This window comes from Oncorhynchus mykiss, chromosome 16 (genome assembly GCF_057628025.1).
Source record: "Oncorhynchus mykiss isolate SJ-2025 chromosome 16, ASM5762802v1, whole genome shotgun sequence".
In the NCBI taxonomy this organism is placed as follows: Eukaryota; Metazoa; Chordata; class Actinopteri; order Salmoniformes; family Salmonidae; genus Oncorhynchus; species Oncorhynchus mykiss.
In genome coordinates this window covers 18,780,001-19,267,070 of record NC_143037.1, presented here as the reverse complement: position 1 = coordinate 19,267,070, position 487,070 = coordinate 18,780,001, and the positions used below count along the sequence as shown (strand labels likewise).

Below are 487,070 nucleotides of genomic sequence, written 5' to 3'. Positions count from 1 at the left end.
AAACAAACACGGGCAGCATAATCCCAGAAGAGTTTGGCCAGTCTATTTCCCATGACTCATTGCTCATTGTTGTGCTGGAATAGCCTTATCTAACTGGAGGTCATTCTGAACTGAGAGAGCTCTCAACTGGTCTCTAATGAATGTTTGTGGGAGCCAGCCTCATAAGGGCCGGGCCTCGCTCCTGACTCTCCTCTTCCAGGCCAACTGATTGGCATCGCCTGACCTCACATGAATGCCCTGATAAGAGCCACCCTCCACATTCAGTCCCCAGCCTGCTAACTTGTTTCCCCCAGCCCCCCCAATTCTTCTTCTTTTGACTCTCTTCTTGGACCCAAAGAGTACTGGAGGGAGTCCGGGAGACCACCCTGACCTGAGACCATACTCAATCACCCTCCCTGACGATTGTGAGATTGTGACCGCAAGGCAATATGTGATCACTCAAGATATCTGCCGTTTTGTAGGATGACTCCTGGTTCAGATCCTGTATCACTGACCCACTTAAACTGCTGAATTCCATTTCTGCTTTCTGGCAGTTTTGTAGCTCTAGGTGAAACCTCTTTTTCCTCCTCAAATAAATAATGACTTTGGAGATAACAGTTCAGTTTACATTCCAATGTGAACTAATAAATTGTTGTCACTTATGCTGAACAAAAATATATACATACAACATACAATCATTTCAAAGATTGAACAGAGTACCGTTCATATAAGGAAATCAGTCCATTTAAATAAATTCATTAGGCCCTAATCTATGGATTTCACATGGCTGGGAATACAGATAGGCATTTGTTGGTCACAGATACCTTAAAAAAAAGGTCAGAAAACCAGTCAGTATCTGGTGTGACCACCATTTGCCTCATGCAGCGCGACACATTTCCTTCTCATAGAGTTGATCGGGCTGTTAATTGTGGCCTGTGGATTGTTGTCTCACTCCTCTTCAATGGCTGTGCAAATTTCTGGATATTGGCGGGAACTGGAATACGCTGTTCGTACAAGTCGATCCAGAGCATCCCACACATGCTCAATGGGTGACCTGTCTGGTGAGTATGCAGGCCATGGAAGAACTGGGACATTTTCAGCTTCCAGGAATTGTGTACAGATCCTTGCAACATGGGGCCTGGCATTATCATGCTGAAACATGAGGTGATGCGGCAGATGAATGACACGACTATGGGCCTCCGGATCGCGTCACGGTATCTCTGTGCATTCAAAGTGCCATCAATAAAATGCAATTGCGTTCATTGTCTGTAGTTTATGCCTGCTCATACCATAACCCCACTGCCACCATGGGGCACTCTGTTCAAAACGTTGACATCAGCAAACCGCTAGCCCACACAACGCCATACACATGATCTGCAGCTGTCAAATCAAATCAAGCAAAAATGATTTGTCACATGCGCCGTATACAACACTGAAATGCTTACTTACAAGCCCTTAATCAACAATGCAGTTTTAAGACAATCCCTAAAAAAGTAAGAGATAAGAATAACAAATGGACAGTTGGACATACTGCCAAATTCTCTAAAACAACGTTGGAAGCAGCTTTTGCTAGAGAAATTCATATTTAATTCTCTGTCAACAGCTCTGGTGGACATTCCTGCAGTCAGCATGCCAATTGCACGCTCTCTCAAAACTTGAGACATCTGTGGCATTGTGTTGTGTGACAAAACTGTACATTTTAGAGTGGCCTTTTATTGTCCCCAGCACAAGGTGCACCTGTGTAATGATCATGCTGTTTAACCAGCTTCTTGATATGACACACTTGTCAGGTGGATGGAGTATCTTGGCAAAGGAGAAATGCTCACTAACAGGGATGTAAAGAAATGTGGACACAAAATTTGAGAGAAATAAGCCTTTTGAGCATATGGCAAATTTCTGGGATCTTTTATTTCAGCTCATGAAACATGGGACCAACACTTTACATGTTGCGTCTATATTTCTGTTCAGAGGTGCTGATATTATGGATCTCTCATATAACTAGGTCCATAAATGGACATGCCATTTGGTTGACAGTGGCACATTTATTTTATTTTATTTATTTAACCTTTATTTAACTAGGCAAGTCAGTTAAGAACAAATAATTATTTACCGTGACGACCTACACTGGCCAAACCCGCACAACGCTGGGCCAATTGTGCGCCGCCCTATGGGACTCCCAATCACGGCCGGTTGTGATACAGCCTGCATATATATAACATGGTTAACATGGTTAAAACATTGTCACATGCATTATTTTCTTTAACATCTGTCTAAAATTTATTTGAGTAAAAATAGACATAGATAGCTTTATTCATAGTGATCTCTCTACTTGTTCTCAAGTTATCTCACAAGGTCCAGTAAATAGCATTAACCCAAAGGTGAGTGCATAACACGCCTGTATATAAAGTGTCAACAACCTGATGCTGCATTATCACGAATGCATCTTGTACAGCAGTGATGTTGAACAGATCCATGCAATCATGTAAACAAAGACTACAACTCTTGACCTCTCTGACTCGCTTCAAGACAGACGTCCGTGTGAGACCTGAGTTGATCTCTTAAAAGGAATTTGAGATAACTAAACGAGAATAGACAAGCTACATGAATACATCACGATGAATGCCGACCCCATTATTTCCAGAGAGAATTTACATCAGTTTGTATCTCAGCTGTGTACATCCCCCCCAGGCCAACACCACGCTGCCACTCAAGGAATTGCTCAGGACATTATACAAACTGGAGACCACATATCCTGATGCTGCATCTGATATGGCTGGGGACTTTAACAAAGGATATATATGAGAAAAATGCTCCCGAACACACCAACACATCTCCTGCCTCACTCGCGGGAAAAATACCCTGGATCATTGTTATTCTCCATTCTGAGACGGATACAAAGCCCCCCCCCCCCTTTGATAAATCAGACCACGCCTCCATCCTGCTTCTACCAGTTTACATGCAGAAATTAAAGCAGGAAGTACCCGTAGTAAGATATTTTCAGTAAGTTCCCAACCGCGTGTAAATAGCAACATCCGCATGAAACTGAGCATGTGGACCAATGCATTTAAATCCGGTGAGATTTCTGGGGATATGGAGGAATACAAAAAGATCAGCTACGACCACCAGAAATCAATAAAAGACACAAAAATACAGTACAGGGTACACAGTGGAATCGCATTTCAACGGGTCCATTTCGAGACACGTGGCAAGGACTACAAACCATAACGGACTACAAAGGGAAAACCAGCTGTGCAGCGAAAACTGATGCCTCTCTCCCAGACGAGCGAAACACTTTCTTTGCTTGCTTCGAGATAATCAACACCGATCCTCCTACGAGGGCCTCCTCTGCTCTAGAGGACTGTGAGCTCTCGATCTCTGTGGCCAACGTGAATACTCGCAAAGCAGCCGGCCCAGACTGTATCCTCAGCCGCATCCTCAGAGCATGTGCACACCAGCTGGCTGGAGTGTCAAAGGACATATTCAACCTCTCCCTGATTCAAGATCTCCAACATTGTCCCTGTACCCATACAAACTAAGGTAACTGGCCTAAATGACTATTGCCCTGTAGTGCTTCAAGAGGCTGGTCAAGGACCACAGCAGCTCCACCTCACCTGACACCCTGGACCCACTCCTCCGCCATGCTGACCTCAACACGGGGGCTCCCCAGAGGTGTGTGCTCAGCCCCCTCCTGTACACTAGATACCTTCACAGGTCAACTCAATATACCCGAGATCCGATCCAGGCCCTATCGGGTTCAGGTCTGAAATGCTAACTTGTCCCTCGGGTCCGGGTCGGGTCCTGTTTGATTGTCATCGGGTCTATGTAACTACAGCTGATAAACCCATATGGACCCGACCATGGCTCTGCATAGCCTATAGAATATTTACTTTTTTTGTCACTCAGGTCCAATCGGGTCTGGTCTAGTCACAGACCAGTTAGGGTACTAAGACTGCTGAACAGCTAACCCTGGCTGTCTCTCTGCACAGACCTGCACCTTAGAGATTAGTACCTCAGAGACTATCTGCACTGTATTTGCACTGACTACCCAGACATCCAACCCTTACACACAAACGTACACAAACATACACAAACCACCCATAAATACACCCAAGCACCCACATGCAGTTATAACTCTCTCATACACACACACACACACACACACACACACACACACACACACACACACACACACACACACACACACACACACACAACGCTGCTGTTCTTGTATATAGTATTAATTCCACTGCGTAACCAAGTCACTACCCACTTTATATTTGTAAATACAGTATAATACAGTCCATTATCACTATGCATGCTACCTTTCTTATTACTTCTATTACTTGATACTTTTTACTTGACTCTTTTTATTGTTATTATTGTTATTGACTAATGTACTGCATTGTTGAGGGAGCTAGCGCATAAGCATTTGGCTGCACCTTTTATACCTGCTGTAAATTGTGATGGTGACAAATACATTTTTATTTGATTTGATTTACATGTGTGCTCCCCAGACCCAAATGAAAGCCAACACCAGTTTCTGTGAACTTCCGGACAAAAGGCCTAAATCTACTGCCACCTACCCTAGATACCCTCTACCCCAGACCACAACTAACACATTTATCTCCCAGTTTTTCTGTTTTCCCTCCATTCCCATATTCCGGAAAAACAAGAACTCGTCTTCCATCACATTATTTCTCTGTTTACCTCTTTGTTGTAATATCTGTCTAATTGAATAGGTTAAATGTATATGTTTTCCACTTTTGTTTCGAATTTGGTTTGTGGTTGTCTCAGTTCCAGTCCCAAATGACTGCACAAAGTCTTCTCTGGGAGACATACAATACTTTCAAAGGGAGTGGAGGGTGGATGGGTGGATGGGATGGTATCAGGACTTCCTGATTGTGAACATGCGATAGCAGGAATTAATATAGTAAGCGTATCTGTCCATTGAGACTGTAGTGCTTTAGTCAACTCTGCTTCCCCGACAGATCTGGAACCAGACGTCACCCTCTTGGAGCCAGATTCACTTTTTTGCCCTGCCCTCAACTTCCAGACTTGTCTCAGTGCTGTTGTGCTGTTTATTACAACTTGGTTATCTGCCAAACTCTTCATTTTTTACTTTTAAAACATTTACCAATGTTTTATATTTTTTCCTCACTCAACTTTTTTCATTCAACTTTTTCAGCCCAGATGCTTTATCTGGACATGGTTCTACAGGACCTCCACTAGCCGAAGCTAAGTAGTAACAGTAACACTATGCCATCTAATTGCAGTCGCTGTATTCATCATATACAGGAGAACTATCGCCTTATGGTGAGGATAGCCGTGTTGGAAGCACAGCTCCAGATGCAATCGTTAGGCAAGAGTAATTTAAGTGTAGGAAAGGATGAAACAGCATCTGTGTCACTAGTAAGTACAGATAGTAGTATAAATCCCCCCGCACAGTCACCGCAGCAGGACAATTTTCTCAAGGCTTCTGGAAAGAAATGCTGTCGGCATACTCACCCGGTGTCGCTCATTCAGCTGAGTTTCTGTCAACCGGTTATCCCGATGAAGCAACTAGTCGGAGTCAGAGGCTGAGCCTTCTCAGGTCTCTCCTCTACACATTACGGGGTCTGAGCCGCCGAAGCTTTCCACCATTAGCTCTGATAAAATTGAAAACCCTAGTCATTGGCGACTCAATTACCCACGCAGTATTAGACTGATAAAGAATCGTCCAGCGATCATACACTGTTTACCAGGGTGCAGGGCTACCGACGTAAAGGCTAATCTGAAGATGTTGATGGCTAAGGCTAAAATTGGCGAGTGTAGAGAGTGTCGGGATATTGTTATCCACGTCGGCACCAACGAAGTTAGGATGAAACAGACAGAGCTCACAAAGCGCAACATAGCTACAGCGTGTAAATCAGCGAGAAAGATGTGTCTGCATCGAGTCTATGGCCCTCTCCCAATTAGGGGGAGTGATGAGCTCTACAGCAGACTCACAACTCAATCCCTGGTTGAAAACTGTTTTCTGCCCCTACCAAAAGATAGAATTTGATGATAATTGGCCCTCTTTTTGGGACTCGCCCACAAACAGGACCAAACCTGGCCTGCTGAGGAGTGACGGACTCCATCCATGCTGGAGGGGTGCTCTCATCTCATCTATGAACATAGACAGGGCTCTAATTCCTCAAACTCCACAATGAGATTGGGTGCAGGCCAGAAAGCAGGCTGTTAGCCAGCCTGACAGCTTAGTGGGGTCTGCAACTAGTACAGTCAGTTTAGTCAGCTCAGCTGTCCCCATTGAGACCATGTCTGTGCCTCGATCTAAGTTGAGCAAAACAAAACATGGCGGTGTTCGCCTTAGCAATCTCACTGGAATAATGACCTCCTCCATTCCTGCCATTATTGAAAGAGATTGTGATATCTCACATCTCAAAATAGGGTTACTTAATGTTAGATCCCTCACTTCCAAGGCAGTCATAGTCAATGAACTAATCACTGATCATAATCTTGATGTGATTGGCCTGACTGAAACATGGATCAAGCCTGATGAATTTACTGTGTTAAATGAGGCCTTTCCTCCTGGTTACACTAGTGACCATATTCTTCACAAATCCCGCAAAGGCGGAGGTGTTGCTAACATTTATTACAGCAAATTTAAATTAAAATACATTTAAAAATGACTGTTTTTGTATTTTGAGCTTTTAGTCATGAAATCTATGCAGCCTAATCAATCACTTTTTTATAGCTACTGTTTACAGGCCTCCTGGGCAGTATAACAGCATTCCTCATTGAGTTCCCTGACTGTGTAGTCATAGCAGATAATATTCAAATTTTTGGTGACTTTAATATTCACATGGAAAAGTCCACAGTCCCACTCCAAAAGGCTTTCGGAGCCACCGTCAACTCAGTGGGTTTTGTCTAACATGTCTCCAGACCTACTCATTGCCACAGTCATACCCTGGATCTAGTTTTGTCCCGTGGATTAAATATATTGTGGATCTAAATGTTTTTCCTCATAATCATATCGGACCACCATTATATTACGTTTGCAATTACAACAAACAATCTGCTCAGACCTCAAACAAGGATTATCAAAAGCTGTGCTATAAATTCTCAAACAACCCAAAGATTCCTAGATGCCCTTCCAGACTCCCTCCACCTACCCATGGACATCGGAGTACAAAAATTGGTTAACCACCTAACTGAGGATCTTCATTTAACCTTGTGTAATACCCTAGATGTAGTCGCACTCCTAAAAACAAAAAACATTTGTCACAAGAAATGTTCTTCCTGGTATACAGAAAATACCCCAAAGACTTGAAGCAAACTTCCAGAATTTTGGAACGGAAATGGCGTGCCACCAAACTGGAAGTCTTCCGACTAGCTTGGAAAGACAGTACTGTGCAATATCGAAGAGCCCTCACTGCTGCTCGATCATCCTATTTTTCCAACCTAATTGAGGAGAATAAGAACATTTATTTTTGATACTGTCGCAAAGCTAACTTAAATGCAGCCTTCAACAAGAGAGGATAGCTTTCACTTCAGCAGTGATAAATTCATGAACTTCTTTGATGAAAAGATTATGATCATTAGAAAGCAAATTATGGACTCCACTTTGAATCTGCATATTTCTCCAAAGCTCAGTTGTCCTGAGTCTGCTCAGAACTACCAGGACCTAGGATCAATGGACAATCAAGTTTATTAATCCTGTATCTCTTGACACGTTCATGAAAATAGTCATGGCCTCTAAACTGTCAAACTGAATACTGGACCCTATTCAAACTAAACTACTGAAAGAGCTACTCCCTGTGCCTGGCCCTCCTATGTTGAACATAATAAATGACTCCCTATCCACCGGATGTGTACCAAACTCACTAAAAGTGGCAGTAATAAAGCCTCTCTTGAAAAAGCCAAACCTTGACCCAGAAAATTTAAAACAACTATTGGCCTATATCGAATTTCCCATTCCTGTCACGCCTGCTCCTACTCTCCCTCTATGGTGCTCAAGGGTGCCAGGCTGCCCTTCATTACGCAAACCTGTCACCAACATTATGCGCAGAAGCACTCATTGGACTCACCTGGACTCTTTACCCTTGGTTGATTGCCCCGTCTATAACTGTCTGCTCCCACGTTTGTTCCCTGAGTCAGCATTAATGTCGTTATGTGTTCATGTCCAGACATTGTCCTGTCCTGTTCCATGTCCGTATTTCATGAAATATTCACTCCCTGTACTTTGTTCTGTCTCCAGCTTCGATCCTTACAATTCCTCTCAAAAAAATGAACAAGCTGTTGCCCAGCAACTCACTGCCTTCCTGAAGACAAATAATGTATACAAAATGCTTCAGTCTGGTTTTAGACCCCATCATACTACTGAGACTGCACCCGTGAAGGTGGTAAATTACTTTTTTATGGCATCAGACTCTGCATCGATCACCACATTCTTTTGGAGAGATTAGACACACTAATTGGTCTACAAGTTCTTTCCTGCTTTAGATCTTATCTGTCGGAAAGATATCAGTTCGTCTCTGTGGATGGTTTGTCCTCTGACAAATCAATTGTAAGTTTTGGCGTTCCTCAAGGTTCTGTTTTAGGACTATATATTCTATATATTCCACCTCTTGGTGATGTCATTCGGAAACACAATGTCAATGTCAACACAATGTCAACTTTCACTGATATGCCGACGACACAGCTGTACATTTCAATGAAACATGGTGAAACCCCAAAATTGCCTACCTGGAAGCCTGTGTTTCAGACATAAGGAAGTGGATGACGGAAAATGCTTAACTTTAAACTCGTTTTAAACTCGAACAAAACAGAAATGCTAGTTCTAGGTCCCAAGAAACAAAGAGATCTGCTGTTGGATCTGACAATTAATTTTGATGGTTGTGCAGTCGTCTCAAATAAAACTGTGAAGGACCTCAGTGTCACTCTGGACCCTGATCTCTCTTTTGACGAACTTATCAAGAATATTTTCAGGACAGTTTTTTTTCCATCTTCGTAACATTGCAAAAATCAGAAACATATTTTCAAAAAATAATGCAGAAAAGGTCATTTGTGCTTTTGTCATTTCTAGATTAGACTACTGCATTGCTCTACTCTACGGCTACCCGGGTAAAGCACAAAATAAACTTCAGTTAGTGCTAAACAGAGCTAGAATCCTGACTAGATCCAAAACATTTGATCATATTACTTTAGTGCTAGCTTCTCTACATTGGCTGCCTGTTAAGGCTAGGGCTGATTTCAAGGTTTTACTGCTAACCTACAAAGCATTACATGGGCTTGCTCCTACCTATCTCTCCGATTTGGTCCTGCCGTACATACCTACATGTACGCTATGGTCACAAGACGCAAGCCTCCTTGTTGTCTCGACTTTTAAGTCTTTGCTGAAGACTCATCTCTTCAGGAGGTCCTATGATTGAATGTAGTCTGGCCCAGGGGTGCGAAGGTGAATGGCAATGCAAATGGTCTGGGTGGCCATTTGATTAACTGTTCAGGAGTCTTATGACTTGGGGGTAGAAGCTGTTTAGAAGCCTCTTGGACCTAGACTTGGTGCTCCGGTACCACATGCCGTGCGGTAGCAGAGAGAACAGTCTATGACTGTGGCTGGGCCTTCCTCTGACACCGCCTGGTATAGAGGTCCTAGATGGCAGGAAGCTTGGCCCCAGTGATGTACTGTGCCGTACACACTACCCACTGTAGTGCCTTGCGGTCCGAAGGCCAAGCAGTTGCCATACCAGGCAGTGATGCAACCAGTGCTCTCGAGGGTGCAGTTGTGGAACCTTTTGAGGATCTGTGGACCCATGCCAAATCTTTTCAGTCTCCTGAGGGGGAATAGGTTTTGTCATGCCCTCTTCATGACTGTCTTGGTGTGCTTGGACCATGTTAGTTTGTTGGTGACGTGGACACCAAGGAACTTGAAGCTCTCAACCTGCTCCACTACAGCCCCGTCGATGAGAATGAAGACGTGCTCGGCTCTCTTTTTCCTGTAGTCCACAATCATCTCCTTTGTCTTGATCACGTTGAGCGAGAGGTTGTTCTCCTGGCACCACATGGCCAGGTCCCTGACCTCCTCCCTGTAGGCTGTCTCGTCGTTGTCGGTGATCAGGCACTGTTTTGTCTTCGGCAAACTTAATGATGGTGTTGGAGTCGTGCCCTGCAGTGCAGTCATGAGTGAACAGGGAGTACAGGAGGGGACTGAGCACGCACCCCTGAGGGGCCCCTGTGTTGAGGATCAGCGTGGCGGATGTGTTGTTACCTACCCTTACCACCTGGGGCCGGCCCTTCAGGAAGTCCAGGATCCAGTTGCAGAGGGAGGTGTTTAGTCCCAGGGTCCTTAGCTTGTTGATGAGCTTTGAGGGCACTATGGTGTTGAACGCTGAGCTGTAAATCAATGAATAGCATTCTCACATAGGTGTTCCTTTTGTCCAGGTGGGAAAGGACAGTGTGGAGTGCAATATAGATTGCATCATCTGTGGATCTGTTAGGGTGGTATGCAAATTGGAGTGGGTCTAGGGTTTCTGGGATAATGTTGTTGATGTGAGCCATGACCAGCCTTTCAAAGCACTTCATGGCTACAGACCTGAGTGCTACGGATTGGTAGTCATTTAGGCAGGTTACCTTAGTGTTCTTGGGCACTAAGGTAACCTGGCTTAGTGGTGCTCTTTCATGCCGTTCCTAGGAGGGTGCGTCACTTGAGTGGGGTGAGTCACAGAGGTGATCTTCATGTCTGGTTTTGCGCCTCCTCAGGCTCATGCAGTGGAGGAGATCTTCGAGTGGGTGGGGTTATATCCTGCCAGGTTGGCCCTGACTGGGGGTATTGTCGGACGGGACCACAGTGTCCCCCGACCCACCCCTGTCTCAGTCTCCAGTATCTATGCTGCAATAGTCTATGTGCCGGGGGGCAGTCTGTTATATCTGGTGTAATTATCCTGTCTTATCCTGTGTGAATTTAAGTATGCTCCCTCTAATTCTTTCTCTCCCCCTCTCTCCCTCCCCTCCCGGAGGACCTGAGACCTAGGACCATGCCTCAGGACTACCTGGCCTGATGATTCCTGGCTGTCCCCAGTACACCTGGTCATGCTGCTGCTTCAGTTTCAACTGTTCTGCCTGAGGCTAGGCAGAAAAGTTCACTGGACATGCTACCTTGTCCCGGACCTGCTGTTTTCAACTCTCTCTCTCTACCGCACCTGCTGTCTCGACCTCTGAATGCTCGGCTATGAAAAGCCAACTGACATTTACTCCTGAGGTACTAACCTGCTGCACCCTCTACAACCACTGTGATTATTCTATGAACGTTTGAAAATCTTGAAGAACAATCTGGCCTTAGATGGTTACGTACTCTTATAATCTCAGCTCAGCACAGCCAGAAGACAACTGGCCACCCCTCAGAGCCTGGTTCCTCATTAGGTTTCTTCATAGGTTCCTGCCTTTCTGGAGAGCTTTTCCTAACCACCGTGCCTCCACATCTACATTGCTTGCTGTTTGGGGTTTTAGACTGGGTTTCTGTATAGCACGTTGTGACATCTGCTGATGTAAAAAGGGCTTTATAAATACATTTGATTGATTGATTGATTAAAGACCAATGTTGGTCAAAGAAAATTGTGGTAAATAAAAAAGTGTACCAGTTTCATTTAAGGAACAGAAAATGTACAACTGTGCCATATAGATTGCAAAATAGTTGGGAAGAGATTTTGATGTACCGATTCCATGGCACATGGTTTATGAGCTGATACACAAAACAATGCCGGATTCAAAACATAGAGTTTTCCAATGCTATTATTATACAAAATGACTATAACCAAAATAAAGTTATATATATGGGGAATACAACCGTCCCAAATCATTTGTTTTGGTACTGTCCATATGTAGCTTGTTTTTGGTGACAGGTTCAGAAATGGCTGACGAATTGCAAAGATTTACCTGCAAATAGCACTGCTGGGTGATTTGAAAAGGCATAGTCAGTCGATCAATAAGACAATAATACTTTTAGAAAAATGTCTTATCTACAATCTGTAGAAACTATGAGAATTGAAAAGGTTCAAAAATATATGGCAAATAGAAACTGGATGGTGTTAAGAGATAGATGGGAGGGGTTGAGTGGAGCTGAAAGTTGGGACTAAAAACAACAAGATAACTAATGTAAAATATACTGGGTCCGTAAAATGTATAAAGGTTCAGAACTTTTGTGATACAGCCCAGTTAAAAATACATGGCAAATAGAATCAAAACTGGATGGTCTTCAGAGATAGTTGGGAGTGGTTGAGGGCAGCTGAAGGATGCAATTAATAACAAAAAAGAGAACTATATTGTAAAATACATTGTGTCCGTAAAATGTACATAAACTCAGCAAAAAAAGAAACGTCCTCTCACTGTCAACTGCGTTTATTTTCAGCAAACTTAACATGTGTAAATATTTGTATGAACATAACAAGATTCAACAACTGAGACAAACTGAACAGGTTCCACAGACATGTGACTAACAGAAATGAAATAATGTGTCCCTGAACCAAGGGGGGTCAAAATCAAAAGTAACAGTCAGTATCTGGTGTGGCCACCAGCTGCATTAAGTACTGCAGTGCATCTCCTCCTCATGGACTGCACCAGATTTGCCAGTTCTTGCTGTGAGACGTTACCCCACTCTTCCACCTAGGCACCTAGGCATCATGCACAGAACGAGCAGTATGGCTGGTGGCATTGTCATGTTGGAGGGTCATGTCAGGATGAGCCTGCAGGAAGGGTACCACATAAGGGAGAAGGATGTCTTCCCTGTAATGCACAGTGTTGAGATTGCCTGCAATGACAACAAGCTCAGTCCAATGATGCTGTGACACACCGCCCCAGAACATGACGGACCCTCCACCTCCAAATCGATCCCACTCCAGAGTACAAGCCTTGGTGTAACGCTAATTACTTCGACGATAGACGCGAATCTGACTATCACCCCTGGTGAAACAAAACCGAGACTCGTCAATGAAGAGCACTTTTTGCCAGTCCTGTCTGGTCCAGCGACGGTGGGTTTGCGCCCATAGGCGACGTTGTTGCCGATGATGTCTGGTGAGGACCTGCCTTACAACAAGCCTACAAGCCCTCAGTCCTGCCTCTCTTAGCCTATTGCGGACAGTCTGAGCACTGATGGAGGGATTGTGCGTTCCTGGTGTAACCAACACACTGACACTGACTCAACTCCAGCCACTTTAATAATGGGAATTGATGGGAAATGATGTAAATATATCACTAGCCACTTTAAACAATGCTACCTTATATAAATGTTACTTACCCTACATTATTCATCTCATATGCATACGTATATACTGTACTCTATATCATCGACGGTATCCTTATGTAATACATGTATCACTAGCCACTTTATACTATGCCACTTTGTTTACATACTCATCTCATTTGTACATACTGTACTCGATACCATCTACTGTATCTTGCCTATGCTGCTCTGTACCATCACTCATTCATATATCCTTATGTACATATTCTTTATCCCCTTACACTGTGTACAAGACAGTAGTTTTGGAATTGTTAGTTAGATTACTTGTTATTACTGCATTGTTGGAACTAGAAGCACAAGCATTTCGCTACACTCGCATTAACATCTGCTAACCATGTGTATGTGACAAATAAAATTTGATTTGATTTGATTTGATTTGAACTCGGGCAGTTGTTTTCCATCCTGTACCTGTCCCGCAGGTGTGATGTTCGGATGTACCGATCCTGTGCAGGTGTTGTTACATGTGGTCTGCCACTGCGAGGACGATCAGCTGTCCGTCCTGTCTCGTTGTAGCGCTGTCTTAGGCGTCTCACAGTACGGACGTTGCAATTTATTGCCCTGGCCACATTTGCAGTCCTCATGCCTCCTTGCAGCATGTCTAAGGCACGTTCACGCAGATGAGCAGGGACCATGGGGATCTTTCTTTTGGTGTTTTTCAGAGTCAGTAAAAATGGCTCTTTAGGGTTCTAAGTTTTCATAACTGTGACCTTAATTGCGTACCGTCTGTAAGATGTTAGTGTCTTAACGACCGTGCCACAGGTGCATGTTCATTAATTGTTTATGTTTACATACACCTTAGCCAAATACATTTAAACACAGTTTTTCACAATTCCTGACCTTTAATCCTAGTAGAAATTCCCTGTCTTAGGTCAGTTAGGATCACCACTTTATTTTAAGAAAGTGAAATGTCAGAATAATAGTAGAGAGAATGATTTATTTCACCTTTTATTTATTTCATCACATTCCCAGTGTGTCAGAAGTTGACCTGCACTCAATTAGTATTTAGTAGCATTGCCTTGAAATAGCTTAACTTTCAATCCCTCCTGCAGCAAAGCACCCCCACAACATGATGCTGCCACCCCTGTGCTTCATGGTTGGGATGGTGTTCTTCGGGCTTGCAAGCCTCCCCCTTTTTCCTCCAAACATAACAATGGTCAAACAGTTCAATTCTTGTTTCATCGATCTTTGTCCCCATGTGCAGTTGAAAACCATAGTCTGGCTTTTTTGTGGTGGTTTTGGAGCAGTGGCTTCTTCCTTGCTGAGCGGCCTTTCAGGTTATGTCAATATAGGACTCGTTTTACTGTGGATATAGATACTTTTGTACCTGTTTCCTCCAGCATCTTCACAAGGACCTTCACTGTTGTTCTGGGATTGATTTGCACTTTTCACACCAAAGTACGTTCATCTCTAGGAGACAGAATGCGTCTCCTTCCTGAGCGGTATGATAGCTGCGTGGTCCCATAGTGATTAGGCTGTACTACTGCTTGTACAGATGAACGTGGTACCTTCAGGCATTTGGAAATTGCTCCCAAGGATGAACCAGACTTGTGAAGGTTTACACATTTTTTTCTGAGGTCTTGGCTGTTTTCTTTAGATTTTCCCATGATGTCAAGAAAAGAGGCACTGAGTTTGAAGGTCGGCCTTGAAAGACATCCACAGGTATACCTCCAATTGACTCAAATGATGTCAATTAGCCTATCAGAAGCTTCTAAAGCCATGACAGAATTTTCTGGAATTTTCCAAGCTGTTTAAAGGCACAGTCAATTTAGTGTATGTAAACTTCTGACCCATTGGAATTGTGATACAGTGAATTATAAGTGAAATAATGTGTCTGTAAACAATTGTTGGAAAAATGACTTGTGTCATGCACAAAGTAGATGTCCTCACCGACTTGCCAAAACTATAGTTTGTTAACCAGAAATTTGTGGAGTGGTTGAAAAATTAGTTTTAATGACTCCAACCTAAATGTACGTAACTTACAACTTCAACTGTATATACATTACCAGTCTGGACACACCTACTCATTCAAGGGTTTTTCTTTATTTTTACATTGTAGAAGAACAGTGAAGACATCAAAACTTTGAAATAACATATATGAAATCATGTATTAACTATAAAAGTGATTCTTCAAAGTAGCCACCATTTGCCTTGATGACAGCTTTGCACCTGCTTTAAAAAAAAAATGTAGCCCTTTTTTCTCCCCAATTTCGTGGTATCCAATTATCTTGTCTCATCGCTACAACTCCCTTACGGGCTCGGGAGAGACGAAGGTTGAAAGTCATGCGTCCTCCGATACACAACCCAACCAAGCCGCACTGCTTCTTAACACAGCGCGCTTCCAACCCGGAAGCCAGCCAGCAATGTGTCGGAGGAAACACTGTGCACCTGGCAACCTTGGCTAGCACGCACTGCGCCCGGCCCGCCACAGGAGTCGCTGGTGCACGATGAGACAAGGACATCCCTACCAACCAATCTCTACCTAACCCGGACAACGCTAGGCCAATTGTGCGTCGCCCCACGGACCTCCTGGTTGCAGCCGGTTACGACAGAGCCTGGGCGCGAACCCAGGGACTCTGATGGCACAGCTGGCGCTGCAGTACAGCGCCCTTAACCACTGCACCACAGTGGAGGAGGCCTGCTTTGCACATGCTTGACATTCTCTCAACCAGCATCACCTGGAATGCTTTTCCAAAAGTCTTGAAGGAGTTTCATCATATGCTGAGCACTTGTTGGCTGCTTTTCCTTAACTCTGCGGTTCAACTCATCCTAAACCATCTCAATTGGGTTTAAGTCGGGTGATTGTGGAGGCCAGGTCATCTGATGCAGCACTCGATCTGTCACATCCTGATCTGTTTCACCTGTCCTTGTTATTGTCTCCACCCCCTCCAGGTGTCGCTTGTTTTCCCCAGTGTATTTATCCCTGTGTTTCCTGTCTCTCTGTGCCAGTTCGTCTTGTATGTTTCCATTTTTTCCCGTTCTCCTGCTTTTACTATTCTCCTTTTTCTAGTCCTCCTGGTTTTGACCCTTTCCTGTTTCTGGACTCTGTACCCACCTGCCTGTGTATTCTGCCTGCCTTGACCTTGAGCTTGCCTACCACTCTGTACCTTCTGGACTCTGAACTGGTTTTGACCTTTTGCCTGTCCACGACCATTCTATTGCCTACTCCTTTTGGATTATTAAATATCTTAAACTCCAACCATCTGCCTCCTGTGTCTGCATCTGGGTCTCGCCTTGTGTCATGATACGATCACTCTCCTTGGTCAAATAGCCTTTACACAGTCTGGAGGTATGTTAGGATGTTCTGTTGAAAAACAAATTAATGCTGTGGTAACCATGCTGGTTAAGTGTGCCTTGACTTCTCAATAAATCACTGCCAGTGTCACCAGAAAAGCACCCCTACACCATCACACCTCCTCTTCCATGTGTCACGATGGGAACCACACATGCAGTGATCATCCTGCTCTGCGTCTCACAAAGACACGGCGGTTGGAACCAAAAATCTCAAATTTGGACTCATCAGACTAAATGACAGATTTTCTCAGGTCTAATGTACATTGTTAGTGTTTCTTGGCCCAGTCGAGTCTCTTCTTATTGTTGGTGTCCTTTAGTTGTGGTTTCTTTGCAGCAATTCGACCATGAAGGGCGGATTCATGCAGTCTCCTCTGAACAGTTGAGGTTGAGATGTGTCTGTTACTTGAACTCTGAAATATTTATTTGGTCTGCAATTTCTGAGGCTGGTTACTCTAATGAACTTATCCTCTGCAGCAGAGGTAACTCTGGGTCTTCCTTTCCTGTGGCGGTCCTCATGACAGGCAAAGGGTGACTACTTTGATTTGTTTAATACTTTTTTGGTTACTGCATGATTCCATATGTGTTATTTCATAGTTTTGATGTCTTCACTATTCTACAATGTAGAAAATAGTCCAAATAAAGAAAAACCCTGTCCAAACATTTGACTGGTACTGTATCTATTTACAAAAATATATATATGTGGATTGGAAATGATGCAGACAATTACGTTGATGGAAGCTACAATCTTTCTGCAATATTAAAGCTGATCTGCCCCATAAAAAAAGTGTATCTGGTAGTGGTTGGGCTGCGTCTAATGCAGAGAAGTGCACTTAGGATAGAGGGAAGGCCTGTTCCATATATACTCCTCCTCACTTCCTTGGCTCCTGCCCTTCCCTTCAGTTACGTCATGCCTGGGTCAATTGTAAATAGATTGGAGACCATGTAAATGGAAGCAAACAGATCAACCAAATGGCCTCGGAAATGAGAGGAAACCTCATAAAGAGAAAAACAAACAAAACAACCTCGTGAAAAAAAACACAGTTATGATAGACTTTAGCTTACTTTATTGCAGTAAATGGCTACCTCAGACAATAACAGTAATGAGCTTGAGAAAAATAATAAAGCCTTTGGCTACATTGTACGTTATACTGTAAGTATGAACACAGTGGTTGATGGTCATTAGTGGAATAGGAAACACAGCATGCTCTCTCAGCACTTCTGCTGAGAGAGTAGCCGTTGCCATGGAGCTCTCAGTTGCTATGTGGCCAGTATGTTGTGTGCAGCAGCTGCATGGGGAGGAAGACACTGCCGTCTATTTAAACTCCATGAAAACTCCATGAAATACAGTATCTCATATTCTGAGATATGTCCAGACACCACCCCTGCACCAGGCCTCAATATGCACACAAACATGTGTGAATCGCCATAGGAATCCATATCATGTAACAAAAATCATTGATTACTTGCATTATAGGCCTAGATGTGTTTGCATGCTATTCAGTCTGTGCAATTAGTTCATGAGATTTGGCATCAGGCACTTAAGCACTTGGCTAGAGTTCGTAATATTAAGTATTAAATAACAACTATTTCTATACTGAGGAGACCCTTTTTTCGGGTACATTTTCTTCAGCAGAAATTTGACAAGAATGGCCCAAACAAAATCTATTTTTAGAAGAGCCAAACAATTACTTGAGAAAAAACATAGTGAAGGGAAAGGTGGTAATGTACAGTTCAATGCATCTGGAGAGCCAGTGGCCGAAAACGAGTCATTGATCAAAGAGAACAAAAGAGGCTGACACGAATTGTGCAGAGCAACTTACGGGCTACAGTTAGTCAACTGACAGTCCAGTTCAGCATTGGTGCCCAAAGTCCCATAATAGAATGCACAACTTTGAATGCACAACAATTGTGTCAAGTCATACCTTGACACAAATGGGGTATGGCAGTCGACAACCTTACGGAGTTCCACTTCTTTCAGCAAAAAGCAAGAAACTGTCGTTGTCCTGGGCTAAGGATCAACAACACTGGACACCAGAGAATTGGAAAAGCATTGCCTGGTGTGATGAATCCCGGTTCCTTCTGTGTCACGCTGAGGGAGGACTAGGATATGGAGAAAACCACATGAGTACATGCATCCATCATGCCGTAAACTTTGAATATCCCACGGAGCACCATTAAATCCATTATAAAAAAAATGGAAAGAATATGGCACCACAACAAACCTGCCAAGAGAGGATCGCCCACTAAAACTCACAGACCAGGCAAGGAGGGCATTAATCAGAGAGGCAACAAAGAGACCAAAGATAACCCTGAAGGAGTATCTGTCCATAGGACCACTTTAAGCTGTACACTCCACAGACCTGGGCTTCACGGAAGTTTGGCCAGAAAAAAAGCCATTGCTTAAAGAAAAAAATAAGCAAACACGTTTGGTGTTTGCCAAAAGCCATGTGGGAGACCCCAAGCATATGGAAGAAGGTATTCTGGTCAGATGAGACTAAAATTGAGCTTTTTAGCCATCAAGGAAAATGCTATGTCTGGCGCAAAACCAACACCTCTCATCACCCCGAGAACACCATCCCCACAGTGAAGCATGGTGGTGGCAGCATCATGCTGTGGGGATGTTTTTCATCGGCAGGGACTGGGATACTGGTCAGAATTGAAGGAATGATGGATGGCGCTAAATACAGGGACATTCTTGAGGGAAACCTGTTTCACTCTTCCAGAGAATTGAGACTGAGACAGAGGTTCACCTCCCAGCAGGACAATGACCCTAAGCATACTGCTAAAGAAACACTCAAGTGGTTTAAGGTGAAACATTTAAATGTCTTCGAATGGGCTAGTCAAAGCCCAGACCTCAATCCAATTTAGAATCTGTGGTATGACTTAAAGATTGCTGTACACCAGCGAAACCCATCCAACTTGATGGAGCTGGAGCAGTTTTGCCTTGAAGAATGGGCAAAAATCCCAGTGGCTAGACGTGACAAGTTTTAAGAGACATACCCCAAGGGACTTGCAGCTGTAATTGCTGCAAAAGGTGGTTTTACAAAGTATTGACTTTGGGGGGGTGAATAGTTATGCAAGCTCAAGTAAAAAATGTTGTCTTATTTCTCGTTTGTTTCACACAAAAAAATATTTAGCATCTTCAAAGTGGTAAGCATGTTGTGTAAATCAAATTATACAAACACCCCAAAAATCTATTTTAATTCCAGGTTGTAAGGCAAAAAAATAGGAAAAATGCCAAAGGGGCTGAATATTTCGCAAGCCACTGTACAAACAGACATCACCGGCAACATCGTTGACTATGGGCACAAATCCACTGTCGCTGGACCAGACAGGACTGGCAAAAAGTGTTCTTCACTGATGAGTCGCGGTTTTGTCTCACCAGGGGTGATTGTCGGATTTGCGTTTATCGTTGAAGGAATGAGCGTTACACAGAGGCCTGTACTGCACTGCAGTACTTAATGCAGCTGGTGGCCACACCAGATACTGACTGTTACTTTTGATGTTTATCAGTCTCTCGGTCCCAGCTTTGATGCACCTGCATTGTCTTCTCCTTCTAGATGGTAGCGGGGTGGACAGGCTGTGGCTCAGGTGGCTGAGGTCCTTGGTGATCTTCTTGGGCTTCCTGTGACACTGGGTGCTGTAGATTTCCTGGAGAGAAGGCAGTGTGCCCCCGATGATGCGATGGGTTGACCGCACCACCCTCTGGAGAGTCCTGCGGTCAACCAGGCGTTGATACAGACCGGCAGGATGCTTTCAATGGTGCATCTGTAGAAGTTCGTGAGAGTCTTAGGGGTCAAGGCGAAATTCTTCAGCCTCATGAAGTTGAAGAGGCGCTGTTGCGTCAGGTCCTGTTTGATTATCATCAGGCCTTGGGTCTATGTAACTACAGCTGATAGACCAAGTGGACCCAAATGAACCCAACCACGGCTCAGCATAAGCTATAGCATATTTACATTAAACATTTTAGTCATTTAGCAGATGCTCTTATCCAGAGCAACTTACAGGAGCAATTAGGGTTAAGTGCCTTGCTCAAGGGTACATCAATAGATTTTTCACCTAATTGGCTAGGGGATTCAAACCAGTGACCTTTCGGTTACTGGCTCAATGTTCTTGACCACTAGACTACCTACTGCTAATAAGGTGAATTTGTTGCATTATGGAAGGCCTAGCCAATATATAAAGACATATTTGATAACCAAAAGAGCAACATTGTGGCTAAACATCATTTGTTTGTCACTTGGGTCCAATCGGGTCTGGTCTAGATCCAGACCCGTTAGTGTACAGGTCGGGTCTATGTTGAGTTGTCCGTTTGGGTCCAGGTATGATTGTTTTCCTGTCCGTTCGAGTTCCAGGTCCAACTTTTTGGACCAGTGAAGATGTCTACTATAAACCCATGACTGTGTTTCCATGAACGACTCCAGCACCATCCTTAAGTTTGACGACGACGACGAGACAGCCTACCGGGAGGAGGTTAAAGCCCTGGCAGAGTGGTGCCAGGAAAACAGCCTCTCCCTCAACGTCAGCAAAACCAAGTTGCTGATTGAGGACTACAGGAAACAGGACGGGAGAACATCCCTATTGTCATCGACGGTGCTGTAGTGGAGAGAGTCAAAAGCTTCAAGTTCCTTGTCGTGCACATAACAGATGACCTGACATGGCACATAACAGATGACCTGACCTGACAAGCAACCTCAGGCGACTGAAGAAATTTGGCATGGGCCCTTGGATCCTCAAGAAGTTCTACAGCTGAATAATCGAGAGCATCTTGACCCGCTGTATTACCGCCTGTTAAGGCAACTGCACCAGCCTCAACTGGAAGGCTCTACAGAGGGTGTTGTGGACAGCCCAATAGATCACTGGGTGCGAGCTTCCTACCCTCCAGGACATCTACTCCAGGCGGTGTCTGAGGAAGGCCCGAAAGATCCTCAAAGAGTTCAGCCACCAGAGCCATGGACTGTTCACTCTGTTACCATCAGGCAAGCGATATTGGAGCATTTTGTCTGAGACCAACAAGCTCTGAGACAGCTACTACCAACAGGCCATCAGGCTACTGAATAGCTAACCCTAGCTGTCTCCCTGCACAGACCTGCACCTTAAAGAATATTGCACCTTATTTGCATTGACTACACACACATCCAACCCTCACATACAAACTTACACACAAACACACACACTTACTTGCTTATGCTAGTCCATTGTATCCGATGATGACTTCCACTTCAGAGTTAATGGTGAATTCTTTGGTTGCTGTAGAGACCAAGAGACCAATCCAAGGTCCACAAACTTTATTGCAGTATGCTGTCTGTGGTGGCGGGGACTGTGTCTTTGTGCTCCTCCTCTGACCTCTGTACACCGCTCTGGCAGAACTGCCAGAAGGTGGAACAGTCGGAAGCTGCGTTCCTCCAGGTCTGTGGGTTTGATGCTGCACTTCTTCAGCAATGTTTTCAGCTGGTCCATGAAGTGCTTCATCTGCCCCCCTGCAGACCGCCGGCCAAGGTGTAGCTGGCCAAACAGGATCTTCCACGTAAAGTGCTCCTGAGACATTCTAATGACATGTCCAAGCTAGTGCAGTTGGTGTTGGGTGACCATGGCCTGCATAGTCTTAGAGTTGGTCTTAGCAAGTATTTATGTATGGGGCACACAGTCATGCTAGGTGATTCTCAGTATGCGCTGCAGGCATATTATGTGGAATCGCTCAAGCTGCTTGTTGTGGCGACTGCAGTGTCAGGCCTGCAGGGTCAGGCCTGTAAGTGACCCAGGCTTCACAGCTGTAAAGAAGTGTGCTGATGCAGACGGCTTGATTATAAGGGCACACGGCCTGACCCAGATGCAAACACGCAAGGCAGATGATTTGAGTCTCTGATATAAATTATAGTCCAAGGGGCAGGCAAGAGAATGGTTGTGGACAGGCAAAAGATCATGAACAAGGTCAGAGTCCAGGAGGTACAGAGTGGCAGGCAGGATTGAGGTCAGGGCAGGCAGTATGGTCAGGCAGATGGGTTCAGAGTCAAGGCAGGCAAGGGTCAAAACCGGGAGGACTAGCAAAAGAGAGATAAGAAAAAGCAGGAGCACGGTAAACCACCCTGGTTGACTTGACAAGACAAACTGGCAACAGACAAACAGGGAACACCAGAATAAATACCCAGGGACTAATGGGGAAAACGTGTGACACCTGGAGGTGGGTGGAGACAATCACAAAGACAAGTAAAACAGATCAGGGCGTGACATTGATTTATGGTGACTGTGGAGGTGGCGATCCCTGTTTTGGAAGACCTTGCATCTGAGTTTCCCAAAGGCAGCTGAGGCTTGCTTGATCCTGTTTTGGATTACAAAGTCAATGCTGCCCAGGTATTTGAATGACGAGACTATTTTCAGTGATTTGTGTCCAATGGTGAAGACAGGCATGGTGGTTGGAGGGATGGATCTCCATTGGCAGACCTCCTCTGTCTTGGTGGTGTTGATAGACAGTCCCATCCTGCTATAGATGTTCATAGCCGTTACAAGGATAGACTGAAGATCTTCCTGAGTGTGGGCCACGAGAGCACAGTCATCAGCATACTTCAGCTTAAGAACCTGCTCTGTGGAAACCTTGGGGCTTGCTTGGAGCCTCCTGATGTTGAATAGGTTTCCAAGTCCACCGCAACCCCACTGCTGGCCTCAAGCTCCTTGTGGAGAAGCTGGGTAAACACATAGGAGGAAGATGTTAAAGAGTACAGGTGCCAGCACACACCCCTGCCTCACACCAACACATATTTCAAAGGGCACTGACTCCTACCCTCCTATGGCCACCTGAGGCATCATCCCATCATGGAACTGGCAAAGGATGTTGACAAATATGTCTGGACAGCCAAATTTAAGAAGAATGCCCCATTGTAGTTCCCTGCTCAGTGTCGAAGGTGCTTCTCCTGGAGTTGCCGTGCCGTGAATATCACAAACACACACACACAAACACACACAGTCTTGTATAATTAACCTTGTGGGGACACACAATTCAGTCCCATTCAAAATCCTATTTTCCTTAACCCGTACTCTAACCCTAACCTTAACTTTAACCCTAACCTGAAAACTTAACCTTAACCCTAAACCTAAACCTAGCTCCTAACCTTTACCCTAAACTTAATTCTAACGCTAATTCTAACCTTAATCCTAAACCCCCTAGCAATAGCATTTAACCTAACAAAATGTCCCCAGTTGTTCGAAATGTTGTTTGTTTACTCCACAAGTATAGTTAAACACGTCCCCATAAACAAACACACACACAAGCACCCACACGCACTCAGAACTCACACACACATACGCACACACACAGTCAACACTGCTGTTCTTTTATATACTATTTATTCCACTGCATAACTGTAAATACAGTGTAATAAGTCCATCATCACTATGCATACTACCCCTCTTATTACTTTTATTACTTGTTATTTTTGACTTGACTTTTTTATTGTTATTATTGTCATTGACTAATGTACTGCATTGTTGAGGGAGCTAGCACATAAGCATTTCACTGCACCTGCTATACCTGCTGTGAACTGTGTGTGACAAATAAACATGTATTTGATTTGATTTAAATGTGTGCTCCCCAGACCCAAATGGAAGCCAACACCACTTTCTCTGAACTTCAGGACAAAGGGCTTACTGCAACTGCCATGACACCTAGAGACCCCCTGCCCCATATCACAAACAACACATTTATCTCCCAGTTTCCCCTCCATTCCCATATTTTGGGGAAAACAATAATTACTCCTCCATCTCATTATTTCTGTATTTTACCTCTTGGTTGTAATACAATACAATACAATATATGTTTTCCCGCTTTCGTTTGGAATTTGCTTTGGGGTTCACTCAGTCCCAAATGACTACATAAAGTCTTCTCTAGGAGACACTTTCAAAGGGAGTAGAGGGTGGACAGGGGGGTGGACATGGGTGGGGGGAGGGTATGGTATCAGGACTTCCTGATTGTGAACATGTGATGGCTGGAATGAATATAGCAAGTGTATCTGTGCAACAAGATCTCACAGTCTCACGCCAGAATTAGAAGTTCATCCACGTTTCTCAAAGGTCAAAGTTGGACGTTGTTCCAAATGTCAAATTTTGAAGTGTTTGGTTACTTCTCTGTATTGATCTAAGGTTAAGTTTAGGCATTAACTCTGAATTCTTAAGGTTAGGCATTAACTCTGAATTCTTAAGGTTAGGCATTAACTCAGAATGGTTAAGGTAAGTATTAAGGTTTGGGATAGACTTAAAAGAAAAATATCAAAAACAACTTTCTATCACTGGATTCAAACATGCTACCTTTGGAACCAGATGCTTATGTGTTACGCCCCTGAAAACCTGTTGTATTCTCAATTCAACGTTTAGTGTAATGAGAAAAGACCGCGATTTTCCCCAGGAATATGGGTGGAGACCAGAGCAATCCATCTCCGGCTCATAGATTAAGAATATTTCGTAGATCACAGATTAACACTTTTAGGCACCACAAAATAAAGTAATCAATATAACGTTCACACATTACTCTCACAATTCGTACCCTTTGACAGATTTGAACTTTAACACAATTATATGAATGTTATCAATCTCGATCAACTAATACTGAATGCATCTTTTTAACCTTAGATGTTTTAAGATCCTCACATACTATGAACTTACTAATACTTTTTAATGTATAACAGGCTATGAATATTTCCTTTAACCTGTCACATATGCCCGTCTGCCATCCCCATCCACAGCACAACTAAAGCCTACTTGAAGCTAACAGCGGTCACTGTTGCCCCTAGTGGCCGGTGTTTACATAATCTCCTGACGTCTTCAGACATGGATGGACGTTGAATAATGACTTGTATCAGGGGTGACCTGCATGATCTGGTAGTGGTTGGGCTGGGTCTAGTGCAGAGAAGTGCACTAAGGAAAGAGGGAAGGCCTGTTCCATATACTCCTCTTCCCTCCCTTGGCTCCTGCACCTTCCTTTCAGTTACGTCATGCCTGGGTCAATTGTAAATAGACTGGAGACCATGTAAATGGAAGCAAACAGATCAACCAAATGGCCTCGGGAAGTGAGAGGACACCTCATTAATTAAGATAAAAAAATAAAAGAAAACATCCACCTAGAAAAAAAGTTTACAATAGACAGTAGCCTACAAAATGGCAACCTCAGACAATAACAGTAATGAGCTTGAGAAAAATAATAAAGCCTTTGGTTACATCGTACGTTATACTGTAAGTATGAATTCAGACCGACTTGAGGCACGAACGCAGTGGTCGATGGTCATTAGTGGAATGGGAAACACAGCATGCTCGCCAGCCAAGTTCTCTCAGCACCTCAGCGAGAGAGCCAGCCGTTGCCATGGAGCTCTCAGTTGCTATGTGGCCAGTATGTTGCTTGCAGCGGCTGCATAGGGAGGAAGACACTGCCGTCTATATAAAACTCCACCCAAGTCTCTCACTGTGCTGAAATGAAATGCAGTTTCTCATATTCTGAGATTTGTCCAGACACCGGCCTTGCACCAGGCCTCAATATGCACGCAAAAGTACATGAATCGCCATAGGAAGTCATATCATGTAACAAAAAACATTTATTATTTGCATTATAACTAAGATTTACGGCTAGGTCTAGCTGTGTTGGCATGCTATTCAGTTTATGTAATTAGTTAATGAGATTTGGCATCAGGCACTTAAGTACTTGACTAGAGTTCCTAATATTAAGTATTAAATAACAACTCTTTCTACACCGAGGAGATGCTTTTTTTCAACAACAATTTTTTCAGCAGAAATCTGACACAATTGGCCCAAACTAATTTTATTTTTAGAACAGCAAAACAATTTCTTTAGAAAAAACTTAGAGGAATTGAAAGGTGGTAACGTACAGTACAGTGCATCTGGAGAGCTTATTACTCTTACAATCCAAAGAAATCAAAGTTTATTGATCGTGTGTACAGATTTGCAGATGGTATCGCAGGTGCAGCGAAATGACGGTGTTCCTAGCTCCAACAGTTCAATAATAATACCTAGCAATACAAAACAATGTGCACATAATCCCAAAATAAAAGAAAATACAATTTAAAAAACATATATATACAGTACCAGTCAAAAGTTTGGACACACCTACTAATTAAAGTTTTACAATTTTCCACATTGTAGAATAATTGTTAAGACATCAAAACTATGAAATATCACATATGGAATCATGTAGTAACCTAAAAAGTGTTAAACAAATCAAAATATTTTTTATATTTGAGATTCTTGAAAGTAGCCACCCTTTGCCTTGGTGACAGCTTTGCACGCTCTTGGCAACGTGAATGAGGAGGTGTGTCCAAACATTTGACCGGTACTGTATATATATATACTGTATATATAAAATGGTGTGTATAGACATTATATGAATAGAAAAGGTGTGTACAGCAGTAGTTATATAGGATGAGCCATGACTAGAATACTGTATACATAGAAGGAAAAAAATCCTGTGACCAGTGTTCAATGACTGTGTACATAAGGCAAAGCAGTCTCTAAGGTTGTGTCTACACTTGACACTTACAAGTCTCAGAACTGCTTGCCAGCTAGCTAATATTTAAAATAAAAAAAGTTGGTTTGGCTACAGTTATGCTAACATGTTTGCAATCCCTTTAGTATTGCATGCTAGCTTGCTGGCTAGCTAAATCAAATCACATTTGGTCGCGTACACATATTTAGCTGATGTTATTGCAAGTGTAGCGAAATGCTTGTGCCAAGTGATAGAGGTTAGCTGGCTAGTTAGCGACAGTGGTTAGCAACTTGCATCAGTTGTTGTGTTATTATCATATTTAGCGTATTCAACCCTTTTTAGAATGCATACTGGCATTTCAATATAGAGCAGGAATTCGGACATACTGTGGACACGGTAGACACATTTAAATGTAGGCGCAGACGCATGACGCATTCAGAATTCCATGATCAGAACTCTATGATCAGAATACTGAAGCTGTATGAACTGTCAAGTCTAGACAGGTGCAGGGTAGAGTACCGGGTGGTAGCCGGCTAGTAGCAGTGACTAAGGTTCAGGGCAGGGTACTGGGCGGAGGCCGGCTAGTGGTGACTGTTTAATGGGTTGAGGTTGAAGAGGCGATATTGCGCCTTCTTCACCACATTGTGTGAAAGGACAATTTAAGGTCATCAGTGATGTGCATGCCGAGGAACTTGAAGCTTTTGACCCACTGCACTGTGGCCCTGTCGATGTGGATGGGGGGGTGCTCTCTCTGCAGTCTCCTTTAGTCCACGATCATCCCCTTTTTGTTTACTTTGAAGGGGAGGATTCTTTTTCCTGGCACCTCTCTGCCACGGCTCTCACCTCCTCCCTGTAGGCTGTCTCCTAATTGTTGGCAATCAGGCCTACCCCTGTTGTATCGTCAGCCAACATGATGACTGAGTTGGAGACGTGCGTGGCAATGCAGTCATGTGTGAACAGGTAGTACAGGGCTCAGCACGCACCCATGTAGGGCCCTAGTATTGATGATCAGCGTGATGGAGGTGTTGTTGCCTACCTTCACCACTTGAGGTCGGCCCGTCAGGAAGTCCAGGACCCAGTTGTACAGGGAAGGGTTCAGGCCCAGTGCCCTGAGTTTAGTGATGAGCTTAGGAGGTATTATGGTGTTGATGAACAGCATTCTTACATAAGTATTTTTCTTGTCCAGGTGGGATAGGGCAGTGTGCAGTTCAATGGCAATTGTGTTGTCCGTGGCATGCATATTCTAGTAGGTCTAAGTTGTCGGGTAAAGTGGAGGTGATATGGTCCTTAACTACTATCTCAAAGCACTTCATGATGACAGAAGTGTGCTACGGGGCGATTGTTCAGTTACCTTCGCTTTCTTGGGTACAGGAACAATGGTGGAAATGTTGAATATCTGAGGACTCGGCTTGGGATGTCATCTGGGTCGGCAGCCTTGCAATGGTTAACACACTTAAATTACTTACAGTTGAAGTCGGAAGTTTACATACACTTTAGCCAAATATATTTAAACTCAGTTTTTCACAATTCCTGACATTTAATCCGAGTTAAAATTCCCTGTCTTAGGTCAGTTAGGATCACCACTTCATTTTAAAGAATGTGAAATGTCAGAATAATAGTACAGAGGATGATTTATTTCAGCTTTTATTTATTTTGCCACATTCCCAGTGGGTCAGAAGTTTACATACACTCCATTAGTATTTGGTAGCATTGCCTTTAAATTGTTTAACTTGGGTCAAACGTTTCGGGGAGCCTTCCACAAGCTTCCCACAATAAGTTGGGTGAATTATGGCCCATTCCTCCTGTCAGAGCTGGTGTAACTGAGTCAGTTTTGTAGGCCTCCTTGCTCACACATGCTTTTTCAGTTCTGCCCACAAATGTTCTATAGGATTGAAGTCAGGGCTTTTTGATGGCCACTCTAATACCTTGACTTTGTTGTCCTGAAGCCATTTTGCCACAACTTTGAGTATGCTTGGGGTCATTGTCCATTTGGAAGACCCATTTGCGACCAAGCTTTAACTTCCTGACTGATGTCTTGAGATGTTGCTTCAATATATCCACATAATCTTTCTTTCTCATGATGCCATCTATTTTGTGAAGTGCACCAGTCCCTCCTGCAGCAAAGCACCCCCACAACGTGATGCTGCCACCCCTGTGCTTCACGGTTGGGGTGGTGTTCTTCGGCTTGCAAGCCTCCCCCTTTTTCCTCCAAACATAACGATGATCATTATGGCCAAACAGTTATATTTTTGTTTCATCAGACCAGAGGACATTTCGCCAAAAAGTACGATCTTTGTCCCCATGTGCAGTTGCAAACCATAGTCTGGCTTTTTAATGGCGGTTTTGGAGCAGTGGCTTCTTCCTTGCTGAGCGGCCTTTCAGGTTATGTCGATATAGGACTCGTTTTACTGTGGATATAGATACATTTGTACCTGTTTCCTCCAGCATCTTCACAATGTCCTTTGCTGTTGTTCTGAGATTGATTTGCACTTTTCGCACCAAAGTACATTCATCTCTAGGAGACAGAACGCGTCTCCTTCCTGAGCGGTATGACGGCTGCGTGGTCCCATGGTGTTTGTACTTGCCTACTATTGTTTGTACAGATGAACGTGGTACATTCAGGCATTTGGAAATTGCTCCCAAGGATGAACCAGACTTGTGGAGGTCTACAATTTTTTTTCTGAAGTCTTGGTTGATTTATTTGATTTTCACATGATGTCAATCAAAGAAGCACTGAGTTTGAAGGTAAGCCTTAAAATACATCCACAGGTACACCTCCAATTGACTCAAATGATGTCAATTATCCTATCAGAAGCTTCTAAAGCCATGACAGAATTCTCTGGAATTTTCCGAGCTGTTTAAAGGCACAGTCAACTTAGTGTATGTAAACTTCTGACCCGCTGGAATTGTGATATAGTGAATTATAATGAAATAATCTGTCTGTAAACAATTGTTGGAAAAATTACTTGTGTCATGCACAAAGTAGATGTCCTCACCGACTTGCCAAAACTATAGTTTGTTAACAAGAAATTTGTGGAGTGGTTGAAAATCAAATTTGAATGACTCCAACCTAAGTATATGTAAACTTACAACTTCAACTGTACATCGGCCACGGAGAACGAGAGCACACAGTCCACGTGAGCGGAGGGGGCCTGCGTCGGCGTTTGTACAGCGTCTATGTTCCCAGTCACATTGCCATGGTTAAATGTGGTTATTCGCTCTTCCAGTTTTGCCCGATTGCTGCCATCTATCGACAGTTTTTGGGTTGGATAAGTTGTAACTGTCACAGTGGGGACAACATCCTCTATCCACTTCCTGATGAACCAAGTCACCGAGTCAGTGTATATGTCAATACTATTCTCAGAGGCGATCCAGAACATTTCCCAGTCCACAAGATCAAAACAATCTTGAAGCATAGATTCAAATTGGTCAGACCAACCAGATTGGTCAGGCCTAGCAATGCCTTGTACCCTATTGCACTGAGCAGCTTGCCTGAACAAGATGCAAGAATCCTCACTCCGTCTGCCCATTGCTGACAGATAGGCATTACATACTGTCCAAACACACTGCTGTTTGGAGTGTGTTCAATTCCTCCCTGACAAATGTTCACATTCACAACAGTGGGAAAGACAAATTATGCAGCCTTATATACCAATTCCTTGGCATGAAGGGGATAGTAGTCCTTAAAAATATCACCAGTGCTGTGCTAATATCACCAGTGCTAAGCTACGCTTCATCTCTTCTCCGGCCTGGGTCTGGCCACAATACTTCGTCCACATCACAAGATACGTTTTCTCTTTCCAAACATCGAGGGTAGTATCTCCTAGCATGGCGTATCCAACCATGGACAGAAGCAACCTCTATGTCCCCACATGCGTCCTCCATTGCCTGAAGAAGCGGCATGCGTGCATAGGGTTGGCGATCATACACTTTCCAGCGCCAGGCTGAGAAGAATTCCTCTATGGGATTTAGAAAATGTGAATATGGGGGTAGGTACAAAACTACAAATTGTGGATGGGTGGCAAACCAGTTTTGGACCAGAACAGCCCGGTGAAAACTAACATTGTCCCATAAAACCACAAATCTAGCAGGCTCCTGATCTGGATCAGGGACAAGCATTGTGTAAATTGCATCCAGAAAAGTGAGCATATGGCCGGTGTTGTACGGACCCAGTGTGGCATTGTGATGGAGGACCCCGTTTTGAGTGATGGCAGCACACATAGTTATATTACCCCCACGCATCCAGCTCCAATACTCTCTGTAACAGACAAAAATATATACAGATGAGTAAATACTTTATGTCTGAAGTACTGGAAGTAGTGTTGCATACATACCTCTACAAAGTCATGTCGCATATTCTTGACTATGTCGGAGTTTCTCTCAAATGGCACCTTGTAAAGTTGTTTCATCGTCACTCGGTGCCGTTGGAGGATGCGTTGTATGGTCGACAGGCTTACAGCATTGATGTTGTTAAATATGGTGTCATTATTCAAGATATGCTCTCTTATCTCTCGAATCCTATTTGCATTGTTGGCCAAAACCATATTTATAATTGCAGTCTCTTGTACATCTGTAAACAAGCGTCCTCGTCCTCCATGATGTCTTTGCCTTTCCACTCTGTACAGAATTCAAACACAGTATGTGTTCAGCATAGGAACTGTAAACAATGTACAAACAAATGTAGTACAGCATGATAACCAACCTTATTCATTCAATGCAGTGCAGTAAATGGATGGCTTAGAGTTACAAATGTTTATGCAATACTATGCAGTCATATGTATTTTACAGTACATTACTGTAATGGTAAAATAGTCATTAGATAGTTGCATACCTGTTCTCATTTCTGAAGGTTCGAATTATGGACGCCACTGTAAATCGACTCAAGTTGGGCTGGACTCTCAGTCCAGCCTCTCTCATGGTCAAACCGTGGTTGATCACATGATCAACAAGTGTTGCCCTAATCTCATTAGAGATGGCTCTCTTTCCTTCTCTTCTTTGCCCTCGTCCTCTTCTTCCTCTTCCTCTCCCTCCTACTCCTCTTGCTCTCTGTCCATTGTTGGCATCCATTGTTCAAAACGGGTAATCTGACCTTTAACCTATTTCTAGGCCTATACTACAGTAAAGCAGTGATTGGTTAGTGATCAGTTAAGCTATTAGTGTGAGGAGTGTGTGTGACCTGGTGAATAAGTGTAGCATTTTGATTGGTTGTGTTTGGAAAAGGAAAGCAAGTCACTTCCTGTTAGATGTTTGTGTTTTAGGTAGAGAATTGTGTGTAGTGTTTTGAAAAAAGTGTTTTATCTATTGACAACTGAGTCAAAGGCTGAGAAATAGCTTATGGTTTTGGAGATTTGGTGTGTAGTTTTGCACTTTGAGTGAGCGGTTTCAAAAATCATGTGACATGAAAAGATTTTGTGAGTAAGCAGTTGGAAAAAACTGTAATCAATGTTGGTCCATGAGAAAAACTGGTGATCATTTGTTGGTCCATGAGAAAAAACTGGTGATCATTTGTTGGTCCATGAGAAAAACTGTTGATCATTTGTTGGTCCATGAGAAAAACTGGTGATCATTTGTTGGTCCATGAGAAAAAACTGGTGATCATTTGTTGGTCCATGAGAAAAACTGGTGATCATTTGTTGGTCCATGAGAAAAACTGGTGATCATTTGTTGGGTTTGTTATGTTTGAATAGCCATCTACATATCACATGTGTTATATGCATTCAATAGTAAGCTATTGTTATATGATACTAGTCCCATTGGCTGCATGATGAAATCACATTTTATAGGTTCTCATGGTTCCTGAGGTTGTCTTCTCCTTCTCTAATCTCTTGTTAAATCTTCAGAATGTGGTGTGTGTGTGTGTGTGTGTGTGTGTGTGTGTGTGTGTGTGTGTGTGTGTGTGTGTGTGTGTGTGTGTGTGTGTGTGTGTGTGTGTGTGTGTGTGTGTGTGTGTGTGTGTGTGTGTGTGTGTGTGTGTGTGTGTGTGTGTGTGCGTGTGTGTGTGTGTGTGTGTGTGTGTGTGTGTGTGTGTCTGCGCATACATGTATGAGGATTCGTATGTCTGTCTGTGGTGGGACTGAAGTGTGGCAAAGGTTTGGGACCCATACAACAGGATATTCCTCAAGTTTTACATGAGCTGAATGACTAGCTATAGGAATGTATGCCCTGAGGTGGAGGGTGGGGTAGTACATAGTCTCCCACTATCCAAGGGCACCTGTTTTGGAGCTTTCGGCGAGAGGGCACATCTACAGTACTGGGCTTTGCAAACAAAACATCTGTTACTCCAACCCATATGGAATCTATATAGCCATAATCCATGAAAGACAAATGTATAATCTGACAGTATTTGAAACTTCCTGGTTTACCAATGTCATGGAATTGGAGCCAAAGGGCAGCATGCCATTAAGTCATTGACAAATTTAATGTAGTACAACTGCTCAATATGCAAGAGGAAGCAGACTTCCGACTGGAATTTATAATTTTCAAAGAATTCACTCAGCACTGATTCATTCAGTCTCCATCCTCTGTCAATTTAACAACATAGAGTAGGCTATTGGCAGCAGGGGGAACTGTAATTCATCATTGGTAATCCTATTTAAAGAACTTCTTCCAATACTAAGGTATTTCTGATGACGTTGCAAATCATGTTGTAGAGTGTTGTAAAGTTGTGGAGTGTTACAGTACATATTTCTGGGAGGGAACAATCCCAAATGTGTGCTGCAGATACTTTGCAACAGCACTGAATTCGAATCAGCAAATCGGGGAGGGTGTCCCAGCAAACATTCCTTTAACCGTCAAAACAACATTGCTGAAAGGCAGTGGGTCAGGTGAATGTATTAGTTCCTTTGGAGGAGTGATAAAGATGAAAATACAGTCTCTAGGGAGGCTGAGTTTGAACTGGCTGATTTCCCAGAAGTGTGATAACATAGTGCGTAGGGTGCAATTTCAGAGATAGAGAAATGCTGGAAATAATTACTGTAGGAAATGTTTAAGAAATGGTAAAATACACATACATTACCCCGAAGAGTAATTCTTCAAGCTAAATTGAGCAATGTGCACGTTAAGGGCTCATCTTAATCTGGATCGCTGAAGTCCATTTGCCCCTGTTTCGACAAAAAGCTGAGGGATGTGGCTGGAGAAATGTATCCACTCTCAAATTCATAAACAGAGCTATGGGTGCAAGGACTGACCCTCCATGACATCAACATGATAGTTTTAACCATGTTTTGAGGCTATATAGTGTTTGTTTACGTTTACTTTGTTTACAAACATCGGAAGTAAAACAAGCTTGTATTTTGGGTTTATGATGGTGTGTGACATTTGAACTAAGTGCACAAAGCATTTATAAGTTATATTCTTCAAGAATCATTGGCTATATACCATTCATTTATAAGTCCCAAAATATATGTAGCAACTACATACTGCCCCTTTAAAGGCAATCTTCCCGCAGAGACAGCATTCATGGTAAACGCTGCATTTTAGAGAGAGAGAGAGAGAGAGAGAGAGAGAGAGAGAGAGAGAGCGAGAGAGAGAGACAGAGAGAGAGAGAGCGAGAGAGAGAGAGAGAGAGAGAGAGAGAGAGAGAGAGAGAGAGAGAGAGAGAGATAGTGGACAGGGTAACAGGCTATCTCACTCTCTCTCCAGCTTGACATCTGCTTGACCTTCAGCCAAAGGCCAGTCACAACACCACTCTGTTTAGGTGTTAGGGAGGCGATCCCCCATTCACAGTGCCCTGAGACACAATAACAGTTCTGAGGTGGCCTGTTCCCATAGACATACATTGGGCAGATAACTACTAGCTAAAAAAAAGAAGATACTCCACTTAAGAAAATAGAACCAGCCAACAAAAAAGTCCACTCAAGACATTAGAAGCTGTAGTAATGGTTTGGTCAAGGTTTCTTAAACGGCACTCATTGGTTGTATTCATCCCTTGGGAGGTGTTACTCCTACTCGTCACTTCACACTTAACGACTTTGCTGTCTCTACACACTGACACTTGCCTGTAATGTTTACCAAAGGAGAGCTCTTTGTAAGAGTAAACCTAAACATTCTCCTTTAGGGACTCAGACCTCTTTGGACAGGGCAAGTTCTGCGTTAACTTTTATGGTGGTTGTCACTAGTTACCACAGCCACAAAGTCATAAACCCCCTTATATATATATACAATTTATTTAAGATGTGATTGTAAACCTAACCCTAACATTCGTAACCACATTGCTAACATTATTCCTAACCCTAACTTTAAATTAAGACCAAAAAGCAAAGATTTGTTTTCATGAATGTTTTACGAGACAGACCATTTTGATTCGTGGAAACCCTTTATGGTAACCCACAGGAAGGACAAGACTGTAGAGGAAATACAGATAGGTCTGTTGTTTATAGTAGCTCACACATGGCCTTTTCCTCTCCAAGCTAATGATATTGTGAAAGGAGGTCTACCATGTGGTTCTCCACAACTCAAGTTGTCACATGGAGATATTACCAATGTTTCGCCAGGTAATTATTTCCGTATCCACCCCCATTTTATCCTATTTCCCGGGTCCATTCTTCTAATCCACCTGGCTATTGGATAGAGTTATAGTGCAGTAAAGGTGATGTATAGTCACTGCGATGAGGCTTAATGTAATCTAGCAGATGGGCCAGTGAATAATGACACAAATAGAGGGGGGGTGGAAGTGAATCCAGCCAGCTAGGACAGTGCTGGAGCACCCCCTGGATTCACAGGATCTCCTTCCTTTAAATCCCCCCTCCTGTCTGTTCACCGTTAGACGTCTGTGAGATGTCTGCTGCTGCTGACCCTGGCCCCCTGCACAGTTAAACATGGTTAAATGGTCAAGCTTCTTGGTCCTCTCATAAACACACAGAGCACTTCCGATCACACTTCCTGTTTCCTGTCTTGCTTTGATAGAGTGTGTCGTAAGGCTCCTCAGTGACCACATGGGGCCCATAGAGGGTGTTTGTGACCCATAAATAAAAACACAGGCATAAAAGGGTGGGTTTTTTATTGAACACATCTTCTCTCATGTTGTCTTTCAATAACTGACTTAGTTGGCTGGGTCATTGCTAGAAGGGATCCAACTTTTGTCAATTTAACATCATATTTTACATTTCGTAGCAGGTTAGGAGAACTTGCGCAGCAGGTTAGGATAATTAATGTAGCAGGTTAGGATAATTAGGTTAAGGTTAGGGAAAGGGTTAGGGATAGGGTTATCTAAAATGCCCCCCAAAAATCTACCTTTGATGCTAATTTGGCAAAAGCTGGATACCTTCTAGCCTTAACTGGTTGGTTGAACCTTTGGTTTGGGTCCATGTTTATTGCAAGATGGGGTGGGCAGATGTTTCAGATTGGATCTGCTGTATTTTCCTAATATTCATAAACTTAAGTGAATCCCCAAAATATTATTCTCTGCATGGTTTGGGTATTGTATTATTTGAAACTGATATTTCAAAGCAAATAAAGAAAAGGGAAGTATTTGAGTTAGTGTGGGTAGATTTGACTGTAGCACAAGATTTCTGATCCTAAATCAAAAATAGGAAGTCACTCATTAAGTTCTGTTGTAACTTGTAAGATACTGCTAAATATCATTATTGATCAGCATGCAAAGTATGTTTCTTGTAAAGTATGATCTGCTTATTATATCAATATTACCGTGTCTCACCTTAAAATATAAGCACTTCTGGAAAATCATGAAAATCGTGTATTATAAATCCCTATTCAGTCCTAAATCCAATATGGCCGCATTGTTTTATGAATGCACTCCTTATTCCAGAAGGTTGAGTAGGATTAGGCTAACAGGATCTGGAATGTGAAGTGTTGCAATCATAGCAACTGGATCCTCTCTACTCCACTCACTGTATGTGTGTGACCACGTGTATGTTCAGCCTCTTTTCCCCACTGTGTGAGTACACTCTCTCTCCTGGGTGTGTGTGAATGCAGAGTGAGGCCTTTGTTTTCCTGTGACAGGGGGAGCCGCGCTCCACAGAACTGCACATTTTCCACTCAATTGAATTGCTCTCTCAGATCATTAAATATCCATTCATTAGTGCTGGGGGGCCTTGGGGACACTGAGCAAGACAAACACATGGAGGCCCGACTGGGTGGCACTGTCTCTCACCGCCTATCTGGCCCGATAACAATACACTGCAGTATGTGGTAGGTAGCGGTTTAGATACTTCAGTTTAGGCAGCGTAGACAGTGGTCTATTTATGGTTCAATTTACGGTTTATTTACAGTTTATACTGTAGACAATGGTCATTCTATTTATGCAAAGACCACATGTAATATTTATGGAATTACAGGCAAATAAATCGAATTTAGTTCCAATTTGTTGTCTGTATTATAGTTTGAAATCCTTTCAGTGACCGAGAACATGTTTCTTTAAAGGTGCTTAAGAGTCATATTGCATATCTATTCAACCGGGCGACACAGTACTTCTTACAGTCAGCAGGAGCATTAGCTTTCTCAAATTTCACAAGCACAATGGAATTATGTTAAGGATGTAAGGCCTACTGTAAATATAGGATGACCCATTAAGAGTTCTCAGTCAACCCACAAGTCATCCCTCATACTGTACTTCCTGTCTGTGTATATATTAAGTATAACATATAAATAAAAAATATATTGCCTAGAGATACACATAAATACTGTATCTATGGTATGTCTATTGGTCCTACTCAGTGTGGACTCCGGGGAGGCTTCCAAAATGTCAATAAGGAGAGGAGGGCTCGGGCTATGGTGTATTTATGCAGCTTTATCACAGCAAAGCTCAGAGGTATTGTTGGCTGACACCGATGAGTGCTGCTTAAAAACCTCACTAGATGTGTTCCCTAATTTGGATGGTCAGATACTGCAGTGTTCCTCAACCTTTTTTTGTGCTAGGGCCCAAGCTATGCTGATTCCTCACGGAGAGGACCACTTAGATTAAAACGTAACTATCTTTTGAAATTGACTCAATTCTGTCAGCTGACCCATCTGAAGGACTGGGGCCGGACGGTCCACAAACCAAACGTTGAGAAACACTGACCTATCGTGGTCTATCGTGGAGTCAGTTTGGCTGAGTTTTGTGTAGGCGGTTGAGGTGGGAAAGGGGAGGAATGGTAATTCCCCCAACCCCTCTGTGCTGAGACATTCCCAGAGAAATGACACCTCTAGTCTCCACACAGTCGGTGTTAACTTGCAAAAACGTACAAAATAACAAGGTGCGTGTCAAAGAAAACGTTTTACAAGACTGTGCTGTAATTTTCCTCCCTTCCACAGAACTCAGTCAAAGAGCTTTTTAAATATGGTTGGGTGACTAACTAAGACTGACAGAAACCTACACAAATACACCTCCAGATTGAACACGTTGTCATGGTTCCTGTCATTATTTCCTGTCTACCTCCGTCATTGAGGCGCAGTCAAGTGTGTGGGCCTCGCTGAACACTGAATTAAACACAGTCCAAATTAAATGTCATGCCTGTGCAGGGCTCTAGTGTAAACAGGCGTCTTGTCATGGGAAAGCGTGTAGCCTAACTCCCATCCAGAGATGTGTTGTGAGGAGATAAACCGGGTGCTGGTGTCATGGAGATAAGCAGAGGGTACTGTTTCATCTAGTCCCCCTCAGTGTCTTAACCCCAGCCAAAACAAACAGAGACTGATCAGCCAGGGTGCGGCTTCCTAGCCCTTCACTGGGAGGGCATCTCGACTGTGCACAGACCCTCAAGGAGAGAACACACCACATAGTAACCGAGGCTACATGCTCACAATTCTCCAATAACCAATAGGAGTGGTGGATGACCGTTAAGGGTGAGAGGTCAAAGCCTATAAAAACCAGTAGGGGTTCAAAGTTCAAACCGTGGAGTGCTGGGTTGGTCTGGGGATTTGTAGTCAGAGGTTGTATCTTTATAACCTCTGAAGATCTTCCTTAACTGCTGTTAGAGAATTTTGGAATGCCATTAAGTTTGGAGAAGCCCAGCGATCGCTCAGAAATCAATGCACCACTCTAGAGACAGCCAGTGCTGAGCCATCTTATTGCCTTACACGGCCCTCCCTTGCAAGCCAAACTCCCACTCAGAAAGAGGCAATTGTGAATAAGAGGAGTTGGAGGGGCTGAGGGAACAAAGAGGACGTAAAGAAGTGGAGACTCCCTTTCTCTCTCTCTCTTTCTTTTGATCACTTCCTCAACAGCTGTTTCCAGCCATTCTAGGATCAGTAGGGCTCCAGTCAGAATAGATTATGCATTCTTGCGGACTGGGCCGGAGTTGCCAGGATGTTGGAGGGTTTGATGCCTCTATATGTGTGCGTGTGTGTGTGTGTTTGTGCAAGCTTAGGTGTGCACACAAGTAAGTGTGTATGTGTTTGAGTCATAAAGAGAGACAGAAAAAGAAAGAAAGAAAGAAAGAAAGAAAGAAAGATAGAAAGAAAGAAAGAAAGAAAGAAAGAAAGAAAGAAAGAAAGAAAGAAAGAAAGAAAGAAAGAAAGAAAGAAAGAAAGAAAGAAAGAAAGAAAGAAAGAAAGAAAGAAAGAAAGAAAGAAAGAAGGGGATTAGATATACAGAAAAGATGGAGAGAGGCTCATTCAGCCAAAGGGGGAACAACAGGGACTATTCTTACTGAAGGGACAAGTTGGACAACCAAAGGGAAAAGATGCAGTCTGGCAGCATGGGCACAGCCTGGGCACAGACAGACAGACAGCCCAGACATTATTGGTCTTTCAAGAAGAAATGCTTCACTGGGAGACAGTGACATTGTCCAGCATGCTGGGTTGGCACTTCTCAAAGCAAATTGGCATACAGTGCATTCCGAAAGTATTCAGACTCCTTGACTTTTTCCACATTTTGTTACTTTACAGCCTTATTCTAAAATGTATTAAATATGTTTTTCCCTCATCAATCTACACACAATACCCCATAATGACAAACGAAAACAGGTTTTATTTTTTTGGTGCAAATTTATTACAAATGAACAACAGAAATACCTTATTTACATAAGTATTCAGACCCTTTGCGATGAGACTCGAAATTGAACTCAGGTGCATCCTGTTTCCATTGATCATCCTTGAGATGTTTCTACAACTTGATTGTAGTCCACCTGTGGTAAATTCAATTGATTGGACATGATTGGAAAGACACACACCTGTCTATAAAAGGTCTCACAGTTGACAGTGCATGTCAGAGCAAAATCCAAACCGTGACGTTGAAGCAATTGTCCGTAGCGCCCCGAGACAGGATTGTGTCGAGGCACAGATCTGGGGAAGGGTACCAAAACATTTCTGCAGCATTAAAGGTCCCCAAGAACACAGCGGCCTCCATCATTCTCGAAGACGTGGATGTCGATTATGACAGCCTCCCGCACCTCTCTGATTCAGAGGTATCTCCCTTTCCCCTTCCATTCCTAAATCGAAGAAGTTTGGAACCACCAAGACTCTTCCTAGAGCTGGCCACCCGGCCAAATTTAGCAATCGGGGGCAAAGGGCCTTGGTCAGGGAGGTGACCAAGAACCTGATGGTCACTCTGACAGAGCTCCAGAGTTACTCTGTGGAGATGGGAGAACCTTCCAGAAGGACAACCATCTCTGCAGCACTCCACCAATCAGGCCTTGATGTGGTCAGATGGAAGCCACGCCTCAGTAAAAGGCACATGACAGCCTGCTTGGAGTTTGCCAGAAGACACGTTAAAGACTCTGACCATGAGAAACAAGATTCTCAGGTCGGATGGACCAAGATTGAACTCTTTGACCTGAATGCTAAGCGTCATGTCTGGAGGAAACCTGGCACCATCCCTATGGTGAAGCATGGTGGTGGCAGCATCATGCTGTGAGGGATGTTTCAGCGGCAGGGATTGGGAGACTAGTCAGGATTGAGGGAAAGATGAACGGAGCAAAGTACAGAGAGATCCTTGATGAAAACCAGCTCCAGAGCTCTCAGGACCTCAGACTGGGGCGAAGGTGTACCTTCCAACAGGACATCAACCCTAAGCACACCAGTGTCTTCTCTTTTTTTAAGCCCATAACCATGTGTGTGAGGTGCATACTTTGGCTTTGTTTCAATGTAGATTTGTTTAAGACTACCAAGAAGCACTCGTGTGACCCTGAATTAGCCCACTGCAGTAAAAGGTTAAGTCAATTACAATTACAGTTACAATGTTGATTAGCATGGAATGCTGTAGGGGTCATAGAGGTCCACTGTTTATAGTTTATACCCCCAGGGTTGTTCGTTAAAATCCCACGTCTTTGTAAAAACACTTTTATAGTGGACACTTGTTTAAGTACCCTCTAATGAGTCATGAATAGACTAGCTAATATTTCCTTTATCATCAACTACACCCACTCAGTTTATCTCTCGTGTAATGATCAGATATATTTGGATTAATCTGCTGAGAGTGCCCATTCATATTCCTTGATTGAAATCCAATAGGTTCTCTCGATCTCCTCTGATGCTAGTCACAACCTCTTTCAAAGCACAGGGCTGTGGGGATGTGATGTCATGGAGAGTTGCATGCACCTGCCTTTAAGACTGTGTGTGTGCGCATGTCTGCGTTTACACACACACACACTCCAAGGGTCATCTTAAATGGGCTGGACTGTGGGGGAACATTGGGAGCGGAAGTGTGTTAAAAGTCTTGAAAACGCTTACAGAAAGAGGACTGTCAGCAGATGGTCAATACGAGTGGGCCTTTGACTATACATGTGGGGGTGGTACCACTGAGATCAGGGGGACTTTTAGACAGTATCCACTGCAGGTTGTACACCACGCTTCCCCAACTGGCAGCCCACGGACCAGGTTTTATTTGCCCCCCCCCTAAGGTTTTTACAGCAAAAAATGTAATACATTTATTTATTTATTCCATTGTAGGACATAAAAGACAGCACAACACCAGGAAATCATCTCCAAGAGATTTGAATTTAAGAAATCCCACACAAGAGAGAAAAGTGACCATATGCAAATATAAGCAAGGTTTTAAATGATTATGTTTCAGTCAAACATCATACTGTATTTGTTTTGGCTTCTTGCGGTCAATTTTCAGTCTATAAATTATTTGTAATTGTGTTCCGGTACCCGACCATCCGCTCAAGAACAAATCGGCCCGCGGCTGAATCTAGTTGGTGTACACTGTGTGTGGGTTCATGCTTGCATATTTTAGTCTACACTGTGTGTGTGTGTGTGTGTGTGTGTGTGTGTGTGTGTGTGTGTGTGTGTGTGTGTGTGTGTGTGTGTGTGTGTGTGTGTGTGTGTGTGTGTGTGTGTGTGTGTGTGTGTGTGTGTGCGCTTGTGTGTGCGCGTGTGTGTGTGCGTGTGTGTGTGCGTGTGTGTGTGCACACGTTCATGCATTCTGTCACAACATCTGGCTCCCATTAGGTATTTTACTCCTTCAGCAGGCTATTATAATTGATCATGTAATAAATCATGGTCTATCAATGAGAGAGGCTGGTCTGAGAGTGCAGCCAAATCTGCAATGCTCAACACTGGCATCTATTGTGAGACATTTCCAGCAAAACAACAGGTAAGATGTGCATTCTGCAAGAGCATCTGACTGAACTGCACATTACAGAAGTAAATTGAGCAAAGCCTCCAAACCCACTTGTGTGTGATTGTTTTTGTATTTCTGCTTAGGACCCAACGATTATCTCCCACAGGCGGGAGAGGTAGGATTTTCACTGCTGTGCAGGAAACTGCAATCGTTGATATGGTCATCAGAAACAATGGCATAAAACTCACAGAGATTTGGGACAGAGTGTTGGCAGACAACATTACATTTGGAAATATTCACAATGTAAACAACTATTTCTAGAGTCCTGAAACAACATCAAGTCAGGATGAAGCAGGTGTACACTGTCCCCTTTGAGAGGAACTCTGAACGAGTCAAGCAACTCAGGAATCATTATGTCTAGGTAAGATGACTAGAAAATACAGAACTGGTTTTGAACTAAACCAAACAGGGCAGAGGCACACAATGGCATATTTTTAGGTATAATGTAAACTACCGTAATAGCCTAACTCTTATGTTGCCTTGTGGATTTATTTTAGAGGGTCATGGAGATTGAAGCCAGGCGAACACCCCACATATTAATCTTTGTGGATGAGTCTGGTTTCAACGAGGAAGGAATGTGATTGGGAAAAGAGCCACAGTGGATGTCCCGGGCCAGAGGGGTGCCAACATCACAATGTGTGCAGCAATATCCTCTGACGGATTGCTGTTACACAAACCGCTAATTGGGCCATACAACACCGAGCGTCTCCTTTCATTCCTGGATGACCTCTATGGAAGGGTTGTGCCAGGTGAGGAAAGGGTTGCAGTGAGGCGAAATCGGCCAACGTTTGTAATTATATGGGACAATGTGGCATTTCACCACTCCCATACAGTCAGAGTGGTTTACAGCCCATCCCAGGATGGTGTCACTTCTCCTCCTTCCTTACTCTCTATTCCTCAACCCCATAGAGGAATCATTTTCCTCATGGTGGTGGAAGGTTTATGACCACCATCCACATGATCAAATGTCCCTCCTAGACGCAATGAATGCTGGATGCCCGGACATATCTTGAAGATTGCCAGGGATGGATCAGGCATGCCAAAAGATTATTTCCTAGGTGTATTGCCCAAGATGATAAAAGATGTGATGTGGATGAGAACCTGTGGCCAAATGCAGAACACAGGATTTACTAGCATTGCTACTGTATCTGTATCGGCAGACGGTGTATAAACAAATGAATGTATTTTCACTCAATGCCAAAGAACGACATAAAACATATTGAAGCATATTGCATCATGTCTGATTTATTCCTGTAACATATACTGCAGTGAATTATAAACACAAGATAGGTGTCAATCTTGTTTTGTAAAGAAATTTGACAAAAGGAAACATTGTGTAATGCTAGCTGTAGTTAGTGTTTTTTAGGTCATTGTTTTATGAGTGACAAAGTGTGATTGTTGGGTGACAACCTTTGCTAGTGTTATGGAAGAATGAGTTGATTTGAGACATGTATGAAGAGTTTTGGTAGTTTTAGTGCATTTTGGAGGTGAAATGAACTGCTGTGCCAAGCTGAAAGTTGGTTAGGAGAACTGTGTGAAGAGTTTTGAAAAAGGGACCTAAGTATTGAGAAATGGGTCCTAGCGATTGTAAAAAACTGTAATACACACGGGAGGCTTGCAAGACTGGGCTCTCAGATTCATACAGATACACACTGTACAGAGGCCTCAGTGTCCTTGAGTTGGAGCCATAGTGGCTTTCATTAATGACCAGAGAGAGACTTTCTGCTGGCTCTCCCACTCACCAGCTTGCCTTGACTCCCTGACTCCCTAACCCAGCCATCCATTCTGTCTAATGAGTACTATACCCAGGCTTTACCTGGGAGGACATTACCCAGGCTTTATCTGGGAGGACATTACCCAGGCTTTATCTGGGAGGACATTACCCAGGATTTATCTGGGAGGACATTACCCAGGATTTATCTGGGAGGACATTACCCAGGCTTTATCTGGGAGGACATTACCCAGGCTTTATCTGGGAGGACATTACCCAGGATTTATCTGGGAGGACATTACCCAGGCTTTGTCTGGGAGGACATTACCCAGGCTTTATCTGGGAGGACATTACCCAGGCTTTATCTGGGAGGACATTACCCAGGCTTTATCTGGGAGGACATTACCCAGGCTTTATCTGGGAGGACATTACCCAGGCTTTATCTGGGAGGACATTACCCAGGCTTTATCTGGGAGGACATTACCCAGGCTTTATCTGGGAGGACATTATCCAGGCTTTATCTGGGAGGACATTATCCAGGCTTTATCTGGGAGGACATTACCCAGGCTTTATCTGGGAGGACATTACCTAGGATTTACCTGGGAGGACATTATCCAGGCTTTAACTAGGCTCTTTCCTCCCCCACCATTGTGGCTTTCATCAATGACCATAGAGAGATGTACTGCTGGGTCTCCCAATCACCAGAGTGCCTTGGCTCCCTGATTCACTAACCCAACCATCCATCCATTCTATCTGATCAGTATTATGTAGCCAGGACACTTCAATATCTAAAGAAGCTTGCATTTTATAGTCTGCAGTGTGTGTGTGTGTGTGTGTGTGTGTGTGTGTGTGTGTGTGTGTGTGTGTGTGTGTGTGTGTGTGTGTGTGCGTGCGTGCGTGTGTGTGCTGTGCATGTAAGTATGCACATTTCCTCTCCTTGTGGGTGTTTGCGTGCACTTGCAGGCATGTCGGCACGTTTCCACATGCCTGGAAAAATAGGCTTGCCTCTATAATAATCTGCAGTTGTTCTAAAGCTAAACATGTACCTTTCCCCCCTGCATCACCATAGGGGAATATTAACTAAATGGCCGACACGTTTGAGGGTTTTTCCTTCAAGCAGAGAACATGAGAACAGAACAGTCTCCCGAGAGGAGAAGCAGACTAAAAACGAAAAAAAGAATGGCTGAAAACTAAATAGGTACTTTGTGTGGAACAAGAGAGTAAGTGAGTGACATTAGAGGGTAGATAGATCCCTCAAAGAGCTGACAGAGCGTTCTGTTCAACTTCACAGGTGACGTACCCAGTCTTGTTTTAGCTAGTGGCTCCACTCCAATTGTCTCAGCACAAAAAGTATTTTCTTAAAGTGTCATTTCTCCAGCAACATCAACCTCCTCCCATTTGGTTTTAATGTGACCATTGTCATACTACAGTCCTAAAGTCTTGTAGTAGGAGTTCCAAAAAACTCAAGTCAGTCTGTCTAATGCTGGTCAGTCGATTCAGTACTATTACACCGACACCCCTTTAGGCCTAGGGGGCTAACATAATGACACAGCTGGCTCTTTGAAGGATTTGAGTGGTTTGGCAGAAAATTGCTCTCCTCAAGGAAAACAGCTCCATTTAGAATGTCTCCTACAAAAGGTGAGCTCAATCCAGTATGTCAATGGACTAAACCCTGGTTAGCCAGTAATTACTGGTTTACAGTGAGATGCTCGAGCCTTTGTCCTATTCTGGAATACATCCAGATGCTCCAGTTTAACACATTACCCTAGGGAAGTACAGAAATACTTCCTTGAAGCGACTTTGTGAGAATATGTTATGCAGCTTGGTCTACTGTACAATGGAAGTTCAGAAAAAAAAAATGTCTGCCTGGGATACTTACTAACAATGAGTCTTTCATTTGCTTCTGTTCTATAACCATTCCAGCAGAAGCCTTCATGACCTCGGATCTAGATAACACAGCATTCCACCAGGAACCATAGTAGGCACGTGAAAGAGTTTATACAGTATACAACGTCTTTGTGTGTGTGTGCTTGTGTGCACGTGCGTGAGAGAGAGAGAGAGAGAGAGAGAGAGAGAGAGAGAGAGAGAGAGAGAGAGAGAGAGAGAGAGAGAGAGAGAGAGAGAGAGAGAGAGCGATAGAGTTGTAAAGTTTTATGATGTGACATGTAGGCCACCTGTTGGATGGTCTGTAGCACTACAGTGATGTGCTCTAATCTCAAAACTGACATACATTTCCTGTAGGTTGTCTCTGATCAGGTCTTGCTGGCTGTATTCCATGGGACAGGGCCCAATCTGTGGCCAAAGACAAACTCAAGTGGCAGAAGATTGTTGTGTCCTTATGTCCCACTCGGGATGAGGAGGACTACGTATGTAGGTAACCTCGAGGCCTACTTCTTGTCATTATGGCCAAATATATATTCACTGCTTTTCCTCCCAGTAACGTATGTGGAGGCATTCTATTGCAAAATTGCAGTGATACACCAGAGAGTCAAGGTTACCCAATGCATTCTTCTTTGGTGACGAGTTTCTTAGAATTAAAGAAGCTATATAAAGTAATGAATTATCCCTCTTACAGTTGTGTTTCCAGCCAGGTCGCAATTGTTATACATTTGTTTGTTTATAACAGTGTACATATACTGTTGAACCTTCCACATACACACCACACGGGGGTAGTATAACCTCATACATTAACAGGCAGGGTTCAATGTGTTGTGTTTAGAATGCAATAGAATACTCCACTTGGAGGAATTCATTACATATGTGACATCGACAGGAGTATGAATGCACAGAGGTGGATAGTGTCACTACAGTCATAAAAATATATACAGTACCAGTAAAAAGCTTGGACACACCTACTCGTTAAATACTTTCTCTTTATTTTTACTATTTTCCACGTTGTAGAATACTAGTTAAGACATCCAAACTATGAAATAACACATATGGAATCATGTACTAACCAAAAAAGTGTTGAACAAATCAAAATATATTTTATATTTGAGAATCTTCAAAGTAGCCACCCTTTTCCTTGATAACAGCTTTGCACACTATTTTTATTCACTCAACCAGCTTCATGAACGGAATGCATTTCAATTAACAGGTGTGCCTTCTTAAAAGCTAATTTGTGGAATTTTGTTCCTTCTTAATGCGTTTGAACAAACCATTGTGTTGTGACAAGAGCACCGCCTCCCAGCTGCCCACTGCACTGAGGCTAGGAAACACTGTCACCACCGATAAATCCGCGATAATTGAGAATTTCTATAAGCATTTTTCTATGTCTAGCCATGCTTTCCACCTGGCTACCCCTACCCCGGTCAACAGCCCTGCACCCCACACAGCAACTTTCCCAATTGTTGCAACCCCTATTACAAGCCCTTTCAACCTCTCTTTCATATCTTCTGAGATCCCCAAAAATTGGAAAGCTGCCGCGGTCATCCCCCTCTTCAAAGGGGGACACACTCTATCCTACCCTGCCTTTCTAAGGTCTTTGAAAGCCAAGTTAACAAACAGATCACCGACCATTTCGAATCCCACCGTACCTTCTCCGCTATGCAATTTGGTTTCCGAGCTGGTGCACCTCAGCCACGCTCTAGGTCCTAAACGATATCATAACCGCCATCAATAAGAGACAATACTGTGAAGCTGTTTTCATCAACCTGGCCAAGGTTTTCGACTCTGTCAATCACCACATTCTTATCGGCAAACTCAACAGCTTTGGCTTCTCAAATGACTGCCTCGCCTGGTTCACCAACTACTTCTCTGATAGAGTTCAGTGTGTCAAATCGGAGGGCCTGTTGTCCGGACCTCTGGCAGTCTCTATGGGGGTGTCACAAGGTTAAATTCTTGGGCCGACTCTCTTCTCTGTATACATCAATGATGTCGCTCTTGCTGCTGGTGATTCTCTGATCCACCTCTACGCAGACGACACCATTCTGTATACTTCTGGCCCTTCTTTGGACACTGTGTTAACTAACCTCCAGGCGAGCTTCAATGCCATACAACTTTCCTTCCGTGGCCTCCAACTGCTCTTAAATGCAAGTAAAACCATGCATGCTCTTTCAACCGATCGCTGCCCACACCTGCCTGCCCGTCCAGCATCACTACTCTGGACAGTTCTGACTTATAATATGTGGACAACTACAAATACCTAGGTGTCTGGTTAGATTGTAAACTCTCCTTCCAGACTCACATTAAGCATCTCCAATCCTAAATTCAATCTAGAATCGGCTTCCTATTTTGCAACAAAGCATCCTTCACTCATGCTGCCAAACATACCTCGTAAAACTGACTATCCTACCGATCCTTGATCCTTGATTCAGAGATGTAATTTACAAAATAGCCTCCAACACTCTACTCAGCAAATTGGATGCAGTCTATCACAATGCCATCCGTTTTGTCACCAAAGTCCCATATACTACCCACCATTGCGACCTGTATGCTTTCGTTGGCTGGCCCTCGCTTCATATTCGTCGCTAAAACCACTGGCTCCAGGTCATCTATAAGTCTTTGCTAGGTAAAGCCCTGCCTTATCTCAGCTCACTGGTCACCATAGCAGCACCCACCCATAGCACGCGCTCCAGCAGGTATATTTCACTGGTCACCTCCAAAGCCAATTCCTCCTTTGGCCGCCTTTCCTTCCAGTTCTCTGCTGCCAATGACTGGAACAAATTGCAAAAATCACTGAAGCTGGAGACTCATATCTCCCTCTCTAACTTTAAGCACCAGCTGTCAGAGCAGCTCACAGATCACTGCACCTGTACATAGCCCATCCAACTGTAAATAGCCCATCTGTAAATAGCCCATCCAACTATCTCATCCCCATACTGTTATTTATTTTTTTGCTCCTATGCACCCCAGTATGTATCCCTACTTGCACATTCATCTTCTGCACATCTATCACTCCAGTGTTTAATTGCAAAATTGTAATTATTTCGCCACTATGGCCTATTGCCTTACCTCCCTTATCTAACCTCATTTGCACACATTGTATATATAATTTATATTGTATTATTGACTGTATGTTTGTTTATTCCATGTGTAACTCTGTGTTGTTGTTTGTGTCGCACTGCTTTGCTTTATCTTGGCCAAGTCGCAGTTGTAAATGAGAACTTGTTCTCAACTGGCCTACCTGGTTAAATAAAGGTGAAATAAAAATGTAAAAAATACAGAAGATAGCCCAATTTGGTAAAAGACCAAGTCCATATTATGGCAAGAACAGCTGAAATAAGGAAAGAGGAACGACAGTCAATCATTACTTTAAGACATGAAGGTCAGTCAATCCGGAAAATGTCAAGAACTTTGAAAGTGTCTTCAAGTGCAGTTGCAAAAACCATCAATGGCTATGATAAAACTGGCTCTCATGAGGACTGCCTCAGGAAAGGAAGACCCAGAGTTACCTCTGCTGCAGAGGATAAGTTCATTAGAGTTAACTGCATGGGGGATGAAGTGTAATGCTGTGGGGGTGCTCTGCTGGTGACAATGTCAGTGATTTATTTAGAACTCAAGGCACACTTAACCAACACGGCTACCACAGCATTCTGCAGCGATACGCCATTCCATCTGGATGGTGCTTAGTACGACTATCATTTGTTTTTTTAACAGGACAATGTCCCAAAACACACCTCCAGGCTGTGTAAAGGCTATTTGACCAAGGAGAGTGATGGAGTGCTGCATCAGATGACCTGGCCTCCACAATCACCCGACCTCAACCCAATTGAGATGGTTTGGGATGAGTTGGACCGCAGAGTGAAGGAAAAGCAGCCAACAAGTGCTCAGCATATGTAGGAACTCCTTCAAGACTGTTGGAAAAGCATTCCTCATGAAGCTGGTTGAGAGAATGCCAAGAATGTGCAAAGCTTTCGTCAAGGCAAAGGGTGGCTACTTTCATGAATCTCAAATATGAAATATATTTTGATTTGTTTAACACTTTTTGGGTTATTTGGTTATTTCATAGTTTTGATGTCTTCACTATTATTTTACAATGTAGAAAATAGTACAAATAAACAAAAACCCTTGAATGAGTAGGTGTGTCCAAACTTTTGACTGGTACCATATATATCAGCACCTTTCGCCACAATCATTCAACCATACACTAGGGAGCAGTGTTGCCCATGCTTTCAACAAGACATTTTTTTTTGTGTTTTTTGTTTTTAAAAAAATAATGGCATAGAATATCATGGAAGGTTTTTTAAAATGACTAGAACCTTAAGATAGTCTAAAGCCTGGATGATGATAATATCACCAAAAAAATAACTACAGAACCTGGATGTAATGTTACTTCATGCATCTACTTCACATTATTTTGGAGACGGAATCAATGAGCACTCCTTTAACAGAATGACAATAACAGTAACAGTTTGTTGTTTTTGGAGATTTACATAGATTTTGGAACACGCACACACACACACACACACACACACACAAACACACACACACACACACACACACACACACAACAAAATAATTTCCCCAAAGACATCAATTGAATGGTTTCCTTATCCGTTTGATCTCTTCTCATTTTGAATGAGAATGGATAGGCTAGGGGCACCGTTTGCCCCCCTTTGAATAAGTAAATACGATGTCTTAATTCTGTATCTTAGCTCTTCTTAAGAACAAGGACAAGTAATGAGACAGACGGTCTGGCTACAGTGGGATACGTAGTAGGCCACAAGAGTGCCAGTACTCTTTGAGCTCCATTTCAAACAAAGCACAGGATCATGCAAAGCCATGCAAATTTTGTTTATAGTTTTTTTGCTATGCTTTGGAGTGATGTTGTCAACAGCTAAATAACTCTAACTTGCCTCAAAAAGCCAGACCTGACTCGCCAAAAGGCATGCGTGTTTAGGCACTTTTGGCCAAGTGTAGGTTTTTCATACTGAGCGCAACTATTTCGCCTTGAGGCCAAGAGGGAGAGAAAAAAAATATTGACTGGAGCCAATGAAAACGCAGTATCCATCCCAGCGCTCTATAATTCATTTTCACCGGGGGGGAGCGCTGCCACAACGGAGTTACTACAGCTAGGAGAGTTTGAGGACTTGCTCTCCAAGGACTTGCGTTTACGACGCGCTACTGACCATATCTCTTCATTGCGATTTATTTTAACACTACTGAACAAACGTTCTGTATTTACGAATTATCGTGGACTTTCTTGTCTACCCATGATGAGTGGACAGATTTATGAAAAGAAGATAGCGAGCATTTTGACCGATCTCCCCGGATCTATGAGTTGCCATCCGAGCTCCAAGGACTCTCCGACTCTTCCCGAGTCCTCAGTTACGGACATGGGTTACTACAGTGGACAAACGGCTCACAGCCATCACGAATATTATCAGAGTCAAACATACGGGCAACAAATGAATGCATACCATCACCAATTCAATCTGAATGGAATGGGTGGTGCTGGAGTTTATCCCACCAAGTCTGAATACCCTTACACAAATGCCTACAGACAATATGGACATTACAACAGAGATCATCTGCAGGCTTCGCCTCAAAGCTCAGGTAAATATTGAAAAATATTTGAATTATTTCTGTGTTATATTTTGCCTCATTTCGGAGTTTAACAACTGAATCGTTTCCGTGTTTGCGTAAATAGAGAGAGGAGGAGAGAGACGGATAGGCTACATACATACTGTGAAAAAAAACATTCAGGTAGTCTCTTGGGTAGTTTTATGTGGTATAGGTCTGCTCTATCTGAGAACCATCTAACATATATTGGTTGACTATTCCAGTTAAACGAAATAGAAGGAAATACCAGAGATAGCGAAAACAATTAAAGGGCGTCCTGCTCTGTCATAGTCATATTTGGGTTTCAGACATATAATTCATTTCAACTGTTAAAATCAGATTTTGTATAGGTGGGATTTATTACAAGTTACTATAGAGTAAAACACAATACTGAAGTTGAAACCAAGGTGCTAATTGATAGCCTTTGATGAAGAATATAGCCAGTTATTAACAGCTAGTCATAAACCATTATGGTTAGTAATTACAGTGATAGCAACTGTATGTGAATCACTTGCCAGATATTTTGGGATATTATATAAAATATTGACCGACTATTGAGGTTATTATAGCAGGTTGAGCATGACCGAGACTTTTTCCATTTTAGCATTGCAACATGGAAATATTGCTATTGCTACTTCAACTAGCATATACCAATGTAATAATGATAATAGTAATAATATATTATTACACGTATAACATGCCATTTCTATTGATTATAACTTATTATTATTATTATTATTACATTGTTTTGGCAGTGTTAAATGTTTTTCATAAACTGATATTGAGAACTGATGATACAATTTTTGCTTCTTTCTTTATAGTGAAAGAAGAACCCGAGCCTGAAGTTCGTATGGTGAATGGAAAACCCAAAAAAATCCGCAAGCCGAGAACAATTTACTCCAGCTACCAACTAGCAGCGTTGCAGAGACGTTTTCAGAAAGCGCAGTACCTCGCCCTCCCGGAGAGAGCCGAACTTGCCGCTCAACTCGGTCTGACACAGACACAGGTAAATATCAAATGATTCATAGGAAGCCTACGCTATTGTTTCAATGTATTGTAAAAAAAAAAAGAAAAAAAAAGCATAGTTTATTAAAATATTGCATTTGAATATTGACAACTACAACAAAGGCTCACACAAAAAAACGTTTTGGTTGTAAATTCTTGAGCCAGGTATCCTTATAACGTAGACCTGGAGGCCTACCTTTATCAAAATTACGATGTTCATCGTTTGAACATGACTTTTAGACTAATAACATTCATCTCCTTCCTAACAGGTCAAGATTTGGTTCCAAAACCGGAGGTCCAAATTCAAGAAGCTTTACAAGAACGGCGAGATTCCCCTTGACCACAGTCCAAATGCCAGCGATTCCATGGCGTGCAACTCCCCGTCATCGCCGACGGTCTGGGACAATAACTCTCTCACCACACCCGCCAGCAGGCCCCAAGTCCCGCAGCCGCCCCTCAGCTCGTCGCCCCCCTACCTGGAGGATTATAACAACCACTGGTACCAACAGGGATCGCATCTACAGCACCCCGGCGCAGTGCATCACCCAGTACCACAGCAAAGCGTTGGGGCTGTTTATTAACAAAGACTAAACATAGAGTTTTAATACGAGGCCCTTCCACATCAACTGAACTTACCAGAGCTCTAAAAAGTATAAACTGGCGCTGGCTTGTTTTGGACGTAGACCTGACAAAAGTGAAAGTAGGTATTTCCCTGAAAAGCGGGGTAAACCATTTTTACTGTAGGCCAGCTTACCTAACACGGGAAGAATAATGGCAAAACTGTTCAGTTGATCCATATTAAATCGTGGATATGGGTTTGCAGAGCATGCGTCAGAAACTCAGGTCATAATTTATATCGAGTTGTACAAAATGTCGAAGGCTGTACATAGGTGTTAATAGAAAGCAGAACCACTAAGATCATATTTGTTTGGAGTGGAAATACCGCACTGTGGTGCTGCGAACTTTTTTATATTAATGTTGTAATTAGTATGTTATTATTGCCTTTCTGTCAAAACGAATAAAGATATCGATTGAATATTGTGTTTTTAACTTATGTTTTTACTCACTTGAATCACTTATAAATAAATACATTATGTTTATTCTGTATTTCGCTGGTCCAGTCGAAAATAATTAACAGACACAAAATAGAAAAACATGGCAGCTTAAAATAGAAAAACATCTGCTTATCTGAGATTTGTTGATATATATCGTAAATGTTTAATTTATATAATTGTTTTCTTCATTGCTGAGTGTTGCCCCAAATATTTTATGGCCAACATCCGGAAAGAGTTAAATCTGTCGGTGTGACAGCTTGCCTGCCTCCCTGAAGCTTGATGCAGTCAGTATAGGTCCAGGTTTGGTTTTTAGTCTGCGTGCAAAGAGGCTGTAGGAGGCGAAAGGCAAGCAGACATGATGGAGTCGCTTGATTTTACTAGTGTTACTTTTGCCAGATAACAGGGAAGAATACAGCCGACTGGGGGGGGGGGGGGGGGGGGGGGGGAGTGCCTCAGGGATACACACACAAACACCGACACTCATAGATCCAAAACAAGAGCATCAGAGGATAGAAAATGCGGCAAATATTTTTTACCCATTATTTGCCGGAGTAATTCAGGAAAGCATTAGTTGTGTTATCTCTAGATTCAGTCAAGAGCTGTTGAACATATTTTGAGGACGACTGTATACTTCATTGTACATTTACGGCGCGTGTGTGTGTGTGTGTGTGTGTGTGTGTGTGTGTGCGTGCGTGTGCGTGCGTGCGTGTTTGCATTGCGTCCGTGTGTGCACAGACCTATAGGAAATTAAACCAATTACATCTTGAATTATTACATTTTGAGAAAAAAAGATGAGGACTTGATTATCTCATAAGCAAAATTCAACATCAATCATCACATTTCTTAAATAAAACTGTCACCAATGTAATATATTGGCAAGATGTCAGAGGTATTTCATAACATAACTTGTGCAATAGATAACATATCGTCTTTTACATAATAAGAATTTGACTTCATATCACAAACTACAATAATTGATGTCTCTATTTCATTTTTTTTTTAATTCGCATGCCCTTAACACTGACCACATAACCTCAAGATTATCAAGTATCTTGCTAAAATCAGACGATATACAAACCGCGCATGGGCGCCATTGCGCACAAAAATTATTTAGGAGTACAGCAAATTCACTCTGTGGAATCTGAAGGACATTATATGTTGACTATTCGGATATTATGGTCAATTTAAATTAATGATGTATTTTATGTAACCTAAACCTAAGCCAGCGCAATAATTTCAGCAGTAAGTATTGACAATGGCAGCATATTGCATATATCAAGGCTTGCTTGAACTGTATTCAAAATAGAGCGATTATTAACAGGTTTTTGAACGTTGCTTTCTTCAATCAGATTCAGAAGACAATTGCTTTACAAAGTACAGTGTTTTTACCTATCTGCCATGCTATGCTTTGCTCACATTAGGACCGATGTTTTTTTTCCATTGGGAAGCTCCGTTTCTCCATTCTCATGGGTAGGCTACAGTAATCGGCTTGAGTGATACATTCCTTGAGCTTAACCCCAACGTTTTCTCGTTTTGAGATGTATAACAATTTTATGTTCATTGTATAGGAACCTACTGAATTTGTATGTGATATTGAATATTCAGACAAAGCAATTTAACTTGGGAGAGACTTGATAATTCTGTAAGCTTAGAATAAATAAAATATATGTATTTAACTGTTGCATGTTGGGTCCCCGATACAGTTGTTTACACAATACAATTGTTTGAAATTTGTAATGAGAATAAATGCCATAATTTAAATACAGAAATTCAATTGATTTCACTATTCAACATAACACACTTGATAAACTATTCACTTTCAAAATCAGTTAAGCCACATATAGCACTTTAGTCATTACCATCCAATTTCACGCCATATAGGATCACTGACTATATTTGCTTGTAATTACAGTAACATGAATTTACTTTAGGTTATTACTGTAAGTCTCATGATCCAAAATGGCTGACATGATACTGTATATATATATATATATATATATATATATATATATATATATATATATATATATATATATGCTATCTTTGACATCTCAAATATACACACATGACCTTCCCTCTGTGCCTCCCTCACCATGTGTGGCCCATGGACACACTATTTGCTTATATGTCGTCAGGGGATCTATTTCTGCTGAAGACAAATGCACCGGGTGGCTTCTGGCTCTGGGCTGGTGTGTGTGGGCCGAAGCTTTCACAAAGGTGTCTATATAATTTCAAAACTTGAGCAAGTATAAGTGCCCTGGCTGCTCGTGAACTGTTGAACTTGAATGTGACACCGCATGGCAACACATCAGAACAGCCATCATTAGAAATTGTGCCAAGGATCCTGAGCTCTTCTCCTCCCCTAGCACAGTAACAGTCAACAGCACAGTGTCACAGAGGTCTCTGGGGTTCCAGGGAATGGGTTGAACTAGGGGTTGACATGTAGTCAGGATGGCAAATGTAGCCATGGAAAGACTGTTTGCAGCTGCCCACACGTATTCAAATCCTGATATCTCCCCCTTGCATTGGAATCACTCACCAGCACAATTTTGCTGAAAATGTAAATGAAATGAGAAAGCCATTCTTGACAGCTGCGGACTCCTGAACCCCAGTTGACCTCAGGGCTTTGGAAGGTGGTGATAACAAAGCCAGTTAGAGCGTGATTATTGGTGGATTTGATAAACCGTGATTGTGGCATTTATTTGGGAGGCTGCCAGCACAGACATAGATGGGAGTTTCATCATATTTTTTACTTTTTGTTGTGTGCAAAGGTTGATGTTTGTCTTTCTCTCTCTCTCTCTCTCTGTGTGTGTGTGTGTGTGTGTGTGTGTGTGTGTGTGTGTGTGTGTGTGTGTGTGTGTGTGTGTGTGTGTGTGTGTGTGTGTGTGTGTGTGTGTGTGTGTGTGTGTGTGTGTGTGTGTGTGTGTGTGTGTGTGTGTGTGTGTGTATTTGTTTGTGTGTGTGTGCGTGTGTGTGTGTGTGTGTGTATTTGTTTGTGTGTGTGTGTGTGTGTGTGTGTGTGTGTGTGTGTGTGTGCGTGCGTGCGTGCGTGCGTGCGTGCGTGCGTGTGCGTGCGTGCGTGTGCGTGTGTTTGTGAAATTATTTTGATTCAACCAGTTTGTGCCCAATGGGATGGATGTGTGTGTCGCGCGCGTGTGTCATAAATCTAATCCCTCCAAAGTGTAGCATTGTGCCCAGGAGTCAACCATTCCCTCAAATGAAACCAAACCTGGTCATTCTCTCCAAACGGGAAGCTGCACACAATTACACTAGATGTCAGATCACTCAAGTTAATAACAATAATCACCATAAAGCAGCTTTGCTATTCAGCTGCCGTCGAAGCAACTGGGATTGACTGTAATAACATCCCCATTTTCCTTCTCATTGCTATCCTGCAATTAAAATCCACCAGGCACACTGTAAACCCCAAGGCATTTTTAACTCAAATACTTGTAGTAAGTTGAACTCAAAGTCAATGAAATGTAATTGTTACTTCAAAAAAAATGGTGGTAAGGACTCAAAACTAAATGAGAAGTCACATCAACTCTATTTTTTGAAATGAATGACAACAAATGTACTTTTTTCCAGCTTGCTCTACTGCGGGTAGATTTGTTTTTAATATCTTGTTTTTAATATCTTGTTTTTAATATCTTGTTTTTAATATCTTGGTTTTTCATGTACATTGAGTGATTGATTGATTAATCTTATGCTACTGAAAGATGCAACACTAACACTAACACATAACAACACTAACACAATCATTTACTTTGATGTTTTGTATCCATTACTGAAATGTTTTTTCCAGTTTAAATGGTTTAGGTAGTTTCTTCACACTGTTCCTAATCCTGGCAACCATTATGAATGCAGGTTGCAGGTGAATAGAAATTCCAAATGTTGGATATCCTAACTGGCTGGATTCTAAAAGGAATTACACATAACTTTGCAAACCAGCAGAATGTGACTTGCAGTTCTGGTTACTGAATTTGTGTATATTTCCCAGGTTTTCCAGAAATCCTGGTTGGAAGATTCCTGGAAATCCTTCAACCAGAATGTTTTTTAAAATCTAGGAATTTGGGGAAAGTTACCAGAAATTTGCTAGGCCTCAAAACACGGCCTTAAGAGATATGTATTGTCATACAGAGTTGAATTATAATGATAAGATTTGCTTAGGAACTCACTTGATGAAGGCCACAGGACTGAAAGTTAATGAATTCAACAACCATGTACTGCATGTCTCTGTCACTAACACAAGCAGTCATGGCTGATAACTCCACAATTCACTCAAAAATGCAAGGCACACTGGGAAATTATATTGGGGGCGTGGCTTGGTGGGGGGGGGGGGGGGGGGGGCGTTACATGTTCAAGCTGATACAAGTCAAATCTGGACCCCCTACAGGGTCACAGTGACTATGGTATGAGTAAAAAAAAAAGTTTATGTAACTGTACTCAGATATAAGTGCAAGGGGTATCATAAAAAGTTTTGAGTAATGACAGCACATTGGCGTTTACAGTGCAACCTCCGATCCTGATAAACCAGCCAGGCCTTTGATCCATTATAACTTATTTTATCCATATCATCACCCATCTCCCACTCTCCCTTCCCCTTCTGTAACCTACAATGTCATTCGCATGAACAGTCTTTTGAGTCTCCCTTGAATCTGCCTGATAATTGCCCTGTTTGAAAGGCCCTACTCTGTCTGTCCAATTTGAGCACCCATTATTCTAATCTTGAGATGTGAAATTGCCTATAATTTTGTCTGGTGCCCCGTCACTTCATTCAGCAACACTTGCCTCCTCTTCTTCTACCCAGGGCACACGGATAAAGGGAAAGTGGGGTGTGTATAAAGAAAGAATGCAGGGCGAGGAAATTTCAATGAAACACAATAGTTCTCTTCCTCTTGTTGCAGGAGGGGGAACATAAGGCTATTTGTTTTTTCCCCCTTTTTCTACTGTATGGCATCGGGAGACCCCTGTGAAAGGTAAGTCTATGTCTATAATAATCGCTGAGGCAGTGGTGGTATGAGTTTGAGGAAATTAACAGCAAGTCAGTGTTTCATCCTGTGTTATTATATTTCTATATTTCCATATTGTTTGTTCAAAACGAACTATAATCAAGCATTGGATTCCAATAGTGCTAAAATTAAAATCTTACAATTAAGGAAAATGAAGTTTAAGACTAAAAACAAAGGTTATTCAAAAGGTATTCATAAAAATCTCTGAAAAAAAATCGTGTTGTATTTAATCAAATGTTGTATTAATAATTGAGCAATATTGTTAATTTACATATAACCTTTAAAGGATGATTCAAGTATGCCGTGTTCTGTGAACTGAACAAGGTCACAGAAGGTCATCGTTGCCTTGGCCCCAAAATGACATCACATTCAAAGAGACTCGACAAGCTATTTTATCTTATACCTATCAATAACAAAAGAACGCTGAAAAACAACCACCATATGATAGCGTTATAATAAAAACAACACAGAATGCCATTATTAATTCAAGTAATCTTACATTTTTACGCTACAATTAAATTAAAATGTTCATGATGGATTTTACTGACGTTTTACTGACGTTATTTTTGACAAGACCCTGAAAACAAGAGGTGATGAGTGAAAAATAAGAAAATACTTATTTGCTTCCAAAACGTATGCATTCGATATCATTAATCAAGCTCACCATGACGCAATCTGCACCATACTGAATTAACATCAGTTCGCTCCTGTTTGAATCAATATAAATAGCTTGTTCCCGATGTTTAAACAGTTTAAACGCCAGAATGTACAAATCAGTACAAAGTACTATTAATCAGCCATTGCTTCGTGATAGAATGATGCACTATTTTATCATTTTATTATGACAAAGACAGTTTTCTTCCTGGATTTAACCAGAGAGAGGCAGAGGGGGGAAACTTCCGTTAGAAATGTGGCAATGCCTGCTCCCGTCTACTCAATACGTCTTCTTTTGTTATACAAAAAGGCAAACAGGGCAAAAAGTGAGGGGGAAAAAGTGAGGAAAACCTAATATCCGTGTACGTCCCTTGCAAAACCGGAAGGGTTCTCTTATAATTTCACGGTGTAAACAAAAATATGCAGAAAAAGATTCCCCCTCCATTGTAATTGAATGAACATGCTTCAATTGTCTATTTTCTCGTAGGCTACGTGAAAATGTCCTCACCTTATTGGAAAAGTTGTATTTACTGGTGTCATGACTATGTCGGCTAATTACTATTCATAATCAATTAAGAAAACATGTACTGTGACATGTTAGCACGGTCCTGCTGGTATAGCCGAACACCTGTCTCGTACCAATGGTGGTAAATGTTCCATGTCCCCACTCTAGGACAAGGCCTATTTCTCGTCGTGGACTTTCGTCCTTTCTTCCACTTATGAAGGGAGCTATTTTGTAGACTTTGAATAGCTGGTAATTATCCCGCACGAATGAAAGCTTTCTTCAACAAGCACTGTCGAAATTACCATTCAACGAGGCACTGACGATTTCACACTCATCCAGATGTTCTGAGAGTAAAGCTTTGACCTCCTTAATTGTACCGAGAGGGGCTCGCATTTTAAATTCCGTGCAAGCAAAACAAGCATAATCTACATTAATAAGAAACACAATTATGAATTTATGACGTTTAAAAACGAATATTTGATATTCGAATTGTTGATAGTCAATGTGCAATTCAGATTAAAGACCAATTCCACGGCTCTTGTCATATTCATAATGTCAATAAAATAAAAATCGAACATAATACATTATACTGAACTTGGCTTCCAATATTGAATATGGCTTCCAATATTGTAGGCGTAACTAATCTGAAAGAAGTCTAGCCCTTATATCGTTATTGACGGGTAGGCCTATGGGCCTAACCACGCGTGTAATCATAATGTATTTCGAATACTCTACTAAATGAAGACATTTTGGGTTCTATAGTGTTAAGAAAGATATGCTACTATGCAAAGAGTAGATTTTCGATAGAATATCAAGACAGAATCATTCCAACTTGACTCGAACAGCTGCTGTTATTTACATGCTTGTCCACGTCACTGCAGGCTGGAGTTAAAAGCCCACTATCTCCTGCAGACGTACCAGCCCTGGTAGCTCGCGGTGATCGTATAGTGGTTAGTACTTTGCTTTGTAACCTCAGTTCAACTCCTGGTCACGGCGTTGCCAAGACAATGTCACGGCAGAAGTAAACTATTTAGTATTAGTATGCTATTTAGTTTGCTATTACTCCACCTTGGCCTGCGGTTTTATAATAACTGTAATATCGTAGTGATTATACTCGTGCATTTGACTAAATTACATATTTTCATAGGTTTGCATTATAAGATTTTCACCATACATCATTTCATTTGAGGTGTATTGCAAACAGGCTATATATGTCACACAAAGCACTTTAAAATGATCAGAAACTATTGACACCTTCAGAAAAATTGACGCGGTGAATCAATACAGTTTTTATCAAACAAATCTGACATTTATTATGCATAATGAGTTCATCATTTCTGAGACTAGCGATCCAAACGTGGACTGGGGCACTCCTGTTAATCACATCAATAAAACGGCCATAACCAGTCGACACACATATTCAGGTGCATGTACCCTGCATCAAATCATACGCATGTTTCCACCTGCCAGCACAATTCTCACCAAATCCGTTCCAATCTAAAGAACAGTGCGTAAAGTGGACACATCCGAAATAACCATAGGCCTACATAACAAATCTTCATCCAAAAACATACACTGCAATAAAAGAAAAAAAAATACAATTTCCATTTACCACACAATTCAAACTTGATAGACGAAACACGTTTGCGTTTGGGTATAGGCAGCCTATAGGCCTTTAGGCCTTTAAAATGTTCTAAATGGCTGTGTGTGTTTTACAGCACCGAGCAATGTGTTAAGATGGTTCGCTCATAACATTTGAGGTCTGCACATAGGATCCTGGTGATGATTTGGGTACCAGTGACCAAAATTGTTCATGTAATTGTTGGGGTGCATAGGGGTCCCTTTGTTTGCCATTGACACCTCCCAAAGTTGGGGCATGCCAGGTGAACAGGGAGAGATAGATGACGTACTGTGGAGATGTTCACCCTCCGGTCCGCTGCCGTGCTTCATTATTTTCTTATATTTCGAGCGCTTGTTTTGAAACCATATTTTCACCTAAAATGAGAAAAAATAAAATATGAGGGCGAAGCCGCACTTTACAGCCTACGCTATCACACTTCACTGCCACCACCACCGCAATCATTAAACAATTCTCTTCACAATAGAAAGTATTTTCATTTGAAGGGCACTTGTTATATTTATATTCACATTTTATCACTTCGAAATTACATTGACATTTGGGCCATAATAACTTGAAAGGAAAATGGCCCGGTTTCAAGATGGCATTCGTTCTTGAAACGTCTTATAATTTGAACACATTTTGCAATTCAGCTAAATGGATGAGCGACACTTCACTAGTTCATTAAATGCCAGCACCCTCATTGTTCAACATTTTATGAGGCCAATGATGGATGAGTCTGACAACAACAATCCCATGCTAAAAATATAGTAAATTGAAAAAGCCACTGAAGAGCTTTAATACAGCACTGTAAAAAGGAGGGACGTCAGTTGCATTTCTATTTATTGTGCTGAGTCAGAACAACATGCGATTTTGATCGATTTTACGACGGTATAAAATATTAATAAAAAGCCACAGAGCCCGAGGTGGTCAAACCATTCGCAAACATGGCAACAGGACACAAATCCAAATCAGACCCAGATAGGATGGTGTGTTTCAGAGATTTTGAATGACAGCTTAATTCAGCCAACCTGGGATTGCCTATCTTTTTTTTTTTTTTTTTTTACATATAAACGCTATTGATTTAGATCTGGAAGAGAAGATTGGCCTATAAAATATATTGAGCAAAACAATGTTTTAAGGCTTGAAGATTGATTCCATAAGAGACAGATGTGCATGGTGAGATGTTGGACGGAAAACATTATGCTCACCACCTGTTTTATGTGCCTTCCATTATGTTTACCGATCCAAGGGAAATGGTTGCCATGACTTCCTTAGATGTCATCATTTCACCTGACATAAATTAATAATGCCAACAAATGTCCGTGTGTGTATGTGCCCACTGCCCTCATTGTCCTACTGTATATGCATTTCTGCGGAAATGTATGTAAGTGTGTTTTAACATTAGTTTAAAGAAAATATTGGTGGTAATTGTAGGAAAACATTGCGAGACACTGTTGTTTAGAAAGGCAACACACAGGCCTATACTTTAGAGTGGCAAAATGTATTTCTGTCGTGCTGTTACTCTATGAGACCAATTTGTAGACGCAATATTGCAATGTGAGTTATGTTTGCTAAAAGCCACAGACAGCTCTCATGGAAGGTTTTAGCCACAATGGTAATATAAGACTAGGAATATGTGTAGATAATAAAGCTGCATTAAGAGATTGACGTAGCAAAGCTCTCCAATTAGCCGTTTAATTTGGTCTTGCAGTGGAGAAAGCCGCAATAATACTCACAGATCCGTGATCCATCTAAACCCCCATCCCCATTCAACCATGGGGAAAGGTTGTTTTGTGTTTTTTTTTCAATCAACCACAAACATGAACTTGTGGAAGTATTAGTGTTACATTTTCAAAAGTTAACCTGTCTGTAAGGTTTAATGTCAACATTTCTGAATCATTTTGTCATAATGATTTTAGACAGCTTTGCATACTATTTAATTCTCTGTCACTTCTGTCAACAAGGATATTAATTGAATATGTGCACAAATGTACGTATAGTCTAGCCTCGCAGCATAGTTAAAGAATGTGAGGGTTTTAGATCTTTGATTTTATTTGAAGCAAATTTGAACAATGGATATTCCAAGATTGAAATTAATAAGGAAAAAGTTAAACAAATACATGTTTTATTTAAAAACAATTTGTAAGGTGTTTGGTACCTATAGCTTGTCGGCACTGCACTTTAATTGTTAAAAAACATTTGGTTTGTTAGGCCTACTTAATAAAATGTAGATTAGGCTGAAGCCATAATTTATAGATCAGCAGGTAAGGGTGCTCTCGAGGGGCTAGATGTTCTTTGCCATTCGGCCACCAGATTTGTCACCAATGCTCCTTATAGGACACATCACTGCACTTTATACTCTTCTGTAAACTTGTCATCTCTGTATACCCGTCGCAAGACTCACTGGTTGATGCTTATTTATAAAACCCTCTTAGGCCTCACTCCCCCCTATCTGAGATATCTACTGCAGTTCTCATCCTCAACATACAACACCCGTTCTGCCAGTCACATTCTGTTAAAGGTCCCCAAAGCACACATATCCCTGGGTCGCTCCTCTTTTCAGTTCGTTGCAGCTAGCGACTGGAACGAGCTGCAACAAACACTCAAACGGGACAGTTTTATCTCAATCTCTTCATTCAAAGACTCAATCATGGACACTCTTACTGACAGTTGTGGCTGCTTTGTGTGATGTATTGTGGTCTCTACCTTCTTGCCCATTGTGCTGTTGTCTGTGCCCAATAATGTTTGTACCATGTTTTGTGCTGCTACCATGTTGTGTTGCTACCATGCTATCTCTTTATGTACTATTGTGTTGTCTCTCTTGACGTGATGTGTGTTTTGTCCTATATTTATGGTTTTTTTTGTTTGTTTTTTATCCCAGCCCCCGTCCCCGCAGGAGGTCTTTTGCCTTTTGGCAGGCTGTTATTGTAAATAAGAATTTGTTCTTAACTGACTTTCCATATTAAATAAAGGTTAAATAAAACACAAATAAAAACACAAGGCCTGAAGGTAAGGATGGCCTGGAAATAAAACACTGCAAAACAAATGTATTCTAATTTGGTAATTAGCCTACTGAAATAAGATACAGTTTTAAAAGCAAATGTCCTACTCTTGATGTTGACTACGGCGTTTAATTTAGCCCACCTGTGTTTGGGTCAGCCCTAATTTTGCCGCCAAATCCGCGCGCTCGGGTAAGGCCAGGTATTGTGTCTGCTGAAACCTCTGGTGAAGCGCCTGTAGCTGCAGACTGGAGTAGATGGTCCGAGGTTTGCGTATTTTCTTTCCTTTACCATTCAGGCGAATTTCCCCGTTCTCAATCACTGTAGACTTCTCATGGTCTGTGGATAGAAAAGAGAATTTCAGTCTAGCTGCACTGAAGAGTAGCCTAGTAGGACCTAGTCTGACGTAGCCTACTCACTTTGATTTACAACTTTCCACTTTACATCAGCGCAGAAGAAACGATTTACAGGAGAGTTGTTATCGCACGCTTGAACTTCCTTTCGACTGCGACAGAAAGCCAACTCGTATAATCATAAAATTAGATATAGGCTATATTTCAAACATATAACGAGGAAGACATATATTTATATCACTGGGACTCGGATGTTTGTTTATAAAGGCTAGTCTAGTCTGAAATGGTCAATTTCAAATGTAGGCCTAGCCAAACCCATTGCCTATAGCCTTACAAACAACTTCATGATAAGGCCTATCTCTGGGTAATATATAAAGGCCCACCTGCACTTCAGGAAGCCTATGTGGTTTCAGAATAGATTGAATGTAATATATTGTTATATTTTGTTCTAAGCCTATTCGCTGCACACAATTTCTATCAACATAGACATTCACGGCCTGGAATTCTGGCTGCATTCCCAAATGTCAGATTGGCTATTTAATGAAAACGCCAGCGTTTAACAATATACAGTCAACACAAATATAAACTTCAAAGGCCACTGACATAGAATAAATTGTTTTAAAGTGTTAAATAAAGACCAACCCCATAGTGCTGGGCATAGATGAAAGGGTTATTTTTTTCGGGAATTGTTTTGTTAATCTGGACTAATAATGTAAGTAAAAACGAACGTCTGTTTCTGAGCTAGGCTACTCATGCATAATCGGGCTAACCCGCAGAAAATTATGGTCAATAAAATTAATGACACCATCTGTGTTCATTATGGAACATTAGTAGTAGGCCTAAAGACAACCCCAAATGCCTGAAATGCATTTAAATTTCGAAAACATTTTGATTACCGTAACATTGACTGTAAATAGCTTTTTTAATGTATTGCCTTTTAACCCAACTTTGATTAGGACAGTCTGCCATTTTTGTAAACTTCAAATATGTACAGACTCACAGCTTTATAATGTACGTAGGACCTACATCTGCAGTAGGCTATAGGCTATAGGCCTACCATAGCCTACAAAGAATTGTCTGAAAATATGCAGCCTACAATTTCATTACATTTTAAAGAACAGTTCCATACAATGCATACTCCTTTTACCGTTAACCGGAAAATTGCACGCGCAGCATTTGCACACTGGCGTTGTAGACAAAACATGTTATAGGCCTATGACGAACAAGCAGATATTGATGTTACACGTACCTGTCTCCTCTAATCTGGAGTGCGCCAAACTGTGATTGTTGTGCTGGTAGGGCATGTAGGCACTTGGGGGATGAGTGTTCACCGCGCTGGGGTAGGCGTAGCCCAGGGAGCGGCCATAGGAGGACGCGCTGGGAGAGAAGGGACTACCGTGTTGAGAATGTCCGGCAGAATGTAAGCCATTAACGGGGTAGATGTGAGAGATTCCTTGTGAATGCTGCTGGTGCGCAGGGTGCTCGTACCCAAACTCTAAAAATGCAGATTTGGAGGGGTCTGAAGCATTCAAACGATCAGGCATGAAACCCATAGACATCATTAGCTAATACAGAAGTCCATAAAACCGTCGGTCTAAAGAGGAATGCATTGAGCAATGTCGGATAACGAAGAAAAGTTTAACTGGATCCAAAATCAAGTCAATAACATTGACTGTATTAAAAAAGGTATTCCAAACGAAGAAAATGTATATCCAGGGCTCTGTGAAACGAAATAAAAACGAAATAAAAGGCAATCCTTCTTCACATCATTTGTAGGTTACACCTCACAATATTCTCCAGACACCTCCTGCATGTAGACCCGGTGTGCCTCAAACCCACTACCTTCCACCAGCGCGCGCTCTGATTGGTCTGGAGCACCTACGATGTCACTCGAGCATGCGGGAAAAACTAATTAAGTTCATTAACATATGTTTTTGAATGCACTCCTTCAGCTACGGATGTAATGTCACTTAAACGATTTGATAAACAATATTTTATGCACTGTGCGTGGCTTGATTTACATAACATAATAAACAACTTATTTTAAACAGAAAGTTCAGAATTGTATTTAATGAATAATTTAAATATAGCCTAATGGCATTTAGAACCATTTTTACCGTAAAAGGTCCGTTCCATGTAAACTCAAAGTGGAAATGCTATTCATTAATCGCATAGTTTTAATGAAAAATGGTTTGCAATAATATATGTTTTTCAAATCAATTAGGTGACCTCCTATGTAAAATTATGTGTAATTAGCCATTCTTTGGTATACGATTGGTTTAGATTAGGCTTCCAAAACTGTTCAATGCATAAACAGCACAAAGTTTTAGAAGTATAATTGAAAATGGACACCTAATGAAGTTGGTGCATGCGGGCCCTGAGACAAGCAGGGATTTTGGGTTTGAGGGGTCACTTGTTGCCAATAGGCGTAAAGCCCGCAAACTGCAACACCAAAAACACCAAAAACAACGAGTAGTATAGGCCTAGGGATATTTATATTTTACTCTCATTCGAGTAGATGCAGATATAGGCTATTTGTTTTTTTTATTTTGACATTACAGGCCTGCAATGGGAATTGGCATTTTCCATGTAGGCTATAGACATTAAATTTAAAAAAACTTTCTGGCAGTCAAATTATAAACCTAAACCATGGGCTATTTTTAAAAAAAGTATAGACAGTTATAACATGTTAATGAAAACATGGCAGGTGCATTGTTGATCTTAATAATATAAAATGGCACATGCGTTATCAACCATATTTCACGGTATGGTTCGTTATCCTGTATTTTACGAAATTATAACCAACAGTTGGCTATAAATAACCCCTAATAATAAACGTTATAACTATAATATTCAGTCATGGAAATGTTATCCTAAGAGGCCAATACCTGTTTTTTTTTAAAAGGATATAATTCCAATAAGAACGACCAATTCAAACTCAATCGAATGAACGATATAAATATCTGATCCTGGTGAATTTACCTGCCCCCTAGGCAAACCATCTTCTTAATCCCATCTCAGCAGTTTGACAGCTCTTTGAATATGTCAGTCCGCTGGAATTCTCACCGTGGCGCCAGTTAAAGTTTGAAAACCAACTTATGTATTAGCAAAGCCTTTCATGCACATCAAGGTGACATTGAAAATCGCCTAGTTACCTACTATCCATAGGCTAGATTTACCTATAGGCTATGTTTTGTCCTCCTATTCATAATGTTGTCAGCATGATAGCATCATGGTGGCGGAAGAATAAAATATCCCAGAACGTCCCTCTGTCATCTCTCACAGCAAAGCTCGCAACTTGACAGCACCGTGATGCATGCACAAATTTCATCATTAGGCCTAGATATTAACCATCATAAAAACCGTTTGGCTCAGTAGGCCTATGTTGCCTACAAGGTAAAGGCCCACTCGCTGCTAACCACTGCTAACCGTTGTTAACGCTGTTAATGAGAGGCAACGCGTGTCATTAAGGATACGTTTTGCACCCTTTTATCAAGTGCCAAGATTATCTTACCCTTTACTGAGCCAACACTGAAATCCATTGGAAAGAAGCTTATAGGTTATTTTGTATAATGTTGACATTATTATGGAATTACTTTCATAAGTTATTAGTATGGAAGAGTAGCCTTTAAGTGCCAGGTGAAGAGAAGGGAAAAAAACGTGCTGTGTGGTACTTCGACTTTTTTGAGGGGTTTTGCACTGTAGTATTTCAAAAACTCAAAATACTTCCAAAATAAAGGGTGTCTCCTTTATTCATTTCTGAAAATAAAGTCAAAATTCAATTTCGAAAGTTACTACATTTCCAGTAGAAAGTCGCAATATTTCCAGAATAAAATCGAAATTCAATTCCGAGAATGAAGTAGAAATAATATTTCGAGAATAAAGTCAAAAACTTTTTAGATTTTTAGTAGCGTACAGCAGGATATTTTTCTCATCCATAATGCCATGCGACAGCTGAAATCAGTACGGAGCACAGTGCATATATGTACGGGATACATGTTAGGATTCGGTCATTCCTTCCCTTCAGACCTCACCCCCTCAAGCATTATCCTGCACTAGTCAAGCGTCACCACTCCTCTTCAAACCTCCTCACCCCTACATTGGTCAGTTAGCACCCCTCCTCTTCAACCCTCCTCACTTCTGCATTGGTCAGTTATCATGCCTGCTCTCATCAAGCGTCAGTTATCCTTCTCACCGCCCACCCTTGCACTAATTTATTCACAATAATGAGCTTCTCCATTGGCCGAAATGCATGCTAAGAGCCGACAACAACAATAACAACAACACGTGGAGGTACAAGACTGGGAAAATGTAGCTGGCAATTATGAATGGTCATCGTCATAATTAGCTATGATTACATTCATTTCAATGACACTGTTGTTAGTTAATATGGATGTCATTGGCACTCAACTCGCCACATGTAAACACAACCACTTCACTTCCTGGATCTGGGCTAACCCCATTACAATGTTGTACTTGACTAAGGGATGGGTGATGGTTGAAAAGGAGTAGTGATACTTGACTAGCGCAGGTCTGATACTTGACTAGGGGAGGGGTGAGGTCTGAAGAGTAGGAATGATTAAGTTCCTAATATGTATTTCGTACTTTAGTGTTGATTTCACTTTGCACAAACGCCAAAACGTCATCCAAGTCTGTGTGGTCCCTCCTGAAAAGACCCAATCTGCAGCATAACATCTTCATACTAATACTTATAATAAATAATATGGTTATTTTGTGTTAAAAGAGCAAAGATGTCCTTCTTACTAGAGCCAGGTCATATAATGCAGCCAGGGATGCAAGCAATCAACCAACGTTTCCTACTTGAATCTTGAAATATAACCGACTTTATTCTCAAAATTTTGACTTTATTTGGGAAATTCTGACTTTCTCTATATAACTTTTCTACTTTATTCTCAATATGTCCAGATTCTTTAAGTAGCCTATTGTCACGCAATCAAAAAATAAAATAATGATCTAAGTAGACATACATGATTTGTTGTCTTTTTTCTTTGCTTGGCCCCAATACTATATTAAGGAATAAAATAATGATGTCTGTCTGTAAACATTTTTGTGTGATCTCAACATTGCTATAACAAACATACACAACATATCTAACATATTACCAAACATGACATAGACTAATAGAGTACCACAGTGTTGTTGTCATAATGCTCATACAATCTAGCAGTCAAACATGGAAATGGTTCCAATCGTTTTGTCACCATTCATTTTTCCTATAGGTAATTTTAGAACCACTTCAAACAAGGTCTGTGTTTTGTGTAGGCTTTCCCGGGCAAGGTGAACTTTATCAATATAGTCAGCTCTATTTACTCTCAACCTCGAAAATGCTAATTAGCATCAAAGTAGACATCATGCAAGACTACAAATCCTTGCAAGCTCCCACATGACACATTTGCTGTCAGCTAGCTAGCTACTAGTTGCCTTGATCCAAAACAAAACATATTTTAAACATTTGAATGTACTGTTCCATATTTAATTTAATTTAACTCATATTTGTTGGCTTATTTATCTATTTGGTTTTGTGTATTGTACAGAATACCTGTATCAGTCAGATATTTACAATGAATAGTCTAGTTTTCTGCAAAGAAGCTAGCTGGCTAACTAGCTACCTACATAGATGATATTAGCAGCATGCCCGTATTTTATCAGATTCTCTTCTCCTTCAGCCAGTGGAGGTCTAATATTTAATCCTATACCATTTCTGCCAACTATAGGAAAGAGGTGAAATCTATTTCAATTCATGGTGTCAGAATGCATTGCTGTATTAAACCTATTTAATCAGCAACTTGTTCTGCTGCAGATTCAAAGCCAGAGATGAACTCATTGAAGAATGTCTCCTTATTCATAAATTAATAAGAATATTTATTTGACAAGAATGAACCTAGTCATCCATCAATCACATCAAACACACGAACTCCAACAATTGCATTGTTTTAAATAAATATTTTAAATCTAATACCCTGATGAAGATGAGCTACCCTGATGAAGACAGCTTGGCTGTCGAAACGTTGGTAATTACATTTTTGCATCTGAGCTCCTAAAGTGTGTGGCTCTCTTTTATTTTCAAATCTAATAGACATTAACATATAAACATCTGACTTGAAGTAAAGATGAAACAATTTCTTCGTCAATGCCACAAACCTGGGATATCAAAGAGCATCATATTAACTATTATTAGCCGACTATCTAAGAGAGCACAGATTCTTCTGCTTTTCCATGACATGAATTAGACCAGCACAAATAACACATGTAAAACAGCATATCGTGATTTTTGGTGTGTGAGTTACAAGTGGACAATCAACTGGATGCGTAAGGTAGGTTTAATACAAAATACTGGGTCAACTCCAGAAGAATGAGAAACAGAAATGCACACTTAGCAGATTTTAAACAAGGAGGCCATGCCTATATGCAGCTATATCAACACCCTTCTTGTCAATTTAGGTCCATGTTGCTGCTGCCAATTATAAGCAGCACATTTACCGCTGCATACAGTCTGAACCCCAGAATAAGCAGGAGGACAGCACTACACAGGTGGAAAAAAAGGTAGCAAAAACAGCACACCACAACACTTAGGAGCGTGTAACTGAGTCTAGATGTTATCAAATCAGGAGAAGAACAACGGAAGGAAACGTAGCATATGGAAAATGGATGAGGGTAGGGTGGCTTTATAGAGATAAGATGTGTAACACATACATTTTGTATCCCATTCCAATTATAAAACTGGGGGGGCAAAATGCAATTTCAGAATGTGTGTGGGGGGGATGTCCGCCCCCCCCGTCTCCAGTGCGCCCCTGGTGTGGAATAAGGGGTAGCTAAAGGGGTGGTTGGCCATAACATAAACATAAAATAGGGTTCTGGTGTGCTTCTGCACCCATTTTAGATCGTTGTCACAAATATCTGGCCCTCCCATGTCCAGTCATACTCAGGGTTTCAGCATGTGTCCCTCGACGTCATTCCGTCTCAGTTGCAGCATTCAAATCGTGGTCATCGTGTGTCTGAGAATCCCAACATCAAAGACGATGAGTGATCAGAGCATTGAGACATACACAATACAATTTAAACAGTGAGGACAGCATTTTGCTGACAGCATGGTGGTTTACACTATACTGTGTGCGAATGAGTCTTACCGCAGCTGTAGGCCTGCACATCAACCAGTAAAACGACCATTGGAGACTTGGGATGCTTGCTCTCAAATGCTGCTTGAATATCTTTGGGGTCTGCATCTATAAAGGTCAATGGAGGACATGATCAACCTGTGGCTTAGATTACATTTAAAGTTGACACAATTAATACGCTAAGCAATACAATGCAACAAACTACTACACATATGAAAGACTGTACCACACAGGCCAGTACAATAGTCTAAAGGCACATACAGTGCCAATCAATACTACTCACTGACCCGACAGACAGGGAAGGTGTGGACCAGTGCTGCCTTGGCTGCAGTCTTCTGGCCTGTTGCTCCCTTCTTCTTAGCAGCCGCCACCTTGAACAAGTTCAATTTCAACTTGAGAGTGGAGCATGCATTGTATGTCAATACAATCTAATACTCCCCTAGATCCAGATCTGAATGTCAGGAGTGTGTTTAAGCTTTTGTTCCAGCCCAGCTCATACCTGATAACAAATCATAGCCTATCATTGTGATTCATTAAGTTGATTATTTAAGTCATGTGTTAGAGCTGGACTGGGACAAAACCCTTCACACACTTCTGATCTTCAGGACTTCTTGCAATGATTGAAACAGACCAAAGCAGGAGAATAGTGTTCCAGGTTGAAACAGCTTACCTAGTTGAGAGGTGATAAGACTCGGCACACCCATTGGTTCTGGAAGAGAGAAGGAGCAAATAAGGTTTGTAATGTGGAATCAATAACATGACAGCAATTCTACCTCAAAAACAAATGTGTGAATACCAACTAATTTAACCCCTAATTCTAGGGGGTCAAGCACTGTTCATGACACAAATTGTTCAGTTTTTCTTTCAGGTTTAAAGCTTATATCTTGCAGTTCAACACATTTTGTCATCGAGTACAAAGGAAATGTTGCTGTTTTAAAGTACATTTTCTTGCAATTCTATACATATTGCCATGTCTAATGTGTATTCATGTGATATTTGAGTGACTAAAAAATGACAACAATATCTATGGGCAAAAATAAAATAAAAAAACGTTAGCTGACATGGGCTAGTTGATCTAGACATTTCTGACAAGTTATAAATAGCTCTTTAAGGTATGCAATGAACTGACGATGCACTACCCAATTCCCGAAATTGCACCTTGTGCATTCTACTATTACAACTTTCAAGAGCGAGTTTAAACCCGGACTGAGTTCCCCAAGGCCCCCCTGCCAACCCCTCGCACCACAGTTTGGGAACGACTGAGCTAGGTAACAGGTATTGTGTACATTTCTAAACTTGCCCAAGACAGTTCACAGAATTGTCAAATCAAACAAAATTAGCCCATTTATTCATGAACAAATTTAGCTAACATTAGAAGGTTAATCCTGAGATCCTTACCTTCGCCTCTATTCTGTAGTTTTGTCCAGATCATCATGGCCCTGGTGATTGACGTGAAGCTTGCGACAGGCGTGTGTACTGTAGTTCTGTATGATAGCCACATGAGTGGCTAATTAGCATATACTTTTTGGGGGGTAAATACAGGCGAATATATTGACAAAAGTCACCTTGTCCGAGAGAGATTTACAATGTTAAAATTTCAACACATGCTTCATCAATGTTTTTTTTAAAATCCCTGTTGATGAGAGGTGTATATATTTTTTAATTACAGCAAAACTAAAAATTTAAATTTGGCCTGTACCTGAACTTAAATATAGTGAACATTTTAACAAAGGGTGTTGGTAAAATATAGTGTGAAGCTGGTGTACGAACCATTCATTTAGGCCATGTCTTACCCAGTGCTATCCCTCCCTAGGCCTACTTGGAGTAGAGTACACCAACACTGGGGTAGGGCTGGAATGACTTTGTTTCCTCCTTTCCTTCTGACACAGCCTTCAGCCAACCAGCCTGAACAAAGTCACAAATTAAATCATAGAAAAATTAAAGTCAGAAAAATTACAGCAAAGCTGAAATTCATGGGGCTTTGTTACCGAGCACTGCTATAGCTCCACACAAGGCCTCCGAATAGGAAACCTTGGTGAATTGACCTGAGAATGACCTGTGGCATCACTAAAATGGAGCAATAACATGGCAAATTATCTACAGTATCTGTTCAATCTGTTAATTAAAATAGTGCAAGAGTTTTCCTGCGACTAAAACAATAGCTAGACAATGATAGACTGTGGGATCAGTACACATTAGGTAGATGAGCATGTGCTACTCCTAGACTATGTGCTACTCCTAGCCTATGTGTTACTCCTAGACTCGGGATTCTCTAAACAGGAGAACAACCAATATGGAACTACTGCACATGAAACTGACAGCTTGACACATGAATGAATCAATAGGCCCAATGAGCAGAAACAGAAAATAAAGGCCTATGGACATGTACCTCGCTGATTATAAGGCACGTAGTTGTTCAATCAATGGCTAAACCCTGATCTGAATGTCTGTCGTAATCGTGCAGGGTGAGGGCCAGGGTGTGGGGCGGACGTGTGAGAGAGAGAAAAGGAAAGGTAGACGCTCTTTAAGGCTTGTAATTATGTCTGCATTAGGGGAGAAGAACAAAGGCGAGCCCTGCAGTCATAGCACTGGAACGTGTCCTCGCTGTGGCTGTCTTAATACACGCAATGGAACATTTTAATAACAATACTCCTGAGCAAGGCCCAGACTCACTGGCGTCTTCCTAGCCCACATGGTGCGCACGGGCATGGGTGTGTGTGTCAGTCCGTTTCGTCCATCACGCTGCACTGATACAGAGTGACAGCAGTGCCCATTTACAAAATCAAGTGCTCGTTCTCATGCAATGCTGTGATCTCCCCCGTGGGCACGTCATGTTTTACAAGCAGGGCTCTGTTAGAGGACTGAGGCCTAGTTGGTGTTAGAGTGACTGACACTCCACTGCCCCTGACAGAACATCATGGACGCATGGAATCCGATCAGAGCAACAAAGAAAATGGAGATTAGCCGCATCACCTGTATCCGTTTTCCACATGATGTTGAAATGCTAATTAATGATGGAAAATAAAAGCTTTTGTGTTTTTGTATATTCTCACATGGTTAAATGGCACCCAAAATACATTTGCAATTATAGAAAATCTATGTAAAATATTTGATTTCATTTTAACAGGTAATAAATATTGTGTTTTTGTAGTTATACTTGAGGCAGGGACATCAGAACGTCTATCACAGAACTGGACTATTTGACATACTGTACAGTACATGTTACAGTGCACATACCACTGTAGACAGGTGGATTTGCTATTTTCCATTCATGTTCTCGCCCAAGGAAAGAAAACAAAACAGAAGAAGAGTTTATGCCGCAGAGGATGAACGCCATAATCTCTCCTTCTGGCACCACTTGACTGAGAACAACACTAATGTCTGTGTGCTTAGCCCATCACTGTCATTCCAGCAGTGCAGCCATGTTGTTTCTGACGGGTCCTTCCCATAGACATTTGTATGTATATGTCCCATTATGGTGTCTCTGAGAGCATGGGCAGCGCCATTAAGACCATCTCCATTTTTTAAGTAGTCCATTTTCTTCTTCTACTACGTCAATGAGTTAATAAACAAAACTGAAAGGGTGCATACTGCTACCTATAGTGTGTTGTCTGAACAGTTATAAAGCCAAGGTTGGCGATTTACTGCCACCTGCAGTTGTGGAATGTTTTCATTGGCTGATCCCTCCTGATTACCTGTTTGGTTGGCAGGTAGCCTAGCATTTAGAGCATTGGGCCAGTAAGCGAAATGTCGCTGGTTTGAATACGTGAGCCGACATGGTGAAAAATGTGTTGATGTGTCCTTGAGCAAGGCACAAAAACAACACATTTCACTACGCCTTTCCAGTGTGTAAAAATACTTTTAAAAAAAAAATATTATGTCATCCTTCCTTAACCCATAGGAAGTCACACCAAGTTAACTACTTCAAAATGGTGAAAGTCTCCAATGGCGCTGCCCATGCAAAAACTGGCTTTTGGGCCTTAGAATCCTCTATCTATCTCTAAGGTCTTTCCTCTGAGGCTGTTTGAGGGCTGTGAACAATGAATCTCTTTGGTGTGCATTGTTCTTTCTCTCTTACAGAGCCATTCAAAGTCCTAAGCCATTTATAAGTAACACTTAACATACTCATATCATGTTACTACAACCTACAGTATGACTCATTGGACACATCAATTGAAAGGACTATTATTTGGCTAATAAGAAAAAGTGGCCCAAGCCTATGGGAAACAATATTTTTATTTATTTGAGAAAATATATGATTTTAAGAAAACATTGGTCAACTAATAAAAAGTATTCCTTTAAAAGTATACATCCCACTGGGTACACACTGGTTGAATCAACGTTGTTTCCACGGAATTTCAATGAAATGTTGAACCAACGTGGAATAGACTTTGAATTGACTTCTGTGCCCAGTGGGATAGTAGCCTATAACTTGTGTAATAACCAGTAGAACTTGTGTATTATGAACGCAAGCACATATTCATATAGTTTTTGTGCACTCAAAACTAAGGTAAAATGTCTGTTCAAATGAAAAGACATGTAAACATAATTTCAGGATTTATTGTAGTTCCAGTAGTGCAATTATTGCCCCCTTAATTTGATACAGCGTTTTTATTTTGTAGGCATAATATACAAATCTACATTTATACAACACGAAACATTAGATAAAATAATAAATGCAGAAAATAATCTCAAAAAGAAACAAAGTCATAACCAGACAGAAACAAATACACAGAACACGCAGAGGCTAATTTTAGCTTTCAGAAATATGCTATATTAAATGTATGTATTTGTATATATATATATATATATATATATATATATATATATAAGGCTAAATCTAAAAAGATTTAGTCTTATTTTATCAGGGAGTCGTACCCAGCTATTATTAATAAAATAAATTAATGAATATTAGAATTAATTAATTAAATGATTCAAACTTTACATTATTGAGATTTATGACCAAAAGGAATAATGTAACCTGTTGAAGTCGAATAAATCAACCTTCCATTGTTCATGAACGACTAACTCATGCGGCCTGGACCAAATATACCTAGCATGGCATGATTATACGCACAGCAACATGACGGATTCGGTTCGGAGCTCGCTACCAACAGCAGGACCCCCGACCAAGCACCTGCATCGAGAGAAAGAGGGGGAAATAGACCTATAATTAGCCTACAAACCTAACTGACTGACGAGTGGCTGAATACCGCTCTACGTGACTGGGAAAAAACATGTGCGTCTGGTTTTTGGCCAAACCTTTGAATTCATCATTGGAGTAATTGTTGCCAGAAAACAGAGGGAGGAGAGCGCTTAAGCAACGCACCTCCCCACTGACGGACTTACATTTGTAATTGATTGGCTGCGTAAAGGCCCGCAGCTTATAGCCTACCCAAATATCCTTCTGGATTCTGTTAAGCACAATGGCATGCAGAGGCCAAACATCTACAATACACAAGCACATATACAAACGCATGCACATAATCTAATAAATCTATAATCTACTGAATAGCCATAATGAAATAACTAATTGCATTATAGAATAGCCACACTACAGATACTCTGGTTTCCGGGAGATAATACCCTAAATTATGTAAAATAAGGCTACAGAGAATTGCAAATTAATTGAAATTTTTCAGAATACGTCATTTGTTTCATGTTATCATAGGGCCTTTATAAACTCCACAAATACAAAAGAAAGGTGAAATCAAGACAAGTTATGAATCAGAAGTAATAAATCAGAGCGTCAGAAGTCTGTCTTGGTAAATCCAAACAGAGAGGAGGAAGAGCTGGAAAGCGAGAGAGAGCGGTGATGGACTGCCATTGAGATACCATTAGCACTGGATTGGGTTGCAGCAGCCATCTCTCTCGATGCCTGCATCACATCTGGGGCTGGGACTACCCTCAGTATTTACAACACTCTGTTGTTTTCTCACACTCCTCGCAAAACTCCAGATCCAACACACATTCCAGACACACCAGCTCAACACTTTTTCCACTGTAAATCTTAAATCCAGCCCCGTGCCAGTGGCGGCTGGTAGGTTTTAATATAAGGAGGAGAGGTGGTGGCCTGGGTGTCTGGCTTGGATCAGTGGGGTGTCTGTCTGAGAAACTGAGAATCAATCCAGGCTCTGTGACTCTGAGGTTGCAAAGTGGTTCAGCTGAGGTCACGCCAGCAGGAAGGGTGGCATGTCTGTTAACTGTTTGTTTACAGACATTGAGGAGGCATCTACGCAGCCTACAAGATACATGTGAAGAATCCCAGTCCTCCAGGACAATGAGAAGGCAAACAAAGAGGACAACAGACCGTTTTTAACTGATCGTTATATATCATTATAGCGGTTTATACCAGTATATCAGTATTTAGCTACTGTTATTAGGTAGCACAAGCAGAGCATACTGTACACTAAAACACTCAGTCTTTCATAACTTTCCCCATTTTTCATTCTCCCTTGTTTGTATCCTCGTTACAGAGCAGTTGAGACAACAGACGGAGATGAACACACTCCAGCTGGAGAACGATGAATGGCCCAGGGGACTTGGACTGAGGGAACACGTGCAGACCCAATCAACAGATAATACCGCGCGGCTTGAGGTTGCCAGGTAAAGACAGTAGGCTCTGTTAAGACCGGTTTACCAGGTCCACGGATTATCCTTCTGAGGTTACCTAGCTAGCTACTGGTAATGTGACCGTCCCCCCTTTGTGGTCCACAGGGCACAGTAGGGGTTCCATAAGCGTTGGTTTAAGCGTCTGTGGTGATGGGGTCTTTGAAGATGGAGGAAGACATCTGTCTGGATGACAAGGACAGGACAAGTCAACCTGTCTCACCTCAAGGACTGCTGGCTATGGCAATGGATGATAGCAGCAGAAAAATTTTTTCCTCAAATACATGAAGTTCTATCAAGCCATCCAGAACTATAGTATGTGAAATTATGCTAAATCAAGTTACGTTGGAAATTCCCACTTCCTGTGTTTAAGACCGATGTATGCAGTGGCCTAGCAAGACAACTCTTTAAGATCTTCTACATGTTTTAATCTTTCTTACTGTAGCTATATGCAGTATTACTTTCTGTGTGTTTAGAGTCAATGTGATATGAAGACTAACTGCCTACCCCAGGGTCAAATCCCTCTCTTTATTAACTGGGTGGTACGAACCCTGAGTGCTGATTGGCTGAAAGCTGTGGTATATCAGACCGTATACCATGGGTATGACAAAAAATGTATGTTTACTGTTCTAATTACATTTGTAACAAGTTTCTAGCAATAAGACACCTCAGGGGTTTGTGGTATATGGCCAATATCCACAAAATGACATAAGGTATATGGACACCTGCTCGTCGAACATTTCATTCCAGAGTCATGGGGCATTAATATGGAGTTGGTCCCCCCTTTGCTGCTATAACAGCCTCCACTCTTCTGGGAAGGCTTTCCACTAGATGTTGGAACATTGCTGCAGGGACTTGCTTGAAATCCAGCCATAAGAACAGTAGTGAGGTCAGGCACTGATGTTGGGCGATTAGGCCTGGCTCACATTCGGCTTTCCAATTCATCCCATAGGTGTTCGATGGAGTTGAGGCCAGTCAAGTTGGCTGCTCGGCCATGGAAACCCATTTCATGAAGCTCCCAAAGAACAGTTCTTGTGCTGACGTTGCTTCCAGAGGCAGTTTGGAACTCGGTAGTGCGTGTTGCAACTGAGGTCAGACGCGCTTCAGCACTCGCCGGTCCCGTTCTGTGAGCTTGTGTAGCCTACCACATCGCGGCTGAGCCGTTGTTGCTCCTAGACATTTCCACTTCACAATAGCAGCACTTACAATTGACCGGGGCAGCTAAAGCAGGACAGAATTTGACAAACTGACTTGTTGGAAAGGTGGCATCCTATGACGGTGCCACATTGAAAGTCACCGAGCTCTTCAGCAAGGCCATTCTACTGCCAATGTTTGTCTATGGAGATTGCATGGCGGTGTGCTCTATTTTATACAACTGTCAGCAACGGGTATGGCTGAAATAGCTGAATCCACTAATTTGAAGAGGTGTCCACATAGTTTTGTATATATGGTGTACCACGGTTTAGGGCTGTATCCAAGAACAGCCCATAGCTGTGGTATATTGGCCATATACCACACCTCCTCGGGCCTTATTGCTTAATTTTAGCTCTTCACTGGGAACAAACCAACAGGATCAAGTTCCGCTGCTGACAAGAAGCCCCAGCTACGTCAAGTGTTAAGTTCCACACAATAGTCCCCACAGCACACGGCCTGTCCTTACTGCCTATTGAATAACACACATCGTTGCCCGGCGAGGAGACAAGGAAACGTGTCAAACTGATATCCAAAGGGTTTCTGCATGGTAGTCATGTCATTGTCACTTATATGGTATGTGTGATAAGCTACAGGAAGGTAAGTTACTGTGAACTCAAGAACCAAATGTCACTTTGGTCAACATAAACGATAAACCACGATACAATCGTGTCTACTGTGTTATATAACCATGGTGAATAAAATTATAATAACAGGTGGAATGATATCTGCTGTCTTGCAACTATCAGAAAAGCACTACAAAAATGTTCTCATCATCTTAATTATCTACTACAGAGCAAATATTGAAATTCTGATAGTTGTTATGGCTCAATATTATATGCGCATATGTGTTTGTGTACTTTATAATATCAAATATTCCCCACATAGATGAAAAGTGAAACCACTTAGACCCATGACCATAAAAGGTCCATAACGGCCATAATGAAATGCCAAGGATCACAGTGTTAAAAGCTGCCCTCCTGACCTCTAACCCTTGCTCCGCAGCAGCCATTTTGTTGAACTGCTTCAGGTGTTTAACCTTGTCATATTAAAGTGCTTGTCACTGGAGGGGGAGAGGCTACCGGGGCCAGGACGATAGAGAGGTTTAAAAGGGCTGTGGTGCTCAGATTGTCTACGTCGATCTGTCTGAGGTCTAGTTGCCAGAAGACATCAAAGGCTCAGTCATTCACTTATACCATCTTTGAACCTCAAAACCACGCCCTCTCGTTTTCCCTTCCTGCATTCTTGACCTACGTCAGTTGTTGTTTTTCTTTCACGATGTTCACTAGGGTAGGCCCGTACTACGTTCTTAATTGACATAGTGTGCTTGAAGCAAAGTGTGTACTTTGTCTTTTGAACAAGCTCTCACAAACCCATTTTCATGGGTTTGTGAGAGCCAGAGCTGTCTAAAACATTCTCTCCCACGAAAAGCATGACTAACAGCTCTGATTATCATTCTATGTACTTGGGATCAACACCATTTGTTGTTAAATAAAAGGTTAAACAAATAAATAAATACAAATCAAATTAAACGTGCTAGTTCAGAGGATTCAGAACGTATCACCTCACCTCACTGTTCCTTCAAAGAGGGAAGTGGGGGGGGGGGGGGGGGGGGGGTGTTCTAGGTCTGAACAAGCCTTTTCTGACAGAGCAGCCCAGCCATCAACTCCCAGTCTAGATTGATGGGTATGAAAGAGTTACCTGAGGGAGAGATCAAAGTAGGCCTCGCTGTTTAACTCTTTCATCTCAGCCCATCTATGTTGAGTCACGACCCTTCGCTGTTGATCTGATTGACCATCGGTTGACGAACAGAGGAGAAAGGCACCTGTGGGTTAAAATGCCATCGAAAGCGTTTGATGTACAGGGGTAGAAACAGCAACCTTAATATGTTGAGAATTCAATGTAGAGACAAGACAGACCGTAGGATAATAGGACAGGACCTCATACACCACAACTTTGACACCAAGATTTTTATTGTAGCACAACAAATAGGGAATTTCAGGTTCTTTGGTATGGGGCTCTCCTGTAGTAGTAGTAAAGGGCTATTCGCATTCCAGCAGTGAGAGTGAGGGAAATTAAGCCATTTCCCCTTCAATCTATCTCCCTCCAGCCAGCCAGCCACGATCAATGGAGGCTCATTCTGCAGCTGCACAACCACATATGTGCCAGGTCCAGGCAGACAGAGCAGAGGAGAAGATTGGCGGTTACCCCCCCCCCCCCCCCCCCCCCCCCCTCCCCCCAGATTGGGGGGAAGGGCACCGCAGCTGTATTTGTTTTCTTAACCATTCGAGCAAAGACGCCTGTGTTTTGTATTAATCAAGATGTATTCGTGACCAGGCCCCTCAATAAACATCTTAATTGGAGCTGAGAAGGGAAAACACCTGGAGATTCAGACCAGGGCTGGATTTACCACCTGTATTGCCCTTTGAGAGAAAGCAGTGGTTCCCCACCACCACCACCTTCCATCGCAATCCATCTGAGCCTCTCCCCGGGCACTCAGACCAGCCACTCCAAACTCAATTAGCCAAATCTCATTTCACAAAAGCACATTGAGTTCACCTTCCACTAGCCTGCTTCTTCGGGTGTGAAAGACCCTGGCTTAGACCTGGAGGCCGTGGGCTTCGGTCGAAGAATGGCGCGGGATTAGGCCTAACAAAGAGCCACAGATATCCCTCGACACCCGTGCAGCTAGGGTTTGGAAGATCACTAATAGGCGAGAGCCTTTGGTCCAATTGGCAGGTGGTGAGAACTTCATCTCCATCAGCTCTCGGGTCTTGTAGGTATCTGTTTTCTCCCCCCTGCTTGGTTACGTGAACTTGGACACAACTGTCATGTGACAGGTATAAAGGCTACGCAACCATCCTCTGCAGCCAAATCCAGGTGATCAATCATTTACATCTGTAATTAGGGGTGGGTGTCAAAACAGAAACTGTACACTCGCACAGGGACTCTGTGTGTGCAGTGGGTCTGACATCAGACTTGGCAAGTGGTGGGTAAACAGGCCTGGTGGCAGAGAAAGAGTGGGAAAGATGAGAAGACGTTGAAATGTGAAGGTCTTTCGGGGACTTTAAATCTTTCTAGGTCTTTCTATCCCCAGGGCTTGAGCAATTCTACAAGATATCACATGATATAAGAGCATATCTCTCATTTCTATTGTAAGTGGTATTTGGTATTTTATTAGGATCCTCATTAGCTGTGGCAAAAGCAGCAGCTACTCTTCCTGGGGTCCACACAAAACATGAACAATGACAGAATACAGAACATTGATAGACAAGAACAGCTCGAGGACAGAACTACATCAGTGAATTGATAAAGAGATCAAAGTCTTTTTACGCCTCTGCATGTACCACAGTGAATACATTTAACACAGAGAAAGAATGCAAATACACTTTCTGATTATTTTGACTTTTGAAAATAATCCCAGTTAGTGGGACAAGTGACAAGCCAAAAAAACAGTCTGGAACGTGTTGTGAGTAAACTGTGCATACAAGGATATCTTAATGAACACCTCTGCTAAGAAGTCCCTTAACCTCACTCACCTACCACTAGTCAAGTGGGTCAACAGGCTCTTTTGCTCCCAACCAGCCCTTTCTTTCCACTTCAGGCCTAAACAAGGGATTATATAAAGAAACAACAAAGCCCTAGTGTCTGATGATAAACTGCTTTGAATACAATCCCAATGATTGGTTGCAAGTTTGGGGTTTTATGACCCATGATAGTGGTCATTTTAGTTTAGTTACACCTTCTCCGAATAGTTGATAAATACATCCAGTGATGTTTTATATTTACATATGTTTCATATACCTTTTTGCATTTAGTCACATTTGTAAGATATATTTGAATAAGGGCATGATCACACATTTTCTGAATTGATAATACCAACAGCAAATACCAACACAGATGATGAACAATTTCACACTAATGCCCAGAACATTCCCCCAAAATCCACCTTTCCCGTGGCAGGAGGTGGGCAGAGGAATGCAGACAAGCCAAGGCGCAACAATCCAACCACCCACTCACCTGAAGGGGACAGGCGTGGTGCTCCAGGCACTGAGGAGGCAGGGCTATGTGCAGGCTACTGTGACTCATTTGGACTATCCAAACCACCACCTCAGCACCCCAGGGGGTAAGTGGGAGTTTAAAGGTCTGTCTAGGACCTGAGATTAGAGTTTCCCATGCAGAGTCTAGTGCCTGCTACTGCGTAGAAGAGAAGGGACAGACAGGGTCCAGTAATGAATGAATGTATTGTCTGCGTAGAAGAGAAGGGACAGACAGGGTCCAGTAATGAATGAATGTATTGTCTGCTGAGAGGGTGAAGAAGCCCCTGGGTGGGGCATCACATCAAAGGAGTTTCCACTTTATTGCCTGCACCTTCAGTTTAGGTACTGTATGCAACTGGACAGAGCAGAGGGCAAGGCAGACACGCTGACCCCTCCGAAGACGTTTCAGCTTCCAGAGATGGACCAGTTCTCCAATAGTGTTTTGCACACTTGTGATGGCAGAGTTGTTAGTAACAACTTTGAGAAAAACGATCCACTCCACCAGAAATATTGTCAGTGGTGATGTAATGAGCGTCATTAGCAATAGCAAAAATTTGCAAAAATGATGCACTGTGTTAAACAGAAATAATGCAAACTACTATATTGCCAACTTCCCCTATACATTCATATAAAATATGACAACTGAGTCATTTACATGGCATGCTACCTCCACCCGTTGGAGCCCCCCACTATGCCGACCCAGAGACCCAGCTACGGTCTGCAGCTCAGGTGTGACTGGGAGTCGAGCCGTCAGACACGGTCTGTCCAGTCCCGTCCACTGTGGTCAGTCTGTACAGTGGGGACTGGACTGTAGAATGCACTGACTGATCACTCCTATTCTCTCAGGTGGATCCACGCTGTCCTCAGGGTCATTCTCCCATGATACCCAACCCTGAGTGGGATCACCCCCTGAGCTTTGATCTTAGAGTGGCCAGGTTTGGAGTATGTTGCATTGACGCAGGTAGACGCAAAGAGCCGTACACCTGGACAGTGGAACTAAAGGGGGGGGGGGGGGGGCAGAGTGTAGCACTTTGGAATGTCAGGAATGTATTAAGCAAAACAATATTATAGTATGAAGCACATGGCAGATTTTCAACAATCGTTCCTAGTGTAGACCTGTCGTGAGTTCAGTGGAGCCTTTGACATGACATCAACATTTTCCAAGCTTCCAGTAACAGTAGTGCATTTCCTGTTCTTTTCCATGCCATGAAAGTTAACCTGCATCAGAAATAACTGGCTAGCGCCAAGGTCGTCCCCCAAACCCCAAAACACAGAGGCACTGAGAAAGCCTCCCAACAGACAACTATATCCCATAGGAGGAGTGACAGAGAAGTTGTGAAGGGAGGAGATGAGGAACAGATGGGAGCCACAGTGTGGTCTGACAGGTCTCTCTGTACTGGATTGCTTTTTCCTGTGGGAACAGAACAGCCTCTGGTTCCCCCTTCCTCCTATCCAGCCCTGTCTTTCTCACCAGCTGGAACTTATGTTCTGCTCAGTCACCGGTTTTTAATGCTATAATCACCCTGCTCCCATGCTCCTCTGCTCCCCTGTCCGCCACGAGGGAGGGCACAATGGGTAACAGCTTGGGCAGACTAATGTTGAATAAGGGCCCAGGCAAACTGGGAGGGTTTCTAAAAATCTAAATGATTCCCACACCTGCCGTTCTCACCAAGTCACTATGAATGGCCGTATGTGACTTCCGCTGGGGAGGAAGGCAGGTAAAGGCTGTGAGTGTGGGACTGGGCCTGTTTTTCATGTGAACAAAATCAAACATGGTAGTTTATTTTAAATCGAGACATAACACGGTTGAGCTGTTGAAGGGACTTCTGTATTCAGATTGAGAAGATTTTCCTCTTTAGTAAATGTTTTGATTTTAAAATATGAAAATACACATTCTTTCTCTCACAAGTTGTATGTGAATGTATAAAGATAAACTACATGACCAAAAGTATGTGGACACCTACTCGTCAAACATCTCATTCCAAAATCATGGGCATTAATATAGAGTTTGGTCCCCTCTTTGCTGCTATAACAGCCTACACTCTTCTGGAAAGGCTTTCCACTAGATGTTGGAACATTGCTGCAGGGACTTGCTTCCGTTCAGCCATAAGAGCAGTAGTGAGGTCGGGCACTGATGTTGAACGATTAGACGTGGCTCGGTTCCAATTCATCCCAAAGGATGTGGCTGAAATAACCGAATCCACTAATGTCAAGGGGTGTCCACATACTTTTGTATATATAGTTTATAAATATGTCCATCAGAACAATTATTACAAAAGGGTAGATACCATGGTAATGCCCTTAATGAAACATCCCACAAAGCCACAACACCAAACCCATAGGAAACCACCAGTAAGTCCTAAGAGAGGGAGAGCAACCAGGCTCCCTCCCCAAGTTGCAATTAGCCTTGATGGCTTACCTAGTGGGAGCAAGTGTTGAAATCACTCACAGAAATTATTGTCAGGGAAGCATAATAATCGGCAGAGGGAACCACAAAACAATTACTAATGACTTAGATCTGCCTGTCAGCTATGACAACAGGGGGTTCAATAAGGCAAGCAGGAGGGGAAAACAAAATCAGCACACAGGGGGACAGCCACAGCTGGAAAAGTGGCTGGCTGTATATTAAACATTGTAAATAAAACGTGGAGGCAGGTGTGCTCTACCTAGCAACATCAATTGTGGCAAATGAAAACCCCTGCCTCTCTATTCAATCTGGAGGCTCTAAATCCCCAATAGCATATTGAAATCAACAGTAATGCTTATGGAAATAGAGACTTGGAGTCCATTTTGACGTCACAGGTTTTCATTTTTACTACATTGAAACTACATTGAAGTCTTGCATGGAAATTCAGTGAACATAACAATCAAAATACATAGTAAAAATCTATTTTACACCGCCATTTATTCACCAATCCCTATCACGTCTCCAACATGTCCATATAAGGCGGGAGCCATTGTCGTGGACGTGACCACGGGGGTCAGTCAATGATGATGTATTTCCTGTGGGTTTGTCCCTTCCAGTCACCCCCGCCTAGTCTGGCTCAGGAGAGATTGCCTGATAATGTGTAGGGCCTGACTACTTCTCATCCTCGCCAGCTGCCTCTTCTGGTCACTTTAACATGCCCCCATTAGTCATCATCGAGTCCCCAGGGCCGGGCTTGAAAAACCCTGCCTGGCAACTGCAAAGTAGTGCCGAATGAAAAGCTCACTACGTGCATGACCTGAAGGGAGAAAAGAGAACATTTTATCTGATTGACTGACTGAGCTTTTGGCAGTTCCCCTCGCTGACTGCTGGGCCGGAAAAGAAAGTCACTCTTGCGAAGTTGAGTGTACGGTGTCAGAAATAGCTTCTTAAATCTGTGGCGTTAACAAATAATGTAGACTGAAGTCAGTGGCTCCCTCAGATGGTATTACAACACTACTGTATGTGCAGTACATCACCCAAGTCATTATTAACATCTGTGGCATTGTGTGTGAGTGTGTGTGTGTGTGTGTGTGTGTGTGGTTTTTGTGTTTATTGTATGTATGAATGACTACACATATAACTATTACTATACTATTAGGGTATTCATTTGCTAACGCACCAGTGCATCAGTTATGCATCAGCATTTTCAAGACAAGGAAAGACAGCAAAAGGCAAGTAATGACCTGAGGATAGCAATCTAGGGCAACTGAGTCGGAGCAGAGGTTTGGCAGACATGATGGACTGGGTTGATAACCCTAGCAGACTGACTGATCTCCCTCATACCCCGAACATGTTACCTCTGCGTCGGCTGTGTTGGGGCCAGCTACAGTGCTTCAAACGACATCCATATTTCAGTGACAGAGGCTCCAGGGGAGGGACAAGCCATTTAGTGGAGAGTGGGGTAAATTAATAATTTGACCAAATATTTAGGAAGAGGTCATCATTTCATGGAGTCTGTGAAGGAAGAAACCACATGGGAAAAATGGTAAGCAAGTTAGGTTGCAAAAACTAATTTTCACCAAGTCCAAATCATTTACTGTGTTCAACGTTCCATGTTGATTGTATCTTAACCAAAGTAGATCATTTTAAGATGTTTTTATACATTATTTGGGGTCTCTAAGTTTCAATATAGTCCTAAACCTAGCATGAGCGTGCATCCTTTCACTGTGTTAGAAGATGCTTAAAATTATTCAAAGACAGAAAAGTAATTGCGATTGTGTTCAATTGTGTTTTGGAAATAAAGATAAACATGGCTTTCAAAAGGTAGAGGTAATATTTCCTTTTGTAGGCAGCTTAACTTACCCTGTCCCGTGGCTCAATTTATCCCACTCTTCCCTACCTGTAATCTGCTAAAAGCCTGGGAGCACAAGAGGACACAGGGAAGATTTGAAGTATGAGGAAGTGGTCTGGAATAATCAGGTAGCTAGCAGGGGAGACCATGTCAGTGACTGAGAAGAAAAGACAGAACAACGATAAATAGGTGAACCATAGGTGTTCATTGACCAGAGGTTGTCAATGCAAATAATCTGGGTGGCCATTTGATTCATTGTTCAGCAGTCTGATGGCTTGGGGGTAGAAGCTGTTAAGGAGCCTTTTGGACCAAGACTTGGCACTCCGGTAGCGCTTGCCGTGTGGTAGCAGAGAGAACAGTCTACGACTTGGGTGGCTGGAGTCATTGACAATTTTTTGGGCCTTCCTCTACTTTTTCACAAAAAGATGGACATGCCATTTGTAGACATTCCAGCAGTACCTGATGCTCCTTAAGGTCTCAAAATAGGCAACAATATATCAATGGTTAAAGAATAAAACACACATCACAGGATGTTAAATCAAAGATACAGTGCCTTGCGAAAGTATTCGGCCCCCTTGAACTTTGCGACCTTTTGCCACATTTCAGGCTTCAAACATAAAGATATAAAACTGTATTTTTTTGTGAAGAATCAACAACAAGTGGGACACAATCATGAAGTGGAACGACATTTATTGGATATTTCAAACTTTTTTAACAAATCAAAAACTGAAAAATTGGGCGTGCAAAATTATTCAGCCCCTTTACTTTCAGTGCAGCAAACTCTCTCCAGACGTTCAGTGAGGATCTCTGAATGATCCAATGTTGACCTAAATGACTAATGATGATAAATACAATCCACCTGTGTGTAATCAAGTCTCCGTATAAATGCACCTGCACTGTGATAGTCTCAGAGGTCCGTTAAAAGCGCAGAGAGCATCATGAAGAACAAGGAACACACCAGGCAGGTCCGAGATACTGTTGTGAAGAAGTTTAAAGCCGGATTTGGATACAAAAAGATTTCCCAAGCTTTAAACATCCCAAGGAGCACTGTGCAAGCGATAATATTGAAATGGAAGGAGTATCAGACCACTGCAAATCTACCAAGACCTGGCCGTCCCTCTAAACTTTCAGCTCATACAAGGAGAATACTGATCAGAGATGCAGCCAAGAGGCCCATGATCACTCTGGATGAACTGCAGAGATCTACAGCTGAGGTGGGAGACTCTGTCCATATGACAACAATCAGTCGTATATTGCACAAATCTGGCCTTTATGGAAGAGTGGCAAGAAGAAAGCCATTTCTTAAAGATATCCATAAAAAGTGTAGTTTAAAGTTTGCCACAAGCCACCTGGGAGACACACCAAACATGTTGAAGCAGGTGATCTGGTCAGATGAAACCAAAATTGAACTTTTTGGCAACAATGCAAAACGTTATGTTTGGCGTAAAAGCAACACAGCTGAACACACCATCCCCACTGTCAAACATGGTGGTGGCAGCATCATGGTTTGGGCCTGCTTTTCTTCAGCAGGGACAGGGAAGATGGTTAAAATTGATGGGAAGATGGATGGAGCCAAATACAGGACCATTCTGGAAGAAAACCTGATGGAGTCTGCAAAATCTACAATGGAATGGTTCAAAAATAAACATATCCAGGTGTTAGAATGGCCAAGTCAAAGTCCAGACCTGAATCCAATCGAGAATCTGTGGAAAGAACTGAAAACTGCTGTTCACAAATGCTCTCCATCCAACCTCACTGAGCTCGAGCTGTTTTGCAAGGAGGAATGGGAAAAAATTTCAGTCTCTCGATGTGCAAAACTGATAGAGACATACCCCAAGCGACTTACAGCTGCAATCGCAGCAAAAGGTGGCGCTACAAAGTATTAACTTAAGGGGGCTGAATAATTTTGCACGCCCAATTTTTCAGTTTTTGATTTGTTAAAAAAGTTTGAAATATCCAATAAATGTCATTCCACTTCATGATTGTGTCCCACTTGTTGTTGATTCTTCACAAAAAAATACAGTTTTATATCTTTATGTTTGAAGCCTGAAATGTGGCAAAAGGTCGCAAAGTTCAAGGGGGCCGAATACTTTCGCAAGGCACTGTATCTAACATTTTATTAAGAAAAACTGTTGTGACGCTGTTGCAAGAAATTGATGATGAGTTGTAATGTGAATGTTTTGCTAATGTGGTCAACCTCACAAACGCAAGGTTGCTAGATCGAATCCCCGAGCTGACAAGGTAAAAATCTGTCGGACAAGGCAGTTAACCCACTGTTACTAGGCGTCATTGTAAAGAAGAATTTGATCTTAACTGACTTGCCTAGTTTAAAAAAAAATAATAATAATAAACAGGGAGATGTAGCCTTTACACAACAGCTGATTGGACCGACAAGTTTTTCTCTAGTGGATGTTTATTCCTTCATTACTACTGATATGTGATTAAGGTAGAAATGTTATATACAGGTAACTGCCAAAATAACGGAAACGCTTAAGTAAATGAGGTATACAAAGTATATTGAAAGCAGGTGCTAACACACAGGTGTGGTTCCTGAGCTAATTAAGCATTTAACATCCCATTATGCGTAGGGTTATGTATAAAAATGCTGGGAAGGACATTATTTTGGATACCATGGCTATGCCCCCATAGGATGACAAGGCTCCCATCCACAGGGCGCTAGTTGTCACTGAATGCTTTGATGAGCATGAAAACAATGTAAACCTTATGCCATGGCCGTCTCAGTCACCAGATCAACCCAAATGAACACTTATGGGAGATTCTGGAGCGGCGCCTGAGACTGTGTTTTCCAACACCATCAAAAAAACACAAAATTATGGAATTTCTCATAGAAGAATGGTGTTTCTATTCCTCCAATAGAGGTCCAGCTTTGGCTAAGAGTTCCCTTCTGCGAAGGGTGGACACTTGGCAAACCTGAACTCCCAATTTCCAATACCTATTGACCTAGAACTTAATCACGCTGCTGACCAAATTAGGCACGATTTTAGTTTTGGCTTAACCGAGATTAGGAGTGACTACAATCCACACTTTCGTTTTGGTAGAAAAGTCACTGCCAAGGAACGCTTATGTTAGCATTTTGTCAGACTATTTTACTCAGCATAGAGTGTGTCTGAAGTTACACATCACACTATTATAACAGTGTGACTGTTTTGGAATACAATGTTCAATATACTTTCTTAAACATCCTCTGTATTGTGTGCTTATTGTCGCCCATGATGAAATTGGGGAGGGGATTGTGGATCTGTCTCCGTCCGTTAGTATGTTAGTACGTTTGTAAGGACAGATGCCGGGGACGAGAAGCGGGTAAAGGGAATGAACAATTAATGAATAATGGACATGAAACAGAACAGGAACAGAATACAGACAGTGTCTGGACAGGGGAAACGACAACAATGTTGATACAAGGAATACACAGGGCAACAGACAGAAATAGGGCAGGCAATCAACAAATTAAAGGCAGTCTGGCGCCCTCGAGCGCCAGAGAGGGAGAGCGGGAGCATACGTGACAACGTTAGTTCGTTTGTACCTTAATCACACGCGATATCTCAGACAGCACAGGCCCGATTGTGACGAAACTTGGGTGAATGACGCATCTTGCCATAGAGATCGGGCATTTACAAAATTATATAACAAGAGTTTGAAAATGTAAAGTTACCCCATGTGACATAAAGTCAGTACATAGGTCCCGCTCCTGACAAGTTTACAAATTTGCCTCAGGGACGCCATGATGAATTTTTACCGATCTGCACGAAATTTGATATGTGGCATCTATGACAAAGGTCTCAACACAATATTTTCCAGACTTGTACCTAAAACAACATAGCCGTTATTGACCAATAAACATTCACAGGGCGTGGTCTGGCACATACAGTGCACATAGTATTCAGACCCCTTGTCTTATTTCACATTTTGTTACAGCCTTATTCTAAAAATGATTGAATTGTTTTTTCCCTCATCAATCTACACACAATAACCCATAATAACAAAGCAAAAACACGAAGAGAAAAAAAAGGGAAAAAAAGACTGAAATATTACATTTACATAAGTATTCAGACCCTTTACTGAGTGCTTGGTTGAAACACCTTTGGCAGTGAGTACAGACTCAAATCTTCCTGGGTAAGAAGATACAGGCTTGGCACACCTGTATTTGGGTAGTTTATCCCCTTCTTCTCTGCAGATCCTCTCAAGATCTGTCAGGTTGGAAGGGGAGCGTCACTGCACAGCTATCTCTCCAGAGATGTTCAATCGGGTTCAAGTCCAGGCTCTGGCTGGGCCACTCAAGGATTTTCAGAGACATGTACCGAAGCCACTTCTGCATTGTCTTGGCTGTGTAATTAGGGTCGTTGTCCTGTTGGAAGGTGAACCTTCGCCCCAGTCCGAGGTCCTGAGCGCTCTGCAGCAGGTTTTCATCAAGGATCTCTCTGTACTTTGCTCCGTTCATCTTTCCCTCAATCCAGACTAATCTCCCAGTCCCTGCCTCTGAAAAACATCTCAAAAGCATGATGCTGCCACCACCATGCTTCACCGTAGGGATGGTGCCAGGTTTCCTCCAGACGTGACGCTTGGCATTCAGGCCAAAGAGTTCAATCTTCGTTTCATCAGACCAGAGAATATTGTTTAGTAGGGTGTTGGAGGCTATTTTGTAAATGGCATCGCCAAAGTCGAGGATCGGTAAGATGGTCAGTTTTACGAGGGTATGTTTGGCAGCATGAGTGAAGGATGCTTTTTTGCGAAATAGGAAGCCGATTCTAGATTTAACTTTGGATTGGAGATATTATATGTGAGTCTGGAAGGAGAGTTTACAGTCTAACCAGACACCTAGGTATTTGTTGTTGTCCACATATTATAAGTCAGAACCGTCCAGAGTAGTGATGCTGGGCGGGCGGGCAGGTGCAGGCAGCGATCGGTTGAAGAGCATGCATTTATTTTTTACTTGTATTTAAGAGCAATTGGAGGCCACGGAAGGAGAGTTGTATGGCATTGAAGCTTGTTTGGAGGGTTGTTAACCCAGTGTCCAAAGAAGGGCCAGAAGTATACAGAATGGTGTCGTCTGCGTAAAGGTGGATCAGAAACTCACCAGCAGCAAGAGCGACATCATTAATGTATACAGAGAAGAGAGTCTGCCCATGAATTGAACCCTGTGGCACCCCCATAGAGACTGCCAGAGGCCTGGACAACAGGCCCTCAGATTTGACACACTGAACTCTCTCGGAGAAGTAGTTGGTGAACCAGGCGAGGCAATCATTTGAGAAACCAAGGCTGTTTAGTCTGCCCATGAGGATGTGGTGATTGACAGTCGAAAGCCTTGGCCAGGTCAATGAATACGGTTGCACAGTATTGTTTCTTATCGATGGCAGTTAAGATATCATTTAGGACCTTGAGGTGCACCCATGACCAGCTCTGAAACCAGATTGCATAGCGGAGAAGGTATGGTAGGATTCAAACTGGTCGGTGATCTGTTTGTTAACTTGGCTTTCGAAGACCTTAGAAAGGCAGGGTAGTATAGATATAGGTCTGTAGCAGTTTGGGTCTAGAGTGTGTCCCCCTTTGAAGAGGGGGATGACCGCAGCTGCTTTCCAATCTTTGGGAATCTCAGACGACACGAAAGAGAGGTTAAACAGGCTTGTAATAGTGGTTGCAACAATTTTCGGCAGACAAGTTTAGAAAGAAAGGGTCCAGATTGTCTAGCCCGGCTGATTTGTGGGGGTTCAGAATATCAGCTGACTGGATTTGGGAGAAGGAGAAATGCAAAGGCAATTTGCTGTGGGGGTGCAGTGCTGTTGACCGGGGTAGGGGTGGCCAGGTGGAAAGCATGGCCAGTCGTAGAAAAATGCTTATTGAAAATCTTAATTATAGTGGATTTATCGGTGGTGGCAGAGTTTCCTAGCCTTAGTGCAGTGGGCAGCTGGGAGGAGGTGTTCTTATTCTCCATGGACTTTACAATGTCCCAGAACTTTTTTGAGTTTGTGTTGCAGGAAGCAAATTTCTGCTTGAAAAAGCTAGCCTTGGTTTTTCTAACTGCCTGTGTATACTGGTTTCTAACTTCCCTGAAAAGTTGCATTTCACGGGGGCTGTTCGAAGCTATTTGCAGAACGCCACAGGATGTTTTTGTGTTGGTTAAGGGCAGTCAGGTCTGGAGAGAACCAAGGGCTATATCTGTTCCTGGTTCTAAATTTCTTGAAAGTGGTATGCTTATTTAAGATGGTGAGGAAGGCATTTAAAAAAAATAACAAGGCATTCTCTAATGATGGGATGACGTTAACATCCTTCCAGGATACCCGGGCCAGGTCGATTAGAAAGGCCTGCTCATTGAAGTGTTTCAGGGAGCATTTGATAGTGATGAGTGGAGGTCGTTTGACCGCTAACCCATTACGGATGCAGGCAATGAGGCAATGATCGCTGAGATCTTGGTTGAAAACAGCAAATGTATTTAGAGGGCAAGTTGGTTAGGATTATATCTATGAGGGTGCCCGTGTTTACAGCTTTGGGGTTGTACCTGGTAGGTTCAATTTGTGATCATTTGTGTGAGATTGAGGGCATCAAGCTTAGATTGTAGGATGGCCGGGGTGTTAAGCATGTCACAGTTTAGGTCACCTAGCAGCACGAGCTCTGAAGATAAATGGGGGGGGGGGGCAATCAGTTCACATATGGTATCCAGAGCACAGTTGGGGGCAGAGGGTGGTCTATAGCAGGCAGCAACAGTGAGAGACTTGTTTTTAGAGAGGTGGATTTTTTAAAGTAGAAGCTCAAATTGTTTGGGTACAGTCCTGGATAGTAGGACAGCACTCTGCAGGCTATCTCTGCACGATTGCAAAACCTTTCTCCTTTGGCCGTTCTATCTTGTTTGAAAATGTTGTAGTTAGGGATGGAGATTTCAGAGTTATTTGTGGTCTTCCTAAACCAGGATTCAGACACGGCTAAGACATCCGGGTTGGCAGAGTGTGCTAAAGCAGTGAATAAAACAAACTTAGGGAAGAGGCTTCTAATGTTAACATGCATGACACCAAGGCTTTTACGGTTACAGAAGTCATCAAAAGAGAGTGCCTGGGGAATAGGAGTGGATTCACCTCTACATCGCCAGTGGAACAGAGGAGGTGTCACGTTCTGACCTTTATTTCCTTTGTTTTGTATTTATTTAGTATGGTCAGGGCGTGAGTTGGGTGGGCAGTCTGTTTGATTTTCTATGATTTTGGGTATTTCTATGTTTCGGCCTAGTATGGTTCTCAATCAGAGGCAGGTGTCATTAGTTGTCTCTGATTGAGAATAGGTAGCCTGGGTTTCACCTGGGTTTCACATAGGTAGCCTGGGTTTCACTGTGTGTTTGTGGGTGGTTGTTCCTGTCTCTGTGTTTGCACCAGATAGGACTGTTTTAGGTTTTCTCACGTTTAGTGTTTTCTTAGTTTATTCATGTATAGTGTCTTCATAAATTAAAACATGAATAACCACCACGCTGCATTTTGGTCCGCCTCTCCTTCAGATGAAGAAAACCGTTACAGGAGGAGTAGGATAAGGGTACGGCTAAAAGCAATGAGAATTGGACGTTTAGGTACTGCTGGAATGTCTACCAATGTCATGTCCATCTTTTTGTGAGCAATTACACTGGTCAATCAAAACATTTATAAAGTATTAATAAAGTATAAATAGCTCACACTTTAGAGGAATCTGCACAAAAATACTTAACTATAATGATTGTAGTAAATGGTTGAAAATTACTTATGTTAAACATCTTATGAATGATCTTATGATCATTGTTAAATACTTTAAAAGTTGTTTACAAATGTGTGAATAACTAGGTTACTAACATTTATCAACGAGGGAGTAATGATTAACAAATGATGAATAAACAATTTAGTAATCCATTATAAATGCTTTAAAGTTTGGAGTTATTATAACGTGCCACCAAGGGACTTGTTTCTAGAAAGTTATGGTCACAACGACTTGGTAAAAACACTGATTCTCCTATTGACATCGTAAGCTAGGACTGAGGTCGACACTTGAATATGATGCATTGCAGCTGTACATATTCGTGCCATAACAACAGCTCAGACTTGTTTTCTCTTTTTATGCAAATGATTGTTCCATCATTGTCTGCGCTGTCATAATACATTTCAAGACTTGAAGGATAAACTTCAAGTCAAACGAATCTTTCAGTGACACACAGAGGCTACTCCGTCTACTCTGCCTATCTTGGAACTGGCTCATTGTCATGCACTGCTCAGCTCGGGGCCCTAAGGGCCTCTAAGGGCCCATATGGCTCAGGTGGCCACCCTCTATTGTCTCCCTCAAAGCTTCAGAGATTTACCAACCCAACTCCTTCTCCTTCCCCTACCACCCCACCACCCTGCCAACCCCCTTGCAGCTACCTAGCTCCAGTGTACCTGACAGTGTACACGCCAGAATGGAATGTGTATAAAGCCCATTTGACAATTACAACAAAACACATCAACAAAAGGAATGGGCCCAGCCCAATTGAGTGGTCTCCACTCAGCAGACAATGCTACTGGCTCACCTCAATGCTTCACCCTGCCCTCCATCTCGGCCCAACCCTTGGCCCCCTGCAGACTCCGGAATGCTCAGGGACACTGAGGGGATAGTGACCTTTCCCCCCCACCAGTGTCCCACCTTAGATTTCTCGGGAAGATTATCAGTTGGAATAGGGGGAGTGTCCCAAGCTGCTATCCGTAGCTCCCTCCCAACCCCGTATGAAAAGATTCCAGTGAGACGTCAAGACAGAAAGACCAGATGCTTGGTTTGAGGGAGGCTCGTCTAGAATTTCATGCCGCATTGCAAAAACTTTGTAGGGCTTTAACTTCTCATTGGTCTAGCTATTATTCAAACGTAAAAAAAAACAGACGACGTGACAGCAGTTTCATATTACTGGGGGATACGTCTCAAAAACTCAACACAGATTGAGGCCTATAAAGCAAGTCTGTACTACACGTCAACTCCAGACCGTCAGCAAACATGTCATATGTGATTGGTGACTTTATAAGTTGTGCTTCGGGACTCCATTCTCTTCCAGTTGATTTCCATAAGTTGTTATTTGAGTGATGCCCAGAACCATTATGCCACTCACCTGTGTCTGTCCCAGTGGCATTGGACCCTAGCTCTACCCAGGGAGTGCCATCAGGTGTGTTGATCATGATTAAGTGCCAGCCAGACACGCTACCAATCCCTAACAACTGTATGGGTGGTAACAGTGGCCCACCAGCTGGTGACATCACCAATTAAGAAGATGATCAACATTTTATTGGCCCACAGAGTGACAGTGAGCTAGGGAGAATCAACTGTTGGTATGACAAAGACCGACACCAATAGAAATAAGGTCTGATCACCCCTACCTACATGTACAAATTAGCTTGACTAACCTGTACCCTTGCACCGGTTTTATTGTGTAACTTTTTTATTTTATTTTTTAATTTAGTTTATTTAGTAAATATTTAGCATTTCACGGTACGTGTGACAAATACAATTTGATTTGATTTGAAATCCTTTCTTGAATACTGTTGCCAAGACATTTCTTCCACTGTATTGATGGAAGATGTGATTATGAATGGTACGTGTTTTGATGGGTTTGTTAATATCCAATAAAAACATTAGTATATTAGAAATATGAACAAATGAATCTTAGGAGAACATAAGACACGATCATGAGACACACCGTCTTTGCAAACGAAAGTCTCTGTGCTACAAACAAGTGCAGCAGTCCACCATAATGTAGGTAATATAATATTTAGCAGACGCTTGTATCAAAAGCAACTTGCAGTCATTCATTAGACAGGTCCCGGGAATCGAACCCATGATCTTGGTGTTACAAGCACCATGCTCTACCAACTGATCCACAAATGCCTCCAGGTGCAGAACACAACATATTCTAAGAATTACACTTACCAGTCTAAAAACCACGTCACAAAGGGAAAAACAAAAAAGAACAACCAAAGTGACAACAAAGAATGCCAGCCGCACAAACACGCAGGAAATGAAACAGTCTGCATGTGCAGCGTTTGGGTGTAACTCCGACAGGCCAGACCGAAACCAAACGAAAAACTTAACATTTCCGCAATTAAGGGTTTTCAATGGCAGAAAGTTTCAAATTCCAAGCCAAAGATAAAAGAGGAATATATGGAAAACACACTCCTGATAACCAGGGTGAACAGCCATTATTCTAAAATGTTACCAGATGCTTCAATAGCACGGTCACTGAGAGAGGTTATCGTATCTTTGCACTTTATTTTCAGCTTATCTACCCCATGCTCCATTGCCTTCAATGGCCAAGTAAATCAATATTAAACCCAACCTATTTTGGATAACTGATTTTGGCCTTATTATCTCATACGTTTAATATTTGAATTCAAATTCCAACTATTTTGGATACTACGTATTTTGCTGGTGGGGTATTCCTAGACTCTCATTTAACCTTGTGTTGCTCTAGTTCAATATTTGAGACGAGTAATCTCTGATCCCAGTTCACTCTATTTCGATTGTAAACAGACTGGCAATGTGGACGAGGCTCTCTATCTGCCTAGAGGAGAAACGACTGTACCTCCCTTTGTTTACATGCCTAACAAATGGATAGTCAACATGACAATCACACTGTATTGCTCGAGACTTTGCATGAGGGCCTTTCTTCCGACCCTTCCCCTTTTTTTGCAAATGCATACAGCAAACTGACAGTGGTGAAAAGGTTTAAACAACTCAAGTAAAGACAGGGTAATGACCATCTATGCTCTTCCTGTGGGAGATGCTGGTCACTCACAGTTGAATGGGGGCCACATGTGACTGACCGATCGGGGGATCTTGTTTGTATCAAGCTGAGTGACAGTTGGGTGGGGGCCCGGGGCAGGGGAATAACAGAGTAATAACAGGGTAATAACTGGCCTAAAGCCCCCCGGTCCTTCACCCCTCCATCACTCAAAACTCCCCAAATCACAGCAAGGCATCCAGAGGCCCCATGTCTCAATCCGTCAGGAAAGAGGACTAATGAATGAACAAGGGATGGGTTTGAATAAAAAGCTGTTTTTCCCAATCAACCAAGCTTGAGAGGGGGATAGGGATAGATTTTTCTCTTCTACCGCCAATGAAGAAAGGGTGCATCATCTTAGACTGAATTTAGAAGATTTGACCAATGTCGATATTAAAATGCTCCAAACAACAGGATTCCTGTAGTTTTAACTGACAGTTACCAGTCAATGCCACAATCCCGTGTAAAAACACTTGAATTATTCATGTGGACAAGAAAGACTTTGCCGGGGTATTTAGTCGCTTGTCCACTGGAGAGCCGTGCTCATGAACCACTACTGTAATAATTAACTAAGTATTTAAACAGGCCAAACAGCATCTCTCCTTACACATGACCTACAGCAGTACATATACAACATGACACTGTGGATAGGGATCTGGATTTCAAGGTGTATGGAGAGGGACATTTTCCTGTGGTGTGGTAGCTACAGTGCCTTGCGAAAGTATTCGGCCCCCTTGAACTTTACGACCTTTTGCCACATTTCAGGCTTCAAACATAAAGATATAAAACTGTATTTTTTTGTGAAGAATCAACAACAAGTGGGACACAATCATGAAGTGGAACGACATTTATTGGATATTTCAAACTTTTTTAACAAATCAAAAACTGAAAAATTGGGCATGCAAAATTATTCAGCCCCCTTAAGTTAATACTTTGTAGCGCCACCTTTTGCTGCGATTACAGCTGTAAGTCGCTTGGGGTATGTCTCTACCAGTTTTGCACATCGAGAGACTGAATTTTTTTCCCATTCCTCCTTGCAAAACAGCTCGAGCTCAGTGAGGTTGGATGGAGAGCATTTGTGAACAGCAGTTTTCAGTTCTTTCCACAGATTCTCGATTGGATTCAGGTCTGGACTTTGACTTGGCCATTCTAACACCTGGATATGTTTATTTTTGAACCATTCCATTGTAGATTTTGCTTTATGTTTTGGATCATTGTCTTGTTGGAAGACAAATCTCCGTCCTAGTCTCAGGTCTTTTGCAGACTCCATCAGGTTTTCTTCCAGAATGGTCCTGTATTTGGCTCCATCCATCTTCCCATCAATTTTAACCATCTTCCCTGTCCCTGCTGAAGAAAAGCAGGCCCAAACCATGATGCTGCCACCACCATGTTTGACAGTGGGCATGGTGTGTTCAGGGTGATGAGCTGTGTTGCTTTTACGCCAAACATAACGTTTTGCATTGTTGCCAAAAAGTTCAATTTTGGTTTCATCTGACCAGAGCACCTTCTTCCACATGTTTGGTGTGTCTCCCAGGTGGCTTGTGGCAAACTTTAAACAACACTTTTTATGGATATCTTTAAGAAATGGCTTTCTTCTTGCCACTCTTCCATAAAGGCCAGATTTGTGCAATATACGACTGATTGTTGTCCTATGGACAGAGTCTCCCACCTCAGCTGTAGATCTCTGCAGTTCATCCAGAGTGATCATGGGCCTCTTGGCTGCATCTCTGATCAGTCTTCTCCTTGTATGAGCTGAAAGTTTAGAGGGACGGCCAGGTCTTGGTAGATTTGCAGTGGTCTGATACTCCTTCCATTTCAATATTATCGCTTGCACAGTGCTCCTTGGGATGTTTAAAGCTTGGGAAATCTTTTTGTATCCAAATCCGGCTTTAAACTTCTTCACAACAGTATCTCGGACCTGCCTGGTGTGTTCCTTGTTCTTCATGATGCTCTCTGCGCTTTTGACGGACCTCTGAGACTATCACAGTGCAGGTGCATTTATACGGAGACTTGATTACACACAGGTGGATTGTATTTATCATCATTAGTCATTTAGGTCAACATTGGATCATTCAGAGATCCTCACTGAACTTCTGGAGAGAGTTTGCTGCACTGAAAGTAAAGGGGCTGAATAATTTTGCACGCCCAATTTTTCAGTTTTTGATTTGTTAAAAAAGTTTGAAATATCCAATAAATGTCGTTCCACTTCATGATTGTGTCCCACTTGTTGTTGATTCTTCACAAAAAAATACAGTTTTATATCTTTATGTTTGAAGCCTGAAATGTGGCAAAAGGTCGCAAAGTTCAAGGGGGCCGAATACTTTCGCAAGGCACTGTATGTTTATATCAGTGGATGCTGGTGGGATGAGATATAGGAGGACGGGCTCATTGTAATGGACGAAATGGTATGGGGCGGCAGGTAGCCTAGTGGTTAGAGTGTTGTGCTAGTAACCGAAAGGTTGCTAGATCGAATCCCCGAGCTGACAAGGTAAAAATCGGTTGTTCTGCCCCTGAACAAGGCAGTGAACCCACTTTCCCTAGGCTGTCATTGTAAATAAGGATTTGTTCTTAACTGACTTGCCCAGTTAAATAAAAAAAGTACCAAATGAGCCAGTCCTCCTATAGCTCCACCACCAGCCTCCTCTGGTAAATATGCATACAATGGTTATAGAATAACTCAGTACATCCTTTGAATCAATATTAAGGAAACATTGTTAATGCATAGTATGTTTTTCCAGTGTCTCTTTAAAATAAGTAAACGAAACTGCCTCATGAGAAACATATTTATGGAATGTTTTGGGAGGTGGCAGGATCCAAGCCACTGTGACCACCCTCATAAAGACATGATTTATTATGAACAAGAGTGTCAAAATCATTTTGGCAGAACTGTAAATCTCCAGTTTTTATGTTGCATATTGGGAAAACAAAAACCCTGACCAAAAGTGATGACAAGATTGAATGCAGCTGCATATTTTATGACCTGCCTCGTTGCATTTCTATTTCTATTCTGGTCATAAAGCAGACACTCTTGTCCTGAGCGACTTACAGTTTGTGCATTCATCTGTTGCCTAAACAGCATCAAATCATCACTTTAATGTGATTGCCTATTGTCTATTTTCTCCAAAGCTAGTTATTCTTGAAGTTGTAGGGACTAGGAAGGAAGCTGTAGATTGGTTGCTGCTCTGCTACAGATGTAGGATCTTAATTTGAGGCAGTTTTCTACAGCAGGAGAAAAATCCTGCAGCAACAGGAAATGTGAATTTCTATGTGGATAATAGTTCATGGACATTTTTGTATGGGCTGATAGATTTTTCAAAGTGATTACAAACTTCTGAAGACTTTTTAAACCTCAAATACACTACAAGTTAAACATTCCTGCATTGCAGGAAAGTGTTCCTGCAACAGGGTGATCCAAATTAAGATCTTTAGGTAGGGAGGGTGGAAACCCAATCCATCAGGTCAGTATTAGCTGCTAGCTAGGCGGGTGGGCTCGAGGTGCCTGACGATTACCAGAAGCCTGCCTGACAGAAGCCGTGGCTTCTCTACTGACACAAACGTGTCACCAACAACACAAGATAGGAGAGAGCACACAGGAGGCATACGAAAAGAACAAGCATTAGACAGATCTGGTTTGAGTAATAGCTTGAAAAATAAATGGAAAAAGATCACATTATCTAAGGGGTTCCACAAATATGAGAAAATTCAAAGAGGAAAAAAATAACTAATATAGATCTACGCAGAAACTAAAGCAAAAATATTGTATCTATGGGGGCAATCCAGCAAGATGTACTTTAACAGCCAGAAAAGGTTGATCAGTTTTATGCAAATGAAGGATGGACACCCAAGCACCATAGATTCTCCAGTGTCCTGATTGGAAATTGGTCCAGTGAGTGGGAGATCTCTAATTGTCCCGATCAAATGTCCATAGCACGGCTAACACTCTAAGACTAAACAGAGCCGTGCATACGTTCAATGCAGACCCCATTCGTTAATCCTCAAGTGGCTTCCTACTCCAATCAAACCTCTGTAAATCAGGCAAACATGGCCGCCACCAACTCACTGCTTTATTTCAAACTCCTCCACCTTCTCTGACCACAAATAGGCCCAATTACTTACTGCTTCCTTAAGCGCTCCAACTAAATTCACTGATACTCCCCAGCAATGGACATTTGTTTGTTTTGTTTGTTTATCTCTTTATCTTGCTGTGCAGCCACATCTACATGTGATCTGCAGAGATTTCAATTCATTTTGAATAAAATGTTTGTTATCAGCGTTTGGACGTTTCGTTTTGGATTTTGGGACGTTTATGAAAATCGTCAGAGCTCACCCTCGTTCTCCCATAGGCCATATATTTTCTTAAATAGATATGTTTCAAATTTCAGACAATGACTGAAAATGAATTTCAATTCACCTGTTTCAAAGTGTTTTCTGTGTTAGAACACATTCCCAAAGGTAATATCTTTTGTCAGCAAACTGATAAAATTGATAGCAGAAGTGCATAATAATATAAACGTCTCTCCCAAGAGCCACCCAAGATAGTTAGTCGAGTCCACATGAAGTAAGTGGAAGACAGTGGAGGTGACAGGGGAGACAGGGGAGACTCTCATTGGTAGCATGTGGTAACAATCCGAGGGAAAGAAGTGAGAGGGGTCTGCCTGGCCAGTGGTAATTAGAAGACAGTCCTCATGTTCATGTTTCTTTTAATAGCTCCACATTGCCCTGTTTGGACTAAAAATAAACAGGCAATTAGGGGGCGGCGAGGAAGCCTGTGATTTTAGGGGTCCGACCTTTGACCTTTGGGTAAGAGCCCCATAGAGGTGTCCGTGTGGACCACCTGCCCCCAACTAGGACCCAGTCGCAGGGGAATGGATCCATGTTGTGTTTACGCTAGGGGTCAAGGCATAGTAAGGAAAGCTATCGCAAGTTTCTATTCATATCTAAAGATTGAAACGTCCCACTGGGCACAGACGTCAGTTCAACGTCTGGTTTTGATTTACATTTGGTTGAGTTGTCAACTAACGTGAAATCAAATAAAAAATTCAGATTAAGAGTAAAATAAAAATCCCTTATGTTGATGACTTTTTTCAAATCCAATCAGTTTTCCACGTTGATTCAACGTCATCACATAGATTTCTTGGGTTGAAATGACTTGGAAACAATATTGATTCAACCATTTTTTGCCCAGTGGGGGTAGTATACTTGGAAATAATTTACCTCAAGGTGCATTGCTGGAACCTTCAGAGTTTGCAGGAGGCCTTTGCAGTTGGCTGGGAAGGAACATACAGTAGGTGCCTTGGTGGTTTGCCATGAAATATCATCCTCCAAATAAGAAATGTGTTTCCTGAACTTTTTGGTGTATCTCCAACAGCATATTGAGTTGTATGAAAAACACAGAAGGAAAATTTGACATTTTTCATGTAGTAAGGTTGCATTAGGAACCTTATAACTCTGAGACATTCAATTCCCCAATCCCCAGCCCCACCCCAAAAAGTGTACTTTTGCTAAATTACCCTCCTTGTCTGGCTGGAATTTGCAGCCAAATTCATCTTGAATCTATTCCACTGAGCTGGCCAGTGGTCCGGCACAGATGTTCAAATAAGCCCAAGAACAACAAGGAGATCCTTTCACACCTGGCAACTCTCAGTACAGAACGTGGCACCAAAAATCGTGCAAGGTTGTCCTAGATTGACCTCTCACCTCTGGGGATGTCAATGTATCCGTCGGCCAATCATGGGACTCAACGCTGCCCTTGGACTTGCCTGGCCCAGACACAAAGACAAATGATTCTATCAGATGAAATGTTATTTAATGGCAGGGACCAAATGTGGGCCTTGCTGGAAAGAAAGCCATATGTGCATTTTTCTGATCACTATGAGATTCATTTGTAGCCAATCTTTGAATGGAGGGTTAAGCTCCGGCAAAGCAGGGCCAACATGAGGAAACGTGTTTGAGGAAGTGTTGAGGAATGAGGAAGTGTTGTTTGTTGGTCCAGGAACCAAATGTTATATTTCATATTGTCAGTGTTGCCTGACCACAATGGAATCAGAGCATGTAACAGAATTGTTCATTTACCACGTGAATTCCCCCGTAACCTAAAAGACAATAAATTATATAATGTCATGTGGCACATGAAGCGGATTATGAGCAATATGTTCTGACCTCAGGCCTCCAGAAGAACTAGCAAGAGCAAAACCACATATCAAAATGCATTGCTATTTTCAACTCAACTTGGAGAGCTTGGCCACGCAGGCCACAGCAAAGGCCGTTGGAGCCCTCATCCAACCCAACACAAAGAGGTTTTCATGTAGCTGAGGCTAGCTGAGGCTTCAAAGGAGCACCAAGGTCAAGTTCTGTATTTATAGTCCTGGATGAACTAAAACTAGATACCTTCTTGCCAGTCTGGTATTGTTAGGACTATGTACCCCCCCCCCCCCCCCCCATACACACACACACACACACTCACACACAACAGGCACACACACACCACCAATCTTACCTATGGTCACCCAGGCATAGCCCAATTACTCTGGGAAGGGGCTGAGGGTTACAGGAGGTTACAGGGGGAACCTGCATCCTGGGCATGGGGTGACATGTTCACTCACTCGCCCCCGTGTGTGGACCCTGTCCATTGACTCTCTGAAGACAAGCAGACCCCCATGCCACTTATTAAACGTTTGTTCTTCCTGGCAGGCCCCAATTGAGGATAATTGTCTCTTTTAGATCCCAGGGCTCTGTGATCTCCCATCCATTGAGCCTGAAGGAGGCAACAAGTCTGTTTGGGGAGCAGGGTTGTATAGTGTTAGATTAATAAAGACACAAATACAGTAAAGATTAAACGCGGTCGACTTTTCGACTTGATTTAGTAATGTCAATATGTTGATCTAATGTCAGAGGTCAAGGTTAAACTAGAGAGTTTAGAGTTGGGAGTTTCATGACTGACGGACAGTCCAACATCAGCGGGTTCAACAGAGTTCAGCTCATTCAGATCGCAGCATACTTCACGTCATTGAAGTTCAAACGATAGTTTGCTATATATGCTCTTGTCACACACACACACACACACACACACACACACACACACACACACACACACACACACACACACACACACACACACACACACACACACACACACACACACACACACACACACACACAGTGGGAATGGCTTGTGTTAAAATGTACATCCAGCCTGGTTGACGTTAGAGAGCTAGAGACGAGAGGGTTCCCTTCCTACATTTCCTCTCCCCATCCTCCTCCACACCTGCAACTGGACAGATAATCGACTCCCAATGAGAGTCAGTTAACCCGCCAGCTGTGGGCTGCACCACCAATCAGAGAATTAGCCAAGGTACTTTAAACCTACTGACATCAGCACACTGTAACACCCTGTAACAAGATGGTCCCAAGAAGTCCCAAACAAACAGATGGATTTATGTCTGAAGTATATACTGTCAACCATGAAACCCTGCATTAGCATGGGCTCCTCTGCCTCACAAATCCACAGTCCACGCATAATGTGTCAAGAGTTGACTCCTGATGCCATCCCATACTTTTTGACTCCACTAACAGATCAGAGCATGCACGCACACGTGCAAACACACACACACACACACACACACACACACACACACACACACACACACACACACACACACACACACACACACACACACACACACACACACACACACACCTCCCCCCAACACCCCCACACTGAATACTGAATTGTCAGTGCCCGTTGGTCGGTAGTGCCTCATGTGGGGACAATGTGTTGCTGTGCTGTGGTGGAAGTCTGTAAAAGGAGGAAGTGGAGGAAGTGGAAGAAGAGAGGGAGGGAGGGCTGCTATAGCCTGGAGGAGGCCGACACAGACCCAGGGGGGGGGGGGGGGGCGAGGAATGTTTATCCTGTCCACCGCTTTTCATCTCTTACTGTTAATCACTTCCCGCGCACTGTACATGAACTGCAGCATTATGCCGTGGGGGGGAGAGGAAGGAGGAGGGGCGGCCATCTTAGAATCTCACTATACTGCCCCCATATGAGGATGGTAAGAGGGGAACTCGGTGGGATCATGATGACGACAGAAGGTGTGGCTGTATCTAAATAGTGCTCTGGTGGTTCTCCATCTGGGCTTGGGCTTGTTGAGAGATTTCATTCAGCTTCATTGTAATTATAGTCCACCTGTATACAATTAATGAATAATTGCATGTGTAGTATGTATATAAATCCAAAGAAGCTTTCTTTGGCTGGCAAGGAGGACAATGACTTACAATAAACCAGCTTGTAGTGACTTATGAGAGCTTAGAGTAATGTGCATCTATCATGCCCTATGGGACTGGTTCCCACCATAGCTGGCTTGTTGTGGCTTTATAATTGAAAAAATTATGTTAAAGTTACAAAAGTCTTGTTGCCTCACAAAGGATTGGAGTTTTCAGCTGACCCCCACCAAGAATACACACTGACACACAGACACACTGCCCCACACAGGATGTCCAAGACCAATGGCACTACCCAAATTGCCACAAGCATATGAGAGCACTTACGCAGGGTAGGAACCGCTCGGGGAGACTACCCCACACCTGGCAGATGAAATGGGGGCTAGAGCCAAGGCCTTTTGGGGTTAAATGAACAGACCGTGTCCCTCACCCCCAGACACAATCCCGGTTTAGTCACTGTTATCGAGGTGCCTGCCAAAGGCCAAGGAAGAACACGGAGCTGACATGACACGCTGACTTACGTTGACTCCATGCCAGGAACAACAAAGGCAGTCCATCACCATTGCCACGCCCCATACCACACAGGCTGGCGTTGGCAGTTGGCAAATGGCAGGCCTGTTGTGTGCCTGTTGGGGGGATGGGCGATGAGAGCTACAGAAAACCACTTTTGTCTCCAAGTGATTAACCTGAATTGTTGTGGATGTGTTTATTTTCATGGGACCGTTTACATGGACCTATTGGGATGGGAACTATTGAGCTGAATGTTCACAGCAATATCTGTCTCAAAACGAACCCGAGACAGACTTAGGAGTGAAACTTGGGAATGCTCTGTAAATCAATATTTGTAGATCGGTTGAAAGGGTTACAACAGGCAAAAGGTGTGTACGTGTGTGTGTGTGTGTGTGTGTGTGTGTGTGTGTGCGTGTGTGTGTGTGTGTGTGCCTCCATGCCTGGGTGTGTTTATGCATAATGTTTGTGTGTGTAACGCATGTGGCATTTGTGTGCGCATAAGTATGTGTGTCACCGCGGCACTGTTGAAAAGGTTAACGCCTCTCCTATCAGTCAGTCAGCAATGCCCTGCAGCCTGTTCCCAGCCTGTCAGACTGACTGGGGCTGGCTGCCTGTGTGTGTGTGTGTATGCGGCCCTTTCTACCCAGACCCTCCTATCTCCACTCCCTAGCTCCCGCCCAGAGTAACTGGTGTGGCTCTATTCAATCATTTAGTATCTGGGAGTTTCTATCGTTTCAACATTTGAAGAACATTGTGATGACATTGATATGAATTTGGAATTCAAACTCAGGCTTCTTGAGTGCAGAGGTGTGTTGTTTCACTCTGCAGACTTTAAAGGATTTGACTTATGATTGAATAGAGACTAGAGAAGATAGATCCAACTGCAATATCTAGAGGCTAACCAACATAGAACATACATGAAACTACAGTATAAACATCACCCGACAACATGATGATATCATATTACACAACACAGTTTATCCAGAACCTCCTCTGACTCATATACTGTGTATGTGTCTCTGTGTGTGTGTGTGTGTGTGTGTGTGTGTGTGTGTGTGTGTGTGTGTGTGTGTGTGTGTGTGTGTGTGTGTCCGCATGCCTGCTCTGATGAGGTTGCGTGACTAGATAGGGAGTGTGAGTACATATTCAAAAGGTTTCTGTCCTGCCTAAGGGAAATAGCAGCAGACTGTGTGCAGGGAGCTAACCCATTTCAACAGCGGAGAATGGTAAAAAGCCATGTAAAACAGCCCAACCTAAAGGTAGATATACAACTTGGTGGATTGCAATGATGGGCAGCCCAGTTCAACACCAGAGTTCACTGGTAAGCTTTTGGGCTGCCGCGGTGTGATGTTTCACACATAAATCCCATTGTGTAAAACTGAGTATGACAGTTCCCATGTGTGGTTCAAAATTGCCTCACCCTCTTGTCACTTACAGCAACTGATTCTCAGTGCAGTTCAATGGTTGTCAGTCAGTCAGTCAGTTAGGCTAAACAGCATGGGAGTGCCTCACACCATCATCGTCACTGTTGGGTATAACCGCCACACTGGACACTGGTGACTCAAATACTGCATGTTGTCTTTAACGACCACAACAGGGTGCCATGGAGAACAGTCCTCAGTAGCCTAGGCTCCGTGCAGAGAAATGGGCCTAAGGAAGGAAGTTAATCACCTGGGAATTGGAGTCCTGGACCAAATTAGAGTCGGCCATCTTGTTTAAAGGAGAAGTGAGAAGTCAGTATAGGCTGTAATAAATGTGTGACGAGAGATGTATCAACAAAACTTAATTCCCTGCATAGACTATATATTTTTCTATCTGATAGAGGTCAATAAGGTGAATTAAGTCTCATTCCACTCAGATTCTTCCTGGATAAGGAATAGATTTAGAGTTTAAAATAGGGAGGCAGAAGGCGTATTATCAAACTGAAGGCTGTGGAGGGAAAGTGGGCGAGAAAGAGAGACCCATCTGGTTCCCAACCCAGTAGTGACAGGTGGAGGAGGGTTGGCAGTGGGTGTGGTGGGGGACAGCATGGGGAGACCAAGGGGAGTGTGCAGCCAGGGGGAACGAGTCTGGCTCCAAGCCCTGTCGGGCCACAGGGACAGTGGGGCTCACCTGTTTCACTCATGTCTGGACAGGTAGCTGCCCACCTACACACACACACACAACCACACACAACCACACACACACACCAGTACTCTTTCAGCTATACAGGGGCCAACGTCTCCTCACACACAGGAACATGATGGCAGACTTAAAGGTTCCCATCTGCCCGGCCTTGACTAGCTGCCAGAGGAGCTGGGAAGTGCTGGAAGAAATACAGGGAATGCATTTAGTACAGAATACAGATGTATTCACAGTTCATGGTCTCTCTCTCTCTCTACACCCACTGTGTGGATTTGTACATACTTTTACATTAATTTCAGGGGGCGAGTGGCGACACTGTACCTTTGCCCGTGTCTGAGTATTTATTGATTTTCCTACAGATGTAGGATCTAGATTTGAGCCAGTTTTCTACAGCAGGAAAATAATCATGCAGTAACAGGAAATATTAATTATTATGTGATTATAATTCATGGACATTTTTATAGGGTTCGACACATTTTTTGTAATGGGAAAATCAAGTCTGAAATTTCTCAGTGGAAATTACAAACTTCTGAAGCTCTTTTAAACCTCAAATACACTACATGTTTTACATTTCCTGCATTGAAGGAATGTTCTCCTGCAACAGGGTGATCAAATGAAGATCTGTATATTAAAAAAGCTTGTCCTTCCACATAGTACATAGTAATGTGATAATGAACATAGTATATGATGAAAACATAAATAACTTCGGTTTTGCATGATGCACATACATTGCTAGAAAGCATCCTCCTGTATCTTACAGTCCTATGGAAATATTCAGCCAAACAAGGAGACTAAATTCAGCGGAGGTGTCAGAGTGTGCTGGGTGAATGGACCGGTCTTTGTGTTCCTCCGTTCACTCTGCATGCCTGCCGGGTGTGTGGACGTAGCAGTCAAGTGGTGGCCCGGTGCCATGACACACACAGGACCTTTGTCTGTGGGAACCGGCCTCAGGTGTAGTTGACCCCTGACCTCTAGAGCCAGCAGGTGGAACAAAGGGCCATTAAGGAAGGAGATGGCATGTCACCACTGCAGGCTGCAGCCGACTGATAGAAGTTTACAGGAAGTGTTCACTGTCCACTTCAGAGGGCTCTGACTTTAAAAAAAAAACTATGAATGGACATTAACCAAGTGACCTGAATTAAAATTGTTTTAGTAGACAAGTTGTGCAAATGAGTATATATGCGTCAAGCATTCATTATCAGCATATTATGACTCATTCACTCTCATACAGTACTTATGAATGGCAATAACAAAAGGTTGCTCTATTCTTCAGTCACAGACACTACTTCTAACCACTAGGACTGCCCATCAGAGACATGATGATGTCGACCATCGACACCAGTGAATCCAGACTGGGTCATTCAATGACCATCTGACCGTTCAAACAGGCTTCCACTCGGTTGGCTTGAGAGTGTCCCCCATCGCCTTCACCACTGACAAAGAGGAGAAGTGGCTTCATTTCCCTGGGATGGTGACAGACAGGTGAATCCCCTGGCCACAGCACAGCTGGTCACTGGTCAGGGGACAATGGCTCTAGTCTCTGTGGGTGCTGGGCACTTAGGGAACAATGGAGTCACTCAGGTATAATAGGGGGCAAGGTGGTACGACCCGGGGGGAGGTATTCTGTATTCTTTGAGCGCATTTACACCTAAGATGCAGGTGGTTATTGGGTTAAGAATACATTTTGAGCCCAGCGGCATCCTCTTTTGGAAAAACGTAATGTCTACCACTACCAGTATGTAGTGCTTTGAGATTGTCTGGAGAGAAAAAAATAAATACTGTTTATGTTTCTTTGTTCAAATATGTGATGTCCCAATTATGTTTGGGCTAGATACATCATCCACATAGGCATATTCCTCTCATTTCCTTGTACTTTGCATTACTCGGATCTATCGATACATCCTATACATAGTGTAGGTCCTTACTGGCTCAACACTCCCACCAAGTGTTAAAACACTGAAAAACATATGGCTGGGAGAGTTGATGCCTGAGGGAATGTGGCTGTGTTGTGTTAGGTTGACAAGATGAACTCACTGGAAGAGAAAAACACTCTGTAGTACACCATGGGATGTTCCATTGTAACCTGGAGGGAGTATGCTTAGGCCCTACTACTCTACCCCGCAAGTTATTAACTAAGTGTTTCCCTCTACATGGTAGAGAATGGGGCTAGCTTATAGCTAGTATTGCTAACCTAGCCCCATAGATAGGGGATAGCCGATCGAGTCAATGACATAGCCCTCCAAACAAAGAGCTCAAAGTACAGTAAATAGATGCAAAGTGATCAAACGATCAAAGGTGATAGAAAGCACTGTAGGAGTTGTGTAATGTGCGGGTGTCAATCAGTAAGCGGGGTCAACGAGTCAATTTGCTTCCATGCGCATTTTGTCTCTATTTCCTTAATTAAGCCGTGTGTGTGTGCGTGTCTCCTAGCGTCCCGCAGCTAGACTATCTACTGGTGAATAAATCGTTGTTCCTGGCAGAGATCAGGGGACTTGACGTGACAGGACTGGGGAGCTACTGATGAATAATAGATGTCCCAGCGGCACCTCAGAGCAATGACTAATTCCAGGACGACACATCCTCTTGTCACGAGAGGCTAAGGCTTAGCCCTAGCATTAGCCGTCTGTGTCCTGGCCCTCCCTACTCTACGTAGTAGCTAAATCGTCAAGAAAAGCGCCGGAGGGGAATGTCCTAGGTGTGTTTGTGTGTGTGTGCATAACAAGTACTTCGTAACTCCCTTGCGTTGTGTTTACCAAAAATGAATGTCCAGCCAGCGTTGCCAGGTGATTGGTGTTTATCCTGCTCAATAGACACAAGGAAGCACATTAGATATGCTAATATATATATATATATATATTACAAGTCTAGGGATTCGACATTCGTCTCTTGCATGTATATATCAGGGAAGAATAGACGTCCACAATCTGCAAGCGTAACCAATGACAATACAGTTTATTGACGTCTAGATTGAACCAACCGATCGAAAACATCAAAATACTTATTCCTGCAGTGGCAAGTGGAAACATAACCAACCCTGTTACATGTGTGACGGAATGCGTGCGTGCAATAGTGGTCTTTCACAAATTTTATTTAACCAGGTGGTTGAACCAGTTACGTTAAGAAAATGTTTGGTAATGACTTGGCAATACAACACACAAAACTCTAGCCTAAAACACCAAACAAGAGAAGAACCCTTAATGAGAACTCAAAGATTCAGAGTAACTCTAAGGACAGGCAAATAGTACAGTATGTTCCCATCCATTCAATTATTGGCAACATGGCAAGTGAGGCCTCTTCCTACTGGTCTATGACGCAGGATATCATTTTTTGTCAGGAATCTTGTTCTGGAGGCAGCTCTGCAGAGCGGTCACTAGCTGGCACAGCCACAAAGTCAAAAAATATGTTTTAAACGATTTTAAGCCAAGCATTAACCCTAACCACACTGATAACCCTAATGCCTAACCCTAAATTAAGACCAAAAAGCAAAATGTTGTTTTCATATTTTTTTTTTTACAATATAGACAATTTTGACTTTGCAGCTGGCTTATCCAGGGGGAAATCGCTCAGTTCTGCCTCCAGGTCAAGACTCATGACATCAATGTCACACCGGCTCAGACCACAGAAACGCCTTTGGAAGTCTGATCATGCATCAGCTATATTTGTGTAAGCGCATATTGTAAACAATCTGCTTGATTCAGTTTCAGTTTTTAGGTTTAATATCAGGTGCACAAGTACAGGGCAATGCCTTTCTTGCAAGCTCTAAACCCAACAATGCAGTAATGAATAACAATGTAATACTAAAACTCTGTCAGTTCCATTACCATGTTTGCAATGTGCAGGGATACTGGAGTTATAGAGGTAGACATATATAGTGCTATGGTGACTAGGCATCAGAATATATGATAAACAGAGTAGCAGCAGCGTATGTGATGATTGAATGTGCGTGTGTGTAGAGTCCGTATAAATGTATGTGCATATTATGTGTGCGTGTGAGCAAATTATGAATTCAGTGTTTGTGTGTGTGTTGGAGTGTTAGTGTGCATAAGTGTGTAGGGGCCTGTGAGTGTGCATAGAGACCGTGCAAAAATAATATAAAATACAAGGGTCAGCACAGACAGTCCATGAAGCCATTTTGTTAGGTATCTAGTTAGCTATTTAGCAGTGGCTTGGGGATATAAGAACATTTGCCTTTGCTTTAAATAGAAAGTTGTCAATCAAAAAAAGCTACATCTTACAAAAAATCACATGACCTGGTTCACGATCTGTGAGAGGGCTTGGTTGGAGTTGGGAATATCTGTTATTAGCTTAGCCGCGGTTGCTAATAACTAGCTAATGCCATATTAAACATCATAATACTCAAAACCATTAGCATTAGCTAACGCACTCTGCTAACCACCCAGTGGAATGTAATGAAGCAGGTCTCCTGTCGTTGATAATTGAGGGCAATTAGAGATTCCGTTGCTATCTGCAGTGAGTCCTGAAAGAGCCTGCTATTATTACACAACACCGCTATGTTAGCAGTAGTAGTCACCCCAGGGTGTAGGAGCTACCACCAGCTTATCTTAATGATCATATCATCTCACCTCAATTAGCTGAATAGCCTTAGACCATGCCTCTATGGGGCGGCTAATGTAAATTATTGACAAGTGAAATACAGGTAATTACAAGGTAATGACTGCTATTATGAGGCCAATGAATATGCAACCTGTAACCCTTACCACACACACACACACACACACACACACACACACACACACAAACAAACACACTTTATTCCTAGTTCTATTTCCCTCTGTGGGCTATCTGATTGGCGCCTTTTGATAGTAAGGAATGTAAGGATCTCTCTGTTGTAACCCCAGTCAGTGCAACAGTAATGACAAATAAACAGCAGACAGTCAGCCACACAGTGGCTGTTAAGGTGTGTTGCTAAAAATGTGGGTGTAGGTAGGAGTCAACTCTCTGGCTCTGTCTTCATCGATCTTGAGCAACCTTTCATGTTCTGTCTCTTGACAGCCGACGACAATCATGGCCATTGTTTGTCACGCAACGCCAAGGTTCAACGTTACGACCCCTGTACTTTCACACAACCAAACCCTCCTTTTGTCTCGGTGTTGTCACGGAGACCGTGATAAATAATACCTTCAAGTACCCAACCTTGAATTTAGGCCACTATATAGCTAGTGAAAAGAAGAAAAAAAAAAGTGTAATGGGAGAGAAAGAGGATTTTGAATGATATAGAAACATTTCAACATGAATAAAACCCAAAAGAAACACAAGTTCAAGTATAGTCTTCTAAGGGAGTGGAAGAAAGCCACTTAATGGGGGTATAAACAACATATGAGGAGAAAAGGAGCCAAAACAATGAGAAATACCATGCACCAAAGCTCTTGTTTTTCAGTACACAGCAGTCGAAGCACAGACACAGTAAAGTGTTTGTTTTTGGGGCCAGTCCTAAGCCCTCAGTCTATCTTATTTCCCTGACGTCTGCTTTGGTTCTCATGGGTAGGATGAGAACACACACAAACATCTCACACAAATACGTGTTCCATCCCTATTCACCGCCATGCCACCACCGTCCCGCAGTGGCCACAACAAAAACAGTCATTCTGACTTACACATCGCTCCCCCAACACCAACTGCACACTATAAGCATCTCCTAATGTGATAGTGTTTCTGGCTGACGCCATACTAAGCCACCCCAGTTCTGCTGAGGAGTATACTTTTGCAAGGCTTGTCGTCTGCGTCTGGCCATGACAATCATGAGAAAATCACTAGGTGCCTGGATGAGAGAGCTCCCGGGTTACAGGTATGCCTGTTGAAACATGCCAAATCCCTCTCTTTCTTTCTCTGCCGCAGTCAGGTTGGATTCTCCTGAACACAGTGAGACACGGAGAAACGCCCTGTCTCCACTGCAGACATCAGACAAACATGCCGACCGATCCGGAGCAAAGCGAGACTTGTTGGGTCACGTGGTTGGTGGCATCACTTGATTGGAACCTAACGAACGAGCATGAATGCGCGCGCAGACACACAAACACACCTCTGCTAGTAGGAGTCACACCACCAGGCAGTGAGGCCCTGTGTTGTGTTGTGCTGCCCCGGCCTCAGCCATGCCTGCTGTGGGAGAAGAGTGGCTGATGGATGGAGAGAGCAGGAGCATTCCACTGGCAGGTGACTGGAGCAGCAGTCATTTGATCTGAAAAAGAGTGCAGAGAGAGCAGGAAGAAAAATCTGCCATGCAGATTTATATCACAGGTGACAGGCCTGGCTTAAAAGGATTAGTAGGAGTGAAATATTGCTTTAGAGTAGATACCTAGGCAATAAATAATAATTCTGGACATGACATTGTGTGTAAAAAAGTAGCGTAAAGGTTGACCACCATCATAGCTTTTCTTAGTTGTAAGTTGTGTATGGTTGCATCATTGGCACTGACATCGGCACAAATTACTGCCACGTATTTCAGCTGTTTTTTCTTTTCAAAACCATATTGTGTCCATTACAATGCACATGACTGTGTCAACCAGTCTGAAACCCTGGAACCTTGTATTTAAAAAATATATATATTTTCTCCCCAATTTTGTGGTATCCAATTGGTAGTTACAGTCTTGTCCCATCTCTGCAACTCCCGTATGGACTCGGGAGAGGCGAAGGTCGAGAACCATGCGTCCTCTGAAACACAACACCGCCAAACCGCAATGCTTCTTGACACACTGCTCACTTAACCCGGAAGCCAGCCGCACCAATATGTTGGGGGAAACACCGTACACCTGGCGACCGTGTCAATGTGCATGCTCCCAGCCCGCCACAGGAGTCGCCAGAGTGAGATGGGACAAGGACATCCTAGGGCGGGCAAACCCTCCCCTAACCCAAACAACGCTGGGTGAAATTGTGCGTCGCCTCATGGGTCTCCCGGTCGCGGCCGGCTCTGACAAAGCCCGTTATCGAACAAATCCTGGTACCTTAGCAGTGGGCAGAGAAGAGTACGCGACAGTATCTGTGCGTTAGAGATGTCGACGATGAGTATGACGTGTCTCTTCTCTAACCCCCAGGAATCTCAGATTCAAACTCCCATTAGACAGCTCTGCAAGCATTATAATTTCAAAATACACTACATGGGGACATGTCTTCAAATTAGTGGATTCGTCTATTTCAGACACACAGGAGTATAAAATCAAGCACACAACCATGCAATCTCCATAGACACTGGCAGTTGAATGGCCTTACTGAAGAGCTCAGTGACTTTCAAAGTGGCACCGTTATAGGATGCCACCTTTCCAACAAGCCCTGTTAGAGCTGCCCCGGGCAACTGTAAGTGCTGTTATTGTGAAGTGGAAACGTCTAGGAACAAGAACGACTCCGCTGCGAGGTGGTAGGCAACACAAGCTCACAGAATGGGACTGCCGAGTGCTGAAGCGCCTAGCTCGTAAATATCATCTGTCCTCGGTTTCAACACTCACTATTGTCTCTGGAAGCAACTTCAGCACAAGAACTGTTCCGCGGGAGCTTCATAAAATGGGTTTCCATGGCCGAGCACAAGCCTAAGATCACCAATCACCAGCTATCCCCAATGCCAAGCGTCAGCTGGAGTAGTGTAAAGCTCACCGCCATTGAACTTTGGAGCATTGGAAACGCTTTCTTTGGAGTGATGAATCACGCTTCACCATCTGGCAGTCCAACGGACAAATCTGGGTTTGGCGGATGCCAGGAGAACACTACCTGCCTGAATGCATAGTGCCAACTGTAAAGTTTGGTGGAGGAAGAATAATGGTCTGGGGCTGTTTTTCATAATTTCGGGCTATGCCTCTTAGTTCCAGTGAAGGGAAATCTTAACGCTACAGCATACAATGACATTCTAGACGATTCTGTGCTTCCAACTTTGTGGCAACAGTTTGGGGAAGGCCCTTTCCTGTTTCAGAATGACAATAACCCCGTTCACAAAGCAAGGTCCATACAAAATTGGTTTGTTGAGATCGGTGTGGAAGAACTTGACTAGCCTGCATAGAGCTCTGACCTCAACCCCATCAAACACCTTTGGGATGAATTGCAACACAGACTGCGAGCCAGGCCTAATGGCGACCTCACTAGTGACGACCTCACTAATGCTCTTGTGGCTGAAGCAAATCCCCGCAGCAATGTCCGAACATTTAGTGGAAAGCCTTCCCAGAAGAGTGAAGGCTGCTATAGCAACAAAGGGCGGACCAACTCCATATTAATGCCCAAGCTTTTGGAATGAGATGTTCAACAAGCAACTATCTTAATTTACTCCCGTACGGCCGGAAGAGGCATTTTTGCGGTTGCTTGTCCTTTTTATTCAGACCCATTTTTGGAGTGCATACCGACTAGTATTTGTTATGCAGCTATGGTGACGGAGTGAGAGGGGATACCTAGGACACATGGGCAAGTACAGTCGTGGGTGAAGTAATGAGGAAAAAGGGGTTGCAATTACAAAAGATGTCCTGTAGCACTGTAGTAGTACCAGTGCCAACACAGGTTTTCACCACAGAAGCTATGCCAGACTCTTCATCCTCAGGGGAAGTATGTAAAGTTCCATCAACAACCTTTCTTTTTTTGTTTTCAATTGTCAGCCATCTGTCAGACAACCAGTTACAACAACAACCTCACGGCACGTTCACACCTCATAAGACACAAGCTATACGTTTCCAAGTCAATACTGGAGAAATGTTTTATGTAATGTAGCAACATCTAGTCTTACATATATTTTTCTATGTCTAAATGCAAGTAAACTTCACTGGTGTCGCAGAATGCCACAGTATGCCTGGTAGTTTAGCAGTGTGCCTTGTGTTTTTGGACATTGTCAGCGAGGTGTTTAATGAATTCTAGGCTTGTGGCACCGGTCTTTCTGGTAAGGGTGGAATTGCATCACACGCTGTCCTCATAAACAAGGCTGTCTAGTATTTCCTGTTGCTCGGCACGACACCATCCTGTAAGTCCTGATATACTATACCATTCTGGCTGCAGGGGAGAAGTTGAGCTGGATCAGGGTGTGTGTGCAAGTGTGCAAGTGTATAGCGGGGTGTAGTTGGGAGAACGAATAGGGTGGTATGTGTGTTAAGGGTGGGGTGGATGTTGGGTTGTGGAGGGAAGGTGGTTCAGCCACCGCCCCTGACTGACTTCCAAGCAGCCCCACATAACCACAAACCCCGGGTTCCCCCCTCAACTCGCCTCTGCGACCAGTGCCAGAGTCAACAGAATATCCAAGAAACAAACATAAACTCCCACTGTTCTGTTCTACGTGGCTCACAGTGGTTGTGTACGAAGGGCTTAGAAACTCCTTGTTTATATCCTAACGTCAATATAGATCCACGAAGACGACCTTGAATGCCAACGCTATGTCTACACAAGGAATATACATCGAAACATACAGAACTCAACCAAATGAGCCAAAAACTAATAGGCCCATGGGCAAGACTCAACTGCAATATTTCTGCCATCATCTCCTCATAAATGTGTAATTCATCATTCCAAAACTAAACATCCCTTTGCATGTTCACACAATCTTTCCCCCCCGGGGTGTCTATGACTGTATAATATGGCGATGCGTATGAATATTTGGTTAGAGGCATGCCTGTCAGGTTGTTAGTTGCTAGAGGGTTGGTCCCCACTCGGTCCCCCCTCTCTTAAAAACCTCCAGCACACCTCTGAGTCTAGGGAGCCACAGTCTGTAATTGTGGCGAAGCCACAGCACACGGCTCGATATAAATACCCACTACTCCCAGCCTGGTCAAAGTGAAGTTTATGCATGGAGAGAAGAAATACCCTCTCCTCCACTTTGGTGCCTATTTCGGGCCGGGTTCTACCAAAATCCTGAAACAGCGTAGCTTTAAATATGGCATAACTATAGCATGTGTCTATATGCAGTGAATTGGTGAAGGTCTTCAGCCATTTGAGTATTGACATTCGGTTAAGAGAAGTAAAAAAAGCTGGAGGTCCTCCAACAAACTAGCAAAACAAACAACTAAAAGCAATTCTACTCTTTTATAATATAATAATATGCCATTTAGCACCTTCGATCCAAAGTTACATGCGCACATACATTTTACGTTTTTTACGTCCAGGGAATCCATCCTGACGTTGCATGCGCCATATCTACCAACGTGCACCGCAATAACATTTACATGATCAATATATTCAAAACAAACTATTTCAATATTATTACTAATTTGAAATGAAATGATGCTTTCAAACAATGGAAACCAAACTGACATGGCCACCTGCTGTAGGCCCCATAGTAGTTTCTCAACATGCCTGATTGCAGTTGCCTTTTAACAGTGATAGCAGGTAATGATTTGATTTCACTTAAAGTGCCCCATCGTGGTGGAAATCTGAAAGGTCCCCCATGTCACACTATCATGCTACTCTGTTCAACTCTTTTATGCTAACATGTATTCCATGTTTTAGTCTCCATAATGACAGTGGAAAATGCCTTATTGTTTTGTCATGGTGATAGAGGTTTGTAAAGATGACCCTGGGCTGCGTACACACTGGAGCCATTTGACGCACAACCTGCTTTGATCTGTGTTATTACCGTGTCCACAGTAACCACGCCTCTAGTTCCCCACAGCCCACACACCTGTCAGTGTCTGCAGCATGTCTCGCCTCGAAAACACACACACACGACATTCACCCTACAGGGCACCTGCTAGGGAAACGCACACTGTGCCATTTGAGCAAATCAGCCACATATCAAGACACCTCATATCAACATATATCACTTTGTCTTGACATTCCTTATCTTCGTTTATAGAACTTACCATGACATACTATTAAAGAAATTAATGTGTGTATCTCCATAGGATTTGGCCCTAGATAGCAAGTACATTAGTCATTAGAGGGTAAACATTCCATGGGAAACTTGTCATGGGAAATATTTTCTTGTTGACACGCGGTGCCTCTTTTTCATTCGGCAAACACTCAGCTATCCTACACACCATCAAACACACTCCCTGAGAGAAATCTTGGCCAACAGACCGCTTGCATATCAACCAGGGACCCAGTATGTTTTGATTACAGTTTTTATCCAACTGCTTACACACAAAATCTTTTCATGTCACACGATTTTTGAAACTTCTCACTCAAAGTGCAAAACTACACACCAAATGTGAAAAACCATAAGCTATTTCTCAGCCTTTGACTCAGTTGTCAATTGCATAAAACACTTTTTTCAAAATACTACACACAATTCTCAACCTAAAACACAAAAATCTAACAGGAAGTGACTTGCTTTCCTTTTCCAAACACAACCAATCAAAATGCTACACTTATTCACCAGGTCACACACACACTCCTCACATGTGCAAACACTATTAGCTTAACTGATCACTAACCAATCACTGCTTTACTGTAGTATAGGCCTATAAATAGGTCAACGGTCACATTACCTGTTTTGAACAATGGATGCCAACAATGGACAGAGAGAAAGAGGAGTAGGAGGGAGAGGAAGAGGACGAGGGCAAAGAAGAGAAGGAAGGAGAGGCATCTCTAATGAGATTAGGGCAAAATTTGTTGATCATGTGATCAACCACGGTTTGACCATGAGAGAGGCTGGACTGAGAGTCCAGCCCAACTTGAGTCGATTTACAGTGGCGTCCATAATTCGAACCTTCAGAAATGAGAACAGGTATGCAACTATCTAATGACTATTTTAGCATTACATTAATGTACTGTAAAATACGTATGACTTCATAGTATTGCATAAACATTTGTAACTCTAAGCCATCCATTTACTGCACTGCATTGAATGAATAAGGTTGGTTATCATGCTGTACTACATTTTTTTGTACATTGTTTACAGTTCCTATGCTGAACACATACTGTGTTTGAATTCTGTACAGAGTGGAAAGGCAAAGACATCATGGAGGACGAGGATGCTTGTTTACAGATGTACAAGAGACTGCAATTATAAATATGGTCTATGTGGGGACATAGAGGTTGCCTCTGTCCAAGGTTGGATACACCATGCTAGGAGATTCTTCCCTTGATGTTTGGCAAGAGAAAACCTATCTTGTGATGTGGACGAAGTATCGTGGCCAGACTCAGGCCGGAGAAGAGATGAAGCGTAGCTTAGCACTGGCGACTGCCCCCCCCACCAATTCCTGTACTGCCCCCTTGGGACGCCACACACACAATTGTGTTCTTTACTGTATTCTAAAGAATATACTTTTGATTTACATATGTTTATGGTTTTGTTGTATGCTACTGTATACAACAGTAATGTTTGGCCTAATAAATATGTTCTGTTTCTACCTTGCATTGGTGTTTACAGTGTACTTGTTACCCCTCTCAGCAGATTACTTTCACTGTAGAACATTGTATTGAAATGTAGATATAAGCCTATGAAAGACCAAAGAGCTTTAGATTTAGAACAACAGTGTTTACATGGTATATCCAAAAATGTACTATTATGAAAGCAGTGTTGGCCATTTGATGCAAATGCTTCATTCTGACATGTGTTTATGGCATTTTGAATGCAGTGTTACATTTTGAAGGAGATGTGAGGCATTTTGCATTTTGTGTGTGCAGTTTTGGGAATTGTGTGTAGAGTTTTGAAAAAAAGGAGACAGTTTTGAAAACTTGTGTAAGCAGTTGGAAAAAACTGTAAGCTGGATAGATACTGTCCTGCATCTAAGCCTTACTGTACATCATTTGCATTACCCAACCACATGCTCATTAACACACACTCTGAGTCTCTCTCACACACACACACGCATTCACACACACATTGAGAGCATCTTGACTGGCTGCATCACTGCTTGGTATGGCAACGGTTTGGCATCTGACTGCAAGGCGCTGTAGCGGTTAGAGCATTTGGCCCAGAACATCACTGGGGTCAAGCTCCCTTCCATCTAGGACCTTTATGCCAGGCGGTGTCAGGAAGGCCCTTAAAAAATTCTAAACTCCAGCCACCCAAGTCATAGACTGTTCTCTCAGTTACCGCACGACAACCGGTACCAACGCACCAAGTCTGGAACCAACAGGACCCTGAACAGCTTCTACCCCCGAGCCATAAGACTGCTAAATAGTTAACCAAATAGCAACCAGGACTATCTGAATTGACCCCATTTTGACTCATCACATACACTGCTGCTACTGCTTATTATCTATCTTGTTGACTTGTCACTTTATCCCTACTTACATGTACATATATACCTCAATTACCTCGTACCCCTGCACATCGACTCAGTACTGGTACCCTGTGTATATAGCCAAGTTATCATTACTCATTGTGTATTTATTCCTTGTCTTATTATCTTTCTATATGCATTGTTGGGAAGGGCCGTAAGTAACCATTTTTCTGTCAATCTACACCTGTTGCTTACGAAGCATGTGACAAACGCACACACGCACCCAGGGAAGCCATTGCTCTCTCGTTTTGCCTATGCAGGGGAGACTCTAGCCTAGTGAGGAGGCAGGAAGCCATGGTAGGAGGGAGGGAGGGGAATTTGAGGAATGCTCCAAACCCTTGGAGTTGGTGTTCTGACTCGTCCCAGACTTTATGCCGTCACCGCCGGGGTCTGTGGCCAGACCTCCCTGTGCCAGACCCACTGGCTCCAACTACCCACCCAGCCAGGCCAGCAGAGCAAAACTACAGCTACCGACTTAGACCCATAATTAACCAGCACAGTACTGCAAAGAGAGCACAGCTCCAATCCCCTCTTCCTCCTCTCACTATTCTGCGGGCAAGGGCCTTCGGGACGGGAAGCGGAAAGAAGGAAAGAGCGTGGCCCACTGTTCATGAGATCGCAATCGCTGATATACAACATCGTTGATATGCCTCCAGGGAACATGATGCATGATTTGTATTAACATTCAACTGTATTGATGATGAATATGTGGGGAGTGGTATAAGTGTACGCATCAGCAGCATCGTATGTCAACACACCACGTCTGCTACTTTCAAGTGTAATGAATTGCCGGGTCGTATTTTAGCACGTGACATTAAGTATAATTATAGCGAGTGGTGCTTTTTGGGTCGAGATCAAAGGCAGTATAAAACAAAACAGTTTTCTGAAGGACTTTATGAACTCACAAGCATGGATGGGAGAGGAAAGTGTGTGTGTGTGTGTGTGTGTGGAATTGTGTCCCCCCCCTACAAGGTTAGCTGTACAAGACTGCATGTGTGCATGTGTATGTACATGTGTGTGTGTCTGTCTGTGAAGAGGTACAGGCGCTTGTCTGTGTGTATCAAAAGTAATGGCAGGTTTACCTTTGATTCTCCACCACTGGCATAATTATGGCACAGCAGCAGACGTCTGATGCTGTAAACACAGCAGGAGTAAGCAGTGATCATCATCATTCTTTTAAGGCCGTGTTTCCCAAACTTTTTATTGTTGCGTACCCCTTCAAACGTTCAACCTCCAGATGCGTACCCCCTCTAGCACCATGGTCAGCGCACTCTCAAATGTTGTTTTTGCCATCATTGTAAGCCTGCCACACACACCATACGATACATTTATTAAACATAAGAATGAGTGTTGTCGTCACTACTTAATACTTATTTTCCACCATAATTTGCAAATAAATCCATTAAAAATCCTACAATGTGATTTTCTGGATTTTTTTCCCTCATTTTGTCTGTCATAGTTGAAGTGTACCTATGATGAAAATTACAGGCCTCTCTCATCATTTTAAGTGGGAGAACTTGCACAATTGGTGGCTGACAAAATATTTTTTTGCCCCACTGTACCAGGAGCTGTGCCAGGCCCGCCACGTCTGTTGACTCATCCAGCTGTAACGCATATAATTCACTGACCTGTGTGCGAAGTAATTGTTTCAAAACATCTCCTGCCATGTCACTGATGCATCGTCTTTTTCCCCAGCATTGTCCCAGCCATATCAGCGGCAGCAGGAAGAATGAAGTCCTCCACAATAAGAAATATAATATATATATTTTTATGTGAATCACATTTTTATCTGGCATACCCCCGACGGCACTGCGCGTATGGGTATGCGTGCCCCAGTTTGGGAATACCTGGTGTAGATGAAGGAGGAGATATATTACATTGTTTTAAAAATAACAATTTTGGTAGTAGGTGCCAGGCGCATCAGTTTGCGTCAAGAAATGCAACGCTGCTGGGTTTTTCACACTCAACAGTTTCCCGTGTGTATCAAGAATGGTCCACCACCCAAAGGACATCCAGCCAACTCGACACAACTGTGGGTAACAAATGGAGTTCACATGGGCCAGCATCCCTGTGGAACACTTGACACCTTGTAGAGTCCATGCCCTGACAAATTGAGGTTTTTCTGAGGGAAATGGGGGGGGGGGCAACCCGATATTATGAAGTTGTCCTTAATGTTTTTTACACTGTGTATAACATTCATTCGACGAAGCAGGTAGCAAGACAGCTTTATTTGATTCATTGCCAGTTTAGTTTAAAATGTTGACATTGCTTTAGTTTTATGTTTATTCAAGGCCCCCTGAAAACAAAATCTCATGAGATTTTAATAGCCTCAGTGCACTAATATTGTTTTGATACCTGTTCTGTTTGATAACGCCCCTGAGATCAACCGGGGCGATAAAGACGAGTAGTTAGTCTTGTCCTGTAAGGGTTACTGCTCTTTCAGACCATAGACCGAGAAGCTCCAGGGACATATCTCTTCAGCCCTTTGAGAGGAGCGGCACGAGCCCCATCCCATTGATTTGAGGTCAACTATCTTGACCAGAGGGCTCATAAATTGAACAGAGCTTCCTCGAGGAATACCTCATCCTTTGAAAATAGAAACAGGAAAATTATACGGTGGAACGGCCCACTTCCGATTTTCTTTTTATTTTCTCGTCTCTGTGCTGTAATTTTCTCCTGGAGCAAGGCAGGGGTTGCCGAAAATAACTTTAACCTAATATTCACAACCCGGAGAGACTCCTTTGGAGTTGCTGGAGGACGTCCCCACTTGGGTGGTTTGCGTGTTTAACGTGTAGGCGGTTGGGAGTTTATTTGGTTGCTTTCGTCTTGGATAGGCATTCAGGGAAGGAGGTATTATTTCAGCTAGAGTACTGTAGATGAGTCAAATTATATTTTATTTGCAGTAGCTAATTTACAGTATATGTAAATTTGTCAGAAAAAAAAATCTCTTAAGTGACTGATTGACCAAATATTTAGGATGAGGTCATCATTTCACAGAGTCTGTGAAGGAAGAAACCAGTTGGAAAAAGTTGTAAGGAAGTTCGATCCAAAAAAATGTATTTTCACAAAGTCAAATGAATTTATTGTGTTAGAGGTTTCATGATGCGTGTATTTAAACCAAAGTAAATAATTTCAAGATTGTTCTATACATCAGTTGGGGTCTCTATAAGCTTCAATATGAGGTCCTAAACCTAGCATGAGCGTGCATCCTTGTAGCTGTGTGTGCTAATAGAGTCAAAATGGTTGCTTTGTAGTAAATTGTGCCGTTTAGCCAGGGGCAAGTTGAGCCAATGGCTCAACATACCCCATACGAATGATGACTACATGCTGTCAGTTTTATGCATAATATGCATATGAACTCAAGATAGTGCATATTTTATTGTTACATAGCAGACATCATCATGTCCCGTGTAAAACAAGCAGGAGTCTGGCCCCCCTTTGAGGTTCTTGAAAAAGCAGCCAAGGAAGTGAGAGAAGGGAAGAAGTTCATTTGAGCAGCAGCAAGGGATGAACAAATAAATAAATCAAGACACTGAAGAGGTAGATTGACAAAAAAGAAAATGAAATGAACAAAAGAGAGGCTACGATAGAGTAGCAGGGGGGAAAAAGGGATTGTGTTGAATTGTGTTTGTGAAATAAAGATATACATGGTTTTAAAAAGGTGGTGGTAATATTTCATTCAGTACAGAAATGTACCCCAAAGCGTCTCAATTTACCCCATACCTAGGTCCATATAAAATCTGTTGCCGAGAACGCGGATAGAATCACGGAATCGGGACATTAAAACGTAATTCAACAAAATAAAAATAAAATGTGTTGAACTTAGTGGGAAATCAACTAAATGTGCTAAACTTATTAGGTAATCCATGAATTTGCCCGAGTTAATCACAAGACACGAACAAAATGCATCAGCTAACTTTCTGGAACTGCACAGGAATACCCCCTCCCTGTCTGTGCATGTGTGCGGTATTTGTGTGTGCGGAGAAAAACATTCTCAATTAAATCTTAAAGACCCAATGCAGCCGTTTTTATCTCAATATCAAATCATCTCTGTGTTACAAATAAGTACCGTACTGTGATTGTTTTCAATTAAAATGGTCGACAAGGAAGAAGCGAAGTGGTGATGATAATGAATGACATGATAATAAGATAATAGGTCATTTTATGGAACGTCCATTTTATTTCAAACATTTACATTATGCACTCAGATTGTGCACACAAGTGCATGCACGCACACACACACACACACACTCCGCCCCCCCCCCCCCCCCCCTCAACCTCAAACCCCCTTCCCACCACACAACACACACTGGTTCTCATATGGAATATCGTGGGTGGCACTGGACCGGTACTGGGCTCTGTAAATAGCTCAGGAGCAACCCCTCCATTTGAGAAAACCCAAATCTCCTTTTCTGAGGTGAGAGCCCAGCCTGGATGTTGCTGTGCAGCAAGCAGTCAGTCGCCACAGTCGACCGCAGCGGCTACGCTGACAGTACTTCACAGGGACCACGGACAGCAATGGCGGGGTGACCAGATGGCCCTCCTCACTTAGGGAGGACACCGACACTGATGCACACACAACTATAAAACACACACCACCCATATAGACCACACCTTAGCTTCCATCAAAGACACCAGAATAATGTGTGTGTGGGGGGGGGGGGGGTGTTTGTGTGTTTGTTTGCATGTGTGTGAGTGTTTGCATTTGATTGCCAGGATGTGTGTGTCTGTGTGTGTTGGGTGGCATTTGGAGGTTTTATGTGAGTGTGTGTTTACAGATGTAAGATCTTAATTTGATCACCCTGTTGTAGGAAAACTTTCCTGCAATGCAGGTAGGACATTTTAGTGTATTTTAGGTTTAAAAAGGCTTCTGAAATTTGTAATTTCCACTTCAACCCTTACAAACATATCCATTAATTCAAATCCACATAATAATTCATATTTCCTGTTTGTGCAGGATTATTTTCCAAACTGGCTCCAATTAAGATCCTGCATCTGTATATGTGTTTGTTGGAGATAAAGTTCCATAGTCGTGGGATGGAAAAAGATGGCAATGCGGAGACTGAATGAAGTTCCACCACATTTCAAGTCACTTTCAAGGCTAGGCATTACTAGTACAGCTAGAGCGTGACAGACCTGACCTCATGATGAATGAAGTTTCTCTTTCCTTATAAATCCACAAATGCAACGACCAGCAGACAAGTGACGATGGAATACAAACACAAGTAAACAAACAACGTAGAAAAAAGGTGTATTTGCAGTAGATACAGTATATGATTCATAAACTGTCTTCACATTAAACTGTCAAATGAAAGAGAAAATGGAAGTGTAACGGTAGCTAGAAAAAGCAGAAACAAAAATGAAACTGCACATCTTTCTCGCTCTGTCAAAGTCCTTTTGTTTGTAGTGGATGGGGGCTGAATGTTGCCATTCAAGTGGCCATTTTTACCCAGGACAATATTTTCGGAGCTTTCAGAGAGTTCCGGCTTCCCTTTCCTGTGGTTTCTGGGGCGACCGAGCAGACGGGAGGAGGGAACAGCCAAACCCAAATGTAGATGCTCAACTTGGCAACGCCACAGCAGAGTATCCTGACCAGACAGAAGAAGAAGAAATACAGCCGTTTATTTAGATTTGGCGGTTTTGCGTGTTTTGCGTTCTAGACTTCCAGACCCCGAGAGGATATTCCGACAGAGGACGAAGACAGATGAACACTCTGACTGACATACTCATAGAGCTTTCCGGACTAATGTCATTTCCATGTGTGTAAACAGTGCGACTCAGGGTTTTATGTGTCGTCCCCCTCTACCGACCCGATGTAGGCCCGACATCAATTACAGTTCATTACATCCCACTGGGCTCAAACTGGTTAAATAAACGTTGTTTCCACGCCATTTCAACCAAACCCGCAAATTTTTTTTTGATGTGATGACGTTGAATCATCGTGGGGAAATGATTGGTTTCGAAAAAAAAATCATCCCCACGTAAAGGCATTTCGTCTTTTTTTCACCAAACTTTGAACCTAAATCCAATGACATGGTGAATTTTCTTTTTGATTTCACGTTGAAGTCATGTTAGTTGACAACAAAACGTCAAAACTAGACGTTGAACTGATGTAGGTGCCCAGCGGGAACGTTGCGTTGAAACTATAATGACAGACAAATAGCAGCTATGGAATTTGGGGACGGCTGTGTCATTGTCACCAGCTCACTATCTATCACCAGTGTAGGCCATTCTTCTCAGAGCTCAAAAGACCTAACCACTGTCAGCCAAGGTATGGAACCAATTTAGCAACGCTCCCCCTGTCTTCTACTGTGTGGATTGGTCCAATTCCTGCGGTGCACATCTTGGCCCGCCTCCAGCTCAGTAACAAGCAGACTCCACCATGGGGTTGGAGGAGGGGGAGAGAGCTTATTACCAAAGAAACGGACAAAACCGCAAACTACCAAACATGAGACTCTCTGACTCACCTAGGCTGAGGAAGAGCTCTACTTGGAAAAGGGTGTTTCTCCATCAGCACATGCACACACAAAAACATACGCACCTCTCTTCAAACTCTCATTCTTTCTTTCCCGCACACACAAACAGCGAGTGCCACCATTGGCTGGACCCCTCTGGTCAGGGTGAGTGCCAAGCCCCAGGCTGAACACTGGAACACTGGCAGCCTTGTGCCTGCTTTTGGAGCCGCTGGATCTCTGAAGCTCGTTTCAAAATACACTGCGGCTTCAAGGAACAGCACTCTCAGCAGTTGGGAGGCCGGCCGCGGAAAATGTAGATGCAACTAGATGGGGGGGGGGGGGGGGGGGTTGTAATTTATGTTCTTATTCACGTTTGTTGCAGTGAGCATTTTCCTGATGCTTTTAACACGCTTTAGGGAAGAGTTGCTAGGGGCTTTGACATAGAAAAGTGAAACAAAAAAACTAACATTATTTCAACATTATTTTTTAGACAATTCAATATTGTTTCATGTTGCAAAACAAGCGCTGGGTTCCTCTGCACGTAGCAAACTATCGGCGCTGCGTGCGTCGGCTGTAAGTGTAACATTAACCGTCTCATTACACCTGGTGAGAAAGTGCCATGAATAGCCAGCCATATTCTGACAGTCTAACATGAAACGCCATATTCTGACAGTATAACAAGAAACGCCATTGTGAATTCCCATGAGAATTCAGTCCGAGAACACTCTGTGATGAGAGCGCTGGTCTTGGAAAGCCCGGGAGTGACACAAAGCGGGTCTGACATCTCACCTGACGACTACTGCATAATAACACCTTGTCGCACTAATGGTTTGTTTCATGACTGCTTTACCCTGTAATCTCTCCCCAATGTGTCTGTGGTAACGGCTATCATATCAAACCAGGCTACGATGGTATCAGTGACGCAACAAACCCCACTGTAGGCATGAGATGGGTGGAGAGTGTGGACAGCCATTTCAGGACAGCCACTTCGGTCAATAACTGGTTTGATGCATTCTTAGAAAGACAGGCTCCTAGGTTCCTCTCGAAGCTACCCTTTGATGGCGGCGTGGGAATCGACCTTGTTGGATGTTTTCCCCGGAGAAGGTTTTAGGCAAACTGACACACACTCGCACTCATTCACATACTAAATGCAATGCATCAACACAGACAGTCGGGGTCCTGTTAAGATCTCTCTTTTAGTCACTCCGCCAACTGACATTCACCTAATAACAATGGGTAGTGATGTTCTGGATGTTACTTTCCAACGACGGTTTGTAGAGTAACCCCCCAGGGCAAAACATGACACAACCCACAGTAAAAACATCCAGGTATGGCTGGAGAAGTAACATGAAACAGCTACTGTTCCATCAGAGGCGGCAATCAAAAGTAGACCAAACCCTCAACAGACTTTCATCTCCCTTTCACCCTTTTATCTCCACGGCCGGGAGATATCAAGGTGTTTCTACTACCTTTATAGTGTGTAAAGTGTTCAAGCCCCCATGATGCTAACAGAGGAGAGGAGCAATTGTCTGGAGGGTCTGTCTGCCTCCTCTGTAATCCCTGCTGTTTTTTTAGGCCCAACACAGAGATGAAGCCTAATACGGTTTTACATACATTTTGACAAGCTTGGGTCCCCCCCCCCCCCAAAAAAAAGTGTCAATAGCGAGCTTTTTTTCTGGCAGACATTTGTTTTTGATCATTCGTTCAACAATGGCCTTAGGTGTCAGGTGGTGTGTCCAGCTCCGTACATGACTACAAACACAAACCTGCCCCACGTTTGGAAAAGTACTGTTGACTTCCTCACTCTTCTTCAGGGGTGTGTAATGCCTGAGGATCTGCATTCAACATGTTCAGTCTGTTCTGCTCATTCACACCTGCCCATTCACACACCATTGAGCTATGAGTGACAGGTCGTCACGCCCAGGAGAAAACAGAGGGGGGGAAAAAACTACTTTTTACAACTATTCGTCTAAAATTTCACACACAGTTAATATGTGGCCCAAATCTGAGCGGGAGAGAGAGGAGAGACAGAGAGTATGGTGGGAGAGAAAAGGGGGGAGACCGGAGAAGGAGTGAGAGAAGGAGGGAAGGAGGATGAGGTGGGGGGGGGGGGGGGGGTTCTTCCTGTCGCCATTCCTCACTGCCCACATAGACAGCCAGGGAATCTGGGCGGACTGCAGGCCACATGACATTACAGTCCCTCTGCTGCAGAGTGATGTGTTCCTCCGCTCTCCCGCCCTCCTCCTGCCCTTCAAAGCTTCCACATGTCATCTCCCACCACAAAAACAGAGGTGGGAAGACTCACTGGCGCTACTGCTGCCTCAGGGTGTCTGGCGCTGAAGCTGCCTGCAAATATAGCAGGGAAAGGAGGGGGAAGGAGGGAGAGAAAGAGAGGGACGATGTGTATTAAAGCGAGGTTTGTAAAGCCAAGGGCATCAACGTGTGTGGATAGAAGCTGTCTGTTATTAAGGTGAGAGGTGAGAGGAGAGAGCTGTCTGTTATTAAGGTGAGAGGTGAGAGGAGAGAGCTGTCTGTTATTAAGGTGAGAGCAGAAAAACGAGAGCTGTCTGTTATTAAGGTGAGAGATGAGAGGAGAGAGCTGTCTGTTATTAAGGTGAGAGGTGAGAGGAGAGAGCTGTCTGTTATTAAGGTGAGAGATGAGAGGAGAGAGCTGTCTGTTATTAAGGTGAGAGCAGAAAAACGAGAGCTGTCTGTTATTAAGGTGAGAGGTGAGAGGAGAGAGCTGTCTGTTATTAAGGTGAGAGCAGAAAAACGAGAGCTGTCTGTTATTAAGGTGAGAGGTGAGAGGAGAGAGCTGTCTGTTATTAAGGTTAAAACAGAGAGGAGAGAGACGAGAGCAGAAAGCAGAGCAGAAAGATGAGAGCTGTCTGTTATTAAGGTGAGAGCAGAGAGGAGAGAGACGAGAGCTGTCTGTTAAGGTGAGAGCAGAAAGACGAGAGCTGTCTGTTATTAAGGTGAGAGCAGAGAGGAGAGAAACGAGAGCTTTCTGTTATTAAGGTGAGAGCAGAGAGGAGAGAAACGAGAGCTGTCTGTTATTAAGGTGAGAGCAGAGAGACGAGAGCTGTCTGTTATTAAGGTGAGAGCAGAGAGACGAGAGCTGTCTGTTATTACGGTGAGAGCAGAGAGACGAGAGCTGTCTGTTATTAAGGTGAGAGCAGAAAGACGAGAGCTGTCTGTTATTAAGGTTAGAGCAGAGAGGAGAGAGACGAGAGCTGTCTGTTATTAAGGTGAGAGCAGAGAGGAGAGAGACGAGAGCTGTCTGTTAAGGTGAGAGCAGAGAGAGACGAGAGCTGTCTGTTATTAAGGTGAGTGCAGAGAGGAGAGAGACGAGAGCTGTCTGTTATTAAGGTGAGTGCAGAGACACGAGAGCTGTCTGTTATTATGGTGAGAGCAGAGAGACGAGAGCTGTCTGTTATTAAGGTGAGAGCAGAAAGACGAGAGCTGTCTGTTATTAAGGTTAGAGCAGAGAGGAGAGAGACGAGAGCTGTCTGTTATTAAGGTGAGTGCAGAGAGGAGAGAGACGAGAGCTGTCTGTTATTAAGGTGAGAGCAGAGAGGAGAGAGACGAGAGCTGTCTGTTATTAAGGTGAGAGCAGAGAGGAGAGAGACGAGAGCTGTCTGTTTTTAAGTGACACTGCCCCAACCACACTGCCCGTCTCCTGTTTCTCTCTCAAACAGACATGCAGCGGCTGACTGTCGTCGGTTAAGTCTCATACACCCACCCACACACTGGTAAAATGAAGAGACACTAGGACACTGTCTGTGTGGCCCTAGACCCCATCACAACCATAAAGACAAAAGGATGATACCCATAAAAGGTTGAGGAAAATAAATAGATAGCACTGATCCTCCAATGTAGAATTCATGTGACTTGAATCTCTATCACATTCTGTATCTGTTCCAGTTAGACAGCAATTTTCCCTAAGATACAGAACTTTCCGGGACTCTAAATGCCTACAGTAGATGGTGAATTGATGACTCTGGGCCAACTGATTGCTGCTTGAAGAGCACTAAACGTGCAGATTGATTTAAGGCATAATCATGCACTTGGCTTTTAAACTCCTTAGGGTTTCTGAATGAATGAACGAATGAATGATTGAGTAATTGGGTCAGAGACGAGCACATTTTGACCAAATGAAGCTGAGCCATCCGCTGCCTGCGAGAGGACAACGCCACGAGATTTGGCAACAAGCACATCTCTGACTGGTCCAATTATGACCTAGCAATGTAAGGACAGACGCTGGAGACGAGAAGCAGGTACAGGGAGTGAACATTTAATATAGCACAGGCAGGAACAGAATACGGACAGCGTGTGGACAGGGGAAACGACATGACAATAACGGCGACACGGGGAACCAACGGAGGAACAGACAGTTATAGACGGGGCAATCAACAACGGGAAGGAGTCCAGGTGAGTCCAGTGAGCGCTGCTGCGCGTAATGATAGTGACAGGTGTACGTAATGATTACAGGCCCTGGGGACCAAGTGGTTCTTACCAAGCAATTAGACGCACTTCTTAAATCAGGCAAAAAGAACACGCACACGGATGACTCAAACAGATGAGAGAAGAGCCGGTGAAATAACTAGCTGACAGCTGCTAATATGAAATTGACTTGACTGAACTATTCTGAATCTAGGTTCAAGTTCATGAGTAGAACCGTTTCATGCACTGAAGCGCTCCACATTGATATTACCTCAAGTTTAAAAATAAATAAACAGGCATTTCCAAGCAACTGTTTTGTTGGCTGCCTCTTAAACTCTCACTCCCGTGACAGCGTTATGTAAGCCTATGGGCATTCAGGGAGACAAACAAGTAGGCCTGAAGCGTCTGGACAACTTCAAAGCCTGTAGGTCATCTATACTTCGCTGGCCTCCGACAGATCGCTCCAAATCAGTCACTGAGGATACTGTTGTGTTAGGGTTTGTTGTGTTTGTGTCGCTCCAATGGAGCTGCACGCACTGCCATACAGCGTAACTGAGGAGATAAGGCGTCCACACGACCAGCTCCTGTCTGAGTGTGTTGCCAGGGGTCACCTTCACCGTCTACTGCTTGGCGATGACAGGCGCTTTCAGTTTGACTGGTTTGGAAGCTGCTAATTGTCTTAGTTGTGCGAAATAGGACCGTAAAAGCATAGCGAAAACACCTGTATCTCCCCAAGAGAATCAAATCAACCAAATGTTATTAAACAACAAGTGTAGACTGACAGTGAAATGCTTATAGACTGTACACGGGGTATCAGAACCGAGTCGATGTGCAGGGGTACAAGGTAATTGACTTAGACATGTACATATGACAACAGGATAGGTAATAAACAGTAGCAGCAGCGTATGAGATGAGTAAAAACAAAACGTTAGCGCAAAAAGAGTCAATGCCGATTGTTTAATAGTTAACCCAACAGTCTATGACTTGGGTGGCTGGAGTTTTTGACCATTTTACAGGCCTTCCTCTGACACTACTTGGTATAGAGGTCCTGGATGGCAGGGAGCTCGGCCCCAGTGATGTACAAGGCCGTACACACTAGCCGAATGCCAATCAGTTGCCATACCAAACGTGATCCAGTCAGTCAAGATGCACTCAATGGTGGAGCTGTAGAACTTTTTGAGGATCTAAGGGACAATTCCAAATCTTTCCAGCCTCCTAAGGGGGAGGAGCCATTGTCGTGCCCTCTTCACAATTGTGTTGGTGTGTGTGGAACACGTTAATTCCTCAGTGATGTGGTCACCTAGGAACTTGATGTTCTATACCCGCTCCACTACAGCCCCGTCGATGTGTAGGGTGGCGTGCGCGGCCGTCCGTTTCCTGTAGACCACAATCAGCTCCTTTGTCTTGCTTACGTTGAGGGAGAGGTTGTTGTCGCTCACTGACCTCCTCCCTATAGGCTCTCTAATCGTCGTCGGTGATTAGGCCTACCACCTTTGTGTCATCAGCGAATCTGATGATGGTGTTGGAGTCCTGTGCGGCCACGGAGTTGTCGGTGAACAGGGAGTACAGGAGGGGACTAAGTACTCACGCCTGAGGGGCACCCATGCTGAGGGTCAGCACGGTGGATGTGTAGTTGCCTACCCTTCCCACCTGGGGGCGGCCCGTCAGGAAGACCAGGATCCAGTTGCAGAGAAAGGTGTTTAGTCTCAGGGTCCTGAGCTCAGTGATGAGCTTTGAGGGCGCTATGGTGTTGAACGCTGAGCTGTAGTCAACAAACAGCATTCTCACATAGAGTAGGTGTTCCTCGTGTCCAGGTGGGAGTGGGAAGTGTGGAGTGCAATAGAGATTGCGTCATCTGGGGATCTGTTGGGGCGGTATGCAAATTGGAATCGGTCCAGGGTGTCTGAGATGTCAACAGAGCAAAGTAAGGCCAACAAAAGTATGTACAGATGTAGGATCTTAATTTGAGCCAATTTGCTACAGCCTAAAAATAATCCTGCAGAAACAGGAAATGTGAATTATTATGTGGATTATAACCAGCGGACATTTTTGTAGGGGTTGATTATCAAATCTGGAATTTCAAACGGAAAATTAAAAACTCCAGAAGTGTTTTTAAACCTCAAATACACTACACAATGTATATTTATCCTGCAACACGGTGATCAACTTAAGATACTACATCTGTAACATGTTGTAATAAACTTGTGAAAATAATACTCTCTCCAGCATACACCAACACAGCCATTCCAGAAGGTTTTACCAACGGTTCTGTAGCCCTTTCTGTAAGGGTCCTTGCTATCTGGAATCCTTGGGACTTCCCTACCCCCATTGAAATGTAAACTGGTAAAGGTAAGGGTTAAGATAAAGGTTAGGGTTAGGTAAGAGTTATGGTTAGGCTAAGGGTTAAGGTTAGGCTTAGGGTTTACAGCAGGTTCGTCACAAGGATCCCGGATAGCACTAAACTTTCTGTAAGAGCAGTACGCCTGCAGTGGTCAAGTGTCTACTGGTACAGGGTAGAATGAAGTCGTACACAATAGACACTGATCTCAGGCCAGTTTGGAACTTTCTTTCCTAATGACTTTGGGGTGGGTAAACTGATCCTAGTTCTGTACCTAGAACCACAGCTTCCCAGAGCAGTTAATGTCTTCTATGCAACATGGGAGCAGGAGCCCTCACAAAGAACCAAATTGGCCCAGCCTGCAGTGTCAGACAGTTGGGCTTCACCCTGACACAGAGAGCCTCAAAGTCCAAATTTATGGCTCTCTAGAGGAACCACACAGAAGTGCCACAGGGCACCAAACGAGAAAAACAACTTGAGGAACAAGAGAGCCGAGTGAGGCATTTAGGCCAACTCCAACAGTGAAAACTAAGATGATAATTTATAGTCAGAAAGCAGACTACCATTGTGAAGGATGAGAGTTTTTCTTGAAAATGTCAGTCTGTGTCGGATTGTTAGACAACAACAAAGCAATGAATATGTAGTGGCAGCATCAGAGGTAATGCAAACCTTTAATTGAGGGCATAGTAAATATTAAATATATATATATATATGTGGCTTGTGTTGTCATAATGCAACAGTCATTAAGTGATTGGAAAAGCAAGAAAACAGTTCAATTCAAGTTAAATCATGATAGTAGCCATAGTGTTTGAACTTGAGAAATGTCTGTTTTGTAAAGCTCTGAAATAAGAGGCCGATTATAAGAAGAGATATAAGAAGAGATGGAAATATGCCGAGAGTATGATGTTTCAGAGATCTCCAAAAAGGGTCACAACCACAAACAAACAAAAGTAATAATTAAAAGCATGCCTCATTCTTATTCATCTCTCCGTCCTATTCAAAGTTAAACCACATACAGAAGAATGTTTTTGTAGACTGCTTGGGAATAATGTTGTGTTCAATTTTTAAGAATACATGACAATGAATGAAAGCCACACAAGCTAAGACCTACTTAAACAACTACTGTCAAGACAAACAGGGCTGTTTTAGAAGTATGAATTCAAATGTCAGGTCGTAGTATTTCATAGGTTTAAATGTTAGACAAGACTGCCCTCTTCTGGAGAACTGAAGAACTACAAATTCATGGAAAGACTGGCCAACGAGCTCAATCTAAAACACACATTCAAAGTGTTGTTGGACGATGAATTGTCCGTCACTTAAATGTACAATTATTAATCAATCGATTTATCAATACTGTATATATTTTTTTTAACTAATGAAAACACTGCTATGTATTTAATGTATTCAATCTTATCTAAACATAGTTTTTCTTTTAAGGCTCCTAGCAGCAAAAGCGCATGAAGTCCTCTTTTTTGTTAGTGTTCCGATTATTCAGTTATTTCTTTATTTTCAGACAATAACTCAACAACCAATTAGTAAAAGGTTGTAACATTTGGCATGATGGTGGAACCCTGAAAGAGTAACTGGCATGCCAAAGGTGGCATTGATTGGCCCCTAGGTGGCGCTACAGTAATCAGTCAAATTCTAAAACCCACAAAACAAATCCCATCTAAACTGAGATGAGGGGGGGGGCAAGCAAGGCATGTGAAAAGCAGGTGAAGAGAAGGTCAGGTTCACGACATCTTTTACTAGATGCAGCAGCACAGAAGTCTACGGAGGAAACGATTGGCTCTGCTCTTCTTCAGCTTGACCACATCTGTTGTCAGCAGGTTAGTTGACACAGGAGTATTCACGCGCACAACAGACTGAAAGCAGAAAAGACAGAATGACATTTTTTACAACCAATTTACTAAGTAATCATTTCTATAAAAGTTTGAGAACTCAAAGTTGTGTTGCTTACCTCAATGGTCTTTGGAGCTGGCGTTCGATTCAATCGGAGTAATCACCTTGCTCTCCTTCTGTCCCTTACTGGACGAGTTCAGATCGAAGTGTCACAGCTGGGGCTCGACTTCAGCCAGACGTTTCTCGACCATCATGTTGGCCACATTTAAACATCTCTCCTCATCCCCTGAGAAGGCTTCAATCCCCAGACCACTGGGGTGATAGTTAACACACTTCAGGTACTCCCAGTAGCTCTTACTGTCAGAGTCAGTACACTTCTCCAGTTCCTCAGTGAACACGCTGTGGGATCCTTCAACGACTGTCTGAACCAGCATGCAGAACTGCTTGGCCAAAATGGAAGGACGTTGACACTTTGCCGTTTGGTGCAGGAGGAGAGAGCCTCTCCAGGAATCGGACGACAATTTGCTTCAGAACAGCCTGTGCCGGGGGCAAAGTGAGAGTGGAGGGCGCAGTGCCGGGCATACATACAGTGTTCATGACCAAGCACACCTCCATGGTATTCATCATTACCAACTTGTCTGTTGTTCGAAGAGTCCTTGGCCTTCTTTATTTCTTCAACCACAAGGTGAACCATGTGCCTCGTTAGCATGGTGGCGCTATAAGTTGTGGCAAACTTTAAGATCTTCTCTGTGCCACCATAGTGAAGGTCGGTATGGATGTTGGTCCCAGCCCAGATGCCAGTTGGCTTTCCGCTTCTTCTTCATAACTGACCCCCCACACAGCAAAAGCTGGTTGATGATGGCATCTGTGAGGGGCCGGTCATGAAGGTTGATGATGCCTTTCTCCAGTGTCCCACCATAGATTAGGATGGTTGTCAGACCAAAGCTGGTCCTCAGGAGCTCTGATGGGATCACCAGCTGGTCAGGGCACTTTGGAGGAACCTCGTTCCAATCGCCCACTGCTTTGGCCTCGGATAACCAACCATGGATAGAGCTGAATGAAATATAATCAGCGGGAGCTTCAAACAGTCTCTGGACTTTAGTGGTCACAGCGTCAATGTCAGTGCTGATCAGAGAGAGACTTTGGATGAAAAGAGTCCTCTTCAGGGCCTCTGGGCTGCCTAGGCGCTGGATCTTATGGTTGAGTGAGTGGACCCATCCTGACACCAGTGGAACGGAAGTAAAAGACCTGAGGTGCAGGAGGGGCCTTCAGACCTGTTAAAGGTTCTCCACCACTGCCTTCACCATGGTGACAGCCAGATCACTCAGGGCCAGTCACAGGGGCCTTTGATCTGGTGGGGCCACAGGCTCTGGAGCAGCCTGGGCAAGATGTTCACCACCACATTAGAGGAACAGCACAGCTTGGAGTGAGGATGGAAGGTTAAGCTCTGGGAAATGCTCGTCAGAATTCTTACGACCTCGTCGCAGACCTCAGGGTTGCTAAAAGATACGAGTCAGAGAGAAGGAAGAGGTCCCTGTACTAGTCATTTCACATACTGTAGCATCAGGGTATAGAGCAAGGAGCTGTAACAAAGAGAGTGAATGTGACTTGCAGGTTGGAGAGATCAATAGTAGAGTCAAGATGGCTACGGTTGGGGGTTGACTAAGGTTTTTGGTCAAATCGCTGGAAGTCTGATGTTCAAGGTCCCTCATTCTGAATTAAGCTTGGTCTGTCACAGAAAACAGGAAGTGCCTTTAGTGCCCATGGCAATGAGGAAAACATTTTGACATAAAATATCAATGAGAATGTCAAAAAGTTGCTTGTGACAAAAGCTCACTAACTATACATTTCCACTTCATTTATACTGTAGCTAAGTCTCTTAATAGGTTAGCTACATCATTCCCTTTCTCTGCGTCCTTTCTAAGCCTTCAAATCAAATAAAGAGCAACTCAACTTTCCAGCTATTTTTGTCCCCACTAATCTCACATAGATGTTTTTATTGAGCCTATGACAGGGAATCACAGTGGTCCTGTTTATTCGTGTCAGTGTGCGCCCTGACGGTTCATGAATCCAGATCGATTTGAAAATGCACAATGTCTGTTAACGAGATTTAATCATCATATACGCCCAATGTTTGTTGATTTGAAGTTATTGCCCAAGCTATCAATTACAACAATTCTGCAACATGTTATCTTAATACTTCTTATGGCTGGGGGCAGTACTGAGTAGCTTGGATGAAGTCCCAGTTGCTAATATATGCATATTGTTAGTATATTTGGATAGAAAACACTCTGAAGTTTCTAAAACTGTTTGAATGATGTCTGCGAGTATAACAGAGCACATATGGCAGGCAAAAACCTGATAAAAAAATCCAACCAGGAATTGGGAAATCTGAGGTTGGTCGTTTTTCCAACTCATTCCCTATTGAATATACAGTGGGATATTGGTCATGTGGCACTTCCTAAGGTTTCCACTAGATGTCAACAGTCTTTAGAAACTTGTTTGAGGCTTCTACTGTAAAGGAGGGGCTCATAAGGGCTCTTTGAGTCAGTGGTCTGGCAGAGTGCCACAAACTCGTGACGCTCGTTCACGTGAGAGGTAGCGTTCCATTGCTTTTCTACAGACAAAGGAATTCTCCGGTTGGAACATCATTGAAGATTTATGTTACAAACATCCTAAAGATTTATTCTATACATCATTTGACATGTTTCTACGGACTGTAATGGAACTTTTTGACATTTCGTCTGCTCCTAGTGAACGCGCTTTGTGAGTTTAGATTTGTTTACAAAACGCGCTAACAAAAGTAGCTATTTGGACATAAATGGACATTATCGAACAAAACAAACATTTAGTGTGGAACTGGGATTCCTGGGAGTGCATTCTGATGAAGATCAAAGCTAAGTGAATATTTATAATGTTATTTCTGACTTCTGTTGACTGCACAATATGGCAGATATGTTTTTGGCTTGTTTGGTCTCTGTGCGCAGTACTCAGATTATTGCATGGTTTGCTTTTTCCGTAAAGCTTTTTTGAAATCTGACACAGCGGTTGCATTAAGGAGAAGTGTATCTAAAGTTCCATGCATAACACTTGTATTTTCATGAACATTTATTATGATCATTCCTGTAAATTGATGTGGCTCTCTGCAAAATCACTGGATGTTTTTGGAACTACTGAACATAACGCGCCAATGTAAACTGAGATTTTTTGATATAAATATGAACTTTATTGAACAAAACATACAGTGCCTTGCGAAAGTATTCGGCCCCCTTGAACTTTGCGACCTTTTGCCACATTTCAGGCTTCAAACATAAAGATATAAAACTGTATTTTTTTTGTGAAGAATCAACAACAAGTGGGACACAATCATGAAGTGGAACGACATTTATTGGATATTTCAAACTTTTTTAACAAATCAAAAACTGAAAAATTGGGCGTGCAAAATTATTCAGCCCCCTTAAGTTAATACTTTGTAGCGCCACCTTTTGCTGCGATTACAGCTGTAAGTCGCTTTGGGTATGTCTCTATCAGTTTTGCACATCGAGAGACTGACATTTTTTCCCATTCCTCCTTGCAAAACAGCTCAAGCTCAGTGAGGTTGGATGGAGAGCATTTGTGAACAGCAGTTTTCAGTTCTTTCCACAGATTCTCGATTGGATTCAGGTCTGGACTTTGACTTGGCCATTCTAACACCTGGATATGTTTATTTTTGAACCATTCCATTGTAGATTTTGCTTTATGTTTTGGATCATTGTCTTGTTGGAAGACAAATCTCCGTCCCAGTCTCAGGTCTTTTGCAGACTCCATCAGGTTTTCTTCAAGAATGGTCTTGTATTTGGCTCCATTCATCTTCCCATCAATTTTAACCATCTTCCCTGTCCCTGCTGAAGAAAAGCAGGCCCAAACCATGATGCTGCCACCACCATGTTTGACAGTGGGGATGGTGTGTTCAGCTGTGTTGCTTTTACGCCAAACATAACGTTTTGCATTGTTGCTAAAAAGTTCAATTTTGGTTTCATCTGACCAGAGCACCTTCTTCCACATGTTTGGTGTCTCCCAGGTGGCTTGTGGCAAACTTTAAACGACACTTTTTATGGATATCTTTAAGAAATGGCTTTCTTCTTGCCACTCTTCCATAAAGGCCAGATTTGTGCAATATACGACTGATTGTTGTCCTATGGACAGAGTCTCCCACCTCAGCTGTAGATCTCTGCAGTTCATCCAGAGTGATCATGGGCCCCTTGGCTGCATCTCTGATCAGTCTTCTCCTTGTATGAGCTGAAAGTTTAGAGGGACGGCCAGGTCTTGGTAGATTTGCAGTGGTCTGATTCTCCTTCCATTTCAATATTATCGCTTGCACAGTGCTCCTTGGGATGTTTAAAGCTTGGGAAATCTTTTTGTATCCAAATCCGGCTTTAAACTTCTTCACAACAGTATCTCGGACCTGCCTGGTGTGTTCCTTGTTCTTCATGATGCTCTCTGCGCTTTTAACGGACCTCTGAGACTATCACAGTGCAGGTGCATTTATACGGAGACTTGATTACACACAGGTGGATTGTATTCATCATCATTAGTCATTTAGGTCAACATTGGATCATTCAGAGATCCTCACTGAACTTCTGGAGAGAGTTTGCTGCACTGAAAGTAAAGGGGCTGAATAATTTTGCACGCCCAATTTTTCAGTTTTTGATTTGTTAAAAAAGTTTGAAATATCCAATAAATGTCGTTCCACTTCATGATTGTGTCCCACTTGTTGTTGATTCTTCACAAAATAATACAGTTTTATATCTTTATGTTTGAAGCCTGAAATGTGGCAAAAGGTCGCAAAGTTCAAGGGGGCCGAATACTTTCGCAAGGCACTGTAAATGTATTGTGTAACATGAAGCCCTAAGAGTGTCATCCGATGAAGATCATCAAAGGTTAGTGATTAACTCTCTCTCTATTTCTGATTTTTGTGACTCCTCTCTTTGGCTGGAAAAATGGCTGTGTTTTTCTGTGACTTGGCTCTGACCGAACAATTGTTTGTGGTGCTTTCGCTGTCAAGCCTATTTGAAATTGCCCACTGTGGTGGGATTAACAAGAAGTGTATCTTTAAAATAGTGTGAAATACTTCTATGTTTGAGGAATTTAAATTATGGGATTTGTTTTGAATTTGGCGCCCTGCACTTTCACTGGCTGTTATCATATTGATCCCATTAGCGGGATCTCAGCACTAAGAAGTTAAAATATTTTCTGGCCTCCTGGGTGGCGCAGTGGTTAAGGGCGCTGTACTGCAGCGCCAGCTGTGCCACCAGAGACTCTGGTGGCACAGCTGCGCCCAGGCTCTGTCGTAACCGGCTACGACCGGGAGGTCCGTGGGGCGACGCACAATTGACCTAGCGTCGTCCGGGTTAGGGAGGGCTTGGCCGGTAGGGATATCCTTGTCTCATTGCGCACCAGCGACTCCTGTGGCGGGCCGGGCAAAGTGCGAGCTAACCAAGGTTGCCAGGTGCACGGCGTTTCCTCCGACACATTGGTGCGGCTGGCTTCCGGGTTGGATGCGCGCTGTTTTAAGAAGCAGTGCGGCTTGGTTGTGTTGTGTATCGGAGGACGCATGACTTTCAACCTTCGTCTCTCCCGAGCCCGTACGGGAGTTGTAGCGACGAGACAAGATAGTAGCTACTAAAAGAATTGGATACCACGAAATTGGGGAGAAAAAAGGGGTAAAATTTACACACACACAAAAAATATATATATATATTCTATATCAGAGAATATAAGCCGGACTTTATACATATTGTTTTTGTGTGATGTTTTTGGTTATAATGCGCATGGAAGATGTGTTTTTATGCTGATCCAAGGTCAGTTTGGCATTCTCACTAACTGTTTGTTTAATTATTTCACTTTGTCCTGCATTGTTGGAACTCTGAGCTTAATTTCACTGTACCATATAATTACATCTGCAACCCTCTACATGTGACTATTAAACCATCATTAAGTTTGCTGACAACACAGCAGTGGTAGACCTGATCACCGACAACGATGAGACGGCCTATAGGGAGGAGGTCAGAGAACTGGCTGTGTGGTGCCAGGACAACAACCTCTCCCTCAATGTGAGCAAAACTAAGGAGCTGATCGTGGACTACAGGAAAAGGCAGGCCAAACAGGCCCCCATTAACATCAACGGGGCTGTAGTGGAGCGGGTTGAGAGTTTCAAGTTCCTTGGTTTCCACATCACCAACGAACTATCATGGTCCAAACATACTAAGACAGTCATGAAGAGGGCACGACAAAACATTTTCCCCCTCAGGAGACTGAAAAGATTTTATCTTCAAAAGTTTCTACAGCTGCACCATCGAGAGCATCCTGACCGGTTGCATCACCGCCTGGTATGGCAACTGCTCGGCATCTGACGGTAAGGCGCTACAGAGGGTAGTGCGAACGGCCCAGTACATCACTGGGGCCAAGCTTCTTGCCATCCAGGACCTATATAATAGGCGGTGTCAGAGGAAAGCCCATAAAACATTCTCCAGTCACCCAAATTAGACTGTTTTCTCTGCTACCGCACGGTAAGCGGTATCGGAGAGCCAAGTCTAGGACCACGAGGCTCCTCAACAGCTACTATCGCCATCGGACTATTTACATTGACCCCCCCCCCCCCCCCCCCCACCCCTCTCTTTTGTTCACGGCTGCTTCTTGCTGTTAATTATCTATGCAGTCACTTCAACCCTACCTACATGAACAAATTACCTCACCTAACCTGTACCCCCGCACATTGACCCGGTACCCCCCGTATATAGCCTCATTACTGTTATTCTTACTGTGTTACTTTTTCATTATTAATTTAGTCTACTCTGTAAATCTTTTCTTAACTCTTCTTGAACTGCACTGTTGGTTAAGGGCTTGTAAGGAAGCATTTCACGGTAAAGTCTACACTTGTTGTATTCGGCGCAAATAAAGTTTGATTTGATTAAACCCTAAACCTAATCATTTACCCCCCACTAAAACGGGAACTTTATCTAAGACCACTTGAATAATGTCAGGCCTACTGAGCAGAAGGCTACATTCCACAAGAGCCAGCTTGACAAGTCTTAACCCTGCGGCATTTTGAAAACGAAACAGGCGAGGGGGTGTCGTCAATTAATCATGATTTGATCTGTTAACAAGCTAGCACAGAAAACAAGTTGTGTAGTCTTGAAATACACAATGCAGTCTATATTGTCAGTTAATTACATTGAACAATATTTGAACAGTGTGATATAGCTAACACTAGTGGAAATCCATTCATGAATATTTCTCAGAGACCAATCAAATCCCCTCTGGTCACCCGAGTAGTCCAACTAAGACATCCCTACTTAGTTCCATGATCAGACTCATTTGTTCCTGTTAAGATGAACCCCAGATTGTGCTTAGATAATCAATGAGGAATAAAGACAAGGAGCCTTAGGGGCCATTAAAGCAGCTCTATCAAACCAATGGAAGGTGAGGATAGGCCGCGTCCTGACTAAACTCACATTTTACGATCTGTGGCAGCCTGCCCATCTGATAACACACAGTACCTGTCAACACCAGATTACAGGCCACAACTCAGACATTTGGTGTCATATATCACAGGTTGGTTGGTAGAGGCCTCTGTTTTGGGTGGAAAGTGACATGTTCTAGGTCTGGGTTGAGCTAGCAGAGCGAAGCAGAGGCAGACAACAAAGAAAGGGAAGTTATCATTTATTTCCTGAAGGCATAGTTTTCGCCACAAGTTGAAGTCAAAGTTCAGACACGTTCTCAGTTCACATTCCAAGTCCACACTTCGTGTCATTTTCTTATTCTTTTAGCTTTACAAACCATGCTATTTAAAATACAATAAACCAGCACAAACCAAACAAAAAGAGGCAGAGGAAGCGACAGTCCAGCAGGCAGGAAACCATTTCTTCATACATTCTATTTTATTATACTCCCTTTTAGCCATCTTCTCTCACTAAACAAAGCCATTACATGTTCTTCTCAAAAGTTCCACCATGCCTACAGACTGCATCATTTCCTGTTGACAGCCACCAAGAAGCACAAACACGGGTGTGTTTAAATACGTGCAGCACAAGTCACATGGCCAGGCAATGAACCAATAAAAAATACTTGTTTAGATTAAACGTTGCAAATGAGTCACACCTGTGACATAAGTACAGGTTTAGTATATGATACCTTGGTCTACCCATATGGGTTGACCAGTGTGCAGGTTGAGCAGTTTGCGCCATTCTGGGACCTTTCCACTGGTTGGTTAAAAATCAATTCTCAAATTAATCATTAAAATGTACAACCCACACATCATCAAAAGAAAGCTATAAGTTTGAATGAAGTCAGGAACGCACAAGTCACATTTTTGCAAAGAGGGCTCAAATTTAATAATAGCCTACTTCCAGAGGACTCTGGAGGCCATTACCGGGTACAAATCAATTTGGCATGTCCCATTACTTCATCCATGTACATGGTGAAGGATGCAACCAATCAAGAACAACAAAAATCTTTGAAAGAGAACCAATTCCAAGTGAGTACAGACTGTTCCTACTGTACTTGTCAGCGCAGGTATACTTCAGATCAAAACAGGCACTGAAGAATCCTCCCAGATTTCAGGCGTGTAAAGATGTCAGAATATTTCTAGCATCGGGCGAGTCTCAGACCACCAAGAAAGTCTTTCGAGGCAAAAGTAACAGTTTTGCAGCTAAGTAGCTGGGTTCAAGAGGTTCCAAGGAAACACATTATACTTGAAATCGGATCATTTCTCTATGGAGCAAAGTCCAATAGCAGTGCATCCCTCCCTTTTCATTGAGAAGTTCGGCAGCTATGGACATGGTGAAGATAGCAGCCTCCCGTTGACTTTCTGTTGGATAGTACTGTACCCAGGACATTCTGAACATGGTTATTGTAGGGACATGATTGGACTTTGAAGTAGCATGACGTGGCCACGTTCATAGAGCAGTGCAGCTCTAAAATGTCACCTTTACCGTTAGATGAGAAGACATTCAAATGACATGGACACGACGCAGCAAATGGGTGAATTACCATGTCGACTTCCCATTGAGTTTCCCGAAATTGCAATTGCAATTCCTTTAAAAAGCGGGAATAGAAGGAATGCAGTGATCTATGTCAAGTCCAAATCAATCCCCAGTGGAAGGCTGGGGTTGTTCGACTGCCACTGGTTCACTCTGTGTAACATGGAAACATAATGGCCCTAGTCGTTACAGGAAGTAGGAAGCCATTTCACATGCAAATGAAGGTCCTCCGATTCCCTTTGATTTGCCACTCAGCGTTAGCCGTCGCGTCTGTGGGAACATGACACGAGGGTTGTTCTCTGGTGTAATTGCCTTTCAGCTCAAATTGCCCTGTTTTCCTTGCTTTGTGGAGCACCTGTGCAGAGTTCCAAGCATTTGATGTGTGTGTTGCCCACATTTCAAGAGGACATCCTTAGAACACCCGATTGACAAGTAATTGCTCCTTGAAAACATTTTGCAGCCGGATTATACTGGAAAAAATGTATTGCTAATAATGAAAAGGTTATATGATTGAAGTAAAACCGCAAGCATTTGAATGACTAAGCAGTTATTAATGTCTATGGACTAAGCAACCAAATATCATATAAAAGGCTTTGCTACACTAATTATCCTCTAGAGATAAATGGATGGCTTTTTTAAAAACAATTATTAGTCGATTTGTGTCTCAAAAATAAATATATTAAAAAAAACATTTCAGCTGTGCCAGCACAACATAGTGGTTTGAGAGCATCGCTCTCAGCTGGACATCGCACTACCCTCAGTGCTGTAAGGAAAAACCATCTGCTCGCTATAGCCATCTCTCTCAAGAAAAGCCTGAAGTAGGTCACTAAAATGTGGCTTATTATTGAAGTGTAGAACCCATACGAGAGTGTCAGATTCTCTGGTGCTCTGTTCATCTCAGCTGAACCCACTTCGGCCGACATGAGACGCGGTCACAGAGCGGTATCCAACCCGATCACTCACCATACTATACCATAGTGCACACCGCTTTCTCAAGACATACGGCTTCAAGTTCAGATGATTGAATGAGCCATTTAGCCATCCACTTGGTTTGTTTTTATGGGCGTTTTTTTTTTTAACCTTATTTACGAGGTCTATATTGGGCTGACCTGTCCTAGGTATGATTCACTGAGCCAATTAATGAACAGGCAAACACTGACTGGGTTACAAGGAGCCATTATTAACAAGACATTGTTCAAAGATGTCAGGCGGCAGTTTTCAAGCGCCCCTCACATCAAAGAGAAAGATCAGAAGGTCAAACACGAGGCTGCTGACTTACGGTTCTGGCAAATACAGAGTCCTGGTTGTAGGTTTGATAAACATGGAAATTACAGAATCAAATAAAAAAAAATGCTAATATTTAACTGTGAATCACATACATACACTCAGATCCCAATCAAACCCAAGGGAACGAGGTGAGCACCAGGATAAACTTTTAAAGCAAACCAAGGATTATAAAAGTACAAGCACAATGGCCCTTTCTGTAAATTGGATATTGGGCATTATGCATATATCATCAGTCCAAGTGCTCAAACTGGACGACAGCTCGTTGCATTCGCCTCACCTATATTTCGTTTCCTTAACGATGGACCTGCATACTACAAGTATTCACAAACATATTTCCTGCATCTCTCAGCATGATGTGAAAAACACATCATATTTGTTAAATGTTGTATAATAATAGTGTGAGCTTGATGATTTGATGGCGTCCAGAGGGGAGGGAACATGAGCTTGTACGGGGTACTGTGTTATAAAATGGACGTTGTATTCAGTGCAGGATCAGACCGACAGGGAATAGACTCAGTCCGCAATCCATCAGAGAAGATAGCAGACCTTTTCTGAGCTCACTCAACAGCCAACTATCATTATTGCTTGAAGATATATACTTCTTAAGTCAAAAAAAAAAAAGAGTCTTATTTGAATATAGCTTTGCCTAGTATCATCACATTCAATGGATATCTTGAAATTCCAGCTGGTAATAGTTACCCTGTTTGCACTGGTGTATACATACCAAGGATTGTCGTTTAGTGTTGACAAGGAACACTGGGTATCAAAAGACTGGCAGGTAAGTGGAACGTTTTAGACTTCTATTATCAAGACGAGTTTATATCATTAGTATATTCCTGATTTGAACCAAGAACAAAAAAATATTTGCGAGTAATAATTGTCGCAATCGAACATTGCTTTTTCACAAATAAATCAAGAAAAAAAATGTTGTGGAAAAAAGACACTTTAATCCTTTCGCCAGGATGAGCCACTGGAAGAGAGATTGTCCAGCCAAGTGGCTAGTCTGATAAAGAGATCCAAAGCCCGTCAGTTCTACGGGCTCATGGGCAAACGCTCAGGTAAGCACTATAACATTCTGCCTGTCCATAACAAGAATGAATGACTTGAAAAGGATCTTGAAGGAGGTAGACTAGAATACAAAATTGTATGATGATTGTATGTTGAGTACGTATTATATCTAATTGACAAGAAAAGCTAATATTTTGAACTCAAATACATTTGAGTGCTTATCAGGTCCCTTTAATTACAGACGATCAGCCGCAGCCTATTAAAGTGGATAGAAAACGTGAGTATAGCACAATGGACTAACACTTTTTTTTTTTAATAGTGGTATACAGTACACTCTGGTCCATATACTATATTGTGGATTATTCAGTATCTAAATCATAACAATAACACATTTTCTGCATTATATGGATTTAAAATATGTTTTACATTTAACATGAGAAAAAAATATGCATCTCCTTTTAAATTTCCCTTTCCTGGTGATGTCTTCAACAGGAAACAAAGGGGACATGTTTGTTGGACTTATGGGAAGAAGAGCACTAAGTGGGGGTAAGAATTATTACACTTCATATAAAATCCTCTATAGCTCAGTTGGTAGAGGAGTATGGCTCTTGCAGCGTGGGTTCAATTCCCAGAACCCCCCCAATACGTAAAAATGTATACACGGATGACTAAAACACTTTGGATAAAAGTGTCTGCTAAATGGCATGATTTATATCATTTGAAATCTCAAGGCATTTTTTTTTTTTTTTTTTTAGACAAACACACAGCAGAGAGAAGTCAAATTTAAAACGGGTGTCAACAATTGCCGTCGCGTGTCATAACCAAATGCAATGTTTTGTGCTGCAGAATCGTTCACGAGGATCATTCCAGATGCTCCCAGCACTGCGGTCGATGTCGCTGAGGGATCAGACACACAACCAGGTCTGTCATATACATTGAGGTTACGGTTAAAACCAGAGCGCACTTTGTAACATTGTAATGTACAGTTTGCAAAATGTAATACAGGTTTTACTGTGCAATTTCAAAAACATACATGTAAAACCTGCATTCGTGTTGACTAAATGCAAACGAAACATTTGAACTTGTATGTTATATTTTTTATTTCTTCATTTGGCAGATTCACAAGAGGAATGGGACCAACTCCAATATTACTAAAGCTAGAAAAAAAAAAGATTTGTTTTCATGACCTATACAATTTTGATATAGACTCAAAAAGAACTACCATACAAAACGAAACTGTATCTCATACTTGTAAGAAACAAAATGCTATATCTATCTAAGGTATCAAAGTTCATGCTGATGATTATTGAATATTCCATCCCCAAAAAAATGTACTTGTCTCTGCAAACAACCGCAACTGTGTTGAATGAAATAAAATAGCCAGGAATGCTGCAGCCGGTCAGTTATATATTTTTTTGTGGACAAAGAAGCAAAAACACTCATGTGATCCACTAGTGTCAGAGCTCAGACGAGATGTACCTACATTCATAGCTCATCTTTAAGTGGATCGTTTAAAACAAGTCATCAACTCAAATTCTGTAACCTTCATTGTTTAACAATATTTCAGCCAAGAATTGATTGAATGGTTACATGGTGGCATATTACTAAAATATAAATACAAGTCGAAATGTAAAAAGGGAAGAGAGTTCCCCCAGACACAAAAGAAAACAAGTAAGGGACAGCTACAGGGTGGGTTTAGGGTTAGAAGATCACTGTGGTATTGATGGGACTCCTATCCCGGCAGGTGTGGTAGAAGATAGATCACTGTGGTATTGATGGGACTCCTATCCCGGCAGGTGTGGTAGAATAAAGATCACTGTGATATTGAAAGGACTCCTATCCCGGCAGGTGTGGTAGAATAAAGATCACTGTGGTATTGATGGGACTCCTATCCCGGCAGGTGTGGTAGAATAAAGATCACTGTGATATTGAAAGGACTCCTATCCCGGCAGGTGTGGTAGAATAAAGATCACTGTGGTATTGATGGGACTCCTATCCCGGCAGGTGTGGTAGAATAAAGATCACTGTGATATTGAAAGGACTCCTATCCCGGCAGGTGTGGTAGAATAAAGATCACCGTGGTATTGATAGGACTCCTATCCCAGCAGGTGTGGTAGAAGAAAGTCAAGTTTATTAAGTGGCTCACTGGTGAGCCTATAGCCTATGTCCCTTTGGGCGGGGTCCATTTAAGCGAGCTGGGGTCGATGGTTTTGTTGTTGCTGCCTCTTTTGGTCTCCTTAGCTTTCCACTCATCGATCAGGTCCTGTGAGGGAGAGTTCAATTCAATTCATTTATTGGCCCTTGAGGAATTTGCCTCGCATTCAAGAGCACCGAGTCAAAGACATAAAATTATCAACATTTACAGATATGAAATACAGTGGGTATCATAAGTATTCACCCCCCTTGGATTTTTTCACATTTTGTTGCGTTACAATGTGGGAATGGAATAGATTGAATTGTGATTTTGTTAGTGACCTACACAAAACAATCCATAATGTCAAAGTGAAAAGAAAAATATATAAAATGTACTAAATAACTCAAATATAGGTCAAGTATTCACCTCTGTTTAAGAAAGCCTAAATTAGTTCAGGAGTAAAACAAGGGGTTAAAATTATTTGGAATGACTACCCCTTCCACTGTCCCCCATTCATCTGTAAGGTCTCTAGGTCACGTATTGAATTTAAAGCATAGATTTAACTACAAAGACCAGTGAGCATTTCGAAAGCCTCAAAGAAGGGCCGTGATTGGTAGATTGGTAACAATAACTATTCAGACATTGAATATCACTTTAAGCATGGTCACGTTAATAATGATGCTGTGGATGATGTATTAAACCACCCATACACATCAAAAGATAATCGTCCTTCTGAATTGAGCTACAGGACAGGAAGGAAACTGCTCAGGGATGTCACCATGAGGCCATTGGTGATTTTAAAACAGCTACAGGGTTCAATGGCTGTGATGGGAGAAAACTGAGGATGGATCAACAACATTGTAGTGACTCCACAATAATGACCTATATGACAGAGAAAAGAAGAACACAAATATACAGAATAAACATGCATCCTGTATGCAACAATACACTAAAGTAATACCTTTAAAAAAAAGCGCGGCAAAGGAATATACTTTTTGGCCTAAATCCAAAGCCTTATGTTTGGGGCCAATCCAACACATCAGTGAGTAACTGCTTCCTTATTTTCAAGCATGGTGGTGGCTGCATCGTGGTATGGGTATTCTTGATATCGGCAAAGACTGGGGAGGTTTTTGGGATAAAAAGAAATGGGATGGAGCTAAGCACAGGCAATATCCTAGAGGAGATCCCGCTTCAGTCTGCTTTACACCAGACACTGGGAGAGGAATTCACCTTTCAGCAGAACAATAACCTAAACCTACAACACCAGGCAAAATAGATACTAGAGTTGCTTACCATGAAGACAGTGAATGTTCCTGAGTGGCCAAGTTAGTTGACACAGCATGAAGAATTAAAAATAATAAATGGGCAAATATTGCACAATCCAAGTGTGCAAAGCTCTTAGAGACTGACCCAAGAAGAGGCACAGCTATAAATCGCTGCCAAAAGGTGTTACTAACGTGTATTGACTCAGGGGGTTCAATACTTAAAAAGGTACAGTATATTAGTGATTTATTCTTCGTTAATCTAAAAAATATATACAGTACCAGTCACCATCTACGAAGGTTATATCTTTATTTTTACTTTTTTCGACATCGTAAACTATGAAATAACATATGGAATCATGTAGTAACCAAAAGTGTTAAACAAATCAAAATATTTGAGGATCTTTCAAAGTAGGCACCCTTTGCCTTGATGACAGCTTTGCACACACTTGGCATTTTTTCAACCAGCTTCATGAATGTTCTTCCAAAAGTCTTGAAGGAGTTCCCACATATGCTGAGCACTTGTTGGCTGCTTTTCCTTCACTCTGCGGACTGACTCATCCCAAACTGGGTTGAGGTCGGGTGATTGTGAAGGCCAGGACATCTGATACAGCGCTTATATCACTCTCCTTCTTGGTCAAATAGCCCTTTCACAGCCTGGAGGTGTGTTTGGGGTCATTGTCTTGTTGAAAAACAAATGATAGTGGGACTAAGCGCAAACCAGATGGGATATCGCTGCAGAATGCTGTGGTAGCCATGCTGGTTAAGTGTGCCTTGAATTCTAAATAAATCACTGACAGTGTCACCGGCAAAGCACCCCCATACCACCTCCTCCATGTTTCACGGTGGGAACCACATATGTGGAGATCATCCATTGACTTACTCCGCATCTCACAAAGACACGATGGTTGGAACCAAAAATCTCAAATTTGGACTCCTCGGACCAAAGGACAGATTTCTACCGGTTTAATGTCCACTGCTTGTGTTTCTTGGTCCAAGCAAGTCTCTTCTTCTTATTGGTGTCCTTTAGTGGTGGTTTCATTGAAGCAATTCGATCATTAAAAGGCCTTTTTCACATAGTCTCCCCTGAACATTTGATGTGGAGATGTGTCTGTTACTTGAACTCTGTGAAGCATTTATTTGGGCTGCAATCAGAGGTGCAGTTGACTCTAATGAATTTATCCTCTGCAGCAGAAGTAACTCTAGGTCTTCCTTTCCTGTGGCGGTCCTCATGAGAGCCAGTTTCATCATGGCACTTGATGGTTTTTGCAACTGCACTTGAAAAACTTTTGAAATTTTCCAGATTGACTGACCTTCATGTCTTGAAGTAATGGACTGTCATTTCTCTTTTCTTATTGGAGCGGTTCTTGCCATAATATGGACTTGGTCTTTTACCAAATAGGGCTATCTTCTGTATACCCCCCTACCTTGTCACAAAACAACTGATTGGCTCAAACGCATTAACCTCTTGAACCTCTGGGGGCAGTATTTCATTTTTGGATGAAAAACGTTCCCGTTTTAAACAAGATATTTTGTCACGAAAAGATGCTCGACTATGCATATAATTGACAGCTTTGGAAAGAAAACACTCTGGCGTTTCCAAAACTGCAAAGATATTGTCTGTGAGTGCCACAGAACTAATGCTACAGGCGAAACCAAGATGAAATTTCATACAGGAAGTGAGCCAGATTTTGAATGCGCTGTGTTCCAATGTCTCCTTATATGGCTGTGAATGCGCAAGGAATGAGCCTACACTTTCTGTTGTTTCCCCAAGGTGTTTGCAGCATTGTGACGTATTTGTAGGCATATCATTGGAAATTTGACCATAAGAGACTACATTTACCAGGTGTCCACTCGGTGTCCTCCGTCGAAACTATTGCGTAATGTCCAGGTGCGTGCATTTTTCCACTTTGAACAGAGGAGAAACCAAACTGCCACGAGTGATTTATCATCGAATAGATATGTGAAAAACACCTTGAGGATTGATTCTAAACAACGTTTGCCATGTTTCTGTCGATATTATGGAGTTAATTTGGAAAAAAGTTTGCCGTTGTAATGACTGAATTTTCAGGGTTTTTTCTTAGCCAAACGTGATGAACAAAACGGAGCGATTTCTCCTACACAAATAATATTTTTGGAAAAACTGAACATTTGCTATCTAACTGAGAGTCTCCTCATTGAAAATATCCAAAGTTCTTCAAAGGTAAATTATTTTTATTGGAATGCTTTTCTTGTTTTTGTGAAAATGTTGCCTGCTGAATGCTAGGCTTAATGCTATGCTAGCTATCAATACTCTTACACAAATGCTTGTGTAGCTATGGTTGAAAAGCATTTTTTGAAAATTTGAGATGACAGTGTTGTTAACAAAAGGCTAAGCTTGTGAGCCAATATATTTCTTTCATTTCATTTGCGATTTTCATGAATAGTTAACGTTGCGTTATGCTAATGAGCTTGAGGCTATAATTACGCTCCCGGATACAGGATTGCTCGTCGCAACAGGTTAAGGAAAGAAATTCCACAAATTAACTTTTAACAAGGCACACCTGTTAATTGAAATGCATTTCAGGCGACTACCTCATGACACAGGTTGAGAGAATGCCAAGAGTGAGCAAAGCTGTCATCAAGGCAAAGGGTTGCTATTTGAATAATCTCAAATATAAAATATATTTTGATTTGGTTAACACTTTTTTGGTTACTACATGATTCAATGTGTGTTATTTCATAGTTTTGATGTCTTCACTATTATTCTACAATGTAGAAAATATAGTAAAATAAAGAAAAACCCTTGAATGCATAGGTGTTCTAAAACTTTTGACCGGTAGTGTATATATGAAAATGTTTTCCACTGACATTAGTATTTTGTGTCGATCGTTGACATTTTTTTATTTTTTTTTACAATTAAATCCATTTTAAAATCACACTTTGCAACACAAAATGTGAAGAAATCCAAAGGGGTGAATATTTATGAAACCCACTGCAGATAACCACATAAAACAGATGGACAGGGCTACATACACACAAGCTACAGTAAACACATGACATATCCATGATTTTGCAGTCTCAAATGTTCACAGAACTCCTCCTTCACAGGTTTTAGGTGCCGCGTCTAGGGTATAAACTAACTGACAAACTGGGCTGAATGGGATATTGTGATGTCACACACTGTTGGGTACGTGATGGGGGACATTACTTAACCCTTTACCTATATGGATAGGCCCCAATTGAAATGCTCAAACAGAAAAAAATATTAGAAGAATATGCATAATCACAGTTGCAATTGAAAGGAAAAACTTCTGAGAATTATCTGAACAAACAGTTCACCTGAGACAGGAACCGAATTCACTGTTGATTTTATGTGCATTTCACCGGCACTGTACTTTTTGCAGCCATTTGTTTCGATAACAGAAAATCGGGCAATACTAAAACGCTGAATACATTCAATACTATATACGAATATTCCTGCAAGATCTGGGGTAGATACAACATAAGATATAACCTTACAAGGATTTGAGTGAGAGGTCTCACTGGTATCTTCAAGTGGCCACTCCAAAGTGTGCAGTGATTTCAATACACGTAAGACTCAGGCAGTAGAGCATTCAACTAGGAGTTTATTATTTTTTTAGCTTTCCTGGCTGTGCCTTTGGAGGAACTGAACAGAGCACACTTGTAGCTAGCGGGTGGTAGTCCCGTTTAGAACGCCTGTCATTTGAAAGCTATACATCGTAAAGCGGACACCCAGAGTTCTGATGTAATGTATAGTATGTTACTGTACAGCCACCGCGTTCTTATCAGTGACCAAATCTCCCATTTTTGATCCCGTACATGGGATCAGAGTATAAAGGGTTAACCGATGTTGATATTGTCATGACACACCTTCATGAAGGGGACACTTACCTGTCTCTTCAAGACGAGGTGCTTTCCCTTCCAGTACTTAAGCATCTGCAGGGACTGCAGGGTGCTGACAATGTCCACTGGGTTCACCGCGGTCTCCTGGCTGATCTCTGAACACACACGAGTACAACGCACAGCTCTTCACGCACTCATTCAAAATACTGAATCATTTAAATGCTAGTCATTCAAATGCTTGGAAGAAAATCATCTCATGTGTTCAAATGAAACTGAGACTAACCTGAAAAAGCTAAATAATTAACGTTAAATCATCAACATTTACAGACTTGACAACCATAAAACAGATTGATAGGGCTGTAAACACACAAGCTACAGCGAATACATGACAAATAGAGTGATAAATCAAAGGTAGCCGTCCCAGGTTTAATGCTTAGTGCATGTTCGTTAAGCAGTTTGATGCTCCACCTACGGACTAATTCATTATGAGAGGAGAATTAGCCGATATGGACAGGCCCAAATTAAAATGTTTCTAAATGAGAAAAAAAATACATATGCTCATGTGGGAGAAATTTAAAGAGGACACTTTGGAGATTGTGTGAGAGTGTATGGCGTGTGTGTGTGACCGGAACAAGCTACATAATTTACCCGGGTAATTTTAAACCCTCACCTTTGACCCTAAACTAATTGTAGATTGTTGAGGAAATATTTTCTCAACAGTCAAGAGCGGCATTAAGCACCAAAACATATTTGCAAAAATCAGTTCTTTGTAAAGTCCTCTGTCACCTTTGATGGAGATCTCTTTGCCCTGGAAGTTGTACATGTAACGCAGCAGCACCTCTTTCCAGTAGCTACGGTAGCTGATGAGGCCCAGGTCCGAGAGGGGCCGCTCTGGGGAGCCCACCTTCTCCTCCACCTTGGACAGCAGGTAGCCTACAGAAAGGGGAGAGCGCCGGCAGGGTGGTCACTAGCAGTTCTAATAAGTAATGAGATGGACTGCACTTGCATAGCAATGAGACCTGGTGGAGAAAAGCAAAAAAAACTGCTAAAGGAACTGTAGTTTCTACTGCAATAACTGCGTAATGACAACACATAAAGAAGTTGCTTTCAGGACATTAAAAGCCATTTTTGACCAGCAAGACTCTGTTGTCATTCCTGGGAGGCTTAACAAAATATATCAGCATCTTGAAATGCCCCCTGGCAGTAGTTGCAGTAGCCAATCTAACAAGGGGAAAACAGAGTTAGTCTATACTTACTGAAGTCAATCAGCATCTTCCCAAAGCCTTGCCTCATGTACTGGGGCATTGTCAGGATGCAGGAGACGTTGTAGTTGAGGAAAGAGTTCTTCTCCTGAAAAAACAGAGGATATGGGTCTGAATCTCATCTTTAAAACTAAAGTAATGACAGAGACGTCCCTAATAATAATTTTTAAAAAGCTCTGTTATAAACCGTATCAAAAAGTTATGGGAGACACTATCAATTTGAACAGAGTATAATGGATGGGTACCTTAGAGAAGTATCCCACAAGATGGCAGCCTGTGTTGTCTGCCTCAGTCATAACGTAGAACAGAAAGGGTTCCACATCGTAGTATAGCGTCTTGTGATCCAGGAAGAGCTTGGCAAGTAGACACAGGTTCTGGCAGTAGATCTGGAAAAGGAAACCACACACCATTTAAATTCCCCAAAGACCTTGCCAGGGATAATGTAGGGGCGAAAGGTAGACTAGCGGTTAGAGCTAATTTCCTCCAGGGGTGCCGTACTACTGTGGCCGACCCTGTAAAACAACACATTTCACTGCACCTATCCAGTGTATGTGACCTATCCATAGATTCATATTCTATGTAGCTTGTTTTATAGGAGTGCAAGGCACCAGTGGGGTTAGGGTCCCTGAAGAAACGTGAGACATGACAAAACGAAAGGTAATAATTCAACCATGATTATTTCTTTGTTCTTTAGATCGGAGAATAAAACGGAGACAGGAAAAAAAGCATTTGTTGTGTACGAGTTCAAGTGTGTAGGCCCCCTCACCTTGTTCTTCTTGCCGTCCACCTCAAAGACAGAGATGGCTCCCTTCCTGTAGACCTCATCGCCGGGCGGATGCTTCCACACACACTTAGCCTAACAAACACACAGGGAGACAACACTATTGATTTGCTCATTCAAACCCCCATTAAAAAAGGCCTCTCTGAAGAGTTTCAGCTGAAATTGAAGTCATTGGGTGAGTTTAGAATTCCCAAACATATGACAAAAGGAGCTTAAACTTTGATTGGCTGTTGCATGCAGTTTCAATCACATTTGAGTTGCTTCGAGTATCAGCAAAGGTTGCTTTAGAGGATGTCACTTGCAACCTGCAACAAACATTGTGTGAAAGTTGATTTGTGTAACCCCAGCTTAAGAGGTGATAGGACTGGCTTTTCTACAGTGCCTTCGGGAAGTATTCATACCCCTCGACTTTTTCCGCATTTTTGTTGTATTACAGCCTGAATTCACAATGGATTAAATTGATTGTTCCCCTTACCCATCCATACACAATACCCCATGACGACAAAATGAAAACATGTTTTTAGAAATATTTGCAAATGTATTGAAAATGAAACACAGAAATCTCATTTACATAAGTATTCAAACCTCTGAGTTAATACTTTGTAAAAGCACCGTTGGTGGCGATTCAATCAAATGTATTTATAAAGCCCAGCTTTGAGTCGTCTTGGGTATGTCTATGAGCTTAGAACAATGTTTATTTTTGTACCATGATAGGACCCTATATCATTAACATTGTACTCCGGCGTTAGTGTTCAGGAGAGTCAACATTTGTCAGGATAAAAAGGAAAATACTTTTTCTCAAAAGGAGTGCGGCTGCGGGAGTTGTACCGTAGACCATTTGGAAGAATCTTTGAACATCTGCAGATTTTCTCAAAGCTCTTAAGCTAGATTGCTGTTCATCGCCTCTCCCAAGTCTTTCCACAGATTTTCAATGGGATTTAAATCTTGGCTTTGACTGGAACACTCAAGGACTTTCACATTCGTGTTCTGAAGCCAATCCAGCAGTGTTTTGGCTGTATTTTTGGGGTCATTATCCTGTTGGAACGTGGACTCTATGCCCCAGCTTAAGGTCGTTTGCACTCTGAAGAAACTCTCTCATCAAGAGTTTGCTGTATTTGGCTCCAGTCATTGTTCCCTCTATCCTTACCAGTCTCCTAGTCCCTGACGCTAAAAAGCATACATAGCATGATTCTTCCCCGTTGGGAGATGAGCTGTGCTTGATTTTCTCCAGACACAGAGCTTTGCATTCAGGCTAAAGAGTTAAATTTGTCTCATCAGACCACAGAATAATTTGCCTTATGCATGCTGTCATGAGACTTTTTCTCAGGAGTGGCTTCCGACTGGCCACTCTCCCATAAAGCCTAGATTGGTGAAGTGCTGTAGAGACCGTTGTCCTCGTGGCAGGTTCTCCCATCTCAGCCAAGGAATTCTGTAGTTCTGTCTAGGTCACTTCCATGACCAAGGTCCTTCTTACCCAGTTCGGTCTGACAGCCAGATCTAGGCAGTTTCATATTTGTTTTAATTTGTCAATGATGGAGACCACTGCTCTCTTCAAAACTTTTAACACTAGAAATGGTTTTATGCCCTTCCCCAGACACAACAATTCTATCTCGGAGATCTACAGACAGTTCTTTGGACTTGACAAGTTTTTGCTCTGACATCTACGATTAACTGTGGGACCTTATATAGACATGTTTGGACATACATTTAGAAAGAAACACACAGCTGAATTGGCAACAGGTGAACTCCAATCAAGTTGTCGTGACAGCTCAAGGATGATCAAAGTAAATTGGATGCACCAGACCTACATTTTGGGTGGCATAGCAAAGGGGTGGGAATGCCTATGTAAATGAGATATTTCTGTAATTCATTTTCAATACATTTCTAAAAACATGTTTTCACTTTGTCATTATGGGGTATAGTGTGTAGACGGGTGAGTGAAAAAATAAATAATATTTCATCTATTTTGAAATTCGGGCTGTAACAAAACGTGGAATAACAAAGTCGAGGGGTACTTTCTGAAGGCACTGTATATCTTACCATGTGTCGTCTCAGAATGGTCTGGCTCTTCATGTACTTGAGGCAGAACTCGCAGACGTAGAGACGTCCCAGGCGGGCGTACTCCTCGGGGTAGGGCGAGTGGTACCACGTGTCCAGCTCGTAGCGGCCGAACAGGATGGTCTTGATCATGTTGCTGCCCTCCGTGATCTGTCCCTGGATCCGCAGCTTCTCCTGTGGCGTTTTCAATAAGCGGAAAACGAGAGAGGAGAAATATGAAATTCTTCTAAACTACCAAGAACATCTTATCTACAATAATCTAAAACACGATTGGTTTATTATGCATGAAGGTGCACTGAGGTTTTTGTCTTACCAGATCTTCAGATGCGCGTGCCTGGGCTTTTCTGAAAAGCTCCAGGTCATATTCACTAGTGATGTTCTCCAGAAGAGGTTCTCTGGTGTTGCCGTGGCTCTGTCGATGCTCCTGTAGACGAGATGGAAAGAAAAAGAGTTGGGTGACGGAGTGCTGATTGTGTCAATAAACGGGCTTTATTGAATATACTCTTTAAAAAGAGGTAGCGTTTCAGACATTTTCAGGAAGATGGGCCGCTGTCCTGACATTAGGGGTAAGCTTGTTCCACCATTGGGGTGCCAAGACAGAGAAGAGCTTTGACTGGGCTGATTGGGAGCTGCTCTCCCGTAGGGGTGGAAGGGCCAAGTGACCAGAGGATCCCCATAGCAAACATGATTCTCCCTCTAGTCATTAGAATGGGGGAGATCTGTCCTATGTCTCACCATGTACTTCTCCTTCTGCTCCTTGGGAAGCCCAGAATTCCTCCCCTTTCTCATCTCCGTCACCTGCTCTTTGTATCTCGTCTGTTTTGATGTGGGCATCTGGTGGACACAACAGGAATTCATTGTGATTTTAGCTATTTTTTATTTTACCCCCTTTTTTGATCTGGTCTCATCACTGCAACTCCCCAATGGGCGAAGGTCGAGTCATGCGTCCTCCGAAACCTGAACAGCCAAACCGCGCTTCTTAATACCTGCCTGCTTATCCCGGAAGCTAGCCGCACCAATGTGTTGGAGGAAACACCGTTCACCTGACGACCGAGGTCAGCCTGCGGGCGCCTGGCCAACCAGAAGGAGTTGCTAGAGCGTGGTGAGCCAATTGAAGCCCCACCTGACATGATAAAATTAATCACCGTAAAAAGTATTCAACATTAATTTAATTAATTTTACCTGATGTCGTGTAGCGTGTCTGTTGCTTTCCTCCTGCACCTTTGATTCTTCTTCGTGTTTCTCGCGAGTGGTTGCTTTCACCTGTCAATAAAAAGGATGGGCATTTGATTCTCTGTAGCTCTCATTGTACGAGACAATGAAGTTAATGTACCTCAATAAGCAATGCCAAATATTTTAATGACATATTTACCTTGCATTCATCAGCAGATAGGTTATGGTAAAGAGGACATCCTGAAACCGCAAAATGGCGTTCATGTTTTCCTGTTAGATGTCCTGCAAGGAACACGAGAGACAGAAAAGCAATGAGTTTACATATAATTAAATTAATTGACCAGAGATATTTCATAATAAGAATCTTAACAATAATCATGACAAGTCTTGTTCAGCATCCACTAAACTAGCAGTGGTGCCACTAACCAAATAGTCACTTGTCTTACCCAGTGAGTTGCATCCCGGTGTGGGACACTTCATGTTAAAATTGTAGGTCTCATGGCAGCGGCGGCGCTTGGGCCGGTGGGAGAGGTCCTTGTCTGAGTCTCTGAGGGCGGGGTCTTTGGCCACACTCTCGTCGTGGGAGGCGTTGGGGCTGGAGATGTCCAGCTCAGACTCAGATGATGGGGCGTTGCCTGTGGGCGTCAACGGCGGAGACTCGTCATGGTCGCCGACTCGCTTCACATCTGGTGTGTCTACATTGGCATGTGGGAGAAACAGCACAACATTCAGCTACACTGACACTGTAGGATAAAATAATGGACTCTTCTAGCAATTGTTAGCCCTCACAAGGTCTCCTATACAGGTGATTGACTCATTGTTCGCTAGCCTAACTACTACAGTTGCAATGTAGGTTTTGATTCATAACTAAAGCATCCATCCCATGGCTTTCTTTACCTTGTGAGCTTTGGCTGAGGCGCAGAGATGCTCTTGTGAGGCGTGTTCTCTTGGGCATGTTCCCATCACTCTCTGAGCTGTTTGTCTGTTCTCGCTCTGCAGAAGAGTCTGAATCTTCAGTCCCATCAGAGCCGCTCCCCAAATGCACACTCTGTGATAGAATGGAAAAAAAGTAAGACTGGTAGGGCTAACACGTTAGCCAGGTAACGTTAACTATTTGCTTGTCATGATGGCTCTAACTAGGTTATAGAATTGTTGCTAACGTTAGCTCCTTCAAATGTATCAATTTCTCATAAATGAGATATACAGCTAGCTAATTACTCTCTACAAATCGATATGTAAACACAGCCTTAATAGCTAGCTAGCTAGTCAGTTAACGTTAGTTAGCCAAATAGGCAACGCAACATTAGCAAAACACCATTGCAGCATTAGCTAGCAATCTACCTTGAAAGCGTAAAAAATAGGCCATTTTAGCTTACTAACTTAGGTTATCTGCAGTAGCTAACTAGATAGTTAGCATTAGGTTATCTAGCTAGTTAAGAAACATTCATACTTTCGAATGCATTATAGAGACCACTGGCTAACATTTTAGCAACATTATGCTAGCAGCATAGCTAATCAAGTTAGCTTTATCCAGCTAGCTAGCTAACGCCGTAACGTTAGCTTCCGACCTACATGTTTCGTACCTGTCGTCTACGGGGCATATTTGCCTTGATGAACGCCGGTTCCTATGCCGCCCGTCTCATAAAACAACGTAGTTCCCAAATTGTATAATAAATGCAGTGGATGGAACTGTTTTAGATTAAGTTTTTACTTAAAAAAAAACGTGTATGTACACACAACATTGGCTATGTCTCGCGCCACATTTTCGGTACAACACACTTCCGTTTGGAACCTCTGTGTAATGTCACATGTGGTACTGTCTCCACTGGGTGGCACTGTATAGGTGGCACGCCAGTCTTATTTTCAACTCATTTAACATCTGATCTACTTATCAAAAGGCACATCTCAATCGGTGGTCCAGATAAATTCAAATCAAATTGTATTGGTCACATACACGTGTTTAGCAGATGTTATTGCGGGTGTAGAGAAATGCTTGTACATCATGAAATAGCACAAGTGTTGGGGTGGGTCTTTCCTCTTTTGTTCTTTTTTGCCCCTCTTTTGTTTTTGTTTTTTGGGGGGAGAATATATATTTTTTGGCCCAGTTGTTCCTCGCTTCGTCTCTTTAAAAAAAAAACACTTTTAAACATTTTATTTTAAATTTCAAATTCCAATACAATAACAAAAAAACATTGGACATCACTACAAATATATTTTCTCTGAAGAAACATAATATTGTTCTTCAAGCAAGGGGGAGGCCTATGACATTACGACTTCCCATCAAACCAAAGCCTTGAATGCCCTACTCCTTGAAGTTTGCAGTTGTGTCTAAAAACACTATTTTACAGAAGAAACAATAATAATAATTACCCTTTAGTGTGTGTACTTTACTGTATTAATACTTGGGATACCGCTTTTCAACAAGAAAAGTCATTTTTTCAATGGTAATAAACGGCCTGATTGAACTATCTTAATTTATCTGCCATCTTTGCTAACACTTTCTGTCACAGGTGGGTTATAGGTCTCGAATATATTTCGAAATCTTTGTTTCTTTCTAATTTGTATGACTCTTGTACAGTTCTACTAGTTTACATACATTGGTGTGAGTTCTAAAGCTATCTGTACTATGGGATAACTATGTGTTGTCTCGTGTCAAAAACCAAAGCAGACATATCAGTGATGATTAAATGTATTATCCCACTGATTGGACATTACTCACCTTTTATTGTGAAGCTCAGTAACTCTATGTAAAAATATAGTCTATATGGTAACAAGCCTATCTGTTACTCAGATCACTGCTCATCAAAGGATAAATAAATACATTAGCTGCTACTGCTTGGCCTCTATTTGATATTGGTCTCTGGACTATTGTTTGTGGTAAATGTCTTTCATCAATATGAGAGATTAGTATCATTGCGAAATAGAAACTGTCTATACACTGATAGTGTAATTCAATCAAAGAGTAAATACCATGACACAATCATTCATACTCAGCAGAAACCTTGGTAAAGCGAGAGAGAAAAATAACTTGTAGTGCTGTGCAACATTTCCTGGAATACTGATTATGAACAGATTTAAAAAAGCTATGATATGTTACAGTAATCACTTGAATTCAATCAATCTATATTATTTCTCAAGCTTTCTTACTTTTCTAATTTTCTATTGCTGAACTGTGCACACACATCCTTTATTTTTAAAAAGAAGAGAAAAAAACACACACATATAAATGCTTTAGAAAAAACTAGGACAACGCACTACATAAAACAAACAAAAATCAGTAGACCTAATAGCATGAACATATCCAAAGCATTGGGCAAACCTCCAAAGAATTCAAATAAATTATCATGTGGAAAAGTTAAAGGCTTGTATTAATTGACAAACATAGCATAGGGCCCTAGGCATATAGGACAGTCAGCAATAGCCTATAAAGAATATAGGGGTAAGGATATGCTAGAGCGGAATGTTGTCCTATATTGCAAAATTAAAATAGCAGAGCATACCTGGTTCTGGAAGACTTCTGCAGCCAGACTATGTATCCAACAAAACGTCACTGAACAGGGATGAGAATAATTTTGCTTTTTACATGAAGCTGACATATTCTGACATACATCTGGTTGCATGCAAGCGCACATATACCTTTTCTGCAAGCCCGTATGTTCTGAAGGAATGTAGAGCCAGACATATCACATTCATGCATTTGTCCCCTCAGCTGAGCTGAACCTGAACCATAGGCACTTTTGAGGAGACGGAATTGTGTTAATGCCCCTTGTATACTTTACCCATACATTGTCAATGGGCCGCACAGCCTATTCTGGGCTATTCTGAGGAAAATAGCAGGTTTCTCGACTCATAACCTGACTTCGAGAAGAGATTGCGTGACGATTTGTTTAGCAACCGTGCGACGCAACATAACAACATTAACGCGATTGGTCGACAGACTGCTGGGTGGAGGCTTATACCTAATTCATTGTCCAATGCGATTCCGATCTCCTACTTTCTCGAACATCTCTGCCTGAAGCTGAGCTAAAGGTTGCAGACACATTCGATTAGACTTTTCTTCCTGTCTCGGATTCAGGAATGTACATGTGAAAGAAACGACTCTGTGAAATGGCATCATGCGATACAATGTTGCAGTCCACGTAGGAGTCAAACAAGAACGACAAAGCAGCGGGGAAAAATCCAGTTAATATCGCTTGTTTTGGACATCGCTAACTGGCTAGTTAACGACGTTGACCCAACAATAATACGGTATGTATCTAGCTAGCTTGTTAGTAACGCAATGTTCCTTGTGTTTTTCTTTATGTTTCTTGTCAACTACACATGCATGTTTGTATTTATGTAACTATATTGTTTATTTAGCCTTTTATTAAGGGCATTTCTTTACGACAGTACCGGGGGTTCTCAATCAGCTGATTTGTAGACGTTAACATTGTCATTGGGAATTAGGGTTTAGGAATTATATATATATATGTTTTTAAAGGTATGTTGTTTTTGTCCACTAGATAGACACAGCCGTTAGATAAGTGTCATACAAATTGGGATAAAGGGATGGGCTCCAGTGATCAAGCCAAAGCTTTTGACAAACACGTTAATGCTCTCGTGAGCACTCACTGTACGTTCACGTTCCCTTCTTCCAGGAAGTTCTATTCCTCACTGCTAGCATTTTTTCCTCTGTGGCAACTTGTCTTACTGTCAACAAAAACCTCAGTAGACCGTGTGATTGATTTCTGAGCTGGTGTCAACACACACCATACATAAGCTAAAACAGTCTTGTGATCTCTAAATTGTGTGACTCGGCATGATGTGGAAATAATCTTATAGTCAGTCTCTCTTCTGTCAATGAATGTCACTACCACTAGAATATTGTACTGACAGCCCTTGATGTGTTTGTTTACTTAAATTATGTCAAATGCCACCTAAATGGATATAAAGGGGGCTTGCAGAACTACAAGGAGCACATGTGCGCCTAAATTGGAAAATGTAGTCTCACACAAATACATTTAGGAGCACAAGGACAAATATTTGAGGTATTAAAGCTAGAATCGTACATTTTTCTAGACGCACTGGTGCTCCTAAATTAAAATTTAAAGTACAGCAAAATATTTATTTGCAAGTAAAATGGTCACACTGTAGAGCCCTGTAACAATGTGTTTTTCCGTGGGGTTGTTTGTTCAGCTTGTTGTCAGCATAACCACCGGAGATATCTTATGTGTATGTTACAGCGTGTCATGTGGGAGTAACTCTCATCCCTGGAGGCAAGATGTTAGCCACACAGACCCCAGATACAGGGCCAGAGGCAAAAGACGTCAAGCAGGTAAGCTAAACCTTTTTTTTTTTTTACTGTTAATGGCTCACCCAATCCCATAAACCACTTCCATGTGACTCTGAAAAGGTGATCAGATCTCTCTCACAGACACTGTTTTAGTGACACATCGACCCTGTCTATGCCTGACCAATCTTAGTATTTTAACAATAAGCCTAAATGAATATTTATTGCTTAGCCTAATGTTTATTGCTTACTGGGATGCCCTGATTTCCAGTTCTTAGTCATTGAAGTCCAGGTTACTATGTCAAACACCTTAGCCTATATGACATGGCATAGTTATTCACGTAAGTGACCTTGTGGACAAGTAGCTGGGGTCGCGTTAGAATTCAAAAATGTGCATTTTCAAAATGCAGACCATCAAAACATCTGTGTTTAAACCAGTTCACCAGTGTTTTATATTGAAAGAAAACAGTGTTTTTTTTGCTTCAATAGAGTGATCAGGGGCAGGTTTTCTTCGCAGAAAATACAATTTTTGGCAAAAACAATGCATGGCCAGATCTTTAGAATGTTTATCATAGAAAAATGCAGCCAGCTACATTTCTTAATGTTTTGCTTGAAGTTAATCTTGCATTTTACTGGAGAAAAGTAGGCTACACGGAGAAAGTACAGGAGAAAAGTAGCTACGCATCAGTCAGAGAGCCCTGTCTGCTGATAGAATGCTCGTTCATTAATTTTCATCCAAGTGAAGTGCAACTGAAGCACAAAATTAGTCTGATGCACAGCAGAAATTACAATAAGAAGCATTTTAGATCTGCGTTTATAAAACGCAACAAAATATTTCTTATGTGTTTTTTAAATATTTTTTTTTGCGTGAAAAAACAGACTTCTGCTTTAATGCAGCCCATTGATGTCGTGGCGTTTTTATGTCACAGTTTGATTGCACTACTTTATAACAGACGGTTTAAACTAAGTGAATAAAATCAATATCTGAAACTTATTTTTAGGTCTGTTTAAGTGGTGTAGGCTATCTTTGCTGTTCTAGTAATAGCCTGCAAAACGCACCATTATATGATGCAAAATGTCTCATACCACCTTTGTTTCTGTATTTTTAAAGTTATACATCTTGAAAACTTGATTGCTGACATGCAAAACAATTTGGGTCTATCAATAATGGGCTAATGAATCAAATACTAAAAGATAGCTCTTGGGTGGAGTTTTCCTTTAACTGAACTCTGTTGATGTTTGATTTAGGCTAGACATTGTGCAATGTAGCCTGTGTGATAAATATCATAGATAATCAATAATATGCTGTCATTTTCAAGTTTTACCGACAACGTCAATGAGGCAAAGGTTTGTTTTATCAATTCAAATTGTAGGCCAGTGTCCACTGTTCCTGTTTTCTGGGGAAAATAAAGATCAAAAGTGTTCCTATTTGTAGTCGGGTTGGTAGAACTTGTATGAGCAGCAGTTAAGCAGGTTTACAGTCTGTTTTAGATGTCAAAGAGCCATTTTGACAAACTTGTGTTTGGCCAAGTGTTATTAGATGCCCAGAACACGCTTTGTCATGAATGCCAAAACCCATTCCAGCCCAACAGTAGCTCATAAATAGTCTGTTTTGTGTGTTATTGCCTAAAATGGATTTTCTCTGGCCCTTTTGCCAGTGTCAGCTGACATCGGGCCACTTGTATGTGTGTCAGGGTATGTTTCATATTCACATGGCTAATGACCCTTCTTAAAGTGATGACACATCTTTTCTGCCATCATTTTGTTTCCAATATCTGGGGAAGTCCATTGCGAAATTGTGTCACTTCAAACAGTTGAAGACATTTGGAAATGTTTCATCTGTTGGGCTATGTGATTTAAACCAATCTTACAATTTCTTTAGTGGATTAAGGAGAAGTTGGCGTGGTCACTCAAGGCGTTGCAGAAGCGCTACGTGACAACCGATGTCGTGGTTACCAGCGAGGATGGTGACGCCAATCTGCTGTGCTGCGCACTGGAGGCCATCTTTATCCACGGCATCAAAAGCAAATATGTTCGCTCCGAGGCTGGGGGACGCGGCAGGAAAGGGGGGTCCCGGGGAGCCCTCCCCCAGCCTGTGTTCTGGAGCCTCCTCAAGACTGTCACTCACGGGTGGGTGGATGCCTGAAGCTGTACAATGAGAATCCCACTTCCCCTATAGATAGCCGTACAGGCGCCTCTAGTGCAGTGTCCACCCTCAATCGTTTTAGTGTGCTAGAGAAGTTGAAGTTCAGATAATGGGATGTTTATATCCTCTATTATGTTGCAATAAGTGTGCATAACAAATCACAGAATGTTATTCATTTACAGTAGTAAAGCAGAATAATGTTTATTTACAGTGGTTAAGCAGAATGCTATTTATTTACACAAGTTAAGCAGAATGACAAAAGAAAATGTTTCAGATCAGATGGTGTAGCTTGTTTCAATATGTGTGGTGTATACTGTACATGAAACAATTCTCTGTAATGATAAATTATGCAATGCCTCCTCCTGGTGCCCTCAGTGACGTGATCACGGAGCTGGAGAAGCTGAGCTTCGTGGGTACGGACACGGGTCGCTGCCGGGCCTGGCTGCGGCTGGCCCTCAACCACGGCCTAATGGAGTGCTACCTGGCCTCCCTGTTCCGCGAGGGCTCCAAACTGCAGGCCCACTACCAGCCCTCCGCCCTGCTTCTGGACCCTGAGGAGCGTGAGGTGCTGCTCAGTTACATCCAGGGCCTGGCCTCCCTCACCTTCAACCTCTCTTACAAATCGGCCGTGCTCAACGAGTGGACCACCACCCCTCTGGCTCTGGCTGGCCTCTGCCCTGCCGCCCAGGCTGAAGCGCTCGACCTCCCCTTTCTCACCAAGCGCAAGGAATCCTATGATACGGTGTCACAGTCGTCCGGCGGGTCGGATACGGTTGAAGTGCAGCGAGGGGGGCCAGGGGTGCTGGGGAAGGGGATTGGGGGGGTCTCAGGGTTTAAGACCCCACTGAATTCGTCCAATTTGAGCCTGGACACCACAGGGTCGTCTCAGCTCTCCTCCAGTCTGAGCTCTGACAGTCTGCTTCAAGGTCACGACCCCAAGAGCCCAGACAAGGAGCCCTGGCCATGTGACCTGGAAATCTCCAACATGGAGAACAATGGCAATGCCAAGAGGCCTCTCAAAGAGTAAGTCATGTGTGAGTGTTGTTAGTGTACCTGTGCTAATAAATGAGGTCCTTGGAAGATCACCAAAGCAGTATAAGACATAGACCCAAATAATTTCTGCGTTTAGCAAATGCTTTTATCCAAAGCAACTTGAGGTCAATGCCTGTAGGCGTACTCACGCAAGAATGAAACCCACCGCAATTATGGTGATGCAAGCAACGTGATTTGACTAACAATGTTTGAAGAAATGTATTAAATACTTAAAGGAACTGTCTAACATGTTGTCCCTTGTTTCATTTGGTGATTTCTGACGACCTCTGACATCTCCTATTTTGTGTAACCATGCAGTGTTCTGGCAGACTTCAGGGAGAGTGCCCATTCCAGTCAGGACTCCATGCGCGAGGATTCATACGTGTCCACCCCAGGCGCAGACCACCTCTCTGAGAACACTGCCTTCAGTGGCTCCGACAGCGAGACCCAGGGACATGTCACACATCTCACTGGCCCCTCTAACCCTGCTTCACTGGGGTCAGACCAGGAGGAGCCGTCCACCAAAACCCACGCCCCCTCCAACGTGTACTCGCACATTGAAGGGCCCTCCAGTCCCAGTGACTGTGTGGAGAGCACATCGACAACTCCTCACCTGCCTGTCACTGAGACGCCACAGGAGAAAAAAACAGAATATTCTGTTAAGAGCGCCTCGGAGCCTTCAGCCTACATGAACCTACACCGCACTACCAGCGTGCTCAGTCGGACGGTGTCTACAGACTCAGTCACAGTAAATTTAATCTCTCTCTTATTCCCTCCCATCCCCCTGTCTGACTCACTCGTCATGTGATTTACCTTAAAGAGCGACTGCCTTTTAAAAGCAACAAATCCCTTTGAAAATAGCCTATGTGGCATCGATATGAGTCAGAAACAGATATTATCGCGTCAAAATTGACGACGAAATGTAAGTATGATAATTTTGGTCATAAAGTCAGGCTATAAACAGAGTTTGTAGCATCCGTGCGTATGACAGGTAAGTTACCGTCTGGTTTTGATGATGTCCATTTGCCTTTAGCATGGGGTGAACAGGCTGCGGTGATTGCTCTCTATCCAAAAGCATAGACAGTGAGACAGACCTGCCCAGCATTCTGGGGACTTTAAGGAAGTGAAATCGGCTTCCACGTCTACCTTGTCTCATAATTTTTCTAATGAGTAACAGAAAAAACGTGCCAATCGGCGTGATCAGTCGCTCTAAGTTATTTGAGTTCTCCTTGACCTTTTCCCTAGATAATGATATCATGATATATTTTCCACTGTAGTCTAGGCTGCATTAGTAGAATTTATATTGTGCAAAGCTTTGCTAAATAGTAACGCATCTGTGGGCTTATATGGTTAAAAGCTGAAACAACAATTATTTCCAGATTTGCTAAATTAGCAACCGATCACCACTAAGACCCATTTACCCTTTCTTAGCATTCCCACTCCTGGATCTCTGAGGATGACATCTATAAGCCACACCTTGAGAAACTGGCTGACCCCGATGAGTCTTTGCTAGGGTCTGGCCCAGCTTGTGTGAACGGATTTACCTCTCCCCCTCTAGAGCCCGAGACCCCCCAGTCCCCCCCCAGCGTGGTCCACCGCAGGCAGATAGGTAAGCTCCCAAAACCAGGGACACCAACTCTTCTAGCACTTCTTGAACACAGAACACCTTGTGATGCAGTCTGTTGTAACCACCATACGAATGGCCTTGGTCATGAGGTGACAGTATGCCAAAGGATTGTTCCTAGTTTTCAGCACATGTTGTTCTGGTCATTGTCACACTTTAGTTCAAGGAAATTAAGATGAACCAAAGACTTGTTTGTTCAATGGCAGGGTTTGTGAGTCATTGGACAGTCCACAACTTCCATAATTTACCCTTTGCTAAGCCTCACACACCCTTGCTTACTGTTGCAACCTCGGCCAAAATATTCCCAGGAAGCTCCATTCCTCATTCAGAAAACCCTACACAATGATCTCAAACTGTGTTTTTAATACATAATAAAATTCAACACAGACAACCCCTTGCTAATCAGGAGACTGTTGAGTATGTTATGGTGGACTGTCATTACAATTGCTTCACAGGAACCTGGTACAAGTTAGTTTGTAGTGTGGCTAGTTAGCCACTGAATGGTTCTGAATGCGCTGTCAAGCAGATAAAGCTACTACTAACCACTCTTGGAGCTAACTACTTCCCTCAAGTCATATCCTGATGTCAACAACAGGTGATGTTGTAGTTCTATTCATAATATAGCTAACTTAACTTGCTAACATAATATAACTTGTTTTCTTGAAATGTACAGTAACTGGCTAGTTAGCCACGTTTGGTGGTCAATGAGACAGAGCTAGCTAACCGGCTGAGCTAGCAAACAATGTAACAAAAGTACAATTTTGGATTAGAAAAATACTCCAACAGGCTCTACATTTCAGGTACCCCTGGTGCACTGTTATTCAGCCATTTAAACAATTTATCTTCCTTTTCATGAAAACTCTGTTTTCAGTGGCTTTAATGCGTTTGACACGTGAGCTTGTCCGATGTGTCCATTGGAGCACTGCGATTGGTTGCTCAAAATTATGGGGCGGGGCTTAGCGAAGGGTCAATTGTGAAACAACAATCTAGGCTCAAACCAGGAAGAACTTTTTAGTTCTACCAGTAATGTTCATGAATTCTCTTACCTTTTTGGTATATGATCGTGCTTCCTTGTTTTTGCTGCCAACTTCACAGAATTATTGGTACTTCCTCCTTATGGTATGTTTGAACCTCAGTGTTGAATATCATTTTTGCCCGGTGGTTTCATGATCAGATAAAAACTGTTATACTGTTTTAGTGTCATTTAAAAAATAATGTTTTTTTGATGGCATGCAAATTTTTATCTGGACAGAAATTAGACCCACGCACTTTAGAGATCTGTTGGGCAGTTTTTCTATAGCGTCCTTGAGTTGACTTAACTCGTTCTTTCGCTCCCTCTTCTCTTTCACTCTTTCTCTCTGTCCTTCAGGCCTCTCCAACCCTTTCCGCGGACTACTGAAGCTGGGACACCTGGAGCGGCGGGGCACGGTAGGCATGTGGCGCGACTACTACTGCGAGCTCTCGCCCTTCGAGTTCCGCCTCTACCTGAATGCAGAGGAGCGCACCTGCTGCGACAATTGCTCCCTGCTGCGTTGCGAGGATGCCTGCGTCACCTCGGCCGAGGGCCGCTTCGACCTTGCCTTCCCCGGGAAAAGGCTCCTTATGCGGGCGGCCAACTGCGATGAGGCCGAGGACTGGGTGGACCGCATCACTGAAGCCGTCAACAAGTGCCGCCCGCTTCACCTCCTCGATGACCAGTGGGAGGTGCTGCAGCTCTCTGACAGCAGTGTAACCCCGGATGAGCCCCCAAAATCTTCCCCTTCATCCCCCTCCTCCGTTCCCGCCAGTCCCGATCGAGGGGGGGCTGTGGTTGAGCAGGAGCAGCAGCTGGAGCTGGACTGGACGCGTCCCACAGACCCAGAGTCAGACGCCATTAAGGAAGCAGTGCTGTACTTCTGCCAGGACTCCGAGGCTCGCAACTGGACTCCTCTCGTCTTCTCCCTCTCCTTAGAGACTCTCAAGGGCTTCCGGATGCAAGACGGGAAGAAGGTGCTGCGCTGCTCCCACCCCATCGAGGGGATCCGGGACGTGGTCCCAGACGTTTCTATGGGCGGACCAGCCTTCTTTAGGGTCGTAACGGCCAGGGATACGCTCAAGCTGAGGGCCAAGAGCTCTGAGGAGGCACGTGCCTGGAGGGGCCTCATCAGGGGAGCCCTGGACTCCTACCTGGAGAGTGGAGAAGACTGGGAGCCTGAGAGCCCCGGGGTGGCCCCTGGGGCGGGAGGGAACACCCACAGACTGGTGCAGCATAGACTGAAGGGGGACGGGGTGCTGCTGGCCCATCTATGCACAGTGCCCACAGAGAAGGGGCTGGACCTTCAGGGCTTCAAGTGTGCAGGTAGCTCTAAATCTCATCAACCTACTAGTTGTTACAGGCAATACCACAGTAACAGTGACACTTTTTCATTCAAACCAAATCCAAGGATTGCAAAAAATTACATTTGATAAAAATGTACATTTACTTGAAGAACAATGCATATGCAAAGTTTTGTGACAGAATGACGGCACAAACTGTCATTCTGTTACCAAACTTGCATCTGCACTGTTTTTCAAGTAAGTGTTTTTTTGTAAAAAAAATCTGTGGAAATTGCTAAAAGTGGTAAGGGTAACTTAATAGAGTTGTATGGTTTGTTTAACTTTGCAATCAGAAGTATTTTTTAAAGTGACAAATCTTAGTCAGTGTCAATCTGATACCGTGGAATTGCCCTTAACCAGGCAACACTTTAGTTTCCATTAAGTTACCCTTACCATGCCATTAATGGGAGAGCCCGTGAATGTACAGTTGAAATCGGAAGTTTTACGTACACTTAGATTGGAGTCATTAAAATTCGTTTTTCAACCACTCCACAAATTTCTTGTTAACAAACTATAGTTTTGGCAAGTCGGTTAGGACATCTACTTTGTGCATGACACAAGTCATTTTTCCAACAATTGTTTACAGCCAGATTATTTCACTTATAATTCACTGTATCACAATTCCAGTGGGTCAGAAGTTTACATACACTAAGTTGACTGTGACTTTAAACCGCTTGGAAAATTCCAGAAAATGATGTCATGGCTTTAGAAGCTTCTGATAGGCTAATTGCCATAATTTGAGTCAATTGGAGGTGTACCCTTGGATGTATTTCAAGGCCGACCCTCAACCTCAGTGCCTCTTTGCTTGACATCATGGGAAAATCAAACAACATCAGCCAAGACCTCAAAAAGAAAATAATGTAGACCTCCACAAGCCTGGTTCATCCTTGGGAACCATTTCCAAACGCCTGAAGGTACCACTTTCATCTGTACAAACAATAGTACGCAAGTATAAACACCATGGGACCACGCAGCCGTCATACCGCTCAGGAAGGAGACACGTTCTGTCTCCCAGAGATGAACGTACTTTGGTTCAAAAAGTGCAAATCAATCCCAGAACAACCGCAAAGGATCTTGTGAAGATGCTGGAGGAAACGAGTACAAAAGTATCTATATCCACAGTAAAACGAGTCCTATATCGACATAACCTGAAAGGCCGCTCAGCAAGGAAGAAGCCACTGCTCCAAAACCGCCATAAAAAAGCCAGACTATGGTTTGCAGCTGCACATGGGGACAAAGATTGTACTTTTTGGAGAAATGTCCTCTGGTCTGATGAAACAAAAATATAACTGTTTGGCCATAATGACCACTGTTATGTTTGGAGGAAGAAGGGGGAGGCTTGCAAGCCGAAGAACACCATCTCAACCGTGAAGAACGGGGATGGCAGCATCATGTTGTGGGGGTGCTTTGCTGCAGGAGGGACTGGTGCACTTCACAAAATAGAGTGCATCATGGGGTAGGAAAATTGTGGTTATATTGAAGCAACATCTCAAGACATCAGTCAGGAAGTTAAAGCTTGGTCGCAAATGGGTCTTTCAAATGGACAATGACCCCAAGCATACTTCCAAAGTTGTGGCAACATGGCTTAAGGACAAAAAATTCAAGGTATTGGAGTGGCCATCACAAAGCCCTGACCTCAATCCTATAGAAAATTTGTGGGCAGAACTGAAAAAGTGTGTGCGAGCAAGGAGGCCTACAAGCCTGACTCAGTTACACCAGCTCTGTCAGGAGGAATGGGCCAAAATTCACCAACTTATTGTGGGAAGCTTGTGGAAGGCTACCCAAAACGTTTGACCCAAGTTAAACAATTTAAAGGCAATGCTACCAAATACTAATTGAGTGTATGTAAACTTCTGACCCACTGGGAATGTGATGAGATAAACAAAAGCTGAAATAAATCATTCTCTCTACTATTATTCTGACATTTCACATTCTTAAAATAAAGTGGTGATCCTAACTGACCTAAAACAGGGATTAAATGTCAGGAATTGTGAAAACCTGAGGTTAAATGTATTTGGCTAAGGTGTATGTAAACTTCCGACATCAACTTTATTAACGCCTTTCTTCTCTGCAGGTTGTCCAAAGGTGATAGGCGTCTCCCGAGGGAAAACCAGACTGTGTGAGTTTTCAGGGCAGTACTACTGTGACGCTTGTCACCAGGGCGACACCATCGTCATACCCTCCCGCATGGTGCACAACTGGGACCTCGCACCTCGGGAGGTGAGTCTCAAGGGTCTATGGACCACCCACACACACAATATTTGTGACAAAGTATATCCATGGTCAATAAAAGTTTTTAAAAAGTCCAACATAATCATACCTTAACTTCCTCCTTGCATAACTTTTTTTATTTTACCTTTGACATGGAACTAAACCAGTACTGTTGTCCTTAATATTATTTGTGTTTGTTGTTAAGATGCTCTTGTATGCATCCTTTGCCCTGGTTGTGTAAATGTAGGTCTCCAGGCATGCCCTTAAGCTGCTGGCTCAGATTGAACATGAGCCCCTGCTCAACCTTGACCTTTTGAACCCTGACCTGTGGGAGCATGCTGAGGCCATGGCCCAGGCACAGAGCCTCAGACAGAGGCTGCGTCTCCTAGGAGACTACCTGCTCACCTGCCGCAGCGGAGCATGCAAGAACATCCAGACCAGGTGTGTGTGTGTGCGATCCCCTTTTGTATGTTTGTCTTTTTTGTTTAAAGCTGCAATATGTAACTTTTTGGGTGACCTGACCAAATGCACATAGATATGTGTGTTATAGAACTGTCATTATTATTGAAAGCAAGTCTAAGAAGTGATAGATCTGTTCTATGTGCGCTAATTCTATGCTTCCCTTAAGTTGCGTTTTTGCATCTTTTGCTTTCGGTTTTGAACACCAGCTGAAAATAAAATAGTTTGGGTTATGTAAAATATATTTCACAGCGGTTTAGATGGTACAATGATTCTTTAAACTATGCTTGCTTGTTTTGTCACAAACTGAAATTAGGCGAACTATTTGCATTTTAGTAACCAGGAAATACTTGAAGTATTGCAGAATGAAAGTTTATCAAAGTGAGCTGGTTAACATATTGATCCTGCTTCCTGAGAACTCGGGTCATCTAGGTCATTCTTCAGGTGATCTGGACTTGGGCCAAACGTCAATAGATGAATGATTTCCACATGCCAGTAAACCTTTATTTTGTAACTATTGTGTTATTTTTCTCTCAAGACTGGGTCCAAGGACATACTTATTAGAATCAAGCCATCTCTACAGTGTCATGGACTTACGACAGGTATCAATACAGTCATTACTTAATTATCCCTGTTAGTCAATTCACTTTTAAATGAAATAATGCACATTATTTACCTGCAAAACTACACCACCAGAAACCAAATAGATGTAGGTAAAAAGTGTGTGTGTGTGTGTGTGTTCAGATAGCGGAGGGAATGTATGTGGCCTACCTGAACACTTTGATCCAGTTTGCCTCCAACCACGTCCACCACTGTGACCTTTGCACCCAGAGGGGCTTCATCTGCCAGATCTGTCACACCAGTGACATCATCTTCCCCTTCCAGTTTGACACCACCACCAGGTAGGGCCCTGGCCATTTATCACTTCAATACACTGAAATGTGATCACTCACTGAACCCCCCCTCCCCCTCCCATACTCTCCCTCTGTCTCCCACACAGGTGTAAAGAGTGTAAGGCCGTGTCTCACGTAACCTGCAAGGCCAAGTCGCCTTCCTGTCCACGATGCCTGCGTCTTCAGAGGTACCTCGAGAGAGATCTGCAGGACTAACCGGCAACCCTGCAGGAATGGTCTTTGTGACCCAGTGGGCTTCCCATAGCTGCAGAGACCTATGAAATGACAATAACAGACATTGACATCCTGCTTCTAGTTTCTTTTTTTCTACATTAATTAACCTCAAGTGCAATTAGGAAGTGCGACTGTATGGACCGACCACAGACCAAACATGATCAACTGAACTGGATAGTGGTCGAGCCAGGAGCTATTTGTCAACTTGCACTAACATGGAGAGGTTTCTGCTATTGACATGATTGACAAGGTGAAGCAAGCTGATATGTTCTTACCTCTGAACTAGCTCTACGTCATGAGTGTCCAAGCCAAGGAATCATCTGAACAATATAATCCAGTAAAGGATGATGCCAAGAATCTCCTTGATGCAATTTCTATGACATTTATACATTGATGTTGTCATTGTTTGGGGGGCTTGTGGTGTTTTGTTACCTAGTTATTTCATGTTTACAGGAAACGGCTCGGTGTAAATTTGTACAGGACTTTCTGGGAAGCTCAAAGGAGCAAGTCACTCATATAAAAATAAATATTAAACTGCTTCCAGTTCCACAAGACGGGATACATGTATACGCCTGAAGGAAAAAAACTGCACTTGAAAACGTTCTCAAACTTAGACTGTGCCTTCGTTTGGATTTTTTACTTTTACACTCAAAAACATAATGTTCCATTGATTGTAGAATTGTGCATCATGCAACATCACTGAAGTTAAGAAACGGACGATTTTAGGTACTGTAGGGTCAAAGCATATACTGTCATTATTGAATGTTAATTGCCAAATGTCAACAGTTGTGAGTCTTGATCTTGATACAAATCCATCTTGATACAAATCCATTAATTCAGAATGGGAATTTCTTAATGAATTTCTTGATGTTTTCACCATCTGATAAGTTCTGACCACATAAAGAAACATTATTCTGCCCAAGTTATAATAGCTAGTCATTAATTAGATACATTGGGTTATGATTTATGCTCCACTTTACCCTGAAACCTTTTGCTGCAAAATATCAGTAGTTCCAGGCTAACATTGAAAAGAAGCTTTATAGTCTTGAGAAATTTGTTCCCTGCCCATTGTGGTATCCTACCAGTATGATAAAGCCATATGAAATAACAGAATATTGATTAGCATAACAACAAATGCTAATGTTGCAGCAAAACCAAAAAGCAGCTTTGTAGAGTGAGTGTTGGTTCGTCAATGTTCTTGCTTCGTACCTGAACTTCTCAATGTTTCAGGATATTCTAAATCATTTTGCATACTTGCACCTTAACACGTTGGTATGACTGTTTATCCTGTAGTTATTTTTATTCAATAGTTTCAGCCAGTTGTCCTCCCAGAGAAATCATGATTCTTTCAAAGGGTATATGGCCTTTTTAATTATTTAATGTATAATTGTGTGGGAATGCTTTTACCATTCAACCATTGTGAGAAGTTGTCATTATTTGAAATGTTAACTGAAGGAAATGGATGGCTTTCCTGATATCTGACGCCGAGATCATGTAAGACGATGTGTAAAGCAGAATTACGTACTGAAAGCAGAGTCCTGGAATTATGTTACACTATGCCACTGGGCTCCAATGGTTACTCACGAGGTGCCAGAAAATCATTACATCTCTTACCCATGTTTTTATGAGGTATATCAAGGTTTTATTTGTAGTTAGACTGACTTGTACACATTCACAGCTAAAAGCTGAATTGCAGTATACAGGCAAAAGAAGAAAGAAGATAAAAGTTGAAGCAAAAGATATGGCATGAAGTCTCTAGTCTTGACAGCTTCCGATGGGGACTGCTCTTGGTGTGAAGGTCTCTATTTGTGTGGTCATCTTATAAATGCTCATTATTATATTATGATGAACATAATAAAGACTATCTAGTTATCATTTGCTTTGTAGTTCCATTGAATCATTCACATTTTCCAAAATAGTTTGTCTGTGTAGAAAGTGTGTACTATTGTACTACCAGTGGTGTAAAGTACTTAAGAAAAAATACTTTAAAGTACTACTTAAGTCATTTTTTTGGGTGTCTGTACTTTCCTTTACTATTTTACTTCACTTACATTGCTAAAGAAAATAATGTACTTTTTACTCCATACATTTTCCCTGACACCCAAAAGTATCAGTTACAGTTGAAGATGGAAGTTTACATACACCTTAGTCAAATACATTTAAACTCAGGTTTTTACAATTCCTGACATTTAGTCCAAGTAAAAATTCCCTGTTTTAGGTCAGTTAGAATCACCACTTTATTTTAAGAATGTGAAATGTCAGAATAACAGTAGAATTATTTATTTCAGCTTTTATTTCTTTCATCACATTCCCAGTGGGTCAGAAGTTTACACTCAATTAGTATTTGGTAGCATTGCCTGTAAATTGTTTAACATGGGTCAAACGTTTCGGGTAGCCTCCCACAAGCTTCCCACAATAAATTGGGTGAATTTTGGCCCATTCCTCCTGACAGAGCTGGTGTAACTGAGTCAGGTTTGTTGGCCTCCTTGCTCGCACGTTTTTTCAGTTCTGCCCACAAATGTTCTACAGGATTGATTTCAGGGCTTTGTGATGGCCACTCCAATACCTTGAATTTTTTGTCCTTAAGCCATTTTACCACAACTTTGGAAGTATGCTTGGGGTCATTGTCCATTTGGAAGACCCATTTTCAACCAAGCTTTTACATCCTGACTGATGTCTTGAGATGTTGCTTCAATATATCCACTTAATTTCCCTCCCTCATTATGCCATCTTATTTTGTAACGTGCACCAGTCCCTCCTGCAGCAACAAAGCACCCCCACAACAAGATGCTGCCACCTCCATGCATCACGGTTGGGATGGTGTTCTTTGGCTTGCAAGCCTCCCCCTTTTTCCTCCAAACATAACGATGATCATTATGGCCAAACAGTTTTATTTTTGTTTCATCAGATCAGAGGACATTTCTCCAAAAAGTACAATCTTTGTCCCCGTGTGCAGTTGCAAACCGTAGTCTGGCTTTTTTATGGCGGTTTTGGAGCAGTGGCTTCTTCCTTGCTGAGCGGCCTTTCAGGTTATAGGACTTGCTTTACTGTGGATATAGACACTTTTGTACCGGTTTCCTTCAGCATCTACACATGCTCCTTTGCACGTTGTACGTTCATCTCTAGGAGACAAAACGTGTCTCCGTCCTGAGCGGTATGATGGCTGCATGGTCTCATGGTGTTTATACTTGCGTACTATTGTTTGTACAGATGAACGTGGTACCTTCAGGCGTTTGGAAATTGCTCCCAAGGATGAACCAGACTTGTGGAGGTCTACAATTTTCTTTCTGAGGTCTTGGCTGATTTCTTTTGATTTTCCCATGATGTCAGCCAAAGAGGCACTGAGTTTGAAGGTAGGCCTTGAAATACATCCACAGGTACACCTCCAATTGACTCAAATGATGTCAATTAGCCTATCAGAAGCTTCTTAAGTGACAACATAATTTTCTGGAATTTTCCAAGCTGTTAAAAGGCACAGTCAACTTAGTGTATGTAAACTTCTGACCCACTGGAATTGTGATACAGTGAATTATAAGTGCAATAATCTGTATGTAAACAATTGTTGGAAAAATTACTTGTATCATGCACAAAGTAGATGTTCTAACCGACTTGCCAAAACTACAGAAAAACTAGTTTAAATGACTCCAACCTAATTGTATGTAAACTTCCAACTGTACATGATGAATGCTTAGCAGGACAGGAAAACGGTCCAAATCATGCACTTATCAAGAGAACACCTGGTCATCCCTACTGCCTCTGATCTGGCAAACTCACTAAACCTCATGCATTGTTTGTAAATTATATTGGGGTGTTAGAGTGTGTACCCCTGGCTATCCGTAAGTTTTAAAAACAAGAAAATGGTGCCGTCTGCTTTGCTTAATATAAGGAATTTGAAATGACTTCTACTTTTGATACGTAAGTATATTTTAGCAATTACATTTACTTTTGATACTTTTAGACTTTTACTCAATTAGTATTTTACTGGGTGACTTTAACTTTCATTTGAGTAACTTTCTATTAAGCTATCTATGCATTTATTCAAGTATGATAATTGGGTACTTTTTCCATCACTGTAATATTTTAGAATGTTCATTGCTTTCATCAGATTGAAGTAGTGCCCAGCAACGTATACTGCATCAAAAAAGCATTCAATGCCTCATCAACATACAGTTCTAAACCGACCGAGTCTTACTCCAGTCCAACAGGTGGCGATAAAGTCGTGCACCCCCAATAACATCAAGGCAAGTGTATGTCATTTCCGGTTTTCTTTTTCGTTACATTTGGTGTATATTTGTGTAATTAATTGATCATGTAAACATGTTGATATTAAATCAATCAACCACTTGTAATACACAATAAGTAGGCCTACTCTAGATGAGGTGTAGATTAGAAATGTAGATTCGAAATGTGATAGCAACTGAAAAAAAATAGTGTAGTGATAGAGTAGTAATAGTGCAGAAGGTAATAACGTGTATTAAACCAAAAACTGGTAAATGCACCACCTAACCTCGTGTCCAGCAGGTTTCGCTTATTTTTTATTTCACCTTTATTTAACCAGGTAGGCCAGCCTGCGATCAGGCCAAGATAAAGCAAAGCAGTGCGACACAAACAACACAGAGTTACACATTTAATAAAATATGTGTTGTTTACATAAAGATATTCAATATACCCAACTGAATACGACTGCGATTTCGTTTCAAAATCTAAGGAAGCCCGGTGGTAAAGCAAGGAGTCAAAAAGCTTTCTGATTCTTATATTGTTCCGGCGCCACGGAAAACTTTAGTATAAGACGAAACAATTACGCAATCTGAAGAGAAAAGAGAGCATTCACGTTAACATTGGGAAGGGTTTCAAGGAGTTCCCTTTTCCGATAGCGGTAATACTAATCTCGCTGCCCAGAAACAAATATCGTGCCCTGTTCAACGTGTACAGTCATAACTAGTAAATCATATATTATTGTTTTAATATATTACAGTAGAAAACAAAATTATTTTACGCGACGTGCATGATGGGTAACTTGAAACGCATGCGCAGTTGAATTTGCACGTGCTTAACGGGAAGGACTCTTGTGCTGATTTCATCGTGCGCTAGAGGCTGTCAGAGGTTCTGAAATCAACCACGTATCATTGAAACCCAGCCTCAGTTCCAAAGAGAAAAATTATAATGTAAAATGAAATAAACAACAACTGGGTCATTTTATCTTAGGTAAAGTAGAAGTGTCCCCACAAGATCTTAGAATGTTTACCATAATAACTTAATAAGAGGAATTTATTTCTCTACCTGTCTGATCATGATTCCGTGCAGCACATATTCACACTGAACAAAAATATAAATGCAACATTCAACAATTTCAAAGATTTTACTGAGTTACAATTCATATAATTCATATATTGGTAAATAGCCCACCCATTTTCACCTACCTCATCCCCATACTGTTTTTATTTATTTATTTTTCTGCTCTTTTGCACACCAATATCTCTACCTGTACATGACCATCTGATCATTTATCACTCCAGTGTTAATCTGCAAAATTGTAATTATTCGCCTACCTCATGCCTTTTGCACACATTGTATATAGACTCCCCCTTTGTTTTCTACTGTGTTATTGACTTGTTAATTGTTTACTCCATGTGTAACTCTGTGTTGTCTGCTCATACTGCTATGCTTTATCTTGGCCAGGTCGCAGTTGCAAATGAGAACTTGTTCTCAACTAGCCTACCTGGTTAAATAAAGGTGAAATAAATAAAAATAAAAATAAATAAACCAATCAGTCACTTGAAATGAATTAATTAGGCATTAATCTATGGATTTCACATGACTGGGAATACACATATGCATCTGTTGGTCACAGATACACTACATGGCCAAAAGTATGTGGACATCTGCTCATCAAAAATCTAATTTCAAAATCATGGGCATTAATATGGAGTTGGTCCCCCCTTTGCTGCTATAACAGTCTCCACTCTTCTGAAGGCTTTTCACTATATGTTGGAACATTTCTGCAGGGATTTGCTTCCATTCAGCGACAAGAGCGTTAGTGATGTCAGGCACTGATGTTGGGCAATTTGGCCTTGCTCGCAGTTGGAGTTCCAATTCATCCCTAAGGTGTCCGATGGGGTTGAGGTCAGGGCTTTGTGCAGGCCAGTCAAGTTCTTCCAAACTGATGTCAACAAACCATTTCTGTATGGACCTCATTTTGTGCACGGGCATTGTCATGATGAAATAGGAAAGGGGCCTTCCCCAAACTGTTGCCACAAAATTGGAAGCACGGAATTGTCTAGAATGTCAAGATTTCCCTTCACTGAAACATGAAAAACAGCTCCAGATCATTATTTCTCAAACTTTACAGTTGGCACTATGCATTGGGGCAGGTAGCGTTCTCCTGGCATCCGCCAAAACTGGATTCGGCCGTCGGACTGCCAGACGATTTTTACATGCTATGCTCTTCAGCACTCGGCGATCCCGTTCTGTGAGCTTGTGTGACCTACCACTTCACGGCTGAGCCGTTCTTGCTCCGAGACGTTTCCACTTCACAATAACAGCACTTACAGTTGACTGTGGCAGGGTTAAGAACTTGAACTTGTCATACACGTAAATCCAGAGCATCCCAAACATGCTCAATGGATGACATGTCTGGTGACTCTGCAGGCCATAGTAGAACTGGGACATTTCTTTTTCTTCCAGTTATTGTGTACAGATCCTTGTGTTATGTGGCCGTGTACTATCATGCTGAAACATGAGGTGATGGCGGAAAATTAATGGCACGACAATGGGCCTCAGGATCTCGTCACGGTATCTCTGTGCATTTCAAATTGCCATTGATAAAATGCATTTGTGTTTGTTGTTCGTAGCTTATGCCTGCCCATACCATAACCCCACCGCCACCATGGGGCACTTTGTGAAGAACCCAGTTGACATCAGCAAATCTCTCACCCACACGACGCCATGCACGTCGTCTCCCTGTTCAGTTGAAACCTGAATTAATCCGAGAAGAGCACACTTCTCCAGCGTTCCAGTGAACATTGAAGGGGGTCAGTCGGTTACACCGCCTAACTGCAGTCAGGTCAAGACCCTGGTGAAGACGACTAGCACGCAGATGAGCTTCTCTGAGAACGTTTCTGCCAGTTCGATTGTGAAAACCCACAGTTTCATCAGCTGTCTGGATGGCTGGTCTTAGACGATCCCGCAGGTGAAGAACCCAGCTAGACCAGTTCAAACGCTTAGCTAATAGTAATACAGATACATATCTTGCTAAAATACATAGCATACATCACACATTTAGGTTTTCAATAGGCCTAGCCGATCTGTTTGTCTAATCCTTTCTCCTTCCATCTGTCTAGGCCAATGGCTACTCACTATGTCTGCTGCAGTAGATATTCGCCCTGCACTGCTTGTGGTTCACCAGTAGAGGTGCCTGGACCAGAAAGACCCAGAGCCCTCACAGATTAGAGGGAAACAAGAACTCCGTCAGTCAACAAGTCAGGACAAAAAGCAACTTCAAGAACTGCTGTCTGATATCTCCCCTTTCCATTCCATCCTGCTGTGGGAAACCAGTTGAAATCTCTCCGGGTTCAACCACTCTGACAGTAAACAACCACATTTGTCATCTCAATGATGTTCCAAGTCTTTTCTCAATTAATTTTATTACTATACTAATCATATTACATGTACAATATACACGTGGAAATAAAGAATGCACTTTAACCACAGGCTAAATCTTAACAAATGGAACATTAACATTAGCAGATCTGCAAAACACTGACAGGTTGCTTGCTTCCAGGTAGGAGATGTACAAAAAGTCATGTAGAAAAACAGTCTAATTTAGACACATTTGTGTATCTCCAACATGTGCAAGTAAAGAAAATGCACTAGATATAAGATGACACCAGAAACAGTCAAGGAAGACATAGCCCTGTGTGTGTACTGTGAGTACAGCCTCTATTTATAGATCACTGATCAGGGAACTAAGATGCCTATTTATAGATCACTGATCAGGGAACTAAGATGCCTATTTATAGATCACTGATCAGGGAAATAAGATGCCTATTTATAGATCACTGATCAGGGAACTAAGATGCCTTTTTGCCACACAGGAAACGACGATCATGTTTTCGTCCTCTTGGGCATTCTCCTCATGGGTTTGTCGTTAGTGTGTTCCACAGTGTGAATTGTCAGATGCTTGGTTAATGTATTTCTGTCGCTAAAACATTCGTCACATACTGTGCACACAAAGATTTCTCCCCTGTGTGGCTCCTCATGTGCAATTACGGATTTCCACTCTGATTGAACACTTTGCCACACTGATAAGGATTCTCCCCTGTCTGAGTCTCTTCATATATCTCTTCATTTTAGTACTCTTGCTGAAATTTTTACCACAAACATGACAAATCTGTGCTCCAATGTGAATTTTAAAGTGATGATCAAACTTTATGTGGACTCAAATCTTTCTCCGCACATACTGCAAAAATGTTATTCAATCCCTTTATGCGTTTGCACATGTTTAAATCAAAGAACCCATTTTGTTTAGACTCCCAACACACCTTACAACTAGGACCAGCATGACCTTGACTGGTCGACTTCAGCTGGGACATAGACTTCCTGCCACACTTGGTCTTATGGGAGCTTTGTCCTCCATTCTCCATCCATTCACATCTTACATCCTGAGCTGCAAAACAGTAGTAGCTGGATGTTGGTTCTGTTTCTTCATAGCTCTCTTCATCCGACACTGTTTCAATCTGTTCATTTGAGTCTCTTAGTAGAGAATCCATCTCTCTGCTTTTCTCAATTGGGGCATGGTAAAATATGTGAAGACTGAGTGGGGTCCTCCTGGTCATAGTCACTTTTCTGACAGAGATGATTGAACAAGTCTTTGCAAGTAAGGGGAGAGGAAAAGTTCTCTGTATGGCCCACCAGAGTACTCACCCCTACGGTCAAGCCTGGTCTTTTAGTGGACAGGAGGACACGAAATGACCAGTAGTCCCGCAATACAGACTCTCAGGGGAACTCGGGTAGCCTTGGGTCTTCTCGGCCACGGAGACGTCGGGAACTTCCCAGGATTCCTTGGAGGTAAGGTGGAATCCTTGGGTGGGCGAGTGGAATCGGACCTCCTCTCCTTCCTACGTTCCCTTAGCCTCCCATCGATCCGGATGGTCAAGGCAATGAGCGAGTCGAAATCCGTCGGGGGTTCCCGGGCTACTAGCTCGTCCTTCACTTCCTCCGATAATCCGTACAGGAATGTGTCGAACAGCGATTCCGGATTTCAGGTACTGCTGTTTCGCTGCCAATGTGCGAAACTCCACTGCAAAGTCTGCCACACTGCGGGAGTCTTCCCGAAGCTGGAGTAACTTCCGGGCAGCCTCTCTCCCGGACAATAGAAAATCTAAAACCTCCTTCACCTCTGCCACAAACTCTTCCAGACTGAAGCATACAGCCGACTCGAGCAGTCCGAGGGGAAGGAGGAGGGCTGCAGCTCAATGATGAGAGAACACTGCGTGAGAAACGGCCGACAGGTTCCGTTCCAGCGAAGCATTCCGGAGAAGGTAAGCGGGGTTCTCTGGAAACTGATTGGCCGCGCTGCTAACAGCCGGGTTACTGAGGGGCTGGGAGGTTACCGCCTTGGTAGGCTGCCTGACAGACAACCCGCGGAATTGCTCCAGCAATGTGTTCAACGCTCAGTCAAGGCGTTCAGCCAAGGACTGTAACCCTTCCAAAAGACCACGAAGCAACTCCTCATGCCTTCCAATGGTGTCTTCATGAGAGGAGACAGCTTTGCAGAGCTGGTCCTATCTGCTGGGTCCGTTTGGCCAGTTTGTACTATCAAGGCTCAGGAGAAGACCCAGATGCAGACAGTTTCAAAGTAACAAAAGTTTATTACAAAAATTGGGGGCAAAGCAAACGGCAGGTCAATGGCAGGCAGAGGTCAGTAATCCAGAGCAGAGTCAGAAAGATATAGAACGGCAGGCAGGCTCAGGGTCAGGGCAGGCAGAGGTCAGTAATCCAGAGCAGAGTCAGAAAGATACAGAACGGCAGGCAGGCTCAGGGTCAGGGCAGGCAGAGGTCAGTAATCCAGAGCAGAGTCAGAAAGATACAGAACGGCAGGCAGGGTCAGGGCAGGCAGAATTGTCAAAACAGGGAAAGCTAGAAAACAGGTATTAGAGAAAGACAGAAGCAAACGGAAAACGCTGGTGGGCTTTTTGTCCTGTTGAACGAACTGGCAACAGATAGTAGATAGCCACTACATAGCCTAGTGGTTAGAGCATTGGACCAGTAACTGAAAGGTTGCAAGATTGAATCCCAGAGCTGACAAGCTAAAAATCTATCGTTCTGCCCCTGAACAAGTGTCACGCCCTGGTCGAAGTATTTTGTGTTTATCTTCATGTATTTGGTCAGGCCAGGGTGTGGCATGGGGTTTTTGTATTGTGGTGTGTTTTGTCTTGGGGTTTTGGTGTGTATGTATTGGGATTGTAGCTAGTGGGGTTATCTAGCAAAGTCTATGGCTGTCTGGTGTGGTTCTCAATCAGAGGCAGGTGTTTATCGTTGTCTCTGATTGGGAACCATATTTAGGCAGCCATATTCTTTGAGTTTGTCGTGGGTGATTGTCCTTAGTGTCCTGATGTCCTTGTTCTGTGTTAGTTTACACAAGTATAGGCTGTTTCGGTTTTTGTTACGTTTATTGTTTTTGTAGTGTTTGTGTTTAGTGTGTTTTTTCATTAAACATGAATCGCAATCGACACGCTGCATTTTGGTCCGACTCTCCTTCTCACCAAGAAAACCGGGACAGAATCACCCACCACAACTGGACCAAGCGGCGTGTCAACAGGCAGCAGCAGCAGGAGAAGGAACAGAGGCAGGAGCAGCAGCAGTGGGAGATGCGTAATAAGGATTTCTGGACATGGGAGGAAATCCTCGACGGGAGAGGACCCTGGGCTAAACCAGGGGAGTGTAGCCGCCCAGAGGTGCAGCAGGAGAAGAGGCAACAGGAGCAGCCCAAGGAGGAGTACAGTATGGACTATACTTCTTGGGAAGAGATAGACAGGTGGGCGGTCGACCCAGGGAGAGTGCCGGAGCCCGCCTGGGATTCGCTGGAGCAGTGCGAGGAGGGTTATCGGAGAATGGAGTTGGCGACGCGAGCACGGCGGCGCGCAAGGAAGCCCGGGAGTCAGCCCCAAACATTTCTTGGGGGGGGGCTAACAGGGAGTATGGCTACGCCAGGTAGGAGACCTGGGCAGACTCCCTGTGCTTACCGGGGGGCTAGAGAGACCGGACAGGCACCGTGTTATGCAGTGGTGCGCACGGTGTCTCCAGTGCGGGTGCATAGCCCGGTGCCGGCTCTACGCATCTGGTCCCCAGTGCGTCTCCTTGGGCCGGCTTACATGGCACCAGCCTTGCGCTCGGTGTCTCCGGTTCGCCTGCATAGCCCAGTGCGGGTTATTCCACCTCGCCGCACTGGCAGGGCGAACGTGAGCGTTCAACCAGGTAAGGTTGGGCAGGCTCGGTGCTCAAGAGCTCCAGTGCGCCTGCACGGTCCGGTCTTTCCAGTACCACCTCCACACCCCAGCCCTCCGGTAGCAGCTCCCCGCACTAGGCTTCCTGTGCGTGTCCTCGGCCCAGTACCACCAGTGCCAGCACCACGCATCAGGCCTACAGTGCGCCTCGCCTGTCCAGCGCTGCCAGAGCTTTCCTCCTCTCCAGCGCTGTCGGAGTCTCCCGCCTGTCTAGCGCTGTTAGAGCCTTCCTCCTCTACAGCGCTGCCGGAGTCTCCCGCCTGTTCAGAACTGCCAGTCTGCAAGGAGCTGCCAGTCTGCAAGGAGCTGCCAGTCTGCAAGGAGCTGCCAGTCTGCAAGGAGCTGCCAGTCTGCATAGAGCTGCCAGTCTGCAAGGAGCCGCCAGAGCTGCCAGTTAGCATGGAGCCGCCAGAGCCGCCAGTCAGCATGGAGCAGCCAGGGCCGCCAGTCAGCATGGAGCAGCCAGGGCCGCCAGTCAGCATGGAGCAGCCAGGGCCGCCAGTCAGCATGGAGCAGCCAGGGCCGCCAGTCAGCATGGAGCAGCCAGGGCCGCCAGTCAGCATGGAGCAGCCAGGGCCGCCAGTCAGCATGGAGCAGCCAGAGCAGCCAGTCAGCATGGAGCAGCCAGAGATGCCAGTCAGCATGGAGCAGCCAGTCAGCATGGAGCAGCCAGAGCTGCCAGTCAGCATGGAGCAGCCAGTCAGCATGGAGCAGCCAGTCAGCATGGAGCAGCCAGAGCTGCCAGTCAGCATGGAGCAGCCAGTCAGCATGGAGCTTCCAGATCTGCCAGTCAACCAGACTCTTCCAGATCTGCCAGTCGACCAGACTCTTCCAGATCTGCCAGTCGACCAGACTCTTCCAGATCTGCCAGTCGACCAGACTCTTCCAGATCTGCCAGTCGACCAGACTCTTCCAGATCTGCCAGTCGGCCAGACTCTTCCAGATCTGCCAGACTCTTCCAGATCTGCCAGTCGGCCAGACTCTTCCAGATCTGCCAGTCGGCCAGACTCTTCCAGATCTGCCAGTCGGCCAGACTCTTCCAGATCTGCCAGTCGGCCAGACTCTTCCAGATCTGCCAGTCTACCAGACTCTTCCAGAACTGCCAGTCGGCCAGGATCTGCCAGATCTGCCAGTCAGCCAGGATATGGTAGATTCATCAACCTGCCTGAGCTTCCTCTCACTCCTGAGCTTCCTCTCACTCCTGAGCTGCCCCTCAGTCCCGAGCTGCCCCTCAGTCCCGAGCTGCCCCTCAGTCCCGAGCTGCCCCTCAGTCCAGTGGGGTTCTGGGTGAGGACTACTAGGCCATGGTCGGCGGCGAGGGTGGACTATCCAAGGACGCGAGAAGGGACTAAGACATTGATTGAGTGGGGTCCACGTCCCGCACCGGAGCCGCCACCATGGACAGACGCCCACCCTCCCTATTGTTTTGAGGTGCGTTCGGGAGTCCGCACCTTGGGGGGGGGGGGGGGGGGGGGGGTTCTGTCACGCCCTGGTCAAAGTATTTTGTGTTTATCTTCATGTATTTGGTCAGGCCAGGGTGTGGCATGGGGTTTTTGTATTGTGGTGTGTTTTGTCTTGGGGTTTTGGTGTGTATGTATTGGGATTGTAGCTAGTGGGGTTATCTAGCAAAGTCTATGGCTGTCTGGAGTGGTTCTCAGAGGCAGGTGTTTATCGTTGTCTCTGATTGGGAACCATATTTAGGCAGCCATATTCTTTGAGTTTGTCATGGGTGATTGTCCTTAGTGTCCTGATGTCCTTGTTCTGTGTTAGTTTACACAAGTATAGGCTGTTTCGGTTTTCGTTACGTTTATTGTTTTTGTAGTGTTTGTGTTTAGTGTGTTTTTTCATTAAACATGAATCGCAATCGACACGCTGCATTTTGGTCTGACTCTCCTTCTCACCAAGAAAACCGTGACAACAAGGCAGTTAACCCAATGTTCCTTGGTCGTCATTGAAAATAAGATTTTGTTCTTAAGACTTGCCTAGTTAAATAAAAGTAAAAAAATTTAAAAAATGAACACAGGTATAAATAGCCTGGGGATAATGAGGGTGACACCTGGAGGGGGGTGGAGACAAGCACAAAGACAGGTGAAACAGATCAGGGTGTGGCAATTGGCACTAAACTGAATTACGAGACAAGCTGTCAAAAGGGCTTATACCAAAGAGGAGAAAATAGCCTACTGTCAAACAGTAATGTATGTATTTCTGTAATTAACTGACAATAGAAGCATGGTAATATGAAGGAAGCAAAGTTCATCACTTGTAATATACTGTGCATTTAGAAAGTATTCAGACCCATTGGCTTTTTATTCTAAAATTGATTACATGAATTTTCTTCCCCATCCATTAACACACAATAACAAATAATGACAAAGCGAAAACAGGTTTTTAGACATTTTTGCACATTTATTACAAATAAAAAACAGAAGTACCTTAAGTATACAGAACCTTTGCTATAAGACTCGGAATTGAGCTCAGGTGCATCCTGTTTCCATTGATCCTCCTTGAATGGAGTCCACCTGTGGTAAATTTAATAGATTGAACATGATTTGGAAAGGCACACACCTGTCTATATAAGGTCACACAGTTGACAGTGCATGTCAGAGCAAAAACTAAGCCATGAGGTCAAAGGAGCTGTCCGTAGAGGGCCGAGATAGGATTGTGTAGAAGCACAGATCTGGGGAAGGGTACCAAAATATTTCTGCAGCATTGACGGTCCCCAAGAACACAGTGGCCTCCGGCGGCAGGTAGCTTAGGGGATAGAGCGTTGGGCCAGTAACCGGAAGGTTGCTGGATTGAATCCCTGACCTGACAAGGTAAAAGTCTATCATTCTGCCCCTGAGCAAGGCAGGACCCACTGTTCCCCGGGCGCCGTGGATGTCGATTAAGGCAGCCCCCCACACCTCTCTGATTCAGAGGGGTTGGGTTAAATGCAGAAGACACATTTCAGTTGAATACATTCAGTTGGACAACTAACTAGGTATCCCCCTTTCACCCATTCTTAAATGGAAGAAGTTTGGAATCACCAAGACTCTTCCTAGAGCAGTCCTCCTGGCCAAACTGAGTAATCAGGGGAGAAGGACCTTGGTCATTGAGGTGACCAAGAACCCGATGGTCACTCTGACAGAGCTCCATTGTTCCTCTGTGGAGATGGGAGAACCTTCCAGAAGGACAACCATCTCTGCAGCACTCCACCAATCAGGCCTTTATGGTAGAATAGCCAGATGGAAGCCACTCCTTAGTAAAAGGCACATGACAGCCCGCTTGGAGTTTGTCAAAAGGCACCTGAACAACTTTCAGACCATGAGAAACAAGATTCCCTGGTCTGATGAAACCAAAATTGAACTCTTCAGCCGGAATGCCAAGCATCACGCCTGGAGGAAACCTGGCACCATCCCTACCGTGAAGCATGGTGGTGGCAGCATGTTTTTCAGGGGCAGGGACAGGGAAACTAGTCAGGATCGAGGGAAAGATGAACGGAGCAAAGTACAGAGAAATCTTTGAAGAAAACCTGCTCCAGAGCGCTCAGGACCTCAGACTGGAGCGAAGGTTCACCTTTCAACAGGACAACGACCCTAAGCACACATCCAAGACAAAGCAGGAGTGGCTTTAGAACAAGTCTCTGAATGTCCTTGAGTTGCCCAGCCAGAGCCCGGACTTGAACCCGAACACCTCTGGAGAGACCTGAAAATAGCTGTGCAGCAACGCTCCCCATCCAACCTGACAGAGCTTGAGGGTCTGAACACTTATGTAAATTTACTATTTAAATGTTGTATTTGTAATACATTTGCAAAAAAAATATATATAATCCGTTTTATAATAAGAACGTGATGTAACAAAATGTGGAAACAGGTCTTAATACTTTCCGAATGCACTGTACAATAACATGTATAATGTTATAAATGCGACTGAAAATAATTATAGTAGTAATAGCAGAAAGCAATACGCTCATCATCAAACTTGTAAATGCACCGCCTAGCCTAGTCCACCATGATTCGCTTGATACCTTGAGATATTCATATCCTAAATTTTTATACCTAACTGAAAACGTCTGAGATTACAATTCACAACCCAAAGGCAGCCCCGCAGTTAAGCAGGGCATCAAAAAATTCATTGATACTCATATTGTTCCTCTCCACGGAAATCTTTAGTAAAAGGCGAAAGATTTATGCGATCTGAAGAGAAACCAGAGTTTACTGACTATTCTTACGTGACATTGGGACGGGATTCAAGGACTTCCCTTTTCCGATAGCGGTAATGCTAATCTCGCGATCCAGAAACAAATCTCGTGCCCTGTTCAACGTGTACAGTCATAACTATATAATGCATTTTATGATCGTAAAAAAATATTCCTGTTTTAATATATTACAGTAGAAAACAAAAACTATTTCACATGAAGTGCATGATGGGTAACTAGAAACGCATGCGCAGTTGAATTTGCACTTGCTTAACGGCAGGTGGCACTCTTGTGTTGATTTCGCCGTGCGTTAGAGGCTGTCAGAGATTCTGAAATCAACCACGTGTCATTGAAACCCAGCTTCAGTTCCAAAGAGAAAAATAATATAAAATTAATATAAAATTAAATAAACTGGGTCATTTTATCTTAGGTAAAGTAGAAGTGTCCCCACCAGATCTTAGAATGTTTACCATAATAACTTGTAATAGTGACAGAGATTATGGAGGAATTTATTTCTCTACCTGTCTGATCATGATTCCCTGCAGCACATATTTACACTGAACAAAAATATAAACGCATCATGCAACAATTTCAAAGATTTTACTGAGTTACAATTCATATAAGGAAATCAGTCAATTGAAATAAAATCCTTAGGTTCTAATTAATGGATTTCACATGATTGGGAATACACATATGCATGCATCTGTTGGTCACAGATACACTACATGGCCAAAAGTATGTGGACACCTGCTCGTCGAACATCTCATTCTAAAATGATGGGTATTAATATGGAGTTGGTCCCCCCTTTGCTGCTTTAACAGTCACCACCCTTCTTTGAAGGATTTCCACTATATGTTGGAACATTGCTGTGGCGACTTGCTTCGATTTAGCCACAAGAGCGTTAGTGAGGTCCGGCACTGTTGGGCAATTAAGCATGGCTCGCAATTGGTGTTCCAATTCATCCCAAAAGGTGTTCAATGGGGTTGAGTTCAGGGCTCTGTGCAGGCAAGTCAAGTTCTTCCACACCGATCTCGACAAACCATTTCTGCATGGACCTCACTTTGTGTACGGGGGCATTGTTATGCTGAAAGAGGAAAGGGGCCTTCCCCAAACTATTGCCACAAAATTGGAAGCACAGAATCGTCTAGAATGTCATTGTATGCTGTAGCATTAACATTTCCCTTCAATGGAACTAATGGGCCTAGCCCTAAATCATGAAAAACAGCCCAAGACCATTATCCCTCCTCCATCAAACTTTACAGTTAACAGGTAGCATTCTCCTGGCATCTGCCAAACCAAGATTCCTCCAGAGAACGCGTTTCCACTTCTCCAGAGTCCAATGGCGGCGAGCTTTACACCACTCTAGCAGACGCTTGGCATTGCGCATGGTGATCTTAGGCCTGTGTGCAGCTGCTTGGCCATGGAAACACATTTCATGAAGCTCCGTCGAACAGTTATTGTGCCCACGTTGCTTCCAGAAGCAGTTTGGAACTCGGTAGTGAGTGTTGCAACCGAGAACAGACGATTTGTAAACGCTACGCGCTTCAGCAGTCGGCGGACCGTTCTGTGAGCTTGTGTGGCCTACCACTTGTGTGGCCTACCATAACAGCAGTTACAGTTGACGGGGGCAGCTCTAGCAGGGCAGAAATTTGACAAACTGACTTGTTGGAACGGTGTCATCCTATGACGGTGCTACGTTGAAAGTCACTGAGCACTTCAGTATGTGCCATTCTACTGACAAAGTTTGTTTATGGAGATTATATGTCTCTGTGCTCAATTTTATACACCAGTCAGCAACAGGTGTGCTGAAATAGCCAAATCAGGCTGTTGATTGTGGAATATTGTCCCACTCCTCTTCAATGGCTGTGCGAAGTTGCTGGATATTGACGGGAACTGGAACATGCTGTCGTACATGTAGATCCAGAGCATCCCAAACATGCTCCGCGGGTGATATAACTGGTGAGTATGCAAGCGACGGAAAAACTGGGCCATTTGACATTGTGTACAAATCCTTGCGACATGTGGCTGTGCATTATCATGCTGAAACAGGTGATGGCGAATTAATGGCACAAAAATGGGCCTCAGGTTCTCGTCACAGTATCTCTGTGCATTCAAATTGCCATCGACAAAATGCAATTGTGCATTTGCCACTGAAGTTGGTTACGCCGCCTAATTGCAGTTAGGTCAAGACCCTGGTGAGGACGACGATCCCGCAGATGACCTTCCCTGAGACGGTTTCTGACAGTTTGTGCAGAAATGATTAGGTTGTGAAAACCCAGTTTCATCAGCAGTCCGGGTGGCTGGTCTCAGACGATCCCGCAGGTGAAGAAGCTAGATGCAGAGGTCCTGGGCTGACGTGGTTACACATGGTCTGCTGTTGTGATGCTGTTTGGATGTACTGCCGTATTCTCTAAAACGATGTAGGAGGCAGCCAATGGTAGAGAAATGAACATGACATTCTCAGGCAAAACAGCTCGTGGACATTCCTGCAGTCAGCATAGAATGCTACATTGAACCCTCTACTAATCTGAGCAAAATACACAATTAATATCCACATGACTAGGCAACAAAATATCTGCAGAAACCATGTCCATAGATCTGTCTTACACATTATCATTGTGTATGCACTGCAGTGAGAGCACCTATGTTTAGCCTAGTTAAAAAAAAACACCATGGTAACATTCTGTATTTTGTAATTAGTGTTCCAGAAGAAGCCTGAGGTGAGACACTTTACCTGTCCCAGTTGAGGAAATTAAGGTAGACCAGAGACAGACCTGCGCTTCTGGGTTTGGCGCAAGGCTGCTAGACTTGTCCTGACAGAGCAGAAAACGTATCTGTGAAAGGGGGCAACAAGACACATTCCACAAGCTCTCAAGTAGTGAGATCACTTTAATTAGTCACAAGGATAGTCAGAAAATGGCAGATGCTACATTGAGCAGTGGTACAACCAGACAAACATTGTACAGTATTTTGTAACAAAGCTGGCAAATACAGGCATCTCTGCTGTAAGGCTGTCTTGTAAGATAACCTCTGCTTTCCTTCTGGTTACTTAAATCACATTGTGCTGAAACTGTAATTCCTGAGTCACTCAAACACTTCCATGAAGGGGTCTCCAGTATTTGACAAATTACGAGAATACTTTTGTTTAGAGATATAAATTGATAATGGAATTTAAGACTCCTTAACACTCAGACAACTCATGTAGCAGCAGTAATACAAAATAACTTTGAAAAAAAGTACAGAATGTATTCTCCATGATTATCATATATCAGGTCATCATGACACAATAGTTTCATGCTCAGTCAAATCGGTTTCTCAATTCTCTTCATGGTCTATAAAAATGCATTTCTTTCCTGAACTGGGGTACAAATGTAAACAGAGGTTGTTTAGGGCCTTGTTTTGTAATAGTCAACTAAATGCTTCCACGCATCAGGTTAAAACATAATGTGTGAGAAAACATAGGAGACAACAGAGTTGAATATTGGAGATGGCAGTTATTTTAGTACCGGTCACAGTAAAACAAATAGAAAAACATTTGTTAGACTTTGGAAAATACAGATTAGTACTAGTAGTACTTCATGAAGACAATAGCATGGTGATGGTCACAAACCTTATTGCAATTTCAAGAGCAACGTCTATGCAAATCAGGATTTAGATGTTATGCTCATGTGCACGCACACACACACACACCTGTTTTCAGTACTTAATATTTCCCTACACACATCAGAAAGATGGGTATTTACCTAGCTATGCAGACTCTGGCTTTGGTTAACCACACTGTAATAGCAAGGTTAGTGACGATGTGTATTCCTTTGGGGATAGAAATGCATACCAGGCTACGCCTCAACCTAGGATGATGCCTCCTGTTTACCCAGTCACACCGTTGCTCTATCCCAGAGAGGGGTATGAGCTTCTCATTCTTTTATTGGCTCTGGGGTATCATTTGGTCATCAGTTCATACATAAATATAGTCTTTGTCCTCTTCATATCAAAATAAGGCATGTTTCACACCACAGAAATATTTTTGTCCCTGGCTAGACAGCAAGATTTCATCAGTTCTCCTGTCTACATTCCTCTCTGCTGACCCCAATGGCAGTGGGTGGTATGGCATTACGCAGTTGAGCGAAGGTGCGGACGAGCTGGCCTCAATCAGATAGCCTTGACGTCCATGAGATGGCTGTGCTGGGCTCCCTGCCTCTGGGCCTTGACGCCCTGCAGTCTGCGGCCGTGGAGGGTGAAGCGGGACCAGGCCATTAGCTGCAGCAGGGCGCAGGAGATGGGCACAAACACCAGCAAGTAGAAACAGCCCTGGCGCAATGGAACAGTGGAGCTCGCTTGGCCCGAGACAGGGGGCGCTGCCACTGAGTCCTGTACGGAGTTTCTCTCAAAGATATCGTAGCCTGGAAAGAAATAGCCAGATTAGAATAAAAACCAGGCATGAACTCGTGGGAATCCACCTAGAGTAAGGTTGGTGAAATTGGTTTGATTCTAGTTCATTCACAGCGGCAGATATCTGCATTTCCATCATCAAGGAGCCTTCATTAAAAACAGACTTTTGCCCCCCGCTGTCCATATAAAGTATACCTGTGTAGACACACAGCAGCCAGGTGCCGATGAGAGGGGCGAAGGTCTGGCCAGGCTTGGTCACCAGGGCCACCATGCCGAAGAGCAGCGCCGACGCCGCCTGCTGGCGCCGGTTCACCACAAAGTCCTCGTCCACCAGGTCCGTGATGACCAGGTTCAACAGCTTGCAGGTGCCCTCCGTAAACACTCGGTTACTGAGGGAGAAGGACATTTCAGAGCCGTTACTGAAGTGTTGTCACTGTTTCAAACTGCTAATATACAAATGAGGTGGATTCTGCATCAGATTTTCCTGAGCAGGAGTTTAAAAATAACAATCATAATAATAATAATAATAATACTGGGTCAAGGCATTTATACGAAGTCCGAAACCAATAGAGCAAAGCCTGTCCCCCACTCTGACTTTATCTCAGTGTACGCTATGAAAACAATGACACTGTGCCAAGAGGACAAGTGGTAGGCTGCGCCCAGCCACTGCCAGCCCCATGTTGATAAAGGGATTGGTCGTCTTGGCTGACAACACTCAGCCAGATCCAATGCAAACAGAGCCACACAAAACAAGTATTGGAAAAACCCACTGGGTCCTTGATATGAAAATAACTTCCATGACTTGAGTACATGACCTTGATATCTAAACTGTGTGTGTGTGTGTGTGTGTGTGTGTGTGTGTGTGTGTCAGTACCTGGCAATGAAGATGCACAGCAGGTAGACCTGGTCGGCCCCGGCCAGCAGCATGGCCACACTGAGGGCTAGCTTGACCAGGAACAGCCAGCGGATGACCGTATACACCCCGTAACGCTGGCACAGGGTCAGGAAATACAGGTTGTTCAGGTGGGGGGCTATGTAGGAGATCCCTGTGAGGTGAGAGCAACTGTTAGCGGACAGTAAAACAGAAAATGTCCCTTTTTCAGGACCGTCTTTCAAAGATAATTCATAAAAATCTAAATAACTTCACAGATCTTCATTGTAAAGTTTTTAAACACTGTTTCCCATGCTTGTTCAATGAACCATAATTAATGAGCATGCACCTGTGGAACGGTCGTTAAGACATTAACAGCTTACAGACGGTAGGCAATTAAGGTCACAGTTATGAGAACTTAGGACACTAAAGAGGCCCTTCTACTGACTCTGAAAAACACCAAAAGAAAGATGCCCAGGGTCCCTGCTCATCTGCGTGAACATGCCTTAGGCATGCTGCAAGGAGGCATGAGGACTGCAGATGTGGCCAGAGCAATAAATTGCAATGTCCATTCTGTGAGACGCCTAAGACAGCGCTACAGGGAGACAGGACGGACAGCTGATCATCCTCGCAGTGGCAGACCACGTGTAACAACACCTGCACAGGATCGGTACATCCGAACATCACACCTGCGGGACAGGTACAAGATGGAAACAACAACTGCCCAAGTTACAACAGGAACGCACAATCCCTATATCAGTGCTCAGACTGTCCGCAATAGGCTGAGAGAGGCTGGACTGAGGACTTGTAGGCCTGTTGTAAGGCAGGTCCTCACCAGGCATCACCGGCAACAACCCACCGTCGCTGGACCAGACAGGACTGGCAAAAAGTGCTCTTCACTGACGAGTCGCGGTTTTGTCTCACCAGGGGTGGTGGTCGGATTCGCGTTTATCGTCTAAGGAATGAGCGTTACACCGAGGCCTGTACTCTGGAGCGGGATCGATTTGGAGGTGGAGGGTCCGTCATGGTCTGGGGCGGTGCGTCACAGCATCATCGGACTGAGCTTGTAGTCATTGCCTGCAATCTCAACGCTGTGCGTTAGAGAAAACATCCTCCTCCCCCATTTGGTATCCTTCCTGCAGGCTCATCCTGACATGACCCTCCAGCATGACAATGCCACCAGCCATACTGCTTGTTCTGTGTGTGATTTTCTGCAAGACAGGAATGTCAATGTTCTGCCATGGCCAGCGAAGAGCCCGAATCTCAATCCCATTGAGCACGCCTGGGACCTGTTGGATCGGAGGGTGAGGGCTAGGGCCATTCCCCCCACCCAAAATGTCCAGGAATATGCAGGTGCCTTGGTGGAAGAGTGGGGTGACATCTCACAGCAAGGACTGGCAAATCTGGTGCAGTCCACGAGGAGATGCACTGCAGTACTTAATGCAGCTGGTGGCCACACCAGATACTGACTGTTAATTTTGATTTTGACCCCCCCCCCTTTGTTCAAGGACACATTATTCCATTTCAGTTAGTCACATGTCTGTGGAACTTGTTCAGTTTATGTATCAGTTGTTGAATCTTATGTTCATATAAATATTTACACGTTAAGTTTGCTGAAAATAAACGCATTTGACAGTGAGGACATTTATTTTTTTGCTAAGTATTAAATATGTAAACAAATAATATTAATTACTGACGATAATAATAAATGTTTCCTCACATTCTAAAAACGAATCCTCCCCAAAAAATAAAATACCAAAACGAAAAGCCTGGTTCCAGATCTGTTTGTGCAGTTTTGCCTATTCCTATGGTCATTGTCAGACCAAATGTACAGTATAATAGACAAGACAGCACAAATAGATCTGGGACCAGGCTATGAAACTAATCCCATTCTATGAATGAGGCCTTTCCCTGGTCATGAAACATAACCAGCAGTAGTACGCTTGTCTCTTACCCAGCAGAATGGAGCCAGTGGAGGCAGAGATGCTGTCAGAGAGGAGGTGCTCCAGGAAAAGAGGGAAGAAGTTGCTGTTGAAGTGGCAGTGAAACACCTGTACCAGGTTCATAGAGGCGAACCACATAAAGTTTCTGTGCTTGGAGAGCTGCCTTAGATACTCTCCTAGAGTGACTGGCGTCTCCTGCTGAGTCAGAGGGTTCTGGACAATGCTCAACCTGAGAGGGGGAGGAGGAGGGGGATTAGTGAAAGGACAATCAGTGTCACACACACTACCCAGGGGATTGAGTCTGTAAACTGAGCAAGTGTTAACGTCATCTCCCTGCCAGATATACTGTATGAGTGTGTGCAGACTGTGCAATGTTATTAACTCGCAATTCAATTCCATTACAGTCTCTTTAAAAATACCATTAGCAAGCAATATCCATGGCCAAGGCTGGCATAGGCACCACGGGATAGAAAGATTAAAGGCTTGATTTGAAGCCATACTGTGAGTTGTTGGAAGCAAACCCATAAACAGGTGTTCTTCAGTTGCCCCTTGCTTGTCAGTGAATAATGTAAACCGAGTGTTTCTCAAGTGCATACATGAATGATCGTGTCACCTACTCTTTGAGTGCCTGCGCCTCGTCCTGCCTCAGACGCGCCTCCTTCTCAAATCGTCTCGTCAACAGGCGCGACACGGCGGCGAAGCCCAGTGCCGAGACGGCCGCCAGCGTCACGCAGAAGAGCCGGAACGAGTGGAAGTCGCCCTTGTCCCAGACGCTGTAGGACAGGAAGACGGAGAGCGAGCCCAGGGCACTGAACAGCGAGCAGTGGAAGTTGAGGCGCGTGCGGTCATTGGCCGACACGGCCAGGTCGGCCAGCAAGGCGTTGTGGTTGAGGTCCACCACGGTGAGGAATCCGTCGTACAGGCACAGGCACACCAGGAACTGGATGCCCGGCCGTGCCCATGACACCCAAAAGGCCAGGAACGAGATGGCGAACAGGGGGCCATTCCGGGAGAGGGCCGCCAACCGCTTTAGTACCACCTCTGGGCTGGAGATCTGGGTGCCAGACCTACGATGGAGGGGAGTGAAAAAAAAAGTTCAGTGCAACGGTAAAGACAAACTTCTCTCACTTTTCACCAACTGTGGCGTTCAACCGTGCTTTCAAGATAGAGAGTGAGAGAAAGTTAAAAATAGGGAGGGAGCGAGAAAGCGGCACCATTGATTTGAGAAAGAGAGGAAAGAGAACGAGGTCTTACTGTGAGGAGCTGAGGAAGGAGCGGTCACTCAGCCAGCCGAAGAGAGGGTCGTTCAAGCTGTTCCATATCAGAAACACTGCCTGTGTGGGCAGAGAGAGAGAGGGGGAGGAGTTAGTAGAACAGACTAGCTTTAAACACCCTAACCCAGAAAAAAGCCAGGGTATCGGTCATTGTCACACTGTCTAAAGCAGAAAGCTTCCAAAATACAGCTATTATAATAACCCATGGAGAGCAGGAAGTGTCACTCACCTCTCCCACCCAGAAGGAGAGCTTGTCGATCTTGTAAACAGAGACAAAGGTCTCCACGTAGTACAGCAGGAAGACGTTGTGCAGGATGGAGACAAACAGGGCCAGGGAGCCGTAGAGGACTGCAGTGGAGACACCAGTGGAGACAGCTAGCGTGCAGCCCCTCCTACCCATTCTCGTCACTCAGTCACTCTGCTGTTCCGTTCTCCGCCGCTACACCACGCTCATCCCACAGACCAGCCGGGGCTAGGGGCAACACCGTGCCCACTCCTGCCAGAGCAAACAAACATGTGAATAACCATTTGGAGGGCTGACTAAATGTGGATGTGCGAAGCAGTGGAGGCTGCTGACACGAGGACGGCTCATAATAATGGCTGGAATGGAGTGGCATCTAACACCTGGAAACCACCTGTTTATTACCATTCCACTCCAGCCATTACCATGAGCCCGTCCTCCCCAATTAAGGTGCCACCGACCTCCTGTGGTGTGAAGTATGAGGTGGGTTACGTTACCGTACAGAGTGGGAGAAGAGCAAGCTTGAGCAAATAGACATGAAGGAACAAGAGTAACACATAGCGTACTTACACACACACACACACCCACACACACAAAACTGACAATAGGCCATGTCTGAACAGGGTAGTCTCCATTACAGAGATCAGGGTAATTTCACACACTGAGGGCCATTCAATGCATTATAAACTGGATCGCAGGGCTGTGTAAGCAGGTGAGGGAGAACCGGCCATTTCCATGGCGACCCCTACTCTATTCATTAGGTGAGAGTGAAGCTATTGTGAGCAGTTACACCATGTCCCAAATGGCCCCCTACTCTCTACACAGTGCACTACTTTTGATAAAAACCCTATGGGCCCTGGTCAAAAGCATTGTGCTGTATAGAGAATAAGGCGCCCTTTAGGACAGCATTAGTTTCTCCTGTCTCCTCTGGCCCAGCTGGATGACAGGGGAGGGTGTAATCCTATCCTCTGATCACTGCGATTATGGGGTCCGTCTCAGGATACTAACGACACCATTCTCATAAAAGCTCTTAGCTGGCCTCTTTCACACAGGGAGACAATTTAAAAAGACACCAAATCTCTCTCACGCTCATATTCTAGCTTTTGGTCCTCCTTCTATGGTTGGTTTTGTAGGTAGGCCCTCTTTTTGCCTGAGGCACACTAAGGTGTAGCCTTGCTTTGTCCTCTGTCAAATGTCAATAAAGAAAAGTTGCCTTAATTCAATATTGATCTGTTGAATCACTTCAGCAAATAATTAGCTCATCTGCTATTTGTTAACTGGGTGGAGCATTGCCTGCAAAGCCTAACAATTATTTTTATCCTCATATCCTCCTCCTGTGGCCTGGTGGTTTACTGCTGTAGTTTTGCCATCTGTAAAGTGAAGCCTAGAGGCAGTTATTCCAGCACGATCCTCCCTTCAGAGCACAAGTCTCACATGTGGCATCCAATGGAAAAAAATACACAGCCTAGGCTCTGGCTACACCTCACAAGCCATGGTCCTGTTCTACCACTATGCCATTTTACAGAAAAAAAAGTGAAATCAGTCAACTCGCAAAAACTCATTCTAAACAATTACATTTGCTTCAGCTCTCACTATAGAAACTGCACACGGGGTTCTGGTTAGACTACATTTCAACAAATAGAAGTACAGCAAGTGCCAGCTGTGTCTGATCCCATCAGATCCATGCGGTGGAGCGGAACGACTTCGGAGCATTGTACTGTATCACATTTCCAAATGTGATTCCCATCCCAGTCGTCTTAATTTATCTAATCTTCTGGAAACAGGTAGGAGAGTAGTATGTGTACAGTATAGTTCAGTGCACCTCTAATTAAAGGTAGAACTAAGTTGTAATGGATATCAGGGCAGCTCTCACCTGACTGTAGAGACTGGAGACGCTTCTTGGCAGAAAGAGTAGGTCGTGATTATCAGCCAGTCAAGGCATTTGGTAGCTAGTTAGTAACGTTACCTATTTAAATTGAGTTAGCGAGATAGCTGTACACATATAGCTAGCTGTACACATATAACTAGTTAGCTACACAATACGATTTCTGCCCCGTACTAGATATTTGTCCAGTCCTTCCACAGGTTAACGTTAAGTTAGCTGGTTACAGCTAGGCTAACCAGTAACCAACGAGTTAAGTAGCTCGCCCTGGCTGTGGTTAGACAGGCGCCTAACCACAAAGACAATGTACTTACCATCGTCATTGAATGAAGCCTCTGAAACGAGTGGGAAACATTGCTAATCAATACAATTTTCAACAGGCGGCTGCTAGCAAGACAGTTTACATTAGTACACGTCACATCAACCATATATCAGCCTCGCCCACTGGGCTGATCACGAATCGGATTTCAGAAGGGTTTCCCCACCATAGAGATAGGTAGAGGACTCATCTTTGTATTTGTGTTATTATAGTGTTTTGACAGCATGGGCAGCGCCTTGGAGGCAATCTCCATTTTGAAGTTGTCCATTTTCTTCTTCACGATTGGCCGATCCCTCCTGATGACCAATTTTGACATAACTCCATGTCAACAGGAGGGTTCAGCCAATGAAGTTGAAATTCCCACCCAGTTGATTACATTAAAATGGTGGAAGCCCTCAATGGCTCTGCCTATTTATTTATTTATTTCACCTTTATTTAACCAGGTAGGTAAGTTGAGAACAAGTTCTCATTTACAATTGCGACCTGGCCAAGATAAAGCAAAGCAGTTCAACACATACAACGACACAGAGTTACACATGGAGTAAAACAAACATGCAGTCAATAATACAGTATAAACAAGTCTATATACGATGTGAGAAAATGAGGTGAGATAAGGCAGGTAAAGGCAAAAAAAGGCCATGGTGGCAAAGTAAATACAATATAGCAAGTAAAACACTGGAATGGTAGCTTTGCAGTGGAAGAATGTGCAAAGTAGAAATAAAAATAATGGGGTGCAAAGGAGCAAAATAAATAAATAAATAAAATAAATACAGTAGGGAAAGAGGTAGTTGTTTGGGCTAAATTATAGGTGGGCCATGTACAGGTGCAGTAATCTGTGAGCTGCTCTGACAGTTGGTGCTTAAAGCTAGTGAGGGAGATAAGTGTTTCCAGTTTTAGAGATTTTTGTAGTTCGTTCCAGTCATTGGCAGCAGAGAACTGGAAGGAGAGGCGGCCAAAGAAATAATTGGTTTTGGGGGTGACCAGAGAGATATACTTGCTGGAGCGCGTGCTACAGGTGGGTGACTGCCTTTCAACATGCATTGCATTATGGGGATAAAAATTGTCCTGCTTGCGCCTACATGTCAACTGCATGAACTTTAGAACAACTATTTGATCAAAGTTCATGAAGTTTCGACAGTAGTCGATTTAAAATGTTTTTACATTTGCATTTACATTTGAGTCACTTAGCAGACACTCTCATCCAGAGCGACTTACAGTTATGTGAATTCATATTAAGATAGCTAAGTGAGACAACAGCATGTCACAATCGTATCAAGTACATTTTCCCTCAACAAATGATTTATCAAAAAGTTGACATCTACATTTATATTAATTAATTTAGCAGACGCTCTTATCACACCGTAGTGCTATCAGACTTATGATACCAATGCAGGGTGAAAGGGGGGCCACAACATTTGAACCGCTATAAATAAAAATGGTATAGAAAAGTATTTTATATTTAAAAAAATGTGATCACAGTATTTTGAAAATGCAAAACAATAAATACATTGGAGTGTAGTTCAGCCCAGTGTAATTCAAATGACAAAATCATTCAAATGCTTATATCAAATACATGCAACAGAAATACTGCCCATCTCTGGCTATGACAAGGGTTGTAGTGCCACCTAGAGTAAAGTTTGCTTGAAATTGTGTTTGTGTGCTTGTTATGGTTTCTTCTTTCTTTCTTTTCTGCAGATTCAAATATCTGCACAATAATGGGACAAGTGTGCTGACAATAAGAATGAAGCAACTTTGTTATAATTCTCATGTATCTGCTAAGGGGGCCAGACATTTTTGCAATATCTTACCAACGTCAAATAAGCAAAGTGTTTCTTTCCTTGTCTCTGTTGTCCTTGATAGGTGATGGGTTGCTGATTGTAGCTGCCAGGCAAGAAGAACTGAATCCATAGATGTCTATCTGAGCAACTACCATCTATGGAATTCAGTTCTCATGGCCAAACGCTCATTTTCAGCATCAGATAGACTTGTTGGTTTCTACAATTACATTGTATTAGTAGACCAGAAAGTAGCACACCAGAAAGGCCAGAAACAAATGTTTTCATAATTAATTGTTGTTTTATTTGGTAGACATCTTAATATGAAATGAAATAGCACTGCTATTGACATTTAAAACCATACATACCTCTACCTAATCTTTGATAGCACATCTAGGTGCTTATTCCCTGTGAGAGCCCATTGAAAGTACAGTGCTAGGGCTGGTTCACAACCCTCCAAAGTCCCCAGCTGAAATGACAGTGAAATGTCCATTAACTGGAAAAAGAGTGGCCACGGTATTTCACAATATATTTGCAGAGAAAACAAACTCACATGAGAATGAATGAGTCAGGGTTATCTCTAGGCCACTCTCGTGTGCGATCAGACAGTTTGTGTGAGTCACATGAGGCCCAGGGTGGGCATTTGAGTGCGTGGACCCTTCATGGAATAAGACATGACAACACATACTTTAGGTAAGCTATAGCCTGTCACAATATGTATGTAGAGGACAAGTGAAAAGTGAATTATTGATCTTTGTCTTGTTGAGTCTGATTTAAGTCACAACTGTTTAATATCTCTCTCTCTCTCTCTCTCTCTCTCAAGAAGTACAAGTATGGGGATAAATCACAATAAATTATCAAAACGATCCACTTTACCAAGGTTTTATTTCACTGAATAAAATTAGATAGAGATCAATCACAAGCAACTGTTAGGGAGACTAGTAAAACAATCTTGAGCAGCATTACCATAATAATACAATAGAGAGAATCGCTAACTTACCCCTTTACATTTCAGTTACACTGGTCCCTGGTCCCTGTTGACATTAGCACTGTTACCATGTTGTACAATAGATCCCTGTTGACATTAGCACTGTTACCATGTTGTACAATAGATCCCTGTTGAAAGAAAAAAGCCTACTTTCATCCAAAGAAAACTATGTTCTGTCTTCAGTTTGACTTCGATTATTGCAAGGCTTTCTGATACATACTAGCATTAGTGTATGACGAACTCTACATACCCTCTGTGACATATCAGTTTCTGTGTCTGTCTTTCTTCAAGTTGAGCCAAGCAATCATTTCCAAGTATGAAGGGAAGGGGTGGGAGGGTGCCTCTGAATCAATACAAATATACAAAGCAGTTCTGAGACTAGAGAAACAGCTGACTGACTGCCCGGCCCTTGGTTCCCATAAAAATACAAAGGGAACTACTTGGAGGAGGAACTAGGAATTCCCCCAGTTGAGATTCAACTGTAACATAGTCCAGAGAGACGAGAACTGAAGATGGACTATGGACTGGAGGAAGAAAAACTTGTGATAAAATTAGATGTTTTCAGATTATGTCACCCTGTAACCTTTGTGGTGTTAAACAAATGTTTTTTAAGGAATGGGGCAGTCCCACTCCTTAAGCATTTTTTGTGTGTTTTATTGGGTAGGATAAAGATAGCGAGGTAGAGATGAAAGGAAGGGGGAGAGCCGTGCTTGCAGCTGTACACAGTACATGTGAATATAGAGGCAGCAGCTTAGACTGCTAGACCACCCCAGGGCCCAGGCCATCATTGGGCTCTTTTTGTTAGAGGTGTAATATTGTATTGGTGTAGGCTATACAATGCTACTGTATGTCTCAGTATGAGGTGAATCCTTGAAAAAGGAGCTATTTGGGCTTTTGTGTCTCTTTATTTGGGTCTTGTGGGACATTCGTTTAATTTGTAAATACCTATCTATTTTAATTGTATAGCCTCCAAAAAACAGTAATTGCCTCTGGAATCTTATGTATCAAGCTTCTCAGAGTAGGAGAGCTGATTTAGGATCAGTTTTTCCATTTGATCAGAATGAATCAAATTCAATGGATGGGGGGAGCTGATCCTAAACTAGCACTCCTAATCTGAGATGCTTGATACATACAGTACCAGTCAAAGGTTTGGACACACCTACTCATTCAAAGGTTTTTCTTTATTTTTACTATTTTCTACATTGTAAAATAGTAGTGAAGACATCAAAACTATGAAATAACATATTTGGAATCATGTAATAACCAAAATAGTGTTAAACAAATCCAAATGTATTTTATATTTGAGATTCTTCAAAGTAGCCACCCTTTGCCTTGATGACAGCTTTGCACACTATTGGCATTCTCTCAACCAGCTTCACCTGGAATGCTATTTCAACAGTCTTGAAGGAGTTCCCACATATGCTGAGCACTTGTTGGCTGCTCTTCCTTCACTCTGCGGTCCAACTCATCCCAAATCATCTCAATTGGGTTGAGGTCGAGTGATTGTGGAGGCCAGGTCATCTGATGCAGCACTCCATCACTCTCCTTCTTGGTCAAATAGCCCTTACACAGTCTGGAGGTGTGTTGGGTCATTGTCCTGTTGAAAAACAAATGATAGTCCCACTAAGCACAAACCAGATGGGATGGCATATCACTGCAGAATGCTGTGGTAGCCATGCTGGTTAAGTGTGCCTTGAATTCTAAATACATCACTGACAGTGTCACCAGCAAAGCACCCCCATGCCATCACACCTCCTCCTCCATGCTTCACAGTGAGAAACACATTTAACCAGTGCTGTACTGCACCACTGTAGCTCTGCGTTGTGTGTGGTTGATTGAGACTATAGACGTGGACTTCGGAGATCAGGTTGTTTTAATGAATCAGAATTCACTCTCTTCATCCAAAAGAAAAGACAAAACATTTGTAGAGCACAAATATGTTATGCAAATCGTTGTCTCTTTAGTGCATCAAAATGATTTGCCAGAATACAAAAATGAGTACAACCTCTCCTTATTATGCATCAACACGTAACATATATTTGACATAGATAAAACCACATACCTGCATCAAAAAGAAAAGACAAAACATTTGTCGAGCACAAATATGTTCTGCGAATCATCGCCTATTTCTACAACAGACGCACAATACAAGGGACTGAATTCATTCGAGGAGCTAGCCATCGTTCACACATACAATAGCTAGCTATTAACAGCATGTTGAATTCAGAATGTTAATATCATCCTAAAAAGTACAATTGCATTTTAACAATATCATCCACTTATGAGTAACCTCTAAATATACAACATTATTCATGAACAAAACACTGTGTTTATGACTTTGTGCTTAGCGGAAACAAGCTTTTCTGAAGATGACAGAAAAGATGTGCCTAACTCTCACAGTGCATCACAATGATTTGAGCACGAGCACACAGGGCAAAACGTAAGCACACACTCCCCTATTCCCAGGATGCAGGCATGCATAATACCAAATCAACATGCCATATTCATGTATGAACCTGGTGAAATTCACAAAGTACTTTAACAAATGTTACACTCACTTGCGGAGATCATCCGTTCACCAACTCTGTGTCTCACGACGACACGGCGGGTGGAACCAAAAATCTCAAATTTGTACTCATCAGACCAAAGGACAGATTTCCACCCGTCTAATGTCCATTGCTCGTGTTTCTTGGCCCAAGTAAGTCTCGTCTTGTTATTGGTATCCTTTAGTAGTGGTTTCTTTGCAGCAATTCAACCACGAAGGCATGATTCACGCTGTCTCCTCTGAACAGTTGATTTTGAGATGTGTCTGTTACTTGAACTCTGTGAAGCATTTATTTGGGCTGCATTAGAGGCTGGTAACTTTAACGAACTTATCCTCTGCTGCAGAGGTAACTCTGGGTATTTTCCTGTGGCGGTCCTCATGAGAGCCAGTTTCATCATAGCGCTTGATTGTTTTTGCGACTGCACTTGAAGAAACGTTCAGAGTTCTTGAAATGTTCTGTATTGACTGACCTTCATGTCTTAAAGTAATGATGGTCTGTCGTTTATTTTTGTTTATTTACACTGTTCTTGCCATAATATGGACTTGGTCTTTTACCAAATAGGGCTATCTTCTGTAAACCACCCCTACCTTGTCACAACACAAGTGATTGGCTCAAACGCATTAAGAAGGAAATAAATTATACAAATGTCCTTTTAACAAGACACCTGTTAATTGAAACGCATGAAGCTGGTTGAGAGAATGCCAAGCATGTGCAAAGCTGTCATCAAGGCAAAGGGAGGTACTTTGAAGAATCTCAAATATAAAATATATTAGGCTTTTTTAAACACTTTATTTGGTTACTACATGAGACCATATGTGTTATTTAATAGTTTTGATGTCTTTACTATTATTCTACAATGTAGAAAATAGTAAAAATAAAGAAAAACCCTTGAATGAGTAGGTGTGTCCAAACTTTTGACTGGTACTGTACGAGCATCACCAGTTCGATTCAGCTACAACCGGAAGTTACTTTTTCTTAGCACTAGCAGGTTAGGAGAACCTGCTCTCCTAACATACTACGAAAACCACTTCCGGTCATAGCTGTATCGAAGTGGCGTGAAAAGAGTGTGTCCCTGAAACATACGGTCCCTCTCACTTCAACTCCAATTGTCCCCCAACAGGTGGCGCTCAGTCGAAATGGGTGCATCTTTATCATCATGAAGAAATTCGTGAAATCACGTAAAAACATATCAGCGCCAGATGCAGTTTCAAGTATAACCTGTGTAAAATCATTTAACCTGTCAGAAATCAATCACACACACACACACACACATTTATATGAGGGATAATAACATTTATTATATCGATTTGAATATATTTTAATCGTAGGCGGCTAGTATAATTATATATGCTGTAGGCTTTCGACATCAGGCATATATACACATTAAGTAACACTATTAACCCATTAAAATAACACGTTAACCTATGTGTGGTGACACATTTGACCAATGAGTTGCATGTTATCATGTCAGGAGTAGCAATGACATAAGCATAGAAATAATTGTTTACAATGGCAAGAAGGGATTACAATTCTGTTTTGAAACCATTTGCGCATGTTTTGAGAGAGAGAGAGAGAGAGAGCGGGCGAGCGAGCGACACCGGTGTACGTCTAGAATACACATGTGCAAAAATATGCTGGTTTTGACAGAGCAGAGGCTGGCATCTGCGCACCACTTCACCACGGAGGGACTCAAATAATTATTCTTCAGAAGATAATTCTCTAGTTTCGTAGAAGATTTTCAAGGTAAGATTAACAACATTGTAACTACAGTAGGCTTACTGTACTGTACGCTACTCTACCGTAGCATACTGCTCTATTTTGTATTTCGTTCCGTTTACCTATTCAGCCTTGAATGTGGTGTAAGAGGTATGGGACAAATTGCAGGCAGGTGAAGGTGAATGAGAATGCGCTCTGCTAGGTGTTCTTTAATAAAATGCTGCAGTGTTCGTCAAACAGGTTACAATGTGGAAATGTGTATTGCATCGGGAATGTACTCGGCTATGTACATTTTTTTAGACAGAGCACATCGAACGGTTTTATCAATATCTGTAAATGTGTAATAACATGGAACAACACTTGCACGCGTGGCAGAATCGTCAGAAGTTATGTTGGAATGTGTACATTGGGGCATCGGAATGCAAATTAAGCATAGCTATGGTTTTGTCTGATCTTGGAAATAATACAAAATATTTAGTCTACAAAATTGCTACGATATTGAGAACCAGCCTGGTCTCGTAGACTAGACGTAACATAACACATGTAAATCCGGGACATTCAAATTAGTACAATTTGTTACGTTTGGTATGGTTACACAAGACAGAAGGTTAAAGCCCAAATCATTTTTTTAATGAGCGTGAATGAGAGTGTACACACTGGAATTATAATGCATGTTAGAGAATGAGAGGAAAAAGACGGACTCCGAGTGTCAACTTCAAATTAGAAAGCATGCAACAACAAACACTGAGCCTTTATATTCATGCATAATGAACTAAATACTGAAAGACACTGTAGTTTTGAGTTCCACAAAGTGGGTGTGGAAGAGGTGAGAAAATGGTTGCTATCTATAAATAAGGACAAACCACCTGGTACCGACAACCTGGATGGTAAACTACTGAGGTTGGTAGCGGAATACATTGACTCCTATATGCCACATCTTAAATGTTAGCCTAGAAGACGGAGTGTGCCCTCCGACATGGAGGGAGACAAAGGTCATTACGGGTCCGTAATTGGGTCCGTTACCCAAGAATAGCAGATCACCCTTTAATGGTTCAAACAGCCGACCAATCAGCCTGTTACAAGTGCTTAGCAAATTTTTGGAAAAGATTGTGTTTGATCAAATACAAAGCTATTTTACAGGAAACAAATTAACAACAGACTGTCAGCATGCTTTTGTTAGACTTCAGTGCAGCTTTTGATGTAATTGATCATAACCTATTGCTGAAAAAAACATAGCTGTTATGGATTTGCATTCTCTGCCTTATTATGGATTGAGAGTTGCATATCTAGTAGAACACAGAGGATTTTCAATAATTGAATGATGTGGCTATTGAGCAAGTTCAGGAGACTGAACTGCTGGGTGTAACCCTACATAGCAAGCTGTCATGGTAAAAACATATAGACTCTGGTTGCTAAAATGGGAAGAGGTCTGTCCATGATAGGACCAGTCGACCAGACAGGTCCTACAGGCCCTAGTTTTGTCACACCTGGACTACTGCCCAGCTGTGTGGTCATATGTGCGGCAAAGAAGGACATAAGTAAATTGCAGTTGGTCCAGAACAAAGAGGCACGTACAGTATCGCACTTAGATGTACACGGAGGGAAAGTGTCAGTAGCATGTATGTCAGTCTCTCCTGGCTCAAAGTTGAGGAGAGATTGACTGCATCACTATTGGTCTTTGTGCGAGGTGTTGATGTGTCGAAGGCACCGAACTGTCTGTTCAAGCAGGTGACACACAGTTCGGACACTCATCGGTACAAAACAAGACATGCAACCAGAGGTCTCTTCCCCAGGTCCAGAACAGAGTCTGGGAAACGTTCTGTATTAAATAGAGCCATGACTACATGGAACTCTCTGCCTCCCCAGGTAACTCAAGCTAGCAATAAAGCAGTTTTTTTTAAACAGATAAAATAACACCTTACTGCACAAAGGGGACTGTGAAGAGACAGGTATTTTATACATCTTGTATTGTAATTTCCACTGTACTATGTATTAGACCAATATATTGTGTATATGTACTGATATGTAGGCTATGTGTGACGGTTTAAATGTATGTTTTTCAGTCCTTGACTAATAATGTACTGTACTATGTATTATGTTATGTTTCATGTGGACCTGTTCTTGCCATAGACGAGTAGCTGATGCTTTTGCAGCTGCTAATGGGGATCCTAATAAATACCAATACCAAGTCTATTTTTCTTGCGTCTACGCAAAGTAATGCGGGTAAAGTGAGCGGATAAATTGCTAGAAAATAGACTGTGCGTTACGTGTGGTGACATGTATAGTTAAAAAGTGTGAAACTCGAGGAACTCCGTTCAAGAGAAAATACTGTTATGTAGAAAGAATGAGACTAGCTAAATTCTTTATAAAATGCTAGGGTGTATTAGCTACAACTTGCCTCACCTTCATGAGCTAACATAACAGGCGGCAGGTATGTTGGCTCCCGTATGATGTATAAGGTGAGTCAAAAGTAACACACAACAAAAAAGGGCTTCATAGCGAACATAACAAATACAACTGTTTATTATGGATTCTCATAACAATTAGGTTGGAATACGCTACGCAATGTACGTGAATTTACGCTCTTTTCTCTCGCACGCATATTATGAAGCTGTTGACGGCGTCTTTTCGGTTTCAGTTTAAGACTAAAGCAAAAGTAGGGTTGTTGGTCAGGGTGAACGTCTAGCAACCCAAGGGTTACGTGTTCGAATCTTATCACGAACAACTTTAGCATTTTTGATAATTAGCTACTTTTGAAGTACTTATTACTTTTTAGCTACTTTGCAACTACTTACCATGTTAGCTAACCCTTCCCTAACCCTAATATTTTAGCTAACCCTTCCCCTAACTCCTAACACATTAACCTAACTTCTAACCTTGACCCAAACCCTAACCTAGCTAACGTTAGCCAGCTAGCTAATGTTAGCGTTAGCCACCTATAAACCTAGCAAACATGAGCCACAAAAAAATGGAATTTGTAATATATCATATGTTTTGAAAATTCATAAAATATTGTACGTTTTGCAAATTCGTAACATATCAGACGAAAGGGATGATGGACATCCACAAATTAATACATATCATACGAAAGCTTTACATGACATCAACATCATGGGCATCCAGTGCCATCCTCTTCATGTTTGTGTATCACCAACCAATTCAAAGTGTTAAAATGATAGTGCGTAGCTACTTGTCCATCGCTCAGAAGGAAATTACATTGCGTCATGGCTATCCACTAGCCTTTTAATGCCCTTATCTGGATTGGCTTTAGTTTTAAAAAATACACTTTTTATGCAGTTTGGTATTTTACAAAGCATTGTTAATATGCCTATAATTACTACGTTGTGGTAATGTTGTTAGAATGTTGTGCCAATGTATTTGTTGTTGGGTGCCATTGGCTGCAATGTGTCAGATAAGGCTAAATAAATTGGCACAACATAGTAATACAGGCATATTAACAATGATGTCATATGTTAAATTGTCATCCAGGTTCAAAGGATGTGCTTGATCCCCAAATAAGATTGACATAGACATCTCAATCATTCTGTATACAGTTCTTTAGACTTATCCAGAATAGAATGGCAGATTATTTGAGACACAATCCCCATTTCATGCTACTTTGCCTTGGTACATTTGATGTTTGCTGTCTCCGAGTGGATATGGTCTCTGCTTAGAACAGGGTGATTTCATTCATCCATCCATCCTCATTCATTTGATTAATCTCTTCAGTTACGGTTATTTATTTCATACTTGCCAAACAAGTATCCGACAGCAGCAAAGGTAGAGCTCTTTTCCCCCTTCTATGTGGGACAGAAAAAGTAAGTCTTAACCCAATCACTTGGTTTCCTGGTTACTAAAATTAAAATAGTTTGCCTAATTCCCGTTTATGTGACAAAACAAGCAGTCATTGTGTAGAGAATCATTGTACCATCTAAACCTCTTTGAAATATATTGACCATAACTAAAAATATTGTATTTTACCGAAAGTACAAAACCGAAAGTAAAAGCAAAAACAAAACTTAACATTGGGAAGTATAGAAATAGTGCACATAGATCCGATTTACCGCTTCTTAGACTTGCTTTCAATGAGAATTTTGGTAAAATGTTCTTCTCATAGCTACAGTACCAGTCAAAAGTTTAGACACACCTACTTATTCAAGGGTTTTTCTTTATTTTTTACTATATTCTACATTTTTGAATAATAGTGAAGACATCAAAACTATGAAATAACACATTGTGATGGTTTGGGATGAGTTGGACCGCAGAGTGAATGAAGAGCAGCCAACAAGTGCTCAGCATATGTGGGAACTCCTTCAAGACTGTTGGAAAAGCATTCCAGGTGAAGCTGGTTGAGAGAATGCCAAGAGTGTGCAAAGCTGTCATCAAGCCAAAGGGTGGCTACTTTGAAGAATTACTACATTATTCCATATGTGTTATTTCATAGTTTTGATGTCTTCATTATTATTCTACAATGTAGAAAAAAGTACAAATAAAGAAAAACACTTGAATGACTAGGTGTGTCCAAACATTTGATTGGTTTTGTATATTAAAGCGAGGAAGAGAAGAGACAATTGGAGCGTATCTGTAGAAATGTCAGACTGGATAATATTTTGCATATCATTATGTCTTGCCTGACAGATGGCCATATCCAGAGAGACTATAACTCCATTTTATATCTTTGCACATTCTGTAGGCCATCAATCAATATAACTGTGCTTTCTGAACAGGGAGGCAACTGAGGTCAGTTTGTCAGAACTGCTTAAAAACGCTCAGGGGAAGTAGCCTCTAGCAGTAGTGCTGAAGAAGTTACCCTCAACCCAGTACTTCTTCTGTCCCAGATAAAACACTTAGAAATAGTTGAATTCTATGTCAACAATACATGTAATATATTTGAGCTCCAATTAGATGTAAAAAAAAAAATGTTGGGCCAGATTTTAAATGTTTTTCAAAGCGTTTCAGGGGTAATCCTGCTCGTGCTGTTTTGTTCGACCCTTTCGTTCATGAGTGTGTTATGATCCAGGCGTGATACTGCTCAGGCAGATGTCTTTACCTTTCCATGTGCAGTTTCCATGTTGTCATCACGGTGACAACAGATAGGCCATCATCGCCTGGCCACCTTCCACAAGCGACACCATCAACACAATAGTGGCAGATGGGTGAGACCCTGGTGTGTTTACACAGTAGGCTGTGTGCGTGTGTAGTAGTGTTTCTCAACTCTGATCCTCAGATACCCCCAAGGTTGTTCGTTTGTGTTCCAGCCTAGCACCAGGACACCTCATTCAACTCCTCAACTAATCACCAAGCCCGTTTGAATAAGTTATACCTTGGAGGTAGCCTACCTACACAAGGACTGGAGTTGAGAAACACACAGACATACAACAGACTCAACCTTCCAGAAAGAGTTGCCTCCCTCTCTCTTTTCTCTCTCCGTGTGGGATCCTATAGAGAGGTTAGGGTGCCCTTGCTGCTACTACAGAGTTCATTAGCCACATCATGTCTTCTACTGTGAAAACATTGTCAGAGAGGCAGCCGGGGAGATCAAGGATATGGGAATTCTCGTGTGTCACCGTGTGGAGGAGAGGAGAACAGGATTCATGGCAGAGGCCTTTGATCAGCGACAGAGCGCGTGAGTGCAGGAGACCAGGCAAAGACTGTGCTGATGGCATCGGGCCTAATCACTAGATTAGTCATCAGATAGGCTAGCCCGCCTAGCCTAGCCCCTTGACGCACACTGCTAATTAGGAAGTGGAGAAGTGGAGCCATGTGCCAGAATATGAGAGAAAACAACAATACTTCTTCATCATTGACTTTTTAAATTGGTGTTTTATGTAACACGTCTTGTACTAATTATTCCTATGCTAATGTGGGGTGACGCAGTGTGATTATGCACAAATTCAACCAGGCCCAGGAAATCAACACGCGCGCGCGCGCACACACACACACTCTCTCTCTCTCTCATCTAAACAATGGCATCTATAGTTGTAAGTTGCGCTATATCCTTATGGATCTCTATGAGGGATAACATCTGTTTTTCTCCTGTGTAGAGTGAGCCTTTCTACAGACTGAGAATGACCTAGAAGCCACCACTGCTGAGCCCAGCAGAGCAGGATATCATTCTTGTGTGTGTAAGCAACAAGGTGTGTGACAGCAAACAGGGCTCCAGCTGCACCCGGGTCAATCTGTCAAACATGGAGGGCCACGTCACACTGCTGCCCCCCCTGCTGCTGCTCCTCTGTAGCCTGTCAGGGGTGTGGGGGTTCCCCTTCGGCCCCGTCCTTGACATGGACGTCACCCCCAGGACCACAGTGTTCTCCCAAGGTAAGATCAGACCAAGGCTCCAGCTCTGCTGTACACTCTTAGAAAAAGGGTTCCAAAAGGGTTCTTTGGCTGTCCCCATAAGAAAAACGTATTTGGCCCCAGTTAGAACCAATTTTGGTTCCAGGAAAAACACTTTGGGGTTCAGTGTTGAACCCTCTGTGGAAAGGGTTCTATATGGAACCTAAAAGGGTTCTACCTGGAACCAAAATGTTTCTACCAGGAACCAAATGGGGTTCTTCAAAGTGTTATCATGGGGACAGCCAAATAACCCTTTAAGGTTCTAGATAGCATTTTTTTCCTAAGAGTGTAGACTAGTTTGAGCCAGAAGGTTGTCCTGTCAACATGACTGCACCTGACCTAGAGAAACCTCTGGGACCTAGCTATAGGCCTATGAGTTTTTTTGGTCAGATCACATGGCCTGAGAAAACTCCTGGCTCTACTTATAGGACATCTACTGTGTACTAGTATCATAGTATCACACGCGGTGTCCTGATTCAATACAACTGACTTTTAGCAAGTGACACAGTTTTGACATTTCCCCTGAAGACTGCCAGCCCCTACTTCCAGGGAGTTATTAATCGTCTCTCTCAAGTCAAGTCCTAGTTCACTTAGTTCACCATGCAGCTCTAATGAAACACTAGAGAATAGAAGAGGACCCCTTTACGGTGGAACCCTGACCAGTGCCTGTGTAGAAAATGAAATAGTATTTTACAAAGGGGTTAGGGTACATCATTTACACGCATCAGCATCTCTTTCCCTCTCATAATCAGCTCAGCCTCTCTTTGTCTATCCACTGCAGCATATCTATCACCCAGAAAGCTACTGTAGCAAAGGGATTTACCCAGCCCTGGCAGGTTCTTCAGATGACTCTACTGTACCTGGCTACTCTCTCCTCTCCACTCCTCTCTACTCCTGTCTCGAGAGGAGGAATATTATTAACAGAGGAGGGGAGTAAAGAGAGCCTGGTGTATCGCCTTCCTGGACAGTGGTGCCGTCACAAAACCAGGCTATTACAGTGGAAAGAGATGGTTAGAGATAAGATAGACAGGACTTTTAGGCGGGGGATAAAGGTGACATAAAACCACCCAAAAGTATTAGTTGAATATTTCTTCCCTCTACCCAATCAGGGAAATGGACTCCAGATTATTTGATGGGTGCCCTATGGAAATCTTTTTTTTGTTGTTCAGAAAGCCTCTATTGCTAAGTCGGTCTAACACAGTCAATCTTATTTTTCTCCTTGTCCTTGTAGAAGGAAACCCGTGACCTACATTCAGACTCCCATGGGCTGTGTGTGTGTGTGTGTGTGCACGTGCGTGTGTGTGTGCATGCATGTATGATCTCTACTCACATCTAAAATCTGCACTTGCATGCACCCCCAGTCACTTTCACTTAGGAGAAACATGCCCCAGTGCAGAATGAAGAGTGGAGAGAGTAGCACCTCGTAGAGAAAAATGGCCGCCGGGCAAGTGACTATAATGTGTATGAAAAGGAGAGCTATTCTATGTGGGTGGTGCTAGTGGTGGTACTGTATGACCACCGTTTTGGTAGTCTGAGATCTCAGCTATATTTACCTCTGGTGGGTGGGGTGAGAGGGCGATCATTAATTTGCTCCGTGTTTTACAGTTGGTCTGTAGGAGTGGGTGTACGTTGACTCACAATAAAACTCACTAAGAACTGGCATATCTGACATTCTGAAATTCAAAAAATGTGAATGCATGCGTGTTTGTGTGTGTGTGTGTGTGTCTCTCTCTATGGTTAGATGAATGCCTGTCTCTGGTCTGAACTCAAGGGAGGAACCTAGGGGATTGTCTCCCACTCACTCTGCTGGTGCCAACCAGACCTGAAGTAATGGAAACATGCATGCAATATTGATGCATGTGTAAGATCTGTCTACTGTTGCTATGAGGAGAGAGTGCAGCGGAGGTCTTGATAGTAGTGGATGTCTGTGTATTATTTAGTCATTGGTTTAGAATATTACATTTTCTTCAGTTGAAAGGGGGAGATTTTATGTAGACTAGCATACCACTCCTGTGGCATGTAGCTATGTTCAGGGCTTGCGATAGTAAGGTTCATAATTGGCAATAGTGATCTGTAATTCACATTTCAAATCAAATTGTATTGGTCACATACACATATTTAGCAGATGTTATTGCGGGTGTCGTGAAATGCTTGTATCTATTTAGTCAAGGCAGTTGTTGTGTCTAGGTGAACAGAAAAAAAGGACTCACTAAAATACTAATGAGTTGACAAGGCTCAATCTGAAAACAAGTGTTTTGTCTCTCTCAGCCCCTAGAGTCTATCTCTCTGCCTTTCGTTCTTCTTGTTGGATGCAGCATCTCACAATTTGTTCTCACCAGTCAGTCTTTGCAGAAAACGGCTTCTTTTAATGTGACACTCGGGTAACAATGGAGAAGAATTGGACATCTTAGCCCTGGTGAGTTATTCAGTGATGCTCTGATCGACCTCTTTCTCTGGTGTTCCCTGAGCTTGGTGGTTGACAGGATCTTAGCAGAGACAGACTCTGCCTAGATACCTGAAATGGCACCAGGATGTATGCACCTAACTGTAGGTGTTTTTGATACCATCATAAGAGAAATATCTCTGCTTTTTTGTTATCGCTGTGCGTGCACTGCTTTCATTGTAATATTGTCTTTCAGAACACTCATGGTAACAAAAATATATTGGGAAAACCACAGTCAGGCTGATGGAGATAAATAGAAAGGGTTACATTGTGACAGGCAACCATGGGAGTTGCATAAGGCCAAAACCACAGTACTGCCAAACATCATAAGAATGATGGTAAATATGACAGACCACTCGTGATAGAGAGAACACACTTGTTTATGTTGACAGTGTGTGGGCTGTTCTATCCAATGATTTAAGGAAATGAAGCCACTAGTGGTGAGGCAGCTATGTCGATCCTTGGTCGAAATAATCTATTTTCCGATATGCTCAGACATTTTAGAGGTTTTTGAAAATAGGGAACAGGAAGTATTGCATTCTTGATCATTTATTTTTGTCAAACTTCATTTTAAAAGTCAGTACTTTATAGTCTTGCTTCTCGAGATGTACATTTGGGTGAAATTTATTCCAATCATGTTCTATAGAGAAATCTATGATAGTTATGACTAGAAGGCTAGAACTCCTACGGTTTGCCTTGTCAGGTATTGGTGGACTAATACCTGACAAGGCAATATAATAACATTGATCAATTTAGCAACAGCTGACAGTTCTCACCAGTGTCAACAGTGGTTAAGTCATGTGTTGTCCCCCCAGCCCATGTACCCATGTGTGTGTGTGTGTGTGTGTGTCATGTGCCTGTCTTAGTTAGTCAGAGAGGATCAGGCGTGCGCAATGAGTCACAAGGGCAATCACACACAGTACAGCTCTATACTCCCTCAATCCACACAGACACACACTAGATTTACTGTGCTTTTGGACCGACCCTAAGGACAGGACAACACACACACACACACACACACACACACACACACACACACACACACACACACACACACACACACACACACACACACACACACACACACACACACACATTCTTTGTTCTTCTATCCATGAAAGCACCTGTAGGGACATAATCTCTTCACATACATGAACAGACATGAACATACATGTACCCTCAGACCTCTTCTGATGCCGAGAGAGCCGTCCTTCCTTTTGCTCTGTGAGACAGGTGAAATGGCATAGGTGCAAAGTGTGTGTGTTCAGTTTACACACAGGGTGCATTCCACGTGCGGCACTAGGGACAGGGGTGAGAGGTCACAGCGACAGCCTCCCTCAGATCGCTGCACGACAATGGTAGATAGAAGAAACCGCCCCGTCGGCTCAGACTCAGCTGGCACTCTCCGTCGCTTGTTGACTCTCCTCATCGATTTGTTAACCGAGCGCAAGGTGCAGTTTGTGCTGTGGGTTTAGAACAGGAACCGTAAGCCAGTATATGTCTCTCTCTTTTTCTCTCTCTCTCCCTGTCTCTCTCTCTTGGTCTCTGTCTATCCTGTACTCACTCACTATTTCTCTCTCTCTCTCTCTCTCTCTCTCAGAAGTGCACAACTCAGGCCCTCAAGTTTCTGAGTATTGTTGTTGACTGCCTGTGTGTAAGTCAGTTTCTAGTTGATGTAAAAAAGTATAAATGAAATCAGCAGATGTCTTATCTTAAGATGAATGCACTTACTGTAAGAACTGAACAAAATAATTCCATCATCATAATCGTTTTATTGCGTTCTTGTAGGATTCAACTTTATTTTCAAGTAGATTAACCCAATAGAAGTTCTTCATTTTAACATGAAGAGGGTAAAGTTGGTAATAATTCTACGAGCAAAATTCAATAATCGTCACATCCCTACTTATGTGTTTGTTTGGCCTTAGAACGTTGCCTTCGGAGCAGCTCATAGGTCAGACTTCTGACAGACATCAAGGACACTTCGCCCCCGACTGCCTTGGGCGGCGGCCATTTTGCGTCATCCTCATCGTCATCATGGTCGGACTATTTTTAAAATGAAGAATCCAAGGCTATTCTTGTGCACACACTTGGATTAGTCAAATGAAAAATGAGATTTGTTTTTAACATTGCCACGGGTTGTCATTGTGTTAGCATAACTGCGCAAAATAAAATAATCTGGGACAAAACATAATGTTCTTGTCGGGTTTTGAGAAAGGGAGAGTGATAGAGAGGGTGAGTGTGTCTGTGTGTGTATGCGCGCGGATTTTCTTGTCTGTGTGTGTTCAGTTTGTGTGTGCCCTGCTGTGTCGTGACTGCCCCCCCCCCCCCCCCCCCCCCCCCTTTCTGCATAACCTCGAGTGTGGCCTGACCTTTGAGTTGGTCAGTGGAGAAGAGATTCTCATGGCTCACTCATGTCTCTGCCTGTCTCTCGGACTGCCTGTCTGACTATCTCTCTGCCTGCCTGCCTGCATGCTAGTCATGGGTGCTACTCATAGTATCACCATTGTATCCCTGAGTGACTGTTTGTGTGGGGAGGAGGTTTTCAAACAGGTTTGCCAGCATAACGAAGTGACTTTACCAGTGACAAGTGACAACATGTAGTATTTGTTGTAGTAACCTGCAATCCCATTTTTTTTGTCATTTAAGCCATTGCCGTCTGCGAGGGTGGTTGAATTATGCGAATTGTGCACCTGTCCCCCGAGATGTATTGAAAGACATTCACAACTTTTTTTTGTCAGAAACTACAGTAATGCATTTGATGACATTTATTAACCCTGTCAGAAGAACCCAATAAATCTGACTGGCACGATTGTGTGTATTATAAGTCTTGGCACAGTGTGGTCTTTCCCTAGTGTGTTTTATTGAAACCATTTTCCAACCATTATAGAAGATCAAAGAGTCAAAGCAAGATTTAAATGAACCACATGGGCTATAAAAAGAAAGAGTCGCACATTCTATAAATCAAATCAAATGTGATTAATCGCATACATATATTTTGCTCATGTTATCACAGTTGTAGCGACATGCTGATGTTTCTAGCTCCAACAGTGCAGTAATACCTAAGAATACACACAGATCAAAACAAAGAAATTAAGAAATATCAGAACGAGCAATGTCAAAGTTCAGGATATAAGTACATAAATACAGTGCCTTTGGAAATGATTCAGACCCAATGACTTTTGTCAGATTTTGCTACGTTACAAACTTATTCTAAAATGGATGAAAAAACATCAGCAATCTACACACAATAACTCCCGAAACAGGTTTTTAGAAATGTTTGCAAATTTATATAACTTTTTTAACAGAAATAACTTATTTACATTAGTATTCAGAACCTTTGCTATGAGTCTCGAAATTGAGCTCAGGTGCATTTTGTTTACATTGATCATCCTTGAGATGTTTCTACAACTTGATTGGAGTCCACCTGTGGTAAATTCAATTGATTGGACATGATTTGGAAAGGCACACACCTGTCTATATAAGGTTCCACAGTTGACAGTGCATGTCAGAGCAAAAAACAAGCCATGAGGTCGAAGGAATTTTCTGTAGAGCTCTGAGACAGGATTGTGTCGAGGCACAGATCTGAGGAAGTGTACCAAAACATTTCTGCAGAGAGAAGGGCCTTTGTCAGGGAGGTCCCCAAGAACCCCATGATCACTCTGACAGAGCTCTAGAGTTCCTCTGTGGAGATGGGAGAACCTTCCAACCAACTCTGCAGCACTCCACCAATCAGGCCTTTATGGTAGAGTGGCCAGACGGAAGCCACTCCTCAGTAAAAGGCACATGACAGCCCACTTGGAGTTTGCCAAAAGGCACCTAAAGGACTCTCAGACATTGAGAAACAAGATTCTCTGGTCTGATGAAATCAAGAATGTACTATTTGGCCTGAATGCCAAGCGTCACTTCTGGGGGAAACCTGGCGCCATCCCTATGGTGAAGCATCGTGGTGTGAGCATCATGCTGTGGGGATGTTTTCCAGCAGCAGAGACTGGGAGACTAGTCAAGATCGAGGGAAAAATGAACGGAGCAAAGTACAGAGAGATCCTTGATGAAAACCTGCTCCAGAGCGCTCAGGACCTCCGCCTTGGGTGGACGTCCACCTTCCAACAGGACAATGACCCTAAGCACACAGCCAAGACAACTCAGAAGTGGCTTTAGGACAAGTCTCTGAATGTCCTTGAGTGGTCCCCAAATTATGCACACAAATACAGGTGTGCCAAGCTTGTAGCATCATACACAAGAAGACTCGAGGCTGTAGTTGTTGCCAACGGTGCTTCAACAAAGTACTGAGTAAAGGGTCTGAATACTTATGTAAATGTGATATTTCCGTTTGTGATTTTTTTAATACATTTACTTAAATTACTAAAAACCTGTTTTTGCTTTGTCATTATGGGGTACTGTGATTGATAAGGGGAAAAAATGATTTAATCAATTTTAGGATAAGGCTGTAATGTAACAAAATGTGGAAAAAGTCAAGGGGTCTGATTACTTTCCGAATGCACTGTATGTATATAATGATGTGTATAGACAGTATGTGAGCCTTGACTAGAATACAATATATACTGTACATACAGTGGGGCAAAAAAGTATTTAGTCAGCCACCAATTGTGCAAGTTCTCCCACTTAAAAAGATGAGAGAGGCCTGTCATTTTCATCATAGGTACACTTCAACTATGACAGACAAAATGAGAAAAAGAATCCAGAAAATCACTTTGTAGGATTTTTAATGAATTTATTTGCAAATTATGGTGGAAAATAAGTATTTGGTCACCTACAACAAGCAAGATCTCTGGCTCTCACAGACCTGTAACTTCTTCTTTAAGAGGCTCCTCTGTCCTCCACTCGTTACCTGTATTAATGGCACCTGTTTGAACTTGTTATCAGTATAAAAGACACCTGTATACAACCTCAAACAGTCACACTCCAAACTCCACTATGGCCAAGACCAAAGAGCTGTCAAAGGACACCAGAAACAAAATTGTAGACCTGCACCAGGCTGGGAAGACTGAATCTGCAATAGGTAAACAGCTTGGTTTGAAGAAATCAACTGTGGGAGCAATTATTAGGAAATGGAAGACATACAAGACCACTGATAATCTCCCTCGATCTGGAGCTCCACGCAAGATCTCACCCCGTGGGGTCAAAATGATCATAAGAACGGTGAGCAAAAATCCCAGAACCACACGGGGGGACCTTGTGAATGACCTGCAGAGAGCTGGGACCAAAGTAACAAAGCCTACCATCAGCAAGGGCATTGAAGATGAAACGTGGCTGGGTCTTTCAGCATGACAATGATCCCTAACACACCACCCGGGCAATGAAGGAGTGGCTTTGTAAGAAGCATTTCAAGGTCCTGGAGTGGCCTAGCCAGTCTCCAGATCTCAACCCCATAGAAAATCTTTGGAGGGAGTTGAAAGTCTGTGTTGCCCAGCAACAGCCCCAAAGCATCACTGCTCTAGAGGAGATCTGCATGGAGGAATGGGCCAAAATACCAGCAACAGTGTGTGAAAACCTTATGAAGACTTACAGAAAACGTTTGACCTCTGTCATTGCCAACAAAGAGTATATAACAAAGTATTGAGAAAACTTTTGTTATTGACCAAACACTTATTTTCCACCATAATTTGCAAATAAATTCATTAAAAATCCTACAATGTGATTTTCTGCATTTTTTTCTAATTTTGTCTGTCATAGTTGAAGTGTACCTATGATGAAAATTACAGGCCTCTCTCATCTTTTTAAGTGGGAGAACTTGCACAATTGGTGGCTGACTAAATACTTTTTTGCCCACTGTACTGTATGAAGTGAGTGAAACAGTATGTAAACATTATTAAAGTGACCAGTGTTCAATGACTATGTACATAGGGCAGCAGTCTCTAAGGTGCTGGGTAGAGTCCCGAGTGGAAGTGGGCTAATAACAGTGATTAAGGTTCAGGGCAGGGTACTGGGTGGAGGCCCGGCTAGTGGTGACTATTTAACAGTCTGATGACCTGGACATAAAAGCTGTTTTTTAGTCTCGGTTCCAGCTTTGATGCACCTGTACTGTCTCCGCCTTTCTAGATGGTAGCGGGGTGAACAGGCCGTGGCTCAGATGACTGAGGTCCTTGATAATCTTCATAGCCTTCCTGTGACACCGGGTGCTGGAGATGTCCTGGAGGGCAGGCATTGTGCCCACGGTGATGAGTTGGGCAGAACTTTAACTTTTACTTTCTGTGCTTTGGTTCCGTCCAGCCCCTTTCCCCACCTTACCATGTGAAGGAAGAATAAATTCCCTGTAAACGATAATAGTCTCTGTCATCCTTACCCGCACCTACAATCACATACCTTTTCTTTACTCCAAGGGGAGTTGAGTTGTAGCAGGGTGTTGCGTTCCCTCCTCCAAGAGGTGTACATAACACCAGACCACCCTCTAGAGAGCCCTGCAGTTGCGGATGGTGCAATTGCCGTCCCAGGTAGTGATACAGCCCGATAGAATGCTCTCAATGGTGCATCTGTAGAAGTTTGTGAGGGTCTTAGAGGCCAAGCTGAATTTCTTCAGCCTCCTGAGGTTGAAGAGGCGCTGTTGCACCTTCATCACCACACTGTCTGTGTGAATTGACAATTTCAGGATGTCAGTGATGTGCACGCCGAGGAACTTGAAGCTTTTAACCCTCTCCACTGCGGCCCGATTGATGTGGATGGGGGTGTGTTCTCTGCTGTCTCCTGAACTCTAAGATCAGCTCCTTCATTTTGTTGACGTTGAGGGAGAGGTTATTTACCTGGTAGCACTCTGCCAGGGCCCTCACCTCCTCCCTGTAGATTGTGTCGTGGTTGTTGGTAATCAGGCCTAACACTGTTATGTCGTCAGCAAACTTGATGACAGGAGGGGGCTGAGCACGCACTCTTGTGTGGCCCCCATGTTGAGGATCAGCATGGCGGAAGTGTTGTTGTCTACCTTCACCACCTGGGGTCGGCCTGTCAGGAAGTCCAGGACCCAGTTGCACAGAGCGGGGTCAAGACCCAGGGCCCCGAGCTTAGTGATGAGCTTGGAGGGCACTATGGTGTTGAAGGCTGAGCTGTAATTAATGAACAGCATTCTGTTCATCAAAGAAGGTGTTTAGGTTGTCCGTGAGCGAGGCGTTGGTGTCCGTGACGTGGCTGGCTTTCCCTTTATAATCTGTGATTCTCTGGAGTACCTGCCACATATGTCTTGCGGCCACTTTGTCCCTGTACTGTCATTTGATTGCCTTGTGGAGGGCATAGATGGTCTGTTTGTACACGTCCATGTTCCCAGTTACCTTGCCATGTTTAAATGCGGTGGTTTGCGATTTCAATTTTGCGCGAATGCTGCCATCCATCAATGTTTTTTGGTTTGGATAAATTCTAATCGTCACAGTGGTAACAACATCCTCTATGCACTTCCTGATGAACTCAGCCACTGAGCCAGTGTATACGTCAATACTATTCTCAGAGGCAACCCGTAACATTTCCCAGTCTGTGTGATCAAAACGATCTTGAAGCATAGATTCTGATTGGTCAGACCAACATTGAATAGTCTTTACATGGGTGCTTCCTGTTTATGTGCCTGCCTGTAGCCGTCCCGGAAGGGGGAGTAGCAATGGTCAAGAGTGCTCGATGAGCGAGGAGCTTTGGTTGCATTTTCCTCAGATTTCCTTTATTAAAGTCCCCAGCTACAATACATGTTGCCTCAGGATATGCGCTTTCCAGTTTGCACATAGTCAAGTTTAGTTCCTGAAAGCTGTATCAGCTTGGGGCAGATATATCTCGGGAGGTAATGCGGTCGGCATTTGATGGTGAGATTTTCCAGATCAGGAGAACTTGAGTTCCTGTCACACCCTGACCTTAGAGAGTATTTTTATTTCTCTATTTGGTTAGGTCTGGGTGTGATTTGGGTGGGCATTCTAGTTTTTCTATTTCTTTGTTGGCCGGGTATGGTTCCCAATCAGAGGCCGCTGTCTATCGTTGTCTCTGATTGGGGATCATACTTAGGCAGACTTTTTCCCACCTTTTAGTTGTGGGATCTTGTTTGTGTGTAGTTGCTTTCTGCACTGCATGTAGCTTTACATTCGTTTTTGTATTTTGTTGTTTTTTCGGTGTCATTTAATAAAAGTAAAATGTACGCTTACCACGCTGCACCTTAGTCCAATCCATCTCTAAACGATCGTGCCAGTTCCTGTATGTTACCACAATCACACCATGAGTAGTTAATCATGAAACATACTTTACACCTCCACCTTTCTTTTTCCCGGAGAATTCTTTCTTCCTGTCTGTGTGAAGGACGGAGAACCCGGCTGGCTGAATGGACGGGGACAGTATATCCAGAGAGAGACATGATTTTCGTAAAACAGAGTATGTTACAGTCCCTGATGTCTCTCTGGAAAGAGATGCTCGCCCTGAGCTCGTCTATTTTATTGTCCAGGGACTGAACGTTAGCGAGTAATATACTTGGAAGCAGTGGATGATATTCACACCTCCTGAGTCTGACTAGGAGCCATGGCCGTGGGAAGATGTTTTGGGTTAGGGGTGCTGTTGTCAATTTCTTTTTCTTTTTTTTTTGATTTATCAGGGGGTGCCGCAGCACCCCTAGCACCCTTACTTCCCGCGGCTATGCTATGAGCCCACTCCTTATACCTCTTTTCCGGCGGTGGCGTCTTGGAGCAGGCCCCGGGATGACTGGAAATGCCTCAGGGAGTTGAAAGAAAGGATCCAATTTAGGGAAATCTAATTTCTGGTTGAAATGCTGATGAGTGATCGCCGATCTAATATCCAGAAGTTATTTTCGGCTCTAGGTAATAATGCGAGAAACGTTCTGAGCAAATAATAAAAGAAATAACATACACAAACAAATCAAATATGCAAAATTGGATAGGAGGTGGAAACAGGGCAACCATGTCTGTCGTCGACATCATATATAAGCTCCCAGTAATATTGGGTAAACCACCAATATTTCAGAATTACAGTGCCTTCTTCAGGGTAATATCATGAATGCTTTTTTAACCACATGGGAGCATCGATCGATGAGTCTTCTTTTAGCTGAACATGCAATTTGATTTATAGCACCTGCTCACAACCATTGCATGTTTCTATGTTGTAAATCTTAATATCGTGGGGTAGTAGAAGTGATGGTTGTGTTTGACATGGGGTATTGGGGGAGGGCATTTTAAGGCCATTCAGCAGGAGATGTGCCCCAGTACTGTCAAATCATATAAGCGTACAAATGCCACAATTAGGGCAGTGTGCGTGTGTCTGTGTGTGTGTGTGTGGGTGCCATTGGGGGAAGGGGTGCACAAGAAGGGTTGATTAGGGTTATCTCTATCACTGCATATTGTACAGAGCCTGAGCTTCATATCCCTTGAACAAATACAGCAGGCAAGCAACACAAGGTTACACATTTCTTTAATTCCTTTGTGTTTTGACCTTAATTCATGGAAACGGATCAAACTAAATATTTTATCAGTAGTCTGGAACCTCTGAAATGGGGGCAAGCTGCTCCGTTTCTACGAAGTGGTGAAAAAGAGGTCATTGTTTTCATCTAGGCTGCTATATTTAAGATGTGATCTTATTTAGTGGTGAGGCAGATAAGACCGTATTTTAATTGTGAGTAGCAGCACTGAACGTTCATTGATGGAGTTGGAAGATAAAAAAAGTGAGGAATATGGGATAGAAAAAGAAAGAGAGATTAAGAACGGGATAGAGGCGGACAGAGATGACCAGAATAAATGTGAGATGGAGCGAGGGAGAGTTGAACAAAAGGAGGGAGGAATAATGGAAAATACACTGAGGAATATGAGTCAGCATGGTGTAAGATGGGTATAATAATTTAGCACACATCCTCCCCTCCTCTTTAACCTCCTCTCCTCCTCCCCTTCTCCTCCTCTTCCTCCTTCCTCGATCCTCCTCCCCCCTCGTTTTCCTTTCCTCCTCCTTCTTCCCCTCTGTTCCTCCTCTCCTCTTCCTCCCCCCTTTATTTTGGTGAATTGATGGGAGTATGTCCCAGGCTGCTTGCAGTAATAAGAACTTATATGCATGACATCCCACATATTGATTTACTGGGGACGGATGCACGCTTGTCACAGTCAATCTGTTGCACTTCCCATTTACTTCTGATAGATAGCTAAGCTACCGGAAAAAAAATGATGAATCGTTAGAAAACACAACCTGATATAATGTCACCGAGACCATTGGAAAGAGGAAGTATGTGCATAGTTGTATATTCCAACTATAGAACTGTAAGCACAACTTTAAGAACAGACAGTTTCATTCTATGAGGCAAGACTTACAGCATACCTAAGACTGGAATTCCACCAGATCCAACATAGTAATATTTGGGGAATGTTTTGTCATTTGCGCTATATTTTCTTATTCTGAAAGTGGAAGCATCAACTTGTGGGTCTAGTACTTGGCAGTAGTAATAATAATTCTAGTTTTTTCCAGTAACAACACCATTCTGTGACTTTATTTGACCATGGGAAAACTGTGCAAATACCACAATGCAGGTTCAGTTAAATCGACCCCAAAGACTCAGTAAGTTTGTGTGTTTGTTTTCAGGCCTGTTAGGTTGCCAGCGTTTCAGCAGCCCGTCTCAAAACTACAGCACACTACTACTGGAGGAGGACAATGGGGTGCTATACGTGGGGGCCAGGGGGGCTCTCTATGCCCTGGACACCACCAACATCTCCACTCCTGGCAACCTCACGGTGAGTGCCGGGATGCTAACTCGCTAATGTTTAGATCGGCAATTAAGTTGTATTGTATTTGTAACTGGTTAGCTGGTACAGCACATCATATCACATGACCGTTATGTTGCAATTTGCGAAACTAACCCTCTTTCACAAATCTTTTTCTCTTTCACAACTTTTAAACAGGACAGGCTAATAATAGCCTTAAGGAGATTCAGTAAATCCTATTGTACGTTCATTTTCTTCAGTGTAGGCATTGGATTAAATGCATGGGGCAAGTTTACTCACGGGCCAACAGAATAGATTAAAACACAATGTAGTTGATGGGAGTAACTGGAGTATTAAAATGGAGTATTCACTGGAATATTAAAGAGCAGCATTCACTGGTATTTAAATGTTGGCATGTTACACTGTCCATCCTCCCACTACCTATTTGGGTGACATGAGAGGTCATTCTTCTCCCCCTTACAGATTGACTGGGAAGCTTCGGCCGAGCAGATGAAGCAGTGTCTCAACAAAGGAAAAGACAATCAGGTACAACCCGTTGCATGCAGCTCACACCGCTCAACACTCTCTATCTATCTATCTATCTATCTATCTATCTATCTATCTATCTATCTATCTATCTATCTATCTATCTATCTATCTATCTATCTATCTATCTATCTGTCTATCTGTCTGTCTGTCTGTCTGTCTGTCTGTCTGTCTGTCTGTCTGTCTGTCTGTATGTCTGTCTGTCTGTCTGTCTGTCTGTCTGTCTGTCTGTCTGTCTGTCTGTCTGTCTGTGTCTGTCTGTATCTCTTTCTCTCTTTCTCTCCTTATTAAATGGTATAACAATGATGTGCTGTTGTTATTATAATGTAATAATGTAGTCCTCATACAGAAGGAGTCAAGTGAATGTGTTAGCCTGTGTCTTCTTGACTAGGTTGATGCTATATAGATGTATAACCATCCTGCGTTGTCTCTCCTACAGACAGAGTGTTACAATCACATCCGCGTCCTACAGAGGTACAATGAGACTCACCTGTACGTCTGTGGCACGCACGCCTTCAGGCCCCTCTGTGCTTACATAGTAAGAGCTGTTCTTCCTGTTGCTGGAAACTTCCCTGTTTACATTCTGGCTTCCAACGTACTGCCCATTAGCATGCTGTGTTATCTGTTTTGTTATAGTGGTGGTGTGATTTATATTCCCGTAGTGTAGTTATTGACCCTCTCTCTTCTTCTTCTCTCTATCAGGATGTGGAGCGCTTCAGTTTCTCCTCTGGCTTCGAGGAGGGCAGGGACAGGTGTCCCTACGACCCAGCCAAGGGCTACACCAGCCTTCTTGTGGGTAAGAACCTTAATCTACTCCTTGGGGTTCACTATTTTGTCCTAACCAAGCAGTAAGAAGAAACCGAGAGACACTCTTCGATTTCCTGTTCTGTGTCCTCTCTCTCTGACCCCTCCATATCTCTCTCTGTGGTCTGTCAGACGGTGAGATGTTCTCAGCGACCCAGTATGAGTTCCGCAGCTCTCCGGACGTTCGTCGGAACTTCCCCTTCCCCACTCTGAGGACAGAGGAGGCCCCGACCAGGTGGCTGCTGGGTAAGGACAGATTATGGCCCATCCCTGGTCACATTTTGTGGCTTGATCCCTACGGTTATACAATTTTGGAATACCAAAACTGTCATTTTGATTCATAATACTACAGCTATACGGCACTAGGCAGACCTGAGGGTATTTTCAAATACACAGCCAAAAAACTACTTCAAATAGACATGGTTGTAAATACATGCAAATATTTTCCAATTTCCAAATACATTATGGCAATATTCAACTACTTGTGAAAATAATTCAAGAAACATTGTCAAAATACACTATATATAAGTATGTGGACACCCCTTCAAATCAGCGGATTTGGCTATTTCAGCCACACCCGTTGCTGACAGGTGTATAAAATAGAGCAAACAGCCATGCAATCTCCATAGACAAACGTATCACTAGAATGGCCTTACTGAAGAGCTCAGTGACTTTCAACATGGCACCATCATAGGATGCCACATTTCCAACAAGTCAGTGTGTCAAATTTCTGCCCTGCTAGAGCTGCCCCGGTCAACTGTAAGTGCTGTTATTGTGAAGTGGAAACATCTAAGAGCAACAACAACAAGCTCACAGAACGGAACCGCCGAGTGTTGAAGCGCGTAAAAATCGTATGTCCTCGGTTGGCAGTCCGACAGACGAATCAGAGTTTGGCAAATACCAGGAGTACGCTACCTGCCGATATGCATAATCCCAACTGTAACGTTTGGTGGTGGAGGAATAATGGTCTGGTGTTGTTTTTCATGGTTCGGGCTAGGCCTCTTAGTTACAGTGAAGGGAAATCTTAATGATACAGGATGATGCATTTCCCCGGTGCACGAAGCAAGGTCCATACAGTAAGGGTTTGTCGAGATCGGTGTGGAAGAACTTGACTGGCCTCAACTCCATCGAACACCTATGGGATGAATTGGAAAGCCGACTGTGAGCCAGGCCTACTCGCCCAACATCACCAATGCTCTTGTGGTTGAATGGAAGAAAATCCCCTTCAGCAATGTTCCAACATCTAGTGGAAAGCCTTCGCAGAAGAGTGGAGGCTGTTATACCAGCAAAAGGGGGACCACCTCCATATTACTGCCCATGATTTTGGAATGAGATGTTCGACAAGCAGGGATTCACATACTTTTGGTCATGTAGTGGAATTGTTTCTAAATGTATTTAAAAGTAATTCAAATACAGTAAATAGTATTTGAAACCAGGTCTGGTGTGAAGTACTGGTCGATAACATAGGTAATTTAATATCCACTCCTTCATAATACAAGATCTTCCTTCACTTTAGCATTCTTGAATTGATATACTGTGGTCATCCTTGCTTTCAGCCTACATTATCTCTATAGGTGGCATGGTAGCAGGTTGTCAATAACATGAATCTCTCCTTATGTGCTTTGTCCGAAGTTGGACAGAATATGCACAGAATAATGGTGTGTTGCTATTGTATGAGCAGAGGCGGACTTTGTGGGCTCAGCGCTGCTGAAGGAGAGTGTCAACAGCTCGCTCGGCGACGACGACAAGATCTACTTCTTCTTCACGGAGAGGAGCCAGGAGCAGATGGCCTACCCCAGCCAGACCAGGGTGGCACGGGTTGCCCGCGTCTGCAAGGTAGGCCTGGAGGGGGACAGGTGTTATGTAATTTGGGGTTGCCCTAATTTGGGGTTGCCCTAATTTAGGGTTGCCCTAGAGGACGAGCTCAATGGCTGGAATGGAATGAATAGATCAAACACAAGGAAACCAGCCATTACTATGAGCCCATCCTCCAATTTCGCCCTCTACCAGCTTCCCTTCTCACTAAAACTCCAGGCCAAACCTGGAGGGTTGGCAACCTTATATTGGATTAATTTACTGTACTTCTTGTTTTCAGTTCTGAGGAGAGGAGTAGCGAGTTTTTCATTCACTTTGTGCTCTCACCCACTGAGTGAACTTCAGGTTGATTATTGTTCTCCTCACATCTTGGCTGCTTTCTGAAGGGCTTCACAGTTGCCAGGCAGGGTAGAAGCCCACCCAACCCCCGCTGCAATGGTAGACTCTCTTTCTCTCCCCACTTTCTCTCTCTCTCCTCTCCCCTCTCGCTCCCTCCCCCCACTCTCTCCCTCCTACCTAATTTTACTGGAGATCAGCGTCTCTCTGTCAGACACTGTGCCCAGAAACCACTCCTGGAGATACAGAAAATGGTTGTTTCACTCCTCCTCCTTTCTCTTTGGCTGTGCCTTGTGTAACTGTAATCTTCATGCTTGCAGTCTCCCTATTTCAAAAATGCAGCTTTCTGGGAATGGGGTTAATGGGGGGGGGGGGGGGGGGACTCGGCACAGTGGCAGTCACCCATGATAATGACAGTTGCAGCGGCGACAGATCCCCAGACACAGAACTCCCATTAGTCGCTAGCCAGAGACAACTGTAGGCGTGCCACTGGTCGGTCTGCTTCTCAGCCAATCCCCAACCTTCTTTTCATCGGCAACCCACATATGTGGTGTGCAATCTATTGCACAGCCATCCAGATGCCAGATGTGGCATCCATGCTTGAGGCGGGCCTACTTGGCTATCAGCCTATATAGCTCTCAGCCATAGCCCCTGCATGGCTTCTACCCCTTGTTTTAGACCAGTGCCAAGCACTAACACACCTGAACCAAGGGCTTGGTTAGTTAATAGGTTGATCAGGTGTGCTACTGTTGGGCTAGAATGAAAATGTGCACCACTTGGCACTGGTCCACTTCCTCCAATTTATTTTTACACAGGCATATCCTCAGGGTGCTGTGCTGGGGTCCTTGTGTCTGTTAACAGAGATTATGAAGTGACAACATGATTAGCCACAGAGCGTGTGCATTACAATTCACCTGACAGGCTGTTGTTAACATCACCACAACCATCATCATCACAACCAAAACATCTTTAGTCTTCTATACCGGCTACTTGTGCCTACTTTTGGATGGCGGCCATCTTGTCTCTCTGCCCAGAGCTGGTTGCCAGCTCTCACCAGGGGTCTAATTCACTAGGGAGAAGATTAACCTTCAGTGCGGGTGTATTTCTCTGCTTAATCTTCTCTTTTTTTTGCATTGAGAACAACGCTATTGTTCTCGATGGATCAGCCCTTTTTATGTATGAGTAATGTGTGCTGTTTTGTGTTTGTTTTGGTTACTTTGTTTACTGTGACTACAGTGTTTTGCGGCGGATACAGTACTGAGGCTGGGTAGAGAGATGATAGAGGTCTATGAAAGACGGAAATGAAGAGCGATGGGTGTATTAAAACCCCGCCACACAAAGAGGCGAGAAGTCTCTGCTCTAAATGAGGTGTGCTAAATCACTCTATTCAGGCTTCTCCTCCTCCCAGCACCTCCTCGGCTGCTGCTGCCCGAAATTCAATTGGAGTAAATGTGTTCAAGTAGGCACACTGTGAGCCTCAACTGAACACTCTCATTCAATGGTGCTCAGTACTGCTTCTAGTGTGTGCAGTGGGGTTGTGAGTAAGTGTGTGTGTATACAGTATGTGGATGAGTTTGTGGTATGTGTGCGTATGATCATGAGTAAACCTGTGTGTGTGTGTTACTGTATGAGTGTGTATCTGTGTGTGTGTGTGTTACTGTATGAGTGTGTATCTGTGTATGCGTGTTACCTTATGAGTGTATATCTGTGTGTGTGACCCCCCCCCCCCCCCCCTCCCTTCCAGGGTGACTGGGGTGGCCAGAGGACCTTGCAGAGGAAGTGGACATCCTTCCTGAAGGCTAGACTGGTGTGCTCCGTTCCTGACTACGAGCTCCACCTGAATGTGCTGCGTAGCGTCTTCGTACTGCAGGGCCCAGACGTACACAGCACCGTCTTCTACGGGATCTTTGGCCTGGAATGGTAAGAGCATGGAGCAATGGTATTTGTTGTCTACCATACCGCTACTGGATAATTGTCAACTGGCTTTATACTGTTGTGTAGTCATGCACTCATCACTTTGTATGCAGAGATTTGTGATCTGTTGACAGTGTAAGTACATAGTAGTTTGTTGTGGTTATCAGATGGGAGATTGTAAGCTGATAGTGAATGATGGGGAGTGAGAGAGGCTGACATTGGGGCTGCAGGCTGAAGTAGGAGCATATCAATGACCCTGTCAGGCGAAGATAGGGTAGCAGGCAGCAGTGTTTTGTGTGTGTGTGTGTGTGTGTGTGTGTGTGTGTGTGTGTGTGTGTGTGTGCGTGTGCGCGTGCGTGCGTGCGTGTGTGCGTGCGTGCGTGTGTGTTCATATGCATAATCATGCTGCATCAAACAGTCACCACGGTTCTGAGAATCAGATGGTGTAAAAACAAACAAATATAGAATTCTCTCTCTCTCTCTCTCTCTCTCTCTCTCTCTCTCTCTCTCCCTCTCTCCATCCCCCATTTATGGCACGCTAAAGTGCACCTTTGTGAGTTACACCCATCACCATGTGTGTGACCTGAGTGAGTAAACGTGAGTAGGCCCTTGGGCAACACTGTATTACTCTGGGCAGACACCAGAAGAAGTCCTGGGTTGGCTGTGCGGGCTAAGGAGGACACACAATAGGCTTTACAGTGACTCACACAGGCTAATCCTACCTGCAAGCTAGGAGCATTTGGCAGTTATTTAACCTGGTTCCTATCTACTAGCACATACACAGGACAAAACTACTCTTTCTCTCCTAGGTACTCCCCAACAGAGCCATGTCATGTGGCTTAGAGTGTGTGTTCCAAATGACACCTTACCTTGACCAGACTATTTGGTACTGTAGGAAATCGGGTATCGTTTTAGATGCGGTCATCCAGCCAGTCTTTCACCCAAGCGTGTAGTCCCAGGTAGTCCCCGTGTAGTCCCAGGTAGTCCCAGGTAGTAAGTCTTATGCCAACACAGTTGAGAGTACATGACTCAACTGCACATTGAATACGAATAAACTACAAGCTTAGTGCTGATATACAGTAAGACAAGAGCTTACCCGTCAATGACGTGGTGCCAACTCCCCATATCCCTGTTGAAGACAAAGGGAAGAAGAGAACAAGGAAAAGATGACTGTTACCCAAAACCAAACCCCCACTTTCCTCCCCACCAGTGGTGGAAAAAAATACTCCGTTGTCAAACTTGAGTGTGACTTTACATCCCTGCTTCCATCCCTGCTTCCCACTCACTACAGCTTTCAGTGAATTATCTACTAAAACCTGACCAAGTCTATTGACATTTTCTCTCTCGGTGAGTGGATCACTGATGTGTTTGAAATTCGTTTTGGGTGGCCGGTGGCAGGTACTTTCCAAGAACAAGCTTCAATGTTTTATAAAACGTTGAATTATTATTCTCTGACTTTTATTCTGTGTCTTGGGGCATTTTTTTTTCTCTCAGGAAAAATGTCAAGGTGTCTGCGGTGTGCCAGTACTCCTTCACAGATATTCAGAGGGCCTTCGAGGGGCCTTACATGGAGGTGCAGGATTCCAAATGGAGGGAATATAGAGGGAAGGTTCCGGTACCAAGACCTGGCTCGGTAAGTCTCTAGGAATACCCCTCAATCACCTCTTCCTCCCTCTCTTCCTCCCTCTCTTCCTCCCTCTCTTCCTCCCTCTCTTCCTCCCCTTTCCCCCGTTTCTTACCACCTTGGATCAGTCTCAATACTCTCTACACAGTGTCCTCCTTTCCTCGTCTTCTTTCCTTCATCTGAAAAGACTGAATAAGTGAAAGCAGTACTTAGACTTGGCTGTCACCTGACTAGTTCTTTAATATGCGGGTGTAGAAGAGGAAGCCACTTAATGCTGGTGAGGTGAGCCCTTGTCTATTTCTGTCTCACTCACTCTCTCCTGATCTGTATTGACTGCTCTCTCTTTCCCTCTCCTGCCTCTCTCTCTCTCTCACTGCCTTCCCTTCCTCCAGTGTATCACAAACATACACCGGTCCCAGGGCATCAACTCGTCCCGTGACCTCCCAGACAACGTGTTGACCTTTGCGAGGCGCCACCCCCTGATGTCTACACAGGTCCACCCCATAGGAGGGCGCCCCCTACTATTCAAGAGAAGTGTCAATTACGTCAAGATGGCCGTGCACCGTGTGGCAGCTCTGGACAGACACGTCTACACCGTGCTCTTCTTGGGAACTGGTGAGTCTGGCTAGATGTGTAATGCAGAATACATATTTTTTTCTTGAATGAATGTTACATGAATGTTATATGAGAGTTATATCAATGTCATATCACATGAATGTTATTTGAACGTTGTATAAACGTTGGATGAACATGATACGTCTGTGTTTTTCCCTGCAGACGAGGGCTGGCTGCACAGGGCTGTGGAGGTCGGAGGTCAAATGCACATCATAGAGGAGCTGCAGCTTTTTGAGAACCCTCAGCCTGTAGACAGCATGGTCATCTCCCAGACACAGGTACTATACGTTGCTCATACATGCTAATAACACGTTTTAAAGCATTGTGCCTGCCATTTATAAGTAAATTGTTACCAAACAGTGTAACATGAGCTCTCGTCCAACAGGGAAGTATCTATGTGGGCTCCAACTCTGCAGTGCTGCAGGTCCCCTTGTCCTCCTGCCAGCGCTACACGTCCTGTTTCGACTGTGTGTTTGCCCGGGACCCCTACTGTGGCTGGGACGGGGCGCTGTGTGTGGAAATATCCTCACGCACAAACAGGTGAGGGCAGGCACACGCACGCACCCGTACGTACACACACACACACACACACTAGTGGGACACCAGTGAGTGAGGCTGGGGACTGTTTTGTGTCTGGAATCATTTACTCTGCATGAGTGAGCGTCAGACATTTGAATCTTCATTACTGCTGCAGACGTATCAGACTGTTCGGTGGTTTTCCTGTGGATTCGCTGATGGGCTTTGAGCACCGCGTTCGTTTGAGAGACTTTCATTCCAATTAAAAGAAACCTGGCAGATCAACTGCTATCATATTCTAAAAGGCTCTGCTTAGAATTTTTGTCGTTGCTTACTTTCTTTTGTTGACTTTAACTGAACACACCGTGAGGTACCTGTATAAAATGGGTGGATTGTTTGATTACTTAAATACACAACCCAACATCCTATTTTATGTGTACTTCAATGAGTAATATGTAATGACTCCTGTTCAATTGTCCTACCGTTTCTGTGTTCCTACTTTGTCTGCGTGTACAGCATGTGTGGGTGCCCACTACCCTGGAAGCATAAATGAGTACTAACATTCTTCTGGCTCCTATTCAGCTCCAATCTAACCCAGGATATACAGAAAGGCAACAGAGGCTGTGACAACAGCACAGGAGCTGGTATGTACTGAGTACACACACACCATACACTCACACACCACGCGTGTGCGAATCGCTCTCAAACACATGCATCATACATTCACACACACACACACACACAAGTTCTATTTTAAGGGATATCACAGCATTAATATATTCCGACATGTGGCTCTTTTGCCCGCAAACCCAAACCATTTAAAGGCCATTAAGGGATTTCATGAGGTGTGCAGCGCTTTTACTACTCCCCTGGGCAACTCCACTCACTTTAATCAGTTCCTCTTACATTAAATTAGAGGTCAGATGATCGAGCTGTCTGCATTGCGGGGTTCTGTCCGCTTTCAGAAGCTTACTACGAATAAAGATGAGAAGTGAAGCTGAAAGGTTAATATGTCCTGCTAGCTCTGCTTTGATAATATGACCTGCCATCTCTTTACATCTGTTTCTGTTTTCATCTCTCTCTCTCTCTCTCTCTCACTCTCTCACTCACTCAGTAGTCCACCGCAGGCGTACAGTGATGGCTGGGGACGACATCCTCCTCCAGTGCGAGCTGCGCTCCAACCTGGCCACGCCCCACTGGACCCTGGATGGTCACGAGCTCCAGGGCTATGACCTCGACTCGGGCCACCGCGTGGGCACCGATGGCCTGCTCCTCATAGGCGCCCGGGCCGACCAGAGTGGAGACTACCACTGCTACGCCGTGGAGAACGACGTGTGGGTGCCAGTGAGGCTGTACACGGTGAAGGTGCACCCTGACCTGCCCTTCCCTGTGGGGCCAACAGTCACAACGAACACTTTATCAACCACCACCACTACCGCCCCACCAAGCACTTTTCTTACCCCCAGCACCCCCACCGAGCAGCCCCTGCCCTCCCCACCTGCTCCCCTCCCCTTTGGACCAGAGTTCCAGACCTACAGGCACATGGAGGCCATGTATATCTCCCTGGTGGCTGTGCTGGGCGGGCTGTGCCTGGTGCTGACCATAGTGTTGCTCTACGTCAGCTTCTGCAAACGAGGGCCCTACCAGGGCCGCAAGTACTCCCAGGTGGGGCTGCCCGAGTCAGGGGCCGCAGCCGAGAGGAAGAAGAGCTCCCATTCTCATCTGGAGCTCAAGACCATGTCCATCCACTGCAACGGCAGGCAGGACAGCAAGCGCGGACGCCGCTCCCTGTCGGCTTCTAACGTGGACGACGTGGGCGACGGCTTCCTTCAGATTGTGCCTGGGGGAGGGTCTCCGGGAAAGTCGCCGCCCCCTCCCGCCCCGCCTCTCCCAATGCCGCCGCCCCTGCCTTCCTCGGCGTACGCATCGTCAGAGTACGCCAACGGGATGTCGGCCACGTTACCCAGTGTCCTTCGCAAGATGAACGGCAACAGTTACGTGCTGCTGAGGCAGACGGCGGACCCCGAGGGGAGCACGTCTCCCCTCTACCACTCGTTCACCGAAGAGCTCAACCGCATCCTAGAGAAGAGGAAGCACACGCAAATGGACCCCCAGCTGCCAGACGAGAGCTCTGTCTAGCCCCCCCCCCCCCCTCACTTTCCCATTGATCTGTTTTATTGGTTTAACCCAACTACCCCAGAGTGCCCCCAAGAGGCAGGGAGGTCGAACTTTTGTATTATACTGCTGCTCTTTACCCAGTGTCAAAGCAACTTGTGGGAGTATCCATCCCTAAAACTCAATGTGCAGCTTCCTGTGACTCGAGACAAGTGGCCCACGTTCCCTCCTGAACACTGGAGTAAAGAAGACTCGCTGACTTTGACCAAACTGGAGCAGTCATTGATGTAGTCATGGTAACCATTTTGGACACACATTCTACTATTACATGGACCCTTTGATTGACTTTCAAGGACCTAAGGTCACATACATGACACATACACAAGTTAGTTACAATCCTACCTCAGATCCTTACCCTATTGGGGAAGTAGGGTCAGTGATGGTCTGGTCAGCAGGCACACTGACAGCGAGTGCTGTGGTGTATCGTCGGACACGGGACGATGAGAGCCCAGGTCATATGACCAACGACCATGGAGTGAGATGGTGATGCACGTAAGACTGTGAGGAACTACCAAATCCGGTATGAACATTATAGACCATCGTCTAAACTATTGAGTTCGGAGAACAATGGGTACGGTAGTTCAGTGCCATACACGTCTAAGATGGCTCTTATTGACCCAGGCCTACAGAACTTCATATGAGAGCAAATATGGTTGGACAAATAATACATTGCAGTCATAACTTAATACCACACACTTATCTTCATTTTCTTTTGTGCTTTATGTAAATAGCAATAGTATCGCTGTGGCAGCCATCAGTAGCAACAATGCCAGTTGAAATGGTTGCGCCGAAACCAAATTGAAATGGAACTTTTTAGCATCTTTGTGTTGTTAGCGTCGGATTGTGTCAAAGGGGGAAAACAGCAGAATGGATAGACGGCAGGTTTTATCTCAACTTGGCGGGGATGAAGACTATCATTAAAGAATGAAGACAATCGTTAAGGACTGATCTCTGGTCAGATTGATCAGAGAAACTGAGTGATGATAATGATGATGATGATGATGGATCTGATTGCCAGAGATGTGTGAGCCCAACAGGAGACCAGAAGGCAAAGGTAAGACTGAGAGAAAGCTGTGCCCGTGCACATGTTGTTGAAATACTTCTCAAATGACTATGAACATGCACATTGTCACTGTCATTTCAACCTTTTTTTGAAAGTCAAAGTCCACCACCACCAAGCATCAGCTTTCATGTTCCTCTCCATGAAAGAGGAAGGCGATTGCGGCAGACATATTGATGTACACAGTTTAGAAGATGTTGTAGCGGGTGCAGTGAAATGCTTGTGTTACTAGCTCCTAACGGTGCAGTACAAATATCAAACAATTAAAAACTAGAAACGAATGTCAGAACGAATCCAGATAACAATCCCAAATAACACTGTATCGGTAATCCAAATGCAATCTATTCGTAGGTACGGAGCTTTCAGAAACTATTCATACCCCTTGACTTATTCCACATTTTTGTGGTACTGCCTGAATTCAAAATGTAAATTTAAATATATTTTTTTCTCACCAATCTACACACAATACCCCATAATGACAAAGTGAAAACATGTTATTACAAATTTTTACAAATGTATTGAAAATTAAATACAGAAATAGTTTATTTCCATAAGAATTCACACCCTGAGTCAATACATGTTATAATCACCATTGGCAGTGATTACAACCAAGTCTTTCTGGGTGATTCTCTAAGAGCTTAGCACACCTGGATTGTACAACATTTGTCCATTATTCTTTTTACAATTCTTCAAGCTCTGTCAAATTGGTTGTTGATCATTGATAGACAGCCATAGATTATGAAGCCGATTTAAGTCAAAACTGTAACTAGGCCACTCAGGAATATTCAATCTCATCTTGGTAAGCAACTCCTGTGTATATTTGGCCTTCTGTTTTAGGTTATTGTCCTGCTGAAATGTGCATTTGTCTGTTGGAAAGCAGACTGAACCAGGTTTTCCTCTAGTTTTCCTTTTGCCTGCGGTTAGCTTTATTCCATTTATTTGAATTTAAAAAAACTCCCTAGTCCTTGCCGATGGCAAGAATACTCATAACATGATGCAGCCACCACCATGCTTGAAAATGTGAAGAGTGGTACTCAGTGATGTGTTGTGTTGGATTTGCCCCAAACATAACGCTTTATATTCAGGACATAAAGTTTATTTCTTTGCCACATTTTTTGCAGTTTTACTTTAGTCCCTTATTGCAAACAGGATTCATGTTTTGGAATATTTTTATTCTGTACAGGCTTCCTTCTTTTCACTCTGTCATTTAGGTTATTATTATGGAGTACCTACAATGTTGTTGATCCATTTTCAGTTTTCTCCTATCAGAAGCATTCAACTCTGAAACTGTTTTAAAGTAACCATTGAAATTCACTGCTCGACTGAGGGACCTTACAGATAATTGTATGTGTGGGGTACATCGATGAGGTAGTCATTAAAAAATCATGTTAAACACTATTATTGCACACCGAATGAGTCCATGGAACTTATGTGACTTGTTAATCACATTTTTACTCCTGAAGTAATTTAGGCTTGCCATAACAAAGGGTTTGAATACTTATTGACACAAGACATTTCAGCTTTTCATTTTTTATTAATTTGTAAAAATGTCTAAAAACATAATTACACTTTGACATTATGGGGTATTGTGTGTAGGCCAGTGACACAACATCTAAATGTAATCCAATTTAAATTCAGGCTGTAGCACATCAAAATGTGGAAAAAGTCAAGGAGTGTAAATACTTTCTGAAGGCTCTGTACACCAAAAAGATCTACTAAGAATGATATATACAGTAGTAGATGTATTAAAATAAGTTACGTAAAAGAATACAGTATATGGAGACACAGTGTGAAAACAGTATAAAAGAAACAGTCCAGTCCAGATTCCATCCCAGTTTGATGTTGCTGCTATGTGTCCTTTGCTGTCCCAAGCTGGTGGCCACATGCCAGATGAGCTATAGGACCTTCGCACAAAAAAAGACCTGCGTCATTGTTACTTAACCTGCAACGCTCTCTCAATGTTTACGTGACATCAGTGTCAACGCAAAAACAACGTATGCCGCTAGCGACGACCTACTCCACTGCTTCATTTCCTTGAGAGTCCACTCTGACCAAAGCAAGTAGTGGTTGTGTCTGAAATGGCATCCTTCTCTATAAAGTGCACTACGTTTAGTGCACTATAGGGAATATATAAGGCTCTGGCCAAAAGTAGTGCGCTACATAGGGAATATGGTGCCGTATGGTGGAATATGCATCCAGCATAGGAACAAGATCCCAAACGGCCAGTCAGTCGGTACTCTCTAAACATGTCAAGGCTTGCCGTGATAAATAAAGGCCTTTCCTCATCACAGTGAAGTGCAATCAGCTCTTGCCCGGCTGCTCCCTGGTGGCTCGCAGCACAGCGCGCCGGTTTGTGTATCTGTTACTGCATTGCTGACGGTAACAGCGGTGCTTGGCATCGCTCATGGGCTGGACTCCATAGAGACACCAAGTGAAGGCTTATTGTCCTTTTTTGTGTGGATTCTATCGAAGGCGGCCGAGCGGCACAGGGAAACCTTTGACCTGTGTGTCCTGGGCATTGATGAAGTGAGCTGATAGAGTAGGAGAGGGAGGGTGTGTGCATATGTGCGTGTCTGAATTTGTGTGTGGGGGGGGGGGCTGTCAGGAACTGCTTTGCACCCCAAGAGGTTTCCTGCTCCTCCTCCTAACCCTCTCTCCCCCTACCTTTATTCCCTCCCTCTCTTTCGTTATATCCTCCCTTTTCCATTCCCTGGCCTCTCCACGTTACAGTATCATCATCCCCTCCTGCCCTCCTTTTCTCTCATCCCCCCCTCTCCCCTAGAGCAGGGTTTCCCACACTTGGTCCTGGGTTCCCACTTTGGGTGCACGTTTTTGGTTTTTGACCAGCATAACCAACTCATCATCAAGCTTTGATTATTTTAATCAGCTGCGTAGCGCTCAGGCAAAAACCAAAACGTGCACCCGGGGGGTGGGGGGGACTGCGTTTGGGACACCCTGCTCTAGAGGACTCTGCTGAGTTCACAAACCTCCATGATAGCACCCCAATCAATTAAGCCTGGCCTATAAACAGTGCCTGTGACCTTGTCTTTGGAAAGGGGTTACTGCAGTGTTCCTAAATCCTGTTCCCTGTGCCTGGAAGGACCCACCGGGTGTGCATTCTTTGTTCTCGCCCAGCACTAATGAAAACACCCTATTCAACTAATCAAGGGCTTGGCAGTGATTTATGTTGAATCGGGTGTTTTAGTGCTGGGCTATAACAAAGACGTGCCATCTCCCATTGGTCATTATAATAGCCGAGCAGAACCTGGTTGTTTAGAATATTTATGCAGTATGATATGTGTGTCATTACACATGCAGTTTTCACAAGGTGTCTCGGTGGAAGTGTAAAAAAACACAATGGCACAGGAGCGTTATATTAATGTTGTTCAAAAGCTTGTCTACAGCAGGGCTCAAGCGAGCCGGATGAATGTGTTTTGCTTATCTTATTATCTTTTCATGTAAAATAAATCATGATGTATCGAAAGTGCAATCACACAAATGAGGGTAGTTGAGCGTGTTCACTCAGCCTATGAATAGAACATTCAAAGTTGAAAGAACAAACTGGACATTTATGACAAACTGGGCATTTAAACTGTAGGGCATGTCATTTCTCATTAGAGGTGATTCACTGATGTTGTCACGTTACGTTTAAAGTTTTAACAGAGAGAAGTTAGTTTAAAACAACAATAAAAAACAGACATGCTGTATATGTAGAGTGTATTGCTGCCATATTAAGTCTTTATGTCTGCTGTTTTATATTGCATCTGTCTTTAGATATGCAAGAAGCCAGATCACATTGATCTCAGAAGAGATGGAGAAGATGGATAGAAGGAGTGTGTGAGGAACCCTGATGATCTGAGCCAATGACTGCTCAAAATACACAGAAGGACAATCAGCACGTGAAATCTCCAATGGCAGGGGACTTGGATATGGTTATTGTAGTGTACTTACTACTTACTGTCAATTGGAAAATAGGCTGGCTACTACAGTCAAATACGCACCTCCAGTATATACTGTATGCCCCCATAAACATTGTGGAACACTTATTTCAACAAACATACTCGCTCACGTCATACTGTACAGACATGACAACATTCAAATGGAGGTTTAGACAAAGGCCCAGTGCAGCCGTTTTTATCTCAATATCAAATCATTTCTAGGTAACAATGAAGTACCTTACTGTGACAAAAATAGCTTCTTAGCAAAGGGCAATTTCTCAAGCAAGAATGTTGCTGTGACTGTCTGGGAGTGGTCTAAGTGGGGAGGGGGAAACTATCAGAAAACTAGCTGATATTGGCAGAGAGGTTTGGAACTCTTTCCTATTGGTCTAGTAACTATGATGTCACCAGGCAGGCCAAAACTCCATCCCACCAAAAAAGGCTGAAAACTCAGGCAGGCTTTTCAAACAGCTCTTACACTAAAAGGGAAGGATCATCAATTTCACATTATTATTCCAACCTCAGTGTGGAAATACAGTATAAATAAAACTGAAAAATCGAATTTTTGACTGCACTGGGCCTTTAACTCCACATCACCTACAGAATACATTTGAGTTAACAATGACTAAATGATTCATTTGCGTTATACCTCTTGCGAGGACTTTTCTTGCTCTGTACATAAGGAGATTTAGTATACCCTTGTAAAGTGTTACATCAATGTGTTACATACATGTTATGTGTTGTTTTCTGGCTCGGTGTAGATATGACTACTACTTCACAATCTACTTAGTATTTTATCAGCCATGTAATTGGCCATGTCATGTGTAATTCTTTGGCCATCATTGAACTTGAGGAGAAAATACAATTCTCATACAAATACCAGTCAAAAGTTTGGACACACCTACTCATTCCAGGGTTTTTCTTTATTTTGACTATTTTCTACATTGTAAAATAGTAGTGAAGACATCAAAAGTATGAAATAACACATATAGAATCATGGTAACCAAAAAAAGTGTTAAACAAATCAAAGTATATTTTATATTTGAGATTCTTCAAAGTAGCCACCATTTGCCTTGATGACAGCTTTGCACACGCTTGGCATTCTCTCAACCAGCTTCATGAGGCAGTCACCTGGAATGCATTTCAATTAACAGGTGTGCCACGTTAAAAGTTAATTTAGGCCTCCCGAGTGGCACAGTGGTCTAAGGCACTGCATCGCAGTGCTAGCTGTGCCACTAGAGATTCTTGGTTCGAGTCCAGGCTCTGTCACAACCGGCCGGTACCGGGAGACCCATGGGGCAGCGCACAATTGACCCAGCGTCATCCGGGTTAGGGGAGAGTTTGGCTGAGAGGGATGTCCTTGTACCATTGTGCACTAGTGACTCCTGTGGCGGGCCGGGCGCAGTGCACGGTCGCAAGGTGTACGGTGTTTCCTCTGACACATGGGTGCGGCTGGCTTCCGAGTTCCATTGTGTGCAATGCGGCTTGGTTGGACTGTGTTTCGGAGGAAGCATGGCTCTTGTAGCAATGAGACAAGACGGTAACTACCAATTGGATACCATGAAATTGGGCAGAAAAGGGGTTAAAAACCACAGAGTGAAGGAAAAGCAGCCAACAAGTGTTCAGCATATGTGGGAACTCCCTCAAGACTGTTGGAAAAGCATTCCAGGTGAAGCTGGTTGAGAAAATGCCAATAGTGTGCAAAGCTGTCATTAAGGAAGGCAATGTTTAACACAATGTTTAACACAATTTTGGTTACTACATGTGTTTTTAGTTTTGTTAGTTTTTAGTTACTTCCATGTGTTATTTCATAGTTTTTTATGTAGAAAATAGTACAAATAAAGAAAAACCCTTGAATGAGTAGGAATGTCCAAACTTTTGAATGGCACTGTATGTTGTAACTGTTTTGTGCAACTACCCGTAAAGGATAAAAACACTATTTTGCATCAGATTGACTGGAAATAATCCTGTGTGTCAATGCCCAAGGGCGAAGTCAGTACAGTACAGCATTATGCAAAACATGTTCCAACAGCGTCCTTTTGTCTCGACAGCATGATACCCAATAGTATTGCTGTTGGGTGATGATGATAATCAAGGCCTTGGTCATGTTCATTAGGACACGCAATGGAAAACGTTTTATACAATGCAAAGACCGGTAGTCCCTCCTTATTTTATTCTGTTTTCATTTGTTTTGGAACCTAATGAACACGACCCTGTTTTCTCCACAGACTGCGCAACATATCATTGTGAGTAATTCACACATATGATTGTGACAGGGTATGGGGGTACAGCACAGGCTGAAAGACTGGTGGGAAAAAAGGCAAGTCTGAGTGGCGGTCTAGGGCCGTAACTAAGCAACAGCAATCTTTATTTAGAGCTTTTACACCCATAGTGTCAGTCAAGCTCTGACAGTTCTCATCGGGGGGAAAATGTGATTTGAGAACTCTCTGACTCTGGTCAGTCTCTGCTGCCTGTAATCGGTGTGTGACAAATAATTAGCTATGTTAATACTAGTGGTAACCCAACTCCGATCAATAGAAAAATCAGCAGTCTGTTCAGTAGATGTTCTTAGAATAACAGACTGTTGTAATTTTTCCCAACTTAAATAACTAGTATGAAGTGGACTCTATTAAGGTCATCATCTCCTGTTTTAAGTCCACCCTACATTCTGACAGGTAACCGTCAAAAAACATACCCGAATGAAGAGGCACAATTTTACATTTTATGAATTGTTTAAACTATAATCTATAACACTGACTTCACAGCCGGAAAACGTAATGCCATCCTCTTTGGTCACCAAACAAATTGAGAACGCATGACCACATGACTGTAATTGCTTTGCAGTCACAGGTGCACTTCCTCTTCCCTTCCACACTCATGACTCACGCACCCTTTGCATTTTACACAATCAACCTTTGGATTATACTATTTCCTTTCCTGTGACCAGTCACACGCAACCTGCCTGGAACTCATCCATCAAGTTCAACCAGAAATCCTATCTGACCACTTCTTTTACAGCACCACCCACAGCTATGTTGTCATCGGCAGACAATCAACACAGAGTTCATACAAGACATGCTTACAGTCAAGTCGTTGGGAACATTCACTGTTCTCTTATTGATGGGTAGCTGATAGAGATGTTCAATAGCCATATGTTTCTGGGTCATTCCACAATGTTTAGATGGTTTTGGAGATTGGCAGACATTTTGTAAGTTGAGATTCTTTCTGAACTGTGGTGTAATGGCAACTTGAAACACTGCTGTTGGTGTAAATGAGTACATCTGCTACATGCCATGGAAAATAAACATCTCTACAATGTGTCTAGGATTGTCTGTCGTAGTCATCTGTAATTATTTTGATGTGTCTTTCAGAGAACTCAGTCGACTGATTCAAACGCTTGAACAGTTTAAATGATCATCCACGTAAATACCTAGCCTCGCAGGGTCTTAAATTAGCCCCTCCCAAATGATCACAAATTAGTCACTTCTGAGTCTAAAACATTGACCACTTTATTCTATTCGTAAAACACAGCTGCAGTGAGCAGTTTGAAATACTGGTTTGGACACACAAACTGTTCTGTATGCACGCCACTGATACCAGTTGACAAGTTGCCTCTGATAACTGTGCAAAATTCATTCAAACGAAAAGGGCAGATATGCTATAACATATCTGGTGATTCAGGTGTTTCAGAAACACAATGGCTTGTCTGCCATGGAGTTGCTCTGGACAGTTCTGTGGAGAGTGGACACCTGTTCTACCACTGATGAGGGTGACGATAACAGACAAAAACATTGCCAGTATGATGAGGTTTCATAGTCTTTAGTTGGCCTGCTGTTTCTGGGGTCCGATTGGTCCAATGGACAGGGGTCGGTTAGTGAAGGGATGCCATTGGCCCTGGATGCTGGGGCTGTCTGTGTGGATGGGCTTGCGGATACGGATGATATCCAGGCCAGACTGGTTGGTCAGTTTGGTTATTAACTCTGCGATCTGTTGAGACGTCTTGCTTGTGATGGCTTCCTCCTTCACATTGCCGTTTACTGCAGGAAAACACAAGACACATTCACAATTCCTCAAGATATGGGATGTTTTGATAAAACGTGATCTGCATCACATGAATATCCAAACTGCAATAATCACAAACAATGTAATGTAAAAATGAATTTTAAAAAATTCTATACGACATTGGTTTTCACTGCACAATGATCCTGGATCACACTCAATGACAGATCATGAACGGTTTGGCTCTAGCGCCACCTACCGTAATGTTTGTGTAATGCATCCATAAAAATGTGACGAGTTCATATTACTGTAGCAGTGAATTCTGATATGGCGGAACAATATTTAATACATCGACGTGAACACATTTCTCCATACAAAATATCACTTAATTCACACTTACAGTATTCTGCAACAATTTTAGGGATCCTGCAGGACTGAGGAGATACGTAGACAACGGTTCCAGGGTTCTTTTGGGCAAAATCCACCACTCCTTCTTCGATGAATTCCCTAAGAAAGGATTTGTTGATAATCATTTACATTTTATTAATTTAGCAGATGCTCTTATCCAGAGCGACGTACAGTTAGTGCATTCATCTTAAGATAAATAGGCGGGATAACCACATATCACAGGCATAGAAAGCACACTAGATAATAAATGGTAACTAATCACAATAGGCTAGATAGCTAGCTAGCTTTATGACACTAACCTGGCTCCCAGAGAGCTCTGTCCATTCTTGGAGAAGATGAGGGAAATGCGCTTCATTTGACAAACATACCGACCCACCCCGTTTTGCAGAACACTTTGTAGGAAGCGACTCGGGGTGCCTCTAGATGTCATTTTGCAATATTGATAAATACTTTGACCTCTATATAAATGTAAAATGTGTATGTTTTTTAACTTCCATGGACTAAGTAGCTAAAGGACGATTTGACGGGCATGAGAAGAACATGCAGTCCGTCAAGTGAAAAGTCCGGGCGGAAAGACAAAACACAGGAATCAATAAATGTTGAATTCATTTATACATGTTATACATTTGAGTTGGATTTTCGATGTAAAAAAAATATCAAATACGAATATAAAATAGATTTATCAATCACAAACTTACAATCAAAGCGTTCTCTTTGTATAATTTGTGTATGCGATTAGAATACTGGTTTGATGGCTTTGTTTCACACGGACGTATTTTTATAACGCAACAAAAGCCCACAAAAGCATGCATGGGAGAAGAATTGTAAGAAAAGGTTGGTGTGCATCATTATAATTTTAGTTTAGTTTGAAAGAATGTATGCGGGGATGCATATCAATATAAAAGGTTAAAGCTACAGCAACCTCGCTTTTGTACACTTCTGTCTTCCTTTTTTTGGCCTCTTAAATCACGTGTCAAACGCATTCCATGCAGAGCCGAGTGTTTGCGGTATGTCGCTCCTCCCTTCGTCAATCAAGTAACGTTACTTGATTGATGAATTAAGGTTACTGATTAGTTAAGAACTCCCCTCACCTGGTTGTCTAGGTCTTGAGTTTGACACCCCTGTAAAAATGTTGCTAGCTTGTTTAGGTCACAAATTACTCACGTCAGTTAGCTAATTACCACAGCCACTAAGTCATAAACCACACCAATTTATACAATGTATCTTCTTAACATGTGATTTTAACTTAACCACACAGCAAACCTTATGACTAACCTTATATTAAGACCAGAAAGCTACTAACAACAACCAGCATCTAGTGCAGAGGTTGGTGACCCTGGTTCTGGAGTGCCACGTGTTATTGATTTAACCGACCTGGAAGTCCAGGTGGGATAAATTTAGGCAGTAATTTAACTGATCAATCGTCTCAGTTGGTCAGAAGTGTGGTGCCCAGTTGGAACAAAATCCTGCAGTACCTGCGGCCCTCCATGAACAGTTGCCTACCCCTGATCTTGTGGTTAATGTACAGCAGGGTTCCCCAATTGGCGGCCCGAAATATATTTGATTTGGCCCCAAGTTTTCTGAACAAAGTAAATAACACAAAAGACAGAAATCCCCAGGAAATCAGTTCAAATACATTTTTATTTAGGAAATCTGTTCTCAAGTATTTCCAGCATAAATAGAGAGACATAGCTATGGAATTGTAAACAAATGTTATCAAGAAATTATTTAATTTTTGTCAAATACTAGCTAACTATATTTGTTTGGGCTTCTTGTGGTCAATTTGCAGTGTACAAATTAATTATATTTTCTGGCCATGGTTTCCATTAGGAAAATGTGGCGCCGGACTGGGTGACCCGGAAAATTTAGATTTATCGGCCATTTGAAATACACTATATATACAAAAGTATATATTAGTGAATTGAGCAACACCCACTGCAGACAGGTGTATAAAATTGAGTACACAGCCATGCGATCTCCATAGACAAACATTGCCAGTAGAATGGCCTTACTGAACAGCTAAGTGACTTTCATCGTGGCACCGTCATAGGATGCCACCTTTCCAACGCGTCAGTTTGTCAAATTTCTGTCCTGCTAGAGCTGCCCGGTCATCTGTAAGTGCTGTTATTGTGAAGTGGAAACGTCTAGGAGCAACAACGTCTTAGCCGTGAAGTGGTAGGCAACACAAGCTCACAGAACGGGACTGCTGATTGCTGAAGTGGACAGCCTAACATGCTTTTCAAACATTTGGAGACAGACGGAAGGGTGTGTTCATAACAGTTCAACTTTGCTAGCAAGCAAATAGATCCAAGTTGGCTAAACTTGAAATATAAAGATTAGCTGGTTAATCACTAGCACGAGGCCTTGAGGTTGTTGAGACCAGTGTTCATTTTCTATAGCCAGATGCCTGCTACAAGAAGTTAGTGCGTTATGCATAGTTCTAGTTAAATTTGTAACAAAAAAGGGCATTTTCATAGATACTTGAAAGCCAAATAAAAAGCAGGTTAAACTATTTTGATGAAATAAATTCATTTTTAGTGGATCTAATGGTTGTGGAAGGCTTGTGTGTGTGTGTGTGATAGTTGTGTTGGATAAATAAGATACATGATGAATTACGAAAATACACACAGACCAATTTAATTCCACTAAATAATGCAAATTAATGCAAATTAACCTATAGACCGATAAGCATGAAGGTAAAATCTATTTAATGTATCAATGAATATGAATGAATAAAAAGCATTATTTTGCCATGGATTTTTTTCTGGTCATTTTGTCGAGCAACAGTTTTATTTACCTGCTTTTCTTTTGGGGGGGGGGGGGGGGGGGGGCAAAGGCCGGCAATTAACGGCGAACGTAAACCCTGGTTCCGGCCCTGACTATACACTCAATAAAAAAATTGTCCCGCGGCTGAATGTAGTTGGGATCCCTAATGTACAGTATGTAGCTAGTAGCTTGCGAGCTAACTGATTAGCGTAGCTATGTTTTTCCTTGCTGGTTGTGTAATCCTTCTTTTGTATGTTTCAGTTCCAATGTCTTGAACAGGTAACAAATGTGGATGAGCTGGTTCCTGAAAGGGACCACCTGTCTCTTGCAGGTGGCAGCCCGCAGCACCCCAAGGATGCCTCCCCAAAGATGCCTCTCTTCCTCCCTTGTCAGAGTCCTAACCAAGCCACACACCCCAAGATTTGCTATTCCTTCAAACTATCCCCAGGGACAACTATGGGGGATGTCATTGCCAATCAGTTGTACCAGGAGCTACAAAAAGGATACCAAGTCTATCCTAGACTTTTCGGTCGACCCTATTACAGTGACCGATATCAAACAATATCTACGCTCTAAAGACATCCCATTCCATGATGGCTACAGCTGCTTGCACGCCCCCAGCATGTTCCTGGACTCGGCTGTGGGTGTCCCTGCGGATACAGGGAGGGAGAGCTTTACAATGTTCATTGACAAAACCACAGGCCAATTTCTGTGCAAGGAGACGCTGGTGGAGGGGAGCTGGGAGGACCTGCAGGACTGCCTGGAGGTGATGCAAAAGGAGGGCCAGGCCTCCCTCAGCCCTCACGTGCTGCTGGGCTACCCGGAGAGCCTGGAGGAGCGGGAGGAGAAGGAACAGGAGCTCAGGGAGGTGCAGAGGATCTGGTCCAGTGCCGTGCCCTTCTCAGACCTCCCTGACGAGGAGGCACAGCTAGTCAAAACCATGTTCCAGATCAGCAAGATCTCCAACGCCACACTCAAAAAGTTTGCGGTGAGGTTATTCAAGCCCACCAAGAGCCTGGTGTTCCCCTGGTTTGGTGGAAGGGACTCCAGCCTGCGGGGCGTCAAGCTGCTATCCGCCCAGAGCATGGAGGGTGGGACGGTGGCTTATACCGAGGCCACGGTGCCCAAGGCTGGCTCCTACCACAACCTGTTTGGACTGCCTCTGGTGGGACGCATGGACTCTGAGGTGGTGCTGACAGGCCAGGAGGTGGACACCCTGGCAGTGAGCCAGGCCACAGGCCTGCCCAGTGTGGCTCTGCCCCGGGGTGTTAACACCCTGCCCCCAGCTCTCCTGCCCTACCTGGAGCAGTTCAAGCGGGTCACCCTGTGGCTGGGAGGGGACATGCGCTCCTGGGAGGCCTCCAAGATCTTCTCCAGGAAGCTGGGTCTTAAGCGCTGCTCCCTAGTGCGCCCGGGGGAGTTCCAGCCCTGTCCTCTGGAGGCCCTGTTCCAGGGCAGGAACCTGGCCCGCATCGTCAAAGCCTCCATCCCCGCCGCCCACAAGTCCATTGTGTCGTTCAGGCAGCTCAGGGAGGACGTCTACGGGGAGCTTGCCAATACGGAACAGGTGGCTGGGGTGAAATGGACCAGGTTTCCAGAGCTCAACAGGATCATGAAGGGTCATCGCAAAGGGGAACTGACAGTCTTCACAGGTATAGCGTATAGTAGGATGACATATTGTCATTTGATCATGTTGTTCTACACAGACGTATATAGCTAGTTATGGTAGAATATGCTTCAAATTGAGGTTGATTTGTAACCTGACACCAGACTGAGAATATTGCTTTACTGTGTAAGTCAAAACAAAAGCAAATGATCAATCTGCTACCAGACTATGTTGATCGTGGCTCTAACTTTAACGTACCTCTCCTCCCTTTTTTTTCTTCTCCCCTCCAGGACCCACGGGCAGCGGCAAGACCACCTTCATCAGTGAGTTTGCCCTGGACCTGTGCATGCAGGGCGTCAACACGCTGTGGGGCAGCTTTGAGATCAACAACGTGCGCCTGGCCAAGATCATGCTGACCCAGTTCGCCATGCAGAGGCTGGAGGAGAACCTGGACCAGTACGACTCGTGGGCCGACAGGTTCGAGGACCTGCCCCTCTATTTCATGACCTTCCATGGGCAGCAGAACATCAAGTGAGTCCTCTGAACGTGTTGAGTGATATGTCAATCTGTAGATGTACTGTACAGCTTGAGTTGTATATAACTTCCTCCTCTCTCCCTCTGCAGAGCTGTGCTGGACACCATGCAACACGCAGTCTACCTTTACGACATCAGTCACGTGATCATTGACAACCTGCAGTTCATGATGGGCCAGGAGAACCTCTCTGTAGACAAGTTTGCCGTCCAGGACCACATTATCGGAGCTTTCAGGAAGTTTGCCACCAACAGCAGCTGTCACGTCACTCTGATCATTCACCCCAGGAAAGAGGAGGACGACAGAGAACTACAGACAGCGTCCATCTTTGGAACAGCCAAGGTGAGTACAGGGTTAAATCTAATACTGAATCATGTCAATATAAATGTAGACAGATAAATATAACGCGGCTTCCTTGTTTGCCTCTTTAAAGCATTGAGTGCTTTCATTACACCTGTCATTCTGTTGGGCGCATCGCTATGTTTGATCGATAGGTGGTGCTTGTGACAACGTTATCAAAAACAGTTCCATGTACTGTATATGTATTAGTTTCACAGGCCCGCATTCTTTTTCAATCAAAGAGATTCACCACAACACACATTGTCACCAATGTATGTTTAACCTATATGTGTTGGTACTAGTAATCTTTGAAACTCCTGTCTACCAGGCCAGCCAGGAGGCAGACAACGTGCTCATCCTGCAGGAGAAGAAGCTGGTGACATGCCCCGGCCGGAGGTCCCTCCAGGTGGCCAAGAACCGCTTCGACGGAGACGTGGGCATTTTCCCTCTGGAGTTCAACAAGGCCTCGCTCACTTTCTCCGCCCCAGTCAAGGGCAAGCACAAGCTGAGAAAGGTCAAAGGTGACAAGGGGGAGGGGTCAGATAATGAGGAGTCTTTAGGAGAAACTCTAAAGAAGGAGGAGACAACGGTTAAAAAGGAGAAACTAGTGAAGTTGGAGAGGCCACCCAAAGCTACCAAAACTCCCAGAGCTGTTAAGAGTCCTGCAGCAGGGAAGGGCACACCAGAGGGCGAGGGGAAGAAACAGCCATAGAGAGAAGACTTCACTCATTGATCTAAGCAAAGAACATTGTCTCAGTGTATAATGATTTGAAATGACAGAAAGGTATCGGGACTTAATTTATGGTACAGTATCATAAAAGGAAGGAAAATGTATTGCTTAATATTGATGATTTGTCACCTGGTTGGAACATGTGCTTACTTGTGTCACAGAAAGATGGAATGAAATATGTTATCTAAAGGAGAAAAGAGCTGTGTAAAATAACATTAGTATGATATGTTGATATGTTGGATGTTGGCAACGAATGACCATTGAAGAGTACAGTATTGGCACTTGAAGTAACTACCCAGTGTTTCCATATTTCTATGAAATGATTATTAATACTTACAATAATGAGGGAAATAGTTTTCCTTACAAAAATTGTAATTAAGTAGGTTGAAAAGCAGCTTTTTTTGTGTTGGAATGGTGTAGGCATATAATGGTCATAAGATATTCATTCAAGTAGACCACTGATTGGCCAGCTCATCCTCCTCTAAACCACTGATTGGCCAGCTCTTCCACCTCAGGGAGATGACATCATATTCTATGAGGAAATAGCAAGCATTTTGAAACTGGATGTTTGAGATATAAGTTCGAGATGGTTTTATTTTGTTTTTTCTTCAATTTATGCATTGGCCACAAATGCAAATATAGGACAAGTCAACAACATTATTTGCATGAGTTAACAGAATATTAACTTTTTAAAAAGTGATATTTTCACTGGGCAGCTCCTTTAAAATAATAGTTGAAAGATAGTTGACTTACCGAAATGAAGTTCTGACAGTATTCCTATTTCTACTACTACTGTACTGTTATGTCTGCTTTTCCCCACTCAAAGGTGGTGAAATTCTGTTAAGCTAAATTCCGTTAATCCAAACCCTTGACTGTCCATGTTATTACATGTATTGCTATATAGTAACAGCATACTGTCATAACAGGAGCTAGGACTTCTGAGGTACAGTATTCCACAAGGATAAGCACCATCACTGTATGTGGATTGTTGCAGAATGTGAACGTTACCCTCTACTGAACACAGATATAGTGCTGCTGCTTGTTTGCCTCATTAAAACGTCAAGCGCTCATGTGCAATTCTGATCCCTAGAGGGTGTCTGTGATTCATCCAAATAGTGTCCGCAGTGAGTTGCCATGCATACTCATGAGTGATTTATTTACAGTAGGCCTATGTAGCTAACCTACAGCTTAGTATGTTTATGTAATACCAGCGTCTAGATGAAAAAAATCAGGTTTGTGCCCCCTACTGAAACATTATCCGACACCCCTGATGTACTGTGTCCCAATGTCATAACAGCATTACATTTTTAAACCGACCTCGACGCAGACCATGCGTTTCTACATTAGATACTCACTAAAGAACACTCAATTATTCCTTAACTTGCATTCCATGTCAGGGATCCTCATGATATTCAGATTGATGTACAGTACAGGGATATCGGGGTTCATAGTATTGTTCCTCTTCTCTCAGGATTGAAATTATAAGACTGTGGAGTCTGTCAGATCCACTAGTGGTCTTCCCTACACAGAGCAGTCCTAGGAAGCTCCTGGCTGACAAGACACACTGTTTAAACACATGGCCTGTAGTCCACCTGAGCTCTCTGGGCAGCTGCTGGAACTAAAATATTGTTCTTAGCACAGTGAATCACCCCCCCCCCCCAAAAAAATGGTATTGTGTTCTTGTAGTCTAGCCACAGAGTCGCATGCTGTACTTGGCTTGAGAAGTAGGGAAAACCAACAGGATATCATCCACTCATTGCTAAACACAAGCAATGGACATGGAAGCAATTTTAGTGTGACACACAGCTTTGCTGAGACAGCAGCAGGGGAGACAGTTTCTGGGCAAATTTGGTGCTAGGTTTTTCATTCCATGATTTCCCCCCTCGGTTCTGAGGTTTTTCTTAATGTGCCGTTTTCATGTGAATGCTTTACTGCTGTCGAAGTAGGCTACAGTAACAGAACATTCCATAATGATTCCAGGCTGTGTGGTTCTGGGTGTCTGGATGACAGTGTGGGTGTGGGACATTGGCGTTAAAAGAGTGGTTGAAAGAGGCCCTTTGTGCTCTCTGGGCGTTCCTGGATGGGGACGGCGGCTCCATCACTTGCCAGCATCGGCTCCAAGGGGTAGGAAACGTACACAAACACAACTGAATGCATATGTCACATACACGTTTCTACGCACACATGGTAAAAAACAGTCATTACCGTAGTCAGCATTTGTGATAATCATGCATCCATGAAACCCTGAATGGTTCACATATGTTTTCGTCTTTGTGTAACAGCTATATATTGCATTTCAACAACCATGTTTATCAATTTCCGCAAGATCACATGGAATAGAAACCTGCTGTTGAATGGACTGAGTACATAGGAAACCATAAGCAGTGAATAAGAGTTCCGTTTTGAAAGAGGAACTATGATCAGGTATTGATATCCCCAGTTCCTCAAAGTCCTGAAACTTTGTTGTTTTGATTTATGATTTGTTAAATCTGATCTGAGCTCTGTGCTCATTCAACTTACTGACATCTGGAGAAGGAGAGGAGGATGGAACCCATCAGAGCAGCAACTTAATTATGGAGGAGGCAAAGCACGAGATCTTTGTAACCACAGGAATTTCACTTATCAAACTCAAGTGTCTTGACTGTTTCAGAATATAAGGGAAATTGGCAATAGCTCATAATCTCCTCACGCAAATCTAAAGGTTTATCTTCAGAGAGCTTATATGTTATGTACATGTACTGTGCACTTCATCTAACACAAGCATAGAGCTATGCAGATATAGCAGGAGTCTCAACAATCTCGTTTACCCCATGAAGCCTCTATACTGCTCTTTTCTAATACAAAGTTGGTGGGGATGGATATGCAGAGTTCTTCGGTCCATTAACTCATTTTGAGATCAATGCAACTATGTGGACAAAGCTGGAGGTACAGTGCCTTACAGCCCAAATTTAAAATGGAGGACATTTTGATTTTGTGTCACTGGCCTACACACAATACCCCATAATGTCAAAGTGGAATTATGTCTTTAGAAATTTTTACAAATTAATAAAAAATGAAAAGCTGAAAAGTATTGAATCAATAAGTATTCAACCCCTTTGTTATGGCAAGCTTTAATAAGTTCAGGATTTGCTTAAAAAGTCACATAAGTTGTATGGACTCACACTCTGTGTAATAATAGTGTTTAACATGATTTTTGAATGACTACCTCATCGCTGTACCTCGCACATACATCTGTAAGGTCCCTTAGTCGAGCAGTGAATTTCAAACACAGATTCAACCACAAAGACCAGGGAGATTTTCCAATGCCTCGTGGGAAAGTGAACTTATTGGTAGATAGGTTTTAAAAAAAATGTCACTTCAAAGATACAGGCGTCCTTCCTAACTCAGTTACCGGAGAGGAAGGAAACCGTTAAGGGATTTCACCATGATGCCAATGGTTACTTTAAAACAGTTACAGAGTTTATGGCTCTGATAGGAGAAAACTGAGGATGGATCAACAACATTGTAGGAACTCCATAATATTAACCTAAATGACAGAGTGAAAAGAAGGAAGCCTGTACAGAATACAAATATTCCAAAACATGCATTCTGTTTGCAATAAGGCACTAAAGTAAAAGTGGAAAAAATGTGGCAAGGAAATTAACTTTGTCCTGAATACAAAGTGTTATGTTTGGGGCAAATACAACACAACACATCACTGAGTACCACTCTTCATATTTTCAAGCATGGTGGTGGCTGCATCATGTTATGGGTATGCTTGTCATCGGCAAGGACTAGGGAGTTTTTTGGGGTGCATAGCAAGAAATGGAATAGAGCTGAGCCAAGGCAAATTCCTATTTCAGTCTGCAATCCAACAGACACTGGGAGACAAATTCATCTTTCAGCAGGACAATAACCTAAAACAAGGCCAAATATACACAGGAGCTGCTTACCAAAATGACATTGAATGTACCTAAGTAGCCTAGTTAAAGTTTTGCCTTGAAAATCTATGGAAAGACTTGAAAATGGCTGTCGAGCAATGATCAACTACCAACTTCACACCCTTTCAAGTATTTAATACAAGAATTCAGGTGTGCAATGCTCTTAGAGACTTACCCAAAAAGACTCACAGCTGTAATCGCTGCCAAAGGTGATTCTAACATGTATTGACTCAGGGGTGTGATTGTTTATGTAAATAAGACATTTCTGTTCTTTCTTTGAGTTCCTTCCTTCATTACATCTAGATCTTTTATTTCTCTCTCTTTCATGATCCTTCCTTCTTCATCATGACATTAATATTTCAATTAAACAACCTGGTTTCTGCTTTACACTTCAGGGAATTTTGTTTTTGTTTCATACTGTGTGCTTCCATCTATATAATATATATAATAAAACGTGTTTTTTGGGGCATAATTACATTAGTCTATTTCTCTGTGTACTTCATGCTTAGTAAGGGCGTTATGTACCCCAAAAATCTGATGGGGCACAAGGTACGTTAGGATGGCTGGGGGATGTTCCGGAGGGGGCTATGCCCCCAATCCGTAAGTTGGAGAATTTTGCACTTTTCAACACCTGAAACAGTTTTTTTCCTGCAATCTAGAGACATAATCATTATGCTTAATTCTATGTAAAAAAACATGTCTATTTTTCTGCATATCTAAGCATACCACTCAAGCTGTCTGTATCCTCCTGACTGGTGGTTATTGTTCTAAAGAAACAGAATATGCTTCTCTGCATCTCTGCTAAAATCTGGGTAAAAGATTGAAAGGAATGTATCTTATTCAGCACACGTATTTCTTGTATTTCTACCAACCTTGCCAGAAGACATGCCTGCTAAGATAGTTAGACAAGCTAGCTACTCTAACTTGATTGATAGCCTGAAATGGCTTCTTGGTACCTAATTACGAAGTTGGGAGATTGGGCTAATTAAAGCCAACTTCATAAAATTGGCTAGTAGTATTACAGAATTATAATTTTTTAAATTATAATCTAATATTTTAAACAGGACAAATATGTGCCCCTTATGGGCATGATGCCTCTGATGCTTAGTGTAGCATGCAGGACAGGTCTATGACTAAACTCCCTCATAGCCACATTGCAGGCTCAGATTAGATGGGGATGAAGAAATGCTCTCCTCCCCTCTACTCTCCTCTCTCCTTTGGTTGTGAAGACATCAGGGGGATAATATCTTTCCGTCTGAATAACTCGTGTGCGCTTGGCATGTTTGATCCACGTGATCCTCCATCCTGAAAGCGCTTTAGAAGAGGATACACAACCGTTCAAAAGTTTGGGGTCACTTAAATATTTCCTTGCTTTTGAAAGAAAAGCACATTTTTGGTCCATTAAAATAACATCAAATTGATCAGAAATACAGTGTGGACGTTGTTAATATTGTAAATGACTGTTGTAGCTGGAAAACGGCGGATTTTTTTATGGAATATCTACATAGGTGTACAGAGGCTCATTATCAGCAACCATCACTCCTGTGTTCCAATGGCACGTTGTGTTAGCTAATCCAAGTTTATCATTTTAAAAAGCTAATTGATCATTCGAAAACCCTTTTGCAGTTATGTTAGCACAGCTGAAAACTGTGGTGCTGATTAAAGAAGCAGTAAAACTGATCTTCTTCAGACTAGTTGAGCATCTGGAGCATCATCCTTTGTGGGTTCAATTACAGCTCAAAATGTCCAGAAACAAAGACCTATCTTATGAAACTCTTCAGTCTATTCTTGTTCTGAGAAATTAAGGCTATTGCATGCAAGAAATTGCCAAGAAACTGAAGATCTATTTTAACGCTGTGTACTACTCCCTTCACAGAACAGTGCAAACTGGCTCTAACCTGAATAGAAAGTGGAATGGGAGGCCCCGGTGCACAACTGAGCAAGAGGACAAGTACATTAGAGTGTCTAGTTTGAGAAACAGACGCCTCACAAGACCTCAACTGGCGGCTTCATTAAATAGTACCCACATAACACCGGTCTCAACGTCAACAGTGAAGAGGCGACTCCGAGATGCTGACCTTCTAGGCAGAGTTGCAAAGAAAAAGCCATATCTCAGACTGGCCAATAAAAAGAAAAGATTAAGATGGACAAAACAACACAGACACTGGCCATCATCCCGGAGTCGCCGCTTCACTGTTGAAGTTGAGAAAGAAATTGCTTTTCTTTTAAAAACAAGGGCATTTCTGAGTGACTCCAAACTTTTGAACGGCAGTGTATGTGTTCTCTATGTATATAATAACCATATGGAGATCCTCCCCTCTGTATTCCCGGTCAGTCCCCAACCACAGGAAGGCTCATGTTTCTGCTCATTATGTCAATTTGACATTCCTGTTTGCTGGCTGTGTGTGTGACTGTGAGATGTACAGATGTAGGATCTTAATTTGAGGCAGTTTGCTACAGCAAGAAAATTATCCTGCAACAACACGAAATGTGAATTATTATGTGGATTATAATTAATTGACTTTTTTTGTAGGGGTTGACACATTTTTCGTAAGGGAAAATCAAGTCTGACATTTCAAAGTGGAAATTACAGACTTCAGAAGCCTTTTCAAAAATGACCAGTTTTACATTTCCTGCATTGCAAGAAAGTTCTCCTGCAACAAGGCATTCAAATGAAGATCCTACATCTGTAGATTAAACTGTTAATTGAATGTTGCAGAAAAATTATACTGATGTCTTATTAATTGTCACAGAGATTGTATTACAGTTCTATTGATATTAGTACTATTTTTTAAAGTTGTGCTAACTTGTATCTATTGAAACTTAAGTTTAGTTGTAACAGTTTTCTTCTGGGGAAAGAGAGGCGGACCAAAATGCAGCGTGGTTAGTTGTGTGCATCTTTAATAAAGATGAAAGTACAACAATCTACAAAAAATTTAAAAAAATAAAAAACAGTCCTATCTGGTGCCACAAAGACAGGAACAATCACCCACAAAACCCAACACAAAACAGGCTCCCAATCAGAGACAATGACTAACACCTGCCTCTGATTGAGAACCATATCAGGCCAAACATAGAAATAGACAAACCAGACACACAACATAGAATGCCCACCCAGCTCACGTCCTGACCAACACTAAAACAAGGAAAACACACACGAACGAAGGTCAGAACGTGACATTAGTCAACTCAGCTTGATCTACTGAGTTGACAAAACTTAAATATTTAAGGCAGCAGGGTAACTGATCTTTTCAAATGTAATTTCAAATTAGTTTTTTGATTCATCAGATTTTTGGGGGATTTTGTCAAGCAACTAGTTACCGACAAAAAAACACAATGATGCCATGATATCTGTGTTAATATGGAGGAATGAAATATAATATCTATTTTGTATACTAGTTGTGCACAGCTAAACTGAAAATGCACACAGTAGTGCACATTGTGATTAAAGCACCAAATTTGGTGTAGATGAAGATACATGTACCCTGAAATGTACCCTGGTATATATATATATATACATATATAAGATATTAAAACATTACTCAAACTTTTAAATACATATTTAGCTTCCAGTCAATGTCTCTATGCCAAGTTGAGAGTCTCATCTTTCAGATGCAATTGGAACAGAGTTGATAGTTCTAACTTAGGAACAATATGGGCTAAAAGTCTGATGGCACCATGTCGCCTCTACAGGGCCGGATTAACAAATCATAGGCAGTAATGTTCTGTAAACAAATCCATGCACCAAGATGCAATTCTATGCATGGTAAATTTACTGTTGAAGAAAAAGCCGATTTATAATAAGCCATAATAACATTTGTGATGTGGTATGGGCTACAGTCAGTTGAGCAAAGGCATTTTTAGGATTTCCACACAAGGGGCCTTTTTTTGTTAGGGTTTGGAAAGAATCTGCCTTTTAAGAACACATTTCATGCAATTCTACCCCATTTACATGACAGAAGACATTAGCGTCTCTGTCCCTCTCTCTCGCCCTCTCCATCTCTTTTGTAACGAACAGCCATATTGTTGTCAGTCCGCTAGGTCTGCCTTCAATGACTCGATCTCGGTCTTCAAAGTTTGAAATAAATGAATAAATAATGAAACCAATTTGTGTAGTACTGAATCATAAGTAAGGCTCAGGTTTTTGCAGATGCAAGAAGGTTACAACTGTTCAGAATGATGATATGATACAAGGTTATGATTAATAAGTTGACTGTTAATTGACGTGATAGGTCACCTTTTAGAGTTTAATTCGGGAGATGGTACCGTGGTGCGCCAGATTCCAATTAGTTATTTGTTACATTATTAATTTAATTGGGTAACAATTAAACATAGTTAGTTGATTAGATAAATAACAGTCATCAGATGGATGTTAAAGTCAAGTCATGACAACGTAGGCGGCAGGGTAGCCTAGTGGTTAGAGTGTTGGACTAGTAACTGGAAGGTTGCAAGTTCAAACCCCCGAGCTGACAAGGTACAAATCTGTCGTTCAGGCAGTTAACCCACTGTTCCTAGGCCGTCATTGAAAATAAGAATTTGTTCGTACGTAACTGACTTGCCTTGTTAAATAAAGGTAAAATAAAATGTGTAACTTAAGAGAAATACCACAAGTGGACACAAAATACCAACTGGGATGGACCCTGAGGAAAATGTGGCTTACCAGTGAACCTCTGAGTATTAATACTGTGTCTCAGAAGTTTCTGTCTATGACTGATGCAACCTGAATAGGAATAAGGCACTTTTTAGGCTACAGTAAACATCTCATTGTCCTGTTGGTTTTTGCCAGACTGCACAGTAGCCTATGAAACATATACATTTAAAACAGTCTTTTGTTGATGCTGTGTAGTTATTTTTTGAATATAGTTCTCGGTTTACAGTAGTGATGGACAGCTGGAGGCATTTTGAAACATGTTTTTAAACAGTTGTTTTTCACAAGTGTAGCAGGTTGTGAACTCTGCAAACAACATTTCCACTCTGAGAATGAATGTTAAATGACTGTAATTAATACATTCATTCAATACATTGGAATACGAAAGAAGCTATCAACCCATGATGGGTTATTAGCAGGACAATAGACTCTTGCCAAGAAGGACATCAAGGAGGAGGGTAGGAAAGGAGGACAGGTGGAGCATTATATTTAAAGACACTGCACAGTAGCCTAATAAACATTTGCATTTTGAAATAGTTTGTCTTTTTATCGAATTCAATAATATATTTATACCACGGTAGATGCTATGTTTTTGGGAATGGCAAAGCCATAAAGCCTCTGCTACATATGTTTCACATATTTTGAATGAATTCCTGAATTCAATTGCTTTAGCCAACATGTTGCGGTTTATTCATTGTTTAATTATTCAAGGTCCCTTTCTCAATAGCCTACCCGGGTGTGGTCAACTTTTTCAGCACCGTTTCGCGCTGCTTTGAGACAAGCGTGGGGATTGTCTTGATAAATCAATAGATTTTTATTTCCACTGAATCTCTCTTTGGGTATTGGTTAGCCTACAATTGGGGTGTGGAATGTTTGGATTATTTTGCTCTTCACTGGCAGTCACTTACTCTTCACTCTTCACTCGCAGTCACCTACAGTAGGCCTACTCCTGACCGGTCACGGTGTACAGCACCATATTCTCCTAACGGAAACCCTGAGGGCTACATAGGCTACTGTAAAAGGCATTTGAGTTTTTATTGGAATAGAAACACCAAAATATGAATCTAATTAATTCAACTACTTTTCTAAAAATCCATCCCATATAGTCTGTTCTAACAAAAAAAGGTTTTAAAGTCTTTAGTACAGTCAAAATTAAAAACAGTGAAATGCACTCCTGAATTCAATCGCTTTCGCAGACATGTTGCAGTTTATTCATTGTTTCGTTATTCAAGGCTCACTTTGTTATTTCATGTTATAACTAAAATGCTTGAATGTATTTAAAAGATATGAATGACTTGTATCCTTTGCCAATAAGTATTTTACGCTAAAACAGCTACAGTAAACAGGACTCTTAGGACTACAGCTCCATGTCATTTCAATAACTTAGCTTGTCAAAGATGCCTTCTAGTGGGCAAACTAGCCCTAATGGCAACAATGGCTGACAGTTAAATAACATGACTGCAAGCTGTGCTGCAGTATGACGCAACTTTTAAAGGAAGATCCACTGTAGGCTACAGTAAGCTACTAAATAACATTTCCAGTGGCACACTGACTCACCTAAAGATGAGTCAGGGTACTACTCATAGGGTACTACTCACGTCATGGCAATAGCCTATCTCAAGATGAGCTACTTTGAAAAACAGTGCTGCAGTTCCCAATAAACTGAGTTGAGGTAAAACAAATTATATTGGGTCGACAGACAGATTAGTCTTTTCTTTTCGGCAGTACGCATTTGCTTTCCAAACTGTATGTTTTTCCGATTGTATTTTGAAATCTGCAAATGGCAAACCTACAGCTGCAACCAACCATAGTAATATAATCCGTAGATTGCAGTTCCCCTTCATGTCAGGACTGGCAGCCATTGCGTCATTGCTAGTGTACCCATGAGTTTATTAACAGTCAAATTGCCAGGGTAAGAGGTTCCAAAACCCTTCTATTGATTATATGACCACAACACAACAAGCTGTGTACTTGGCCCTGCATGCTGCCCAAATTGCTGCTTTCCCGACTGTAGGCAAAGTATATGTTATGAGGTGGGGTGCATTGCCATGGCATGGTTTAGGGCCACTTGTAGAATCAATGCCAGGGTGCATTTAAGCTGTTCTGGCAGCTTGTGGTGGACTAAACATCCCTTTAAGACGCTTTATGTTGGTTTTTCCTTTATTTTGACAGGTACCTTTATTATTCTTTTTAAAACTATTAAACCTCTTTTGCTAAATTATACTCTCCGGTGTATTTTGAAGAAAGTGGTTGGATTTAAAAAAATATATCATACAAATAAAAGTATGTCATATATTTTTTTTGCCTACATGCTTGGGCCCAGCCCCTGATTCACAATTGACCAGACACAGTGGTGTAAAGTACTTAAGTAGTACTTTAAAGCATTTTTACGGAAGTAGTTTTTTGTGGAATCTGTACTTGACTATTTATATTTTTTACAACTTTTACTTTTACTTCAATACATTCCTAAAGAATATTATATACTTTTTACTCCATACATTTTCCCTGAAACCCAAAAGTACTCGTTACATTTTGAATGCTTAGCGGGACAGAAAATGGTCCAATTCGCACTCTTATCAAGAGAATATCCCTGGTCATCCCTACTAATCTGGCAGACTCACGAAACACAAATGCTTTGTTTTTAAATGATGTCTGAGTGTTGTAGTGTGACCCTGGCTATCCATAAATAAATAAAAACAACAAAACTGTGCTGTCTGTTTTGCTTAATATAAGGATTTTTTTTATTTTTCATACTTTTACTTTTGATACTTACGTATATTTTAGCAACTACATTTACTTTTGATACTTAAGTATATTTAAAACCAAATACTTTTAGACTTTTACTCAAGTAGTATTTTACTGGGTGACTTTCACTTTTACTTGAGTCCTTTTCTATTAAGGTATCTTTACTTTTACTCAAGTATGAGAATTGTGTACTTTTTCCATCACTGTCCAGACTGACCAGTATTTATTATGCAGTTTATTTTTTCAAGTATCCGTTAGCCAATCAAGGCAGGGCCCCCCAGTTACCCATGTGGGCCCCCTACCTCCTCTCCTCCCCCATCTGATGATTAGCAGAGCAGCGGCAGGCAGCAGCAGGCTGTCTACTCTCATTGAGAGCGGGCTCCTGAGTCCTCCTCTGGTTGGCGGTTGCAGTAAAAAAAGACTCAATACATACAGTACTACATACTGAACAAAATCATGAACTCAACATGTAAAGTGTTGGTCCCATGTTTCATGAACTGAAGTAAAAGATCCCAGAAATGTTCCATATGCACAAAGATGCTTATTTTTCTCGCATTTTGTGCAGAGATTAGTTTACATCCCTGTACTGAGCATTTATCTTTTGCCAAGATAATCCATCCACCTGAAAGATGTGGCATATGAAGAAGCTGATTAAACAGCATGGTCATTACACAGGTGAACCTTGTACTGGTGACAGTAAAAGACCACTCTTAAATGTGCCGCTTTGTCACACAACACAATGCCATAGATGTTTAAAGTTTTGAGGGCAGCGATTACAGCATTGAGTCTTCTTGGGTATGACGCTACAAGCTTGGCACACCTGTATTTGGGGAGTTTCTCCCATTTTTCTCTGCAGATCCTCTCAAGCTCATGCTGGATGGGGAGCATCGCTGCACAGCTATTTTCAGGTCTTTCCAGAGATGTTCAATCAGGTTTAAGTCCAGGCTCTGGCTGGGCAACTCAAAGACATTCAGAGACTTGTCCCGAAGCCACTCCTGCGTTGTCTTCGCTGTGTGCTTAGGGTCGTTGTCCTGTTGGAAGTTGAACCTTCACCCCAGTCAGAGTTCCTGAGCACTCTGGAGCAGGCTTTCATCAAGGCTCTCTCTGTACTTTGCACCGTTCATCTTTGCCAGGTTTCCTCCAGACGTGACGATAGGCATTCAGGCCAAAGAGTTCATTCTTGGTTTTATCAGACTAGAGAATCTCTGAGAGTCCTTTAGGTGTCGTTTGGCAAACTCCAAGCGGGCTGTCATGTGCCTTTTACTGAGGAGGGGCTTCCGTCTGGCCACTCCACCATAAAGGCCTGATTAATGGAGTGCTACAGAGATGGTTGTCCTTCTGGAAGGTTCTCCCATCTCCTCAGAGGAACTCTAGAGCTCTGTCAGAGTGACCATCAGGTTCTTGGTCACCTCCATGACAAAGGCCCTTCTCCCTCGATTGCGCAGTTTGGCCGGGCCTCCAGCTCTAGGAAGAGTCTTGATGGTTCCAAACATTTTCAATTTAAGAATGATGGAGGCCACTGTGATCTTAGGGACCTTCAACGCTGCAGAACTGTTTTGGTACCCTTCCGTGCCTCTACACAATCCTGTCTCGGAGCTCTACGGACAATTCCTTCGACCTCATGGCTTGGTTTCTGCTCTGACATGCACTGTCCACTGTGGGACCTTATATAGACAGTTGTGTGCCTTTCCAAAGCATGTCCAAACAGGTGGACTCCAATCAAGTTGTAGAAACATCTCAAGGATGATCAATGGAACAGGATGCACCTGAGCTCAATTTCGAGTCTCATAGCAAAGGGTCTGAATACTTATGTAAATAAGGTATTTCAGTTTTTCATTTCAAATAAATTGGCAAAAATGTCTAATAACCTGTTTTTGCTTTGGTATTATTGGGTATTGTGTGTAGATTGCTGAGGGGGAATTCTTTTTTAGAAAAAGGCTGTAACGTAACAAATTATAGAAAAATTCAAGTGGTCTGAATACTTTCCGAAGGAACTGTATATATTGCATACTTATTTTGCATACTGTAAAAAAATAAATGTTACAGCTTGACAGACAGTGTCGCTTTGCAATCATTACCAATTACGGGTAAAAATGACCCTAGTTGACACTTTTAGGGTTAAATAAAGTAAGCTTTGAGGTCTGAGCTGTAAAGACCTTGATGTGTCACACAGGACTGGACCTGAGTGAAAGCAGCTTGATATGAGCTGGATCCCTCTGTGGATGCCTGTCCTGGTGTGTTCTCTCTGTATGTCTGTCCGTCTGTCTCTAGCTGTTACTGGAGACAAAAAGGTCATCTGACGCATGATGCTTACTTCTGCCTGCCCTACACATTTCCTTTGGTCACGTTCTACCTGCCCTACACATCCTGGTCACAAAGCCTCCCTTCCTAGCACCAATTGCCCGTGTAGATCACAGATCTTGATCTACAGTTACTTCAACTCTGTGAAGTGTACACACAGTTTACTGAAGCCTCACATGGTTTGCTGTCATAGGTTGTCAGTGCTTCATGTTCGCCTGGCCATGGACTCCCACTGACAGCGCTGTGTTCTGCACTCACATACAAACTGTACTCGACCGCCTGCATTTAGCATTTGAACACAACAGGAGGCCTTCTGGAGACAGAAAGCCAAGCGGGGCTGGGACCAGTCTTACATAATGTGTTTCGAGACCCAGAGAGACTGCTAGGCTTAATGTGTGCACCTTCAGGGTGGACATGGACGCAATATAATCCCGAGCCCTGTGGGAGAGGGAGTGTGAGTGGCCCCCGCAAACTATCACGACCACTTTTCCACAGAGGTGGAAAAGGGGATGTTTAGGAGATTTCAGGGTAGAGGGGCTGGCATTGGGCTAATAATAGGTGGGTAATTAAATGCTGCGGTCAGACCATTGGAGGCTTAGGAGTTGGGGTATGGCGAGAGGGAGGGAGGGTAAAGGGGATAATGAGTCTGGAAGCTGTGGAGTGGGGCTTTAACAAGGAGTAGAAGGGGCCACCTAACTCTGTGAGGACACACAAAAAACCTCTCGGCTGGAGTGGGGGCCTCATACTACTAATAAGGGGGCATTGAAAATGACTACTGCACGCTGAATGAGTGAGGACCTCACCAGGCCTCTTATACCTCACACCAGAAGGCTTCACAGACTGAGGGGGGAGAGAGTGCGAAAGAGAGCTGTACAGCTAAAAAATAGTAGATAATACTCCAGCCCCCCCCCCCCCCCCCAAAAAAAGTGAATTGAATTCACTCTCAAATTAGGCATCTGTACAGGCACCTTCAAAGTGGGCCCTAGTAAGCCTAATCCACTATTCCTAAACACATGTGCTGCATATGCCGAGAGATCATTGGCTCTGTACATATGCTACTCACCACCATGAAAGCCTGTGTGCAGCATGTGTACAGAGCCAACGATCTCTCGGCACAGCAGTTAATTGCAGCATTATCGGCATATGCCATGTGCCAGAAGCCGATTACCTAACAGTGCAGTGTCCAACCCCAATGGTCCCCATAAATATACCCACGAAATATGCCAACCTGTCTATTGTGTATGAGTGAGGGTAATTTTGCAATCTTTCAGTCCATTATGTCTCCTAAAGTGAGGACTGTGGAGAATGACTTGGTAAGGTAGAGAGCAGTACAGTAGACTGTGTAATGCATGGAGTACTATGCATCAAAGGTGGTATTTTTTCTTTCTGTTTTGAAATAATGTGTCATTCTGTATTGGATAAAATGACCAACATCCTCAGCTCATTTGATCTGAAACACAGTACAAAATGAAACGTTACAGAAAAATCCATATGGTGTTGTAGTTCAGTTACCTAAAGACTAATAAACCTGGCCTCAAAGTAAGTGCGCCATTCACTGGATGACAAAGCAATTTAACTGGCCCTCTGATTGGCTAAGCGGGAAAGTTGGCTCGGTTAGAACACCTTTGTCTCCAAGCCGGTCAAGTTTCCAGCTCCAGGCAGTAATCCCAAGACTGATGCCTGTAGAATCACCACAGATTAACCAAAAAATGTCAATTATCATATCGAATGGCACATTCTGATCTTTGCAATGACTTTGAAAACAACCCCTTTTACTATCCCCATTTCCCAGTTGTTGTCCCAATTGTTAATTTACAAGCACATTAGTGAATACCAAATAATACAGTTATTCAATGCTTTATTGATTAAAATGCAGGATTATGGATAATGACACAACTGAGCTTGTTTTTACTCCATGGAAAACAGATGGAAATTTCATTTATAATCAACTTATTCTGATTAGGGACATGATCCATGCCATATGCCCTCCTTACCTCGAAAATTAATTCTAGAATATAACCACCATAACAACAATTTAGCAGAAGTTTTGCCATGGTTATTCACAGTATACGAAACAGCTTTCCTTCTAATTTCTCTTTTCATAACGTGATGGCAAAAATAAACAGGCATGCTTATGTCTGTAACGTCCCAGTCACATGCTGATTAACATTTGTCTTATTTTGGCACAGGGCATTTACAAATTCAAATGTAGGACAAACTATGAATACATTAGAATAACATTTCATTAAAGCTCCCTGGAAGTGTTGACAAAGCAACTTGGAGTAGTTATTTCCCTCATGGTTCAGTGTTATATAGACTAGTCTCTCATGTGAGACATTACATTGGACCAGAATAATGGGAACATCAGTTAAGTCCGCCTTTAGAGTGGTTAAAGAAGGATTTTTAAACCCTAGAGATTGTGAATGTGTGCCATTCAAAGGGTGAAATCAAATTCTATTGGTCACATACACATATTTAGCAGATGTTATTGCGGTTGTAGTGAAATGCTTGTGTTCCTAGCTCCAACACTGCAGTAATATCTAATTCACAACTATACACATAAATCTAAAAGTAAACGAATGGAATTAAGAAATATATAAATATTAGGACAAGCAATGTCGGAGTCCGGAGTATATATATATATATATATATATATATATATATATATATGTATATATGATTGGATGTATAGACATTATGGACAGTATGTGGATAGATGATTTAGTATATCTGTAGAATACGTAGGATAGACTAGTATATGCACAGCAATACTTGAATAGGATGGCATTGACTAGAATACAGTATATTCATATGAAATTAGTAAAACAGTAAGTAAACATTATTAAAGTGACCAGTGATTCCATGTCTATGTATATTGGGCAGCAACCTCCAAGGTGCAGGGTTGAGTACCCGGGGGGTAGCCGGCTATTGACAGGGACTAAGTTCAGGGCAGGGTACTAGGTGGAGGCCGGCTAGTGATGGCTATTTAACAGTCTGATGGCCTTGAGATAGAAGCTGTTTTTCAGTCTCTCAGTCCTACCTGTACTGACCTCACCATCTGGAAGATAACGGGTGAACAGGCTGTGGCTCGGGTGGTTTATGTCCTTGATGATATTTTTGGCCATCCTGTAACATCTGGTGCTCTAGGTGTCCTGGAGGGCAGGCAGTTTGCCCCGGATGATGCGTTGGGCAGACTGCACCACCGTCTGGAGAGCCCTGCGGTTGTGGGCGGTGCAGTTGCCGTACCAGGCGGTGATGCAGCCTGACAGAATGAGCTCAATAGCGCATCTATAATAGTTTGTAAAGGTTCTTAGGGACCACGCCAAATGTCTGTGTGGGTGGACAATTACAGATTGTCAGTGATGTGTACGCTGAGGAACTTTGAGCTTTTCACCTTATCTACTGTGGCCCCTTCAATGTGGATGGGGGCGCGCTCCCTCTGCTGTGTCCTGAAGTCCACGATCAGCTCCTTCGTTTTGTTGACTTGAGGCAGAGGTTATTTTCCTGGTACCACTCCACCAGGGCCCTCACCTCTTCCCTTTAGGATGTCTCATCATTGCTAGCAATCAGGCCTACTACTGTTGTGTTGTCTGCAAACTGGATGATTGAGTTGGAGGCGTGCGTGGCCACGCAGTTATGGGTGAACAGGGAGTACAGGAGGGGGCTGAGCACGCACCCTTGTGGGGCCCCTGTGTTGAGGATCAGCGTAGTGGAGGTGTTGTTTCATCACCTGGGGTCGGCCAATCAGGGTTCCAACCCAGGGCCCCAAGCTTAATGATGAGCTTGGATAGAACTATGGTGTTGAAGGCTGAGCTGGAGTCAATGAACAGCATTCTTACATAGGTATTCCTCTTGTCCAGACGGGATAGGGCAGTGTGCAGTGCGATGGCGATTGCATCGTCTGTGGATCTATTGGGGCGGTGTACAAATTGAATTGGGTCTAGGGTGGCCGGTAAGGTGGAGGTGATATGATCCTTAACTAGTCTTTCAAAGTACTTCATGACGACATAAGTAAGTGCTACGGAGCGATAGTCATTTAGTTCAGTTACCTTTGCTTTCTTGGGTACAGGAACAGTGGTGGACATCTTGAAGCATGTGGGGACAGCAGACACTCCAGCTATCTGATCTGCGCATGCTATGAGGACGCGGCTAGGGATGCCGTCTTGGCCGGCAGCCTTGCAAGGGTTGACACTCTTAAATGTCTTACTCACGTTGGCCATGGAGAATGAGACCCCACAGTCCTCGGGAACAGCCCGCGTCGGTGGCACTGTGTTATCCTCAAAGCGGGTGAAGAAGGTGTTAAGCTTGTTCGGGAGCAAGATGGTGTCCGTGATGTAGCTGGTTTTCCCTTTGTAATCCGTGATTGTCTGGAGTCCCTGCCACATAAAAATCAAATCATATGTATTGGTCACATACACATGGTTTGCAGATGTTATTGCAAGTGTTGCAAAGTGCTTGTGCTTCTAGTACCGACAGTGCAGCAATATCTAACAAGTAATATCTAACAATTCCACAACAAATACCTAATGGAATAAGGAATGGAATGTAATAAGAATATATAAATATATGGGTGAGCAATGACAGAGCGGCATAGGCTAAGATGCAATAGATAGCATAGAAAACAGTATATACACATGAAATGAGTAATGCAAGATATGTAAATAGTATTAAAGCAGCATTATTAAAGTGACTAGTGTTCCATTGATTAAAATGGCCAATGATTTCAAGTCTGTATGTAGGCAGCAGCCTCTCTGTCCTAGTGATGGCTGTTTAACTGTCTGATAGCCTTGAGATAGAAGCTATTTTTCAGTCTCTCGGTCCCCGCTTTGATGCATTTGTACTGACCTCGCCTTCTGGTAGCGGGGTGAACAGTCAGTGGCTCGGGTGGTTGTTGTCCTTGATGATCTTTTTGGCCTTCCTGTGACATCGGGTGCGGATGTCAATATCAATGTGGATAGGGGGATGCTCCCTCTGCTGTTTCCTGAAGTCCACAATAATTTCCTTTGTTTTGTTGACATGAGAGGTTATTTTCCCTGACAGCACACTCTGAGTGCCCTCACCTCCTCCCTGTAGGCTGTCTCGTCGTTGTTGGTAATCAAGCCTACTACTGTTGTGCCGTCTGCAAACTTGATGATTGAGTTGGAGGTGTGCATGGCCACACAGTCATGGGTGAACTGGGAGTACAGGACAGGGCTGAGTACGTACACTTGTGGGGACCCAGTGTTGAGGATCAGTGAAGTAGAGAGGGGGCGGCCTGGGGGCAGCCCGCCAGGAAGTCCAGGACCCAATTGCACAGGGTGGGGTTGAGAACCAGGGCCTCAAGCTTAATGATGAGCTTGGAGGGTACTATGGTGTTGAATGCTGAGCTACGGTATAGTCAATGAACAGAATTTTTACATCCAGTTGAAGTCTGAAGTTTACATACACCTTAGCCAAATCCATTTAAACTCAGTTTTTCACAATTCCTAACATTTAATCCTAGTAAATATTCCCTGTCTTAGGTCAGTTAAAATAAAGTGGTGATCCTAAGAATGTGAAATGTCAGAATAATAGTAGAGAGAATGATTTATTTCAGCTTTTATTTATTTCATCACAGAAGTTTACAAACACTGAATTAGTATTTGGTAGCATTGCCTTTAAATTGTTTAACTTGGGTCAAACATTTCGGGTAGCCTTCCACAAGCTTTAGTTTAGCTTTAGTCTGGCTTTTTCATGGCGGTTTTGGAGCAGTGGCTTCTTCCTTGCTGAGCGGCCTTTCAGGTTATGTCGATATAGGACTCGTTTTACTGTGGATATAGATACTTTTGTACCTGTTTGCTCCAGCATCTTCCAGCATCTTGTTGTTGTTCTGGGATTGATTTGCACTTTTTGCACCAAAGTACGTTCATCTCTAGGAGACAGAACGAGTCTCCTTCCTGAGCGGTATGACGGCTGCGTGGTCCCGTGGTGTTTATACTTGCGTACTATTGTTTGTACAGATGAACGTGGTACCTTCAGGTGTTTGGAAATTGCTCCCATGGATGAACCAGACTTGTGGAGTCTACAATTATACTGAGGTCTTGGTTGATTTATTTTGGTTGTCCCATGATGTCAAGCAAAGAGGCACTGAGTTTGAAGGTAGGCCTTGAAATACATCCACAGGTACACCTCCAATTGACTCAAATGATGTCGATTAGCCTATCAGAAGCATCTAAAGCACTGAGCAAGACAAATATTTAAGTGCCTTTCAAGGCGGTATGGTAGTAGGTGCTAGGCGCACTGGTTTGTGTCAAGAACTCCAATACTGCTGGGTTTTTCCAACCTCAACAGTTTCCCATGTGTTTCAAGAATGGTCCACCACCCAAAGGACATCCATCCAACTTGACACTGTGAGGAAGCCCACAGTTGGAGGAGGGGGGTGATCATTTTGGTATTTGATTTGGAATTTTAAGACCCCTTGAGTATCCCAAAAATATATTTAAAAAATATATATACACTGGTATTAGCCCATACAAAAGCACTGAATTAGAGATTCACTACATGGAACAACAGAAAATCACAAAAAATAAAAAGGAAGTTTGTTCTGAAGTGTCTGTCCTGTATCGTATTGACTGACCTTCTTGTCTTAAAGTAATGATGAACTGTGGTTTCTCTTTGCTTATTTGAGCTGTTCTTGCTGTAATATGGACTTAGTCTTTTACCAAATAGGGCTATCTGCTGTATATCACCCCTACCTTGTCACAAGACAACTGATTGGCTCAAACGCATAACATGTACTTTTAACAAGGCACACCTGTTAATTGAAATGCATTCCAGGTGACTACCTTGTGTAGCTGGTTGATAGAATGCCAAGAGCGTGCAAAGATGTCATCAAGGCAAAGTACGGCTACTTTGAAGAATCTCAAATATAAAATATATTTAGATTTGTTTAACACTTTTTGCTTAATACATGATTCCACATGTGTTTTTTCATATTTTTAATGTCTTCACTACTATTCTACAATGTATAAAATAGTACAAATAAAGAAAAACCCTTGAACGAGTAGCTGTGTCCAACGTTTGCCTGGTACTGTTTTACTTCCATAAATGTTTTCAACTGGTACAGGGGGACCTTCAGACAAGTCTTGTGATTCATGTTTTGTATACTCTGTGTATGTAAGGGACGAACTATGGAGTGCTAAAGAAACCCCCCTGTCATAACATTCTAATGGTTTGAGATGGGTTTATGTAATCTTGTTTGCTCTATTTACTTTGAATAGAGAAGTATGTAAGGGATGAATTAAGGAGCGCTGAAGAAACCCACTGTCATAACATTCCAATGGTTTGACATGGGTTTATGTAATGTTGTTTGCTCTGTTTATTTTGAGTAAACAGAGCAATAGCTTGAGCTTCAGTCCTGGTTTGGTTATAACGTTGTGTCTTTCACCATGCCTGCTTGTAAATACCTTTAGGTTACTACATATTTAACCTGCCCCCACCTGAGCTGAAAATACAAAAAATATCATCTCCAATGTGCTAAGATGTTCCCTATCCATTTCAGAGAGCAGGCTGGTAAGAAAAGACACGTAAAAAACAATTTGCATTCTGTTGGAAATAGTCTCCCTAATCATATGCATGATAATAGTAATAAGCTTACATCCAAAACCACTTACAGTTACCACATTCATAATTGTATCTGGTTCATGTGGGAATGGAACCCACATAACATGCTCCAATTAACACGGGATCGCACTACATGAGCATTACACACTAGCATGTATCACTAGGGCTGGGACTTGCAGGGCCAGACAAAACAGGCTGCTAAGCTGGTAGGAGAGTAGATCACATGATAGGTGATTTTATGCTGTCCTGAGTTCCTAGCATTGTGTCAGAGTGGCCGAGCAAGGTAAAAAAGGTAGGCAGGCATTGGTTTCAGGTTTCAGGGCGTCTGCAGAGATACAGTGTTGAATGCATTGAGGGGAAAGGTCACTGATGTAACCTGGTCCCCGATCTGTTTGTGCTGTATAGCTAACTCCTATGGTCGTTGTCATGGCATGTTTGGTATGAAAATAACCATAGGAGTTGTCAAAACAGCACAAACAGATCTGGGACCAGATTGGGTGAAGCAAGTGGCCATCCTAAGTGTTCTACACACGTCGTGTTATGTGATAAACAAAAGCAGCAAGAGGGTGTATGGTCAAACCCTGTATCAACATTATAGAACATCGCTGGCATGGTGTGTTTACCCTATTCAACTGACCATATCCATGTGTAAAAATTGTCTGTGTGAATCTTTGTGAGTTAATGTTGCAGAAGCCACAGAGCGGCCATTTTGAGTTAAATTAGTTATTGGCCGATTACTTTAGGATGATTATTTCCATTCAGCAATTTTTGAGAGGAAGAAACCCACTGGATACAGTGGAACCCATTATCACTCAAATTACAGCTTAGCAGGCTGTTTTGCAATGATAAACATCTTGAGCATGCAGCCCTGTCTAAAGTAAAGTGAGAGCAGTGGAAAGACAAAAACACAAAAAGTCTCATTGCTCATACTGCAACTGAGATAGAGAAGATCCAGTGGTTTGCAGGGCCTCATTGTTAATAGATACACGTGCATACAATCTACACAATTATCAATTACTGTAACAAAACGGCTCTTCAAATTCTCCTGTGGTCAAATAAGTAGGCCTATGGTTGAATGACCCTCATTCTTTGTATGGCTGATTTTTATTTATATTTTTTTTACATTGATTTGTAGGGGAGAGTGGGGTAAACTGAGACCTTTTTTTTTTTTACATTCAGCATCGCTCCATCAATTGGAATATAGCATTCTTTCTAACAATATCTACATATATTTAAAGATGTTGTGTATCCCTGGAAATAATCTGAATTCATGTAAAGTCTACAGTTTTGAAAAATAGCTTGTCACTTTTGAAAAAAAGTGGTCTCTTGGCACAACTTACCCCGGGTTTGGGGTAAATTTCAGTACTGAATGAAATATTGCCACTACTTTTTTAAAACCATGTCTATCTTTATTTCCTAAACACAATTCAACACGATCACAATTGATTTGTCAAAATAATTGTAAGCATATTTTAACACAGACTTAACACCTAACAAACACTTTGTACTTTTTTAACATAGGCCAGGCTCTATTATTACCTCACATTCCGGTGATAATGCCTTACTTTACACCTGGGAAGAAAACGTTTCAATTTGCTCAACTTACCCCGTGGCCATTGGCTCAATTTACCCCAAGGCAAAAATGTTAACTATATTAGCCCACACAGCTACAAGGATGCACTTTCATGCTAGGTTTAGGACCTCATATTGAAGCTTATAGAGACCCCAACTGATGTATAGAACAATCTTGAAATTATTTACTTTGGTTTAAATTACACGCATCATGAAACCTCTAACACAATACATTAATTTGACTTGGTTAAAATACGTTTTTTAGACCGAACTTGCTTACCACTTTTTCCATTTAGTTTCTTTACCGAACCATACACAAAATGATTAATGTATGTGTATACATGGGGCGTGGTAGGTTACTGTAATTTGGACCCGGTAAGGGGTCATGCCAAGTTCAAGAATAAAAACTTCTGCCTGTTGAAGAAAAATAACATTGCTTGCATTGAATTCAACTACTACAGTATATTGTGGCCTTGTTTCATTTTAGTGAATAAAGGATTGTCAATGTGAAGAGGGAGTTGTCAGGTATGACCAGGGGGGTATATTACAAAGCAGGATTAAGGATGATTTACACACATACCGGAATCAGAGTTTCGCTTTTTTAAACATTATTTAACATTATTTCTGGTTGCTTATCAAAGTTAGCTGGCTAACTCGTTGAACCCGCTTTGCAGTGTAGGCTTAGTTTACCCCGTTTGGTTTTACATATTTAGAATAGACGGGAACCGGTTGTGCTAGAGCAGGTAGGGAAAATGGGTCACTTCTCTTCAGGACAAACCATTTGGATTTTATAATGACGTCACCTGTTAATTTACTTGTGTTTTATAGTAGCCAATGGAAGTTAGAGTGACGTGCCTAGAAGTGTAATATCTTATATTGAAGGTCACTGTCGATGGTTCTGAGAGACTGTTGTTATTGTCAGGAAATCTTATAAATGTCCACTTGTCTGTGTTTCACTGCACATTCAGCATCTAAAAAACAGCAGTCGTAGACAAGAGACCCATTCTTCAGTTCACTGGTCATCACATTACTTCAGCCAGTGGTGGTGAAGCTATGGTTGGCAGCCAATTGGGGGCTGGGCTCAGAGTCAGACGGAGACGGAACGGGAATTTTTCTACAAGCATCTGACCTGAACAGTGTGCTGGAGCGCTCACATCAAAAACACGCGCCATCGCTATACACAAGGAGGAAGACACGGAAATTCTACACTCGAAAAATCGTTTTCGGCTACAAATTATAGATTCAAAATTAGAACACCCGCGCCAAACAGTTTATAAAGAATTTACTTTACTGTCAACCTCCTCCTGAGCTGTGCATCGAGGCTTTTCATGGTAAGTTTTTTTTACATTTTATAACTGGTACAATGCCACAGCCAGCGTTGCTATTCTTTCTCGAGCTTGTGAAAATAACGACCAAGAGTGACTTTGTTATAACACACCAAATATGTTGTGTAATAATGTACGTTTATCGTAGTTTTTGTTCACAAAAGACAGTCCCATATGGGATTAGTCGAAACGTTGAAAGGCAGCAGCGTAGGCTCAGTCTAACTCATTTGTATTTATTTTGACGCAGGTGTAGGCTGTCCATTTATACATTGCTTCTTTAAAAAAAAAAAGAACTTGGCTTTTCTGATAAACATAACTATGTATACTTTCATGCATGTCATTTTCATCATGGCAGGTTTGACTGACCTTTTGCCTTTATCAATCAAATGTATTTATAAAGCCCTTTTTTACATCAGAAGTTGTCACAAAGTGCTTATACAGAAACCGGGCCTACAAACCCTAAAGAGCAAAAAACAATGCAGATGTAGAAGCATGGTGGCTAGGAAAAACTCTACAAAGGCAGGACCATAGGAAGAAACCTAGAGGAACCAGGCTCTATTCAGGGGTTGGTAATTCCAGTCCTTGAGGGCCTGATTGGTGTCACAGATTTGCCCCAGCTAACACACCTGACTCCAATAATCACCTAATCATGATCTTCAGTTTTGAATGCAATTTGATTAATCAGCTGTGTTTGCTAGGGATGAAGTGAAAGTGTGACACTAAACAGGCCCTTGAGGACTGGAGTTGCCCACCCCTGCATGTGGTGGCCAGTCCTAATCTGGTTGTGCCAGGTGGAGTGGAGATTATAAGAGTATATGCTCATTAAGGCCAGATTGTTATTCGTTCAAATGTTCATAGAGAATAATCACATAATATCCTTATGCAGATAAGTTAATAATGCAAAGTTCACAGTCAATAACTGGCTCTGGACAGGGATGCATAATGTTGTCAGTCAAGTTGTTTGGGATGCTTGTGTGGCACAGGGGTGGTGCTGACAGGTAGGATAGAACCTGCGGTAGACCTACCTTAAAGGTAGATTAATAGCCTATTTATTTTGGTCCTTTTGTTTTTCACTATTTAAGACTTATATTAGCGTTTATCAGACTTTACTGGTTGGGTGAGTTTTAGACTATGCAACATCCTGATCCCATGTTGCCTATATAGCCACTTGTGGGAAAAAAAGTTAACCATCTTTATCTTATCGTGGATCTGAACTGAGTACAGTTCCTTTGTAATTCATCCATACAGGGGTTTTGGGTACTCTTTTGTTGTCGTGTGTCAGACCTTGCTCTCCGTTAAACAAAACTGTTCTATTTGATTTATTAGGATCCCCATTAGATGCCGCCAATGGCAACAGCTAGTCTTACTGGGGTCTGACACATAACGAAAAGACATTACAGACAAGATTACCATTTACATACACACACGTTAATGTTTTTAAATGTATCTATCAGTTACACATGTCAGTACATACACACAACAAGTAGGTCACATGGGGGAGAGGCGTTGTGCCGTGAGGTGTTGCTTTATTTGTTTTTTGAAACCAGGTTTGCTGTTCACTTGCCCTATATAAAGTGGAAGGGAGCCTTGTATAATACTGTACATTTTCTTGAATTTGTTCTGGACCCGGGGACTCTGAAAAGACCCTGGTGGCCTGTCTGGTGGAGGAAGTGTGTGTCATTGCTGTGTGTATGTTGACTATGCAAACAATTTGGAATTTCCAACCCATTTAATGTTTCTTATAAAAATAAGAAGTGACACAGCTCTTAGCCAAGAGACTGGCATGCATAGTGTTAATATTAGCCCAATGATTACAATGAAGAGCAAGTCGTGCCGCTCTGTTCTGGGCCAGCTGCAGCTTAACTAGATCTTTCTTTGCAGAACTTGACCATATGACTGGACAATAATCAAGATAAGATAAAAATTAGAGCCTTCAGGACTTGCTTTGTGGAGTATGGTGTCAAAGTCTCCTCAACTTCTTTAACAGCCACACCATTCATTACCAGATGCAGCTGAGTTCTAGAACATAGGGAATGATTTGTACCAAATACAATGCTCTTAGTTTCAGAGATGTTCAGGAACAGTTTATTACTGGCCACCCATTCCAAAACAGACGGCAACTCTTTGTTAAGGGTTTCAGCTAACTTCATTAGCTATGGTTGCTGATGCGTATATGGTTAAATCATCAGCATACATGGACACACATGCTTTGTTTAATGCCCGTGGCAGGTCATTGGTAAAATTAGAAAAGAGTAGAGGGCCTAGAGAGCTGCCCTGCAGTACACCACACTTTACATGTTTAACATTAGTTAAGATTCCATTAATGAAAACACTGAGATTGATTCATTTGAATCCACGATATTGCAGAGGTTGAAAAGCCATAACACACGTTTTCTAAACAACATTATGGTCAATAATATCAAAGGCTGCACTAAAATCTAATAGTACAGCTCTCACAATCTTATTATACATGTCTTACAACCAATCATCAGTCTGTGTATGTGGATAAGACTCTTCTCTGTGTGTGTCTGTCAGTGGAGGTTCTTCAGAGGAGGAAGGGGAGGACCATCCTCAGTGAATTTCAGAAAAATTTATAGTGAATATATTCTCCTTTTTAGATAAAACTACACTAAATATATTCATGTCATCAAATAATTGATTAAAACACACTACTGTTCTACAGTAGCCTCAACAGCACTCTGGGATAGAACCATGGTGTAGCCAGGGGTGGGCAAATCCAGTCCTCAGGGGCCTGATTGGTATCAGTCTTTCCCCAGCCCCAACTAACACACCTGACTCCAATAATCACCTAATCGTGATTTCAGTTTAGAATTAAATTTGATTAATCAGCTGTGTTTGCTAGGGAAGGAGAAAAAGTGTGACACCAATCAGGCCCCCGAGGACTGGAATTGCCCACCCCTGGTGTAGCTGAAGAACAGCTAGTTTCTATCCTCTGGGTACATTGACAACACAATTTAGGAGGCTCATGGTTCTCACCATCTTCCATAGAATTACACAGTAGTTATGACAACTTTTGGAGGACATCCTCCAAGCTATCAGCGCTCTTGCAGTGTGAACTGACATGTTGTGGACCCAATAAAAGGACCAGAGAATGAATCTAGTACTAAAAGCATAAGCTACAGCTAGCTAGCACTGCAGTGAATAAAATGTGATGAGAGATTTTGTAAAAAAAAAAAATCTTCTCACTTACCTAGCTAGCGAGTAGTTGAACCTACTCAAATACCCGGCTCAAAGACCGAGGGATGCTATGTTAGCTAGCTGGCTATGGATATCCAAAACTGGAACTCTTCTAAGTCAATGTACGTTTTGGGCTATTATTAATTTATTGCCACTGGGGCCCGCTGGTGTAACTGCTTGCTGTACACTGTACTGCATCATTGTAGCAGGTTTATTGTGTTATGTGTTAGTTCTAGTAGATGGCTATGTTGACTATATCGTTAGGTGACAACGATGTAAGCTATGTGTATCAGTTAGTGGTTATGGTGTGAAGGTTTGGCTTGGAAAGGTTTTTTCGCCTAGTCACAGACAGCTGTTGTACTGCGCACTAAAGTCCACAAGCGAAAGGAAAAGGTGAGAGGAGGAGAGCACATAGATGCATGAAGGAATTATACAACGAGCAAATCATCATGGTGTTTGTATGTGGCTGCTATGAAAGTGAACTGTGTTTGTGCTGATCAAGGGTGTATTCATTCCACTGATTCTGTTATACAATGTTCCTTGAACGAAAGCAAACGGAACGAAATTTGGATAAACGTACCTGAATTTTCCAATAGAAACTCTCATTTGCAACTGTTTTATTAATGATAACAGCCCAGATCAGCTAGATGCAGGCAAGAGTGTGCCAAGTGGTATTGGATTTGTCACTGTCTGGATTACGCAAATGTTTCTCTCTTCCTGTTGTAGCATTTTCATTATGGGTATAGGGAACATTTCAGTATCGTGTCGTAGCCTAAACCAATCGATGTTACATTGAGGTGGGTGAATGGAATATGAATGACAGTCATCCAAAATGCTGTAATAGAAATAAGGCCATGCTCATAAAAAGTGTCCTCCCTCATCTTGACCGCCACTAGTGTACAGTGGGGCAAAAAAGTATTTAGTCAGCCACCAATTGTGCAAGTTCTCCCACTTAAAAAGATGAGAGGCCTGTAATTTTCATCATAGGTACACTTCAACTATGACAGACAAAATGAGAAAAAAAAATGCAGAAAATCACATTGTAGGATTTAATGAATTTATTTGCAAATTATGGTGGAAAATAAGTATTTGGCCAATAACAAAAGTTTCTCAATACTTTGTTATATACCCTTTGTTGGCAATGACAGAGGTCAAACGTTAACTGTAAGTCTTCACAAGGTTTTAACACACTGTTGCTGGTATTTTTGCCCACTCCTCCATGCAGATCTCCTCTAGAGCAGTGATGTTTTGGGGCTGTTGCTGGGCAACACAGACTTTCAACTCCCTCCAAAGATTGTCTATGGGGTTGAGATCTGGAGACTGGCTAGGCCACTCCAGGACCGTGAAATGCTTCGTACGAAGCCACTCCTTCGTTGCCCGGGCAGTGTGTTTGGGATCATTGTCATGCTGAAAGACCCAGCCACGTTTCATCTTCAATGCCCTTGCTGATGGAAGGAGGTTTTCACTCAAAATCTCACGATACATGGCCCCATTCATTATTTCCTTTACACGGATCAGTCGTCCTGGTCCCTTTGCAGAAAAACAGCCCCAAAGCATGATGTTTCCACCCCCATGCTTCACAGTAGGTATGGTGTTCTTTGAATGCAACTCAGCATTCTTTGTCCTCCAAACACGACGAGTTGAGTTTTTACAAAAAGGTCTATTTTGGTTTCATCTGACCATATGACATTCTCCCAATCTTCTTCTGGATCATCCAAATGCTCTCTAGCAAACTTCAGACGGGCCTGGACATGTGTCCCCCTGCTTAAGCCAGTACGTCTGGCACTGCAGGATTTGAGTCCCTGGCGGCGTAGTGTGTTACTGATGGTAGGCTTTGTTGCTCTCTGCAGGTCATTCACTAGGTCCCCCCGTGTGGTTCTGGGATTTCTGCTCACCGTTCTTGTGATCATTTTGACCCCACGGGGTGAGATCTTGCGTGGAGCCCCAGATCGAGTGAGATTATCAGTGGTCTTGTATGTCTTCCATTTCCTAAATTGCTCCCACAGTTGATTTCTTCAAACCAAGCTGCTTACCTATTGCAGATTCAGTCTTCCCAGCCTGGTGCAGGTTTACAATTTTGACAGCTCTTTGGTCTTGGCCATAGTGGAGATTGGAGTGTGACTGTTTGAGGTTGTGGACAGGTGTGTCTTATACTGATAACAAGTTCAAACAGGTGCCATTAATACAGGTAATGAGTGGAGGACCAAGGAGCCTCTTAAAGAAGAAGTTACAGGTCTGTGAGAGCCAGAAATCTTGCTTGTTTGTAGGTGACCAAATACTTATATACCAACATAATTTGCAAATAAATTCATAAAAAATCCTACAATGTGATTTTCTGGATTTTTTTTCTTCTCATTTTGTCTGTCATAGTTGAATTGTATCTATGATGAAATTTGCAGGCCTCTCATATTTTTAAGTGGGAGAACTTGCACAATTGGTGGCTGACTAAATACTTTTTTGCCCCACTATGTGGATACCACAACCCCTATTACAAAAACATGTTTTCCCCCTCATCAATCTACACACAAAGCAAAAACAGGTTTTTAGATTACATTTTTAAAAACCACCATATTTACATAAGTATTCAGACCCTTTGCTATGAGATTCAAAATTGAGCTCCGGTGCATCCTGTTTCCATTGATCATCCTTCAGCTATTTCTACAACTTGATTGGAGCCCACCTGTGGTAAATTAATTTGATTGGACATGATTTGGAAAGGCACATAACTGTCTATATAAGGTCCCACAGTTGACAGTGCATGTCTGAGCAGAAACTAAGCCATGAGGTCGACGGAATTGTCCGTAGAGCTCCGAGACAGGATTGTGTAGAGGCACAGATCTGGGGAAGGGTACCAAACAATTTCTGCAGCATTGAAGGTCCCCAAGAACGCAGTGGCCTCTATCATTCTTAAACGGAAGAATTTTGGAACCACCAAGGCACCTAATGGACTCTCAGACCATGAGAAACAAGATTATCTGGCCTGATGAAACCATTGAACTCTTTGGCCTGAATGCCAAGCGTCACGTCTGGCGGAGACCTGGCATCATCCTTACGGTGAAGCGTGGTGGCAGCATTATGCTGTGTGCATGTTTTTCAGCTGCAGGGACTGGGAGATTAGTCAGGATCGAGGGGAAAGATGAACGGAGTAAAGTACAGAGACATCCTTGATGAAAACCCGCTCAGGACCTCAACCTGAGGTGAAGGTTCACCTTTCAACAGGACAACGACCCTAAGCTCACAGCCAAGACAAAGCAGGAGTGGCTTCGGGACAAGTAGCCTAGGGGCGGCAGGGTAGCATAGTGGTTAGAGCGTTGGACTAGTAACCGGAAGGTTGCAAGTTCAAACCCCCGAGCTGACAAGGTACAAATCGGTCGTTCTGCCCCTGAACAGGCAGTTAACCCACTGTTCCTAGGCCGTCATTGAAAATAAGAATTTGTTCTTAACTGACTTGCCTAGTTAAACAAAGGTAAAATAAAATCAAGTCTCTGAATGTCCTTGAGTGGCCTAGCCTGAGCCCGGACTTGAACCCGATCGAACATCTCTGGAGAGACCTGAAAATAGCTGTGCGGCGATGCACATCCAACCTGACAGCTTGAGAGGATCTGCAGAGAGGAATGGGAGAAACCCCCCAAATACAGGTGTGCCAAGCTTGTAGTATCATACCCAAGAAGACTCGAGGCTGTAATTCCTGCTAAAGGTGCTTCAACAAAGTACTGAGTAAAGGGTCTGTACTTACTTACTTACTTACTTGTGATATTTCAGTTTTTTATTTTCAATACATTTGCTAAAAAGTTTTTGCTTTGTCATTATGAGGTTTCTGCTAAATTAATGATGGGGAAAAAATAAAATAAAATAATTGTGATATTTCAGTTTTTTATTTTCAATACATTTGCTAAAAAGTTTTTGCTTTGTCATTATGAGGTTTCTGCTAAATTAATGATGGGGAGAAAATAAAATAAAATAATTGAATCCATTTTACAGCCTTATTGGCTGTAACGTAAAAAAATGTGGAAAAAGTGAAGGGGCCTAAATACTTTCCGAATGCACTGTATGTACAACCTCTGGGGAAATGCAATGATTTATCTGAAATCTTTCCCTTTTTCCCCATTCTCCTCGCTACAGTGAGAGACAGTGTTTTAATACTTTGAAAATGTGTCCTTCCATTACACCCCCCCCTCCTCCTCCTGTGTTTATTTCTCAGCAAAATCATTGACTTCTGTTGGTGCGTTTGTTTTATGGTTTAGCAGTATATGTTCTGCTTTGTATGAAACACCAGGGAGCAGGCTTTAGATGTGCTTCACTGAGGCAATCATCACGCAAAAGAGGCTGCATGTCTTGTAATTAATGATGCTAAAAATATAATAACTCATCCAGGCTCAAGGACCCAAGGGAATTTGAGACTGGATCTGAGAGAACTACTGTATTTTTTTTGTACTGTGATCAAGTTCATTTGGGTAACCTGCAATACTGTACTGTATGTAGAATTTGTTTGACCATTTCACTTGCTTGAAATAGGGACCAGAACAAAGGGTGAGGTAGAGGGCATTGTCAATAATTGAAAGCAGTGTTTGTCTGTGAGCATTTTGCTGTGTCATGGAGAAATTCCCCTTGTGGGCCTGAAAGATGCTTGGGAAATATGAGGAAGAGGGTTTGTGTTGTTTATTTTAACCTGGGCCTTGTCCAGTTTCCTGTTCAGTGGATGACCTGCTTGTGTAAGGGATACTTAGGTTTTTCCCTCGAAAGACATTGAAACTGAAGGTCAAGTCCCTCTAGACTTGCCAGCATTGTCTGTTTGTATAACAGGGTGAATATAGTGCCATTTTTTAATTTCAAGGTTTGCTGTAGTTAATTTCAAAGGGAGCATCTTGTAAAGTGCTTACACAAGTCATTTCCCCTGTCTTCAGGATCTGTGAGTTGGCTAGTTTGTTTCTGTCCCACTGCCGCATCAACCTCCTGTTTCTCATTGTAATTAGTGATGTTGCATAGTTTCCTTCCCACTCACCTCACCACAATATGTTAAACAGTTTGAAACAACAACAATGCCATGGAGGAAACTTCATGTTCTTTGTATATTTGGGTTGGGAGAAGTCTATGAAATTCCTCAATCGTTTACGAGTAAAGGGAGGTCTGAGCTGAGCTCTATCAGACTGAAAAGACGAGCACTTCAGTGAGGCTCGGCCCTTAACCTAAAGGCTAATTAAAGGTTCTGTGTGTGCCTACCGCCTACCTACTTTTATCTGTATGTGTCTGTAAAAGATCTGTCAACAGTACTACTTCCTCCTTTACAATGGATCCCTTTTCAATGCCTGATGACACAGACCGAGGCGGGCCACCGTCTTACCCTCAGGCTTTAGTGATGTTCTCAGCATTAAGCTAAGTGAACAGCTGGGCCACACAGCTTTCTGAAGGGCACTGTGACAGGGGACAGTCAAGGGGGCCGGTTAATGAGGGTTCTCACTCCCTGGGAAAGGTTAATGATGGTACTTTGAGATCAAATGTTGGTATAAGATCCAGAAGATTTTTTTCATTAAAGGCTGACTGTCATGTATCATCTTCAGGAGGCAGAAGTTTTTCCTGGTCAGGTCACGATGTGGTTAGGATTAACTAATGGTCTTGAACAACAAAAAAGTCAGTCTGAAATGTCTGGGTTGTATAGTGTACCCCAACGCAGTGCATCTCTGCCTCATGTTGTAAGGAGCTCTCGCACCCTCAACCTTTTGGCTCCAAGTAATCTCCCTGCGTGTCACAGACAGACAGTATACAAACCCCAATTTATCCTAACCGTACACAATCTGTGCTCCACCACCACTGAAACCGCATTACCCTCTATCTTCCTCCAATGCTTTCTCTTCCTCTTCTCAGGCTCGACTTTAACCCGGCATCCATGTAAGCACTTTGACAAGTGGCCCAGGAACTGCTGGGCTGGAGCTGGAAATTAGATTTACAGTTTGGTAAACATTCCCGATAAGACGTCAGACTAGGCGACTAGTGGAATTTGCTACCTTATTGCATTTTTGCACTGACTGTCAATTTGTCACCAGTCTTATAATCTGTAGTGATTGAATTTGTTTCAATGGATAGTAAAATGCAATTTTAGTGATGGTCATTTCAGTACAGTTTTGCTGATATTGCAGATATTATTACAGAAAGACCTAGAAAGCTAGGACCCAGGGGCTGTTTGTAGTGGACAGGTTTTTTTGTTCTTCTGTGGGCCTGAGCCTTTCTTCTTATTTCCCAAATCAAAGGAATGAGGTCTGCAGATTTCAGTCGAATTTCAGTCGATTTTTTTTTTAATGTTCTGGTTACTGTAAATTCAGATGAATACAAACTGTTGAGGTTGAAAAACAAAATGGTATTTTTTGTGATCAAATGTATTTTATTTTGTAATAATAATTGTCAGCAAACATGAATACAAGATGAAGTTACACCCCCCCCCCCCCCCCCCCCTTCCCACATCCTAATCCCACCCCACTCGAGACCCAAGGGATCAAATTAAATAAACATGTATAAAATAAAAAACAACAACAAAGCAACACATCACAAATTGTTTCAGCGGCAAAAAAACCTTGGTTTAAAGTGTGACATGGTATAAATGTTATGTTCTTCCTGAGTGCTTTGTGATTGGGCGGTGGTAGTTTGTGTGATGACATTCACAGCTGGTGTGGGATGGCCCTCATGTACTGTATTACACTCACTCCTTTTCCCCTTGCTAAAGTTTCCTGCGGTGCTGGGAAGGTATTACCTAGGCTTACGTAACCGGGTTTGTTTGGTTGTTTTTAAATATACTTTCTCATTGCTAGTGCTGAGCAATTAACCAACATTTTGGTTTTCATTCAACTAACCAGCCGACTTGACTTCGGTTAAATTCTTTCTTTGTGGGGGGTGGCTCAACACACACATTGTGTAGTTTCTCTATAGAGAAATCAGATCAAGCCCAAACTGTGCGATGTACAGTGCATTCGGAAAGTATTCAACCCCCTTGACTTTTTCCACATTTTGTTACGTTACAGCGTTATTCTAAAAAGGGTTAGATTGTTTTTTCCCCCTCATCAATCTACACACAATACCCCATAATGACAAAGCAAAAACAGGTTTGACATTTTTTTTTGCAAATCTATTTAAAATAAAAAAACATATTACATTTACATATGTATTCAGACCCTTTGCTCAGTACTTTGTTGAACCACCTTTGGCAGTGATTACAGCCTCAAGTCTTTTTTGGGTATGATGCTATAAGCTTGGCACACCTGTATTTAGGTAGTTTCTCGCATTCTTCTCTGCAGACCCTCTCAAGCTCTGTCCGGTTGGAAGGGGAGAGTCGCTGCACAGCTATTTTCAGGTCTCTCCAGAGATGTTCGATCAGTTCAAGTCCGGACTCTGACTGGGCCACTCAAGGACATTCAGAGACTTGTCGCGAAGTCCCTCCTGCGTTGTCTTGGCTGTGTGCTTAGGGTTGTTGTCCTGTTGGAAGGTGAACCTTTTACCCAGTCTGAGGTCAATGGAGCAGGTTTTCATCAAGGATCTCTCTGTACTTTGCCACCCAGTTTATAATAAGTGATAAGCAGTAATGGGCAGTCACTACCATCTTGGGACTTTTATTAATTGTTTTATTCTCGCATAATGCATTGTTTAAAAAAAAAAAAAAATGGAAACCCGGAAGAAAGTATTTAATAATCAAACGTAAACCGAACTGACCTCAAAAAGCACTAATTGCGCAGCACTACTCATTGATCTTGCCTGATTAGCCTCCTGCTGAAATAGAAAGTAGCATATATATATATATATATATATATTCCCTTGTTTTATTACCCTTGTGAGGTCTGGTACCCACAAGGATAGTTAAACAAACACATGCACACGCGCGTGCGTACACACAATGAAAAACAGACACTGGTCAGGTGTAAGTGACCCTTTTGAAAAGCAGAACTTAATAGCAGTTGTCCTATAGGAAGAAGCTGTTTATGAGATTAGGTTTGATGGGTGAATTGAAGCAAATCGTGTTGTAGGTGGTAGGCAGAGGGTGATGCACTGGGCCTGTCGGAGCAGAGGGCTACATGGGGCGCAGACGTGTCATACCGAGGGGAACTGGGTCTGAAGTAATTAGTTTGGAGAGGCGGTCTGCCTACACTGCTGCCACACACACACACACACACACTTTCAGTAGCCCACTGTGCCAGGGTGGGGTGGAAACCAAGTCGGCTTGAGTTGTTGACTATTCTTCTGATCTCTGTGTTCTTTTCAAATCACCAAGGAAGGAAGTCCTACACGCCACATTATCCTTGATGCAGAATGTGTAGTGTTCTTATATCCCATTTAAGGCTAATGTAACAGACATCCTAGTTATTCAACTACATTAAAATGAGCATGTGCTACGACTACGGGAGTATCTATGCAATTCGAAACACAGTCCTTGTGTCTAATGATATTCCCTCCCTCCTCGCCAGCCACTTTAATGTACATTGGAATTGAATGGAATTTTCCTCTACCCTCTGTTCTCAGGACAGGGGAAATTACTGAGGTTTTTGCTGTAATGATCCTCAATGAGGAAGGATCTCATAGAAAAATAAACTGAGATTGTGACATCTTGGTGCAGAATGCTTTTCTTCTCATGTAGACATCCCTCTTTTTCCTCGTATAGGATAAGCATGCCAGTGTTCTCCTGGACAGATGCCCGAATAATCTGTGTGCCATTCCTTCCATAAACAAATGCTCTCTATTGGACAGAATGACAAATGTACAGATGTAGGATCTTTAATTTGAGCAAAATATTCCTGCAGTAACAGGATGTGAACGTTTAGTCCATACTGTTGCTTGATCTGTGGTTAGGCTATTATCTGGTCAAAATGAGGCTACATGAAATGTGGAATACTGTCAATATAAGTGTAGGTTTTCAGTGAATTTATGTAAATCACAAAGCTCATCTGCATAAACATTTTCAGCAACAAAAGATTAATCAAATTAAGATCCTACATCTGTACAAATACTTACAGTTCAGACTTGCTCACACAACCTTGACAGGGGCACCTAGTTTGAACTGTTTGTATTGGAGCTGGTAGAAATGATCCCTAACTGCTTGTCCAGGCTCAGATTTGGAAAATCCTCCTAATATTTTAAGGTTAGAATTTTGGGTGAAGTAACTTGATCCTAGATTGGTGGTTAGCAAAACCTCTACTACGAGTGTTTACATTACAATCATGTACCAACTGTTGTTTCATCACTTCCTTATTCCCCCTTTGTGGCCTGTGGTAAGGGTGTGGTCCCATCACTGCTTGTCTGAAGCCATTAGCCTGATCCCAGATCTCTTTGTGCTGTATAGCCAACAAACTCCTTGGCACACAGCTGTACAATAACAAACCCTTGTGGTGCGTGTGACGGCAGTGTTTGGACTCAGAGGAAGTGGTGGGCCACCGCCTCTTATCCTGTTGTAGAATGTAGACCTCCACTATGTGGAGAACCCTGGCCAAGACGACCCCCACCCCCTAATTACTTCTCTTCCTGTGCTACATCAAACTTAATTGAAAGAAAATAGCATTTAAACATCTGAAGATGCATAAAAGTGAAATAGACAGAATTAGACGTATAAAAAACAAATGTTTTCAACAGGTAATTATTAGCCCACTTGTCTCTCTAGACTTAAGGGTGTTTTAGAACGATGGCCATGATCTAAAAAGGATTTGTAGCCTATGTATAGTGTGGAACGCAGTACACGGGGAACTGAGATACAAGGTATAATCTGACTCTGAAGGCTCTGTTTTTGGTGAATTTTGGACGATAGATTGCTGGCTGTCCTTCCTGCAGATTATAGGGCTTAATCTGTCCTCACTTTTTCTCTCCGTTCCTCTAAACCCCAAGCGGTCAATCAACGCAGTCTGTTTTTAGAAGATCTTGACATCTGGTTTTTGGAGGGCTCTTGTTACGCATTCCCACACACACACACAATCTAGGTAATTGATGGTTTGCCAAAAATATGTTAATCCAATGTTTTATTAACTGAACAGTGTAAACTTTTGACCTAGAATGGAATGATTACATACACTACATGACCAAAAGTGTGTGGCAACCTGCTTGTCGAACATCTCATTCCATAATCATGGGCATTAATATGGAGTTGGTCCCCCCCTTTGCTGCTACAACAGCCTCCACTCTTCTGGGAAGGCTTTCCACTAGATGTTGGAACATTGCTGCAAGGACTTTCTTACATTCAGCCATGAGCATTATTGAGGTTGGGCACTGATGTTGGTCGATTAGGCCTGGCTCACAGTCGGCGTTCCAATTTATCCCAAAGGTGTTTGATGGGGTTGAGGTCAGGCTCTGTGCAGGCCAGACAAGTTCTTCCATACTGATCTCGACAAACCATTTATGTATGGACCTCACTTTGTGCACAGGATTTTTGTCATGCTGAAACAGGAAAGGGCCTTCCCAAACTGTTGCCACAAAGTTGGAATCACAGAATCGTCTAGAATGTCATTGTATGCTGTAGCGTTAAGATTTCCCTTCACTGGAACTAAAGGGCCTAGCACAAACCATGAAAAACAACCCCAGACCATTATTCCTCCTCTACCCAACTTTACAGTTCGCTACCTGCCCGAATGCATAGTGCTTTCTCCTGGCATCTGCCAAACCCAGATTCGTCCATCAGACTGCGATGGTGAAGGGCGATTCATCACTCCAGAGAACGCATTTCCACTGCTCCAGAGTCCATTGGCGGCGAGCTTTGCACCACTCCAGCCGACACTTGGCATTGCGCATGGTGATCCTAGGCTTGAAGCGCCAGATGAAAAGTTATTGTGCTGACTTTGCTTCCAGAGGCAATTTGGAACTCGGTAGTGAGTGTTGCACAGAGGACAGACAATTTTTACACGTTTCATCACTCTGTGGTCTCGTTCTACGAGCTTGTGTGGCCTACCACTTCGCAGCTGCCGTTCTTGCTCCTAGGCGTTTTCACTTCACAATAAGATCACTTACAGGTGACCGGGGCAGCTCTAGCAGGGCAGGAATTTAAGGAAACTGACTTGTTGGAAAGGTGGCATCCTATGACGGTGCCACGTTGAAAGCCACTGAGCTCTTCAGTAAGGCCATTCTACTGCCAATGTTTGTCTATGGAGATTTCATGGCTGTGTGCTAGATTTGTATACACCTGTCAGCAACGGGTATGGCTGAAATCCAGAAATGAAGGGATGTCCACATATATTTTCATAAGTATTTTATTACATATTTAGATGTCAATTACCGTCACAGCCCTATGTAAAAGAATCAGGACATCATGGACCTGCTGTTTGTGGCAAGACCATCTGAAGCCCCTGCCTGATATGAACTAGTAATTGTAAGGTAGTAAAGTTGTAGACTTCTTATTCTCCCTTTGCTGTACATCACACCTTCAGTATGTTATTAGTTACGGGTCGGAAATACTATAAAGTGCATTCGGAAAGTATTCAGACCCCTTAACTTTTTCCACATTTTGTTACGTTACAGCCTTATTCTAAAATGGATTAAATTGTTTTTTCCCCCTCATTAAATCTGCACACAATACCCCATAATGACAAAGCAAAAATGTTTTTTTTTAGAAATGTTTGCAAGTGTATAAAAATATCACATTTTACACAAGTATTCAGACCCTTTACTCAGTACTTTGATTAAGCACCTTTGGCAGCGATTACAGCCTTGAGTCTTCTTGGGTATGACGCTACAAGCTTGGCACACTTGCATTTGGGGAGTTCCTCACATTCTCTTCTGCAGATCCTCTCAAGCTCTGTCAGGTTGGATGGGGAGCGTCGCTGCACAGCGTTTTCAGGTCTCACCAGAGATGTCCGGGCTCTGGCAGGGCCACTCAAGGACATTCAGAGACTTGTCCCGATTCCACTCCTGCGTTGTCTTGGCTGTGTGCTTAGGGTTGTGGTTCTGTTGGAAGGAGAACCTTAGGACCTCAGACTGGGGCAGAGTGCTTTGGAGCAGGTTTTCATCAAGGATCTCTGTACTTTGCTCCGTTCATCTTTGCTTCGATTCTGACTAGTCTCCAAGTTCCTGCCACTGAAAAACATCCCCACGTTGCTGCCACCACCATGCTTCACTGTAGGGATGGTGCCAGGTTTCCCCCAGATATGACGCTTGGCATTCAGGCCAAAGAGTTCAATCTTGGTTTCATCAGGCCAGATAATCTTGTTTCTTTTGGCTAACTCCAAGCGGGCTGTCATGTGCCTTTTTACTGAGGATTGGCTTCCGTCTGGCCACTCTACCATAAAGGCCTTATTGGTGGAGTGAGTTGGGAGAACCTTCCAGAAGGACAACCATCTCCACAGAGGAACTCTGGTGTTCTGTCAGAGTGACCATCAGGTTCTTGGTCACCTCCCTGACCAAGGCCCTTCTCCCCCAATTGCTCATTTTGGTCTGGCGGCCAGCTCTGTGAAGAGTCTTGGTGGTTCCCAACTTCTTCTGTTTAAGAATGATGGAGGCCACTGTGTTCTTGGGGACCTTCAATGCTGCAGAAATTTTTTTGGTACCCTTCCCCAGATCTGTGCCTTGACACAATTCTGTCTCGGAGCTCTACGGACAATTCCTTCGACGTCATGGCTTGGTTTTTGCTCTGACATGCGCTGTCAACTGTGGGACCTTATATAGACCGTTATGTGCCTTTCCAAATCATGTTCAATCAATTGAATTTACCACAGGTGGACTCCAATCCAATTGTAGAAACATCTCAAGGATGATCAGTGGAAACAGGATGCACTTGAGCTCTATTTCGAGTCTCATATCAAAGAGTCTGAATACCTACAGTACCAGTCAAAAGTTTGGATACACCTACTCATTCCAGGGTTTTTCTTTTTTCTACATTGTGGAATAATAGTGAAGACATCAAAACTATGAAATAACACATGGAAAGATGTAGTAACCAAAAAAGTGTTAAACAAATAAAAATAGATTTTAAATGTCTGATTCTTCAAAGTAGCCCAATTTTTCAGTTTTTGATTTGTTAAAAAAGTTTGAAATATCCAATAAATGTCGTTCCATTTCATGATTGTGTCCCACTTGTTGTTGATTCTTCACAAAAAAATTGTTTTATATCTTTATGTTTGAAGCCTGAAATGTGGCAAAAGGTCGCAAAGTTCAAGGGGGCCGAATACTTTCGCAAGGCACTGTATGTGTAAATGTGAATTGAATGTAGGAGAATATAACACAATAGATCTGGTTTAGATAATACAATGAAAAACAAATATTCAGACAAGGGCATTAGCATGAGAAGAATTTACCAGTCCAAAACATGTCCTCTCCGTTCAAAAAATACTTGGGAATCGCTAAATTAATCGTCCTACAACCAATCTCTCTCACTTTTCCGATCAATTTCTTCTAAAATTGTGTGTACACCTGTATATCTAGACTTCGATTTAGCTTTCCCTGACTTAGTCGCCATAATGATTGATATATAAACAGCTGAATCTGCGCATTTACCAAACAATGCTGTGCGTAATATGTGTAGCTCCTTCCGGTATAAAACTTCAATAGCGAATGACTCTCTTTACTCCGGAGTTTACTACATGGGTTGGTCTTCCAACACACAACCATTGCGTATTGCCGTTTACCTCGGCTCATTGGCTATCTACCCAGCTAGGATTTCAAGACGATCAGTGGTCATTGGGTTAAAATACAGTCAATCAACGAAACAGTGGTCATATCATTGGTGCACAGTGATGTCATTACTTGTTGTCTTCAAATCGGTTTCTTTCAGTCAATACGTCCCGCGAAATGGCCCATCAGGTTTGGTTGTGTTGCAAACAAACCATTTGATTGCAATGAAACCAAACATGACTGGAAAAGTCACGTTTTGTGTGGGTATTTACCCTCGAATGTGTCGTCGAAAATGGAATGAGACGGAATTCATGACACAAGCGGTTCACAAAATGTTTTGTGTTAGGCTATAAAGACGGATTTTATCAAATAAAAGATCATTCATTGTGTAACAATGAGCATTGGGATTGCAAACAGACGAAGATCGTCAAAGGTAAACGATTTATTTTAATGCAGTTTGATTTTGTTAGCCTGTGCTGGTTGAAATAGTTTTTTTTTATGGTGCTCTATCCTCAGATAATCGCATCTTATTCTTTCGCAGTAAATCCTTTTTAAAAGTCTGACAATGCATTTGGATTAGCAAGATTCTAGGCTTTCGATACATGTGAGACACTTGTATTTTCATGAATGTTTAATATGACTATGTAGCGATCACCGTATGTTGTGGAATTTTTTTTTTTTTTTTTTTAATTTTACCCCTTTTTCTCCCCAATTTCGTAGTATCCAATTTTTGTAGTAGCTACTATCTTGTCTCATCGCTACAACTCCCGTACAGGCTCGGGAGAGACGAAGGTTGAAAGTCATGCGTCCTCCGATACACAACCAACCAAGCCGCTGCTTCTTTAACACAGCGCACATCCAACCCCGGGAGCCAGCCGCACCAATGCGCCGGAGGAAACACCGTGCACCTGGCCACCTTGGTTAGCGTACACTGCGCCCAGCCCGCCACAGGAGTCGCTGGTGCGTGATGAGACAAGGACACCCCTACCGACCAAGCCCTCCCTAACCCGGGCGACGCTAGGCCAATTGTGCGTCGCCCCACGGACCTCCCGGTCGCGGCCGGTTACGACAGAGCCTGGGCGCGAACCCAGGACTCTGATGGCACAGCTGATGTTGTGGAATTTCAGCCCGCTACTGGGTTCCGTGCGCAGAGAGGTTAACAGGTGTGCCTTGTTAAAAGTTTGTGGAATTTCTTTCCTTAATGCATTTTTGACAATCAGTTGTTTTATGACAAGGTAGCATTGGTATACAGAAGACAGCCCTATTAGATAAAAGACAAAGTCCATATTATGGCAATAACAGCTCAAATAAGCAGAGACAAACATCAGTCCATTATTTTAAGACATGAAGGTCAGTCAATTCGGAAAATGTCAAGAACTTTTGAAAATTTCTTCAAGTGCAGTCGCAAAAACCATCAAGCACTATGATGAAACTGGCTCTCATGAGGACCACCACAGGAAAGGAAGACCCAGAGTTACCTCTGCTGCAGAGTTCATTAGAGTTACCAGCCTCAGATTGCAGCCCAAATAAAGTAAGACACATCTCAACATCAACTGTTCAGTGGGGACTGTGTGAATCAGGCCTTCATGGTCAAATTATTGCAAAGAAACCACTACTAAAGGACACAAATAATAATAAGAGAATTGCTTGAACCAAAAAACACGAGCAATGGACATTAGACTTGTGGAAATCTGACCTTTTGGTCTGATGAGTCCAAATTTGAGATTTTTGGTTCCAACCGCTGTGTCTTTGAATCGCAGAGTAGGTGAACGGATGATCTCTGCATGTGTGGTTCCCACCGTGAAGCATGGAGGAGGGGGTGTGATGGTGCTTTGCTGGTGACACGGTCTGTCATTTGTTTAGAATTCAATGCACACACTTAATCAGCATGGCTCCCACAGCATTCTGCAGCAATACCCCATCCCATCGGCTTTGTTCTTAGTGGGACTATCATTTGTTTTTTCAACAGGACAATGACCTAAAGAGATTATTTTGTTGAAACAAAGCTACTTATTCACACTAAAGGCGCAATTGGGTACCATATTATTCGTGACTTTGCAAAATAGAGCATTAACCAAATACTTCCCCTTTTTAGGTTTATAAGGCCTTGCAAACACCCTTAGTGTTTCACTAAATCAATCAATACAGTTTACGTATCCAGGTGCACCCTTGAATATGAACCTGTGAACCTCTCCCTTCAATAAGATATATTTTAACAGATTGGAGATGGTGAGAGTGATCTATCCTCCATCCTACACTCCTGACAGATCTGGGATTTGAACTGGTAACCCTCTGTTTACTAGCCCACCTCTTTAACCTCAAAGCTACCTGCCACCCCAAGGTAGCCTGCAATAAAGGCCTGTCGGTGGTAATGGCTCACTGAACAGGTCATTGAGAGGTTAGTGTTATCGATGGCTGTCTGTGAGGGTGCCTGTTCAGCAGATTAATAATGTAATGCAATGGTAAACAGAGGGTTCGCAGTCTCTTTTTGCTCTCTCGCTCTCTGCATGAAGTTTAATCCCCCTCTATCTGGCAGCTGGTAGGGCAATAACGTGGATTACTGCTTCCAATCGATTCAGAGTAGGAGTTGAGAGAGGGCTGGCACAGCTAAGCACCTGTTAATGGTCCGTGTGGGCCAACTATAAACCTCCAGGAGTTACTATTATGTTGTCAAATCATCCAATATGTCTTGTAGCACCTCTCTCCCACACACTGTGTACCCAATGTGGTGTTACCCAACACGGGCATTATATTGCCACAGTGTGATATTTCTGAAGCCAGTATATCGTCATGTGGCTTGAGCTGCATTACGTGTGGGAAGCCACAGTCTTCTTAACACTTCCATCTGCTACCAACATATTTACTCTGCCTGGCTTAAGGAAAAAGTCAATAAATAGGCCGAAGAACAAATTGCAATATTCCTCCGCTTGTAATATAAGAATTGAGGGCTTAGCGAACATCTCTGATCCTGCAAATATCCAGGATATGCACTGAGTACAAAACATTCCGAACATCTGACATAGACTGACAAGGTGAATCCAGGTTACAGCTATGATCCCTTATTGATGTCACTTGTTAAATCCACTTCAATTGGTTTAGATGAAGGAGAGGAGACATTTTTAAGATTTTAGCCTTGCCACAATTGAGAGCAAGACAAAAGATTTATGCGCCTGTGAACGGGAGGGCTGGGCATGTTGATATCCTAACATTCCTCAACGTTATGCCCTATAATGAACTAGGGATGGATACTGTAAATTGATGAATAGAATATCCGAACGGACGTCAGTATTTGATTACTTGAGTGTTCATTTTTGGAGAACATTTTTCACACCTATTTTAACAATCAAAAAGCTTTGTCTAAATTACATTTAAATTATCATTGTGACATTGTTACGTTAGGTTCTGAAGAAACAGAGTAAAAACTCAAACGGACAACTAGAAGAAGCTTAAACCCAGTTTATTCTCCTCACTGGGTGCCTCAGTTGCAAGCACATTTTGCACACAATCAAACAGGCATTTATGTCAAGATGAGATTAGGGGTGTAACTTCTCAGAACTGCTATCTGTTGCCCAATACTGCCTGACAAAACATCGGCCACACTGATCCTCAACACGGGCCCCTCAGGGGTGCGTGCTCAGTCCCCTCCTGTACTCCCTGTTCACTCATGACTGCACGGCCTGGCACGACTCCAACCCCATCATTAAGTTTGGCGATGACACAACAGTGATCACTTACAAAGACGAGACAGCCTATAGGTAGGAGGTCAGAGACCTGGCCGTGTGGTGCACGGACAACAACCTCTCTCTCAACGTGATCAAGACAAAGGAGATGATTGTGGACTACAGGAGAAAGAGGACCGAGAACACACCCATTCTCATCGACAGGGCTGCAGTGGAGCAGGTTGAGAGCTTCAAGTTCCTTGGTGTCCACATCACCAACAAACTAACATGGGCCGAGCACACCAAGACAGTCGTGAAGAGGGCGTGACAAAACCTATTCCCCCCTCAGGAGACTGAAAATATTTGGCATGGTTTCTCAGATCATCAAAAGGCTCTACAGCTGTACCATCGAGAGCATCCTGACTTGTTGCATCACTGCCTCAACCGAGCAGTTGCCATACCAGGCAGTGATGCAAAGACTACAGCCACCCTAGTCATAGACTATTCTCTCTGCTACCGCACGGCAAGCGGTACCGGAGCGCCAAATCTAGGTCCAAGAGGCTTCTAAACAGCTTCTACCCCCAAGCCATTAGACTCCTGAATTCCTAATCAAAGGGCTACCCAGACTATTTGCAACCTGCACTGTGAATGTTTACATGGTGTGATCAATAAAGAGATGAAAAATTATAATATTTTGTGTTATGACCAATTTATGCTGAAATCCAGGTAATTCTAAAGGGTTCACATACTTTTTCTTCCCACTGTACATGCAGGTAGAGTCATTGAAGTGATTGCATATATGATAAGAGAGTAGCAGTGGTGTAAAAGAGGGGGCAACTAACTGGTGCCCCCGCACATTGACTCCGTACCGGTACCCCTCTGTATATAGTCTCACTATTGTTATTTTACTGCTGCTATTTAATTACTTGTTACTTTTATTTCTTATCCATATTTTTTTTTAACTGCATTGTTGGTTAGGGGCTCGTAAGTAAGCATTTCACTGTAAGGTCTACTATACCTGTTGAATTTGGCGCATGTGACTAATAAAGTTTGATTTAAAATGTTGCGTTGTCTTCAGTAGAGCAGTTCCTGGTTATCTGGTGACTTCTCCATGATGTTTATCAGTGACCTCCTGTTCACCTTACTCAACAGACCTGGGTCATAAACTCTGTTCCCCTTTTCTCTTTCAGTAACTTTCACTCTAACTTTCAACACCAAGTTCCTCTTTACCCTTCCTTGACCCCTAACACATACATTCCTTGTACATGTAAAGTACTAAGTTGAACATGAATAAGTATATTTCAAGCTAGAATCCAACAGTTACCTATAAGGATATACCATAACGTTTGAAATTCTTAATCGAATAAAACAGCCTACCTTTGAATGTAGTTTTTATAATGGTGCGTTGAGCTACTGCTGGGCATTTAGCCCTCCAGTCTGTCCTGACATCGGTATGCTATTTTCCCCTCTTAAAATAGCAATTACAGGCGCGCACCTAATGGAGTTTCCACAATACCTGACACAGTTCAATGGAAAACACTCACCAGAAAACCTTTTTGTATCAGAATCCGTTCCATCATGGTGAAAATCGGACTTCTCTTTCACTGTAGCTGTAAGCCAAAATTAAGGAATGAAGGATGCATTATCAAAGTATTGGAATGTGGCCCCAGTCCAAGAGGCTGCTGGGAGGAATCCGCTTCACGAGCAGGCTGCCATGGCAACCAGAGGGCTTTATTTCCCATTGGAAGCGCTCTGTTTGCCGGACTGTCTTGAGTTTCACCCATACTCTGGCACTCAGAGGAAGACAAAAGAGTAGGGGACAGAGGTGCTTTAGAAATGACTAATGAACATAGTGGAGAGGTCAAAGTTGAAGTATTACTCAGTCGTAAATGAGGGCAAACATAAGAAGTGTTCTCTTAAGTTGGCATGGAATTCCCCTCTGTGTTCCTCCTTTATGGGAAGGGGAAAGGGGATACCTAGTCAGTTGCACAACTGAATGCATTCAGAAATGTGTCTTCTGCATTTAACCCAACCCCTCCTGAATCAGGGTAGGCAGCAAAACGTGATGTATACACATCAAACGTCCCAATGCAAAGTTACACCTCACTTTGCCATCTTTCAAGTCATTACATAAGACAGATCAGAATGCCGTAGTCGTGTCGGAAAAGGTTTTTCAGGGCTGTGATGTAATACGGAGGACCCGGCAAGCCAGCCTATTCCCTATAATGTAAACTAACTTCAAATGAAACCAAAAATGTTTGCACTCATGACGACAGGTTTCAATAAAATGTTCAGCCAACTTGCAAGCAAATACTTTGAGAAGATAACCGGAAATGAGATATATTTTTTGGTTACTACATAACTGTGTTTATACTTCTAGGTAACCAGATTGTGGTCTTTGACCATACTGTGTTGTTACATTGGTGAGGAGAAACTCATGCTTCCTACCCTTCAAGTATTAACATGACTGATTTTCCTTGGAAAGGCTACTTCCACCTTACATGCTGGTGTAGGTTACACACTCAGTTGTGACCTTTCAGATCTTCCAGCTCTGAGTTGGTACTGTAGCAGTTGTAGCTAAGGTCCTGTGTTTTGCTAACTTCAATTTGTCTTTCTGGTTGCTTCTGTAGTCTAGGAGCAGAGAGGGAGTAGAGCCCCAACAGCGGCAGTGAGTCCCTGGGATGCACAGCCGACCCGTTCCCCCTAATTCTCTCAGGCCTCCAGAAGCTGAAGACCGGCTGCCATTGAGAGGTGAGCAAGCTCAAGAACCCAATGTGCTTCTGATTATATTGTCAATTTACCATTCCATTACTCAGCTGGTTTTCCTAGAAAGCGATGGCTTTCTGGCTTTCACGCATCTTCATTTTGTCCTCTACCTTGAAGTTAGACTCTGGAAACATTCTCAAATTACTACTGAGATTGACTCTCTGTGGCAATGTTACTTTGGTGCTCACAGCTGCTTTGAATTGTCTTTCTGCTTTCATAACAGAAACAGTTTGGAACCATTCTGTTTCTAAGGGTGCTCTCGGATAGAAGCGGACCTATGTATAAGCCAATGTAAGGGTGTTATATATGTTCTTATGATATTTTGTAGAATGCATTATGCCTGTGGGCTTTCAGTAAAGTGTTACCAAGTCAATTTTGAAGTCGAGCAATTGTATCCTCGCACAGGACCTAATTCCAGCTGTTTGAAGTAAGCACTAAGTCACTTAACCACCCTGTAACTGCTGTAACTCTTAAGATCGAGGCGTAACCCCTAATCTCTTTGGCACACAATACTGTAAGTCTGAGTGTGTGTGTGTGAGTAACTAAGGCGTCTGCTAAGTGAGTACTGTATAGATGTATTAGAGCTCTTACAATAGTGATTTACTCATTTTTATATCCACAAGGGCAACTCCGGCTAATGCCAATAGCTTTTTCTTCAGTGTAAAGCGATTTAAAAGTGCAAAGCGTCAACATCTGGCTTGGTTTATTTGTTGGCGCATTTGGACTGATTGGTACATTACAAGCCATAGAATCTATGGTACTAGCCTTGGAATTGTAACCTTGGAATTGTAACTGAATCAAGTTTATTTTCACTAGTTTTGAATTTCGAGGCTAGGTGATTGGTGACAGAGGGCTTTCTGGGAGAGGGTTGGTTGAGGCAGTTTTGAGGCAAGTTTAGCTCTGGCTCCCCCTGGGAGTGATGTCCCCATGCAGCGATAGCAGACCAGACACTGATGGATTACCTAGCTTTCTGTTGGCCACAGACAGGAGCCCTTGTTATGAAAATATAATGGAGGAACAGCCAGACGGGTACACCGGGTTGGCAGGTCGCATTTGTCCTGGGTAATACCTTAAATGTCCCAAGTACAGACTGTGGAGGGGTGTTTGAATTTTCCTTTTTTTTAAGGGGTAGATCAGATTTAATATTGCATATTGTGACTTCTATCAATGTAGTTGTCTGCATCGTTTCATTACCATCAACTGCTCCCATCTATTTTTGAAGACCTTCCAGTTTTGATTTCTAGCTGCCATATGTTTCCGCTGTTTCACAAAAGCATTTTTCTTGCATAAACACACAACAACAAGCGAGGTCCGTACAGGTGCATCAAAGCTGGGACCGAGAGAATGGAAAAGAGCTTCTATCTCAAGGCCATCAGATTGTTAAACAGCCATCACTAACACCGAGAGGCTGCTGCCTACATAGACTTGAAATCATTGGCCACTTTAATAAATGGATCACTAGTCACTTTAATAATGGCACTTTAATAATGTTTACATACCTTGCATTACTCAACTCAAATGTGTATATACTGTATTTTATACCATATATTGCATCTTGCCTATGCCACTAGGTCATTGCTCATCCATCTATTTATATATTCTTATTCCATTCCTTTACTTAGATTTGTGAGTTTTAGGTATCTGTTGTGGAATTGTTAGATATTGATGCACTGCCAGCACTAGATGCACTGTCAGCACTAGATGCACAAGCATTTCGCTACGCTTGCAATAACATCTGCTTACCATGTGAAGGTGACCAATAAAATTTGATTTGGATTTGACTAGGTAAATAGATAAAATGATTCTACTATGGGGTTGTCAGATTTTTCCAATAGGGTCTGGCTCCAGCAGAAACGTTCTCATGCAATAATGCTGTGAGACACAATGTCGAATGGTGCCAGAGAGGCTGGTGAGCAACTGGGCCCATGATTAATTGTCACCCGGTCTGGACACTGGGGGGGGGGTTCTTGTTGTCCAGTCTCCTGCAGACAACTTTAGAGCTCTTATAGTACTGGATTGGACCAATACCAGGGGTCAGCTTGCTTTACACCCCTCTCGCAGCCTCCCTTTGGTTTCCCTCAAGGTGAGTGAAGAGCTCTACCTATTCAACACCTCGCTGTATGAAGGACACAAGCAGAACACTGAGCAGTGTGTGACCCACTTGTAGGACTTTTGAGAGAGAGAAGTATGTGCTGTAGCCTACTTCTCTAGCTACCCTACTTTAGTCCACTCTGTCAGACAGCTTAACATTGATTGAAACAGTTTTTCATTGATTGTGGCCCGATGGAGGATTTGCAGGTCAGGGCTGAGGCTGAACGCTGTCTGCCTGGAGGAGTATAGTAGAACTTCTCTGGAAACCGACAGGCTGAAAACAGGGACTGTCAGTAGGTGTTTGGATCTCGCTGTCTGTCGAGGCTTCATTAAGAAACTGTAACACACTCAGTGACTAACTGAAGTGGGACCCTGCTATGAACTGTAAAGGGTTATGTTGCTTGTCTGTAGCACATTCCCCTCCCCCGGAAATGAGGCCCTTTATCTTCTTCCCCGGAGTCAGATGAACTCGTGGGTACAACTGTTATGTCTGTGTCCAGTATGAAGGAAGTTAGAGGTAGTTTCATGAGCCAATGCTAATTAGCGTTAGCACAATGACTGGATGTCTATGGGTATCTGCTAGAGTGCTAGCAGACACCATAGACTTCGTCATTATGCTAACATTAGTTAGCAATTGCACTAGTTAGCAACTTCGTTTAAACTGCACGTAGGGTCATAAAAATGGTATCAACCAGTTCATCTGACTCTGGGGAAGTAGATAAGGGGCCTCTTTGCCAAAATCCCGAATGATCTTGAATAAAAAGGAAAGTTATTTATCTTATGAGTTGAACAGACCTTATGTCTTTTACACGTGCATTCATGGGCGCACATACTGTAGATACAGATGTACTATCTTAAAGGGGAGCTGCACTTCCTGATTTGGCCTTTTTTTTTTTTTTTTCCATCAGTGCTCATTAAGAAATGCTAGCGGCCATGACTGAAGGCAAACGAGAGTTGTCTTCCGGGCGTGGTTTCATATGGGTGTTTTTTTTGTCTTTGCCATTCAACCACAACAAACAAGGACTGATACAGTTCTATGTGTGGGCTATAGTAGAGAGGAAGAGGCAAATAGAAAGTAAAGCCAGCGCTGCCCTTGTGTTTAGCCAAGCTGCCAGCAGCTAGTTGGCATAGCTTGAGGGATAGCTAGCGGCATCTGGCTAGCCTATCTAATGTTAGCTAGCTGATATTTCTCTGTCAAATCACAGTTATGCCAAAGGTAGCGAGAACCAGTGTCTGGAATGTGTTTCATGAGACACATTATCTTGCTATTCGCCAGCATTATCAAATGATGTAGCCAACTAGTGTAACCAACTCACCGTCAGCAACACCACCAGGCACAGTTTGACGGTTGGCAGCCCGCATAACTTGTAGCTAGCGTTGCATTTAATCCATATCCTGGCCATTTTGATTCTTGATCAACTTTACAGAAGCCCATTTTCACTAGACTTAGTTATTTCCTGATCAATATATGCATTGCATATCAAGCTACTGCCAAATATACACCGTGTTGTCTGGGGAATTCGGTTTGCATGGCCTGGTGTGCCAGGTAGGTGGGGTTTGCTCATTTTCAACCATTCCATTGGTCCTCCTAAGGAGAGGTCGCCGCTCACCCGGGGCACCCGGCCATGCAAAGCGAACTCACCCAGTCTTTTCCATGAAAACACGATGCGACCATGTGTTAATAGGCAAATGGGGGCATGAATTGACATAATTGAAGTCCAAACCAAACCCTGAAGTTGGTCATGACTCCGTTTTGGACGAGACTGACTTTATGACCAACATTATTCTATTTAAACTATGTAGTAAATTGACACTAATATAAATGTTTCTGACTCGAATTGATGAGATACAGGCTGTTTTCAAAAGGAGTTTTCAAGAGCAATTGACCTTTTAATTTGACCTGTTTCCCACAGCAGGAAAAAAATCCTGCAGCAACGGGACATGTGAATTATTATGTCGATTATAATTAATGGACATTTTTATAGGGGTTGATACATTTCTCGGTAGGGGAAATCAAGTCAGACATTTTTAAGTGGAAATTACAAACTTTTAAAAGCCTTTTTAAAACATGAATAAGTCAGCAAGAACAGAGTGATCAAATTAAGAACTGGCTGTACACGCTATCTGATTAGTTAGGAACGCATGTCTACAGCAACATCACAGGAGCCATAAAACTTGGAAAACTATCCAATATCAGCATGCTGGCCCAGTTTCTTTCTTTCTTTCTTTCTTCCCATCCCGATTTAGACAGACTGGAGGAGGGGAGAATTCCCCTTTGACTGGTCTCTCTCTTCCTCCTTTTTATTACTTGAGAAAGGCAGCAAGGCACACTATGCCTAGTGGAGCCTGTTTGGTCAAAGCCACACAGGAGAGAGAAGAGGAGAGAGGGCGAGCGAGCGAGAGAGGGGAGGTGGTGCGGGGGAGTGTGTGAGAGAGGGAGAAGGAGGGGTAGAGGAAAAAAGGAAGAGGAGGGACCGGAGCGTCTATCCACATTGGTGGCATTTGGCCTGAGCAATAAGCCGCGTTTGGACTCAGAGAGAAGTTTCCCTCAGGACAAGAGACCGACACAGAGCAGCGGGAGGATTGGAACACATTGAAAGTGGATGCGAGTTATCTGGGAGCTGAAAGACTTTGAAGTGAACGAGAGGAGGCCCAGTGCAGAAGCAGTTATGCAAGGGTCATCTTGGGGTACGTGTGAGTAGTAACTCTGTGACGGGGAACGTTGGGGGCTTTGTGAATAGAGCACTGGGGAAAAGGTAGTTTGATGTAAAATAGAAACAGGCGAGATGGGGTTCCCAAAACTGTAGGCATAGAACATTTGTTGACAAAGTGTGAGCCATGAGGGTTGGCTCTTAGCCTTGACGCCTGGTGGTGTAATTAACTTATCCTAGAGGTGAATGTTTTTTTAATCTCTTTCTTCGATTTTTGTTTAGTCTCACCTACATTAGTTGAATGCATTTTAAGTCAGTTGGAATAAGAGAGTCTGCTTCATGACTAAAATGTGAAGTGATCATTCCGATGACCAGAGTCATCTGAAATGGGATAGTAGCAAGTTTACGGTAAGACAACATCGTATCTATACTATAGATGGCTATTAGCGTGGGAGAGCTTTCTCTGCTCACTGAAACACAGACAGTGACAGGCAGAGAAAAGTTATCCTGGAATGTGTGTGTGTGTGTGTGTGTTGTATGTGCGCATGCATGTGAAAAGAGGCCTCTTTTTTTTTTTCTCACTGGTTTCATTATTATCCGTGCTGCCTCAATTTGTTAGCCCTCAGAGGGAGAGACTGGCATTAAGTATACGTGTAAGACTCACCTCATTATCCATAGAAGCACAATGACAGTCCGTATCACGACGATGGCCTCACAATGTGGGATTTAGCATACAGACCGGGGCTGTGGAAAAAGGGTCCATTTTCTTGGATAGGTAGGTTGTCTGTTGGACCAAAATAGCAATGTCACACTTTTCCTCCGTGGTCTACTTTCAGTGTTGGACACTCTCTGAATCAAGATGGAAAGGGGGAGGGAGATGGAGAAGAAGAGAGAGTGGATTAGATTGGGAGGGAGATGTAGAGTGGAGGAAGGGATTTCCAGACAGTTTGTTCCCAACTGCCCATGCAAACACTCTCTCTCTTATTTTTCTCACTTTCTGTGATTTTTTTTTTTTTCTTCTTCCCATTGTTCACTCATTCACACTTTCTCACTCACGCGCTCTCACTCATACATCCCAAATCAGAAGTGCTGCTCCTGGTGCCTCTTCCAGTCGCCCTCGAAACCAGCCAGTAAAACAGAGCTGTCCTTATTCACGGTCCTGACACATCCCCTCGTGTGTACTGTATTTTTGGGCCCAGATCCCTCTGGCTGTGTTGGTGTGTGTATGTGTACAACTGACTCTGAGGAATTCACTGCAACCTCTTGGTTTGTATCGAAGCATGTTTGCGTGATGTTGCATACAAGCCAAGCAGGGTCCGCTGGGCCTACTGTATGTGTGTGTGTCCATGGCGTTTCTGTGTGTAACACCCAATAAATGAGATGCGTTCGTGTTTGGTCTTCTGTGCCTGGTCCCTGTGCTTAGTTGTACACCATGCATGTTTATTTCATGTCAGTTTTAGCATTCAAAGAGACGACTTACGAACGTAGCAAATAAGCAAAGTGCTGCTGTTCTGGGGGTGTGGCCTGCACCTATCAGTCCAGCAGTCTATAACCCACTGCATCTGGAGAAGGAAAGGTAAACGCTAAGGTGTTTTCACTTTTTACCAAATCTGCCAATGGGCATGTTCATTTAATTACTTCATTTAATTACTGAGCACCCCTATAGCCATGTCATGTGACTGAACGTTGCCATGCAGTGGTTATTAAATCACGGTGGACTGGAGCTCTTCCACCTACCGGTGATACTGAACCCACTGACCACTACCTTCTCTGACCACTTGTTTCTCTCAGGGAAACAAGTGGTTTTAGCCGATGTGCCTGCAAATGGCTATTTCTGCGGGAGTGTCTGTCTGCCTGTCTGAATACATCCTAGGCATTTCCCAGAGAGACAAAACCAATTTGCTCAGAGAACATCTTCGAAGCTGCAGGCAGCTGAGTTGAATGAGAAATATACCTGTATTTTGGTGCCAATTTCCTCCATGACAAAGCAGCACTGACTCCCATGGTTATTGGTTGAACTAGGCCTACAGTACGTGAGTCAGTGTGATCGGTATATCTGGCCTCCTTCAGAGGCTTTGAGACGCTAAGGCGTGTGTTCGTAAATTCACTCCGGAGTGCTCTGGGCCATTCGTAAATTCGGAGCGCTGTCAGATTGTCCGTTCGTAAATTCGGAGCGCTTAGCTCTCGGAGTCTTCAGAGCGCCACACGACCTCTGGCTGAGGAGTAGGGTTACTTCCTTGCCTAATAAATCTGAATTTGATACCAGTTCTTTGGAATACAGTCTGAAGCAAAGCACTGAAAAGCATGAACATTTTCCTTGCGAGCCAGAATGTTGAATGAAATTATACTGAACAAAAATATAAACCCAACATGCAACAATGTCAAAGATTTCATTTTCAGCTTCCAGGAATTGTATACAGATCCTTGCGACATGGGGCCATTATCATGCTGAAACATGACGTGATGGTGGCGGATGAATGGCATGATAATGGGCCTTAGGATCTTGTCACAGTATCTCTGTGCATTCAAATTGCCATCGATAAAATGCAATTGTGGTCGTTGTCCGTAGCGTATGCACTGCCCATGCTATAACCCCACCACCACCATGGGGCACTCTGTTCACAATGATGACATCAGCAAACCGCTCGTCCCACACGACCCCATACACGTGGTCCACGGTTGTGAGGCTGGTTGAATGTACTGCCAAATTCTCTAACACAACATAGGAGGTGGCTCATGGTAGAGAAATTAACATAAAGTTCTCTGGCAACAGCTTTGGTGGACATTCCTGTCAATTTATTTTTTATATATTGCGACAAAAACAACAAAGTTACACATGGGATAAACAAACGTACAGTCAATAACACAATAGAAAAATATGTATACAGTGTGTGCAAATGTAGAAAGATTAGGGAGGTAAGGCAATAAATAGGCCATAGTGGCAAAATAATTACAATTTAGCAATGACACTGGAGTGATAGATGTGCAGATGATGATGTGCAAGTAGAGATACAGGGGTGCAAAAGAGCAAAAATAAATAACAATATGGGGATGAGGTAGTTAATTGCACACTCCCTCAACTTGAGAAATCTGTTGCATTGGGTTGTTGGAGAAAACGTAACATTTTAGTGGCCTTTTGTCTCCAGCACAAGGTGCACCTGTGTAATGAGCATGGAAAAGGGCAGAGTAGTCAACCTGAAAACATATATCCTAACAAATGGTGTGTTGAAGGTTTAGTGCACTACTGCAAACACAAATTCGTGTGCGAGAGGGAATGTTTTTTTTTTTTTGACAATACAAGTATAGATTTATTTTATTTAAACAGGGAGTCACATTGAGATGAGAAACTATTTTCAAGATATGCAGATTTCTATGCCTTTGGAATACTTCCTGATAACAATGTTAAATAAAAAATGTTGGCTACTGAGCCAGCACTAAGGGGTGCTGCACACATAAGCAGACCAGGCTCCAAATGATCAGCCCCTGTTGATTTTTTTTGTGTGGCTAATGTTAACAAAGCATCCAGGACTTCTTTTATCAGTGAATTTCCAAAATGAAAACTCCTGACCAGCATTTTCAGTATCATTTCAATAGATTTTCACCATCTACATCCAAACGACTATTTTCAAGAGCTGGCTTTGAAATACATTCAAATATAAAGCCTGCGGAGATAAAATGGTCCTTAAATGCATTAATGATATCAATTTGTCAGTAATAGGGCCAGAACCTAAATTAATTTCTTGGGGGAAAGACGAGGAGACATAACCCTTCAGTGATTTAACAGCTTTCCAGAATTTAGTTGGGTTCCCTGTACATTCAGATAGTGTGTTAACATAATAATCTGATTTGGCTTTTTTTTACACACTGATTTCTCAATCGCCTAAAAGACTGCCAGTCTGGGCCCGAGTCTGTGAATCTAGCTTTGGCCCAGGCAGCATCTCTGTTGTGTATGACTTCAGATAGCTCTGGACTGAACCAAGGGCAAGAACGATTTTTAAACATGCTCCCTTTAAAGAAACTGAGAATGATCTACAATACCATTGAAAACATTTGTGAAGTGGTTCAGAGCCAACTCTGGGTCAGGTATAAATGCAATGCAATCAAAGTCACCAAAATAAAGGTCACCAAGGCCTGTTCGTTGAAATCGAAAGAATTCTTCTTGTTGATAAAACCAAGGTTTGGATCGAGGCATCTGAATATCCCTGATACATACAATGGGACAGTGGTCACTAATATCTAAAGCAAATAGCCCACTTCCAGCATATTTCTCTGGAGCATTTGTAAATATGAGGTCAAACCAAGTTGATTTCGTAGGGTCCTGTTAAAGTTTTGGACAGTGGGCTTTGTAATCAGCTGGGTCAAATTTGAAATGAGTACAAAAATCTTTTAAACAGTCCGCATCCTTCGTTCCCCATGCAAGATTAAAATCTTCGGCGATCAACACCTCTGGGGTAATAACAATTGCAATTAAATCAGTGAGTTTGTTTAGTACACACTTCTTGGTGGAGAGTGGACGATAGATTCCTAGAACTGTTATTTTTGGGTGTGAACCCAACTGAAGACTTAAAGCCAACAAGTCAAATAGTTTAGGACTGGAGGGAGCCTTTAACAGAGACACAGAATATTCCTTGTGTAAATAGCAACACCATCACCTTTGCCTTTCCTATCAGCCCTGAACACATTGTAACCATCCATAGAAACGTCAGAGTCCAGGGTTTCACCAGTTAACCAGGTCTCAGATACAATAAAAATATCAGGATCTGCCTGAGAGACCCAGATCTTGACATGATCCATTTCAGGTAATAAACTACGAATATTAAGATGTAAAAATGTCAAACCTTTTCTGTATTTAAAATCATACGGCGTTTCAATACAAGTCAGATTACTTTGAGATTTCAGGAGACTCAAAGATTGGATTATATCTATTAGGAAAATTAAACAAAGTAGGAATAGCAATAACATTTCTCCGGTTAGCACCATTTGGCATGTTACCACTTTCAGATACAACATGTGGAACTCTCATAGAGACCAAAGAGGGGATGGTAAAAACTGACTTACATGTAACACTAATATTGCCCTCGCATCAATTTAGTTGACCAAGAACCGTCCCAATGTTCGATGACAACATCCAGGAGCCATTTTCACCCAGGTGAATTCTGTCTTCCACATAGTAGTCAGGCCAATTCCAGAAGGAGTCAAAATTGTCGACGAAGGACATGCCCGGGTCCTTGGTCAGACGCATTGACCACTGTTGAAGAGACCAAACACGGCTAAGTATTAAGAAAAAAAAGTATTCAGACCCCTTTTACTTTCCCCACATTTTGTTACATTACAACCTTGTTCTAAAATTGATTTAAATACACATTTTTCCTCATCAATCTACACACAACATCCCATAATGACAAAGTGAAAACAGAAATACATTATTTACAAAAATATTCAGACCCTTTTGCAATGAGACTACAGTATATTGCATACTTTACTGTATGTAGTATTTCTGTTTGCCATACAACTGCCCCAACTCTCAGTTATAATCGGATCATATAAATAGGGATCACTTATTACCCCTCCACTCTGTGCTAATTAGAATGTCATAATCACAGATAAACCTTAGTGGTAGGCTGTTTGTCTTGGCAAGGTGGCATCGCCAGCAGTGCCCATCTGGTGCCAAGCTGGCTGGCTGGCTGTAATTAATGAGGAGCTGGCTGGTTGATAAACACGCCACAGTCCCATTTAATCACTGTCCTGGTCTTAACACACGTGTGTGTGTGTGTGTGTGTGTGTGTGTGTGTGTATATGTGTGTGTGGGGAAAATGACTTGACATAGTTTAGGGCTAGTGCAGTATCTGGATTTAGATCCTGACTTCACAGCGCTCTGACACTGAACTGTCTCCAACAGGACACATCTGTCCCTGGGACCTCGTTATGCTTTGGATGACTCCTACAGCAGTGATGATTTATTTAAAATGCACACCAGATTATTTTTTTTTAAACAAGGTGGGGCCATTTCCTGCAATCTAGAGCCTTAAATGGTTGAAAAGCGGCGCAGCCAGTCCACAAGGTGGCGCAGCGCCTCTCTTACATTCTTTGGGGAGAACCCTGACACAGCTGGGTGGCCTGCAAAACACGAAGCGTGACCTCGCCATCATGCGCCATTTCCCGTCTACCATTGTTCTCCCCTCACCACCAGACGGTGTGCCTTGAGACTGATGATGTCACGGTCGATCTGTGTAGTGTTGCTGTTTTGGATGAGATCACCGTTTGGGAGGAGATGGTTGCCATGGTGTGCGCATGCGTGTGTGTACGATGTCATTACCAATTGAATACCCTAGGATTTTGTCATTCACTCCCCCTAACATTGTTTTGAAAGGAGGTTGAAGGGATGTAGGGAGACAGACAGTCGCCTCGCTTCCCATCACGAGGACCATGTCAGGGGCTATTTGCCATGAGATGAGCCTGTGCCTTTGCTGTCTCAGGCATTGAAAGCCATAGGCCTGAAGCCCATGTTTGTGCGGCTTGAAAGGGCTATGTAAATGAGTTGGCTCTGTCTGTGTGGCTACTGGATGTTTAACTGTAGGAGGAGAACATATTTTGTTTGTATTCGTGCAGTCTTTATGGTTTTACCAGGGTCACAAAGTTCACACACACCCTTTCTCTGTAATGTTGAATATGCTACATGAACATAGAAGCATGTCTGTGAACATTCTTCAGGTCATCTCTAAGACATTTCTATCTGCAACGTTCAGAACTCTGAGCCCTCCTGAACACGACCCTGGATGGTTCCATAGTCCAGACAAGCTGTACATTCCTAATATTCCTACTGTATCACTTGGTTTTTGTTTTGCTACATTGATAGTTCCCATTCATCGGACTGACTGTGTCCCTCTGTTTCTACCTCTGTCCCCCCCAGATTGTGTGGCTGTCCCACTGAGCAGCAGCCGCCATGGCCCTGATTCAGGCTCCACCCATGCCGGCTGAGCGTCACCACACCCCCGGCCTCAACGGATCCCCCCGCCGCCACCCCTCTGCCTCCCACACGCCCACTAACCGCCCCTCCACCTCACCCGCCTCCAACTCCCAGGAGGCCATGGGCTCCGTCAGCAGCCTCATCGCCCACCGCCCCGGCCCGGCCTACCTGGAGTGTCAATACCGGCCCGTTGATATTGGTCCCGAGCCGGGAACTTCCAGGCTCCACAGAACCACATTGGGGGCCACTTCTTGCCTGGGCTCCTCTGACACATCCCAGGATCCACTGCTCAGTAGCCTCACTCCGCCTGGCAACAGAAAGCCCTTGATGGTGATTGGCTCCAGTAAGGACAGCGGGACCAATGGGAATTACTCGTATCTGAACCAGCACTATGTGGGGGACTGGAATGACAACCATGTGGCTAACGGAAGCCCAAGGACCGGGATTGACACTGAGGGGCAGCTGGGGAGCCTCAACGGGAATGTAGGAGGAGCCCCGCCCAAACTGGTCCTCGTATCGGGGAAGCTGGAGAAGGTGAGTATGATCCTGTCCAGGTTATATGGTACAGTCATTCAGTTTCCTCTATTTTTACAGTAGATCAATCTACTCTCACAGTAACAAAATTAGAAAAAATAAATGAAACATTCACTGAATATACATTATTTACAACCTCTTACCCAACAATTGTCTCACCCCTCAGAACATGGAGAAAACAGTAATCCGGCCCACCGCCTTCAAACCAGTCATCCCCAAGAGCCGCAACTCCATGCAGTACCTCTCCCCTCGCCATGACCGGGCCAGCCTATCAGACAGCCAGAACAATCTCAACCTGTTGTCACCTGGTAGCCAGACGGACATTCTGTCGCCCTGCTCGGAGAAACGCACCTCCCACAGCGGCGGGCGCCACGTGGGCGGGGGCAGTCAGACCTGCTCCATGTCTGACTCGGGCCGGAACTCCCTGTCGAGCCTGCCACCTTATGGCAGCATCCCCTACAATCTGCCGCCCGCAGACACCCCGCTTGGCAGTGGCCACCTAGAGCCCATGAAGACGGCGCCCGGCAATGTGCACGGGCACTCCAACTCGGATAGTGGGCGCTCCTCGTCCAGTAAGAGCACAGGGTCGGGGTCGCTGAGCGGGCGCGTCCAGCCTCTGTCGGACAGTGGGTCGAGCGGGCGGTCGCCAGCCCCCGTGGAGGGGGGGTACGAGGGGGTGGTGAGGGACCTGGAGGATAAGCTGAGGGAGAGAGACGTGGAGCTGCAGCAGCTCCGAGACAACCTGGACGAGAACGAGATGGCCATTTGTCAGGTATATGGCGGCGTAAATGGACCAGAGAGCATTAGACACAATCCTCTTCCTTCACATATTCTAAAACACATGAAGGCATGCAAGCGCACGTACACATGCACGTACCTGGCACGCAGACCATGATCCATCACGCACAAAATGACAAATGTCTTGACATACTGGGACACTCAAACCATTACAATCACTATACACACACGCAGGCAGGCATGCACGCACGCACACACACACAATGCAACCCTCACACAATGCCACCCTCACCTACCCACCCCTTCTACCCGGTCTCCCTCTCCTCCTGTCTCCTCTCTCCCCCCCAGGTGTATGAGGAGAAGCAGAAGCGCTGTGAGCTGGAGCTGGAGGAGCTGCGTCAGACCTGCGCCACACGGATGCAGACACACTCCCAGAAGGCCCAGCGTGCCCAGCAGGTGCTCCAGCTGCAGGTCTTCCAGCTGCAGCAGGAGAAGAAGAAGCTCCAGGAGGACTTCAGCCAGCTGCTGCAGGAGAGGGAGCAGCTGGAGGAGCGCTGCACCTCTTACGAGCATGAGAAGATCGACCTAGGGCCCCGGCTGGAGGAGACCAAGTGGGAGGTGAGGTGGGCCTTTAATACTGTCTGTGGCGGCCCCATTCCAAATTCACTCCTAGTCCCTACCTCCTGGGCCTTGGCACTTTAGTATATCTTGTAGACAAAGCGGATGCGGTAGAGACAGTGGATTTTACACAATCCATAAATACCACTGTAACCCCTTTTTGAGTAATCGTTGTAGTCTAGTACAAACAGTCTGCTCTGTAAGATGCTGGCGGGCAAGAGCCTGGCTTGGTGTCGCATCGTCATCAATCACATAACAAAGACTCTCTCTCTCTCCTTTATATATACACACTACCGTTCAAAAGTTTGGGGTCACTTAGAAATGTCCTTGTTTCTGAAAGAGAACCACATTTTTTGTCCATTTGAAATAACATCAAATTGATCAGAAAAACAGTATAGACATTGTTATTGTTGTAAATGACTATTGTAGCTGGGAATATATATATATTTTTTTGAATATCTACATAGGTGTACATTATCAGCGCAAACTGGCTCTAACCAGAATGGAAAGAGTGGGATGCCCCGGTACGCAACTGAGCAAGAGGACAAGTACATTAGAGTGTCTAGTTTGAGAAACAGACGCCTAACAAGTCCTCAACTGGCAGGTTCATTAAATAGTACCAGCAAAACACCAGTCTCAACATCAACAATGAAGAGGCAAGACACCGGAATGCTGACCTTCTAGGCAGAGTTTCTCTGTCCAGTGTCTGTGTTCTTTTGCCCCCTTCTTAATCTTTTCTTGTTATTGGCCAGTCTGAGAGATGGCTTTTTCTTTACAACTCTGCCTAGAAGGTCAGCATCCCGGTGACGCCTCTTCACTGTTGATGTTGAGACTGGTGTTTTGCTGGTACTATTTAATGAAGCTGAAGTTGAGGACTTGTGAGGCGTCTGTTTCTCAAACACTCTAATGTACTTGTCCTCTTGTTCAGTTGTGCACCGGGGCCTCCCACTCCTCTTTATTTTCTGGTTAGAGTTAGTTTACACTGTCCTCTGAAGGGACAGCGTTGTACGAGATCTCCAGTTTCAACTTCTCACATGGAATAGTCTTCATTTCTCAGAACTAGAATACCCTGACGAGTTTCATAAGATAGGTCTTTGTTTCTGGCCATTTTGAGCCTGTAATTGAACCCACAAAGGATGATGCTCCAGATACTCAACTAGTCTGAAGAAGGCCTGTTTTTATTGCTTCTTTAATCAGGTCAACAGTTTTCAGCTGTGCTAACATAATTGCAAAAGGGTTTTCTAATGATCAATTAGCTTTTTAAAATGATAAACTTGGATTAGCTAACACAACGTGCCATTGGAACACGGGAGTGATGGTTGCTGATAATGGGCCTCTGTACGCCTATGTAGATATTCCATTAAAATCAGCCGTTTTCCAGCTACAACAGTCATTTACAATATTAACAATGTCTACACTGTATTTCTGATCAATTTGATGTTATTTTAATGGACCAAAAATGTGCTTTTCTTTCAAAAACAAGGCAATTTTTAAGTGACCCTAAACTTTTGAACGGTAGTGTGTGCACAGTGCATTTGGAAAGTATTCAGGCCCATTCCTTTTTGTTACATTATAGCCTTACTCTAAAATGGATTCAATATTTAAATTTCCTCATCAATCTACACACTATACCCCATAATGACAAAGTGAAAACAGGTTATTTTAAAAAGTATTCAGACCCTTTGCTATGAGACTCGAAATTGAGCTCAGGTGCATCCTGTTTTCATTGATCATCCTTGATGTTTCTACAACTTGATTGGAGTCCACCTGTGGTAAATTCAATTGATTGGACATGATTTGGAAAGGCAGACATGTGTGCTCCGAGACAGGACTGTATTGAGGCACAAATCTGGGGAAGGGTACCCAAACATTTCTGCAGCATTGAAGGTCCCCTGGGGCGGCAGGGTAGCCTAGTGGTTAGAGCGTTGGACTAGTAACCGGAAGGTTGTAAGCTCGGGGGTTTAAACTTGCAAGGTACAAATCTGTCGTTCTTCCCCTGAACAGGCAGTTAACCCACTGTTCCTAGGCCGTCATTGAAAATAAGAATTTGTTCTTAATTGACTTGCCTATTTAAATAAAGGTCAAATAAAAAAACACAGTGGCCTCATCATTCTTAAATGGAAGACGTTTGGAACCACCAAGACTTCCTAGAGCTGGCTGCCCGCCAACCTGAGCAATCGGGGGAGAACAGAGAGATCCTTGATGAAAACCTGCCCAGGACCTCTGACTTGGGTGAAGGTTCACCTTCCAACAGGACAACGACCCTAAGCACATAGCCGAGACAACGCAGGAGTGGCTTTGGGACAAGTCTCTGAATGTCCTTGAGTGGCCCAGCCAGATTCCGGACTTGAACCCGATCAAACATCTCTGGAGAGACCTGAAAATAGCTGTGCAGCGACACTCCCCATCCAACCTGACCGAGCGATCTGCAGAGACAAATGGGAGAAACTCCCCAAATATAGGTGTGCCAAGCTTGTAGCGTCACACCCAAGAAGACTAATATTAAATCATATTAAAGACATCAAAAATATGAAATAACATCTATGGAATCATTTAGTAACCAAAAAAGTGTTAAACAAATAAAAATATATTTTTCAGATTCCTTGCCTTGACAGCTTTGCACACTTTTGGCATTCTCTCAACCAGCTTCATGAGGTAGCCACCTGGAATGCATTTGAATTAACAGGTGGATTTGTTCAAAGTGAATTTGTGGAATTTCTTTCATCAATGTGTTTGAGACAATCAGTTGTGTTGTGACAAGGTAGGAGTGATATAAAGAAGATAGCCCTATTTGGTCAATAAGCAAAGAGAAACGACAGTCCATCATTACTTTAAGACATGAAGGTCAGTCAATACGGAACATTTCAAGAACTTTTCAAGTTTCTTCAAGTGCAGTCGCAAAAACCATCAAGCGCTATGATGAAACTGTCTCTCAGGAGGACCACCACAGGAATGGAAGACCCAGAGTTACCTCTGCTGCAGAGGATAAGTTCATTAGAGTTATACCAGCCTCAGAAATTGCAGCCCAAATAAATGCTTCGGAGTTCAAGTAACAAACACATCTCAACATCCAACTGTTCAGAGGAGACTGTGTGAATCAGGACTTCATGGTTGAATTGCTGCAAAGAAACCACAACTAAAGGACACCAACAAGAAGAAACTTGCTTGGGCCAAGAAACACAAGCAATGGACATTAGATTGGTGGAAATCTGTCCTTTGGTCTGATGATTTTTGGTTCTAACCGCCGTTTCTTGAGACGCAGGGTAGGTGAATGGATGATCTCCGCATGTGTGGTTCCCACTGTGAGGCATGGAGGAGGTGTGATGGTGTGGAGGTGCTTTGCTGGTGACACTGTCAGTGATTTATTTAGGTTTCAAGGCACACTTATCCAGCATGGCTACCACCGCATTCTGCAGAGATACGCCATCCCATCTGGTTTGCACGACATTCATTTGTATTTCAGCAGGACTTTGACCCAACACACCTCCAGGCTTGTAAGGGCTAGATGACCAAAAAGGAGAGTGATGGAGTGCTGCATCAGATGACCTGGGCTCCAAAATCACCCGACTTCAACCCAATTGAGATTGTTTGGGATTAGTTGGACCGCAGAGTGAAGGAAAAGCAACCAACAAGTGCTCAGCGAATGTGGGAACTCCTTCAAGACTGTTGGAAAAGCATTCCAGATGAAGCTGGTTGAGAGAATGCCAAGAGGGTGCAAAGCTGTCATCAAGGCAAAGGGTGGCTACTTTGAAGAATCTCAAATATATGATCTATTTTGACTTGTTTAGCAATTTTTTGGGTTACTACATGATTCCATATGTTATTTCATAGTTTTGATGTCTTCATTATTATTCTACAATGTAAAAAATAGGAGAAATAAAGAAAAACCCTTGAATGGATAGGTGTCCAAACTTTTGACTGGTACTGTATGTAAATGTGATATTTCAGTTTTTTTTTAAATAAATTTGCAAAAATGTCTAAACATGTTTTTTGCTTTGTCGTTATGGGGTATTGTATGCAGATTGATGAGGGGGGGGGGGCAATTTTAATCCATTTTAAAATAAGACTAATGTAACAAAATGTGGAAAAAGTCAAGGAGTCTGAATACTTTCCGAATGCACTATATATATTGTCATATATCTTAACATATTCATAGGACTTAATTTGTGGTGTGATTCCTTTATATATTAATGATGGGTCGTTCACCAACAAACGGCTCTTTTTGAACAGATCTTTTTGGTGAATGTCGGGAACCGAATCGGATTTGTGAAAGAGCCGTTCATTTCACTCCCTGATTTTGCATACTGTTACAACTGCTTTTTAAGCTCACGATTTATCTGCAGATAAGTTATAAAAACATTCTGTAATTCCTCACTGCAGGAACAATCGAAAGTGAGGAGAGAGACTCTATTCTGGTCCACATGCATTTTTTTTCAGTGTATTCAAATTTCTTCATATTATTTTGCGTGGCCGTCTAATTATTTGGTCAGGTAAAAATGTATTTGAACTCGGATGTCACGATCTGACATGGCAGGCAACTTTATAGGTTTAACATAAGATAGTTGCTATTTTTGTCATGGTTTTGTCATGGCATGGTACATTTCTAAGCACTAATGAACGAAGAGCCGTTTGTGAGCCAAATGGACAGTTCTTTTAGCTGAACGGAGCCAAATGATCCGGCTCACCAAAAAGACTCGGAATGCCCATCACTGCTATACACTGTGTGTGTAGAAAACATTAGGAACACCTGCTTTTTCCATGACGCAGACCAGGGATGGGCAACTCCAGTCCTCGGGGGCCGGGGTGGTGTCACACTTTTCTCCATCCCTAGCAAACACTGCTGATTTTAAAGTAATTGCGTTCTAAACTGAAGATCGTGATTAGTTGAAAATTGAAGTCAGGTGTGTTAGCTGGGGAAAAAGCGTGACGCCAATCAGGCCCTCGAGGACTGGAGTTGCCTACCCCTGACAAACTAACCAGGTGAAAGCTATGAGCCCTTATTGATCCACTTCAATCAGTGCAGATGAAGGGGATGAGATCGGTGAAAGAAGGATTTTTAAGCCTTGACATGGATTGTGTATGTGTGCCATTCAGAGGGTGAATGGGGGGGAAAAATCTAAAGATTTAAGTGCCTTTGAACGGGGTATGGTAGTGCCAGGCGCACAGGTTTGAGTGTGTCGAGTGTGTCAAGAACTGCAACGCTGCTGTTTTTTTCACGCTGCGTATCAAGAATGGTCCATCACCCAAAGGACATCGAGCCAACTTGACACCAGCATTGGAGTCAGCATGGGCCAGCATCCCTGTGGAACGCTTTCGACACCTTGTTGTCCATGCCCTGACAGACATCTCTGTATGCCCATCGCAAGACCCACTGGTTGATGCTTATTTATAAAACCCTCTTAGGCCTCACTCCCCCCTATCTGAGATATCTACTGCAGTTCTCATCCTCCACATACAACACCCGTTCTGCCAGTCACATTCTGTTTAAGGTCCCCAAAGCGCGCATATCCCTGGGTCGCTCCTCTTTTCAGTTCGCTGCAGCTAGCGGCTGGAACGAGCTGCAACAAACACCCCCAACTGGACAGTTTTATCTCAATCTCTTCATTCAAAGACTCAATCATGGACACTCTTACTGACAGTTGTGGCTGCTTTGCGTGATGTATTGTTCTCTACCTTCTTGCCCATTGTGCTGTTGTCTGTTCCCAATAATGTTTACCATGTTTTGTGCTGCTACCATGTTGTGTTGCTACCATGCTGTGTTGTCATGTGTTTCTGCCTTGCTATGTTGTCTTATGTCTCTCTTTATGTAGGTGTGTGGTCTCTCTTATTGTGATGTGTTTTGTCCTATATTTATTGTGTGTGTGTGTGTGTGTGTGTGTGTAATATATTTTAATCCCAGGCCCCCGTCCCCTTTTGGTAGGCCTTTATTGTAAATAAGAATTAGTTCTTAACTGACTTGCCTAGTTAAATAAAGGGTAGAAAAAATAAAAAATGTAGGCTGTTCTGAGGGCGAAACTCAATATTAGGAAGGTGTTCCTAATGTTGTGTACACTGTGTATATGACACTAGTTGTGTTTCCTACAGGTGTGTCAGAAGTCTGGGGAGATCTCCTTGCTGAAGCAGCAGCTGAAGGATGTCCAGGGGGAGCTGGCTCAGCGCGTGGGGGAGATTGTCTCTCTGCGTGGCCAGCTTCGGGACTCCCGTGGCGAGCTCGCCACAAGCCAGGCCCTGCTACAAGAGGCCACCTCTGCCGGCCGCCTGCGTACCCTGGAGCTGGAGGTGTGCCAGAACGAGCTGCAGCGCCGCAAGAGTGAGGCCCAGCTCCTCCGCCAGAAGGTGGGCCGCCTGGAGGAGGAGACGGCCCGCCTCCGCCCTGACGCCGCGGCCAATCAGACAAGCCCCCAGGCCCCCGCCCACAATGGTAGTGGAGGCAGGCAGTGCCAGGCCTTCCCTGAGGGGGAGGAGCCACATTTGTTGACCTATGAGAGCGACGAGGCCAAGGCCAAGCGGGCCTATGAGAGCGAGGCCCTCCAAAGCCTCCGGGTGCAGATGGAGAGTCTGAGGGCGGAGTTAGCCACAGAACGCCAGCGGGGGGAGGAGCAGGCGTGCAGCTTTGAGGAGGAGCACAGGGTCTGGCAGGAGGAAAAGGACAAGGTGATCCAGTACCAGAAACAGCTGCAGCAGAACTACGTGGGGATGTACCGGAAGAACCGGGAGCTGGAGGGAATGCTGCGGGAGCTCAGTCTAGAACTGGAGACCCGGGACGAGCTGGAGGAGCAGGACGAAGGCAGCGGCAACGAGATCAACTTTGACGAGATCACCGCTACTGAGATCTGACACCACCACCTTCTCTCTCTGTGTGTCTCCCTCTCTCTATCCGCCATATGCATGTGATCCACTAGGAGCATCTACAGGAAGCCAAGAGAGCCTCTATAATTGCTTAGTAGGTCACTTCAGAATCCTTCAGTAGGTCTCCATCAGGGTCAGTATGGTATGTAAGCAGTCTTTTTATAGTTGGTCTACTCTGCCTATGTTCCTGCGCTTCCACTTCGTCTTATTATGGTTGACTCCCTCTGGCTAATGTCGACGCACGCGCACACACACTTCCACAAAAGAATGCGCACACACACACACAGCGGCTGTTTCTAGTCTATATTTCAAAATGCAGTTGGAGCATGGACATTCTAAGCAGATATGACTCATTTGGTTTGTTTCCTTACCTTTTTAAGATTAAGCTGGGCTTATTGTGTTAAATCTAATAGAAGACTACCAACATCTCTAAGACCTTGATATTAAGCACACTAACGTACCACTGCGACAAGCAGCTTTGGAGGGTTGAATTTATTGGGCCTTTCTGGAACTGGAGCAACCCAATTTCAGCCCTTATTGGCTTTAAATCGTACAAACGCAGTGTGATCTGATGTGACAGTGGGGGAGTACGCTGACCCGGGAGAGTGATGGAGTCAGATGAGTCTTGTACAGCGTGGAGGAGATAAATCCTGTCTTTCTGTGGTATTCACTGAACATCATGTAACTCCTCCTATTCCCTAGAAATGTGTCCTTCCTCCTTATTCACTGTGTGTGTTCTTGGGAGGTAGAGCCTGATAACACTTTTCTTCTGAGTGTTCTCAAATACAACAGGTTCATTGGCAAAAAAAAAAAGAAGGGAAGCGCTTCAATGTTACGATTACCAAAGGTCTCCTCATTCCATGACATATTTGAGTATCTAAATATGGACATTAGTGATCTCGAATTTCCCTATTACACACACACACACATGATGTCATTTCATTCGGAATCTGCACAGTATCTTCAGCGAGCAAAACGGACACTGTGGAAATTCAAAAGGAAACATGTTATTAAAGCACACTCCGATATGCTTTCTATTGTTGTGAAGATAATCTGCTTTCCCTTTTTGTGATCTGTCTCTCGCAGAAGTACAATAGCATGGATGGATTCATCTCTGTGGATCGTTGTTTCTCTGAAAATATTTGTATGCAGCTCTGGCCGTTTTGTGAACGTGCTTTTTGTACAGGTGAGAGGAGCTTGGTCTTTTATAAAGTCAAATTAGACTGGCCAAACTATGACTGTTATCTTTTCAAATTCTGTATAAAGAAGTACACCCATTCACAAAAGAAAGACACTTACTGTAAATGTCCCCCATATCGCTGTTAACCCTTCATTGTAGATATCCCTAGTACTGACAAATCACATATGGGGAAATATAGATATGATCTATTTCAAAATAAACATAGCCACTGTGAATAGACCAAAGCAATGTCCCATGTCCTGTTGGGTCCTTACAGTACCATGTCTGCATATTGACGTTTGAGTGAATGCCCCTTCCATGGTTCAATATTCCATTTTTTTTTAATCCACAGTATTTGTATGAAGACATTAAATGTATATTTTCATGCTGTAAATGTATTGTACCAACTGACTGTTTTTAATAAAACCATTGATAAAAACGCATAGCTGCTTTTAAATGGCTTACTGATTTGACATCTGTTAGATGCTCTTTATTTTATGTTAAGTCCTGTTTATACAGTGTGCTAACATGTCACTCTCCTGTACCCAGATTGTGTGGCCTGTAGACATACATTTCACCAAGAATTGGAGAAACTCAGGTCATGTTTACACCTGATATTAACATGTGACTTTCCAATCAAGAGGAACACTATCAGTTTATGGCTCGGTGTGTCTATACATGGTAATAACATTACCATCAACTGACAGGTGGATCCAAGCCTGCCATCTTCTGGTCACAAGCAGGTGTGCTAGCCACTGCTCCACACTGGCTCAGACCATAGCCAATGATAGAGGCCTCTAGTGGCCAAAAGGCTGTAATTAGCATGAGCTGATCCCTCCTGGTGAGACTGGAGTCATGTTCAACTGAGTCATCAGGAGAGATCTGCCAATCTTGAAGAAGAAAATTGACTACTTCAAAATGGAGATTGCCTCAATGGTGCTGCCCATGCTGTCACAGGCGCTATAATGGCACATAGAGGACTCATCTTTGTCTATCTATCTCTATGGCTCGGACAGACACCATTCGTTCAGTTCACAGGGGTCCTGGAAGGCACTCGGATTACAGTTTGCATAAATTAGCCAGTGTGTTTAAATGACTTAAGTAAAGTATTGTCCTAAGAAATATGTGTATTTATTTTACATCATTTGTGAAAGTCTAATGTGATAATTAATACATTATAACAAATAATGAAAAGTGAAAGATTGTGTGAACTGGCGCTTTAGGCCAGCACACACATCACTGGCTGCTGGTTCCCATGGCAGCAGGTCTCTTAGTCCCTTCATTTGATTGACTAGAGCCTTCTTGTTCACCATAGAGGAAACAGGAGTTTCCTATTAACCCACAGAATTCCTTCAGATCGTCACTTTTCACTCCTCACTCTTTTCCCCTTCTTCCAACACACTGTAGTTCTGTTTGTGTTGTTTCTAGTCTCTTTAGGTCTTGGGCCTCCAGGTCAAAGACCCAGTCTTGGGTCAAGGGCTTTTGGGGACTTTGACTATAAACACCATGGGGTCTTTGGCCTTGTTGCTGAAAGCCCTGCGGATGATCTCCACAGCGTGGGGGTGAGTCACGCCCTGCAGGGACACTCCATCCACTGACACCAGCTCAAATCCAGCCTGGGGATGCAACCAGAGGAAGGAAGGTTAGAGAGAATAAATTTGTCTTGTGCATGCTCTGTTGCTCTAGTTTGTGCACAAACACGCACACACACACATTGCCGTCTTTCAATTCAACATCACGTTACGTTGTTATTTGAGCTCAAAAACATAATTCTGATTGCATTGCTCTCTGTTCTCTTTCTATAATGTGGTGCCAGCGTCTAAATGCACCGGTTCAAAACATGCGTTACGCAAATAATCTAAACCCCCCCCCTCCCTCTACTCTGCCCTCAAATAAAAGAGCTCCTCCATAAGGCTTATTATAACAAGGATCTCTTGAGATGACCTTGGGCCTCTATCTCATCACTATGTTTGATTTCATCCCTAGCTACATTCATATTTCCATTAATCAGGTCAATTCAAATTAGTTGGAAAAGATCTGAATGGAATGTGTGGTGTGATGTTCATAAGGTGAAATGGTGGTTTGAATGGTGGTTTATGGGTCATGTTGCAATGAGACCGGTTGTAGCCTTAGAGTTTAGAACAGGTGTACCTTCAGGACTTCACACGTGGAGGCGGCTCCTCCTGGGAAGATCTTCTCTATCTTCACCACCGGCTGCACCTTAGACTCCATCCCACCAGAGATACTGATCCCTGGACCAGTAAAACAAAGGCATTATTACATACGTAATCAATCAAAAATGTGTTGAATTGTATGAGTGAAACATCACATTTGCATTGGCTCTGTTGTAAGAGCTACTTTGCTGACCCCTTTCTCTGTAATATGCATTTATGAATGAATTATTATAGAAGTACTGGAGGTGCAACTGTTTGGTAAACCATGAGGACGGCAAGCTGACAAAGTGACATAGGAATTTTACACAAACTCACCCAGTGACTGCTTAGTCTTGGAGATGCTGACGGTTTTGAACTCGTACTCTATGACCGGAGCGCTGCCATTGAGGCCATTCTCAGAGGAGCTGGGATGACCGTTCACCTGCTCCCTTCCCAACCCCTCTGCTGTGAAGTCAGCGTCCAGGCCAGAGCCAAACACCTGGGACAACGGGGGCCTGCTGCGTCGAGGAGCGCTCTGCAGAGTGAACACAGTTTCTTTCTCCTTTTTACCCTTGGAAGTCCCATTCCTGAAGGGAGACCTCCCCCGCTCTGAGATGGTATCTCCCTGGTCCATTGACACATCAAAGTGGACGGAGCGGACCGTACCACTGTGTCCTCGTAGCGGGGAGTGGGGGTCGGTGGTATTGCTGTGGGCCAGCAGCCAGTTAGGGAGCAGGGGGCTGACGGAGAGAGGACGGAGGGAGTCTGAGGAGGCGTAGCCATCCACTGGGACGTCCAGCAGGGGGGGGAATGCTCTGGAGGTATGGGTGTGCTGCTGCCGGGGACTCTGGGACGCAGACAGACGCAGCCGCTCTAGCTCCTCCAGCAGCTGGCTCTCCCTCTCCACCTCCTGGGCACTGTGGAGCTCAAAGCCACCCTGGAAGTCTACATGGGGATTCAGGAGTCAGTAACAACCAAGATCCTGGAGAGCAGACTTGTGTTCCAACACGACTTTAAAACCAGTTTCCATTAATCATGGTCTTCAACCTGAACCACAATTAGTTGAATCAGGTGTGACGGTGCCGGGCTGGAACAAAAGCCTGCACTTCCTCCCCAAAGAATGAATTAAAGAAACACTGCAATACTGTAGATGGGACCGTACTGACCTGGAATGGGGGTGATGAGGTGTCGCCTGGGAGCTCGTCCAGACTGGGGGGAGCGCAGAAGTGGGGATCTGACTACATGATAAAGGGGTAATTTAAAGAATGGAAACGCTTTCCTTTTAAATGTATGGGTAGTGTGTACATTACTCTATGAATATGCATGTCTTTCCTCACCAGAACGGTACTTCAAGATATCATAGGCCTCCACTTCGAATGGGACCACCATGTTGTTGAAAAGCCCTAGGTCAGCTGGAGGCAGCAGCATTCTAAAGCGGGAGACAGAGTTATTAGCTTATAAAAAGAACAGGATTGTTTTCATTGTCCAGTCATCAAATAATTGGATTTGTGAGTTAAGCCGAATGCTAAATCCGTCAACTGGCCGCTCCCCTTCCTATCTAAATCCTTAAAGTGAATGTTGTTACTATTATTGTTGCCTCTCTGTGTACCTGATCTCTCTCAGCAGCAGCAGCTTCTCAGGCCGGTCCAGCACGGCCAGCAGGTGGCGCACCAGGTTCTCCACCACACGCTCTGTTATGTACTGCAAGAAAATAGTGACTATAACACACAGCATGCAAAAATCCATGGAATAAGGATGATAACAGTTCATATTTTCGGTGCCCCTCCTGCCCAGGCCCCATACCCGTCGGCAGGTCTTCATGACGGAGGCCACCTCGTCCTCACTCAGCAGCCTGCGGGCCATGCCCTCCACCACCCCCAGCATCTCTGGGTCCGGCCCGCTGGGTCTGCGCCTGCGCTCCCCATCTAGGGACATAACCAACACCCAGCTGATTGTAGAATACCAACTGAACTCTATAACAAACTAACCCTGGTTTTAGCCATACTTATACTCACAGACACATTGACTCGCAATGACAGAGTAAAATTCCGGTTGAAATAACAGCTAGTTGCACCATTGACTAACATTATTCTCTTATAGTCTACAGGATCATTGAAGGTACTACTAACCTCCACCTGCCCCAGATTTGGGGGGGGACTTGGAGCGCCCCTTGGAGGTGTCTCTCCTGCGACCCCTGAACAGCAGGTTGACAAAGGTCTTGGAGCGCTGTAGGGTGCTCCTCTCAGGATTCTTCCCTCCTTTCTGCTGTTTCCTCTGCTTCGTCTGCTTCACCTCTATGGCAGGACAGGAAGGAGACAGGGCCTCAACCAAACCAGACTACACTCAGTCATTTTACAAAAACAGGTTCTTCTGAGTTGTCCAATCGTTGCAGTAAAATCCCTTTCTATCTAAACCAGTCCACCACTCTGGCCTCACCTGCTACAGTGACCTGGCTCTGGGAGCGATGGATGGGCTGACTCGGTCTACTGAGGGCCATTAGGACGGCCGTTTTGGGGGACTCTCCTCTCCCCCTGCCTCCCTCCCCCCGGATGACCGAGTCCTGCAGGAGGGTGGTGGCCCCCAGGCTGTGGCTAGTGTCCGCACCCATCCTGTGAGGCGAGGGGTCGGTCTGGATGGCGGTGTCAGTGCACTGGCCAGACCCAGACGTCTGGTCCTCAGTAGAGATACAGACGTCCACCATGTCCATGCCGAAGGGCAGGCTGGGGGGGAACATGACCTGAGACAGTCCGCTCAGAGAGGAGATGGGAGTCCCAGAGGACAAGGATGAGGCAGAGGAGTTGGAGTCCGAGCCCTGGGAGGAAGACTGCCGAGTCCCATTGCCACTGGCCACTGAGAGGGAGGAGACACACACATCAGCACAGATAGTGTTTGTTTTGGATTGTTTGTGAGGAAAATATATATTCAAAAATAAAAGTTACCAAAAGTCACCAGTGGCACGTTGCTTTCTTAAATAATTCAAAAACACACCTGAAACATAATATAGGCTACATGAGGTAAGATGGTTACATACACTTGTTAAGCCATCTGTATTCTGCCACCATCTCCTTGTAGGCAGGGTATCGTCCCGCTTCCTGCAAAGATGCGGCCAGAGATATGCAAATAGGTTACAGTAGAGTTCTTGACCCGTTCACAGGATCAAGAGTAACTCTAGAACCACAAAGACAGAGTCATATATAACGTAGAGAAAGAGCAGCAAAAAGGTCCACACGTCCACAACAAGCAATGGAAATCGCTTTCTTCCCAACACATATTCCACCTTTGACATGCTTCGTACTGTTATTTTCCCTAGTACTGGTAATAGTGTTTCCCTTTTTAAAGAGGGGCCAAGGCGAGGTAAAGAATTGGAGAACATTAAGGTACAAAACGCGCCTGTGTGCTTTTGACCATCACCTGATCCTGGCCCGAGCTGCCTGGTGAATAATGCATGCGGCCTGGCTATTTTTCACAGGGTGAAACCCAACCCGCCACAGGTAAAGTGAGCGAGCAATATTACGACTGTACGCCAGCTGTCTGCCCTGCCACGCAACCTGCTCTCTTGGTGTGTGTACTGTAGTAACGGTGTCAGTGTGTGTGTGAGAGAGAGAGACCGTGAGTGAGTGACTGTGTGGGCCATTTTCACTGACCATTACAATTGGGCTACACACTTTCTCAATGGAGAGTAGTCATGGTTCATTCTGGAAGGTGATACACCTTCATTACCAGGTCATCAATACACCAAGAAGCATGGATCTCCACGCGTAAATATGAACGCAGCGGTGGAAAGAAATCTACAACAGTCTCATTTGGATCTATATTGAATCTCAGGCTCTAATAGTCTGTTTTCAAAGTCTTCGAAGGTCAACCTCACTCACCTTGATGGTCAGCATGATGTGTGTGTGGCTCTTCAGCACCTCCACGGCACTGCTGTGGCTGATGTCCTCAAAGCTTACACCGTTGGCCGCAAGGATCTGGTCGCCCATATTGATGCCGTTCCGTTCACCCAGACCGCCAGGATCCAATCTGACACAGCACACATCATTTTATCACTAAACAGAGCAGGGCATAAGAGTCCGGCACAGCACAGGAAATACAGACACTGCAAACTAAGCAAGGATTTCAATTCTGAATTCAAAAAGCGAGTTCAACTTTATTTCTAATGATTTCTTTGTTTCTCAAGCCGGAGATGTTGCAGTATGAGCCTACTTGGAGACGTAGATGCCCAGGCCGAACTCCTTGCCCCCTCGGATGTTGAAGCCCAGGCAGTAGTCATCTGAGGTGGTGTAGATGTGGATGATCCTCCGCAGGGCCCCATCTGAGCTGGCCACCGAGGCGGAGGGTGTACGCCCACTCTCCTCCACCACCATCCTACCGTGGATCAGATCCACCCTGCAATGGAGATATGTTATGGGGTCAAATGTTTTCGTGACGTATACTGGCACATATGGATACTCACTGCTTTATTATGAGTAATCAAACCATTGATATATACTGAGTGTACAAAACATTATGCTCTTTACATGAGACTGACCAGGTGAATCCAGGTGAAATCTATGATCCCTTAATAATGTCACTTGTTAAATGCACTTCAAATCAGTGTAGATGAAGGGGAGGAGACGGGTTAAAGAAGGATTTTTAAGCCTTGAGACAACTGAGACATGGATTGTGTATGTGCCATTCAGAGGGTGAATGGGCAAGACAAAATATTGAAGTGCCTTTAGACGGGGTATGGTAGTAGGTGCCAGGCACACGGGTTTGAGTCTGTCAAGAACTGCAACGCTGCTGTTTATTTTTACACTCAACACTCGGTGTATACTGGTGCATAAGGATATACACTGCAATAGAGTTATACTCACTAACATTTAGGCTAGGAGTAATCGAACCATTGATATATATACTGTATACATGTATCAAATACATGATCAGACCTATTTAAGTACTTAGACAGAACTATGGAATTTAAGTTGCTAATTAGATAAAGCTTTATTGACAGGATTCTAAATAGACAAAATCGAATCAGTAAGACAATTCAAGGGGTGAAAGGAACTCACAATTCCAAACTGTGGCTCTGAATTGACAGACAAAATGTGTAATTTATAATCGGAGGTCGGTGCTTACCAGGTTGTCTTCTCTTTGGAGTAGCGGATACCGGGTACTTTGCCCACACGTCTCACCACCATCCTCAGTCTGTTGTTCCCTGTCAGGACTTTAACTGCACTGCTCATAGTGATGCTCTCCAAGCTCACCCCATTCACTTCCACCAGCTTGTCCCCTACACACAGGCCTGCCTGCTCTGTGGACATATGCAGTGCATTCGTAAAGTATTCGGACCCCATGACTTTTTCCACATTTTGTTACGTTGCAGCCTTATTCTTCTAAAATATATATTTTTTTAAATCCATAAGTATTCAGACCCTTTACTCAGTACTTTAAAGCCCCTATGGCAGCGATTACAGCCTCAAGTCTTCTTGGGTATGACGCTATAAGCTTGGCACACCTGTATTTGGGGAGTTTCTCCCATCCTTTTCTGCAGATCCTCTCAAGCTCTGTCAGGTAGGATGGGGAGCGTCGCTGCACAGCTATGCTCGATCGGGTTCAAGTCCGGACTCTGGCTGGGCCACTCAAGGACATTCAGAGATAAATTGCCATTGTAAAAATGGCGCCGGAGCAGAAGGCAGACGTTTTACGTGCCCCCAACCGATTGTGTATTTGTTCGTTTATGTGCGTTGTTTAACTTATTTTTGTACTTATTTTGTACATAATGTTGCCGCTACCATCTCTTATGACCGAAAATAACTTCTAGACATCAGGACTGCGATGACTCACCACGGACTAGCAGAATCCTTTTTCCTCTTTCACGACTCCGACGAGCCCGAGGCGGAGGATATACGGCTCCCTCTGGAACAGGCTCCGACCCCAGTGATCTGCGTGAAGAGGAGGTGGAGAAAGAGAGGCCGGAGGGCGAGCTGCCTTCTGAGGAGTAGGAGGTGATCGAATAAACCCCCACTCCCCTCAATTCTGCTCGCAAACATGCAATCTTTGAACAATAACATGGACGAGTTATTGGGAAGATTAAACTACCGACGGGACATTAAAAACTGTAACATCTTATGCTTCACGGAGTCGTGGCTGAGCGACGACAATATCAACATACAGCTGGCTGGCTGGTTATGCGATGTACCGGCAGGATAGAACAGCGGCGTCTGGTAAGACAAGGGTCGGCGGTCTATGTATTTTTGTAAACAACAGCTGGTGCACGATTATCTAAGGAAGTCTTGAGCCATTTTTTGTTTCACATGATAAGCTGCAGACCACATTACCTACCGAGAGAGTTTCATCTATATTCTTTGTAGCTGTTTACATACCACCACAGTCAGAGGCTGGCACTAAGCATTGCATGAGCTGTATTCCGCCATAAGCAAACAAGAAAACGCTCACCCAGAGGCGGCACTCCTAGTAGCCGGGGATTTTAATGCAGGGAAACTTAAATCAGTTTTACCTCATTTCTATCAACATGTTAAATGTGCAACCAGAGGGAAAAGAACTCTGGACCACCTATACTCCACACACAGAGATGCATACAACACTCTCACTCGCCCTCCATTTGGCAAGTCTGACCATAATTCTATCCTCCTGATTCCTGCTTACAAGCTAAAATTAAAGCAGGAAGCACCAGTGACTAGATCAATAAAAAAAGTGGTCAGATGAAGCAGATGCTAAGCTACAGGACTCTTTCGCTAGCACAGACTGGAATATGTTCCGGGATTCCTCCAATGGCATTGAGGAGTACACCACATCTGTCATTGACTTCATCAATAAGTGCATCGATGACGTCGTCAACCATAGTGACTGTACGTACAAGTCGGAAGTTTACATACACCATAGCCAAATACATTTAAACTCTGTCTTGGTCAGTTAGGATCACCACTTTATTTTAAGAATGTGAAATGTTAGAATAATAGTAGAGGGTGATTTATTTCAGCTTTTATTTATTTCATCACATTCCCAGTGAGTCAGAAGTTTACAAACGCTCAATTAGTATTTGGTAGCATTGCCTTTAAATTGTTTAACTTGGGTCAAACGTTTCGGGTAGCCTTCCACAAGCTTCCCACAATAAGTTGGGTGAATTTTGGCCCATGCCTCCTGACAGAGCTGGTGTAACTGAGTCAGGTTAGTAGGCCTCCTTGCTTGGACACACTTTTTCAGTTCTGCCCACAAATGTTCTATGGGATTGAGGTCAGGGCTTTGTGGTGGCCACTCCAATACCATGACTTTGTTGTCCTTAAGACATTTTGCCACAACTTTGGAAGTATGCTTGGGGGTCATTGTCCATTTGGAAGACCCGTTTGCGACCCAAACTTTAAGTTCCTGACTGATGTCTTGAGATGTTGCTTCAATATATCCACATAATTTTCCTTCCCTCATGATGCCATTTATTTTGTGAAGTGCACCAGTCCCTCCTGCAGCAAAGCACCCCAACAACATGATGCTGCCACCCCCGTGCTTCACTGTTGGGATGGTGTTCTTCAGGTTGCAAGCCTCCCCTTTTTTCCTCCAAACATAACGATGGTCATTATGGCCAAACAGTTATATTATTGTGTCATCACACCAGAGGACATTTCTCCAAAAAGTACGATCATTGTCCCCATGTGCAGTTGCAAACCGTAGTCTGGCTTTTTTATGGCGATTTTGGAGCAGTGGCTTCTTTCTTGCTGAGCGGCCTTCCAGGTTATGTCGATATAGGACTCGTTTTACTGTGACTATAGATACTTTTGTACCCGTTTCCTCCAGCATCTTCACAAGGTCCTTTGCTGTTGTTCTGGGATTGATTTGCACTTTTTGCACCAAAGTACGTTCTTCTCTAGGAGACAGAACACGTCTCCTTCCTGAGCGGTATGACGGCTGCTTGGTCCCATGGTGCTTATACTTGCGTACTATTGTTTGTAAAGATGAAAGTGGTACCTTCAAGCGTTTGGAAATTGCTCCCAATGATGAACCAGACTTGTGGAGGTCTACAATTATTTTTCTGAGGTCTTGGCTGATTTCTTTTGATTTTCCCATGATGTCAGCCAAAGAGGCACTGAGTTTGAAGGTAGGCCTTGAAATACATCCACAGGTAGATCTCAAATTGACTCAAATTATGTCAATTAGCCTATCAGAAGCTTCTAAAGCCATGACATAATTTTCTGGGCTGTTTAAAGGCACAGTCAACTTAGTGTATGTAAACTTCTGACCCACTGGAATTGTGATACAGTGAATTATAAGTGAAATAATATGTCTGTAAACAATTGTTGGAAAAATGACTTGTGTCATGCACAAAGTAGATGTCCTAACCGACTTGCCGAAACTATAATTTGTTAACAAGGAATGTGTGGAGAGGTTGAAAAACGAGTTTTAATGACTCCAACCTAAGTGTATGTAAACTTCCAACTTCAACTGTACATACCCCAACCAGAAACCATAGATTACAGGCAGCATCCACACTGAGCTAAAGGCTACAGCTGCTGCTTTCAAGGAGCGGGACTCTAATAAGAAATTCCGCTATGCCCTCCGATGAACCATCAAACAGGCAAAGCTTCAATACAGGACTAAGATCGAGTCATACTACACCGGCTCTGACGCTCGTTGGCAGGACCTGCAAACCATTACAGACTAGAAAGGGAAGCACAGCCGAGAGCTGCCCAGTGACACGAGCCTACTGGATGAGCTAAACCACTTCTATGCTAGCTTTGAGGCAAATAACACTGAAACATGCATGAGACGACCAGCTGAACTGGAAGACTGTGTAATCACGCTCTCCACAGCCGATGTGAGTAAGACCTTTAGACAGGTCAACAGTCACAAGGCTACAGGGCCAGACAGATTACCAGGACGTGTACTGCGAGCATGCGCTGACCAACTAGAAAGTGTCTTCACTGACATTTTCAACCTCTCCCTGTCCGAGTCTGTAATACCAACATGTTTTAAGCAAACCACCATAGTGCCTGTGCCCAAGAACACTAAGGTAACCTGCCTAAATGAATACTGGTCATGGCTCACATCAACACCATCAACCCTAGACCCACTCCAATTTGCATACCGCCCCAACAGATCCACAGATGATGCCGTATCTATTGCACTCCACACTGCTCTTTCCCACCTGGACAGAAGGAACACCTATGTGAGAATGCTATTCATTGACGACAGCTCAGCGTCGTGCCCTCAAAGCTCATCAATAAGCTAAGGACCCTGGGACCAAACACTTCCCTCTGCAACTGGATCCTGGACTTCCTGACGGGCTGCCCCAGACATCCGCCACGCTGACCCTGACCGTGCTCAGCCCCCTCCTGGTGCTCAGCCCCCTCCTGTACTCCCTGTTCACTCATGACTGCACGGCCAGGCACGACTCAACACCATCATTAAATTTGGCAATGACACAACAGTAGGCCTGATCACCGACAACAACGAGACAGCCTATAGGGAGGAGGTCAGAGACCTGGCCGTGTGGTGCCAGGACAACAACCTCTCCCTCAATGTGATCAAGATAAAGGAGATGATTGAGGGTTACAGGAAAAAGAGGACCGAGCATGCCCCCATTCTCATCGACGGGGATGCAATGGAGCAGGTTGAGAGCTTCAAGTTCCTTGGTGTCCACATCACCAACAAACTAACATGATCCAAGCACACTATGACAGTCGTGAAGCGGTCATGACAAAACCTATTCCCCCTCAGGAGACTGAAAATATTTGGCATGGGTCCTCAGATCATCAAAAGGTTCTACAGCTGCACCATCGAGAGCATCACTGCCTGGTATGGCAACTGCTCGGCCTCCGACCGCAAGGCACTACAGAGGGTAGTGCAAACGGCCCAGTACATCACTGGGGCCAGGCTTCCTGCCATCCAGGACCTCTGTACCAGGCGGTGTCAGAGGAAGGCCCTGAAAATTGTCAAAGACTCCAGCCGCCCTAGTCATAGACTGTTCTCTCTGCTACCACATGGCAAGTGGTACTGGAGTGCCAAGTCTAGGTCCAAGAGGCTTCTAAACAGCTTCTACCCCCAAGCCATAAGACTCCTGAACATCTAGTCAAATGGCCACCCAGACTATTCACATTGCCCCCTCCCCCCTCTCCACACCACTGCCACTCTCTGTTGTCATCTATGCATAGTCAATTTAATTAACTCTGTCTACATGTACATACTACCTCAACTAACCGGTGCCCTTACACATTGACTCTGTACCGGCACATCCCTGTATATATTATTTTTTACTGCTCCTCTTTAATTACCTGTTACTTTTCTCTTATTCTTATCCATGTTTTTTTTTAACCTGCACTGTCGGTTAGGGGCTCGTAAGTAAGCATTTCACTGTAAGGTCTACACCTGTTGATTTGTCCCAAAGTCACTCCTGCGTTGTCTTGGCTGTGTGTTTAGGGCTGTTGTCCTGTTGGAATGTGAACCTTCTCCCCAGTCTGAGGTCCTGAGCGCTCTGGAGCAGGTTTTCATCAAGGATCTCTCTGTACTTTGCTCCGTTCATCTGTCCCTCGATCCTGACTAGTCTCCCAGTCCCTGCCGCTGAATAACATACCCACAGCATGATGCTTCCACCACCATGCTTCACCGTAAGGATGGTGCCAGGTTTCCTCCAGACGTGAAGCTTGGCATTCAGGCCAAAGAGTTCAATCTTGGTTTCATCAGACCAGAGAATCTTGTTTCTCATGGTCTGAGAGTCCTTTCGGTGCCTTTTGGCAAACTCCAAGCATGCTGTCATGTGCCCTTTACTGAGGAGTGGCTTCCTTCTGGCCACTCCAACATAAAGGCGTGATTGGTGGAGTGCTGCAGAGATGGTTGTCCTTCTGGAAGGTTCTTCATCAACACAAAGGAACTCTGGAGCACTGTCAGAGTCACCATCGGGTTCTTGGTCACCTCCCTGACCAAGGCTCTTCTCCCCCGATTGCTCAGTTTGACAGGGATGGCAGCTCTAGGAAGAGTCTTGGTGGTTCCAAACATCTTCCATTTAAGAATGATGGAGGCCACTGTGTTCTTGGGGACCTTCAATGCTGCAGAAAACTTTTGGTACCCTTCCCCAGATCTGTGCCTCTACACAATCCTGTCTCGAAGCTCTACAGACAATTCCTTCGACCTCATGACTTGGTTTTTGCTCTGACATGCACTGTCAACTGTGGAACCTTATATAGACAGGTGTGTGCCTTTCCAAATCATGTCCAATCAATTTAATTTATCACAGGTGGACTCCAATCAAGTTGTAGAAACATCTCAAGGATGATCAATGGAAACAGGATGCACCTGAGCTCAATTATGAGTCTCATTTCAAAGGGTCTGAATACTTAAATATTTGCATTTATTTATTTGTAAACATTTCTAAAAACCTATTTTCGCTTTGTTGTTATGGGGTATTGTGTGTAGATTGATGATGGGAAAAAATGATTTAATACATTTTAGAATAAGGTTGTAACGTAACAAAATGTGGAAGACGTCAAGGGGTCTGAATACTTTCCGAATGCACTGTACAGTACATGCATAGACACAGACATTCAGATGCAGACGCTCACACACACACAGTCGGTCTCTCAATTTAAAAACAGTCAAGGTAGAACTGTGTCACTCATGTTATGTCACACCTGTCATGTGTAGACTAAATGTGTAACACAGATATATAGTTGTCTGGATGTATTGCTTACCTGCGGAGCTGTTGTCCTCTACCTTGCTGACAAAGATGCTGAGGCCGTGCTCTGAGCCTCCACGCACGCTGAAGCCCAGCCTGCCGTCCTCACTCTTATCCACTGTGACCGTATGGATGTCCTCACTGTCATCTCCACCTGACAAACACGTGATAGATCAATACAGATACTACCAGGTGAACTCCAAGAGGAAATTCTGTTGTAAGTTTGAGTGACACTTTGACAATATAAGGGATCACAAAAAGGCACCTTTTGCCTGTATGTCTTACAGGGTTAATTTTATGCCACAATTTATAATCTGTCTTCAAAGAGCTGAACACATTAATTAAGAAAACAAATGGTGCTTAACTTGTCTGTGTAGCAGTATATGGATTGTGATGAGGGGAAGCCTATATGCCAGACACTGTTCATGCCTTAGAGGGCACGATGATCTGATCTGAGCCAATCTCTGGTGTGGTGTATCAGAGCGGCAGCCTCACCGTCCACAGGAGAGTTGATGAGGATGACCCGGCCCATGGGGGAGGAAGATCGGATTCCCCGGCGCTGCTGCTGCTTCCGGAGGAGGTGGTGCGTAGCCGTGCCTGACCTCTGAGTCCCGGGGGCTGCGTCCCTGCGGGAGGGGTCTGACGAGTGAGCCATGGCCAGGAGCTGGGTCCTCTTTCACACACGCCTACCCAGTACACACTCCTCCAGGGGCTCAGCGCTGGATGAAGGAACCTAGAACAGAAGGAGATGGAGGCTCAGGGTTGATGAAACCAGATAATAGTACAATTCAATGGCTTGAAATTGTCATAAATGCATGCACCCGAAGCCAGAACATAAACTAGCAGAATATATTGGCACGATTGAGTAGCATGGTAACTTACCAGTGCAGATGGGTGGTTTGTGACATGTTGGCAGACCCTCCTCCTCCCTGGACTCACACTCTGGTCCATTCCTGGCCATGGTGAATCTCACTCCCCCGCCTAACACCATGAGAAACACAGACCTGTCCAGTGTATGCAGTAGGTCAGATATCATGCAGGGTCAGATACCTCATCCAATTTCGAATAACCAACCAAATGTTATGTGCGAACTGATACGGATACATGTTGCTCAATTATTTCCAAACATGCTGCAATTTCTTAGATCATATCGACTGTAGGTTGAGCAATGATGAACGGCTGAGCTCTTTTTTGATAACGGGTTCTTAAGCTTACTTTCATCAACATGCCTGACCCAATTACAGACACGATGTCACATGCTTTCGATGCCATGGATACCTTGGACTAAACTTAACCCAATGCGTGATAAACCCGGTGTCGTCATGAAGGAGGATTTCCCCCATGCGCCTACGGCTTGTTGGGACCTTGGACAGCGACGTTAAACTAACTGAGTAAATAGAATGCGCTGTAGGCAGCATTATGTTACTCAAGCATCCAAACTACTGGCATGTAAAGTAGGCCGGCCTTAAAGTACACTTTCCTTACTATCATATGTTTTATTAGAGATGCGTTATCTGCGTAGTTCGTCAACAACAGCAACAGCCTGGGAGCTGTACAATAGCCTACAATAGCCTACCGTGGCATGTCTTGCCATTTCTATATAGCCTAATTAAAATAAATAAATAAAATAAAGCACTCCGACAAAATGAATGGTACGGCTAATAAATACATTTATAAAAACTAAAGCGTTGATATTGTGCAGATATTCACCAGCACCATTTCACCAGCAATGACTGACTACTAAGTTGCTGGAAGTTGTTAACGTTACATTTAATTCACTCGACAGCATACAGATATCCTAGGATAAACTCAGGCTATTGTTTTACAGGATGTTTAAGTTTGAACATTACCTTTGTCCATGTTGTGTTGAATGACCTAGCTCACCTGGGAAAAGCACAAAGCTATCGAAGTCCCGCCCTCTCCATCAATGTGATAGGATGTCTTCATTTTGACTGGGACATAAAACTGCTTTCAGATTGGCTGCTGAACCAGCTCATCGTTCCTCTGCGTAGGAAATACAGGTAGGCAACTCATGGCAAATAGGCATACTATATCCTAATTTTATGAGCCATATTTTTATAAAAGCCATAATAATCCATTTCGATATCAAATAAAGGTATTTGATCAAATCCACTGTGTCCTGACATAAAAGCAGTCTTCATTTAGAGCGTTGGGCCAGTAACCGAAAGGTTGCCGAATCGAATCCCCGAACAGACAAGGGAAAAATCTGTCGTTCTGCCCCTGGTATCCCCCTTTCCCCATTGTTCATGTTTTTGTTATTACATTGTCTAAATGATACTCCAGGGGAAACAAAAGGCTCAGTTTATTGTCCGTGAGGGTATACAGTACAATGAAACACAATTTTATCAGCCTGCCTGCTATGAGCTGGTTGGAGTGGTGGAACTGAGTGTGATGCATCAGCTCTGGTCGCTCAACAGTTTAGACCCAGACCATCATTAACACACTCACAGAACTACAACACCTTCAGCATTGTTAGAAGACATATCTAACATAGCGAAGTGACTTGTGCAACACACCCTTACTGAACACTGAGGTCAAAATAGATCTATATACTTCCTTTATGTTTTCTTTGTATACGAATCAGACATTTTTCTTAGCTTCTGTATATTGTTGAAGTCTTTGCTTTGCCTACCATACATACACTGAACAACATTTTTACGCATCATGTAAAGTGTTGGTCCCATGTTTCATGAGCTGAAATAAAAGATCCCAGAAATGTTCCACATGCACTTAAAGCTTATTTCTCTCAAATATTGTGCACAAAGTTGTTTACGTCCCTGTTAGTGAGCATGTATCCTTTGGCAGTGGGGTTATGGTATGGGCACGCATAAACTAAGAACAACGAACACAATTGCATTTTATCGATGGCAATTTGAACACAGAAAAATACCCTGACAAGATCCTGTTGCCATCATGAGGCCCATTTTTGTTTAAGGTACAGTACCAGTCAAAAGTTTGGACACACCTACTCATTCAAGGGTTTTTCTTTACTTGGACTATTTCTACATTGTAGAATAATAGTGAATACATCAAAACTATAAAATAGCACATATTGAATCATGTAGTAACCAACAAAGTGTTAAACAAATCAAAATATAAAATATATTAGATTCTTCAAAGTAGCCACCCTTTGCCTTGATGACAGCTTTGCACACTGTTGGCATTCTCTCAACCAGCTTCACTTGGAATGCTTTTCCAACAGTCATGAAGGAGTTCCCATATATGCTGAGCACTTGTTGGCTGCTTTTCCTTCACTCTGCAGCCCAACTCATCCCAAACCATCTAAATTGGGTTGAGATCGGGTGGTTGTGGAGGCCAGGTCATCTGATGCAGCACTCCATCACTTTGCTTCTTGGTCAAATAGCTCTTACACAGCCTGGAGGTGTTGTGTCATTGTCCTGTTGAAAAACAAATGATAGTCCCACTGAGCGCAAACCAGATGGGATGGTGAATCGCTGCAGAATGCTGTGGTAGCCATGCTGGTTAAGTGTGCCTTGAATTCTAAATAAATCACAGACTGTGTCACCAGCAAATAACCATCACACCTCCTCCTCCATGCTTCACGGTGGGAACCACACAATTGGAGATCATCCACTCAAAAAGACAGAGGTTGGAACAAAAAATCTACAATTTGGACTCATCAGACCAAAGGACAGATTTCCACCGGTCTAACGTTCATTTCTCGTGTTTCTTAGCCCAAACAAGTCTCTTCTTCTTATTGGTGTCTAGTGGTTTCTTTGCAGCAATTCAACCATGAAGGCCTGATTTCATGCAGCTCCTCTGTACAGTTGATGTTAAAATGTGTCTGTTAATTGAACTCTGTTAAGCATTTATTTGGGCTGTAATTTCTGAGGCTGAGAACTCTAATGAACTTATCCTCTGCGGCAGAGGTAACTCTGGGTCTTCCTTTCCTGTGGCATTCCTCATGAGAGCCAGTTTCATGATAGCGCTTGATGGTTTTTGCGACTGCACTTGGAGAAACTTTCAACGTTCTTGATTGACTGACCTTCATGTTTTAAAGTAATGATGGGCTGTTGTTTCTCTTTTCTTATTTGAGCTGTTCTTGTCATAATATGGATTTAGTCTTTTTTGCCTGTATACCAACCCTAACTTGTCACAACACAACTGATTGGCTCCAACACATTAAGGAAATACATTCCACAAATGAACTTTTAAGAAGGAACACCTGTTCATTGAAATGCATTCCAGGTGACTACCTCATGAAGCTGGTTGAGAGAATGCCAAGAGTGTGCAAAGCTGTCATCAAGGCAAAGGGTGGCTACTTTGAAGAATCAAACATTTAAAATATATTTAGGTGTCCAAACTTTTGACTGGTACTGTATCTGTGACCAACATAGGCATGTCTGTATTCCCAGTCATGTGATATTGCCTAATGAATGTATTTAAATGTATTGATTTCCTCATATGAACTGTAACTCAGTTAAATCTTTGAAATTGTTGAATGTTGCATTTATATTTTTGTTCAGTATACAATAATATGTCAAATTAGTTTGTGACATACAGTACATGTACACTACTTCTGAGGCCTTGACTTCACGGCCATCTTTCAATATCTTTTCTATTTCCCCTTCTTGATCTTCTTTGCCGCCTGCAGGACAGAGGGATGGTCAGCTTTGTCCCCAAACTCCTTCTCCCGGTGCTCCAGCAGAATACCCTTCAGAATAACACACAACATTTAAAATATATATGATTCACTAAAAACAAATGTAAACTCATATGATGAAACCAGTAGGGGAAATTAGGAACTTACCTGTTTCCCTGCTCCAATCACATAAACACCACCGAGGATGAAGCCCTCCCCCTTCTTGTTACCCTGGTAACCCTTCTTCCTGGCTCGAAGGAGGTTCTGCCACACCCCCAGACGAGCCAGACCAAGACCCAGTCCCATCCTCCTCGGCTTGGGACCATAGAAACATTGCTGTAAAAGACAGCTTCCTATCATTAAGTCTTTCTCACATTACCTGAATGGAGAAAAGTTCAGCGAATATAACTGACCTTCTCATCCACAAAAATCTCCCCATTGAAGTAGGGTCTGAAGTTCTGGATCTCTGTGCCGATGTCCTCCTTCACTACGGCATACAGAGAGACCCCAAGCTCCTCCAGCTGGGGCTTCAGAGAGGACAGCTCAGCGGCCTCCTGGAGAATGAGTATATGTGCACAATTCCATGAGTATACACAGCCACATATATACAGCATGCATACACACTCATACCCCTACAAATATACTGTACCTCTCTGCATAAGGATCATCCGGGGCGCCTCACAGCCATGAGTACCGCACCAGTCTTTTCCCACAGACTCCTGGCTTTAACAGTCTTATCTGCCGAGACACAACCAACAATATTGCACACAGTAGTAAGAAGCTTTCGGGTGTATACGTTACATATTTAAATTAACACTGGCACTGAATCAAAGACCACTCCAATGCTGGGAGATTATTCTAGAAGTGCTTTTCATTTGAAAGCTAAATCAGCTGATGAAAGTTAATCAGTAAAGCTTTTGTTTTGGTCTCACCGGCTGCGGGTGTTGATTTGAGCTCCATGTTCTCCAAGTGCTCCAGAGTGGACGGGGCTGACTTGGTCAGGAACAGGTCAGTGTTGGCCAAGATAAGGCCAGACAGCCAGACAACCAGCACGCCGAGGCCCACAGACCAAACACTGAGGGACAGGGGCTCCCCCTCCAGGAGGAAAGACAGCACTGCAGGGACAGACAAAACTGATTAAAAAGGTCCAATGCAGACGTTTTTATCTTAACATCAAATCATTTCTGGGTAACAATTAAAGTAGCTTACTGTGATTGTTTTCAATTCAAATAGTCAAAAAGAAACAAAAAAAGCTTCGTAGCAAAGAGAAATTTCTCAAGCAAGAATCTTACTAGGACTGTCTGGAAGTGGTCTTAAGTGAGGAGGGGAAAACAGAACATTTGCTGTTGTTGGCAGAGAGGTTAACTCTTTCTTATTGGTCTATTAACTTATTTACTTCATGGTGATGTCACAATGGAAAGCCAAAACAGAGAAAAACATTGTTTTTGACTGCACTGGGCCTTCAACACACTGCCTGAACAGGGGCAGAACGACCTTGTCAGCTCAGGGGTTTGAACTTGCAACCTTCTGGTTAATAGTCCAACACTCTAACCACTAGGCTACCCTGCTGCCCTGACTGTAGGCCTATAACCACTCACATATAGTGTGCTATAGTATAAACTCCTGCAGAATTATGCATTTCTCGCAGTAAAATGATACTGCTGTTAATTTGGCTCAAGGAACAGCAGTGGAAAATATTAATTTATTCCAGCGTCTCTTGATAAAATGCAAATGTGTTATCGTTGACACTTATGCAAGCAGACAGGCGATTTAGACTATATACACATAAAATATGCACTCAATACAAACTTAAGTTTTACACTACATGATCAAAAGTATGTGGTAGCCTAGCAGGGTAGCCTAGTGGTTAGAGTGTTGGACTAGTAACCGGAAGGTTGCAAGTTCAAACCACTGAGCTGTCGTTCTGAACAGGCAGTTAACCCACTGTTCCTAGGCCGTCATTGAAAATAAGAATTTGTTCTTAACTGACTTGCCCTAGTTAAATATAGGTATAAAAAAAAATGTGGACACGTCGAACAGCTCATTCTAAAGTCATGGGCATTAATATGGAGTTGGTCCCGCCTTTGCTGCTATAAACGCCTCCACTGTTCTGGGAAGGTTTTCCACTCGCTGTTGGAACATTGCTGCTGGGACTTGCTTCCATTCAGCCACAGAGCATTAGTGAAGTCGGTGTTCCAATTTATCCCAAAGGGGTTTGAGGTCAGGGCCACACAGATCTTTGTGCACAGGGGAAATGTCATGCTGAAATAGGAAAGGGTCTTCCTGAAACTGTTGCCACAAAGTTGGAAAAACAGAATAATCTAGAATGTATGCGTTAAGATTTCCCTTCACTGGAACTAAGGGGCCTAGCCCAAACCATCAACAACCTCAGACCATTATTCCCCCTCCACCTAAATGTACAGTTGCCAGATAACTTGGGGCAGATAACTTTCTCCTGGTATCCACCAAACCTATATTTGTCCGTTGGGCTGCAGAGAGCTTTACACCACTCCAGCTGAAGCTTGGCATTGCGCATGGTGATCTTAGGCTTGTGTGCGTGCGGCTGCTCGGCCATTTCATGACACTCCCACCAGTTATTGTGCGGATGTTGCTTCCAGAGGCAGTTTGAAACTCGGTAGTGAGTGTCCCAACCGAGGACTGACAATTTTTACAAGCTACAAGCTTCAGCACTCAGAGGTCCCGTTCTGTGAGCTTGTGTGGCCTACCACTTCACAGCTGAGCCATTGTTGCCCCTAGACATTTTCACTTCACAATAAAAGCACTGATGACATTTGGCACAGGACCAATCTCCACTGTTTTTATGCCTGCCCATACCTTAACCCCACTGCCACCATGGGGCACTCTGTTCACATCAGCAAACTGCTCGCCCACATGACAAATTCTTTAAAATGACATTATGGTAGAAAAATTTACATTAAATTCTTTGGCAACAGCTCTGGTGGACATTCCTGCAGTCAGTATGCCATTTGCACACACCCTCAAAACTTGAGACATCTGTAGCATTGTGTTGTGACAAAACCACACATTTTAGAGTGGCCTTTTATTGTCCCCAGCACAAGGGGCACCTGTGTAATGATCATGCTGTTTAATCAGCTTCTTGATAATCCATCCACTTGACTGGTGTGGCATATGTTGGCAAAGGAGAAAATGCTCACTAACAGGGACAAACAAATGTGAGCAACATTTTCTTAAATAAGCTTTTTGTGCATATGGAAAATGTTTGGGATTTTTGTATTTCAGCTTATGAAACCACCACTTTACATGGTGTTTATATTTTTGTTCAGGGGAGATTAACACATTCATTCTATCAATGTAAAGACATTCTGGTGAGCACTACTGTATTTGGTCTTCTGGGGCAACAAGTTGGGCTATGACAGAAAAGCTGCATGCATCTAACTATAATAGACAAACGGCCTACCAAAAGTTGGAAATTACTCACTTTGGACGTCTAAGCGCAGGCATCTTATCAGCATTTCTCAACCGTGATCCCCTTTTCGGGTAATTGTAAACGAGATTTATGCAGAAACAGAATACTTGAATAGCCCAAATAACAGGATATCGGTGCGCATACAAGTGTGGTCAGTAGTATACACTTTCTAAATCCTCATGGATTTAAAAGGAATCGGTTGGGGCGGGGTAATATTTGTCAGCCCATTCCTCTGAGATCTATGAATGGACGTGTACAAGTTCATAAAGGTATTGGTGTACTTGAAGCCAATGAGAATCTGATTTGCGCCGGTAGAATTCCAGATGCCCTCCCGTTTCTGTAACAGTACATTTCCTAACTGAGGAGCCATGGTGTTGCCTTTGCCCTGGTTGATTCAAGGGCACATTGTGTCCCAACCATGACTCAGTTCTTCTGATAAGGCTCCATTTGTATTATCTCATGAAAGCAGTCTCTCAGAAAAAAAAAGGTCACGGATACAGGCCTTCAGACATTTACACTGCATCACAATCCCCTCGATTGGACACAGCTACATTTTGTAAGCTGTAGATCACATCTTATGGGACATTACAAAATGTCATGCATACACAGAAAACCACCTGATTCAGGACAGGGCTATTAACCAATATCAAAACCTGATGAATCAGTTCTGAAACATTTCTGCTTAGTTATTTGGGCAGTTGCAAAACAGAGCAAGGTCCTTTTGGGAAGGGGGAGGTGACAGCCATAGTATCACTGACAAGCACACACATTGGGCGTTCACAGTATGTTAAAGAAAATGAGCCGATTACCCAAGACGTAAAATGTAGATGTACTGCTATATCCAAGACAGTCAAAGTCGGACAAATAAATACAAGCGTTTACCACTAGTAATTAACCCTACAGTCACTAAGCATTTAAAGAGACAATTGAGTGTGGCAGCTGATGTACAAGTGGCAGACTTAAAAGTTAAAGCGCAAGGAGTCTACCATTCTTTATACATTTACATTGTATAAAATCCCTGTATAGACAGTCAGTCAACTTGTTTACCTCTAGTTCTGAAAATAAGTGCACATGTATTAATAACTATCATATTTAAGGCCTAAGAGAAAATAATACCAACTTGTTGCTGTAGATTTCCCAGGACATAGAACAATAGACAGGACATGCAGCGTTTCTCCCTCTGCTTCAGTTTGTCGTCTGTCCAACAGTGTGAAGTCCGGATGTCACACACCCTATACTCGCCACTTAAACAGGAGGCTGCCAGAGGGTCATTTGAATGATTGAGAATTCAGCCAATCACAGCCCTTACACACTATAAAAATACAGTGACTGACTTTAAGGTGACTAGAGCTAGCCTAGGTCTTAAAACAGTCACGACAAATGCACAGCATTAAACACTGGAAACTTAACTAATTGTAGTTGCTAATATAACCAAAACATGTGTCACATTAACAATGAGATTTACTACATGAGCAGTCAATATGGTTAAATTAGACATTTCTGAAACAGACATGTGAAAACATGTGTCAAGTCAATCATTAACCTAGCCAGAGAAAAGAGATCAGAGAGGTACTGATGCATAACAAGATCTTTATTGTCAAACAGAGTTCTTTCAAGTCCTCAGGTAGCCCGTCTGCTGTGTGTCGACCAAATGGGGAGACTTGCGTGTAAAGCATCAAGTCTGGTCACTCAACAGAGTTTAGACACAGACCATCATAAACACACGCCGACAGCCCAACACAGCACCTACACATCAGCAGGACAAGCCCCTGCAGATCCCAGAGAGAACACGGCAACTACAAACAAGACGGCATCTACCTCCTAAATTGGGTGGAATTTGCTTCAGTTTCTATCACATTACTTCTCCAAAGACAAGTTCAGTTTGTACTTTTCTGGCAGCTTTCAGGACATCTAGAATGTTGACCTTATCCCCGAACTCCATCTCCCTGTGCTCCAGCAGTACACCCTGCAGACGAAAAAGATATTGGCTTTGGTGGCACCATTTGATTCATTTAGCCAGCATTTCCCTCAAAACACTTATTTTACTACCCATGCATCAGTGAGATGGCGAAATGAATATTTCCTGAGAAGACCTACCTGCTGGCCTGCTCCAATGACGAACACCCCACCCAGCACAAAGCCTTCTCCAAACACATTTCCTAAGAAGCCGTTCTTGAAGGCTCGCAGACCATTCATCCACACGCCCAGACGGAGAAACGCCAACAGACCCATCTTACGCTCACGGGGCCCATAGAAACATCTCTGTGACAAAAACAGAAGGCTTTGGAGTTGCAACAAATTGCTCTATTCATAGTGCAATAATCATGTCAGATTAGATAATGTGGTGCATACATAACTAGTTGAGATATGACCCAACATGGCACTGATTGGACAAGAGGATTCATTTCCTGTAAATTAGACTGAAATTCAGCCTTATGCACCTTTTCATCAATGAAGATCTCCCCATTGAAGTAGGGTCTGAAGTTCTGGATCTCTGTGCCGATGTCCTCCTTCACTACGGCATACAGAGAAACCCCAAGCTCCTCCAGCTGGGGCTTCAGAGAGGACAGCTCAGCGGCCTCCTGGAGGATTACACCACATAAGCCAATTGTCAAATGACAGACGCAGGGCCTAGATCAGACCACAGCCCGGCAGAAGAAATCATGAAGTAGCCTATATTGATAATATGCAGCAAATTTTATGACATTGAAGTCCCAGTGTTGAGGTCAAAAGATTTGAGTTATGGCAGTGTTGATTCTAACGGGGTGATTTAAATTGACACCACCTGCAGTGAATACCTGCTGGCGACAGGTAGCCCAGTGGTTAGAGCTTTGGGCCAGTAACCGAAAGGTCAGATACCCAAGCTGACCCAAGCACTTAAACCTAATTTTCTCTAGGGGCCACCATACTACTATACTACCCTGTAAACCACCACATTTCACTGCAGCCATCTGGTGGTGTATGTGACAAATCAAATTAAGTATTATTTGGGTCAGTGGAATCAACGCCACATGGTGTTCTTACGACTGTTGACGTTAATACGAGTGTCTCATATCCCAGCATGCTTTGTTGCAGGTCGATTTTTTACAATAGTTTTTTTTTATAGCTGTGTGTCTGCATACACATTGACTAAGCTAATAAACAATTCTAAACTAATCAAATCGGCTTGATGAAAGCCAAATGCAACAATCATGTCTGTCTCCACTAGCAAACATGGTACTTGTACCTCAAATTCATTCAGAACACACCCCGGGAAATAAATACGCAAATAAGGATGTATACCTCAGTGTTACTGTTAACATCAAATAAATTATGTAATAAGGTGTTTACAAACGCAGAGGTAAACAGTGACTCAAACTATACCTCTCTGCACAAAAATCATCCAGGCCGCCTTACTGCCATGATAACTGCTCCAGACTTCTCCCATAAACATTTGGCCTTCAAAGGCTTACGCGCTAAGTGAGAAAGAAGGTTTAAAATTAAGCAAATTCATGTCACGGGTTGCATGGAAACCCGACGTTGTGGGGCAGAACTTAACATTTAGATCTGGACAGTAACCTCAAGAACTCTACAAGACAGAATGTTGAATAAAATTATATTTGAACATACTTTACCGGTTGTCCGTGCAGTTAGTCCTTTTGGCGGTAGGAATGGGAAACAATTATAATTTCCTGTGGATACGTAAAGTCAACCGCCAAAAAGACCAAATTCACTGACAATCCGCAAAGTATGTTAAAATAAGTTTATTAAATATTGTGGCTCGTCGAGGTCATGAGGGGAAACTGGCATGATTCAAAACGCTATTTTCTGCCCGATTTGATTCAAAAATCGGGTTCAGGCAAGGCTATTTCAGTTCAGATAGGCCTATGGGGAAAATTGCAGTTGTCACCAATACATTCTGTGACCATTCATTGTACACCAATACGTCAGATAACACAATACATTTTTTTTTAAGTATTTTAGAAACATACCTCCTGTCAATGGTTTGAGGTCAGTCTCCTCTAAATGTTTGAGGGTGGCTCTCGATGGCTGCGTCAAAAACAAGTCGCTGAAAGAGCGCAAACCAGTAGCGATTAAGGTAACAACTGCGCCCAATGACTGGACCACAACATCCATCGCAAAATTTGTCTTTGTATCGAAATAGGGACGGAACTTTAACACGAAACCACTCTTGGCCCATAAACACGCTCAACAATGGAGGCACGCGGTCAACCCTTGGCATAGATTGGCCCCTTATGACTCACACGTTGCAGGCTGGGTTTAAATCCCCGAATAATTAAATCCAGCCCAATCGTTGTTTTGATATTTCACAAGTTATTTCGAAAGTACATAGATAAATGTCATGTGAGCTATTCAGTCGCAGTCTCGCCAGCAAAGTGATTGGATTGATGCCGCACAGACATGGCCAATTACACTGCGTTAAAGATGCGATTTGACAGGCAGCCCAATTCTGATATTTTGTCACTTATTGGTCTTTTGCCCAATCAGATCAGCTCTGAAAATAACTGACGTGAAAAGATCTGATGTGATTGGTCAAAATACCAATGGAACATTTTCAGAATTGGGCTGCCTGTTAAACGCAGCCTCAGAATGGCGCTGTCACCGTCAACCATGTGGCACATCCATCTGTAGCGTTCAAAGAGCACATGATAAACTGATCACATATGTCCTGCCTACTGCCATAGTTTTTCTAACTACAAGAACCAGAAAAAGAATCACCACATCAATTAAACATTTGACTGCTTAAATGGCATTCAATGGCATTCATAATAAATACAATTGGAAGCACAACCTTACACAAATTTATTCAAAGCAAACTGAATATTCATTTTGTTAAATTGACATATATATCTCCATCTTGGGGAACGCATGCATTTCATTAGGCGTTAGTCGAGCTTCTCTATTGATTTATAAGATGTAGAATGTTATAACATATAGATCTTTAAGCTATCATTGCATTTGAGCTAACGTCTTTGTCCAGATAATGTAGGAAAATGATCATTCCACATCTTAGTTGTCCTCCTCGTCCTCATCTTCCTCCTGAAAAAAAAAAAGAACCGGGTTTAGATGGAACTGATACACTGTTTATACCTGTTTTCCTTAGTCATTCACTCTTGAGAATGTCTTCTTATATGTTATGCATGCTATCATTGTAGTTGAACAGTGTAAATGTCTTTCGAAAACAAAAGCCTTCTCCATGTTAACCTTCTCCTTGGCTTGGTCATCAGGAGTTGTATGTTCAAGTGCCCCCTGTGACATCTCCGCTCCCTCCTCCACTCCCTCCTCAGATTGCGTCACATCGGGTCTGACATCATCACTCTCTGAGGCTGCCCCTTCTTGTGTGCGATCAATAGTGTCACTTGGGACAGGGTTATCAGTCTCCTATGTTGAGTTTGTCAGAGGGAAACTGGTTGAGTAATAAAACATGTTTTAAGCCTGCCTCTGACATCACATGCAATATCGCCTTCTCCTCCGATATTCTGATCCCTGTCTGTTAATTCTTGGTTGACTGAACACCACACAACACCTTCCTCCTTCAGACTTGACTCCTCATTCTGTCTTGTCTAGGCATACAGTAACAGTCAAAAGTTTAGACACACCTACACATTCAAGGGTTTTTCTTAATTTTTTTGTATTTTCTACATTGTGGAATAATAGTGAAGACATCAAAACTATGAAATAACACATATGGAATCATGTAGTAACCAGAAAAGTGTTTAACAAATCTAAATATATTTTATAAGTAGCCACCCTTTGCCTTGATGACAGCTTTGCACAATAGGCATTCTCTCAACCAGCTTCATGAGGTAGTCACCTAGAATGCATTTCAATTAACAGGTGTGCCTTGTTAAAAGTTAATTTGTGGAATTTCTTTCCTTCTTAATGAGTTTGAGCCAATCAATTGTGTTGTGACAAGGTAGGGGTGGTATACAGAAGATAGCACTATTTCAAATCAAATTTTATTAGTCACATGCGCCGAATACAACAGGTGTAGATCTTACAGTGAAATGCTTACTTACGGGCCACTAACTAACAGTGCCGTTTCAAAAAATACGGATAAGAATAAGAGAAAAGTAACAATTAAAGAGCAGCAGTAAAAAAAAAATATATATATATATATACAGGGGGGTGCCGGTTAGTTGAGGTAGTATGTACATGTAGGTAGTTAATTAAAGTGACTATGCATAGATGACAACAGAGAGTGGCAGTGGTGTGGAGAGGGGGGAAAATGCAAATAGTCTGGGTAGGCATTTGACTAGATGTTCAGGAGCCTTATGGCTTAGGGGTAGAAGCTGTTTAGAAGCCTCTTGAACCTAGACTTGGCGTTCCGGTACCGCTTGCCGTGCGGTAGCAGAGAGAACAGTCTATGACTAGGGTTGCTGGAGTCTTTGACAATTTAGAGGGCTCTCCTCTGACACCGTCTGGTATAGAGGTCCTGGATGGCAGGAAGCTTGGCCCCAGTGATGTACTGGGCCGTTCGCACTACCCTCTGTAGTGCCTTGCGGTCGGAGGCCGAGCAGTTGCCATACCAGGCAGTGATGCAACCAGTCAGGATGCTCTCGATGGTGCAGCTGTAGAACCTTTTGATGATCTGAGGACCCATGCCAAATCTTTTCAGTCTCCTGAGGGGGAATAGGTTTGTTGTGTCAGCGTCACTACTGTCATGTTAGTTTGTTGGTGATGTGGACACCAAGGAACTTGAAGCTCTCAACCTGCTCCACTGCAGCCCCGTCGATGAGAATGGAGGTGTGCTCGGTCCTGTTTGTCCTATAGTCCACAATCATCTTCTTTGTCTTGATCATATTGAGGGAGAGGTTGTTGTCCTGGCACCACACGGCCACGTCTCTGACCTCATCCCTATAGGCTGTCTCGTTGTTGTCGGTGATCAGGCCTACTGCTGTGTCATCTGCAAATGTAATGATGGCGTTGGAGTCGTGCCTGGCCATGCAGTCATGAGTGAACAGGGAGTACAGGAGCGGGTTGAGCACGCACCCCAGAGGGGCCTCCTGTTTTGAGGATCAGCGTGGCGGATGTGTTGTTACCTACCCTTACTACCTGGGGCAGCCTGTCAGGAAGCCCAGGATCCAGTTGCAGAGGGAGGTGTTTAGTCCCCGGGTCCTTAGCTTATTGATGAGCTTTGAGGGTACTATGGTGTTGAACGCTGAGCTGTAGTCAATGAATAGCATTCTCGCATAGGTGTTCCTTTTGTCCAGGTGGGAAAGGGCAGTGTTGAGTGCAATAGAGACAGCATCATCTGTGGATCTGTTTGGGCGGAATGCAAATTGGAGTGGGTCTAGGGTTCCTGGGATGATGGTGTTGATGTCAGCCATAACCAGCTTTTCAAAGCACTTCATGACTACAGACGTGAGTGCTACAGGTCGGTAGTAATTTAGGCAGGTTACCTTAGTGTTCTTGGGCACAGGCACTATGGTGGTCTGCTTAAAACATCTTGGTATTACAGACTCGGACAGGGAGAGGTTGAAAATGGCAGTGAAGACACTTGCTAGTTGGTCAGCGTATGCTCGCAGTACACGTCCTGGTAATCCGTCTGGCCCTGCAGCCTTGTGACTGTTGACCTGTCTAAAGGTCTTACTCACATCGGCTGCGGAGAGCGTGATCACACGGTCTTCCGGTACAGCTGGGGCTCTCATGCATGTTTCAGTGTGATTTGTCTCGAAGCGAGCATAGAAGTGGTTTAGCTCTTCCGGCAGGCTTGTGTCACTGGGCAGCTCTAAGCTGTGCTTCCCTTTGTAGTCTGTAATGGTTTGCGGGCCCTGCCACATCCGCCGAGCGTCAGTGCCGGTGTAGTACGACTCAACCTTAGTCCTGTATTGACGTTTTGCCTGTTTGATGGCTCGTCAGAGGGCATAGCAGGATTTCTTATAAGCCTCCGGGTTAGAGTCCAGCTCCTTGAAAGGGGAAGCTGTACCCTTTAGCTCAGTGCGGATGCTGCCTGTAATCCATGGCTTCTGGTTGGGGTATGTACGTACGGTCACTGTGGGGGGGACGTCATCGATGCACTTAGTGTACTCCTCAATTCCATCGGAGGTATCCCGGAACATATTCCAGTCTGTGCTAGTAAAACAGTCCTGTAGCTTAGCATCTGCGTCATCTGACCACTTTTTTATTGATCTAGTCATTGGTGCTTCCTGCTTTAATTTTTGCTTGAAAGCAGGAATCAGGAGGATGGAATTATGGTCAGATTTGCCAAATGGAGGGCAAGGGAGAGCTTTGTACGCATCTCTGTGTGTGGAGTATAGATGGTCCAGAGTTCTTTTCCCTCTGGTTGCACATTTAACATGCTGATAGAAATTTGGTAAAACGGATTTAAGTTTCCCTGCATTAAAATCCCCGGCTATTAGGAGCGTTTTCTTGTTTGCTTATGGCGGAATACAGCTCATTCAATGCTTAGTGCCAGCCTCTGACTGTGGTGGTATGTAAACAGCTACAAAGAATATAGATGAAAACTCTCTCGGTAGGTAGTGTGGTCTGCAGCTTATCATGAGAAACTCTACCTAAGGCGAGCAATAGCTCGAGACTTCCTTAAATATCGTGCACCAGCTGTTGTTTACAAAAATAAATAGACTGCAGCCCCTTGTCTTACCAGACGCCGCTGTTCTATCCTGCCGGTACATCGTATAACCAGCCAGCTGTATGTTGATATTGTCGTCACTCAGCCACGACTCCGTGAAGCATAAGATGTTACAGTTTTTAATGTCCCGTTGGTAGTTTAATCTTCCCAATAACCCATCCATTTTATTGTCCAAAGATTGCATGTGTGCTAGCAGAATTTAGGGGATTGGGGGTTTATTCGATCGCCTCTGACAGCCCGTTCTCCGGCCTCTCTTTCTCTACCTCCTCTTCATGCAGATCACTGGGGTCGGAGCCTGTTCCAGAGGGAGCCGTATATCCTCCGCCTCGGGCTCGTCGGTGTCGTGAAAGAAGAAAAAGGATTCTGCTAGTCCATGGTGAGTAATCGCAGTCCTGATGTCTAAAAGTTATTTTTGGTCATAAGAGACAGTAGCGGCAACATTATGTACAAAAATAGCAAAGAAATAAGTTACAAACAACGCAGATAAACACAATTGATTGGGGGCACGTAAAACGTCTGCCTTCTGCTGCAGCAAGAACAGCTCAAATAAGCAAAGAGGAACGACAGTCCATCATTACTTTAAGACATGAAGGTCAGTCAATACGGAACATTTCAAGAACTTTGAATGTTTCTTCAAGTGCAGTCGCAAAAACCATCAAGCGCTATGATGAAACTGGCTCTCATGAGGACCACCACAGGAAAGAAAGACCCAGGCTGCGTATCAAACTCATAAAAGACACACCCTCGCCTTATGCCCTTGGGGGAATCCCCGCAGACATATTTGTGGTCGGTCCAAATGATTAGCCAAGCAAGGGAAATTGCAATGTGAGCCCCTCAGCCCTCGTTTTTAATGGAGTTTGCGAGAGTACAATTATGTTCACTTCGGTGCCTGAAACGCCCCATAATTCAATTTGCGATGTTTATACATCCACTAAGAAAAGTCTGCCAAAACTTAAACCCTCAACGTCAATATGGAGTAAATAAGTAAAAGATTGTGCTACTAATGCACAAACACGTCTCGTAAAAGTAATTATGTTTTTGATTGGTTAGCTTTTGGAAATTAATTTGCTAGCTATCATACAGTAGGTATATATTAATAATGATATAGTTAATATAAGTAGACATGCAATCATAATTGACTGAATCGCATATAAAGCACCCACAAGCTGGCTGAAAGCACAATCAACGCGGGATGAACGATTGACAAATTTCCGGGCAAGGGCGGTCCATTTAAAAATCATTCCTTCCTCCTGCAAGTGTATACTCGTCAGACGTCATGATACGTCATCAGAAGTGTCCACATAGGGCCTCCCGGGTGGCGCAGTGGTTAAGGGCGCTGTACTGCAGCGCCAGTTGTGCCATCAGAGTCCCTGGGTTCGCGCCCAGGCTCTGTCGTAACCGGCCGCGAACGTGGGGCGACGCACAATTGGCCTAGCGTCGTCCGGGTTAGGGAGGGCTTGGTCAGTAGGGATGTCCTTGTCTCATCGTGCACCAGCGACTCCTGTGGCGGGCCGGGCGCAGTGCGTGCTAACCAAGGTTGCCAGGTAGCCTCCAACACATTGGTGCGGCTGGCTTCCGGGTTGGATGCGCGCTGTGTTAAGAAGCAGTGCGGCTGGTTGGGTTGTGTATCGGAGGACGCATGACTTCCAACTTTCATCTCTCCCGAGCCCGTACGGGAGTTGTAGTGATGAGACAAGATAGTAGCTACTACAACAATTGGATACCACGAAATTGGGGAGAAAAAGGGGTACATTTTTTTTTTTTTTAAAGAGTATAAAAAAAAAATACACATAATTTGAGGACTAAGTCTTGAGGACTGGGTCTTTTAAGTGTTTGGAATGCAGCCTCTCTGCTGCAGAGAGAGTTTCCAGACTCTGGAAACTGAGGCCAAATAAATGCTTCACAGGGTTCAAGTAACAGACACATCTCAACATCAACTTTTCAGAGGAGACTGAGTGAAACAGGCCTTCATGGTCGAATTGCTGCAAAGAAACCACTACTAAAGGACACCAATAAGAAGAGGCTTGGGCCAAGAAACACAAGCAATGGACATTAGACTGGTGGAAATCTGTCCTTTGGTCTGACGAGTACCAAATTTGAGATTTTTGGTTCCAACCGATGTTTCTTTGCGAGACGCAGAGTAGGTGAACGGATGTTCTGATCATGTGTGGTTCCAACCGTGAGGCATGGAGGGGCTGCTTTGCTGGTGACACTGTCAGTGATTTATTTAGAATTCAAAGCACACTTAACCAGCATGCCATTACTGCGTTTTGCAGCGATACGCCATCCCATCTGGTTTGCACTTAGTTGGACTATCATTTATTTTTCAATATTATAATGACCCAACACACCTCCAGGCTGTGTAAGGGCTATTTGACAAATAAGGAGCGTGATGTAGTCCTGCATCAGATGACCTGGCCTCCACCTGGCCTCCACAGTCAACCGACCTCAACCCAATTGAGATGGTTTGTGAGGAGTTGAGGCCGCAGAGTGAAGGAAAAGCAGCCGACAAGTGCTCAGCATATGTCGGAACTCCTTCAAGACTGTTGAAAAACTATTCCAGGTGAAGCTTGTTGGGAGAATGCCAAGAGTGTGCAAAGCTGTCATCAAGGCAAAGGGTGGCTACTTTGAAGAATCTCAAATATAAAATATATTTTGATTTGTTTAACACTTTTTTGATTACTACATGATTCAATATGTGTTATTTCATAGTTCTGATGTCTTCACTATTATTCTACAATGTAAAAAATAGTAAAAGTAAAGAAAAGCCCTTGAATGAGTAGGTGTGTCCAAACTTTTGACTGGTACTGTATTTTATTTTCTTCTCTGGCACGCATTTCACCGTGATCTTTCCTCTCTCTTCTCCTGGTTTGTCATCCCTTTATTTTGTCTTTCCTTCCCTGAATGAATATAATTTTTTTCAATTGCTACGTCTTTGGGTAAAAACAGATGGTAGACATCCTCAGCATATCTCTAAAAACACAAATACATAATCAACCATTTTAATCTGTCTTGGGTGTGTCACATGAAGCCATCACCTTCTCTTGGTCCTGATGTTCCTGTCCCTCCTCAGACATAGTCTCATCTGGTTTGACATCATCATTCTCTGGTCCTGAGGTTGGCTCTACTTGTGTAGAATCAGCAGGTTCACTAGTTTCAGGTTTATCAGGTTCATCAGTCACCTGTTGAAAATGTTTTTGGAAGAAAAATGACTGGGTTCAGTTCACTGAATGTACTTATTCTCTCTCGTCTTCTGGTGTTGTTCGATAATAGTGTGACTGTCTGGCTAAAAATGTCCTCACTGCATCTCAAAAGGAAGATATTTTTTAAGGTTGATTATTCAGCTTTCCTGATTCTTTTATTCTTGCTCCTACCATCTTTTCATTCATTCAGTCCTGAAATCAACATTGACTGTCTCTTTCAGTCCTGAAAACAACATTGACTGTCTCCCAAGACACAATGACTTGTCTTCTTTTCAGTAATCTATGACCTTTACTGTGCACTTGTCCAATGTATCCCTTCTGTCTTGTCTGGACATTCCTCCCTCTCTTGTCTGGCACACATTTATCCATGTTCTTTCCTATCTCTTTTTCTAATTTGTTATTTCTCATGTCCCTCGTTTCAGTCTGTGTTTGGTATGAGCCATCACCTTATTTTGGTCTTGATGAAGAGGTTTGTGTTTGTCTTGTGGATCCTCAGTTTGTCCCCCCTCATCATTCTCTGGTGCTGAGGTTGACTCTACCTCTATTTGTGTACATTCATCAGGTTCACTAGTTTCAGGTTGATCAGTCACCTGGTGACCAGTTTGTGAGACAAAACAATATTAGAATCATTGCAGCCATTCATCCACATCTGTAGATTTCTAGTCTTCCTGCTCTCAGCTCTAGCCTGCACGTCTAGCCTTTCTGAATCAAATGTTTTGACCTCAGGGAGAGGGCAAGCCATGCAAAGAATGTGCTGAAGCAGTCATCATCAGCCAATGGACAGAACCGGAATAGCCCTCGGATGATACAGAGGTGCGAAAAAATTGGTGACCTAGAGAGGATAGTATAGCAGCCACCAAAGGCACACAGATTTTAGCGGAGTATTCTTGAGCTCTGGGACGGATGTCACCTCCTGTTTGGTGTTATCTTTGTCTTGAACTTCTTCAGTGACCTGCTCATTTTCAGAGTTGGAGGTGGTGGATACTTCTGATTTCAACGGCTCATTCTCCATGACACCTGGTGATATGACCCCGGTGGTCTGACTCTGACCAGACCTTGTAGGGTCCTCTTGAAATATCTGATGATGTGTTGATGAGATTAAACCCTGGACGATAAAATTCTCAACTCTCTGTTCCTAATCTATATTTCAAAATGCAGTTGTAGCTCTCTTGTGAACATCTAGTCAAAACATGGACATTCTAAACAGATATTACTAATTTGGTTTGTTTTCTTACCATTTTGAGATTACACTGGGCTTATTACGCTAAATCTAATTTAAGACGACCAACATTTATAAGACATCACAGATTCCCTGATATTAAGCATACACAAAAACATACAATCTATCAAAAATGGTTTTGAAAACAACACATGAAAACGTTTTATCTGAGGAACTGAGGAAGTCTTAAAATTCTACAAAAACCATACCCCATCATCGCCCTCCTCCACTGCAGCAAGCGTTGGAGGGTTTAATTTCTTGGGCCTTTCTGAAACTGGAGCTGGCGGAGGCGTCGCAGGTATTTCCTCAACTTCCTGAAAAGATAACAACACAATTTCAACCCTCATGGGCTTTAAATTGTACACACAAACACACACACAGGGCTGGTCCTCGCCGTGCTGCCACCCTAGGCGAGACCCAAAAATGGCGCCCTCTGCAAAACTAGAATAATCCCAGTAAGCAAAATTACATTGAAAAGACGTCTAAAATACGGATTTTCCAGACGTTGAAGATAGGTTCAATTTAGGTTCTGAATAGGTTCTGAATAACAGGTGAAAATGTATTTTCCGTATGTTTAAAATACATATTTCCCAGGATGTTGAAAAGGCATATTTTCTGGATGTTGAAAAATACGTATTTTCCAGACATTGAAATATGGTTCATTTTTGGTTCTGAATGAAAGTTGAAAATACTTATTTTACAGATGTTGAAAATACGTATTTTCCAGATGTTGAAATCAGGCAACAACAAAAAAATCCGCACCAAATAGTAGTCCTGGATCCTGTGACTAATGAATTTGGATATTTAATCTCTAAATATCAGCTACCCAACTCTATCAGGAGTTATCGTGAACCTATTTGCAATGTGTTTACACAGTGGGAAATGCAGAAGTATTTATTTTTCACTATGACCAGCTTTTCAAAAATGTACGGATACAAACTTGAAACCACTGATCATGACAATGGGGTGAAACTCCTGGACAACAGTTGTGATTGTCCATGACATATTGTCCATTTTACTTTGTCCTGTCCTGTTTTTAGGAGATGTTGTTTGTTAACATGACAGCACATTTTTCATTTGATTTATCGTCATTTAGATTAGGCTATTTGATCGGAGAAACCTGCATGATGTAAAAAGTGTCAGTCTCATTACATTGTCGTACATTTTATCTCCAGCCTGTGGGCGCTGCTTATCAGGGCAGCATCAGCACTCACCTAAAAAGCCCATATGCCACTGGTTTTGCGAAATTGTCATTGTCTTTGGGCAGAATTATGTGAGGTTTTATGTGGAGGTGCGTCTTGGTCAGTTTAGAAAATGCCGCCCTCGTCAATCTGCCGCCTAATCCTGCCTAATGAACGGGCCGGCTGTGCACACACACACACACACACACACACACACACACACACACACACACACATACTTTTGTTTCTTTGGGATCTTCTGGGACTTCCCCTGTGATTTTATATTCTTCCTCCTTCATCTGCCTCATGTGCACTGCCTCATCTATGGCTTTCTGCTGCTCCTGCTCCAGTTGCTGCTGGAGGGCCTTTTTCTGCAATGATCAGAGATATTCCAATAATATCACAACAATACTAGCTTAATGATTGTGTACTCAAGTGTTTTTATAGTCCCGTTATCTAGCAACATTGAATGACAGTATAGGCTCAGAAAAGTATGCATGCAGGTAGTTAATCAAATCAAACTTTATTTGTCACATGTGCCGAATACAACAGGTAAACAACAATGCAGTTTCAAGACAAATATTTACTAAATAAACTAATGCACCAACACATACCAAAGAGCACGTCTGAATGAGATTGCCTAGACAACATTTGGTTATAGGCTGCAATAGTCTGAACATCATTACTCACTCTCTCCTCATTGTCCATGTTTTCTTTATACTTGTAAATCCACTGTGCAAGAAATTCGATCGGGTCCATGGGGCGAAGCTCGGCCACCTCGGCTAATCCTTCTATGAGACATTTTCCCATACCCCTTTTCAAGTATTCTGAGTCCATTTTCCTGTATGCAAGAAAATGCCATAATGTATGAACACAGTAGCTACAAATGTCAGCTAAGACAACAGGGGTACAAAATATGTTCTACTTAAATTTTTACCTTTAGCTCAGGCGTTATTGTTGCGTCGTTACGCTAGCTAAGGTTTTCAGTGTAAAACGTTCCTATTTGACTGTAAATACTTTGTAAACAAAATGTGTCTACACAAAAGAGCATTGTTACTTTAATGTTAATATTTTATAATAGGATAAACTGACTCCAAATAGAATTGTTTTGAAACCAGACCCACCTGTCTTTTTCGTTTTAGAGCGTCCGGATATGTATTTTATCTCCATGGTAACGGTGCTACTTCATACATCTTTCCTCCAACTTTGTTGAGAAGGTTCCGTTTTGTAGTAAGAAGTAGAGCTTGCAAAGATGTACCACGTGCATTTTATTTCATTAAAAAAATATATAGACTATAATTTCATTGAAATGATATATACTGTCACCAATTACAAGGTATACCACATATTAAGCCTGTATTTCAACCCATTTACACTTCAGTAATGGTTTTATAGGCCTGTGTGAGCTAAATAATTCCATTACTAATTGAAATAGAAAAAGGTTTGCTAGGTATCTTATACCTTTTGTTCTATATGTAGTTAGGGTGCATGCTACAGTATTTACCTATTCATCTATGACCATACAGCTGTACATTACGTTAGGACAGGGAATCCATATAATTATTAGCAATTAGTAATTTAATAAGATCTGGGAGTCAGTGATTTGGGTTGCTATGAGGTTTCAGTTGCTTGTCTGCATTACGTTTGAAACACACACACACACACCTTTTTCACTGCACTCAGCAGAGATACGGTTTGTGATGCTTATCAGTAATCCAATGCTCTTGTTTTGGTTGTCACATATTTTCGGGTTTAGGGTTCATGAAATCAGAGATTGTCGGTGAGGTACAGCGGGATCCAACCAACACACCCTGCAGGCAGCTGCCACATTCCCCATAATAGCTGAGGAGGAAAGGGGATCTCAGCCCTATGCACGCTGCCGCTGCTTAGCGGTCACACCAGCAATCATCTCACCAACACCTGACCCAGATCCCCAAGCACCACCACATACCAAAGAGCACGTCTGGATGAGGACATTTGAATTGGAAAGGTTAGCATTAGTAATGGGAAATTGTAGGCTATTGGACACTTTATTAATATTACAATACCACTTCATTTAGACTGTTGCATCCATTACTATATTTAGTGTACTCCATACAGGATGGATACCATGGGACAGTTCATATTTGAGAAGCTCATGTTCAAGTTTTTCTTACTTTTCACACTTTGGAAGCTCCTGGAGGTGCAAATATTAATGTAGGCCTATACCATTTAGGTCCACGGTGTAGTGCAAAATCAAATCCCACTTTAATTGGGCTGTTGGATAACTTGTCAGACAATCTAATTATGTACACCTAGAGCGAGAGTCATTATTCTTTGGTTTGACCTCTGTCTGAACTCTGACCCCACTCTGTTGTCATTACAGTATGGGGCCAGGGTCAGCGATGTCTTGTAGCAGATGGGTTGACAAGAAAATCAACTCAAACATGAAACTCAAACATATGTTTCATTTTTTAAGAAACAAGCAATGCTTTATCCTTAACACTTCTTGTCCATTCTAAAAAAAAATACATGTAAATAATTTGATGGTTCATCATTTAATGCTCAACTGAATGCATTGCATCATGCTGTATAGTGCCTAGTTTCAATCAGGCATGTCTTCATTAGAAGCATGGATTCCAGCAGCTACTGCCAGGGCTGGGCTTATAACTCTACCGGGTCTGTCTCTGTGTACACAGGCACAGTGATCCCGCCAGGAAAGTGAGGGGCCCCTTGTGACAAAAAAAGAGAGAATAGGGGGGGAAAGACAGGAGAAGCCACTCCATAAAATGAATATACATTTTTCACAGTAATATAATACACCACTCCATGTGGTGACTTTCTATGAACAGGGCATTCATTGAATAAACCTCAAGTAAGACAGTGGTTGAATGAAAGGGTCCGCTGCTCAGCACAAGAGGAGTTAAAAACAAGTTTATCCTGGAAATTGTAATCCCTCTCTCCCTCTTCTGAATGGTCTAACCCACCGGTTCACATGACCCCCACCCCCTTTCACGGAGAGTGTATGAGTGTGTGTGCATGAGTGTGTATGTTGTCCTTGCCTTATATAGAGGAAAGTTGTGGCTCCAGTAGTCTCCCACATTCCCTCTCTCCTCCCTCTTTCTCTCTTAGCCTCTTGCGTAGAAGGACGCAGTAGCTGGTACAGCAGCCTCTCTGCTCAACCCGTCATTTACTATAGTATTTAGGCTTTTTAGCCTACTCTAACTTCCTCTGCATCGTTGAGCTGCTCAGATCACAATGAACGGGCCAGTGGACGGATTGTATGACGCTGAGCACTATGGGTCATTCATGTTTACCTCTGAGTCTGTGGGAGAAGGACACCCAGGTGAGTAGACAGCTCTAGTCTGGATACCATAACACCACTATGCCTTTGCATGGTCCCCATGAAACAGAACAGAACCATAGAATGTCATGCACTGCATCAATAGAAAGTTTGTTTTCTTCTTCGAGATCCCACCGCTGACACCAATGGGTTTTATGAATTAGTTGTACTTGTATTTGAATGGTTGCTTATGCCATGCAGGAAGAAGCGGAAGGAGTAGACACAAAGGAGCGGATTCACTAAGAGTTTGCACCATGTAAACTGAGAGGAAACATATTGAGAAAGTACAGAAGTTGGCAGTAGAATTGGATGCATGCACAACTCAATCAAACTGGGAGCATGCTACAGAGGTGCTGTAGAGACATACCATTGACAATTTATGGATGCATGTGTTGCTGTTACTCCCCAGTTACTCCAGTAGGACGGGTCAAGCAAATGGAAGGGGACGGTGGTATAATATACTTTCACCTCTGTTGACATACAGTAGGCCTACTATATTCCTGACAGTACTTACAGTACTAACTGCTACTCTGAATGTGTAATTATGAATATAAATATTGATACATACTTGCCAAAGCACCCTCTCTCTCTTTCTTGCTCCCTTCAATATAGTATGATGTATACTCCAAACTAGAGGAGGCTGCTGAGGGAAGGATGGCTCATAATAATGGCTAGAACGGATGGAATGGAATGGCATCAAACACCTAGAAACCACCAACCTCCTGTGCTCCACACATAATTACACATACACCCGGAGCAGTGGCATGCAACTTAGGCAACATATGCCCTAACACCTGCCTCATGATGGCCAAGTACCTTCTCTGCATTTAATGTCACAATGTGTTCAGAGACAACTTGATCTGCTCACATATCAATTACTGTATCACACTTTCCCTCACTAATTATGGTAGGCTCTCATGAATGTCTCATGTTAAAAACACTCCACTCATTACTTAATACATGTTTTGATATGCATGTTTTGATATATCTGTTGGCCACAGATACCTTTTTTAAAAAAGGTAGGCGCGTGGATCAGAAAACAAGTCACTATCTGCTGTGACCACCATTTGCCTCATGTATTCAAGTAGAGTTGAACAGGCTGTTGAATGTGGCCTGTGGAATGTTATCCCACTCCTTTTCAATGGCTGTGCGAAGTTGCTGGATATTGGCGGGAACTGGAACACGCTACCATTCACGTCAATCCAGAGCATCCCAAACATGCTCAAGTGGTGAGTGTGCAGGCCATGGAAGCATTGGGATATTTTCAGCTTCCAGGCATTGTGTACAGATCCTTTCGACATGGGGCCGTGCATTATCATGCTGAAACATGAGATGATGGCGGCAGAGCATTGGCACGACAATGCCCCTCTGGATCTCGTCACGGTATCTCTGTGCATTAAAATTGCCATCATTAAAATGCAATTGTGTTCATTGTCCCTAGTTTATGCCTGCCCATTCCATAACCTCACCGCCACCATGGGACACTCTGTTCACAACGTCAGCAAACTGCTCGCTCACACGATGCTATACACGTGGCCTGCGGTTGTGAGGCCGGTTGGAGGTACTAACAGATTCTCTAAAATGATGTTGGAGGCGGCTTTTGGTAGAGAAATTAACATTAAATTATTTGGCAACAGCTCTGGTGGACATTCCTGCAGTCAGCATGCCAATTGCACGCTCCCTCAAAACTTAAGACATCTGTGGCATTGTGTTGTGTGACAAAACTGCACATTTTAGAGAGGCCTTTTATTGTCCCCAGGACAAGGTGCAAATTTGTGCACAATATTTGAGAGAAATAAGCTTTTTGTGCGCATGGATGATTTCTGGGATTTTTTTATTTCAGCTCAGGAATCATGAGGCTAACACTACTTGTTGCGTTTATATTTTTGTTCAGTGTAAATGGGTGAAAACCAGATACATAAGGGTTACAAACATAACAATTAAGCAAAATATGTATTTATTTTATTTATGTATTTATTTAGATTGACGGGTGAAGACTGAATATCTCATATCTCTTTAAATGAAGGCATATCAACATCAATCAAAGAATATAACACAAATTATTGTGAATATGAAATAGTTTGAACACTCAACCTCCTTGTGAAGTTTACACAATATGTTGATATATGCACATATATGGTGGTGTATATTGACTGCTGGTGGGGAGGAAAACACGCTACAGAGGTATGCATTAACAGAACTAAAGCTATTCCGAGGGTTGGAGCACCTAATACGAGCCAACCAAGAGTAGTACTCTGACGGAAGGGTGAAATATAATCTAGGTCTTGACTTGGCTTCTGCCATGTGCAGCAAAAGGTCAAGCCAGGAAACTACCTCATCAACTTCAGGAGGCTCATTATGGTCAGTTACAGTGTCTTCAGAAAGTATTCATGCCCATTGACTTATTCCACATTTTGTTTTGTTACAGCCTGAATTCAACATTTATTAAATATTTTTTTCTTACCCATCTACACACAATACCCCATAATGACAAAGTGAAAATGTGTTTTTAGATTTCTTTTGCAAATCTATTGAAAATCGAATAGAGAAATATTACATTTACATACTCCCAACCAAGCAAAAAGACACTAACTGCTCATTTGTTTGAAAATGAGTTAATGTCATTTTTGCTACATTAAATACATGCTTAATCATGTAGACACGTATCCTACCTCTATTGTATTGTGTTTTGGAGAAAATGGGGGTCATGTTAACTGCATAAAGTTACTGTGAGACCAAGCCATTTTTCTCAGTTCCATGCAATGAGCAGGTACTGCCTTTTTGCTTGGTCGGGTAGCATAAGTATTCACACCCCTGAGTCAATACTTTGTAGATGCACCTTCGGTGGTGATTAGAGCTTTGAATAATCTTGGGTATGTCTGTATCAGCTTTGCACATCTGGATTTGGGGATTTTCTCCCATTCTTCCTAGCAGATATTCTCAAGCTCTGTTAAGTTAGATGGGGAGTGATGGTTAACAGCAATCTTCAAGTCTTTCATGTTTTTAGACATTTTTGCAAATGTATTGAAAATGAAATTCAGAAATATCTACTTTACATGAAGTACAACTACAATAAAACAATAAAACTACAATACCTCTCGCCATCTGGCCATCTGGCTTCCCTGTTCCACTTTACATAAAGTACAACTACAATAAAACAATAAAACTACAATACCTCTCGCCATCTGGCCATCTGGCTTCCCTGTTCCACTTTACATGAAGTACAACTACAATAAAACAATAAAACTACAATACCTCTTTCGCCATCTGGCCATCTGGCTTCCCTGTTCCATCTACTGCACCCTATGATCACTTGGCTACATAGCTGATGCCTGCTGGACTGTTCATTAATCACAGTACTCCATTTAGTTTATTTTTGTTTATATGTCGGCCCCAGCCTTGAACTCAGGCCCTGTGTGTAGTTAACCGACCCTCTCTGCCCATTCATCACCATTTTACCTGTTGTTGTCTTAACTGATTAGCTGTTGTTGTCTTACCCGTTGTTGTCTTAGCTAGCTCTGCCAATCAATACTTGTGATTGCTTTATGTCTCTCTCAAATGTCAATATTTCTTATACACTGTTGTTTAGGATAGTTATCATTGTTTTAGTTTACTGCGGAGCTACTTGTCCCACTCAACATGCCTCAGATACCTTCTTTGTCCCACCTCCCACACATGCGGTGACCTCACCCAGCATAACTAGCCCGTCCAGAGATGCAACCTCTCTTATCATCACTCGGTGCCTGGGTTTACCTCCACTGTACCCGCACCCCACCATACCCCTGTCTGTACATTATGCCCTGAATCTATTTTACCACGCCCAGAAATCTGCTCCTTTTATTCTCTGTCCCCAACGCACAAGACAACCAGTTTTGATAGCCTTTAGCCGTACCATCCTACTCCTCCTCTGTTCCTCGGATGATGTGGAGGTTAACCCAGGCCCTGCGTGTCCCCAGGCACTCTCATTTCTTGACTTCTGTAACCGAAAATCCTTGGTTTCATGCATGTTAACATCAGAAGCCTCCTCACTAAGTTTGTTTTACTCACTGCTTTAGCACACTCCGCCAACCCTGATGTCCTTGCCGTGTCTGAATCCTGGTTTAGGAAACCCCCCAAAATTCTGAGATTTCCATAGCGAACTACAACATTTTCCATCAAGATAGAACTGCCAAAGGGGGAGGAGTTGCAATCTACTCCAGAGATAGCCTGCAAAGTTCTGTCATACTTTCCAGGTCTATGCCCAAACAGTTCGAGCTTCTAATTTTAAAAATGTATCTCTCCAGAATTAAGTCTCTCACTGTTGCCGCCTGTTATAGACCCCCCTTCAGCTCCCAGCTGTGCCCTGGACACCATATGTGAATTGATTGCCCCCATCTATCTTCAGAGTTCGTTCTGTTAGGTGACCTAAACTGGGATATGCTTAACACCCCGGCAGTCCTACAATCTAAACTAGATGCCCTCAATCTTACACAAATTATCAAGGAACCCACCAGGTACAACCCTAAATCTGTAAACATGGGCACACTCATAGATATTATCCTGACGAACTTGCCCTCCGAATACACCGCAAACAGGATCGCAGCGATCACTGCTTCATTGCCTGCATCCTCTATTGGTCCTCGGTCAAATGACCACCCCCTCCTCACAGTCAAACTCTCCCTAAAACACTTCTGCGAGCAGGCTTTTCTAATCGACCTGGCCAGGGTATCCTGGAAGGATATTGACCTCATCCCGTCAGTAGAGGATGCCTGGTCGTTCTTTAAAAGTGCTTTCCTCACCATCTAAAATAAGCATGCTCCTTTCAAAAAATGTAGAACTAAAAACAGATATAGCCCTTGGTTCACTCCAGACCTGACTGCCCTCGATCAGCACAAAAACATCCTATGGCGGACTGCACTAGCATTGAATAGTCGCCGCGATATGCAACTTTTCAGGAAGTCAGGAACCAATACACGCAGTCAGTCAGGAAAGCAAAGGCTAGCTTTTTCAAACAGAAATTTGCATCCTGTAGCTCTAACTCCAAAATGTTTTGGGACACTGTAAAGTCCATGAAGAATAAGATCACCTCCTCCCAGCTGCCCACTGCACTGAGGCTAGGTAACACTGTCACCACTGATAAATCCACGATAATCGAGAATTTCAATAAGCATTTGCCATGCTTTCCTCCTGGCTACCCCAACACTGGCCAACAGCTCCGCAACCCCCTCAGCTACTTGTCCAAGCCTCCCCAGCTTCTCCTTCGCCCAAATCCAGATAGCAGATGTTCTGAAATAGCTGCAAAACCCGGACCCGTACAAATCAGCTGGGCTAGACAATCTGGACCCTCTCTTTCTAAAATTATCCGCCGCCATTGTTGCAACCCCTATTACCAGTCTGTTCAACCTCTCTTTCGTATCGTCCGAGATCCCTAAAGATTGGAAAGCTGCCGCGGTCATCTCCATCTTCAAAGGGGGTGACACTCTAGACCCAAACTGTTATAGACCTATATCCATCCTGCCCTGCCTTTCAAAAGTATTCAAAGCCAAGCTAATAAACAGATCACTGACCAATTTGAATCCCACCATACCTTCTCCACTGTGCAATCCGGTTTTCGAGCTGGTCACGGGTGCACCTCAGCCACGCTCAAGGTACTAAACGATATCATAACCGCCATCGATAAAAGACAGTACTGTGCAGCTGTCTTCATCGACCTGGCCAAGGCTTTAGACTCTGTCAATCACGGTATTCTTATCGGCAGACTCAGCAGCCTTGGTTTCTCAAATGACTGCCTCGCCTGGTTCACCAACTACTTCTCAGACAGAGTTCAGTGTGTCAAATTGGAGGGCCTGTTGTCCGGACCTCTGGCAGTCTCTATGGGGGTACCACAGGGTTCAATTCTCGGGCCGACTCTTTTCTCTGTATATATCAACGATGTCGCTCTTGCTGTGGGTGATTCCCTGATCCACCTCTATGCAGACGTCACCATTCTGTATACATATGTCCCTTCTTTGGACACTGTGTTAACTAACCTCCAAACAAGCTTCAATGCCATACAACACTCCTTCCGTGGCCTCCAACTGCTCTTAAACGCTAGTAAAACTAAATGCATGCTTTTGAACAGTTCGCTGCCCGCACCTGCCCACCCGACTAGCATCACTACTCCATACGGTACTGAATTAGAATATGTGGATAACTACAAATACCTAGGTGTCTGGCTAGACTCTCCTTCCAGACTCATATTAAACATCTCCAATCCAAAATTAAATCTAAAATTGGCTTCCTATTTCGCAACAAAGCCTCTTTCACTCACGCCTCCAAACATACCTTCATAAAACTGACTCCTAGCGATCCTCGACTTCAGCGATGTCATTTACAAAATAGCTTCCAACACTCTACTCAACAAACTGGATGCAGTCTATCACAGTGCCATCTGTTTTGTCACCAAAGCGCCTTATATCATCCACCACTGCGACCTGTATGCTCTAAACGGCTGGTCCTCGCTACATATTCGTCGCCAGACCCACTGGCTCCAGGGCATCTATAAGTCTATGCTAGGTAAAGTTCCGCCTTATCTCAGCTCACTGGTCACGATAACAACCCCCCCGTAGTACGCGCTCCAGCTGGTATATCTCACTGGTCATCCCCAAAGCCAATACCTCCTTTGAACGCCTTTCCTTCCAGTTCTCTGCTGCCAATGACTGTAACGAATTGCAAATATTGCTGAAGCTGGAGACTTACATTTCCCTCACTAACATTAAACATCAGCTATCTGAGCAGCTAACTGATCGCTGCAGCTGTACATAGCCCATCTTTAAATAACCACCCTGTCACGTTCTGACCTTTATTTCCTTTGTTTTGTCTTTATTAAGTATGGTCAGGGTATGAGTTAGGGTGGGCAGTCTATGTTTGTTTTTCTATGTTTGGTTTCTGTTTCGGCCTAGTATGGTTCTTAATCAGAGGCAGTTGTCTCTGATTGAGAATCATACTTAGGTATCCTGGGTTTCACTGTTGGTTTGTGGGTGTTTGTTTCCGTGTGAGTGTTTGTCGCCACACGGTACTGTTTCGGTTTTAGTTTTCATCACATCGTTTATTGTTTTGTATTTCAGTGTTCAGTTCGTTTTTAATAAATCGTCATGAACACTTACCACGCTGCATCTTGGTCCGATCCTTACTCCTCTTCAGACGAAGATGAAATCTACCGTTACACACCCAATCTACCTACCTCATCCCCATATTTTTTTAAATGTACTTTTCTGCTCTTTTGCACACTAGTATTTCTACTTGCACATCACCATCTGCTCATCTATCACTCCAGTGTTAATTTGCTAAATTGTAATTACTTCGCTACTATGGCCTATTTATTGCCTTACCTCCTCACGCCAATTGCACACACTGTATATAGACTTTCTTTTTTTCTATTGTGTTATTGACTGTGCGCTTGTTTATTCCATGTGTGCAGGGGCAAAGGTTAGTTGAGGTAATTTGTACATGTAGGTAGGGGTGAAGTTACTATGCATAGATAATAAACAGCGAGTAGCAGCAGTGTACAAAGGGGGGGGGGGGGGGGGTCAGCAGTCTTATGGCTTGGGGGTAGAAGCTGTTAAGGAGCCTTTTGGTCCTAGACCTGGTGCTCTGGTACCGCTTGCCGTGCGGTAGCAGAGAAAACAGTCTATGACTTGGGTCTATGACTATTTGACAATTTTATGGGCTTTCCTCTGACACTGCCTTTTATATTGATCCTGGATGGCAGGACGCTTGGCCCCAGTGATGTACTGGGCCGTACGCACTACCCTCTGTAGCGCCTTACGGTCAGCTGCCGAGCAGTTGCCATACCAGGCGGTGATGCAACTGGTCAGGATGCTCTCGATGGTGCAGCTGTAGAACATTTTGAGGATCTGTGTGCCCATGCTAAATATTTTCAGTCTCCTGGGGGGGAATAGGTTTTGTTGTGCACTCTTCACGACTGTCTTTGTGTGTTTGGACTATAATAGTTTGTTGGTGATGTGGACACTAAGGAACTTGAAACTCTCAACCCGCTCCACTACATCCCTGTCGATGTTAATGGGGTCCTGTTTATCTTTCCCTCGATCCTGACTAGTCTCCCAGTCCCTGCCGCTGAAAAACATCCCCACAGCATGATGCTGCCACCACAATTCTTTACCGTAGGGATGGTGCCAGGTTTCCTCCAGACGTGATGCTTGGCATTCAGGCCAAATAGTTCAATCTTGGTTTCATCAGACCAGAGAATCTTGTTTCTCATGGTCTGAGAATCCTTTAGGTGCCGTTTGGCAAACCAAGCGGGCTGTCATGTGTCTTTTACTGACGAGTGTCTTCCGTCTGGCCACTCTACCACGAAGGCCTGATTGGAGTGCTGCAGAGATGGACAATTCCTTCGACCTCATGGATTGGTTTTTCCTCTGAAATGCACTGTCAACTGTGGGACCTTATATAGACAGGTGTGTGCCTTTCCAAATCATGTCCCATCAATTTAATTGACCACAGGTGGACTCCAATCAAGTTGTAGAAACATCAAGGATGATCAATGGAAACAGGATGCACCTGAGCTCAATTTTGACTCTCAAAGCAAAGGGGCTGAGTTCTTATGTAAATAAGGTATTTCTGGTTTTTATTTTTAATACATTTGCAACAAAAAACAACAACATTTTCTTGCTTTGTCATCACGGGGTATTGTGTGTAGATTGATGATTATTCTTTAAAAAAAAATCTATTTTAGAATAGGTTTGTAACGTAACAAAATGTGGAAAAAGGGAATGGGTCTGAATACTTTCCGAATGCACTGTAAGTCAAGGGGTATGAATACTTTCTGTACAACACCTACAGTAGCAACCTGATCAAGAGTTTTGGACCTCTTGGTGTAGCTGTTAAGGTGTTGGACTGACAGCCACAGTTACCCAGGTTTGACTTCCTATCAGGCTAATCCCCCAAATACACTCCTGGGTTTATTAATAATCTACATCCCGTTGCATTACCAAACAATTATGCAAACAGAGTCAAGGCTACATTGTTGACATTGACAAATTAATGACATTACAACATTTTTTTTCCAGATAAGATATGTGACCAGATCAGTGACGCTGTGCTGGATGCTCACCTGAAGCAGGATCCAGATGCCAAGGTGGCCTGTGGTGAGTTGAGAACATCTCACCTCTATATAGCAGCAGAGGACAAACTTCTCAGCCTTTGATCAGGGATGTACCGATGTAGAACTTGATCACCTTTTTGCAGGAGAACCTTTCCTGCAATGCAGAACATTTAACACATGTAATGTATTTGAGGTTTAAAAAGGCTTTTGAATTTTGTAATTCCCACTTTTCAGAATTAAAAAATGTATCAATCATTATAATCCACACAATAAGTCACATTTCCTGTTGGTGAGCGTCTCAGAGTAGGAGGAGTGCTGATCTCGGATCACCTTTGGCTAAAAGTTCACAAGGATTATGAGCGCTCCTATTTTGAGACGCTTGAATCATACAGACCCAGATGCTGTTGAAGTTCTTCAGTCTTTGGCCTGAGCATGGATTATTTACTGAAACGACGGACCGTCTATCTCAAAATGTTATACTCTTTTCAGGAAAATGTACACTGAGTGTACAAAACATTATGAACATGACATAGACTGACCAGGTGAATCCAGGTGACAGCTATGATCCCTTATTGATGTCACCTGTTAAATCCACTTCAATCAGGGGAGGAGACAGGTTAAAGATGGATTTTTAAGCCTTAAGACAGTAGAGACACGGATTGTGTATGTGTGCCATTCAGAGGGTGAAGGGGCAAGACAAGGTTTAAGTGCCTTTGAATGGGGTATGGTAGTAGGTGTCAGGCGTACCGGTTTCTGTCAAGAATTGCAACGCTGCTGGGCTTTTCAGGCTCAACGGCTTCTGGTGTGTATCAAGCAGTGGCGGCTGCTGAGGGGAGGACGGCACATAATAATGGCTGGAACAGAGCTAATGGAATGGCATCAAACACATGGAAACCATTCCACTCATTCTGCTCCAGCCATTGCCACGAGCCCGTCCTCCTGTGGTATCAAGAATGGTCCACCACCCAAAGGACATCCAGCCAACTTGACACAACTGTGGGAAGCATTGGAGTCAACGTCTACACCTTGTAGAGTCCATGCTGAGGCTGTTCTGAGGACAAAAAGGGGGTGCAAAAAGGTGTCCTAATGTTTTGTACACTCGTTGTATGATCATCAGGCATACGGTCAGCATTCTAACCATTGTGTGTTGTGAACAGAGACTGTGTGTAAGACCGGCATGGTGCTACTCTGCGGGGAGATTACATCTCGGGCCAACGTGGACTACCAGACGATTGTGAGGGATACCATCAGGCAAATCGGCTATGACAACTCAGATAAAGGTAATATTGGACTAGGATAAATAATTTCCTCTACCCAAGTACAGTATACAGAGCCTTGCGAAAGTATTCGGCCCCCTTGAACTTTGCGACCTTTTGCCACATTTCAGGCTTCAAACATAAAGATATAAAACTGTATTTTTTTGTGAAGAATCAACAACAAGTGGGACACAATCATGAAGTGGAACGACATTTATTGGATATTTCAAACTTTTTTAACAAATCAAAAACTGAAAAATTGGGCGTGCAAAATTATTCAGCCCCTTTACTTTCAGTGCAGCAAACTCTCTCCAGAAGTTCAGTGAGGATCTCTGAATGATCCAATGTTGACCTAAATGACTAATGAGGATAAATACAATCCACCTGTGTGTAATCAAGTCTCCGTATAAATGCACCTGCACTGTGATAGTCTCAGAGGTCCGTTAAAAGCGCAGAGAGCATCATGAAGAACAAGGAACACACCAGGCAGGTCCGAGATACTGTTGTGAAGAAGTTTAAAGCCGGATTTGGATACAAAAAGATTTCCCAAGCTTTAAACATCCCAAGGAGCGCTGTGCAAGCAATAATATTGAAATGGAAGGAGTATCAGACCACTGCAAATCTACCAAGACCTGGCCGTCCCTCTAAACTTTCAGCTCATACAAGGAGAAGACTGATCAGAGATGCAGCCAAGAGGCCCATGATCACTCTGGATGAACTGCAGAGATCTACAGCTGAGGTGGGAGACTCTGTCCATAGGACAACAATCAGTCGTATATTGCACAAATCTGGCCTTTATGGAAGAGTGGCAAGAAGAAAGCCATTTCTTAAAGATATCCATAAAAAGTGTTGTTTAAAGTTTGCCACAAGCCACCTGGGAGACACACCAAACATGTGGAAGAAGGTGCTCTGGTCAGATGAAACCAAAATTGAACTTTTTGGCAACAATGCAAAACGTTATGTTTGGCGTAAAAGCAACACAGCTGAACACACCATCCCCACTGTCAAACATGGTGGTGGCAGCATCATGGTTTGGGCCTGCTTTTCTTCAGCAGGGACAGGGAAGATGGTTCAAATTGATGGGAAGATGGATGGAGCCAAATACAGGACCGTTCTGGAAGAAAACCTGATGGAGTCTGCAAAAGACCTGAGACTGGGACGGAGATTTGTCTTCCAACAAGACAATGATCCAAAACATAAAGCAAAATCTACAATGGAATGGTTCAAAAATAAACATATCCAGGTGTTAGAATGGCCAAGTCAAAGTCCAGACCTGAATCCAATCGAGAATCTGTGGAAAGAACTGAAAACTGCTGTTCACAAATGCTCTCTATCCAACCTCACTGAGCTCGAGCTGTTTTGCAAGGAGGAATGGGAAAAAATGTCAGTCTCTCGATGTGCAAAACTGATAGAGACATACCCCAAGCGACTTACAGCTGTAATCACAGCAAAAGGTGGCGCTACAACGTATTAACTTAAGGGGGCTGAATAATTTTGCACGCCCAATTTTTCAGTTTTTGATTTGTTAAAAAAGTTTGAAATATCCAATAAATGTCGTTCCACTTCATGATTGTGTCCCACTTGTTGTTGATTCTTCACAAAAAAATACAGTTTTATATCTTTATGTTTGAAGCCTGAAATGTGGCAAAAGATCGCAAAGTTCAAGGGGGCTGAATACTTTCGCAAGTCACTGTACATGACATTGCCCTCCCACTACCCTTTTCTTTTCATCATGAGTTGTCATAGCCCAGGTGTGCACAACATACCCCCCCCCACCCAGGCAGGGCCAGATTAAGTTAGTTAAATCCGGCCCACATGGCAGTTATTGCATGTCATGTTTCACTCCCCTCAGGTTTTGACTATAAGACCTGTAACGTGCTGGTGGCTCTGGAGCAGCAGTCCCCTGACATCGCCCAGGGAGTTCACATTGACCGGATGGAGAATGACATTGGAGCAGGAGACCAGGTGATTAAACAGATCCTTCAACAATTGGGGTCTGAGGCATTAGGTGTGTGAGGTGATCTTATTCTAAACTGCCTGTGCTTGGTTTGCAGGGTCTGATGTTTGGCTATGCCACTGATGAGACCGAGGAGTGCATGCCTCTCACCATCGTCCTCGCCCACAAACTCAATGCCAAGATGGCTGAATTGAGGCGGAACGGCACTGTCCCCTGGCTCCGCCCTGACTCCAAGACACAGGTATGATGATGGTTAAGCTCAAAGATGGGCAGTATTTCGGATCCATGTATTTGAAATATGCATTTCAATAACTTTGGAGTATGTTGTCAATTGTATTACCATGGGCTGAACTACACTCCAATGTATTTTGTAACAAGATACTTTCGACAGCTGTAATTTGTATTTACAAAATACTTTTCTACACTGTTTTTTTTAGAGGTTCACCATTTTGTGGCCCCCCTTTCACCCATGATTGGTATCAGAAGTTTGATAGCACTATGGTGTGATAAGACCATCTGCAAAATTAACTAAATATAAATGTGTGTGTAAAAATGGACAATTGCAAAGCATGCAGTGTATTACTTGAATGAGCTCTGACCCCCCCCCCCCCCCAAAAAAAAATATAACAATCTAGAAGGGATACAGCAAAACTGACTTTTCGTACCAGGTTTAAGGAGAACTTAGGCAGCAGGTTAGGATAATTAATGTAGCAGGCTAGGAGAATTAAGTTAAACTGTATCCCATCTAGATTTGACATTATAAGGCCAATAATAGTACCCAGTGTGCTTTGCAGTTCATTTTGATATGTACATTTAGGTTATTTCGCAGACACTATTATACAAAGTGACTTACGGTGAGTGCATTCAACTAAGGCAGAATAACAACAACATATCACAGTCATAGCAAGTCAAAGGTTTCAGTAGACATTACTGAGAAGGTTGTTGCTGTTCTGGCCGGTTAATTGCAAATGTATTTGCGTATTTTAACATACAAATACATGTATTTTAATTAAATACATTTCAAAATACAAGTATTTTGTAGTTTATTATGATACATTGATCTTTCCGGTATTTTGTCATTTTTGACGATCCCTGGTTATGTTCTGACTGACGAGCCTGGAGCCGATCCTTGTTATCATTCCATTATACATCAGTTAGGTGTTTTCATAAATGGCCATTGAACATGAACCCTCTCAAAGCAACAGGAGCTCACCTTTTTTGGAGACCCACTGTCCCTTGCTTTCCAATATCCAGTCTTTAATAAACACACACACACACACACACACACACACACACACACACACACACACACACACACACACACACACACACACACACACACACACCAACACACACACACACACACACACACACACACACACACACACACACACACACACTCATGTGCACATCCTCACAAGTCAAGGTGATTGCCTTTAAAGTCAAATGGACTGGAAGCTATTCTTGTGTTTACACTGAACCCAGTCACAGATATTGTTTTATACCGTGACCATGATGACATTGAGAACATGGATTCCAAGGCCTGGACTCTTCCGTGGTCTGTTTTACTCTCCTCCCCCATCTTCCCATGGACAACTCTCATTGGTCTTTAGGGGAGACAGTTGTCCATCTGTCCCACAGGGGCCCTTGGGAAAAGCTCCAGCACTAAAGTGTTTTTTTTTGGAATCTGAGAACTCTCTCAAAGTGCTATTTGGAGTTCCAGGGGTTCAGTGGCGACGAAAGTGAAGTGTGCCACATTTCATCTTGGCGCAGGAGATCTATCAAATCTAATTTTATTTGTCACTTGCTTTGTAAAACCAACAGGTTTTGGCATTTTCTCAACCAGCTTCAGCTGGAATGCTTTTCCAACAGTCTTGAAGGAGTTCCCACATATGCTGAGCACTTGTTGGCTGCTTTTCCTTCACTCTATGGTCCAACTCATCCCAAACCATCTCAATTGATTGTGATTGTGGAGGCCAGGTCGTCTGATGCAGCACTCCACCACTCTCCTTCTTGGTAAATTTGACCATGAAGGCCTGATTCACGCAGTCTCCTCTGAACAGTTGATGTTGAGATGTGTCTGTTACTTGAACTCTGTGAAGCATTTATTTGGGCTGCAATTTCTGAGGCTGGTAACTCTAATGAACTTATCCTCTGCAGCAGAGGTAACTCTGTGTCTTCCTTTCCTGTGGCGGTCCTTGTTAGAGGCAGTTTCATCAAAGCGTTTTCAAAGTTCTTGAAATTTTCAGTATTTACTGACCTTCGTGTCTTAAAGTAATGATGGTCTGTCGTTTCTCTTTGCTTATTTGAGCTGTTCTTGCCATAATACGGACTTGGTCTTTTACGAAATAGTAATCTAATAATAAATAATCTAATAAATAATAATCTTCTGTATACCACCCCTACCTGGTCACAACACAACTGATTGGCTCAAATGCTTTTAAGAAGGAAAGAAATTCCACAAATTAACTTTTAACAAGGGACACCTGTTAATTGAAATGCATTCCAGGTGACTACCTCATGAAGCTGGTTGAGAGAATGCCAAGAGTGTGCAACACTGTCATCAAGGCAAAGGGTGGCTACTTTGAAGAATCTCAAAAATAAAATAGATTTTGATTTGTTTAACACTTTTCTGATTGCTAAATGAATCCATATGTGTTATTTTATAGTTTTGATGTCTTCACTATTATTCTACGATGTAGAAAATAGTCAAAATAAAGAAAAACCCTTGAATGAATAGGTGTGTCCAAACCTTTGACTGGTACTGTATGTGCCAAGTTGCTCTCTCAGAGTATCATAATGGACATGCAACTTTGACTTTCTCCACTTGCGCTCTGCCTTCCTGTAATTTCTCTTCAATTGATTTGTTTCCTCACTCATCCGAGGGGCTGCGTTTGGATGTGTCCTTTTTCAACTTAACTGGAACTATGGCATCAATGGTTGCCCTTAGTTTGCTGTTAAAGTTATCACAAGAGGAAGGCAGAATAGGTGGAGGAGTATTGTTCATACACTCAATAAAATCTGTGGCAACTTCAGAGGTAAAATAATGTTTCTTACGAATGCATTCAGTAATACCCTGTGCTATGGGCAACAAGGTAGTACAAAATACAGATAAAGTAACATCAACAATAGAGGATATGTCAGTAGAAAGCCCCTTGGTAATAACCAGGTCCAGAGTATGGCCGTGGTTATGGGTGGGCCCAGCACCATGTTGGATAAAGTCCATAGAGCTCAAAATATTAATAAATTCAATGGCCTTGTAGTCAGATTCTTTGTCAACATGAATATTAAAATCCCCCAACACAATGATTTTATCGCAGTTCTCAGGCTTTTGTTCCAGCCCAACAGTAACACCTGATATGAGTAAGTATGGCTCAGAATGAAGATTAGTCATTTGATTAGATATTATTTTAAAGGTGTGTTAGTGCTGGGCTGGAAAACTCTCCCCTCACGCCCCTTCTCTCTAGGTGACAGTTCACTACACCCAGGAGAACGGGGCGGTGATCCCTCGTAGAGTTCACACAGTGGTCATCTCAGTGCAGCACGACGACTACGTGAGCCTGGAAGAGCAGAAGGAGATACTGAAGGAGAAGGTCATCAAGGCCGTTGTGCCGGCCAGGTACCTGGACGACAACACCATCTATCACCTGCAGCCCAGCGGACGCTTTGTGATTGGCGGGCCCCAGGTAACCATTATCATGGTCCCATTTGTTAGGTTCTAACAATCCCGGTTGAGCTATTAGAGGCCACATAGGTTTTTTACATTTGAGTTATTTAGCAGATGCTCTTATTCAATTTGGGGTTAAATGCCTTGCTCAAGGGCACATTGGCAGATGTTTCACCTAGTCAGCTCGGGGATTCGAGCCAGCGACCGTCCGGTTACTGGCCCAACGCTCTCAACCACTAGGCTACCTGCCGCCCCCTCACCTCTTTAAGCCAAGGTGGCTGTTCCTCCCTCCACTAAGGAGATCTCCTGACCTTACTTTATCTACTTCCAGTTCACTTCAAGTTATCAGTAAGAGTTCCTTCCTCTCCATCAGCTCAGTTACAAAGGATGGTTGGCTCTTTGTAGTGTCTGGGTGGTGATCCGTGTAGAATCCACAGCCTGTCAACACGCAAAGTATCTGCTTGAATCATTTTATTTTATTGATGACGAGTTCATCATTTCATATGTGTGAAGGATACAACCTGTAGTCTTTGTCCGCTTTCAAACATTCATACATCTCTGTTTATGAAAGGGTGATGCTGGGGTAACCGGTAGGAAGATCATTGTGGACACATATGGTGGCTGGGGTGCCCACGGTGGCGGGGCCTTCTCTGGTAAGGACTACACCAAGGTGGACCGGTCTGCCGCCTACGCCGCACGCTGGGTCGCCAAGTCCCTGGTCAAGTCCAATCTGTGCAGGAGGGTGCTGGTGCAGGTGAGAGATTCAACCGTATACTTCTCTAAACTTTGGAGACTGTCAACCGAACCGAAGTAAACAATGCCTGTCATTTCTATTGGAACTGAGGAGTTGATATCCTGTGCGTGTTTGTGATCCAGGTGTCCTATGCCATTGGAGTGGCAGCACCATTGTCTATTTCCCTGTTCACCTATGGGTCCTCCCAGAAGAGTGAGAAGGAGCTGCTGCATATTGTCAACAAGAACTTTGACCTCCGGCCTGGGGTCATTGTCAGGTGGGACAATATTCTTGTCAATTTCCCCTCAGTCATACATAAAGTTTTTCCTGATCACTCAACCAGGCCATGAGAAATTCTGGGCCTTAGTTATAAGCAACAAATAGGTTCCAGAGTTTTTCCTGATCAGGTCACATGCTAAGAAAATCTTATTGTTCTAGTCTTGTGTGCTCGTGTGTATGTAAATATTCCCTGTCGTCAACACTAAGTGGCAGCAATGGGATTTGTCTGGAATACCTTGCTGGATATTTGTCCACAGAGACCTGGACCTGAAAAGGCCCATCTATCAGAAGACGGCCTGCTACGGCCACTTTGGCAGGAAGGAGTTTCCCTGGGAGGTGGCCAAGAACCTCAACTTCTAGTGTGTGGTGCGGTAGGCAACGGGCAACGGTGACATGGGCAGCTGTCTACGTTGACCAGTACGCGACAGCCATGCTGGCAGCTGTTAGGGGTACAGGGGAGGGTGGGCAAGGTTGGAGTAAGGGGGAGTGTACTCTCTCTCGCTCTCTCTTTGGCTGAAAACTGAAAACCCAAACATCTCGGTCATAAGATAAGGGGCGGTGGCTATGACCTCAATGGCCATCAGATATGTGAGATGGCTGATTGGCATTTTCAAAGTATTTTTAACATTTACTACACACCCCCAGATATGTGGCTTGTCTCACAAACACAACCTCCTTTTTGGTGCAGTTTTCATTTTTGTTTGTTTTCAGTAATGCCTAAAACATTCATCTGGATAAAAAAAGAAATTGGGTTAACTACACTTGTCCTGTTGTAACCGCTAAAACCGCCTGTTGTTATTATGCAAATGACCAAATCTAAAGGTAGAATAGCCATACTTTACGTAGCAGTTACATATACTTTAAGGCCCAATGCAGCTGTTTTTTAAAATGATCTCAATATCAAAAAGAATGTGGGTAACAATTAAACACTTTACTATAGTAGTTCAAATTAAAATGGTCAAATAGCTTTTTTTGTGTGCAAAAAACAGTGGTCTGAGTGAGGGACCTAATTGGAGGGGCCTAATGGGAAAGGATATGCATCCTGAAAAATAACTGTTATTGGCAGAGAGTATTGTATTTTCAACAATATGATACAAAACACAGAAAACTATTTTGACTGCACTGGGTCTTTTAATACTAATTGATACCATCAAAGAACACCTGTTAACTACACTCTATTTGACATGCTGTGATTGACATGTGAAGTGGTGTTCATTCTTAATTCCTTTTATCCAAACTTTTTCTAACAAAATTCAGGGAAGGGTTTTCAAGTAAAGTTGATCAATTAGAGGTTCAATAGTATAGTTGAGTGCTTTGTGAAACTTCGTTCAAATCAAGGCACTAATACACAAAATCTCTTGGAAAGAGACACACGACTTCTACATGCTTTTATGTTAGAACGCTTTTATTGTAGAGATATTACCAGAGGCAGGGCTAGCTTTTTCTGAGCGTGAAGGGTTTAGAATAAAATGGTATGTCGCCACATTTTGGTTCAATGTAGAAAAAAACGTCTGAGAATGTTGTGTCAGTGCTGTTACCTTGTCCCGATTGCTGTAACTGCTCGGAAACCAGATGAACTCAGATCCTTCATATACAGTTTGTCAATAGATAACAGGAAAATGTAAATAGGGTTTTGAACAATAAAACATGAACTGTATACGTCTTTTCATCAGTCTCTATAAGAGTTCATTCTCAGAAAAGGGTTTTATTCTTTGCTGGTGCATTGATAATGCCTTAAAGTAATAATCCACTCAAACTATCTCTTGGTATTTGTTTCATTAGTCCACTGTTGACACAGTCCCAAAATGCCTTGCATGTCAGAAATAAAGTTTTCGAGATATGGAACTTTCAAAACGCTAATTGTCATAGCCGGTGTGATACATTTTGTATCTCTGCCTGCTTGAACAGCAATGGATCCGATTGGCATGAAACATCGACTAGATAGAAGACAGCTCAGAGATTAAAAAAAAACAAAAAAAAACAATATAACATTCAAAATGGGTGAATCTTTCTTTTTAAGATACAAAAGCCCTTTGGAAAATTATGAATGATAAAAACAGGTTTGAGACGATAAATAGACAGATTTAAATCAAGTAATAAATGTGTCTATATTTGCATTAATACCTGAAGAATTGAACAGCATACATAAAACAACATGTTTGTATTAACATTTCTTCTTCTTGTCATCAATTTGGTACAAGGATACACGTTCAAAGTGATTCACTTCTCTGGTTTGCTTCCTTTCTCACTGTAACACTTTCTCTGCATCGGTTGACACTGCAACAAAACCATTGATCAGGGGGCCCTCTACTGGTTTCAATGTGTAACACACAACACCAAATAAAGGTTTTCAGACTCCTCACAAAATGAAACAACAAGGGTCACTGCACCTGAACCGAACCTCCCTTTACCCTATTTGCTTATATTTCATACAATACAACAATCAAACCTCGGATATAAAACAAATATCTCTGAGCACAGAAAACAACAATACCTCTTTTGTTTGACTTTAACTTCCCTTTAAGTTCCTGTTAAAAGGCACTGAACAGCTGGTGATGTAACAGATTTTCCTGAGTAGAAACAATGCGATGCAGAGTTCAGTGCCTGAATGGCCAAACATAATAACACAGGTACTGACCCAGCCATATTCTGCTTAGTCATTAAAGATTTTTCAGGCACTCAATCAAGACATTGGATCTGATACACGGCAAGCGAACAAGTTCTCGTAATCAAGAGTGATTACGTAATGATGAAAGGAAAAGACAGGGAAGGTGTGTGTGTGTGTGTGTGTGCACCTGCCTGTGTTCCTTCCAAAAGGCACTTGTAACATATGTTTGGTCAATGGTTAGAAAAGCTTTGGGTGCTTTAGCTATGTGCAATACCGAGCAGGTCCATTTGGAGGGTGCGTCGTCCTCATGCCCTTTGGTGGTCTATGATTGATCAGTGATCCACTCTTCCCACTCCAACCCTGTTTGTGATTGGTCAGTGGGCACAGAAGCCTGCCTTTGATAGGCCTACAGCATTGCTATGCCATCTGGTTGGTAGTGGTGGTTGGGCCCTCCTGCCTCCTCGGCCTTGTGGTCACTGCTGGAAAAGCCCTGGACACCCCCTCTGGCCAGCACCATAAGGGTATCCCCGGACATGTCCCCAAACTCAAAGGCAAAGGTCCCAAAGAAGAGCATGATGATGATGCAGAAGAGCCACTCAAAGATGGCGGAGGCGTGTTGCAGGGCAAAGCTCTCCTGGACAAAGAAGACACCGCCTGGGAGGGACAGAGGGTTAAGGAGAACAACAGCACCTATCTAGACAGAGGGACTACTGAGAGATAGCATGTGGAAACACACTTGCGTGCACACGCACACACACACACTTATATCAACAGCATGTATGCAAAATATGCCTTTATCCAGCAGGGGGCCATGTAACACATACGTACTTCCTTCATGTCTCTCTGACTCTCTCTCTCTTACAGTGACGACCAGTGTAAAGGATACTGAAGACCAGGGTGATGAAGGCTAGCAAGCTCATCCCCAGTCGAAGGTGGCCCACATTATATTCTCTCTGGGTCTTCGCCAGGCGGTAGGTCAGGGCTGACTGCAGACACACAAACAGGATACTGGTGGGAAAAGCCACCCCTGCACCCACGTAGTGAAGCACTTTGGCATAATCCACCTGGAACACAATTACATCAATGTTTATTTACGACACATAGATGGACGTACGTGTACTTCAAAATCCCAAGGGTTCTACCTGGAACCAAAAAGGATTATTCAAAGGTTTCTCCTATGCGGAGAGTATAGTCACTGTCAACAGGGTATTACTCTATCTGACACAAAAGGACTCGTTTCCAGGAAAAGAGAACAATGGATGGATCAGAATAACACTCTAAACCAGAGGAGTTTCAGTATAACCATTCAAAAAGACAGCTGCGAGCAGCAATGAACAGGGTTCACAGGATGACAGAAAGGACACCAGATCAGTTGGATAAGAAAGCGAGCACTCTATCATGTCGGAACTATCTTCCTTTATATGCCATTAGGGAAAGCATTACCATGTTTCTCTCTCAATACCACAAGGATGACACAAATGCTGTAAGTTGGTTATCTTTGAATGCAGCGGGTAATCATTCTTAAAGTCATTACTTAATCTATTGAGCTACTATATATTGAATGGAGCGACAATCTCAAAAGCATTCAAGTCTGATGTAATGTGTCAAAATAGAACACATGGAGTGAATCTGACATATGGTTCATGAGGAGAAGATGATTGCGGATGATTTTGAGCATTAGCGCTACATATACAAAGTGAGTTTTTTTAGATAACAGTTTTTTAGATATCAATACCAAATTCAGTGTGGTTCATCGTAGTGAGGTCTATGATTGCGATGACAACTTTCAAGTTGATAGGCCAATATGGAGAGGATTTACAGTGGTTTAAATGGACACAAAAAAATCCGTTTTTTGATTTGTCAATAACTCTGCCATGTGCTAATATGCATCTGCTGATATAATGTGGCCGTCTTTGAATGCGTCAATGTTATTTTGTCAAAATATTTAGTGGCTATTGTGATTAGTCCAAAGACCAAATTTGCAGTGAACCTGACTTTTAGTCCATGAGAGATTTTGTATTATTATTTTAAGCATTAGCATTACATAGTCAAAAAGTGAATTGTTAATAGTTTCCTTAATTTTTAAGATATCAATGTCAAACTTAACTTGGTCCATCTTTGATGACCCTAAAAAGTTTGATGTTGTTAGGCCTTGTGGAGTGGATTTACGAAAGATTTACGAAAGACACGTAAAATCTGAAATCCTAATTTATCAATAACTCAGCCATCTCTTAATCAATCCCTTAGCTTTTATCAAACTAAGTTAGGAGATGTACCATGGGCTACAAGATGGAGGAAAATCTATCCTGGCGGACCTTATGAGTCCTTGAGACAAATTTGTTCAGCATGTGGAAAAGCACCTACATGCAAAAGTTCAAGTCTCTAGGTCAAACAAGGTAACGGATGTGAGGCTAAGTAAGACTACTTATAACAGCGCCATCTATAGGCCACTCTGTGCAATTATTTTTGACCAAGTTACTCATGGCCTCTAGTTCCTGTGTGCTAAATTAGAAAAAAGTGACCAATGTATGCTGTTGAAAGTTTGAAACACACCCCTGTATTGACGTATGAGAATCCTCTTTAGTATATTGATTACACAAATACAATAAGGTCAACTGTATGATAGGCTGAGGTGGTAGAGATGTTCACACTCCAAAACCACAGGGTGGGGAACCTGCACCAGGTCTAGAGTTCATGACCTTCTAGAGTTTTCTTTAGCTGGGGGACAGTCTGCCTTCACTTAACCACCTGGAAAAAGATTGACAGTAGGGTTGTCCAAATGTTTGTGACATGTGAGATACTTTACAGATTCTACAGTAACCTATTCCCAGTACCAAACAGACTCCTAGCTTCTACTGTATGCCATTAAGAGTATCTAATCCTCTCAAAGGTGCCTATGGCAGAAGGAGCTTGGAATTGTTTCTCAACCGGATAACAGTCACTCTTGTAAAGGGATTCCTGCTATACATAAACTCCCCGCGTAGGTGTATCCCATCCACAAACACCGGGTGATATGTCAAAAGTGCTGAAGTAGTTCCTCACATCCACTATGGCTTTAGCCCTGTTGGCACTGTGACAAACAGTGGTGTTCAAAAATGTTAACCCTCATGGGTACACACTGTCACCAAATAGTACACATGTACATGTACATACAGTCCTCACCATACTTATTGGGATAGTGGAGCTAAAATAAAAATGTTGTCTCTATACTCTAGAATTTTGGATTTGAGATCAAATGATAGTACAGAATGTCATATTTTATTTTAGGGTATTTTCATATATATCTGTTGTCTGTATGTCTTCCTGAAACGTAAATGAATGGTGTCTGGAGTGATTTTCTTTTTAAATGAGCAGAGAAGATGTTTCTGAACACTTCTAAATTCATTGTGATGCTGCCACGACTAAGAAAATTCCTGAACGGATTATGAATAATCATGAGTATGAAAATTACAGCGGCTACAACAACAGATTATCCTCTCATCTTTGTGCCTCTGTAACTTGCTCACTCGTCATTATTCATGATTCATTCACGATTTTTCCGAATCATGGCAGCGTCCAAATGAATGCCTTCTATCCTCACTTACAAAGTGACTCCAAAATGACACCCAACATCTTTCACCATACAGTTACTATTGAGCAATACCCAAAACACAGCCAAAACAAACGGCAAACAAGTTTGAAGAGTCGCAAGACACCAAATACTAAATGTTTGACTACTTCAATACGCTATAAGTGAATTTGTCAAAATACTTGATGATTTCTTCAAATGGGGGGACCAGATACATAAAGTGCTTTCATTTCCAAATGGTTAAACAGATATGTAATGAAAAACCCTCAAATAAAAGATGACATTCTTTATTTTCGACTCATATTAATCATGTTATCTAAAATCCAAAATGCTGAAGTAGAGAGACAAAATAAAAATGTTAGCTTTACTGTCCAAATGCATATGGTGAGGACTGCAATTTACACACCCTCACACACGCACACACGGTTCATTATATAAGCGAAGGGCTCCTTCACCATGGCCAGGGAGGAGAGTCTGCAGGCCAATCAGGACCCAGCAAGAAGAGGAGGAATACACACAACCAGGGCTGGTGGGACACAGAAGTGTGAAGACAAATATGTACAGACACAGCACATTTTAGGCACTCGTCCCTACCTGGCCCGCGATGGCTTGTAAACACACGTGGATTTCCCTGTTATGCCATCACACACCCGATACACACACACACAGACACATGTATAACTCTGAGGTAATTGCGCAACAATTGGGACAGCAATTGTCCAAACTGGAGTCGTAGAGGCATATAAATGACACTGAATATACAACATATTAAGAACACCCGCTCTTTTCATGACAAAGACTGACCAGCTGAATACACCCCAAGTGTGGTGAAAAGGTGTTGATTTCACAAACAAGTTTTTTTTGAGAGCTGTCATTGCTGACCTGTCTGCACATGCCCACACAAAAATACTGTCACTTAAAGGTCCAATGTAGCTGTTTTATCTCAATAATTATTTATTTTGAATTTTCTACATTGTAGAATAATAGTGAATACATCACAACTATGAAATAACACATATGGAATTATGTAGTAACCCCCAAAAAGTTAAACCAATCTAAAAATATTTTTGATTTTCAATTCTTCAAAGTAGCCACCCTTTGCCTTGATGACCGTTTTGCACACTTGGCATTCTCTCAACCAGCTTCATGAGGTAGTCACCTGGAATGCATTTAAACTAATAGGTGTGCCTTGTTAAAAGTTATTTCATGGAATTTCTTTCCTACTTAATTCATTTGAGCCAATCAGTTGTTGTGACAAGGTAGGGTTGATATACAGAAGATAGCCCTATTTGGTAAAAGACCAAGTCCATATTATGGCAAGAACAGCTCAAATAAGGAAACACTGTCGACCAGTCACTCTTCTATCCATCGCATTCAGCACATGTACAAAACCTCAGAACTCTGGGAACAGAGTGTGATTGTGATGAAAATAAACTCTCCTATCTAAATCTGCATTTAGAATGTCTGTATTACTTCATGGCCACAAAAGGCAGACATTGTGGCTTAAAGGAAGGTACAGTAGTGTACACTGTCTGGCTATTGGCCAGTAGTTTGAGGAGCAAGAAAACTCCAGAAGACTATGTTCACTGCAATATATGCTCCTATGTTCAGTTGCCCTAGCCACGTGGGATGGGCCTCTTTTCCCAAGGGATGGTCCTCTTCCTCAGGGCACTAGGCTGAATAGGGACAGCTCCCTCCCGTCACAAGAGCCCAAGTCATGAGATTGACCTTCAGAAGCCTACTGAGTGTAGGAACACAGCAGCTTGCCAAAACCTCCTGTTTGCAAGACCTTACCAAAGGCCTTTCTAGAGGCCTGCCTAGAAATGATCAGGAGGGATGTGTTTGGAAGGCCTACAAAGAGATGATTGCCTGTGGGGGAGATTGAGATCAGATGCGTTGAAAGAAGACAATGTGTTACTGAACGAGACCGCACCCACAGCCAGGCTGTGGAGTACCCAGAGTGCACAGAGCTAGAGCTGCAGGCATTAGGGATCAGTGGTGGAAAAAGTACTACAGGTAAGGGAAAATGTATGGGGTAAAAAGTACATAATTTTCTTTAGGAATGTAGTGAAGTAAAAGTAAAAGTAGTCAAAAATATAAATAGTAAAGTAAAATAAAGCATCAATACGGCTGCAGCGTCCTTATAAGGGCAGCGAAGTGGCAAACCATGAATAGAAATGAATGGAATTCCACATTATTTCAATTAAATGTTTAAGGACAAAATTATAAGTTTAAGTATTTTTTTGTTTTAGTGGGGACAGTAACATTAAAACTTAGCTCACATAATATAAATTAAAAGTATGCATTAAGGTGTCTGTAATAGAATATCATATTTTTTTTACATTAGTGGAGTGCCAGGATTGAGGTGCAGTGGCTTCAAAACAGTACCCCTCTCAGTCATCTAGTGCATATAGTGCCTTTGGAAAGTATTGAGACCCCTTGACTTTTTCCACATTTTGTTACGTTACAGCCTTATTCGAAAATTGATTGACAAAAAAATTCCCTCATCAATCTACACACAATAGCCCATAATAACAAAGCAAAACCGGGATTTTAGAAAAGTTTGCTAATTTATAAAAAATGTAAAAACAGAAATATGAACATTTACATAAGTATTCAGACCCTTTGCTCAGTACTTTGTTGAAGAACCTTAGGCAGCGATAATAGCATTGAGTCTTCTTGGGTTTGACGCTACAAGCTTGGCACACCTGTATTGGGGAGTTTCTCCCATTATTCTCTGCCGATCCTCTCAAGCTCTGTCAGGTTGGATGGGGACTGGCGCTGCACAGCTATTTTCAGGTCTCTCTAGAGATGTTTGATCGGGTTCAAGACCAGGCTCTGGCTGGGCCACTCAAGGACATTCAGAGACTTGTCCCGAAACAACTCCTGCATTGTCTTGGCTGTGGGCTTAGGGTCGTTGTCGTGTTGGAAGGGTAACCTTCGCCCCAGTCTGAGGTCTTGAGCGCTCTGGAGCAGGTTTTTATCAAGGATCTTTCTGTACTTTGCACCGTTCATCTTTCCCTCGATCCTGACTAGTCACCCAGTCCCTGCCGCTGAAAAACATTCCCGCAGCATGATGCTGCCACCACCATGCTTCAACGTAGGGATGGTGCCAGGTTTCCTCCAGACTTGAACCTTGGCGTTTGGCCAATCTTGGTTTCAACAGACCAGAGAATCTTGTTTCTCATGGTCTGAGAGTCCTTTGTGTGCCTTTTGGTAAACTCCAAGTGGGCTGTCTTGTGCCCTTTACTGAGGAGTGGCTTCCGTCTGGACACTCTACCATAAAAGCCTTATTGGTGGAGTGCTGCAGAGATGGCTGTCCTTCTGGAAGGTTCTCCCATCTCCACAGAGGGACTCTGTGGTTTTTGCTCTGACATGAACTGTCAACTGTGGGACCTTTAATAGACAGGTGTGTTCCTTTCCAAATCAATTCCAATCAATTTAATTGACCACATGTGGATTCCAATTAAGTTGTAAAAACATCTCTGAGCTCAATTTCGAGTCTCATAGCAAAGGGTCTGAATACTTAAGTAAATAAGGTATCTGTTTTTTATTTGTAATAATTTGCAAAACATTCTAAAAACCTGTTTTCGCTTTGTCATTATGGGGTATTGTGTGTAGATTGCTGAGATTTAAAAAACATTTTTTTGAATAAGGCTGAAACGTAACAAACTGTGGAAAAAGTTGACCTCCCAACTTGGAAGGTCAACTTTTTCCACAGTGTGTTATGTTTCAGCCTTATTCTAATTTTTTTATGCCACTAGAGATTCTGGGTTCGAGCCCAGGCTCTGTGGGCTGCGAGCTGCGACCGGGAGACCCATGGGGTGGCGCAAAATTGGCCTAGCGTCGTCTGGGTTAGGGGAGGGTTTAGCTAGCAGGGATGTCCTTGTTCCATCGCGTACTAGTGACCCCTGTGGCGGGCTGGGTGCAGTGCACGCTGACACGGGCGCCAGGTGTATGGTGTTTCCTCCGACACATTTGTGCGGGTGGCTTCTGGGTTTAGTGGGCAAAAAGAATGTGGAAAAAATCAAGGGGTCTGAATACTTTCTAAAGGCACTGTCTGTAAATATTTGGAAGATACTTGGTAGGCAGAGCATTAATTTTCTCCTCCCCTCTGTCATTCTACAATCAGTAAATCACAACTCTTTTTTGTGTGTGTGTGTGAATTTTACCCCTTTTTTCTCCCCAATTTCGTGGTATCCAATTGTTAGTAGCTACTTACTATCTTGTCTCATCGCTACAACTCCCGTACGGGCTCGGGAGAGACGAAGGTTGAAAGTCATGCGTCCTCCGATACACAACCCAACCAAGCCGCACTGCTTCTTAACACAGCCGCACCAATGTGTCGGAGGAAACACCGCGCACCTGGCAACATTGGTTAGCGCGCACTGCGCCCGGCCCGCCACAGGAGTCGCTGGTGCGCGATGAGACAAGGACATCCCTACCGGCCAAACCCTCCCAGTAAATCACAACTTGAAGGGGAATGGTTTAGTGGTGCGCTTCGCACCAGAAAGATGGGCCTTGGTTCAAAGAAAACAGACATCTACGGATATTTGACAGAATCAGCATGTGATGTTGAAGAGAATGTTGTTTCCCTATGTTAGAAAGAGGCCAAGGAGACCTTGGTTTGCCATGGCACCCACCTACAAAACAGTGATCTCTCAGTGGTCTTTCACTTGCATCTCATCAACCTGCACTTGGATTAACTAGCTGTCAAAGTGAATGTTTTCTACAGACTACAGAGCACCCACAGAGGACAATTTCCCTGTTTTTGAGGACTTACTGGGAACATCAAACAACTAGCACTGCTTCAATAAAGTCATTGTGATTTACAATGCCCGGATGTAGTGAAAATCCCACAGGCTAAGATAGTGATCAGTTATTTTAAATTTATGTAATACAGTAGTGAAATCTTATGCAATCATACAAACAATGGACTTGCTGCCTTAGTTAAGAAATGTGGAGTTGCATCTTGTTACTATCGACCACACCAGTAGCCTACACAGCCTATACAGTGGTCAAACCTGAACACAGGCCTCTAATAGTTGAGCACATTACACCTTCATCCAACACTTCACAAGAGCCATTTAGTGACAGAGATGCTCCACTGTGGGAGTGACGTCAGTTCTGTTCTTACCTGGAAGTTGCCCACCATAATGAGTCCTGCAGCACAGATCCAGCCAGTGGAAAGGCCGGCAGTGTTAAGGACACAGTTCTGGTGCTTCTCTATGACGTGGGCATACCGCAGCAGCCCTATCAAAATCACTGAGGGAGGGAGGAGAAACAAAACAAACATTTTTATTTTCACCTATCTATCAAGCAGACAGAACCACTCATCTGGTGACGGCTCACTATCAAATCTGCCAGAGCATGGAATCAACAAGAAACATCACTCTACATGTCCCTCTTGCAGAGTAGGGAGTAGTCCACTCTTGGATATTGAGTTGCAAGATGGAAAAGCAGATAGAATGTGCATAACACTATGCCAAGAAGTGCCGTCTCTGCCGAGTTGTTAAGAACTGGAAACCAAGTTGTGTGCAGATTCCTAATGGCTCTGTACCAAACTGGCCAGTGAAGACTTTGCTGCAGCCGTACAGCACTTCCAAGAGCAGCAAACTGTTCTCCCAAAAATCCATTGGATGGAAATAGGTTCACATCTGGTGTCCATCTCACCACCAAGCGAGTGTTTAGATGTGCGTGTTGTCAATACAGTGATAATGCAGCAGATAATGCGATAAGAATCCCTGTTTGCTAGTGATTCTTTGGCAAATTCACTAGTTAGGACACAGTGAGGGATCTACTTTGTGGCCGGGGTTTCAGACGTTACCATTCTTCTCATCGCAACTCCACACCAAGCGCCAGAGTTAAGTAAACGCTCTCGCAGTGTGTGTGCTCAAACAAAAACGAACCATCCCTTTGTGGCTTCTGGTGGTGTGCTTTGTTCACGTGTTTGAGTACGTGATCGCTAGCACTTTGTGCTGCATTCAACCCCCAAGCAGTGCCTCTAACCGCTCCCCGACATAAGAGAGCCCTGTTCAAACAAACTGAACCGTGGGGGGTATTAAATGCACTGTTTGATAAGACTGTTATGTAATAATCACTTCAAAACCTGTCCATTCTAACTTTGTTCTAACTTCAAACTGGTAAGGACAGTACAAATGATACAATTGCAAATACTGTACATACACCGTAATGGATCCAGATATATGATATATCCATGTTCATACTGTATGCCCTTTGGCAAACATTTTGGCACATAAATCAATCTGAAAAGAGACCATTTGAACAGGGTAAGCTAATCATAGGTTTTTTAGGTCTCCAATGCAGTCCTTATAGGGAAAATTCCTTGACAGTTAAGGTTTCTAAGGATGAATATTCCAAAAAAGCCAATACACTCTGCGTCCATGATTGGCTTTGAAGCACAAACAAAACAACCAAAATAGCTGGTTTCAAGAGGTTTTGGCAGAGAAACAGCACTGCTGTAATTGCCCATGATCGGGCTGCAGCGGTTAGTTCATGTGGTGTCGGAGTGGGGGGACACACACAGAAAGTTCTCCTTTCAGGGGGTGGAGTAAAAGGGGCGAGGGGGGGCATAGACTTCTGTTTGTGGAACAGAGACCTTGTTAGATTCACAGCCACAGCTGGAAAAACGTCGACCTGGAGCTTTTAGTATTTTTGATATTCTATTAGGATCCCCATTAACTGTTGCAAAAGCAGCAGCTACTCTTCCTGGAGTCCACACAAAACATGAATAGAGAACATTAATAGACAAGAACAGCTCAAGGACAGAACTACATCAGAACATTTTACTACATTTTAAAAAGGCACACGTAGCCTACATATCGATACATAAACACAAACTATCTAGCTTTAACAACTACATTTAGGGATGCCCAGTGAAGCAAACTATTTTACTTTTACAGTGAAAGAGGATGACAGAACGACAGACATCCCTGACAGTTACGTACAGTGTATTGGGTATGACTATGAGTGAGTGGATAGCTAACAGAGTAGTCATCGATCTACATCGTAATCCAAACTCGAACAATTTGCCGCCATTTTGCCACCAAAATCATTTTCTCTGGTCTCAGTGCCGTCAGTGCATTAACTTCTTATGGCTGGGGGGCAGTATTGAGCAGCTTGGATGAATAAGGTGCCCAGAGTAAACTGCCTGCTACTCATGCCCAGAAGCTAAGATATGCATATCATTAGTATATTTGGATAGAAAACACTCTGACGTTTCTAAAACTATTTGAATGATGTCTGTGAGTATAACATAACTCATATGGCAGGCAAAAACCTGAAAAATCCAACCAGGAAGTGGGAAATCTGAGGTGTGTAGGTTTTCAAGCCTTTGCTTTTCCAATATACAGTGTAAAATTTGGTCCGATTGCACTTCCTACGGCTTCCACTAGATGTTAACAGTCTTTAGAACCTTGTTTCAGGCTTCTACTGTGAAGGGGGAGCGAATAAAAGCTGTTTGAGTCAGGTGTCTGGCAGAATGCCATGAGCTAAGTCTCGCGCGCGGCCGTTAGCACGAGCTCTGTTCCTTTTCATTTCTAAAGACAAAGGAATTGTCCGGTTGGAATATTATTGCAGATTTATGATAAAAACATCCTAAAGATTAATTCTATACATCGTTTGACATGTTTCTACGAACTGTAATGGAACTGTCGTCTGAACTAAGTGCCTGCACCTTGTGAATTTGGATTTGTGAACTAAACGTGCAAACAAAAAAGAGGTATTTGGACAGAAATTATGGACTTTATCGAACAAAACAAACATTTATTGTGGAACTGGGATTCCTGGGAGTGCATTCCTATGAAGATCATCAAAGGTAAGTGAATATTTATAATGCTATTTCTGACTTCTGTTTACTCCACAACATGGCGTGTATCCGTATGGTTTGTTTTGGTCGCTGAGCGCTGTACTCAGATTATTCCATGGTGTGCTTCCGCTGTAAAGATTTTTTGAAATCTGAAACGAGTTGCATTAAGATGACGACACCGCATGCTGATAATGGACCTATGATGCATCACCCTTCCTATTCAAAAGAAACATGAGTTTCACTGGTACATACCCATGAAGGATCCGGTACTGCAGATGAGGCTGAAGAAGCAACTCTCAGGGGGAAGGGTGCCACACTTACTGCAATGAAAACAGAGGGAGGGAGGGATCAGTTAGTGTCTGAACTCTGCGGTACTGAAATAGACCCGGCCATGTTTCCCTTGGCAAAAGCAACAGACCAACCTCATGTAGATGGGTAACATGGTGAGCAGATTCTTTGGAAGCCAAGCTCGACCACACAGCTGGAAATATTGGCTGCATTTCAGTACGCTCAGTACTACAACTGATTCCTCCCTCCTTCTGTGGCACCCTTCCATGCAATAAAGCCGCAAGTGAACAGCAAATCTGGTTTCCAAAAAACATACACAACGCCTCTCCCACATGTGACCTACTTGTGGTGTGTATGTACTGACACGTATGTGTAACTGATGTAACTGATAGACACACACACACACACACACACTACATGTTAATGTTTTTAAATGTATGTACATTTTAAAGTCTTTAGTCTGTAATGTCTTTTTCGTTATGTGTTGGACCCCCTGTAAGACTAGCTGTCTCCATTTGCTTCGGCTAATAAGGATCCTAAAGAATCAAATCAAACTCTCAAACTCGTTCCTTCTCTTCTTTCCGTAGTCTGCACTTACAGTTGAAGTCGGAAGTTTACATATACCTTAGCCAAATACATTTAAATTCAGTTTCACAATTCCTGACATTTAATCAGAGTAAAAATTCCCTGTCTTACGCCAGTTAGGATCACCACTTTATTTTAAAAATGTGAAATGTCAGAATAATAGTAGAAAGAATTATTTATTCCAGCTTTTATTTATTTCATCACATTCCCCGTGGGTCAGAAGTTTACATACACTCAATCAGTATTTGGTAGCAGTGCCTTTAAATTGTTTAACTTGGGTCAAACGTTTTGGGTAGCCTTCCACAAGTTTCCCACAGTAAATTGGGTGAATTTTGGCCCATTCCTCCTGACAGAGCTGGTGTGACTGAGTCAGGTTTGTAGGCCTCCTTGCTCGCACACGCTTTTTCAGTTCTGCCCACAGATTTTCTTGAGGATTGAGGTCAGGGCTTTGTGATGGCCACTCCAATACCTGGACTTTGTTGTCCTTAAAGCCATTTTGCCACAACTTTGTAAGTATGCTTGGGGTCATTGTCCATTTGGAAGACCCATTTGCGACCAAGCTTTAACTTCCTGACTGATGTCTTGAGATGTTGCTTCAATATATCCACATAATTTCCCCGCCTCATGATGCCATCTATTTTGTGAAGTGCACCAGTCCCTCCTGCAGCAAGGCACCCCCCACAACATGATGCTGCCACCCCCATACTTCACGGTTGGGATGGTGTTCTTCGGCTTGCAAGCCTCCCTCCTTTTCCTCCATATATAACAATGGTCATTATGGCCAAACAGTTCTATTTTTGTTTCATCAGACCAGAGGACACTTCTCCAAAAAGTCCAATCTTTGTCCCCATGTGCAGTTTCAAACCGTAGTCTGGCTTTTTTATGGCGGTTTTGGAGCAGTGGTTTCTTCCTTGCTGAGTGGCCTTTCAGGTTATGTCGATATAGGACTCGTTTTACTGTGGATATAGATACTTTTGTACCCGTTTCCTCCAGCATCTTCACAAGGTCCTTTGCTGTTGTTCTGGGATTGATTTGCACTTTTTGCACCAAAGTACGTTCTTCTCTAGGAGACAGAACGCGTCTCCTTCCTGAGCGGTATGACGGCTGCGTGGTCCCATGGTGTTTATACTTGCGTACTATTGTTTGTACAGATGAACGTGGTATCTTCAGGAGTTTGGAAATTGCTCCCAAGGATGAACCAGACTTGTGGAGGTCTACAATTTTTTTTCTGAGGTCTTGGCTGATTTCTATTGATTTTCTCATGATGTCAAGCAAAGAGGCGCTGAGTTTGAAGGTAGGTCTTGAAATACATCCACAGGTACACCTCCAATTGACTCAAATGATGTCAATTAGCCTATCAGAAGCTTCTAAAGCCATGACATAATTTTCTGGAATTTTCCGAGCTGTTTAAAGGCACAGTCAACTTAGTGTATGTAAACTTCTGACCCACTGGAATTGTGATACAGTGAATTAATTATAAGTGAAATAATCTGTCTGTAAACAATTGTTGGAAAAATTACTTGTGTCATGCACAAAGTAGATGTGCATGACACAAGTAACCTAACCGACTTGCCAAAACTATAGTTTGTTAAAAATCAATTTGTGGAGTGGTTGAAAAACGAGTTTTAATGACTCCAACCTAAGTGTATGTAAACGTCAGACTTCAACTGTACACGTAAAAGTCCCCGTAGGTGTCCACCGCATTGCATTCACCTATCCTGTGTTTTCAGATCCGTGCAGATGAGAGGAAGGAGACTATGAGAGGTTATTGAGGAAAACATGCATGGATCAAGGAGCATGTGTAGATCATTGAGAGAATCCGAACATGGGAAAAACAATATCTCACTTTCCCACACACAGGTCAAAACCTTTCACAGTACAAAACCGTGACCAGTGCACAGAAACCCAGTCACCCACCCACAGACTAACGCCTTCATAAAAGATCAAGCATAACACTTCTTGTTGACATTTGTCTTGTCACCATTGTGACGTTTCAAAGGCTCACAGAGGATCCACTAAACAAAATGTTTCACTTCCTGCCAGTGCCAGGCCAGTAAGTGTGTGCATATCTCGCTATCTCTCTCTCTCACGCACGCACGCACGCACACACACATTTAACAAACACACACGCACAAACCACACAGCCAAGGACAAGCTGTGTGTTGTGTAGACATATTCCTGTTATTCTGTAGATGAAGGGGGAGAAAACTTAGCCTGGCGACCCACGTGACTCACGGCGCAGGGAGAGCTGTGAACACACTAGTCTGGAAAGGAGGCCGTTTTTTAATGCAATATTCGCTCAGAAATTGTGCGGCGGGTTTGATTGGCTCTCTCAAATATTTTAGACCTCTCGTTGTTTGAATTTTAAAATCGAACAGTTGTAATGGAAGGGGGGCGGTGCTCGAGGTCTGTGTTTTGCTTCGCATGTTTTTTTGAGGAAGACAGAAACCAGTAAAAGCACAGCCCCCTTCGTCATTGACACTTTGTGCCGACAACATCCCAGACTCTGAAGTCAGGAGGACTTTGAGAGTTAGGTGTTAGCCAGACTAGTGAAACCCAGGCTACATAAGAAGGAAAACAGAAAGGTGAAAAAATGAAAGATGAAAAAGACAATAGGGGATATTTAATGACAGCAGCAACAGGCCATGAAGACCTTGCTCTCCTTGCTGCCTGTTATGTACATTCACTTCATGTACACCATGTGCTTGCTTTCTGTAATGGTAAATGGCAGATGCATTGATCATTCGTTTAACATAATGGATGACCTCGACCTCAACCAAACAACAAGCAGCTCAACTCACAGGGCAAATGGTATATAGTGTAGCATAGTTGTTAACTGGTACTGTGTACATATGCAGTGTAGGCTTCTGTTAGTGTGCGGAGGTAAATATGAATGAAACAGTACAGCATGGTACAGACTAGAGGTCAACCGATTAATTGGAATGGCCGATTAATTAGGGCCGATTTCAAGTTTTCATAACAATCGGAAATCTGTATTTTTGAGCGCCGATTTCTGATTATTTTTAAATATTTTTTTATACCTTTTATTTCACTAGGCAAGTCAGTTAAGAACACATTCTTATTTTCAATGACTGCCTAGGAACTGTGGGTTAACTGCCTTGTTCAGGGGCAGAATGACAGATTTTCACCTTGTCAGCTCAGGGTTCCAATCTTGCAACCACACAGTTAACTAGTCCAACGGTCTAACCATTGCACTCCACGAGTAGGCTGCCTGTTACGCGAATGCAGTAGAAGCCAAGGTAAATTGCTAGCTAGCATTAAACTTATCTTATAAAAAACAATCAATCATCATCACTAGTTATAACTACTAATCCAGTTAAGCATGCAATATTAACCAGGTGAAATTGTGTCATTTCTCTTGCGTTCACTGCACGCAGAGTCAGGGTATATGCAGCAGTTTGGGCAGCCTGGCTCATTGCGAACTAATTTGCCAGAATTTTACGTAATTATGACATACATTGAAGGTTGTGCAATGTAACAAGAATATTTAGACTTAGGGATGCCACCTGTTAGATAAAATACCGAACGGTTCCGTATTTCACTGAAATAATAAACGTTTTGTTTTCGAAATGATAGTTTCCGGATTCGATCATATTAATGACCAAAGGCTCGTATTTCTGTGTGTTATTATATTATAATTAAGTCTGATTTGATAGAGCAGTCTGACTGAGCAGCAGCAGGCCCGTAATCATTCATTCAAACAGCACTTTTGTGCGTTTTGCCAGCAGCTCTTCGCAAGAACAGCACTGTTTATGACTTCAAGCCTATCAGCCTAATGGCTGGTGTATCCAATGTGAAATGGCTAGCTAGTTAGCTGGGTGTGCGCTAATACTGTTTCAAACGTCACTTGCTTTTAGATTTGGAGTAGTTATTCCCCTTGAGCTGCAAGGGCCGCGGCTTTTGTGGAGCAATGGGTAATGCTGCTTCGAGTGTGGCTGTTGTCGATGTGTTCCTGGTTCGAGCCCAGGTAGGGGCGAGGAGGGAGACGGAAGCTATACTGTTACACTGGCAATACTATAGTGCCTATAAGAACATCCAATAGTCAAAGATATATGAAATACAAATGGTATAGAGAGAAATAGTCCTATACATTCTATATTAACTACAACCTAAAACCTCTTACCTTGGAATATTGAAGTCTCACGTTAAAAGGAACCACCAACTTTCATATGTTCTCATGTTCTGAGCAAGGAACTTAAACGTTAGCTTTTTTACATTTTTACATGGCACATATTACTTTCTTCTCCAACACTTTGTTTTTGCATTATTTCAACCAAATTGAACATGTTTCATTATTTATTTGAGGCTAAATGGATTTTATTGATGTTTTATATTAAGTTATATTAAGTTCAAATAAGTGTTAATTCAGTATTGTTGTAATTGTCATCGGGAATTAATCGGTATCGGCCTTTTTGGTCCTCCAATAATCGGTATTGAAAATTAATAATCGGTCGACCTCTAGTACAGACAGTGTAATACGGTACTGACCTGATGAGTGGGACATTGTCCAGGGTACAGCACAGCTCAGGACTCCTCTGTAGAGACAGCTTCTCCTCACACGACTGATTATACAGCCTGGATGAAGAAAAAAAAACATAGACTTTACACTTTTGCTATCAAATGGAACATACTTTACCCACTGGGCAAAAACTAGGTGAATCAACGTTGTTTCCATGTCATTTCAACAAAATAATAAAATTTGATGAAGTTGCATCAACAACGAAAACTGATTGGATTTGCAAAAAGTAATCAACGTAAGGGAATTTAGACTTTTTTTCACCCAACTTTTTTTGTTGATTTCACATTAAATTCATGTTAGTTGACAACTCAACCAAATGTAAATCAAAACTAGAAGTTGGACTGACATTTGTGCCCAGTGGATAACTTTTCTGAGGGAATTGTATTCCTTATTAAGGCATATTTGCAGATGGAACTATTGCATAATCCGCCTTAGACAGGTGGCTATCCTGAATGGACTGTGTGACCTTTGTGAGGTGAGATGAGAGCATAAAGTCACCCATTAGTTATGCTTCGACTCATGCAAAGTCTGGATCAGAATGCGTCCCCACCGAACACCCACCACTACTAAAGTAAACACATCTCGCATAACACTATCGTGAGGACAGACACTGGGAGACGAGAAGCAAGTACAGGGAGTGAACATTTAATAAATAACTGAGGAGCAACAAACAAGGACAGCGTCTGGACAGGGGAAACATAACGACAATGATGCTGACACAGGGATCAAACCAAGGAACAGACAGATATAGGAAGGGCAATCAATAAAGTAATGGAGTCCAGGTGAGTCCAAAGACGCGCTGGTGCACGTAATGATGGGCAGTCTGGTGCCCTTGAGTGAGCGGGAGCAGGCGTGACAGTACCCCCCCCCCGGGCAAGCCTGACGGGCCGGCTGAGACATGGGAGTCTGACGAGTCGGTTGAGGCATGGGAGCCTGACGATCCCGCTGAGGTGTGGGAGCCTGATGAGCCGGCTTAGGCGTGGGAGCCTGACAAGCTGTCTGAGGCATGACTTGGGATGTGAGAGTGATGAGCCGGCTGAGGCATGGGAGCCTGACAACCCGGCTGAGGCATGACATGGGATGGGAGCCTGCCTGGCCGGCCGGCAGAAGCATGGGAGCCCGAAAAGCCAGCTGAGGCATGACGTGGGATGGGAGCCTCCCACTTGATGGATGACTGTATTTATTGATGGGTGCTTGGAAGAACATTGACGTAGGTACTGTTGTATTACAGGTGTCTGTCTACTGATCAGAGTACACTTTATCTTTTATGATTTCTAGAATATCTATATATCAAAAACAATTTATTTTATTTTAACTTTTACCCCTTTTTCACCCCAATTTCGTGGTATCCAATTGTTTTAGTAGCTACTATCTTGTCTCATCGCTACAACTCCCGTACGGGCTCGGGAGAGACGAAGGTTGAAAGTAATCCCCCCCTAAGAGGCTGAAAAGATTTGTCATGGGCCCTCAGATCCTCAAAAGTTCTACAGCTGCACCATCAAGAGCATCTTGACATACAGTATTGCATCACCGTTTGGTATTGCACCGTCCTCGACCACAAAGCGCTACAGAGGGTGGTGAGGACAGCCCAGTAAATCACTCCCTGCAATCCAGGAACTCTAGATCAGGCGATGTCAGAGGAAGGCCCAAAAAATTGCGAAAGACTCCTGCCACCCCAGTCATAAACTGTTCACTCTGCTACTGTCCAGAAAACAATACCGGCGCATCGGCTCTCAGACCAAGACGGCTCTCTCTCCGAGACAGCTTCTACCCCAAGCCATAAGACTGCTAAATAGTTCATTAAAAGGTTAACCAAACTATCTGCACTGACCTTATCTTGCAGTGATTCTATGCACACTCACAAGATTATATACACACTACATACACACTCACTCACACACATTACACTGACACTCCCACACAAACCCACACACATTCACTACATATGCACACATAAAACACACACACATACCGACAAAACACAAACAGACCTACACACACACTCATATGCTGCTCCAACTCTGTTTTTATTTTACTCCTATTATTATCTATCTAGATGCCTAGCCACTTTACCCTGCATTCACGTACAGTTGAAGTCAGAAGTTTACATACACTTATGTGGGAGTCCTTAAAACTCGTTTTTCAACCACTCCACAAATGTCATATTAACAAACTATAGTTTTGGCAAGTCGGTTTGGACATCTACTACGTTCATGACACATGTAATTTTTCCAACAGTTGTTTACAGACAGATTATTTCACTTATAATTCACTGAATTAAAATGCCAGTGGGTCAGAAGTTTACATACACTAAGTTGGCTGTGCCTTTAAACAGCTTGGAAAATTCAAGAAAATTATGTAATTGAAGCTTCTGATAAGCGATTGACATAATTTGAGTCAATAGGAGGTGTACCCGTGAATGTATTTCAAGGCCTACCTTCAAACTCATTGCCTCTTTGCTTGACGTCATGGGAAAATCAAAAGAAATCAGCCAAGACCTCAGAAAAAAGTGTGTAGACCTACACTGGTGTGATTCATCCTTGGGAGCAATTTCCAAATGTCTGAAGGTACCACATTCATCTGTACAAGTATAAACACCATGGGACCACTTAGCTGTCATACCACTCAGAAAGGAGATGCGTTCTGTCTCCTAGAGATGAACGTACTTTGGTGCGAAAAGTGCAAATCAATCCCAGAACAACAGCAAAGGACCTTGTGAAGATGCTGGAGAAAACAGGTACAAAAGTATCTATATACACAGTAAAACGAGTTCTATATCAACATAACCTGAAAGGCCGCTCAGAGAGGAAGAAGCCACTGCTCCAAAACCGCCATAAAAAAAGCCAGACTACGGTTTGCAACTGGACAAAGATCGTACTTTTTGGAGAAATGTCCTCTGGTCTGATGAAACAAAAATAGAACTGTTTGGCCATAATGACCATTGTTATGTTTGGACGAAAAAGGGGGAGGCTTGCAAGCCGAAGAACACCATCCCAACTGTGAAGTGGGGGTGCTTTGTGAAGTGGGGGTCTTCCAAATGGAAGACTGTGGAAGACAGGAAGACTGTGGAAGACTTCAACTGTGAAGTGAGGGTCTTCCAAATGGACAATGACTCCAAGCATACTTCCAAAGTTGTGACAAATTGGCTTAAGGACAACAAAGTCAAGGTATTGGAGAGGCCATCACAAAGCCCTGACCTCAATCCTAGAGAACATTTGTGGGCAGAACTGAAAAAGTGTGTGCTAGCAAGGAGGCAAGAAGGCAATGCTACCAAATAATAATTGAGTGTATGTAAACTTCTGACCCACTGGGAATGTGATGAAAGAAATAAAAGCTGAAATAAATCATTCTCTCTACTATTATTCTGACATTTCACATTCTTAAAATAAAGTGGTGAGCCTTACTGACCTAAGACAGGGACTTTTTACTAGGATTAAATGTCAGGAATTGTGAAAAACTGAGTTTAAATGTAATTGTCTAAGGTGAATGTAAACTTCCGACTTCAACTGTATCTACCTCAAATATCTCGTCCCCGTGCTCATTGATCTGGTACTGGTACTTCCTGTATATAGCTCCACATTGATCTTGTACTGGTATTTCCTGTATATAGCTCCACATTGATCTTGTACTGGTACTTCCTGTATATAACGCCATTCTTGTGTATTTTATTCCTCTAAAGTTACTATTTTTAGTTTTATTTAATTATTCCTTTTTTAACTCTGCGTCGTTGGGAAGGGGTCGTAAGGATTTCATGGTAAAGTCTACACCCGTTGTATTCGGCGCATGTGACAAATACAATTTGATTTTGATTTGATTCATGGTGTGTTTAGGACCTGCTGAACACACCATGTACCTAGTGTGATGTTTATCCACGTAGATACAAACCATGCCGTAACATCATACCCTACAAGCCTGCAAGGATAACAACAATACCTTTTCTGGGGTTATCACCTTTACAAATAAATCAATTTTCAATGACAAACCAAATCAGTGACGACACAACAGTTAAAGTTTGGGCAACCGTTATCCCACTAGGCACAAACTGATTGAATCAACGTTGTTTCAACGTAAATTGTCAACGTATTGCAACGTGGAATCTATGTGGAAAATACATTGAATTTGAAAAAAGTAATCAACTGTTGTTATGCGAGTCTTTTGAGGGTGACATTTCAACCACAGGATTATGTCATAATGGTAACCAAATTTCAACATAGACAAACCTAAAACAACGTCTGATCTTCAACGTTTGGAAAATTGATCTATCTACAGCTACCTTTAGGTCTCCCATCCAAGGTTTAAACCAAGCCCAGCCCTGCTTAGCTACTGTATGATATTTGTCACTAACTATTAACATGGTGCTAATGTGAGAAGGATTATTGAGAGGTCTCCAGTTATAAAGTAAATAGATTCACTGTTGATTTCAAAGGGTAGGTTTAACAGAACAAATGAAATGTGACCATACTTTATCACTCATTTCATAAATTATGCTATTTACGCCTATATAGCATTTACAAAGTCAACAACAACTATCATTTCAATTCAATCCTAGAGTTTAAAGCTCTAGTTGATTTTAAATGTAATGATATTTAGTGATATTGAATTATTTTTGGTTGTCAACGCAACCAAATATCAACGTATATCTACGTGGATAAACATCAACCCTTATCCCAGTCTGATCATCCTTATCCCAGTCTGCTGTTCCCACATGCGTCAAGAGGGCCACCATTGTTCCTGTTCCCAAGAAAGCAAAGGTAACTGAGCTAAATGACTACTGCCCCGTAGCACTCACTTCCGTCATCATGAAGTGCTTTGAGAGACTAGTCAAGGACCATATCACCTCCACCCTACCTGACACCCTAGACCCACTCCAATTTGCTTACCGCCCCAATAAGTCCACAGACGACGCAATCGCAACCACACTGCACACTGCCCTAATCCATCTGGACAAGAGGAATACCTATGTGAGAATGCTACATTAATTTACATACTCATCTCATATGTATATACTGTACTCGATACAATCTACTACATCTTGCCTATACAAATTAATAATCGATATGTTGGATTCACATCTCCATCTCAACCAAAAATAATAAAAGTTAAAGAATAGGACTAAATCAAATCAAACTTGATTGAAAGTGCATTTAAAGTTTGAGTTAGTTATATTCTTTAACTTAGATGTTTGGTTGAAATGGAGACGTGAATCCAACATATCAATTTTTAATTTGTAGACAAACTGGAATAAAAACCAGACTAAGTCAGTGGCACAGTGGAACTATCCAAGCAGAAGATACACCTCCTTCAAATGTTGACATTTGTTTGCGTTGACAACCAAACACAATTCAATAGAACTTTTGAAATACAACAAATAGCCTATTAACGTGTTCACAAATGATATGTTGGATTCACGTCTCCAATTCAACCAAATAAACACAATATCTGACAATGTATTCCCATTTGAACTTTGCTGTGCTTTTAAATGGTTGGATGGAAATTCCACAGACTTCTTTTCTTTGAGTGGGTGAATAGGTTTTAATCTCATTGATCAACGTCTCAACCAAATATTACCCAATTATCCATGTTGAAATGACGTGTTGTGCCCACTGGGATCCTTCTCGATCTCTGAGCCCCAAAAAAATGACACCAACTGAAAGATTATCAGTTCTCTTTGTTGTGGATAATGACATGTGGTGAGCTCATGCATTTCAGTTGAATGAATTCAGTTGTATAACTTACAAGGTATCCCCCTTTCCCCCTTCTGCTATAGATAATGACACTGATTATGGGTGAGTCAACATTATCATTAGAGAGTTGATTATAAAGTACAGTACCAGTTATCCACGGGGCAGACATGCTGGTTGTAGAGGGCCATGGCATATCTGAAAATAAAATAGAGACACGTTTTTATCCAAGTGTTACATAGTCAATAGAACGACAAGTTAGAGTGCTCAGAACGAGTAGAATAGCAAAGAGTTGCAGCCTGACTTCCCACTAGCTGGGAAAAATTCTAGGAGTGTATTGCACTAGCCTTAATACAAAACTAGATGTTAATCTTCGTTTCATGCAATAGCTACATCCCAACGCTATGAACCCCACAACGGTTCTGCAGACTCATCAGTTGGTGGTTCCGATGCCTTTGTCACTTAGTAACATATTAATTAACATATTAATTAGGGTCATAGTTTCGAGTTTCCAGACCCAGTTTGCTGCAGTGAAAAGATGTCCGCATGAATTAGTGCACAGCCACCTCCATGGCCAGTGGTCTAATTGTACATGTCTTGTGGACATCCTTTGACTGTAGCAAACTGGGTCTGCACTATGCATTCCTCTTTCTCTGAAGGTTATCTGTCAACGGCTAACCGGCTCCAAACACAACACGACCACGACTCCAGAGAGTTCAGCCCTGGGGGCAGCAGTCTCTTATCTGACGGTTGACAATAGGCTACTGAAGAGAGAACATTGGGTTTCAACCACTACATATCAGGATCAGATCACGCGGTGTTCTCGTGGACACCCACTGGATATCATAATGTACGCAAAACAGAGTTGCATAATAGACTGACACTGATGGGGCACTGGGTTCTGATGAGATCACATAGAGGATCACCCCCAAAAGAACATGCTGACACAGCAACATGAAGAGACGTTTAAAAGTTTCACCATTCCGTTTGAGAACCTCTATTCAATATCTATTGGTTGCAGGGGATGATAATGCGGAAATGCTTAGGTCATGCCTATCGATACCTCCTTTGCTTAGGTGAGCAAACAAATATAGGGGGGGGGGGGGGGGGTTGACCTTCTGGAGAAAAGCAGAAATCCTGACAGAAATCCTGTCAGACGTGAGGGGGCACACCTAAAATTAATGCAACTCATTGGCTGAGGCCATGTGGCCTAACCAGTAATAACTCCCTATATAATTGGTTAGGAAAACTTGGGACCCTAATGATCACACATCACATCACATTGAATAGCATACTTCTGTTGTGCTTAACTTAGTTACTCAGATTAAATCTTCATAAGACCTTCTCTGAAGACATCTCTCCTACAGTAAATACACAACCCTTTTTGACAAAGGACTCATGCTGTGCCCAAGCTAAACATGCTATAGTGTAGGTCTCTGGGTTACGTACGGCAGTAGTAGACCCATAAACCCACAGGCAGGCAGGTGTTAAGTGTCTATGAAACAGCAGGTCTGGAAACAGCCTGGCCTGGGGTTGCCAAGCAGGGTTACTATCGCAGTCTCAGACAGGAGAGACAGGGAAACTTTTGAAAGTGGTTGTGAAGAGAAATTGAGCGCCCACGATACAGGGGTTCCATAAGATACAGTACAGTAGAATGTACTATGTTTTGTCACACTGGACACAGAGAGAGAGAGAGAGAGAGAGAGAGAGAGAGAGAGAGAGTTGAGGGTGGACATAAACAGTAACTGACCTAAAATGCGTATGAAAAAAGGGGTGTGCCTCATCTCTCATGGAAACTCATTGCAGCCTGCATACCTGAGATCTCTCTGCACCCTTTGGAATACAAGGAAGCCTTTATGCTGTACTTTTAGAAGAAGAAAAAAAGGTCCTACAGTATCTAGAAACTAAAAAGTTCCAGGTAGGAAGAACCCTTTTGAGTCCAGGTAGAATAACCATTTTGGGTTCCATGAGGAACCCTTTCCACTGAGGGATCTCCATGGAACCCAAAAGGACTCAATCTGAAACCAAAAAGAGTTACTACCTGGAAACAAAAAGGGTTATCTAATGGTGACAGTCGAATAACCGGAACCTTTTTTTTCCTACGAGTGTGCAACACACAGTCCCCAATTCTGAGTTGATAGAAGTTGCACCTAAATGCTGGTACAGGGTCAGATATTATTTGTCCTCCAATGCTTACAGTTAGGATTTGGGCTTGGGTTATCTGATCCTAGATCTGAGAAGTGACATTCTTGACTTGGCTGGGTTGCAATGTCCATTCTATTTAGTGTGCCTGTGGACCTTGGCCTCATCCAGGGGTTTACTGTAGAGTCGCTCTCTCATTTGCAAGGACCTGAAGTCAACAGTTAGCTAGAGAGTTGTGTTATCTAGCGCTTCTGTGAAATTCCCAGAGTTTAATGACCTCAACAAAAACACTCTTTCATTTCAAGGAGCACTAGAGAGTGCTGGCCAAGCCCCACACCTCACAAGTATAACCTGATACTCCACTGGGTCCCTGGGAAAAATAACTAGGACATTCTGTAAAGAATGTATATTTATTTGTTCAAAACTATTGTATCTATTGCCTGTGGTGTAGATGTTTGTGTCTGTGTGTTTTGGGGGGGGATTCCATCAAGTGTAACCAGTCACTCAGCACTTTTCGAGGATAACAACTTCTTATCTTAAGACGGGCAGGTGAGAGGAGATGTCCAAACACATGATCTTCCCAAGCATGGTGGCTTTGCCAGATAAGGTAGCAGACAAACATAATGTATCCTATCTATCTCAGAAGCTCTCTGAGCAGACAACTACGGTGCGTCAACTCCTGTGTGTGAGGCTACACAGCACAAATCTCTTCTGAGAGAGAGAATGTTTTTATGTGTGCTGTTTTTTTGAACAGAACATTGGACAAATGACAGCAACGTGCTGAATTATGAGTTCAACTTACATGAAATAAAAATGGTAATACAAACATAAATGCATGTTCATCGTCAAATGTTCAGCAGGCCAACCATAGCAGAGGAAAAGCTCAGTCCTGCAGTGGATCAGTTCCAGTTTAGTTGAAGAGCGGGTCTGGTGAAGTGTCTTACAGGTAGAGTTCTACTATCTTTGTGATACCAAACTATTGTATAACATCAAGCCTTTCAGCTCCGCTCAATAATGCGATAGATAAAGTGAGATGTGGGGTTACTACTGTACAGTACAATTAAAAGAGAACGTTCAAGAAAGAACCTCTAGATTAGAGCCTCTCTCGACTTCAGGAGCGGACTGGGACCAGAAATCAGTCCTGGCATTTCTGACACACTGGCCCATTTTTTTTAGTTGAGTCCGCCACACAGGCCATTTTTTTCCTTTGAGGCCATTATTAGCCAAACAATGATCATTTTGCACACAAAAAATCAGAGTTACATAGGCCCACTGGGATAAAAATGGACCAGCCCATCTGGCATTTGCCCAAAATGCCAGATGGCCAGTCCGCCCATGGTGTGCTTGTCTCATGACTATTCTGAGACTTCCCTGGAACTAATATTATGTTCAGGAGGTCTCTCTTGTAAAAGAGATTTCTAGTCTCAATGAGACTAACCTGGTAAAATAAAGGTTAAATAAGAGGTATGGGTCTCTACTGCTCTGGCCCTCTGGCGGTGCATTCCACTGTAGCAGTGATCACAGCAAGCCCAGGCATCCCCTCCGTCTGAACACCAGTCACACACAGCTGGCGCTAACACGTGGGATGGTACACAGCCTTTTTATTGATTTACCCTCCCTTTCTTTAACCTATTATCCCTTTACTTACTTACTCTTCCACTCAATCTCCAACTCAGCTGTCCCTCTCACTCTTTTTAGGCCGTCTTCTTGGCTTTTTCATTGCCTTTTCGCACAAACTACATTTGTAATATGCAGGGGAATAGATTCTCAAGAGGCCTGATAAATCCCCAATGAATATTTCGCAATAACCATCTCTAAAATTACAGCCAAGGGAACCTGATACCATCTGACCACCTCAATCCAACCCACAGACAGATGCCAAAGGGTACATCAACCCATAATAACAGGTCTTCTAACTCATTTCATCCATACAGTCTGCCTTTATTGCCAGTTGTTTCAATGTAAAGGGTAATTAACACTTTTGTGGCAGGAGTGCAATTAAGACACTAGCTGAATAGAGGGATGGGGAGGCCCAACAGGATTTGCTTGAATTTAGATGTTTGATTCATATAAGTCAGCAAGTAATCCATGGCCATAGAGAGAAATGTTGGCTTTCCATCACCTTATTTTTCAGCTTAACTTAATTTAACTTAAGGCTTCTCAAACTCAACGAAGTTCATACTTTTTCGACACAGTCTTTCAAACAGTCTCAGGTGTAGTTCCATGTTTTTTCTTTGTCTTTACAGACAACTTGACCGAAGATCACTAAGGTTTCAGTCTTGTAGAATTGTAACTGTATCAAAGGTGACAATTTGGTACAATCTGCAGTTATGCACATTGTGGAAGACCTTGGGACAGCATACCCTACCCTCTATATATACTCACAACACAATAGGGAAATCTGACCTAGGTTCCTCAAGAATACACAATACAATACTTGTCTTGTTGAGACCCGAAGAAGAAAAAAAACAGAACACTTTTACTTGTACTTCTTAGTTAGGTTATACTTACACAACCCATATCCCAGTGATGGTGAGGACAGGAAGGCTGATAGGTATGATCACCCAAATAGACATGTTGATCACTTTGGTCTATGTGGTCCACTAGGTACCTGTACCTCCCGAGGAAAAAATGGGATAAATCCACTTCTCTCTCCCTCTTCAACTTCAGTGATTGAAGTCCTTCAGGCAGTCCATAACAGGCATGCCTTCCATAGCAAACATCAGGACTGATTAAGAATCTGTAATGAAACACGTGTATTATGGTTATTGCATTATAACGTAATAACATAGACGTATGGATAAAGGTAGCGTACAGTAGGAGGGCAAGGGCAGACGGAGTTTCCATCATACCTTTGCACCTTTCTAGGAAATCGTTCAAGATCTGTAGCTAGTTCTCCCAAATCCGGAAAAAGATATGCCCCAGAACATTTTCCAGAAGTGTAGATTTCTTCTCTGGTCGTTTGCTTAACGTGTTTCGAAGCAAATCATATACAATTCCTGTGTTAAAGAGAGGCGAGATCAGATTTAATGCTGCTGTTCCTTCGTCCGCCTTTTTTTTTTTGCTCCGGGAGATGTGTCTGTCTCCGCTGCGAAAAAGTATGTAAAGAGAGCCAGCTGTTGCACCTAACTCCTCCCACGAAGGAGAGCTTTTTGAAGGGAAAAAAATTATAAAATGTCAAGACAATACATCCCAGTAGCTTATCAGTGATCTGCGATTTATTTTGTTATTTTCTTCTCTATTTCTAAATGTGCTGTACTCTTGTTTTTTCAAATACTGCCTCACTACAATACTACAATAAAGTGTCTCTCTCCCATGCAATCTCCACATATGCCATTGTTCAAACAGATGCAGTTGTTCAAACCTATCAAAAAAGTGCGATAAGATAAATAAACAAGAGTATACGTGCGTGTGGTGTGTATGAGACTCATCATTATCGGACGTCAGAGAGTGGTACTCTACCTACTTGCTTGTCGTAAAGATGCAAAATGTCCGTTCATCATTAATGAAAAGCTCTGTACATGCTCTTCATAAATCACTGATATGTGGCATTGTTTATACGCACATCTACAGATTACTCGTTGCTGTAGTGAGATGAGGTGAAGTTCTTGGATCGCCACTAGTTCTGAGAATCGTTGTCACAACTGCATTCAAGGCATTTACTTAGTCCGCAGAGCACTACAACAGACCTGCCACCCGAGAATAGCGGTTTATGTTGTTTTCTTTTCTATTCATTTTTCTTGAATGAGTTTGGTACAGTGGTGTTTCTCGGGTAAATAAAATACAGTGTGACTGTGGGGGCTCACGCGGCAGCGGCGGTAACTCACGTGCACCGTGGTTAACTAACACGCTTGATTGAATATGGCCGCGTGGGCACCGCGCTGCATTCAAACACTTTTTTAAAGAAATGAAAGAACAGAAGACAACAGAACACAAAATTCAGAGTAGTCTAGCCATGAAAGAGATGACTGAAGAGTCAGAAGAAGGTTAGACATCGTACAGACAGTTTTGTGTATACACTCCCAATGTCCCAACTTGTGTCCCAACCTGAAACCAAAAAGGGTTCTCCTATTGGGACAACTGAAGAACCCTTTTGGAACCCTCTTTTCTAAGTGTGTAGGCCTAAGACATGTTTTATGCAATTTTTAGTCCATGTGCCCGTTGCCTAACTTCAGGACCACCACAACTACGAGATTATGTTGGGACATTGGAATGATTTGTACCAGGCCAAATTAATGTCCCAACAGAATCCCTTAGATGCCGTCCTGAAGCTATCCGTTGCCCAAACATTAGATCTCGTCGACATATTACGCTAAAATGACTGGCTGGGCCTACCTCTTTAGCACACTTTCCCATGTCATAAGGTAGCCAAGGCCCTATCCCTAGGCCCTATCCCATAATCGGTGGACGGTTCCAAGCAGTGCACAAGAAGAATGTATTAGGCCTAAATCCCGTTTTCAGATGCTACCCTCTACCTAAATCAAACATGGATGCCAATGCATACTGAACAAAAATATCAACTCAACATGTAACAATATAAACTTTTACTGACTTACAGTTCATATAAGGAAATCAGTCAATTGAATAAATTCATTGTGCCCTAATCTATGAATTTCAAATGACTGGGCAGGGGTGCAGCCAGAATGAGTTTTTCCCCACAAAATGGCTTTATTACAGACAGAAACACTCCTCAGTTTCATCAGCTGTCTGGGTGGCTGGTCTCAGACGATCCCGCAGGTGAAGAAGCCGGATGTGGAGGTCCTGGGCTGGCGTGGTTACACGTGGTCTGCGGTTGTGAGGCTGGTTGGACATGCTGCCAAATTCTCTAAAACAACGTTGGAGGTGGCTTTTGGTAGAGAAATTAACATTAAATTCTCTGGCAACAGCTCGGATGGACGTTCCTGCAGTCAGCATGCCAACTGCACGCTCCCTCAAAACTTGAGACATCTGTGGCATTGTGTTATGTGACAAAACTGCACATTTTAGTGGCCTTTTATTGTCCCCAGCACAAGGTGCACCTGTGTAATGATCATGCTGTTAAATCACCTTCTTGAAATGCCACACCTGTAAAGCGGATGGATTATCTTGGCAAAGGAGAAATGCTCACTAACAGGGATGTAAACAAATTTGTGCACAAAATTGGAGAGAAATACATTTTTTGTGTGTATGGAACATTTCTGGTATTTTTTATTTCAGCTCGTGAAACATGGGACCACTACATGTTGTGTTTAAATTTTTGTTCAGTATAGTAATTTTAAAAAAATAAAATAATTATATACATTATTATTGGGATACCAATGTTGCATTCTCACTTTGCGCGCACACCTGTCTGTGTTACGGTGCGTGAATGAGGACCCAAAAGCGAATTAACTTAAACAGAGCTTCTTTAATTACCAAACATAGGTAGGCTCAGACGGACCGGCAGATTCCGACAGGACAAGACAAGGTTACAGCAAACATGACGACAGTCTGGTTCAGGCATGAAACACAACAAACAAGAATCCGACAAGGACAGGAGCAGAAACAGAGAGAGATATAGGGACCTAATCAGAGGGAAAAAGGGAACAGGTGGGAAAAGGGGTGACGAGGTGGTTAGGAGGAGACAAGGCACAGCTGGGGGAAAGAGGGGGAGAAAAGGTAACCTAACAACGACCAGCAGAGGGAGACAGGGTGAAGGGAAAGGACAGAGACAAGACACAACATGACAGTACATGACAGTACCCCCCCACTCACCGAGCGCCTCCTGGCGCACTCGAGGAGGAAACCTGGCGGCAACGGAGGAAATCCTCGATCAGCGCACGGTCCAGCACGTCCCGAGAGGGAACCCAACTCCTCTCCTCAGGACCGTACCCCTCCCAATCTACGAGGTACTGGTGACCACGGCCCCGAGGACGCATGTCCAAAATTCTACGGACCCTGTAGATGGGTGCGCCCTCGACAAGGATGGGGGGGGGGGGGGAAGACGAGCGGGGGCGCGAAGGACGGGCTTGATGCAGGAGACATGGAAGACCGGGTGGACGCGACGAAGGTATCGCGGAAGAAGAAGTCGAACTGCGACAGGATTAATGACCCGAGAAATACGGAACGGACCAATGAACCGCGGGGTCAACTTGCGAGAAGCCGTCTTAAGGGGAAGGTTCTGAGTGGAGAGCCAAACTCTCTGACCGCGACAATATCTAGGACTCTTAGTTCTACGCTTATTAGCAGCCCTCACAGTCTGCGTCCTATAACGGCAAAGTGCAGACCTGACCCTCTTCCAGGTGCGCTCGCAACGTTGGACAAAAGCCTGAGCGGAGGGGGACGCTGGACTCGGCGAACTGAGATGAGAACAGCGGAGGCTGGTACCCGAGGCTACTCTGAAAAGGAGATAGCCCGGTCGCAGACGAAGGAAGCGAGTTGTGGGCGTATTCTGCCCAGGGGAGCTGTTCTGACCAAGAAGCAGGGTTGCGAAAAGAAAGACTGCGTAAGATGCGACCAATAGTCTGATTGGCCCGTTCTGCTTGACCGTTAGACTGGGGGTGAAAGCCGGAAGAGAGACTGACGGAAGCCCCAATCAAACGGCAAAACTCCCTCCAAAATTGAGACGTGAATTGCGGACCTCTGTCCGAAACGACGTCTGACGGAAGGCCATGAATTCTGAAAACATTCTCGATGATGATTTGTGCCGTCTCTTTAGCAGAAGGAAGCTTAGCAAGGGGAATGAAATGAGCCGCCTTAGAGAACCTATCGACAACCGTAAGAATAACAGTCTTCCCCGCTGACGAAGGCAGTCCGGTGACAAAATCTAAGGCGATGTGAGACCACGGTCGAGAGGGAATAGGAAGCGGCCTGAGACGGCCGGCAGGAGGAGAGTTACCGGACTTAGTCTGCGCGCAGACCGAACAAGCAGCCACGAAACGACGCGTGTCATGCTCCCGGGTGGGCCACCAAAAACGCTGGCGAATGGAAGCAAGCGTACCCCGAACGCCAGGGTGGCCGGCTAACTTGGCAGAGTGAGCCCACTGAAGAACGGCCAGACGAGTAGGAACGGGAACGAAAAGAAGGTTCCTAGGACAAGCGCGCGGCGACGGAGTGTGAGTGAGCGCTTGCTTTACCTGCCTCTCAATTCCCCAGACAGTCAACCCGACAACACGCCCCTCAGGGAGAATCCCCTCGGGGTCAGTGGAGGCTACTGAAGAACTGAAGAGACGAGACAAAGCATCAGGCTTGGTGTTCTTAGAGCCCGGACGATAAGAAATCACGAACTCGAAACGAGCGAAAAACAGCGCCCAACGCGCCTGACGCGCATTAAGTCGTTTGGCAGAACGGATGTACTCAAGGTTCCTATGGTCAGTCCAAACGACAAAAGGAACGGTCGCCCCCTCCAACCACTGTCGCCATTCGCCTAGGGCTAACCGGATGGCGAGCAGTTCGCGGTTACCCACATCATAGTTACGTTCCGACGGCGACAGGCGATGAGAAAAATACGCGCATGGGTGGACCTTGTCGTCAGAGAGGGAGCGCTGAGAAAGAATGGCTCCCACGCCCACCTCTGACGCGTCAACCTCGACAACGAACTGTCTAGAGACGTCAGGTGTAACAAGGATAGGAGCGGATGTAAAACGATTCTTGAGGAGATCAAAAGCTCCCTGGGCGGAAACGGACCACTTAAAGCACGTCTTGACAGAAGTAAGGGCTGTGAGAGGAGCTGCCACCTGACCGAAATTACGGATGAAACGACGATAGAAGTTCGCGAAGCCGAGAAAGCGCTGCAGCTCGACGCGTGACTTAGGGACGGGCCAATCAATGACAGCTTGGACCTTAGCGGGATCCATCTAAATGCCTTCAGCGGAAATAACAGAACCGAGAAATGTGACGGAGGAGGCATGAAAAGTGCACTTCTCAGCCTTCACAAAAAGACAATTCTCTAAAAGGCGCTGGAGGACACGTCGAACGTGCTGAACATGAATCTGGAGTGACGGTGAAAAAAATCAGGATATCGTCAAGGTAAACGAAAACAAAGATGTTCAGCATGTCTCTCAGGACATCATTGACTAATGCCTGAAAGACAGCTGGAGCGTTAGCGAGGCCGAAAGGAAGAACCCGGTATTCAAAGTGCCCTAACGGAGTGTTAAACGCCGTCTTCCACTCGTCCCCCTCCCTGATGCGCACGAGATGGTAAGCGTTACGAAGGTCCAACTTAGTGAAAAACCTGGCTCCCTGCAGGATCTCGAAGGCTGAAGACATAAGAGGAAGCGGATAACGATTCTTCACTGTTATGTCATTCAGCCCTCGATAATCTATGCAGGGGCGCAGAGACCCGTCCTTCTTCTTGACAAAAAAAAACCCCCGCTCCGGCGGGAGAGGAGGAGGGGACTATGGTACCGGCGTCAAGAGCTACAGACAAATAATCTTCGAGAGCCTTACGTTCGGGAGCCGACAGAGAGTATAGTCTACCCCGGGGGGGGGTGGTTCCCGGAAGGAGATCAATACTACAATCATACGACCGGTGTGGAGGAAGAGAGGTGGCCCTGGACCGACTGAACACCGTGCGCAGATCGTGATATTCCTCCGGCACCCCTGTCAAATCACCAGGCTCCTCCTGTGAAGAAGAGACAGAGGAAACAGGAGGGATAGCAGACATTAAACATTTCACATGACAAGAGACGTTCCAGGAGAGGATAGAATTACTAGACCAATTAATGGAAGGATTATGACAAACTAGCCAGGGATGGCCCAAAACAACAGGTGTAAAAGGTGAACGAAAAATTAAAAAAGAAATGGTTTCACTATGATTACCAGAAACAGTGAGGGTTAAAGGTAGCGTCTCACGCTGAATCCTGGGGAGAGGACTACCATCCAGGGCGAACAAGGCCGTGGGCTCCTTTAACTGTCTGAGAGGAATGTCATGTTCCCGAGCCCAGGTCTCGTCCATAAAACAGCCCTCCGCCCCAGAGTCTATTAAGGCACTGCAGGAAGCTGACGAACCGGTCCAGCGTAGATGGACCGACAAGGTAGTGCAGGATCTTGAAGGAGAGACAGGAGTAGTAGCGCTCACCAGTAGCCCTCCGCTTACTGATGAGCTCTGGCCTTTTACTGGACATGAAGTGACAAAATGACCAGCGGAACCGCAATAGAGACAGAGGCGGTTGGTGATTCTCCGTTCCCTCTCCTTAGTCGAGATGCGGATACCTCCCAGCTGCATGGGCTCAGCACCCGAGCCGGCAGAGGAAGATGGTAGTGATGCGGAGAGGGGGGCAACGGAGAACGCGAGCTCCTTTCCACGAGCTCGGTGACGAAGATCAACCCGTCGCTCAATGCGAATAGCGAGTTCAATCAAGGAATCCACGCTGGAAGGAACCTCCCGGGAGAGAATCTCATCCTTTACCTCTGCGCGGAGACCCTCCAGAAAACGAGCGAGCAAAGCCGGCTCGTTCCAGCCACTGGAGGCAGCAAGAGTGCGAAACTCAATAGAGTAGTCTGTTATGGATCGATTACCTTGACATAGGGAAGACAGGACCCTGGAAGCCTCCTCCCCAAAAACAGATCGATCAAAAACCCGTATCATCTCCTCCTTAAAGTCCTGATACTGGTTAGTACACTCAGCCCTTGCCTCCCAGATTGCCGTGCCCCACTCACGAGCCCGTCCAATAAGGAGAGATATGACGTAGGCGACACGAGCAGTGCTCCTGGAGAAAGTGTAGGGCTGGAGAGAAAACACAATATCACACTGGGTGAGGAACGAGCGGCATTCAGTGGGCTCCCCAGAGTAACACGGCGGGTTATTGATTCTGGGCTCCGGAGATTCGAAAGCCCTGGAAGTGGCCGGTGGATCGAGGCGGAGATGGTGAACCTGTTCTGTGAGGTTGGAGACTTGGGTGGCCAGGGTCTCAACGGCATGTCGAGCAGCAGACAATTCCTGCTCGTGTCTGCCTAGCATCGCTCCCTGGATCCCGACGGCTGAGTGGAGAGGATCCGAAGTCGCTGGGTCCATTCTTGGTCGGATTCTTCTGTTACGATGCGTGAATGAGGACCCAAAAGCGAATTAACTTAAACAGAGCTTCTTTAATTACCAAACATAGGTAGGCTCAGACGGACCGGCAGATTCCGACAGGACAAGACAAGGTTACAGCAAACATGACGACAGTCTGGTTCAGGCATGAAACACAACAAACAAGAATCCGACAAGGACAGGAGCAGAAACAGAGAGAGATATAGGGACCTAATCAGAGGGAAAAAGGGAACAGGTGGGAAAAGGGGTGACGAGGTGGTTAGGAGGAGACAAGGCACAGCTGGGGGAAAGAGGGGGAGAAAAGGTAACCTAACAACGACCAGCAGAGGGAGACAGGGTGAAGGGAAAGGACAGAGACAAGACACAACATGACAGTCTGTGGTTGACACCTGCCTTTTGTTATCTAAGGAGACCCACAAAAAGGGTGTATGCGCAGTGCTGCCACAGACAGGAAGTCAAAGGAGCGTGCGCCGCAATGCCAATTAAATTCATATTGATTTAATACTTTTTTGTGCACTGCTTGGTAATGTAGGCCTAAATGATTATTAAAATAAACTTAATTCAATAAATACATGATGAATGTTGATCTAGAGTGTAGGCCTACAATAGAGTATGTCACTCTGAGCAGCTATAGGCCTACTACCCTACTTGCTAAACTTATTGTATGGTAAGGATTCTACACAGCTTAAATCCTCCAGAAGCTTCTGTGGACTGAGATGTAATGACTAGAATGGAAAGCTGCTATTGTTTGTACTGAAAGTCATATACAGAATCTCATAATCGCATGATGTATCCATGTAATGTATCTCCTCCCTTTCATATAGTATCCTCCGATTCATCCCAAAGTCCCCCTTTGACCCCCTCCATGGCATAGACCTATTATAATGGAAGACTAATCCCATTGTTTCCACAGGAGGGCAGTAACTACTCAGCTGGACTTTAATCACATCATGAATCCCATCTTCCTGTAAAGAAACTCAAATCCAAGGGTGATGAGGAATTAGACGGTTTGGATTACATGGAAGAAGCCAGAAGGTAACAGACTGAAAGTGCTGTAGGACATGTCACAGTAAACACAGGCACACAGAGGATCTGGTGCTTTTGGGGTGTCACACGAAATGTTGTTAGGTAAGCCATTGTGAGAATTCCTCAGTAAGAAACCACTGGACCGGTCTCTTTAAGAAATTGTATCTGAGTGATGTTCCCTCTGTGTCAGGGATTTGGAACAACTTCATTTGCATTTTCTGTTTTGGTAGCAGCAGATATCAGCAGCTCTGCCAGCTTGGCTACCATCTTGTTCACTCCCAAGAGGCTATCATGAGCATTAGAGAAAATAACCCAATACCTACTGTAAAATATGCTGGTGGATCTTTGATGTTATGGGGCTATTTTGCTTCCACTGGTCCTGGGGCCCTTGTTAAGTGCAACTGCATCAGGAACTTTACCCAGTACCTTTACATTTTAGCCCAAAACCTGGTTGCCTCTGCCAGGAGTTTGAAACTTGGCCGCAAGTGTATCTTCCAACAAGACAATAACCCTATTAAAATACACAAAGAAATGGTTAATTGACCACCAAATCAACATTTTGCAATGGCCATCTGTATCCGGACTTGAAAACCTGTGGTTTGAATTGAAGAGGGCAGTCCACAAGCGCAGACAAAGGATATCAAGGATCTGGAAAAAATTCTGTATGGAGGAATGGTCTAAGATCCCTCCCCATGTGTTCTCCAATCTCATAAAACATTCTAGAAAAAGGCTCAGTGCCGTTATCCTCACAAGGTGAGGTATTGAAAAGTATTGAAAACAGGGGTGCAGTCAATTCAACATATTTTTGAGAGAAAAAAAGATTACTTACTAAACAATATCAATTTTTTCGTATAAAATAATGTTTTTGAGAATACAATATACAGGTAAGTGTCAAAGAAAGGAAACATCCAACATACTGTAGTGTGTCTTAATAGGACGTTAGGTCACCATGTCACGCCTGTCGTCGGAAGGAGTGGACCAAAGCACAGCGTGGAAAGTGTTCATGATTATTTAGTTACCAAAAAACACTTGAACAAAATAACAAAGTGAAAAAAAAACAAAAGAGACCAGTTCTGTCAGATAATGACACGAAACAGAAAACAACTACCCACAAAACACAGGTGGGAAAAAGGCTGCCTAAGTATGATTCCCAATCAGAGACAACGATAGACAGCTGCCTCTGATTGGGAACCACACTCGGCCAAAAACAAAGAAATAGAAAACATAGAAATAAAGAAACTAGTCACACCCTGTCCTAACCAAAATAGAGAATAAAAACCTCTCTATGGCCAGGGCGTGTAACACCATGAGCAAGAACTACTTCAATACACCTTGGCATAGAAGTGTCTGGAACTCTATTGGATGGATGTGACACCATTATTCCACAAGAAATTCCATAATTTGGTGTTTTGTTGATGGTGGTGGAAAACACTGTCTGTCGCCATTCCAGAATATCCCATAAGTGTTCAATTGGGTTGAGATCTGATGACTGAGACACACACACACACACACACACACACACACACACACACACACACACACACACACACACACACACACACACACACTTTAAACCCCCTATGCTCCTTTGTGACCCCTCTTTCAAAGTCCCTGAGATCTATTCTTCTAGCCAAGGTAGCCAAAATAATGGGCAACTGTGAATTTTTATACATGACCCTAAGCATGATGGGATGTTAATTGTTTAATTAACTCAGGAACCACACATGTGTGGAAGCACCTGCTTTCAATATACTTTATATCCCTCATTTACTCAAGCGTTTCCTTTTACCTGTAGCTCAGTATTTGTAGAATTAATTTTATACCGTCTTTTTTGCTCATCTTTCTCAAAGGTGCCAATCCTTTTGGATCTGACTGTACATGTGCATATGCATCTAACAAAGACGCACAGATGTATTTCAGATTTCAGCAAGAATGAAACAATTAATAAGTCTTTCAAAACAGACATGAATTTATTGTTTTGACATTTAAAATCTGCACATTGAAACATTAAAGCCCTTAAGACATTTTGTTTTGCCCTTTCATATCAGTTACGCACTAGACAGCATACTCACAGGGATGCATAAGCCTGTTTTCTTACACTCTGCATCAGCAAAGACAATACACAAACAATAACCCTGCTCACATTTACCTAACCGAGTATAAATCTGCTGAAGCTTCATTTGGCACACGAATCAATGTATTAGAAACTGAGTTTATACCCTGTGTATTATCGTTGTGATATTTTACAACTAAAATGCAACCGTCGGCTTCAAGGTGGAGGGTGGACAACATTTATAATGTCACATCATGATCATAATATCAGCATTATTGACACAACAACAGCCAAGTGAAAGAAATGTACTTTGCAGATTTAGTACGGCCTTTAAAAAATACTCACACTTCTAAACACTGCTAAGCTCATTGGACTAGTCTATAATAATGGTAGTACAGTATGTGCCTGCTCCAGCATCAGGTGTTACAGCTGAGCTCATATGATGCGTATTACATAAGGGCAGTGTAACTCCTTCATAAACACAACATTATAATAGGATTAGAAGCACTATTTCAAGGAAATGATTGAAAAAAAAATGTCAACTTCACATTCAGCACTATCCCAACATCAACATATGTGAAAATGGCATGTTTCTATGTTTTGTAGTCAAAAAGATGAAGGAAGGTACGTTTTTCCAATGGCATCATCTGGTGTGATTTCAAATGATGAGTAGGCATTGCCTACTACTTAGTTAAAATCACACGATGCACACCAGATGATGCATGATGTTGGAGTAGTGCTGGAAATTATGGATATGAAGTTGAACAATTTTGAAATTCCCCTTTAAGACATTTGGCGACTACCAGTTGTGTAAAGGCTAGACTGTCTCACTTTGTGTTGGAAGCTAATAAACCCACAGATAGAGTATGAGATCTATGACACTTGAAGTCACAGCTTTGGTTATGGGGGTTATAAGTAGGGCTTATGAAGGCAAGTGTTAGGCAAGTGTTAGTGGTTACCATTACCCTTCAAAAGACTCCCTGTACTTTAAGCCATGGTAACTACTCTCAGTGTGATAAAAAACAAAAAATTAAAGAACATGTACTCACACCAGTATGGCTCTAGGATTATGGGTAGGAGGGAGATAATACAGTACAGCTCTATAATAAACATAAAGGAAGACACACACAAGCTGCCAAGGGTTAAAACTCAAGAGTGGTTAGGTGTGCTTACAAGACACTACTTTCTGCATCTACTAGATTTCTAGACAACAACAAAAACTATTTCGCTGTCTTGACCTGAGCCCCTATCCAATCTACACTGGTGGTCATATTTAAAATAGGAGGAAAGAAAAAGGAATGTGTCTGTTTGTGTAACGTTATAACCTATCCTGCTATCCTTGGTTTTCATATGGATATTTTCTTCTACCATGTAGTAAAGGAATATCTATCAAATGTGAAAATCAAAAAAGTTGACCTCTTAGACTCAAATAGTTCTTACATGACAATGCAACTCTTATCACACAGACATTATGATAACCTTCGTGACCTTCCCTTTAAGAAGCAAAGATAACCTCCATGACCTTTCCCTTTAAGAAGCAATGTGGTGCCAGGGGACTTCCCTTTCTTTAATGAACAGATGTAGAAGGACTTAAAAAAACAAAAAACAATATAGTGCATTGTTGTGATGTAAAGAAAACTGTTTAAAATACAAAAGTGCAAAACTCAAACTGCACAATTTAAGACAGGCAGAACTTAGTGAGTCACACTATTTCCTGGTACACTTTAAGTACCACCAGAGACTTGATATTTTAAGAAAATAAATACATTCTTAAGATATATTATTTACAATGGACACATTGTTCTGAGTGTCAATCCCTTCAGTGCTCCTCCCACCCATTCCCAGAAAACTCCCTACAACTAAAACAGAAAAATGATCCTTCATTCATGCCTTTTTATCATCACTTCAATATACTTCCTATAAGTTAGTGAGAGAATTCTCAGTGCTGGTCTAAAAAGCACCAGATTTCAAAAGGAGTCTTTCTTTCTGTATGAATGAACACCTGCGACTGTCAAATTCAATGAACGTGCAGACTGCAAACGCGGTTGTAAACTGCCCTTGGAGACGCCTCAGGCCACATATGGTTGTTTTTCACTGGACTCTGACTGAAGCAGCCGGTCAAAGAGATTGATTAACAAAGCCAAGAAATCAAAAATGAAGCGAGTAGTACATTAGTCAAACACAAACTGACCTCTCTCTCTATCTGTCTACTCCCTTTCTTTCATCCATCGATCATAGTATATTAAACTGTGTTGACCACTGGTTCCCCGGTCCACTCTCAATGACCGTTCTATTATCATGTAATCCATGGTTCTAGTTCGTTAGATAAGCTACAGCTATACAAAGTCGTGGGTGGGGAAAGAAATGGCTTGTCACAATTGCCGTGGACCCAGCAACCATTAAAACCAGTTGTGACTCACATCATGGCACAACGTCGATATTCTTCTCAATTAGGCACACACTCTAATATGACTTGCCCAGTGTGCAACGTGCCTCTGACGAATCCGGCCCCTACTCGGCCTTGGATCCCTTGCCAACCTTGTAAGTGGCGCCCTTGAGGTAGGACTTGTAGAAGAACGAGGCGAACAGGACCAGGTAGCTGAGGTACATGAGCGAGCCCCAGGCGATGTTGGGCATGTAGGAGGGACAGCGCACTTCGTGCATCCAGTGGTAGACCAAGCCTAAGACAGCAAGCCCCATCACCATCTGCATGATCTGGGTGGCCGTGATGACCATGGCGCAGGGTCGCGGCACCCGGTAGCCCGCAGCCCGGGCAGCGTAGTAGGTGTACATGAAGGAGTGGACCAGGTAGTTCATGGTCATGAACCAGCCGCCGCCTGCCACCTGGTCCTTGTAGGAGTACCAGGAGTAGACCAGCACTGTGATGTGGTGGTACCAATGGAGGAAGATGAGGCGCTGCTTACGGAGCACGATGAACACCGTGTCACCTGAGGAGGGAGGGAGGGAGGGAGGGAGGGAGGGAGGGAGGGAGGGAGGGAGGGAGGGAGGGAGGGAGGGAGGGAGGGAGGGAGGGAGGGAGAAATCACTTAGTTATACTCTGATGTTTGATCACTTTCACTCTCTCTCAAGCACTAGTGACCACACACAGTAGAAGAAAAACATTGTGAGGAACGGATATGTGGACCTCACTTCCAAAAATGACCTGGAAAGAAGGGATGTCTGTTTGTGGTCCTCAAAAAGTACAGTAAAGCGTGCACACACACACACACACACACACACACACACACACACACACACACACACACACACACGCCATATTAGGAAGCATACAACAACATCCTAACACACTCCAATAAACTCAAACTGCACACCCTGTACAGTACAAACTATACAGGCTTAATATATTGAACAACGGTCCCATTCTAGAACGCGAGCATGTCCTTCCTGTCAGTCAGCATCTCTGTCCATTTACCAGTGCTTTTGCATCCCCTGTCTGACTGACAGATAGGCATAAGTGACTAGATTACTGCTCTGGGAGGGGAAATGGCATCACCTTGCAGCCACATAGCCCTTGAGGTAATAGGCCGCAGATCAATGTAAGTGAACTAGAAACTTCCAAGTGCTCCCGGAATCACATAAATAGACAAATTGTTTCAAGTTTGTTTTTTTTGTCCTGCACCAGCCTCCTTCTCTCTGATTTGCCCTCTGACATAATTGACCAATTTACAACCCCCGCCATCTCTCCCATTCGTGGGCCAGGGTCACAATGAGTATTTAGAATTGTCTTGTATAGATCAGCTCGAGGCAAGCTGATTATTCTACACTGCATGAGAAAGTATGTCTGTTCCACATGACATATATCTATCTGAAGCATTCAGAACGGGACCCTATTTGGGACATTCCTTACCCAGCTCTGGGGCCTTGCTCAGGACGAAGGCGTAGGCCCAGAACTTGCTGACAGGGGCGCTGTAGAAGCTGGTGTCACACACCGACTGCTTAAAACCACTTTTGTTGAGGACATGGAACATGTACCAACCGGTTCTGACCGCTCCGATGATACTGTGGAATGAAGCACATAGATTTACTAAAGAGATAGTGTCAAGTGCATCACCGCCTGGTATGGCAACTGACTATATGGCACTACAGAGGGTAGTGCGTAAGGCCAAGCTTCCTGCCATCCAGGACTTACAGTTGAAGTTGGAAGTTTACATACACCTTAGCCAATTACATTTAAACTCAAGTTTTTTTACAATTCCTAACATTTAACCCAAGTAACAATTCCCTGTCTTAGGACAGTTAGGATCAGTACTTTATTTTAAGAATGTGAAATGTCAGAATAATAGTAGAGATAATGATTTATTTCAGCTTTTATTTCTTTCATCACATTACCAGTGGGTCAGAAGTTTACATACACTAAATTAGTATTCGGTAGCATTGTCTTTAAATTGTTTAACTTGGGTCAAACATTTCGGGGAGCCTTCCACAAGTGTCCCACAATAAGTTGGGTGAATTTTGGCCCATTGCTCCTGACAAAGCTGGTGTAACTGAGTCAGGTTTGTAGGCCTCCTTGCTCGCACACTTTTTTTCAGTTCTACCCACAAATTTTCTATGGGATTGAAGTCAGGGCTTTGTGATGGCCACTCTAATACCTTGGCTTTGTTGTCCTTAAGCCATTTTGCCACAACTTTGGAAGTATGCTTGGGGTCAATGTCCATTTGGAAGACCCATTTGCGACCAAGCTTTAACTTCCTGACTGATGTCTTGAGATGTTGCTTCAATATATCCACATAATTTCCCTCCCTCATGATGCCATCTATTTTGTGAAGTGCACCAGTCCCTCCTGCAGCTAAGCACCCCCACAACATGATGCTGCCACCCCCATGCTTCACGGTTGGGATGGTATTCTTCAGCTTGCAAGTCTCCCCCTTTTCCCTCCAAATATAACAATGGTCATTACGGCCAAACAGTTCTATTTTTGTTTCATCAGACCAGAGGACATTTCTCCAAAAAGTACAATCTTTGTTCCCATGTACAGTTGCAAACCATAGTCTGGCTTTTTTTATGGCGGTTTTGGAGCAGTGGCTTCTTCCTTGCTGAGTGGCCTTTCAGGTTATGTCGATATAGAACTCATTTTACTGTAGATATAGATACTTTGTACCGGTTTGCTCCAGGATCTTCACAAGGTCCTTTGCTGTTCTTCTGGGATTGATTTGCACTTTTCGCACCAAAGTACGTTCATCTCTTGGAGACAGAACCCGTCTCCTTCCTGAGCGGTATGACGGCTGCGTGGTTCCATGGTGTTTATACTTGCATACTATTGTTTGTACAGATGAACGTGGTACCTTCAGGCGTTTGGAAATTGCTCCCAGTGATGAACCAGACTTCTTTTGATTTATTTTGATTTTACCATGATGTCAAGCAAAGAGGCACTGAGTTTGAAGGTAGGCCTTGAAATACATCCACAGGTACACCTCCAGATGACTCAAATGATGTAAATTATCCTATCAGAAGCTTGTAAAGCCATGACTTAATTTTCCAAGCTGTTTAAAGGCACAGACAATTTAGTGTATGTAAACTTCTGACCCACTGAAATTGTATACAGTGAATTATAAGTGAAATAATCTGTCTGTAAACAATTGTTGGAAAAATGACTTGTGTCATTGCACAAAGTAGATGTCCGAACCGACTTGCCAAAACTATAACAAGAAATTTGTGGAGTAGTTGAAAAACTAGTTTTAATGACTCCAACCTAAGTGTATGTAAACGTCCGACTTCAATTGTATTTACTAAGCGGTGTCAGACGAAGGCCTTAAAAATTGTCAAAGTCTCCAGTCACCCAAACCATAGACTGTTCTCTCTGCTACCGCACGGCAAGCGGTACCGGAGCGCCACGTCTAGGTTCAAAAGGCTCCTTAACAGCTTCTACCCCCAAACCATAGACTGTTCTCTCTGCTACCGCACGGCAAGCGGTACCGGAGCACCAAGTCTAGGTCCAAAAGGCTCCTTAACAGCTTCTACCCCCAAACCATAAGACTGCTGAACAATGAATCAAATGGCTATATACATTGACTCCCCCTTAGATTTAACACTGCTGCTACTGGCTATTCATTATCTGTGCATAGTCACTTTACTTACATGTACAAACTACCTCAACTAACATGTATCCCCCACATATTGACTAGGTACCGATACCCCCTGTATATAGCCTCGGTATTGTTATTTTATTGTGTTACTTTTTATTTTATTTTTTACTTTAGTATATTTAGTCAATATTTTCTTAACACTATTTCTTGAACTGCATTGTTGGTTAAGGGCTAGCATTTCACGGTAAGGTTGTATTCGTTGTATACCTGTTGTATTCAGCGCATGGGATAAAATAAAAGTGTATTTGATTTGCTCAGTCTAACTATAGGGAATTCACAGTTGCATTCAAGTAATTGGTATAGGAAAAAACTTCAACACAAGTATAATGCCCATGGTCGATCAGAGTTGACTATAAGTAAGTATTTTTGTACACGAAAATCAGCTCATATTTCTATCTTGCTGCTATACGATACACCTGAACTGTCAGCTTTGTGGTTGTCATAACGTAATGCAAAATACATCACTCAACTATATTTTATACTGTCAGCTTTGCGGTGCCATGATGCAAAGTGATATAGCTCTCAACTATATGAACGGTCACTGTTGCGGTTGCCATGGCGCTCGAAATCTGAAACCAAGACAAACGAGATAAGACATATCAGTGGGTCACATCTCCAGCTGGATGTCCCCAGAATAAGAAATATGAAATACACAATAAAGTAAGTAGGTAAGCAGACAATATACAGGAAATATTTAAAAAGTCAGTTCCAATACCATATTTACAGTACTGTGCAAGGATACTGGAGTGATGGAGGTAGATATGTATAGGGGTAAGGTGACTAGGCAACAGGATATAAGATAAACAGAGTAGCAGCAGCTTGCATGTGAGAGGGGGTGTGAGAGGGGGTGTGCGGATGTGTAGAGTCAGTATACATGTATGTGCATATTATGTGTGAGTGAGAAAATGATGGCGTGAGTGTTTGTGTGTGTGTTGGAGTGACAGTGTGTGTGAGTGTGTAGGGCCCTGTCAGTGTGCATAGAGACAGTGCAAATACTGAAATAAAAGGTCAATAAAGATACAAGGTAAAAATCGGTCTGTGTAGCTATTTTGCTAGGTATTTATCATTGCTTGGGGATAGAAGCTGTTCAAGAGTGTGTTGGTACCTGTCAGTGTCAGTTGGTGTCAGACGTGGTAATTCATTACCTATAACTATCTTATCAATGGTAACTACCTACCTATACATTATCTATGGTAACTACCTAACACCAACATCATCATTGGTAACTACCTATCTATACATTATCTATGGTGACTACCTAACACCAACATAATCATTGGTAACTACCTATCAATACAGTATCAATGGTAACTACCTAACACCAACATCATCATTGGTAACTACCTATCAATACATTATCTATGATAACTAACACCAACATCATCATTGGTAACTACCTATCAATACAGTATCAATGGTAACTACCTAATACCAACATCATCATTGGTGCATCTATCTATTACAGGCCAGTAGCCTACTTTTAAAAACCCCATGTGGTAGAACGTTGCAGTGGTGGTGCAGTAATGAATATGTGAAGTGTTTCATATGCCGAGGACACGTTATCCTGTCCAGCCAGCAGCAGTGGGATTGAGTGGGCAGGTTAAACCCACGGCTCTGTGATTAGGATTAACAGCTGGCTCAGCAGAGGGCATGGGCACGGATGATGATGATGATGCACCTCTGTGGCACACCAAAACGGTGGCACACCAAAACAGCCCTGACTCCTCCTTAACTCACAGACAACATTTTGACAGTTTTGGAAACTTTAGAGTGTTTTCTATCCTAATCTGTCAATTATATGTATATTCTAGCATCTGGTCCTGAGAAACAGGCCGTTTACTTTGGGAACGTTATTTTTCCAAACATAAAAATAGTGCCCCCTAGCTTCAAGAGGTTTTAACCAACAGTGCAGTTAAAAGAAGAGTTTAAAAAATATTTCCCAAGTAGACTAATATAAAAAGTCATAATTAAAAGTAACAATAAGAATAACATTAACGAGGCTATATACAGGGGGCACCGGTACCAAGTCAGTGTGCAGGGGTACAGGTTAGTTGAGGTCATTTGTACATGTAGGTGGGGGTGAAGTGACTATGCATAGATAATAAACAGCGAGTAGCAGCAGTGTACAAAGGGGGGGGGTCAATGTAAATAGTCCAGTGGTGATTTTATTAATTGTTCAGCAGTCTTATGACAGTCGTGAAGAGGGCACGACAAAGCCTATTTCCCCTCAGGAGACTGAAAATATTTGGCTTGGGTCCTCAGATCCTCAAAGGTTCTACAGCTGCACCATCAAGAGCATTCTGACTGGTTGCATCACTGCCTAGAATGGCAACTGCTCGGCCTCCGACCACAAGGCACTACAGAGGGTAGTGCGTAAGGCCCAGTACATCACTGGGGCCAAGCTTCCTGCCATCCAGGACCTCTATACCAGGTGGTGTCAGAGGAAGGCCCTAAAAATTGTCAAAGACTCCAGCCACCCTAGTCATAGACTGTTCTCTCTGCATTCGCACGGCAAGCAATACCGGAGCACCAAGTCTAGGACTAAGAGGCTTCTATCCCCAAGCCATAAGACTCCTGAACAGCCAATCAAAGGGCTACCCAGACCCCTCTTTTACACTGCTGCTACTCTCTGTTTATTATCTATGCATAGTTACTTTAACTGTACCTACATGTACATATTACCTAAATTGTCTTCCCTGTAAACGCACAGCGTTGAAATTGCAGGCAATGACAACAAGCTCTGTCAGATGATGCTGTGACACACCGCCCCAGACCATGACGGACTTTCCACCTCCAAATCGATCCCGCTCCATAGTACAGGACTTGGTGTAACGCTCATTACTTCGACAATAAACGCGAATCCGACTATCACCCCTGGTGAGACAAAACCGCGACACGTCAATGAAGAGCACTTTTTGCCAGTCCTGTCTGGTCCAGCGACGGTGGGTTTGTGCCCATAGGCGACGTTGTTGCCGGTGATGTCTGGTGAGGACCTGCCTTACAACAGGCCTACAAGCCCTCAGTCCTGCCTCTCTCAGCCTACTGTGGACAGTCTGAGCACTGATGGAGGGATTGTGCGTTCCTGGTGTAACTCGGGCAGTTGTTTTCCATCCTGTACCTGTCCCGCAGGTGTGATGTTCGGATGTACCGATCTTGTGCAGGTGTTGTTACATGTGGTCTGCCATTGCGAGGACGATCAGCTGTCCGTCCTGTCTCCCTGTAGCACTGTCTTAGGCGTCTCACAGTACGGGCATTGCAATTTATTGCCCTGGCCACATCTGCAGTCCTCATGCCTCCTTGCAGCATGCCTAAGGCACGTTCACGCAGATGAGCAGGCACCCTGGGCATCTTTCTTTTGGGGGTTTTCAGAGTCAGTAGAAAGGCCTCTTTAGTGTCCTAAGTTTTCATAACTGTGACCTTAATTGCCTACCGTCTGTAAGCTGTTAGTGTCTTAACGACCGTTCCACAGGTGCATGTTCATTAATTGTTTATGGTTCATTGAACAAGCATGGGAAACAGTGTTTAAACTCTTTACAATGAAGATCTGTGAAGATATTTGGATTTTTACGAATTATCTTTGAAAGACAGGGTCCTGAAAAATGGAGTATATATATATACAAACATTTTTGTGGACAACATTTCCCTTGCTGAGGTTAGCAAGGATGAGGGAGGATAACGAGGCTAACCACCACCAACGTTCAGAAAGAGCTTCAATCACAATGATTGGTTGATTGATTGGTTTGATGATGCCTAAAAAAACACAAAAAGTGATATACTGAAACACAGTGGTCAGTGTGTCACTCACCTGAAGATGGCCAGACTGAGTGACCAGAGGACGAGGGGTCGACGCAGGTTTAGCTTGGGCCTCTCTCTCATGAAGTGTTGGCCCCCGAAGATGATCGCAGCATACAGCCCACAGAACATAAAGGACTTGCTCCTATTAAGGAGAAAATATTTAACACGTCACCGAACCAGTTCACAAGTGATTACTGTAACTACCAGTGTCCTAGGTCATGATTTAGATGAGAGCAGGGTGGAAATGCAAACAAGCTTTAATCTAGTTTAAACTCCAACAATGCATGTACGTGATCAATGATCATTGTGAATGGATGAGTCAGTCTTTAGCAGACTTTTGGGATTGGCACTGCAGTTGACATTTCTAGTTCCTTTTGCCTGGTGGCAGTACGCTGAATGTACACAGCAAGCCACGAGGAGAGCTAAGCTAAACTCAATCATCTACAGTTGAAGTCGGAAGTTTACATACACCTTAGCCAAATACATTTAAACTCAGTTTTTCACAATTCCTGACATTTAATCCACGTAAAAATGCCCTGTCTTAGGTCAGTTGGGATCACCACTTTATTTTAAGAATGTGACATGTCAGAATAATAGTAGAGAGAATTATTTATTTCAGCTTTCATCACATTCCCAGTGGGTCAGAAGTTTACATACACTCAATTAGTATTTGGTAGCATTGCCTTTAAATAGTTTAACTTGGCCTCCCGGGTGGAGCAGTGGTCTAAGGCACTAGATCGCAGTGCTAGCTGTGCCACCAGCGACCCTGGGTTTGAGTCCAGGCTCTGTTGCAGCGACCGGGAGGTCCATGGGGCGACGCACAATTGGCCTAGCGTCGTCCGCGTTAGGGAGGGTTTGGCTGGTAGGGATATCCTTGTCTCATTGCGCACTAGTGATTCCTGTGGCGGGCCGGGCGCAGTGCACGCTGACCAGGTCGCTAGGTGTATGGTGTTTCCTCTGACACATTGGTGCGGATGGCTTCTGGGTTGGATGCACGCTGTGTTAAGAAGCAGTGCGGCTTGGTTGGGTTGTGTTTCGGAGGACGCGTGGCTCACGACCTTCGTCTCTCCCGAGCCCATACGGGAGTTGTAGCGAAGAGACTAGACAGTAACTACTAACAATTTGATACCACGAAAAAGGGGGTACATTTTTTTTGTTTAACTTGAGTCAAATGTTTCGGGTAGCCTTCCACAAGCTTACCACATTAAGTTGGGTGAATTTTGTCCCATTCCTCCTGACAAAGCTGGTGTAACTGAGTCAGGTTTGTAGGCTCCTTGCTCGCACACGCTTTTTCAGTTCTGCCCACAAGTTTTCTATAGGATTGAAGTCAGGGTTTTGTGATGTCCACTCCAATACCTTGACTTTGTTGTCCTTAAGCAATTTTGCCACAACTTTGGAAGTATGCTTATTGTCATTGTCCATTTGGAAGACCCATTTGCGACCAAGCTTTAACTTCCTGACTGATGTCTTGAGATGTTGATTCAATATATCCACATAATTTCCCTCCCTCATGATGTCATCTATTTTGTGAAGTGCACCAGTCCCTCCTGCAGCAAAGCACCCCCACAACATGATGCTGCCACCTCTGTGCTTCACAGTTGGGATGGGGTTCTTTGGCTTGCAAGCCTCCCCTTTTTCCTGCAAACACAACGATGGTCATTATGGCCAAACAGTTCTATATTTGTTTCATCAGACCAGAGGACATTTCTCCAAAAAGTACGATCTTTGTCCCCATGTGCAGTTGCAAACCGTAGTCTGGCTTTTCTTTGGTGGTTTTGGAGCAGTGGCTTCTTCCTTGCTGAGTGGCCTTTCAGGTTATGTCAATATGGGACTCGTTTTACTGTGGATATAGATACTTTTGTACCCGTTTCCTCCAGCATCTTCACAAGGTCCTTTGCTGTTGTTCTGTAATTGATTTTCACTTTTCGCACCAAAGTACGTTCATCTCTAGGAGACAGAACGCGTCTCCTTCCTGAGCAGTATGACAGCTGCGTGGTCCCATGGTGTTTATACTTGCATACCTTTATTTGTACAGATGAACGTGGTACCTTCAGGCGTTTGGGAATTGCTCCCAATGATGAACCAATTTTTTTTCTGATGTCTTGGCTGATTTCTTTTGATTTTCCCATGATGTCAAGCAAAGAGGCACTGAGTTTGAAGGTAGGCCTTGAAAAAAATCCACAGGTACACCTCCAATTGACACCTTTGGGGTGGGGGGTACTGGCACGTTCTGACCTTTATTTCCTTTGTTTGTATTTATTTAGTATGGTCAGGGCGTGAGTTGGGTGGGCAGTCTATGTTTGTTTTTCTATGATTTGGGGATTTGTATGTTTCGGCCTAGTATGGTTCTCAGTATGGTTGACAATCAGAGGCAGGTGTCATTAGTTGTCTCTGATTGAGAATCATACTTCGGTAGCCTGGGTTGCACTGTTTGTTTGTGGGTGATTGTCTATGTTGATTGCTTGTGTCATCACAGTTCTCATTTAGCTTCACGGTCGTTATTTGTTTATTGTTTTTGTATTCAGTGTTCAGTTCTTTCTTTGATTAAATATCAAGATGAACACAAACCACGCCGCGTTTTAGTCCGCCTTTCCTTCAACAGAAGTAAACCGTGACATCAACTTAGTGTATGTAAACTTCTGACCCACTGGACATGTGATACAGTGAATTATAAGTGAAATAATCTGTCTGCAAACAATGGTTGGAAAAATTACTTGTGTCATGTACAAAGTAGATGTCCTCAAGAAATTTGTGGAGTGGTTGAAAATCAACTTTTAATGACTCCAACCTAAGTGTATGTAAACTTCTGACTTCAACTGTATATAAATTCATACTATTAAAAAAGATTACAGAGATCAACAGAGATCAGGATTGGGCTGGTCCACTGGGCACATGGCAGTGACATGGCCTGTAGACCACTCCAACTTCTGTCCATCCATGCCAAGGCCCTATTTTACAGTCCCCATCCCCATTCGTAGTCATGGAGCCAAGGACTACCCGAGTTGAGATGTTGACATACTGACCAGAACTTCTACTACTGCAGCCCGTGGGTAATGAGGCAATTAGATTGAGTAAACATCACTCCGGTCTAAAATCAACTGTGAGGCTATGTGAAAACAGCTGGGAGCGGGTTGCAGTAAGAATACTAGACAGATCACTGACTGGACAATTGTTTTTACCAAAAAGTTAAATTGAGGTCGAAAAGGGCTGAATACTAAAAAGCGATGATGTGTGTACTGCAGAGGGGGTTTACTTTGAGGACAGACCAGATGACCAATCCAGATTGACAGAGCATATTAGACTGGGAAGATGTTGTTTGACCCAGTTTAGTAGGGCTATATACATAGCTAAATACAGTAGGGCTTCAGTGGTCATTCTCTGTCTGTCCCAAAGGGAGGATGAAACTGTCATTAGACTGATGAAGGATTCTATAGGGAACACCACTGTGTCTATGCATTACAGCGAGGGAATGTGTGATGGCCAATACCGAGGCAGAGAGAGATAATGAAGCGACAAGAAGCAGTCATTGTATCCTTTTGAGGTGAAGGACTCAGGACAAATACAATGTGTGGGCCACCATCTTTTACTCCTCGAAAAAGAGAAAGGGGGGGGTCATGTGGGAGCAAATGTTCCCAGAAAGCAGAAGTCTAGCCCATTAATTACAGTCGTAGGCCTGGATGTCACATGCAATCAAAGCATTGGTTTCCCTGTGCTGCACTAGATGTGGTTTTAAGCTTCTCCGGCTCCTCCCCTTTTGATGCTTTGCTGTAGCCTACACACATCAGCTCGATCTGAGGAATGCATGGGCAGGGTGAAACAGGGTGAATTTACTTGGCTAGCACTGCACATTTACAGGAGCGTATTCACTACGGGAAACGGTTTACCGTTTAAGAATGAAACGGAAGCAGATAGAGCAAAACAAGAGTTTCTATTGGACAAATTCAGATAGGTCCTTCCCCGTTTCGTTCTGTTTTATAGTTTTGCCGCAGCAAAACGTTTCTTGAATATACCCCTGGACTTTTACAATACACATTTGACAGCTTGCTTGCCACTGAAACTGAAACACAACACTATCTCTTAGTCAGAAAATGCAAACAAGGAGCCAGAGTAAGTCTGTGCAAGAATGCGGTCTTACTAGGTCTCTACGTTTCCTTAGTGATATGTTAACCACAGACAAAAATGACTCCCTTTTTCCACACACATTTCCATTGTACACAAAGAGAAACACTTGAGACCTATACTAATTTGATGGGGAGAAGTGACATGCCTTTGGGTTATATTAAATATAAATATGATATTAAAACAGTTACAAAATGTAGGCCTATTGATATCCTATAATGTATTTACACCTATGTATTTAACAGTAATCATCACATTTGATATTTAGTAATCATTCATTGCATGTGACTGCATGTACATGTTACACAAACTGAAGTGAACAGCAGTATGACAGGCTATACATTGAGTTTCCCGTCATATTGTAGTAACGATGGCCGCGTTCCTATGCTTAGACTTTGCTGACGCCTGACAGATCTAACAACGCCCAGATAGTTACTCGAAAGTATCAGCTGACCACATGATATGTTATAGCAATTTCTCAGTTGATGACAGTCGATGACGTGGCCAGAACCATAGGTTGTTGAGTCACCTTGCCTTTCGCTGTGGAACTCGCCCATTGGTCGTGTTCCCCTGCTCAGACGTTGCATTCATCAACCAATGGTTACGTGCCATGTCATCGACTGTGCTTTCGGGCACCAGATTGCGATAACATATAACGTGGTTATCTGATACCTATCCAGGCGTTGTAAGATCTGGCATGTGTTAGCCATACCGAGTCCCCAACAACTGGTTGTTATGTTTTTCAGGGGAAATGAAAAGAGAGCTAGTAAAGAGACTTCTGCTTTTGGACGTTAACAAGGCGACACTCCATCTTAACTCCTCCTCCACATTTACTGGATTGGTTGAACAGTGCAGAAGGGAACCTTCTTCTCATCAAGACCAGTATGTAGGGGGATCTAGCTTATTTTCCGCCTGCTACGCTAGGTTAGGCATGCATCAGCAACATGTAAGCGTTGAAAGGGATGGCTTCCGCATCATGCGATGGATCGAAGGTTGTTTTAACGTTCATAAAACATAGCCGGTTATCAACAAACCATGCACATGAAAACTGAAGGTAAGTTCAGACGGTCGCATCCTCAATGACATCTGAAAATGGGCGGGAGAACAATAATAAGTATATCAATTTACAGTAGCAGGGCCATCTGGCAATTCTGGCAAATGCCAGGTGGGCTGGACCATTTTCTCGTTGGGTGGGCTGGTCGAAATTGACACACACACAAAAAATATATACACTACCGTTCAAAAGTTTGAGGTCACTTAGAAATGTCCTTTGTTTTTGAAAGAAAAGCACATTTTTGGTCCATTAAAATAACATCAAATTGATCAGAAATACAGTTTAGACATGGTTAATGTTGTAAATTACTATTGTAGCTGGAAATGACAGATTTTTCATGGAAATCTACATAGGCCCATTATCAGCAACCATCACTCCTGTGTTCCAATGGCGAATTGTGTTAGCTAATCCAAGTTTATCATTTTAAAAGGCTAATTGATCATTAGAAAATACTTTTGCAATTATGTTAGCACAGCTGAAAACTGTTGTTCTAATTAAAGAAGTAATCAAACTGGCCTTCTTTAGACTAGTTGAGTATCTGGAGCATCAGCATTTGTGGGTTCAATTACAGGCTCAAAATGGCCAGAAACAAAGAACTATCTTCTGAAGTTACCCCAAACTTTTGAACGGTAGTGTACATATATGTTACTTTTTTGGGGCATGGCCTGCAGCCCATGTTATTTTTAAAAGATTGAGCAATTTCTCTATTATATTAATCTATAATGAGCCTTTGGCTGATCAGTGGGCAACGGCCTGCACCCATACCCAGATGGGCCAGCCCGTTTTTCTGACAGGCTGAGCTGAGGTCACTCAAACTCATATTCAAAGTCAAATGTGGCATCAGCAAAGAGAACTGCTCCAACTCATCAGTTAGATAGCCAAGCTCATGGATTGTAAAACAAAAAATGGAAACATTTAGTAGAAAGAGCACATTCTACAATTTCAGCTTCCTTTTTTGGGGCGGCTAAAACGAGGATTTGGTCAAACAATTATCCTCATGATTCCTGTAATGAAAGTGTCTGCCCTGCCCCTGTGCCTGTTTCACTGGGGCCTGCTGCTGTAATGAGCTAGCCACTATCCTCTTTCCTGTGCGCTAGAGAGAAAAATGTGTTCTGATCGTATAACATTTCAAAACGCAATTGTGGGGAAAACACAGCTTCGGATGCTTCGTCCCCTTGTCCCTGTCAAACAGAGGAGGGCTTCAGCTTTCTGTAGGTATCATTGTTATTTCTAATGGATGGATACATGGCTATTAGCAGTGGGTATCATATTAATCTAGTTCATGTGTTTTGAGTTTCCATTTCCTCAGGTGTTGAACCCCAAATTAATTAGCCAATGATATTAGTTAGTGCACATAAAGATGTATGTAATTCATCTCTATTGACCACAAAAAAATCTGGAAATTAGTCATATTTTGAAAGTATAATACAACAACTATGACCTAAGTCATTAGCTTGGCTTTTATAACATATACATGTTAAGCAGAAATGGAGACAGACAGAGAACAAGAAGAAGCACAGTGACAGCAGAGAAGATGCTGAGACAGACAGACAGCACAACAGGGAGGGAAACAAAATGGCTAGAGCAGAGGCCCAGTTATAGTGGAGAGTTGTATCTCCAGTGATGTTTTTACATATTGTATTTGTTGTAAACATAAGCTGATTAAAAAAGAGGAGGACCATGTCCCGCCAGTCACTGGAACAGAAATAGCTGAGAAACGCTGTACTGCACCGCCAATGTTATGTGTTAGCATTACTGCCTGTGTCTAAGTAGGGTTTGTAGAGACAGAGTGTAGTAGAGTGTATTTGTCGTGATGGGTTGTGTGTGCATGGTTGGTGGTGAGTTGGTGGCACACCCAGTGATGTGGTCTAGTAAAATGCCAGGGTCGAATTCTTGTCCCAGTCTCCCCCTGTACAGTATCCTCAAAGATAATTATATCTGTAGTAGCCTTATGTATACATTATTGACTAAACGTTACTTTGTAGCATAATCAAAACCCACACAACACATTGTATGCACTCTTCGGTAGCCTATGAATGGAAAAAGTAAGCGACAGTTAGGAATCAAATTGACGAATGTGGGCAATAAAAAAATGTGCCTGCATGGCGTGTAGGCTAAATAATGACATTGTGTGTGGATGAGAGCTCAGCCAACATTGGCGGCGACGGGGGGATAATTCGCCGGCTTTAGACCACGTAGGCTAGGCTACTCTTTTATCCAGATGTGTTTGGTTGAATTGGAAGTCTACTTACCAGTTTTCTTGCATCCATTCGAGAGCCCCCTTTTCATCGAATTTTCTTTCGAAATCGTATTCTGCAAGTGGGATGTTCTCTGTCTCGTTCATTTTCGTAACAATGTCAGTTTCTTCCCGTTAAAACTCCTGGTCTATGTTTTCACCCTTTTAACATTTATCAAACTGCTTTAAAAAGCCCACAATTAATTTAACAAACCAACAGATTGCAACTGAATTCTCTCCGTTTCAGATGTACTTCCCGACTGTCACTCACGCACGGTGGCCGAGCGCGAGCACGTCCCGGTGACTGTATGGCCTTGTTATAATGTCTATGTGTATGGCACGTCCCCTCTGTCTCACGGACTGAAACGGAAAGTGATGGAAGGAGAGAAGGCGGAGCTTGAATCAGACGTCTAGTCGTGCTCTCATGGTGCTCTCGACTGGATGGTCAATCAATGACTAGGATTTGCCTCATGATTGAAACATAGGCCAAATCGTTCACATGTTTCATTCAGTTTGACTGATTCACACACAACGACCTACCTGTCTGAAAGTAGGCTACCCTATGCCAAACATATTGAGTCCCCTCTAGGGATGCGTTGTTCAGTCAGACAGGGAATAGTTATATTATCAGTTATGCACTATTAATAAACATTGAATGAACTGTCAAGAGCTGCATACACTTGGCAACTATTGTCAAAGGTAGTCCTATAGAAATTACACTGCCTACTAATTGCCCACAGAGACCAATGCATTAATTACAATGGTGACTTATCAGCAGCACCTGCAGGGTTTGTGTAATCATACTATGTCCTGCATATCCCAATGTGTATTTAGTCCTTGATTTGAGTAAAATGGTGCATAGGGATTACTGAATAATTATTACAAAATCAATATGCCCAGGCCTGTCATTTTATCACTGCATAATATAACAGAAATACACATTCAAATGTGGGGACGTTTGCCATGCCATCTGTTGATAGTTTGCACCTATGCACCAAATTGAAATTCTGTTGCATTTCAAAAGTGCATGTACAATTCTGTTCACACCTAATCAAAGACAAATAAACCATTGAATACAATGGTGTCTTATCAGCAGCACCTGCAAGGTTTGTGTAGTCAAACTATGTCCCACATATCCCAATCTGTATGTACTCCCTGATTTGAGTAAAAGGGTGCTGAGTCATTTTTAAATATGAGTAAGAAAAAGAAAATCAGCATAGGGATCAGGGGCAGATTGGCCATCTGGCAATTCTGGTAAAAGCCAGATGGGCCGGAAATATTTTTGGGGGGAGTGGGCTGGTTGAAATTGACACACCCAAAAATATTTTGGCCTGGTCATTTTTTTTAAATATACTAATCTACGTATAAAGAGCCTTTGGCTGATCAGTGGGCAACGACTGTCCCTGCTACAAAGATGGACCATCCCGGTTTTCAAACTCACATTCAAAGTCAAACGCGGCATTAGCAAAGAGACCTGCTCAGACTCCACAGGAGGTTTGTGGCACCTTAAAACTTTTAGGGCTAGTCATCCTGCTAGCGGGACAACTTCCGGTGAAGCTGGAGGGCGCGCAATTCAAATAAATAATCATAAAAATTATGGATATTAGACATGTAGGTACATATAAGTGTCTTATATCGGTTGATAGCTTAAATTCTTGTTAATCTAACTGCTCTGTCCGATTTACAGTAGCTATTACAGCAAAAACATGCCATGCGATTGTTTGAGGATGGTGTCCCCACATCAAAATATTTTTACACCGGCACAGGTTTCATAAATTCTCAAATAGTGATTAAATATTCACTTCCTCTGATTTGTCATCCAAAGGGTCTCAGATATAACATGTAGTATCATTTGTTGAATAAAATCCTTCTTTATATCCCAAAAAGTCAGTTTAGTTGGCGCCATCGATTTGAGTAATCCACTCGTTCAACATGCAGAGAAAGGAATCTGAAAATAGATTTTAGCAGGTGCATCCTGTCTTCATGGCGCGTGCAAACACGAATTTCCAAGACTGTGTCCCTGGACTAAAACTGATATTTCTTAATCGTTTTTCAAGCCTGAAACCTTGAACATAGACTGCTGACACCCTGTGGAAGCCATAGGAATTGCATACAGGGCTAATTTTCAGTATGACCTTATACTTGCCATTCTAAGATGGTCTCTCAATTTTTTTTTATTCCAGTTGGTTTTTCTTTGGATTTTCTCCTACCATATCTAATGTGTTATATTCTCCTACATTATTTTAACATTTCTACAAAACTCTAAGTGTTGTCTTTCCAATGGTACCTATTATATGCATATCCTGGCTTCAGGGCCTGAGCAACAGGCAGTTTACTTTGAGCACGTCATTCAGGCGGAAATTGAGAAAAAAGGGGCCTAGCCCGAAGTTAATTGGGGAGAACGGGCTCGTGGTAATAGCTGGAGAGAATGAGTGGAATGGTATCAAGTACATCAAACACATTGCCTATAAAAGTAGAAAGAGCACATTCTACATTGTCACCTCACTCAAAATATCCTATTTTGAGGGGGCTGCTGCTGTGATGAGAGAGAATAAATGCATTCTGAACATATAACATTTCAAAATGTAATTGCACAGCTTTGGAAGAAAAACACAGTTTTGGAAGCTTCGTCCCCTTGTCCCTGTTGAAGAGAGGAGGGTCTCAGCTTTCTGTTGGTACAATGTTTATTTCTCAACTTTCCATATTCAGCTTAATAGCAATTATTTTACAACCAACTATTTTATATGGATATGGAGCGGCACATGAGCGATATGCGAACCGGCCATTGCGAGGGCATAGGCTTATAGGTCTCATAGATAGTAGTCTACAACTGCAGTTTTTTTTAGGACATTACATTTATTGTAGGTTGAATACATGGCTACTAGCAGTGGATATTATATTTAGAGTTAGCAATCTAGTTAATGGGTTTTGAGTTTCCATTTTTTTCGGTGTTGAACACCAAATTAATTTGGTTATGATATTAGTTAGTGCATATAAAGATGTACAGTGCCTTGCGAAAGTATTCGGCCCCCTTGAACTTTGCGACCTTTTGCCACATTTCAGGCTTCAAACATAAAGATATAAAACTGTATTTTTTTGTGAAGAATCAACAACAAGTGGGACACAATCATGAAGTGGAACGACATTTATTGGATATTTCAAACTTTTTTAACAAATCAAAAACTGAAAAATTGGGCGTGCAAAATTAAGTTAATACCCCCTTTAAGTTAATACTTTGTAGCGCCACCTTTTGCTGCGATTACAGCTGTAAGTCGCTTGGGGTATGTCTCTATCAGTTTTGCACATCGAGAGACTGACATTTTTTCCCATTCCTCCTTGCAAAACAGCTCGAGCTCAGTGAGCTTGGATGGAGAGCATTTGTGAACAGCAGTTTTCAGTTCTTTCCACAGATTCTCGATTGGATTCAGGTCTGGACTTTGACTTGGCCATTCTAACACCTGGATATGTTTATTTTTGAACCATTCCATTGTAGATTTTGCTTTATGTTTTGGATCATTGTCTTGTTGGAAGACAAATCTCCGTCCCAGTCTCAGGTCTTTCGCAGACTCCATCAGGTTTTCTTCCAGAATGGTCCTGTATTTGGCTCCATCCATCTTCCCATCAATTGTAACCATCTTCCCTGTCCCTGCTGAAGAAAAGCAGGCCCAAACCATGATGCTGCCATCACCATGTTTGACAGTGGGGATGGTGTGTTCAGGGTGATGAGCTGTGTTGCTTTTACGCCAAACATAACGTCTTGCATTGTTGTCAAAAAGTTAAATTTTGGTTTCATCTGACCAGAGCACCTTCTTCCACATGTTTGGTGTGTCTCCCAGGTGGCTTGTGGCAAACTTTAAACGACACTTTTTATGGATATCTTTAAGAAATGGCTTTCTTCTTGCCACTCTTCCATAAAGGCCAGATTTGTGCAATATACGACTGATTGTTGTCCTATGGACAGAGTCTCCCACCTCAGCTGTAGATCTCTGCAGTTCATCCAGAGTGATCATGGGCCTCTTGGCTGCATCTCTGATCAGTCTTCTCCTTGTATGAGCTGAAAGTTTAGAGGGACGGCCAGGTCTTGGTAGATTTGCAGTGGTCTGATACTCCTTCCATTTCAATATTATTGCTTGCACAGCGCTCCTTGGGATGTTTAAAGCTTGGGAAATCTTTTTGTATCCAAATCCGGCTTTAAACTTCTTCACAACAGTATCTCGGACCTGCCTGGTGTGTTCCTTGTTCTTCATGATGCTCTCTGCGCTTTTAACGGACCTCTGAGACTATCACAGTGCAGGTGCATTTATACGGAGACTTGATTACACACAGGTGGATTGTATTTATCATCATTAGTCATTTAGGTCAACATTGGATCATTCAGAGATCCTCACTGAACTTCTGGAGAGAGTTTGCTGCACTGAAAGTAAAGGGGCTGAATAATTTTACACGCCCAATTTTTCAGTTTTTGATTTGTTAAAAAAGTTTGAAATATCCAATAAATGTCGTTCCACTTCATGATTGTGTCCCACTTGTTGTTGATTCTTCACAAAAAAATACAGTTTTATATCTTTATGTTTGAAGCCTGAAATGTGGCAAAAGGTCGCAAAGTTCAAGGGGGCCGAATACTTTCGCAAGGCACTGTATGCAATTCATGTCTATTGAAAATTCTGGAGTCCTATTTAGACTATATAATATAGCAACTATAGTTTAATTGTCAACCCAAAATTCATGTCAAGCACTGGATTAGGTTGAACATCCAAAATATCTTGAGTCATGCATTCCTGCTTGGACGTGTTAGATGAAACAACTTATTTCTGTCACGGTTTTCTTCCTGGGAAGGAGAGGCGGACCAAAACGCAGCGTGGTTATAGTTCATGGTTCTTTAATAAGAAAACTCAACTATGAACAAACTACAAAACAATAAACGTGAAAACCGAAACAGCCCTATCTGGTGCATAAAACACAAAGACAGGAAACAATCACCCACAAAATACCCAAAGAATATGGCTGCCTAAATATGGTTCCCAATCAGAGACAACAATAAACACCTGCCTCTGATTGAGAACCAATCTAGGCAACCATAGACTTACCTAGACACCTAAACTGTAGTAATTAGCACTTAGGGTAGGTGTTGATTCAGGGAAACACACATGACACGCACTCATTTGCAATATAGCATAAAAGCTGGTTTTACAGTCCGTCTATTGACATGTCTGTAGACGATTGACGTAGAGACATCATGAACATTCTATTGTCGCCTGACATCAAACTTGTCGTCGTCGTTAGGAAAAGGTACACAAAACGACATCCTCTGCGTGACAACAGCTCCAAATAGCATTATTTTCTATTTTAACACCAATAAACCCATCCGTTTAAAAATGAATTTAGCAAATGTCAACCTAGCAAGCCAGGCAACTAAAAGCAATTTTCAAAACAATCTTTTGGTTTGTTGCTACCTTGTTAGCGAGCTAGCTAGCTGGCTAGCCAGTTCAAATAATGAGTATAACTGACAACATCTTAACTTTAGTTACTTTTTATTAATTATTACAGGAAAATAAATCCACAACAACATAATTATTTACAAGTTAATGCAAGCTTACAGAAAATAGCTTACCGCCACAGTGCGGCAAAATAAAAGTAGATCATTCTATCAGAGAATTTTAGAACTCCTACATCATCTTGTCACAGAAGGATTTGGTCTGGTTGCTGTGGCAGTCCGATAACCATGACAACAAACCTTGCAACAGTCGCAGAGACTTTCAACTTTTTTCATGTCTGTGCGACAAGGTAACCGACAGTTGCAACCACATTCTAAAAACATTCCACCGGAGAATAAATTAAATGTTGTTTTGACTAGCGACACTTGTCACATTCTAATTGTCTACAGACATGTCTTTAGACCAAATATGAACCGGCCTTAAGTCGTTAGCTTGACTTTTATAACTTATAATGCTTAAGCAGGCAGACAGACAGACAGACAGACAACAAGAAGCACAGAGTGACAGCAGAGAAGATGCTGAGACAGATAGACAGCATAACAGGGAGGTGAACATAATGGCTAGAGCAGAGGCCCAGTTATAGTGGTGAGTTGTGAGTTGTATCTCCAGCTGGTTAGAAAAGATGAGGTAGACCATGTCTCTGTTGCCAGATAATGTAATGTTAATTTCTCTACAATAAACTGCCTCCAACATAATTTTTGAGAATTTGGCAGTATGTCCAACCAGACCACATGTAACCACACCAGCCCAGGACCACCACATCCGGCTTCTTCATCTGTGGGATCGTCTGAGACAAGCCACCCAGACAGATGATGAAACTGAGGAGTATTTCTGTTTCGAATGAAGACTTTTGTGGGGAAAACTCATTCTGATTGGCTGCGCCTTGCTCCCCAGTCCCAGTTCCAGTCCACCATTGATAGGGATTACTGAATAATTATTTCCAGTCTAAGCTTGCATCCACTACAGCGGAACAGCAAGAGGAACTGCCCCTCCCTACCTTCAGGCTATGCTCAAACCCAACACCCCAACACCTATGGGAGGGCAGCTCCCAATCAGCCAAGTCCAAGCTCTTCTCTGTCTTGGCACCCCAATTGTGGAACGAGCTTCCCCCTGAAGCTAGGACAGCAGAGTCCTAGCCCATCTCCCGAAAACATCTGAGACCCTACCTCTTCAAAGAGTATCTTAAATAATCCCACAGCACCCCCCTCCCCCATGGCTACCCCTCTTTTGTGAACTAATACTCGCACTTAACTTTGTTCACCCTCTGACTATTCTGATAGCTACTTTATTGAAGAAAAATTTACTTACTATGACTGTGATATGTGTGTCCCACCTAGCTATCTTAAGATGAATGCACTAACTGTAAATTGCTCTGGGTGAGAGCTTCTGCTAAATCCCTAAAATTGTAATTGTAAAAGCTTTAAAGTATTCCCACACATTTGGCATAATACATGTTCAACCAGAATGATGTTAGCCAGAAGATGTGGCCAACAGTTTATCCAATAATGCTGTGGGAATTTGAGTTTGGTCACATTCACCAACCCATGTTTAGAAGACTGACTAATAACCTACTGGTAGGAGAATGATGCCATCTTCTGGACAAAACTGAGACGTGCTAGGGCAGTGGTTCCCAACCTTTTTCAGTTATTGTACCACCAACTGAATTTATCTCTGCCCGGAGTACCCCTGAAGTACCCCCTCATGTGCATTTTACCAGTAGGACTATGGTCTCATGACTCTTCTCAAGTACCCCATGTGGATAGGCCAAGTACCCCCAGGGGTCCTAGTACCCCTGGTAGGGTACCACTGTGTTAGGGTGTCATAGTGTGGGATAATGTGTCTGCAGATACAGTATGTTACAACTCAAGAATTAAACACATAAAACAATGCATAATAAATGCACTTGGGATAAGCCTTGTTATATCACTTACACTAACAGTACAACAACAACAGCAGACAGATGTCACCCCAAATTAATTAAAAACCATTTTAGAAGTAAGCTAGATGCACAATCCACAGAGGAGTTCTCATGGAATAGAACGAATATTGTTCGTTTGAGGACAAAGTGAAGAACAGGATGTGAAAGTTAGAACAAGGCCTCATGGTGTGCTTTTTACCAGGCATGGCGCCAGGGCTGCTGGCATGAGTCTCTCCGCTCTCAACCAACCTCCCTGCCCTTTGGTTTACTTATTACATCATCCCCTGAAGCCAACGGGTGGCGGTAAGCAGTGCCACACACTGACCGAGACAGTGGGAGTTACTGCTCAGTTACCTGGGGACATGATGATCCACCAGCGCAGTGCACATTTTCTTCTATCCCAGCACTAACACACCAGTTTCAACTTGGTGTCAATTATTATATTTTTCAGTGGAATGTATTACTGTAAGTACAGCGGGTTTTTTTTCTTGACCAATTCCTTACCTGCATCGCCTTGCAAAGATGGGTCAGTCACTCATTACCAGGGAAACCAGTGAAGCAGCATTCCATTCTTTGCAGTTGCCTGTCACGTCCATAATTTCAAAAAAGGCCTATATCGAGGTGTGTGTGTGTGTGTGTGTGTGTGTGTGTGTGTGTGTGTGTGTGTGTGTGTGTGTGTGTGTGTGCGAGAGGTGAAACAGGCAGTACCACCATCAGTGCATATTCACCAACAGTTAGTTGTCTGAGGCTGATTTGATATTGATGATTTGTTTACTTGTATACCAAATATACCAGATATTGTTGTTGTGGTGGAGGCCAAAGGGAGGTGCTCATTTTGGAAGTGGGTTGCTCTTTTGACTTCTACATGGAGCAGACCTTTGCTGCCAAGTTGCTAAAATATTGGCGTCCCGAGTGGTGCAGCGGTCTAAGGCACTGCATCACAGTGCTTGAGGTGTCACTACAGCCCCGGGTTTGTTCCCAGGCTCTGTCACAGCCGGCCGTGACCAGGAGACCCATGAGGCAGCGCACAATTAGCCCAGCACTGTCCGGGTTAGGGGAGGTTTTGGCCGGCCAGGATTTCCTTGTCCCATTGCGCTCCAGCGACTGCTTGTGGCGTGCCGGGCGCTTGCAAGCTGATTTCGGTCGTCAGTTGTACAGTGTTTCCTCTGACACATTAGTGCGGCTGGCGTCTGGGTTAAGCGAGCAGTGTGTCAAGAAGCAGTGCGACTTGGAAGGGACGTGTCTCAGAGGACGTATGGCTCTCAGCCTTCGCCTCTCCAGAGTCCGTACGGGAGTTGCAGTGATGGGACAAGACTTTAACTACCAATTGGGGTAAAAGTACAAAAATAAATCAATAAATAAGAAGTGCCATCCCATTGTGTCACACCTGCACAGCCTTGGCTATCAGTGCAAACATGTGGTGCTGACATTTGGGAGTCTCGGCCATGTACATAGGCTGACAGTAGGTGGCCTTCAGATTGCTGGCCTGCATAGGACAAAGGCAAAACAGCTAGCAAGGAACTGCTCAGTGTCAGCAGTCGATGGCAGCCTAGCTTTATGAAGAAGAAGGCGCTTTCTATATCCAGAAGTGTCCAGATATCTGTGTCCTTTGAAATGTTGGAGTCCTTCTCGACTGTAATGTGATTTGTGGGTTCAAATTAAGTATTTAAAACAAAAGAATACAGTATCTTGCCTTTCTTACTGCACCTGACTTAAATCCTAGCCTCTTGCCTGTACTACTAGCTATATCCATGAGGGGGTTTCACACTCTCATCAGGAACTTTCCATAGAAAGTTCAAATACATATTTTGCTTATCTCAGGTTTTCATCCAGGAGTATGTTGTGTAAATCAATAGAAATATGAGTAACACCTATTGTACCCATAAGCAAAATCATGTCATACATATGTAGGATCTTAATTTGAACCAGTTTGCTACAGCAGGGGAAAAAATCATGCAGCAACATGAAATGTGAATTATTGTGTGGATTATAGTTAATGTAAAAGAAACTGTAGGGGTTTATACATTTTTCGTTAGGGAAAATCAAGTCTGTCATTTTTAAGTGGAAAATACAAACTATAGAAGCCTTGTTAAACCTCAAATACACTACAATTTTGCATTACCTGTGCAGGAAAACAATTCTCAGCAATAAAAGTGTAATCAAATTAAGATCTTACATCTGTACATCTATGTGACATCCCCTTATCGGTGATTTTCGATAAAGCCTGTGAGTCCCAGAACATCCCCAGTCTCTCAGTGTCAGACAAATCTTTGCCAACAGCATTGCCATCAAATGACATCATTCTGTAGTCTAGCGAGTCTACTGTTCACTGATCCCCTCTGCACAACACCTGAATAATTTGTCATACCTGCAAACTAATAACAGTCTTGGCTGCAGTGACTGAGCATAGGCTCGAGCTGGTAGGGAGGGTGTGATATGTTGTGAGCGTGATCTAGTGTGTTGTGATGTCTGGAAGGATAGATGATCCTACTGAATGTTGCAGTAGACACTCTACTGCTGGGATCGTCAACTAGATTCAACAGCGGGACAATTTTTTCTTGAGCGGATGGTCAGGGGGACGGAACTTAATTATTGACTGCAAATTGACCGCAAGAAGCCCAAACAGATATAATACTTGACTAAAACGTCATCATATACATATATATATATATCCCAGCCAGCACATAATGTTCTGAGAATCACATGTTTCTTAGAGATTGGTGAGAGCCTTGTTGGTTATTTTGCACACAACCTTCCCACAACGTTCTGAGAATGGTGCGGGATAGTTGCTTGGCTTTGGAACATTCTCACCACATTTAAGGAACTTGACAAAATAACATTATATTCTTGGTGTTTCATGACGTAAAAGTTCAAACATGGTTACATACACTTATGTTGGAGTCATTAAAACTCGTTTTAACTCGTCACTCCACAAATTTCTTGTAAACAAACTATAGTTTTGGCAAGTCAGTTAGGACATCTACTTTGTGCATGACACAAGTCATTTTTCCAACAATTGTTTACAGACAGATTATTTCACTTATAATTCACTGTATCACAATTCCAGTGGTTTAGAAGTTTACATGCACTAAGTTGACTGTGCCTTTAAACAGCTCGGAAAATTCCAGAAAATTATGTCATGGCTTTTGAAGCTTCTGATAGGCGAATTGACACCATTTGAGTCAATTGGAGGTGTACCTGTGGATGTACTTCAAAGCCTACCTTCAAACTCAGTGCCTCTTTTCTTGACATCATGGGAAAATCAAAAGAAATCAGCCAAGACCTCAGAAAAAAAATTCTGGACCTCAAAGAGTCTGGTTCATCCATGGGAGCAATTTCCAAACACCTGAAGGTACCACGTTCATCTGTACAAACAATAGTATGCAAGTATAAACACCATGGGACCACGCAGCCGTCATACCGCTCAGGAAGGAGACGTGTTCTGTATCCTAGAGATGAACGTACTTTGGTGCGAAAAGTGCAAATAAATCCCAGAAGAACAGCAAAGGACCTTGTGAAGATGCTGGAGGAAACGGGTACAAAAGTATCTATATCCACAGTAAAACGAGTCCTATATCATCATAACCTGAAAGGCCGCTCAGCAAGGAACAATCCACTGCTCCAAAACCGCCATAAAAAAAGCCAGACCATGGTTTGAAACTGCATATGGGGACAAAGATCGTACTTTTTGGAGAAATTTCCTCTGGTCTGATGAAACAAAAATAGAACTGTTTGGCCATAATGACCATTGTTATGTTTGGAGGAAAAAGGGGGAGGCTTGCAAGCTGAAGGACACCATCCCAACCGTGAAGCATGGGGGTGGCAGCATCATGTTGTGCGGGGTGCCTTGCTGCAGGAGGGACTGGTGCACTTCACAAAATAGATGGCATCATAAGGTAGGAAAATGATGTGAATATATTGAAGCAACATCTCAAGACATCAGTCAGGAAGTTAAAGCTTGGTCGCAAATGGGTCTTCCAAATGAACAATGACCCCAAGCATACTTCCAAAGTTGTGGCAAAATGGCTTAAGGACAACAAAGTCAAGGTATTGGAGTGGCCATCACAAAGCCCTGACTTCAATCCTATAGAAAACTTGTGGGCAGAACTGAAAAAACATGTGCAAGCAAGGAGGCCTACAAACCTGACTCAGTTACACCAGCTCTGTCACGAGGAATTGGACAAAATTCACCCAACTTATTGTGGGAAGCTTGTGGAAGGCTACCCAAAACGTTTGACCCATGTTAAACAATTTAAAGGCACTGCTACCAAATACTAATCGAGTGTATGTAAACGTCTGACCCCCTGGGAATGTGATGAAAGAAATAAAAGCTGAAAACAATTATTCTCTCTACTATTATTCTGACATTTCACATTCTTAAAATAAAGTGGTGATCCTTACTGACCTAAGACAGGGCATTTTTACTAGGATTAAATGTCAGGAATTGTGAAAAACTGAGTTTAAATGTATTTAGCAAAGGTGTATGTAAACTTCCGACTTCAACTGTACATTCCATTCTTAGCATCAACAAAACTTTCTCTATCCTCTATCTTGTTAAGTTTGTTCAAGTGTGTACTAATTGGCCACACCTGATCTTAACAGTGAAATGGAATCTGTTGGAATAGACTAAAATGAGCAGCTTTGTTTCAGTTAAAAAAACATGGCATGGTAGCTCCATCCTGGTGGTGTGTTTGGTTATGGAAAATATTTTTCACAGTGGTTTAGATGGTATAATGATTCTCTACACTATACGTTCTTGTTTTATCACAAACTGAAATTAGGCAAACAATGAGAATTTTTGCAAACAGGAAATGGCGGAGCGATTTCTGCATAGTGCATCTTTAATAAAAACCTCCCTGGAAAACTTTTTGGGAACCTTTGTAAAACAGAACAATAGAACCTCCCTGCAACCTATAAAATAATTTTCCCAGAAGAGGCAGGAATTTTCACTTTCATTTTCAGAACGTTTAAAAAACATTGAATTTTACCTGTCAGGAAACTCAGGGCTTCATTCCCAGAACCAATGGGACAACAAAAACGTATAAGGAACCAACTGTGCTAGCTGGGTTATTTCCCCCAATTTTTTTTTACCCACTGGCCAAATTCGGCATGCGGGCCACCAGTTGGGGAACCCTGCTCTACCAGCATCTTTCCTTCCCATTAAAAAAACCCTGAAGGAGCTGTCCATTTCAGAACCACATACCATCGCCTTTGCGTATCTATTTCAGGTAACGTCTATTTCAACCTGACGACCCCATACCTGATGGGACTCGACTTGGGAAGCTCGACGATCAGCTCGAAGATGAGCTCGTCTGTATGCGGATAACAGCGTCTGCATGCCAATAACAGCGTGTTGCCTGCAGTACGCCGGTGTAATAGGCTACCCATCGCCCATCCGTGGGCTATGCCGTCAGACCGACTCACCGATACCGTGCTGTCCTTCTGCAACGTTTAGCCTTCCAAATGTCCCGGTAAGTGTCCAGCAAGTGTCACGTTTTACACCTTCGCATGTAATTAATCAACAGGACGTCACGTTCCTGTGCAAGTCATTGTTATAGATAATAGGTGAAATATCAAATGGGAAAAGTAGCCTTCTACTCAAACATATCAATGACTAATATCAATTAAGAATAACTTGACGCTCGGGACATTCATTGAGCCATGTTTTCGTGGTGTACCTGTAAAATGTGCAACCTCTAAAAAAGGTCGTGAAGTGTCGTCGACGTTGCTGTAATTTAACTGTATCTATCTTTCACCATTCTTTTTTTTATCGCATTGCATATTTTAGTCATACACATTGGTATTAAGTTTTGGTCTTAAGTGGAAAAGTTATGTGTGATTGACGACTGTGGCATGTTGATTGTGAGCTACGTGAGGAGAATGTAAATGAATACTTTTACCATCAGGATGTCTGTATCAGGCAGGCCAGGCTAATTGAGAGTTTAGAATATCTACTCAATATAATAGAGTATTTTGAAGCAGAAAATATTGACGTTAAATATTTTGTATTAAATCTGTGTAAATACACATAATTGTTTAATTTAGTGAGAAATACTTCTGTAACATTTGACAACTGCATTTTCAGAAATTGCCACAGTGAGTGGCCGTGAGTTTCTGCGATTGTCAAATTGCTATTGTCAACATACATAACATTACAAGTCTACATGGAATATTGAATTAGTTCTACATCAGATGAGGTCTTGCTATAACTTAGCATGTAGCGAGGCCTAGTAGAGACACAATATTTCACATAATGTATGATGATGTATGCTGATGATGATGAATTATACTGCAGAGACTGCTCACTACTGCAGCTGGCTTAGGGGAGAAGGCTACATGACCATTCCAGGACCACTGTCAAATGCCTCCTAGGAGGAGCTCTCTCCCCTACTACTACAGCCAGCTGAAAGTATCTGTCTTAATTTGTTGCACTTTATAAAGCGCTTTCACCCAGCCTGATCTCATAGACTAGACATAACATAGTGCATAAATAAATGTCAATCCAGGACACTTAAATTAGTATGATATGTTACGTTTGGTAGGGTTACATAAAACAGAAGGTTACTTTAGGCAAAAATGAAAGGACTGGATGGGTGGGCGTATATAATGCGAACGTCACAGACAACTTTAGTAACTTTGCAACTACTCAGCCTGTTAGCTAACCCTTCCCCTAACCCTAACCTTAACCCTTTTAGCTAACCCTTCAACTAACCTTAACCCTTTAAACCTAACTCGTAACCTTAACTCTAACCTTAACCCTAACCCCTAACCTAACCCCTAGCCTAGCTAACATTAGCCACCTAAGAATTGCCTGTGCTGAAAGCATCTATATTGTTCCACTAATACAGGACTAGTAAAGGCCCAGTGCACTACTTTTGTGAAATAATTTAAACTAAATGTATTTGAGTGTTTACCAGCATTTATAACTTGAGTCTGATAATTACCTGTAAAAAATAGTTAATCTGATAATACTTGTGGAATATACAAATATTTGCTTTATATTTGTTTTTCAGTTTCTTTAAATATTTTGCAAATGCAACTTATCTAGAGAAACTTACAGTATTGTGTGCATACATTTTTGTACTGGTCTCCTGTGGGAATCAAACCCACAACCCTAGCATTGCAAGTACCATACTCTACCAACTGAGCCACGTCATCTCATCACAAACCACTTGATGTATCAATGTGCTCAATTACTGTATTGTGCGTTGCTTTTTTAATGGCGATGGAAAGTCTACAGGTACAAACCTAGATGAACAACCTATGTACAATACGGTAATGTACATTTACATTAAGTGGTTTGTAAGGATGTCAAATTAATACTGCACAAAAAGTGACTGTTTTCCATGTTAATTGATGTGGATGTTTTGTGTCTTTGCCCAGAACGTAGCTCATTTTAATGTAAATGTTTGAGGACAGGGTTTTGTTCTTTTCTTACAATTCCAACTATTGAATCCTGCAAGATACTGTTCTTAATTATACAACTACCTTTTTTGCCAAAGCTGAGATGCTACAGATGTCATTATTGGTTTGCTATCCAAGTAAAGGCCCAGTGCACTCGTTTTCTGAAAAAAATAACAAAATATATTTAATATATATTGTTTTACAATATTTTTTTACTTCAGATTTTTCAGGCTGCAGCGCCCTCAGTACTCCTACTTTCTGCGTCTATGTACCTAGCTAACGTTAGCAAAAATAAATTGGAATTCATAACATATCATAAGTTTCGAAAATTCATAACATATTGTATGAATTTGCAATTTGCAACATTTGTACGAATTGCAATTCGTAACATATCATTCAAATTGTATTCATAACATATCATACGCAATGGATGATGGACATCCACAAATTACTACATACCATACCAAACATAACATATCATACAGAATGGAGTGTCTTGGATTTACATACAGAATGATACGAAATGCTCTGAGACCAGGTTGCAACTTTCCCTGAGCTCTTGCTCTGTCACAATGCAACTGTATCACTGTATTACCAATGTTATTGTCCTCCTCACCTCCTAAATACCTTGGTTGTTCCAACAATAAGGTGCCTTTTGAGTAGTGTAACTTGGTAGAAAAATGTATTTTCTTTCAGCTTATTTTAACATTCTGTCATAATCAACAAACAAAAAACATTTTCCCATTTTAGGAGGTTACTAAGTGCCTATTAAGTGCCTAATAAAGTAACAGGGTTGACCATAACAGGGTTGACGACTTCATCACCTATAAATCCCCTTGTGACAGGGGGAATGGAAGCTTGTTGTGTGTGACAGGGGGAATGGCCGCTTGTTGTGTCAGCAGGGAGGGGCAATTGAATGCAAGCTCCACTAAAACATTGTTAAAACATTTCTAGCCTGTCCATATATGGTTGACCGCGTTGACATGTTATGTTCTACCAACTCAGTTTTCCACCATAAAATGGCCAAAATGAGTAGAACCAGCTCACCTGCTTTTACACTATGATTTGACTATAAGTTGTTTAATGTCTCTTTACATTTGTTTTTAAGCAATAGTTTCACCATATTAAAACGAGAGTTCAGTTCACGTAACAGGGTTTACCTAAACATTAGGTATAGGGTTTTTTTGACAATAAAATTAAGCACTAATAAAATAAATAATAACCTTCAGAAATGGCTTTGTCAACAGCAACAAAAAATAGCTACGGCTTTACAATGATAGCGAAAACTTGAAGAAATGCAGGGTTAAGTGGGTTTAAATGTTCCTAGAAGTCACAGAGGATGCACAGAAGGACATGTCAAAATGATGCATTTTGGCACTTTAGCAAGTCCTTATTCATATTACAAATCAGATTTATTGAAATGTCCATATGGTCTATATTAATGGGCACTTCATTTAATAATACAGGCTTTTAAAATCCAATATTTGTTCACAAATTCAACTTAAAAAACATCACAGAAAAAAGGCACTTGTTTCGTGGAACAACCCACCTATAGACACAGTAGCGTGTACACACACACACACACACACACACACACACACACACACACACACACACACACAGATCTTCTTCATTAACTTTGCAGTTCTGCTTGCCATTGCATTTCCCCACAGAATAAATTGCTCAGCAGTTAACCAGTATCCATAGATTTCAGATGTACAAGAAGCCTTTCATATTATCCCTGCAAACCTGCGGCAAAAACTTAAGTTGAATGGTTATACCTCATTGAATCAAATCAAATCCAATCAAATCTTATTGGTCACATACACATGGTCAGCAGATGTTATTGCGAGTGTAGCGAAATGCTTGTGCTTCTAGTTCCGACAGTGCAGTAATATCTTACAAGTAATCTAATAATTACACAACAACTACCTAATACACACAAATCTAAGTAAAGGAAGGGAATAAGAATATATACATATAAATATATGGATGAGCAATGACCGAGCAGCATAGGCAAGATGCAATAGATGGTATAAAACACAGTATATACATATGCGATCAGTAATGCAAAATATGTAAACATTATTAAAGTGGCATTATTAAAGTGACTAGTGATCCATTTATTAATGTGGCCAATGATTTCAAGTCTGTATGTAGGCAGCAGCCTCCCTGTGTTAGTGATGGCTGTTTAACAGTCTGGTGGCCTTGAGATAGAAGCTTTTTTTCAGTCTCTCGGTCCCAGCTTTGATACACCTTGCCTTCTGGATGGTAGCGGAGTGAACAGGCAGTGGCTCAGGTGGTTGTTGTCCTTGATGATCTTTTTAGCCTTTCTGTGACATCGGGTGCTGTAGGTGTACTGGAGGGCAGGTAGTTTGCCCCCAGTGATCCGTTGTGCAGACTACACCACCCTCTGGAGAGCCCTGCGGTTATGGGCGGTGCAGTTGCCGTACCAGGTGGTGATGCAGCCCGACAGGATGCTCTCAATTGTGCATCTGTAGGGTTTTGGGTGACAAGCCAAATTTCCTCAGCCTCCTGAGGTTGAAGGGGCGCTGTTGCACCTTCTTCACCACACTGTCTGTTCGGGTGGACTATTTCAGTTTGTTCGTGATGTGTATGCCGAGGGACTTAAAACTTTCCACCTTCTCCACTGCTGTCCCGTCAATGTGGATAGGGGGTTGTTCCCTCTGCTGTTTCCTGAAGTCCATCATCATCTCCTTTGTTTTTTTGACGTTGCGTGAGAGGTTGTTTTCTTGAAACCACACTCCGAGTGCCCTCACCTCCTGCCTATATAATGTCTCGTCATTGTTGGTAATCAAGCCAACTACTGTTGTTTCATCTGCAAACTTGATGATTGAGTTGGAGGCGGGCAGTCATGGGTGAACAGGGAGTACAGGAGGGGGCTGAGTACACACCTTTGTGGGGCCCCAGTGTTGAGGATCAGTGAAGCGGAGATGTTGTTTCCTACCTTCACCACCTGGGGCCGGCCCATCAGGAAGTCCAGCACCCAATTGCACAGGGCGGGGGTTGAGACACAGGGCTTCAAGCTTAATAATGAGCTTGGAAGGTACTATGGTGTTGAATGCTGAGCTGTAGTCAATGAATGGCATTTTTACATAGGTATTCCTCTTGTCCAGATGGGTTAGGGCAGAGTGCAGTGTGATGGCGATTGCATCGTCTGTGGACCTATTGGGACGGTAAGGAAATTGAATTGGGTCTAGGGTGACAGGTAAGGTGGAGGTGATATGATCCTTGATTAGTCTCTCAAAGCACTTCATGATGACAGAAGTGAGTGCTACGGGGCGATAGTCATTAAGTTCAGTTACCTTTGCCTTCTTGGGTACAGGAACAATGGTGGCAATCTTGAAGGATGTGGGGACAGCAGACTGGGATAGGGAGAGAATGAATATGTCCGTAAACACACCAGCCAGCTGGTCTGCGCATGCTCTGAGGACGCGGCTAGGGATGCCATCTGGGCCGGCAGCCTTGCAAGAGTTAACTCATTTAAATGTCTTACTCACGTCGGCCATGGAGAAGGAGATCCCACAGTCCTTTGTAGCGGGCCGCAAAGAAGGTGTTTAGTTTGTCCTGAAGCAAGACGTCGGTGTCCGCGACGTGTCTGGTTTTCTTTTTGTAGTCCGTGATTGTCTGTAGACCCTGCCACATACGTCTCGTGTCTGAGCTGTTGAATTGCGACTCCACTTTGTCTCTATACTGACATTTCACTTGTTTGATTGCCTTGCGGAGGGAATAACTACACTGTTTGTATTCTGACATATTCAGCTTTCCAGGGTTAAATGCGGTGAATGCATTAACACTGTTATGTAGAAAAACTAGTGTCTGACAGGATAAATGTAGACAAACTAGTATCTGACAGGATAAAATCAATTTCAATCTGGTGGTTTATTGATGACATATTGAACACAAATCGAAAAAGATCTCTGTAGGGTAAGGCCCAGGTTGAAAACTAAATTGGGCGGTTGCACTGTATATCTTAAAATGATTTGTCTATTTGTGTACTGGGGGGTTGATTTGCGAACAATGCAGGAACATAATAGCTGTGAAGAATTATCCACCACAGATTGTATCCAACATCATGCCATAACATGTGTTCTAGAGCTGGGATGAAATGGATGGCAGCACTAACCCAATCGATTCTCGGTGTAACAGCAGATTATGATTGTCTGCTGACCTCTCTATCTCATGTTGTTTAGACAGGCTGAGAGAACAGACCATTGGTGACTGATCAAGCCTGAGAGATTATTTCGTCTTCCTCCCACGTCTTCAATTTGTTTTCTTCCCACACACAAAATGCATACTACTGTGCTCTGAGCACACAATTTGGAGCACGGGAGGGGTCGGCGTATGAGTCCAAATCAAAGTATGCGAAACGGAGCACTGAGGGCACTTCTCGAATACGCTCTCCGTTTGTACATATTTTGAAGCATGCATAGATGCAAGCTTCAACGGAAAGTATGCAAAGAAATAGGATGCAACCACATATAAAAAACGATTCAAATTTTCAATAGAGCTAACTGGCTAGCTACTACTGTTAGCTAGCCTGATAGCCACAAATGATTGTTAGCTAGCTACCCATAAAGAATTGACATCTACTGTACCTTGCTTAGATAGTTTTTGCCTGTTCTGCTAGCTGGCTGTTCTGCTAGCTGGCTAGCTCGATTACAACGATTCACATATCTAGCTGATAATTATGAAGTAAAATGTTTGCGTTTGTCTATTTCTTGTTTTGTCTCTATTGTTGCCATTGTCCTGGCTGGGAGAATGTTCAGTGAATGGGGAGATACAGCGTGAGGTAATACAGTAGGGGGAGTGCGAGTGCTTCTCAAATGTAATATTTTATGCTTTCTCCACACTAGTCCTCACAAGAATGTACTCAAGAGACCGTCCTCGAATAATGTACTTGGAGCATGAGAGTGTGCAGCACGGTAGTATGCATATTGAGAAACACCCACTGTTTCTCACTCATTCGCACTAACCCTTATCCCTTTGTCTTTTCCATCACTTTGTCTTATTGTGTTTTCCGTTTGAAATAATTGGATGGCCAAGGACCTCATAGACTGTGGAGTCATATTCATCCCACGAAGAGGCTCCAGACCGTGCTGCAAATTTTAAACAGGTGGATGTAAGAGTTATTGAGCAGTATTGTTGTTGCTGTTTATTTTGATTGCTTTCAGCCTATCATCAGGCTAATCTTTAGAAAGTCTTGACATTTACAGGATACATACAAAATGCATATAAATACAATCAAAATACAATCAAAACCATGGACAATATGGTTAAACCGAACAAGCTATAGCACAATGTATGGGGGTGGTGCTGCTGGCACTAAAGAGGGCGGTTACCATTTGGAGACTGCGATTATGGCAAGCATTAGCATTTCACATTCCTGCTGCTTTCCCTATCATGAGGGACAGAATTAGCACAATCTGTGGAGCCATCTTGGCTTTGCTGCAGATGGAGGGCTTTGCAGTAGCCCGTATTCCCTGTGTGATTAATGAAACTAAAACCTGTTAAAGAGCCACTCTGTTGTTGTTAGAACCGAAGTGCCTCCTCTGCTGCTTTGTTAGAGCTGTGTATTGGCCTGAGAGAGTCAAGCGGTTTTAGCTTGCATACTTGGCATGTGTGAGATGTTTTTTTAAAGAGCTATTTCATTGCCAGGAATTGATTTTGTAGTCTGTTCCTTGATAGTCGCGCAGGACTGTCCTTTGGAGAGTCCTGTGTGACAGCCAAATGTATGTCACCCAACATGTCGGCGGCGTGCATGACATTTTAGTCATTTAGCAGACACTCTTATCCAGAGCAACTTACAGGAGCAATTAAGGCTAAGTGCCTTGCTCAAAGGCACATCAACAGATTCGTCACCCAGTTGGCTCATACTTCTAATGCCAATTGAGGCGTTGATGTCCAAAAGTATTTGACTTCTTAAGCATCCCTTTTAGCCACAGTCTGTCCAGCTTTGATCATCATCGATACAATCGATTCTTGATCTTACACAAGATAAGCCAAATGGTATACTTCTCCAAAACATTTTTGAAAGATTGATAGAGAGGAACTAACTCCATGCCACAGCAATCAAGATAACCCTACAGTTTGATTGGCCTTAACATTATTTGTTTGAAACACTTTTACGTTTTACAGTGGGCTATAGCAAGGCAGCTTAAGCTTCGGTGTATTTAAACCCCCTCCGCGTGCATTTGCCTTCTGGAGTGCTGACACTGCTCAAAGGTAAAAGCTGGCTTCAGTGGTGTGTTTTGGTGCAGTCTGCAGAGATGGCTCGGGCTGTTGTGATAGTTGATGAATTCCTATGAATTCTGATGTCTGTTATGAGGATGCCCTGCTTTGAGTGACGCCGTGTGATTGTGTCATCATGTTTATCCTTTTGCGGTTGTCTGTTGCCAGGACAGGCGACACCAATCTGTTGCCAAGATGAGAATCCTGGACGCAAAACGTCTGACATTTAGAGTGTCATGAATCAGGCAGAGGTACATGTCTTCAAATCCTGCAAGCTACTTATTCCTGAATAGAAAGCTTAGGTTTATGTTTTCAAGTTCCTTTTCCTGTCTTCTGAGAGGACAAGACACTTTTTGCCGCCAAATACCCCCCATATCCAACAGTGTCCAGAGGAACACATGGCTGCAGACAGTGACACAGGAGTAGAGCTACAAATGTTTTATTTTTTTATTTTTTATTTCACCTTTATTTAACCAGGTAGGCAAGTTGAGAACAAGTTCTCATTTACAATTGCGACCTGGCCAAGATAAAGCAAAGCAGTTCGACACATACAACGACACAGAGTTACACATGGAGTAAAACAAACATACAGTCAATAATACAGTATAAACAAGTCTATATACGATGTGAGCAAATGAGGTGAGATAAGGGAGGTAAAGGCAAAAAGGCCATGGTGGCAAAGTAGATACAATATAGCAAGTAAAACACTGGAATGGTAGATTTGCAATGGGAGAATGTGCAAAGTAGAAATAAAAATAATGGGGGTGCAAAGGAGCAAAATAAATTAATTAATTAAATACAGTAGGGAAAGAGGTAGTTGTTTGGGCTAAATTATAGGTGGGCTATGTACAGGTGCAGTAATCTGTGAGCTGCTCTGACAGTTGGTGCTTAAAGCTAGTGAGGGAGATAAGTGTTTCCAGTTTCAGAGATTTTTGTAATTCGTTCCAGTCATTGGCAGCAGAGAACTGGAAGGAGAGGCGGCCAAAGAAAGAATTGGTTTTGGGGGTGACTAGAGAGATATACCTGCTGGAGCGTGTGCTACAGGTGGGAGATGCAATGGTGACCAGCGAGCTGAGATAAGGGGGGACTTTACCTAGCAGGGTCTTGTAGATGACATGGAGCCAGTGGGTTTGGCGACGAGTATGAAGCGAGGGCCAGCCAACGAGAGCGTACAGGTCGCAATGGTGGGTAGCATATGGGGCTTTGGTGACAAAACGGATTGCACTGTGATAGACTGCATCCAATTTGTTGAGTAGGGTATTGGAGGCTATTTTGTAAATGACATCGCCAAAGTCGAGGATTGGTAGGATGGTCAGTTTTACAAGGGTATGTTTGGCAGCATGAGTGAAGGATGCTTTGTTGCGATATAGGAAGCCAATTCTAGATTTAACTTTGGATTGGAGATGTTTGATATGGGTCTGGAAGGAGAGTTTACAGTCTAACCAGACACCTAAGTATTTGTAGTTGTCCACGTATTCTAAGTCGGAGCCGTCCAGAGTAGTAATGTTGGACAGGCGGGTAGGTACAGGTAGCGATCGGTTGAAGAGCATGCATTTAGTTTTACTTGTATTTAAGAGCAATTGGAGGCCACGGAAGGAGAGTTGTATGGCATTGAAGCTTGCCTGGAGGGTTGTTAACACAGTATCCAAAGAAGGGCCAGAAGTATACAGAATGGTGTCGTCTGCATAGAGGTGGATCAGAGACTCACCAGCAGCAAGAGCGACCTCATTGATGTATACAGAGAAGAGAGTCGGTCCAAGAATTGAACCCTGTGGCACCCCCATAGAGACTGCCAAAGGTCCGGACAGCAGACCCTCCGATTTGACACACTGAACTCTATCAGAGAAGTAGTTGGTGAACCAGGCGAGGCAATCATTTGAGAAACCAAGGCTGTCGAGTCTGCCGTGTGATGACAGGCCCAGGGTACATTGGAGTAAATGAGCTGGCAGGTCATAGGTAGAGAGGTGGCCAACTGCCCCGCAGCACTGCCCTATTGTGACTGGTAATCATTTCCACTTGACTGCGGGCAAAGGCTTTCCCTGGCAGTCCCGATGTCATCACACTAAAGGTGTGTTCTGAGGGGGTGGCTGTGTTGACAGAAGGGAAGGACATGTTTTTGGATTGTCCAAGGCTGTTAGAGGAGAGGAACGTTACGGCTTCTCCTCTTCGCCCCTCTATTGTTTATCAGGGCTGTCTCGTGTTATCAAGCGTTTGCTACTGGTGGCTCGCCCTGTCAGACAGACAACCTGCCTAGACAGTCCTTTCTGTCTGTCTGTCTGTCTGTCTGTCTGTCTGTCTGTCTGTCTGTCTGTCTGTCTGTCTGTCTGTCTGTCTGTCTGTGAGTCTGTCTGTCTGTCTGTCTGTCTGTTGTTGTTATGTCTGTCTGTCTGTCTGTCTGTCTGTCTGTCTGTGAGTCTGTCTGTCTGTCTGTCTGTTGTTGTTATGTCTGTCTGTCTGTCTGTCTGTCTGTCTGTCTGTTGTTGTTATGTCTGTCTGTCTGTCTGTCTGTCTGTCTGTCTGTCTGTCTGTCTGTCTGTCTGTCTGTCTGTCTGTCTGTCTGTCTGTCTGTCTGTCTGTCTGTTGTTGTTATGTCTGTCTGTTTGTCCAGTCCTGTCTGCCTACTGCCTGCCTACCTGCCCATCCATCCATCCATCCATCCATCCGTCCATCCATCCATCCGTCCGTCCGTCCGTCCATCCATCCATCCATCCATCCATCCAGCCATCCGTCCATCCATCTGTTTATCTCTAACCAGACCACACTGTGAACTCCAGCATACAAGCAGACAGGAGCATCAGCAGTGGTGTAGTGGAGGGTATACGCTGGTATACGTCGTATCAATTAATAAGGCTGATGGAACAGATCAGAATGTTTAGTTAAAAAATGTTGATAAACAATTATTTCTTTAAATTTTTGCCACAACAATGTGTACACGGCTGCAGGCCTACTTGTGAATGTTCCAAAATGTCATTTGCGGGAAAACACAATTCTAAACTGTGCTCTGCACATGTGAGCGGTTTCAAGAACAGAGATGCAACAACTATCAAGGGTGCTAATATGACTAGGATGCCTTTGGATGCTAAACAATCAAATAAAGTTTAAAGAAAACCAATACAAAAGCAGAACACATATGAGGAAATCTTTATAAAATAATAGCATCCACATTTCTAAGGTGGGATTTTGACATTTGGCTACTTTAAAGCAAAGTAAGAACCCTCTAAAAAGAAAAGGTTCCTGGAGTATCCTGTAGGGGTTCTTCAAATTTAAACTGTGGGGGAACCCCTTTTAGTGGATACACGAAGAACCTTTTGAAGAACCTTTTGAAGAACCTTTAGGGGTACATTTTTTTAACTACCCCCCCTATTATTATTATTAATAATAATGATACTCATAACAATTAAAACAATAACACAATGTTTTAGTTGTCAGTGTTTATTCTGATTTTAGTGGCAAAGCACTAATCTAAATAGGAGGTAAACTCACAGCAGAGCCCCAAGTCTAATGGGTATATCCTCTGGTGTGTTGATGTTAATGTGGTGATGTTCTCCGTATCCATAGCCAGATTGATTTTGCAGTGCAATGTGATCGAACACGTTTCCTGCTATATTCATCAGAGGTGAAGTCTGTGAATCCCCAAAAATCTATCATACAGATGGTTAACAAAACATGCACACGGCTGTATTCATACCTTGGGTTTTTTTGGGGGGTGGAAATGTGAATAGAAAAGGGAGGAGGATGGTACATGTGATCTGCATAACATACTTACCAATTGACATACCTTTGTGTGCCTCCTCGTCTGTATACCTGCAGACACAGACACAAAAAGTGAGCAGTTCAGTCATCTGCACCCAATACAGCTAGCCATCAACATATTCTTATAGCCAACATATTATTACCTCTGTTGATTGATATCCATTGAATTGTGTAATTTCTCCGTTTTTTTAGAAAGATTTGCACAAATACGCAAAGAGAGATGGTATCATCATACAACAATATACATTTCGATCGTACAAGAGACAAACCTTATCTTAAATGGAGGAGATCTTTACATGTTTCATTTAAGTAGGCCTGCACCTGCTGTCCTTTCAAATGAAAACCCAAACGTTTCAATTGGGCAGTTAGGTTCCTGCAAGAACCCCCACCAACTAAGGAGGTTCCTCGATTAACCCCACCTTCTGTGGGGTTCTTGGAAGAACCTTTTGGGGGCAATTTTCAGTGCCAAGATCCCTACGGTTCTTCAAAGAACTTCGAGGATCTTAGAAGAACCCTTGTTTAACCCCTCATTTTTGGAGTGCATGCCTCATAATATGAAGTAAAATGCCCAGGTTTCAAACAAGTAAAGAACATGAAAAATAGAGAGATGATAATAACCTTCTGGTAGGCCTAACCGTCTTCTTCTAACTGTCTTCTCAATTAAATGTTAACTAGCTACTAGCTGCAATGTTAACTAGCTACAAGCTGCAATGTTAACTAGCTACTAGCTGCAATGTTAACTAGCTGGCGGAATGACATCATAGTTATTTGTATCAATCCAGTAACATCTCATGTGCTACAGAAACACTGATAACCAACCAACAGTGCTAGGCGCGTGTGCACTTGAATTAAGGTTGGGTTGGCCTGACTGTGAAAGACCAATATGGGATTTGTCATTTTAGGTCATTCAGAATCTATGTCACTGTTTGTCATATCATGTATTTATTTTTACACAGGGCACCTTTCCTTTGTCCCGTATGGGAAGTAGATGGCTAAATTGGAGTATACCCACTTCTCCAGCACCACTACACCACTGAGCATCAGTCTTTTATAGAAGGAGAGCAAAAATATGGGCTTTTCATTGATCGCCACTGTTCTGTTGTGTCACGTGGTATACGTTAGAGATTGTCACACCCCATGACAGGAAATGCATCGGCACACTTCACACAGGATGGAAAGGCACTGAAAAATACAGGTTTGCTCTTATTTAAAGCTACCAGCGAGGCTCTTTAATATTTCATAAGACTGAGAAGTGTGCCGTAATCTTTCTTTCTGTGCTGTTCTGAGCGTCTGAGAATGCTTTAAGACTTCACAGCAGGATCTCTCCACTGTCACTCCGGATGCAACAAGACATGGCTGCGCAGTCCCATATCTCAAATTCTGATTTTGTCGTCTTTGGGATATCTCTCTCAATATCACAATTATAGGGATATAATTTAGAAATCTTTAGGACTTCAAATTATATCAGTTTCAATGGAACTTTGAGTCACAACGGTGCTCGAAGCAAAGCTTAGCTTTTTGGTTAACTTCTGTAGGTCCTCTCAGGCTGATCTCTGTCAGTTCCTTCATAGTACTCAGATCTTCCTACAGTTTCATCTTGGATCTCATGGATGAGAATATCTCTGGTTATCTAATAGGCCATAGTTTGATAAGCACGTGTGGTCCATAGGGGTTTATCAATACCACTTTGCCAAATACAGAAGGTTTCAAAACACATTTTATTGCTGGTTATAAGAGGAACAAGATTTAATATTTCCTTGAATTATTAAGCCACCCATATTCATTGCGTGATACGTTTACATTATTCATGTTGCCTATGCATTGTACATATGGCTATATAACCCTAAACCTACAGCTCATACTGAAGGTTAGTTATGATTTGTTTATTCAAGTACATGTTCAGACGTGTGTGTGTGTGTGTGTGTGTGTGTGTGGGTGTGGGTGTGGGTGTGGGTGTTGGTGTGGGTGTGTGTGTGTGTGGTGAGTATTATATTCAGTGCTGTTCTAAAATTGATTAAATGAATGTTTTTCCTCGTCAATCTACACACAATACCCCATACGACAAAGCGAAAACGGGTTTTTCAAAATCTGGGAAAATGTATAATACCTTATTTACATAAGTGTTCAGACCCTTTGCTATGAGACTGGAAATTGAGCTCAGGTGCATCCTGTTTCCATTGATCATCCTTGAGATGTTTCTACAACTTGATAGGATTCCACCTGTGGTAAATTCAATTGATTAGACATGATTGGAAAGGCACACACCTGTTTATATAAGCTCCCACATTTGACAATGCATGTCAGAGTGAAAACCAAGCCATGAGGTCAAAGGAATTGTCCATAGAGCTCCAAGACACGATTGTGTCGAGGCAACAGTTTTTTGCATCATTGAAGGTCTCCAAGAACACAGTGGCCTCCATCATTCTTCAATGGAAGAAATTTGGAACCACCAAGACTCTACCTAGAGCTGGCCGCCCGGCCAAACTAAGCAATCGGGGGAGAAGGACCTTGGTCAGGGAGGTGACCAAGAACCCTTTGGTCACTCTGACAGAGCTCCAGAGTTCCTCTGTGGAGATGGGAGAATCTTCCAGAAGGACAACCATCTCTGCAGCACTCCACCAATCAGACCTTTATGGTCGAGAGGCCAGACAGAAGCCACTTCTCAGTAAAAGGCACATGACAGCTCACTTGGAGCTTTCCAAAAGGCATCTAACGACTCTCAGACCATAAGAAACAAGATTCTCTGGTCTGATGAAATCAAGATGGAACTCTTTGGCTCTTTGGCTATCCCTACGGTGCTGCATGGTGGTGGCAGCATCATGCTGTAGGGATGTTTTTCTGCGGCAGGGACTGGGAAAGGGAAAGATGTACGGAGCAAAGTACATTGAGATCCATGATGAAAAACCTCCTCCAGAGCACTCAGGACCTCAGACTGGAATGAAGGTTCATCTTCCAACAGGATAACGACCCTAAGCACACAGCCAAGACAAAGCAGAAGTGGCTTCGGGACAAGTCTCTGAATATCCTTGAGTGGCCCAGCCAGAGCCCGCACTTGAACCCGATCAAACATCTCTGGAGAGACATGAAAATAGCTGTGCAGCAACGCTCCCCATCCAACCATGACAGAGCTTGAGAGGATTTGCAGAGAAGAATGGGAGAAACTCCCAAATACAGGTGTGCCAAGCTTATAGCGTCATACCCAAGAAGACTCGAGGCTGTAATCGCTGCCAAAGTTTCTTCAACAAAGTACTGAGTAAAGGGTCGCAATTCTTACGTAAATGTAATATTTAATTTTGCTACAAAATCTAAAAACCTGTTTTTGCTTTATCATTATGGGCATTGTGTGTAGATTGATGAGGATTTTTTTTTTAATCCATTTTAGAATAAGGCTGTAATTTAACAAAATGTGGAAAAAGTCAAGGGGTCTGAATACTTTCCGAAGGCACTGTACTACAGTAGCTGCATTGGTCAGGGTTTGGCTATATATTGTTGTTCCTCTCCCATCTGCCAACTCCCTCCTAAACTCGATCATGTCACACTTCCCTTCTGTCCTTGTGCCCTTTGTGCCTAGAAATCAACCCTAAAACTCCTGTACCCACCACCACACTCACTTCGACCATTTACCCCACCACAAACTACTCCACACACACAGTGTGTGAGGCAGAGTGGGAGGGCCAGCCGGTTTGAGTGTGCTGATTGGTTAGTGGGGTGGCTAGTGGGTGTGGTCTGAGGCAGTGTTGCCTGCAGGGGGAGGCTGGCCAGTATAGCAGCAGCCTGGAGTAGTTGGGCAGGTCTATGCATCTACTGCATGCTGCAGCCGGGTAAGGAAGGAAGAAAAGAGGGCAAGAAGGAAGGAGAGAAGACGGACTAAGAAGTCATGTGGGAGGTGTAAATCCACTGCGGATGAGCATGCTGAGGGGAGAAGAAGAGGTGATAGAGAAGGAGGGAAGAGAAGAGAGGCAGGGAGGCAGGAGAGGAGATTCGGCTGGCTATATGTGTGAGGCTGCCGCTGCTGCTTCTCCCTCTGCTGTTTCTGCACTGTGTGGTGGATCACGATAAAGCTTCACCAGGATAACAGAAGGCTTCGACAGAGGAGGAAGGTGTGTACTGTATCTAATGTTTGGGTGTAATTATAATGACTAACTGAAGAGATGAGGATTAGTCAGAGCATGGGAAAGTTAGCCTGTTTGAATGTGTGGTTTGCCTGCGAGGGGTGTGTGTGTGCACGCTCGTGTGTGCGTGAGAGCGAGCAGTTGTGAGTGAATGTGTATGCATGGGGGTGTGTCAATGTTAGTGTATACTTAGAATATGAGGGCATGTCAATGTAAGCACTTTCAAGTAGTTTTTCTGTCCCACATATAGGTACTTTACAGAAGAACTGAGCAGGATTTTGCATAAGTGCAATGCATCAAACACTTGGTTATTTTTTTTTCATTGTATCGTAATTCAAAACCCAGTACTACTATAGTGTGTGTGTGTGTGTGTGTGTGTGTGTGTGTGTGTGTGTGTGTGTGGTGTGTGTGGTGTGTGAAGGTGTGTGAAGGTGTGTGTGTGTATGTGTGTGTGTGTGTGTGTGTGTGTGTGTGTGTGTGTGTGTGTGTGTGTGTGTGTGTGTGTGTGTGTGTGTGTGTGTGTGTGTGTGTGTGTGTGTGTGCGATGGTTAAAAATATACAGGTCAGTATTGAAGAACCTGCTATGTGGATTATCTAAATGAGGCGTCTGGAATCTTTTTGTTTGGCTCTCAGTAGGAAAATAATGCCCAGACGCTGACAGTTTCCTTCCCTTTATCAGAGCCAGTAGCTTCAGTCCCTTCATCAATGTAGCGCATGTTAACTCTGTTCTCTCAGATAGTGGGGCCAACCAGATGCCTCACTGGAAAACAGTGCTAATTGAAAACAAAATAGCCCTTGTATTAATTAGTTCTCATCGAGTCCTGAAAACCGGTTCAGTTTAGGACAGTTTAGGACTTAGCACTGAGATGTTTTTTCTCCTGTGTTGGTAATGTCTCCAAGGACTGGGTTTTCTTTCTCAAACATGAGCTGGCTTAGAGACTGTCTCTGGGGTTCAAAGAGAGGAAGAACAATTGAGCGCATTTGATCATAGTTGTGAAGTAGATTCAAATATGCGTTTTCACTCCTACCTCCACCCTACAGTCACTAATAAAATACATGTGACCCTCCTGTTAATAATACTGATGCTCCATCAATCAATACATGGATGAACACATAAGCCTCCTTGTCTTAAACTGAACAATGTGCTGCTGGCCCAGAAAGAGCTTGAGTTAAAGGGATGTTTTCTAGAAAACAAAACATTGGGGTGTGTCTTAGTCACATGCTGTTTTTCTCCTGAAATGCTTTGCTATGTCATTCTTCATTGTTTCTTTAAAAAAGTCACAAAAGCAGTGAAGAATAGATCTTTACCTGCCACAAGGTCATGTACCACTTCATACCATTCCACTAGTGAGTACTGATGGAAAACACGTCTTTTCTCCTTCATTTCTCTCTCTCTCTCCACCTCTCTCTCTCTCTCCCTCTCTCTCTCTCTCTCCCTCTCTCTCCCTCTCCCCCTCTCCCTCTCTCTCTCCCTCTCTCTCTCTCTCTCCCTCTCTCCCTCTCCCTCTCTCTCTCTCTCTCCCTCTCTCTCCCCCTCTCCCTCACTCTCTCTCTCTCTCTCTCTCTCTCTCTCTCTCCCTCTCTCTCTCTGTCTCTCTCTCGCTCTCCCTCTCCATCTCTCCCTCTCCCTCTCCCTCTCTCTCTCTCCCTCTCTCTCTCTCTCTCTCTGTCTGTCTATCTCTCTCTCTCCCTCTCCATCTCTCCCTCTCCCTCTCTCTCTCCCTCACTCTCTTTCTCTCTCTCTCTCTCTCTGTCTCTCTCTCTCTCTCTCTCTCTCTCATGCACATACATACATACATACATACATACAGACAGACAGACAGACAGACAGACACTCTCTCTTGCTCTCTCTCTCTCTCTCGCTCTCTCTCTCTCTCTGACATGCACAGACAGACCGACAGACAGACAACTCTCTCTCTCTCTCTGACATGCACAGACAGACAGACAGACAGACAGACAGACAGACAGACAGACAGACAGACAGACAGACAGACAGACAGACAGACAGACAAACATTCTCTCTCTCTCTGTTTTCCTTTGTGCCGCCTGTATGAGTCAGCGCACCTTCATCTTTGTCTCTGTCTCAGTCCCTCTTGGAAGAAAGTTGAGAGAGAGAGATGGCTTTGTCCATGTTCCAACCAGAGTCATATTTTAAATGTTAAGGGCAGCTACGTACAGTACGGTACAACTCTCATATTACATCAGCCTTGTTAGTAAGCTTCTCTGCGCTATTAATTCAGTACAGCATATTGGAGGTTCATTGAGTTTGTAGTGTATTGTAGGAGCTGTCGCTCCTTACTAAGCATCTGCTTCAGATATGTGTGAGATATACAGTGAACAATGACCAACGGTCATACTATCCCAACGAATCCATGCGGTCAACATTCAATCAATGAGAGTATAGACAGAATTGCCAGAGTCATGTTTTTGCTATGGCCGTATTTCTCACACATGAAGGGACTACAAAACTTTTCTTCTCTCCTACCTTTGAGGCGTCACAACACTGCGAAGCCTGCTGTCATGCTGCTGAAATCATAGCAGCCTGCTTAAGACGGTCAGCAAGCAAGCTTGTGGCTAATATTAGCACGCTCACACCGCCGTTTCCCTGCAGTCTAATATTAGCTATCTGTGTTCACTGGGGTTTAATTATCTGTGTGATTTGACTCAAACACACACGTACGCACACACATACCCTGAGCCCCCTTGCGCTGATTGCTGGAGGGGTGTCGAATTCGCCTGGTGTGTGTCCGTCCTCTGTGCTTTGTGTCTGTCCTTCTGTAACAAGCCTCATAGAGCCACGAATGGAGAAGCTCCTTGGGTTGTCATGGAGAGCAGAAATGGAGGAGAAATCCATACAACCCAAGGACATCAGACAATCGGTATCTCTGATAAGATTCAGCAGTTTCTGACTTACGTCTGATTTAACCATGGCATTCTCATCCTATATCTGATTCTATTATATATGTCACAGTAATTACAGTACCAGTCAAAAGTTGGGACACACCTACTCATTCAAGGGTTTTTCTTTATTTTTTACTATTTTCTACATTGTAGAATAATAGTGAAGACATCAACACTATGAAATAACACATATGGGATCATGTAGCAACCAAAAAAGTGTTAAACAAATCAAAATATATTTGAGATTTGAGATTCTTCAAAGTAGCTACCTTTTTGCCTTGACAGGTTTGCACACTCTTGGCATTCTCTCAACCAGCTTCACCTGGAATGCTTTTCCAACAGCCATGCTGGTTAAGTGTGCCTTGAATTCTAAATATATCACTGACAGTGTCACCAGCAAAGCACCCCCACAACATCACACCTCCTCCTCCATGCTTCGGGGTGGGAACAACACATGCAATCATCCATTCACCTACTCTGCTTCTCACAAAGACACACAAAGACACAGAAATCTTACATTTGGACTCATCAGACCAAAGGACAGATTTCCACCGGTCTAATGTCCAAGTCTCTTCTTATTATCGGTGTCCTTTAGTAGTGGTTTCTTTGCAGCAATTCGACCATGAAGGCCTGATTCACACAGTCTCCTCTGAACAGTTGATGTTGAGATGTGTCTGTTACTTGAATTCAATGAAGCATTTTGGGCTGCAATTTCTGAGGCTGGTAACTCTAATAAATGTATCCTCTGCAGCAGAGGTAATTCTCGGTCTTCCTTTCCTGTGACGGTACTCATGAGAGCCAGTTTCATCATAGCGCTTGATGGTTTTTGCGACTGCACTTGAAGAAACGTTCAAAGTTCTTGAAATGTTTCTGATTGACTGACCTTCATGTGATTAAAGTAATTATGGACTGTTGTTTCTCTTTCCTTATTTGAGCTGTTCTTGTCATAATAAAATACTTGGTCTTTTACCAAATAGGGCTATGTTCTGTATACCCCCCCCTACCTTGTCACAACACAACTGATTGGCTCAAACGCATTAAGAAGGAAAGAAATGTTATCACAACTTTTCCTTTAAGTCCAAGTCAACAGTAAATCAGTAACCACATGGCAGCTGGCTAGTGGTAATGATCTCGCTCCATTGTGACTCTTGGCACGGCAGACCGGTGTGTGTGTGTTTGTGACTGGAGAGCGCCCATATCCCGCCAGCCTGCATGCCAACTTGGCCAACTCTCAGTGAGCAGGGCTTTCAAGGGTGGCACTGCAGCATGTATACCACCGGTACTAAGGATAGACGAGGAGGAGGACAATATGTCCCTTAACTCTGTTCCATGGCATCTGGGTGCTAGTCGGGAAGTGTTGCTTACCTAAGCCCTATGTCATTCTGTTACCCCAGGCTACTTCCTGTAAATCTCCACTCTGATCACTTTCTCCTCCTGCCACTTCTTCTCTCCCTCTCGTTTACACAGATTTTTTCATCCTCTCTTCCTCTGTCTCTTTCTGTCTTTTTCTCCCTCACAGTCCTGCCTGGGCCGACGTAGTAATGGATAGTAGGGGGTCAATGAAGTTGAGGCTCATCAGGTGTCGTCTTTCAGCTGATGGCCTGACAGCTACAAACATAACTGATAGTTGTGGTTCATCAGCCAGTAGCTCTCTGAGGTGAGGTCATTGCTACCAGGAACAGGAGTGGCTGTCACGTTTAGGAAACTGGTTAAGGAGATTATCTTCCTGTTGACACCCCTTAGACAATGGGACCTCATGGGGCCCACTGCTGTAAAACGACTGTAAGAAATTGTCTAAAAGCCTCATTAAGGCGTCTACATTGCCTGTGAGTTGGTGCCAGCTCCGCTGAATGAAGGTGCGAGGGGTCGTTCCACGAATAGAAGGCGTTTTATGTTCTTGAGACATTGTGTGGGGTGGTAGGTAGCCTAGTGGTTAGAGCATTGGGCCAGTAACTGTAAAGGTTGCTAGATTGAATCCCCCGAGCTGACAAAGTAAAAATCTGTCGTTCTGCCACCGGAACAAGGCAGTTTACCCACTGTTTCTAGGCTGTCATTGAAAATAAGAATTTGTTCTTAACTGACTTGCCTAGTTAAATAAAGGTTTAAAAATATATATATTACATTTTATCATGAGATTAAACATGCAATTTAACAATAGGATCACATACATCTACAGTCTAACTAAACTAACTAAACTAAAATTCCAATAGTAGTGCATTTTCATTCAAATAAATGTACTGTTTTCTCAGAAAATCCAAGTTTTAGCATGTCTCATGTCTGTCCGACCCACTTAATCCCAACATTTCTCCACGTTTTGGCATGTCTCATGTCTGTCCGACCCACTTAATCCCAACATTTCTCCACGTTTTGGCATGTCTCATGTCTGTCCGACCCACTTAATCCCAACATTTCTCCACGTTTTGGCATGTCTCATGTCTGTCCGACCCACTTAACCCCAACATTTCTCCACGTTTTGGCATGTCTCATGTCTGTCCGACCCACTTAATCCCAACATTTCTCCACATTTTGGCATGTCTCATGTCTGTCCGACACACTTAATCCCAACATTTCTCCAAGTTTTGGCATGTCTCATGTCTGTCCGACCCACTTAACCCCAACATTTCTCCAAGTTTTGGCATGTCTCATGTCTGTCCGACTGTCACGCCCTGACCATAGTTTACTTTGTATTTTCTATGTTTTGATTTGGTCAGGGTGTGATCTGAGTGGGCATTCTATGTTACATGTCTAGTTTGTCTAGTTCTATGTTCGGCCTGATATGGTTCTCAATCAGAGGCAGGTGTTTGTCATTGTCTCTGATTGGGAACCATATTTAGGTAGCCTGGGTTTCACTGTGTGTTTGTGGGTGATTGTTCCTGTCTATGTGTTTTCACCAGATAGGCTGTTTAGGTTTTCGTTACGTTTATTGTTTTTGTAGTGTTTGTGTTTAGTGTGGTTTTTCATTAAACATGAATCGCAATCTACACGCTGCATTTTGGTCCGACTCTCCTTCTCATAAAGAAAACCGTTACAGAATCACCCACCACAAAAGGACCAAGCAGCGTGTCAACAGGCAGGAGCAGCGCGAGGAGACGCGCAATAAGGATTTCTGGACATGGGAGGAAATCCTCGACGGGAGAGGACCCTGGGCTAAACCAGGGGAGTGTAGCCGCCCAAAGGTGCAGCAGGAGAAGAGGCAACAGGAGCAGCCCAAAGAGGAGGTATGGACATGGGAGGACGAATTAGAAGGAAGAGGACCCTGGGCTCAGCCAGGAGAATATCTCCGCCCCAAAGAAGAACTGGAGGCGGCGAAAGCGGAGAGGCGCAGATATGAGGAGGCAGCACGACGTAGCGGATGGAAGCCTGAGAAGCAGCCCCAAAAATTTATTGGGGGGGGGCTAACAGGGAGTATGGCTACGCCAGGTAGGAGACCTGGGCAGACTCCCTGTGCTTACCGGGGGGCTAGAGAGACCGGACAGGCACCGTGTTATGCAGTGGTGCGCACGGTGTCTCCAGTGCGGGTGCATAGCCCGGTGCGGTATATTCCAGCTCCGCGTGTTGGCCGGGCTAGATTGAGCGTCGAGCCTAATGCCATGAAGCCGGCTCTACGCAGCTGGTCCCCAGTGCGTCTCCTTGGGCCGGCTTACATGGCACCAGCCTTGCGCTCGGTGTCTCCGGTTCGCCTGCATAGCCCAGTGCGGGCTATTCCACCTCGCCGCACTGGCAGGACGACCGTGAGCATTCAACCAGGTAAGGTTGGGCAGGCTCGGTGCTCAAGAGCTCCAGTGCGCCTGCACGGTCCGGTTTTTCCAGTACCACCTCCACACCCCAGCCCTCCGGTAGCAGCTCCCCGCACCAGGCTTCCTGTGCGTGTCCTCGGCCCAGTACCACCAGTGCCAGCACCACGCATCAGGCCTACAGTGCGCCTCGCCTGTCCAGCGCTGCCAGAGCCTCCCTTCTCTTCAGCGCTGTCGGAGTCTCCCGCCTGTTTAGCGCTGTTAGAGCCTGCCTTCTCTACAGCGCTGCCGGAGTCTCCCGCCTGTTCAGAACTGCCAGTTAGCATAGAGCTGCCAGTTAGCATAGAGCTGCCAGTTAGCATAGAGCTGCCAGTTAGCTTAGAGCTGCCAGTCTGCAAGGAGCTGCCAGTCTGCAAGGAGCTGCCAGTCTGCATAGAGCTGCCAGTCTGCATGGAGCTGCCAGTCTGCAAGGAGCCGCCAGAGCTGCCAGTCTGCAGGATGCCGCCAAAGCTGCCAGTCTGCAAGGAGCCGCCAGAGCTGCCAGTCTGCAAGGAGCCGCCAGAGCTGCCAGTTAGCATGGAGCAGCCAGGGCCGCCAGTCAGCATGGAGCAGCCAGGGCCGCCAGTCAGCATGGAGCAGCCAGGGCCGCCAGTCAGCATGGAGCAGCCAGGGCCGCCAGTCAGCATGGAGCAGCCAGGGCCGCCAGTCAGCATGGAGCAGCCAGTCAGCATGGAGCAGCCAGTCAGCATGGAGCAGCCAGTCAGCATGGAGCAGCCAGAGTTGCCAGTCAGCATGGAGCAGCCAGTCAGCATGGAGCAGCCAGTCAGCATGGAGCAGCCAGAGCTACCAGTCATCATGGAGCAGCCAGAGCAGTCTGCCAGCATGGAGCAGCCAGAGCTGTCAGTCAGCATGGAGCAGCCAGAGCAGCCAGTCTGTGTCGACCAGTCTCTTCCAGATCTGCCAGTCGTCCAGACTCTTCCAGATCTGCCAGTCGTCCAGACTCTTCCAGATCTGCCAGTCGACCAGACTCTTCCAGATCTGCCAGTCGACCAGACTCTTCTAGATCTGCCCGTCGTCCAGACTCTTCCAGATCTGCCCGTCGTCCAGACTCTTCCAGATCTGCCAGTCGTCCAGACTCTTCCAGATCTGCCAGTCGTCCAGACTCTTCCAGATCTGCCAGTCGTCCAGACTCTTCCAGATCTGCCAGTCGTCCAGACTCTTCCAGATCTGCCAGTCGTCCAGACTCTTCCAGATCTGCCAGTCGACCAGACTCTTCCAGATCTGCCAGTCGACCAGACTCTTCCAGATCTGCCAGTCGACCAGACTCTTCCAGATCTGCCAGTCGACCAGACTCTTCCAGATCTGCCAGTCGACCAGACTCTTCCAGATCTGCCAGTCGACCAGACTCTTCCAGATCTGCCAGTCGACCAGACTCTTCCAGATCTGCCAGTCGGCCAGATTCTCCTGGATCCGCCAGTCGGCCAGATTCTCCTGGATCCGCCAGTCAGCCAGGATCTTCCAGAACCGCCAGCCAGCCAGGATCTGCCGGATCCAACCACCTGCCTGAGCTTCCTCTCAGTGCTGAGCTTCTTCTCAGTGCTGAGCTTCCTCTCAGGGCTGAGCTACCCATCTGTCCCGAGTTACCTCTGTCCCGAGCTGTCCCTCTGTCCCATGTTATCATTGTGGTGGGTAACCTATTTAGGGACGTTTAGGAGGGGGATTAAAACTGTCATGGAGTGGGGTCCACGTCCAGCGCCAGAGCCGCCACCGCGGACAGATGCCCACCCAGACCCTCCCCTATAGGTTCAGGTTTTGCGGCCGGAGTCCGCACCTTGGGGGGGGGGTACTGTCACGCCCTGACCATAGTTTACTTTGTATTTTCTATGTTTTGATTTGGTCAGGGTGTGATCTGAGTGGGCATTCTATGTTACATGTCTAGTTTGTCTAGTTCTATGTTCGGCCTGATATGGTTCTCAATCAGAGGCAGGTGTTTGTCATTGTCTCTGATTGGGAACCATATTTAGGTAGCCTGGGTTTCACTGTGTGTTTGTGGGTGATTGTTCCTGTCTATGTGTTTTCACCAGATAGGCTGTTTAGGTTTTCGTTACGTTTATTGTTTTTGTAGTGTTTGTGTTTAGTGTGGTTTTTCATTAAACATGAATCGCAATCTACACGCTGCATTTTGGTCCGACTCTCCTTCTCACGAAGAAAACCGTTACACCGACCCACTTAACCCCAACATTTCTCCAAGTTTTGGCATGTCTCATGTCTGTCCGACCCACTTGACCCCAACATTTCTCCACGTTTTGGCATGTCTCATGTCTGTCCGACCCACTTAATCCCAACATTTCTCCACGTTTTGGCATGTCTCATGTCTGTCCGACCCACTTCACCCCAACATTTCTCCACGTTTTGGCATGTCTCATGTCTGTCCGACCCACCATCATTGTAAAGCCCTAGTTATTTTGTCGCTTTGACAAAGTCATTTCTGACCGATTATTGTTTATTTCATGTGATGAGGGATTCATTTACATTTGTACCCAAGGTTTAAGGTCAACCCTGTTACGTGAACTGAACTCTCGTTTTAATATGGTGAAACTATTCCTTTTCAAGTCATTTTTTCAAAAGAAATATTGAACGTCTAATAGGCTTGTCAAATCATATTGTAAAAGCAGGTCAGCTGGTTCTATTCTTTTTGGTCATTTTCCTGGTGTTTTGTGGTTGAAAACGGAGTGAGTCGAGCATAGCGCGTCAACGCTGTTACCCATAGATAGATAGGCTGTTTTGACAAGTTCAAATGTTTTGCTAAGCTTGTATTTCATTGTCCCTCCTTGTTGCGCACAACAAGCTTCCATTCCTCCTGTCACAAGGGGAGTTATGGCTGATTGAAGCTGAAATTGTCAACCCTGTTATGGTCCACCCTGTCACTTTTTAATTGTCAGTTTAATGTCATATTTCTTCATTTAACCTCTTGAGTTAGGAAAACGTGTTTGTTATGAAGTTGAACATGTGCTCTTCATGACATAATGTTAAAAGTATAAATATATTTTTTTATGCCAAAATTACATTACCCAACAGGCACTCTAAGCATGGAATGAAACTGATGTGGGGGGAGGTAGGGGTCAGAGAAGGGGGTTAAGCAGGCATAGAGGAGTAGTCTTTGTAAAATGCTGTGTGTGTGTGTGTGTGTGTGTGTGTGTGTGGTGTGCGTGTGTGTGTGTGCGTGTGCGTGCGTGCGTGCATACGTGTGTGTGTGTGTGTGTGTGTGGTGTGTGTGTGCGTGTGTGTGTGATTCCAAGGCTTAAACACATTCTCTTTGTTCTGTTAAGTCCTATTTGAGCCCCACCGATGCACACGCTTTCCCCTACTGTTACCGTAAGGCAAGTCTTTGCTCCAATCTGTCCCCCTCTTCCACTTGAGTTCCTCCTTCTTTCTGTGCAGCTTCTCATAGCAACACGGGGAAACACTTTTGATGGTTGGACAGCAGGTATTTCTTAACTGAAAGCCTTTTGTTCAGCAAATAGTTAAATATGGCTAGTCTTGGTTTAAAAACATTTTGTGTGTGTGTGTGTGTGTGTTCAAACTTTTGTGATGAAAGAGGGACAGCTTGGTGTGACATGCTGACGTACACTGACAGATCTTTGTTATGACATGTTTTGAAGAAGAAAACATTTCCATACGCGACTTGTGAGGGAATTCTAGACGTTTGACAGATATGAGCTGTGTGAGATTGAAGAGGGTGATGACAGGTTTGAATACGCCGCTTATTTGACTGAAGATATGCCCGAGTAGCAATGACAAAAGTCCTCAGTCTCCTTCCCACTACATCGTTGTCTAATGTATTCCTCTTAAGAAAGCCAAGTCTTCATTTCCTACAGCTTAAAGCTTCCTAAACTGAGACACCTTGAAGTGTCCTGTCAGAATAGATACTGTGATGGTCATTCTAACAGCCAATCAGGATAAAATGGCATTCTCAATCACTAGGGCACCTAACACACTGTGTTAAACCGATAGAGAGACAGAAGGTTGGCATTTAGTCATCAGGGAAAGCAGCTTTCCTTTGTTGTTGATTAAGACTATTATCTCAAAGCTGTAAAGTCTAGATTGGATGATTGGATGTGATTGTGTGTAGTACACCTCTATGTCTGTTGAAGTGTACAGCATTCTATAAGGATGATGGATTACCTTTCTAGGTTATCTGAGGAAAAGCTGTTTGACTTCTCACTACAGCTTCTCTCTCCTCCCCCCCCCCTCACAGGTATGGTGACTAGAGATCTGCTGGAGGCGTCCTAAGGGCCTGTTTGTCCTCTGTTTGCCCATAATGTCCTTAGTCTTACTGAGTAGGAAGGAACATGTCCTAAAAATACAGTGACACCCCCATCAACAGATAAACAAACAAAATCCTAGTAAAAGGAGAGGAGGCCAGTCTCTGTCTTCTGTATCACTCGCTCTCTCTTCCTGGCCTCGAGTGTGAGGTCATGTCCCAGTCTGGAAAAGTCCTTCATCTGTACGTGGAGGTAAGGTCAGCCCCGGAGCAGGATGTGAATGGGGGCTTGGGGGGAGGAGTGGAGGGTCCTGGGACTGGGAGTAACTCAGCCTCAGCACAGGATGGGCCAGCTGGGCTTTTGTCCAAGCTAACCTGCCAGACAAAATGTCAGACTCCTACCAAAGCACAAACGCACCGCCTAGCCCATAACTTCACTCACACCCAGTCTCCCTCCAGACACACAGTGAGCTTCCAGCTCCACCAAGGCAATGGCAACCAGTCACCTAGCATCTCCAAGCGGCAGAGTTTACCAGCAGCACTGACCCACTCCCCAGCCTTTTCCAGAAATGGGAGGACCACCACCCCCCACAAACCCTCCTCCAAAGGGCAGGGGGTGGGGGGTGATGCCAAACGCTCGGTGGTCACCTTCAGCTACATTGAGAAGGCTAACGTCAAGACAGTGGAGAGCCCACAGAACTCTGCCTGTCAGAGGAGGTCTAGGGAGGAGAGGTCATCCCCACCTTCCTACCCCCGGAAGAGACTCAGCGACCCCATCTGGTTGGGTAGTCCTGGCTCCTCCTGCAGCTCCAGTCCCAAACTAGCGTTTCGTCCCCCAGGGTGTATCCAGCAACAACAGCAACCGTCAGTCTCCCCCAGCCACTGCCACCCCGTCTTGGATCCCGTTGGCAGGGCAGCCACCCAGTTTGCCCTGGAAGCTGGGTTTGGTTCCCCCCTGCACAGGAGTAAGATCCTCCATGGGCTCGAGCAGAGTCCTAGGGGCTCCCGCCACAACCAGCAGGCTGGTTGCCTGTCATGGGCAGGCGGCTCTCCTGTCCTACGCCACAGCGCCTGCAATAATCATGCCATGGACACAGATAGAAACCGGGCCATTTGCGGGCCATTACCCAGGAGCCCAGCCTCCGACCAGCTTTCGTCTCATGCTAGCCAGGCCGCTCTGGGTATGTCTCCTAACTCGAGACCCAGGTTGTGTATGGGGCCCAAAGCCCAGAGCCCACACCAATGGGAAGGTCAGGACAAAGCTATCACAGGGAGTCCAGCCACCCAGAGACAAGTACACAAGCCCTGTAACAGCAGTTCCTCCCCTCAAGGGACTATTCTCCAACTTAGCAATAAACTAGGGGTGGGAACTGTACTGAACCAGCTAAGTGGTAGCAAACCCTCCTCACCATCCAACAGCCCTGAAGTGGCCCGGAGGCTAGCTGTGGAGGCTACTAAAGTGTCCTCTATTTTAGCAGAGGTAAGGAGGAACTCATTGACATTGCACAGCACTTTAGACGAAGTAGAGAGCCCCAACTGTGGATGTATGTCCAGAGAAGCCAACAGTTCTGTCCCAAAAGCACAACTGCAACATTTGCAGCATCAGAAAGTTAAGATGAACATCCCTTTACACGGCCTACACACACCAGCATTCAACGACACTGACTCTCAACAGTCTGCAAACTCTTTACCATCGTCACGCACACAGTACACCAACACTCCAATACTAACCAATCACAGGACACAGCACGGAGGAGGGTGGGCTCTGGGTCAGAGCTCCATCCTATCAGACGCAGTAGTGGGTGGAGGAGTGTCCCCAGCCCTGCCTTCACGCTTCCTCCGTCCATTTCTTCCCCCAGCCGAGACCAGCTCCCCTCTGAGGGACCCCAGGCTGCTGAGAGCCCAGCTCAGAGTCACCGACAGCCCCACGCTGCACCGCTGTCAGCCCCCTCAATACACTGGAGATTTCTGGTCCTTCGAGCCGGACAGGACAGCCGACTTGTCCTGCTTCGACAGGGGGGACAGTGCCGAGCTGGCCCGTAGGCTCTACATACGCCAGAGTGTGGAAGAAGCCCCTGTCAGCTGGACTTCCAGGCAGCCCTGGAGCCACCTGGTAGGGGAGGAGAGCAGCAGCTCCAGTTCCAGCCCCAGACATGGACCTGGACCCGGTCAGCAGCCCTTGAGCACGGCCCAGCAGAAGAGGGCTGAGCAGAGGAGGAGGGAGGTTCTGCTGCTGGGCCCTGTGGTGCTGGACTCCCCAGAGGAGGACGAGGGCCTGGATGGGGATGGGGAAGGGGAGGAGGTTTCGGGACAAGGGCAGCAGCCAAGCCTGCTGAGGGTGGAGGAGCCTCAAGGGGGGGAGCGAATTGGGATAGCGGGGTCCTCGTCGCGCAGCTCCAGCGGGGTGACGGGCAGCCTAGGTGAAAGGGAATGTGTGTCCCCAGAGTCCAGTCAGTCCAGCCACCAGAGCAACGAGACAGGGGCTGCCACTTCAGGGATACAGGTGAGACATTTCTCTTCTTACACTGCCCTACATATTTATTTGCACATTGAAGTTAAAACTTTTAATTTGTCTCTATTCTCCAGCATTTTGGATTTGTCATTTTGGATGACTACTTTAAAACACATATAAGTGAATTTGTCAAAATGTCTTAATGGTAAAGCAGATATGTATGAAAATACCCTCAAATGAAAGGTGACATTATGTACTGTTGCCTCATATGGAGTATTGAGCCTAATTAAAAGTTTTAGCTTCATTATCAAAATAAATACGTAGGGGAGTGTATATGCATTAAAATAATCATTTAAAGATATTAATGTTAACCAAATGTATGTTGTATTTTGTTAAATTTGCCATGTGTACATGTCTGCGCGTGTGTTCCAGACGGACAGTGGCACTGCAGTCCCAGGCCCCTCCCTCCACTCCCAGAGGATAGCTCGTGCCAAGTGGGAGTTCCTATTCGGGACACCCGCTGAGGAGGCTGCCAGCAGGGGGGAGAAAAGTGAGAGCATATTTACCACCCATACCTATTACCCATAGAGCTATATATAGTATTTATCTCTGAGCCTATGACCCTTTAACTGTTCCCACTGGGTTTACACTATACTGTAGATGTGATTTAAGCACGTATCATAGCACATGTTCAAAACACGCACATAGGTCGGGGTTCAGCAACCAATAACAACAACATTAACATTAGCATGGTAGCGCAGGGGTTTTCAGTACTTTTTCGGTGATATCAACTGCTTCCTCTGTTCCATCGTGGCAGGTACCATCGAACCCTCCACAGCTCCTCCCAGTGGCCAGTCCAGTGAATCCCCCACTTCCCCCACCTCCCTCCCCCTCATCTCAGCCAATCACGAGGTGCAGCACGTGGAGGTAGAGCTGGTGACTCCTCCCCCAGCGGCGGTGGGGGAGTCGCCAAAGACGGGCATCATCCGGGGGACCCTCAAGTACTCGGAGACGGACCTGGATGCCGTGCCCCTGCGCTGCTACCGCGAGACCGACATCGATGAGGTGCTATTGGCTGAGCAGGAAGACACCGACTCAGCGTTTGGGAGTAACCGCAGCGTGAAAAGCACGTCGGGTACAGGCAGCAGCCCCCTGGGTGTCTGTCCCTATGAGAGAACGAGTGGGGAGGAGGTGGAGGTGGAAGGAGAGGAGGAAGAGGAGGAGGAAGATGACGAGGAGGATGAGGAGGAGGTGGTGAGCTGGGTCTCAGTGAGGATGCAGGGGGACATTAAGAGGCAGCAGCAGCAGCAGGTGATCAGTCAGCTGCTGAAGAGGTGAGATGGACACGCGCATCGACACGTGGAAACACACACATGCTCAAAATCATACACAAACACACACACACACACACAAATATGCTGACATATACAAATTCATACACACACACACACACACACACATACACACACACTCATGTAACGCAGCTATACAGAAACACACATTTCAAGTTTGACAGGATTTGGACCAATTTATGCATCCTCACATGTTCATTACAGACTGCAATGAGTGCTATCTATTTCTAGCTTCTGTCCTTGTGAATAGAACAAAGGTGCTAATGTTTTTAGTTGGTTTCATCATTTCTTTTCTCCCACAAGAACACTGATGGAGCAGGATCTCTAGCAAGAACTCCAGTACAAATGTATGAACATGTGTCTCTTTCTGCGGCCGCATGTTGAGATCTTCCTAGCAACCTACTTATCAGTAGACCTCTCAAAGCAGTTTGATGACGTTGTTTTTTTTACCACTCGTAGTTTTCTACGGTCAAACATTTACAGTGTACAGTGTACCGTAGTCAATCACTTGACTACAGTTTATTTTATCGCTTTGGTGCAATTTTCACAGGTATGTGGTATATATATATATATATATACACAGTTGAGGTCAGAAGTTTACATACACCTTAGCCAAATACATTTAAACTCAGTTTTTCACAATTCCTGACATTTAATCCAAGTAAAAATTCGCTGTCTTAGGTCAGTTAGGATCACCACTTTATTTTAAGAATGTGAAATGTCAGAATAATATAATGATTTATTTCAGCTTTTATTTCTTTCATTTCTTTCATCACATTCCCAGTGGGTCAGAAGTTTACATACACTCAATTAGTAATTGGTAGCAGTGCCTTTAAATTGTTTAGCTTGGGTCAAACGTTTTGGGTAGCCTTCCACAAGCTTCCCATAATAAGTGGCCCATTCCTCCTGACAGAGCTGGTGTAACTGAGTCAGGTTTGTAGGCCTCCTTGCTCGCACACGCTTTTTCAGTTCTGCCCCCACATTTTCTATAGGATTGAGGTCAGGGCTTTGTGATGGCCAGTCTAATACCTTGACTTTGTTGTCCTTAAGCCATTTTGCCACAACTTCGGAAGTATGCTTGGGGTCAATGTCCATTTGGAAGACTCATTTGCGACCAAGCTTTAACTTCCTGACTGATATCTTGAGATGTTGCTTCAATATATCCACATCATTTTCCTCCCTCATGATGCCATCTATTTTGTGAAATACACCAGCCCCTCCTGCAGCAAAGCACCCCCACAACATGATGCTGCCACCCCCGTGCTTCACGGTTGGGATGTTGTTCTACGGCTTGCAAGCCTCCCCCTTTTTCCTCCAAACATAACGATGGTAATTATTGCCAAACAGTTCTATTTTTGTTTCATCAGACCAGCGGACATTTCTCCAAAAAGTACCATCCTTGTCCCCAAGCTGTTTAAAGGTACAGTCATCTTAGTGTATGTCAACTTCTGACCCACTGGAATTGTGAATTATAAGTGAACAGTGAATTATAAGTGAAATAATCTGTCTTGTAAACAATTGTTGGAAAAATGACTTGTGTCATGCACAAAGTAGATGTCCTAACCGACTTGCCAAAACTATAGTTTGTTAACAAGAAATGTGTGGAGTGGTTGAAAAACAAGATTTAATGTCTCCAACCTAAGTGTATGAAAACTTCTGACTTGAACTATACATTCAAAGGGCAATTTTGAAAAAATATTTGCTATTGGATTAACTGGTTGATATTGAGAAAATATTATGTTGCGTTTTGGTGATTACACCAATGTACTCATTATGTTTCACAGTAAAATTGTATTTTGCATCATTTGTTGTGTGTTGAAAGATGTCTACAAACAACATTCATGCACAATAAAACATTTTATTGAAAATTGGCTACATTACAATAGTTACCAATTTGAAGTCTTGTACTCAGAGTTTAGAAAATTCACCACATGCTTGTGAAAATTGTACCAAAGCGATTCAAAAAACTGTTTTTCAACTAACATCGTTTCCAGGGAGACTCACTAGACTCACCCTCAAATAAATTAATTTGAGATCCACTCATTCGGAATATTAGACAGTACTAAGAAACCCAGTAGAACAGGGGTGTCAAACATACGGACGCAGGACGGAAGGGGTCCAATCTAGTCCGTAAGTGATTTGAGAATTTAAAAAAAAGAATGATAAAAAAATATATATATATTTAGTGTTGCAAAGGGAGGGTACCAGAATTTTGGTATCTTTCAAATATTTTATGTCATCTATCACAGGACATTTAGTGGCCTTTTTGGGTACTTCAGATTATCTCTGGCCTTATCACATATTAAATATATGAAATAATAAATAAGATGATTTTAAAATATGAATGACAAAGCTGAAAATCTTCATCCTAAATATAAACAATCAACTTAGTCAATACCATTGGTGTTTAACATGAGGGTTTCAGCATGTAATATCCTTTATATTTTGGGTTTACACACTTTATTTTACTATGTCAATATGTCAATATGTATTTGCTGTCAGTGTTTTGCCATCAAACTGGTGGCAGTTGTAGAAAAAGTCAATAGTTGGAATGGTTTCAGAGTTAATTGAAAATATAGCCATTGTGGATTAGATGCTTGCTTATTATCTAGGCTATTTTTCTCTTGAAGCATATGGTCTATCTACTACTAGAAACTCATGGACAATATGGACCCAGATATAACAAATGAATAACTATGAGTTTGACATCCCTGAAGTAGAGCCTTCCTGTGCCTCACTCTTGGTTGTTATCCTCTTTCCCTATTTCTCTCTTTTCATCTAGGCCATTGGACAGTTTCTTCGACAACCTCCCGGCCCTCAAGTCGCCCATCCTGGTTTCGGGTCCTCGTCTGGCAGGCACGACTGAGGACACCTTCAGCCGCCATTTTGAGAGCATAATGGAGTCACATCGCGCCAAGGGCACATCCTACTGCAGCCTGGACAGCGAGGAGCTGCTGACCTCCAGCACCCAGACGGTCCTGACCTTTGACCTTCCCACACTGACCCCAGAGATCCAGGGCGGTCAGATGATCTGTCAGAGCGCCCGGCACATTGTCAAGTTGAGCTTCGCCCCACTGGCCCACTGTGAGAGGGGAACAAGCCTATCAGATTCCATCGTCACGGTGACAGGCGACTCAGACGCCACGCGAGCCCCCTCCAGCGAAAGGCTGAGCAGTGGCTCGGAGGACACACTCCCGCGAGGGGGAGGGGGCGGGGCACGGATGTTGGGGAGCAGCTGGTACAGCAACCCCACATTCTCCTTCCCTAGGTCAGTGATGTCATACAGCAGCAACCCCTCCCTCTCCTTCCACAGGTCAGTGATGTCATCACTACTGCTCTGATGTTCTACCTTATGAAAGGCCAGACCCGATAGGCTGCTGACATAAAGTACCCACTGGGCACAGACGTCAGATTAACGTCTAGTTTTGAATTACGTTTGGTTGAATTGTCAACTAACGTGAATTCAACATGAAATCAACAAAACATTTCACCATGTCATTGGATTTAGGTTAAAAGTTGGGTGATAAAAGACAAATCCAATAAGTTTTCCACGTTTTTGGTTGAAATGATGTGGAAACAATGTTGATTCAACCAGTTCTTGCCTAATGGGTATGAGGTTACTCTCACAGACAAAGTAAAGCCAAGGTAGGCTTCTGTTCAGAACATACAGTATGGTATAA

The 487,070-nt window shown here is 43.2% G+C and overlaps 16 protein-coding genes, 1 long non-coding RNA gene, 1 other non-coding gene and 3 pseudogenes across 37 annotated transcripts in view; 10 read left to right on the top strand and 11 right to left on the bottom strand.

Annotated features, from left to right (window-relative positions):
• Positions 1-22,192: 22,192 nt before the first annotated feature.
• Positions 22,193-46,614, top strand: LOC149976564 (uncharacterized; annotated as a pseudogene).
• A 4,251-nt stretch (positions 46,615-50,865) lies between these two features.
• dlx3b (distal-less homeobox 3b) lies at positions 50,866-53,780 on the top strand. Its single transcript, XM_021565079.3, has 3 exons — positions 50,866-51,733; positions 52,561-52,745; positions 53,014-53,780. The coding sequence occupies exons 1-3, from the start codon at positions 51,391-51,393 to the stop codon at positions 53,323-53,325; spliced, it is 840 nt and encodes a 279-aa protein (XP_021420754.1). The 5' UTR covers positions 50,866-51,390; the 3' UTR covers positions 53,326-53,780.
• A 4,794-nt stretch (positions 53,781-58,574) lies between these two features.
• On the top strand, positions 58,575-80,592 carry LOC110491545 (uncharacterized). Its single transcript, XR_002468846.3, has 3 exons — positions 58,575-58,778; positions 78,556-78,685; positions 78,797-80,592. It is a non-coding gene; the product is annotated as an uncharacterized LOC110491545 (long non-coding RNA).
• On the bottom strand, positions 61,258-66,814 carry dlx4b (distal-less homeobox 4b). The gene is made up of 3 exons (XM_021565077.3): positions 66,193-66,814; positions 64,736-64,929; positions 61,258-61,965 (listed from the first exon to the last, which is right to left on the bottom strand). The coding sequence occupies exons 1-3, from the start codon at positions 66,503-66,505 to the stop codon at positions 61,717-61,719; spliced, it is 756 nt and encodes a 251-aa protein (XP_021420752.1). The 5' UTR covers positions 66,506-66,814; the 3' UTR covers positions 61,258-61,716.
• Positions 80,593-148,798: 68,206 nt separating the features above from the next.
• LOC110491543 (uncharacterized) lies at positions 148,799-150,720 on the top strand. 2 transcript variants are annotated; one of them, XM_021565076.3, is made up of 6 exons: positions 148,799-149,093; positions 149,277-149,373; positions 149,565-149,600; positions 149,816-149,869; positions 150,170-150,244; positions 150,441-150,720. In XM_021565076.3, the coding sequence occupies exons 1-6, from the start codon at positions 148,980-148,982 to the stop codon at positions 150,476-150,478; spliced, it is 414 nt and encodes a 137-aa protein (XP_021420751.1). In that variant the 5' UTR covers positions 148,799-148,979; the 3' UTR covers positions 150,479-150,720. The 2 variants fall into 2 exon arrangements, with proteins under 2 accessions (XP_021420751.1, XP_090058273.1); XM_090202147.1 differs by lacking the exon at positions 150,441-150,720 and having other exon boundaries at positions 148,810-149,093; positions 150,170-150,294.
• kat7b (lysine acetyltransferase 7b) lies at positions 150,399-163,595 on the bottom strand. Of its 2 annotated transcripts, none has more exons than XM_021565075.3 (14): positions 163,423-163,595; positions 162,737-162,887; positions 162,286-162,534; positions 162,039-162,121; positions 161,849-161,929; positions 161,402-161,500; positions 160,980-161,090; positions 160,649-160,840; positions 158,594-158,683; positions 158,073-158,213; positions 157,822-157,915; positions 157,352-157,498; positions 156,614-156,720; positions 150,399-151,586 (listed from the first exon to the last, which is right to left on the bottom strand). In XM_021565075.3, the coding sequence occupies exons 1-14, from the start codon at positions 163,438-163,440 to the stop codon at positions 151,485-151,487; spliced, it is 1,665 nt and encodes a 554-aa protein (XP_021420750.1). In that variant the 5' UTR covers positions 163,441-163,595; the 3' UTR covers positions 150,399-151,484. The 2 variants fall into 2 exon arrangements, with proteins under 2 accessions (XP_021420750.1, XP_090058272.1); XM_090202146.1 differs by having other exon boundaries at positions 160,649-160,854; positions 160,982-161,090.
• Positions 163,596-165,774: 2,179 nt separating this feature from the next.
• Positions 165,775-179,937, top strand: plekhm1 (pleckstrin homology and RUN domain containing M1). The gene is made up of 12 exons (XM_021565071.3): positions 165,775-166,087; positions 167,062-167,153; positions 168,991-169,238; positions 169,630-170,277; positions 170,605-171,034; positions 171,718-171,895; positions 173,280-174,248; positions 176,340-176,485; positions 176,724-176,917; positions 177,474-177,537; positions 177,680-177,837; positions 177,936-179,937. Exons 2-12 carry the CDS (start codon positions 167,100-167,102, stop codon positions 178,042-178,044), a joined length of 3,198 nt encoding a protein of 1,065 aa, XP_021420746.2. The 5' UTR covers positions 165,775-166,087; positions 167,062-167,099; the 3' UTR covers positions 178,045-179,937.
• A 13,708-nt stretch (positions 179,938-193,645) lies between these two features.
• On the bottom strand, positions 193,646-193,761 carry LOC118939601 (U5 spliceosomal RNA). Its single transcript, XR_005036635.1, has one exon. It is a non-coding gene; the product is annotated as a U5 spliceosomal RNA (small nuclear RNA).
• A 2,853-nt stretch (positions 193,762-196,614) lies between these two features.
• slc68a1a (solute carrier family 68 member 1a) lies at positions 196,615-207,944 on the bottom strand. Of its 9 annotated transcripts, none has more exons than XM_021565068.3 (11): positions 207,676-207,944; positions 207,438-207,512; positions 206,991-207,095; positions 206,806-206,906; positions 202,450-202,716; positions 202,201-202,280; positions 201,564-202,013; positions 200,958-201,175; positions 199,007-199,178; positions 198,328-198,521; positions 196,615-198,143 (listed from the first exon to the last, which is right to left on the bottom strand). In XM_021565068.3, exons 5-11 carry the CDS (start codon positions 202,618-202,620, stop codon positions 197,893-197,895), a joined length of 1,536 nt encoding a protein of 511 aa, XP_021420743.2. In that variant the 5' UTR covers positions 202,621-202,716; positions 206,806-206,906; positions 206,991-207,095; positions 207,438-207,512; positions 207,676-207,944; the 3' UTR covers positions 196,615-197,892. The 9 variants fall into 9 exon arrangements, with proteins under 9 accessions (XP_021420743.2, XP_021420741.2, XP_036802317.1 ...); XM_021565066.3 differs by having other exon boundaries at positions 207,438-207,553; positions 207,676-207,853; XM_036946422.2 differs by having other exon boundaries at positions 207,438-207,471; positions 207,676-207,829.
• A 3,269-nt stretch (positions 207,945-211,213) lies between these two features.
• sema4gb (sema domain, immunoglobulin domain (Ig), transmembrane domain (TM) and short cytoplasmic domain, (semaphorin) 4Gb) lies at positions 211,214-249,796 on the top strand. 2 transcript variants are annotated; one of them, XM_090202140.1, is made up of 16 exons: positions 211,214-211,714; positions 217,732-218,005; positions 231,015-231,163; positions 231,617-231,679; positions 232,119-232,217; positions 232,382-232,475; positions 232,616-232,729; positions 234,165-234,319; positions 236,379-236,554; positions 238,043-238,181; positions 238,565-238,787; positions 238,950-239,065; positions 239,173-239,327; positions 239,886-239,947; positions 240,421-242,532; positions 246,313-249,796. In XM_090202140.1, exons 2-15 carry the CDS (start codon positions 217,876-217,878, stop codon positions 241,440-241,442), a joined length of 2,697 nt encoding a protein of 898 aa, XP_090058266.1. In that variant the 5' UTR covers positions 211,214-211,714; positions 217,732-217,875; the 3' UTR covers positions 241,443-242,532; positions 246,313-249,796. The 2 variants fall into 2 exon arrangements, with proteins under 2 accessions (XP_090058266.1, XP_021422998.2); XM_021567323.3 differs by having other exon boundaries at positions 240,418-242,532.
• A 167-nt stretch (positions 249,797-249,963) lies between these two features.
• On the bottom strand, positions 249,964-251,851 carry mrpl43 (mitochondrial ribosomal protein L43). Its single transcript, XM_021565064.3, has 3 exons — positions 251,183-251,851; positions 250,876-250,982; positions 249,964-250,513 (listed from the first exon to the last, which is right to left on the bottom strand). Exons 1-3 carry the CDS (start codon positions 251,311-251,313, stop codon positions 250,296-250,298), a joined length of 456 nt encoding a protein of 151 aa, XP_021420739.1. The 5' UTR covers positions 251,314-251,851; the 3' UTR covers positions 249,964-250,295.
• On the top strand, positions 251,613-257,945 carry twnk (twinkle mtDNA helicase). Its single transcript, XM_021565062.3, has 5 exons — positions 251,613-251,717; positions 253,911-255,301; positions 255,546-255,786; positions 255,880-256,129; positions 256,455-257,945. Exons 2-5 carry the CDS (start codon positions 253,936-253,938, stop codon positions 256,836-256,838), a joined length of 2,241 nt encoding a protein of 746 aa, XP_021420737.2. The 5' UTR covers positions 251,613-251,717; positions 253,911-253,935; the 3' UTR covers positions 256,839-257,945.
• A 22,534-nt stretch (positions 257,946-280,479) lies between these two features.
• LOC110491536 (leucine zipper putative tumor suppressor 2 homolog) lies at positions 280,480-326,202 on the top strand. Of its 4 annotated transcripts, none has more exons than XM_021565059.3 (6): positions 280,480-280,954; positions 303,996-304,116; positions 315,784-316,374; positions 316,541-317,146; positions 317,461-317,730; positions 323,815-326,202. In XM_021565059.3, exons 3-6 carry the CDS (start codon positions 315,817-315,819, stop codon positions 324,565-324,567), a joined length of 2,187 nt encoding a protein of 728 aa, XP_021420734.3. In that variant the 5' UTR covers positions 280,480-280,954; positions 303,996-304,116; positions 315,784-315,816; the 3' UTR covers positions 324,568-326,202. The 4 variants fall into 4 exon arrangements, with proteins under 4 accessions (XP_021420734.3, XP_090058262.1, XP_021420735.3 ...); XM_090202136.1 differs by having other exon boundaries at positions 317,461-317,735; XM_021565060.3 differs by lacking the exons at positions 280,480-280,954; positions 303,996-304,116 and adding an exon at positions 308,511-308,910.
• A 4-nt stretch (positions 326,203-326,206) lies between these two features.
• Positions 326,207-341,422, bottom strand: LOC110491535 (PDZ domain-containing protein 7). The gene is made up of 16 exons (XM_021565058.3): positions 340,454-341,422; positions 340,067-340,304; positions 339,588-339,725; positions 333,028-333,202; positions 332,116-332,298; positions 331,785-331,932; positions 330,944-331,004; positions 330,349-330,762; positions 330,042-330,206; positions 329,716-329,837; positions 329,522-329,613; positions 329,250-329,341; positions 329,079-329,150; positions 328,249-328,857; positions 327,911-328,011; positions 326,207-327,375 (listed from the first exon to the last, which is right to left on the bottom strand). Exons 2-16 carry the CDS (start codon positions 340,224-340,226, stop codon positions 327,232-327,234), a joined length of 2,676 nt encoding a protein of 891 aa, XP_021420733.1. The 5' UTR covers positions 340,227-340,304; positions 340,454-341,422; the 3' UTR covers positions 326,207-327,231.
• Positions 341,423-341,877: 455 nt separating this feature from the next.
• LOC110491533 (peroxiredoxin-like 2A) lies at positions 341,878-348,925 on the bottom strand (annotated as a pseudogene). The gene is made up of 6 exons (XR_016487160.1): positions 348,764-348,925; positions 345,128-345,310; positions 344,845-344,933; positions 344,609-344,749; positions 344,364-344,531; positions 341,878-344,267 (listed from the first exon to the last, which is right to left on the bottom strand). The product of XR_016487160.1 is annotated as a peroxiredoxin-like 2A (transcript).
• Positions 348,926-349,216: 291 nt separating this feature from the next.
• On the bottom strand, positions 349,217-352,273 carry LOC110491534 (peroxiredoxin-like 2A; annotated as a pseudogene). The gene is made up of 5 exons (XR_016487161.1): positions 351,615-352,273; positions 351,007-351,098; positions 350,085-350,225; positions 349,741-349,905; positions 349,217-349,609 (listed from the first exon to the last, which is right to left on the bottom strand). The product of XR_016487161.1 is annotated as a peroxiredoxin-like 2A (transcript).
• A 156-nt stretch (positions 352,274-352,429) lies between these two features.
• Positions 352,430-363,028, bottom strand: dydc2 (DPY30 domain containing 2). Of its 4 annotated transcripts, none has more exons than XM_021565055.3 (8): positions 362,964-363,028; positions 362,530-362,680; positions 362,079-362,210; positions 360,868-360,972; positions 359,886-360,029; positions 359,275-359,418; positions 352,849-353,025; positions 352,430-352,683 (listed from the first exon to the last, which is right to left on the bottom strand). In XM_021565055.3, exons 2-8 carry the CDS (start codon positions 362,674-362,676, stop codon positions 352,654-352,656), a joined length of 879 nt encoding a protein of 292 aa, XP_021420730.2. In that variant the 5' UTR covers positions 362,677-362,680; positions 362,964-363,028; the 3' UTR covers positions 352,430-352,653. The 4 variants fall into 4 exon arrangements, with proteins under 4 accessions (XP_021420730.2, XP_036802313.1, XP_036802314.1 ...); XM_036946418.2 differs by lacking the exon at positions 362,964-363,028 and adding an exon at positions 362,777-362,838; XM_036946419.2 differs by lacking the exon at positions 359,886-360,029 and having other exon boundaries at positions 362,964-363,007.
• Positions 363,029-364,824: 1,796 nt separating this feature from the next.
• Positions 364,825-383,802, top strand: LOC110491529 (S-adenosylmethionine synthase). Its single transcript, XM_036946413.2, has 9 exons — positions 364,825-365,164; positions 374,209-374,286; positions 375,401-375,523; positions 377,352-377,464; positions 377,554-377,697; positions 380,924-381,142; positions 381,695-381,877; positions 382,000-382,133; positions 382,393-383,802. The coding sequence occupies exons 1-9, from the start codon at positions 365,077-365,079 to the stop codon at positions 382,493-382,495; spliced, it is 1,185 nt and encodes a 394-aa protein (XP_036802308.1). The 5' UTR covers positions 364,825-365,076; the 3' UTR covers positions 382,496-383,802.
• On the bottom strand, positions 383,523-412,713 carry LOC110491531 (transmembrane protein 150A). The gene is made up of 8 exons (XM_021565052.3): positions 412,228-412,713; positions 411,887-412,115; positions 407,384-407,431; positions 401,522-401,608; positions 396,392-396,459; positions 393,449-393,576; positions 385,630-385,807; positions 383,523-385,397 (listed from the first exon to the last, which is right to left on the bottom strand). Exons 2-8 carry the CDS (start codon positions 411,949-411,951, stop codon positions 385,150-385,152), a joined length of 822 nt encoding a protein of 273 aa, XP_021420727.1. The 5' UTR covers positions 411,952-412,115; positions 412,228-412,713; the 3' UTR covers positions 383,523-385,149.
• Positions 412,714-422,343: 9,630 nt separating this feature from the next.
• On the bottom strand, positions 422,344-440,196 carry LOC110492847 (very long chain fatty acid elongase 6). Its single transcript, XM_036946412.2, has 4 exons — positions 439,770-440,196; positions 432,355-432,486; positions 426,314-426,465; positions 422,344-425,393 (listed from the first exon to the last, which is right to left on the bottom strand). The coding sequence occupies exons 1-4, from the start codon at positions 439,859-439,861 to the stop codon at positions 424,957-424,959; spliced, it is 813 nt and encodes a 270-aa protein (XP_036802307.1). The 5' UTR covers positions 439,862-440,196; the 3' UTR covers positions 422,344-424,956.
• A 28,117-nt stretch (positions 440,197-468,313) lies between these two features.
• The window catches only part of LOC110491528 (uncharacterized), a 69,638-nt gene continuing 50,881 nt past the window's right edge, over positions 468,314-487,070 (top strand). The window contains exons 1-5 of the mRNA XM_036946406.2: positions 468,314-468,675; positions 479,581-482,089; positions 482,471-482,588; positions 482,856-483,372; positions 486,173-486,703. Of these exons, the coding sequence (XP_036802301.2) occupies positions 479,801-482,089; positions 482,471-482,588; positions 482,856-483,372; positions 486,173-486,703 (3,455 nt within the window). The 5' untranslated portion in view covers positions 468,314-468,675; positions 479,581-479,800. The remainder of the gene's footprint in view (positions 468,676-479,580; positions 482,090-482,470; positions 482,589-482,855; positions 483,373-486,172; positions 486,704-487,070) is intronic.

Excerpts from the sequence above, each read along its gene's own strand:
- dlx3b (XM_021565079.3), top strand. The coding sequence starts at position 51,391 with ATGATGAGTGGACAGATTTATGAAAAGAAGATAGCGAGCATTTTGACC. Across the intron at positions 51,734-52,560 it reads GGCTTCGCCTCAAAGCTCAG|TGAAAGAAGAACCCGAGCCT; the intron begins GTAAATATTGAA and ends CTTTCTTTATAG. Across the intron at positions 52,746-53,013 it reads TCGGTCTGACACAGACACAG|GTCAAGATTTGGTTCCAAAA; the intron begins GTAAATATCAAA and ends CCTTCCTAACAG.
- dlx4b (XM_021565077.3), bottom strand. The coding sequence starts at position 66,505 with ATGATGTCTATGGGTTTCATGCCTGATCGTTTGAATGCTTCAGACCCC. Across the intron at positions 64,930-66,192 it reads CTCCAGATTAGAGGAGACAG|ACCATGAGAAGTCTACAGTG; the intron begins GTACGTGTAACA and ends TTCTATCCACAG. Across the intron at positions 61,966-64,735 it reads TAGGGCTGACCCAAACACAG|GTGAAAATATGGTTTCAAAA; the intron begins GTGGGCTAAATT and ends TTCTCATTTTAG.
- LOC110491543 (XM_090202147.1), top strand. The coding sequence starts at position 148,980 with ATGGATATCTTGAAATTCCAGCTGGTAATAGTTACCCTGTTTGCACTG. Across the intron at positions 149,374-149,564 it reads GCTCATGGGCAAACGCTCAG|ACGATCAGCCGCAGCCTATT; the intron begins GTAAGCACTATA and ends CTTTAATTACAG. Across the intron at positions 149,601-149,815 it reads TATTAAAGTGGATAGAAAAC|GAAACAAAGGGGACATGTTT; the intron begins GTGAGTATAGCA and ends TGTCTTCAACAG.
- kat7b (XM_090202146.1), bottom strand. Across the intron at positions 161,930-162,038 it reads TATCTGCTGATGAATGCAAG|GTGAAAGCAACCACTCGCGA; the intron begins GTAAATATGTCA and ends TTTTATTGACAG. Across the intron at positions 157,499-157,821 it reads GAAGATGCTGATTGACTTCA|GCTACCTGCTGTCCAAGGTG; the intron begins GTAAGTATAGAC and ends CCCTTTCTGTAG.
- plekhm1 (XM_021565071.3), top strand. The coding sequence starts at position 167,100 with ATGTTAGCCACACAGACCCCAGATACAGGGCCAGAGGCAAAAGACGTC. Across the intron at positions 167,154-168,990 it reads AGGCAAAAGACGTCAAGCAG|TGGATTAAGGAGAAGTTGGC; the intron begins GTAAGCTAAACC and ends CAATTTCTTTAG. Across the intron at positions 174,249-176,339 it reads TCAGGGCTTCAAGTGTGCAG|GTTGTCCAAAGGTGATAGGC; the intron begins GTAGCTCTAAAT and ends TCTTCTCTGCAG.
- slc68a1a (XM_021565068.3), bottom strand. The coding sequence starts at position 202,620 with ATGGGTAGGAGGGGCTGCACGCTAGCTGTCTCCACTGGTGTCTCCACT. Across the intron at positions 198,522-199,006 it reads CTGTGCATCTTCATTGCCAG|TAACCGAGTGTTTACGGAGG; the intron begins GTACTGACACAC and ends CTTCTCCCTCAG. Across the intron at positions 198,144-198,327 it reads GCTGCTGTGTGTCTACACAG|GCTACGATATCTTTGAGAGA; the intron begins GTATACTTTATA and ends ATTTCTTTCCAG.
- sema4gb (XM_021567323.3), top strand. The coding sequence starts at position 217,876 with ATGGAGGGCCACGTCACACTGCTGCCCCCCCTGCTGCTGCTCCTCTGT. Across the intron at positions 234,320-236,378 it reads GGGTTGCCCGCGTCTGCAAG|GGTGACTGGGGTGGCCAGAG; the intron begins GTAGGCCTGGAG and ends CCTCCCTTCCAG. Across the intron at positions 239,328-239,885 it reads ATATCCTCACGCACAAACAG|CTCCAATCTAACCCAGGATA; the intron begins GTGAGGGCAGGC and ends GCTCCTATTCAG.
- mrpl43 (XM_021565064.3), bottom strand. The coding sequence starts at position 251,313 with ATGACATCTAGAGGCACCCCGAGTCGCTTCCTACAAAGTGTTCTGCAA. Across the intron at positions 250,983-251,182 it reads CAGAGCTCTCTGGGAGCCAG|GGAATTCATCGAAGAAGGAG; the intron begins GTTAGTGTCATA and ends ATCCTTTCTTAG. Across the intron at positions 250,514-250,875 it reads TAAAATTGTTGCAGAATACT|TAAACGGCAATGTGAAGGAG; the intron begins GTAAGTGTGAAT and ends GTTTTCCTGCAG.
- twnk (XM_021565062.3), top strand. The coding sequence starts at position 253,936 with ATGTGGATGAGCTGGTTCCTGAAAGGGACCACCTGTCTCTTGCAGGTG. Across the intron at positions 255,787-255,879 it reads CATGGGCAGCAGAACATCAA|AGCTGTGCTGGACACCATGC; the intron begins GTGAGTCCTCTG and ends CTCCCTCTGCAG. Across the intron at positions 256,130-256,454 it reads CCATCTTTGGAACAGCCAAG|GCCAGCCAGGAGGCAGACAA; the intron begins GTGAGTACAGGG and ends CCTGTCTACCAG.
- LOC110491536 (XM_021565059.3), top strand. The coding sequence starts at position 315,817 with ATGGCCCTGATTCAGGCTCCACCCATGCCGGCTGAGCGTCACCACACC. Across the intron at positions 317,147-317,460 it reads ACGAGATGGCCATTTGTCAG|GTGTATGAGGAGAAGCAGAA; the intron begins GTATATGGCGGC and ends TCTCCCCCCCAG. Across the intron at positions 317,731-323,814 it reads TGGAGGAGACCAAGTGGGAG|GTGTGTCAGAAGTCTGGGGA; the intron begins GTGAGGTGGGCC and ends TGTTTCCTACAG.
- LOC110491535 (XM_021565058.3), bottom strand. The coding sequence starts at position 340,226 with ATGGCTCACTCGTCAGACCCCTCCCGCAGGGACGCAGCCCCCGGGACT. Across the intron at positions 329,838-330,041 it reads CAAATCTGGGGCAGGTGGAG|ATGGGGAGCGCAGGCGCAGA; the intron begins GTTAGTAGTACC and ends TTATGTCCCTAG. Across the intron at positions 329,342-329,521 it reads CTGCTGCTGAGAGAGATCAG|AATGCTGCTGCCTCCAGCTG; the intron begins GTACACAGAGAG and ends CTCCCGCTTTAG.
- dydc2 (XM_021565055.3), bottom strand. The coding sequence starts at position 362,676 with ATGGACTCAGAATACTTGAAAAGGGGTATGGGAAAATGTCTCATAGAA. Across the intron at positions 360,973-362,078 it reads AAGATCCCAAAGAAACAAAA|GAAGTTGAGGAAATACCTGC; the intron begins GTATGTGTGTGT and ends TTATCTTTTCAG. Across the intron at positions 360,030-360,867 it reads TGGAGGAGGGCGATGATGGG|GTGACTGATCAACCTGAAAC; the intron begins GTATGGTTTTTG and ends ACTGGTCACCAG.
- LOC110491529 (XM_036946413.2), top strand. The coding sequence starts at position 365,077 with ATGAACGGGCCAGTGGACGGATTGTATGACGCTGAGCACTATGGGTCA. Across the intron at positions 374,287-375,400 it reads AGATGCCAAGGTGGCCTGTG|AGACTGTGTGTAAGACCGGC; the intron begins GTGAGTTGAGAA and ends TGTTGTGAACAG. Across the intron at positions 382,134-382,392 it reads CGGCCTGGGGTCATTGTCAG|AGACCTGGACCTGAAAAGGC; the intron begins GTGGGACAATAT and ends ATTTGTCCACAG.
- LOC110491531 (XM_021565052.3), bottom strand. The coding sequence starts at position 411,951 with ATGTCTATTTGGGTGATCATACCTATCAGCCTTCCTGTCCTCACCATC. Across the intron at positions 385,808-393,448 it reads TTATGGTGGGCAACTTCCAG|GTGGATTATGCCAAAGTGCT; the intron begins GTAAGAACAGAA and ends ATTGTGTTCCAG. Across the intron at positions 385,398-385,629 it reads CTTCATCACCCTGGTCTTCA|GCGGTGTCTTCTTTGTCCAG; the intron begins GTATCCTTTACA and ends TGTCCCTCCCAG.
- LOC110492847 (XM_036946412.2), bottom strand. The coding sequence starts at position 439,861 with ATGAACGAGACAGAGAACATCCCACTTGCAGAATACGATTTCGAAAGA. Across the intron at positions 432,487-439,769 it reads GAATGGATGCAAGAAAACTG|GAGCAAGTCCTTTATGTTCT; the intron begins GTAAGTAGACTT and ends TCTCCTTAATAG. Across the intron at positions 425,394-426,313 it reads GAGCAAGGCCCCAGAGCTGG|GTGACACGGTGTTCATCGTG; the intron begins GTAAGGAATGTC and ends CTCCCTCCTCAG.